Consider the following 576,716-nt stretch of genomic DNA (forward strand, 5'->3'; position numbering starts at 1 on the left):
AAAGATCATGCAATAAAAAGCTGCAGAAAGAAACTCCCAAAACACTCCTGTACAACTACTATGTAATATGAATGCTTCATTACTGAAAATCTTTTCCAGAACTGAACTTCATATAGAGAAATTCACTTCTGGAAATGTATGCATTTGTATGCATGCCTACTATATATAGATAGATATATGTGAGTGTGTGTGTGTATAGATTTAAACTATGAGGATAACTTTAAAACATGTACTTGTGCCCTTATACACATGTATAGGGGTGCACGCACTCTTGCTCATGTATTTTATACCGTGTGCGAAAATGTGTGCATGCTATGTAAAATATACTTAAATATACCACCAACATGCTCACGTATCTAAAAGATACATGGCATGTATTTTCAATATAGCTGAATAAGTAGCGTTTTAACACTTATCTGGCTATATTACTTAGGCCTAGATTCATCATTTTCCTATAATTTTTGTATAATAGCACCAGTGATAAAAAAAAAAAGGTATGTTGTTAGGGTAATTTTTGAGTTATCAGAGAGAGAGAGACTCTTTATAAGGCTCTCTTATTAGTAAACTATATCATTGTAGGAGGGTCAACTAGTAACTCGAGGTGAGGTTTTGGTGGTGGTCTAGGCAATTTTCAAAAGCCATGTACCTGTACAAATGGCTGTTAACCTGGGCAAAAGGGCTTTTTGAGAATCCCTACCCTGCATGCAGATCCACAGTGTGCGCACTTCTGCTTGTATTTTATGTGGAGGTGGGCTTAGGCCAGTCATGTGCACTGCTTTGGCAGGAAATAATATCTGCAGAAAAAGCAGATGCAGATCTCACTGGTTGTTTTTCCTTTTGCAATTTTCAAAGGGAACGTGCACAGGTACTTTTCCCTTTCAGAACTGATACGTCAACTATTCACAGACTTTCCACCTGCTCACACAGATTTTGAAAATTGGCTCACTTTTATCTGCATATTCATCTGTTGCCTAATAATTTGTAACATTAGAATAATCATTTCATCTTTTCAAAGAGCAAAGTCATCTAATAAAAAAAAAAACTATTAAAATAACCTGTATTTGGCAGTCCTTTCCAAATTAATTTGTGTGCTGAACAGGAAATTCCCAAGAAATGTTTTACTTAAGATTGAAGACACTATTCATTCATGGGATTATTAATCAGTATTAGTACTAGGATATTAAAAATAACAGTATGCAAGTTTTGATTTGACACATTTATCTCTAATTTGATTACATAACACATCACTACAAATGAAATGATTAATCTCAAAGTCAGAGGCCAGATAAAATTATTTTTAAATAATTGAAATAAATTTTCTCTCTTACAGCAACACTGTCTGGATAACTGCCAGCTCCTTTAAGGATTGTTGATGGCCCATCCTGTTATAATTGCTTCAAGTGCATGAACTGTATGATTAAAACTATTGTGCCAATTGCAGGCTTTTATTCAGCTGCTTCAAGAAGATGCCAAATTTCTTGGAGCTCTCATTTTAGTGGTTGTTGTAGTAAACATTCAACGCTGTCGGTGAGTTTGAGAATAAAATGTAAACCATCGACCGTTGACTGTACCCTACAGTTAGCCATCAGCTTCCTCCCTTCATATCTCCAGACCTTTGACTTCAGACAGAAGCAGCCAATCAAAAATGGATGAGTTCTCTCTTTCCTCCTCTTCCACAAACTATTAAAAAAAAAAAAAAAAAAAAAAAAGCAAAACAAATGAAAGGTCACAATGAACATTCATTGCTGTCGGTGGGTTTAAATATGTGGACAAGCTCACTGAACAATGAATGCAACTGTGGTCCCACTTTTTACAGTTACAGCCAAGAGGAGAACCATTTAAAACAGTGACCATTTATTCATGCTCCATCTTGATGATCCATATTTGTTACATACCTCGAGAGTATATCTTTTAACTTATAGTCCTAATTTGTAAAAGCATTAGCACTGTCAATTTTAATGTTCTACAATAAGCTAATCAACAGTTATGACAATTTTAAAAATCCACATATTCTAATTTTTTTTGTATTCTTTTGTTTTAGATCTAGATAAGTTTATCTGTGCAGCTCGGCTACTTAGCTAATTAAACTTACCCGGCTGACTTAGCCAATATATTCAGCGGTGCAGCTGCACTGCTGAATATATCCGGCTATCTTAAAGTTAGCCAGATAAGTTTATCTGGTTAACTTTAGGACTTGTATGGGCTAATGGAGAGTTAGCCAAATACATTTTCTGACTGACTCAGCATCTCCCAGTTATGCCCCTGGAGGGCCTCTGACCTATCTGGCCAAATTTTAGCCAGATAAAAGTTATCCGGCTAGAATTTAGCAAGATAAGTGCCCAAATATTCATTTAGCTAGATAACTTCTGAGTTATTCCGCTAAATGCTTCTGAATATGGACCTCCTAGTTTTCATAAATATTGCATGTTTGCAGTTGTGGTAAGCTGTTTGCAAATGTGTTACTGACTTCTATCACTACTGGAATATGAATATGAAGATGCTCTTGTGCTTATAGTTAAAAGAAATGCATGTAATTCTGTTAGCAACCGGATAGGTGGATCCACAACCAGTGGGTTATACACCTCTATCAGCAGAAGGAGACTGAACAAAGCTGATGTCATGGTATATATAGCCCTGCACTGACATCAGCCCAATGATATTCTCAGTCTCCAGCAGATGGTGGACATGCATCTCCCTACTGAGGATCACGCTAAAAGTTTTTTAGAGAAGGAGAAAAGAAGAAGGAAGTTTATTGCCCAGCTCTCCTGTAGTGATACCTTATGGTCCGTCCTTCAGTCGAGTTCCTGAGGTAATTTCTTCGGATCCATCCCTCAGTTGAGTGCCTTGGTCCAGTAGCTGGTTTTTGCCAGCGTGTACTTAGCTATTTAAAAAAAAAAAAAAAAAAAAAAGCTTTAAGGCAAGCAGGTGCTGGAAGCTGAACGTGGCGGTGAAGGTATATATGCCTTCTCCCCTCGCAACCGAAGACCGACTCTGTACCCAGCCAGGATGGGCTGAGCTCAGGTAAAGAGCAATTTAAAAAAATACAAAAATATAACAAGGGGGAGTTGATTTAGAGATTCCTCTCCCCTCTGATCTCCGTGTTCGGCGCGCCAATCCGACGTCCATTCCTGCCTCTGGGGGAGCTTGGAGGAGTTGGGTAGCCTGGCGGGTTGAGCAGCCCTTCTTTAGGTCCACTTGTGGGCTTAGATTATTTTGCCACATGGTAGGCTGCATTGGCGTTCATGCGCTTTTTCTCTGCGCATAAAGCTGCTCTCTTTAGGTACGTTGGTTTGTTCTTATATGCCCGGCTATGCATCTAGTTCTGCATGCTCAGTTGTGTGCTTAAGGGCACCTAGTTGGATGTACATTAGGGCGCTTCAGGGCACCTAGACAGGTGCCCTGAAGCGCACTACTGAGCATTAGGTGCCTAATTTTTGAGTGTCTATTTTTTGAGCACCTTTTTTTTTTTTTTTACAAGTGCCTATTAACACAGCTAGGTGCACAGTTCTCAAACGTTAGAGTGTGCTGTTAACTATGGCACTAATAGCAAAGAAGACTAAGAGCCTTACCCTTTGTGCTGCTTGCCATATTCGTGCGTCTCAGCCTGGCATCCTCTCTAATTTGTGTGAGCACTGTTTGGAGGCTCAGAGAGACTTGTCTCTGATTTTGCTAAGCCGGGTTCTTCCCAGCATAATGCAGGAATGGAAAAAGTTGCCAGAAGGTTTGCCTGGAATTGGGGCTCCCCTATAACTGGTTCATCAGCAGGGGAAGGTAGTTCAGTGGGCATAGGACCGATGCCTCCTGGTTTTGGCATGGACCCGTCTCCCTTTGCTTGGGTGAAATTTTTTCAAGGGCTGCAATCCTTTCTTCAGGCGTAGTCATTGGCCCCGGCCAATTTTACCAATTCAGGATCGCAGGCTCTCCATGCCCTTGGTGCGGCAGGTAAGCGTCTCAGTACGTCGAGATCTGCTGTGGGTCACGCTGAGAGGGACCCGGATGGCATGGATGATTAAGCCGAGCCTTACTCCTTGGAGCATGGGGAAATTCCTCCGGGGCTGGAGCTGTGTAGAACTAGGTTGCGTTTCTTTCATAGAGATGAGTTCCCGGCTCTGATTTCCCAGTCACTGAAGATGCTGGGGGTACTGGGGGCTGTTTCCATGTCTGAGCCAAAGAAAGATCCCATTTTGATTTCTTTGTGTAAAGTCTCCTATTTCTTCACTATTATGGAAGCTATTCAAGAACTGATGAACCTTGAATGGGGCGCCCCGGAAGCTAATTTTAAAGATGGACGAACCTTGGAAGGGCTGTACCCCTGAATCAGACTGTGAGAGAGCAATTGTACTTTCTGAAAGTGGATGCGCTGGTGTGTGCCGTCACCAAGAAGACAACTCTCCCCATAGAAGGAGGAGCGGCAAGAAGGATGCACAAGAGAGAAGAAATGAGGCCATCCTTAAGTAGGCTTTTGAAGCGATGGCAATTAATTTGCAGATAGCTTTTGTTTACTTCTCTCTCAGGAAGTTGAATCTGGTATGAATTTCAGGGCAGTGATGCAACCAGCAGCTGCCTTTTTGGTGGATGCAGGCTGCAACCTGGTCCATACTTTGGCCAGAGGGGTGGCTTCGGTAATAGTGGCCAGGTATAAGCTATAGGAATTGGTCAGCTGATTCAATTTAAAAGTCTAATCTTACGAAATTGCCCTTTAAGGGATCACTCTTGTTTGGGAGTGAGCTGGAAAAAATGGCCAATAAATGGGATGGGCACAGAGGTTCCTCGGTTACCAGAGGATAAGAAGCAGATGCGTGCTTCTTCGGCATGAGAGGTCGAGCTTAGGCATTTTAGACTCATTCGAGCCTACAGAGGAGCATTTTCCCAGAGGACTCGGCCTTTGGGTAGATCTCAGTCCTTTTATCCCAGGCAGTCCAGAAGGAGCACAGGCTCAGTAGCAGTAGGGGTGTGCATTCGTTTTCGACGTATTGGCAATCCGCAACATATATGTCCCTATTTGTTGTATTTGTGGGGTCATGAAACGTATAGCGAACCCCCATGAATACAACGTATCTAATGAATACTTTACAGGAACATCGGTATATAAAAATAAAAAATAAATAAATAAACCTCCACCCTCCTGACCCTCCCAAGACTTACCAAAAGTCCCTGGTGGTCCAGCGGGGGTCCTGGAGTGATCTCCTGCACTTGGGCCATTGGTCGGCCCCTGTGACATAGTAAGGGCAAAGGCTATCGGTGCCATTTTGAATACTGGCAGCCGATGGCCCGAGTGCAGGAGATCGCTCCAGGACTGCCGCTGGACCACCAGAGACTTTTGGCAAGTCTTGGGGGGGAACATTTTCCCAGAGGACTCGGCCTTTGGGTAGATCTCAGTTCTCCTGAGATCTACCCAAAGGGTGCCAATCCACCCCGGGGATCAGGAGATAGGGGGTCGCCTCTCGTTTTTTTATTGGAAGTGGGTCGAGATCACATCAGACCAGAGGGTTCTGTGAACTGGGGATGAACTGCTAAATCTCGGAATGGCATCAGCGTGCGCTCCTTTTAAAATCCCCTGATTTACATGGTAGAAGCGGGATTTGCGTGCAGACTCGCGCACCCCTTTTAAAATTTGGCATACATGTATGCATGCCAAGCTAATGCATGTCTCTATTAAGGGGTGTTTCCTGTTCTGGGTCAGAATTGGGGAGGTTGAGGTAAAAACAAATATGTGAGTTTGTCTGAACCATGTGTATTTTGCTGATGAAAAGACCAGATAAAGGTCAGGGGATCAGTGAGGAACCCCTAATGCTGGAGAAGGTTATGATAAGGAGTGAGAAAAGATGTTGAGGAAAACTTTGAGAGTTTCAGGAGCGTCTTTGTATCATGGTTTCTGGAACCAGGGAAACCCATCTGGGGCACAGCATGGAACTTCAGGGCAAAATTCTGGGCTAGACAAGGGCCGATCTTCCTTCTAGCCAGCTCCTTCCCCCACAGGTTGAGCCTTTGGGTGCTGTGGGCCAGTAGGTGTTTGTGGCAGCAGTACATGATGTTGAGTCCGTACAGGCTGGAATCAGATTAATCAAGGCAAGGTTGGGCAGAAAAGGCCAAACAGGTAAGGCTGGGTGAGGCAGGCAGGGCTGAAGGCAAGGCTTGGACGAGGCTTGATACACGGAGGCAAGGCAAGACTGGGACTGGACAGGACCTGGAACTAGTCAAGACACAGACTGAGGCAAGGCAAGGTAACAAGATTCTAGTAGAGACAGGACTGAACTGGATACTGGAAGAGACAGGACTGGCAGGGTACAACAAGACTAACCAAGGCCAATGCCAAACAAGGCATATTAGGGTAGGAGTTAGACAAGGCAGACAAGGATAACATGGAACAGAGAGCATATAAGCTCGAAGACAACAAGTTAGGAAGCCTGTAGGCACTACATAATAGGATGGGTTAGATAGGCCACAAGGCAGGGTACTAGACAGTGTAGGCCCAAATGCAAGGCAAAGAGCAAGAAGGCCCATAGGCCACAAGGTAAGGAACAAGGGCCAGGTCACGAAGCCAAGGGTGACACCATGAGAAGGCAAAGAGGTTCTGACAAGCAAAGTTAACTGGAGCTGGAGCTTAGGTGTGGTGCAAGCAGAGAGAAAGAGCTTGGCAAAGCTGGAAGTTAAGCTCGCAGGAGGCCTCTGCTAGCAGGGAAGCATTGCAAGAAGCAGGGTAGGATGAGCCTGCATAGCAGGCAAAACCCTAACATATTGCTGTTGGGAAAAGAGTTATGCTGATAGTCTGATAACCTCTAAGAAGTAAAGAAAATCTATTGTGAAGACTGCAATGTTTGAGGGTATTTTCTGTTAGAATTGTAGAAGTTCAGGAGGAGGAGAGAGAGAGACCTGTAGCGCTGGGACCTCGCCCAGTTCCTGCTATTAGCGGAGAGAAAAAAGAAAAAAAAAGAACTTTTCCTGGACGAGAGGGAGACAGAACTCCGCCCCCTGTGACGTCACGGGAGTGCCCCGGGACAGCTATAAAAACAGGGCACAGCGGCGCGCAGGTGAGGAGGAGAGAGAGAGACCTGTAGCGCTGGGACCTCGCCCGGTTCCTGCTAATAGCAGAGAGAAAAAAGAAAAAAAAAGAACTTTTCCTGGACGAGAGGGAGACGGAACTCCGCCCCCTGTGACATCACCGGAGTGCCCCGGGACAGCTATAAAAACAGGGCACAGCGGCGCGCGCTGCCAAAGCCGCGCGCCAAAGGGGCGCACCCCTGGAAGAAATTATGGGAAGGAAGAGAAAATCCAAAACTTACGTCTCCTCGCCTACCACCACTCCCCTGACAAAGAGAGTTGGCCCAATGGACTCCCATGTGGTGTATACTGGTGAGTCTGCTTTGGGGAGAGTAATTGAGAGGGATTCCTTTTTAGGAACCTCTCATACCCCTATGGCCATACAATCTTCCCCATCCCCCGCACAAGAAGTAACAAATGCAGTTAACGAAGGTATAGTCCAAGCGGGGGGAGTGATACAAACCCAAAGTGGTAATGAATCACCATCGGAACGGACTATACAATCAGAATTAATTTTGGGTGGCGAGGCAACTGATGTATGTGTTAAGATTAAATGTCCCTCCGCCATTTCTGTGATAAGAAATGAAGGAGAAGAAAATATTGTAGAACCAGACAAGGTAACACTATTAGATGTGTGGAAACTGTCTGTAATGATAGACAGGAAAATGTCAGGGTTTATTTCAAATGTACAGACATTTTCAGTAGAAGCAACGGAAACATTTGTAGAATTGGATAAAAGAACTGAGAGATTAGAACAGGAAGTTGCAAAATTGAACCCTGTGGTAAACAAGTTGCAGACTGTAAATGTTGCTTCTATTAAAGATAATATGATATTACACAGTAGAGTAGAGAGTCTAGAGAATGAATTAAGATCAGGCAATTTAAGATTGCTAAATTTTCCTATTTCTAGACTGATGTTGGCAGAGGAGTTATATAAGAAATATGTAATAGAAATATTGCAGTTTGAAGTAGAGAAAATACCATCACTCTCTAGACTGTACTATTTACCAATAAGAAAGATAGAGCAAAATCAGGAGGGTGGAATAGACAATTTAGAAAGCCCAGGGGTTTCTACCTTTTTGGAAGATTCCCTGGACCTGATAAATTCTAGAGCAACTTTGCTTATTTCTTTTTCTTTGAGACGGGATAAAGACTTGTTTTTTCATAAATATTTCCAAAATAAAGATCGAAATTTCTGTGGACAGAAAATACAAGTCTTCCCGGACGTTTTCCGTGCGACAAAAGCACGGAGGAAACTTTTCCTATCAATGAAACAATCGGTATTAAATATTGGGGCTAGTTTTTTCTTAAAATTCCCGTGTAAATGCCAGATTTTGTTTCAAAATAACAAATTTATATTTCTTGATCCATCCCACCTGCAACGCTTTATTTTGGATAAATCCCAAGTTTTATGAAAGGGTAGTGAGGGGATATATGATTGTGTAAGAGAAATGTCAATCCTACAGGGTTAATAACTCTTTTCTCCTTCAAAAATGTGGGCTAGAATACATTGTTTTTTCTTTTTATAAATTTGTGATGTAAGAGATATGTTATACTTGATTATATCATTTTGTAAATGTTATAATTTGAAAAATATAAAATAAAAATAAAAAAAAAAAGAATTGTAGAAGTTCAGAACTCTAGCTTGTTAATGGATTTTTTTTTTATAAAGCAGTCAAGCTGTCAGCACAATAACTCTATAGTCTGCCTTTTTAGAAGAGAATAACTGAATGGAATAGAGTTTTGCCTTGAATATTATATATGATATATTTCTCTTTACCATCTATGATCCAAATCACTAGTTACTTGACCAACTAAACTGTGAACCTAAATGGCCATTTAGGGACCCTGAAAACACAAAGGCAACACAGTCTAAAACAATCCTGATCATTTCATTTATGATTATAAAGCAAATGGTGTTAACACTGGCCACAGCAGGGAAGATTTGTAAGAGCAATGGAGCAGGAACATACACTTTAGAAATGGAATCATCCAACTTTTGAATTCTTGTGAACCAGAATCTGGGATATGTGGTGCCAGAGCTTTTCATTTTCAATTTTGGATCTGGTCCTCTCTTCACTATTTAGATTGAGGATCATGGATTATTATTCATATGGGCGATATAATCTTTATACATGTTTCTCCTTACCATCCTCCTTCCCCCCTCCGCCCCACCCCCACAACAGGCAAATATAACTACATCAAACCTCTTAGGCTTGTTTAGGACATTTTCAAAAACCATTTACTTGGGCAAATGTCAATTTACCCAGATAAAAGAGGCTGTCTGAAAACTGCCCATCTTTAACGTCACTAAAGGCATGCATGGGGGTTCCGCAATTTCTGTACATTTAGCCAAGTATATCAGAGATGTTCCTGGGGGCAGAGGGGAATAATTTGGGTAGGATTAGGAAATAGCATGCTTAGATTGTATTTTCAAAGGGAAACTACATGCAGGCTTTCCCTTTGAAAATATGTGCAAAGTCTGCCCTTTTCTACCTGGGTGAGCTGTTTTGAAAATTACCTCAATATAATAGGTGAAAATATAAAATATTTTAGTAAATGAAAAAAAAAAAAAGATTCAATAGCAGCAAATAATGTGTTTTTCAAGATTTGTTTTGTCAGCTTGCCCAGAAACATCTTCAGATTTGAATCATGCCCAGGATTAAAGCATAATACATTTTCGCTATTGTGTGACTGTCATCAAAATGTACAATGTTAAGTGGAGAGTTTGGATATTTTTGGATTTAATTACTCACCTTTCCAAAACCGAACTCAAGGTAAGTTTTCAGTTCAACTACAGAAGGTATTTCCCAGGCCCAAAGGGCTTCCATTCTGTTCAGACCTGAGGCAATGGGGGGCGAAGTGACTTACCCAAAGTCACAGCAAGCATCAGTAGGAGATGTGGGATTTGAACTCTGGGCTTCCCTGCCTCTCAGCCTGCTGGTCTAACCACTAGGTAGATTATGTTGTAACATGTACTGAAGCAATAGTAGGAGTAGAACTAGTTTACCTAATGATGCATTCAGTCTTACAAAATAAATACATGAGAATAACTAGGAAGAGATATAGGATCTTTCCACTTTCAGACAGAGAAGCGGTATGTGTGGTTTTACCCCATGGAAAGGTGAAGCTGGGTCAGGAGAAGCAACAATGTGCATAGTTTTGCATTTTCAAAACTACATGCATTGGATGTTTTCCACAGCAAAAGTACCAGGGACAAATCCTATGTTGGTTCTTTTTTCTTGGGGCAACTTTAAAAAAAAAAGTATACTCATACTTTTCCTTTGAGAATTGGTGCAAAACCCGCTGGACTTTGCACCAATGTACGTAGTTTTGAAAAGTCTTCCTGCTATGACTTATTGCTGTAAAACTTTTCACCTCAGCTTGACATCTGTTTCTATGGTGATGGAAGAAAAGGCATCTCTAGTACTACAAGGAACATTCCCCTGTTTTCTACCCTAGCGTCACTGGTGGGATCTCTTACCTCTTCTCCAGTGTCTTTGAGGTTCATGTAATATCACTGCTACCTACCTGCTTCTGATCTCAACATTTCCACTTCTAAACATTTTCCCAAGAAGCTTGGTGGAGGGTCATTGGTAGTCAGACTTACAGGTGTAATACTGAAACGTATTGTTGTACATAAAGGGGTAGATTTTTAAAAAAAGCGCGTTCGCGTACTTTTGTTTGCGCACGAGGCGCAAACAAAAGTACGCTGGATTTTATAAGATACGTGCGTAGCCGCGCGTATCTTCTAAAATCCTGGATCGGCGTGCGCAAGGCTGCCGATTTTGGGCAGCTGGCGCGCGCCGAGCCGCGCAGCCTGTCTCCGTTCCCTCCGAGGCCGCTCCGAAATCGGAGCGGCCTCGGAGGGAACTCTCTTTCGCCCTCCCCTCACCTTCCCCTCTCTTCCTCTACCTAACCCACCCCCCCGGCCCTATCTAAAAACCCCCCCCTTACCTTTGTCCGTAGATTTACGCCTGCGAGAAGCAGACGTAAATCTACGCGCGCCAGCGGAGTGCTGGCGCGCCGTGCTCTGACCCGGGGGCTGGTCCGAAGGCCTGGACCATGCCCCCGGGCCGGTGCCATGCCCCCGGTCCCGCCCCCGAAACGCCACGCCCTGCCCCCGAAATGCCGCGTCGAGTCACGCCCCCGACACGCCCCCTTCCGAAAACCCCGGGGTTCTGCGCGCGCCGGCGGCCTATGGAAAATAGGCGCGCCAGCGCGCAAGGCCCTGCTTGCGAAAATCCAGGCGGATTTACGCGAGCAGGGCTTTTAAAATCCACCCGAAACTGTTTAGACTAAGGAACAACAAGAACCAGATATAATAGGCACTGCAAACACAGCTAAGGAAAAATCTGATTGTGGGCAAGAAATGAGAGCAAAGAAAAGTGACAGATTGTGTTCTTCATTGCTATGACACAGCTAAATCAGACTGGAGGGATCTCATTTCCTGACAATCTGATTTAGCTGTGTCATTACCAGTGATATCACCCCCCCCCCCCCAAGATGATATCTTGGGCACAGCAGCTAAATATGACCATTGGGGACATACTTTTGTTAGAAATGAAATTTCCCATTTCATTTAATTTCATTAGGAAAACAAAATAAACAAAAGGAGAATGAATGAAATGTTCATTTCACTTTAAAAACAGAGCCTCCTGCTGCAAAAAAAAAATAAAACACAAACACCTCCCAGGCTCATCCACTAACTTCCCTGGATCTTCTCACCCAAGTCATCTTTCTTCATGTGAAAGAAGTGATCTCGAATAACTCCCGCCCTGCCAGGGTTACAATTGTAAATGGCTCTAGTAGACTGAGGTTGGCATCATTTCTTCTGCACAAGAAAATGGTGCCTGCTTGCCAACTCTAAAAAAAATTAAAAGTGCCAATCTAATACAGTTTGTATTTTGTTGTTGTTCTATATGTGAATGCATCACCACACTGTTAGGGTGATCAACTCTGTTTAGCTGGTTTTATGGTTTTATCCATGATAAAGTCTGCAAAATAAAATACAAAATGAATAAAATCACTGGTATATGTGAACTAGGACTGGGTCATGATTAATTCAGAATGTAAGCAGCTGTCTGTCTTAGATTGGCTTTCAGAATTCCCACCTTCATTTCTCCTCTGTGTTTTTTCCTCCAATTTTTCTTCTCTCTCCTCTCCCTGCAAGCCCAGCATCACAAATTCCCAGAAGGAGGAAGCTCCAATGGGGAAGACTCGGGAACATTGTCAGGAAATATTTCTTCCTAGAAAGGGTGGTGGATGCATGGAATGACAAGGACAGGAAAAGAATGCAACAGGGCATGGGATAAACAAAGAAGTTCCCTGGTGGCAAGAGCATAGAAATGACGAAACAGGATTACCTGTCTTAACTTTAGATGTTTCCTATTATTGCCTTTTTGTAAGTGTCTGCATGTGCACTCATTTCTTTTTTTGTATTTGTTTTCCTACTTGCATGGTTTTCTTTCAGTAACTGCAGGTGTAGCATTCCCGAATGGGGGTAACCTTCATGGCACGGCAGTTAGTACTCTAAATAATTGGTTGTGCATTTTGGACTTTACTGTCATCATAGAGGGGCGGATTGTAAAAGGGTTAGGCGTGTACGTTACGCGCCTAACCCTTAAAAAAAATCCCTGCGCACGCAAGCCCCGGGACGCGCGTAGGTCCTGGGGCTTGCAAAAAGGGGAGGGGAGTGGGCGGTCCGGTGGGCGTGGCGTGGCTGAGCCTCCAGGCACAGCAGCCATTTGCCGCTGTGCCCAGGATCGCGGGCCAGCTGGCGGTCAGCGCGCCTAAGTTACGCCTGCTGGGAGGCAGGAGTAACTTCTTCAACAAAGGTATGGGGAGGTTCTAGGTAGGGCTGGGGGGCGGGTGAGGTAGGGGAAGGGAGGGGAAAGTGCGGGGGGGGGGGGGTCGAAGGAAAGTTCCCTCAGAGGCCGCTCCAATTTCGGTGCAGCCTCGGAGGGAACCGAGGCAGGCTGCGCGGCTCAGTGCACGCAAGTTGCACAATTGTGCACCCCCTTGCACGTGCCAACCCTGGATTTTATGACATGGGCACGGCTGTGTACGCATGTTATAAAATCGGGCGTAGATTTGTTCGCACCGGGTTGCGCGAACAAATCTGCGCCCACGCGCAGGTCTTAAAATCTGCCCCATACTGTTTTAGGTCAAATCAATCCAATCTACATTTGTAAATTTGCAGATTGCTTTCCTTACCACATCATTGAAAAGTCACAAACACCCAATATGCCAAGATCAAGAAAGATTTGAGTTTTTAAAAACGAATTTATTTTTCTTTTAAATTGTGCCCATTTCTGGTGTCTTCATTTTTAAGAGAATAAAATGGTATAATACCTGCCCCTATGACATCATCAGTGGGGCCCTGGATTTCTGCCAACTCTCTAACTGCACACATAGAAGAAATGTATACTTCAAAGTATCATTTTTATGTTTATTTAGCAAGATATTACACCATCTATCTAGACAATTAAAATCTATCTCATACAACCCCATATATCCTACATTCATACCATATAAAATCACATTACCACAAAACCATATTTATAAATGTTCCTAATTAGTTATACACTCAATTTCAAAATTTCCATAGTTGCAATAATTTTATCTTCTTTATTCTGACTTCCAATATGATTTTTTTCTTAAAATAAAATCATGAACTTTTTGGAAATTGAGTGTATAACTAATTAGGAACATTTATGAATATGGTTTTGTGGTAATGTGGTTTTATATGGTATGCATGTAGGATGTATGAGATAGATTTTAATTGTCTAGATAAGATGGTGTGATATCTTGTTTGAATAAACAGAAAAATGATACTGTGAAGTATACATTTCTTCTATGTGTGTTGTTAACTTCATAGATAAGGAAGAATTTTGAATATAACCCTCTGTGTTGTAATACTGAAGCTCTCTAACTGCAGCAGCTGTGAAGAGGAAGATTTGTCTGTCTCTGGTCATCTGTGGCTCCGCTGCTGCTGCCTCCGGTCCCTCTGCTGTTCCATCTCTGACCTGGCGCTTTTGACCCTGCCTCCCTCCTGTATCATGGACTCGATTTTCTGCCAGTCTGTAGAGTGCAGCAGATCACGGCCCAAGGGTCAATCCAAAGGAGTTCACCCCCTTACAGCGGATCCCTTTGAATGGCCCTCCTTCAGTGGCCTTTTGTCCTGAGATGCATCATGGAAATGTTGCTTCACAGGTACTCGCAGCCCTGCTATTATTTATTTATTTATTTGTAACTATGTTGACCCTTACTTGTGTAATAGAGATTTGTCTTCATTTGAAACAGAAAAAAAGTATCCTAATTAACTTTGATTTGTTTTCATTCTATTTTCAGAATATGGAGGGCTTTCCCTCCTGACCCCTCTCTCCAACCACTTACCCCCATATAGGGGGTTGAGAGAAATCCCCACTTGCAATCCTTCACTGGGTCTCCGTCTCAAGATGGCACCAGCCAGCCCCGAGGGCAGAGCCATTTTGTTCTGTAGAAATAGGGAAGCACAGATATTCCACCGGACAAAAACATGGTGGAGCCTCAGGGCTGGCCAGCACCATTTAGAGATAAAGACCCAGTGGGTCACTTAGACCTGTGGATGGGGTAAGAGTTTTGGGAGAGGGGGAGTTTCTGGCAGAATCTGGGGAGCACTGTGGAAGGGCAAGGAAAGGGGACAAGGTGGATCCAATTTTTTTTGTTTGTGAAGGGAATGGGGGGGGGGGGGGGGGTTGGAGTCATTTTTTGGTTTTTGTTGGTTTGATTTTATATTAAATAAAAAAGAAACCAAAAAGAAAAAAATGTTCAGTGCATGCCTCTGTCATATAGTGTAGGTTCATATTAATTTAGGGCCAGATTTTATAACATGCGTGCGGGCGTAGATTTGGGTGCGCCGGGTTGCGCACTTTCTCGGGGTTATGCACGTAAGTTACAGGCGTAACCCTTTAAAAATCTGCCCCTTAATGTGGGAAAGTGCTTATGGTTGGGAGGAGGGGAGGCTAATCCTTTGCTGGCTCACAATTGGCCACAAATCGACAGACCTTATACATATGAAAAAAAACTTTGATCATAAGCCATTTTGAGGCAAAGTGGTTTGCCAGGCCTCACCTTTTCTTTGCAGTATCACCTAGAACGTGTTCTAGAAAAACCTACTGTAACTGTCATGTAACTCACCTTACCCGAATATCTTTAGTGTCCCTCTTTGAAGTGGCTGCCGGCCAAGAAACGTGGAATAGAAATCCAAAAATTAAAATTATTTTCCAACCCTTCTGTAATTGTCGGGATGATTTTTGCTTCTATTTTATTCCATTCTGTCATCATGCATTTTATTGGTGCATTATGTAAATTTTGATTAGATTACATATTCTACATGCAAGTTGCACTGAGGCATTTTCTTTGGGAAAGGAGGCTGTAAAGGGAAAATTGAAATCCAAAAGGAAAAAGAGAATGAATAAGATCAGCAGAGGGGGGAAAGCAAGCCCCACTTGATCCTCTGCATTAAATGGCATTAAATAACAACATTGTTTGGAATTATTCATTGTGAAATGCATTCTGGCCCTTTCCACAACCCCTCCTGCTAAAAAATCTCATCTAAACAATATTGGGGAAGACAGTGCTAGACATATTTAACACATTTATAATTGTTGTTAAAATAAATTAGCACTCTGTAAGTGGAGTGGTTAATTGACATTTGATGTCAAGAACAAAATATAGCCAATACAATATTGCTAATATTAAAATGGTTTGGAAATATGCAACAAAGATTATTTTAACAGGAATATTTTAATCAACAGAATCTAAAACCGCCAAAATATTGGTACAGAATATCCCTCTGGCTCATGTCCTACTAGAATAGAGCAATCTGCTGGGTTGGCCTGAGTATTTCCCTTTCAAAAGCGTGAGTGTGCATGTGTGTGTGCACACTTCCTACTGAAGGTTCACACACTACAAAAAAGGCTGTTGCCATCAGTTTGCAGCATAAGTAAGTTTCCCATTGATCAGAAATACTGTACTACATGGTTTTGAAAATTGTCAGTAAGCAGTCAATTTGGCTATAGATAGACCATCACTATGTTTTTGTTTGTTTGATACCATGACTTTAAAACCCCTACGTATGCCAAAGGCGGGAGATAAGTGCGGGACTCAGCCCAGCGCACGGGTAGGTACATATCTCCCGATATTTTCACAAATAGCAAAAAAGGGGATGGGGGAGTGGGCAGGCTGAGTTTGTGGCATGATGTCTGCACGTAAGTATTTACACGCACCAATGCACGTCGGGGGCCCTCCCACGTGACTTCACTTCCGCTATGGACGGCGTATAAGTAATAAAATAAAAACTAGGCTAATCAGTGGGGTTTTAAGGGTTGGACCTAATAGAGTAAAAGGGAGAGAAGTTGGCTAGGGAGTTTAGGAAGTCCTCTCCTTTACTGGAGTGAACTGGGAATGAACTGAGGTGACAGGTAATTGCGTCGGTGAGGATATCTATGAAACTTCCATCCCCTTATGTGCTCGAGTCAGCATTTGTGCTCACATGTGCAGGTCAAGATAAAGTCAGGCACCCATGTAAATGCATATAGCTGATTTTATAACATGCGTGCGTATGTTATAAAATCGCTGCATCCATGTGTGTGCCGGCAAACGTGCACAGGTCTTAAAATGTTCCTCTAAGTTTCCTCCTTTCATTGAATGTTAGAGAATTAATCTGCTTTGCACACTGCATACTTCCTTTCTATCAAATGTTTAAATATTCCTAATATTTCCAGTATATGCATGTATATGGCTGAAAGTTATATATAGATGTTATACAAAAAACGTTATTTGCATATAAAAGCACAGTAAATATTCACATCTATCAGCTGAATTTATACCAAAGTTATTGATAGGAGACTTAAAAGAGGAGCTCCCAGCCATCTTTGTGAATTTTGAGTTCTTTTAGAGCCTGATTCATCAAGGTTTTCCCATAGACACAGAATGACAGAAAAGCACTAGTGAATTGGACTCTTGCAGATGAGTTCATGAGTTACCATTCCATATGGGCTTTGATAAGAAAAAAATAAAATTAGCAGTAACCATTGCTTATTAATGATTTTTGCAATAAATGCAACTTCCCATTGGTATATAATAACTAACAGATACCATAATTTTACTTAATATAAAGCACTGACATGAAGCAATGCATGGTCATTTGAAAGCAAAAGTTCCCTTTTGGCTATTTTTAAAAGAAAACTATATCCTCCATATACTGTGCTGTAATTTGGAAAGCACTGCACACATGGCACATGCTTATTTGTATCTGTTTAAAATTGTATTGTCAAGTTATTATTTTTTTAAGTTCAATTCATGTATATTCATAGAAGCAGCCATGTTAACATCATGGTCACAAATTCAGTACTGCAATTAAAGGTATCACAAACCTCCAGGAATTCAGGTTCTCGCTATACAGCAATTCTAAATATGCACTACAGAATACAATCTATTGCAATTTGCAGCATGAAAAGGCAGCTCAATCAGCTGGAAAAGAAGTGAAACTTGTCAATGATACCTACTCCTCATCAGCAGGCAAAATAGAAAACGTACTCATATGTCTGAAGAATAAACCTCTGTGGTCTCATCATCATTGGAGAATGTTTCCTTTTGCTCAATGAAAAGGTATTACACCTTGCAAAGAATCCAGTCACAAATTATTTTCTGTCACCTAGATCTAATTGATTCATATGAGTTATTTCATGAATGACATGTTAAGTAATATGAACCAATTAGATGCAATGCTTATAATAACGGAGATAAGGTTCAATAGATTTGTGAGCCTAAAATTGGAAGTCGCATGTGTAGGTAGCATGTAGGTGCGTGGTATTATTTTGTAAAAGCCTGTTGTACGCACGTACTAGCAGTATCATGCATAAATATGTTTGCACAATAAGAGAGTGTTTTAGGGGTACCCTGGGATGAGGTTTTAAAGTACCCGCATAAATGGATATTTTAGAAGCGAAGCATACAGATGCATTATACAACTTATGTGCAAGCTTTTACACCTCCTATTTAACTCATGAAAACCAAATGTTACGCCTGTTTGGTCTGTAGTTTATTGGGCAGGGGATCTTGCTGAACTGGTGGCTGGAAGCCTACGCACAAGTATTTGATAAGTATTTACTATATTGTTCAGCTCTGTAAAATATATGCCTCCACGCATACATTCAGTATTATTGCACTCACATGATACACATTTTTAGGGGGTAAATTATATACGTGCACTGTTATAAACCAGTTGTTAAAACCTTGTCAGTCCCTGCTATGCACCTAGTTTTACTGAATTTATACACATAGGGGTAGATTTTAAAAGGAGTGCGCACGCACATGTACGCCCGATTTTATAACTTGCGTGCGCAAGTTATAAAATCAGGGGTCGGCGCGCGCAAGGGGGTGCACAATTGTGCACCTTGGATGCGCCAAACTGCGCTGCCTTCCCCTGTTCCCTTCCCCCTAACCTTTCCACCCCTCCCCAAAATTGTTAGCTTACCTTTTGCACCTGCCTCTGGGCAGGCGCAAGTTGCGTGCGCCGGTAGCCTGCTGGCACGCGATCCTTCGACACAGCGGCAATGGCCGCTGTGGCAGAGGCTTCTGGCCCCACCCCGCCCACGGACCACCCCTTTAGTAAAGCCCTGGAACTTACACGGGTCCCAGGGCTTTACTGGCATCGCCAGGGCTTTTTAAAATAGGCCCAGCTCGCATAAGGCCAGTTACATGCGTAAATCCTCTGGATTTATGCGAGTACCTTTTGAAAATCTGGCCCATATATTTCACTGGTAATCCTTCAGGGACATTTTGACCAGATTTTTCTGGCTTTTGTATGGTGTGCTGAGCCTTCCTTTTATTCATATTATTAGCCTAAAGTATTGAAGAAATGTTAGGCTTTTCATTCTATTCAAACAGAGGCCTTTTTCAGTGTTTAAACTGTTTCTTTCTTTTAGCATAGCCCCACCTGTAACTCGTGAGCCTCGTGGTGAATATAAGATAAGAATGATAGAGAGATGTGGGTGCATAACATGATTTATTAGTGTGCTGGTCCGTGGATATTGATAGTTTTTGAACATTCTCCTCTGTGAGCGGGGGGAAACTTGCAGCTTAACAATGTTAGTATTCAGCAGCTTCCCTTTCTACCTTCACAGTTGCTTCCAATCTTTGGGCCGCTTCTTTGGTCAATGTCAGCCACATGCAAGAGGCAAGTGAGATTCAGTTTGTATTTTCCTGGGAATTCATCAGCATTTATTATAATGAACAAAAATGGGAGAAATTCAGTGGAAAACTGCGAGTCATTTTCTTTCACTTAGTTTTCTCCCATTTTTGTTCACTGTAATAAACACCGATAAATTTCTGGGAAGAAAAAATAAAATGAAAACTGAAAATGAAGGTCCCTACCTGTAGGTTACCTCCACCGCTAACGAACAGTCAGGTCTAACTGCAAACCTGTGGAGCTGACAAGTCCTTTAAATTTCCATGCACTCATTCTGTTTCACTTCTAGTGCACACACGTTTCGGATGCGCCCTAGGGTGTGTCTCTTGAATCCTTTGGTCTATTGGGAAAGCTACTGGAGGAAAGCAGGGCTTCTGCTTTTATGCTGGGAGTGAAGACCAATTTTGACGAGTGGATCAATAAACTTCAATTTGGATTTCAGGCCCTAGAAGGAACACTGGGCTATTAGCGAAGACAATCCGGCTTGCTGGAAATCTCATTTTCTCCATCATGCTGAAGAAGTTAAATGCAGATATTACCTCCATTATGATCTGTGCAGCTGTTTTGGCCAGATAATGACTTGTGAGGAAGAGCTGATTGAATTTCATGCTACTATTACTGAATTAGTGCACTACACTGTGGATGTTATGGGACTTCTGAGCTGCTAATCTAGCTGTTTGGTATTTCATTGCCCTTAATAAAGGCGTCAGATTGTTACCATCCAAAGGACTTATTCTGACTCAATTTCCTGGGGGTGGGGAGAGGTTCATTGAGGAAGGGGGTTGAAACATAGAAACATACAAAATGGATGGCAAAAAAAAGATGACACGGCTTATCTAGTCTGCCCATCCGCTCAACTAATTAAGCTTTACAGCTCCCATCACACCCTCAGATATCCCCTGAATTTATTCCATGCTTTCTTGAATTTAGATATCATTTTTGTCTCCACCACCTCCAATGGGAGACTGTTCCACACATCCATTGCCCTCTCTGTAAAGAAATATTTCCAGATTACTCCTGAGCCCTACTCCCTTTCACCCTTGTCCCATGACTCCTTGTTCTGGGGCCTCCTTTCCATTCAAAGAGGCTGGTTTGCTGTGCATGGAAACCTTTGAGGTTTATAAATGTATCATACCTCTTCTATCCTGTCTTTCCTGTAGGGTATATATGTTTAGATCTTTCTGTCTATCCCCATATGCCTTAGAACAAAGAGCATTTTAGTAGCCACCCTGTGGACTGACTCCATCCTGTTTATTTCCTTTTGACGGTGCGGTCTCCAGAATTGCACACAGTATTCCAGATGAGATCTCACAGAGGCAATATCATCTCCTTTTTCTGCTGGCCATGCTTCTCCCTATGCAGCCAAGCATTTTTCTGGCTTTTGCTGTTTCTTTATCCACCTGTTTGGCCACTTTAAGATCATCAGATGCAATCACCCCCAGATCCTGCTCTTCATTTGTGTTTAGATTAGAAGAATTTCACCTCCAATATTGTACTTCTCCTTTGGGTTTTTGCAGCCTAAATGCAAAGGGACTGGTTTGTTTGCTATTAAGGCCACCAGTGCCTACTTGAATCAGATTTGTTACAAAAGCAATTCCAAGGGCTTATAGTTCCTTAGCTTACACTCTATGCTAGGGATATGCAATCTCAAAACTTTTGGTTCACTTTGTTTCTTTGAGGGTTTTTTTCTTTTTTGGGAGGGTTGTATTTTTATTCAGTTTGTTTAACCTTTTTTTTCAGTTCAGTTCATTTACCAAACCACAAAAAAAGCATTAAATAAGAAAGAAAATTCTCAAAGCAAAAATTTAAAAAACCCTGAACTGATTTAAAAAAAAAACAAAAAAAAAGTTTTTTATTTATTTTTTTATTTGGGCAGGAGGAGCAGCTGAAGCCTGTCCTAGGGCTACTGATTGCTATGCTGATTTGATACTAGCATCAGGCTCCAGTTGCACCTTTTGCTCATTTTTTTGCTTTGAGAATTTTTGTCTTATTTAATTCTTTTTGTGCTTTGGAAAATGAACTGAACTGCAAAAAAAATAAATAAATAAATAAACAAGATCAGCAAGAAGTACCTCCCCCAAGTTTTGAAGTTCCTTGCTGTACTGGCACTGATTCAGCAGAGCAGCCATAGGATAGACAGTACAAGTAGAGAGTGTTTAAAAATAAATTACCCTCTGTGATATTTACCATGTTGGTAGCCTCTGCTTATAGACAGAATGAGGATCAGAAATGTGTTCTTAAGATCAAGCAAAGGCATAATAAGCTAAGTGAAGTTAGTGAGGGTCTTTCATCATGAGTATCTTCTCACATATATATTTCTTGTGGCAAAACAAGCTATAAAAAGCGATGAGCCAGATATACCGAGCATTTAAAACAGGACAAAGCCCTAAGCGGGGCCGAGGTTGTCATCTCAAGTCAGTGAGGTCCATCTGCAAAGTGCACATCACCTTTTGAATCCAAGCTGCGCCATATATTTCTACATTGTCATGTCCCCCTTAATTCACTGCGTTGGGTAGGTATGTGCCTGGTAAGGTGATATACAAATAATAAATGAAGTACAAATCCAGACCTCTGGACAAAAATTTGTATCCTGCTAATATGAGCAAAATTTATAAAGTTCAAAAAGGATGAATGGAAAAGAATAGGCAAAAGGACCAGCAACTTCAGTCTCAGCATAGAGATTCGTAGTACACATTTTAGTTGGATTAGAATAAATCCACACTAACCTTTTAACACAGAACTAACACTTGGCAGCAATCCAGCAACTCGGCTGACTACCACAAGAGGAGATATCTGCCTTGAGTTTGTTTATATGAAGCTGCATGTTATTTTTAGCATTAGCTATTACAGCCTCTGAAATTGTTATTCAGTTCATGGGGAGAGAGTAAGAAAAATATTACCCTTACTGAAAATCTGCCAGTCCAGTTTTCTCATTGCAATCCAAAGAAGATGGAAGGTTTTATCTCACCAAGGAAACTGTCTTCTCCTCTCATTTACAAGGACAAACAGCAACAGATGTGGAACTCGGTCAGGGGACTGCGCTGTCTGCTCAGCAGTGCCACAAACTCAACCAAAATTTCTGCATAATTGGTAGAAAAATAGTAATTTGGTTTCACAAGGACTCTTGCATTCAAGGAAGACCTCAAGACAATTTATAGTCCTAGCACTTAGTGCGTGGAGTTGTGCACTGCATGACAGCTTCTGAAATGGAGAAGGGAAAATTAGTGCTAATAACATAGCAATCCTTCTTTACAGGGACTTTTAGCTAAACCAATATGAATTTATACAGTTTTTTTTGTTCTAGAAATCAAATAATGCTGCAATCATCTTTATGGCAAACAAATGTGTTGGTTCATAGCCAGGTTATTAGAAGGAGAGATCACTGCGGTGTCGCTCAGAGCTAAGTACAGTGATCTGTGAGCAGAGCTATTACTCAGCGGGAAAAGATGAAGTTAGAACACAGGATGTCGGAAATCTCTGTGACAATTTTACACTTGCTGCCGCGCTCCAAGCACAGTGCACATTTCTCCCAACTGGGGCCCTTTGTGTTTGTAATTACCATCATCCATAAGAAGGAACTTTTCCCCATATACACACACACACACACACTCTCTCTCTCACACACACACACACACTCTCACACACACACACACACACTCTCTCACTCAATTAACAGGACAGCTAGCCGGAGACACTCTCCCCTTCCTCCCACACCCACCCATCTACTTGAGATGGGCTGTGTATTTCTAACACTGGAACACAGCATCCCCCAAAGCGCCTCCCAAAATTTCAGAACTTTCAAGCACCTCCAAAATATTCTGCATTGCCTTGCTTTTCAGAACTTTCTCTCCTGCAACTTTTTCTTTGTTTAGCAGGTTTCCTTTCTCATGCCTCCTAGCTGTCTGTTCCCTTGAAATTAAACAGATTTAGACTCAGCAGCTGCAAGCAGGCAGGGCAGAAACCAGAAGGTTAGAACTGGCAGGAGGGAGGAGGTGTGAAGTGCATTGGCTAGGAAATTAAAGCCATAAATTTGAAAACATAGCAGGCAAGGGGGATGAAATAATATGAATGGCAATGCACTAACACTTCATCTAACATTCCTCTGCAGGCTTCAAGCTCATTTTCTTTTATTTCAAGGATTTCAGCTTACTTTTACTAGACTGGGGACAGGAAGAAAGAAAAGGCTGGACTGGAGGAATGGGGGAGGGAAGGAAATATTAGGGAGTGGAGAGGCAGGCTTTAGCGAGAAAAGGTAGGTTGACAGTCAAAGGTATGGGAGGGGGGAGGGCAATATTCAGCTGGTAAACACATGTTCACCAACGGAAATCTATTTGAATATTTCCCCTAAAAGGTATCAGCGGGGAACACACCCCCTCCTCATAAGCCTTCTTTCCTTTGGGAAGTAGGCTAAAAAGAACAGAAAAAAATTGTCCAGCCAGCCCCTTTCTCCCCAGCAACTTGTACCCTGTTGAAAATTCTTCCTGGGACAGAAGCCATCCCTGGTCGCTCCTGCCTCACCCGTGCTGAATTACAGATAGTGCCAGAGCCAGTCCCAGGCCGGTGCCATTTTCTATGGAAGAAATTAAACAATAGCACTGCTCTCAGTCTGCTGGCGCCATTTTTGATTGCAGTGCAGGTGTGGAGGGAGCAACTAGGGTGGAGGAGAACCAGGGAGTGGGGTTTTTTTTTTTTATTATTATTTCTTCTCCAGTTAGGCTGACATTTAAAAAAAAAGAAAAAAAAGAAACACAGGGGAAAAATGACACTTTTTTTCATTTTATTTAAAAAATGAATTGAATTGAATTGAAATGAAATGGAATATTTACCCTTTAGTTTCAAATGAATGCACATCCCTAGAACTCTCTCTACCCATTAGTAGCCACTTAAAATTTCAGGCTTCATTTACAGCCTGGGAGAACACAAACGTTAATACAGTAGACATGTACTTCCCCTCAAGTCTTTAAGCATTAGATTACAAATATTCCCAATGATTTTCCCATACAAGATGGGTCTCCCTCAAACCAATCTAGATCTCATGTTCTTCAACCCAGTCTATAGCACTATGAAACTTTTCCTTGTGAAGAAAAAGGCTGCAAACTTTAAGAAATGAAGGAAGGCCTAGATCAACCTATCTATAACCCAGGCTACCACTGAGAGCATAAATATGATTTCCCCATTCATGCTACCAGAAAAAATGCAATGAATACATTGAAACTTGCAATGAAAAGCAATCAATACTGTGATCCTAGTACAATTAATCCTTCAATGGGATACAGCCAGGGTTCTTTCACTTCTGTTTCCTACAACATGACAAGATGCAGATCTCAGATCGATAACTCATATTATTCCAAGGGTCAAACAAATCCACATACCCTATTACCTTCTTATCAAACAGTACCTCCCAAAATGGGAATGCAAAATATCATTTCAGTACATTAAAGTCAATCCTATATAAGATCTTCTATGGTCCGAAATACAAATGCACCTTCTAAAGCAATCCAGGGAGCCTAACTTTCAAACCTATACATGTTACTGTATGTGCATGCGTAAGTCGGCACTCGTAGATTTATCCTAGTATTTTATAAGCTGCGTCGTGAGGGCTGAGCAGTTTATAAAATATTGTGTACCTATGCTCAGAAAAGGAATGCATGTGTATTCGCAACCCAATGATAGGATTTACCTTTCCTACTTATTTTATAAACATGCATGCATATATTTTAGGTGCGCGCAAAAATATAACATGTATGCGTAAAAACAGGTATTTTGTAATGTGCATGTGTATAAATGCTTTCTTGTGCGCATACTCGAAATCAGCAGTTCATCGATACCTCCATAGGTTCACCCAGTCCACCTCCAGTTCGCCTAGACCTGTCGTTGCACTTCATCCTGAACCCCCCACCAGTTCACCCAGACCTCCCACCGAAAAGTTGCTGACAGCTGACAAGTCTGATTTTAATTGCGCAAGTCAATCAGTATGCATAAAATAATGCAAATGAGTCAGATCATTTATATGCGGATATCTCTTATCAAATAGCAACTTTTGCAAATACATCACCCTGCCCGGAAGGCCCTTTAGACCACCTTTTTTTTTGTGCCAGTAAATGTGCACATGCAACACCAAAAATACACATGTACTCGCAATGTTAATAATTTATTTATTTTTATATTCTGCTTTTCATACTTTTTTCAGTGCAAATAGCATATCCGTAAATACGGGCCTCTTATGTGTATATATATGCTAATTTTCTGCACAAAACTCCTTTGAAAGTGTAGTCAAAACATTGCTGAGTAGTCCTGATGCTAATAATTTTTTTTTTTTTAACAATTTCATAAAAATTGATACTTGCATGTGCAAAGACCAGCCAAAAAGATAAGAACTGCAGATGTACATGTCAAAACGGCTTCAACTTCAGAAAGCTTTTTGTTATTATACTCTTCCAGTTTCTTTTATCTTAAAGCCAGTAAAATACTGGGTCTGTTTTGTGAAACAGCAGTAGTGATGGTGCAGTGCCCAGTTCATGTGTTTGCTTTGGCTGGACAACTCTGCACTGAGCACCATTTAATCTAAGCCTGTGCTTTTTTGGAATAGATTCTCAAATGATCCCAAGCCTCATTCTACCACAGATGCACATTCAAGTCAGAGCTTGAATTCACTGGTTTAAGGAATTCTGTCTTTTTCTCTCTGCTCCTCTCTCTTCATATTCTTAGCCGGGATGCATCTCTAACACTTTCCAAATGTACAGAAATTTCTATTCTTAAATTCCCAAACCAACAGAACAGATCCTTATGATAAGTTAGCCAACTTCAGTTTTATTTCTGCTTTCTTCTGTCTTGGGACTAGAAATAAGTAGCCGCAACAACCAGTCTCTCTTTATAATCTGGAGAGCTTGTATGGCAAGTTTAAAACGGATCTTGTGTGCGTTAAATCAATTCACCATCACTGATGCAGTCTCCCACTACACATTAAAGTTTGCTGGGTTGGAAAACATGTACCTTTATCACAGCTTTGCATAGGACTTCTGTGTTATGTCCTCAAACTGCTCCTATCTACTTCTCTACTGGTGGTCCATTAGCAGACACACTTCCTGTCTTCTAACCTCTGTCTTTGTTTCCTCTGAGAAGCAATATTTTAGCCCTAATCTCTGAACAGAGGAAGAGATATTAATTGGTTCTTCCATATAATTCAGCATTGATCTTCTCTGGGCAGTGATGTGCATTCCAGAGTATGGGATCATCCTTTGCACACTGGCTCAATCTGCATCACAGCTGAAAACTATCTCTAGATAGCAGTTTTGTGACAGTTCTATTCTGCTAGAGAGGCAGGGATTTTTTTTTCCCCCCCCAGAAAATTAAGTTACCGAATAGAGGCTGGCGATTGTCCCCACCTTCTACTTTTTTGGGAAAAGAAAGCAAGGTTTGAAAAGTTCTGGGTCGGCATGACCTGGCAGAAAATCACCACTGCTGAGAAGAGTGAATTAGAGAAGGGAAGTAATGAGAACACACACAAGTTTGCTCCCAAAACAAATGTTGCTTTGTTAGTCGCCGTGCATTGCATCCCCGAGCATTATTCACTCTTTTTCCCAAATGCTGTAACCTCTCTGACACTTAGGCATGATCACGTTAGCATTAGCAATGCATTATTACACTACAGCGCAGGGAGGAGGAGTAGCCTAGTGGTTAGAGCAGTGGGCTACAAACCAGCGTTCAAGTCCCGCTGTTGCTCCTTGTGACCTTGGGCAAGTCACTTTACCCTCCATTGCCTCAGGTGCAAACTTAGATTATAAGCCCTCTGGGGATAGGGAAATACCTACAGTACCTGAATGTAAACCCATGGGATATCTCTGATCAAATGTCAGTATATAAAAATAAATAAATAAATAGTCCCCAGGATCCTTCACAGGCACTCCCTTGTCTGTGTGCCTTGTTCACATCACCACATACTTCTCCCTTTTAATTTATTCATCCTAAGTAGCATCAAAATTGTAGCTTTTTTTATCCCCACCTTTCTTTTAATTCCATTCATCATCAGAAGGAAGGGGAAAATTATGCCCCACCCTCTCCAGGGTGGTTCCCTCAGGGTCCCAGAAAGTCAACAACTTAGTGCCCTTTTTCTGAGAGTAATTTTCAAAGTCATTCCTGTGGGGAAAACAGTGCTTTACCCAAGAAATTGGCTTTTTAAATAAATTGTATTCCTAAGTGGGGGTAGACTTAGGTGTAAAGAACCTCTGTGCGAGTGAGTTTCCCTGCAGTGAAGAGAGGCATTCATGAGGGACGGGTTTGAAACTTATGGACATAGGGCCGGATTTTAAAAGCCCTACGCACGCCGGGCCTGTTTTAAAAAGGCCCAGCGGTGCGCATAAAGCCCCGGGATGCGTGTAAGTCTCGGGGCTTTACTAAAGGGGTGGGCCTGGTGCGGGTACGGGCGGGGCACGAGACCTAGTAATAGGGAGTTGCAGTAATTATTTGAGAAAATTAGTGTTTGTAAAATGGTGCGGAAGTCCTGGAATGTTAGTAGAGGTTTCAACTGATGTCATATTCACAGCTTGGAATATCCTGTTTTAATTTATTTATGTGCTTTGTCATTGTGATGTTCTCATTGATCTGTATTCCTGGGGTCCCGTACTTGTTCAGAGGGTGAAAATTACCCAGGTCTAAAGGTGGTGGTTTAACTATAGAGGGGTTTCTCCTTAGCCACACGATTTCATTTTTGTGTTTAGTGTTGGTTTAAGCTGCATCAGTTCTTGCTGTATAGCTTTCATGTGGGTAGCGAGTATTGATGCTGCGTTTTCAATTGTTTTGGCAAAAGGGATGTAAAACTGTATGTCATCTGCATGTAAGAAGTTGATTCCTAGTTTTGCTAATAGTGTACACAAAGGAAGCATATAAATGTTGAAAAGTGTTGATATTGCTGAGCCCTGGGGGACACCTGTATCAATAGGGAATGAGTCAGATATGTGGTTGCCCAGTTTGACTTGGAAAGTCCTATCAGCTAGGACGGAAGAGAATCATTTGAGAACATTTCCATCTATTCCAATTTTTTTTCATCTGATGGCATAACAATGTATGGTCCACAGTGTCTAAGGCTGCTTTTAAGTCTATTAGAACTAGGATATAAGATTCATCATTGTGGAACCCCTGTAGTACAGGGTCCATTAAAGATATGAATTTATCTTTCATCAATAATCCAAATATTAGCACAAAAAAGCCTCTCTCTCAATTCAAACAAAACAGAACTTCTCATAATCTGCCACAAAATGAACAAACAAATCAAGGTAGAAGAATTGAAAAATTCTAAAAGATTTCCCATCTCAAATGAAGTCAAAGATCTTGGAATCCTGCTTGATAGTGAAATGAACTTAAAAAGGTGGATAAACAATATAATCAAAGGTGGCTATTTTAAACTAAATGTTTTAAAAATATTAAAACCCCTCCTACATAAACAAGATTTCAGAACAGTGGTGCAAGCTCTCATCTTCTCAAAAACTGACTACTGCAATGCTTTAGTATTAGGCCTACCTGCTTCTTCCACCAGACCACTCCAATTTCTACAGAACTCAGCAGCCAGAATTCTAACAAACACTAGGAAAACTGAACATATGACTCATTTATCATATTCAGTTGAAAACATTATCATTAATCCATAAGACACTTTATAATGACAAAGTTGAATCGCTTACCGCCGCTTTACATTTCCATACCCCTGAAAGAGCCACTAGTTCAGCGAATAATGGGACATTACCAATTCCATCCCCTAAATCAGCACACTTAAACACAGAGAAAGAGCATTAGCCATTGCTGGGCCACAATTATGGAACTCTCTACCGCAAAACCTAAGACTTGAAACAAACACTAGAACCTTCGAGAAAGGAATCAAAACTTGGCTATTTCTACAAGCTTTCCCTTAACTATATAATTCAAGTTCATATTTTAACAATTTTCATATTAATTTTAGATGTTTTTTTAAAGAATTTTATATGCTTTTATTCAGTTTAAATGTTTTATCCAGAATTTTATGTATTTTATGACTATGATTTATATTTGGAAATTCAAATGTTTTTAATTGTGCATTTGATAACGAGTTGTAAACCGATGTGATGAACGTCGGTATAAAACGTCGGTATAAAAAAAACCAATAACAAATAAATAAATAAATAAATAAATATGAGTAGCTTCTGTTGAGCGATCTTTTCTGAATCCAAATTGATTTGTGTATAGAATATTGTTGTCTAAGTGGGTTTCCAGTTGAGATAACACTTTTTTCTAGAACTTTTGCAACAAAAGGCAAGTTGGATATTGGTCTATAGTTGTCCCAATAGTCAATTTTGCCAGTTTTAATTTTTAGTATTGGTTTGATCACAGCTTGTTTCACTCTATTAGGGACAAATCCTTCAGAGAGTGAGTGGTTGATTTTGGTTGTGATTGTTGGAGTGATTACGTTATGTATTATTTTCAAGGAACTCACTGGAATTGGGTCTAGTGGGTGGATAGCTGGTTTAATTTTGTTAATGATTTGATTTACTTCTAGTTTAGTTACAATGTTGAATGTGTTCCATTTAGGCTGCCCATGCTTTTCTTCAGGTTCTTTAAGCTCAACGTATGGGATCCTGTTTCCTTCCACCAGAAGCTAGGACACCAAGGTTTGGAGCACTTGGACTGCAGGGAGGTGAACCCTCAGTGCCAATTAGGTCAGGGGTGTGTGGAGCATATCCATAGTGGAGGGAGTCTGTCTTCATTATAGATCCAGTGAGAAGTTCAATGAACCAGTGAAGTGTAAGACGTATGTGAGAAGAAGGTGTCTAAGGAGCTGGCACTTGACCAGAAGAGCATCCAATCTCTCTGAGAAAAAAGAGAGACTGCTTACTTGTGGTCTCTGAAGAAGCCTCTATCCAGAGAGAAAGAAAGGCTGAGAGGTCCCAGAAGGTCTAGAAGATCTTTCAAAATGCATTTTTTTAATATCTACTTGATATGACCCATAACCTGCTACCACCTTTCTAAATCTTTTTTTTTTATGGACTGATCCACTATCAATATTCAATGAATTAACTTTTGCTGGTACAGCCAAACCATGGTCTGGATATTTGCTTATTTAAGAAGTAGCTGTGTTTACAGAGTGTGCTGGACATTGGAAGAGGAACACGAGAAATCCACAGAGGTAGGCCTTTGAAGCTTGTTTTACTCTCACCCAACACATTCCCAGGTACCAAGAGAGGTTTATGCCTGCACCTCGCCATTGAGACAACCTGGTTATCACCACAGATGGACACCAGAGCTACACATGCTATAGCATTTTGCTCTTGCCCTAAGTATGATCTTCACAATTGTTTTCTCATTCTTTTTCATCAGGTTCCAGGAACGTGCTGGTCTTTAATATAGTTTGAACTGGTATACAAATTCCCCCATGTTCTGGTTTCATTTTATATATTGGTAGATCTTCAAAAGGTATTCTTTCCACCAAATAAATATTTGTATACCAGAGAGAATCCACTTGGTTTCTTCATCAACTTTCAGTGGGGTTGCCTTTGCCCATTCATTGAATTGCTCCTTTGCTTGTCTTGACATTTAGTTGTATTTTCACAGGTTGCTCCAATTTCTGTTTGAAAAGATTATCCCTGGGGGTTTGTTCCAACTGTTGCCTAAAAGGCTTCTCTTTCCACTCTTCTTGGTCTAATGTTTATGATTCAGTTTTGTGTGCCAATCATGACAATGTATCTGCATTTTTATTTTTGCATTCACACTAAAATTTGATAGAGAAGTCAAAATTCATTAGAGATATCCACCATTGTTTCATGGCTCTTTCCTAAGCAGTTTGTAGGTAGACCAATGAATTAGCAAGTAAAATGAATGAAATTATTGCTCATGTTTTCCATAACAGTCCAAAGAAAAGCATGAAATTCCAGGTAAAATGTGCTATAATTGTCTTAATTTCTTTCAGTTGGCTGTAGACCCTTACTGGAGAATGCTATAACTGTCTTTTGGCCATCTTCTTATGATAATACTGCACCCAGACCATTAAAGTATAAATCCAGAATGGTCACATGTAATCAGGATAACAACAGAAACAATGTTAGATTTTCTTTGAGGATGATAAAGAAAGTCCTATTTGTCTGTCCCAGTGCGTGACTGTCACATAATACCTCCACACTATACCTAATACCCACCAGTAGTTAAATCTTGATCATTTGAGGATCCCAACAAGCACTACATAGGTCTCATCTATATCTACATATATGTTCATGTCCTGATAACTTTCTATCCACCAACTAGGTTCCCACTTGTCTCTAGGGATGTGTCCTGCCCAGAAGCTATTCACTGATTGTTTCTGGGCATGCTACATCATCACAAAATCTTAGGGTGGGGATGTCTCACAGTTTCAAGAAAGAAAATGTTATGATCGTGGACCCTTGGGCCGGCTGAGACGGTAGATGTAATACTGTGGGAACCCACAGGAAGCGTCACAGCCGGGAGGCAGCGCTGAAGAGACTCTGGAAAAGACTTCACCACTGGAAGCCCAAGGTCCCCCCAGGAGGAGCCCGTAGGAACCCGGGTCTCTTGGGCTTAGGCAGGACCCTATGCGACCAAGGATCCGGGCAGCATCCGGAGAGGTGGACGGAGAGGACAGCTGGGCCCAGGAAGCTGGAAGAGTCTTCACCCTCGGAAGCCCACGGCTCCCCTGGGAGGAGCCCGTGAGAACCCGAGCCGCTGGAACTTTGGAGAATCCTCTGGGCCAGCAAGTACCACATACCTGAGGTGGTGGAAAAAGCTGAAGTCAGAGTCCAAGAGCGAAGCCGGGTCAGAAGTCAGAGATCCAAACCAAAGCCAGGGACGAAAGCTGAAGACGAAGTCAGGAGACGAAGCCAGGTCAGAAGCCAGAAGACAGAAGACATACCAAAGCCAGGGGTGGAAGCTGAAGACGTAGTCAAGGAATGAAGTCAGATCAGAAGCCAGGAGTCAGCAGAGATGAACCAAAGTCCAACGCAGCAACTAGAGACACAGAGGGACTGTGCAAACCTCTTTGCAAGGTGAGGTATAGCTGCAGCTGCCGGGTTTAAATGGCCTGGCAGTGTCTGACGTCATCAGGGGCTGTTCCCGGGTTTTCCCGCGCTGGCCCCTTTAAGTCAGAAGCCCCGGCATGCGCGCATGCCTAGGGGGCGGGGCCAGCCGCGGATTGGCGCCAGCATTTCCCTTGCAGGGAGAACGCCATGGAGGGCCGTGTCTCTGGCCTGGGAGGCCGGAAGGAAGGCGTTCCTGCTGCCGGACCGGACGCATGGTAAGTGCATGTCCAGGGGCATGGCCCGGGACCATAACAGAAAACTTACACATCACACACTAAAAATTAGGTATGTGAATCATGTGATCGATCGTCTTAACGATCGATTTTGGCTGAGGGGGGGAGGGAAATCTGATCGTCATGGTTTTTTTGGTTAAAAAATCGTTTTATCGGGGGAGGGGGGAGGGCGGGAAAACCGGCACACCAAAACAACCCTAAAACCCACCCTGACCCTTTAAAACAAATCCCCCACCCTCCCGAACCCCCCCCCCAAATGTTTTAAATTACCTGGGGTCCAGTGGGGGGGTCCCGGCGCGATCTCCCGTTCTTGGGCCATGGCTGCGTTAATAGAAATGGCGCCGGTGGCCCTTTGCCTTTACCATATGACAGGGCAAAGGTAGCGCCGGCGCCATTTTGGTTCCTGGCACCCGACGTCACGAGTGCAGGAGATTGCTCCCGGACCCCCGCTGGACCCCCAGGGACTTTTGGACAGCTTGGGGGAGCCTCCTGACCACCACAAGACTTGCCAAAAGTCCAGTGGGGGTCCGGGAGTGACCTCCTGCACGCGGGCCGTATTGCCAATATTCAAAATGGCGCCGGTGCTACCTTTGCCCTCACTATATCATACGGGCCGGCGCCATTTTGGTTCCTGGCACCCGACGTCACGAGTGCAGGAGATTGCTCCCGGACCCCCGCTGGACCCCCAGAGACTTTTGGCCAGCTTGGGGGGCCTCCTGACCCCCACAAGACTTGCCAAAAGTCCAGTGGGGGTCTGGGAGCGACCTCCTGCACTCGCGCCGTATTGCCAATATTCAAAATGGCGCCGGCGCTACTTTTGCCCTCACTATGTCATGGTGAGAGACACATAGGTTGAGAGAACATTGCACAAATCTCATCTTTGGGTGAGTTTCCTCACTCCGAAGGTCATCAAATCTTCACAAGAGTGCACTGTTCTGTTAATACGTCATACTCTGCATGTCAAAGTGGCCCCTAACCCCTACACTAATGCATAAACCTCACCTCGAGTAGCTAGGTGGGCCTCCGATAGAGGTATAAATACCTACCTAGTATGAGGGCTTTATAGCTAGTCTCTCTTTCTCTCTCACTCTCTCTCTCTCTCTCTCCCTCTTTAAAATAGTGAAAACAGTTTTTGCAAAAACATTGCAAAGTGCAATAAAGCCATATCGCACGGCTTAACGCAAATGAAAATGTTGTAGTTAAAATCCACGTTACAACTGTGCTATATGGCGAAGCCAGCCCACTTGGCCAGAAAACCCAAACTCCTCCCCTTTTCCTAATTTGCAGCACACCATGCGTTATGGTGTTTTCGTATGCGATAAAGGTGCTTTTCATATGCAAAAATGTGATATAGCACTTTGATAAATGGCCCTCTATATCATTTAAAAATAACCTGTTATGGTAAAGTTAGCTGGGTACATGTACAGGTACCCAGATAAATTTAACCCTAACCATCTATATTCAAACATAGCCAGTCAGGTTTAAAAATTATCTGAAAAACATTACTTGGGCATCTTCACTCTTGTATATTCAGAGGGATGTTTATCTTGCTGAATTTTCTTGCTAACTTATCCAGTTAACTTTAGCCGGTTAAGTTATCTTTTCTTCTGCTTTTCTGATTACAGGTCTCAAAGGTATACTAGGCCTTGGTAACAGTAAGCAAAAGGTTACATATTATTCATAGTTTTATTACCCTAAGGGGAGTATTACTAAAAACTGGTTTTCACTGTGTATAGATTCATGCATTTAACCCTTTATGTACAGCTCTCTTATCCCAGCCCTGGTTCCTGAAATAAGAAAAGCATTGATTTAGTTTGGTATACTCTTTGGCTCACAGGTAAAAGGGATGGATACGCTATTCGGATTCTTATTTCAGGGACAGTTCCCTTGAGAAGTCTATTCATGGAAGGGGAATCCATCATTCTATAGACCACACCCCTGGGTGGGGCTACACAGTTAATAAAATTAACATATAAAACTGCTGTTTAGCCAGAATGGCATTATTCTTTTGGGGGTTAATTTTTAAAAGGTCTCAACACATAAAACTGGAGGTATGAAAGTAGCACATACTTGCACAAGGCCTATTTTGAAAAGTACGCTCATGCCAGCAGTGCAATTTGTAAATTTTAAAGGGAAAATATGAGGTGGTTTGGGGTATTCTAGAACAGGGTTTGAAAGTTCGCACACAGTATATGTGCATACATTACCAAACTTGTAGAAACACTTTTACACCTGCTAATTGAGACATGTAACTGAAATTGCATTTGTCTGTTGTCTGCAGTTTTGGGGTGGGAAATCTGGGCTATGTGGTGTGGGGGTCAGGATGAACTGGTGGAGGTCTGGGTTAACTGGCGGAGGCATTAGCAAACTGGTATTTAAAAATATGCATGCAAGTAAGTATTTTCATAAACAAAAGTGCATGCATATTTTATAAAGTGCCTGTTTTCTGCACATTACAATTATTTCACGTGTAAAATATATGCGTTTACTTTTGTAAAGTGTATATAGAAAGTACATGGCTCCCTACTTTAAAAAATGTTTGTATCCTGAAACATATGCATACAATTTCGGAATGGAGATATGTAATATTTTCTGAACTCTGCGGCTTCCACCACATAGTTTATAAAGTATAGGCATAACGCTCCCACTTCTGCATGGATCTGCTGACTTACACACGCTACTGAAAATTACTCTCCCTATGTTTAATTTTCTGCAAAAAAAAAAAAAAGCTGGCTCGGTTGCACCATGGAAACATATCACTGAGACTTTTCAATAATAACCAGTGGAACTCAGTGGACAGTATACTATCTCTCATGGTCTCAAGGCTTGGGAATTTCTGTACAGCTTCTATTTTCACTGGATCAGGAGCAATGCCTCGAGCTAAAATTAAGAGACCCAAGTAGATGTTGTGGCTTTGGCATTAAAATAAAACATTTGGCAGGCTGAATTTTTTAACTTACTGTCCTAGGCTTGATATAATCATCAAATGTCCCATGTGCTGATCAAAGCTCTCAGGGAGCAATTTTCAAAATAGCTCAACCACTTGCAAATTTTGTGGATGCCTTACCCTTGCAGACTTTGCACAAATTTTCTAAGGGAAGGTCTGAGTGTACTTGCCCTTTGCAGATGGCACTTGGGTGCAAACACTGGTGGTAGGACTTTGCATCTGCTTTCTTGTGTGGGTGAAATTTGACTGGGAAATAGAAAATGTGCATCTGAAAATACAAATGTGTGAGTGGTTTTCCTAATCCCTCCCAAAGCACAATACTGGAAATGTTTCCCCTTTACTTGGCTAAGCTTACACGCACTGTGGAACTCCATGCACGGTTTTAGCTGGGTTAAAAAGGGGAGCAATTTTCAGACAGCTTTTTTACCTGGGTAAATCAGTGTTTACCTGTGCAATTGGCTTTTCAAAATGGTTCTCCCAGAGTAGATGATAAAATCATCCAAGTGCAGAGAGATGGCTTCGATGTGGAGGTCCCTATGACAGTGCTGCTTCAGTCTTTGGAAATGTTCAAGCGCATTACAAAATCCAAAAGTCATCAACTGGATTTTGTAAACACCTATCAGGATGGTAAATATAGTCTTTTCCATTTCCTGCTTAGCCAGTGCTTGCTGCCAGTAATTGTTTCCTAAGTCAAGCGTGGCAAATCTGGCTGATATTTTAGAGCAGGCAGGTTTTATCCACCAGCGATAGTGGGCAAGCATCACAGTTTGTTACTGTGTTAAGCCAACAGTCCATATAAAATCTAGTTTGACCATTCTTCTTGATCAGGGACTGAAGATTTTGTTTATTTATAAATTCTTATATTCCACATCCAATCATGATTGGTACAGCTCACAGTGTTACATTCATAATTAAAGGACACAGACAAATACATTTTCATAAAAGTTATTATTAAATACAAATAACATAAAAGTGTAAAATATACAAAACTCAACATCATTGAAACACCTGCTTGAAGAATTCCTCCTTTTTCCATGTCACATATTTTGCTTACTGATTGGTACTGTGGAACTGGCCACTTTTTAATTAGTGGATGACTAGTGAAAATTCCATGTTCCACCCTAGAAGCCTTCCCGAAATCATAGGAAAGTTGTGAAACTGCTCTTCAAATTCCTACCACAGATGTGATAGTTCCTCAGCCTCAGCCTTAATGAGGCAGGTCAAATCCCACTTAAAGTTTGTCTAGCCAGAACTGCATTCAGTTGGCACCTTTTTATTCTTGACAAGCTACGTAGCCATAACAGCTACTTCCTGGGCTGTACCCTCATTCACCTCATCCATCTATCACACTTGCTGAAGTATGTTGTAATATAATAGGTTCAGTTCAATATAAGAGAAACACTCAGAAAGACTGAACCAAAACTGTTTTGATTAAATATCACAGAGCGATACTAGCCCAAACTGTATAAGCATGAAAAAAACATATCAGGGGCTGCAAATTGTTCAGGATATGAAACTTAGAAGAGGGAGTCATTTCACTGTGTCACCTACTTTAACTTGTTAAGGATAGTATTTATATATCTTTATTTGATTTTAAACCACCAATTTCATAAAAATGCTCAAGGCGGTCAGTACTGTGAATGAGTTCACCTACATTGTGAATGCTAGTGGCTAGCATTTCTTGAGCAATGACATCTCATCAGGTATTCGGTCACCAACAGCAATCAATTCATGAAAAGTCTGTAAGGATATTGGAGAGATTCTTAGTAATCAGCTGCCGGAGGGTGCTGTGGCTTACAGAGTCAGAACTGAACATGACTCAGACACTCTATACTGACAGTATCTTCTGATGGAGTCTCTGCAGAAATTGAGAATTTATAAAATGATATTCAGAGGGATAAATGTCCCAATGAATATCCCCAATTAATTTATCCTGCTACCTGTTGCAGGATAACTTTAAACCTAACCAGATATCTTTTGAATATTGCTGGCTAGATTTAAAGTTATCTGGCCTCATGTGGCCACATTATTAGCTATATTAAAAAAATATAGCCAGTTAAGTGGTGCTGCAGGATTTAAAAAAAAAAAAAAAAAGAGGTATCAGGCCTAGTGGTCCTAACATTTATCTTCCCATCTGAGCTTAACATATAGAGCCAAGCCTGCAGCCCCCTCCAAACCCCTCAAACTTATGTATTGCTTTATTTTTTATTTATTTATATGATCCGGTGCCTGTCTTCCCTCTCCCTGTCCCCGGTTCTGTCAAAATTTAATTTTAATTTGCTTTCCCAGACCCCCCCTCCCCCACTTCCTCTCATACCTATTCACCCCAAACCTAACCCCTGCTCCCTCTCAGTTATCTGAAATTTATTTTCTTCAGCCTGGATTGCGGTAGCAGCCTATTTCAACCTGGGTTTGGCATTTCTACAGCCGTTAGGGGAGAGCTAAACTGGAATCAAATGGTTCCAACAAAGCTCTCCTACGGGCCGATACAGTAAGGTGCGGTAGAAAGAGGTGCGTTAGTGCCCGGCGCACCCGCGTTTGCTGCACGCACAGTTCGGATCACCTACCGCTCAATAAAGTATTTAAATGGCATGCAAATGCAAGCCGCGTCCATCCCGCGTCCATGAAGCGCAATCCATTTTACTGTATAGGCGCTATACAGCGCCTATACAGCATCCTGGGTGCACTGGTACCTGTCATTTCAAATGACAGGTACCAGGAAGTGGATGGCTCTCCTACAGTCCCAAACCAACCCAATCCACAGAAAAAAAAATGCTTCTCGCACTTAGCCGCCCAGTCTGTGGGTTGGGTTGGTTTGGGACTGGGCGGCTAAATTTCGTCTCTCTCTGCTGGGGCTTGGATTGGGTTGGTTTGGTTCGGGACTGGGCGGCTAAGTGCGAGAAGCATTTTTTTTTCTGTGGATTGGGTTGGTTTGGGACTGGGCAGCTAAGTTCACCACACTAACGCAAGGATCAGGGTAGGCGGTAAATTAGTAGGTTAAAGACGAGGCAAGATAGCAGGTTAAAAAGGCGATAGTCAGGGAGCACTTTACTGTATGGGAGGGAATAGCTAATCGCATCGTTTACATACATATACATGCCGCGGGCAGAAAGGGATACGCGTCGAGTTAAAAAAGCGGTAAGAATCAGTAAAAACAGATAGTGAATCGCGGGTTAGACTTACGCGGCGAAATTGTGAGTATACAGCGGGTTAGAAACGGGGTAACTGCGGCCGCACTTTACTGTATCGGCCTGCTAGTGATGTAGAAGCGCCAGGCTGTCTACATTAATGCTATCATTAACCTAAGCCCTTAACTGCACCTTTTGGATTGATGATGGCTTAAATGCAGGTGTCTTAGTAAAGGCAAAGTGCACTACATTTAAAATGATCCAATTTGTATATTTGAGCATTATATCACTCATTTAGATTTTTAGCCCTGTTTATATTAATGTTCACAAAACCGCATTCCCATTAATGCAAGTGCAGTGCATTGATGGTGATTTTACACGTTTGTGTTAACTAACCCAGGCTTAGGCCTGGATTCACTAACACTGCCGGGCTTTCTGAATCCCGCAGTAACAGGGGGCGGGGGCAGTCCTGCGATAGCCGGCAGCGATCGCACCAAATAACTACACCATAAAAGGTGTAGTTATTTGGTGTGAAAATGACAGCAAAATGCGTTCCTTTTACTGTCTGAGAAGTCTTCACAGAGTCGGCCCCGGTGCCACCCTGACTCCTCCTCTTACGGGGCCGACTCCGCGCCGAGCTATCACACGCGTGCGCTAACTATCTAGCTATCGCACGCGTGCGATAGCTTTAGAAAATAACCCCCTTAGAGAGGGTAATTTTATATCATTGTGGGTATGGTGCAAACGCACATGCACACAGTCACCTGCACAAAATTATTCCTGCCCTTTACAGTACATAATTTTGTGAATTTCCACAGAATTTTAAAAATCAAAAGTATGCACATAAATTCAACTTCTACCCTAGCTCTGCCCCTCAGAAAGTTTCTTTTTGTGCAAATAAAAGTAGGCATTAAATTGAGTGATGCACATATTTTTGTAGGAGGCCATTTTCTGTTTGTTCCATTTGGAACTAACAGAAAATGGCCTCATTCACCTCATTTTGCACATGACTTTCAAACCAATGCACATCCCTAAATCACAGATGAAAACCAGAGACCATCTAAGTACTCCCTGTAGCTCTCTAAACATGTGAAGCCACTTGGCCTTCACCCAGTCTTTAATATCTGTTTATGTACTTATCTTCCAGGAATGCATCCAGATCTCTCTATGCTGCTTGCTGTGAGTACTTTTGGTGGCAGCTGATTCCACTGTTTAACTACTGTGATGATGCTACTATTTCAGCCACAGAGAACACAACCTGTACATCCACAAATTCTTCTCCTACAATCTGGGTTGACTTGCAGAAAAAATAAATGGGGATAGATCTGTGACTGTAGGTTACATAAATGAAGTCCTTGTGTGCCTCTGCAGACAATTCCTAGTGGGTAGATGGGATGGCAGACCCCAACCTCTGTCCATAGAAAGATGGCAAAAATGTCACACCCTCCTAGGGCTGGCTTTTACAAAAAAATAAACCAGAAGAAAATCAGCATGAATATCACATACAGTCCTGGAGCTGGCTTTAACAAAAAACTAGGCCAGCAAAAGAATAAGCACAACTATGATACCGATAGGCCAAAAGAAACCCAGCACAAATAGCACTCAGTTCTGGGGTTAACAAATCTACACCAGAAAACCGAACACAAATAGCACACAGTTCTGGGGTTAACAAATCTACACCAGAAAACCCAACACAAATAGCACACAGTTCTGGGGTTAACACATCTACACCAGAAAACCCAACACAAATAGCACACAGTTCTGGGGTTAACACATCTACACCAGAAAACCCAACACAAATAGCACACAGTTCTGGGGTTAACACATCTACACCAGAAAACCCAACACAAATAGCACACAGTTCTGGGGTTAACACATCTACACCAGAAAACCCAACACAAATAGCACACAGTTCTGAGGCTCGCTTTATTCATTTTGTATTCTTTCTTTTAGGTGCTTCAAAGTAGCTTACATTCAGGTACTTTAGGTATTTCCCTGGCCCCAGATGGTTTAAAATCTAAGGGCCTAAGGTTTCCCAGTGGAGTGAAGGAGTAGCCTAGTGGTTAGAGCAGTGAGCTACAAACCAGGGAAACCAGTGTTCAAATCCCAGTTCTGCTCCTTGTGACCTTGGGCGAGTCACTTCACCCTCCATTGCCTCAGGTACAAACAGATTGTGAGCCCTCTGGGGATAAGGAAATGGCTGAATATAATCCACTTTGAAGTGCAAAAATGCAGAAAATAAATAAAAATAGACAGGGAATGGGAGAAAAGCCTTAGTGAGTCAGGCCCTAAATTTGTACCTGAGGAAATGGAGGATGAAGTGACTTGCCCCAGTCACAAGGAGCAGCAGTAGGATATGAACCCTGGCTTCTCATTAATTAGTCAGCTACTCCTCCACACAGTTCTGGGACTCACTTTAAAAAAAACAAAACCTAGGCCTGAAGAAAGCCAGCAAAACAGCACACAGTTCTGAAATGGCAGCCTTTATATCGGGGTCTGCCTATGTGCCACTTCCCTCCTGTGCCGTGGGGTTTTCTTAACTTAGCAGTTTTGCCTTCCTTTCCTGCTTCAGACATATAAAAAAAAATCACAGCTACAGCCAACAACTGGCATAAAAATGGCTTTTTCTATGTTAAGATTGGTGTCTACCTGACTTCTGTTGCTGCCTGTTTATGTTGCTTTCTGCTTTCCACTTCAGACTGGCTCCTCCATGTCCATGGTTAAATAACAGGCTCCAGTTCCTCCAATCCTGGGCCTATGGGAAGAATTCCATCTCTTCCTCCTCTTCCTGTGGTTTCCTGTCTGAAGGAAGGCTCTGGATGCCCCGCCTCTTCCAGCTCTAGTGCTTCCATCCATGGATCCCCAGTCAATGTTCCACTCCTGGTCTTATGGAGGGGCGGAGCCCACCTCTCCTGTCCCTCTCTTCTACACATTTATTTACAGTCATTTATAATCCGCTTAGAAAGAACACCTTGTGCTAAGTGGAATTCAATAAAACATAATAAAAATACATTACATTACATAACAAAATCACAACTATTACAGTTAAAACAAAAATGCTTTCAGCTGCTTCAGAACAATTTGTAATCTGTCACACCATGTAAACCAATAGGCAGCTCATTCCAAAAAATAGGACCAATTATAGCAAAAGGTCTCTTTCTGGTAACTTGCAACCGGTAATATAGAACCTGATATTCAAAACAGCACTGAGCTGGCTAAGTGGCACTGCTGAATCAATGTTATGGTCAGCGAGCACTACTCAGCCGCCTAAATGGTATGGCTGGCTACGTTTTTAGCTGGAGAAGTCAGAAGCGGGAAATGGGTGGATCAGGGAGGAGTCGAGTTGACCGGATAAATTAACTGGCTAACTTGATATTCAGAGTTAGCTGGCTGCTTTATCCGCTCAACCCTGGTCAGGCCAAAGGACTGTCCTAAAGTTAGCTGGCTGTACATAACCGGCTAAATTTAAGATAGCCGGGTATATTCAGCAGCCCAGGCGTGCCGCTGAATATAGCACTAGTTAGCCGGTTATGTACAGTCAGCTAACTAGCAGAGCCGTGCAGTGGATGTGAGTGACCCTACTATTTCCCTTAGAAATATACCCCTTCCCTCAGTCACCAGAGCACTCTCTCCTGGGGGCTGAATAACTGCTTCTTTTCTGCCTGGAATTCACCTTATCCCAAGGCAAACGGGCTGCTCCACCACACTTCCTGCTGACTGATTGGAGTACTCTCTTGTGTTCGTCTTCACATTGCTAACATACAGGTTTGCTGGATGCCCCCAGTCCTAGTATTTTTGGACAGCGTAAACAATTCCTTGCTTCTGATTTGTTCTTTTCCGTTCATGATCTAATGGATCTCTATCATGTCCGTCCCTCAATCTTCTTTTTTCCAGGCTACAAAGTCCTAAATGTGTTCGCCTTTCTTCATATGAGAAATGGCCCATTCCTCTCATCATTCTACTAGCAAAAGAACCAACACGAGATACTGTTCCCCAAAACAAATCTCGCTCTGTAAGTCACTGAAGTTCTGTACATTTTATCACTATACACTTTCTTCCAAATGTTGCAGCCCCTCAGGCACTAAGCATTACAGCACATTATAGTAACATAGGCTCTTTATTATACTACAGCCAGTTTATCCCCTTTAACAAGCACTTTAAACTCTGGCACCATAATCCCTCTTGTTTGTTTAGTTTACTACTGCTACATAGAGATTGTACCATCCTGGTTCCAATAAGAACTGATAAATTGTACTACCCACCCATGAGAGGGGTAAAACCATGTGACAAAACAGCCATGAATACGTTTGTATTGTGTAAGTCTTCTTGTGAGCAGGTATCGCATTATTTAGTGACCCTTTCAGAGCGCCCCATCTCACAGAGAAAGGGGTGCAAAGGAGCATTTTTCATAATCTTAGCAATTTTTTGTCTCATCTGAAAATTTTAAGAGTGACTTTACAACAATTAGGTTTTAGGTTTATTTTAATCTTTTTGCCTTTTTACGGATGATGCTAAAATCTGCAACAGAGCGGACACCCCTCAGGAAGCAGGTAGCATGAGATGCGATCCAGGAAAACACGAAGAGTAGTTTAATACTTGGCAGTTAAGATTCAGAGTAAGAAAGTGTGGAGTCATGCATTTCATGTGCAGAAATTTGAGGGAACAGAATCCAATAGGGGGAAGGGGGAGTTGGTGTGATTAGAAACTGTCTGATGCGCACTGACCAGGAGAAAGAACACAAGGTAATAGTGTTTGATGACCTCAAGATAGGAAAACAGTGTAACAAGGCAGTGGTCAAACTCAGAGAGATACTAAGCTGCAAGAGAGGAGTCATAACTAGCAGAAAAAAGAAGCATAAGAACTGGCAAGTTAAACTTAAAACAGTAGCAGTAAGAAAGGCTAAGAATTTGAGAACAAGCTTGCAATAGAGCAAGGGTAGATGACTCCGGTCCTTAAGTGCCACAAGGGTTTTCAAGCTATCCACCCTGAATATTTATGAGATGCATTTGCATGCACTGCCTCCAATGCATGCATATGCATCCCATGAATAGTCATTATGGATATCCTGAAAACTGGACTGGCTTGCAGCACTTGAGGAATGGCGTTGCCCACTCCCTGCCACAGAGATAAAACCTAATAATAAAAACATTTTCAAGCAAAAAACCTGTGATAGTGTCAGATGAGCTATTAAATACTGAAGGGTAAAAGTTGTGCTCAGGAAGTACAAGGAAATAGCAGAAAAACTGAATTGGGTTCTCTGCCTTGGTCTTTACTGAGATGGACGTTGAGAACATACCCAAACTAGAAACATTCTTTAATGGTGAAGATTCTGAGCAACTAAAACAAATCTCTGTGATAATGAACGATAAAAAAAGATCTAACTGACAAACTAAAGTGTAAGAAATCACTAGGACCAGATGGTAACCACCCTAGAATCCTGAAAGAACTCAAACATGAAATTAAAAATCTGTTACTAACAATCTGTAACCTATCATTTAAAATAGCCGCAATACCTGAAGACTGGCATGTGGACAATACAACACACATTTTTATAAAGGGCTCCAGGGATGGTCTGAGAAACTATAGACCAGGAGTGACCTGGTCCTCGAAAGCCACAAACAGGCCAGATTTTCAGGATGTCCGCAATGAATATGCATGAGAAAGACTTGCATGCACTGCCTCCATTGTAAGCAAAGCTATCTCATGCATATTCATTGTGGATATCCTGAAAACAAGACCTGTTTGTGGCTCTTGAAATCCTAGAAGAAATAGCCACACAGCATTTACTTATCTTCCTACCACCTGCCCTTGGATCCATATGGGCGTAGAAGCTAGCTCCGAGTTTGAAGACGTCCTGTTCCACACTCTCTGCTGGTCTGTTTTTCATGTTGGGTAGAAAAAGGGACCTTCTTCCAGCCGAAGTAAAGTCCCGCCTTCTACCACAAGCTGTGTTGCTGCTTCAATCAGTACCTGAGCTGCCACTTGCCTGCATGCAGTCCCTGTAATTGGTCCCATCCATGAGGCCCCTTACCTGCTCTGCCTGAAAAACCTTCTTTTTAATGGCTCCCTGAGATGCAGCCTGCAGGCAGCCACAGACTGCTGTTTCTATTGGCCACACACAGACATGCAGCTGAAAAAGCAAATTAAAAAAAAAAAAGGTCCAGGGCTGGGGATTCACTGAATCCCTTGAAGGCCCTGACCTCATGCTATTGGATAGAAGTCTATAAAATAACGAGTGGAATCAAATGAGTAAACATTAACCAGTTGTTTACTCTTTCCAAAAATACTAAGACTAGGGGACACACAATGAAGTTACTAGGTGATATACTTAAAACTAATAAGAGAAAATATATTTTTTTTCTTAAGGGAGAGTTGTAGAAATCCACTGCTTGTTCTTGGGATAAGCAGCTTGGAATCTACCCCTTGGGATCCTGCCAGGTACTTGTGACCTGGATTGGCCACTGGTGGAAACAGGATACTGGGCTTGATGGACCTTTGGTCTGACCCAGTATGGCGGTTCTTATGTTCCTATGAACACAGCCGGTTATGTATTCTGCTTAATATATCTGGATAAAGTCCAAGTTACCTGGGTAAACTTTAGAATTGCTCTCCAGCACAAGCAGACTAAGGAGGTCATTCCTTAAAACACGATGGGCCGTTATCACATGCGATAATGCCCTAATGCATGCAATAACCACCGCAATGGAACGTTAAGTTTTAAATGAGGGGAAGGGGGCGGGGTTAGGGCGGGGCAAAAAAAATTATTCTAGAACCGCTGCGGGCGATAATGTTTTACACATTATTGACTGTAGTAGTGCCAGAAATAACACCACCTTCTGCTAAGGCATTATGGGGGTGAAAATGTGCGCCCAAACCCCCTCCCCTCCCCTCATTGAAATCTTAACATCATGTTGCGGTGGTTATCGCGTGCATTAGGCCATTATTGCTAACATAATGGCCCATTGCGTTTTAAAGAATGACCCCCTTAGCTGGACAAACAACTTTGAATATCGATCTCATAGTATTCGTACGATGAGATCAATATTGGCATTAGAGCTGGTTTTTAATAAATAAGCAAAGAAGATTTTCAATATTGCATATAAAGTAAATGAGGGAATTCAAACTGTAAAGAAAGGGCCGGTTGTAGGCTTAGTATGGAATCATTTTGTGCTTATGTTGCAAGCTGTAATATTTCTTATATGAATATTTATCATACATTTTACAACAGCTGTTTCATGAATTGAAAGGCCATAATTTGCACAAACAAAAACTATGTTTTTCTAAAGAAGTAATTGTGCATCTGGTTGGTATAAGCTGAACAGTGAAAAGCTTTATTAGTTACTAAAAAAAAAAAGCTAGATAACCTGAGGTGAAGGAAGGTAACAGCGTTAAACAATTGCATTTCCAGTGCACTCTGCATGATACTCTACAATTCTTTCTCTATAGTTCCCAGCTGACTGTCTTGCAGAGCCAATGATGGGATTTGCTGTACACTTTAGATTCAGTTCTCATTTGCAATGTCATCATGGTGTCTTAGATAGCCAAAGTGTGTGGGCAAATCTATATATTTTTGATTCAATATTTTCATTTAGTGCTCACATATCAACCCTCAAACATGGGTCAAAATTGTCCAAATTGGATTTCTTTAGTAAGTAGAGTTTATTATATAATTTATTTATGTTAATGAGTAATATTTGCAAACAATAGGTAATATTTAGTGGGAATAGAAGACCTGAGCAGAATATTTGAATCAGTACCCCTTGAAGAAACAATGTCCTTGGGCAAGTCACTTTACCCTTTGTAGCCTCAGGTACAAAATTAGATTTTAAGCCCTGGGGGATAGGGAAATACCTACAGTACCTGAATGTAATCCACTTTGATGTACACTTTGAAGTGCCGAAAAGCTGAATAAACAAGTAAATAAATAAATAAAATATATCTGTACCTCTAGATTGGGGGGGGGGGGGGGGGGGGGTAGGTATGCATTACCCTACTTACAGGCATAAGTTTAAGGTGCCATGCTATTAATGACATTAGTAGCATGGGATCAGGGCCGGCATGTCCATTAGGCAAACTAGGTGATTGCCTATGGTGCCGACCCTTAGGGGGTGCCGAAGAGCAGCCATGTGATGCCACGAGCGGGATACCACTTGCGGCAAAGAGGAGTAGAGATTCGCCGGGCCGCGAACAGCACATGCATGCGGCCCTGAGAAGTGCGCAAGTGAGGTAGGAGTCGGGGCAAGGCGGGCGTGCTGTGACTTGACCGGGGGGGGGGGGGTAGCATGGCAGAAGTCACCATTGCTGCCAAAGGTGCCTATTACCCTTGCACTGGCTCTCCATGGGATCTGTAACATTTGGGTACTTGTCAGGTCCTTGTAACCTGGATTGGCCACTGTTGGAAACAGGATGCTGGGCTTGATGGCCCCTTGGTCTAACTCAGTATGGCAACTCCTTATGTTCTTATGAGCCCTTTCATATTAAATCTATTTCAAATTATTGGAGTAGGATTCTGTTGAGATTTTATTCTGTTTCTCCAGAACTGTCATGACCCTCAAATTTACTTCTTATACACACTCAAAGACTTTAGTTTCTCAAGGGCTAGCTCTGATACAAGCTGATATATCCCCTCATCCTCCTTTCAAAAAACAAAGCCATAAAACAGAAGTTGTACAAGATTAAGAACTGAATATGCTTATTTTAAATATCCCTGGTGCCACTTATTTATATAAGAAGTATCATCTTTTTATAAATTTAAGAAACTTCAATAGATTCCAAAGCTGTTTAGTCAATATATGAACATTATTAACCAATGAAATGAAAACAAGTATCTTTAATATGACATATGAAGACTGGTGTTTTTAATATATTTATAAATGATCTGGGATCTGGAACAACAAGTGAGATGATCAGATTTGCAGACAACACAAAATTATTCCAAGTTGCTAAATCACAAGTGGTTTGTGAGAAATTGTAGGAGGACCTTGCAAGACTGGGAGGCTGGGCATCAACATGGTAGATGAAATTTAGGGGCCGATGCAATATTAAATATGGAAAGTGGGTGCTGACTTTTCAGCGCCCGCTTTCTTAATGTGTGCATGGCACCCGCAAAGGGGGCACCATGCAATAAACAAATTAGGGGGTCACGCTAGCAAGGAGGCGCTAGGGTCGCTTGCGCGACCTTAGCGCCTCCTTGCTAGCGCGACCCTGCAGTTACCGGCGGTCTGTTGGTTATGAACACCGAAGCCAGCAGAGGATTTTTTTTCTTTTTTCTTTTACTTTTAAAAAAGTACAGAAAAGCAGTTTTTTCTGCTTTTCTGAACTTTTCTGTACTTTTTTTCAATGCGCTCAGCTATTAACGCCTGCTCCAGGCAGGCGTTAATATCTGAGTGATAAATGTGCATCTGAGACGCACATTTATGTTTTTGCATTTGGAGTGAATGAGTAATAGCCTAATTTACATGTGATGAGCGCTATCTCATTCACTCCACGTTGGACACGCGTTAAATAGGCGCTAATCCCCCTATTGCATTAGGGGGTGGATTAGCGCCTATTTAACCCGCGTCCAACTGCAGGTTATACAGTGCGGATTTTAAGAGCCCTGCTCACCTAAATCCGCCCAAATCCGAGCGGATTTAGGCGAGCAGGGCCCTGCGCGCCGGTGAGCCTATTCTACATAGGCTCACCGGCGCGCGCAGAGCCCCGGGACTCGCGTAAGTCCCGGGGTTTTCTGAGGGGGGCGTGTCGGGGGCATGTCGGGGGGCGGGCCCGAACCGCGCGGCGTTTTCGGGAGCGTTCCGGGGGCCGGCCCGGGGGCGTGGCTACGGCCCGGGGAGGTCCGGGGGCGTGGCCGCGCCCTCCGAACCCACCCCCAGGTCGCGTCCCGGCGTGCTAGCGGCCTGCTGGCGCGCGGGGATTTACGTCTCCCTCCGGGAGGCGTAAATCCCCCGACAAAGGTAAGGGGGGGGTTTAGACAGGGCCGGACGGGTGGGTTAGGTAGGGGAAGGGAGGGGAAGGTGAGGGGAGGGCAAAAGAAAGTTCCCTCCGAGGCCGCTCCGATTTCGGAGCGGCCTTGGAGGGAACGGGGGTAGGCTGCGCGGCTCGGCGCGCGCCGGCTATACGGAATTGATAGCCTTGCGCGCGCCAATCCAGGATTTTAGCGGATACGTGCGGCTACGCGCGTATCTACTAAAATCCCGTGTACTTTTGCTTGCGCCTGATGCGCCAGCAAAAGTATGCCTATTCGCGCGGTCTGAAAATCTACCTCAATTGCATTAGCCCCTTAATGTGGACAAGTGCAAAGTGGTGCACATTGGGAAAAATAATCTAAAATATGGTTACAAAATGTTAGATTCAATACTAGGAATCACCTTCCAGCAAAGGGATCTAGGAATCATCGAGTATAATACGTTGAAATCTTCAGTTTAGTGTGAAGCAGCAGTCAGAAAAGTAAACAAAGTTAAGGAATTATTAGGAAAGGAATGGAGAATAAAAGAGAGAATATCACACTATCTCTGTGTTACTCCATGGTGGCACCACACTTAAAGGTAAATTTTAAAAGCTTGATGCATGCATTAATTAGGGGATGTGCAAATATTCAGGCTTGCACACCTAGCAGATTTTAAAAGCCGTCCAGATATGCTTATAAATCCCACAGTGCACACATCTTGGAAGTTTTCAAAAAAGGGGCGCGGCAAGGGCATGATCTGGGTGGGGCATAAGTATTTTATGCGTGTAAATACTTACGTGCCCTGGCATGCGCCGATGCCCTCTGCCGCATAAAATTACTTCTGCTATGGATGCCATGTGAGATATAAAACAAAGATAAATAGGAAGATCAGCGGGGTTTTAAGGGTTGGGGATAACTGGGGGGAGTGAAGGCTATTAAACCAGGGGTGTTTGGAAGACCCCTCTCTTAACTGGGGTGAACTGGGGACAAACTGGTAAAACTGGAAATGGTGCGCGTGTGCATCCCTTATAAAATGCACTGATTTACACGGATAGAAGCATCATTTGTCCCCAAGAAGGGTGGGAAATTTTACTTTTTCTTCCTCTAACATTTGCTAGAAAGGAACAAAAATCCAAAAATCCTTCTTTAATCAATGGTACGTCTCTTTCCAAAATAACAGTTTCACCCCCCACTTTCAGCCCTTCCAACAAGGAGAAAAATTGGCCCTTATGTCAAGAACTGGTCACAGCTATAGAAAAATTCCTCTCTCTCAAAAAATCTCCCCGTAGCACTGTACCGGTGAGCAGAGACCCACCAAAACCCTCCTCTCCCATGACAAATCTCCTACTCTGCAAGGGAATTCCACTGGGGACCACAAGCAGCTACTCTGAATTCTTGATCTATCAACTGGAGTTCCAACCGCATTTTAATTTTAACCATTCCCAAAAAGCTGGGGGACTGGCCAGGACAGGAGGATGATCCCAATATGCAAACTCCAAAAAATATGTCACACAGGAAAGATTTTAGTGGCAGAGGCATAGCCCTGCGACAAGTCCATAGACTGCTATTAACCAGGCCAGCTTGGGAAAAGCCACTCCTTATCTCTGAGCATAAGCAGCATGGGATCTAACTACTAATTGGGATTCTACTGGGTTGTGACCAGGATTGTCCACTGTTGGGAGCAGGACACTGGGCTTGATGGTCTGACTCAGTATGGTGGTTCTTATATTCTTAAGCATATGTGATGTAAATATCAGCTTTTCCTTTCAAAAGTGTATTTATTTCTGTATATTTGGGAACATAGATTTCATTAGGTGCATACAATGGGGAATACACACTAAAGCTTAGTGTGCACAAGAAAAATAGCATCCCATGTACTAAGGCACAGTCTGCATGCTTCACCAGTCAGAGATATTATCAGATATGTGCTAAAATTAGTGCCTACACACGTAAATGAAAGCATCATAAGCAAATTAGTCTTTTCCAGGCACATCGTAAATAGCATGGTGTGCTCTCCTCCGTTATTTAGTTTTCACTTACTAAAGCCTCATTTTTTTATGCCTGCCTTGAACCAGTTAGTATATATGCTATATAAAGGGCTCATCTAAAACTATGCCTTGTGGCTTTCAAGATGGAGCCATATGGTGGTATAAGTACCTTGGTACGATTGGTCATGAACTACTTCACTAAATGACTATGTCTAACGATATATTGTAACCAAACCTTTGACAGCACCTGTTAGAATGTACTATAGTACACTTTTACCTACATTAATTTATGTGCCTACATGTAAACCGTCGCGATGGTATATAACTTAGCGACGGTATAGAAAAGATTTTAAATAAATAAATAAAATGAGTGAGCAAGCAAAGGGGGCCAGAGAGGAAAAAGACAGAGGGAGAAGAGCAGGAGGTAGAAGGCACAGAGGAAGGGGGAGGGGAGGAGGAGGAGAGCTGTTAGAAACAAAGAGGGGGAGAGATTGTATGGTCATCAGAGAGTTGACCCCTAGGAATTTCAATGCAGCTCACTTTCTCCATGGCTTCTTCCTAAATGAGGCAGCCATGACTCCTCACTTCGGTGGCTAGCCCAAGGACTTGGGAAGAGAAATGATACAACCAGGGCCGGTGGAAGCACTAGGCAAACTAGGCGATCGCCTAGGGTGCCACAGGTTTGGGGGTGACCCAGCAGCCATCTACTTCTTCCATCGGACCTGCTGAGAATTGTGAAAAAATTTTGTTCTGATTCCCGACAATGGTGGCAGCTGCAGGACTTAGGCAATTGGACCTCCTTCTTCTAGCCCTTGAGGACTGGAAGAGGAAATGTGTTGTGGGCCCGCATGGGCAGGAAGAAGGATGCCCAATCGTCATAGCTGGAAGGAGTAGCCAGAAGAAAAGACTGAGAGGGTCAATCGCAGCATAGGCCAGGCGCACAGTAGGAAAGAGGCAGGTTCGCCCGGGCTGTGCAGCTGAAGAGAGGCAGCAATTGACCGGGCCGTGCAGAGGGAAAGAGGCAGCAATCGGCCAGGCCATGCAGCAGGAGAGAGGTACCAATCAGCCAGGCTGCACGGCAGGAGAAAGGCAGGATTGACTGGGTGCGCTGCAGAAAAGAGGCAGTATCTCTGCTGAACGAGGAAGACAAAGGAGACCTCCTGATGCCAATGGAAGTCCAAGAAGAAAGCTGCTGCTGCTGCTGCCTACCCCTAGGATGGAGAGTAAAAAATATATATGCATGTGAGCATGTGTGAGTGCATGTGTACATGAGAGTATATGGGGAGAGGGAGCATATGGGGAAAAAAGAGTATGTGTTTGTGAGAGAGAGCATGTGAGGAAGAGCGAGTGTGTGGGGTGAGAGCATGAGGGAGAGAGAGAACATGTGTGTGTGTGAGAGAGACCATATAGGGGAGAGAGGAGAGCAAGTGTATGTGTATGTGAAAGCATATGGATGAGAGAGCATATGTGTGTGTGAGAGAGAGCATGTGGGGGAGAGAGTGAGTGTGTATGAATATGTTTGAGTAAGCGAGTATGCCTATGTGGAAGCTTGTGTATGTGAGAGAGAGGAGAAAGTCTTTGTATCGCTGCCACTGTCTCCTCTCATTAATCCATGTCAAGCTCAGATTGAAAATCAAAAGTTCCCAGCTATGGATTGTGGGATATTTTTTATCCTTATTTTATTATTATTATTATTTTTATATACCGACATTCATCTCAATTGAGATATCACACCGGTTTACATTCAGGTACTGTAGGTATTTCTCTATCCCCAGAGGGCTAACAATCTAAGTTTTTTGTACCTGAGGCAATGGAGGGTAAAGTGACTTGCCCAAGGTCACAAGGAGTGACAGCGGGACTTGAACCTTGGTCTCCTGGTTCATAGTCCAGTGCTCTAACCACTAGGCTATTCCTCCTCCCTCTATTTTAATTATTGAGTAGTGTTTATGTGTTTGCTGTTTTGAAATATTTTATTGGGTGTTTGGTAAAGCTTTCAAAATTTGCATGAGTCTTTAATTATTGGATATTATATTCATCAACTGTTTTGAAATTATTTTATTAGTATGATTTTACTATTATGATTAATGATTTATATATCTTGATTTTATTGATTGTTTCATGAGGAATGGTGAAATTTTTGTTTTTCCATTGTTGCACTATACAGAGTCTGGCATGTTGCATTTTACAGTTCAGTTTTTGTCTGCACATTTCTATTTACACTTTATGTGGCTTTATTCTGTATTTGGTGAGGGTTTGTGTTCTGCATGCAAAGACTGAGATGAAGCATTCTTTTAGCATGTGGTTTCTCTGTAGGGATCTGTAGTAGCTTGGCCTGTTCTGTTTTCCTGATAGGAGTTGTATTGATATTTTAGATTCTGGTGTAATATTTGTGGTATTCTTTTTCATAGGTAGGGTTGTTATTCTTTGAGTGTTGGCAGATAGTACTGTTTATTTATTTATTTATTTGTTTGTTTATTTTTATATACCAGTGTTCAATCTGGAATATCACATCGGTTTACATTGTAACTTGGTTTTAGGAAGGTTTTACTATGTTGATATGGGAGGACCATGCCGAAACATATCACAATAGGTGTGATGCCATATGAATTCCAAGATGCAAAGCTTTCTTGTTGGCATTACAACAGTGCATGAAATTATCACAACAACTTGTATATTAATTTTACCTCAGAATGTCATTTTTCATGTAATATATGTTGTTATAAATGCATAATTTAAAATTGTGTATGGGGGGGGAGGGGGCACCAGGCTGTAAGATTTGCCTAGGGTGCCTAATACCCTTGCACCGGCCCTGGATACAACAAATATCACTTCATAATAAATTGGACATTTGGAGAGTTAAAAAGTTGCTTCAGGCATTTGAATCACTGAGGCGGGGACTTACAATTGTTTCTGGATAAAGTAGCTATGATTGTGATCATCTGCTTCATTCTTCATAACATTGCAGTAAGGTACAGCATGCAAGCTGGCATGAATCTCCGACGACTGCTGGAAGCCCGCTGCCTCCTCGCGCAGATCAGGCCAGCGTTGTGAGGGGAGGTCAGGTCAGAAGCAGAGTTAATACGGATTACTGCTCCTGTAAGTAGCACCAAAGCAATAAAGAAAGTTCTGCTTCATTTGTCCCATTATGCCATCTTAGCCATCTAAGAATTGCTTTTTGTATTTTATTTAGTATCCTTTCCTTCTCCCCCTTCCCCTCCCTCCCCAAATTTGGAGAATCTATGTCAGGGTTTAGGGTTAGTGTGATGGGGCTACGCCAGTCACTAACATTATCCCTTTGTGATTTTTCTGTCTAGGGGCAGTAGGAGGGGTTGTGATATTTTTTATTCCTCCCACTGCTTATCCCCCACCTTTTTTGAGGGATAAGCTTGTTGGGATATAAACTCTTACGGAGCTTGCCCAGTGCTTCAGTGGGTCAGGAATTAAGGACAAGGAAGGGGGCTAGAGGTTCATCCAGGATCCCAAGACAACAAGACAAGGGGGAGTTGAAACTTTTCCCCAAGATCTCAAAGCAAGGTGGTTGGAGAGGTGGAGGTTCCCCCTGGATCTCACTGAAGGTAATTCAAGCATTTGGCAAAGAAGTATTGCGGAAAAGGGGTTTTGCAAGGATTTTTGGATTTTGACTGACCAGGGTCTGAGGGAAGGACGTACCTCCGGTATCCCAAAGGACTGCAATAGGAGATCTTTTGACCCATGGGAACAGTTAATAGATCAGGTGACGAGAAGGATGTAGACGTTTGAGCCACTCACTCAAGAGACTTGTATTTTTGATAGTTGACTTACAGTTGAAGAGTTTGACTTTTTCACAGGGTGGGTGCTAACTTTTTAGCTGCCCTGTATGAAAGGTTACTGTGCTGCACTCTCCCCCCCCCCCCCCCCCCCCCCCGATTCATTCAGTGTCTGTCCCGGGTCCATCAAATAAAGCGCAGCTCCATCCTGCAATCTATATTTTAAAAAACTGACATGCCCCACCCCCCACCCCAGAACCCATGGATAGGGAAGAGATTTGGTATCCTAGGCAAACCTTCCAGCCTTGCACACACGCCACCCCACACACTTTATACATATACACAATTAAATTATGCAGTTATAATAAATTTTACATGAAAATGAACATTCAAAAGTACAGTCTGCTGAGGCACACTTACAACATGCATATTATATTTACATGCACTGCTGTGGTGCCAACCAGAAAACTCTGCAAAAAAGACACTTGGAACTCCTATGGAATTAGACTTTTTGTAATGCGTATTGGGTGTGAGCTTGGCCCTCAGAAAGCCATGAACAAACAGAATTATCATTACAATATAGTAAACCTCCCAACAACTCTAACAACCTCATATATGAAAAGGTAACACTGCATATATTACACCAGGCCCTAGAACACCAATAAAACTCTTATTAGGAAACCAGGCTGCTATAGATCCCTACAGAGAAATTACATGCCAGCAAAATACCTCATCTCGGTCACGAATGCAGAATAGAGACAAACCCTGACCAAATGCAGAATAAAGAGACCAGAAAGTATAAACAGAACGTGCTGAGAAGAACTGAACTGGAACCCACAACAAGCCAGCCTCTACATGCAGAGCAACAATGGAAAACAGAAACATTACCATTCTTCATAAAACATTAAATAATATAATCAAGAAATATAAATCATAATAGTAAAATCATATTCATAAAAAATATTTCAGTTAATGAATAGAATATACAAAATTTTAGAAACACAAAGAAAATATTTCAAAATATCTGATGAATATAAAAGCCAATAATTAAAAAATGTTCTATTCCCCCCCCCAAAATTAAATATTTCAAAAGAGCAGAATTATCAAATTACACCCAATAATTAAAACTAATAAGGATTAAAAAAAATCTCCTGCTCTCCATACCTGTTATCTTCGGATTTCCAGTCACCCTGAGATTACCATGGATTGGGGGAGGCAGGGACGCCCAAATTTTATCTTCTCTCTCACACACACGCACAATAACACATTCATTCTCTCACACACTCCTTCTCTCTGACATATGCAGGCTCCCTCTCCTTCTCCCTCACAGATACATTATGTGTGTGTGCGCACCTGTGAGAGCCTATATGTGACACATGGGCTCTCACAGGCACACAAACACACATAGGCTCTCACACAGACACATTCACAGGCACACAGGCTCTTAGACACACACATGCACAAACACACAGGCTCTGACACACACACGCACATGCTCTCAGTCACTCACACATATACACACAGGGCATCCTGATGTCTTCAGGCCGGCCCCAAGGGCCTTACTGTTAGGGGGGTGGGGGAGAGCGGAAGCTATGCACGCACATACATGCAACCGGAAAATGGGCCTTTCCGACGGCCGCTGGCAGCTTGCAGCTTCTCTTCTTATTCAGCTGCTGGCAGCCCCACAGCCTTTTTTGCTGCCGCCAGCTCGCCGCCTCTTCCAGGAATGCTGCTCCATGCAAATGCATGGTATGCACATTGCACACCCAGTTGCGCCAGGTGTGCTTGATGGGAACTGTCTTTTGGATATTTTGCTTGGGGATTTTTCCATACCAGTTCATGCCAGAACTGGAACTAGTTATCCCACTTTCACTGGTGAGGATTCAATCAAGATGAATGTGCAAGAGTAAGAAGGGAAGTGAGCAGAGTAAGGATGTTTTGTTTTTATTGATCATTGGCTGTATGTTGATTCTTATTTTTATCATCTTGACTTGGATCCTCTTTTTTAAGTTACAGTAAAAATGATCTTTTATTTGAACATCAACAACAGGCCCCAGTGTTTTCAGTGAGTTATACCCAAGTATGAACTTACTGGGGAATGGATGGACCTTTTTGTGATTCCTGATTTCTTCCTGTGGTGCTAATTTTGGCTTCCCTGTTCTTATGTTTCACTTTCTGGCACCTCCTGTAAATGTGTGATATAGCATGCGAAGTGATCACAGAGACAGTGGTCGGCAGCACCAGGGGCCCCAGAAGAGATGTCTGCTTCCCTATCTGGACCTGAACCCAGACCCAAAGAATGCCTAGTTTAGCTTAAAGCATCAAAATGGGTGACCAGCTACATAAGGTTGCAAGGATTTAGTGCAACCCCTACCTTCATAGAAAACCGTAAAAGAAGGGCTAAACAGACAAGTAATCACCACTTGCTCTCTCCAAAGAAATGAATCATAAAATCTTGTAAACTAGACCAGTGGTTTAAGAAAGGTGGCAATTTTGCCTCTTGGGTATAGAATCACACAAACTTTTGCAGCTCGGTTAGGTGCGACTTGTGTGTGTCAACTTGCTTTAAATCTACATGGCTCATTTTATGCCACACTGGAGCTTAAAATACACCTAACATAATGTGACAGGATTAGTTGAAAGAAGTCTGAATGAAAGAAAACACTTTTGTCCCTTAATCATGAAGCAAAGGCTTCTTCTGAGAAGAGTCATATTAATTAAAGAGCTGTCACAAATATTGCCTGAAAAATAGATGTTCTGCACTGGAGCGGAAGAGACACCAAGGTGCAGCAAAAGGATTGTATGACACCCAGTACAGGAAGAGGGTTATTTTCAACAGTGCACGGAAGTCAGAGCATACACCCAGAAGTACGTGAATGCAAAGTTATGCCTGGATTTCATAAGCTGTGTGGCGGGAGTTGCACCATCTAAAAAATATGGGGCAGATTTTAAAACAGACGCGCGGGCGTACATTTGTGCGCGCAATCCGGCGCGCACAAATGTACGCCCGATTTTATAACATGCGCACGCAGCCGCGCGCATGTTATAAAATCAGGGGTCGGAGCGGCCTTGGAGGGAACGGGGGTAGGCTGCGCGGCTCGGCGCGCGCCAGCTATACGTAATCGATAGCCTTGCGCGCGCCGATCCAGGATTTTAGCGGATACGCGCGACTACGCGCGTATCTACTAAAATCCTGCGTACTTTTGCTTGCGCCTGATGCGCCAGCAAAAGTACACGAACGCGCCGTGTTTGAAAATCTACCCCACATAGTTCTTTTATTAAACAGTATATTGAACTACCAGAGGTGGCAGTAGTGAGCTGGAAGTGCCCAGCAGGGCTGTAGTCCCTCAGGTACTGGAACAGCGATCCTGGATAACTGAGCTGTAGACAAACTGAATATAGTGAGTAGGCAGGGTATGCAGAGTTCAGGAACAGAACCTTGATGGTAACACTCACACAATAGTCTCTAGAAGTAGTCCAGGTGTTGGAATGAGTTAGGCCCTCAAGGAGCGAGTACCTGGTTCCAGGGAAAGCTCTGAGAGAGAGATGGTAACTCACTGGTGTAGTAGGCAGCGATGACTTCCAGGCAGAATAAGTATTCAGCAACCAGTCCGGGAACATGGGCCCTCGAGGAGCAAGTACAGTTCCTGACTGTGACCTGAAAAACAAAGAGAGAACAAGGCCCCTGAGGAGCGGGTACCCCTCGTAAGTCCTGAGGAAGCAGCTTGGAGAGAGTGAAACTGGTCCATATTCAACTCCTTGCTAACTCGATTAGTTAGCGATTTCTGAGACCTTATATATCCGGAACTGATGATGTCATCTCAGGGGGATGCCCCTGAGGTTCGCACCACTGCTGGTACATCAGTCGGGGCCGCGCCGTGCGCACACCCTTAGGCTCTTGTGAAACATGGCGGATTGCAGCGTCGAGCCGCTCTGGGGATGCCGAGTGGAGTCGGCAGAATGACGCCGCGGCAGCCAACCTTCCACTTGAGCAAGAGGGAGTCGCCAAGGAGGTAAGGAGGGCGGAGTGGAGACGTCGGGCAGCGATGGTCGCAACACGAAGTTGCAACCTCACCTTAACTAACTGGGGAGCAGAAAAACAGCTTATCATGGCAGCTTAACTTCTTTTGATTTCTTATTCTTTAGAGTTGTGTTATGACTCCCACAGGCTGTGCTACTGTTTAAGAATCTTTTTTTTTTTTGCAACAGTGGCAGTTACAAAATAATGCCTTCTGCTGTTATTTAGAGTTGATCTGGGCATGCTATTGGAAAGGGTGTATTAGGGGAAATAGCAATCTCAGACAAGACTGAAAGCACAAAAGGGCTTGATTCACCCAATTTCAGGTAGGGGCAAACAGCTATTTGGGAAGGCTGACTAATTAAAAAAACATTTTTTTCTAAGCCAACGCATATTCAGAGCTGGACCAGAGATTCTGTTGGAGGTCAAATAGCAACAAATTAGGCAATAATGAGTTTATAATGGAGATTTGGGGGTCTTCCCTGCTCCAAGCAGCAAAATGCATTAGCTGCCTCATTACCATATACATGAGACTAATAATCCCTTTTCAGACATACACAATTGCTTGGGTGACGTAGGTCCCCTGCAGCTGTGGTTCTCAACCCAGTCCTCAGGACTTGCAAAATCTAATTTTCAGGATATCCCTAATGGATATGTACGAGTTAGAGTTGCTTACAATAAAGATAGCGCCTGCAAATATCTAATGCATATTAGTTGTAGATACTCTGAAAATTAGACTGGCTAGATGGGTCCTAAGGATTGGATTGATAACCACTGTCCTATAGTACAAAAGGCAGGGAAATCACAATAAGCATGCGAAAGCCATGACATTGGCAAGTAAAAAAAAAATGCCTGCCCTCACTTCAGCCTGCACACTGCCTTATTTGTCTCTGATCCATAGGAGTCCATGGGGGAAATCCCCAGAATCAGAGGCAGATACAGCAGTACCAAAAGTCTTGCATCACATACCTCGATTCAGTTTTAGGAGCAGAAATGTTAATCAAATACGCAGGGAAATGTAGAAAAACAGCATTGTCGTGCAGGTTGCCCTGCATCCCGATCAGAAGAAAGCTCTACACATTTCTTTATTTTCTTGACATGGAATAACTGGTATTGGCTACCTTATTGATAAACCTGACGTCATTCCCTTCCAGTTGCATAAGCTTTGTATGCAGCAGCAAATTCAACGTCTTGCTTTTTTTTAATCATCTCTCTTCTTTTTTACCCATCATTTCTAGCTTTCTCAGCATCCCAACTTCCTCCCAGCACATTGATAGCAGCTCTATAAAGGCAGCGGTATTAAAAAATAAATAAATAAATAAATACATTTTTTAAATATATATATATATATATATATATATATATCAGACTGAACATTCTCAGAACTGCTGAGAACGTGAAATATCACTGTAATTACCAGAAGGGGTAATTGCCATGGAAGAGCAATACAAAATAGAACCAAACAAATTCAGACTGCTGATTCACTGATAGAGATATGTGAGCTTCTTCAAAATAGTTTTGAACAGGTAGGATCTTAATAATCCTGTCTGAGCGAAATTCAGTGAGACAAGAATAAAAGCATGGTCTTGGGTTGCGGAACTAGGTTGTAAAACTGAGAAACCAAGGAACACTGCATAAGGAAATAAAAAGCTGCAGTGACAGTATTATCTCTCTGTTCACTAAAGAACACTGCACCTATGCCAACATTGGAAAACTCTTACAAAATAATAATGGGCACTGTGTTTACATCCCACTGAAACTCACTGGAGCCTAGGAGAAATCTGGGATGGAGAAAGTAGGGGAAATGATGTATTTTGTCAATTAGAAAGAAAGGCTTTTCAGATACAAAAGTCAGAAGTGGATCAAAATGACCACCGTAAAGTATATCCAGAGTCTACAATGTAGCAAGCACCAGGAAACAATCAATATAGACTGCTCTTGGCCGCCTTTATATTTATTTGTATAACAAGGCAAAAGGAGAAAGGAATGAGAGCCACAATACAAACTTTGGGCTTTTTTTTTTTTTTTTTTGCAACTTCTTAATATGACCAATGCAATAAAAATCTTCATAGGGAGGATGATTTTCAAAGCTATTTATGTAGATAAATAGAGAATTGTGCATGAAAACTGATAGAAAAATGCCCTATCTCAATACAGTTAAAAGTATGGATATTTACTAGGGATGTGAATCGTTTTTTGACGATTTAAAATATCGTCCGATATATTTTAAATCGTCAAAAATCGTTAAGAGCCGCGATACAATAACAATTCCCCCGATTTATCGTAAAAAAATCGTAAATCAGGGGAAGGGGGAGGGGAAGGGGGAGGGCGGGAAAACCGGCACACTAAAACAACCCTAAAACCCACCCCGACCCTTTAAAATAAATCCCCCACCCTCCCGAACCCCCCCCAAAATGCCTTAAATTACCTGGGGTCCAGAGGAAGGGTCCCGTTGTGATCTTTTACTCTCGGACCTCGGACCTCCGTGCGTTGTAGAAACAAAATGGCGCCAGCGCTACCTTTGACCTGTCATATGACAGGCCGGCACCATTTTGTTTTTTTGTCCCCCGACGTCAGGAGCGTAGGAGATCGCTCCCGGACCCCCGCTGGACCCCCAGGGACTTTTGGCCAGCTTGGGGGGGCCTCCTGACCCCCACAAGACTTGCCAAAAGTCCAGCGGGGGTCCGGAACGACCTCCTGCAGTCGAATCGTTTTTCCGTACGGAAAATGGCGCTGGCCGAGGTACTCGGTACTCGTGCACACCAGCCGGCTGCCAGCACGAGATTCCCCGGCCCGGGAGCAGTTTCGGAGGCCTTGCCCATGCCCCTGAAACACCCCTGGGCCAGATCCACACCCATGGCCCCGCCCCGGAATGCCCCCAGATGATGCGCCGGCCGTGACACGCCCCTGACACGCCCCCCAGGAAAGCCCTGGGACACGCACGTCCTGGGGCTTGCTTACCCCACCAAGCCTATACAACATAGGCGCAGCATGCACGGGGGTGGAAGAGGCAGCTTTTCGGGGGTTACGCTCGTATCTTACGCACGTACCCCTTTGAAAATCTGCTCTATAGTGTACACTATTTCCAAAACCTAAAAAAAAACCCAATAATAACTGGAAAAAGCCTAAATGACACTATTTTGCCCCCAAATGACACAAAACAACATGACAATTTTTTTTAAAATCTACAAACAACCCTATTTGCTGAACTCTGTGTTCACAGCAGTCTTATGGCTAATGAATGCAACACCGTATAGTTTTCTGTCAGTGAAAGGTACATATAAAAAATTTAGTTGAAAAGGAAAGCTGGGCTGGACTGAGATTCATATTCAATTCCCAGGCTTGTACTGCAGAACTTTGAATTGTACAGCTCAGTGGTGTAGCCAGAACTGATTTTTTGGGTGGGCACAAGTTTAACATGGGTGGACTGTAGGCATGCAGGTCTGAGACCTACTAGTTGTATTCGTATTGATAAATAATGTCATATACTGCACCTTACAATGGCTTTCTAAGTAGTTTGCAACAGCCATTATGCATCATGCGTGAAACTTTAAAATATTTTACCTCAATTATTTCAAGCACTTACCAGCATTAAAAATTCCTTATTAATCTTTATTAATGTATTTTATATTTACTGCAGTTTATAAAGGCAGAAGAATATCATATAAAAAGCAAAGAAAGCAGACATCATAGAAACATAGAAACATAGAAATGACGGCAGAAGAAGACCGAATGGCCCATCCAGTCTGCCCAGCAAGCCTCACACATTTTTTCTCTCATTCTTATCTGTTACTCTTAGCTCCTTGTTCTATTCCCCTTCCACCCCCACCATTAATGTAGAGAGCAGTGATGGAGCTGCATGCAAGTGAAATATCTAGCTTGATTAGTTAGGGGTAGTAGGGGCAGTAACCGCCGCGATAAGCAAGCTACACCCATGCTTATTTGTTTTACCTAGACCAGCGGTTCTCAACCGGTGCGTCGCGACACACCAGTGTGTCGCCAAGCACCGGCAGGTGTGTCGCGTGGCTCCCGGTCCCTCCCGCTGCTCGTTCTTCCCTGCTGCCGTTGCCGCCGGGCTATCAGCACGTTCAAGCCCAGCGGGAACGGCAGCGGTGCAAAAAAAAAAAAAAAAGCTGTGGCATCCGCGGCTGCCCTTTTCTTCTTCCCGCGCCTGCACCCCCCCCCCCCCCCCCCGGACCCGGAACAGGAAGTGATGCGCGGGAAGAAGAAAGGCCGTGCCGCGTGATAAACTAGCAGGCACGGCCTTTCTCACGCGGCACGGCCTTTCTTCTTCCCGCGCACCACTTCCTGTTCCGGGTCCGGGGTGGGGGGGGATGCAGGCGCGGGAAGAAGAAAGGCCGTGCCGCGTGATAAACTAGCAGCGGCCGCTGCTAGTTTATCACGCGGCACGGCCTTTCTTCTTCCCGCGCACCGCGTATCACTTCCTGGTCCGGGGGGGGGGGAAATGCAGGCGCGGGAAGAAGAAAAGGCCAGCCGCGGATGCCACAGATTTTTTTTTTTTTTGCACCGCTGCCGTTGCCGCCGGGCTATCAGCACGTTCAAGCCCAGCGGCAACAGCAGCGGTGCAAAAAAAAAAAATCTGTGGCATCCGCGGCTGGCCTTTTCTTCTTCCCGCGCCTGCATTCCCCCCCCCGGACCAGGAAGTGATACGCGGTGCGCGGGAAGAAGAAAGGCCGTGCCGCGTGATGAAGTAGCAGCGGCCGCTGCAGCATCGGCCCCCAAGCTATTGCAGCAGACGGTAATCGGGAGAGGAGAGAGCAGCAGGAGCCTCCCGCGATCGATGGAATTCTTCCTTATTGGCCTGCGGGGGCTGGAGGAGGAGGAGCAGCTACCGTTGGGGGGTGGGGGGAGGGAGAGAGAGAGGAAGTGAGTGACAGAAAGAGAGAGAAGCAGCCAGCCAGCCTGTGTGTGAGAGAATGTGTGTGATTGAGAGCCTGTGTGTAAGTGAGAGAATGTATTTGATCGAGAGTATGTGTGTGATTGAGAGAAACTGGTCAGAGAGCTGATGTATGTGTATATGTGTGAGAGACAATGAAAGTGACTGCTCAAGGAGATGACTGATGTGTATGTGAGACAGTCAGGGATGTGTGTTTGTGTGTGTGTGAGAGAGAGAGAGAGAAAAAGCATGGAAGTGAGAAATCTGGGTATGTGAGAAAGCATGGGAGTGGGAAGCCTGTGTGTGTGCATGTATATGAGAGAGACTGGTTGGTAAGGTGACGGTGTGACTGGTGTGTATGTGAATGTGAGAGAGAGAATGTGATTCAGGGAATGAGAAGCCTGTGCACGTGGAGAGCGAGCATGGAAATGAGAGAGAGAGACTGGTGTGTGTGTATGTGTGTGTAACAGAGAAAGTGATTATGGGAATGAGAAGCCTGTGCATGTGAAGAGAGTGAGCATGGGAGTGAGAACCTGGGTGTGTGTGAGACACAGCATGGGAGGGAGAAGCCTGTGTATGTAAGACAGAACATGGAAGTGGGAAGCCTGTGTATGTGTGTGTATGCATGCATGAGAGAGATCAGGTGACGGGTGTGTGTGTATGTGTATGTGGGAATAAGAAGCCTGTGCATGTGAAGAGTGAGCATGGGAGTGTGTGAGATACAGCACGGGAGTGAGAAGCCTGTATATCTGAAAGAGAACATGGGAGTGGGAAGCCTGTGTGTGTGTATGCATGAGAGAGATCAGGTGACGGGTGTGTGTGTATGTGTGAGAGAGAGAAAGTGATTATGGGAATGAAAAGCCTGTGCAGGTGAAGAGTGGGCATGGGAGTGAGAAACCTGTGTGTGTGTGAGACACAGCATGGGAGTGAGAAGCCTGTATATCTGAAAGAGAACATGAGAGTGGGAAGCCTATGTGTGTGTGTATATGCATGAGAGAGATCAAGTGACTGGTGTGTGTTTGTGTGTATGTGAGAGAGAGAAAGAAAGTGATTATGGGAATAAGAAGCCTGTGCATGTGAAGAGTGAGCATGGGAGTGTGTGAGATACAGCACGGGAGTGAGAAGCCTGTATATCTGAAAGAGAACATGGGAGTGGGAAGCCTGTGTGTGTGTATGCATGAGAGAGATCAGGTGACTGGTGTGTGTGTATGTGTGAGAGAAAGAAAGTGATTATGGGAATGAGAAGCCTGTGCATGTGGAGAGAACAAGCATGGGAGTGAGAGACTGGTGAGTGTATGTGAGAAAGAGAAAGTGATTATGAGAGTGAGAAGCCCATATATGTAAGTGGAACACGGGAGTGGGAAGCCTGTGTGTGTGTGTATGGCATGAGAGAAACTGTTCAGGAAGGTGACTGGTGTGTTTGTCAAAGACTGGGAGATGATTGGTGTGTGAGAGACAGAAACTGGTCATGGGGGCATGACTGGTATGGTGTGTGTGTGTGAGAGACATGGGCCCTAAGGAAGAGGACCATGAGTATAGAGCTTAGCCACTACTGCTGCTTCTGGTGTGTGCTACAGCCTGCATGGAAGAGGAGTAGGACAGCTGCTGGAGGGGGTAAGTAAAGGTGGCTTTTTAAGTTTATTTTTCTTGATTGACTGCCATTTTAATTATTTAATATTATGTGATGTGTCTGCTTTTTTTGAAATATTTTATTGGTGTTTGGAGAATTTTTAATAGTTTTTATGAGTTTTTAATTGTTGGATGTTATTCTGTTCATAGTTGTTGTGAAACATTTATTCTGCTTATTAGTATAGTTTTACAATTATTTCTGTGTGGGGATCTATAGCTGCTTGTTAGTTCTGTTTTCCTAATAAGAGGTGTATTGGTTTTTAGGGCCTGATTTTAATATTTATAGTGTTGCCTTTTCATAGATAGGGTTGCTCCTGTTTGAGTGTATTCCATAATACAGGTGTAACTGTGTGTGGATTAGTTTATGTGCATTACTACAGATCCTGGGAGTATGTTAGGTCGGTTCTGTGTCTGTTACAGAGATATTTTACTAGCATGTAAGTGTTTTATCAGTCTTATTTGTTGCGTTTTCTCAAGAGGACATGCATTGGTGGTAAACTGCTGTCTTTTCATAAGTAGGGCTATTGAGCCTGAAAGTAGAAGGAGTTTGAGTTGCTGTTACTGAGATGACACCAGAACCAGAATATCTTTTTTGTAGATGAGTTGAATGGGGAATGTCATAATTCTGCTTTACATCCATTATTGTGGATCAGGGGGGTTCCCGTGGATGCAAACTGTACATTTACATCTAGCCCTGTGACGATCATGGGTCAGTGTGTCACGCATGTGAGAACCATCTGTCAGGTGTGTCCCGACAGAAAAAAGGTTGAGAACCACTGACCTAGACTATGTTGTACAGCTCTTGTTGGTTTTTTTTTTTTTTTTTTCTTCTCCCCTGCTGTAGAAGCAGAGAGCCATGCTGGATATGCATTGAAAGTGAAGTATCAGGCGCATTTGGTTGGGGTAGTAACCGCCGTAACAAGCCAGCTACTCCTCGCTTTGTGATTGCGAATCCTTTTTTTTCTTCACCCCTGTCGTTGAAGCTATGCAGGATATGCGTGAAGCATCAGTTTTTTGTTTTTGTTTTTGTTTTGTTTTTTTTTTTCCCCTGCCGTTGAAGCAGAGAGCTATGCTGGAAATGCGTGATGTATCAGTCTTTCTCCCATGCCGATGCAGCAGAGAACCATGCTGGATATGCATGGAAAGTGAAGTATCAGGCACATTTGGTTTGGGGTAGTAACTGCCGTAACAAGCCAGCTACTCCCCGCGTTTTGAGTGCGAACCCTTTTTCTTCTCCTTTGCCATCAGATCTAATCCTTTGCCATCAGATCTAATCCTTTGCCATCAGATCTAATCAATTGTAATAAAACAAAAATCAATGTATTTTTTCATGAATCCTCTTTGCTGAAAGCCAGATATCATCATAACTACAATAAAATAGCTCTGCTCTGCACCTGTTCTGATGATTAATGCTAAGACAATTCACATTGCAACCAACATGAAAAAAAAAAATTCAAATTCTGGTGTCACCTCACCTCAGCAAAAATATCCCTCCTTGCTAAACATTTTGTGAAGTAACACAAACTCCTGCAAAGAAAGAGACGTCTAGAACCTTGCCATACCATACAGTCACAGCACTGACTCTCGGGACTCAAATAACAGCAACCTTATGAAAAAGCAGCAATGCAAATACTACACCAGGCCCTACAACATTAATACGTCACCTACTGGAGTAACAGAACAAACTGGACTGCTACAGAGAAACTACACGCTAGCAGAAATACTGCACTTCAGTCACATACAGGCAAAACAGAGACCAACCCTTACCTAATATAGAAATAAGAGACTACAAATTAGAACGAGAAACATGCAGACAAAACCGAAATAGAAAGCTTGAGAAACCAGACTTTGAACAGTGGAAAACTGAAGAAAGAGTAAAATACAAAAATATAAGAAATGCACATTCCCAAAGATGGCATATTCCAATTGCTAAAATCTCAATATATATATATATTTATTTTATTTTTTTTACCTTTGTTGTCTGATGTTTGTACTTTTCTAATTAGTTGGTCCTGGTCTCTTTTTTCCCACTTTTTCCTTGTCTGTCATTTCCACTTCCTTTTCTGGGTCTCTCTTCTCTTTTTGTTTCTTCTCCTACTGTCGTCTTCCCTTCCTCCCACACACATATACAGGCTCATGCTTTCTCTCTCACACACAAGCTTTCACTCTTATATGCTCTCTTCCCTATTCTACCCGACCCCACACACAAACTCTCACTCACATTCTCTACCACAGTGTTTCTCAACCCAGTAATTGGGGAACATCTAGCCAGTCAGATTTTCAGAATATCCTCAATGAATATGCATGAGCTACATTTGCACAGTGCATGCAAATTATGCATATTCATTGTGCATATCCTGAAAATCTGACTGGTTATGTGTGCCTCAAGGACTGGGATGAGAAGCACTGCTCTACCATACACACACACACACACACACACACACACACACAAGCTATCGCTCTCACATGCTCTCCCATAAACATAAGGCCTCACTCTCTCACACACAAACCCTGGCTCCCATTCTCACACATGCACACAGATGCATACCCAGGCTCCCATTCTTATACACACACACAGATGCACACCCAGGCTCCTATTCTTATACACACACACACACAGATGAACACCCAAGCTCCCATTCTTACCCACACACACAAAGGCTCCCATTCTCACTCACACCCACATTCACCAAACACCCATTAATTTCTCACTCATACACACACACATATGCCCAAGCTTCCATTCTCTCTCTCTCTCTCTCTCTCTCTCTCACACACACACACACACAGGCTCTCATTCTCACTTCCATATACCTAGGCTCCCATTTTCACTCCCATACAAACACCTAGGCTCCCATTCTCTCATACACAAACCCAGGCTCCCATTCTCACCCCACCACACTCATTCGAGCTCCCATTAATTTTTCGCTCATAAACGCACACATACCCAAGCTTCCATTCTTACACATACACCCCCAAGTTCTTATTCTCTCACACATACCCCTAGGCTCCTATTTCACCCCATACACACATAGTCTCCCATTTTCACCCACACACACACACAAGATCTTTTCTTTAGGCTTGGCCAAACCCCTACTTCCACTGCCACAGGGATGGGAACCTGTGATGGCCTTGCTGCTCCAGCCTTCTTCTTTGCCATCATGGGGATGGAATCCTGTGATGGCTTTGCAGCTCTGGCCTTCTTCTTTGCCATCACAGAGATGGGATACCATGGCGGCCTTGCTTCTGAGGCCCAGTTCTTTGCTGCCACAGGGATGGGATCCAGCAGTGGCATTACTCCAACAGGCCTCATCCGGTGTCAGACAGCCCTGGTTGGGTGGGCTTGATCCCAAAGTGGGTGGACCACGGTCCGCCCAGGTCCACCCATGGCTATACCACTGGTCCAGGTCTGCAGATGCTGTGGAAGTACCATTCACAATCTCTGGGAGAGGGGGAAAGGAGAAAAGTGGGAGGGGATCCTGGCTGTCACTTGACAAGTGGACAAGTGGCACATGACAAAACAGGTTAAAAGCTCCCTGGCACTGGACTCTGAGAAGAATTGCTGACCTTGCCTCTCAGCAGACATCCATCACTGATGACAAGGTTGAGGCAAGGCCTAAAATAATAGGGGAAAGACCCTAGTGGAAGCCTGTGAAAGAAGGCTTATGGGATGTTTGGATTACCAGATCCAAGGCAGAAAACTGCCTGCAAACTAAACAGTATAATAAAAGAAATGATTTTCAGGGCTCCTATTTGATATTTTCTTAATTCCAAATGAAGTTGCTGCTATGAAAACATAATTCACCACAGCCTTCTAGTTGTTTAATCTGGCACTCTTGCACCCGTGGCTTCTCAAATAAAAACAGCAGAACTTGGCATAAATTGTTTCTTTGATTAACATACAGTAGCCTTTAATCTAAAAGCTGATATATATTTTTTTTTCATCAAGAACTTCAAACCAGAGTATTTTAAGCAGCTTCGTTGTTTTACATATTGCTCTGCAAATGTTTATGTATTAAGAAAGTTTGTGCATTAATTTGAAGGCAATGTTAGATATAACTTTTTGATACCAGAAATGTTATAGAATGTTAGCTAGAAGATACAGTACCGTATGGTAGCTGAGCAGAATGAAATGTCAAAATAAGATATCTCTTGCATCATCTCATTCTAAAGCACCTAAGCACATTAAAATTTCACATATTCTCACTGGAAGTCCATAAAGACCGAGAGAACATGCAACTCCTCCACTACTTTTAACGAGACCACTCATAGGTCTCCCTCAGCTTGCTGATGGATTTGGTTAAACTTTAATAGACAGCATTAGATGTATGTTTGTGAAGCCTGTCTATAACTATTAATCCAATGTTTCAATTTTGCAAAATTCCTCAATCACATATTATGAGCAAATATATTTGGTCTGAAGAATTTTTCCATATGCAGTCAAAGAAAATATTCAGGCTAGGTCAGAGGTATTTAACTTTGTTCCTAGGAAACTTACTCTTGTGCATGAAGATTTTGTAGAAAAGAGGTCAAACTGAGGAAGGATACTTGAGAAGCTACCAGAATAAGGGATTCATAATCATGTTCTGGAGGGGGGAGAATTACCTTCAGTAATATGGCTCTTATCCCCGGACAGCAAAACACCATGAGGAAAGCAGTTCTGAAAGCTATTTACGCAGGTAATTTGGCCTGGCTGAAATTCACTCTCATACATTCCTGTGTGAGCTTCCGTAGAGTGTGTTCTTTTAGCTGGACTGCCAGGAAGCAATACCAGAAGCATATTTAGGATGCGGGGGGGGGGGTAGAGCAAAATAGCACCTGGACATGACATTATCTGAAGTACGTGCTCTATTCCCTCCTCTCAGACACACAAAAAGGCAGATGCAAAACATGGGGTGGCTTTTCTTGCATGTAGTTTATGCAAATTTTGAAAGCAAAACTACCAAAAGCTATTGTTCTTCCTTGAAAATTAATGTAAAGTATATGCACTAAAAGCACCTATGTACTTTTCAAATATCTGGGCAATATGATACCTGCTCCTGTAACGTTTGACTAGCCATAGACTGGCCGCACTCACCCCCGATGCTGTCGCTCATGCTGTATCAAGGATGCCACTATCTTGCCTCCTCCTCAGGTTTCCTTAGGCATGTATGCTGACCCCGCAGCATGAAACAGCAGCAGCACCAACAGATAATGTCTTCGTAGGTTGGGGATTTAATCCCTAGCCACATTTCTGGCTGGTGCCTCAGCAATAGGTCCACCTGCTCCTGCAATGTGTTACTTCGCTATCTCTGTGCTTGTCTAGTCTCCTTGGCTTGCTTCCTAGTGGCTGTTTTTCCTTGCCTTCCTGTTGTTGTCCTGCCCTGTCTTGCCTGTTCCTGCTGTGTCTGGGTTCCCTGTTCTTATTTGTCTGTTCGTCTCACCTGACTTCTGGATTTGACTCTGGTCTTGGACCCCCGACTGTCCTGATACTGCCTGAGTTCCACCTGCCCCGACCTTGACAATGCCTGATCTCTGCCTGCTTCAACCTCAGCACTTGCTGGCTGTCTGCCCCTAACTCGGCTTCATAATTATTTATTTAATTATTTATACAGCTTTTTTTATACCGTTATACAGAAAACGAGTTTCTACCTCTACGGTGTACATGTAAAAATATAAATAAACATAAAATAAGTATTTATAATAAAATTAAATAAACCAATCAATAAAATAAAATAATGCTAAAAAGATATCTAAATTCATTACTTAAAAGAAACAATAAAAAATAAATTAAAACTCAAATGACAACCTGTGTCTTAGTTATCAAACTTATACGCTTCTTATTGGACTTCCTCCTAAGCCCTGCCAGTCCCTGGAACCCAAGTGCTGAACCTGCGGGGAACAGGACTGGTATGGGTTAAGTTCCTGACCCAATCCTTGTAAGAGCAAAGTCCACCTGCTGTCAGAGTGGGCCTAAGTAGGTCAACTAGACCACAAGCCAAGGGCTCACATCCATGACAGCCACCACCAAAAAGCACCATTGAAAAAAATATAGAAACAGGACAAATATAAAAATTACTGTATTTATTGCCAATCTCTAAAGACATCCAGCAAAGTATCATATTTATTTATTACATTTGATAGTCCATGGTTCCATCTAGCGAGCACAAAGCAGATTCCATAAAATTATTAAGTACACAGAAAAATCACTCCATACAGAGTTATCAGTCCTTATCAATCTATTCTCTAACATACCTATGCTGTCTAGAAAAGTTACATATTCTTGGTTATTTTCCTTACTCCACAACTGTCAATTAGCAAAGAGTAGCAGGTATTGGAACTATCTGACTGGCACCTGGTCTTTTTTCCTCTTGGTGAAGTATGCCATATAATTACTGCCTGTGACAGATGGTACTACAGTGTCTACTTTTAGCTGGCCACTAGCTGTCACTCTAAAGCAGTAGTTTCTACCCAGTCTTCAGGAGCACCCTAGCTGGTCTGATTTTCAGGTTATCCATAATAAATATGGATGAGCTATTTATATACCTTGGAAACTACACATATGCAAATAAATCTCATGCTCCCTTCATTATAGATATTTTTTAAAACTGGATTGAGTAGAGTGCTCCCTAGGACTGGGTTGGGAATCACTGCTCTAGATCACTTCCTAGGTCTCCGGGTACCATTTCTACTGTCCCCAGAATATTGGGCTGAAAAGCAGAGAACGGAGACTTACTACTACTAGGTCTGTGGGCTGCTATCTATTGGATATGTCACAGAAATGTCGGCTGGTTTTCAAGGATTTTTTGTGGTGGGTTAACTGAGTGTTAGTCATAACAGGACATTCTCGAAAAACATTGCAACAACACTTTCTACAATCAAATTAAATGCTAGCTTGATGGCTTCACAACAAGTGGAAGGAAGTCAATGGATGTAAAGACTGGTCTATGAAGACCCATGAGGAAGTCTAAGACCGTCTACAAATAATTGTTATGTGACAAGGATATTTTTATATACTATTTGATCATATGAAGAAGAGAAAGGCACATACAAATATTAGTAGGGGCAATCTTCAAACTGCATACTTTTATTCATATTGAGAGGAGCATTTCCAGATGCATTTAGGTTGAGGGAGGAAAATAATGCACTTAGATTGCACTTTCAAATCTATGTGCATTACTTCCTCTTGTTGCCTCTCTCTGTTCCTTTTCTAATACTGCTTTATCTTTTTTTTTGAAACGTGGTGACCAGAACTGCCAACATTACTCGGGATGCCATCACATCACAGATCTATTCCAAGGCATTATGATGTTCTCCATTTTATTCTCCATTCTTTTCCTAGCATTCTGCTTTTATGACTGCCACCACACACTGAGCTGAAAATTTCAATGTACTGTCCACAATGCCTCCAAAATACTTTTCCTGGATGGTGACTCCTAATGTAGAGCCCAGCATTGTGCCAGATTTTTTTTTTCCCTCTGTGCATCACTTTGCAGCAATGGTCATGTGTTCCTGGCTTATCTGCCAGATCTTTAGCATCCCTTTATCACCACTGAAACATGGACTGAAGTACGGCTCTCATTTGTCATCTGGGTGTGCAACACAGCCCACTTGTACCCTTCTGGTGTACTCCTACTAGAGATGCTGCCTGCTCCTGCCTCATCCAGCTGCCACCAGTTTGCTGTTAGGGAGAGGTAGGCATAGGTAGCATTCTACACTTGTAAAATGGATGTTATTTCTCTCTGCCTTAGATAACTGTACCAGTATTCGGGCATGGCACCGAATATACAGGATAGGGATCATCTATCAAATGTTGCCCTGGAGGGATCTTTGGAATTTGGGACTAAAACATGTAGCAGCCACTTAAAATCCCACATTTTCAACCACCTGCAGGGCTGGGTCCTCCAAGGTAATCAATGCCACGACTGTCCATGCCACCACTTTCAGTGCTGGCTGCCTCTTGCCCTGGAACAGTGATGGGAACACCACCCCATCTGCCCCATGGTGGCTTGCTGCTGATGCAAGGAAGGTGCTGCTGGCCGGCTGCCTCACTGGGGGAAAGGGGCAAGGATGTCAGCTTGAGAGGTAGACTTTCCTTTGCTATGGATTTTCTGGTCTTGCTGCTACTGCTACTTTGAGTGGAGGACACAGTCCCCATACTAGTACGGTGCTATCCTCCCCTGCACCCAATATTAATGGTTGTTGTTTTTGCAAATGATGTTTATTACTATCTTCCCTCTTCTTATGGCCTCTCAACAGTGATTGCATTCTGCAAGATGCTGGTCCTCTATAACTGTAGAGTGCTTCCATGCCTCTGATGCTTTGTGGGATTGCCTCTTTGGATCCTTCAATAATGCTGCTGGGGTTAGGGTTGAAGACAGACAAGGAGGTAAAAGACTAGAGGCATCTTATGTTCTTGGCCCTAAAGGTTGTGGCTGCTCACTAGTAGCACAATAGTAACTGCCTCCTCCAAACAATCCTCAGTTAATACACTTTCAATAGCTCATTCTTCTACCTTTTTGAATTTCTCACATGATTGATCTGAATGATTAATGTAATGGATCCCCCATTTCAGTGGTTTACCCTAGTCTAGTGATGCCATGGGTTTGGGTTCAGGTCCAGAGTGGGAGGAAGATTTCTCTTCTGGGGACCCTTGTGGTGTCAGTTTCAGTGACCACTTCACAATCTATCTCAAATAATTACACTAGGGGCCAAATAGTGAAAAATAAAAGCAGTGAAGCCAAAATTATCACCACAGGGAGAAACCAGGAATCACAAAAGGTTCCATTCTTCCTCTATTTCCACATAGGGAACACTCAAAGAAAACACTTTCCATAAATGAGGTTCAAATAAAAGATAGTCTTTACTGTAACTTAAGGAAGAGGATCCAAGTCTAGATGACAAAAATAAGAATCCGCATAGACCCAATGATCAATAATAAAAACAAATGGTTTCTCTGTCCACCCTGCTTCTGGTCACTTCCCTTTCAACTCTTGCACCTTCATCCTGATTGAAAATATCCTCACCAGTAAGAGTGGGATAACTAGAGTGTAGTTCTAGTTCTGGCATGAACTGGGCTGAAAGAAGAAAAAAATATCCCCAAGTAAAAATATCCAATAAAACAGGTTCAAAAAAGAGCAAACTGTTCAACAGTAATTCAACAATCAGATAAGTACCGTGGGATGTACACAAACTCACCCTCAAAAACTGATGCTCACTCTTTTAAAGGCATAACTTGTTTGGGCTAACTTGCATGCGTATTTTTTAAAATAAAAATATATGTGTGTAAGTCCCATCTGTGCCCCAATGCCACCCTGGCCAGCACTCCTGTTGCCAGTGTGCCTGAAAGTATGTGCAAAATTGGGTTGTGTGTATACTTTTATGCATACTGAGCCCCTGGTTATTTAATAAAACTGAATTTGATGCATATGAATGGCTTCAAAAGGGGGGCAATTTTTAAATTGTCCCTCTACTTGGACAAGGTACCCACAAACCTTGTATCTAGTTTTCAAAGGGAAAGTACATGTATACTTTCTTTTTGAAGATTGCCATGTAATATAGTGACATGATGCATAATGACAGAAAAACTGTGGCATCTGGTGACTTTTCCAATTCTGCCCAGTTATTCTGTCTACATAACTAAGTGTTACGGTCGTGGACCCTTGGGCCGGCTGAGATGGTAGATGTTATACTGTGGGAACTCACAGGAAGTGTCACAGCCAGGAGGCGGCGCTGAAGAGACTCTGGAGAAGACTTCACCACTGGAAGCCCGAGGTCCCCCCAGGAGGACCCCGCAGGAACCCAGACCTTTTGGACTTAGGTGGGACCCTATGCGACCAAGGATTCGGGCAGTGGCCGAAGAGGTGGACGATGAAGACGGCAGGGCCCAGGAGACTGGAAGAGTCTTCACCCTCGGAAGCCCGCAGCTCCCCCGAGAGGAGCCCGTGAGAGCCCGAGCCGCTGGGACTTAGGAGAATCCTCTGGGCCAGCAAGTAACAGATACCTGAGGTGGTGGAAGAAGCCGAAGTCAGAGTCCAGGAACGAAGCTGGGTCGGAAGCCAGAAGTCAGAAGTCAATACCAAAAACAGGGGGTGGAAGCTGAAAACAGAGTCGTGGGACGGAGCCAGGTCGGAAGCCAGAAGCCTGAAGAGAAGATCCAAGATCAAAGCTGCAACTAGAGACTCAGACACTGAGTGAACCTTGTTGCAAGGCGAGGTTTAGGCTAAGCTGCAGGTTTTAAATACCCTGCAGCGTCTGACGTCATCCTAGGGCATCCTCTGGCTTCTCCCACACTGGCTCCTTTAAATTCTGAGCCCCTGCACGTGCGCCTAGGGGGGGGGCCAGATGCGATGGGACACCAGCGTCTCCTTCGAGGAGGGATAGCTGTGGCTGAGGCCTGGGCAGGCCGAATCGGGACCGCAGCAGCCTGGGCCGGCCTTGAGGTGAGTGGGGGACCTGGGGCACTGCCCGGGGCCGTAACACTAAGGGCCAGATTTTAGTAGGTATGCTCATGTTATAAAATCCGGGGTTGGCGTGTGCAAGAGGGTGCACACTTGTGCACCTTGCACGCACCAAGACTTAGGGGAGCCCTGATGGCTTTCCCCGTTCCCTCCGAGGCTGCTCCAAAATCGGAGAGGCCTCGGAGGGAACTTTCCTTCCGCCCCCCCACCTTCCCCTCCCTTCCCCTACCTAACCTGCCCCCCAGCCCTATTTAAAACCCCACTTGACCTTTGTTGAATAAGTTGCCTCCGGGCAGGCGTAGGTTGTGTGCGCCAGCCGAGTGCCGGCACGCAATCCCCTGGAACAGCCGCTGTTTCGGAGGCCTCGGTCCTGCCCCTGCCCCGCCCCAGGTCTGCCCCCCCTCCCTGCCCCTTTTTTCAAGCCCCGGGACATAGCAAAATAGGCTCGGCGCACATAGGAGCGGGTTTTCGGGGTTACGCGCGTAATATATACGTGTAACCCTTTTAAAATCCACCCCTAAGGATACTAAGGGGCCATATCCCTTTGTTGGTCCCTTCACTGAGACTTTCGATGGGACTCGAGGGAACTTTCTTTTATTCTGGTTTGTTTAGTCATGATGCAATATGCTTGACGCCATCGCATACTAGCAGTCCCTCCACAATTGTCGATTGATACATTTTGTAACAGGAACAGTGTGAAATCAATCTCTTTCCTACTGTTAATATTCACTGAAAGCGAAAACTGATATAGTTTACCAACTATTACTGGACCTCAAAATTGATTTCTTGTTCATTAACGAAAGATAACATTCCGCTGCCAGTTCTGCAATGCTGCGGCTCACGTCCAACTGGTTTTTGTTGTTTGCACAAGGCAAGGTTGCATAGATGAGGAGGTGGAGTTGTTTTATTCTATAGGGACTGTTTTTTCTTTATCATCTGTTACCATAAATATGGAAGGAGAATGTGATAATATTGTGGCAAAATTAGACAAGTGGCTTGTTTGCTTTCCTGATGTTTTGAGTAGAGATGTATCAAATTAAGCTGATTTTATATCTGTGGTACAAATGAATTCTGAAAAATTAATTTTAGGTTACTTTAATTTACATTTGGACAGTCAACCAAAGGATATATTTCAGGATTACCTGACATTATCAGCATTTCAGCTTTCGCAATTGGTCAATGTGCCAACATACAAAAGTGGCGATATATTGGATCCACTTTTAATACCTGTGCTGTACCAGTTGCCTTATTCTTTTGGCCCTTTAGTTGTTCAACTGGTCCCTTGGATGATCCTTATTTTATTTAAATGTCCCTGCAGAATTTTTCACAACGAAAGGAAGTTACGGACTGTTCAGACAGTAGGTTTGTGTGTGCTTCAGTAAATGTGGATCAGTTTTTAACTGTTGCTACCGCCACTTCCCAATGGCTTCACTCCACCTACCTTTCCTTTTTTGCGGCTCCTCCTGCTCTTCACGGATGCCTGGCTGCCGTGGCGTCTGCCTGCCATCCTCTCCGGTGTCCCCGAGCCGGCTTGGGCGCTGCCTCTCGCCATGTTTTACAGGTACTTTAGGGCGCACGCGCCGCGCAGCCCTCATTCTTATTTCCTCATTGGCGCGTTCCTCAGGGGAGTCCCCCTGTGTTGACATCACGCTGCCTGGATATTTGAGCCTACAGTTTATTGCTAGCCGTTGCGTTAGCAAGGGGATTCTTATGGATGGGATTCACTCTCCGTACCCAGTTACTCTGCCTTTCCAACTTCCATTGGACTCTTTCTGCTAAAGGGGTACCCGCTCCTTGGGGGCCTCTTTTGCTTCTTTCAGGTCATTATCAGGTAACCGGTACTCACTCCTCGAGGGCCCATGTTCCCTGACTCGCTGCCTGCATCTACCTCCTCTTCTACTTGGAAGAATTTGCTACAGACACCATCAGTGAGTACTACTATCATCTACTCAGAGCTGTCTCCCTGGAACCAGGTACTTGCTCATCGAGGGCCTGTCTCCATTCCAGCGCCAGTGCCATCTCCTACGTGGAACTGCTGTGTGAGTACTTTGCCAATGAGTCTCTCTGCCCCCAGGGATCTGGTACTCGCTCCTCGAGGGCCAGTTCTCCCTATCTCGGGGCTTCTCCATATTGGGACTGTGAATGTTCTATTGTACTCATTTTCTCAGTTCTCTCCACTACAGCACTGCTACCAGAGGAACCGCTGTTCCAGCGCCCTGGGGAATACTAGCCCGGACGGGCTACAACATCTACTCACTACTGCCACCTCTGGTGGCTTCTCATACTGTCTAAATAAAGAAATATCTGTGTTTGTGTGTCCAGAGCTGAGCCTGACCTGTGCCCCCTCACGGGACTTCCCCCCGTGGGTGTGGTCAGTTGCCACAGTGTCCAAGGGTCCACCCAAACCTCACTAATTATAACATTAACTGAATGAGAAGTACAAAAATTCAATAATTTGAGAGACTCACTTGATAGTTTTGCTACATCATTAGTTTCAACTCTAACAAGGGTAACTGATCTAATAGCCCCTCTAAAACAGAAAATGTCAACTTATAAGCATAAGAGAGTTAGATGTTATTCTCAAGAATTACAATTTAAAAAAAGGGAAATGTGTAGAGCTGAGAGATGGTGGAGGCGCTGTGTGTCTACAGAAAATCTCTTATAGACAAATACAATTGGAGTATAGGAATTTATTTATGTTATCAAGGAAGACTTATGTCTCTTCTTGTTTAAAAAGTTTGCTAAATTGACCTTATGAGCTACTTCATGTTATTAATAAAGCCCTGAAGCCAACTCTGTTGGCATTAGTTAAACCAAGACCAAGTCCAGAGGAATTTTCTAAATATTTTAAGGAGAAAGTTATTAAAAAAGAAGGATGCTACAATTTTGATTATCTATTCCTCAAATTCCCAGTAACTATTATAATATCTCGATGGAGTACATTCGAATTAGTCTCATAAGGAGATATTGAGACTTATTTAATCAAAATAAAAAACATGGTATTGCTCTCTCGATCCATGTCCATTTTGGATCTTCTCAGTGTTAAAAGACAACTTTTTGAGTATCCTAAAAGACCCTGTAAATAGGTCCTTAGTACTGCCAATTAAAAAGAAAGGTGAATTACCAGATGTGTTGTCAGCTGTAGACCAATAACAAACCCAATATTGCTAGATAAATTAATTGAAAAGATAGTATACTTACAGTTGACTGATTTTTTTCAAAATGTACCACGTATTGCGTGCTGATCAATGTGGTTTTAGAACCATAGTACAGAGACATTATTAGTTTCTGTGAATGTTTTCATGTTGAGGAATCTCAATAGGGGAAATCCCGTGATTGGAATGTATTTAGATGTTGCATCTCCTTTTGATATGATTAGCCATTGAATCCTGTTAGTCAAATTAAGTAATTTGGGAATGGGTGGAAAAGTGTTGCAATGGTTTGAGTCTTATCTTAGCAATCACAGGCTTCAGGTGAATGTAGATAATCATTTGACTGGTATGTGGCAGATACCAGAGTCCTCCAAGGCTCCACTTTATTAGCTACAATTTTCAACATTTTTATTCAACCGCATAATTGGATGTTGGAAAAATGCCCTGATGTTAAATCTGGGAAAAACAGAAATCTTATAGATTTCAGGTAAACCCAACATGTTGAGTTGAAATTTGCTGAGCAAGTGTGAAATTTGGGAATACAATTTGATTCTCAATTTAAATTTGTTCTGCAAATTAAAACAGTTTTGGCAAAAGGTTATTTTATGTTGCGGCAACTCCATCATGTGAAATCATTTGAACATGAAGATTTTAGAATCATCACTCAAGCTTTTATTGTAACAATTGATTATTGTAACTCTCTATATCGGTTTGCCTAAGGCACATGTTTACAATACTTGCAAAATTCTGCAGCAAGAGTAATTGCAAATGTTCTTAAACATGAACATATTATCCCATTACAGTAGCTTCATTGGTTGTCTGTAAAACAGAGAATAAAGTTTAAAATCGATAAGTGAAAATGCACCTAGTTATTTAACAAGATTAATCAGGAACTATGTTCCCAGCTGGGAATTAAGATCAACCTCTCAATCTTTACTTGAGGTGCCAAATGTGCATGAAGTTCGTTTGCAGAAAGACCGTAAATGAATTATTTAATCAGTCAGCCCTAAATTATGGAATGCTTTACCAGAAGAGCTCAGTCATTTCTGACCTCAAGATTTTTCATTAAAAGTTGAAAATAATCTTGTTTGAAGAAGCATTTACAATTGGATAAATTTAATTTTTTTATTTTAAGTGATGTTTTTAAGATGAAGTTGCTGTATTGTATTGTTTTTGTACTTATTATGACTGGACTCCGCCTAGCATAATTCATTATATGCAGATAAGTACTGTAAATAAATACATTCCAGCCACCAGACACATAGTGTGACTGCCTGCAAATTTCTCCTTATTCAAGACAGTCTTCTGTCTTCCTCCTTTGTACTGTATCATCTTGGGCAGAAAAGCATACACGATCCCCACAATTCCCTTCAGCATTCACCTTTCCCATGCCTAAACACAAAACTCTACATTAATCTAAATAGCCAACAATACTAGTGTGGCCATAGCCATTCATCTGGCCTCCTTGGTCCGTTGCATAGCCTGCTAGTCATATGTGACTATGTGAGCACCTATGTTTCTGCTAGAACTTCTACTTACTACTTGCTTGCAGCCTGTTAGACAAACCTAGCTGTTAGTTTAGAACATAAAAATTGTCATACTGGGTCAGTATGACATCAAGCCCAGTATCTTATCTCCAACAGTGGCCGATCCAGGTCACAAGTACCTGGCAAGATCCCAGACAGTAAATAGTTTCCATATTACTAACATTCAGCAATAAGTAGTGGCTTTACTGAAGTCTAGCTGGTCAATAATAGTTTATGGACTTCTCCAGGTACTTGTCCAAACCATTTTTAAATCCAGCTACAAGACAGCTTTAACCAAATTCTTTGGCAATGAATTCCAATGAATTAATGGTAGGTCTGGTGAAAAATCATTTTCCTATTTGTCTTTTAATGTGCTATTTTCTAACTTTATAGCACGTCCCCTAATCTTTGTAAGAGAAAGTAATTGATTCACATTTATTTGTTTTAATCCACTCATGATTTTATAGCTCTCTATCATATCCCCCTGCAGCTGTCTCTTCTCCAAGTCCTAACCTCTTTTGCCTTTCTGCATGGAGGAGCTGTTCCATCCCTTTTATCATTTTAGTCACTTTTCTCTATCTTTTCCAATTCAACTATGTCCTTTTAGTTTGATCTAAATAGCTTTCATTAAGCCTCCTAGATCCCTTGCATAACTCACCAGAAAGATCAGGTGGTGGCTATATGAATACCTGCATTTTGTCAGAAGCAGTGAGGCTTGAACTCACAGCCCAGATGTTTACAGAGAGGTGACTTTGCAGCAGAGCTACAAAGACTGCTAGCTCACCACCGAATCATAGTATATTTATCCTAAAAGAGCAAGCTAAAAACTTCTCTGCAAGCTCCCACTGGACCAGTATTTGGCATGTACCAAATTGAGGGCTTAATATTAGGAGCCCTAGCCTGACATACCTTTGCTAGTCCAATAGTCATCTTAGCCAGGGGCGGATTGACCTATCGGGGGATCGGGCATCCCCCGGTGGGCCGGTCTACCTTGCCACGTGGTCTCGACCGAGTGGCTCTTCCTCAGCCCAGCCTCAGCGTCTTCCAGTCAGCCCCTGCCGGAGGCCAAGCCGGCAGAGGCCGAAGAAATACAAATCGAGGCCGGCGGGGGCCGAAGAAAAGAAGATCAGCCAGCGTGGGCCGAAGAAATGAAGATGGGAACCTCCCAGCCAGCCCCCGCTGGAGAAATTAAAATCGAGGCCGGCGGCGGCCGAAGAAAATAAATGGATGCCTCCCAGCCAGCCCCCGCCGGAGGAATTAAAATCAAGGCCGGCAGCGACCGAAGAAAAGAAGATGGGCACCTCCCAGCCAGCCTCAAGCGAGGGGCTGGCTGGGAGGCGCCCATCTTCTTTTCTTCGGCCTCTGCCAGCCTCGATTTTAATTTCTTCGGCCCCCGCCGGAGACAGCCGGCCCCCAAAGGCCGGTGGGGGCCAAAGAAATTAAAATCAAGGCCAGCGGCGGCGGAGGCTGAAGCAAAGAAGATAGGCGCCTCCCAGCCAGCCTCAAGCGGGGGCTGGCTGGGCAGCGCCTATCTTCTTTTCTTCAGCCTCTGCCGGCCTCGATTTTAATTTCTTCGGCCCCCGCCGGAGACCAAGAGGGCTGAAGAAATTAAAACTGAGGCCGGCGGGGGCCGAAGAAATTAAAATCGAGGCCGGCGGTCTCCGGCGGGGGCCGAAGAAATTAAAATCAAGGCTGGCGGGGGCCGAAGAAGTGAACACCTGTGCTGCTAACCGCCGCCGGAGACCAGCTGTTAAGCCTTGGATTGGAAGGGTGCTTCTGTGTGTATGTGAGAAAGGAACGGTGCTTGTGTGTGTGTGTGTGTGTGTATGAGAATAGTGCAACTTTTGAAAAGTTGGATGAAAGATTAAATTACTGAATGTTAAGCATCCCTCTTCTAGAAAATTAAATATAGCAAAGTGGGTAGAGACAAATACTAAAGCAAAAAAAAAAAAAAAATTTAACTATTTAAAATGTTCATCTCAGCAAAATCACAAATTTAAGATACAGATGCCAGGTGGGTTTTTTTTTTTTTTTTTTTTAGCATAATTTAAGCATGAAGACTAGAATAGTTCCAATCTGAAATGGTTTTGCTATTTTTTTAAGCCTTTAGAAAATATATATTTTTAAATGACTAAGACTGGAATCTTCCCATTTAAAAGGGAAGTTGACTAAGGATGACTTTTGGTTCCATATCTCCCACATGAATAATCATATGACTGATAGTTTGAAGAAAGACACTTGCTTTATTGCCTGAAAGCGCAAAACAAGAGAAGCTGTACAGTGTGGGTGGCTGTCCCTTGGGAGGACAGAACCTGAAGGAAGGGTGTCATTTCGCCTTCTGATAGGAATGTGGTTTTCTTATTTAATGGTTGGGATCATCACTTTCACTTTTAGTAAAAGTGAAAAATGCTGCAAGTCTGAAAGCAAGGTGCTTCTGTGAGTGTAATGTGTGTGTGAGACAAGGAGGGTGCTTCTGTGTGTCAATGTGTGTGTGCAAGAGATATGGAGCATGTTTTTCGCTGGCTTGTGGCTGTGAGATAGAACATGTGTGTAATTGAGAGCTTGTGTGTAAGTTAAATAGAGAGAGCATGTGTGTGATTGAAAGCCTTTGTGTAAGTAAGAGAGAGCGAGAGCATTGTGTGATTGAGAGAGACTGGCCAGAGAGGTGACATGTGGATGTGTAAGACTGATCAGGGAGATGACTGGTATGTGTGTGCTCGTGTGTGAGTGAGAGAGAGAGAGACTGGTTGGGGAGATGATTGGTGTGTGAGAGACAGAAACTGGTCTTGAGGATATGACTGGTATGTGTGTGAGTGAGAGAGAGAGAAGAGATTGGTTGTGGTCCCTAAGGAAGAGGACCATGAGGACAGCTTCAGCAGCTACTGCTGCTTCTGGCGTCGCCTGCAAGGGAAAGGAGTAGGAGAACTGCTGGAGAGGGTAAGTAAAGGTGGCTTTTTAAGTTCATTTTTCTTGATTACCATTTTAATTATTGGGTAGTATGTGATGTGTCTGCTGTTTGAAATATTTTATTGGTGTTTGGTAAAGGTTTCAAAATTTCCTTGAGTCTTTAATTATTGGATATTCTATTCATCAGCTGTTTTGAAAATATTTTATTAGTATGATTTTATAATTATGAGTCATGATTTATATATCTTGATTTTATTGATTGTTTCATGAGGAATGGTGACATTTTTGTTTTTCCATTGTTGCACTGTATAGAGTCTGGCATGATACGTTTTACAGTTTAGCTTTTGTCTGCACATTTCTATTTATACTTTATGTGGCTTTATTCTGTATTTGGTGAGAGTTTGTGTTCTGCATGCAAAGACTGAGAGGAAGCATTCTTTTAGCATGTGGTTTCTCTGTAGGGATCTGTAGTAGCTTGACCTGTTCTGTTTTCCTGATAGGAGGTGTATTGATATTTTAGATTCTGGTGTAATATTTGTGGTATTCTTTTTCATAGGTGGGGTTGTTATTCTTTGAGTTTTGGCAAATAGTACTGTGTTGATACGGGAGGAGCATGCTGAAATATAGGGGTGTGTACATATATGTAAATTAAATATGTAAATTATATATGTAAATTATATTGTATATTTAATTGGGTACCCATGGGCCAGAATGGAGAAAAATCCCCCGGGCCACTATTTTCCCTCAATCTGCCCCTGATCTTAGCATTTAGTGATTGGGAAGTCACTGCTCATTCAGCCTTTCCCAGGGTTCCTGCCTTGTTCCTGGTTCCTGGCTCCTGCTTGATTCCCGATCTGCATTTTACTCCTGCTTCCTGCCTAGTCCCTGCTCTGCAATTCACCTTTGTCTTGCCTGGTAAGCCTTGATAGCCACCTGAACTCAAAGGCCCAACCTGCAGGGAGCAGTGTCTGCTGCAGGTTGAAGAATTGCCTGGTCTGCTTTAAATGATACCTGGCTGTGCCGAAGCATGCATTATGTCCAGTTGTGGTGCCTTTTCTGCCTCGCCAGAGCAAACCCATGACACATTTCCATTAGGACTTCTAGTTTACTGCAGAACTTGAAGATCCAGCATCTAGTCAATTCTACCACTGCAGACCTAACCCAGTGGGCTGCCTGTGTTACTTTTAGGACTTCTAACATTATATAGAAACTACTTTGCAATAGGTTCTGGCAGCCCCAACACTCATTGTTGAATCAGGAGAGTATGGGTGCTATGTCGTGCTTCCTACTCTATTTACTTTTAGTGCCTAAGTATCCTCTGTGCTTATCCCATGCTCTCTTAAACTCCATCACTGTACCCACAAACTTTTACACCCTGATTTTTTGTGCATTAAAATTTCAATGAGAAATAATGCATATAGATTTCAGGTTACATACAATCTGTGCATGTTAGTTTCCAATCTTAACCCAAATCACACGCCCAGAAACATTTCTTGATTCAGCTAAAAATACGCATGCTATAGAACAGTGAGTAGTTTTAATCATATTAAGAAATGGGAAAATTTTCAGGCAGCCAGTTTGCCAGGGTACATTGCTATTTATCCAAGTAAAAGACTTTGAAATTTTTCCTCAAAATGGGAAAACCTCTTTAGTGCATCTGGGCCTAAGTGCTTGGTCACAGAGGCTAGGTAGGCTAGGACAATATGCAAAACCCCAGTGAAAAATGCACATGTGCACAGTGCATATCTGAGCCAAAGAAGTAAAGACAGAACATCTCTGAAGTGCTATAAGGAATGAAATCCAGCTTCTGCAACTTGGCTGATCTTTGGTTTACTTTGGCTTCAGTTATTGCTGATAACGAATCGGCTGGCCTCACTGTATATGCTTGTTACTAGTTTCTTTGAAACTGCAGTGTGTGCCTGAAATTCTTTCAGCATGCCATTTGGCTCATCAGCAATCATTTCAACTAATTTCTCAAGGAATATGATGTCGTTAATAATAATTATAAATAGTCAACTGATTTTTAATTGAATGTACATGCACTCATGCTATTTATATAGCCCTGCCAAAGATGCAGACAATCAGCTGTGACTTTTAAATACTTTTTCCCCTTTCTCTCCTATTCCTTGGTCGTAGAATTCCTTGCAGGAACAACTTGCTAGCAACTTCATTCCTCAGATCCTGTGACACTGGCATAGGAACAGTTTCTTTGTAGGAGATCAAATGGTGCGACTTGAGGACAGCTCCACAAAAGACAAAAGAGAACCCAGAAATGAGTCGTCAATTGATTAAAAGATCACAGCTCCTGCCCCTTAATGTGCTTTTATATTTCTCATTTAATTTCATTTCATTTTGTTAAAATGAAACAAAAGAATCACATTTCACTCATGTTTTTTGTTTTGTTTTCAATAAAGTAGTAGCCACTTGCCACCAGTCCTGATTCCGGCCCTTATCCTGACTCCTTGGGGTCAGCCAGTAGGGATGTGCAGACCAAAAGTTTAAGTTCATAAGTCCATAAGTCGAAAGGGGGTCCCATTTGCGGTCAATATGGACATATGGAGAATTCCATAAGTTGAGTCTATGTCCATATGTGCAAATAAAAATTTAAACCCCTCACCCGCCTTAATCCCCCCCCCCCCCCCCCCGACTTACCAAAACTCCCTGGTGGTCCAGCGGGGTCAGGACGCCATTCCTGAACTCCTTTGCAAGGAGCACGTGACGTCGGCGTCACGTCAGAGTGACGCGGCGTCACGTGATTCCCCTCGGGTTCGCTCCCGGACCCCTCGTTGGGCCCAAAAGGAACTTTTGGCCAGCTTGGGGGGGCCGCCTGACCCCCCCAAGCTGGCCAAAAGTGCCTTTTGGGCCCAACGAGGGTTCCGGGAGCGAACCCGAGGGGAATCACGTGACGTCGGCGCCACGTCAGAGTGACGCTATGTTGAATAAGTTGGAAATCCGATCGTTTAAGCCTCATCTTTTTTTTAAGTTAAAAAAAAAAAAAAAGTTGCGTTTTCCATTTAAGTTCAAAACGAATGCACACCCCTATCAGCCAGTGCCATTTCTAAATAGCGACCCAGCAGGGCAGTAGCTATTAGGGATCACTCCTGTTCCATTTGGATGTCTGGACTCCATAAATTGGATAAGATGGGAATTGGGGAAGGCTCATGGGGGCTTTAGTTTTTAAATGTTGACAGTACCAATATTGGGGCTCGTCAGTGGAGGGAGGGGAACTCTGGCACTCTCTTGTTTTGTATTTATTCATTAAATTTCTTTTCGAGTAAATTAATCCTTTTTAGGAATGCACTGTCATTTGAAATGAAATAAGAAATGTCACCAATGTCCCTTATTCATGTCATTTTATTTTCAAAATGGAACAAAAGACAAGCAAGTAAAATTGTTTGTTTTTTTATTTCATTTTGAATATACAGCCACGGTCAAATAAAAATAGAAAACTCCGGGTCTGGGTCCTGGTGCATTTCTTTTCCCAGGAAACCCACTTAAGAAAGGTTCCCCCCGGGCCCTAGCCCCTCCCCCCAACCTCTCTCCACCCCATCTCTTGCTCCATTACCAGTCGCAGGTTTTCCAGGGCTGGAGTGATCTCCAGGTGCTCCTGCCCCGCAGCTCAAGCTTTTCAAAATGGCTACTGGTCAACACAAGCCAGATTCAGCATACAACATACTGGCACCAGCTTAGGACTGAAAAGCTGGAGCCACAGATCGCTACTGCCCATGGAAGACCTGTGGAGAAATGATGGATCAAGGACTGGTGTGGAAGGAGTTTGGGGCTTGGCCGTACCTTTTTTAAGTGGGTTTGGTGAGCAGGTGAAAGGGATCTTTTGTTTTATTTTGATTTTAAGGGTTTTTTTTTAAATTTTATTTATATGTTTTGGGTAAATGAAACAATGGAATAAACAGGAATTGAAATGCAAAAAAGAAAAATGAAGCAAAAAATGAAAAGAAAAATTGTAATCCTTTACAGTTCTTTTTCATTTTATTCGGTTCTGTCCAATTAAAGTTTTTGGGGGTAGCTAGCAATACATTTTGCTTTTTGCTTTTAAACTAGATAGATTGAAGCAAGTTGGAGATGAGACAAGGAAGGAGCAAGACCAATCATTTTTCTGCACTGTTTAAATAAGCCTTTCCCAGCTGACAGCTGCATGGATTCATGCCATTATGGGTTTTTTTAGGTGAAAGTGAAACTGTGAACACTGAGCAGCCAGTGACCATTTTGCTCAGTTATGCATCTGTTGAATCTCAGAGAGGGAAGGCAAACATTTTCAAGCTCCTCGCTTGAAAATAGAGAGGGAAAGAAAAGATTAGAAGAAAATATTTCACTTAAAGCAGGTTTCAAAGTGCTTATCCTTAGATTGGGTTATCTGTTCCTTTCGAGCAGGGCAAAGCCTGTAATCTCTGTGAGAGCCTTACAGTACATATTATCAAGATAGGGCTACCATTGCAATTGGCACAGTGCCAGTGGCTGCAAGCAAGATACAAACAGAGACTTACAGGCAGATTCCTACTTTCCCTCTGTGAAACAGTCAGTGTGACAGAATAATGTATTCATTTTTGCATGTGTGAGACTCTTGCTTAAAATTTGACTCAGATTTTCTTGAAGGTCAATATTCAAAACCATTGAGACAGATAACTCACAAGTTATCCATCTAAATGGCAAGTTTCTGAATATTGAGCCACTTAGCTGTCTAGATTTTAGCCAGATAAGTCACCATACAGCTAAAATCTAGCCAGATTACAAAAAAAAAAAAATTTCGAGGTCGCTTTGTGAAGGAGTTAAGTTATCTGGGTTTCTGGCAAAGTTATCCAGTCTTGTGTGGCCGGATAATTTGCTACTTAACTGGATGGCTTCAAAAGATATCTGGTTAAATAGTGTTGTCAAAAGCAAACAAAAAAACAGAAGGGACCTATGACCCAATTTTCTCCCTTCCCCACCCCCTCCATATGGCCCTGTCAGGCCATGCACCCCCACCCTCTAATTTCCTCCTAAATTTAACAAAAATGTTGTGTTGTCTGCAGGTCGGGTCTCCGCCTCTCCTTTCCTGGTTCTATTTGTAAGGCCACCCTGGTGTGCGAGTCCTGCACGGGTGAGGCCATAAACTTACTTGTAAATGCTTTGGGGCAGGAACCCTGGCTAGATCTTCTCTGTTGCCCCTTCCCCAGGGAGTGTCTTCATTTGGTTTGAGGGGGGAAAGGTGTCCTTTCAGGGCCCAGTGCAGGGGTGGCTGACAGCCTTCTACATATCCCTGGGAGTGCTGCATGCCAAATGAATACTCTGGATTAGGGTCCAGATTTTAGTTTACTGAATGAAATGGTCGCAGATGGCACAATAAACAGGTTTCCAGCACCACAGGCTCTCTTCTCTTCATTACAGTACTCAGCTCTATCTGTGCAGGAGCCTTTCAACAGGCAAGGCATCCTACCACCCTCCTGGATTAGGTGAAATGGAGGTCCTGGTGCGCAGGGTAACCTTTAAGTTGGTCAGGAAAATCCTCTCCACACGTGGCCAAAAATCCTGTCATCACACAGAGGTTTAACTTTTCTCTCTCCCCGGGGACTTGCAGGCCCTGATGGGTGTCCTCTAGAATCTTCACAGTTCTGTTACTCGTGGTTAACAGTTTCTTTTGATTTATTCCAGTCTATGACTCTCCTCGGGACCCTAATGGGGGGATCCCTGGAAGCAGCAGGTGTTCTTAGCCTGCTTCATTGCAGGTAGGAAGGGGCAGTCAACAATCTTCCTCGTGGCTCTCTAACTTAATACTGTTTCTCCTAAACTGAAGACAACACCGAAGTTATCCCTTGCAGCTAGCCACCACTATGAATGGACAGGTCTTCCCTATTCATGAGCATCCCGAATAAAGGGTTCCCCATTCCCCGAATCCTGGAAAGGCCCAGGTGTCCGGCAAGGCTCCCACTAAGAAAAGGCCAAAATCCCAACAACAAACCTGAGGTGTATCCAAACTAGCTAGGGAGTAGAGCTGCAGGATCACCCTCCCGACCCTGGTCAGTATTCCCTGGGCCTGAAAATACAACAAAAGCTAAGTGCCTACCACCTCCTAACTCTCCAAAAATTATAAGGGACTGTGTCCAGACTCTCAGGAGAGAACTGTTTTGAATCCTCTCAGGGGGACAGCCATTCCCAGGCCCCTCAAAGACTGGATTTAAATGGGTCTCCCCCACCCCCATACCCACGCTAGCTAATATTTCCCAGGGTTTAATGGTACCCAACAGGATGGTCAGGTTCCATATTAATACTTATTTATTTAATTGATATTCCACTTTTATCAAATGTCATCGAGCTGCAACTGGACCTTCCCAACCATCCACAGTCCTAATGTACCATGTCCCATCCCCCTGAATCATAAATATCCCTGCCGGAGAGGGGTATGAATCTACTCGCTCTCAGCACTGCTTCTGTGTTCAAGAGGCGCTGTAAGTGAAACCGCATAGTTACTGCTTCCAGCACTGCTTGCGCCAGAAGAGCACTGGGAGCAGATAAATTCATAGCCCCCTCCTAGCAGGGATGATTCGGAGGGGATGTGAAGCTTGGGGGGTGGGGGTGAGAGGAAGAAAATCTGGCTGCAGGCACCTTTAATTCTATTTGTTTTTGTTTTTTGCAGTTTTCCTTAACTGGACATCTTTTGAAGATATACGGTCAAGTAGCAAGTTATCCAGCCACACAAGGCCAGATAACTAATAAACTTAACTGGATTTATTCTAATATAGCCAGTTAGGTTTTTAAGTTATCTGCCTACATGTTGCCAGTTAACTTTGGGTTATTATATTCAGCGGGACGTTCATCCCGCTGAATATCTGGGACAAGTTGTCTGACTTACTTGGATAACTCGTCTGCTCACTAACTTACTAAATATGAACTCTTAGTGTAAGTAGCCACTCAGCATACCTCATCAGTTCATTCACTGTGCTTGTAGTATGCTCTGTTCAGTTTTGTGATAAAAGTAACTGACTAATCAGCAGTCAGTATGTCCCTATTAGGGTATGCAAACATTATAACGCAAAAGGCCTTAGCCACAAGTGATCTGTTCACGTAGATCCCATCAGGGCACTGTTATCATGAGACAAAAATGGCAATGAAAGAGGAAGCGGGAAAATTATTCTTCCTCCAGAGAAATCTGGAGCCAGCACGAGTAGCAGTGATGATGATGAGGCATAGGATGAAGACCAAAATCATTCTTCCAAGTTCAGAAGGGTTTTTATTAAGAGTGGGAAACCAGCTAGAGTTGGCTGAGAAGCTGGAACAGCAGCCACCTACTCCCATCTCCGCAGTGTTGGTATGGTGTAGGGGCAGAAGAAGGCAGAGAGTGGTTGCAGCGGTGGGAGAGGTCTAGCAGCTGTGCATCAGCTAGAGCCATGGCAATGCTCTTTGTTCTCTTCTGATCAGTGTCTGCAGCAAATCTTTGCAGAATTTAATGTGACAGAACTATGCCAGTCACTAGCACAGTCCCTATGTGATTTTCTGCTCTCTAGGGGCAGTAACGGGCCAATACAGTACAGTGCACTCCGACGGAGTGTACTGTTAACCCGTCATTGGACACACGTTTTCCCTTACCCCTTATTCAGTAAGGGGCCGAAAACGCGCGTCCAACCCGCCGAACCTAATAGCGCCCTCAACATGCAAATGCATGTTGATGGCCCTATTAGGTATTCCCGCGCGATCCAGAAAACAAAATGTGCAGCCAAGCCACATATTTTGCTTTCAGAAATTAGCGCCTACCCAAAGGTAGGCGCTAATTTCTTCGGGCACCGTGAAAGTGCACAGAAAAGCAGTAAAATCTGCTTTTCTGTGCACCCTCCAACTTAATATCATGGCGATATTAAGTCGGAGGTCCCGAAGGGTAAAAAAAGTAAAAGAAAAAAAGAAAAAAAAAAATTGAAGTCGGCCCGCGACTGTCAGGTCGAAAACCGGATGCTCAATTTTGCTGGCGTCCGGTTTCCGAGTCCTTGGCTGTCAGTGAGCTCGAGAACCGACGCCGGCAAAATTGAGTGTCGGCTGTCAAACCCGCTGACAGCCACCGCTCTGGGCCAAAAGGAGGCGCTAGGGACACGCTAGTGTCTCTAGCGCCTCCTTTTGCCCGTTTCTACCACTGGGCCTCATTTAAATACTGAAACGCATGCACAGGCGAGTGGCCTGTGCGCGCGCCGGGAGAGCGGGTGTTCTCCCGCGGACTTTACTGAATTGGCCCATAAGAGAGGTATTGCCCAGTACATCAGTGGGTTAGTGGGCAAGGAGAAACCTTGGTGAGAGGAAGAGTGAGGAACTGAAAACACCCCGGGGTTTCATTAAAGAGAAGACTGAAGAGCAAGACATTTCCCCAAGATCTCAAAGCAAGGTGGTTGGACAGCTGGAGATTCTCCCTGATCACACAGAAGGCAAGTCAAGCATTTGGCGAAAAGGTTTTGAGAATACTTTTGGATTTTGACTGACCAGTGCCTGAGGGAAGGGCATTCCCCCAGTATCCTAAAGGGCTGGGACAAAGATTGTTTGACCCATTCAATCAGTTAACAGATTGGGTGAAGAGAAGGATGTAGACATCCCTGATTAAAATTATCCAGCTAACAATAATCAGATAAGTTTAATTCTAACCAGATATTTTTGGAATATTGCTGGTTAGATGTTAATGTATCCGGCTACAAATAGCCAGGTAACTCTAGCCCTAACCAACTGTATTCCAAAGAATATAGTCAGTTAAGTGGTGCTGCAGCATTCCAAAAGAATTTTAAAAACTTGCAGGTCCACCACCCAAAATGACCCATGCCCACCCAAGCTAAGGCAAGCGGCCCTACCGAGCGGAGCATCTCCACTCCCTAAAGCCCTCTAAAAAGGTTGCAATAAATTAATAAAAAAGTCCAGCATTGGCTTCTCCCCTTCCCCTTCCCACTCCCCGGTTCCATGTTTATATAGTTTAAGTACCCTTCTTCCTCTTTGCCCTCCTTACCCACCCCCTCCAATGCCAATTCTAACCCTCCTACGCTCAGTACCTTCAACCTATAAACTCCTCAACCCAGAAAGCGGTATAATCCTACTAAGACCTGGGCCCAGTGCTTCTGCCATCATTAGGGAGCTACCTTGGAAGCTTCCAGCATTGCTTCCTAGCCATGGCAGAAGTATCGGGCCCGGGTCACGATAGGCTGCAACCATGATCTGGATTTAAGTCTTTACAGGCTGAAGGTACATGGAGGGTGGCAAAGTTGGGACAGGCAGTAGGAGGGAGAAGGAGAAGGTAGAGGAGGGAAATCTGATGAGGGCAAAAAGGGGGTTGTCATTTAGATTTCTAGGCCCATGAGCTTTTGGATTTCTTTTTTTCAATGTTGCAGGTCCACTTAACCAGCTATATTCTTTTAAAATATAGCCGGTTAATAGGGATGTGAATCGTTTTCCATATCGTCTTAACGATAGAAATCGTGTGGCAGGGCAAGAAAATCGTCTTAGGCACGATTTTTTAGTTAAAAAATCGTTAAAAATCGTTTTTTCCGATTAGTGCGCACTAACTGGGAGTTAGTGCGCACTAACTGAAAATGATACAATTTGACACTTTTCAGGTCAGTTAAGGTCAGTTTAGGAATGAATATGTATTCCTATTGGCTGCCCTCTTATTTATTCATGTTACCAAGTTTCCTACTGACAGTATATGGGGGATGGGAAATGGAAACAGTTGGTAGCTTGACAAAACAAGTAATGTGATCAGTCAATGTGACTAGAACTTGTGCCCTAACCCTGATACCAGGGGTATTGTGATCTTCCTGCACACAGTGCCCTATCCCTATTAATACCAGGAGTGTTGTGATCTTCCTGCACACAGTGCCCTATCCCTAATACCAGGGGTGTTGTGATCTTCCTGCACACAGTGCCCTATTCCTGATACTGGGGGTGTTGTGATCTTCCTGCACACAGTGCCCTATTCCTGATACCGGGGGTGTTGTGATCTTCTTGCACACATCCCGATATCAGGGATAGGGCACTGCATGCAGGAAGATCACAACACTCCTGGTATTAATAGGGATAGGGCACTGCATGCAGGAAGATCACAACACTCCTGGTATTAATAGGGATAGGGCACTGCATGCAGGAAGATCACAACACCCCTGGTATCAGGGATAGGGCACTGTGTGCAGGAAGATCACAATACCCCGGAGGAGTGAGGGTCAGGCAGCTCCCCCCTGTCTGTGAAGCCAGCCTCTCACTAGTAATGCAGGGAGGGAGCTGTCTCAGACTTCACCATCCTCCCCCCCCCCCCCTTACCCACACACCATTCACTAGCTGGGACATGGGGGAAGTCAGGAGTGAGGGTCAGGCAGCTCCCCCCTGTCTGTGAAGCCAGCCTCTCACTAGTAATGCAGGGAGGGAGCTGTCTCAGACTTCACCATCCACCCCCCCCCCCTCACCCACACACCATTCACTAGCTGGGACATGGGGGAAGTCAGGAGTGAGGGACAGGCAGCTCCCCCCTGTCTGTGAAGCCAGCCTCTCACTAGTAATGCAGGGAGGGAGCTGTCTCAGACTTCACCATCCTCCCCCCCCCCCTCACCCACACACCATTCACTAGCTGGGACATGGGGGAAGTCAGGAGTGAGGGTCAGGCAGCTCCCCCCTGTCTGCGAAGCCAGCCTCTCACTAGTAATGCAGGGAGGGAGCTGTCTCAGACTTCACCATCCTCCCCCCCCCCCCTCACCCACACACCATTCACTAGCTGGGACATGGGGGAAGTCAGGAGTGAGGGTCAGGCCCCCCCCCCCCCCCCTGTCTGTGAAGCCAGCCTCTCACTAGTAATGCAGGGAGGGAGCTGTCTCAGACTTCACCATCCTCCCCCCCCCCCTCACCCACACACCATTCACTAGCTGGGACATGGGGGAAGTCAGGAGTGAGGGTCAGGCAGCTCCCCCCTGTCTGTGAAGCCAGCCTCTCACTAGTAATGCAGGGAGGGAGCTGTCTCAGACTTCACCATCCCCCCCCCCCCTCACCCACACACCATTCACTAGCTGGGACATGGGGGAAGTCAGGAGTGAGGGTCAGGCAGCTCCCCCCTGTCTGTGAAGCCAGCCTCTCACTAGTAATGCAGGGAGGGAGCTGTCTCAGACTTCACCATCCACCCCCCCCCCCTCACCCACACACCATTCACTAGCTGGGACATGGGGGAAGTCAGGAGTGAGGGTCAGGCAGCTCCCCCCTGTCTGTGAAGCCAGCCTCTCACTAGTAATGCAGGGAGGGAGCTGTCTCAGACTTCACCATCCTCCCCCCCCCCCCCCTCACCCACACACCATTCACTAGCTGGGACATGGGGGAAGTCAGGAGTGAGGGTCAGGCAGCTCCCCCCTGTCTGTGAAGCCAGCCTCTCACTAGTAATGCAGGGAGGGAGCTGTCTCAGACTTCACCATCCTCCCCCCCCCCCCCTCACCCACACACCATTCACTAGCTGGGACATGGGGGAAGTCAGGAGTGAGGGTCAGGCAGCTCCCCCCTGTCTGTGAAGCCAGCCTCTCACTAGTAATGCAGGGAGGGAGCTGTCTCAGACTGGTATCAGGGTTAGGGCACTGTGTGCAGGAAGATCACAACACTCCTGGTATTAATAGGGATAGGGCACTGTAAGAGATGACTGTAGTAGATTGAATAAAGATCTGATGTTTCTGCTCTCCTCACACCAAACAAAAACAAAACACAAGCAGAGAAGCCCTTCTTACAAAGCTGAGCTAGTGAGTTAAGTAGGAGGAAAAGTAAACATACTGGTGCCAGTGTGGCTACTTAAAAAATACACTTACCAACAATCAATTACATATATTTGAACTGTGTACAGTTCCAGCCAGGACCACCTTTCTAAAATGCACAGTGATTGGCAAATTCAACATGCACTAGCATTTCAGGTGCCTGCTAACAAAAATAATAAACAAACAAGTTCTAGTCACGTGAGTGCTGATCATTACATTACTTTTTTTGTCAAGCTTCCAACTGTTTCCATTTCACATCCCCCCAACCATATTGGTAACATCAATAGATAAGAGCACAGCCAGCCAATAGGAATACATACATACATATTCATTCCTAAGTGACCTTTACTGACCTGGGAAGTGTGAACACTTTGTTTCATTTTCTGTTGGTGTTCGTTAGTTTCCAGTTCCATTTCCCATCCCCCCAACCATCACCTCAGTGGTAACCTTGGTAACATCAATAGATAAGAGGGCAGCCAGCCAATAGGAACACATATTCATTCCTAACTGACCTTCAGTGACCTGGAAAGTGTTTATTTGTATCATTTTCAGTTAGTGCGCACTAAATCGAGTTAGTGCGCACTAACGGGGAGTTAGTGCGCACTAACTCGAGTTAGTGCGCACTAACACGATTTAACGATTTTTAACGATAAATCGTTAGAATTTCTATTGTATCGTGTTCTATAACGATTTAAGACGATATAAACATTATCGGACGATAATTTTAATCGTTGAAAAACGATTCACATCCCTACCGGTTAAGGCTAAAGTTATTTGGCTATATGAAGCTGGATAACTTTAGAAATGCTAGTAGGCACGTCTTGATTTGGCCAAACACGTTTTTTGACTAACTCCAAATATCGGAACTAGCCAGATAAGTTAGTCAGCTAATTCAACCCGGCCCTGGATCGTCCCTCTCTATTTGGCTACACCTCAGCAGGATAACTACTTATCCAGCAAACCTTTAGACAGATAACATGTCAGTTATCTATCTAAATGGCTTTGAATATAGACCTCTCTATAAATAAAATATAATAAACCATGAAAAAGGTAATGCCTTAATACCCCCATTAACAGGAATAGGTCACTGAAGTTTGCAATGGGTTTTGAGTGTGTAACATGGTTTAGAACATTAAAAAAAATGATTACTGAAAATTCATATCAGTTTGGTGCTACTGAATATCCAGCTAGGATCAGCAGGCACCACGTAGCCAGATAAGTCACTTATCTGGCTAAGTTTTTTAGCCGGCTATGTCAGGGGAGAGAATAGCAGATGGGGAGGAGTTATGATGGCTGGATAAGTTAATCAGATAACTCGATACTCAGAGTTGGCTGGATATGTTAACCAGATAACTTGATATTCAGAGTTAGCCGGCTGAATTATTCTGGCCAACTCTGGTTGGGCCACAGGGCTGTCCTAAAGTTAGCCAGATAAACTTTATCCAGCTAACTAAGGCCTAGATTCAATAAAATGTGATACATTTCGCATAAATAAAGCCCGCAATAAGGAAAAGGAGAGTGGCTATGATAATTTTAGAGTTACCGCTTCGCATAAGTATTTTATTGCAATGCATGTTAAATTTATCATGCCCCATATTTTTACTTCGCGAGAGAGAGAGAGAGAGAGAGAGAGAGAAAGGCTCTCATAGTAGTCAACTATTTATATCACTATAGCAGTGTCATCTAGTAACTCGAGGTGAGGTTTTCATGGTGGTCTAGGATTATGGGGCCAATTTTACATGCACAGTGAGATGTACAAACAGCACAGTACACATCAGTGAAGATTTGATGTGATTTTGAGAGAGGAAAGTCACACAAAGATGTTCTACAATGTTCTCTCACTCTAACTTGATAGTATCCTGGTAAAGAGTCCATCTAGCTAGGGCTAGAGAATATTGTAGAAATCTCACCTTTGTGTAGCTTACCTCATTCAAATTCACATCAAATCTTCACTGATCTGTACTGTGCTGTTTGTATGTCTCACTGTGCATGTAAAACTGTCCCCCAAACCCTAGACCACCACCAAAAGCTCACCTCGAGCTACTAGATGACCCTCCTATAGTGGTATGTATAGATGACACCCAGAGGTTCTCTCTCTCTCTACTCCACTCCATTCTCCCCTCTGCCTGCCTGAAACGGAATTCACGATAAATATCGTGAATTCCACTTCTGGAATATCAAATAGCAATGCCAGGAAAAAAGATGTAGTAATTTCTAGCATTAAAGGCGTGTAATAACATGTGTTACGCTATTGCACGCTGCATTAATGCCCCTCATTATCATAGATCCCACCCAAACTCTTCCCCAACTCCTCCCCTTTGAATACATTTTAAAAATTTGCATTTGCAGTGTGCAGCATGATAAATAACACATGCGTTATGGCATTATTGCAAGTGTTAGGGCCTTAACATCTGTGATAACAGCCTAACATTTTGATGAATGACCCTTAAGATAACTGGATATATTCAGTGGCATGGCTGCACTGCTGAATATATAAAATGATATTTAGCTGGATAAGTTTGTGTGACAAATAAATGTTGCTGCTTTGCATTCGGTGGACAATTTTTAAAGCCATTTATTTGGGTAAATAGCAAATTATACAAGTAAATGATCTGTCTGGAAATTGCCCTCCACCAATGGACTAAAAGCATGCGTGGAGTTTTGCCAAGGCAATGGGCAATATTGGAAAATAACATGCGTAGAAGTCATTTCACATTTATGTGCATTATTTACAGAGGAAAACCTACCCTCACAAAAAGCAAGTGCAAATGTCCACTGGCAAAAAATATCCCTAGACTTTGTCCCAATGCATACAATTGGAAAATTGCACCCCTCTTATTTTTCTTAGGGATTTTTAAAAAATGTCATTTAAAATTGAACTTGACAAAGCCAAATTATATCATATGCAGATTTTCAATTGAACCCTGGAGGTGTAGAGAGAGACAGCGCCTTGCCTAACTCTACTGAAACTGTCAATGGCAGAGAAGAGTCTAAACATCCCTCTATTGAATCCCAATGCAATGCTCCCAACCACTGGACTTGTGGTTCCCAATGTATTTTTCCCTTCACCCCTTGGAAATCTGAGTTCATTTCCATCACTGCTAACCATGAGGTCTCTCATGAGGTGGTGATCCTGGTGTATTATGGTTGGTGAATTAATGCCTACATAAGCCATTCCTCCTCCATTAGAAATCACTAGGAACAAAACCATTTGGGAACATTTATTGCAATGTTTACTGTATATATACAAGCTTCTTTTCTAATTCCTTGAATTTACTTTTGACAAAGGTTTTACAATTTCTATCACTTGCTCATTAAAACAAATCTTTTTATTAATCAAATTTTCTAGCAACTTCTGGAACTTCCTTTATAGACAAGCAGAATAAAAATTAATGGCCAAAATGTCCTCTATTTATAGAGCATGACAGAATGTATGGGATGTTTTGATGGATTTTAAGACATCTTGGTTCTGTACATATACAGGACTTTCTTTAAGGTGGTTAGCTAAGTTGTGATCTCCCAAGAGGAAGCAAGGTAAAGAAAGATGGAGATGGTAATTTGGAATATTTACCTTTCCACTGAAGCTTTATGATCAATGGGCATGTGTGTGTGTGTGTAGCCTAAGTCTTCTGTAATTTGGTTTACAGTCTCCTGACTTCCAAAAGTACACATCCCACAATTTACGGTTTTAAAAAAAGTAAACTAAAGAAATATTGATTTTCATAATTCATATTTATACTAGATATTTCTGCCAAAGATTTTTCCCACATACTTTTTAATCCTGAAACTTTATAAATATGCATGCAGCCATCTCAGAGCTGCACACTGCATGAAAGCTTCTGAAGATCAGGCATAAACCTGGGACTGTCAACAAAAAGGAGCTCTCGGATGTAGAAAAGAATTCTTACCATGGAACATACTATTGATGTGGGAGGTACTGATAAAATCCCAACTGCTAGGTCTCCTGTAAGGCTGGCTATGCAGCCAAACCTTCCTTTGAACTCTGAATTTCCAGCCATCTCACTGGGTATCCTAACTTAACTATGAAAACAGTATTCTACTTTTATGTTCTGTGGTTGCCTTTTTATTGCTAGATATCCTCCCTATACTATGAAACCAGTCTACACTGTTTAATCATTGTTGCTGTTCAGTTTCCATTAATATTTCCTTCTATCTCTTCCTCTCACATGTGCACTGCAATTTACATCCTTTTTTCCTTTTATTATTATTTATAAGTTTTCAAAATACATAAAACAAAAGAGATCTTTTGTCCAGAAAAACAATGAATCACATTATCAAGACAATGAAGATATAAAGAAATATCAATAATTTATTAATTTATTATCCAAATCCAATATATAATAATACAAAAATGGAGGGGAAAGGGGGAGGATTGGAAAACCTTGAAGGGGGAAAGGTAGAAAAAAAGGAAAATCAAGAAAATTGTCCATTAGCATAGATCAAATTAGCAGAAAAAAAGAGAAAAGAAACCCACTATGAGTCTGTAGACCTTGAGGGAGAGGTGGGAAGGTTTCAGGAACAAAGAAAAGAACTGGAGAAAGGAAGATAAAACGCACCCTCACCACCTCCATGGTCCTGGCCAGTTCTCAGAATTAGTTATTATGAAGCACTTTTGATGCAATTTTCAAAATGTCATTGAGTTGCAAATGACTCAATTTGCAACTCAAATTGAGTCATTTGAGTTTTAATTTTAGCTGATCACCTTTAGGAGAATTTTCAGACAAAGGTATCTGACTAGTTTCTGGCTGAAAATTAGCTTGAATCAGGCTGGTCAAAATTTGACTGGTTAGATTTAGAGCTGCTGTTAGCGTAACTAAACTTAGCCAGTTAGCCTGGAAAATCAGCACTAACTGGCTAAATCATGTCTGCTACCGAAACATCTCTGAAGTACCCCCTTTATTTCATGGATACATTTGACTGCCTTGTGAATTTAAGTGACTATATTTAGCAAGTCAACAGGGTAATAGTTTTAAAAGTAGAGTTTTAAACACCTAATTCCTGAACTGAGTTGTTTATACCCTTTAAAAATTGATCCCTTTGGAGTAAATTTTCAAAGAACCATTGAACAGTGATGGGAACTACTTAATTTTAACGTTGCTCAGATATTCAGCCACAGCTGTCTGAATTTGCAGCTGGATATCCAGTTACATCAAAGGGCACACAACTTATGCAGTTAAATTGAAGGCAGCCGTTTGTACAGATGCACTTAAGGAAACAAAAAGTTTAGCAGGTTAGAGCTGAATATGGCACTAGCTAGATAAAAGGGTAATTTACTATGCCGTGATATTTTACCGCAGCAGGGGGAAAACTCCGCAGGCCATGGAAAAAGAAAGGGAGTGGTGTTCCTGTGGCATTTTTCCCCACTGAGGTATTCCTCATGGTATTTTTCCCAGGAAAATTATATCATGTGGAAATGGGGGAAAACAATGCACAATGGCAGCTCCTTTGCTTGGGATCACCATCTTCTCAATGGGCCATGCTGGCCTGAAATAGTTGGCCCCCTCAAAGTGTTAAAATCCCCTGGGGTCTAGAAAGACCCCCGCCCAGCTCTAGAGGAGCCTCAGCAGTAAAAAAATAAATAAATAAAAAATAAAATTAAAATAAAAGTCAATATTATTATTATTATTTAACAGCTTTTATATACCATCATTAAGTAGTACCATCACAACAGTTTATATTTTAAACACTGTAACATATAATAAATATTAATAATAAAATAAAATACATCAAATAATTACTTAAAAATAAAAACCAAATGTAAAATTTATAAAAGAAATCTAAAAACATAAAACATCACTAATAATATTGAATACACAATAAACTAAAATCCTAAATAGAACAAAAAACAACAGATGACTATTCTAAGAATCTCCTTTCACAATGGTAAAGGCCTGGGTGTATAGCCAGGTTTTCAAATCCTTCTTAAATTGCCTGAGGTCATGTTGTAGTCTGAGTTTCAGGGGCATGGCATTCCAGATTTTTGACCCAGCGAGTGAAATTATACAAATTCTACACACTTCCTGGGTAGCAGAGAAGGTTCAATACATGTTCTTCATACCACCATGCGTGGTTGGCGCAAATACCATGGTAGTCCTTCCAGGCAGTGTACTTACTGGAAGAACCCCCCCCCCCCCCCCCCACGCCGTGCTTCCAGATTGGTAGGTTCAGGTATGTTGATGTGTCCTTCTACCACCCCAATGTTGGATGCTAGCAGGAGTGCATCGGGTGCAGGAAGGATCACCCTTCCTGACAGCAGGTCTCCTGAATGTCCATGGGCATTAGCTTCCCAATGGGTGAATGAACCAGGCAAGTGTCCCACGGTCTCCGTGGACCATCGAGGTCCTGAGTGTGATACCAATCCCATTCGAACTTTGTCTCTGAGTGGTCCTCGTTGTATGTGGGATACAAGGAAATTATATGGTGGTCTCGTCGTTTCTGGGAAGAGGGAAGCATCTTGTACTAGGTGAAGCCTGTGTGGGCAAACGGGGGAGCCTCGATTCCCTATTGCTTTTGGTTACCAAGATGTACTAGGGCGGTCCCCCACTTGATGAGGTAACCTGCCACTGTGTGGCTAGATTTCCATTCTCAGGAGTAAGATGTCACCACATCCATCTACTGTGGAATCCTTGCACAGGCTGTGGCTATTCAGACTAAGTGTGAGGCCTGGGCTCCTGTCTACTGCTAGACGAGTCCCGCTTCTCGGCGGCCGTCTGTGGAGTCAATCCTCCTCCTTCATCTGTATAGCAGTTGTACCCCCATAACCCTACCCAATCCTCTTATTTTTCCAGCACAGGTCATCCCCCCAGTCCAATTACCCCACCCCCCATCTAACCCTCCTACCCTCCCAGTATCAGACTGCCAAATTCCCCCTTGCATTCAAGTGCCCCTCCCAGCCATATCTGGGTTCCCTGATAGTCTAATGGGGCTCAAAGCACCCTCTAGGCCCAGGCTGTTAACCACCATTTTCCAAAATGGTGCCAGCCATCCTTTGCCCCTACATCATGATGGGGCAAAGGCTGGGTGGTGCCATTCTGACAAATGGTGGTGGCCAGCCTGGAGCCTAGGGCATGTTCTGGGCCCCACTAGACTACCAGAAAACCCCATAGACAATCAGGTATGACCAAAGGGGTAGGGGTCGGCACTTGAGTTGCAGCTAACTTTTCAGAAAATAATGCGACTTGCGTCATTTTAGGGAAGCCGTGTTATTTTATGTGCATGAACTTAGGTATGAATGAGCTGCTTTCATGCATTTGCAAAAATTATGTATGCAAAGCAGCTAATATAAATATGTCAATTTTTTTAGGAAAAATATCATGCAACAAACAGCTTTTTTTGTGTGCTAAACTTTGTTTTTGTGTGTTAAATGCTTATCTTAGCTTAGTAAATATACTCCTAAATTTGGAAACCCCACCCAGCCCTCTATTTGTCTGGTTAAATCTATGCTCACAGTAATTTTATGCAGATTTTAGCCAGAGGGGGAGGGTGGTGGGGAAGGGGGGGGGGAGTAGAATTTTAAACTGCTTAGATTTATGTAGATAAAAGCTAATGTAAGCCCCAGAAATCTTTTGAATATCCACATCTTTGTAGCTGCAGCTCTATGCCTCACTTTCTTTAATCTTATAGTGCCGCCCTGTGGTCATGAAATTCTTTTTTCATCTTTGCAGCCTTACTAAAAACATCTTGCCTTCTTTTCTACATTTTACTCATTATTTTTTCTCTTGACCATTTTGTATCCTGTATGATTTTGCTTTAAATACTCTCTGGCATTTCACTAAATATATTGACAAAGCTTAAGATGGACAGTACAGAAAGCAAAGAATTACAGATTTAGTGTTGATCTATCTGCGGTCCTAATGCGCTTTAACCTACCGAGACACCTGGAATAAAGGCATTGTGGTTTTTACTAATAGGAGCTTGGAAGACATCTGTGTTGATGAAAAAAAAAAAAAGGGTCCAAAATATTTCAACAGTTCTCGAGAGAAAGCTCAAAAGAAATTGTAATGAGAGAACCAAGCAGGTGCATATATAATATTTCTTGCTATATAGTAATAAACACTCAGTACTGTACAGATTAAGAAAAGGGGATACCTCACTCTATTGTTAAATACAAAAAAGCAAACTAGAGGGAATGCATCCATATATTTTACTGACACTTTTTTTTTTTTTTAGAAAGTTATCACTAGATCTTTATTATACAATATTGGTGAAATGGAAACAATCATTTACAAAAGGTATAACTCACTGCGTTACAATTTTAAAAACTCCCATATTAATTGCAAAGCATTACGCACCCATATCAGACCATCCCTTACACACTCATCATACATAGCACAACGATAAAAACAACCTCATTTCTATGTGTGAAACATAAAGTTTGGACAGCTACATTCTACTATTTGGCAAATCACAATCAAAATACTGAATCAATATTCATATGAGGACCTTAAACCTAAAGCTTAATTTCACAAGGATTCTTTCAATCTGTCTATAAGGCTCAGTCCATATTACAAAGCTCTACAAAGGTCTTTACTTCATCCAGAAATGGGCTTCTTCAGGAGCACAGACTTAAAAGGACACAGCATTGTCACTGCGCTGAAGTTTGGACAAATGGATGATGTATCAACAGCTCCGGCAAGATTTTTCAACATTTCATATGTGCTTCCCATTTAGCAGTGTTAAGCTGAAAGAAATCCCAGAAGGAGTTGTATTGTAAACTTATTTAAAAAAAAAAAAAAAAAAAAAGCAAAACTACATTTAACAAAAAGACTGGTAAACTAAATAGTAAACCTTACAGCAGTGGTGCATATAATGTTTCTTTTGAAACGCCCGACATGGCATGTTTTCTTAGGTGAATCACAATCTTTAAATTGTATATTACTGCTGATGTAAAACAGAGGTAAAAAAATGGGGTTCATTTTCAGCCGCTGTGAGGCTCGGCTAGTAAGTTGGGCAAACACATCCAGCTAACTAGCAAGGTATATTCAGCGGTGCAGTTGTGCCATTGAATATACCCGACTACAATAAAGTTAGCTGGTTATGTATAACCGGCTGACTTTAGCACAGCATTACAACCCGACCAGAGTTAGCCCAATATCTGCGTTAGCCACTAACTCCGCTCCTCCTTGGAGCTCCTCTTGCCTGCCCACAAAACGCCCCAATCTTAACCGGCTAAATTCTAGTCAGGTAACTAGTTAGCCGGCTAGAATGTTGACGGATAAGGGCCAAATATAGATGGGTAAGCCATTTGGATGGATAAGTATTACATTATCCATCTAAATGGCGTTTGGATATGGACCTCTGTTTTTACAATGAAAATCCTTCTGGAATTTCTTTCAGCTTAACACTGCTAAATGGGAAGCACGTATGAAATGTTGAAAAATCTTGCCGTAGCTGTTGATACATCATCCATCTGTCCAGCACAGTGACAATGCTGTATCCTTTTAATTCTGTGCTCCTGAAGAAGCCCATTTCTAAGTGAAACAAAGGCCTTTGTAGAGCCTTGTAATATGGTCTGAGCCTTATAGACAGATTGAAAGAATCCTTGTATAATTAAGCTTTAGGTTTAAGGTCCAATTATGAATATTGATTCAGCATTAGATTGTGATTTGCCAAACAGTAGAATGCAACTGAGTCCAAACTTTATGTTTCACATGTAAAAATGTGGTTGATTTTATTGTGTGCTATTGTATGTATGTATGTATGTATGAGAAATGAGTGTGCATGGATAGTCTGATATGGGTGTGTAATACTTTGCAATTAATATGGGAGTATTTTAAATTATAATGCAGTGATTAATACATTTTGCAAATGATATTGTTTGCATTCCACGAATATTGTATAACAACATTTTGTAATAACTTTCTAAAAATAATTTCTGTCAGTAAAATTTATGGGTGCATTCCCTCATTTGTTTTTTATATATCTATATACTGAATATAGATATGTAGAGATATATTATAAAAATATTAGAGGATCGAGGTGATCATTGCACCATGTCTGTGCGAACGTAACGTACTGACCTTGTCCAGACCAGTAGGAGGGGCTATAGGCAGGATGGAGGAGAGCCGATGCCTGCAACGCAGGGCCAGCCAGTGCAGCAGCAGCAGCATCGACAACCAAAAAGCTGATAGGGTTTCTTGGGCCTCACCAGCGAAAGCAGGACTGGCAGCAGAAAAGCTGATGGCCCAGCAATGCAAGGAAAGAAAATTAAAGCATTCGAGGCACAGGCAGAAGAAAAACCAGTGGGGTTTCCTGTGATCCACCAGTGCAGGAGAGAAAGGTAAGACATGGCAGGCAGCAGAAGGGCCGGTGGGTTCCCAGGCCACGCGGGCTACACAAAGATGATGTCAGAGCCCAAGTTGAGGACTAGAGGGGCAAGAGAGTGAGAGGAGAAGGGAAGTCCAGAGTAGGTAGAGGAGGGTGAACAGGGAGTAGTAGGAGAGTAAGAAGGAGGTGGGAAGCAATGGGCGTAGGGAGAGTGAGGTGGGAGGGAGCTGTGAGAAAGGGGGCAGGAGGGGGGCAGTGGGAAAGAGGGGACTGCAAGGAGAGACCACTAGGTGAGTGAGGAGGCAGGGGCTGCAGGAAGGGGAGAAATGGGATGGAGAGGTGAGCTGTGGAAGATGGGGACTGTAGTGGGAGGGGAACAGTGGGAGAGAGAAAGGAGGGGAATGGAAGGGAGAAGTGGGAAAGTGAGGAAGGAGAGGGGCAGTGGAGGACTAGGGGAGGGGAGAGCAGGGGGTGGAGGGATGGAGAGGGAGCTGTGCACATCCTCTCCATGATACCTCCACCGTCGCCCATATACACCCCACCCCACATGCACCCTTACAACTATGTGCAAACCCACTCAGATGAACTCCCCACAGCCACACACCACACACACTCCATCCCACCCTCACATATCCCCATACACAGACCCACAGCCACATGCATTCACCACCCCCACCCATTCATACTGTCCCATGCAAGGTAACAGAAGGTCAGCTCCCAACAATGAGGCCTCCAGCTATCTTCTCTGTGTCCCCGTACTTGAAAAATAACACCATCCACCTGGAGGATGGTACCAGAGTGACATTTTTGCACCTCACACCGGTTCAATTGGCGCCATTTTGACGTACAGCCATTTATCAAAATGGTACCAACTGTTCTGGAGGAAGGTGCTGAACTTATGTCACTCTGGCACCATCCTCCAGGCAGACAGAATAATTTTTCAAGTGCCAGAACACAGAGAAGACAGCTGGAGACCCAGACCCAGACCTCAGTGCCAGGCCTAGACTTTGCTGCTGGGATCAGCGTTGGGGGCTCGCCCTGGCATCCACCTAGGCCTCAGTAAAGGGACCAGGTTTCAGAGCTGGGTTTTGGTGCTGGGTCTAGGCAGCAGACCTGGCCTAGTTGCCAGATCTCAGTCCTAGTCTAGGCCTTGTCACTGGGACCAGACCAAGTACCACCAGATGCACTTTTTTAATGCAACGAAGCTATTTTTAGTTCATTCCATTCAAAATAAACAAAAAATGGTCTCATTCATTACATTTTTTGCATTCATTAAAAACAAAAGAACATCTATTTCTTTTTTTATTGTTTTTTTTAATTCAAAAAAGTGCATGCTACATCAACCAACAATAACAATAGGGTTTCAACATGACAGAATACATTGAAAACAGAAATCCTATTTCGCTTACAAGAGAGAAAAATCAGTGAGTAACCTGCACTTTTGCAAGTTTGTACCATTTTAAACCCACCCCATCCTTCCTGTGTTCAACCCAATGTTGTCAAATCTAATATCCCTACTTTCTTAACCATAGCTGATCTGGTCCACTAAAGCCTGTCAGAGTTAGTTCCTCATATGGTTCATCCAGTTTTATACAAGTTTGTGGTAGACGACCTAAGGTTAACCAATAATCCAGAAATATCTCTCTCCCTGAATTCCTCAGAGGATTACCTCTATGTCTATAAGGAAACTGGACTTAAAGTTATTAAAAGTAGTCATTAAGAAGGCATTTTTTTATATTAACATAGGTAAGCAGTGCAGATAAAAGTGGGATGGCCTCTATCTTTTTTTCCCCATTTTGTTGTGTTTATTTTGTTTCAATGAAATGAAAAAAAAAAAAAAGAAAAATGAATTTAAAGAAGCAAACAAATGAAATGTACATCCCATTTAAATCCCAATTAGTACTGGAAGACGGTCACAAATGTATTGTTAGTCCATTACACAGATATCACCTACAAGTTGTTATATGTTTGTTTTCAAGTCCAACAATTGGAATTCTTATTATTTTCTGCTACAGTAGCCAACTTTAAAAGGACATTTTGGGGCATGCCTGGTAAGAAAGATGGTTCATTTGGATGAAATGGTTGTGCAGGACAGACTGATAAAAATGTCAGGTATGAAATAGAAATGAGGGTGTGGTACCTCCAAATACAGAACAGTTGACAAGTCCCAAGTTGTTTAAAACAATGAAGGCATAGCCTGAGGTCGCCCAAGAAGTCCCCAAGAAGACAACTAAGATTCTACCTGAAATTGCCTCATCATAGTTTTGCCGAACTGAATTTTTCTTAGACCCGAATCCTGAGATGTAGGTATTTCAGATTCTGTTACATGGATGCAAACTTGCTAGCAGTGACAATTACTCTCTTAAAATACAGTCAGATGCCCTCCAATAACCTTTAGTGCAAATATGTTTATTAATGTGGGACATGCACAGCTGATGGCGCGGTGCGGTTCAGTGAGTCAGTTCTGTCCAATACTTCCTCAGGATGTAACACCCCAAAACACACAGCTTCATGGAGCCGAGATGGCACTGATTCACTGCGCCGCTCCATATTGCTAAGCAAGTGGTTTTGCCTTTAACAATGTATTTGAACCAAAGAATTCACTTGGATTCCACTTTCTGCTTTTAATTTTCATTTGGAATATTTTTCAAGGGGAACTTTTGACTCACTTCTATTAACCAGTTTCTAAACACATGGAAGTTAGTCTTCATTTTTATTGCTTTCAAAATTCCTTGTGCATATGTCATTGCTTCCATATAATCTGACTCTTCAGACTGCTTCAAGACTTAGACAAGCATTCAGCAGATGTCCTAAAAGAAAAGATGAAAGAAGGTATTGATTGGCTGCCAAAGGCGGAAGGCCATTTTCAAAGTCATTTACTCAGGTGAACGCTGATTTACCCTGTTAAACTGTCCTGTCTGAAAATGCCCATCCTCTGAGCATTAAAAAAAAGTATACACGGGATTCACAATGGGCATTCGTTTAGCCTCACTAAAAGGGGGCATGCCTGGGGGTTTCATTAGGTCAGGGGACTAAAACGGTGCGCAATTTTGGAATTTTCAAAAGTACGCTTGCTATGTAACTATTAGCCTCCTCCCCATCCCCCACTGCCGCCCCCGCATGCACAAATAGATGTTGCAAAGCATATGAGCATTTCATGCGCAAGTGCTTTATAGCTAATTTTCAAAGGCCAACCTTCATATGTGGGATACGATATTCATGCCGATACAGTCTGCTATTGTGTCAGTTCCCCACTATAATCATCAGTCCGTAATCTTTTTCAGTTTTATTTTTTCTAATTTGTGGTGCTTAGCGCAAATTAAAAATGTTTTTTTGACATTTACCAAATTATAATTATTATAAACTATGTTACTGAACCTTTATGGCACCTGTTTAATGGATATAATTCAATATATTTAGTAACATTAATTTATGTGCCTTACTGTTAACCGTTGTGACGGTACCTATCTTAACGACAGTGTAGAAAAGTTGTTAAATAAATAAATACATAAATAAATATATATTTATGTGCTCCATTTAACGGTCTGTGCTCTAGTGCTACTCATCTTGTTCTTTTTAAGTATCACGAGCCAGCTGACATGGCTCCATGTTACGAGAAGTTCTGTGCATCAGGGTTGCGGCATGTTCTGTTGATCTCCATGTTACCCTACACAGTGAGAGAAAATAATTTATATTATGTGGACCAACCCATTCAATCCAACTCCTTTATTTTATCATTTTACCCTTCCATATTTTTGAAAGAATAAAGGAGGACTCATGTTTAAATTTAAAAGCTGGGGTTAAAATAAGTGGTCAAGCATTGCTAGCTTAACTTTAACATTAAGGGGCAGATTTTCAAAGGCTATGTGCATAACCCGCGAAAATCTGCCCCTGCGCGCCACCGAGCCTATTTTGCATAGGCTCGGTGGCGCGCGTAAGACCCGGGACACGTGTATGTCCCGGGGCTCACAAAAAGGGGCGGGATGGGGGCAGTCCGGGGGTGGGGTTAAGTGCTCCGGCACAGCAGCCTGTGCCGGGGCATGGCGCGCCGGCAGCCTGCTGGCGCGCGCAAGTTACGCCTGCCTTGGGCAGGCGTAACTTTTGGAGTAAAGGTAGGGGGGGGATTTAGTTAGGGATGGGGGTGGGTTAGATAGGGGAAGGGAGGGGAAGGTGGGGGTGGGGCCAGAAAAAAGTTCCATCCAAGGCCGCTCCGATTTCAGAGCGGCCTTGAAGGGAATGGGGAAAGCCATCGGGGCTCCCCTCTGGCTCGGCACACGCCGGGGATCCCCTCGCGCCGAGTTGTGCGAACAAATCTACACCCGTGCGTAGATTTTAAGATCTGGCTCTAAGGTTTGCCTAGGTTTGGCAGGGCTAACTAGCCTTGCTAGGGTTATAACAACTTAGGTAATATACTTTTACTAGGTATTAAGTATGGCTGATTAGTTAGACAATATACTTCACCATTGGTCAAAGGGATTACTTAACCTCATTAAAGCAGGGGTTCCTTACGTTTTGGAGAGTGTGGACCCCATTTTCATCCCCCAAGAGATCCCCACATGCATCTTTAAATTTTATATGGAGTTAAATGCCATATGGAAAGCTGATCAATGTAATAATATGCCCTTCAGAATCATTTGTAATAAATATTAAATAAGGAATGGTTTCTGCTATAAACTCTCCTCGCTGTAATGCAATGCTATTGTGATAGACATGGATTAGTAAAGGTATTTATTTATAGGGATAGTGATAAATCGCCTCCTGGCTTTCAAAAAGTTTGCACGAGGCAGTGTACAACATAAAAAAAAAAACATTATATGAAAAACTGGAGTTCATTACAGTAAAAGTGCTAGAAAACCAATTTTAAATAGATGATAATTCCACATTCTTCAGTGCCTTAGAGCGGTTATGCCAACCCAAGTATGAAACAGGAAGACACATGGTAATGGTTTGCACGTTTCAACAGCTGAGCAAGAAATCTGCGCCCCAGAGCCTCTGAGGCTTCCATTCTGATGGAGAGATTGGATAGAAGAGAGTGGCGGCAGATGTCTACAGGGTACATCAAGATAAAGAGGCTTGCAGGTGTTCTTACTTTAGGTCACTGGTTTACAGCATGCATTTGCACCAAATTTCTCAGCGCTCGAATCTTGCAATTTGAAAGCTGAAAACAAATTTCTGTTCATCAGCTCATAATAACAGTAGGAAAATGAAAATACAAATCTACAGTTTTGGAAGTACTCCACTTTGAGAGGCTTTCAGCCACTCAGTACTTGAATTTGATTGATAAGAGTGAATGGTATAGTCTCTAAACAATGACAGCTTGATTTTTAAAACCTATCCAGCTAAAGGCCTTGATTCATTAAGCTATTTTCCCCCATAGACACAGAAAAGAAAAGCCTTGGTGAATCAGGTCCTGAGGGAGTTGGCTGGATAAGACTTATCCAGCTAATTCACCCGATATATTCAGTGGCATGACTATGCCATGGAATATAGCTGAATAAGTTTATCCAGCTAACTTTAGACCCACTATTGAGCAGGTCTAACTTATCATAATAAATTTAAATATTGCTACTTATCGCGCTATGTTGTTAACCAGATAAGTAGAGATGTGCTTCGGCCGAACCTTTTGGTTCGGCCTTTGTTATTGGCCCGCCACGGAAAATTTCGTTTTCCCATAGTTTGGGCCGATTGTTTTTGGCTGCCCCGAAAAAAACCCCCACACCAAACCTTCAAATTCAATTACTTACATATAATTCCCCCACCCTCCCGACCCCCCCAAAACCTGCCAAAAATACCTGGTGGTCCAGCAGGGGTCCCAGGAGCGATCTCCCCCCCTCTTGGACCGTCGGCTGCCACTAATCAAAATGGCGCCGGTGGCGCTTTGCCCTTACCATGTGACAGGGGCTATCGGTGCCATTGGTCGGTCCCTGTCACATGGTAGGAGCAATGGGTGGCCAGCACCATTTCCTACTTATTTCCTACTTATTAAGTAGCTTCTACCCAAAAACTCCCATGTCTTGACCCCACTTAGCCAGGTAAGTGGCAACTACTAAACATGGTCAGAGATTCAGCCACCACCACTTAGCTATATAAGTCCTTACTTATAGCTACAGTACCTGAATGTAATCCACTTTGTGTGGCGAAAAGCAGAATACAAAAAAATAAATACAAAACCCCCAAAACGTATCCAGCTAAGTGATGCTGAATATCCACCTCAAACTATTATTTGTGTTTCACTTCTGTTGCACTTGACTCATGCTAATATAGAATATAGCTGTCCTGGTTTCAAACTCCATTGCATTTTGTTGTGGCAGTTAAAATCCTGCTTTTCCTATTAGAAAGCAGGAATACAAGCACAAAATTCCCCTAAGATGGGATCTCAATAAACTCAGAGGGGTAGTACACTTATGAAATTAAACTTTTTCGGCCCGCAGTTCGTCCTCATACAATATTTTCAGGGAGCACAAGAATAAAGCTTAACCACTTATCTTCTGTGATGCTCTATAGCTCAAGAGAGCTGGTAGCCACAAGACTTTATTTACAAGGTACACAAGCCAGAATAATGAGCACTGCCTTTGCTCCTGCAGTCCCTCTCAACTCCCAGCTCTGCTCAGCAGTACAATGAGAATCGATTCTTAGAAAATGAAGCAAAGTAGTCATTGCTTGGTAACACATGGAGGGTTGTGATGCCAAGGAATGAGCTAACAAAGTGGCAAGGCAGGAGGAGAAGGCAAAGGGGAAGAAGACTGAGGCAGTCCCATCGAGGTCTGACCAGTCATGGAAAGGAATGTGTGACTTGTCCAGGAAAAGAAGGGGGGGGGGGTCCTGGAGAACCAGCAATAGGCTGAACACTATTGAAACAGCTCAGGGCCTAACCTTCTTTTGGTACAACTGAAATGAAGCTATAAATGGAGAGGACATAAGAACATGCCATACTGGGTCAGACCAAGGGTCCATCAAGCCCAGCATCCCGTTTTCAACAGTGGCCAATCCAACTTTTAAAATGAATTGACCTGGATGACTGAATACCCGGGTAACTCTCTCCAGGTGAAAAGTAGCCTCCTTGGAGCAGCTAAAGGTATCTGTGCAGATTCTTAGCGCGCACAATTTTCGCCATGGGGAAAGGGACATTCTCAGGGGCTGCACGAGAGAAGGGAAGGAAATGTGTGCACAGGAATTTGTTTTCCGGATCCTTGTTGATACTTTCCCTTGTCCCGCACAAGCAGTGGGTTCAGAGTTCACGGGTGCTTTAGTATCTGTGGATCCTGGTAGTAAGTCAGATTTTTAGAAAGGAAACTCTGTGAAAAGTTTCCCTAGGAAAATTAGTTTGCAGACCTGCAAACTACCGAACAATGAACATGGTGCCGAAAATGCTTTGTGCAAGGATGCTATGTCCTGTTTCCTTTTATTTGTTTTATCTAGTTTCATATTATATAACTTGGATCAGGATGCCATATTGTTGGATAGTGATTTTACAGGACATATTGAAGTGGACCCTAGCTAGCCAATCCTGGGGGAAGGGAAAATAAAACAAAAAAAAGCTTACCTGCTTATTTCCCATTGAAAAGTATATTTGGAAAATAAAGGGCCTTATCCAAGAAGGACTTTCCCCACTCTGTGCCTTGGAAAAAAAAACCTTAAAAGGTGAATTTTAAAAGCAATACACGCACCAAAAGTGGGAGATGCATACGCACATATTGCTTATTCGCAGCTAGCCAATTGAATAAACCTGCCACATACATGCACGAGTACCGATGAGCGAATATCTCGCATCAAGTAAAAAAGGAGCAGAATAGAGCGGGGCCATAAGATATGCACGGCTAAAGAATCAGGGGATGACCTAGGGATTGACTGGGCAAACTGATGGACGAACTGGTTAAACTGGTCATTTCCTTCGGGCACGCATATTATAAAAATGTCCTCACTTGCGCATGTTTATACCGACAATTTCTTGCTGTGCATGTAAATGCTTAAAATTAGGAGCCCATTTTATAACATGGGCGCGTACTTGGACGCATCCACATCACTTGCGCAAATGCTGTACTGAGGATTGACTGAAAAGTCGGAAGACTTCACTTATCATGTAATTATTTCAATGTTAAATACTTTACACATGCACCCCTTCTCTCTGTAAATACAAGGGATAATTTTCAGAGGCACTTGCACATAAAACCCAACTTTTTGCACGTAAGTGGCTCTGGTGATTATGTGCATAAAATTATATATAGTACACAATTTCACACATTTAATAAATACGCATCCTGGGGGGCGGGATCGGGATTTACATGCAGTACTTAAATCCACACATACAAAGTTACAACTGTTCTTGAGGAGCTATAATGGAGAAATTACTACTTAGCTGATAATTTTGTTATTCTTAGTATAGACAGATGGATTCAGGACCAGTGGGTTGTGCTCTCCTGCCAACAGATGGAGATGGAGCAAGGTGACGTCTCAGTATATATACTCCTGCAGTGACACCAGCCTGCCAGTATTCTCTTCAAAAGCAACTGTGGACAGACTAGCAAAAAACGATTAAAAACAGGCAACCATTACTGTATTCAACCAAAAAGAAACACTGAACTCAAGCAAGGAACATATGTACCCCAATCTAGGGACTGGATGAACACTTACCAGTAATATCCTGGAACACATAGCCCCACAGGAGGATCATTGACACAATCATTTGGCAGCCAAGGGCAGAAAGCTGAGTCCATCTGTCTACACTAAGGAAAATTAAATGATCAGGTAAGTAGTAAATTCTCCATTTCCTCCTAGTGTATAGATGAATGGACTCAGGACCAGTGTGATGTATCAAAGCTACTCCCGAGTAGGGCAGGAGACTGCCTGTGGTCCAATCAACACCTCATGTGTAAAGGATGTGTCCTCCTGGGCCTGCACATCCAGACAATAAAACCTGGAAAAAGTATGTAAGGAGAACCATGTTACAGCTTGGCAAATGTCAACGGGAAACAACAATCTAACCTCCGCCCATGACACTGCCTGAGCCCTAGTAGAATAAGCCTTAACCTGAGTAGGCAAAGGCTTTTCAGCATCCAAGAATGCCATAACTACCTCCTTAATCCAGCGAGCTATAGTAGCCTGCGAAGCTGGTTCACCCTGCTTCCTTCCACCATGAAGGACAAACAGGCGATCCATCTTTCGGAAAGGTTCAGAAACCTCCAGATACCGCATGACAAGTCTCTTGTCATCCAAGGGTCGCAGGATGCGATATTCCTCTGTGTTCCTGACCTTATCCAGGGATGACAAGGAAATTGACTGATTCAAATGAAATTCCAACAGCAGTTTGCGCAAGAAGGATGGAACAGTACGCAGTTGTAACACCCCTGGAGACACCCAAAGGAATGGCTCCAGGCAAGACAAAGCCTACATCTCAGAAATTCGACTTGCAGAACAGATAGCCACCAGGAATACTGTCTTCAAGGTCAATAACTGCAAGGAAAGACTATGCAGCGGTTGGAACATAGGACCCACCAAGAAGTCCAGTAACCTCAAGGGAGGCTAAAGATAATTCATTCCCTTCAAAAAACAGGCCACATCAAAATGAGACGATAAGGAATTACCATTCACTGGGCCCTGGAAACAGGCAAGAGCCACAACCTGTACCTTCAAGGAATTAAGGGCCAATTCTTTGTTTAATCCATCCTGCAATAATTCCAGAATGAGGGGGATCTTGACTGAACAGGGAAAAAACATTCCGATTCACACACCAGGCCTCACTCTCCAAGCCTGCACATAGGCCAAGGAAGTGGAGAACTTCTGAGCACAGAGCATGGTAGCAATCACCGCAGAATATCCTTGCTTCAACAAGCGAGCCCTCTCAAGGGCCAAACTGTAAGACAAAACCAAGTCAGACCTTCGTGAAGGACAAGTCCCTGCTGCAACAGATTCTTGCTCAGTGGAAGATGAAAGTGGGTCTCCAGCAGTAGTCCTCGCAGATCTGCATATCATGGTCGTCGGGGCCAATTTGGTGCCACCAGGAGTACCACCCCCCATGGTCTTTGATCCTGCGAAGCATCCTGCCCAACAAGGTCCATGGAGGAAAGGCATAAAGCAACTTGTCTTCCAGCCAGACCAGTACGAGATTATCTAGGCCCAGGGACCACAGATCTCGCCTGTGATTGAAGAATCAAGGAAACTTCGCATTGCGAGAAGTTGCCATGTCTAAGAACAGAAGGCCCCAGTGATCCACTATCAACTGAAACGCCTCGTCCGACAACACCCATTCTCCTAGGTCCAGAATCTCCCTACTGAGAAAGTCTGCTCTTACATTGTCTTTTCCTGCAATGTGAGAGGTCGAGATCATCTGTAGATGTCCTTCCACCCATTCCATAAGTTGGTCTATTTCCTGCAACACTTGCTGGCTCTTGGTTCCTCCCTATCGTTGTGCTGTCTGACATCACTCAGACCACTTGACCCTGCAGTCTGTGGCTGAACTGCAAGCAAGCCAATCAGACTGCCCAGGCTTCCAGGCGATTGATGTCCCAGAGGGACTCTTCAGCATTCCAACACCCTTGAGTCATCAGCTCCTAACAGAACTCCCCAACTCTGGAGACTAACACTTCTGTCGTGAGTATCAACCAGGTCAGGGAGGTCAGGGAAACACCTTTTCTCAGATGAGTTTCCTGCAACCACCACTAGAGGCGAGAGTAGATTTCCATCGGCAAGTGGAGCCGGACCAAATATTCCTGAGACTGCGGGTTCCTACAAGACAGCAGTGAGCACTGAAGAGGATGCATATATGCCTTCGCCCATGGCACCACTTGCAGGGTTGCCGCCATCAAACTGAGCACCTGTAAATAGGACCACACTGTCGTGCATATAGTGCTCACCAACTGACGCACTTGTGACATCAATTTCCGAATCCAAATTTCTGGCAGGAAAACCTTGTCCTGCCTCGTGTTGAAGCAAACACCCAAATATTCCATTGACTGGATGGTTGAAGACTGCCCTTGGCCAGGTTCACCACCTAACCGAGCTCCTGCAACAAGGAGATCACCTTGCAGGTCATCAGGCGGCTCTCTTCCTGAGACTTGGCTCAAATCAACCAGTTGTCCAAATATGGGTGCACAAAGATCCCATCTCTTCTCAACACTGCTGCTATTACCACCATGATTTTGCAAAATGTTCTGGGAGTGGTGGCCAGACCAAAAGGCAGCGCCCAAAACTGCTAATGGTGCTTTGGTGCTCTGCAAAATGCAGAAAACGTAGGTGATCCAAATGGATGGGAACATGAAAGTAGGCCTTGGACAAATCTAGGGAGGGCAGAAATTTCCCCTATTGCACAGCCATTATCACTGAGCTTAAGGTTTCCATGTAAAAATGAATCACCCTCAAATGATGGTTCACACTTTTGAGATCTAGGATGGGACGAAAGGAGCCCTTCTTCTTGGGCACAGCAAAATAAATGGAATATTGTCCCAAACTTTCTTGAGATGTAGGTACTGGAACCACAGCCCTCAACTGGAGGGGCCTTAGAAGCGCAGATTCCACTGCCTGCTTCTTCTGTGGGTAGTGGCAAGGAGACACCATGAACACATCCCGAGGAATACTGCGAAATTCCAGCGCATATCTTTCTCGTATCACCTCCAGGGACCCACTGATCTGATGTGATCTCAACCCACCTCTGATAAAAGAGAGAGAGGCATCCTCTCTCTTGAAAGTGGGTCGGCAAACACTCCTCTCTTGGGCTGTCTGGAATGAAAGGACTGAGACCTACCAAAAGGCTGAGTCCTCTGAAAGTTGACCCTCTGTAGGGATGAAAATGCTTGGAACTCCGGAGATGATCTCTCATACCAGAGGGGTGCTGCAACTGCTTCTTATCTGGCCCCTTGGTTGCAGGAGGATATTCGCCCCCACTTACTTGCCAGTTTCTACAATTCACTTCCAAAAAAGAAAGAGCCTTTGAAGGGCATTTTTGTAAGATTAGCCTTGAAGGCTGTGTTAGCTGATCAATACTGCAACCATAGTTGACACCTGGCTGCTATCAGCAAAGCCACTCCTCTGGTCAAGGTATGGATTAAATCGCAGCTCACATCAGCTAAAAAGGTGGCAGTGGATTCCATCACCTCTCTGGAAGTCACTCCAGAATCATCAACTTCATGAGAGAGAAGTAGACATCATCGTGCCACTAGAGTGCAACAAGAAGCTATCTGTAAAGTCATCACCACTGCTTCAAATGCTTGCTTAAGGATAGCCTCAATCCGCCTGTCAAGCACATCCTTCAGGGCCACTCCTCCATCCATGGGATGGTCGTCCACTTAGAGATAGCACAGACCAGCACATCCACTTTGGGAAAACGTAAATGCTCCCTCAATGCAGGATCCAGGGGCTACAGACCTTCCAATGACCCTTTGAAAATTGCCTCTGGGGCTCCCCATTCAAGATCAATCAATTCCTGAATGGCATCCATAACAGGGAAAAAACAAGAGGCTTTACACAAGGAAAGTGAAATCGGATTCTTCTTCGATTCAGACATGGAATCTACACAGCATCTTCAAGCCCTGGGAAACCAGGGCCAGCAGTTCATCTCTATGAAAGAACTGCAAACTGGGTCAATACGGCTCCAATCCCAGAGGAATTCCCTCATCTTCCAGAGAATCAGGATCCGCCTCATCATCAGTGCTATCCGGGTTCCTGTCAGGATTACCAGCAGTGAACTGAGGCGTACTCCAGTGCCTAAACATCGGACTGGAAGAGGAAGGGGTTACCGGCTGAGGGTCCGACCTGACATGAGTGGGCGAAGCGGAGGACTGCGCCTGAAGAAAGGATTGTAAAGCTTGAAAAAAGCACCCAAGAAAAAGCAGCTGCATCCAGGCCAACCCAGAAGGAACTGGAGTGGGGCCCACTGAATTGCCATCCCCTGCAGAGGAATCAGTCAAGGAAGTTCCAAGATCCGGCATACCTCCAGACAGGTCCTTAACGAGACCATCATCAGGCTGGGAGAATCCAGGCTTAGCAAAATCAGAGGAAGATAACTTTCCCTGAACCTCTAAACAGTGCTGACACAGGTTAGAGGACACGTCAGGCTGAGATGCCCAAATATGTCAGGCAACATAAAAAGAAAGGTGCTTAGCTTTCTTGCTCACCAGCGCCATCAGTGCACAGGCGATGGAGAATGTGCGTGCAGCCGGCTTGCGCTGAAAAAATTTCAAGCACACAAAATGTATGCACACAAAAACTAAGCGCCCCAAAGGAAGCACCGAAAAAAACACACACACAAACTGTGAGTCAAGGTCTGGGCACACCACCAGCGCTTAGAAATTTGTGCACACAAAAGTCACGCCTAAAGCTGAGCACACAACGCGTGCCCAGAGCTGACGCACTGCACACATCGATGTCCTGTAAAGGGCAGTAAAGCATGCACAGAAGCACCAAAAATGCCGCGGCGGCCTACCACGCAGGGCCTAACCCACTGGGGCCACTCACCCCGCCAGGCTGCCCAGTCCCTCTAACCCCGACGGGAGTAAGAACTAATGTTGGAACTGTGGGCTGAGCACGGAGACGAAGAAGTCCTGCAAACCCCTCTATACTGTCTGTCTTTAATCTTTACAAACTTTTTTTTTTTCAACTTACCTGAGCTCAGCCCTTACCGGCTGAGTACAGAGTCTGTCTCCAGCTGTGTGGGGAGAGGGCATGTGCCGTCACCGCCACGCTCGACCTCCTGCACCCGCTGCCTTTAAGCTGTACAATCAGCTAAGTACAAACCAGGAAACCCTGACACCAGACCATAGCACGCTTCTGATTGACCACAGAAATCACCTCAGGAATTCTGCTGGAGACGGAGAATACTGGCAAGCTAGTGTCACTGCAGAAGTATATATACACGTGACGTCAGCTTGCTCCGTCTCCATCTGCTGGCAGGGGAGCATAACCCATTGGTCCTGAGTCCATCTATCTACACGCTAGGAAACTTCGTATGTCTATGTCACGAGGGATTCCGCGCACACCCGCATATTTTGAAAGCAGATTTATATTCATAAATCCACTTTGAGGATTCTGGTTAAGTCTAAGGGCAAAAAGTAGCCTACACAAGTTGTTTGAAAATAGCCTTCACAGTGTTTAAGTGCATCAAATAAGGAATGCAAAAACAAGCAAGTCATTTTTATTTGCCAAAGTTTTCTTAACCTTTAGTCCTTCTTGAACAGCCACAACTGATGACCCTTTAACAAACGTTATTTCAGATCAAGCGCGGTTCTGGCTAAAAATATATGCCAAGGAAAGAATTGCCCCCCTCTTTAAAAAGCCTTCATTTTGTTTGTTGTCATAACACACGTGCTGGGTTGCCTTAAAGGTGAGTTTTAAAAACTGGCCGTGCGCTGAAATTGGGAGATGAGCGCGCACCTGGCACTTGTGCATGCCCACCTGATTTTATAAGGCGGCCAGATGCCTGCACAAGTGGCAATGCGCAAATATCTCGCATTAGAGAAAAAGGGGTGTGTGATGTGGGCACTCCGGGGCGGGCCAAGAGATGCGCATGCAAGTTACTAAGCACCTGGGCACATGCCATGGCCCAGTGCCACGTAACTTTACTTCTTCTTTGGAGGAGAAGGTGTAAGTTAAAAAAAAAATTCTAGGGATCTGTGCGGTGTTGGAGGGGCCTGTGGTAACTGGTGAGAGTGCAGGCTAAATAACCACACAGGCAGGACCTAGCAAAACACTAGGGCAAACTGACAGACGAACTGGTGAATCTGGACCTTGACTGGACGCACATATGTTATAAAATACAGGCAGTCGCGCATCTGTAAGCTAACTTACACTGCTGGGCGCACGCAAACTTAAAATTAGGCGCAAAGATACGCACGCCTAGGTTATTTTATAACGTGTGCATGTTATAAAATCACTGCATCTATGGACGCAGCACATGTGTATTTGTGCGCCCGTATACCTGTTTGAAAGTGGCCATCTTAAAAGGGAATTTTTAAAAGCCCGATGGCATGCCAAAATCGGGACATGTGCGCACAAGCCAGGCTTGCGTGCACCCACCTCGTTTTAAAAGCCGCCCAGATGTACGCATATAGGAAGGTTATTTACATAGGAGGTTTAGGAAGTTCTGTCCCTCACCTGGGTGAACTGGAAACAAAGCGGTTTAACTGGTAATTGCATGGACATGCTTTTCTATTAAAGGCACTCACTTACGCAGTAGAGGCAGCATTTGTGGGCACATACACGTCTATATAAAATTATGCTCACATGTACATGCAGTCAGCCTATTTTACACCAGATGTGCATATACATATGGTAAAAATGGCCTTGTCTCTGGACGCGAGCCAGCATATACGTGTACATGTGCGCCCACACGGCTGTTTAGAAGTTACCGTCTGTAGTAAGCGTTATCAACTAGTAGTCTGCTATAATTGAAAGCTTATTAAATTCATTACTAATGAGCTGCTGTGATGCAAAAGCAGGCTGCCCCAGCGTGATTGGGGAGTAGCATTTTTCTTAATTTTAGCTTATATTGATTACAATGGCTTTAAACTTTGTATTTATCTTATGTATTTTTTTAAGCCTGTTTTTAAAATTGTGAATGTTCACCATGTGACCTGCCCTGAAACTTGGAGGGTGTGGGATGGAATAAAAATTAAGTAGGAATTTTGTGAAAATTGGCATGAAAACATCTTCCCACGCTGGTTTTCACCAAGAGATTACTACACCTTAAAGAGGTGCAGTTATTATTGACCAACCTGGGAAAAAGCTTTTGTGTGCAATTTTGCTACCCAGCTCCTTTGTGTGGGTAGCTCAATTACGTGAGGAGGCTGCTAAACCCACGACAGTTCAAGAGGAATTAGAGGTGACCATATTTGGGAGGAAGGATTTGGCAAAGGAATATACTTCTCCTCTTTCTGAAATCCTCATTTTGTATAACTTTCAAAAATGTTAATTATGCTAGCACACCCTGTTCTTCAGATGCGAGAAAGAAAACAAGACAAACTGGATCGGCAACAATCATACATCCATGACCGATTTATCTATCTGATAAAATATTCTACTACTTAATGTAGTTTTTAGGCCCTGGCCAGATACACTGTGTTTTCACATCTTTTTGCTATATTCCCCAGGCTTTGCTAATAGTTACTATCAAATCATAGAGTTCTCTAAATGTCACAGACAGAAAGTCTTAAATATTCTGATGACCACCATCTCTAATTCAGGTCCCTACAAGCATGTTTGAAATGTGTTGCCTTTGTTTTTGCTTATACATAACGGTTGGGGAAATATTGTATTCAAAACCTACAGTAGAAGTATTTTATTAGTGACAACAAAAATGTCTCCTGAAGAAAGATTAGAAGATCAACACTCACATAACTTCATACTTTATTTACATCCATTGCTTTTCATATTTCTGAATAACTGGTATATCAAATGAATGCACATTTCATTTTTATTTTGATTTAAAATACCACAGAACAAAACAATACTGTGTTTCCACAGTTCGGCTCAAAGCAAATACTTGATTTATTTAGCATACTGAAAAAGCTGAAAAAAAGAACAGATGTTTTGAATTATACCTGCAACCAAAATGAACCATGTAGGAAAAAAGAAGGGGGTTCAATATTGACTGGGTAACAGTCAGCTAGCTTTTATACATTATTTTATGCAAATCTAAGGAGTGAAGCATTAAAACAAGTACTATCTGCCTCCAGACCATACAATTGCTAATAACATTCTTAGGGGAAGATTTAAAAAAGGTGCGCACGGGCTTACATGTGCACGCGCTACCCGGCGCGCCCACATGTACACCTGATTTTATAACTTGCGCGCAAGTTATAAAATCAAGGGTCGGTGCGAGTAAGGGAGTGCACAATTGTGCACCTTGCTTGCGCCGAGCCGCTCTGCCTTAGGCATGTCCTGGGGCTTTATGAGTGCCGCCGGGCCTTTTGAAAATAGGCCCAGCGCGCATAACCTTTTGAAAATCCGGCCCTTAGCATTTAATGGGAGATGCTGCAAGGACTCCTATCCTCCATGTTACAACTTTGATACACTTCCATGCGACTTCCTCTTTCTAGACTTCTTCCTTCTTGCATATCACTGGAAGCTTTCATCCAGTACTGTCAGATCATTCCCCTCCAAGGGGAGGGCACCCCTGCCTCAGATGATCTTGGAATGCTCTTTATCTCTAATGGAGGGCTTTCATATTGAGTTTCAGGTCTGATATGCGTTTGCTTTCACTTGAAAACAAAATAAACAATACCGGTTGCTTCATTTTGCGTCATTTTCAAAACTAAGTTTCATTTCGTTTTTCCATTTCGGCGTGGGGTAAATTATTGTGATGCATGCTAAGTGCGGTGCACATAAAATGGGAAAATGAAATGAAAACTCCTACCAAAGAAACAAACAACAAAAGAAGCCTCGCCCTCTGTTCAACCCCTAATGTTTGAGTGCATTGTGGTCAGCTCAAACTCCGTTTCCTTAACTGGGATCCCTTCTGCTTTATCTTTCACCTCCCCTTGCCCCTAATTTCTGAAGCTTTTGTTATGCTGTGAGCTTCGCTTCAGAACTTCTTTTTAAAGACTTTCTATTCTCTCTCTCTCTCTCTTTTCAAACTCATGTATGTACTGTGGTACCAAGCAAACTATCAACTTTTATTTTAGACCCCGCTAAAAAAAAAAAAACAACCCTCATCTCATCCTCTCCTCTGCCTTCTTTGTCTCTCTCCTTCCAGTAACACTTCCAACGTTTTTATTGGATTTGGTAAATCCTTGGTCACATAAGTAAAGGGGGGAAACGCTCCAGATGTTGTCACACATTCTCTCTCTTCTCTTTACTCTCTTTTGCCACAGACATAGAGCTTCTCATCGGAAGGCCTTCGCTGAAGTGTCCTTCCCTCCTTTGCTTTCTCCTTCTCCAGGCTTTTTATAGTTCCCATAAAATCCACCCCAAATTAGCACAGTAGGCACCCTGTTTTGCAAAAGCTCTTTTCCAGAAGCAGAACTTCAGAGAATCCATTTTTAAAAACAAGAGCCCTTAAACATGATGTATTTGGCTTCTAATCTGAAATACTTGAGTAGCCAACAGAAAAAAATGATCATCAAGAACATCCATTGAAATGCACAATTACCGGGCATTGTGGTTTATATTGACCCAGAACAATATTGTTTATGTTTAAAAATTAAATTAAATTTACAGATACTACTAATATACAGTTTTATCCTGCTGTTCAGTGGCAAGGCCACAAAAAACAAAGGTTCTATTAAGTGCATCATGATATTGAAGGGGCATGAGGACTGTATCCTTTGACCTAATAGAGCAGTTCATTGTTTAATGGGTTTGTAGGTAACAGGCTTCACTTCTGGAACACTGTAAGTAGTCAGAGGATGACACACCATAAGGTGCAGCTCAAAGTAGTTTATAGCTCCAGAACTGGCATCCTAAGGGCATGTTCCACATCTACTATATTTGCAGGTAAAATTTAACAATTCTGCTCATTACCAGGACACCAGAGAAATACTCAAATAATACTGTACCTTTTTTTTCTTTAGGATCTTCCTTGTTGCTTGCATGAAAAAACATTAAAAAAAAATAATAATAATCACTGCATCTGACAAACTGGCATTTGCAATCAATCCATACCTTGACAGTGCATCAATTACAATAAGCATTACAAAACGGAAAAATGTAACATGAAACATGTTTAAAGTTTTGTCCAAAAGCTTAAAAGATAAACATGAATAAAATGATCAGTTGTGTTATCCCAAACATGCATGCTCCACTCTTCTGTGCATTACATTCATTCATTCACATACTGTACTGAAATACTGTGTAGGCTCTATATTATAGCCTTCCATACCGTTCACAAACTGAACACAGGAGCCACGGTACCATCTGGAAAAAAAAAAGGAAATCAATAGTCTACTTTTGTTTCATTCAAGTTTCCTTAGAATCTCCCATTTACTCTATTTTCAGCAGGTTCTCAGTGGAACTTGGCATCATTGGGCCGTTGGCAGAGTTTTCTGTTTCCTTTGAGCTGTTTATAGAGTTGGAATCCTTGATTACTTCATTGGCCTGGCTGGATTTCGCGGGCGGGCTGGCGGTGCCAGCAGAGTCAACTAACAGGTCCTGCTCGTACTTGGCAGTCTCATTCTCAATGACAGCAGTATCTTCCTGGTGGCTGCTTTTCTTTGCTTGTCCATGCTGTACGGGGAAGGTGCCAGCAATGGCATCATACAGGAACTGATAATGTTCCTAAGGAAAGAAGACAGCATTGGTTACTGTGCTTTTTTTTTTTTTTATACAACTATGTGGATAGAGAAACTTGTCTGTTCTTTTCTAATGGAGCCTCAGAACAGAGGCGGCTGCAAAAGTAGCGCAGATCAGATAAATTGAATAATCCTACTGGAAATATTAGGACAGTGCTGATATAAAGCAGCAGTATTAGCAAAGTTGTTTTCCAAATTTCAGCTGGCTCCTGGGGAGATTTTAATTTTCAAGTGTTTTTGAGAAGTTGTCTTATTTAGCTACTCTGCACAAGGATGTCGAAAAGGAAGTTTTCACTTCATCAATTATTTCACAACAGTTTCATCGGGTTTGCTGGATGAGATATCAAGGAAGGTGGCAGCAGCTGTTCAATCATTACTCTTTGTTGGCAGAAATGGTTCCAGAAGACTGGAGCAGAAAGACGTAGACCCTTTCCACAAAGGTGTGAATGAGGAGAAAGCTGGTAACTCCAGGCCAGTTAATTTTCACTATTAAGAGAAGTGCCTCAAATCCAGAAGATTACATGAAGCCAAAGCAGCATGGTTTTACCAAACGGAGGTCATACCAAACACCTAATCTATTTCAAACTATATATAATTTCAAAACATATTCATCGTGGGCAAGACAAGATGAAAAGTAGGGCCTGATAATCAAAAAACTCCCCCTGCTCACTTGGAATTTCTTTATTCAGTCCTCTGAAAATTTCTGTGTTTGAAAAGACACTGAAATGCAGCCAAATATCCACTTTTATGACAGTAGATATTTTGAAAAACACAATATTCAGCTACTATGTATGCGCCCCTAGGTTTTTTGCATTTGCAGAAAGATTTGCCGAAAATGTCAGCTTCCATGAATTTTTTCATGGAATTTAATGGGAATTTCTAAGATAAAAATAGGCATAATAAACAGCAGCATTTGACTGCTTTGCTATTTTCACAACTCCCTTTGCCTTACTTATACAAATATATTCACACCCTTCCAACGTGGCCACGTTAATTTTCCCTGCATCCTTCCAGTTTCAGTACATGCACTACCAAAGCAAGTGCTGCGAAGGCAACACACTACAGATCGAGAAGTTTTTATACAGTGCATATTTCTTTATTTGTTTTATTCTCGGACAGCAGAACATATACAAATGTCCCAGGGCCCCAAGTTTCAGGAGAGCAGAGCATAAGGACCCTGTCAGGCTCTCCGGGTCCTGAATCTGAACTCATGGCCTGGGTTTGTATTTTAAACTAGGAAGTGTCCAGCAATTACCATCTGGCCTAGGCCTGCTGCAGACATATGGTTGCCCCTGCTCTGAGACCCACTGAGATGAATGTTCGCCATCAGCATTATTTTAATTGATTTCTAACAGCAAAGTACTTACAGACTGTAAGCCAAATTAGTTATCTGTTGCTACTGTGCAGTATATTAAGTTACCCTATGATAAATACTTTTGTCCGAAAATAGCATAATACAGTACTGTGGATGCTATCGATTTACTTACTAATGAAGCAACCATTCCTGGCCTTTCTTTGCGCAAGGCTTTCACCGTTTGAAACACATCTATTACATTTTCTACCTCGGCACTTTCCAAGAGGCTCCACAAAGCGCAAAAAGTTCCCGTCTGTTGGGCCCCATCACTGGAAACAAAACAGAATGATATTTTCTTATGGCACTAGTACTAAGTGCAAATCACTGCAAATGTGTGCTTAACTAAGCTTAGTGGCTACAAATATCAGTACTGTGATTAGCATCGGTCTATCATGTTTGAGAATTATTTCACAGATAGTTTGAAGCCTTGACAATTGACATTACTGCTCACGAGTTTCAAACTTGTGCTAATTCAGCCCCCTTTCTGCATAGTGGGATATTCAGTGGGATAAATACCTTCCAATACAATTGGCTCCCAATTTCGCTGCGCATGTTATAAAATCGGGGGTCGGCGCTCACAAGGGGGTGCACAATTGTGCACGCCGAGCCCGCTCTGAGCTGCTCTGCCTTTCCCCGTTCTCTACCCCCCCCCCACCCCAACTTCCCTTCCCCTACCTCCCCCGCCCTCTCCCCCCTACCTTTTTCGTCTTCTTTTTTTTGTTACAAAACTTACTTCAGCCCTGGGGCTGAAGTAAGTTGCGTGCACCGGCCGCCTGTCGGCGCGCGATCCCCAGCACAACGGCCATGCGGAGGCCTCTGGACATGCCCCCTCCCTGGACCTCCCCGCCCTCTCCCCTTTTTGCAAGCCCCGGGACTTACGCACGTCGCCGGGCCTTTTGAAAATAGGCCCGATGCGCTTAACCCTTTGAAAATCCAGCTCTATGGTTCTTCCTAGCAGGAGCTCTTGGTACTACCCTCAATTAGAGATATACAGTTTGAGAAATGCAGAGAAATATGCTTTTCTTTCTCACCCCTCTGCTTTTGGAACTCACTGCCACTTAAAATTCAGGAAAACAGTGAAGGCTCATCTCTTTCAGCAAGCCTATCCCCACATTAATTCCAATTAACTCCTACTTTTAGTTTATACTGCTGCCTATTCTTGCATTTTATGTTTTACTCCAGCTCTTTATCATTTTATTTTATTTATATCTTTTTTATATATATATATTTCATTATATTTTACTATTTTATAATTATATTATGTGGTTTTGCTAGTTTTATTTTGTAAGTAATTTATAATTTTATGAGGCTATTTTATTATTTGTGTTCTATATTATTGATATTAACTTGTTTTGTTAGTTTTTGACCACATTTTGACTATTGTACATCACTCTGTTTTACAAATGTAATAAGAATTGATCCATTAAGAACTAACAAACACACACCAACTTGTCTCCAAATTCTCCAAACCACTGGATACCCTCATACTGCTCCAAGCTGCTTCCAGCATTATGATCAGAGGGTTTGGGGGGGGGGGGGGGAGGGAGTGAAGGTGGGGCAAGTTGGGGTGGTAGTAACAGGTGGCCTGGAGAAAGGGTTATTTGGGAGGAGGGAATTGGCCTGTAAGGGCCATAAAATTTTAACTTTACTTGGGAATGCTTGGGGAAAGGAGATCGAGCGCAAGGTCTGACAGTGTCACTGGTATGGAAGGATAGGGAATCGGGCCAGCAGACTTGTTCAGCCGTTATTTTTACTTTGGTCACCATTTAACCAGCTATATTACTTGAATTTAGCCAGCTAAGGTCAAGTTATTAGGGAACACATCCCCTGATAAATTTTCCCCTGTTCTGATGCATGTCTAGACTTAACCAAATAACTAATTCTAAATAGAACTAGCTGGATATTTTGATAAGTCAACTCCAATTGCAGAGCACACCTGAAAAGCCTCCAAGTTACCTGAATAAATTTTATCTGGATAATGACTTATTCAGATAACATTATCCAGATGAATGGCCAAGATAGTCGGGATTTACCTGGATAACTCAAAGTTATCTGAATATAGTCTTTGAATAGTAACCTTATTGTGATCAATTCTACAAGGGCAGTTGACCCATACAATAAGGTAAAAAATACCACCAAAATCTTCAGTACATTTTCAAGGTACAATTTCTTGTTGTAAAAAGTAAGACATCCAGCATTTAGGAAATCATTGTACCTTCATCAGGCTACAGGGCAAATGCAAACTTTTGAATATGTAGCACAAAGGAGGTAATGTTCAAAACTATGTGGCTAGGTTCAAAGTCCTTGAGTACCTTCCTCACAGACTGTGCACTAATACTGGGAAAGGTATCCACAGGGGTACATTTTAAAAAATAGAGTGCGCGCATACTTTTGTTCGCGCACCAGGCGCGAACAAAAGTACGCTGGATTATATAAGATACGCACGTAGCCGCGCGTATCTTATAAAATCTGGGGTCGGCGCGCGCAAGAGAGTGCACATCTGTGCACCTTGCGCGCGCCGAGCCCTGCGCACGCTGCCCGTTCCCTCTGAGGCCGCTCCGAAATCACCCCCCCCCCGCACCTTCCCCTCCCTTCCCCTACCTAACCCACCTTCCTGGCCCTATCTAAACCCCCCCTTACCATTATTGTAAAAGTTACACCTGCCTCTGGCAGGTGTAACTCGTGTGCGCCAGCGGGCTGCTGGCGCGCCATCTCCCAACCTGGGGGCTGTTCCGGATGCCTCGGCCATGCCCCGGAACGCCCCCGGGCCAGCACCATGCCCACCGACACGCCCCCGGAATGCCCCGAACGTCACGCCGCCCACCCGACACGCCCCCGACACGCCCCCCCCCCCTAGCGAAGCCCCGGGATTTACGCGTGACCTGGGATTTGTGCGCGCCGCCGAGCCTATGCAAAATAGGCTCGGCGCGTGCAGGGGCATTTTAAAAGGGTTATGCGTGTACCTTATGTACACGCATTTACTTTTCCCGTGGGTACAATAAGACGCGTTGTTGAACCTCGTGGGGTTTTTTTTAAGCGTGTACAAAGTGGGCAATTTTCTGACAGGCTGTTTACACAGGTAAATGCCTTTCAAAAATTGCCCTGCCCATGTATTCACCGGGACAGAGTCAATCCAGACTGTCAGATAAGATTTTTCCACAGAGCAAGCACCCTATTTGCAACAGGATATCAGTCAAAGATTTATTTATTCTTTCATTCATATTTATATACCGATGTTCTGCAGACAATCATGGCAATTCACAATAAAATACATCAATAAAACAGTAATTACAGTGGCAGTATACAAAGTGCTGGAAAAATGTAATTATATATAAAACAATTCTCCAGCTTAGATCCCTAGACTTCTGATTCGCTCACTTTCTCCTAGCCAGCATATGCTAGACCAGATAGCCATGTTTTTAAATCTTTCTTGAACAGCTGTATGTCCATCTGAACATGTAATTTGCCTGGCAATGAATTCTGTAGTTTGGGTCTGGTGATTGAAATCGCTCTCTCTCTCTCACTTCACTTAAATGAGCAGAATACAATGATGGTATTTGTAATAGACCCTAGCTTGCCAACCTTAAATTTTGTTGTGGAGTGCAATGTTGCACAGCCAGTCAGTATTATTTTTATTGATCGTGTTGTGAAGTATACATAGTATTTTGCATTGTACCCTATATTTAACCGATAGCAGGGGGGAATTGGTCCCTCTGAAATATATCTTCTAAGCTTTAATATAAATTGCAAATATGAAAATTTGCTCTCCTTATGCTCCAATTAAACCTGATGCTGGTCACTGCTTAACAGAGATGGAATAGAAGGAAAGTTTTAGAAAAATAGAAAAGTATACGCAAAGCTATTCCAAAAATGTCAGTGCCTTGCCAAGCAGTTGCTATAAATGATTTCGTACCTGCAATGAACAAGAAGAGGAACGGAGCTATCATGTTTGTGTTCATAGGTGATTCTTTTTGAAAGTTTAGTTTTGATGTTCTGAATCATAGCAACCAAATCTTTGGGTTCCTTGGGAAGCTCATTTTCAGTCCATTGCTGGTAGTTGTAGTGACAGATTTTGCGGATTTCTTTCCTCTACAAAAGGGTTTGATAAAATACGTGTTGGCAAGGTAAATTTCCATGCGAAATAACATGAGCTTAATTCAAACTTCTTTAACGGTAGCAAACAGGGCCTGTTAGAAGCTAGCAAGAGACCACTGAACATGCTCCTAACCAGCTGAATACCAGATATTTACCTTCTCTGTGCTGCAACAGCAGAGGTCCCCACAGAGCCACACTCTCTCCCAATCTAGCCACATCCTTGATGGCTCCATGACTCGGCAAGGCCAGCCCTATGTAGCCCTGCCTCTCCCACAACCCAGTGCCTCTTCATTGAGTCACCTTGGCTCCTTGCATTGGCCCACCTTGCCTTTCCTCTGCTTACCCTGTAGCCTTCTTGTTTGACTTTGCCTTGTGGCTTCCTTGACCTTCCTGCCTTGTCATGTGGCCTCCTTGGCCATATTGCCTGCCTTGTGGCCAGCACACCTTCTAGTCTCACTTTGCCCTGCCTTGCTTTGTGGCCTGCTTAGGCCTCTTTGTCTGTTGGTTCCTTATTTTGTCTTATATTTGCTCTGCTTTAGTTCCTGGTTACTTGTGTTTATATTTTCCTTGCCCTGTTCCTGTGTCCTGTTCTGTCCAGAAACCAGTCTTGTCCATCCCAGTGCTCCCTGTGAGCCTTCAGTTCCAGCCCTTGTTTCCCACTACTGCCATTCCTCCAGGTCGAGTCCCTGTCTCCAGCTCCAGGATTTGACTCCAGCTCCAGTCCCTGTCTCCAATATAGACCTTTTCTCCAGTTCCAGACTTCACCTCCAGCTCCTGCCTGTCTCTCAGTCCTGCCTGTCTCTCAGTCCTTGTCTTCAGTTCCAGCCTTGTCTCTTGTTACTATCCTGCTGACCACTATCATGTACCTTGCCAGGAAAGTCCTGCTGGCCCCCAGAACCTGCAGGCTCAACCCAAGGGAGATGGGGCTGGCCATGCAGAAGACTTTTGTCCTCTCTCCTGAAGTCCTGTACTGCACCTGTTGGGGAAATTACCTGAATCCAGCCTACCTGCCCATGTAACACATGCCTTCTCTCTGTGGCTATTGCAATATGCAACAAAAGAACATGATTGTCATACTGGATCAGACCAAAGGTCCATCAAGGTCACTATTCTGTTTCCAACAGTGGCAAATCCAGATCACAAGTATCTAGCAGAATCCCAAGGGGTAGACAGATTACATGTTGGTTTTTAGTAGTAAGCAGCAGATTTTTGCAACTCTACCTTAATAATGGTTTATGGACTACTCCTCCAGGAACTTGTTCAAACCTTTTTTAAATGCAGCTACACTAACATCTTTTACCTATATTGATCACTCAAAATTTGTTCTAAGAAACCTTGTTTAGACATCATGAGCTAGATCAAGACTTCCCAAACTATTGGTCAGGATCCCAAATGGGGTCACAGGTGCCTCAAACGGTAGACAGCAGAAGCAATAGTAGTGGAAGTCAGCATGGGGCCTGTGAGCCAGCATGCACTTACCGGCCCTACAGCAGCATTACCCTCACAAGAGTTCTGTGGTAATAGGAAGCCCTGTGTAAAAAGGGATTGGGGTCGCTGCAGGGCCTGTGAGCTTGCTGCCTTTCATTTCTAATTCTGTTGCCACTTGCAGATCACAGTCAGGCTTGGGACCAGCCATGAGGCAATGGGAAAGCTGAGTGTGAATAGGCTGGTGGAGATTGCCACTGTTCCTTTCTCCTCACCCACCACTGAACATACCTAAGAGAAAATGTGACCCCTGTAAGCACCCTGCCCTCTTTTCCCACCTATTGCCATCCACCTTTGGCCCTGGGTCCAAAGATGGATGACAATAGGTGGGAAACGAGGGCAGTTTGGAAGAGGGGCTCTTTGAAGAGAGGGATGAGATGCAGGAGAAGCTCAAGGGTTGGATCAGGTGGTGAGGGATTAGCTGTGAAGAATGACAGGTCAGATGGGGAATGTAAGAAAGAAGCTTTGGGAGTGTGAAGGGATCAGCTGGGGTTTGTGAGAGAAGGTTTGGAGGGGATGGTGGATGGGGATGAGAGTTAGCAGGGAATGGGGATGGGGTGAGAAGTAGGGCATGACAAAGGATCAGTTAGGATATAAGAAGGGCTTGTGGCTAAGGAAGGCTCAGCTGGAGGGAAGCAAAAAGGGCTGGAGGGGATGAGGGAGAGAGGATGGGCTGGGGGAAGAGGCACTGAGGGATGTAAGAGGGATTCAAGTGAAGGGGTGGAGGTTGAAAGAGGAGTTTCACTGGAAGGGAGGAGATTAACAGATGATCTCTGGAAGGGGTGAAGGTTGAGCAAAGGAATTGACTAGAGAAAGAGTGGAAGCTGAAAGAGGAGATCAGCTGAAGTATGAGGGTGAGAGTGAAGAGATTGCTAGAGGGGAGCCACACCCCTGCTCATTTCTTTTGTTCATCCTCTGGGGTCATGTGAATTTTCGAGTGCTAAAATGGGGTCATATTTTCTAAATGTTTGGGAAGCCCCGAGCTAGATAACAGTTTGTTCCTTTTTTTGGTGACAAAGGTTCATAGATATGATTTTGTTCTTTTGCAATTACAACTGGAGATGGACCAATCCAAATTTCAGGAATCAACTGGAAACCACAGTCCAGCAGCCAATTCAGTTGTTAATCACAGTGAGGGACCATCATAGTTATTAAAATGTGTCTCAGTCTGTGCACATACCTTAATTTAGGGCTTCTCCAATCTGTCCTCAGGATCCACATTTCCATCTCACCCCCCAGCCAGTTGGGTTTTCAAGATACCCACAATGAAAATGCATTAGATACATTTCCTTATACTGGGCCTCCATTTTATGCACATTTATCTTATACATATTTATTGTGGATATCCTGAAAACCTGGCTGGGGTTCCTAAGAACAGGTTTGAGAAGCCCTGCATTATAAGAATCCTGAAACTTATGGGATTCATAAGTCTTAAGGGTTTCCATCATAAGTTTAAGAAAGTTATTGCCCAGCTTACTGAGTGAGACACATTGGGCCACATTTTCTAAAGTATCGCAGGCCTGCGATACTTTAGAAGATGAGGGGCGGGGGGGCCAAAACGGGGAGAGGGCCTGCGCTAGCCGGCAGCGATCGCACTGTAGCGGTGCGATCGCTGCCGGTTTCGCGCCACCATAGGAGGTGTAGCTATTGGGAGCGAAAGCTGCAGCAAAAAGGCACCTACCTTTTCGCTGTCCGCAGCGTTGGTGCAGAGTCGGCCCCGGTGACGCCCGACTCCTCCTCTTCCAGGGCCGACTCCGCTCCCATCTTGGTATCGCACGCGATAAGGGACTTTTCACGTGCGAAAGGTCCCTTATCGCGTGCGAGCGGAGTGGAAAATGAGGCCCATTTACATAACAGGCTGTTTTTCTTTTCTCTATTACATAGAGTTATATTAATCTCAAATATTAAAAGAAAGGAATTTACAACAGAATATGAGGTAAGCAAATATTTAAAGAAATAATTGTTTCCCCCATCATTTTTACATTTTTGAGATGGAATTAATGTTCATGTGTAAAGGAAGTTAACAGGAACTTCATAGTTGTAGAATTACAGAATGATTTGTTACATGCATTAAAGCATAAAACTACTGTATTAAAGATAGCAAACAAGGTACCCTGCAGGTAGTTAGTGGCAATCATTTTGCTTTTGATTCTCTCTCATATGGTAATCAAGTGACAGAATCATCAGAAAAGTCCTATTAATCATGGCTTCTATTTTTACCTTTGCATGTCTTATTTCAAAGGTGCGAATGGTGCAGCTGGGAATACTGCTCACATCCTTCATTTCGACTTCTATGTCTTCATATGTTTGTTTTTCTTCTCCCCAGTATTTTGTACAGGAGCCCTAGAAAAAGAATAACTGTTGCTCATGGCATTTTTCATTACCCCTTTTCCTTTCAAATTAATATGCTGTCTTTAAAATTAATTGCAGGAAAACCAGCAGAGTAGTTGGATAGAAGCGATACATTTAAAATAGTCTAATGAATGTTTTCAAGAGGTCAGAGTGACTCAGACCCCTTCTTCAGGCAATTCCTGATGGGCTAACATGGTTACTTTCTGCTTTCTTCTCCTTATGGTGCAAAAAAAGAGACTCAGATCTCACACTGGAAATGAAAGCCTACGAACCTGGTTTCCCTCATTGAGCTCCGTCAGCATAACGATTGCTTTCACTTTTCTTTGAAATATCATTTGCCAGAAGTCGTTAACTGTATTGTTTAGTGGTCCCTGTGCAGCGATCATTGCTTTTGGAGACCAGTAGCCCTAAAATAAGAAAAAATATACGTCGTGTACTTAATTTATATTTTGTTCAAATATTTTTTATTAGGCTTAAAATATAAACTACTTGGTGACAGTTGGTTCTTATCCATCACCAAGCAATACAAATTACAATACAGATCTTACCAAAGTCCTAGGACAAACCCTAATTCTACTTTTGTTGCAAACCCAAAGCAGAGTATTAAAGAAAAGGCATGAATGTGCCAACATTGGTTACTGTGGCACTACTCTGATGATTTGGTGACCTCAACGAGATCTGTCACACCATCCACCAATAAATGTTTCATATCTGGTAGGTACTTGCGCTCCATAAATCAGGTACACACTAATTTTGAGCTTGAATAGAATAAAAAAAAAATACCTTTGTCTCCCAAAAATCATTGACTAGTTCATGGAATCATGTTTCTAGAAGAGCAGAAAGTTGCTCATTGTCAGTTCAATGAAAGCTATTTTATTGTTTGAATTGTACTTTTATGAGGTCTATATTCAGACACAATCCATAATTCCTCACTCCAAATGACATCAAATCTTCACTGAGGTGTACTGTGCTGTTTGTACGTCTCACTCTGCATGTAAAACTGGCCCCCAAACACTAAACCACTACCAAAACCCCACCTCGAGTTATTAGCTGGCCCTCCTATAGTGATGTAAACAGTTGAATAACTATGAAGGCTTTATAAAGAGGCTGGCTTTCTCTCTTTCATCCTATGTGCCTAGTGCCTCCTCTGCTTTGGGCGCATAGGAGAGAAAACGGACACTCCAGTTTCTCTCACTACCAACATATACACACACAAGATCCAGATTTTTTTTTTTCCAAAACTAAATATCAGTATGATACTATTAGGAGGAATCACAGCAAGCAGGATCATTCTATTTTTCAATACGCCCTTGAACATGGCACACCTTTACGTCAGCCCTGGCCTGGCTTGAAATTTTCCACATTGCAAGGGCACATTGGTCATGCAGAAAATGTGTTCGATCACGGGGATTCGCTAATAGCCTCATCTACATGAATTTACACATGATGAGCGCTATTGGCTATACAGTGATTTGGGCACACTAATCCACGTATTGGATCAGGGGTTATGGATGCACATCCAATCACGTTAAGCCATGCACAGCAGCTAACGCACGGTATTGCATTGGCCACAAACATAACCAGACAAACTGCTTTAAATATTGACCCCAAGATATAAATCTAACTTCCATTAAAGGGGTAATTTTGTAACAGCCTGCATAGATTTGACATCAAATATGTATATACTGTAAATGACACCAATTTTCAAAGGATTTTCCTTTTGAAAATTATCTCACCAAAACTTGCATTTTCCTTTTGAAAATTATCTCACCAAAATTATTTATGTGATTTATAAGTTGCCTATGAAAAAATTTCTTGGCAGCATATAAAAGACAATTCCTAATAAGAACAGGTAACATAAAATAATCGATACATAAAACTTATAAAAACAATCAATCTTAAAACAACAAAGCCAAGTAAAAAAGCATTAATATAAAATAAACAAGACAAAAAAAAAAACCAGATAAACTTATCTGCAGATATTTCCTCGTCCTGATTTTGTGCATAGAAATTTTTGAGAGAAATTTACCTACGTTCTTTTGCACGTAAAGATAAACCCTTCACCAACCCAATCCCCAAGCTGAATGCCTCTGGGTTCAGATCAACTTATTTGCATACGGGCTTTACACGCAGAAATTTACCTGCCTATTGGGCAGGCAGTTTTATAACAAGGAATTTCCACAAGATCAGATCCATTTTACCCTGAGAAATGTTTCAGTAACATACCCTTCGTGAGGGTTATTTTATCACTCCCCATACAGCAGTAGGGTCCACATGTACACTGCACTGCGTAAATTTGCTTTGGAAATTGGCAAGTAAGTGGCGAGGCACATGCGGAAATTCAGTCATGCAAAGTCATGCCCTCCTTTTCAGAGGGTGTAACTTGTACGTGCATACATATACGCAAACTTCTTCAAATCAATAAGTATGCACGTGAGTGCTAACTCTGACTCAGTTCCACTCCCTGGCATGTCTCTGGTCGGATTGGAGACAATTTGAAAGGAATTACACACGAAATGTAACATACTAGTGTAGCAATTTTCAAACGCCCACTTACACAGATAAAGTGCAATTTTCAAAGGAGTTGTGCATGTAAAAGAAAGACATTATCCTAGCAATTTTCAAAAGCCCACTTAGGTGCGCAAAGTGCAATTATATGTATACAACCCAGTTTTAATTGTGTAAATCCTTCTAAAAATGGTGCCCAATGGTTTTCTAAGCAGAAAATTTGTGTGTGCATAAATCATATTTTATGAACAGAAAACATGGTTTATGTGCATAACTCATGGTTTTATCTGCACTAAGTATTTTTTACATGCATTTTCAGACTAGCATCATTTTTTTGTTTTAATTGTCAGTGTGTTATCATACCATTGGCTTATTGCATCAGAAGTTAAAACATTTTCAATGTGTGTGTGAAGAAAGGGGTAGATTTTAAAAATTTGCGCGATCACATACTTTTCTTTGCGCACCAGGCGCGAACAAAAGTACGCTGGATTTTATAAGATATGCGTGTAGCAGCGCGTATCTTATAAAATCCAGGGTCGGCGCACGCAAGGGGGGTGCATATTTGTGCAACCTGCGCGCGCCGAGCCCAGCGCGTGCTGCCTGTTCCCTCCAAGGCCGCTCCGATTTTGGAGCGGCCTCGGAGGGAACTTTCCTTCGCCCTCCCCCCACCTTTCCCTCCCTTCCCCTACCTAACCCACCCCCCCGGCCCTATCTAAACCCCCCCCCTTACCTTTGTTGGCAGATTTATGCCTGCTAAAAGCAGACGTAAATCTGTGCGCGCCAGCACACTGCTGGCGTGCCATCACCCGACCCGGGGGCTGGTCCGGAGGCCTCGACCACACCCCCGGGCCGATGCCTTGCCCCCCGGGCCCGCCCCCGAAACACCGCGTCACGCCCCCGAAACGCCGCGTCATTTTGGGAACACCCCTGACACGCCCCCTCCCCGCCCCTTTTACGAAGCCCCGGGACTTACGCGTGTCCCGCAGCTCTGTGTGCACCAGCGGCCTATGCAAAATAGGCGTGCCAGCGCGCGAGGGCCCTGCGCGCATAAATCCGGCCGCATTTACGCGCGCAGGGCATTTAAAATCCGCCCCACACTGTTCAATCACTGAATTTCAGCTCACAGTTTTAATGCATGGCTTATTACACAGACACTTAAGTTAGCCAGGACAAGCTGATTTTCAGCGTTATCTGGCTACCATACGGGCCGATACAGTAAAGTTTGTGGGAGAGCGGGCGAACGCCCACTCTCCCGGCGCACGCACCGGCCACTCGCCGGAGCGCGCGAGTCTGTATGCTAATTAGGCCCAGTGGTAGAAACAGGCAAAAGGAGCGGCAGCTGTCAGCAGGTTTGACAGCCGATGCTCAATTTTGCCGGCGTCGGTTCTCGAGCCTGCTGACAGCCACAGGCTCGGAAACCGGACGCCGACAAAATTGAGCGTCCGGTTTTCGGCCCGACAGCCGCGGGCCGAATTCAGAATTTTTTTTTTATTTACTTTTTTCACTCTTCGGGACCTCCGATTTAATATCGCTATGATATTAAGTCGGAGGGTGCACAGAAAAGCACTTTTTACTGCTTTTCTGTGCACTTTCCTGGTGCCGGAAGAAATTAGCGCCGACCTTTGGGTCGGCGCTAATTTCTGAAAGTAAAATGTGCGGCTTGGTTGCACATTTTACTTTCTGAATCGCGCACGCATACCTAATAGGGCCATCAACATGCATTTGCATGTTGAGGGCGCTATTAGGTTCGGCGGGTTGGACGCACGTTTTTCTCCCCTTACTGAATAAGGGGTAAGGGAAAACGCGCGTCCAATAGCAGGCTAACAGTGCGCTCCATCGGAGCACACTGTACTGTATCGGCCTGATAATCAGCTAACTTAAAGACTGCCAGAGAGGCGTCCTAGAGTTATGCAGATAAACTTATTAAAGCTAACTTAGAGTTGGCCGGGTGTATTCAGCAGTGCACCCGTGCTTACTGGATAAGTTTATCCGGCTAAAGTTGCCGGCCATCCAGCAGCTAAAACAGGAGCCCTTTCTTTTGCAGCACCAGTAATGGCTCCTGGAGGTAGATTTGTTTAAGGCCTCTCGACAGAACAGCTTCACTGCATTGTGGGTGATTTTCTTGATGAAACCCAATAGAAGTTGACCCCCTCCACGATGCAATGAGGCAACTCTTTTCTCTGCATCAGAGATCCTATTAGATTATACACAAACCTGAAAACCCCTATTTAAACTACACTTTTTATAAAAGTAAAAATAAACTTTGAAATGGAAAGGAGAACCTTGATAGGGGAGAAAGATGCCTTAAATGAAGCAAACAAAAAAAATGTCCTCTTCCCCTGTCCTGCTTGAATGAAACTGAGGTGGAAACCCACCACACACACACACACACCTGCAAAGAAGAGAAAAGAAGGAAAATGTATTTTAATATGCAAGATTGAGGTTGACAGTGTTTACTCTAACTTCCAAACGTACAGTAATAAATGACGCATTGATGTATCTGAAGGAATCTTCAGAGTCACTTTCTTCATCACTAGATGCATCAGATTCATCTTCACTCTCTTTACTATTCTCCTCTTCCTCTTTAATCGGTACTCTGTTGATATCATCTATCAAAACAAACAAAAAATATGAATTTCTTCCTTCCTTTCTCCCTGTGGGAAAACAAAAAAAGGTTGCTTCTGTTGTTTGCACAGTTATTCATTGTAATAGAACAACCCAAAACAAGACACTATTAGCAGAGGCCTAAGAATAGCATGCAGGCCACTGCTTTAGAATGTCTATGCACATCTACAGCATCATGGGAAAATCATATATTTGCAAGATCATATTTACTGAAGATTTCATAGTCAGCCATGAAGACACAGAGGAAGGATAACTAATGAACTGCATGTGGCTGTATATATGTGCATATATGGCCGCAAGCAGATCTACAGTAGTATTTTATAAGCCACATGTTTTAGAAAATACGTGTATCCCTGCCCCGCAAGATACGCAAATATGTAGGCTTACTCACGAATATATGCAACATATTGAAAGAACATATATCATTGCATTGAACGCACATACTTTTTCTACATTTTAAAATATTTACACGCGTATATTGTGTGTGAAAATAAAACAGAGCTTACTCTCATATTTTGGGATATACGCAATTTGGGGTAGATTTTCAGACCTACATGCGGGTGTACATGTGAGCGCGCTACCTGGCTCGCGCATGTTATAAAATCGGGGGTTGGCGTGCACCTTGCGCGCGCCGATGCTCGTGGGCTTCCCCCGTTTCCCCCTTAACTAACCTTCTCACCCCTTCCCCTAATATTCCCCCCCCCAGCGCTACTCTAACCCCCTCCCCAATTTCTTATCTCACCTTTTGCACCTGCCTGGAGGCAGGCGCAGGTTGCGTGCACTAGCAGCCTGCCGGCACATGATCCTCCAACACAGCGGCAAATGGCTGCTGTGTCGGAGGCCTCTGGCCCCTCCCTGGACTGCCCCTTTAGTAAAGCCCCAGGACTTAGACACTTCCCAGGGCTTTACGCACGTTGCCGGGCCTTTAAAAAACAGGCCCGCTCGGTGCGCGTAAGCCGATTTACGTGTATAGAGCTTTGAAAATCCGGCCCTTAGGTTGGTATTCTTTAAAACTTGCATGTGTCAAGGAAGTTACCAGTTTAACCAATTGCACCAGTTTGCCCAATCCTTCTCCAGGTCATTGAGCCCCTTCTGGTTCTGCAGCCTGAACTCCCCCCAGTTCACCCAGACCTCCCACCCAGTCAGTCCTACACCTTTAATATCATTTACATCAAATAATTGTCCTGTATGTTGGTCTTACTAGATTGTAAGCTCTATTGAGCAGGTCCTGTATTTTTTGTGTGTTTGTACAGTGCTATGTATGTCATGTAGCGCTATAGAAATGTTTAGTAGTGAGTGGGGGGGTCACGTGATGCGATGTAGCTGAGCGGACATTTTTGGCTCAGCTCCGTGCGCTCCCCTCCTGCAATCAACAGACATCCATGCTCATTTTAGGCAGAACCTTTCTTCACTTATCTGGTTGGGTCCGTTGATGTCTATAGACAAATTTATGCTGCGAGGAGCAGGGACTATGCCCCTAAAAGGCAGTAAAAAAGAAAAGGAGAAACCGGGATCAGCGACTCACAAAATGGCGGAACCACCAAGTAGGCCGACGCCACACACTACCCCGATCAATTCGACTCAGCACACCGATCTTACTCTAACGGTCACTAATGCTGTGGTGGCGGCGCTAGACGGTAGGTTTGCCGAATTATCCTCACAAATGAAGGAACTCAGAGACTCAATTACGGACTTACCTCCCCGTCTAGCTGAACTAGAATCCAGAGTATCTGAGTTGGACGACTCGTCCCTAGCCACGCAGAGCAGGGTACAGGCCTTAGAAACTAAAGTGGCTAATCAGGCAGAAAAGATCGATGATCTTGAAAACCGGGCCAGGAGGAACAACATTAGGCTCGCCGGATTTCCGGAATCAGTGGGAGAATCTAACTTAGAAGCTCTGTTGGAAGAGTGGCTTCCCGAAGCATTGGGCCTACCAGACCTCGGACGAGATTTTCACATTGAGCGGGCACATAGGCTGGGAAGGCGCCGTGATGGAGAAAACCGCCCCCGCTTTATAATTGCCAAACTCCTGAACTGGTCACAAAAGCAAAAGATTTTTCAGGCCTATCGTACCAAACAGCCATTGAAGTATAAAGAGGCGGATATACGATTATTTCAAGATTTCTCCGTGGCGCTCGCCCAAAAGCGTAAACAATTTAGCCCTTTGTGTACGGACCTCTATAACAAGAATATAAGATTCCAACTGGCTTATCCGGCAACCCTGAAGTTCCGATATGGCGGTAAAGAGCATGTTTTTACAGCAGTCGAGCCGGCGAAGGATTGCATTGCAAAGCTTGGAGACGCCTGAATATTTCATCTGCGTCATCAATGGTGGTGCGATTGAAGACGTCTCGTGGTGGAACCGGCCTTCTCATGGATGACCGGGAACTTTCAGGTTTGGTTTTTGTTGTTTTTCTTTTTTTCCCCGTGCTGCAGTACTGCCTAGATGCGGACATTCCTAGCAGCAGCGCTCGTTTATGCTGATCACTGGCAGGTTTCTTCTTAACGCTTGCTGTTTTACGCATGTGAGCCATTTTTGTTTGCGCCAGAGGGCACTGAGCACCAAGGACTGCACTTGTGGGCTAATCGACTGTGACATACCAGAGATGTACGCTTGGTGGGCATGAGAGTGCCGATTTCCCTCTGTTACTGGCACCCTTTCGTATGCCATGAAATGACAGTTTGGGGCGTATGATATGATCCTCGCTTACAGCAACAATTCACAGTGTCATGGAATCGGCGAACCTTTGGTGGCAAGACTTTGCACGGTTGGGAATCGGGCTGATGACCACTAACTGACTGCTACTGCCCTTTCAAGAACATGCTTATGAGGCCTGTGATGGGTATGAGTGAACTGATTATATGATCTTTCACAGATGGGACAGACCGCTTCTTGCTATGCCTCTGGCAAATTCTGACTCAGCTCAAAGATACACCTCGTTGACACTGGATATTTTTTCCTTTTTTGAACTGAAAAGTTTGTATTAGTTGTTTTCACCTTTGTTTTTCTGTTTTTTTTTATTTTTCTTTCTCCTTTCTCCCAGCAGTATGTCTTTAGGGGTATACCACCCCGAAATGCCAAACCACCACTTGTGAGGCGTAAATGTTCTTCTAGATTACTTTGTTGATGTTCTGTTTCTATATCTAACACTTTGATTGCAGGAGGAAGGGTGCACATCACATCAATAGTGCACCCCCAGAGGACCCCCTTGGATAAGGGACCTCGTGAATTTGTAAGTTCTTGGGTACAAGTTTGGGGACAGGCATGGGTATGGGGATGGGAATGGGGGGGTGGGTAGGGCAGCGGGACGGCATGCATATCATAGGGACCTTGATTAGTTTATGTTGTGTTATAATCACACTGCAGAGGAATGAGACCTGGACCTACGGGCCAGATGGGTATTGTAGTATTGCAGTTTACGGCCAGATGGCGAGCCTAGGCTGGTGGGTTTGCCATCCTTTAACCTGTATAGACCGCGCTATGCATCTAATATGTAAGGAACTGGTAGGAATTACATGAAGTTGGCCAGCCTAAATGTCAACGGATTAGGGAATCCCATCAAGAGAACAAAGGTCCTACAATTCCTAAAGAGATCTAAAGTACAGATTGCATGTATACAAGAAACACACTTAACGGAAGTAGAGTCCAAAAAGCTAAGAAGGGATTGGGTTGGCCAGTGTTTCTTTTCTGCAGCCTGTGGGAAAAAAGCAGGAGTCGCAATCTTACTCCATAAAAACATTTCCTTCCAATTATCTAAAGAGATTAACGACCCGGAGGGGCGCTTTATCCTTATTACTGGGAAACTTAATGGGAAAGACATAACGATTGGGAATATTTATGGCCCGAATGCTCCGTCTCCCAAGTTTTTTGCCAACATTACCAATCTCTATCATGTCCACGGTGTTGGCAGACAATTGCTACTAGGAGACTTCAATAGCGTTCATGATTTGGATTTGGACAGATCCTCTGGTAAGCCTCAACGACGAAAATCCGACACGCTTACTCCCATTAGCCAACTTTGTTGTAATTTACAATTTATGGATTATTGGCGAGTACTCCATACTGAGGAAAGGGACTATACTCACATATCCAAAGCGCACGGCACCTTCTCCCGCATCGATTACATACTAGGGGATTCTGTGCTTTTCCCACTTGTTGCGGACACAGGAATTGAGGCCCCTGGAGTCTCTGATCATGCATTGATATGGGCCAAGATAGCCTGGGACGATAACGTCCCCCATACCAATTGTTGGAAATTTCCCACGTATATAAAAGACGATAAAAAATTCTGTGACTACCTTAGGACTAAATGGGCACAATTTCAAGACACTAATAATCAATACAGAAATGACCCTGCACTATTTTGGCAAACAGGCAAGGCCGTGATGCGAGGGGAGATTATCTCGTTTCTCAGACGCAGAAATAAGGAGCTGACTGCTAGTATAATACGTCTTGATTCACAATTGAAGAAGGACAAACTGCTGTTGGTTCAAGATCCGTCCCAGGCTAATTGGGCACAATACCATTTGACGTTAGGGACGTTGCAGGCACATTTACAGCAGAGAGCTCTTAAGGCCTTTCAGTTTAAGGAACACTCTTTCTTTAGGTATGGGAACAAAGCGGGTAAATTGATGGCGAACCTGGTTCGGACCCGTCATAGCAAAACCTATATAGAAAAACTAAAAACCGCTCAAGGTACCTGGGCCCGCAAAGGGGATGAAATATGCGAAGTGTTCCGCACTTTTTATTCCCAGCTATACACCGAAGATAGACTGGGGGATGCTTCTGAGGAACAGGATTTTTTCACGCGTTTGCACATCCCGCAGCTAACAGACGTCCAAAAGCAAAAGCTTAACGCGCCTCTCACCAAACCAGAACTCCTTTTGGCTATAAAGAATAGCAAATCTGGAAAGGCCCCAGGTCCAGATGGTTTCTCGTATGATTTCTATAAAATATTGGGAGAAGGATTGGTTGATACTTTGCAATTGTTTTTTCAACAAGCATTGGTGACCCGTAGCTTTCCTTCTGATTTTAACAAAGCGTACATCACGGTACTCCCCAAACCGGGCAAAGACCCACAATTGGCTGCGTCTTATCGCCCTATCTCATTGCTCAATTGTGATCTAAAACTGTTGGCTAATGTATTAGCAAACCGGTTGGGTAGCGTGCTCCCTGACTTGATCTCTCACTCACAAGTTGGCTTTGTAAAGGGGCGAGCTGCTAGTTCTCACATAGTCAGATTAATTACTGCCATTGATTACTGCCACACCCATCATATCCCTTCTATGGCTGTGAGTTTTGACTCGGAAAAAGCCTTTGATAGGGTTTCATGGGATTACCTTTTTTCGGTCTTGCAGAGGTTTGGCATAACAGGAGACTTCTTGCTGTATATTACCCTTTTATATACTGACCCGTCTTCCCACATTTTTGCGAATGGATTGCTGTCGCAGGCATTCACGCCTCACCGGGGAGTCAGGCAGGGGTGCCCTCTCTCACCGTTATTATATATTATTGCTATAGATCCTTTACTTCGATATATGGTGCAAGATCCACTGATTACTGGTCTAGACATTGGGGGACAATCTTTTAAGACCGCGGCATTTGCCGACGACATTTTGGTTTTTCTCACCAATCCCCAATCAGCTCTTTCACAGGTTCTGGAGCTTCAACTTCGATATGGCCGGTTTTTGGGTTTAAAAATAAACAAAGACAAATCCGAAGCTTTAGATATTAATGGGCAACTACAATGGACTTGGGGGTCAAACTTCCCTCTAAAATGGGCGCCGGGATATATAAAGTATTTGGGTATACAAGTCACGAGTTCTATTTCTAATATATATCGGGCGAATGTAGGCCCTGCTCTGGAAAGGATGCAGAAACGTCTGTCCAATTGGCAGAATTTACCACTGTCGATGATCGGCAGAATACAGCTAATAAAAATGGTGGAGCTGCCAAAATGGCTGTACATACTCCAAATGCTTCCATTGTGGTTGACTAATGCTGATATACGCGCTCTCACTAAAGTGTTGCGGGGTTTTATTTGGAAAGGAAACCGGGCAAGATTGGCTTGGCAGTATCTCACGCATGCGAAAGACGAAGAGGGTTTGGCGTGTCCCGATTTTAGGCAATACAACCTTTTTTGTATGTTGAGGCACATCCGGGACTGGCTACTTAATACTGAATATTTTTCTCCTACGAGATTCTTGACGGCCTGTTTGTCGAATGTTTCTATGGCAACAATGATACAACTTGAGTGTGTATCTGTGCCGAAAGATTACAGATGAATGTTTTTGGTACAGATGGGCAGGAAGACGTGGGCATACATGTGTAAAAAACTGGGTATTAGTGCGATTCATACAGCCTTTCTGCCTATCAGTGGTAATCCCCAGTTTCCTCCGGTGATGGAACATGCTATCTTCCAACAATGGGCGGCTAAAGGCCTCACTCATATTATACAAGTTATACATCCTGACGCCACTTATATGCACAGCTTTCAGGAACTCCAAACACTTTTTGAGCTACCATCCCAAGACTTTTTTGCATTTCTTCAATTAAGACATTATGTCCATACCCAGGGATTGCACAGGATGCCAATTGCGCATAGAGTTCACTTAAAGGGGCTTTTTGGTTTTCACCTTAAATTGAAGATGTCATGTTCCACATTCTCTAAAGTATTTAAACAGCTGACGGGGACGACAGTTTTTGCTGTTATAAGTGACAAATGGAATGACGTAGAGGGTATGCAAGTGACTCCTGCTGTTGTCAAAAAATATCTTGATAGTATGAGAGGCCTTACTGATAATGTCCTCTTACGGGAACTACACTTCAAATTCATATGGCAATTATATATTACCACAGACATTGCTTATAGAATGGGTATAAGTGACTCCCCCAATTGTCTCAAATGTAATGTAGTTCAGGGAAATCTCATACACAGCTTCTGGTCCTGTACTGTAATTCAGACATTTTGGGACCAAATACGGTCCTTTTGCTCAAAAGTGTGGAACAGCAGCATACCCATGTCGCCGCAGCTGTGGTTGATAGGCTATGAAGTTACACCGTCTGTCCACTATAACATACACTTTACACTGTTTATGAATAAGGCAGGTTTGCTGGCCAAACAGACTATCTTGGCGAATTGGATTTCAGCAGATCCTCTGCAATTTAAACACTGGTTGAATAAGATGCTTAAGTTAGCTGCCTTCGAAGGAATGACTGCCCAAACGCAAACGGTCCGTAAGAAAGAAGAGTATTCTAAGATATGGGGAATGTTCCTTCGACACCAACATCAGGATATCCCATTCTCTTGAGTTTAGCTCTTGACTAAAGCTAGCTGGCACTTTGATACACCATTATTACTATCTCACTGGCTTCTAACCTGCCATCATCTGATGTTTAAGCTGGTGACTTATTACGGTTTTCAAGGTTGTGTGTCCCTTGTGTAAATACTTGTAAATCCCTGCATTTGCTCTCTTGATGTCTCCTGCTGTCCAATGCGAGGGGGGAGGGGGGGTAGGAGTGGGGGGGATTGGGTAACGGAAGTTTTGGATAGTACAGTATCCACAGTTTGTTCGCCAATATTCTTGGTATACCGGGGATAGCGGGGGGGACTATGGTCTATATCTGGACTTGTTGCTGTTTGTACCTATTCTTGTTTTTTATTATGCCGGATGTTTACCACGGTACCTACAAAGTTTCAATGTTGTATTTGCTATAATGCCATGACTATCTTTGTACTGAAGGATCTGTTTGTTCATTATGTCCTGAAATATGAATAAAAAGATTTAAAACAAAAAAAAAAAAGAAATGTTTAGTAGTAATAGTATAATTATCAGGTGTAAAATTAGGCAAGTAAATTGGCAAACCTATGTTCATGTCTTTTAAAATAGCAATTTATGTGCGTAAATGTTGGTCCCACCCCAGAACGTCCCTTTTTCACATGCCTATAGATGTGCATGAAAGTGAAAGTGAAAGTACACACATTTTTCACTATTATAAAATACGTAATTCATGAGTAGAAGCTACTTATGCGTGTATATTCTCATTTATAATTATAAGTGCATGCCATTTTGAAAGTTCACCCTACTTTGAAATACCATTACTTCAAGAAAAAATGATTCTGTTACTATGTAACAGTGCTGTGTACACAATAAAACCCATTTTAAAAAATTAACCAAGCGGGCAAGAGCTTTCTTCTTTGTGGAATGGGCTCCCTAGGGAAATTCATCAACTACCGGACTATAAGACCTTTCCTTAGCAAGTGAAGACACATTTGTTCTGTGAGGCTTTTGGGTGAGTGTTTAATTGTTTTTATGCTGGATGTCCTTGGTTTTGTAATGTGTATGTTTACATTGGGCACCACCCAGAACAGATGTCTGGTAATGGGGGCGGGTAAAACATTACTATAAATAACCAGAAAACTTATCCAGTTACTGCAGAACTTACTGACATAGGTTTTCCATGGAATATCTGGTTAGAGTTATCGGGATAATTTTAGGCCAGCTATAAGGTGAGTTTTAATATACATGAATGCCGTCTCACGCGTGTAAGTGGAGGGGGGATTTTAGCCGGTACACACAGCGACACATGAGGCCTATTTCCCAGTTCCCTCCCAGTTCGCCCCAGTAAAGGAGCAGACGTCCTAAACCCCCTACCTAACTTGGCTCCCTTTTACCCTACTAGCCTCGACCCCTAAAACCCCGCTAACTACCCTAATTTATTTTTTTTTACTGCAGTACTTACACGCAGTCCATAGCAGGAGCAAGTAACGCGGTTGTGGGATCCCAGTGTGCGCTTGTGCGAGACACTGACCTCAACCTTTGCTCAAAACCTTTGTAATGCACATACCAGGAGATATGCACGTGGCCGCAGCTTGGCCACATGTAGGGTTTTTAAAAATCTACTTGTATGTGTACAGACCAAGCTCTCCACAAATTTAGCCAGATAGCACCATATTGAGAACTATCTGGATAAATCTATTTGCCTACCACCACCTCGCCTCCAGCCCAGTCCCCCTTTATTCCTGATAACTTTGTTCATATTAAAAGTTTGTGTGGGCAAAACAAATGGATATAGGGGTAATATTTTTAAAGGCCAGATTTATCTGCATAATTGTTTTGAACATAGATCTCAATACCTATGACAAATACATAGTAACATAGTAAATGGTAGCAGACCAGTTAACCTATTGAAATCTGCTCTATTGTTTTCTCTGGTTCTCTTTCACTTTGTGTAGACCAGCATATAAATTCCCATATGTAAACAAGCATCAGCTACCACAAATAACTTTTACTTAATCCTTCAGTCTTGTTCCTACCACTATTTGCACTACTACCTATATCTGTCCCATGCATCTTTATTTTCTATTATAGTGCTAGCCTCTACCACCTCTTATGGTAGGCTATTCCAGGCCTGGTCATCATTCTGGCCTGGAATCACTGGGGTAGATTTTCAAACCCCGGCGCACATAAATCCCGGGGTTTACGCGAGCAGCCAGGCCTTATGCGCGCCAGGCCAATTTTCAAACGACCCGGCCACACACGTAAGCCCTGGGACGCGTGTAAGTCCCAGGGCTTGAAAAAGGGGTGGTCCAGGGGGGACGGGGAAGTCCGGGAGCGGGGCTAGAGACGCCCGACACAACGACCATTTTGCCGCTGTGCCGGGGAATCACGCAGGGTGCTGGCTCGTGCAACTTTCTCCTGCTCCAAGGCAGCACACGCATGACTATGATGCTGATATAACCCATAAAGGCTGGCTGGATAAATCTTAGTCTGCTAACTTACATAGACATTTTCTTTTTAATATTGGACCCTCTCTTTTTAGAAAGGATGAATTCACCTTAAAAATTCTATATTGACTCAGAGTATTGTTCTACAGATATATATACAATTATATACACACACAGTCTGAAAATATTCCCGACTCCCTATCTTCAAAAATGTTTCTTTATTATTTTATTCAAATTCTATTTCCATGAATACTCTATGAGAATATAAACCTAAAAACTGCAAACAGAATCGCAGCATTCATACCCGCACACCTCACTCACAAAACAATTTTTGTAAAAACATAGGCCGCAGATTTCTCTCAATTTCCTAATGCTCCAGCTTTTTCTTGATGGCTCAAAATCTAATTCTATTCTTTATGCAAAGCAATGGTGAAGATAGGTTCACCTGTTCACTCTTTCTGTAATGTCTCTAAAGGTGAACAAACACCGCTGGAGATCCTCTTAGGATTAAATTAAAGGGTTTCTCAATAGGTGTTTAGCGGGCCATCCCCTGCTTCCCCCCTAAAAACAAAATATCCTATAAAGGCCCTATTGGGCCGTGCACTCCTCATCCCCGAACTCCTTAAAATATTTCTTTCGTTATTTATTTAGTAAAAAGATTTCTAATCCGCGCATTCCATGGCAGTTTACAACACATACATAATCTAGTTTGTACAAAATAACAATACAAAACCAGTTAAGAACAAATAAATTAATTAAAAGGAATTAAATAAAAAAAAGCAATTAAATAAAATGTTACCATGACATCCCCTCCATCCAGGTGCTTCGCAAATTCTAAAATCAGGTTGCCCCCCTCCCTTTCCTCCCACCAACCCATCCACCTGAAAGAGATTACATTACTGCAGCGCCCTCACCCCCTTCCCACAACCCTCCTGATCCCTGTCGTCCCCGTCCCCCCTGTACCTTACATTTGATCGCCAGGAACAAGAGACCCCTTGCCCCGCTCCCGGCACCTCTGCGTTGCTTTAAGAGAGACAACTTTTCTTAGAGAAGTGCAGAGGCACCGGGAGTGGGGTGAAGGGTCCCTTGCTCCCGGCAATCAAATGAAAGGTATCAGGGGGGGGGGGGGGATTGGGAGGGTTGGGGCCCTGCAATAATGTAAACCCTTTCAGGTGGGTGTCTGGGAAGGGAGGGAGCAGTCTGAATTTAGAATTTCTGAAACACGGGATGGGGGGGTTAATAATTTAAGGATTTGGGGGCAAGTAAGAAATGACCCGATAGGATCTTTACAAGGTATTTTGGGAGGGATGGAGGGAGAGGATGGCCTGCTGGCCTATGAATTTTTGTTTTTCATTTTTGACAGTCCTACTTAGCCGGCTATCTTTAAAGATATCCGATTAAGTAGCACGTTATTTGGCCACACAAGGCCAGCTATAATTTAACTGGATAAGTGGCTTAAAATGCCATATTTGCCATTTAGACAGATAACTTGTGAGTTATCCATCTTAATGGCTTTTGAATATTGACCTTATATATGTACATACACACACACAATTGTTATGCTTATGTTCAGATTTTATGTAAAATTTGATATGATTACTGTAGTACATATTTCATGGAGGAAATCCATGCAGTCACTCACATGGAATTATGTTTGGATTCCTGTTTTTACTTTTATTGTCTTGGTGATTTCCAATGTTCTGTGATCGCCAGTTTCTGTAGGTAGGCAGTCTCTGAGCAAAGAATAGAAGGTATCATATTGTTATGCAAGTAGGATAGATTCCTAACTGACCTAGTGCATACAAAACACTAAATCTTTCTCTATAGAGATTTATTTTTAGCAGTTGCACATTTATTTCCACACAAGATAATCATGAAATGGTCTAGGAATATTTTTCAGCTGATAACAGCAAGAGAAACAAGGTTGATTGAGTCCTTATGCAGATCGATCCGGAAACTGATCCAGTCCTGGCTTTGCCTCATGGCATGGAGATACAATCCTATTTTTAATATGGAAATCAGGACTGCAACTTCATGAATGCAATGGGGCAAAAGCAGGAATGGCTTAGCTTCTTCTGGTGGAACTGGATGAGGTGGCCGCACTAACTCAAAGCATATATTTAGAGACGAGCCAAAAAATTGTGATCACTGTTTTCTAAAACTCTGACCACAATCCAAGAGTTACCTGGAGGGAAGAATTTATTGGATCACAATGGCTAATAATAATACATAGGAAACAAGGAGACTTTTTATTTTTCTCTTGATTTCCTTGATTCCGTCATCAGGATCAACCATCACAAACTGATAAGCTTTGACCAATGGGAAATTATGTATTATGTGTGCAGATATTATTACTCTAGCATTAAAGACTTACTTCTAAATGAACCATGAGGCATTGCTGCTGGTACTGGTTTATACCATAATGACAAATAATGGCTTTCTCAGCATTACCCAAATTTCCATGGACCAGAAAACCTAATTATATATTACAGTAAAATAGGAGCCCTATCATAGAAAATGCCCAAATGATAGGGCTGGTCTGATGACTCAATGGCAGGGCCCAGCACTATATTGTGGGAGGTTCCATGCCCAGTCCTGGCTTTCGAACCCCAAGCCAGCCAGGATTGGGAAGTCCCAACCATTACTTGATGGTGACACCAATTAGAACCAGGGCGCTTGCATGCCAAGCTGCGGATGAAATCACAGTCTGTGGCTCCCAGCCCAGGACCGTCACTGCAATAGCTGAGCTAGGGAAGATTATAGAACCTGGGCAAGTACTCGAGGCATGTGGGGCTGTTTCCAGAAGTAGCTGGTTCCAATTGAGCGGGAAGCCTGGAGGAGCAGGCGCAAACTGTCAAGTCAAAAATACAATTTGAAAAAAAGGAAGAAAGAAAATACCCGATTGGAGCTCTGCGCTTCTGGATCCTGATCATCACAATCCAAAATCAATGCAAGACCTCAGGATCCAGTGCTCTCAGTCCTTTCATAGCAAAGTTTGCTATGAAAGGACTGAGAGCACCATTCACCCAGGAGCACTGTTTTCACTGAGAATTCCTTCTAAATGTAAGTTTTAAATATACTTCTAAGTGCCTATTTTTTTTTTTTTTATTTGGTAAGGCTGACTCTGTGGTTACCTTTTTCCATTCTTGGATCTCCCTCTGTTTTACACTGGAGGCTTGTTCTGGCATTTTGTTATTGAGTATATTGAATTTCTCTGTTTTTTCCCACCATTGTGAAGGTAACATCACTACATCAGTACATCAGTGCGAAGAACATGTGAACTTTGTCTGGTGGATTTTGCACCAGTTTTCCAAGGGGAAAAATGTGCATTCTCTTACTTTGAAAATTATCCCAGGAAAGCTACCCACATTTCTAACTAATCATTTGTGCAGGTAGATTTCCCCCTCCCAAAATAAAACTACAAGTATACTTATGAAAATTCAAAAATATGCATGTAAAGGCAAGCCCCATCCCCACTCCCAGGAAGCATCTTCTGCATGTAAGTTTACCCCCACACAGAGGGAGCAATTTTTAGACAGCCCTTTTCCACGAGTAACGCAGCGCTTTACCTGCAGAAATGGCCTTAAAATTACCCTCAGTGTGTTTTAAACATGCATGGTTTATGTTTAGTTTTGAAAATGTTAAAGAAAATTTTAAAATATATATATATTAAAATTAATTCTTGCTTTAAAAAACAAACAAAAAAAAAAAACCCTAGGATCTCTGTGCTCCCAAAGGTTTTCTTTTTTTCTCCAGACTAAGCTCTATAGTCTGACAGTGTATCTGGAAATATAAAAGGAGCAGAGTCAATTTGAGTCTTTTGCAGGCTAGCAAGGAGCACAACAAGGAAATGTCCTAGCCCAGTTTCTATTGCTGTTACATTCAGTTAGCAAAGATATTGTTCTGTCATAAAGTGTAACATTGACTGGAGCTGGAGAAGGAGTACTTAGGTTTGATGCTCTATTTCTTAATCACCGGGGAATCATCCACTCGTTTCCAAAGTAGACCCTTTATTGTGGTCTCATTAGTGAGAAAAATTTGGAAGGTTCATTTTCTTCCCTGATGCTTCTGGTAGTTTATCACAATACACATAGGGGGCCGAGGCAATTAAAAAGCATGGAAAGCAGGTGCTGAAAAGTCAGCGCCCGCTTTCTTAACATGTGTACATGACGCCCGCAAGGGGAGCACCATGCTATACCCAAATTAGGGGGTCGCGCTAGCAAGGAGATGCTAGGGTCGCTTGCGCGACCTTAGCGCCTTTCTAACGCGACCCCGCCACAGCTGCCAGTTACGAAAACTGACACCGATAAACTCAGCATCGGTTTTACATGCGCTCAGCTATTGCCTGCTCCAGGCAGGCGTTAATATCTGAGAGCAAAATGTGCGTCTGAGATGCACACTTTTTTTTTTAATGCGTAGTGATAGCCTCAATCACGTGCGTTTGCTTGTGATGAGTGCTATTGATTCAATCCGCGTGGGACGCGCATTAAATAGGCGCTAATCCCCCTATTGCATTAGGAGGTGGATTAGTGCCTATTTAACCGCGTCTGAGTGCGGGTTATACAGTGCGCTCGGCTGAGCGCACTGTATTGCATCGGCCTGATAGAATATAGGATCTATTTATTAAGCCACAGTATATCCTGAGTACCACAGCTTAGAAATTCCCACAGCATTTTCCGCTCATTTATTAGCAAAGATAATTAAATCACAGTATTTGAAATAACGCTGTTGGCCACTCTAGTGTAAAGCCCTAAAGTAGCTTAGTGAACGACTTCCTACGGTTGAAAGTGCCTATCAAAATAATATGGGTTCCTTATGAAAATATTTGTAGCAGTTTTTTTGGAGACATATTTTGCTCTTTTCAGTATTTTACATTACTATTTGCTAATTTTCTATATTTACTTTTATTTCAGTTGAGGACAATTTGCTATCTACTTTTGAACATTGGGGTGGTGATATAAGGAGCATAATGCATTACTTTTTTGATTCCTGGTTAAAAGAGCAATTAGTAAAAATTATATTGCCCTGAAAGTTGCCTTGAAAGAAGTGAAACAAGGAATTTTGGATGAAGTCCTTGGAGAAACAGAGGTGATCAATTATTGTGCATCTGTATTATTGTGCCATTTTCACTTCTTAGTACAAACCATAAAATATTCTAAATAGCATTTCCTGTACCCTGGAAACGTAAGAAGATGAAGTAGGGTCTTAGCTGCAGACACTGGCAAAACCATGTGAGGGAAAGGGACTCTTTCGCATTTTATTTTTTATCGCCCCAAGCTTGTTAAAATTTGGAACATAGTCTGCTACCTTACATAGGACTTGTGCTTTTCAGACTGTTGCCCTGATGATATTTGGAGCAAATTAATTCAAATTAATTCAAAAGATGATCTATGTAGATGATAAAACAATTTGAGTCAATTGGAAGAAAGTGGATGAACCTTCGTTCTTTGACTGGCACATAACATGACTTTTCTACAATAAATACACTTCCCAGAGACTCTTGTTTGTCTTGAATACACTGTAAGCTCCATGGATCAGGGACTGTATCTTATGTGTATATGTATCGTATGATGTAGTGCCTTAGAAATGATAAATAGCAGTAGTAGGAGCAGAAAAAGCTTGGGAAAGGGTTGAGATAGACAGGTTGATGATGGATATGAAGGAAAATGATAACCAGAGTCTGATATGATACCATTTATTAGACATTTTTCCCAACAAAAGAGGTAATAGATATGTGTGTGTGTGTGTGTGTGTGTGTATGTGAATATGTTTTGTGTGCATGCTCAGGTGTGCATGTTTTGAGATGGGAGGAAGGGCATTTAAATGTGGTTAAAGGTAGCAGCTATTTCTTTTTACGTCATTGAACAAGTCAGCAGATTGCTAATGACTGAAAAATGATTATTATTAAGGGGATTGTAACAAAAGTAAGCTTCTCCGTTTACCTGGAATTCTGACTCCAGAGGCGATGGGTCAGTGGGAGGATCTCTCTTCTTCATGTTATTAAGGGCCATGTGCAGTTCCGATAAATTAACCTCAGTCTCCCCAAACTGATTGTATTCCACCAAAGCTTGATGAATCAAGATATACTGAGCCTAGGGTTCAAAATTAATTAGTAAGAGAGAGAGGCTGAGGCTTAGCATTGTTAAAGTCATTATTAGAAAGTGCTGATGTAATAGGAGGCGCCGGTGTCAAAACCGTGCGGGCAGCTGAAACCTCCACTGGGACTTTCCCCCGCAGATTTCCCACCAGTTTTTCCAAACCTTTGGAAAAATTCCCAGGGAAGAAGCACCTGCAGAGATTTGCACCTCCTTGGCTTGTGAATACACTTTCCAACCAAAACAGCGCATATACTTTTGAAACCATTGTTTTAACTCTGCCCATGGGAAAATGCTTCCACTAAATGCGGGTAGCAATAAGCATTTTGGCACAATGTGATTACTTTTACCCAAATACAGGCTGGGCAATTTTTTTTTTAAAGCCCGTTTACCTGGGTAAATTACTTCTAAAAATTGCCCACCCTACATGCTGATCTCTTAAAGGGCAATCAATTGTAAATAAGTCAAGATTATTATATGAAGTAGTTTATGTACAGTAAGCAATAGTGAGGGCATTAGTAAACAAAAAAAAAACCTAGAACAGATAACTTATCCGCCTAGAATTAGTCAGATAAGTTATCAGGGGTATCCAGTAGGATGAATGTCCTGCCGAACATCCTCGATTCAATTTATCCAGCTATACGCTGTGGGATAACTTTGTTACCTAATCGGCGATGTTTGAAAACTGTCTGTTAGGTTTCAAAGTTATCCAGGTACATGTAACCCGAATGGCTTTAGTCTTAACTGGCTCTGTTCGAAGGATACAGCAAGAAATACAAAAAAAGGTTAGCGGGCCTTCAGACCACACAAAACAGTTGAAATAAATACAGGCTAGTACCCAATCTCTCCCTCATCCCCCAATCCACCAAATGTAAAAAAATAATAAAATGAATCGGCAGTAGTACCCGGAGGGTGGCCCCCCCCCCCCCTTCTTACCCGACATAAATGCAAAAGTGGCTGAGCTCCCTCCTGCACCCCACTCGTCATCTCTAACATATCCCTAAACTCACCTTAGATTCCTCCCTAGACCCTCCCAAAACCCCATCAAGGAGCATGGCAACGTTTTACTTGTTTCCGACCACGTCCAGCGCTGCTCTGACAGTAACGCTGGGAGCAAGTAGAACTTTACCCCACTCCTTGATGGGATTTCCGAAGGGCCCTGGGGGTCCAAGGGGAGTCCAGGGTTATCTTAGAGAGGGGTAAAGGAGGGGGCTCATCCACTTTTGCATTTACATCAGTGAAGAATTGGTGGACCTGAGTTGGGGTGGTCCGGCTGCTTAAAAAAAAAAAAGAATAATTGCTGGGTTAAAGGGTAGAGGAGAAGACGACTGGGTGCCTGCCCACATTTCTTTAATCTGTTTTGCGGGGTGGGGGATACTTAACTGATTATATCCTTTGAATGTAGCTCATTAAGTTATCCTATAGCCATAACTGGAAAATGTTAGGCCTGATCCAATGATAGCTAAACCTAGCCAGATAGCACTGATATTCAGCGCCACACAGCTAAATTTAAACCCTGCCCCCGAAACTCCTAATTTTTATCCAGCTAAATTTTAGCCGGTCAGTGGGAAAGACTATTTAAACCCCAGATTTGTTTGGCTAAGTGCTTTAAAAGATCTACAGGTCCAAATAAAGAGGTTTTTGTATCATTACAGAAAACCTTGACATTATAAAGAATTAGCCATGATGACTAGATTAAACTGTATCAGTTTAACAGCTGATAGAAAGTCACTTTTCACTTATTCTCGAAAGGTTGGCACTGTGCAGCAATGAAACCAAAATGGCACATCTCCCAGTTAATGTGGTTTTGTGAATGTGCCCCTTGCAGATCTTTGCTTAAACAGCAAAAAAAAAAAAAAGAACAAAGAACAAAGAAAGAAGGTGTACTTTAAAGAAATGCCTGGGCATTAGCCTGAGTAAGTTCTTGGAACTGGGCTTTGAAATGGTTTGAAGCAAACTTTCCAGGCCTTACAGTTCTCCCTCTCATGAGCCTCAGACGGGGGAACGGTGCCGCAGCAACGCATTGAGAACTTACTTCTACTTGCACCATGAGGCAACGCTGCCGGCGCAGTTTCACAACGTAACCGTAGATGTCCATTCTGCCTTCAGCCTCCAGTCCTTCCATCATAGCATCAATACCAATGTAAGTTCCCGTGCGTCCAACACCGGCACTGAGAAAATGAAAAGGCAACATACCATCACTTTTTCTTATATAAAAAGATTCCAGTTCCCTCTAACCTTTGCACTCCTGCCTTTGAAATTAGGTACCAGCTGTTTGTCCAGTGTTTCTCAGCCGCAGGGATATGATTCACTTATTCTCCCCAAAGACTGCTGTTCTATGCTTAACATGACACACAATTCCATGGTAATTAGCAGACTTCCTGGTGTTGTGCTACGAAGGCAAGCTCCCATACACCAATGCACAAACAAATTGGAAGTTCTTTATTTTGTGATGCTTTCACCATACTAGAAGGGCCCATTTTCAGTAGTGCAAATGTATATACATACGGGTTTTGGGATTTTATTTTTACTATATATATTTTTTTGGCCTGGCAGCTTCCTCCTGCTATTTTCAGCTTCTAGATCAATCCAAACCAGGTTCTTTAGGATTAGGGGACCAGGAACCTTCATTTTAACCCCCTACCCAGCCTAGCCATTGCAGTGACATTCATTAGCCAGGGACCACAGACCGTGGCTCCCTCTAGACCCTGGTACATATGCACCATACACCTAGCCAGTGGATATTAGGGATGTGAATCGTGTGATCGATCGTCTTAACGATCGATTTTGGCTGAGGGGGGGGGGGGGGAAATCTGATCGTCATGGTTTTTTAGGTTAAAAAATCGTTTTATCGGGGGAGGGCGGGAAAACTGGCACACCAAAACAACCCTAAAACTCACCCCAACCCTTTGAAACAAATCCCCCACCCTCCCGAACCCCCGCAAAATGTTTTAAATTACTTGGGGTCTAGTGGGAGGTCCCGGCGCGATCTCCCGCTCTCGGGCCACGGCTGTGTTAATAGAAATGGCGCCCAAGCTGGCCAAAAGTCCCTGGGGGTCCAGCGGGGGTCTGGGAACGATCTCCTGCACTCGTGACGTCGGGTGCCAGGAACCAAAATGCCAAAATGGCGCCGGCGCTACCTTTGCCCTGTCACATGGTAAGGGCAAAGGGCCACCGGCGCCATTTCTATTAACGCAGCCATGGCCCGAGAGTGGGAGATCGTGCCGGGACCCCCCACTGGACCCCAGGTAATTAAAAACATTTTGGGGGGTTCGGGAGGGTGGGAGATTTGTTTTAAAGAGTCGGGGTGGGTTTTAGGGTTGTTTTGGTGTGCTGGTTTCCCCGCCCTCCTCCGATTTATGATTTTTTGACGATAAATCGGGGGAAATGCTATTGTATCACGGCTCTAACGATTTTTGATGATTTAAAATATATCTGACGATTGTTTTAAATCATCAAAAAACGATTCACATCCCTAGTGGATATCACTGTTGAGCAATGGATAATAATTCCTCCTCTCTGGGGACTGTGAACACTAATTATACGATTTCTCCCCTGCCCCAGCTAGCTCAGGGAATGGAAGACCTGACACAGGGATTGAACCCAGGTCTTACTCCTGGAAGCATGCAGTATTGCCACTGAGCTGGGCCATTAACATACTTCTAAGCACAAATTAACATGATTTATAAACATAAGGTAACCGCATACATTGTGTTTGACAATATATTTATTTATTTAGACATTTTATATACCGTCATTCCAAATGAAGATCACAAAGGTTTATAAAAGTAACATTTATAATTATAGATCAACACAAACAATAGCTTAACATGATCGGGAATAATTTTAAATTAACGGAGATGTTCTAGTACATTTTTCACTAAAGGTCTACGGTAAAGTTCTAGTTCATTTTCACTAAATGGTCTGGGACATTAGGCTGGAATTATGAGTTCTGTTTCAGTAATTTACATAGTATCATTGAGTTGTCATTGATACTTCTCGTTATTAATGTCTTTGTCATTATTATTGCAGATTCTGAATCCTGCAAATTTAAGTTAGGTTATACGCATTTTTGAATAACCATGTCTTTAGCTCACGTTTGAATCTCTTTCCTTCTGATATCAGTCATATTGTCTCAGGTAGAGAAATCCAAAGTTTTGGGCCCTCTATGGAAATCACAAAATCTCTTATTTGCGTCACATGTGTTTTCTGTATTGTAGGCACTGCCAACAGTCCTTTATTTTGCAATCTTAGAGTTCTCTGTGGCATGTATGGTTATAGTGACATGCCTATCAGCACCAGGGTTTTCAGAGTAGCTGATTTTAAATATTAATGTTAATACTTTGCAATATATTCATGATTGTACTGGCAGCTAATGTAGTGCTATCAGCGAGGGTGTGATGTGATCGACTTTCCTTGTTCCTATTAATAGTCTTGCTACGGCATTTTATAGTAATTTTTTTTATTAGACAATTAAGAAGTCCAAGTAATAGGGAGTTACAGTAGTCTAGGTTTGAGAAGATGAGCATTTGAAGGACCATACGGAAGTCTTCAAAAGTTAGTACATTTTTCAGTCTATGTAGTATGCACAGCTTTGCGTAGCCTGTATTAATTTATTTAAGTGCCTTTTCATTGTGAGGTCTTCATCTAACTGGATTCTTACTTGATCAGTAGGTGTGTTTTTAAAGTGACAGAGGTTTAACTATAGAGGAGTTTCTCCTTAACCAAATGATTTCAGGTTTTTTTGTGCTTAGTGTTAGAGTTGGGATAGTTCTTGCTGTATTGCCTTCAAGTATGTAAAGAGTGTCAAGGCTGTATTTTCAAATGTTTTGGCAAGTGGAATGTACAACAGAATGTCGTCGGCATATAAGAAAAAGGTGATTCCTTGTTCTGCCAGTGATTTGCACAGAGGAAGCATATAAATGTTGAATAGTGTTGCTAAGAGTGCTGATCCCTGGGGGACACCTGTATCAAAAGGGAAGGTGTCAGATATGTGGTTGCCCAATTTGGCTTGGAATGTCCTATTTGATAGGAAAGAAGTGAACCATTTGAGAATCCTACCGTCTATTCTGTTTTTTCTCAGCTGATGGCATAGTAAGGTATGGTCTACAATGTCGAAGGCTGCTGTAAGATCAATTAGAACCAGTATATAGGATTCATCAATGTCAAATCCCCATAGTATAGGGTCCATTAAAGAGATGAGTAAAGTCTCAGTTGAGCGATTTTTTTCTGAATCCGAATTGGTTTGTATACAGAATGTCATGGTCTTCTAGGTGGTTTTCCAGTTGAGATACCATTGCTTTTTCAAAGACTTTTGAGAGAAAAGACAAGTTGGATATTGGTCGATAATTGACCCAATCATCAATTCTATTTAATATTTACATGCTCCCCCTCTGCCACCTACTGTCTGGGCTAGGTATCATACACTACATATATGCTGACAACATTCAATTAATTCTACCGGTTGAAGAATCAATTGAAAAAACACTAAACTTTGCAATGTTATACCTAGACATAATTAAACAAATATTAAACCAAATGGAACTAGTAATCAACATTGAAAAAACAGAATTTATACATCTTGAACGAAAAAACATTGAAAGAATTCAAAATCCCATTCGACTTAAAAAATGACAAATCAATAGAATTAACTGATAAAGCTAGAAACTTAGGAGTAATTATAGACACGGAACTGAACCTTAAGCAACACATATCAATAAAAGCAAGAGAAGGCTACTCCAAACTAATGGTCCTTAGAAGACTAAAACCCTTATTAAATCAGGAACACTTTCGTACAGTACTACAAGCATTAATATTTGCCAGCATGGACTACTGTAATTCACTTTTCCTAGGATTACCATACACCACTATCAGACCATTGCAAATACTACAAAACTCGGCTGCCAGAATACTTACTGGTAAAGGCAGAAGAGATCATATCACCCAAACACTTGCAGATTTACACTGGCTCCCAGTAGAACAGAGAGTTCAATTTAAAACATTATGCACAGTTCATAAGCTAATAAATGACAAAAATTCTAACTGGCTAAACACCGCATTACGATTACATGTCCCTCAAAGAAATCTCAGATCGGCCAATAAAGCTCTGCTAACCATTCCCTCAGTCAAAACAGCAAAATTGACCCAAGTTAGAGAGAGAGCACTATCTTTGGCAGGACCATTACTATGGAACACATTACCACTGAAATTAAGACTAATGAAGGAATTAAAACTCTTCAAAAAAGGCTTAAAAACATGGCTCTTCAAAAAAGCATTTCACAATGAGGCAGCGGAATAACAACTCATACACAAAGCAGAAAGTCACCAAGAAAAAAAGCAGAATTGCTTATTTTTATTATCTCCTCACAATTAAGTATTAAATGAGAGACAGTTAATCGTTATTGGTAACCACACCCATTCCCCATTTAGAGTATATTATTGAACTATGTAACCGTATAATAATGGCACACCATGGATAATTTAGAAACCACATATTTGTGCCTATCTGTAAACCGTTGTGATGGTGCACTACTAAACGACGGTATAGAAAAGCTTTAAATAAATAAATAAATAAATACATAAATAAATAAATACCCATTTTTTAGGATTGGTTTTATCACAGCTTGTTTTGCACCATCTGGTACCAATCCTTCAGAGAGTGAGTGACTGATTATGGTTGTGATTGTTGGAATGATTACGCTGTATAATTGTTTTAAAGAACTTGTTAGAACTGGGTCATGCGGATAGATTGCGGGGTTCATTTTTTTTATGATTTGACTGATTTGAAGTTCAGATACTCTGTCGAATGCGGTCCATTTAGCCTGTTCATGTTTTTCTTCAGGTTCTTTTATTGGTTGGCTGGTGGAGAGTTGTATTTTTAACCTATTGATTTTATCTAATAAATAAGTAGCATACTCATTGCAGGCATTCTTTGAGAAGTAGTAGTTACTTGATATGGTGGAAGACGGATCCTTGATTAACGGGCGGATTTTAAAAGCCCTGCTCGCGTAAATCCGGGCGGATTTACGCGAGCAGGGCTTTTTAAAATCCCATTGATTTACGCCTCCGGGAGGCGTAAATCAATGGATAAAGGTGGGGGGGGTTTAGATAGGGCCGGGGGGGTGGGTTAGGTAGAGGAAGGGAGGGGAAGGTGAGGGGAGGGCGAAAGAGAGTTCCCTCCAAGGCCGCTCCGATTTCGGAGCGGCCTCGGAGGGAACGGAGGCAGGCTGCGCGGCTCGGCGCACACCGGCTGCCCAAAATCGGCAGCCTTGCGCACGCCGATACAGGATTTTAGAGGATATGCGCGGCTATGCGCGTATCTTATAAAATCCAGCGTACTTTTGTTTGTGCCTGCTGCGCAAACAAAAGTACGCAATCGCGCTTTTTAAAAAAATCTACCCCTAAGTGTTTAACGACTTCGAAGAGCAATTTGGAATTAAATATTACCCCATGAATCTATTTACCAGAGTAGTCATTTTTTGCTTTGTTGATTAGTGCACAGTATTTTATTAGGAGGGATCTGAATTTTCCTAGGGATTCTACAGTCAGGCAATGCCGCCATAGTTTCTCAGTTTTCTCAGGTACTGTTTAAAGCATCTTAGTTCGTCATTATACCAAGGCTTCTTTTGTTTTGCAGTGTTCTATTCTTTTTGGAATGTTCTTGACTGCATTGGGCTTAGATTTTAGGCTATTTCATTGACTATTATATCCCAAGAGTCAAAAGCAGAGGAGGCATTATCTTGATTACAATCAATTAGCTTATTTTGAATTGCTTCTGCATGTATATCTGATTTGATCTTTTTTCTGAAAGTGAAAGCTTGATTATTATTTAGAATTTTTTGCATTAGGTTGAGGAAGGTTATTTTCATTTTTATTAGTTGATGATCAGACCAGGGCAATGTAGTGTTGGAAGTATTGATAAGGCATTTAATGTGATTGGCAAATATTAGGTCTAGAATATGTCTTGCTTTATGAATGGGCTTAGAAACAAAATGTGACTATCCCATCACTTCCATTGTTTCTAAAAAGATTTCACAAGCTGTAGTTTTTGGTGTTCTATCTACATGTAAGTTAAAGTTTCCTACTATTAGGGTAGAGTCAGGTGATGGAAAATGTTTTAGTGAATAATTCGATTAGAGTTGAGCAGTCTGTTTGAAGTATTCCTGGTGGGCAATAAACCATTCCTGTTTAGTTGTGGTTATTTCAGAATTACCACCTCATAGGGTGAGTTAATCTCTACTTTGTACAGTATAAGTTCTTTCTTTACTGATTATTAATAAACCCCCACCTATTTGTTCAGGACTTGGGAAGTGAAAGACATAGTTTTAATGTGCAATTTGATTTAAGAGCACATTACCTTTGTCATTCAGCCAGGTTTCAGAAATGCAGAAAATGGTTGGATTTAAATCCTCTGGTAGGTTGTTTATCAGTGGGATTTTTTTTTATTGAGACTGAACATTCAATAATAGCAGAGAAAACATTAGATAGAAAGAGATAACAGGAGAGTTGTTACTTATTATAGGAAGGACCAGCTTTGTGTTCTCTCTTTGCTTGTTACTTGGGATTTTCCTTAGGTTTCTGTATAGTCCTTATCCTAGAATGGTCTCAATCAAGTGAGTCTGCTCCATTGTTATTGGCGTGTGGTTGGTAAGAAAGTAAATGACCACTTTGGGCTTCACTTACGGCACGCACGAAGGGGCACACAAAGGGGCAAGCTCCTTTGTTGTGCTCCTTCATGAGCACGTCAAGGGTATGTGCCTGCCAGTGCATATGCCTCCGGTGTTGCCGCTGGGATCTCCTACTTTCAGCGGTGGTGGTGGCAAAAGGGCAGACGGTGGGCGTTCGCAGGCCGGCTGGGCTGGCTTCTACTTCCTCCCTTTGGAAGAGGGAAAGGAGTGCCCCCTCCACACCAGTTCCAATGGCGCCTCTCGCCACTCCGGTGGGGAGCCCAGGTCTTCAGAGCTCTGGTGGCACTCTGTCCGCAGTATTGCCACCAGGATCTCCTACTTTAGGTGGTGGTGGTGGGCGGGCAAAGGGGTTGGTATACAGCTAAATATATCACATCACCCATTTCAAAACTATGAAATAAAGCTATGCATGTTATCAGCAGGCCAATTCTATGTGCAGATTGATAATGCCCCAAAAATGCCATCCCATCCTCTCCAGAATGCCTCTTATGCATCCAAAGTAATGCACATTATGAATTTGTACAAGAGGGTTCCTTTCAAATCACTCCGAGCAGCCCCATATATGCACATATATGGCTGCACAGATGTCTTATGAAAGTATTTTATAACCCGCACATATCAGATATATGCATATCATAAAATATGTTTATGGCTACCCGACAAAATAGCTGCAGATATTTATTTACGCACGAATACATGCAATGCATTGAAAATGAGTATGTCAATGCATTGAACACATACTTTTTCTACCAATTTTAAAACTATACATGTGTATATTTTGCATTAGAATAAAGTAGGACTTGCTTGCATCAAAAATGTTTTTCGACCCTAAGTCATTATATTTTAAAACATATGCACATAATTGAAATTACCAGTCTTACCAATTACTTCACCAGTTCACCCAGTCCTTCTCCAGATCAAGACTCTCCTGGTTCTTCAGCCTGAACTGCTCCCAGTTCATCCAGACCTCCCACCCCCAGTCAATAATAGGGGTGTGCATTCGTTTTGAACGCATATGTAAAACGCAACTTATATTTTTAAAAGAGAAAAAAAAGGTTTCATGCGCAACGCATCGCGACTTCCAACTTATTCAACATAGCTATGTTGAATACGTTGAACCTAAATAAACACTTAAACCCCCCACCCTCCTGACCCCCCCAAGACTTACCAAAACTCCCTGGTGGTCCAGCGGGGAGTCAGGAAACCATCCCTGCATTCCTTTGCGATTTCCTCACGGCGCCGATAGCCTGTGTCACAGGGGCTGCCCGTGCCATTGGTCAGCCCCTGTCACATGGTCACGGCGCCATCTTGTGCTTCTACCACGTGACAGGTAGGTCATGTGGCAGGAGGTCGCTCCGGGACCCCCGCTGGACCGAACCGGAACTTTTGGCCAGCTTGGGGGGGCCTCCTGACCCCCCCAAGCTGGCCAAAAGTTCCGGTTGGGTCCAGCGGGGGTCCCGGAGCGACCTCCTGCCACATGACCTACCTGTCACGTGGTAGAAGCACAAGATGGCGCCGTGACCATGTGACAGGGGCTGACCAATGGCAGGGGCAGCCCCTGTGACACAGGCTATCGGCGCCGTGAGGAAATCGCAAAGGAGTGCAGGGATGGCTTCCTGACTCCCCGCTGGACCACCAGGGAGTTTTGGTAAGTCTTGGGGGGGGGATTAAGGAGGGTGGGGGGGTTTCAATTTTTATTTAGGGAACCAGGAAATGTATGGACAGATCCACAACTTATGGATTTCTCCATACTTTCATATTGAACGGAATCGACCCTCACCTTCAACGTTTCACCGAAAACTTTTTGCCTGCACATCCCTAGTCAATAGTACACAATAAACAAGTCTGATATCAATTATGCAAGATAATTAGCAGGTGTAAAATTAAGCAAGCAAGTTGCCAAATGAATGCTTGGAAGTCTCTAATAAAATAACAACTTATGTGTGTAACTGTTACCCCACCCTGGAACACCCCTATACCATATATCTGTGCACAAAACCAAATGTATGAGTGTACTTTTGATGTTTAGAAAACAGCAATTATGCAAGTACAAGCTACTTATGTGGATATATGCTAATTGTACGTGCATAAGTGCTTTGAAAATTTACTCCATAGTTGGAGGTGTACATTAAGGAAAACTATACATGCAGTTCCTTAGTTTACATGTGTAGGTCCAGAATAAAAGCTTTTCAAAATATATTCCATATTTGTTCAGATTATTATTGATCTAGAGTATTAAGGTGGAATTGGGTTGCGTATGTATTCAACATTTTTCTCCATAAAAACAAAATGGAAAAACCTCTAATACTCCAGGTGTTTGGATTTTTTTTTTCTTTTAAACAGCACATAATGTAATAAGGGAACTGTTTTTTAAAGAAAAAAAAATATTGCTTTATTCCTTTGTTTCTATATTTACCTGCAGTGGACAAGAATTGGGCCAGAAAAGAAATTGCTGAAAGCATTGACTCTGCGACGCAGTTTGAGAAGAAGGTGTGGATCATCAGGCACTCCGTGGTCCGGCCAGCCGACAAACTGGATGTGAGTCACGTCTCTCCCAGCGGTTCTTTCCTTTGTCTGTACAATGCAGAGGTTTTTTATCAGAGCTATCAGTTTTTCATGGAAACATCAACGTCAAAGCAAAGCGTACAGGATGAATTAAATGTACAAACTGAATGTATAATAAAAGTAGTTTGAAAAGCCTCCAAACAAACTAGGACTCTGATATAGATGAGTTAGTTTGGGAAGCAGACGTACAGGCCATTTTACTTATGCTTTTGGATTTTGTAAACCTTTTTAAATTGTTTCCATTGGTAATGGTGACATGGTAAGTGAGGTCGATATAATACATTACTACAGAGCTATGTAAAACAATGTAATGAGATCACGTTTTTTTGTTTGAGAATGGAATGAAGAGGTGTTTTAAGGCTTGATTCATTTTCTCTCTTTCTGTGTCTATGGGAGAAGAACTTGATGAATGAGGCTTCCTAGCTAGCTATCTTAACTGATGCAAGGTCAAGCAAGGAAAATACTGGCTTGCTGGTTCCCAGTGTTCAGAACAGAGGCAATTCTTTCACCTATGCATAGTATAAAAAGAAGGTAAAAGCAGGTTGACTCTGTCTCCCATATAGCCAGCAGACTTGGTTCATCTTGGAAATAAATTTTAAGTTTAATAAAATTTGGAATGCCGCTGTTCCTGCAAATAAAATCATAGCAATTTACAATAAAATCAAAAATCATCCTAGAACATGCATCAGGATTTGGGGGAAGACTTCCCTGCTTGACACCTGTTGGCCAACAGTATTATTGAAGGGCTTAACCCATTGTTGTCTTTATCTGGCACATCTAGCATGAGAAAGTATGAATAAGTGGGTGCTGTGAGCCTGTAACCGGTCAACTTACATTGGTAATGTGCAGTTTTCGAACTATGTAATTAGGGCACTTCTTCTCTTCATTTGTTTTCAACTCAATATCTCCATAACTCTTTTTGCCATACTCAACCGTGGGCCAGTATTCTGCACATTTGTTCTACAAAAAAGGAATAATGAGTTGGCTGCATATCTTAGTGTCACTGGACAGATCACTGTCATAGATCACAAACACAATATTTGCTTGAATAAAACTATTTCATGCTAAACCAAAATCTGAAATATGGAAGCTAGTTCATATGAGGTCTGACAATTAAGTTCATGAACTCATCCTAGAAAAAGTGCTACATACCTCATTGCTGAATATCATTATGGTCACCTTCTAAGTACTTCCCTTGGGAAGCTATGCACCAATGCCAACGCCTAGTCCACCCTTCAAAGAAATTTTGGAACTCTTTTTCTGGAATTGCCATCAGAGCTGTTGTCGTATTACCCTTGATGTCTTGAATGTCATCAAAATGTCTTCCTTTCAATATTTCCTTTATCTTCAGATAAAGAAAAAAGTTATTGGGGGCCAGATCAGGTGAGTAGGGAGGGTATTCCAATACAGTTATTTGTTTACTAGCTAAAGTCTCCCTCACAGACAGTGCTGTGTGAGCTGGTGCATTGTCGTGATGCAAGAGCCATGAGTTGTTGGCGAAAAGTTCAGGTCTTTTTCGTCTAACTTTTTCACACAGCCTTTTCAGCACTTCCAAATAGTAAACTTGGTTAGCTGTTTGTCCAGTTGGTACAAATTCATAATGAATAATCCCTCCGATATCACAAAAGGTTAGCAACATCACTTTGGCTCTTGATTTGGACTGACGGAAGGTTTTTGGTCACGGAGAATTGGCTGACTTCCTTTGTGCACTTTGACACTTTGTTCTGGTACATCCATGTTTCAATACCAGTGATAACACGGCCCAAAACATTGTCTTACTTCTCCAAAAGGTCTTGTCAAATTTCGACTCCTTTGTTTTTTTGTTCATCGGTGAGCAACTTTGGAACCATTTTTGCACACACCTTTCTCATGCCCAGATTTTCGGTTAAGATTTTCCTGTTTATCGATGTTTACTTGGTCTGCTATGCTTCTCACAGTCAGCCGACAATTTTGACGAACAATTTTGATGAACTTTTGTAATGTTTTCATCAGTTCTGCTCGTTATTGGCTGCCCTAATCGCTCTTCATCAGTGACGCTTTCTCTCCCCTCAGAAAGACGTTTAATCCATTTGTACATTGCTGTTTTCTTCATGGCATTATCCCCATAAACTTGGACTAACATGTCCCTGATTTCACTTCTATTCTTTCCAATTTTAACAAGAAATTTGATGTTTGTTCGTTGCTCTAATTTAAGCTCCGACATTTTCATGACAGTACATAAAAACATGTAGCAACAATAATGAACACCACTCAATGAGACAGCACCACACATCAACATGAACACAGCTGTGAGACACTGATATATCAAGGTTATGAAACCTTACCGAGCTGTTTGTACAGTGCTGTCAACGTAAGCGCATGGTGGCAAGTTTGCAAACTTAATTGTCAAACCTCATATATTCTTCAATGTCCTGCTATAATGGACTAAAATGAAAAACAGGCAAAACCTTTGCATTTCTATTGACATAGAATATAGAGGTGAATCTTAAGACCCGCACATGCACATGTGCGCAAGTTTGCCGGCACACACACATGGACGCAGCGATTTTATAACATAAGCGCATATATGCGTGTATACGTGCATGTGTTATAAAATCAGCTATACACGCATACATGTGTGCGTGATTTTATACTGACGCATGCACGAGCATGTAAATGCTGCCTTAAGCACATAAGTGTGGGGAATTTTAGTAGTTACGCATGCCGACACAATAGCCTTTTCCAAGTTCACTACCAGTTCGCCCCAGTAAAGAAGAGGACTTCCTAATCCCCCTAGCTAACTTGCCTCTCTTTTACCCTATTAGTCTTGACCCTTAAAACCCCATAGACTAACCTATATTTTTTTGTTACATGACTTACATGCCATCCATAGCAGAAGTAAAGTTATGCGGCAGGTGACCCAGGTGTGCGCTTGTGTACATAAATACTTACAGGCTGACTTATTTTTAAAGGCTCGGCCTGCTCATGACCTGCTCATGCCCCGCCCATTTTTTTTTATTTTTAAAATTTGTGCGCATAGTGGGAGATATGCATGTACCCGCTCAGGGTTTTAAAATCTGTGTGGCAAGTGCCGCACCGAGTCAAGTCACCTTTTATCTCCTAGCTTTGGCGTGTATAGGAGTTTTAAAATCAACCAGTTAATGAGAACATTTTAGATGAACAGGTGGAAAAGGCAAAATTCACTTGTATGTTTGCTGAACCTTTACAAATTGCTACAGAATATTTTCACCCTGAAAGAGAAATGGCAAACCACTAGTTTTCACAGTTAGGGGCTTATGCAATAAACTAATATGTATAGTAAGATCCTCCTGTGCATGGTATGTTAAACATGCTATGACGTAATGTCTTATGTATGTTAAAGTGGTCCAGAATGAAGTTAGTGTGAGCATGCTAATATTCACCCTATGGGGCCTGTGCAATCAAGTTCACACTAAAATAATTAGCTTGTGAGTAGGTAAAAATTGAATATGCATATTAAAATGCCATTTAACAAAAGATAAAATAGCATTTAGTGTGTGTACAGGAAAAATATCCCTGATAGTGCAGCCATGTATCATCACGCATGCGTCCCCTGATGCATTAAAATTACTTGTATAGTGTGTGTAACAAATAAGTTTAACTGCCCCTCACTCTGTTTCCCTCCTCACAGCGCGTCACCATGACAATTATTGTTGCCTTCTGTTCCCAGATCATTTTCCAGAAATCATCCACAGTCTCATCCTTGGGGCCTTTTTAGGGGAAAAGAATTGAGAGGTAAGAATATTTTAATTTTTTCTTTATTTCTATTCAACAAGAGATCTTCAATAGCTACAAAAAATAAAGGCTGACGCAAGAAGAGCAAGATAGTGATTCCTACCTTGTGCAGCAATGTATTTTCTTAGTTCTTTGAATCCCTGTTCAAAAAAAATGTACATTATTCATAACTAAATACTGAACAATTGAGCTTTGTGGTATGATAAGGATACAGGTAACATGCATTAATTAATTAGTTACAGTTTTTGACTGCATGAAATGTTAAGAGATGAGGTCAAGTGAGTGAAGTGCTGTAATACTATTACTATAGGCCAGAGGTCCTCAACTCAGTCTTAGAGGCACACCTAATTGGTCTGGTTTTCAGAATATCCATAATGATTATGTATGAGGCTCATTTGCATACATTTGTGAATATCCTGAAATCCAGGCAGGTTAGATGTGCATTCAGGATGGTGTTGAGAACTGCTGTGGGCTATGGCACTAGACAATGCAAGCAACACATCTTTGAAGGAAGTAGGAGCAGAGAAATTGGCCAGTTCTGCGCCAATCTCTGTGGCAGCATATGCATATTCCAGATGCAGGCACAATGCCATAACAAAAAATATTAATATGTGTATCTAAATGTACATCTGTAGATTTATAAAACCCTGCTAGAGTTATCAGAATGAAGTAAGCTAGTAATCTGGTGATAATGACCAAGTCCACAGTAAACATCAGTCTCTTAAAAAAAAAATCTGCTCATCTTCATATAAATCCCTCCCATTTCCTTTAAATACATGAGGAGTATCAGGGCAATGTGCAGAGAGACTGAGCCAGGTAAATTGGATTGGCTGAAAATTGCCTTCTTCAAGGACTTATGGGTTTCACAACATGCACACTTTTCCCTGCATTATAAAAAGAGACTTTGGTTTTGGCATGCTTAGGAGGAAAATAGTAGGTGTATGTGCTATTTTCCAAGGTCCGTGTGCTATTTTTCCTCCTACCTTTTTTTTTCTTTTGCAGGCAGCTGAAATAAGTAAAATAGTGCATGTACCAGAGAAAATGTCTTGCAAATGGGCTGCTTTCCTCCCCCAACCGAAGCATGCCTCTGTGAACGCCTCTTCCCAGTCCAGCTAAAAGTACGCGTGCTGCAGAAGACAGCATTTACTTTCAGCCGGCCAGAGCCAGGTGAACGGCTTTGGAAATTGCCCCACCCCCACCCTTATTAGACATGCGTTTATCTGTATGTGAAAATGTTACTGACCAAATAACCACTTACGTCAATATAGCTCGCATTGATATAATCTGACCCAGGCTCTCCACTTATGTCGGACAGTGTAACACGGTTATAATCATCTGTGAAAATGCAAATAGATTGCAAAACAATCATTGATATCAGGGCCTAAATGTGGGTGAACTGGTGTCTAAGCACAAATGGAGACAGACGTAGTACTTACAAGGGAGAATGTCAACATAGCGGTTTTTATTCTGGTTCTGAGATTTGCGAGCTTCCTTGATGTTGAGTTTCCTAAACACCCTTGGGATACTCTGAAATATTCAAAGATCATTTTATTTGACAAACCATATATATGTATATAATTTCCAACTATACCTCCAAAACATCGCCTCAAATGTTGCTTTCCCATACAGTCAAAAGTACTTGGTGTTATGAAAGTGCACATGTACTTTCTGCCTGCAAAAAATCCACTTAGCTGGATATGGCTGATTTAGACAGGTTAACTATTTTTATCTGCTAAAATGTGCCCAAGCATTGAAAATTTACCCAATTCCATGTTGAATAAAGTCTAACTGAAAATAGTATTTATTATTTAACTCATGCCTTTTCATTTGCAGCCCAAGCTGACTGACATTCAATACATTAGGTATTTCTCTATCCCTAGAAGAGTTTCAATCTTACGGATCTATTTACTAAGCCATGGTATTTTTTGAGATGGAAAACTGCCACTGGATGGACTAAACAGCCCAGTAAGTCCCACAGCATTTTTTCTGGAAATAAAATACCACTGGCAAAAATTCCATGGCTTAGGTGATGGCAGCCCCACAGCCAGGAGCTGCCATCATTTAAAAGGCCCAAGCAGCTCAAGGAATGTTACCTAAGTAGTGGAAAAAAAAAACCCCAACGCACAGCAACAAGAGAAACCAGCAGTGGCTCTAAAATGTGCAGGAGAACCATACTGGGAACTTGTGCATTTATGCATACTCTTCTTCAGAGCTACAGCATAAGCCACGGAGGATAACCAGATAATCAGAACTCACTTTGTGCAGCATACATATGACACCTAGAGAATCCCTTTTAAAATTACCCTACATACTAATGTACACGTTAGCCTACGTAGATGTGCTAATGTGATGTTATTACCCCAAATGTGATTGTTTTAAAATTAATGCTATCAGAGAGGTGTTATGGCCCCACAAGCTGCCACACTCACCCCCATCGCAGGCTGACACTGCCAGGGTCCTTCTGTTGAGGCAGAACACCGCCAACACAAGCAGATGGCACCGTTCTCTCCCACGGCCCGGGATGCCACCATGCCACCGCATCTTCAAAATACCCTTAAGTACGCACCTGACATATGCTTTCTTAAAGAGCCCGTAGCAGGAAGATTGCTGTAGCGCCCTATAATGACATCACTAGGCCCTCCCCTTATATGGCCCTGCTGGAGGAACAGTCTCTTGCTTCAGCAACGTCCTACCTTAGTGTAGCATACATTGCTAATTCCTTATCATCTTGCCTCATCTCTCCAGTGTGCCCTGCCTCGTCTCATCCAGCTCTGCCCTTCCATATCAGTCCCTTCTGTCTCATCTTTCTCTTCTCTTCGGACTGACCTGTAGTTTTGACCCCTTACCTGGACCATGAGTACTCTTGTTTGCCACCTGCCACTGACCCCTTGCCTGGACACTGACCTACCTAGTTTGCTGCTTGCCTCTGACCCTTACCTGGCCCTGGACCACCATTTATGCCGTTCTCTAACAGACTCTCACCTAAGCCCTGCCGGCCTCTGGAACTCAAGAGCTCAACCTGCAGGGAAAGGGACTGTTAAAGTTGAAGCCCTAAACCAGTCTCCCAACAAAGAACCTCAGTCAGCTGTCAGTGAGGCCCTACGGGGCTCTCCCCATAGGCTGTGTCAACTTCACCACAGCAGCAAGGGTCCACACTTGTTACAGTTTGCTTAGGCCATGCACCCGGTGGACCTGACCTCACTCCAGGACATCCCGGGCCTCCTCAAGGGGTCCAACAGCAGCAAGGGATTCTCAATCAAGTTACTGGGCTTCTTGAGAGACTTTCCACCTACATGGATGTAGCAACACCAGTACAGGCTCCTCCTCTGGTGGTTCCACCTTCGCCAAGGCCTGCTTCTCCTCCAGGACCAGTGCTCCAACTCCTGCCACCACCACGCTATCATGGGGATCCCAAGGTATGCTGCGGCTTTTTAAACCAGTGCCACATGCATTTGAACTTCAGGCTTTGTTCCCCACTGACTGGACCAAGGTCGCATATCCTTTCTTTGCTGGATGGTACAGCCCTAGATGGGTGTCCCCAAGGTGGGAGTGAGATAATCAGAGCCTTCCAGACTTCCTTCGTCAGTTCCAGCTCATTTTTGAGGAACTGGGCCATGCTTCCTCCATGGCGGCAGAACATTTCTGTGTTTGGCAGGGCTCACGGACCATCGGGGAGTATGTAATTCATTTCCTCACCCTCACGTTTGAACCACAATGGGGAGAGGACAGTCTCACAACCGTTTTCTGGCAGGCTCTCTCCAGAAGAATAAAGGACGAGCTGGTGGTCAAGATGTTCCCACTTCCTTGGTCACATTAATCATGCTAGCTAACCAGATTGGCTGATGGTTCCAAGAACGGGTCCAGGAGACAAAGGCTGCTCAGTGGTGTGTCCCTTTGGCTCCCTGATTCCAGAATCCTCTAGTACTGCTGTCCACTCCAGAGTTGAGGTTTCTCGGAGCAGCCCATGTAGCTGGGCCATACTAAGCTGTGCCCAGAGAAGAAACTTCATAGAAGACAGCTATGCCTCTGCCTATACTGCACTGGTTGAGGACATGTTTCATCCCAATCGCCCGAAAAGTCGTGACTCTCGTGCCTAGAGTTGATCAGGGAAGCAATCCTAGGCCACACACTCCTTTCTGCAAGTCCTGTTTCACATCTATATCTCTACAGAGCACTGCCAGTTCTTTACTGAAGCCTTCCTTGACTTGGGAGCAGACGGAAACTTCAGTGATGAGGCTGTTCATCAGCACAGGATTCTGAAAACTCTTCGGGAACAAACAGTCAAGATTTCCTCAGTGTATAAGGATCCCCTCCCAGGTCACCTCAAAGAGATAACTGTGCCACTTCCACTTCAGAACAGTCTCCTCCACAAGGAGACCATCTCATTCCATGTGATACCCAGGGTCATAAATTCTCTTATTCTGGGTCTGCCTTAGCTTCAACAGCACCAGCCAGAAATTGATTGGAATTCCTTGGAGCTGGCACGTTGGGGTCCAGCTTGTTCCGCTACTTGTCTCTCCACAATCCAGACACTATCTTTCTTGACGGTGACCACAACTAAACATGGACTGCCACCACAGTACGCTGCTTATGTGGATGTGTTTTCAAAGCAGCAAGCTGAAATACTGCCTCTGCATCATTCCTATGACTGTGCCAAAGACCTTCTCCTGAAAAAGATGCCCCCACAAGAAAGGGCATATCACTTATCACCTACAGAGATGAAAGCCATGAGTCAGTACATCAAAAAGAACCTAGAAAGGAGCTTTATCCAACCTTCTTCTTCCTCGACAGGAGCAGACTTCTTCTTTGTGGGCTAGAGAGACGATTCCCTCAGGCCCTGGAAATGCCATCACAAAGAAGAACAGTTATCCATTATTTTTCATCTGAGTTTTTTGACCCCCTGCAAAGGGCAAACATTTTCACCAAGTTGGACCTGCAAGGAGCATACAAACTTAAACGCATTTGCAAAGGAGACGAATGGAAAACCACATTCAATACCAGAGATGGCACTACAAATATTTAGTTATGCCCTTCGGCTTGTGCAATGCACCCACAGTGTTCCAGAATATGGTGAATGAAATATTCAAAGACCTTCTTTATTCCTATGTGGTTTATCTATTCTGAATTTCTGAGCCAACCCTGAAGAGATGTCAAAGAGGTAATGCAGAGGCTATGAGAACACCATCATTACGCCAAATTGCCTCTTTGAGCAATAACAACTTTCCTTCCTGGGCTATATCATCTCTCAGACCGGCTTCCACATGAATCATGAAAAGCAAAAAGCTAATCATAGACTGGCCTCAGCCAGAAGGCCTCCGGGCACTACAGCATTTCTTAGGATTCGCCAATAACTTCCGACAATTATATCAGGTTAACACTTGCTGCCTTAATCAAGAAGGGAGCAGATACCCAGTGTTGGTTCACAGAAGCCATTACTGCCTTCCAGGCCCTCAAGTGGGCATTCTCTCAAGGACTCTTCCTATGGCATCCAGATCCTGATCAACCCTTCATTCTAGAGGTAGATACTTCTACCCTCAGGATAGGGACTATCCTCAGCCAACACAATTATCAAGAGTTCCTCCTGCCCTTCTCCTGTTTTTCTAGGAAGTTCTCTCCAGCAGAAAAGAATTATATGATCAGGGATCGGGATCTCCTTCTGGTAAAATTAGTGCTGAAAAATCTTCTAGAAGGCACCAAACACTGGATCATGATCTATACTGACCACAAAAGCTGGACTACCTCCAAAATGCACAACAGCTAAACCCAAGACAGGCCAGATAGTCTCTCTTCTTCAATTGGTTTGACTTCGAGTCATGCTATTGATCAGCAGCTAAAAATCAGAGAGCAGATGCCCTCTCTTGCCCTTTCCAGATGGACGATATCCCTGAGATCCCTCGACATATTATAGATCTGGCAAGGATCATCGGTGCTGCTGCCATACTGGCACCCCCAGGAAGCCTGTAGTACCTGTAGTACCAAAACATCTGCATGAAAAGATGTTGAAATCAGTTCATGACTTATAGCTGGCAAGACACCCAGGAGTCAACTGAACTCAAACTATGCCACTATTGGTGGCCTCAGATAAAGACTGATGTAAATAATTTTGTAGAATCCTGCCCTATCTGCGTGCAGCACAAGATTGTGCATGACCAACCTTGATTGCTGTTTCAGCCATTGCCAGCCTCTGAGGAACCCTGAACCCACTTGTCCACTGATTTTATCACGGACCTCCATCTCTCTCACAGCTACACCCCAATATGGATTGTGGTGGATAGATTTTCCAAGATGGCACATTTTATTCCTCTCCCGGGCTTGCCTTCTGCTCCTTAAATAGTCCATCTCATCATACAGCATGTCTTTCGCCTGCACAGACTTCCATCCCACATATAGGGCCGGTGCTAGCTTTTTTGCTGCCCTGTGCGAACAATTACTGAGCTGCTCCTCCCCCTCCCCCCACCCCTGCTCATTCATTCTCTGCCCTGGGACCACAAAAAAAAAACAACACCCAGCTCCATTCAGTGATACAAACTTTAAAAACTAACCCCATCCCCCCATGGCTGGTACAAGGGTATTAAGTGCCCTAGGCAACCCTTATAGCCTTGCACAATGCCCCCCACGCCATTCCACACACAGAGTTAAAAGTTATGCATTTATATTTAACATGAAAAATATCAAAGTACAGTATTCTGCGGTAAAAATATCACTTACATTATATTTACATGCACTGCTGTGATGCCAACCAGAAATCCCTGCAAATAAGTCACTTGGAACCCATATGGTATTAGGCCTATTGTGATGTGTGTTGGGTGTATACTTGCCCCTCCAGAAGCCTTAAAACACTAATACTCTTCCTATTAAGAGAATGCCTCACCTCAGTCACACATGCAGAACATAAACAGACCCTCACCAAACAGAGAATAGAGCAACCATAAAGTAGAAATACAAATGTGCAGACAAAAACTGAACTGGAAACCACAAGAAGTCAGACTCTCTATGCAGTGCAAAAATGAAAAAACAGAATCATCACCATTCCTCAAACATAAAAGAATAAAATCAAGAAATAAAATAAATATATAATCATAATACTAAAAACATACTAATATTTCAAAAAAGCTGATGAATAAAAGATCAAATAATTAAAAACTCATATACAAGTTTTTTTAAAATGTCCCAAGCACCAATAAATATTTCAAAACAGCAGACAAAGCAAATAACACCTGAAAAATAAAACTAAAAAGGATTTTAAAAATTCACGCTCTCCATACCTTGGAACTTTGATTTCCAATCATCCCAAGATTGTCATGGATTAGTGGAAGAGGAATGCACAAACTTTCTCCTCTCTTTCTTATATACACACACACACATACGAGCTCATATACACATACGCTTTCTCTCAGACAAACATGCAGGCGTCTCCAGCTTTTCTTTGGTTGGAATCTACCAGCAGCTTTTCTTTTCCTAGCAACCTCGGAGCCTCTCTCATTCCTCTATTGCCACATGGCTATTGGAGAGGTGCCAATCACTGCTACTGGCACTGAAACCCATTCTGCTGCCTCCTCTGTGCAGGCCCCATGGTATTAAAAATTTGCAGGGCTTACAGTTCCTCCATGCTGATCTTGTACATTGCGAGGTCGGCATAGAGAAAGTGCTACTCTTGTACATTCCGAAAGATAACATATGCCAATCACTAAAAATTCAAAAATGATATATTTTTTTTTACCTTTGCCAGCGCTACCTTTGTCCTGTCATATGACAGGGCAAAGGTAGCGCCGGCGCCATTTCTACAACGCACCGCAGGCCCGAGAGTAAAAGATCACACCGGGACCCCCGCTCTGGACCCCAGGTAATTTAAGGCATTTTGGGGGGGTTCGGGAGGGTGGGGGATTTATTTTAAAGGGTCGGGGTGGGTTTTAGGGTTGTTTTAGTGTGCCGGTTTTTCCGCCCTCCCCCTTCCCCTCCCCCTTCCCCCGATTTATGATTTTTGACGATAAATCGGGGGAATTCCTATTGTATCGCGCTTCTAACGATTTTTGACGATTTAAAATATATCGGACGATATTTTAAATCGTCAAAAAACGATTCACATCCCTAGCAGGCAGTGCTAACTTCTCACAGCTGTTAATACTTGTGGCTATATAGTGATGTCTGTGGTGGTCGGCACAAATATCAGTAGTTAAAAAGTCATACAACCTTCAGCTCCTCTTGGGCTCCACCAATGGCCAAATGAAAATCTCTGAACCATAAGGCTGTAGTCACAATCCCTCTAAACACTCTCTTCATCCCTCTCCCCCAGCTCATACCCCCAAACCTCTCCTCCTCCTCTCCCTCATCCCCTCCAACACTCTCTTCCCCAGCTTGTCCCTTCCAATACTTTCTCCCCCTACTCCTAACACTTTGTTCTCCAGTTCATTCCTTCCACTCTCTTTTTCTCCCCCAGCTGTCTCCTTCAACACTCTCTCCCCCAGCTCATCCTCTTCTCACATCCCTCCCACAGCTTGACTCTTCCACCAACAGGTCCCTTCTCTCCTCCTCCAGTTCATCCTGAGTCTCTCTCACTGTCTCTCCCAATGACCCTGGCACTGCTGTCTTCCCAGCACCACCAGACAGCTCTCAAAGTGAGATGCACTGACTCTCTCGCAAGAACAGCCTGAGAGTCCAGGCACCGTGCTTCTCACACTGTGAGAGGCCCGTGATGCAGGAGGAAGACGACAGCTCTGGCTCCTCCTCCTTCCATAAGCACCCAAATCTGGTCTTCCTTTTCTTGCCGGCTTGCAGAACATCAGGTTCTGTGCAGTGAAAGGTAAATTCTGCACCTGGGGGGAATTCTGTGCTAACTCTGCATCGTGCAGGTGCACAGAATTCCTCTAGGAGTAATACTTTATTAGTGATACTTATGATATTGTAAGGTAGGGTCATACCTGAAATTCGGCCAGGAAAAGTCTTCCTTCATCAGCAATCTTTTTCCTGTAAACATCTAAAAGTTGCTCTGCTGGAATTGGGTCCACATTCAATAGCTGTTTTTCATCATCTTAAGAGAAATTTGCTTTAGGTTAAATGCAAAATAATGGTTAACTGTGCTTATTTATTTATTTCTAGATTTTTGTCCCAATACCTGAAAAGCAACTTTTCTTCCAATCAATAGAACAGTGAATATGCAGTTCATGCTCCTTCATGCGCTCACCTTTTGAATTCACCTTAGATTACTCCCCCTAATCCCCACTATTTCACATGCACAGTTCCCCTACCTGCAGTATATACGTAAGCAGCTCACTTCATAACCAAAACTGCTGACAGAAATGCCATCAGAAAGATGGTTGCCACTTGATAATGCTTTTGCACATTACAACGAATGGCATCTTTGCATTAGAGATGGACCGATCTGCACTATGATGGTGATCTACAGTTTGGAGGATGGGGCTGTAAGCTGTTTTTCTCATTGTGATCTGAAAAAATAACTCAAGATGCATCCCATGCTATCAACAATGGGATTCAGCCATCTATAGTTACAGTTAAAATCTGACTCTGTAACTGATGGCATCAAATTAGCCCCTTATCAGGTAGAAAATCTTTCATTTAACTAATCAGTAAATTATGGGGTAGATTTTAATACCTACGCACAGGCGTCCATGTGCGCGCACTACCCGGCGTGCACACATGGACGCCCAATTTTAAAACATGCGCGCTCAGGTGCATGTGCATCTTGCGTGCGCCGATGCCCGTGGCCTTTCCCCATTCCCTCCGAGGCCGCCTGAATTCGGAGCGGCCTCGGAGGGAACTTCCTAACCCCCTAACCTAACCTCCCTTCCCCTTCCCCTAACCCTCCCGCCCCCTAGCCCTATCATAGACCCTCCTCCAACCTTTGTTTTACTTTTTGCGCCTGCCAGCACGTGATCCTCCAACATAACAGCAAATGGCTGCTGTTCCGGAGGACTCTGGCCCCACCCCACCCCGCCCCCTCCCCTTTTTCAAAGCCCCAGGACTTAAACGTGTCCCGGGGCTTTACGCGCATTGCCGGGCCTTTATAAAATAGGTCCGGCGTGTGTAGGGCTTTGAAAATCTGCCCCTATATAAGAAGAGACAACTCATTAAGAAAATTCAGTCATATTGACCATAGACATCTATTTGATACTTTCCTGGGTTGAATGAAGCATGTATAAAAATACACGAGAGGTGTGTTGTTTGTACATGAAAGCAAGGATGTTAGCTTGGGATAATCAAGATTAATTGCATTTGGTGCTATCAAATGGTTTATAGAATCTCTCTCTTTACAAGTTAATAAATTCATAATGAACGTTAAGGATGTGCAGAAAAGGAAAATTTGATGAAATGTGTTATTTTTTTAATTAAATTAATAACCATCGACTTTAAGTGTATAGTTTTCATGCAGATACATGAGAAACAGTGAAAATCATAATTTGTTCAATGTTTTTCTGCTTTCAAAATAATTTGCAAAAGGGTTTTATGGAAAAGCCAAATTTTAATTTTTTTCATAATTTTGCACACATTTTTCCATTTAAGTCTGCAGCAAAAATGTTTGTGTAAATAGTCCTATTCTGGTTAGCAGTTTTTCTTGTTTACATGTACAAAACCTAGGTTTTACCATTGACACTTTCCCAGTGAAAAATGTTGCTTTCTTCTAGTAGTTGCATTTTTCTAATAGTTGCAATCTCCTGGAGACCACTGTCAAGAGTCTTCAATAAACTGATTACAATAATATGGTTACTGAGCACACTATCTCATTTATTCATTTAAATAAGCAAAATGTACTTACCCCACTCAATAAGTTGCGTGTTTTCTCCCAGGTCACTGTAAAAACAATAAATAGTTGTCTATCCATTCATAGAAAATGCCATAGCTTGGGGAAAACAATTTTCAAAGGCATTTACATGGGGAAATAGTGGTTTAAGTACATGCCTAAAAATTACCCTACCTCAATATGGCTAAAACTATAGGTGGGTTTCCACAACATGCACACTTTTATCCCCGTTTAGAAGAGGCATTCATATGACATGTTCAGTGAAAAAAATAACGTGCCAAGATTGCATTTCCAGCTCAATCTGTGTTATTTTCCAGGGAAAAGGTTCCTACATTAGAAAATAAGTGCAATGGTCTATGGGTTCTTCCTACAATGGCAAAGAGAAAGCTTGCATGTGCTCTCTCTTTGAACCAAGTGCAAGTCTGCAGATAAAAAAGTGCCCATAGACAATTCCAAAGCAGACAGTTTGAAAACGTTCCCCTTCGTGGTTTTATTTGCTTTCTTTAGGGAACTTTTTTTTTTTTTTCCGTGGCCTCGCTATCTCTGGGCACATGTTATGTTTGCTGCTTGGCTCTATTTTCTCACGACAGAGTGATCCAGTTCTGTTTTTATAACATTGCCTGGGGATTCTGCTTCTCCCAGGCAAAACTCAGATTTTACAAAATCCAGACATCCCATGGGATAAAACCAAGACTCGTGGTGATTTGGGGTAATTATGCCACTGTTGATGCTGCTTTGCCACATTGACAGAGCATTGAGCTGTTCACAACACTATAGTTTGTGCAATTTATCCTTCTCATGATTCCTTGGGACGTTTGTGCCACTGTGCTTATCTTTCCCCTTCTCTTTATATGCCTTGGGGTGTTGATCTCACTCTTCTTGCTGCCTTACCCTCAATCTATGCCTTGAGATATTGACCTCTGTGCTTCCTGCCTTAGACCTCTTTGGATATCTGGGTAGGGGTTGATGCCACAGTGTGCTTTCTTTCTAACAAAATTGATGTGTGTGTGTGTGTTACGATCCTGCCCACGGACCCCATCCCACGGACAGGGTCTCACCTCCTCTCCTGTGCCGGCCCGACACTGCTGTCTTCATCGTGGCCTGGACTGTCGCCAAGCTGTGCCTCCCTTCGTCTTCGCAGCCTTGCCGCTGCTGCTTCCTCCTGCGTGGCTGGAGCTGCGCCGCCGACTCCTCCTACAAGGGAAGTCCTTGCCGGGATTCCCTCCTCCTCCGTGGCTCGAGTGCCACCATTGGAGCTCCTCTTCAGCGGCATGGAGCTGCCGCCATCTTCCTTCCTCTTTGGGGCAGGACATCACCCCCAGTGTGGCTCCTCTTTGTGGCAGGAGCCACTTCTGGCCTGCTCCTACTTCCACAATGCGGCAGGATGCCACTGCAGGCCTTAGCTCCACCTACCTTCCTACAGGGCTCCCTTTAGGCATGAGCACGTGCCTCTCTTCCTCCTTTAAAGGGCCAGAAGCAGGAATCACCCTTCGGCCCCTCAGATGACGTCCTCAGGGCACTTCCTGGACCTTCTCTATATAAAGGCCCTGCTTCAGTTCCTCGGGACCTTTTGATGGAGTTCCACACTCCATGTAGTTACTCCATCTTCCATGGAGTTCCACCTGTTCCATCATGGTCCATCTAGCTGCTCCTGTCTGGATGATTTCATGTTCCATGTCTTCTCATTTTTTATGTCTCCGTCCGATGCTCTGGGTCTCGTCCCTTGTCGGATTATCCTCGTTGTATGTTCCAGCCCTCAGCTTCCCTTCCTGAAAGCCTTGGGGTTCCTCGTCTGTTCCTAGATGTCCCAGATGTTCCAAATGTCTAGATGTCCAGATGTCCTCTCGTCCAGATGTCTGGATGTCCACTCATCCAGATGTCCTGATGTCCTCTTGTCCAGATGTCCACTTGTTCAGATATCCGGATGTCCACTCACCCTGTTGTCCATCTGTCCAGATGCCCAGATGTCCACTCGTTCAGAGATCCAGATGTCCAGATATTCAGATGTCCTTGCATACGGAGGTACCATCCTCCTGTGTACCATTTTCCTTCACTCCTTATCTCGATCCTGAAGAATCCGCTAGTAGCCTTGCCGTCCACTGGTCTTCGTCTCCAGCCAACCTTCTTAGGAGTAAATCCGTCTCATTCGGAGTCCGTCTTCAGGTGACTGGAATCCCCTTCCGGCTGGACCTCTCTCTAGCGCTGTCCGGATCCTCTTCTCCATTCTGTGCAGGTTCCGCTCTCCATGTGGTCTGCGACCAGCCTTCCAGATTGTGTAGGGCATGCAGCGGGACAGGGTGGTCTGTGACCAGTCCACTTCGGGCTGTGTAGGGCACTCTGAGGGACAGCACCTTCCAAGTCTCCAGAGTCTCATCTCATCCAAGTCTCCCAGAGTCTCGTCTCGTCTTACCCAAGTCCAGGAATCCTCTTCTCATCCAAGTTCCAGGGGTCCTCATTTCCCCTATGTACTCTGACTCTTTTATGCTCTAGGATCCAGAGTCTCCTGCTCTGGTTCCTTGCCTCTTAGTTTCCAGCCCTCTGCCTCCGTCTGACCTCACTGTGCATGTTGGCTCAGAGGAGGGCTGACCCTGCTTTGCCCTTCTCCAGTGTTCTTGCTCCTCCCATGCCTGTACTTGCTCACCTCTCTTGGGGTTTGTCTTGGGACTCCTCCATGAGTTACCTCATGGGCCATGGGCTCACTCTCTCCCAGAAGCAAGTGATCGCGCCTGCACTTCCCCTCCCAGGGCCTGCTGGGCGCATTCATAACAGTGTGTGTGTGTGTGTGTGGCTGTAGATGTCTGAGTGTGGATAGCTCTGTGTGTGTATTTGTGCTTGTGCATGTATGTGGTATGGATATGTGTGAATGTATGGGTGTGTGGATGTGTGGGTGCGCATGTGTGCATGTACACTATTGATACTCTAACACTAATAGCTTGCAGCCATACACCTTACTCTAAGACTTGAGGTATTGTTGTAACTTCTTGCTGAATTGTTCTGCATCTGTAGTTTGGACTTTTAATGTCAGTCTCTTCTTGTACCTCAGTGTCTCTGGGCAACTTTGTCTCTGTATTCAAACTCCCTAACAGTACTTACTGACTATTAGTCTTACCATGTCAGTCCAATGCTTTACACATCTGCTGCACCTCTCATGATGCCTTCAGGTGTTAATGCCACTATTAGTGGTTCTCTTTGCCCCTGTTTTGATGCCGTGATGTCTTCAAACCGCTATTAATATTTTTTGCCTCTTTCATGGTGCCTTGGGATATTCATATCATTGTGTATGCTGCCATACCCCTCATTCCCGGGGTTGAAGTATTCATGCCACAGATGGTGTTCATGTCATTGTGCTGCTTTAATCCTCTATTGGTGCCATGGGGTATTCCTGCCACTGTTTGTGCTATTTCATCCCTTTCATGGTGCTGTGCTCCTTGTTTGGTGCCTTGAGGTAATGATGCTACTGTTGGTTAGGGATGTGCAGACAAAAAGTTTATGTTCATAAGTCCATAAGTCGAAGGTGAGGGTCAATTTCGGTCAATATGGACATATGTAGAATTCCATAAGTTGAGGCTATGTCCATACGTGCACCGGTTCCCTAAATAAAAATTTAAACCCCTCACCCTCCTTAATCCCCCCCCCCCCAAGACTTACCAAAACTCCCTGGTGGTCCAGCGGGGAGTCAGGAAGCCATTCCTGTATTCCTTTGCGAGGAGCACGTGACGTCGGCGTCACGTCGGAGTGACGCCGACGTCACGTGATTCACCGCGCCTCCGCTCCCGGACCCCCCGTTGGACCACCAGGGAGTTTTGGTAAGTCTTGGGGGGGTCAGGAGGGTGGGGGGTTTAAGTGTTTATTTAGGATCAACATAGCTATGTTGAATAAGTTGGAAATCGCGATCGTTGCGCCTCATCACTTTTTTAAGTTAAAAAAAATAAATAAGTTGCGTTTTACATATGCGTTCAAAACGAATGCACACCCCCTACTGTTGGTGCCCTTTGCTCCTCTTTCTCAGCTTTGGCATGTTATTGCCACTGTTGGTGCTGCTTTGTCCATCTCACAGTGCCTTGGGCTATTCATACCATTCTTGGTGATAATTTGCCCTACTCTCAGTGTCTTGGCATGTTCTTCCCTTTGTTGATGTTGCCTACTTGCAACTATCACTAAACTTGTATAGAAAGCTCCAATTTTAGAGTCTGAAATAGGAAGCATTTCTTCACCCATTGCCATTAATGGAAAACAAATAGCCAAATGATACAAATAAATGAATACATTTTGGGGGCCAAAACCAAAGAAATCAAATCACCTAGTCAAACCGAACTGAACTAAATGAATAAAGCAAACTGAAAATATGTTCTGAGCAATTCACTAGCTAACAAGTATTGTCACATTATATTTATTGCACTCTCTTCAGGATTTGTAAATTTACTGCTAGCTAACCAATCTATGATCAAAACAGCTTTTTTCTAAAGTATATGCATACATTTTCTTAGAAAAACAGCCTGCACAACTTAGCAGGTGGAAATATGTGCAGGTTGTTTTCTGGGATAATTTTTCAAAGTGAAAGTTTGAGTATACTTTCATTTTGAAAATTGATGCAAAATCCACAAATAAAACATACCCGTGGGCTTTGCATCAATGTGGCAAGTTACCCCCATATTGGAGTTTATTAATATCTATAGATTGTTAAAAATTATGATCTTCTTATACCATACTATACTTTTGTAAGAATTCAAAGGACCCCTTTTCTTGTTATTTATATAATAAGGCAATATTCACTCACTGACCAGTCTACAAAATGAGCGGGATAAATTTATCCACCTAAGGGGGTTATTTTCTAAACTTTTATTGTGTGCGTTAGGGCCTTTTCGCATGCGATAGGATGCAAATAAGCTGGAGGGGAGGAGTCAAGCAAGGAGGGGAGGAGTTGGGGCAGGGAGGGGGAGGAGTCGGCCGCGGCACTGAGGGACGTTATCGCCGGCAGTAGTGCGGCAAATAGTGTGTGAAAGGCTGCAGCCAGCCGCACTGCGGCCAGAAAAATTGCACCACAGTGTGAATGGCTGCGGCTTTTCGCAGGCCCCCCCCCCCCCTCCTTCTTCTGGGATTCATCATTCTGTGAAGAATGATGAATCCAGCCCTAACTTTGGTAAGGCTATTCAGGGGCACAGCCGACTAGAGATGTGAATCGTGTGCCAGATCATCTTAATGATCAGGTTTGGCTGGGGGGGGGGGGGGGGGGAATCTGATTGTTAAGATATGTGAATTGGAATCGTTTCCGATTCCAATTCACATCGCTAATTTTTTTTTTTAGGGAGGCCCGCGCCACTAAAAAAAAACCCACCCGACCCTTTAAATCGACCCCCCTTAGCCTCCCCCACCCTCCCAACCCCCCCCCCCCAAAACCTTTTAACATTACCTGGTGGTCCAGGGGGGCCTCGGGGGACGATTTCCCATTCCCAGGCATCAGCTGCGCTAAAATAAAATGGCGCCGATGCCCCTTTGCCCTTACCATGTGACAGGGTATCCGTGCCATTCGCCGGCCCCTGTCACATGGCAGGAGCACTGGATGGCCGGCACCATCTTTACTCATCAGCCCCTATTATACTATACTCTATAATAGGGGCTGATGAGTAATGATGGCCGGCGCCATCTTTAAAGATGGCGCCGGCCATCCAGTGCTCCTGCTATTGACAGGGGCCGGCCAATGGCACGGATACCCTGTCACATGGTAAGGGCAAAGGGGCATCGGCGCCATTTTTTTTTAGCACAGCTGATGCCTGGGAACGGGAAATCGTCCCCCGAGGCCCCCCTGGACCACCAGGTAATGTTAAAAGGTTTTGGGGGGGTCGGGAGGGTGGGGGTCGATTTAAAGGGTCGGGTGGGGTTTTTTTTTTATCGGGCCATCGGCGCCATTTTAATTAGTGGCAGCCAAAATAGCGCCGATGGCCCGAGAGCGGGAGATCGCGCCGGGACACCCCCCCCCCCCATTGGACCACCAGGTAATTTAACATTTTGGGGGGGATCGGGAGGGTGGGGAAGGTAAGGAATTGGTTTTAAAGGGTCAGGGTGGGTTTAGGGGTTGTTTTGGTGTGCTGGTTTTCCCGCCCTCCCCCAAATAATTCCCGTGCCGTATTTAACGATTTAGGACGATTTATGACGATAAATCGAGGGCATTTGTATTGTATTGTGCACTCTGACGATTTAGGACGATTTTAAAATTATCTGACAATAATTTTAATCGTTCAACAACGATTCACATCCCTACAGCCGACTATCTTAAAAATAGCCAAACAACTTTAGCTAACTTTAGGACTACTCTTTGTCATGACCAGGGATAGCTGCATAAGTTATCCAGCTAATTTAACTCCATCCTGGAAAGCCTCTACATTATCTACCTACATTTTAGCTGCATAATGAGTTTTCCAGCTAAATGCCTTGGAATATGGACCCCAATATATCTGGTCCATTAGATTTCCCAAAAATATATTTTTATTTACAAATATCAAAAGTAATTAGGGTAACATCAGTGAGAACCTTCCAAAGCCTGGGAATAATTTTCACTTGCTGCTTCTTCAGGAGTAGGTTGACATTTTTCTTTATGAATTTTTACAGTAATAACTGATATGGAAGGCTTTTTAATAAAGCTTCAGGCAAAAAAATCTTGTTAATGATATAATAGTTGCATTCATCTAGACTATAACACAAAAGCTGTAATGTAGACTGTTAATAGTTTTGAATAAGTGATATCACAGAATGATGAATTGTAAACTGGGAAATACATTTTTAGATCTTATTTTTCTTTTTTGATATTTCAGTGTGCAGACATTACTACACATTATAATACATCTTATCAGTGCTATGTTTCTGGAAAAAACATGCAGGATGTTGGCCGGGCCAATTTTCAAACCTCACTGTCCTGGTGCGTGCAAGTTGCTTCAGGTCGGGCTCTGAAATAACTTGAAAAATAAAAGGTACAAAAATTTAAAAATGGGTTTTAGAGGGTGGGGAGGAGAGGGGAAGTGGAAGGGAGGTTAGCATAGGGGGTAGGAAAGTTCCCTCCCAGTCCGCTCCTAAATTGGAGTGGACTGGAACTGGGGAAGGCCCCAATGTGTCGCCATGCGAATGTTGACAAAATCGACTCCCCCTTGCATGCGCCACCTCCGATTTTATAACATGCGTGCACTGGCACGCACATGTTATAAAATCACGCGTCCATTTGCGTGCACAGGGTGGCATGCACACATGGACCCGCGCGTGTATTTTTTAAAAATCTAGCCCTTAGTTTCATAATATTCAAAAATTTTAAACGCCACAGCCTTTTTACTGGAAAGAAATAATTTACCTTGAAGACCGTTTCTTCAGTTTGTAGATTTTATACAAAACAATAATTAAGGCTACTGATGTCACAACAATCAGGAAAACCAAGAATCCAATTAGGGCTTTGTCATTATCTGCAGAATAAAAATAACATAAGACACAATATCATCATGTTTTGCAGAAAATGTTAATATTCTTTGTGAAATAATTTTAAAATGAACTAAGAAATATAATTTAAATATAAGAAAATTCTATGGTGAAAAATTCCTATGATTTTCCAGGTGTTTTACTGTGCTAACATGAGCCACCCAAGTACAACCATCAGAAGAAAACCAGAATAATAAATACTGCAAATGGACTTTAAAATGATTTTTATGGGAATGTTAGGTGTTTGTTTGAACTGCTTTAACATTGTTTGTAAAATCAACTTTCATTTATTGCTGCCATGTTCATCTTGCTCACCCCGATTCATCCCCACAACAGCTACTGCTCTCCATTTTCACTAGGGCTATGGGGCGGATTTTCAGAGCCCTGCTCGCCTAAATCCGCCCAAAACCGGGCGGATTTAGGCGAGCAGGGCCCTGCGCGCCGGTGAGACTATTTTACATAGGCCTACCGGTGCGCGCAGAGCCCCGGGACTCGCGTAAGTCCCGGGGTTCTCCGAGGGGGGCGTGTTGGGGGCGTGTCGGGGGCGGGCCCGGTCGTCGCGGCGTTTAGGGGGCGTGTCGGCAGCGTTTTGGGGGCGGGTACGGGGGCATGGCTACGGCCCGGGGCGGTCCGGGGGCGTGGCCGCGCCCTCCGTACCCGCCCCCAGGTCGCGTCCCGGCGCACAACAGGCCCGCTGGCGCGCGGGGATTTACTTCTCCCTCCGGGAGGCGTAAATCCCCGGAGAAAGGTAAGGGGGGGGTGTAGACAGGGCCGGGCGGGTGGGTTAGGTAGAGGAAGGGAGGGGAAGGTGAGGGGAGGGCGTTAGAGGATTCCCTCCAAGGCCGCTCCGATTTCGGAGCGGCCTTGGAGGGAATGGGGGTAGGCTGCGCGGCTCGGCGCTCGCCGGCTATACAGAATTCATAGCCTTGCGCGCGCCGATCCAGGATTTTAGTGGATACGCGCGGCTTCGCGCGTATCTACTAAAATCCAGCGTACTTTTGCTTGCGCCTTCCCCCTAAAATTAAAAGCCCTTAAGGCTTAGAATAGTTTTATTTTTATTCTGCCTTTTGTGGCACTTCAAAGTGGATTACATTAAAATACTGTAGGTATTTCTCTACAATCTAACCCCTAGATTCATCAAAATGCATTATTAAAGCATTGATAATGCCTGCATAATGAAAATGGGTCTTGTTTAGGAAAACTTTGGAATAACCACAGCAATAGTATCACATAGTGTGGTAAACATCACACCCTGTGATTATTTTTTGCAGAGAGAGAGGCTGAAACAAAGAGAGTCTGAGAGAGAAAGAAACAATCTACAAGGCCCTCCTAGTAGTGAAGTATTTATATCTCTATAGGAGGGCCATCTAATAGGTAGAGATGAGGTGTTAATGGTGGTTTAGGAGCCAGTTTCTCATGTAGAGTCAGACATACGAACAGCACAGTACACGTTGGTGAAGATTTGATGTCTTTTGGAGTGAGGAAAGTCTCACAAAGATTCCATTTCAACTATGTTCTCTCACCCTAGTTTGATGGATTGTATAACAAGGTACCATCAAGCTAGGGTGAAATAACATAGTACAAAATTTCATCTTTACGAGACTTTCCTCACTCCAAATGACGTCAAATCTTCACCAAAGTGTACTATGCTGTTTGTACATTTCATTCTACATGAGAAACTGGTCCCTAAACCCTAAACCACCACCACCTCACCTCAACCTACTAGATGGCCCTCCTATAGAGATATAAATAGTTGCACACTGTGAGGCCCCTCTCCCCCTCTACTTTGACTCCTCTCCTCTCTCCCTTCCCAAGCCAAGAAATAGCCAAAATGCAATTCTAAAAATTTATCACAAATTGCGTTATGGCCATTTCGGGGATATCGCACAGCCTAATGCCAGGAAAAAAGGTGTAGTTATTTCCAGTGTTAAAACCATGCGATAGCATGCATTATGTTATTGCACGGTGCAATATTGCCCCTCTTTTTACTACATCCTGCCCAGACTCCTCCCTGATCCTGCCCCTCCCAAAAAGTTGCATTCATGCCATGTGTTACTGTTCTTATCACATGCATTATGGCAATAATACATACATTAACACCATAACACATTTTGATGAATGACCCTGTAAAGTTGTACCTGAAAGAATGGGCTTGTCCAAAGTCACAAGGAACAGCAGCAGGATTTGAACCCTGATTTCACTGGTTCAGAGTCTACTGCTGTAATCACTAGACTGCTCCTCCACTTACCCACATTGCCCCTGGCCCCACCCTGGACTTCCCTAAACCCACAACTCCTAACATCTTACACTCAACTGAGTGGTCAAAATGGGACCAATATGGGTCTGAAGTGAGCCAAAGTAGCTCCTGATCCTCTTTTGCTGTAAACCAAAATGGTACCAGCTTACCTAAGGCCAGTACCATGGAGTACAGAAAAACTAAATGAGCCTCCCCCTTCCCAATCCAGTCACCTGAGTCCCTCCAAGCCCTACATCTTACCTCATCTGTGGATCTGAAGGGAAAAGGAGTGATCCCCCATCAATTCTGCTCCGCCAATGCTGGATTTCAAAATTGTACTGGATGAACTGAAGCCAGCACCGTTTTGAAGTAGGGCACCGGCAAGACAGAAGCGAATGGAGGTATGTTGGGGGGGGGGGGGGGGGGGGGGAGGGGGAATGGTGGCAAGATTGGGAAGGATTTTTTTTTTTTACAATTTTTATTTATGCATTTCATAATACAATTTCAGTGATACACTTGAAGAAGGAAACTAGAATAAAGATATTGCAGAAAAAGAAAATTACAGAAGAAATACAGGACAAGTTAGCATATCCAATTCAAATCCAAGTCCTTAAGAAAAAAAAAAAGATCTAAGACCTACCAAGAAAATGAAAAAAAGATTTCAAAAAGACGACAAGCTCCCAGAGAGATTGAAAGTATCTAATACAGAAGTTTACTGCTTATCAAGAAATTATGAAACTGTGAGAACAGAAATATCTCCATGTAATTTCCTGTCACTGAGAAGGCTGAATGAAAATATAAGAAACATCTCTATGTTTTATGTGAAATTTACATGGATATTTTAAAAAGAAAGATGCACCTACAACTAAAGCTCTAAGCAACATTATAAGGAATTGTTTCCTTTTCTCTGTGTCGACACATCAGGGAAGACCTTGACTTATAATCCCAAAAGGCCTCTGGTTCTATGATGAAAAAACAACTTTAATACCCAGTCTCTATCTGGCTCAAGGATAAAAGAAACAAGCAACATTGCAGAACTTGCGAGTTCACTATCTGAAGTCTCAAGATGAGTAGAAATGTTCAAGTTGCTTGAATTTGTCAGTATCAAAACTTGTGTTTCCATATCCACGTTATTTCCTGTACTGGGAGGTGATCTCCCACTTTGGGGGTGCCCAATATGTACACCTGAAAACTTTAGTTATGGACATCCTGAGATTGTTGTTCATTTGACGGGGATGGAGGGAGGAAGAATAATGAGTATCAGTGTTCTCTTTTCCATCACCCCCTACTAATCCACACTTGCTTTCTCTTCCCCCATTCCCCACCCAGCACCTATCACTCTTCTCCCCCCTCTAGGGATGACACCATCATTCTTCCCCTTCCTCTCTTCCTGATGTCAGTGCTCTTCACTCCCACCCTTTATAAGTCACAGCTCCCTGACTTGTGCACCCTCACTCTACCCTCGGCTGAGATCCAAATCCTAGATTTACAGCTGCCGATTTAGATGTGCATGTCGCAGCTCCTCTCCCTTTTCTCCCCACATGTTGCATGTAGTGTCTGCTTCAGACTCAGCACTCTCCTTTTGTTCCTTTAGGCTTACTACAGAAGGGAAGTGGCTGGAGCTGTAAAAAGAGCTTCCTAGTGCTTCCCTGGAGTCACGGCAATTGATGCAAATTTTGGGTGAAAACCAGAGAGTATGCCTATATCATTCGCTTTCTATATGATTTCTTGTTCATAAGCCACAGTTTGTGACAACCTCTAGCTTGATTATATTCTGTGAATTGGGTGTTCCACTTGCCATGGAGAACTTAGAGGGTCCCTTCAGCAGTCTCATGTTACTGAGCCTAGAACTCGACTCTGAGCTAATGGTTAGCTTGCCAACTGACAACTAAAAAAAATTGCCCTCCTTAGATCAAGAGGCCAATGCCATGAGGGAGGTCACTTTTCAATAGCTGGGTTCACTCATCAGACCTCATTTGTATGTAGGGTCATTCCAACTGGTTGAACATTCCTGCGCACTCTAACGTTGGCCATAGTGGGTTTGCAATGTGATAACCATTGAATTTGCAATCTGAGAGACATTTCTTTTAGGCTTCAATTGGAACTCTGTGTGGTTGACTCCCATTCCCCACCCACCTGCTTACCCCTGTCTAGTCTGAATCTGGAGTTGTATTAAAATGCCTCTGGGGAATTGAATTTGGTCTCTCTTGTCAGGGAATGGGATGCTCAGCATAATGGCCAGGCGAATGGGTGGAGTCAGACATTACCCAAAGCATCACTTTCCTTGAGCTCTAAGCTACTGTGGTGGCTTCACGTGTGTGGGGTGTCTGTGCCACAAGGGGACTGAGCAAGGGGATGATGTTGCTGGCACACTGGTTCTTCCCTCTGCATGACAAAGCCATGCTGCATGAAATGATGATGCCACTGGTGTACCACACTTTAACCACCTGCCCCTCTCTTGTTGGCTGAGAGTTGGGGCCAGCTCTGCACAGGTGTATCAGTTACCAGTGGTTCCCGTGCAGGTAGCCCGGTGCCACCCATTTCTTCAAGTACTTACATTTTGTTTTAAATGTAAAAGAGTGAGAGGGTCCATTGAAATATCCGTTGAAAGCAAACAACTGGGATGAAGGAAAAAGAGAAAAAAATTCAGTTTTACTGAAAGTTGGAGTTTGGAGCATGTCACACTGGGGTATAAATCTCTAGTAATATTTTAGGAGATTTCTCTGCCTGTGAAAATACATCTACAATATTTAGAACAATCATTGTGTATGGATCGTCGCCATAGAAATCCAAAATGTAGCATAAACACACTTTACTCATGGGGGCACTTTGTTATGCTAATAAATCATCATACAAAGTGGGCAGCATTCCGCATTTATGCAGTCTCTTATGGAAAAAAACTGGCAGCAATCCAGATACATCCCAAGAGACCAACTTCAAAACTCTCATAATGGTTATATTTGGCCATGAGACAATGCCTGAGTATGGTACTTTGGAAGATTTCCACTTTCACGTTTTTTTTGTTTTTTGGTTGCAAAAAAGTAATCATTTTCCAAGTGTTAATAGTGATTGCATGCAGCCATTTCTGAAGTGATACCTGATATATTTACACCGGATTTGCCTGTTATAATTGATGACAGATGGATAAAAAGAATAGAATTTATACATTTTCATTTTTAAATAATCTTAGGCATGCAAAATTATAAACATTGGATGCCGGTGTAACATGATTAGGACCAAAGTCACTTCACGTGCCAAAACAACAAAGAGCACTGTTATTTGTGAGAGCACACACTATTGCCATTTTAGCCTGAAAAGGGAACTTTGCGACATTTTCTAGCTTCGTAATCCGTAAATTTTCGTGCATAGTTTTATACTTGACAAATTTATTTAAAGAGTTGCCGCAATGCAAAATTATACAAAGTAACTCATTAGCCATTCCTGCATAGTAAAACTTTGCTTCAACGAGCAGACTTTGCAAATTTTTTAAGTTCACCTCAGTGAAGTGTAGTCAAAGATTTTACAAAAAAAATTCATTAAAAAAAACTACACATACTTTATTTTACCAGGTTTTTTTCAAGAAAGACCCATTGGAAAAATAGAACACACTCTTGTGCAAATAATGTGAAAAGTATTCACTGCTTCGTACAACCGCCTCTTAGTTAGCAAGAAAGGAAAGGCATTTCATTTTGTATCCCTTACCCTTTAAAACATTTAGATCTACAGGAGGAATTTTCAGTTATGACATTTGTTCTATATGGTTCTGGGAAACCTCAAATGCATAGTTCTTATTGTTAATGAATATGATTACATGCTGCTGCAGACACTGAAAACTGAAGGTGACCAAGGATAGTCCACCTGGACCCACAGTTTGCCTTAGTAAGCATCTTTGCTAGACAACTAATATTAAGGCACAGTTACTCTTTCTCTCTGTAAAAACTAGGGATGGTTCCGTGCACTTGGACTTCACTTGTGGTACTGATCAGGAAATGGTGTTCCCCAATTCCTAGTTTATTCTTCCTGCCCTATGTCTTGCTTGTAACGTTGAAAGTGACTGCCACCTGCTCCTCTGTTCTTCTTCACCCCCCCTTCTGCGACTATTTTTTTGGCCTGATGGATAAAAGCTTTAACCATGAGTACAGAAACACAATCAGAATACGATTTTAAAAATTCAACTCAGTTTGTGGCTAGCAAAATATTTTCAAATATTCAGCAAAATGTAAAAAAAAAATAAAATCTTTAGTTCATGAATTTTCTGGGAGACTTCTTTGTGCTAAGGGCCATTCTCACCTTTGTCCTCCATTTGCTTTTTTCTCTTAGCTGTATTTATGATTTACATTCTACTGCCCTTATTAAAGATTGTTTCCATAGGCCAAAATGGGGACTAGATCTTTATGAATAAGGACCTTTGAGAGGAATATTTTTCTGCTAATAAATATTATATAGGCACCCTCTTATTGCTGTATATATGTTTCATAATTATTATGTAGTTGTTTTTGGTATCTTTTTCCACCAAATAAGGCAGGATATACATTGCAAAAAACAGGTTTGTGTTTTTTTTAATGAAAAGTATTCATTAACTAGCAGCAGTGCTAACACAGACACAAACCATGGAAGAATTTGCCCTGGTAAAGCAGAGGGTATTATCCCAGTAGATATGACAGTATTTCGTGAAGGATTATAATGTTGTAATCTTCACAGATGCTTGTAAAAATGACCAATTATAAAATTGACTCACGAATGCTTTTATGAACAATCTGAGTATTTCCTTCTGTTGGAAATAAAAAAGTGTATTTTCACAAAATCCTCAGGCAAAACTATTACCTAAGGGGTAGATTTTATAAACGTACGCCCATGCGTACTTTTGTTCGCACCCCAGGCGCAAGCAAAAGTACGCTGGATTTTATAAGATACGCACGTAGCCATGCGTATCTTATAAAATCCGGGGTCGGCGCGCGCAAGGGGGTGCACATTTGTGCACCTTGCACGCGCCGAGCCCTGCGCGCACTGCCCGTTCCCTCCGAGGCCGCTCCGAAATCAGAGCGGCCTCGGAGGGAACTTTCCTTTGGCCTCCCCCCACCTTCCCTTCCCTTTCCCTCCCTAACCCACCCCCTCCCCCCAGCCCTATCTACACCCCCCCCTACCTTTATCGTGAAAGTTACGCCTGCTCCAGGCAGGCGTAACTCACGCTCGCCGATCGGCCGCCGCCGCACGATTCCCCGGCCCGGGAGCGATTTCGGAGGCCTCGTCCACGCCCCCGAAACGCCCCCTGGCTGCTCAGGGTTTTTAAGATGGCCTTGGGCTGCCGGGCTGCCATTGCATGCTGCGCAGCAGGGGTTTTTTGCCGTGGTATTTTTCCTGGTGGCAAAATACTATGGATTTACAAAGCTGCAGTACTAATTACTGCAGCTTTGTGACCCCCCCATGGCATTTTTCATCTCTGGGAAAAATATTGTAGTTTAGTAAATTGCCCCCAAGTTTCTACCTGAGGCAATGGTGGGTGAACTGATTTTCCCAAGGTCTCAAGGAGTGTTCCCAGAAGGCTTCCCAGTTTACAGCTTGCTGGTCTAACACCTAAGCTATTCCTCCACTAATCTCTGTTGGAACTTTTTCCAAGCCTGGAAATTCAGTTAAGGTACTCTGTGCAGGTTAATGGGAAATTGTTTCACTGTAAAAGAGTGTGTGTCGGGGGGGGGGGGGGGGGGGGGGGGGAGGGGAGAGGGAGGATATCAGTAAAATCATAGAAGAATTTACAGAGAAACAAAACCTGTGACAAGAAATTATCAATGGCCAAAGTGAAATTTTACCTTACCTTGTAATTGTATTCTTTTAGATAATTCAGATCATGAACTGTGAAGATACATTCCTTCTTCCGTTCAATATTCTCATGTCTGTCCAACATATAAGTTATATTTGGGCCATTTATCTTCATTGGTCCACTGCATTTAATTTTTACAGCATTATTTGAAATATGTTGCACTTCGACTTTGTATAACTCGCTTGGTTCTGTTTAGAAAGCAATAGATTGATATTCAGTCCCTTGACTGCTAACACGTTTATAGTCAATGTCTTGACATCATGTACTGTTATACACGGTACCATCATGTTTCAAGATTGTGTGTTCTACGTAGCATCACCGTGTATACCACAAAAAGCCAATCTCTTTATGGCCAACTTAGAAGAGGACTTTCTTAAGCAACAACCATATAAATCTCCTGCATATCTAAGATACATAAACAGCACATTTCTCATCCAGACAGAATGTGGGCACATAATTCCAGAAGGACTTCAACAAATCACATCAAAATGTATTTCTCGCCTGTGCAATGTCAGCTCAAGATAGTCTGTTTGAGCCGGCTCTTCCAGGCTGCACCGGAACTCCTGCTTCAGCTAAAAGGTTGCTGGATTCTTTGCAGGCAAATCTGAGACACTTGTGCCCATGGTAGCTATAGTGCATGCAGCGAGTAAGCAGCATATAAAGGATCTGGGAAGTCTCAAGGAAATGTTTTACAAACCTAATCTTAAAATATGCATCATTAATCCGATTCCACTTTTTTTTTTTAACCAAAAAAAACTCATCTCCTGCCAAGAAGGGAACCGGACATTAGAAAAAAAATCAGCCAAAGTCAACTTTTTCCAGAAAAAAAACAAAACCCTTTCTATGTGGGGCATACATGCATATAAATGATAATGCTTCCAACTGGATCCCAAGTTTCTTTATATTGATTATTGATTTAACATTCTTTTTCAGAAAATAAAAGTTTTCCAATCTTTGGTATGTCTGGTTTTATTTTCAGATCTGTTTCTCCTTTGTCTCCTTCTCTGTTAATTCTCTGTTCCACTTTTGTCTATTTTTCTTTCTGCAGTCTTTGTTCTCTTCCTTTTTATTTTCCATTTCATTTTATTCTTCTTTCTCTCTTCAATTAATTCATAACTCCTTTCCCCTAATTTCTTCTCCTGCCCCTTCCCTTCTCTCATTCTTCCCCTGCCCCACCATCAACTCTCCTTCCTGCTCTCTTCTCCCCCCTTTGTCTGGCACTTTCGTGTTCTTCCCATCACTTGCATTCTTTGATTTACCATCGTCATATATTCCACCCTTCCTCCTGTGCTCTCTCAACTGACTTCGTCCCTTCCAAAACAGCAACCCTACAATAGTTTCACTAGCCTTTGCCTTTCAGCCACTGACTTCCTTTGAAGATACGCCTTTAAAGTACCCTGAATTAGTAACTTTCAGCTTTGCACTGTTCCCAGAGCTTAAGGCGTGAGGTTAGGTTCTTCTGGAAGGAGAGAGCATCGAAAAATTATAGATGTACTCAGACTTCTCTCCTCTTTCCTCTTCCACCACAGTTATTAGAGGAGGAAACAGTAATGCTTCCCATTTGAAGTGTCTCCTTTCAGTTTTAACACTTTCATAACCATTTCTTTGCTATGAATGCCTCGGTGCATCCACAGTCGTCTCCTCCTGAAGAACTTGTTAACACTGCTACTCAATAGGGATATGCAGAGGCAAAATTTTCATTTTAGTTTGTTTCATAAGTTATCTCCATTTCTTTGTTTGTTTTGAATGAAAAAAAAGTTATTTGTTCCATTCATTTTAACAATTCCTATTAATGTCAATGGGGGAAGCAATGCAGTCTATTTACTAGAGATGTGAATCGTTTTTGAACGATTAAAATTATTGTCAGATAATTTTAAAATCATCCAAAATAGTTAGAGTGCATGATACAATACAAATGCCCACGATTTATCGTCAGGGGCATTTGTATTGTATCGTTAAATAGGGGGCGGGAAAACTGGCACACCAAAAAACCCTAACACCCACCCCGAACCTTTAAAACAAACCCCCAGCCTCCTGAACCCCCCCCCCCAAATGTTTTAAATGACCTGGGGTCCCGGCGCTATGATCCCGGCGCGATGTCCCGCTCTCTGGCCACGGCTGCTGTGAAGAGAAATGGCGTCGGTGGCCCTTTGCCCTTATCATGTGACAGGGCAAAGGTAGCGCCGGCGCCATTTTGATTCCTAGGTCCCGACGTCACGCGTCCAGGAGATCGCTCCCGGACCCCCGCTGGACCCCCAGGGACTTTTGGCCAGCTTGGGGGGGGCCTCCTGACCCCCACAAGACTTGCCAAAAGTCCAGCGGGGGTCCGGGAACGACCTCTTGCACTCGAGCCGTATTGCAAAATGGCGCCGGCCGTATGGCCACCGGCGCCATTTCTCTTCACAGCAGCCATGGCCAGAGAGCGGGACATCGCGCCGGGATCATTGCGCCGGGACCCCAGGTCATTTAAAACATTTGGGGGGGGTTCGGGAGGGTGGGGGTTTGTTTTAAAGGTTCGGGGTGGGTGTTAGGGTTTTTTTGGTGTGGCCAGAGAGTGGGACATCGCGCCGGGATCGCGCCGGGACCATCCCACTGGACCCCAGGTCATTTAAAACAGTTTGGGGGGGTTCGGGAGGGTGGGGGTTTGTTTTAAAGGTTCAGGTGGGTGTTAGGGGTTTTTTTTGGTGTGGCCAGAGAGCGGGACATCGCGCCAGGATCGCGCCGGGACCCTCCCACTGGACCCCAGGTCATTTAAAACATTTTGGGGGGGTTTGGGAGGGTGGGGTTTGTTTTAATGGTTCGGGGTGGGTGTTAGGGTTTTTTTGGTGTGCCGGTTTTCCAGCCCTCCTCCGATTTACGATTTTTAACGATTTCAAAACAAAACAAAACACGACGATCCGATTTCCCTCCCCCCAGCCAAAATCGATCGTTAAGACGATCGATCACACGATTCACACCTCTACTATTTACAGCTTCAAAACTGAGGTTTTCTAATCAGTTTTAATGAAACTTGGGAGAAGAGAACTCCAAGGCACCAAGGCTGTGGCAAAGTAGTACCAAAAGTGGCATGAACAGTGTATGGCACCGTAAAGGGGGAAAAGAGTACTAGCAGTGGAAGGAGTTTTCTAAGGCACAGTGAGAGGAGAAAGGAGCAGCAAGAGTGGAAAGAACAACCCTAGGCTTCAAAAGAGGAAAACAATAGTGGCATGAACTCCTTGTGGCAGTACAAGAGGGGTAAAGTGGCACCAAGAGTGGCAGGAACATCCTAATGCATCATGAATGGGGGAAAAAGGAAGCAAAGGTGGCAGGAAAAACCACCAGGCATTGACGGAGGGACAAAGCAGCACAAAGAATGTCATTAAGACCCCAAGACACCATGAGAGGTGTAAAGTAGCCACCCACAGTGGCAAGAACACCCTGAAGCGTAGAGACTGGGGAATGGCAGCGGTTACGAGCGATGTGTGCGTGAACCCCTCTTCCCGTGGTAGACTTGATGCAGCCTCGTGGACAAATCCTTACGTTTGTGCCAACAGCAGGCAAATTAGTTTTTACACAGGCCAGGCTATGACAAGGTCCAAAAATCTGAGACTACAGTCATATCCATATCAGACAAGGCTGGAGATCAGACAAGCTGACGCTGAAGACAGGCTCAGATGAAAGCTGAAGAAGGACGGGGAGCAAAGCTGAGGCAGAAGCTGAAGACAGACTAGGAAGAAGGCCGAGGCTGATTACTTGACAGGTGACCTTTGCTAAGGTAATGCTGTGCTGCATGGCCTGGGTTTAAATATCCAGCTGTGTGACATCATTAGAAAGCACCAAGGGCATGGATTCCCACTGCGGGGCCTTCATAGCTCGGCATGCGCTGTGCACACCTAGGAACAGAGCTGGAGTGGCAGCATTTCCCTGCCACAAGAATCAGCAGTATCTGACTGGTGGCATTTGAATGAGTGCAATCACTCGTGGGGATGTTTTGCAGGCAGTAAATGTAGTATAAGGGGTATAGCAGCAAGGCAGAGTAGCAACAAGACCCCCAAGGTGATACATCAAGGGTATGGCAACAAGGCAAATTGTCAGCAAGACCCCGAGGTGTTATACCAGGGGTATGGTAGTTAGACAGAGTGGCAGAAAGAACCCGCAAAGTGCAGCATCACAAGGATGGATGGCATTAAAGCAGAATGACAGCAAAACCCACAAGGCATAGCACCAGGGGTCTGGCAGCTATGCAGAGTAGCAGCAAGAACCCCATGGTGTAGCATCAGGGCCATGACACTTAGGCGGAGTGGTAGCAAACACCCAAGATGTTGCTACCTCACACAGGCAAGAATTGGTTGTTATAGTTAACCTTTTAGTCCCTGCAACTTTCTCTCTCTAACACTATTCAATGTGCCATAGACTTGAATAGGAAACATAAAAGAATGAAATGAACATTTTCATTTAAATTCATGGGTGCCCTCCATTCATTTCAGGGGTCCATGGATGAAACAAAAATGGTCTCCTTCATTGCATTTATGCACATCCCTACTACCCAAACAGAGAGGAAGCCAGGTGTAACCTTGTCCTGCTGGTAGAAGCTGGAGGGTAACAATAAGGCAGCTTGACAGACAATGCCCACCAGACCTGTTGCATGATTCTCTTTTCCTTCAAGAGCATAGTTATAGATATGAATGTCATCAGTCAGTGGTCAATGTGTCCAGATGTGTAATTTATTTTTGATTGCCATGGACACATAGGAGCAGATTTTCAAAGGGTTACGCGTGTATATTACGCGCGTAACCCCGAAAACCCGCTCCTGTGCGCGCCGAGCCTATTTTGCATAGGCCCGGTGACATGCGCAAGCCCAGGGACACGTGTGTGTCCTGGGGCTTGAAAAAATGGGCGGGCAGTGGGCGGGGCGGGGACGGGACCGAGGCCTCTGGTACAGCGGTTGTGCCGGCAGGCGCAACTTCGTCAACAAAGGTCAGGGGGGTAAGATAGGGCTGGGGGGCAGGTTAAATAGGGGAAGGGAGGCACGCATGTTATAAAATCGGGCATAGGTTTGTGCGCGCACAAATGTACGCCCGCGCGTAGGTTTAAAAATCTGGCCCATAGTATTTCCTTTATGCTTGTACTGTGCATGAGAAAAAAACTAGCAATGGGTTTATTTTAGGAAGCTCACTTCTTCAATGTAATATTAGGTGAAAGATAACCTTACTACAAGGCCACTCTGTCCCTAAATTCCTAACACTTACGTTACCCCCACTCTTTGGGATATTTTGTTCTGAATTACTCAGTCTACAGATGTCATTTTCTTTCTTTTTTAGATTTAATTGCTTGTCTTTCCATCCCAAATTCAAGGCAAGTTATATTCAGATACATAGTGCTTACAATCTAATAGATTTATTAAAGCCGCATTATTTCCCTGGAGGGAAACATTTCACTAACCCAGGTTTCTCCAACACCGGTCCTCAAGAGCCACAAACAGGTCAGGTTTTCAGGATATCCACAATGAATATGCATGAGAGAGATTTGCATGCACTGCCTCCACTGTATAGAATATATCTCAGGCATATTCATTGTGGATATCCTGAAAACCTAGCCTGTTTGTTCACTAAGCTGTAGTACCCAAAACTGCAGTTTAGTAAATCTCAATTGATTTACCAGGTGGTAAAATCTGTGGAGAAAAATACTCAGCATAGTGACCCCACAACCCTTGGCCATCATCCTTGAAGTGCAGAGATGGTCTTAAGAAGGCAAAGACAAGATTAAGGGGTTCATTTATAAATAGGTTAGTGCCAGTAGCAAGGTCTTGGTGCAGGTGCTAACCTTTTGAAGGAATTTATGAACACTAAATTTGTGCCAGGTTAAAGATCAACTTGGATCTTGGGATCTTGGAAAATTACCACCCAGTAGCCAATCCCACTTATTTGGGAAAAATTGCAGAAAGAGCTATTTATTTTCAGTTAACATCATTACTGGATAGCAGGTCTTTGTTATATCCTAGAGTAGACAGTCGGGTTTCAGACTAGGACACAGCACAGAGTTAGTTTTACTTTCAGTTGTCAACGAGGTTCAGATTCAAGCAGGTAAAGGCAAGGATACTCTCTTAGTCTTTTTAGATCTATCAGCGACTTTTGACACCATTAGTCATTCATGTTTATTGAACTATTTGAGAGCCATAGGCATTTGAGCAATAGTGTTAACATTGGTTCAAATCACATCTTTCTAATAGAGTTAATAGTGTTCTTTGGCAAACTCCAAGGACGTTTATCAGTCATTGCATGTTTTGGTTCCTCAAGGGTCTATTTTATTCCCAATTTTATTTAATTTCTATGTTGCTCTGAAATTCTAATTTGACATAATAGGTCTTTTCATTTCTATGCCAACAACATACAGCTAGCTATATGTTAGCATGGGATCCCAGAGTGCTGAAAGAACTGAGAAATGAAATTGCGGACCTGCTATTGGAAATTTGGAATCAATAACATCATCTGTGGTACTTGAAAAAAAGGGTTGTCAATGTAATGCCAATTTTTTAAAAGACCAGTGAGCCTGATGTCTGTACCAGGCAAAATGGTAGAAACTATCATAAAGAACAAAACTGCTGAACATATAAATAAGCTTAGTTCATGGGATAAAGCCAACATGGATTTACCCAAGGGAAGTCTTGCCTCACAAATCTGGTACATTTTTTTGAAGGTGTAAATAAACATGTGGATAAAGTTGAGCCAATTAATATAGTGTATCTGGATTTCCAGAAAGCATTTAACAAAGTCCCACATGAGAGAGGAAATTAGAAAGTCATGGGATAGGTGGCAGTCTGTTGCAGATTTCCAACTGGTTAAAAGAAAACAGAGAGTAGGGCTAAATGATAAATTTTCCCAATGGAAAAAGGTGAATAGAGGAGTGCCCCAGGGATCTGTTCTGGACCTATGCTTTTTAATATATTTATAAATTTATTTATTTATTTATTTATTTAACATTTTTCTATACCGAACTTCATGACAAGCTTCATATCAGGCCGGTTTACATCAAACTTGGGGGTTAACTTAACAAGAAACCATATAACAAGAAGGCCGAAGCGCAGTTACAAATAACAGGGGGAAAGAACTTGGAGGCTAGTGTAGCCAGGAAATAAAGGACAGGAAAAACTGGAGAATAAACATGGATGGAGATGTAATTACTGGGTTGGTCTTTTAGTCTATTGAGCTAAAAGAAAGCTCAGATAAGATGTTATGTTTCAGGGAAGGCTTGGGCAAAAAGCCAAGTCTTGAGTTTTTTCCGGAAGGTAGTCAGGCAGGGTTCCAGTCGTAGATCCGTCGGCAGGTTATTCCAGATGGTGGGGCCAGCTGTGGAAAGTGCCCGCTCTCTCGTGGAGGTTAGTCGAGTGAATTTAGTTGGGGGAACTTGAAGGGTTCCTTTGAGAGCCTCTCTGATGGGTCTTGCAGATGTGTATGGTTTGAGTGGTAACTGAAGGTCTAAAGGAAGTTGGTTGTGTGTGGATTTGTGGATGATGGTGAGAGCTTTGTGCCAAATTCTGTATTTAATAGGTAACCAGTGTAGGTTTCTAAGTATCGGGGTGATGTGAGTTCTCCGGTTAGTGTTGGTTAAAATCCTGGCTGCTGAGTTCTGGAGCATCTGTAGAGGTCTGGTGGCGGAGATCGGAAGTCCTAAGAGGAGAGTGTTGCAGTAGTCGATTTTGGAGAAAATCGTTGACTGTAGCACTGTTCTGAAGTCCTGGAGGTGGAGGAGGGGTTTGAGTCTTTTCATAACTTGTAGCTTAAAGAAACAGTCCTTCGTAATATTGTTAATTGATTTTTTTAGATTTAATTGGTTATCAATGGTGACTCCTAAATCTCTGACTTGAGTAGTCTGAGGGATAGAGGTTGTCTGGTCGTGGCTGGTAGAATGGTCGGGGGAGATGAGAAGAATTTCTGTTTTGGCTGCATTGAGTACCAGGTTTAGGCTGGTAAGTAGGTGGTTAATGGACTTGAGGCAGTTTTCCCAGAAAGATAGCGTTTTTGGAAGGGATTCTTTTATAGGGATCAAGATCTGCACGTCGTCAGCATATAAATAGTGGGTTAGGTTGAGGTTTGTGAGTAGCTAGCAGAGGGGTAGTAGGTAGATATTAAAGAGAGTGGGGGATAGAGAGGAGCCTTGGGGAACACCTAGGGTAGATTTGAAGTTGGGAGATTCTTTATTGTTGATGGTGATCTTGGAGCTTCTGTTATTGAGGAATGAGCTGAACCATTGGAGGGCGTATCCAGTTAAACCAATGTCTGAGAGGCGATTGAGGAGGATGCTATGGTTCACGGTATCAAACGCCGCGGAGATGTCTAAGAGAACTAGCAGGAAAGAAGTCCCTTTGTCTAGGCCCATGAGGATGTGGTCTGTTAACGAGATGAGGAGGGTTTCAGTGCTGGAAGACTTGCGGAAGCCATACTGGGAGGGGTATAAAATTTTGTGATCCTCAAGGTAGTCCGATAGCTGTGTGTTCACCACCTTCTCAGTGATTTTTGCTAGCAGCGGGAGATTGGAAATGGGTCGGAAGTTGGAAAGCTCATTTGTGTTTAGGTTGGGTTTCTTCAGGAGAGGTTTAATCGATGCAGTTTTAAGGTCATCCGGGTAAATTCCTTGGGCAAGGGAGCAGTTAATGATGTCGGCCAAGGATCTGGAGATGGTGCTTGGTATAAGGAGCAGGAGTTTTGTTGGGATGTGGTCCAATGGGTGGCTGGATGGTTTCAGCTTCTTGAGTGTAGATTCTATCTCCAGCGGGGTGGTAGGCTCGAAGGACTCTAAGGTGGCATTGGGGGGGCCTGTGGTGGTGAAGTTTAGTGATAGAGGTGTAGGGTTAGAAGGGAGAAGCGCTAGGGTGTTTGCAATTTTGTCCTGAAAGAAGAGAGCAAGTTCATTAGCTTTGGATTGAGCCTGATCGTCGGGGATGGTGGGGGCAGAGGGTTTAGTAAGTTGAGATACATAGGAGAACAGGGCTCTAGCGTCAAATTGAATATCGTGGATTCTGCTGGAGTAGTAGTCTTTTTTTGCTTGTAGGAGAGAATTCCTGTAGAGATGCATGATTCGTTTGTAATCAGACATCGTTGTAGAGTTGGGGGATTTCCGCCAAGAGCCTTCCTTGTGTCGGAGGTCGTGCTTCATTCGTTTAAGTTCCGGTGAGTACCAAGGTTGCTTCCTTTTTTGAGTCCAGTTGATGGTTTTCGTCTCCTTGGGGCAGAGTTTGTTGGCTATGGACTCTGTGATATTGCACCAGGAAAGGAGTGCTGAGTTGGGGTTAGAAGTGTCTAGATTGGGGAGTTCTTTGGAGAGATGATCACTAAGAATATCAGAGGAACAGTTTCTTCTGTGATGGATGGTGGAATGAGGTTGTGGTTGAGAGGGGTTTCCTCTAGTCATGAGAGTAGCTGATAAGAGTGAATGGTCGGACCATGGGACTGGGGTGCAGTCAGGAGAGTTAGTGTATGATAGGTGTGAGTTTAGGAAAATGAGATCTAATGTATGTCCAGCTTTATGGGTGGGTTTGTTGACTATTTGTTCAAAGCCCATAGCCTGGAGTGTGGATAGGAATGTTTTGCAGTTGGAGGAGATCGGGGAGGCGTCCACATGTAGATTGAAGTCCCCCAAAATTATGGCCGGTGAGTCCATGTTAATGTATTTGGCAATGGTTTCTATAAGGGGTGAGGCATCCGAGTCTATTGATCCTGGAGGAGCGTAGACCAGTATAATTTGAATGTGTTTTGATTTAAACAAACCGAGTTCTAATGTTTTGGACGAGGTCTTGATTGGTTGTTGTCTGAGATTCAGTTCCTTCTTGGTTGCTAACAGCAGACCTCCCCCTCTCTTTTTGGGTCTGGTAATTGAGAAGACGTCATAGAGGTGAATAGGTAATTGGTTTATCAATACCGTGTCGGTGCTTTTTAACCAGGTTTCCGTTATAGCACATACATCTGGTTTGGATTCAAGCAGGTAGTCATGCAGGATGTGCGTTTTCTTAGTGAGGGACTGAGCGTTGAAGAGGGTTAGGGAGAATATCGTGAGTCCTAGAAGTTGAGTCAGGGGTGTGAGCATGATTGGGATGAGTGATCTTGTTGACTGATACAGGGTCCATTGAGAAAGTTTGGAGAGGTCTGAGTGGCGATGATTGATGATAGGAATGGGGTAGGATTGCATGATTAGAGGGTGGAGTGGTGGGTGGAGTTAGGTGCTGGTCAGGTGGATGGAGATTGCCCCAGGGTTACAGGTGCGGCTGGATGGATGTTAGAAAGGATGCTGGAGAGGTTGGGACCGTTGGCTTGGATATTGGAGAGGCTGACACTGCTGGAGTGGATGTTGGAGAGGCTGACACTGCTGGAGTGGATGTTGGAGAGGCTGGAATGGATGCTAGAAGGGCTGGAGCGGCTGCTGAAGTGTCTTGATTGACGCTGGAGAGACTGTGGGGGATGTTGGATGGTGGCTGGAGGGGATTGTTTGAGTTGTTTGGAGGGGTAGGTGCGTGTTGGCTGTACTCCGGTCTGCAAATCAGTTTGTCCAGGACCTTTGGGCATTTATTCAGGTTTTAGTTTCATCTGCGGGTATGGCTCGTGGCTTCCTCGGGGCTCTTAGGTCAGCTGGAGGCCAGGCGGATCGAAAGCTTATGGTAGCATTGTAAAGCGACGCAAGCCCAAATTTCTCTAGATTTTCAGGTCTGCTCGATAGGGCTGCTCGAAGGGGCGCTCAAAGGGGCAGGCCCCTTTGTCGCGCTCCTTCGATGCGCGACGCTCGGCGCGCGGCGCCGGGGCTGTAGGGAATTTAAAGGCCCTCTCTGTCGTTCGCGATTGGCTGCAGGTAGGTTGCTGGAGGCGGGCCTTGCTTGCAGCTTCTGGGCGGACGGAACGGCATCTGGACGGCGCGGCAGGCCTCGTGGTCGCCTACGGACCCAGTGGGGGAAGGGAGAGGTTAACTGGCCTTACCCCGATGGGTCTGTGGCGCCGACCGCGCAGGCCCTCCCTCGATCCCGAAGCCGTCTGCTTTCCTGGATGTCGCCGTCGCTGGAGGAGTTCGCCGGGCAGAAGAGGCAGGGTTTCAGCGCGTCTGAAGATTTAAAAGCCCTCTCTGCCGTTCGCGATTGGCTGCAGGTAGGTTGCTGGAGGCGGGCCTTGCTTGCAGCTTCTGGGCGGACAGAACGGCGTCTGGACAGCGCGGCAGGCCTCGTGGTCGCCCACGGACCCAGTGGGGGAAGGGAGAGGTTAACTGGCCTTACCCCGATGGGTCTGTGGCGCCGACCGCGCAGGCCCTCCCTCGATCCCGAAGCCGTCTGCTTTCCTGGATGTCGCCGTCGCTGGAGGAGTTCGCCGGGCAGAAGAGGCAGGGTTTCAGCGCGTCTGAAGATTTAAAAGCCCTCTCTGCCGTTCGCGATTGGCTGCAGGTAGGACTTGGAATTGGGAAAAAGTGAGGTGATCAAATTTGCTGATGACACAAAATTATTCAAAGTTGCCAAATCACAAGAGAATTGTGAGAAATTGCAAGAGGACGTTGCAAAACTGGGAGACTGGGCAAGCAAATGGCAAATGAAATTTAATGTGGACAAGTGCAAAGCGATGCACAATGGGGTAGATTTTATAAATTTACGTGTGCGCGTACTTTTGTTCGCGCACCAGGCGCGAACAAACGTACGCTGGATTTTATAAGATACGCGCGTAGCCACGCGTATCTTATAAAATCCGGGGTCGACGCGCGCAAGGGGGTGCACATTTGTGCAACTTGAGCGCGCCGAGCCCTGCGCGAACTGCCCGTTCCCTCCGAGTCCGCTCCAAAATCGGAGCGGCCTCAGAGGGAACTTTCTTTCTACCCCCCCGCACCTTCCCTTCCCTTCCCCTACCTAACCCACCCCTCCGGCCCTATCTAGACCCCCCCCCCCCCACACCTTTATCGGAAAAGTTACTACTGCCTCCGGGCAGTAGTAACTTACATGCGCCGGCGCGGCAGGCCCCGACACAGGCCGCTGTGTCAGGGCACTCGGCCACATCCCCGGACCACCCACACGCCCCGGACATGCCCCTGATCCCAAACGGCGCCCCCTGGCCATGCACCCGACCGCCCCTTTTTGCAAGCCCCGGGACTTACGTGCGTCCCGGGGCTTGCGCGCACCGCCGAGCCTATGCAAAATAGGCTTGGCACGCGCAGGGGGGGTTTGGGGTAGGATTTCGAGGGGTACGCATGTATCTTACGTGTGGACCCCTTTGGAAATCTACCCCTTAGGGAAGAGTAACCCAAATTATAGCTTCATAATGCAAGGTTCCACATTAGGAGTCACCACTCAGGAAAAGGATCTAGGTGTCATCATTGAAAATACATAGAAAACTTCTGCTCAGTATGCAGCAGTAGCCAAAAAAACAGAATGCTAGGGATTATTAGGAAAGAAACAGAAAATAAAACAGAGAACAACATGCCTCTATATCACTCCATGGTGTGACTTCACCTTGAGTAGTGTGTGCAGTTCTGGTCACCACATCTCAAGAAAGATATAGCAGAATTAGAAAAGTTATAGAGAAAGATGACCAAGATGATAAAGTGGATGGAACAATTCCCCTATGAAGAAAGGCTAAAGAGGTTAGGACTCTTCAGCTTGGATAATAGACAGATGAGGGGGGGATATGATAGAGATTTATAAAATAATGAGTGGAATGGAACAAATAAATGATAATCAGTTGTTTACCCTTTCAAAAAGTACAATCATAATTAAGCTCTGGAATTCATTGCCAGAGGATGTGGTGAAAGATGTTAGTGTAGCTGGGTTTTAAAAAGATTTGGACTAGCTCCTGGAGGGAAAGTCCATGAACAATTATTAAGGTAGAGTTACAGAAATCCACTTTTTCTTGAGACAAGCAGCTTGGAATCTGTCTACCGCTTGGGATCCTGCCAGGTATTTGTGATCTGGAAACAGGATACTGGGCTTGATGGACCCTTGGTCTAACCCAGTATGGTAAGCTTTATGTTCTTATGGTCTTAAATGCACAGCAATGGTCATAACTGGGAGCTTCTGAGTTCTGCTCACCCTGAGATTAGTGGGGGTGGGGCTTAGGCAGGCTGTACAAGCTTCCTCTGCCTTCCCTGGAACTACTTTCTTCTTCATTTATATTCTCTATCTGATAATAAAATAGTTTCCAACCTTTGGTGACTTGACTTGATTTTCTGGTTCAGTCTTGTTATCATTTTGTGTCCTTATCTGAATACTTTTGTTTTCTGTCTCTCTCTCTGGTATCCTCCTTCATTTATCTTTTCTGTTTCAGTTCTCTGCTTTCTTTATCTCTTTCCTTCAGCAGCAGATACTTTAATATTCTCTCTCTTCTCTCCCTTCTTCTGCTCTTTCTCCTATTCATCCTACCTGCTCTGCTTTCACCGTCCTTTCTCCCATTTCTCCCTTCTTCCTTTCTCATCACCTTTCTCTGTATTATCCTTGGAATCCTTCCCCCAACCCAGGGTCCTCTTTCTTCATCTCCAGCAATCCCTGGTTCTTATACCTCTTTCTCATCCTCCTCCCCATTCCCCCGTCCCCTTGCTCTCATCTTCCCCTAATTCAACCCTTTCTCCTCTTATCTATTGCCTTACCCCTCCCCTTTGTTGCTCTCCCCTCTCTATCCCCTCTCTATCCCAACTCTTAGTCTCTCCTTTCTCTTCCACCCACACTCTTGCTCTTCCCTTTATCTTCCCAAAACTCCACACATGCACTTGTTTACCCTTTTCCTTCACTCCTTCAACTTTTGATATCTTCTCTGGTTGTCTCTTCTCACTCCCACTTCCACATTTGTCCCTCCTTTTGTTTGCTCCCCTCTTTTCCCAACCTTACTTCCCATTCTGAATCCCCCAACTCCACATGCATTCTTGCTCTCTTCTCTCACTGTTCCTTCCCAGCATTTACTCTTGCTCTCTCCTCTCACTAACCCAACCCCCACTCGCACCATACACACACAGTTTTTCTCCTTCTCTCTCCCCCCCCCCTTTGGATCTCTTACTAGCATACTGCATGTACAGTTTCTCTTGCCATCTATCTGTTCCTCCTGATCCATGAAAGACTAGCAATGCTTCCCCACCTCTCAATGCTGATTGGTTCATAGTGATAGCTTGAACCAATCAATCAGCAACCAGAGGTAGAGAATTGCCAGCAGAAATTCTTCCTGCCTTAGTCTCCATCCTAGTGCCCACCAACTCCTCTGCATAAACTGTGGAAAGAGATTGCGGCTGAGCAGAACTGGAGATTTCTAGGACACTGGAGATCCTGGGTGCTCTCCTGGAGACCCAGAAGCAGGTGTCTAAACCCTGAGTTTCCGGGTCAAATCCAGAGACTTTCCAGGTATGGAAATGGTCTATGGGAAGATAGAGATGATCATAGGTCCACAGAGGGAGAAGAAGAGGAACAGAAATATATACCAGTTGTACTCAAAACAAACAAATATAAAACAAATTGGATAAAGTATTTTTTCACAGTCAAGTTGTGCAATTTGTTACCTGAGGATATGGTCAAGGTGCCTAGCATAACTGGGTTTTAAAGGGGTTCCTGGAGGAAAAGTCCATAAACAATTAGCCAGGTGGATTTAGGAAAGCCATCGCTTATACCTACGAGTGAACAACAAAGAATGGATCTACTCTTTGGGATGTGGAGGGTACTTGGGACCTGGCTAGACCATTGTTGGAGGCAGGATGCTGGACTTGATGGACTTTTGGCTTGATTCACCATAAACTTTATGTTTTCATGTACTCTTACCAGGCCACATTTGAGGCTGGGAGGGTATAGAGGAGCTTGCAAGTCCCTTAATGACTGCCTCTGGAAGCGAGAATTTAGAAGAGTAAGAAGAGTAGTTGCATGTTCAGAAGCATCTGGAGGTAAGACAATATCCCAAAAAAATTGTGTGCCCAATATGTGTCATATGTATACAGCTATGTTAAGGTAAGAGTCCCTAATTTGTTATGTGCAATGTAAGAAAAAGTCAATTTTTAAAGAAATCTATTTGGGTAAGAAACGTTTTATTCATATTAATCAGCTATATGAAAATTGCTCTCCTTTAATGTAGCAAAAAATTTCAATCTTTAACAATGAGGATACTTTTAGCTGCAATGAGTGGAGGTGTTGTGAGAGGCAAGTTTAGGTCCACTTTGAAGCACCGAAAAGCGAAATATAAAATAAATAAATAAATAAGATCGGGAGAGGAAAAGAACGTGAGTAGATTCCATTTTCAAGTACTCCATACATGCACTTTTCCAGCAAAAGTTTACCTGAAGAAACAGCAGGTGCGGTGCAAGTATTTGCATGTATGTTGTACCCATGGCAAATTTGAAAATGAAAGTACACGAACAGTTTCACTTTGACATCTTGTGTACTTGTGAAGTACACAAGGTCTTTGTCCCAATGCAGACAATTAGAAAATTGTTCCCAATTTATACAGGTGAACCCACAAAAATGTGAAATCCAGAGTTAAAAACCACATTTTGGCTATTTGGCAGAGGGAAAGGCACAGCATGTTTGACACACAAAAGGGCAAATTTACTCTGGGAAATTGACATATCTGAAAATGTTGTTCTTTAGCCCAGCTAAAAGTATGCATGGGTTTCCATAGCATGCCTAGTTTAAGGTGGATTAAAAAGGGGTTCTCCTGGGGGTGGTTGGGGGTGTTTAGTTCAAGGGAGAATAGCACCATATGCACATGCTTGATATTTTCAAAAGTATATTCACTATTTCCTCCCCATCCTCCCCCACCTCACACACATTGCAGGTGCAGAGTATGCGGGGGCATTTAATGTACACATGTTACACTGGTGAACTTTCAAACAGGCCGATACAGTAAGGTGCGGTAGAAAGAGGTGCATTAGGGCCGGGCGCACCCGCATTTGCCGCACGCACAGTTCGGATCACATACCGCTCGATGCTCTATTTAAATGACATGCAAATGCAAGCCGCGTCCAACGCGTGTCCATGAAGCACAATCCATTTTACTGTATACAGCGCCTATACAGTATCCTGGGTGCGCTGGTACCTGTCATTTCAAATGTCATTTCAAATGACATTTGAAATGACAGTTACCAGGAAGTGGATCCCAACTTTAACCAAAAGAAAACCTAAAAACCTAAAATCCCCTCCTCCCGAAGCAAGGCGCAGGGCGGAAAGCAACTCAACATCTAAAGTATTGTGAATAAGTGTAACCAAAGTTAACTTACTTTTTCTTTCTTTCAGCCCTCTCTGCCCTCCTCTGGAAGCGCGCACCGCGGCTCCCCTGCCTCCCGGGGGCAGGCGGCGGCGAAAGTGGCTTCCAGCGGCCCCCGCCAGTGAAGATGGATGAACGCACGCCCATAGTGCATGGGCGCTCAAGCCAGCGAAAGCACATGAACGGGCGTGCGTGACGTCACGGCGTACGTTCATGTGCTTCGCTGGCTTGAGCGCCCAAATTGACGGGCCCCCAAGTCAGCGAAATCGTATGAACGTACGCCATGACGTCACGCACGCCCATTCATGTGCTTTCGCTGGCTTGAGCGCCCATGCACTACGGGCGTGCGTTCATCCGTCTTCGCCAGCGGGGGCCGCTGGAAGCCGCTTTCGCCGCCGGCTGGCCCCGGGAGGCAGGGGAGCCGCGGTGCGCACCTCCGGAGGAGGGCAGAGAGGGCTGAAAGAAAGAAAAAGTGAGTTAACTTTGGTTACACTTATTCACAATACTTTACATGTTGAGTTGCTTTTTGCCCTGCGCCTTGCTTCGGGAGGAGGGGATTTTAGGTTTTTAGGTTTTCTTTTGGTTAAAGTTGCTTCGGGAGGAGGGGAGAGAGGACTGGGGCTTCCCCGGAGACCGGCACCCATGGACGCGGCCAGGGCAGGTGAGCGGGGGCTGGGGGAAAGTTTGCCATCTACCCTTACCCCTGCCTCTAATGCAGGGGTAAGGGTAGGTGGTAATTTAGCAGGTTAAAGATGCGGCTAAACTGCAGGTTAAAAAGGTGATAGTCGGGGTGCACGTTACTGAATGGGAGAGAATAGCTAATCTGATCGTTTACATATCATATATATGCCGCGGGCGGAAAGGGTTACCCGTTGATTTAAAGAAGCGGTAAGGTTGGGTTAAAAGGGATAGTGAATTGCAGGTTGGACTAACGCGGCCAAATTGTGAGTAGAAAGTGGGTTAGAAGCAGGGTAACCGCGGCCGCACTTTACTGTATTGGCCTGAAAGGAAGAACTACTCAGGTTTTTTTTTTTCCTTTTATTTCAAAATCAGCTCCAAAGAGCACACAGCAAAAGCATTCATACACTCTACATCTATGCAACTGATTTAAAAATTGCCCACAAATAACCCACAGAAAAATAGTTTAATGAGCACATGTCTAAAATTTGTGAGTAGTAACACCGTTGTCCAGGCTTTAACTCTTGACAGTGGATTTGCCGCTCAGAAGTTACAGACTTGGCTGTCTGACAAAACCATAACACAAAATGTGTAGCCCATCCATAATCTTAAATTGTAGCTCTGTGCTTATATCAACAAAGCCATATCTCTTTGGTATTTAAAAAAACAAAACATCTTACCAGATGAGTTTGTTTGACAAAATATTTCTGCACCTGGTCCTTCAAGTTCCTTTGCACTACTGCTGTCGTCATTGGAAATGGTGGATGCGAAAACTTTCACAGGGTATTTCTGGTAAGGTTCACCACCTTGACATACAAAACTGGTATTTGCTACATCTTCTTTCTCTAACAAACAAGGAAGACAAAATCAGCAAGGACAAATATTAGCGGACACTTTCCACAGTGATGGTTCCTGAGATTGAAATATGCTAATAAATGTCAGTCAGTAATCATCACTTACCTGAAAGGGAACGGCTATAAATATACTGACGAACGTCTCAGCAATACAGAGTTCTGGCAGGCCAGCTTTGAAAAACAAAGCTCTGACTGGAAACTGCCCTTTTCTGCCTGCCTAAAAGCCCCTTCAGTTTTGTATTTGATGGTCCCCTCATCCTACTTCCAGGGTATCCGTAATTTTTCTCCTCTCAGTTACTTCCTGTAGTACATTTCCTCCCTTTCCTGAGCCCCTTCTCAGCTTCTCTTGCCTGCTCAACTTCCAACCCTTTCTTTTCTTTCCCCCTATCCTCCCCCCTATCCTCCCTCCTATTATCATCTCCCTCTCGGAGTTTTTATTATTATTGTTATTTTAAGTTGATATACATCAGTGCAGGGGAAATTAAATCATAGACAGCATAATTCAATAAATGCAATAAATACAGTTAAAAAAAACTACAATAAAATGGACAGACAAAATAAGAATTAAATATAAGACTTTAAAAATCACTATAAAACTAAAGGAGCATATGCTAAGAGGTAGATTTTAAATGCTGAATACACACCAAAATTGGGAGATGCATGCACAAATCAGGCTTAAGTTCGCCCACGGGATTTTTAAAGCCGCTGAGATATGCGCCTATCTCCAATGCACGTACATCTCACCTACATTTCAAAAGGGGTGGGGAGTGTATGTAGTATAAGCAGTGCATGGGTGTGACCAAAAGATATGTGCGAATACAGGTCCACTGTCATGTGTTACTTCTGCTAGGGACAAGGTGAAAATTTTAAAAAATAAAAAACTAGCCATACATGAGAGATTTTAAGGTTCTGGGATAACTATGGGAGTGTAAGCTATACAATTATGGGGGTTTGTAGAACGTAGCTGTTAACTGGGTGAACTGGCAATGGCATGGACGTGCGCCTCTTTCAAAATTCCCCCACTTACATGGTAGAAGTGGGATTTGAGCACCTATGCACATACCTATTTAAAATTAGGCGCACACGAGTGAATGGCCAGGCTATTTTATAACATGCACGCAAGTCATAAAATGGCTGCGTCCCTGGGCGCAGGTCGGCGCACATGCGCCAATGTGCGCCAGTCTGAAAGATACTGTCCCTGGAAGTAAAGAATTGTGAAGCTGAGACATCTCCATAAACTTGAGAAAACAAAAGCTTTTTACATTTTTGCAAAATTTCAGTTAATTTGCTTCCTTTCTTCAAAGTAATTAGAAAGGTTTCCATAAAGAATGCCACTTTGCATGCTTGTTCTAGTCAAATTTCAGTTGGTGAAGGAATCTTCAAAAGCTCCTGTTGCGAAGATCATAGAAGCCAAGAATAATCAATAACATAAGCAATTGGCTAAATAAGAAAGCTGACCTCTATTAAGAGTCTAACAATGTGTCAGGATTTTAATTTTCATCCTGTGAATAACTGGACGCCAATGCAACTTACAGAGATGTGATAGTCATTGGTCATTTCTTTTGGCCCCCAATTCTTTATTCCCTAAAAGTTTGTATTCTGTCTCCGCTGTGTTTCCTATGCAAATCTTTAATAGATAGTTTAACTCAGTCCTTACTCACAGACAGAGGAGGCCACATCTTCAACTCAAAATTTTATTAACATGTAAAATAAAGGAAAATTGGTTCTTACCTGCTAATTTTTGGTCCTGTAGTACCACGAATCAGTCCAGACTCCTGGGTTTATGCATTCGTGCCAGCAGATGGAGACAGAGAAAGTTTAACTGGCACTGCTTTATAATCCCTGGTGCCACCTGCAGTTGCTCAGTACTGAACTGTACCCAAGCCAGAAAAAAACACTGGTAAAAACTTATCAGGAAAAATAGTCAAACAGCTTAAAACCTATTAGAATATCCCCCAAAAAAATCTTACAGCACTGAAAGCAACCAGAGTCGAGCGGCTAACTCTCCACCCCTAGAACAGATGGGCTCTGGACTGATCCGTGGTACTACAGGAACGAAAATTAGCAGGTTAGAACCAATTTTCCTTTCCCTGTACATACCTGGATTGGTCCAGACTTCTGGGATGTACCAAAGCTCCCTATTTGGGGTGGGACCTGGAGAGTCCCGCTCGCAAAACACTCTCACCAAAAGAGTGAGCTTTCGGACCTCAGAGACATCTAGGCAATAATGTCTTGAAAAAGTATGCAATGACTTCCAAGTTACTGCCCTACAAATTTCCTGTGGTGACACCAATTCAGCCTCCACCCATGAGGCCGCATGCTATCAAGTAGAATGAGCTCGCAAACCATCAGGTACCTGATGGCCTTTGATTATGTAGGCTGACCCAATAGCCTCCTTAAGCCACCTCGCAATGGTAGCCTTGGAAGCCTGGGTACCTTTTGTTTGCACCACTCCACAAAACAAACAGGTGATCCGATCTCCTAAAGTAATTTGTCACCTCGAGATACATCATCAAGGCTCTCCAGACGTCCAAACGTCTGAGCTCTCATGCATGCATCCAAATCCAGAAGAGCTGGAAGTTCCATAGTCTGATTAACATGAAACAACAAGACCACCTTGGGAAGGAAGAAGGGAACTGTATGCAAGGACACACCTGAATCTGAAATCTGAAAGAATGGATCTCGACAAGATAAAGCTTGCAATTCTGATATTTTTTGCGCCGAACAAATAGCTACCAGTAAACAACCTTCCGTGTCAAATCCTTTAAAGTCGCCCTGCAGAGAGGCTCAAAGGGCAGCTCACATAAAACTTGCAGGACAAGATTTAGATTCCAGGATGGGCAGACTCTCATAACCTGAGCGAATAAATTCTTAACCCCTCAGAGAAATCTGACCACATCCAGATGAGAGGACAAAGTTCCCCTTGTTGTCAGCCTCCCTCGCCACCATCGCCAGCTCTGCTCACCCTTGGCATTCCACGGTGGCATCCCCTGGGCCTTCCATCTCCAGCCAGGCCTTGTGGCGGGGCTCGGTGTCCTCCATGGCATTAGCCAGCACCCCTGGGCGTGTGCACGCAGACCGCCCATCCTCTTAAAAGGCCAAGGGCAGATCCCGGTTCTACGGTGCGCCCTGATTGAATGCTGCTCTTAAGAAAGTGGTCTGACACCACTTCCTTGCCTTGGCAATCGGGTCAACACCGTTTGTGTTCTGAGTTTGCCTTCACCGTGTTCCAGTGTCTCCTTGTTCCAGCGTCTCCTTGTTCCAGCGTCTCCTGTCAGGTAGTACCCCTCGGACTGTCTCTTTGGTACTGACCTCTGCCTGCTGACCATTCTCTTGCCTGCCGCCAGGAACCGACCACTGTCTGCCCGACCATTCTCTTGCCTGCCGCCTGGAACTGACCACGGCCTGCCTCACCATTCTCTTGCCTGCTGCCTGGAACCGACCACTGCCTGCCCGACCATTCTCTTGCATGCTGCCTGGAACTGACCACTGCCTGCCCGACCATTCTCCTGTCTGTCTCCTGGATTTGACTCTTGCTTTGGCTGACCATTCTTGGACTGATACTCTAGCCCCGACTCTTGCTATCCACTCGGACACTCTCTTCTGGCCTCCTGTGACCATCCACGCAGCTCGCCTGGAAACCACCCACAGCCTTCCTTCCGCTAAACCCACAGGCACTGCCTAAGCTACCCAGGGGACTTTCCTGAACTGTTGCCTCCCTGAGGTCTCCGGGCCTTCCAGTTCGGGTCTAGCTCACCTTCTCTGCATTGACTGCGCACCCTTACTCCTGGTGGGCACACCTCTCCGCTATCTCTCTGGGAGATCCTTCAAGGCCCACCTAAGTCCAGGCAGTCCGGGTAACCAAGGGCTCAATCTGAGGGAACCCCGGATTGCTATTGGCAAAACTCCAGCTAGCCTCTGTCTCCTTGTGTGCTCTGCCTCCTGGTGGCAGGACCTCTCCAGGTCCAACTGGAGAACTCTACCAACTCTGTACCAGGCCAAGGGTCCACCTCCGGTTCAACACCCCTGGCCCACTGTCCCACATAAAGACGCCAGAGCCGCTACCTGTACTTGGAGAGAGTTAAAAGCCAAGCCTTTGCTCAAACTGTCTTGCAGAAAGGATAAAATCTGAGACACCGAAGAACGTAAAGCCTGAATACCCTTAGATATATACCAAGCCTCAAAGACCTTCCATATCCGGACATAAGATAGAGATGTAGACATCCGCCTACCGTGAAGAAGGGTAGTGATAACTGACTCCAGGTATCCCCTGCGCCTCAAACGCCGCCTCTCAAAAGCCAAGCCACTAGACAGATGTGATCTACTTGATTCAAAAATATGGGACCCCGACTAAGCAGGCAACGAAGATGATTTAACCGTAGCGGACCGTCCACTATCAAGTTGACCAGATCTGTGAACCACGGCCAACGTGGCCACTCTGGGCCACCAACATGACTTCTCCCGGGTGCCTCTACCCGGTATAAGATCTTTCCTACCAGAGGCCATGGGGGAAATACGTAAAGTAGAACTTCCTGAGGCCAAGGAATCACCAGAGCGTCGACTCCCTCAGCTCTGTATTCTCGTCTGTGGCTGAAAAAGCACGATGCCTTTGCATTGTGGTGAGTCACCATGAGATCTGCATGGGGACAACCCCACCTCTCGTGAATGAGCTGCATCGCCAAATCTGATAATTCCCATTAACCTGGATCTAAAAAGACTGCCTGGACGTTCACCTGGATCTAGAAGACTGTCTGGACATTTTCTACTCCACAATATGAGATGCTGCTATTTGGACTAAGTGTTCTTCCACCCAGAGAATTAACTCCTGAGCCTCCTGCGCCACCATTCGACTCTTCATTCTGCCCTGTCGATTGATATAGGCTACAGTTGTAGCATTGTCTAATAGAACTCTGACTGAGGGACCTTGAACCACTGGCAGAAAAGCTAGTAGCGCTAACCTCACTGCCCTGGTTTCCAAGTGATTGATAGACCAGGATCATTCCTCCTCGGACCTGCGCCAACTCATGTTGGCAAACTGCACCCTAACCAGAGAGATTTGGCATCGGTAATGATAATGATCCATTCCTGTACCTCCAAGTCGACGCCTCAAAACAGATTGGACATTTGTAGCCACCAAAACAGACTATCCCACTTGGGAGTATCAAGCAGTACCAGCTAATGAAAGGCCTCTGACAGCGGACTCCAAATCCAGAACCTGCAAAAAATCCCAGGCTCTAGGTACTCGCAACCCCAACAAACGGTGAACCTGCGCTTGCAATTTGCTTGCTCTCTCCTCCATCAGGAACACCTTGCCTACGTTCGTGTCAAAGCGGGCTCCCAAATACTCGAGACTCTGCGACGGACTGAGATGGCTCTTTGCGAAATTCACCAAACAACCAAGAGATTGCAGTACCTGAATCACTTTCTGGACTGCTGCATGACAACTGGCCTCCAACTTGGCCCTTATGAGCCAATCATTGAGATAAGGGTGTACCAGGATCCCTTCATACTGGAAGACCGCCACCACTAGCACCATGATCTTGGTGAGGTCCATGGCGCCGTGGCCAGCCCAAAGGGAAGGGCTTGAAACTGGAAATGCTCACCCAGAACCATGACTCTCAGAAAACGCTGGTGATCCCGACGAATGTGAATGTGAAGGTACACCTCCATTAGATCCAGTGAAGCTAGGAACTCCCCACTGCGCACTGTCACAATCACCTCAAGGTTTCCATGCAAAATCTCAGGACCTTCAACACTGCATTCACCTGTTTGAGGTCCAGAATGGGGCGGAAAGTGCCCTCCTTTGGGACCATGATGTAGATGGAATACCGACCTGTGCCCCACTCCTCCAGAAGAACCGGCATCACAGCCCCTAAACCCTGCTACCTTTCTAAAGTCTCTCAAACCACCAGCTGTTTTTACAGTGAACTACAGGGGGAGACTAAAAAGAGGTCGTAAACGGAGCATGCAAATTCTAAAGCGTAACCATCTCTTATGACCATAAGTACCCATTGATCCTGAGTGACCTTGGCCCACTCCCCATAAAAATGAGCCAAATGGCCCCTAAAAAAGGAAGGATGGAATGGACTGGCCTCGCCTCATTGGGAATAACCACGGAATAACCAGGAATAACCAGGAATAACCACGGCCAGCAAACTGCTTCTATGATGCAGGGGTACCCCTCATATGACGCAGCCTTCTGCCATCCCAAAAATGGGAACGGGCCAGAAAAGGCTGTTTGGACTTAGGCCTATCCTCTGGCAACTTGTGGACCTTACTGTCCCCCAATTGTTTTATTAATTGTTCAAGATCTTCACCAAACAAAAGACACCCTTTGAAAGGTAGGGAACACAAATGTGATTTGGACGACACATCTGCCAACCCGTGACACAACCACAGCAGCCTCCGGGCCGATACAGCAGAGGCCATAAGCACCAAGTCATACAAGGCATCCGCTACATACGCAACGGATGCCTCCAAGCATTCAGCACAAGTACCGTCCACGCTGGGCTTAGCCGGATCGCCCTGCAGCTGCTGCACCCAACTCAAGCATGCCCATTGCATGAAACTAGAACAAATGGCCACTCATAAACTCAAGGTGAATTCCTCAAAAGATTCTCTTGAGATGAACCTCCAGCTTGTGATTCTGGATATCCTTTAAAGCTGCGGCCCCTGCCACAGGAATAATCGTCTTTCTGATGACCGCCAATACCGCTGCATCCACCTTCAGCATAGCAAAAAGCTCCAAGGTCTGCTCGGGCAAGGGTGGATCGACATAGCTCGACCTATCCGCAGACCGGTATCCAACTCTTGATCCACCATCCTTGGAAGGGACAAATGATAGGGAAACGCTGATGGGGGACCCTGAATCCCATCTAGGACTGGATTCTCCCCATTCGGGTCCGCATCCGTCTGAGGGAGTTTGAGCCCCAGCTTACCAAGGACCTGAGGAATCATGGGAGCTAACTCTTCCCTCTGGAACAACCGAAGAATCTTGGGATCATCCCCCTCAGACACCGGCACATCATCTGCATCATCCCCGGTACCCAGGTTGCCCTCATTTGGATCGGGAGCTGGGGTCCCCATCACCCCAGAATCCCTGGGAATCTCCGGGGACTCTACCAAATCCACCGTAATGAAATTTGCCCAAGGTGGCCCCAACAGATGCTGAACCCTGGAGGACAAACACCCCCTGGATCGAACAGGGCCAGCCATCGGAGTTGGGATATCAGGGGACGTAGGGGAGGGGGCCAGCTCTACTTGCTGGGGTTCCAGATCCTCCGGCTGTGCCAAATGTACGTGGTGAAGTAATAAAAATAACTCCAGAGAAAAGCCGTGGGGAGCTGATCCCGTAGGCCCGCTGCTCCCTGACTGTGGAAAAACGAGAGGGAGAACCTCTCCTGTGCTCCCCTGCCCCTCTACAGGGCCCAGGTGAACTGGGGCAAACCGTGGGGAGAATACCCCATCCCCTCTATTGTTGGGGACAGGGTTGCCGGGGGAAGCCAACATGGTTGCTATTCCCGCACCTTTGGAGCCCGAGGGTCCGGCATGGGAGAAACTGTCCCCGGAAGGAGCAATATGTGCAAAGGCAGCCCTGAGTCGCCGACGTTTTGCAGAGGGGAGGGGGTAGAGACGCCCTTCACCACCTAAAATGGATGCAGCACAATGAGAAAAACTGCTTAAGCGCGAGGAAACCGCACCAAATGCACGGCAGGCCCGGCCCCAAACCATGATTGCACGACTGGCCCGGGAATCCCCCGTCAAGTGCATATACCACCACAAAAGCACTCCCCCCAACAAGAAAAGGCTGCCCAGTAGAGCCCAGAAAACTCACTGCTCAGCTCCAGCTGCTTCCTGCACTATTCGGCACATTTATTTTTTTTTAACTTTACTAAAGAGACAGGAACTCTCCTCTCCTAAGGCTGAGGGGAGCTGTCTGGCTTCAGCCCAGCCTGAAGGAAAAAGGAGAGAGTCCTGAAAAGCAGTTGACCAGAGCCCAAAAAGTCACCTAGGTGGCCTCATGAAGGGGAGGGATCTGGACCACCAGATTTGCACCCCATGGATCACACTGGAGCGAGCGTACAAAAAGGTCACTGACCTCTAGCTCGTCCACCTCAACCAAACAGGGAGGGGTTCCCCCTGGGAACCCTACCCCTGGAAGGAAGGCTCCTAAGAAAAAAAAAGAGAAAAAAATGACAGAAACTGCAGGTGTATGCACCAGCCACCATCTGCTGGAGACAGAGAAATACTGAGGAACTGCAGGCACCAGTGCTTATCAAGCAGTGCCAATTAAACTTTCTCTGTCTTCATCTGCTGGCACGGATGCATAAACCCAGGAGTCTGGACTGATCTGGGTACGTACAGGGAATTAACAGTCTTACTGTGCATAAACTGAAGTCAAGTGCTGCCAGTGCATTCTGGGTAACTGAAATAAGGACAGATAAAATGAAAATAATTATGCAGGGTTGGGCAGATTAGCTGTTGATTCGTATAGGCCTGAGCAGTACTGACCAGAGATGATGATGAGAGAGCCATGAAGAAAGAAAACTCCCAGCAACCCTGGTTTCAGTCACAGTTAACCCTTTAAAGCCTGCTGCACTGAATATAACAGAAGCTATAATGGGCAGGCAGATCACCATAACATCAACAAACTGAAACTTCCTTGGATTGTAAAGCCAAGATTGAAAGTCTGGAGTACTCTGTGCTGAAATTAAGACCAAAAAATATGACTGTAGTCTGGGACAAAACAACATCAACATGGTGTCCTGTCTGTACAGGTGCTTTCCTGTTTATTCATAGTTGTCCTGTTTCTACAGCAGGATACTTCAAAGCAGAAAGTAAATATCTGTTTACAAAATACTGTAAAAAGGAAAGAGATCATTGTTATGTGAATTTGTAGGTGCTGGAGCAAATATTAAATCAATGTACACTTACCTACGTTATTGCAATGTACTCTGTACCCATGTATTGGTCCAGAATTTGTATTGGGTATTTCCCAATTAACTCCATAGGTTGTACTACTGGTAGCAGAAGGATCACATTTCAACATTTTAACTTTCCGTGGGTCTGTAATCGAAAAAAAAAGGGGAACACTTAAGGCAAGATGACTATTTCTTAAATAATGGTATAGATGGATATGGATTTGGGCTCTCTCATCGCTTCTTCCAACTCTTGCTACCGTTGCTGCACAGATGCTATGCAAATTTATCTTCACCCTCTTCTGCTGTCTCCTCTTCTTCTCGTGCCCTATCCACTGGCACTGCTACTTGATTCGGAAACTGAGGTTTCCTACATTCCTGAAAGTACTATATTCATATCACCTCTCAGTTTTAACATCCTGGGCACTGCACTAGCACTCCTTCTCCTCATCTGCTAAGTTTGGCATTCACATATTCTTCCTGCTCTCCTTCCCACGTTTGTCTTTTATTCTTCCCTCAATTTTCATATATTTAATGTTAGGAAAATCTGTTTGTGCCTGTCCTTTGATTCTCGTTCCCGTCCTATACACGGTCTTTACATGTCAAATGTTTTTTCACATATTATTAAGATAAGTATTTTAAAGTGCAAAAGAAAAAAAATTCTAAAATTGGACATCGGCCTATGATTATATGTAAGGCAATTAAGATGATTTGAATACAAGGAGTGCCTATTATGATGGCCACAATATTTGATAAAAGATTTTTGCTGTGAAGGAATTTAATGTTGTATTGTGCACTGCCTGTTTGTCATGGAGAAATTTTAAAAACCATTTACCTGGGTATTGCTCAATTGGACTGTTCTGCTTGGATAAAAGTGCCCAGTTTTCTGCTTGCCAGCTGCATCTAGCCACAGGCAGAGGTTTGGGAGCACAGAGATTGTCAGCCAACAGGCAAAACCACAGGGCCAAAGTCATGAGTGGTTGTCAAGCAACTCATCAGTGAGATCCATAGCAATGTAAGTCACACTCATGATGAGAAGGAAGGTAGGACAGGAGGCCCCAATCAGACTGAGGTGGCAGAGGAAACTGGTTGCCATTGTTTTACCAGCAAGGGAGAAAGGGAAGAGAAATTGGGGGGGGGGGGGGGGGGGGAGAGAGAAGTAAGAGAGGGATAGGGATAGGAAAGAGGGAAGCGGGAGAGGTGTATGAGCTACGGAATGAAAGAAAAGAGGTAAAGAGGAAGTAAGGTGTTTTTCAATAGAAGTACTCATTTGACTGTAAAATCTTTTAAGCTTTCGGCTAGTTAAAAAAACAGATGTATTCAACATTGCATATAGGTGGGGTGAAGCAGAGACAATTGCTTCTTCCCACCCTTTCCACAGGGGTGTACTCGGTACGTAGAGTTCCTCGACTCCAGATATTAGGGTTTTAACCTTCTGGGCATGGCAGATCGTACTGTAGCACAATGCTGTCGCAAACAGGATGAGCAAAAGGAGGAGTCCTTACCCCTGGGGTTCAGTGATGAGGCTGAGGAATGAAGGATTAATGGCTAGACAACTCAGATTGGTTTGACTTGTATTCCCACGGTTTATAGATGCTGCTGATAGTTTACTCATTATATCAAAGAGAGTTAAGTCACAATAGGGTAACAGCAGCTCTGACTCTCCTGAGTCAGAGAAGTACTCACACTTCACACCAGCGAATCCGGAAATCTTTTATCCACGGCTGGAGAGATAGCAGAAACAGCTTTCAGTACAGCTCTCACGGATCCAGTAACTTACACTGCTTGTTTGTGCTGAGTCTTGATACAACTCTTCTGCTCAAGGGATAGCTAAAGCAACTTCCAGCAAGACACTGGAAACTCAATAATATACTGTCTGCTCTCTGTATAACTGCTTAAAGTAATAAGAGTGTTTATGATCCATATCATCCTGTTTGTTTTTTCAAGAGAGACAGAGAGAAAAAAATCCCAGCAGTCCACTTTCAAAAGACTCTCCCCTTTCTTATTGGTTCTTAAAATCAATCTCCTGAAACAGGGTACAGCCTTATGATGCAATAGCAGGTTAAAGCAGCCATGACAAGTGGGTCAGCAGCAGTGAAGCACTTTGACGTTCCTTCTTTGTCAGAACCTACAGAGCAAAGTAGGAGGGTACTACACAAGATAAATTATTGGAATCCTATAGTGTTCAATCTTTGGCCATCTCCTTTTTTTTTTATTTTATTGTAAGTGTGTTATTTTAGGAGAATTTTAAAACTATTTCTTTCTCTGCGTAGCTAAGATAATTTAAGTAACAAAGGAGATAGGACATGGCTATCAAGAAACAAAGCACAGCTGAGGATGAACAAATGTTATTTTGAAAAACAATGGAAAGTTTATCAACTTGTATTATAGTAGGTTATTAAAGGGTTTTTAAGTTCTATGAGAAAAGCTTTGATTCTAGCAAAAGCCCCTATTGCAAATCTCAGGAGACTTAAATACTTGAGCCACAGGCCTTCAGGACAGTATTGCAGGGGCTGGTTTTGTCCGGCCTAGATTACTGTAATTCCATTTAACATGGTTTTCCAGCTAATGTCACAAGAGCACTACAGATTGTAAAAATACTGCAGCCTGAATACTTCCAGGAGCATGACAAAGGGAACACATCACCCTGGCTTTGATATTCTTGCATTGGCTCCCAATTAAGTGGCAATATTGATTCATAAATTGATATATAGGAATTCATCTATCCAGCTAAATTCAGCCTTGAGTTTCTATAAGCATCATGCTCTGAGATCAGCAGAAACAATCTTGTTGAAGATGCCATCACCATGTCAAGCTAGGTTAGTCTTCACTTGCGAAAGAGCATTCTCCATTGCAGGCCCAATCCTCTGAAATACACTTCCAGATCATCTAAGAGCTATGCCTTGATTACTATCCTATAAGGCAGCCTTAAAAACCAATTTAAACAAGCATTCCCATAACATAAGAATATAAGACATGCCATACTGGGTCAGGCCAAGGGTCCATTAAGCCCAGCATCCTGTTTCCAACAGTGGCCAATCCAAGTCACAAGTACTTTGCAAGTACCCAAACATTAAATAGATCCAAAGCTAATCCTTATTGATTAATAGCAATTTATGGACTTCTCCTCTAGGAACTTATACAAAACTTTTCTAAACCAATTACACTAACTGCTATAACCACATCCTCTGGCAATGAATTCCAAATCTTAATTATGCATTGAGTGAAAAAGTATTTTCTATTTGTTTTAAATGGGGTACTTGCTAACTTCATTGAGTGCCCCCTAGTCCTTTTATTATCTCAGGAGTAAATAACCGATTTATATTTACTTGTTCAAGTCCTTTGATGATTTTGTAGACGTCTATCAAATCCCCCTCAGACATCTCTTCTCCAAGCTGAAGAGCCCTAACCTCTTTAGCCTTTCCTCATAACCTTCCATCACCTTCCATCACCTTTATCATTTTGGTCACCCTTCTTTGTATTTTCTCCAGTGCAACTATATCTATTTTGAGATGCAGCAACCAGAATTGCCCACAGTATTCAAGGTGCAGTCTCACCATGGAGCTATACAGAAGCATTATGATATCCACCGTTTTATTCGCGATTCCCTAATAATTCTTGTTTGCTTTTTTGACCGCCATAGTACACTGAACTGACAATTTCAATATATGACACTTAGATCACTTTCCTGGGTAGTAATTCCTAATATGGAGCCTAACCTTGCACTTGTCCACATTAAATTTCATCTGCTATTTGGATTCCCAATCTTCCAGCCTCACAAGGGCCTCCTATATTTCATCACAATCCGCTTGAGGTTTAACTACTCTGCATAATTTTGTGTCTTCCACAAATTTGATCACCTCACTCATCGTATCCCTTTCCAGATCATTTATAAGTATATTAAAAAGCACCAGTCCAAGTACAGATCCCTGAGGCACTCCACTGTTTACCTTTCTCACTGTGAAAACAGATGTAAGAACATAAGAAATTACCCTACTGGGTCCGACTAATGGTCCATCAATTCCAGCATCCTGTTTCCAACAGTGGCCAATCCAGGCTACAAGTACCTGGCAAGTACCCAAACACTAAGAAGATCCCATGCTACTGATGCTAGTAATAGCAGAGGCTATTCTCTAAGGGGCAGATTTTAATATCTACGCCTGATTTTATAACGTGCATGCGCAGCCGCACGCATGTTATAAAATCCGGGGTCGGCGCGCGCAAAGGGGTGCACACTTGTGCACCTTGCATGCGCCGAGCCCTAGAGGAGCTCCGATGGCTTTCCCTGTTCCCTCCGAGGCCGCTTTGAAATCGGAGCGGCCTTGGAGGGAACTTTCCTTCCACCCCCCCACCTTCCCCTCCCTTCCCCTACCTAACCCACCCCCCAGCCCTACCTAAAAAACCCCCATACCTATGTTTTGCAAGTTGCGCCTGCCTCTGAGCAGGCATAGTTTACACGCTCCGGCAAAGTGCCAGCGCACGATCCCTCGGCCTAGAGGCCCTATGCAGGCCTTGATGTTACCCAGTTAGAGAGTCCATCAGGCTAGGTTGAGAGAACATTGCACAAATCTCATCTTTGGGTGAGTTTCTTCACTCCGAAGCTCATCAAATCTTCACAAGAGACCACTGTTCTGTTCGTACGTCTCACTTTGAATGGCAAAGTGGCCCCTAACCCCTACACTAATACCTAAACCTCACCTTGAGTTACTAGGTGGGCCTCCTATAGAGATATAAATACCTACCTAGGATTAGGGCACTATGGCTAGGCTCTTTCTCTCCTCTCTCTCTCTCTCTTCCCTCCCACCCCCCCCATAAAACATACCCCTTTTCCTATCATATGCGATATTTAGTGCATTTTGATAAATCCAGGCCTAAGATGGCTGCTGAATGAAAAAAGCTCCAAGGCTTTACTACAATTTGCAAGCACCGAGACTTTGCTAACTGACAGTAAGTTTTACTTACAGAGAGTGACTGTTTATGCTAGACCCACATTGATAACCTTGGTGGAAAAAAAATCTGGTGATGCGTTTTGAATCCTGCATTTTTGTGCTTTTCAATTTCAGAGAGCACAGGTTGGCATTGTAAATCAAGATTTAGCCCAATGCAGCGCTTTCAAAACATGGTGCCATGTCGGGCTAGCAAAGAAAACATAGGTACTGCACAGAATCACAAGCACCGAAACAGGAAGTACCCATTTTTTATTATTAATGAGCATTTGAAATTTAAAAAAGAAAAAATATTTACATTGGGACCAATGATTATATGTGACCGATAAAGGGGAAGAAACGTTGTAGTGACAAAGTAACCGCTAGTTGTTATAAAGTTCCTTTTATTAAATTTGGGATATTTGTAATGCTCTGCAAGAAACACCTTGTGCCTTGAAAATTAGAATTCTACAGTCAAGTATATTTTTTAATGAAATATTTTATGCCAGCTAATATTTTGATTTGGCATCCAAGCCACACACATTTTTCAACAGATGTGAGGGGTCTGTGAGGATAATGAAAGGGATCTGGTGGGGGATCCATGAATTCCACAACTACACATCTGCAATGATACCACAGAATAACCTTTCAGAGCATGACTGACAAAGGATCTATGAGAATCATGAGAGAGTTACATATTAGGGATGTGAATTGAAATATCGTACGATATTTCTAAATTCGTTAATATATTGGATTAAAAAAAAAGAAATGATCACTTTTTCCCCCGAATTTTCATAAAAATTGTTTTTGGGTTCATGCGCGCTAACTCATGTTAGTGCGCACTAACAAAAAAAAAAACGTTTGTTTCTGTAATTTTTTGTTACTTTTTGCTATTTTTGTTAGTGCGCGCTAACTCCCGTTAGCGCGCACTAACCTGAAAACCAATTTTTCATGAAAAAAAAACAAAAACGGGGATCCAAGGGAAAACGAGATTTTCCCGTGGCCAGACAAACCTGAAAGCGGGAACGATTGGGCACCCGATGCACATCCCCTATTACATTTAGCTTGATCATGCACGCAATTAAGCCACCCAATAACTTTTTGGTTTGGAATCCGATCCACACCAAGTTGAGGAGAGTTCAGCAGGGCCAAAAATTATTGTTGTCTATTTTATATTTAATATTTAATGATGTACGTTCTTGTGTTCAAAACTCTGTTTAATGTTTAATGTAACGCCTTACCAGCGACAGTTTTGTTCTATGGAAACCGACCTGATTTGATATTTTTATCGAGAATGTCGGTATATAAAAACCCTAAATAAAAATAAAATAAATAAATAAAAAAGAGTTAGACAGAGGTATTTCTTTCTGGATCTACATAGGTGCATTTGCATGACTGCGTTCACACTCCAGAAAAAAAAAATACTCCATTAGTTCTGTGTGTAACTTCTAGATGTTGTTAATTCAACTGGAACAAATTTAATTGTTTCTAACTGTTAGGCCTGATGCACTCTTGCTACTGCTGTCAGTGAAGGCCAGGCACATCCAGCTTCCCACACCATGCATTTGTATGGCGAGGCATACCTGGGAGGGGGCGGTGGCAACAGGAGAGGCTGCGGGGCCGCCAGCGGAGTTCAACTCGCCAGCAGCTGAAAATGAGAAAAGTTAAGGCAGGCCCCAGAGGAGCTCAACCTGCAGTTTCCCCTTTTAGCTGTGTGCTTGTGTGTGTCTGTATGAGAGCTAGAGATGTGCATCGTTTTTTGTGTTCATGTCGTTCTTCGTTTTTTGGCCGCCATGGAAAATGTCGTTTTTTTTTTCGGTTCGGGTCTTTTTTTTGCGAAAAATCGATTTTTAGTTAGTGCGCGCTAACTCCCCATTAGTGCGCGCTAACTCCCCATTAGTGCGCACTGACAAAAACCGTTAGATTTTGTTATTTTTTGTTACTTTTTGTTAGTTTTTGTCAGTGCGCACTAATGGGAGTTAGCGCGCACTAACGGGGAGTTAGCGCGCACTGACTCCTGTTAGTGCGCACTAATCGGAAAAACGAATTTTTGCGAAAAAATGGGAAAATCCTGATTTTTTTCGGGCTCCCTGAAACATGCCGAATTGGACAATTTTGTTGCAATTTTCCAATTTGGCAAAAATGAATGCACATCTCTAATGAGAGCCTGTATGCTTGTGAGCCTGTGTGCAAGGGCCTGTATGCATGTGTGTGCCTGTGAGAGACTGTGTCACATATAGGTTCTCGTAGGCATGCTCACACACACACATAATGGGCCAGATATTAAAACGTACCCGGCGTGCACAAATCTACACCCGATTTTATATCATGTGCAGCCTTCCTCTGTTCCCTCTGCCCCCCCCCCCAACTTCCCCTACCTAACCCGCCCCCTAGCCCTACATAAAAGCCCCCCCCTTACGTTTAACATCTGATTATTTAAAAGAAATTTTCTCCGTCAAATATTTTATGTATATTTGATTTGAAATTTATAAAAATTATAAAAAAAGAGAGCAGGAGACTTTTTAATCCTTATTAGTTTTAATTATTGGGTATAATTTCATGTTTCTACTGTTTTAAAATATTTGGGGTTTTTTGGGAGGAAATATTAGAACATATTTTAATTACTGGATTTTTTTTATTCATCAGATGTTTTGAAATAGTTTATTTGTGTTTAGGAAATTTTGGATATTCTATTTGTTAACTGGTTTGAAATATTTATTCAGTATATGACTATGATTTTACTATTATGATTGTTTTTTGATTTTATAATTTAATGTTTATGAAGCATGATAATGTTTCTGTTTTTCCATTGTTGCTCTGTTTATAGAAGCTGACTTGTTGTGGGTTCCAGTTCAGTTTTCTCTGCATGTTTCTATTTATATTTTCTGGTCTCTTTATTCTGTATTTGGTCTGTCTGTGTTCTCCATTTGTGATCAAGGTGAAATATTCTGATACCATATAATTTATCTGTAGTGATCTACAGCAGTCTGATTTGTTCTGTTTTCCTAATAGAAAGTATATTGGTGTTCTAGAGCTTGGTGTAATATGTGCAGTGTTACCTTTTCATACATAAGATTGTTACAGTTTGAGTGCTGGCGGTTTGGGTTATTTTGGTATAGGAGGTTTACTATATTGTAATGGTAATTCCGTTTATTCATGGCTTTCTGAGGGCCAAGCCCACACTCATCATGCTTTACAAAAAAATCTAATTCCATAGGAGTTCCAAGTGTCTTTTTTGCAGGATTTTCTGGTTGGCACCACAGCAGTGCATTTAAAGATAATATGCAGGTTGTAAGTGATATTTTTGCCTAAGAAGACTGTACTTTTGAATTTTCTTTCTCTATGTAAAATTTGTTATAAATGAATAATTGAATTGTGTGCGCTCATCTGTAGAGAGAGTGTGTGTGTGTGTGTGTGTGTGAGGGCGGGAGGGTGTGTGTGTGCACCCACATCTGTAGAGGGCGGGCGGGTGTGTGTGTGTATGTGTGTGTGCACACCTGTAGAGGGCGGGAGGGTGTGTGTGTGTGTGTGTGTATGTGTGTGTGTGTGTGCGCATCTGTAGAGGGCATGTGAGTGTTTGTGTGCCTGTAGAGGTAGGTGTATAAGGCTGTAAGGTTTGTTTAGTATAACTTATACCCTTTCCTTGACCATGGGTTCCGTTTGGAGGGGGGGTATCAGTTTTAAAAAATATAGATTGCTGTAGGCAGCTGGGCTTTTTGTGATGGGCGCGGGCCAGAGGCTTAATGATGCGGGAGGAGGAGTGGGCAGCACAGTAATTGTTCACGCAGGGCAGCAAAAAAGCTGGCACCAGCCCTGTGTTAGTGTTAGAATAACCTGCCTGGAGCAGTGCTTACAAGGCCACTATGTCATGCTTCTGCTAGTCCTCAATTTTTGAAAGTAAGGATCCTCTGTGTTTATCCCATAACCTTTCGAAGTCCATTACCTTTTTAGTTCCTCCACCCATTCCAGGAGGCCATGCCAGGCATGAGCTACTCATTTCATGAAATAAAATATTACCTGACTTTTCCTCTCGAAGCTTTGAATCATGAGCCCCCTCATTCTACAACTTCCTTTCCATTGAAACGTTTTATTCCTCATGCATACCTTTACTTATTTACATGTGTCTATCAGAAACCTTTATCTGTCCTCTCTGATATGCATATTTAGGTCCTAATTCTTATCTCATATGACGTTTGGTACAGACCCTGCATAATTTTGTTTGCTTTCTCTGGACTGCCTGTATACTTTCATAGGTACGGCATCCAGAGCTCAACAGTAGAGTAATTTATGAAGAAAGTGGCATACTTACTTCCATACTTCGTCAGTATTGAAATGGTTTCGCTCTTCAGAGTACTGTTGAAGAAAATCAGCTCTGCAGTGCAACTATACTTGAAGTTGGCATTTAACTTTTGAAATGTAAACTCTTCTTTTTTGGAAATGTTTTGCTCTTGAGTATCTATAAGTATAGAAATAAAAGGGTCCATTGAATCTTTCATAAGATTACAGACATGGTGGAAGCATTATAACATCATTAACATACATGTAAAGATAAGTCAGAATCTGGAGCCTGTATTCAATTTCATTTAAAAGAACAGTTAGATTAAAAGCTACAGCGTGTGGAACTGTACAGCAGCACCACAGAGTTAGTATTCACATTCTTTGACTCTAAGGATTAGATGTTCAAAGACATGCTGAGTGGGTAAGATAACCGGAAAGTCCTTCCTTAAAGGTGAAAAGGGATTGAGAGGTTTGGGGTATTGTCTCAGGTCAGTGATTTAAATAAATTTGAGAAGGAGATTGGGTCATGGAACTTTCTTGTTTTGCTTTTTCTGTTGACGTTAGGAGGAGGTTGGATGGACAGATTTAGATCTGCTCTTGCAGTGCCTAGATTTATAGCTGGCTAACTTTCTCCCCTCCTTAATCTAATTCTGTCCCCCAGAACCACCCAGAATTTAGCCCAACTAGTGAAACTCGTGGATAACTTTAGGTGGATAGCCTGGCTAGCTCTAACAGGCTAGATCCTTTGAAAATTGACCTCTAATTAGTTTGATCTTTTAATTCAAAAATTGTGCCCATTTCTACTTTATAGGGGCCAATTTTTTGCAGCTTACGCTGCTGCAAAATACACAAATGTGATTTTAACGCACATAGTCTATATAAATTATCTTTTAAAGTTAGAAAATGCAAAGTATAAGCAATATGAGGATAATTTTGTAACAGCCTGCATATGGCTAGAGCAAACGGGCTGTGAACCAAGGAAGCTAGGGTTTAAATACCAATGTAGTGATCTTGGGCAAGTCACTTTATCCTCTATTGCCTCAGGTATAAACTTGTAAACTCTCTGGGGTTAAGGAAATATCTACAGTACCTGAACGTAATCCATTGGGAAGTGTCAAAAGGCAGAATATAAGCAGAGCAGATCAGGTCTTAGGCTGGGTAATGGATTTTAAGGCAATTACCTGTATATTTACACCAGTTTTCAAAAAAGCACACACATGGAGATCTGTCTGTGTTTTCAGCAGCAACCCTTATTTAATTTGTGTAAACGTCTTTGCAGCTAAGCTTGAGTGTAGATGTCTTTTCTTGGAGAAAATAGGTTAAACCAGGGCTCACAAACTCATAGAAGGCCAATGGACCTTAGCACCAAATGACCATTTAAAGGTGATCTCAGTGTTTGCTGGAGGGAGATGGTTATCGGAATGAGTATCCCTATTTTTCTTACTCTCCCTTCTTCTGGATTTCTTCCTCTGCCCTGCCTTCCCCCAGCCCTCATGTCCCTGATCTCCATTCCCTGTCTCTCTCTATTTGTTCCAGTCCTCCATCTCTGTTAAGCTGGATCTCTCTCTCTCTCTCTCAGGTGCATGCTTCTTCTCTCTGGCTCTTTCATTAATCTGACAGTAGCAGCAGCAGTGATGTTGTACTCATTGTCCGCAGCAGATGCCTCTATTACAGAAGGAATCACATACCATAGAGGCAGCACGAGGAAACACAGAAACATAGAAACATAGAAATGACGGCAGAAGAAGACCAAATGGCCCATCCAGTCTGCCCAGCAAGCTTCACACATTTTTTCTCTCATACTTATCTGTTTCTCTTAGCTCTTTGGTTCTATTTCCCTTCCACCCCCACCTTTAATGTAGAGAGCAGTGATGGAGCTGCATCCAAGTGAAATGCCTAGCTTGATTAGTTAGGGGTAGTAGCCGCCGCAATAAGCAAGCTATACCCATGCTTATTTGTTTTACCCAGACTATGTTTTACAGCCCTTATCGGTTGTTTTTCTTCTCCCCTGCCGTTGAAGCAGGGAGCTATGCTGGATATGCGTGAAGTATCAGTTTTCTTTTTTTCTCCCCTGCCGTTGAAGCAGAGAGCTATGCTGGACATGCGTGAAGTATCAGTTTTCTTTTTTTCTCCCATGCTGTTGAAGCAGAGAGCCATGCTGGATATGCATCGAAAGTGAAGTATCAGGCACATTTGGTTTGGGGTAGTAACCGCCGTAACAAGCCAGCTACTCCCCGCTTTGTGAGTGTGAACCCTCTTTTCTTCTCCCCTGCCGTTGAAGCAGAGAACTATGCTGTATATGCATTGAAAGTGAAGTATCAGGCTTATTTGATTTGGGGTAGTAACCGCCGTAACAAGCCAGCTACTCCCCTCTTTGTGAGTGTGAATCCTTTTTTCCACATTTCCTCTTCCTGTTGAAGCTTAGAGCGATGTTGGAGTCACAGTAAGCATGTGTATGTTTATTTAATAAGGGTATTGTCTCCAGGCAGTAGCCATCATTCTGGCGAGTCACCCACTCTTCATTGGCGGCCTCTTGACTTTATGGATCCACAGTGTTTATCCCACGCCCCTTTGAAGTCCTTCACAGTTCTGGTCTTCACCACATCCTCCGGAAGGGCATTCCAGGCATCCACCACCCTCTCCGTGAAGAAATACTTCCTGACATTGTTTCTGAATCTTCCTCCCTGGAGCTTCAAATCATGACCCCTGGTTCTGCTGATTTTCTTCCTATGGAAAAGGTTTGTCGTTGTCTTTGGATCATTAACACCTTTCAAGTATCTGAAAGTCTGTATCATATCACCTCTGCTCCTCCTTTCCTCCAGGGTGTACATATTTAGATTCTTTAATCTCTCCTCGTACATGACAAGGCTTAAAGTTCAGAGATCCTTCTGGCTGTAGAAGAGGACCAGAAGGCTCATCTGCATACTGCTCCCAGCATCCCCTGGGAGAGGACACCAAAGGTCACAGCAAGCGATTCAGGCGTCGAGCTCTAAAGCCCCAGCTTCCAGAAGCCCCACACCCTTTCAGTAGAAGAGGAACGGAAGCACGCGCTTAATATGAAAATCATCTTAATGGTGGCTAAAGAGGATTGGTAAGTATAGCTTTGGAAATTCTTAGTTTGGAGAGATGTTTAATAGAAGGATAGGGTCCCAACTCTTCTCTGTCACCTTTGGATTGTTCCCTTCCACAGCCGGGACCTTCCCTGGCCTCTCATTCAGATCCTGTCTCCCCAGGAAAGGATCTGCCTCTGGAGGGCTTTCTCCAGATGGAACCTTAGAAAAATTGTCTGTAGAAGTCCCCTGCGCAGGCATCCCAAGGACTTGCTGAACCCTGGTAGACCCAGAAGCCCCTGAAAGCTTGGATGTCTTCTTGGGCCGCGAACCTTCTGACACCCCCTGTTTGGAAGCATGCCACCCCGCGGCTCTCCAGGCCAAGTAAGCCTTGTGCAACAAGAGAATGAAATCAGATCAGAAGGTGGAAGAATCATCAGACATCTCCCCCAGGAGGTCCTCGTCTTCTCTCGACTGAACCCTCCGGGCCTCAGATCAGCTTGGGACAGCGGTGAAGGGAGCCTCCCCCCCCTGCAGCCTCTGAAGCAGCCGTGAAAGTAGCCAAGATGGCCACCGTTCCCGTGCTCTCCAGGAATGGATCCGCTGCTTCCCCCGACACAGCTGAGGACCTCCCAGGCCCGCACTGCCATGTTGAAGCAGCCACGGGAACACAGGCTGGCTCGAGAGAGGTGCGTGTCTCCCCGCACGTGGTGCGCACCTGCATCCATGTGGCATGCTTCAGCCCACTCAGATGCCTGAGGAAAAAACAAGCCACGAGAGCCGCTAGAGCTGAGCCTGTCTAGCATCAGTCCTGCTCTGCCAGTGCCGACAGGGAAGAAAAAAAGAAAAGCAGCACTAAGTTTTTTCTTTTTTAAACTTTACTACAAAGACAAAAAGGACTTCCCTGTAATGAAGAGTGGCAGCAGGGTCTGCTAATCCTTCTGGAAGCGAGGGAAGTGGCTTCACCAGCTTGGAAGGATCCCCCAACCCCCTGCTCGTCCACTTCAAAACCAGGAGGGATGGCCCCAACCTCCTGGCAGGAAAGTTTCCTATCTTCTACTTTTATTTATTTATTTATTTTTTAACAGGTTCAGACTGCAGGTTTGCACCTCCTCCATCTGCTGGAGACAGAGAAATACTGAGGGACTGCAGGTGGCGCACCAGGCCGTGTGGCAGTGACTGCAAAACCCAGGAGTCTGGACTGATCTGGGTACATACAGAGAACCCACCCAAGACGTATGGAGCTTCAGAGGGCCTGAAGTCAGGAAGCCTTGTGGCACAATTCGATGACATAAGCACTGTGTAAGTATTTAAAGCTCCTGTTACCCCTGAACCAGAGCATTTGCTTTGACCTGGACCTGTTCTGACCTCGCTCTGCTTGCTGTCTGTCCCAACCTTGGCTTGGTGCTCCGCCCGCCCCAATCCTTGCCTGATTGACTATATTTCCTCCTTGGTCTTCTCATCTACATCAGCTGCTGAGGAGAGGTCATGACGGGCACAGCACATGCAGCCTCTTTTTATATCCCTGACCTACTGGTTTCTGCATTCATGCACTCTGCCAGCACTACCCCAGATCCCCTCACTTGTCTTCTGGTCCATGTGACTTGGCTATAAGTGAAAGGTCTGTGGGCCATATCTAGGCCACTAGTTTGTGATTTCTGATTTCAGCAATTAATGGAGGGTGGGGGCATGGGATCCCTGTCTGTCAGGGCCAAACAGGCCTAGGAGCGTGATGAAAGTGGCATCTGGGGAAGAAGGGAAGATGATTACTACTGCTGAGGCTGATTTTCCTTTCCTACAACTGATGCTGAGGTGGCACTAAAGAGGAGACATTCCTCCAGCTGCTGGGCTTGGAGTTCAGCCATCAAAGGTAGGTGGACGATAAATGGGGATAAAGACAACAAGTTTAGTGATTTTGTTTTGCAAGACATTATCTAACATAGCGTCTTTACACATGAGTTCTAAGTTATAATATCCTGAATTAGAGCTCCTCTTTTTAAAACAAGAGACTATAGGGATCCAGCTATATTATAATGAACCAAATAGACAAATTGCTTAACTATTCAGAGTGTATCTGTATACTGCGTCACCAACCATGAGCCACATTACTGGAGGGGGCGGGGAGGTGCTAGAGAGAAACATTTGCGGGGGATGGTGCAAGGGAGAGCAGTAGTGGGAACAGAGCAGGACGTTCTGCTATGCTCAACTGTTTCCGGGGGTCTTGCTGGGGGCTGGATGAGAATTGTCAATGGGTCAGATGCAGCCCACAGGCCAGAAATTCTCCACATCTATTGTGCAGATAGGTCCTTATTTTCAAAACCTGAGTTTCTTTTTCGTTTTAAAAAAGCACGCATCTCCAAATGCACACCAATAATTACTTTGAAAGCGCACAAGAAAAATGCCAGCACCTCTTATCAAGGACATTGTACACTTATGATTAAACCTATTACACACTTTTCTCAATCTATTTTAGAAAAATGTTTAAACATACAGGCAGCATGAGCACTACAGTGACATGACAAATCTACTTTATGATAGATGTTTGTGAAGCAGGAAATTTGATTATTGCACATCCCTACTATACAGTTGCCTATTGCCTATACAAGTCCAAAAAAAGCCTTTTTCTAATAGCTTACAATGAAAAGAAAGTTAAATAATTCATACACGTGGGGACTATCAGTCCTGAAAAGAGACAGTAATTCCACATTCTCCTCCCTCTTTCTGTACCTATTCTGAATGGGTGAGGATTAAGCCCCAGAGCATATGGATGACCATTAATCCCCAGTGTGAATGGGGTGCAATTCTAGCAGGCCATAAGTCTGGTTCCCACTGGGCCAGAGGCTTGTGGTGTTTGGTGTGGCACATGGGGTGGTCCTGGTGAATTCATTTTTCCTGCCATCCTGGGTCAGTACTGTTTCTGTCTTTCTGACCTTGTACCTTTACATATGCCGTTACATTGCCAGGTGACAGCAACCAGTCTGAGGTACTTGCAGGGTGCAATTGAGGGACTAATGACTAAGGAGGCATAGCCGCCACCCAACTGATCCAAGTTGGAGCTTTTGTTTTTTTATATCAGAAACCTATAGAAATTACGAGGCTTTAAAATGACGGCAAATTCTGCTATTCACTGTGTCCACGTAATCCTGGAACTCTTGGGTATTAAATACTAAGGAAAGGGCAAAAACTGAACCCAAGCATATTTAATCCACTGTGAAAATCCAAAGTTTTCCTACCACAAGAATATGAATACTCAATCAATTTACAGTCCTCCTCTGGTATAGATGTATTTTTCCATGTCAAGGTAATAGAAGTGTTTGTGCTCTTGTAACTCAGGTTATATATTGTTCCATCTGTAAGAAAAGAAAAAGATTTATTATCACCTGGTATTTTTGTATTTGTTGGTTGCCTAATTAAAATATTTCCTTTTGGGGGGGACTGCAAAAAGCAGCATTCACAGGACCTAAGAGGGAGCCCTAGACACCACACATCAATGATGCCTACAAGCCCATGTTTGTCTTCCAAAGAGAACTGCAGTCTGTAGTAGGGATGTGAATCGTTTTTCAACGATTAAAATTATCGTCCGATAATGTTTATATCGTCTTAAATCGTTATAGAACACGATACAATAGAAATTCTAACGATTTATCGTTAAAAATCGTTAAATCGTGTTAGTGCGCACTAACTCGAGTTAGTGCGCACTAACTCCCCGTTAGTGCGCACTAACTCGATTTAGTGCGCACTAACTGAAAATGATACAAATAAACACTTTCCAGGTCACTGAAGGTCAGTTAGGAATGAATATGTGTTCCTATTGGCTGGCTGCCCTCTTATCTATTGATGTTACCAAGGTTACCAGTGAGGTGATGGTTGGGGGGATGGGAAATGGAACTGGAAACTAACGAACACCAACAGAAAATGAAACAAAGTGTTCACACTTCCCAGGTCAGTAAAGGTCACTTAGGAATGAATATGTATGTATGTATTCCTATTGGCTGGCTGTGCTCTTATCTATTGATGTTACCAATATGGTTGGGGGGATGTGAAATGGAAACAGTTGGAAGCTTGACAAAAAAAGTAATGTAATGATCAGCACTCACCTGACTAGAACTTGTTTGTTTATTATTTTTGTTAGCAGGCACCTGAAATGCTAGTGCATGTTGAATTTGCCAATCACTGTGCATTTTAGAAAGGTGGTCCTGGCTGGAACTGTACACAGTTCAAATATATGTAATTGATTGTTGGTAAGTGTATTTTTTAAGTAGCCACACTGGCACCAGTATGTTTACTTTTCCTCCTACTTAACTCACTAGCTCAGCTTTGTAAGAAGGGCTTCTCTGCTTGTGTGTTGTTTTTGTTTGGTGTGAGGAGAGCAGAAACATCAGATCTTTATTCAATCTACTACAGTCATCTCTTACAGTGCCCTATCCCTATTAATACCAGGAGTGTTGTGATCTTCCTGCACACAGTGCCCTAACCCTGATACCAGTCTGAGACAGCTCCCTCCCTGCATTACTAGTGAGAGGCTGGCTTCACAGACAGGGGGGAGCTGCCTGACCCTCACTCCTGACTTCCCCCATGTCCCAGCTAGTGAATGGTGTGTGGGTGAGGGGGGGGGGAGGATGGTGAAGTCTGAGACAGCTCCCTCCCTGCATTACTAGTGAGAGGCTGGCTTCACAGACAGGGGGGAGCTGCCTGACCCTCACTCCTGACTTCCCCCATGTCCCAGCTAGTGAATGGTGTGTGGGTGAGGGGGGGGGGAGGATGGTGAAGTCTGAGACAGCTCCCTCCCTGCATTACTAGTGAGAGGCTGGCTTCACAGACAGGGGGGAGCTGCCTGACCCTCACTCCTGACTTCCCCCATGTCCCAGCTAGTGAATGGTGTGTGGGTGAGGGGGGGGGGGGAGGATGGTGAAGTCTGAGACAGCTCCCTCCCTGCATTACTAGTGAGAGGCTGGCTTCACAGACAGGGGGGAGCTGCCTGACCCTCACTCCTGCGGGGTATTGTGATCTTCCTGCACACAGTGCCCTATCCCTGATACCAGGGGTGTTGTGATCTTCCTGCATGCAGTGCCCTATCCCTATTAATACCAGGAGTGTTGTGATCTTCCTGCATGCAGTGCCATATCCCTATTAATACCAGGAGTGTTGTGATCTTCCTGCATGCAGTGCCCTATCCCTGATACCGGGATGTGTGCAAGAAGATCACAACACCCCCGGTATCAGGAATAGGGCACTGTGTGCAGGAAGATCACAACACCCCCAGTATCAGGAATAGGGCACTGTGTGCAGGAAGATCACAACACCCCTGGTATTAGGGATAGGGCACTGTGTGCAGGAAGATCACAACACTCCTGGTATTAATAGGGATAGGGCACTGTGTGCAGGAAGATCACAATACCCCTGGTATCAGGGTTAGGGCACAAGTTCTAGTCACATTGACTGATCACATTACTTGTTTTGTCAAGCTACCAACTGTTTCCATTTCCCATCCCCCATATACTGTCAGTAGGAAACTTGGTAACATGAATAAATAAGAGGGCAGCCAATAGGAATACATATTCATTCCTAAACTGACCTTAACTGACCTGAAAAGTGTCAAATTGTATCATTTTCAGTTAGTGCGCACTAACTCCCAGTTAGTGCGCACTAACTCGAGTTAGTGCGCACTAATCGGAAAAAACGATTTTTAACGATTTTTTAACTAAAAAATCGTGCCTAAGACGATTTTCTTGCCCTGCCACACGATTTCTATCGTTAAGACGATATGGAAAACGATTCACATCCCTAGTCTGTAGCCTTGCCTCTTCCCTTCCCCCAAGCCAAGAGCTGTCCTTGTGAGGATGAGACTAGAGAGAGAAAAAGGTGGGACATCACTGAGGAAAAAGAAAACCTGATGCCAGAATTGGTTTTTCCAGCTTCTAGGCACAATCCCCCCATGGTATAGCAATGAGTAAAGTAGGAGGGTGCAGGGAAGACTGGGGGGTGAGCTGACAAAGCTCCTGTAAAGTATTCCAGGGATTTATAAATCTTTTCTGACTTTCTTTTATCATTCACCACAGCCCTTTTTTCTTTTTCTTTTTTTTTTTTTTAAGAAAAAAAAGGGGAGGTGAGCTCAAGCAGAGAAGAGACACACTTTAATAGATTGTTCTCAGGTACTATCCATTTTAATTTATTGCAGCAGTTTTAAAGTCATTACTAGCAACCCTTTCTGTTAATAGGAAAAAAAGAACACAAAAAAAATTAACTATAAAGTATCATTTTAGTAATTCATACTCCGTCATTGCTGCATGAATATCACACAGCCATCTAGGTCCACATAAAATGTAAGACAACTGAAACAGGGAAAAACTAAACAGGGAGGAAGATTCCAAACCATTGTGTGACAATCACAGACAAATTCCTTATCTGCATTCATTCATTGTTTGTATTTTGGGTGATTGTGTGTGACCACATACCTCCAGGCCAAGGAGGACAAGCTGAGCATGGAGATGCAGTCCTGAGTTTCTTAGAGAAACCAATCAAGAAAAAATAATTATAGATAGAGATGATATGGCCAAATGTGAACTATGAATAAGTGAGGTGGACCTGTGTAATGCTGCATTCTACCCATGTCCTTTCCCTTTGAAAATTCGCTTCCAAGTTCGCAAGTATAAAAATACCAACATATCTGTCCCCTGCTTATCTGTAGATGGGGTCATGTAGGAGAAACTATGTGCCTATATTTGAAAATGAAATGTTTGCTTGCAGTTTACTCTTCTGAAGCATGTCTACCTCCGGGAACATTCATTCTTTGGAACAGCTAAATATTGTCACCTAGAGGTCCATGCTGAAAAGGTGCATCTGGCTTAGCTGGAGAAATTGGAGACATCCGGGGGGTATTACAGGGTAAGTGCCAAGTTATCCGGACAACTTAGCAGAATAGCGCCAGCATGCAGAGTTATCCAGCCAAGGAGGTTATTTTCTAAACATTTATCGTGTGCGTTAGGGCCTTATCGCATGCGAAAGGGCCCTAATGCATGCAATAAACCCCTATCGCACGTGAAAAGGGGCTGTTCGTGTGTGATAGGATGTTAATTAGCTGGAGGGGAGGAGTCGGGGCGGGGATGGGGAGGAATCGGCCATGGCACCCGCTGCCGGCGATAATGTGAGGGACATTATTGCCGGCAGCTGGCGAAATCGCACCGCCAGGGTGCGAACAGCTGCGGCCTTTCACAGGCCCATCCCCCCTTTACCCCCCGCCCCCTTTTTCGCTGGATTCATTATTCTACGAAGAATGATGAATCCAGCCCTAAGTTATCAGGATATCTTTTGTTATGCTAGAGGGCTGTCCTTCCCTATCCAAATAACTTAGGATTTATCCAGGTTTATTAGGTAGTGCTTTCCCTCTGAATAATATCCAGCTTAAGTTAATCAGGTAAGTTTATCTGGGTAACTTATCTAGACAGCCCAGGGCTGAATTTGGACCTCCTCATGAACCTAGGTAACTATATGTAGCAACTCAGTGGTAGAAAATTTTTCAAACACATGATCCATCCATCTCATTCCATGTTTACCAGTAGTAAAAGTTCTTATAATGGTATAATAATGGTATAATATTGTTTCACAAAATTTCTATAAAATTATAGTTTTCTTTCTCTGGGTCTGCTTTATAGAGACCAGACAGCAAGTGAATCATAAAATACATGCTATTTTTATGTCTTTAATCTTAGGACCAGAAGGACTACCTCAAGGCATAAGATTTACATGGTAAAAATGAGAGAGTTCTTCCAGTACTATTTGGATTTTCCTTTGTATCATGCTACTTGCAGTTACGAAAATAACTGTTACAAAATAACCTGTGATTGCCTGAGATTCCTGTAACATTATGTTGGGATAGACATTCAAATGCTACTTAGCTGGATAATTAGGACTTATCTGGCTAAAAGTGGAAGCCCCTGAATATCCGGCTATGTTCAGCAACTGCCATTTAGCTGGATAAGTATTTATCCGGCTAAGTAGAGAGGCGCATATCTTGGGAGCAGGCAATGAGCAGATCAAGGTGGGACAACTTATCAGGTTATGATAACCGGATAAGTGCCTATATTCAGCCTTATCCAGTTAAGTTAACCAAATAAGTTAGACCAGCTCAATAGCAGGTCTAACGTTATCTGGATATAATTTATCCAGTTAACTAGCACTTATCTGGCTAACTAGCAATTAACTGGTTATATTCAGCAGCATAGCCATGCTGCTGAATATCTATTCTAAGTTAACCTGATAATTAATATCCAGATAACTTAGATAACCATATATCTTTGAATACTGAACCCATAGTTTTTATTTTTCTGTTTTTACCTATTTGTTGTTTAATATGTTGCAGTGCTGTTGTGTACTCTATTGTGCATGTTATTTGTAATTGTAATCCACTGAGATTTGCAGATCAGCAGAATATAAACTGTTTAAATAAATAAGATGCAACCAATTTCTGAAGTTGAAGTTGGCCTGTTTTATTAATATAGGCCCAAAAGAATGTTGAAATGTGAAAAACACTGAACAAGTTCTTGAACAAAGCAGTGCAGATGAGATTTTAAAATCAAATAATAGTTTTTAAGACCCGAATAATAATGAATCAGCAAAGGATTCCATAGTGGTGAATGAATTCACACAACTGCTTTCCTACAGTCCCTTTAAAAATAAGCAGCAGATGATATTTATGAACTTAAAAAAAACAAAACAACTTACTGCAGCTTGGTGGTTTTTTCGTTGTAGAGGTTTCTGAAGTATAAAAAAAAAATCTTGTCAGAAAATATTACATTGGCATCCATATTCAATCCATACAGGCTAGAAATTAATATAAAAATGAGATGTTATTACATTATAAACAAAAACAGTCCTGTTCAAACCACATTAATAAAAGTAATTAGTGCATGGAAAGGAATAGAACTGCTTTTCACCACCAAACACAATTCAAACCAACCACGTATGGATTAAGTTGGTGACTCGATGTAAGTTTTGCTTTGTGCTTAAAGAGTGTAAGATGAAGGACAAGGCAAACAGTTCTGGTCAGTCACACATACAAGGGCGTGACACTTATTCAATAAAAAGGCACCATCAACAAAGACATTTCATTATAAATCACTGCTAATAATAAGAAAGAGAGAGAGAACAAGAACATATGAAATTATTCCATAAAAACTAGTATACTACTGCCAACCATAGTCAAATGGTTTTGATTAGAGAGAAGATATAAAACTGAATATTCTAAAACAAAAATAAAAGATATAAAAATGATAAATATACAAAAAAATTATAGATCTAAGAGAATAAGATTAGATTTCTAGAGTATTGGGATCAGTGATTTGGTGGATGTTTATGTGATTGTCGATCTTACACTGGGACAATAAATTGTGATGGTGGTGATTTGTTTGCTTAGAGAGACACATGACCAATGACAACTATACTTGAAGATGCTGTGATTCTTTGACTCTAATACAGGAGTACTTTCAGTGACTTGAAACCAGAATTGTACTCCTCCAGCGATTCCCTTACAGCAGTGGCTATGCAGATTGGAAAGGGAAATGGTGACTTTACAAAACAAACTTCCCTCTCCTCCTGTTTTTACACAATTGTTCACACTTGTAAACCCCTTTTGTTCACAAAATAGCTCAAAGAAGGCAGCTCTGAAAACAAAGTAGCATTTCTTTCTTGTATGCATCCTTGCAAAGCTTCTGCTGCCTTGAGTTGTTTTTCTGAGGGTTTCAAACAGAAGAACTAACAAACAGGCCGATACAGTACTATTGGACGCGCGTTTTCTCTTACCCCTTATTCATCAAGGGGAGGAAAACGCGCGTCCAACCCGCAGCACCTAATAGCGCCCTCAACATGCAAATGCATGTTGAGGGCGCTATTAGGTATGCGCGCAGGATACAGAAAGTAAAATGTGCAGCCAAGCCGCACATTTTACTTTCAGAAATTAGCGCCGACCTTTGGGTCGGCGCTAATTTCTTCCGGCACCGGGAAAGTGCACCCTCCGACTTAATATCATGGCGATATTAAGTCGGAGGTCCCGAACAATAAAAAAAAGTTAAAAAAAAAAATTTGAATTCGGCCCGCGGCTGTCGGGCCGAAAACCGGACACTCAATTTTGCCGGCGTCCGGTTTCCGAGCCCATGGCTGCAGTGGGCTCGAGAACTGACGCCGGCAAAATTGAGCGTCGGCTGTCAAAGCCGCTGACAGCCGCCGCTCCAGGCTAAAAGGAGGCGCTATGAATGCGCTAGTGTCCCTAGCGCTTCCTTTTCCCCGTTTCTACTGCACCACCTCATTTGAATACTGAATCTCGCACACCGGTGAGGGGCCGGTGCGCGCGCCGGGAGAGCGGGCGTTCGTCCGCTCTCCCGCGGACTTTACTGAATCGGCCTGAATGAGTGCAAGCAATACGTTTATCTTGCTTAGCTCTAAATATTGGAGTTGAGTTAGCCGGATAACTTATCCGGCTAACTTAACTCCTCCCAGTTAGACTCCCAGATAAGTGCCCAAATCTTCATTGAGCTTGATAACTACTGAGTTATCAGGCTAAATGCCTCCAAATATGCACATCCTATTATTTCTGGGGTTCTAGAAGCAATTTTCCATAATTTGAAAACCAAACTATTGCTTTCTCTCTGATTTAAACATGTTTTAACATTTTCTATTTAATTTCACTTTAACGCAATGCATTTGGGCTGAAAAAAAACCCAAGGGAGTGATACAGTATAGGGGATGAAATTAATTTCTTCATGAAACAAGAGTGGGATCGGGGGGTGATTATATCTGATGTTCTTAAGGTGGTGGCAAAAGCCATAAAGATGCTTGGGTGCATAGGGAGAAGAATGGACAGCAGAAAAAAAGGAGGTGATATTATTCCTGAATAAGACTCTGGTGAAACCTCATTTGGAATACTGTGTACAGTTCTGGATATGAACCTGAACTGGTCCAGAGGGTGGCTACTAAAATGCTCAGTGGTGTATTTTTGAAGTATAGGGGGATAGACTTAAAGATCTAAGCATGTACACCCTAGAGAAAAGACGAGATGGGGAGATATGATAGAGACATTTAAATACCTCCAAGGTATCAATGCCTAGGAGGCAGGCATCTTTGAATGGAAAGGAGGCTGTGGTTCATGGGATGAGGGTGAAAGGATGGCAAGGTTCAGGAGTAATCTAAGGAAATATTTCTATACAGAAAGGGAAGTGGATGAATGGATCAGCCTCCCAGTAGAAGTGGTGGAGATAAGGACAGTATCTGAAATCAAGAAGGCATGGGATAAGCACAAGAGATCTCTGAGGGGGGTGGGGTGTAAAGGTTGTGGAGCCAAGTAGTTGTAAATGGGCAGATAAAATAGGCGCTATGATCTTTTATTGCTATCACATTTCTATGTAATATATCAATAGTACAGCATGATAAACCTTCAGTAGAATTCTGTGCAGGTGGGGAGCAACATTTCTTAAATAAAGAACAAAATTATGTTAGAGCCACTGCCGTTAAAAATAAAGTTTCTCTGTATTATATCTTCCCAGTATAGGTGAGAGTTTGATTGCTATGAATGTGTGTAAGGTTGTCACCTAATGGTGAGGTGAGAGCCAGAGTAGCATTTTCTGTGCTTGCAGTAAGGTTGCCTGAAGTAGGACTCATGGATGGTACAGTGCTGGCATGCATGACTGATTTGCTGGTGTGACCTAAAAGGAAATAAACACATGAAATTAATTCTTAAGGTAATGGTTCTTCACATTTGGGTATAAGCACGTCAACCAATTACAGAACAATCCAACAGGAAATCGCCCAAAATTTGGGAAGGAGCTTGAAAAGCAGACATTACCCAATTGATCCTGTACATTTTGATAACAGTTCATAATTTTGTGTAGCTTACAACATTTCTTCCTTAAAAAAAAAAAAAAGCATGACTTTTTCTAGCAGATTCTATGCAGAGGATTTGCATTCATGGAGGCTGTAGGCTGTTTGTGTTAACACGTCAACATCATTCAAAACCCTGTAGTAAAAAAGCTGCAAACTACATGAAAACTATTTTCCCAAATGACAAGAAATGTATGAACACAAAGGGCTGGATATACTAATCCTTACAGGTTGATATCCAAAAGATCTAATTGTCTAATCTAAGGAGTTGGCTGCCTAGATCTTTGGAATGGTGGTAGATAAATGATTTTTAAGCAAAATAAATAAATAAAATCTCCCCCTCCTGCTAAATGTCTAAATTTTGGCTCTTATTTTACTTAACTCCCAAAAATGTTGGAGGGACCAGGAAAGGGAAAGTTAGGCATTCAGCTTTGATTTCTAGCTTTGGTGCCGACATCAATGGTATAGCAGGCCTACATTTAGGCACCTGAGCTTGCCAAATTTTCAACCGATATACAGCTGTAATTTCATCAAATTTTAGGCTCCTACATCTGAGGTACCTAGGTCAGGCGCTCATCTTCTTTTAAAAATTAGCCTCCAACTGAATCAGGCCCAAAATGTATACATTTTGAGTACATAGTGATTATTATAGTATATTCCTCTTAGTTCCTCAATTAACAGTCTTAGTAGGTGTCTGCTTACTCCCACCAAGAAAAAGCATAACAAAATCAAAGATTCATAACTAAATCCATATTTCTTAAATGGACACATTGTTCCCATCTAAGATATTATTGCTCAGCAGTTAAAAAGTCTGGGGGATTTCATGTCTGCCAATTGCAGCCTGGACAAACCCTGGTGTGATGAGTCATGCTTCTACTTCCTCTTTTTCCTCCAGTCTGAATAGGCAACATTGGAGGAAAAGAAGTAGGTATTAGATGATATAGAAGGCTTCAAGCCAGGGTTACCTGTGACTGAGATAGACAGCAAGTTGGGCGCACAAACGTTTTTGTTTCCAACAGGCAGTTTTCTTAAAAATCAATTTGTAGCCGATAATACAATTTGTTACTGAGCAGCATCTAACTTCACAGTAACAACTTATATAAGGCTTTCAAAATTCTGTTTGTCAAATTGGTATATTTTTTCCCTTTAAAGCACTACCAGGCTACTTAGAACATTATCCATCTAAAGTAACACGGCAAACCTGAAGCTGGGTGTTCTGTTGTGAAGACAGTGAATGCAGGAGGGAGAGCAGTGCTGTTGAGTGCCAGTGTGTCATCTTCCATGGAAAAGAGAGTGGGTGCAAGTGAGTCGCGTGCTGTAAGTGAACCTGTAGCAGAGAGGTGCATTAGTTCTATTTCTTCAAGAAACCAACACAGTGACATGAGAAAAGGCTGCTACAAACAACATAACCTACTCTGGAATGAAAGCAGTCATAAAAGAGAAGACATATTTCTCAAAATCTGAAATTCTAGAATTTCTTAGATATGGAAGATGGCATGTATAAACTTAAACTGGGCAAACATTTCACTCATACTATTTTCTGGTTTTTTTCAGCATTATTTTCAGTTTATTTTCCATTCACTTATCCAGAGTAATTCAGTTAGCCTTCATCTACAACAGCTTTGATCAGTATGGATGCCATAAAAATAGACTACAAGCAAAATGTTGCAAATGCTGAAAAGTTAGATCTTGATAGGAGGAGCTGCCCAGAATTAGATTTTCCCTTGCTTTTTTTCCTCACTGGAGTCAACCCATCCGTTTCAAATGACTAAGTACCTGATATACTGCTGCAAATCAACATTTAGCAATGTAACACATACTTTCTACTAATTAGACCACCTTAAAGTGTTCAAAACAAGATTAAAATTATTGATTTAGTATTATGTATCATGTTGAAAAGCTTAAAAAATTAAAACTTTGAACAAAAAGCAGACTCCTTAATAACTAGGAATGTGCAGAGAAAAAAAAATTGGTTTTGTTTTTTGGTTCATTTTCGGGAGGTTTTTCCCCACTAATTTTGGTTCATGGATTGTTCGAGTTGTTTCATTTGTGTGAAAAAAAAAATAAATCAAGCAATTAAAAAAAAATGGCCAAAATAACAAGAAGGAGCCCTCCCTCCCACCATCCCAGAAAAATGCCAGGGCCAGGATCCCCTCCAGCCCCCACTTTCCCAGTCTGGTGGGGATCTGCTGGCTTGGACTAGGCTGAAGTCTCAGACTTACTTAGGCCGAGGACGCAGCAGATTGCTGCGTCCTCGGCCTACACAAGGCAGAGACTTTGGCTTAGTCCTAGGCCCAATACCTGGGCCTCAGCCGGAGCCCAGTCCCTGGCCCAGCCCAGAGGCCAGGTTTCCATGTTGGAACCTCGGCCAGACCCAGGCCCTGCACTGTACCCCGACCCGGAGGCTGGCTCCTAATGCCGTGGCTTAGACCCAGACCCAGGACCAGGCCCGACACCATAACCTGACCCGGAAGTTGGGTCCCGATGCCAGGGCCTCAGCCCAGGCCTGATGCCGTGACTCAATGGGGAGGCCAGGCGTGGACCTAGGCCCGGACCCAAGCCCAATGCAGCCCAGGCCTGGATGCTCCTCTTCATGTGTCCTTTCTTCTTCCCAAAGCACAATGACAGCATCCACTGGGGTCAGGCCAGAGTTGCCAGTGCATTCACCCCAGCAGACAACGCCATTTGGATGTACGGCAATTCAAATTAATTCCAGGTTGGGTCACAGTGTTAAGCCTAGGTCCGGGCCAAGGCCCTGGCTTTCGATAGACAAATCAGGTAAAGTTGTTTTTTTTTTTTATTTTCGGGAATCTTGGCTGAGGCTTGGGCCTAAGTCATAGACCTTGCTTTGGGCCTCAGCCTATGATTGAAAAAGACGCCAGTACCTCAGTCTATGCTCAAAACCAGGACCTCGCCTAGGGCATATGCTGCGGCCCCTGCTTTGGGCCTCGGCCTATACCATAAGTGATCCCCCAGCTTCAGGCCTAAACCTAAGCTTGATGCATTTGTTTAAAAGAAAATGAATGAATAAGGTTTGTTTCATTCTGGGGGGGAAGGGGGGCATGTTGGTTCAGGGCTCCCAAATTAATCAAATTAGCCTTATTTGTCATTTTTTGAACACATCCCTATTAACTGCAAATGAACATGCAGTTTTCAACATATACCTTTCTAAACACTCTATCTAGGTAAAATTTAGTTCATATGAACAAAGTAGGAGATACTTAGAGATGGACAAGATGGCTTCACGGAACAGGGATATTATATTGACTGGCTTCAGATTTCCATCTGGTTTGCTGAAAGAGTTTTATTCTGGCTCATGTCAAAATACATTTTTTTCATGGCCAGTTCAGAATTGTTTGGCTATCTTCAACTGAGTAACAAATAATAATTATCTCTATAATAACTGATCCTAATTTGAGGCTCTGCTTTGAGTTAAGGGTTTCGTTTTCAAATTTTCAAGAGTCTAGAAATAAGTAGATCTTTATCAAGACTCAGGCAACCAGGGCTCACATATCCCAACCCAGATCAACTTCTAGATGTACCTCAAGTTATGTTTTGACATCTCACCATCCCAGGAGAAATTCCTCTGAAGACGTGAACTCTTGTGATTTCAAACTCTCATGCACTACATCATTTTTGTTAGTGCTGTAAAAGGGATCATAGTCTAGAAAGATTCCAGTTTTCTTCAGAATCAATATGGTTATTAGAACTCTGCGCACATGAAACCACTTCAGTAATGCTAATTGCTGAAGTACTCTTGGATAAAATATAGAACAGTTTAATCCAGATACACTAAAGGATTTTTCTGTATTTTAGTACATCTAGCACAAGAAACATATTCATGCTGCTGGCTACAGTGAAAGGGGTATCATTTTGTCATCTTCACTTAAAGAAGAGCAATACCATGTTCTAATCTCGAATGCAAAAAAAAAGACTATTTTTCCAAACAAATGTGTGTTTTTGGTTATAATCCAGAGAACTGTTTAGAATAGTGAAGGAATTTACAATTACCCCCACAGTACTGCACCCCATGCAGCTGAAAATCCCTAGTAGCAATGAGTTTTGGAAATTTGTTTCTGGAAAAGTTCAAAAGATAGCCAACTCATTTAGTTAAGTTCCTGATTGATTTTTATCAATCAGGAACTTAATATCAATAGGCTGAAATGTAAATATTGTGCTGTTCAATTTCTCCCCTTCCATCCCAAGTTTATTTTCCTTGTTTTTTGTAACTTTCCCTCTCCCTTTTTCTGATTCACTGTATTTAAAGTTCAAGGTTCTTATTGAAAATATTGTTTTTTACGTTACGTTATGCTTTACACTCCTTGTTATTTGTAAACCGGGTTGATGTGATGCCTATCATGAAACTCGGTATAACAAAAACAATAAATAAATAAATAAAATAAATTTTTGAACTCTCCTCTGGCTATTAGTTCATCCCTAGGCTCTTTTGAAGATATTTCTGTATTGGAAGTTAAGCACTTTCAAGGTTGAATATGGCCTTAATATTTGTGATGCTGCAGTGTTTAAAGCTGCTCGATGTAGTTTGGCCTCCATCTCTTGCTGCCCTAGTCAATGTATCATTGGCTAAAAGTTAAATTCCTGCCCCCTTAAAAAAGACCTCTATTAGGCCAATATTTAAAAAATAAAAAGCCAACCTTGATAGTTCTGTTCCCTCAAATTTTAGATCGATTTCATCCCTGCCTTTTATTACAAAGCTGATTGAAACTTTTATGCAGAAACAGTAGAAAGATTTCATTGATCTTAATGAAATCATAGACCCTAATCCAGAGTTTTCCAAACTTTTCATGTTGGTGACACACTTTTTAGACAAACATAATTTCACGACACGGTAATTCAGTCTACTAGTAAACCAGAGGTTAAAGGTTAAACGAACGAAACATATTTTGACAATTTATGTATGTTTCCTTAAATATATACATAAATAAAATGTTTCATGACACAACCTATCTCATGAAAACCTTAAATTTATATTAAAAATATATATTCCAAGATTCATGTTATTGTTATAATTTATGAGAAACAATAATAAAACAAATTGCCTGTCCCCCACACAATCATCTCTCTCCTCCCCCCAGCACATGTCTGGCCCCCACACACTCATATCTCTCCCCCTCAAGCACATGTCTGTCCCCCCAGCACGTTTGCCCCCCACTCACTCATCTCTCTCTCCCCAGCACATGTCTGGCCCCCACACTCATGTACCTCGTCTTTTTGATTGTTGCCAGTTAAGTGCTTCACTCCCTTCCATGATCACCAGACACTGCTGCTTGCAGTCAGTACTCCTCATGGCCAGGCCTCATCGGCAGCAGCAGCCAATGCAAGGATGGCTGGGCTCGTTCCACCCACCAAGCCCCCCCAAAAAACGCGATTGACAGCAAAAATCACCCAATAATAAGCAACCCATAAACTGAAAAAAAAAAGTGAATCTCTAGAAAAAAAAAAGCCCAAACTCGCATCAGAGTTGACCGGGCTTGCGCGACACACCTTCACACTGCAGGCGACACACTAACGTGTCCCGACACACAGTTTGGAAAGCTCTGCCCTAATCAGTTCAGATTTACAAAGTCCCTGAGTTGTGAGCTTCTTTTGACTTCCCTGTTGGATTCTTTAAGGCATGGTTTGGATAGTGGGCATAGATATTTGCTGGTTTCATTTTATATATCGTCTGCTTTTGACACAGTGGTTCACCAGATCTTAATCTATAGGCTTCAAGAATGAGGTGTTACTGACATTGTCCTATCATGGTTTAAATCCTATTTTTCTGGGCACTATCAACAAGTGTGTATTAGAAATGATAAATCTGATTGGTTTCCTATGAATAGAGGTGTCCCTCTTTGCTCGGCGCTAGCTGTCCTACTTTTTAATATATATAGCGCTGATCTGTAAAATTTTGGCTAGTCTGATGGATTTAAAATTTAGGCTGATGGCATCCAGTTCCTGATTTGATTAAAAAATGAGTGCTCTGAGACTTGATATTCTAGAGATTTGTTTAAAATTAGTCCAGAAATGACTGTTTTATAACAAGCTTGCTTTAAATATGACTAAAACTAAATTTGTTTTAATTCAGCTTAAACCCTCCTCTGCCATGGATTGTCCTACTTTCTTAAATACTTGTGATCAATCATTTCATATCCATTCTTGCACTCGATATATGAGCGAATGGATTGATTCTAAGCCCTCATTTAATCAACATTATAAATCAGTGATTCAAGCTGGCTTTTTAAAATTACGCATTGTCCATGGTTTAAAAAAATCTTTTGAGTGAGACAGATTTTCATACTGGGGTGCAGACGCTAATCCCTCCTATCCTGGATTATAGCAGTGTTTTTTATTTAGGTCTTATGTCCACAGTATAGCGCCAAAGGTTCTGGGATCCTTGTAGAAGTACTCAAAATCAAAACTTAGTCAGTGAAGATGTTGCCAAGCATTTCCAACTTTTATTCAAAAGTGCAGTAGATTTCGGTACTCCAACATGGACCATGTTTCACCACTTGAGTTGCGTCAAGAGAGACAGAAGCCCAAAGCTAGTGTCACAGGGTCAATGGACTATTCAATTATAGCGGCTCCAAGCACGCACCAAGGAAATGCAGACAAAGCAGAAATGCCCGGGACAGCCCTTACAACAGCATCTCAGATCACATGAAGCAGATATATATTATAGATAGTTCTTATTTGTTATTTTTTAATAGTGACGGGTGTCGAGACAAAGCAGCAATGAAAAAGCGCAGCAATGAAAAAGCGCAGCACTGCGGGGTCAAGAAGTTAGGACTGTGGCACCCACCATGAAAATTCTGATCAGTGTAGACAAGGCCCGTCATTAAAAACTTAGAAACCTTTGTAGCTGCTATTAAATGCTGCTACCATAGTAATCCCTGACAAGCATCGTAATGAGCACATAACAGTGGTAATGATCAATTTACAGTGGCTCCCTAAAGCCCAACGTGTGATGTATAAAGTTTGAGTGATTGTTCACAAATTGATTTCAACAAAAAATTGTCCTTGGTCGAATACATTAGTTAGGTTCTATGGCCCATCGTGAGCCCTGAGATCTCAGCAGAATGGGCTACTTGATATCCCATCAGCCAGATATACCAGGTTAACTAAAACAAGAGACCGTGAATTCTTGGTGGTAGAACCAACATTTTAGAACTCTCTTCATGAGGCCCTGTGGCAGTCTGATTGTGTTAAAGCTTTTAAGTCTTTGCTAAAAATCTTTTTATTTAAGCAGGCATATTTTTAATGATACTGGTTTTAAACTGCATTTTAAGCTGTAGGTTTTACTTTGTGTTGTTTCTTTTATTTGATATTTTTTTTAATTTTGTGTTTATTTTTATGTGGTTTGTTATATTTATTGTGAAACTTGTTTTATATTGTTACTATTTTATATTATTGTACATTGTGTAGTCCATAGTGTGTTCATACATTTTAATAAAGATAAAGAAGGTACACTGTATGTTAGAGGTAGGAGGAAATGTGATATTTCTTCCTGATACATAACAGTATAGAATTGATATAATCTGCTTGAAAATTAAATACTATAATAATATAAAGAGAAAATTAGAAAATACAGCATGGAAGGAATGGTGTCATGAATATAGCACATGGCTGGGCCTCCATAAATCTCAACTCTTCCACAAGTGCTCCTTGTTTAACCTTTATAAAATCATTTTATTTCCCTGAAGTTTACTCAACTGTAATTAAAAATGAATATAAATTGTACTATGAATACAATTGCTTCCTTGTTCTGTAGATAATTACAGTATTATTCAATATGCAGTGACTTCATCATTATAATACTGAAGGATAGATGGCTTTCCAATTGATTTTAAGAATAGTCATAAAGCAAATTGAAATTCTGTGGAGGATGTTATAAAAATGAAAACTATTAATTAGTCATGTCTTTACAGTACAAAGGTTTTTTTTAACCTAGACAGAGAGTGCTAAGTACTAATAAAGCCCTTTTGCTATGTTGCCCTATTTGATTTAAACTCCTATTTTAAAATGAATTTCCGTAGTTTAAAAAGAGAACTTCAAAAGAAGAAATTCACTGTCTATGAAGTAAATTAAGTATAAAATACAGCAGTTATTCTAGTGTATTTTTGATATAGGAATCTTGATGCATATGCATTTCTATAACTGTAATTACAGTTTTAAGCAGTGGTAATGTAGCAGCACTTTAAAATAACTTCCTAAGCCCATATAAGGATTACTATAAACAAGTGACATGTCTAATATGGAAACATATTAAGCCATGTTCACAGCAGAAATAACTTCTATTTCCCTAAAATAATAGTTACTTTCATATCCATCTAAATTGTGATTTTTACTTCTTAAAATGTGTGGAATGAAAAGCATGATGCCAATGTTAGATCTAATAATGTTACATGTATTTGAGGGGCACTCTGTTCATAGTAGGACACTTTTACAATTCTACAGTGATCAAGGCAAATTTTAATAACCAAAATCAGAAAACCGAAGATGTAAAATAACACTGCATGGACATGAACAGCAAAATCATCCTTTTATTTTATCATTCTAAAGTGACCCAAAGAACCATTGTTTGCAAAGTGTGTTGTGTGGGCACCATTCCTTCCATGCTGTATTAACTTTCTCTTTATTTTATTAAACTATTTCATATTCATGCACTCTGCTTTTAAAATAGGTTCATTTCATTCTATGTCCATTGTGAAATCCTCTTTGTAAATAGAGCTCACAAAGATCTAAAATAAGCCGAATTATAACCAACTGCTAATGCAGAGTTCTGGTAGAGCTATTAATCCTGAGGAAAGCTGGATTCTGGCCACATATGCACCAGGGGACCACATGGCCTTGAAAGCCCATATGCAAACATATCTTTGAATAATTGTCATGTTGATCCAATAACAAGTATTTCAACCTGCAAAGACTACTAAATTCAGTTATTGCTTATGCTTCCCAGTAGTTCATACAAAGCTCATCCAGTAGGTGTGCAAGTAAAATTACTTTGATTTTGTTTGGTGGAAATGCGTGCAGGAATTCCAGTACTCTCGGATCCCAGAGAGGTATTTGCGTGTAGAGGTGAAGTGGAGTGTGCAAGTCCTGTTGCAGCTGTGAATATGTTATTTATTCCTGCAAAGGGTAAAGCAAGATGTTAAATAAGTTTGATAGTATATTTGTTAGTGTTCTTCATTCTTATGTTATGTCTTGCCATCCAATTATGGGGATCATTTCCAAGTGGCAGTATTTTTCCTGGAGGGGGGAAAAATACCGCAGGATTCAATAAGCTGCCGCACTCCATACTGAAGCTTACTGAATTCCATGGAATTTTCCCACGTGGTAAAATACCACCAGGAAAAATACCATAGCTTAGCTGGCCCCAGAGGAGCTCATATGATAGTGGCCTCACAGCCTGGGGCTGTCAGCTTGTTAAAGGGGCCAATCAACCCTCACAACAACTTTTCAGAGAAGACAAATTATCTTGGGGCCTGATGGGGGGGGCATCATTGAGGCCTCAGCTGCCCCCTAAAATGGCCCCAATGATAGAAATAATAAAAGGGTTTTTTTTTTGTTTTGTTTTATTTTTGCAAAATAAACCCTCCCAAAGCCTCTGCCCCTTCCAAGGCCAGTGAATCCCATATTCCATCCCAGTCTTCCCCCCCAAACTCCTCCCTTGATGTACCTTAAAAATCCTTCATAGTCCTGTGAGGCACAGTGCCCCCTAGGCTCTCGGCCCTGTACTGTCATTTTCAATATGACATCACCCAGCTGCTTTTGTACTTTTTCCCCTATCATATGATAGATGCAAAAGTCTAAAAGCAGCCATATGGTGCCATATTGAAAATGATGGCACCGGGCCAAGAGTGCAGGAGGCACTCCAGCTTCTAATAGGCCACCAGGGGTTTATAAAGTACAGTAAAGGAGACTTTGGAGAGGAAAGGGGAGCTCACCAGCCTTGGAGGGTGGTGAAGGCTTTAGCAGGAGATATATTTTTTTTAAAAAGGGGATAGAGTAGACAGAAGGGGAGGGGCTTGTACCACAAGCTTTTTTTTTTTTTTATGTGAACAGCAGGGTTGAGACAGGGGATCTCATCAAATTAACAGGGTTTTTCCTCCACTGGGAATGGGGAGAATCGCTATGAAGGTCAATAGGCCCCTTTAACAAAATGGCACCAGAAACATTGAGATGACCATTAGCATTCCAATGCTCCAAGTTGATGTAGCTAATTTTACATCAGTAACGAGTCTTGCTAATTTTGAGGCAAGCAGTGTTATTTGATTTCAATGACATTTCCAAGTAATAAGTTACTTTACATGCATTTGCATGCATAACAGTTCATTACCATTTTTGCAGTATTGGGGGGGGGAGAGATAATGCATGGAATTTGAAATACTGCACAATCTTGCAGTGTTAGGCTCTTTACTGTGCACTAAATACCTAACGCAGCTATATAAATGATACCCCCCTATATTTGAAATTAGTCAAATAGGCAATTTAATATTATATTAGTATACAGTACTCTCCACTGCAAATGAACAAACTATTCATTTTCCAATCCAAATTTTAGCAAATTATAAATAAATAAATATTTATTTATTTATTTTTACATATCTATAGATATTGCTTTAATTTGGGCTCAAAAATTCATTCCATGCTTATCATACATTTTGTGGGGGTATTTGGAAATTATTTTTCCTCATTCATTTTGCCAAGAAGAATATTTATACGTGTATCAGATATCCTTACCCATAATTTAATGGATTTCTATGTCAACATTTTGGAGAAAAGCACAAATTTTCATAAAATAATGTAAAATTTCATTTAAATTCAGTTTTGTTTCATTCATCCTTAGTGTATTACAGAATTAACGTGCAGTGCAAACAGGATTTTTTTTTTCAAGCAATCAGTAGGGTCAGGCAGGAAGCAAATCTAAAGTAGACAAAAGAAAACTAATTGCACAGAAATGATAAAATAAAATCTTTACCCTTATGAAGCCTCATGCCTTTCAATTTACTTTCTCTGTTTTCTTTGTACTAATTTAATTTTTAGTGCACTAGCACAGTACTCTCTCTCTGTTCTATACAATCAAAATAGCTTAGATGTGCTCACTGAAAGACAAATTTTCAAAATACACGTGTAAAAATTTGCATATATGTGCCTAAGTGGCCTCTACTCGCATATTTCGTATTTTAGAAAAATCTAAGATACGCACATATTTTCACTTTCATGCTTATATATAGACGAATAAAAAAAGGGGTGGTCTGGTGGCTTTTCTGGGTGAGGTCGTTACTCATGCAAGTTGTCATTTTTACACCTGCTTCATTTTCAGTTACTTTATTTTTCCTGGGAATTCAATGTTCTAACAAAAACATCAGTGGAAAAATTACTTTTCCGCTGATTTTTCTCTTGTTATAACAAAGTCATTTTTCCAATGATTCTTTTTTGTTATAACATTAAAATTCCCAGGGAAAATAAAATAAAAACTTAAAACAAAGGTCCCTAGTGACATTAAATGTATTTCTTATGTAGTACTGACAGGTGGGAAGTCTGGATGAAGTGGGAGTGGGGGGGGGGGAGAGTTCAGGCTGAACGACCAGGAAGGCCTCAATGAACTGCAGATGGACTGGGTGAACTGGTGGACTAATTGGTAGAAATGGTAAGTTCATTGACTCGTGTACTACATTCATACATTTGCCAACCTACTCTTCCCAGAACAAGGGGCATTTTCCTACCTTCCCAAAGCTGACCCAATCAATCCTCCCTTTATTCTTGAGACAATCCCAGCCCTTTCAACCCCCCCCCCCCCCCCCGCCTCCAAGTTCTGCTCCATCTCTCAAATTATTCACTTCATAGGTTCCTCCCATCCCTTCAGAATGAGAGCTTACCATTTCACAGGATGCTGATTTTCATCTGCATCAGGAGGGACCAGCCTGTTGGCGGTGGTGCCTTGAGGGGCAACCGGTATTTGCTGGGAGGATTCGGGCAATCTCAGGTGGTCAGGGTTGACTTGAAAGGAGCTGTCTATTGATGTTTTCCATGGGTCCCCGTCCCCCCCAGACCTAAACCTATACCATCCCACCCTTCTGGTACTTTCATTTCCTCTTTTTTTCCAGCCTGGGTTGTGACAGTGGCCTACTGCAACCCAGCCCTGTGGCTTCTGACGTCGCCTAGCAGCTACGCTGGTTGCTTATGCTTCTACGTGTAGGCTTCTATGTTTCCAGTGTGACTGCTAAGTGACGTCAGAAGCCACGGGCCCGGTCGCAGTAGATCACTCCCGCGAGCCGAGCTGAATAGAACAGGAAATGAAGGTACCAGTAGGGTGGGAAGGTATAGGTTTGGGTTGGTGGGGGAAGTAGTGAAACTGGGACTGGACGTGACATAGGTTTGTAAACAAAAGGAAAGGGCTTTTTTGTGAGGTGTGGGGTGCTGCAGGTTCAGTCCAGAAGGGCCAAGCATTGGACTCGGGTGGGGGACGTTAAGGGAATTAGGTCTGCAGTCCTTTTTTTTTTTTTTTTTTAAGTTTTACTACTCCTCTTAACTGGTTACATTCTTTTTTTAATGTAGCCAATTATAGCCGAATAACTTTATAACCGTTTCTATTCAAAATTTGCACAGTTAGATTTAAAGTTATCCGGCTACAACTAGCTTTGAAAATCTTTAATCAGGGATATTCAGTGGGACCTTTATCCCACTGAATATCTAGGACAAGTTATCCAGCTAACTTTAGCTGAATAAGTTTTCACTTCAATGACTTACTGAATATGCCCCCCACCTATTTTTATATATAAAGCAGGGTTTTATGCATATGTTATGTTTCTTTCATGTGTAAAATATACACATGTATGTTTATTAAAAAGAGAAAGTACACCTTTCATTGGATTGAAAAATATTTGTGCGTACTGAAACATATGGGCATATATAGGGAGATGGATATACACATATTTTATAATCTGCATGGACAGATATGCGGAGATTACAAAATACTATAGTAGATCTCCATGCACCTAGTTAAGCCTATATGGAGTTACACACAGAATTGTTTGAAATCGATGGTGCATAACAAGCTATTTTCTGTTCAGGCTAAATGGCCTTAGTTTACATGCTAACTTTTAGTGCATTGGCCCCACAGTGCGAGATTTACTGCAAGACAACATTCCCATTAAATGTTTTTTGCTTGTATATACTAGTTATATACTGCCACAAGTATTTTTGTGAAGATGATGGTTAATCCGCTTTCAGTGATTTTTAATCAGTGAAGCAATATATATATAAATATCATTAAATAAATGTGAGATACATTAATTATGCCAAACACTTTGGGGCGGATTTTAAAAGGAGCGCGAATAGCCTACTTTTGTTTGCGCTCCAGGCGCAAACAAAAGTACGCTGGATTTTAGTAGATACGCGCGGAGCCGCGCGTATCTGCTAAAAACCTGGATCGGCGCGCGCAAGGCTATGGATTTTGTATAGCCGGCGCGCGCCGAGCCGCGCAGCCTACCCCCGTTCCCTCCAAGGCCGCTCCGAAATCGGAGCGGCCTCGGAGGGAATCCTCTAACGCCCTCCCCTCACCTTCCCCTCCCTTCCTCTACCTAACCCACCCACCCGGCCCTGTCTACACCCCCCCCTTACCTTTGTTGGGGGATTTACGCCTCCCTCCGGGAGGCGTAAATCCCCGCGCGCCTGCGGGCCTCCTGCGCGCCGGGACGCAACCTGGGGGCGGGTACGGAGGGCGCGGCCACGCCCCCGGACCGCCCCGGGCCGTAGCCACGCCCCCGTACCCGCCCCAAAACGCTGCCGACACGCCCCGAAAACGCCGCGACGACCGGGACCGCCCCCGACACGCCCCCCTCGGAGAACCCCGGGACTTACGCGAGTCCCGGGGCTCTGCGCGCGCCGGTAGGCTTATGTAAAATAGGCTTCCCGGCGCGCAGGGCCCTGCTCGCCTAAATCCGCCCGGTTTTGGGCGGATTTAGGCGAGCAGGGCTCTTAAAATCCGCCCCTTTGTGATTTCAAATTTTTTTCCTTTATCCATTAAATATTGTTCTTGTTCTCCTAAATAGAATAATTCCTGGGCGGGATGGATCCTTTACTTGATACCCAGGGGCACATAGAAAGAAAAGTAGAGATGGACCCTTTATGCACAAATCCTCAGTCTCTATTCAACTCCTCGCTTCCTACTGGATTACTTTAATCTGATTACAAGAGTTCCAATATCTGGGGACAAACAATAGCTCTTGTCCCTGCTTCTTTGCAGTTATGCCCTGTGTAAGGACTAGTGGATGTGTGAACCCTCAGTGGTGTGATGTAGTTGTCACAGCCTCGAGGGTGAACCCCTGTGGCCTACACTGGCAGCTAGCAAATGCATTCTATAGCGGGACAGTCTGGAGCTTCACCTTTACCAGTCACCTCCTGAAAGTCCTTGTCTGAAAATCGCAATCAGGCTGTTGCTGTCTCACTGGAGTTCAGAAGCCAAGGTGCGGAAATGTATTGCATATTCCCCTATAGACTGGGAACCTTGCCTAATCTGAGGAGTTCAGAAGCCTTGGAAATCATGCGACCTGGCTCGTCAAATATTTGTCAGAACTCTTGCATATCTCCCAAGAGTGGGTCATCCATTTCCCAAAGGGAGGGAGGCCCAAGCCAATGTGGTGCCACCCAGCAAGGAAAGAATATGTTACCTTGACTTAGTCTGTTGGAAACAAGGGTGCCTGCAACTCAAATTGCATTTGACATTGGTTGAGAAACCCTTTACAGCTTCTAAGATTCCCATTCTACTGTGGAGGTGAAGTCAAGTGAATCATGGGAGTAGGGGCAGGGCAGGAGCTGGAGCAGGCCAGGAATGGTATTCAGTTGGTCCTGCTGCTGTTGAAGCTGGTGTGCTAGGCTGGCAATGGCGGAGGTAGGAGGCGAGTCCACCAAGCTCATGGTCTCAGCAATCTGTGAATAGTGGGTGTGTGAGCCCTCAGTGCTATGGCATAGTTGACACAGCCTCGAGGGCAAAACCCCAAGGCTTATGCTGGCAGCTGGTGAGCGTACCCTGTAGCAGAACAGTCTGGAGCTTCACCTTTACCAGCCAACTCTTCAGAGGTTGAACCCTTGGATTCTGGCAGCCGGCAAGGCTTAGGCAGGTCTCTAGGGAAGAAGTGGTAACTAGAATCCAGAGACACACTAGAGTCAGAGTAGGCAGCAGGCTTAGTAGAGTCAGAGAAGGGACAAGTTTGGGGCAGGCAGCAGGCAAAAATAGTGAGGTCCAGGCAGCAAGCAATCGTGTTCAGGTTCAAAGCAAGAGGTCAGGCCAAGGGTGAACAAAGACACACTGAAGATATTGGAAGGACAAACAAAGAAGACAAGGCTGGACTGGAAGACAAGGCTGGATGAGGTTGGAGTGGAAGGCAAAGCTGGATGAGGCTGGACTGGAGTACAAGACTAGACAAGGATTGAAGTGGAAAGCAAGGCTGAACGAGGCTGGAGTGGAAGGCAAGGCTAGATGAGAAGACAAGGCTTGACAAGGCAGGAAATCAGGAATGCTGCAACATGCACTGCTAGACAGGAGACCCATTGCTGAGGCAAAATAGGGACGTCAGGCAAACCCTAATATAGGGCCAAGGTGTATGAATGCATCAATGGGCATTGTGGCTTTTCCCACTGTGGGCCCTTTAAATGATCCAATGAATTGGATATTTTATTTTTGTACATTGCTTTGGGCGCAAATTATTATCTGTAAAGTGATTAATAAATGCCACAACTCAGGATGCCCATGATAATGTGGGTACCAGGCCTAGCTCGCCACCCCGTGCAGGACAGTGAGTGATTTGGGAGTGTTAGAGCCATTGGGCTGGGCCCTTGTTGCACTGGAGATTCAAACTATGCAGTGGCTCTTTTGGAGCCCTGATTGGTTGTATCCCAGTGCATCAAGGGAATTAAGGTGGTCCCTAGGGGCAGGGTACAGGAGTGAGGACCACCTTTTTGCCTTTCAGCGTTGGGTCTGTGCATCACTCCCACTCGCCCTTTATAGAGCCTTGCTGGGATATGGCTACTGTTGAAAGATCCACTAGGTACTTCAAAGCTGAGTACTCAGTGATTTGGATGTGATTGGGTTCAGCCACATTGGGTGGGACCCCTTACTGGGCTGTGGTGGAGGTCTCATGGGAGCAGCTGTGTGCTGCTGGTGCCTCCAGGCTGGGTGGCCTGGTGGTGTTGTATCTTGCTGGAGTGAGGTGGATGACCACTGGGGCAGATATAAATGTCAAGTTTGGTTTGGGCGTAACTATTGTTATGCTAATAAAGTTGAAGCCTTTGAGATTTCCAATGTGGGGGTGTTTGGTGGGGGGTGGGGGGTTCATATGAAGTGGGCAATTTGTAAAGGGGGCCAATGCGGGGGAGGCCTAGAGTCCTGGTTGCCCTTATTAGCTACCCCACCAATAAACTTTTCAGATTTTCTGATCATAAATGCTTTTAAATAAATACATTTCCAACTTGTAAATAAATATATTTCATTTTGTTAGTTACTTGTTAATTCTAAAGACAGATTCGATCTAATTATCAGCCTTAACATTAATTTGAAGATGAGCTGAAATGTTGTGAAATTCTTAAAAAGGTGACTGGAGCCAGAGAGTCATTCTTTTATAAGAGAAAGGGAATTACAACAGGGTACAAGATTTTAAAAAATTGTATTGAATTTTTGAGAGTTAATGGGCTGGAGAAGAAAGTGTTTAAATAAGATTACAAAAGTACTTTTGAATTTTTAATGAAATAGACCTTTGAGCACTTTGTGCCTATGGGTAAAGCAGCTCATTATAATGTAATTTTATTATTAGGAAAAGGTGAATTAAAGTATTTTCAGAATCTCTGACTCATCAGATGTGGAAGGGAATTTATAGCCTACAGGTTATCGAAGGTACTACAATAAAAATCTACCTGATCCAAATTTGGATTATGGCTTGGCAAATTTAACAAAAAAAGGATATTGGCAGAAAGTAATTATCCTTACAGAATCATCTCCCTGATCCTGTCTGAAAAATTACAGATGTTGGCCAGTTTACAAAGTTCTAATATAAAGTAGCTCCTAGTAACTCATGGACTGGTTATTTCTATGGTGTTCCCAAATTCCCCAAATCTCAGGATCCATGAAACACCAGGTTAATCCCAAAATGTTGCCTTCCTTAACACGTCATGCAGCACTGCATCCAAGTGAGACGTTTTGGACTAACGATAGACTGGTCTGACATTTAATTCCCAGGTCAAATCCGTCACCCGCTCTGGCTTCTATAACCTTTTTTTTTTTTTTTTATCTCGATTGGACTTTCATCTTGTAGTACAGGTCTTGATTATGCCCCTCAGACTATTGCATTTCTTCATATATTGGTCTTCCCATTTCAACACTGTGAGCATTGCAGCTTTTACAGAATGCAGTGCTGCTAGGATAATTTGGGGTAACTCAATGAGAGAGCGCATTACCCTGATTCTTCAGGAGCTGAACTGGCATCCAGTACAGTGGAGAGTTACCTATAAAAGTTTTTCTTTAGTCCACAAGTTGTTTGCCTTCGGTTCTTGCCCGTGGGTGAATTCACTCTTGCTCATATATAATTCAATGCGTAGCCTTAGATCCTCCCATAGATTATTGGAAGTTCCCAGCATGAAACATGCCAGACCAGTCAAGACGCGAGAACGTGCATTATCCATAGTAACCCCAGAAATCTGTAACTCTCTGCCATTTGAGCTGCGGATGGAAGGCTGTTTTAAAACTTTTAAAGGCCTGTTAAAAACCCTATTTTTTGTTGTTGTTGTTGTTGTTGTTTAGATTTTCGGGGGAGGGGTGAAACAAAATAAAACTAAATGAAAATAAAGAAATAGAAAAACCAAATGAAATGTAAAATGAATCCATTCTGGGCCTCATCGCCAAACTTTTTTTTTTTTTTTTTTTAATACTTCTCTTCCTCCCCACCCAGGGCTTGTCTACATCCCCTCTGCCTCCCCCATAAAACAATTTACCCCATCCATGGAGTCAAAGTGTGGTAGGTGTGACTCCCAGTTAATTCTGTCCCATCAGTGCCATAATCCAAAATGAGTCTCGTGGACTGGCGGGGGCAGAATTTCTCCTGCCCCATTCGACCCCACAATGGGATAAGATGCTGAGGAGGATCCCCGGGGGGGGGGGGGGGGGTTAGAGGGGGTTCTTTTGAAAACTTTGGTGGCAGCAAAGGGCGGGGCACGGTTTGAAAATGAAACAATTTTAATTTTGTTCATTTTTGTTTCCTTTCATCTCTCGTCTTCTCAAATTTCACTCTGCTGGTATTTCAGGTGAACGTTTGTTGGTTATCTTTTTGTCCAGCTGAATTTTTTTTAAATCATCTTTCTACTCCTGTGTAAAGTTTTTAATACAATACCCTTTGTAACCAAATGATGAAAATTACCCAGTCTTGAACTCAGGACTCTGCAAGTGGTAGAGTATTGTTCTGCTGTACCTCACTCTCATCCTTTAGTTCATATCTGCCACTTCTCTACGGCCTCAGATATTATCATGGATATTTGTATCACTATATTTATTTATGAGTGTGCTTTTCCTGTTTTTTTCTGCCATTGCCTTAAATGGAGAACAATATAAAATCAATTAAAAAAAGAAGCATTTACCAGGAAGGGTGCTATATATAGCTGGATGAAGTGGCAGCTCATTAAAATAATTTAACACAGTTAAATAGAATCCCTTTCAGTCTTTTCTAGGATTTGTAATAACCTGCTCTGTCAGAAGTGCAATTCTTGGTTATCGCTCTTGTAGTGTTACTAAGAACAGATGTAACTACAGACAGCAGGGTTTCACTGCTTGTTGTGAAGTTGCAGGCTGGCAGTATTCATATGGAAAGTATAGGTGTAAATAAAGGGTATAGGATAGTAGTTCTCTTTCCAGACATCAAATCCGTAATAGACTAAGAAAAATATTTATAGTACTGCACTATAAATAGGAAAATACAGAATTCCACGTATTATTATTCACCTTTCCATTTTCTCTCTCTTTTTTTTTTTTATTTAACCACCGTGGATTGCTGGAAGTTTACAAAGACTGGCACTGTGCACATGTGCAGAATTCTTTTACTAACACAGATTCATAAGTCATTAGAGATGTGCATTCATGTCAGACAATGAAGCTGAACAAAAATGGCCCACTTTTGTTTTGGTTTGGATTATCAAATGATTGCATCAACCCTATGAGAACACAAACATTTTAAGGTGTTTTTGTTTCAGGAAATACCATGCACTATTAGCAAACAGCACACGGTATTTCCTGAGAATAAAAAGCTCAGCTCTTGCCATTGAGGCCAGGTCTGGACTGAACCGAGTCCAGATAGGGCCTCCACGGGCCTTTCTGACCCTCTACCCCTTCAATAAGATGGGTCCCAGGTTACTCAACTCAGCTGATGCAGGTAGGTCCAGGCCCATCTTGGTATAAGAAAGGAGCAGGAGCATTCCCCACTCATTCCTGTCGTCACAACTCTTTAACAATTATGCCATCTTGAGAGTGGCAGCAGAGTGACATCAAAATGGTGTCAGTCTCAGAGCTGGCCAGGGACATTTTCTTGTAGGGCCATATGTTTATATAGACATACAAGAAAATGGCACCAGCCGGCCCTGAGACAGTGCCATTTTGATGCCAATGTCATGACGACTTGACTAGGTGCCATTTTTAAGGCGTTGCAGGGATTGTTGTTTCACCATTTTCCTACCAGGTCCCCTGTGGAAGGGATAAGTGAGAGCCAGGGATGTCCTCAGCCCCAGCTGGCTTCTGGGGTTGTAGACAGGCCAGGGCAGGCCCTGACTGGGCTTGGCTCAGCCCATTCTGGTAGGTCAAGGATCCATCTCATTGAAGGGGTAGGAAGTCAGAGGGTTCAGGGTGGCACAATGGGAGCCTGGGGAAAAATCCTTTAAGGGGAGGGGTGGGGTTTATTGTATTTTTTTTTTCCTTATGTTTATATTTGGCAACTTATTTGGCAAATTAACCAAACTGAAATAAACATTAAAACAAAAGAAACCAAAGAAAAAAAAAAGAAAAAGACTCCTCCCCAATGAAAAATAACAAATGAAAATATCTGGGCTCCACATCCTTATAAGACTTATATATACATATGACGTTGATTTACAATATGATTTATAGACATGATTTGGAGTGATTCCATATAGAAAGGCAAATTTGAATGCATAGCTCAGGTACCCAGTTAAAGTGACTGAGGCAAAAAATAACTTTAAAAAAAAACAGTAAGCCAGATAAGACTTATCCAGCTAACTCAACCAGGATATTCAGCGGCACAGCCATGTCACTGAATATACCCAGATAAATTCCTAGTTAGCCGGGTAAAGTTTATCTGGCTGACTTTAGGCCTGCTATTGAGCAAGTTTAGTTTAACCAGTTAAATTAGCCAGATAAGTCAAAATATCAGCACTTAACTGGATAAGAAACTCCTCCTCGTTACACCTACATCCCCTCCATCACTTATCCGGTTAACTAATAAGCCAGATAAGTACTTATCGGGCTAAGGGGTGGCTGCTGAACGGGACTGGATATTCAGCTGCCACCACTTAGTCGAATCTGCTCCTACTTATCCAGCTAAATAATGCCAGATCAGCCTCCTAGAAAACATTGAATGATAGCAAATGATCTCAGTGGCAAGGAAGCAAGGGTAAAACCAGAGATCAAATAGTGTCTTCAGTACTGCAGACTTGTTTGTCAAAACTACTGGCATCTGAAGTTTTCATCATTGTGATGAGTTTGTTGAAGACTTTTCATCTAGTAAAAATGGGAGTACTGAGTGCTGATGTGGGGGAAGGTTGGGGTTTTTTTGACTGTTTTTTGTTTGTTTGTTTCTTAAATACTGGTTGCTCTAATGTCAGAGCTGTTGCCTGCTACACAATTGGGCAGATTTTCGATTCGGTGCGCGCGAGGTACATTTGTGCGTGCTACCCGGCACGCACAAATGTACCCGCGTGTTATAACATGCGTGCACTACCGCACACGCATGTTAGAAAATCCGGGGTCGGCGCGCACAAGGGGGTGCACACTTGTGCACCTTGCACATGCCGAGCCCTAGGGGAGCCCCGATGGTTTTCCCCGTTCCCTCCACTCCCCCATCTTCCCCTCCCTTCCCCTATCTAACCCACCCCCCAGCCCTACCTAAACCTCCCCCTACCTTTGTTTCAGGAGTTACGCCTGCCTCTGGCGTAACTTGTGTGTAATTTGCTCGCGCTGGCCGGCTGCCGGCGCACCATCCCTCGGCATGGCCTCTGTGCCGGAGGCCTCGGTCCCACCCCTGGACCGCCCCAGGACCAGCGCCACACCCACGGCCCCATCCCCTTCCCGCCCCTTTTTCAAAGCCCCAGGACATACGCGCGTCCTGGGGCTTGTGCGCGCCACTGAGCCTATGCAAAATAGGCTCGGCGCACACAGCAGGGTTTTTAAAGGGTTACGCGAGTATATTACGCATGTAACCCTTTGCAAATCTACCCCAATGAGTTCATGACAAACACACATTTTAAACTTTTAGGGGCACAGAGAAATGTACTAATAATATTTATACCTTCAAACTCATTTAGCAGCCGTAACCTGAGCTTCTTTACCTCAAATTATATAAAAACATCAATAAACATTTTCAGCAAATCCCTCTGGCATTCAAAACTAGAGAAGGACCATTACTGTCTTGACTTTGGCTGAAAAGAGTTTCAGACAAACAGAAAAAATATGATGTAATCAAAATATTTATTTATTTTATTTATTTATTTAAAGTCTCTTATATACCGATGTCCGTTCGCACATCGCATCGGTTCACAATAAACAAGAACTTATAGGCGGAGCCCTTACACAAAACAAATAGGTATTTTTTTTCTAAACAGGAGATTGTAATTAAAGACCTCATTCTTTAGTTTGGAATTAAATGTTAGAATATTAGTAAGCTTTCTTGATTCCTTGATTGCTTAGACTGCAAACTTTCAGTAGTCCAACATGATATTAGTGCCTTGATCTGGCATTAATAACGCCTTTGAGTTAAATCGATGCCTTATGTTGAAGCTCGTAGCTCGCTCCTATCTGGGTCTAGGAGACAAGTAAACCTTAGCACAAGAGATTCCTTCCACCTGTCCAGATCATCCCTCATTACTGGAATTGACCAAAATCTAATTTCATGCTGAATCAATTGAAAATTGCATTGGTCCTACAAGATTTCCATCAGTTGCAGGATGCACAAACACCTTTCTTCCTAAGACCCCTGAAATCATTTAGTTTAAATCATTTTAATCTGATGTAAGATAAAAAAAAACAAACACTAAAATCCTGATCAGGCCTTTAGCATTCACAGACAACTCAAGCTGCAATGTACAAATTTAACAAAATGTGTCAAAACAATTAGCTTACCAGAATAATCTGCTGTTTTCACAGTGGTACTTTCTTGTCCTAAAAGAATAAAAGGTGATAAATTATTTGAAATACAGTATATATACCTAGGGGTCAATTTTAAAAGCAATGCCCATCCATGTGCACGCGGTTCCCAGTGCACGCACATGGATGCACGCGCATGTTATAAAATCCATGCACATGCTGCCAGTTCAAAAGAGAATTCAATACAAAACACTATGGGGCAGATTTTTTAAGTTACGCGTGCGGGGTACATTTTTGTGGGGTATATTTGTGCGCGCGCGCATGTTATAAAATCTGAGGTCGGCGTGCGCAAAGGGGTGCACACTTGTGCACGCCGAACCCTAGGGAAGCCCCGATGGCTTTCCCCGTTCCCTCCGAGGCAGCTCCAAAATCGGAGCGGCCTCGTAGGGAACTTTTTTTCGCCTCCCCCCTACCTTTCCCTCCCTTCCACTAACCCACCCCCCAGCCCTAACTAAATCCTCCCCCTACCTTATTTCGGCGAGTTACGCCTGTTAGGCAGGCGTAACATACGCGTGCCGGCCAGGTGCCGGCATGCAAACTTCCAGCACGGCCACTGTGCCGGAGGACTCAGGAACGCCCCCGGCCCTGCCCCCGGACCACCACCACGCCCCCAGACCCACCTCAGGCCGCCCCTTTTTGCAAGTCCCGGGACATACTTGTGTCCCGGGGCTTGTGCACACCACCGAACCTATGCAAAATAGGCTCGGCGTGCGCAGGGGCAGATTTTCTTGGGTTACGTGTGTAGCCTTTGAATATCTGCCCCTATGTCTAATACATAAAGCAATCTCTGGAGAACAAGCAGAATGGCTAAATGCCACAATAAGACTACATTTTATTTATTTATGTATTTAATTCTTTTATATACCGACCTTCATGACAGGTGTCATATCAAATCGGTTTACATGGATCAAGGGGAAAAAAACATTATTATCAATCATTTAACAGTAAAATAATCAGAGGAGGTAAAAAAGTTACATATAACAAGGAGATCGAACTTGGGAATAGAAGAAAGAGAATGACAGAGGGATAACCATTGTGATAAAAAGGGTATCACTATGTAAGTTGTCCTGTAGGCTTGAGATGTGGAGTTCCGAAAGTGAATAGATTAAGGGAAAGCTTGGCTAAATAGCCAGGTTGTAAGTTTTTTTCGAAATGTTTGTAGGCAGGGTTCCTGTCTGAGGTCCGGAGGTAAATTGTTCCAAATAGAGGGACCTGCTATCGAGAATGCTCTTTCTTTGGTTGCGGTGTGGCGTGAAGTTTTGTTAGGAGGTACATGGAGAGATCCTTTGTATGATTCCCTGATGGGTCTGGATGAGGAATGAAGTTTGAGGGGGAATTGGAGGTCCAACGGGTGTTGTTTGTGGATCGTTTTGTGGATTATGGTAAGGGATTTGTGTAAGATTCGATAGTTTATTGGCAGCCAATGTAGGTTCTTTAAGATGGGGGAGATGTGATCTCTGCGATTTGTATTGGACAAGACTCTAGCTGCTGCATTCTGGAGCATCTGCAATGGTTTTGTGGATGAGAGTGGAAGCCCCAGAAGAAGTGAGTTGCAGTAGTCAATCTTGGCAAAGAGTGTGGCTTGGAGGACAGTCCTGAAGTCATGGAAAAACAGGAGGGGTTTAAGCCTTTTTAGGACTTGCAGTTTACATGTCCCACAATGCAACTTAAGATCAGCGAACAAGGGTTTACTATCTATACCTTCGATGACATCTGCAAAATTAACCTCAGTTAGAGAAAGAGCCATATCCTTAGCTGGGCCCAAACTCTGGAATACGATGCCTCAAGAATTAAGCTTGGAGACAAATCTTAAACACTTTAGAAAATCATTGAAAACATGGCTTTTTAATCAAGCTTTTAAGGAAGGTGTAGATTGTAGAACAGTGAATGTGAAAGATACCTATTCACATTTATAAGCGTGATGGTGACTGTGATTAATGTACTGTTTATTTAATATTTTTACTGATTTTTAATATATTTTGCTAGTTTTTAGATAATTTTAGTTTACCTTCATCTTTGATGAAGTTTTTATAATAACTATTTGTATTGTAAGGATTGTCTTAACGCATTTTTATGTATGAATGCTGTAGAGATTGTAAACTGATGTGAAGGTCCTGGTTCCAAACACCGGCATAGAAAAGTCTATATATAAATAAATAAATAAGAGTTTGCAATATAGTGCGGAAGTCTGCAAAAGTTAATAAAGGTTTCAACCGGTGTAAAATATGCAATTTGGCATAACCTGTTTTGTTTAGTTTATTGATGTGCATTTTCATTGTAAGGTTTTCATCTAGCTGCATTCCTAAATCCCATACTTGATTTGAGGGATTAATTTGAAAATTACCCAGGTTAAGGGCAGGTGGTTTAACTATCGATTAATTTTTACTCAGCCAAATGATTTCAGTCTTTTTATGATTTAATATTAGTTTAAGTTGTGAAAGTCTTGTTGTATTGCATTTATATATTTAGAAAGTATGAAGCTATATTTCATATGATCTGGAGAGTGGGATGTAAAACTGCATGTTGTCAACATACAAGAAGAAAATTATTCCTAGGTTTGTGGTTTAAATAGTGGGTGCATGTAAATATTGAATAGTGCTGCTGAGAGGGCTGAGTCTTGCGGGACACGTATATTAGAGATGTGAATCGGAACCAGAATCGGTTCGGATTCCAGTTCCGATTAACATGTGGTTTTTTTTTCATCGGGCTCGATTGCGGTTTTGTTTATTGGCTGCGCCCGAGCCGATAAACAAAAAACCCACCCCGACCCTTTAAAACTAATCCCTTTGCTTCCCCCACCCTCCTGACCCCCCAAAAACATTTTACAGGTACCTGGTGGTCCAGTGGGGGTCCCGAGAGCGATCTCCCGCTCTTGGGCCGTCGGCTGCCACTAATAAAAATGGCGCCGATGGCCTTTGCCCTTACCATGTGACAGGGTATCCGTGCCATTGGCTGGCCCCTGTCACATGGAGGGAGCACTGGATGGCTGGCACCATCTTTAAAAATGGCGTGGGCCATCCAGTGCTCCTACCATGTGACAGGTGCCGGCCAATGGCACGGATACTCTGTCACATGGTAAGGGCAAAGGGCCATCGGCGCCATTTTGATTAGTGGCTGCCGACGGCCCGGGAGCGGGAGATCGCTCCCGGGACCCCCACTGGACCACCAGGTACCTGTAAAATGTTTTTGGGGGGTTGGGAGGGTGGGGGAAGCAAAGGGATTAGTTTTAAAGGGTCGGGGTGGGTTTAGGGGTTATTTTTGTGTGCCGTTTTTCCCGTCCTCCCCCAAAACGATAAGAGAACCCCCATGAACAATATCGTGGGGTTTTCCTATTGTTTCGGGGGAGCCCCCGATTTCTGACGATTTTGAAAATATCGATATTTTCAATCGTCCGAAGCCCAATTCACATCCCTAACGTATATCACAGTGGAAAGTATCAGATGTATGGTTGCCCAGTTTGACTTGGAATGTTCTGTTAGATAGAAATGAAGAGAACCATCTGAGAATTTTGCCAACTGTCCCAATATTTCTCATCTGATGGCATAACAGGTTATGGTCCACAGTGTCAAAAGCAGCAGCTGAGTCAATTAGTTCAAGGCAATAAGATTCATCTGCATCAAGCCCTGGTAAAATCAAGTCAATTAATGAGAGGAGTAATGTCTCAGTTGAGTGATATTTCCTAAATCCAAATTGATTTGAGGAGAGTTGATATTTTGATCTTCCAGGTGATTTACAAGCTGAGATAACACTGCTTTCTCAAGAACTTTTACTAAATAGGACAAGTTGGATATTGGATGATAGCTGTCCCAATCATCAGTTCTACCAGTCTTAGGGCCAGATTTTCAAAGGGTTATGCGTGTAAATCCTCTTAAAATCCAGCCCTTATTTTTTAGGATCGGCTTTATCACAGCTTGTTTTAACCTATTTAGAATAGTTCCTTCTGATACAGACAGGTTAATTAATATTGTGATTGCCTGAGTGATAATCCCATGTACTTGTTTCAAGGAACTGGATGAAACTGGGTCACTTAGGTGAGTGGCAGGTTTAATTTTAGTAATGATTTGAACTAATTTCCAATTTCGATTCTGTGTCGAACGTGGACCACTTAACCATGCCATTCGAATCTTCAGGTGAACAAAAAGGGAATTGTGTTTTTAACCTATTGATTTTACAAGTGGCTTTTGTGAAGTTATAGTTTCTTGTGATGGAAGATGGGTGTTTAAATGTTTAACAACCTCAAAGAGCAGTTTAGAATTAAATATAACTCCGTGAATATATTTAGCCTAGTAATCTTTTTTTTTTTTTTTTTTTGCTTTATTGGTTAGTATGCGGTATTTGTAAGGAAAGATTTATATTTTCCAAGAGATTTAGCAGACCACCCGTCTGTTGCTCCACCATTGTTTCTCTAATTTTCTAAGGTTCTGTTTACTGCTTCTTAATTCATCATTGTATCACAACACTAAAGAAATTTGTTCATCATCAACATTTTATTCATGACAGCCTGAGTTTGGATCAAGTACTGCACACTGGTGTTGCTCAGTGTTCAGGGAGATTGGTTTAAATGGTTAATGTAGCACATAAGATGCCACAAAAAAAAATGTTTTTGGGTCTTTAAATTCATATTATCTGTTTAATGCATATTTCCTGCTGAAAGCATTGAAGGACTGTGAAAGTCCATCATTCTGCCATTAAATTATGATACCAATTTAATAAGAACTCAATAGGTGGCACTGCAACATAAAAGAAAAGATCATGCTCTATATAACTGGAATTAAAAGTCCTATTATTGTGGTACAGACATGGAAAAAAATGAACTAGTCAACACTGAATGGAAACTAATGAAGCAGTACTTCAAAACGTGGATTACGTTCCCTTCCACTAAGTGCAACATACTTTCAAAATAGACTTTCCTGTAACCTAGATCAAAGTAGTATTTATGACTCGCAAATAACAAATGGGAAGTTTTACCATAAAGGAAGCTTTTTTAAAGATCAATTGCAAATATTATTTTCAAGAATATCTCTAGATATTACAATTTCTTTTGCCTTAAATGTATTTCATCATCTTTTAAAATGGCACCAGAACTCTTCGGAGAGCTCTTGACTTATCAATGGCCTTATTCTGGGAATGACAGAATTAATTTGTATTAAATCTGGCTTGCTTTTCTTTTCTGGCAGAAAAAGACATGATGGCAGAAAAAGACCACAAGGCCCATCTAGTCTGCCCATCCTCCCAATTAATTTAGCATTGTAATTCCCATCACTTCCTTAGAGATTGCCTGCATTTATCCCATTTTTTCCTGTTTTTGTCTCTTGTCACCTCCACTGGGAGGCATTCCATGCATTCACCACCCTTTGTAAAGAAATATTTCCTAAAATTACTCCTGAGGCTACCCCCTTTCAATCTCATTCCATGACCCTTCATTCTAGAGTCTCCTTTTCATTGAAAGAGGCTCAACTCTTGTGCATGGAGATATTTGAATGTATCTTATCATCTCTCTCCTATCTCACACCTTCCCTCCAGGATATAAATGTTTAGATTTTTAAGTCTATCCCTATATGCTTTAAAATGAAGACCACTGACCATTTGAAGAGTACAGGGGAGAAAAAAATTGTTTTTGTTTTTTGGTTCATTTTCTGGAGGTTTTTTTCCCCACAAATTTCAGTTCATGGAATTTTGATTCGTTTCATTCATGTGAAAAAAAAAAGCTAATCAAAAATTAAAAAAAAAAAAAAAAGGTACCACCCAAGGCTTCCCACCCACCCAGAAAAATGCTGGGGCCAGGATTCCCCATGGGGCCCTACTGACCTGGTCTGGTGGGGATCCACAGCCTATGCAAGGCCCAGGCCAAAGCTTCGGCCTTGCATAGGCTGAGGAAGTGGTATGTCACACATCTGCCTAGGCCAGAGCACAGACCCAGGATGATGCCACTGCCCAGCCTGAAGGACAGGTCCTGATGACAGGGCCTAGCCTGGAGGCCAGGTCTGATGCCTGGGTTTTGGCCTACGCTGAAGCCTGGACCCAGGCCTGATATTGGGGCACAGCCCGGAGGCTAGGTCAGAAATCTTAAGCCTCAACTGGAGCCTGGACACAGGCCTGATACCAGGACCCAATGCCAGGAATTTGACCCAGACGCAGGCCGGGTCCCGACACTTCAGACTAGAATGGAGCCTGGTTGCAGGCCTAGCGCCATGGCCTAGTCTGGAGGTTTCTTCCAGACACCTAAGCCTTAGTCTAGGCCCTGACCCAGACCCAGGCCCAAGGCCAAACCTGGCCTGGAGACCAGGTACTGATGCCTGGGCATCAGCCAAGCCTAGAGCCTGGACCCAGGCCTGATGCCACAGCCTGCCCATAGGCCATGTCCTGATGCCAGGGCCCAATGCCAGAGCACCGGCCTGAAGGCCAAGTCATGAAGCCTGAGCCTGAGCCTAGGCTGGAGTGCATACCCAGGCCTGTTGCCGCAGCCTGACGCAGTGGCCAGGTGCAGATGCCAGGACTTTAGCTTGGAACCAGAACTGATGCTGGGGTCTGGCCTGGAAGCTGGGTCTCAATGCCTGGGCCTCTGCCTAGTGTTAGGCCCAGAGCACAGGTCTCGAAGCATGTCTGACCTCCTCGTCTTTTCTTCAACTGATGCTATCTGCTAGGGTCGTGACAGAGTTAATTAACTTCAGCATATTCACCCCTGTAGATGGCACCATTTTGATATACAACATTGCCATACATTAAAATGGCACAGTCTGCTAGGGTGAATGCACTGGAGATAATTTACTCTGGCATGACCCCAGCACACAATGTCAGTGGAAGAAGAAAAGAAGACGTCAAATTTTCTCTGAGGCCTGGTCTGGGCCTGACCCTAGGCCCAGGCCCAGATGTCAGGACCCGTCCTCTGGACCAAGCAAAGACATTGGGCTTAGGTCCGGGATCTGGTGTAGGTGAGGCCCAGGTGTCAGGAACCAGCATCTGACCTGGGCCCAGGCTGAGGCCCTGTTGTCGGAACCTGACCTCCCGTCTGGGTGGTAGCTTAGGGCCTGGGACCAGGGTCCAACCTAGGCTGAGGACCAGGCATTAGGACCCATTCTCCGGGCCAGGCCATGGCATAAGACCTGGGTCTGGGCTCTGGCCTACACCGAGGCCCAGGTGTCAGGACCCATCCTGGCCATTTCCGTGGATATCCAATGGATCAGGTAAGTTTGTTTGGGGAAGAGCTCAGCTGAGGACCCGGCATTGTTTCAGGCCTAGGTCAAGACCCTGGTGTTGAGCTCGGGCCACGGCCATGGCTCCTGATTTGGACATCAGCCGATGTCCTAGGCCCGATGCATTCATTTAAAACAAATGTAACGAATAAGGTTTGTTTCATTTGGTGGCTCTCCAAATGAAACAAATTGGCCTATTTGTTGCATTTTGTGCATTCCTTTCAAACAAATGCACATCCCTACTGACCATTTTAGTAGTACTAATGCCATGCTGTTTATATCCTTTTCAAAGTGCAGTCTCCAGAACTGTACACAGTATTCTAAATGAGGTTTCACCAGGGAACTATGCAGAGGTAATATCACCTGTCTTTTTCTACTGAGCATTCCTCTCCCTATGCAGCATCTTTCTGACTTATTGTCGCTTTATGCATCAGTTAGGCCACCTTAGGATCTTCAGATACAATCAACCCCAGATCCCACTCTTCCTTTGTGCTTAGAATAATTTCACCTCCAGTATTGTAGCTTTCCCTTGGGTTTTTGCATCCAACATGCATCACTCTGCATTTGTAGCCTTAAATCTTAGCTGTCAATCTTTTCCTGAGTAAAAATCAAATGATTTAAACCAGGAAAACATGTTTTTAAGCACATACATTAAAATTGCATTTTGAAAATTGCCCCAATCCTGGCATGCAGATAAAAGGATATGAACAGTTAGCTAGCATGCATACTTTTACCCACATGACAAAAGGGGTACAATTAAGTTCAGGGTGGAGCGTATGGGTGAAAGTATGCACAGAGATTTAATTTCTAAACCTCTGCATGTACTTTCATGAGCACTATTTTCAGCTGATTCCATGCAGGTACAAAGTACATGGATAAAAATCTTACCCATGATGTGTGTACTGGCCACATTTTCCCTAAGGAGTTTCCCTCTGAAAATCAACTTGGACTCCTATGAGTTCAAAGTTCCCTTGGGAATTCAAGCTCAACAAAGGATGTGAAAATTGCCTTCTCTATCAACACATCTCACATCAAACCAGACTCTGGTCTTATCCAATGTGAATTCTGGTGCCCTGGTCTACCACATTCCTTCCTTCATTCCACTTCCTGGATCCCTTCTGGAAAATCTAAATAAGACAACGGAGATTTGACAATACTAGTTAACACCTATTCAAGATTCAAAGGAGAATATTTGCCACCCCACTCTGCAGCCCAACCATAGCACTTTCCTTCCTCTTATCCTGACTCCAGCATTCTCCTGCCACCCGCTTCTCTTTCCACCCCGCCCTCGCCAGCTCAATTTCACTACCACCATTCCTATTTCTCCCCATACCACCACTGTTTGCTGCATCCTCCCTTTTGGCTTTCGCAGGACAATTCAGCAATCACAGTTGTTTCAAAAGGGCTAATGGAAGGAACAAACATTTACTAAAGCTGAGTACCTAAATTAAGGCTCCTAATTTTACCAGGCACCTAAATTTAGGAGCCAAAAAGTAGATGGTTATGGGAGCAGAGTTAGGATAGGATAAAAAAAATGTAGGAACTTAGCACTGATTTTCAGAAGGAGGCACCTAACTTTGCAGCCTAAATCAAGGCAAATCAATCACAGACCTAAATTTAGGTCTCTAAGTTTTAAGCACCTACATTTGTGTGAATTTTCCATTGAAAATGCAGGCTCCCAAGTTTGACTAAAAATAGGCACTCAGCTTAGAGACTTAACTCAGGTGCCTAACTTTAGGAGAGCTTAATTTTTTTTTTAATTAATATTGGCCTTGAACTGTATAGGAAAAAATTTCCACTAGAAACGAAAATGTTCCATAATCAGAAATGAGGAAAGAAATAACCAAAATAGTATATAAGAGTTAAACAGGAATTTAAAAAAATATTATTCAGTACAGAGTAATTTTGTAACACTGCATGTATGTAAGTGAGAGATAAAATATGCGCATAAGTTACCCAATTTTCAAAACAGACTTACATGTCTGCTTTGAAAATTATCCCAGCAAAACTACAAGCATACAGTTACACCTAGTCGATACACCTAATTTCAATGAGAAAATTTATACAAATACTAAAATTTAAATCCCAGCCCCACCAAGACTCTAGAATGCCTCTGCCCATGCACACACCGTGTTTGTGCACATGATTTTACACACTTATCAGATATGCAAATTTCTAAAGGGCGGTTAAAACTATACTTTACCCGCAGAAGCCCCTTGAGAAATTCCCCTCCCTAGCATTTAAAAAAATGCCTGTCTACAGTGATAGTTCTTTAATTCCTATATTTTATTATATTATGCTATCTGGATCTGTTATTCAGCAACAGAAACAGAAGTTAAAGTTATTAGAAATGAGGAATAGTTTGGAGAAATGATTCTTAAATTGAGACCTCACATCTCTTAAGGGACGGTCAAACACTCAACACAGACTTGTTTAAAAAAATAACTATTGTGAACAGGAAATGGAACAAAGAAAGCCTCATGAGAGTAGGGAACTACTGAAATAGAACATTACTTTCTTAATTTACATAATTGTATTATTTTTTTAAAACAGGAAGATTAATTATCCTGCTTTGGAAACACTCAATGTGATCATGTCTCCAGTGGGAGCAGGTGGCAGGGTTCACCCCACAAACACATACAGTACAACGCACACACACAAACACAACCTACACTGTATGGGTTTTCACTCTCAGGCCTAAAAGGGACCATTCTCATTTCAGTACTCGAGGCTTGGGAATGGAGGGGACGAGCAAGAGAATATCAAAAATCACAAGACAGAGCATGAAAGAAATATACTTCCTGTGCCAACTTTCAATTGCAAGGTAAGTCCACTAGTTCTTAAAAAATCTTCCTCTTACACACAGGAACCTTTAGGCATCTTTCCAATGATTAACTAGGAAAGATTTATCAGGTCCGAGGTTGAGAATTTCCATTCGAGTCCACAATCTCAAAAAGGGTTTAGAAAAAGTGAAAAAAAAATATTCACTGATGAAAAGGTGTTCATCCAAACCTCACCTTGAACCTAGGAAAATGCCATTTATTAGAGACTACAAATTAATTTGACAAATAACTTTTGTGCAAAAAAAAAAAAAAAAAGTTTGGCCTTATCGCTGGTTACCTTCTATGCCAATATCTCTAACTCTGCTTGAAAAAATCTGACTTTGCACTTTTCAGGCGCCTTTTTACTAAGCCACATTTCAATGACTTTAGAACATGCAAGGAAAATGAGGGACATGTTTCAAATGGAAATGCACTGGAATAAATGAAGCACTTTGCAGAACAGAATGAAAATAAGGCTAGTTTTACCAACATGAAGGTACAGCAAATATTAACATAAAAAATCCCTTGCAGCTAAAAGAAGAGAATGTAAATCAATAATATGTGATCATAAAAATGAAGAGAGAAAAACACTGGTTAAATGGGAGATGTACTAAATCACAGAAAACTTGACAAATGGTGCTTTGTGTGCTAAAATCAAAATTGTGGGCCGGATTTTTAAACCTACGCGCGCGGGGTACATTTGTGCGTGCTACCCAGTGTGCACAAATGTACGCCCGATTTTATGACATGCGTGCGCAGCTGCGCGCATCTTATAAAACCCGGGGTCGGCGCGCGCAAGGGGGTGCAAACTAGTGCACCTTGCGCGCGCCGAGCCCTAGGGGAGCCCTGATGGCTTTCCCCGTTCCCTCCGAAATCGGAGCAGCCTCGGAGGGAACTTTCCTTCGGCCCCCTCCCCCCCCCACCTTCACCTCCCTTCCCCTACCTGTCCCGCCCCACAGCCTGAAAATAAATACCCCGTACCTTTAGTCCAGAAGTTACACCGGCCAGCGGCCGGAGAGGCCTCTGGCCATGCCCCCTCCCCACCCATTTTTTTGCGTCCCGGAGCTTTATGCGCACCGCCGGGCCTTTTGAAAATAGGCCCGGCACGCGTAACCTCCCCCCCCCCCACGCGTGTAAATCCACCTGGATTTATGCGCGTAGGCTTTTAAAGTCTACCCGTGTGCATTTGCAATAATGTGCATTAACTGGCATTTTAGCATGCACAGAGGCATTTGCAAAGTTTTTCTCCTTTGCAAGGAATGTAATTTTGCATTTAGTTTTCCTTACGCAAAAGTTTTGTTTAAAATCAAGCAAGGCAGCTCATTAACTATTTATCATGTAGTAAAACCTACATGCAAAATTGCGTTTGTGAGCTAATTTGTCAAAAGCAAAGAAAATAACTACACTTCGATGAAATGTAGTTTTTCCTTTTTCACAGAATTTTGCATTGTTAAGGTTTGCATGCTGTTCTTCTACCCGCCTTATTTGCACACACAGAAAAACAGTATGTGAAAATGGCAATAGTGGTTGTAAAATGGTGCGGTTTACTGCAGGTCCTGTAAGGTAGAAATCAAAGGATCAGACTGTACTTTCTACAGGCTTCCTCACAAAGCTGTAGCCATGTAATGCAGCTCTGAACTTCATTACAATACTGAGCTCAGGAATTAGTACTAACTGAGTTAAAAATAAAATTATTTGTGGATATTGTTTTGATATTGCTGAAATTACACGATGTCCTATATTAGAAGCTACCACTCAGGAAAAAGATCTGGATGTCAATGTGGATAATACACTGAAATCGTTGGCTCAGTGTGCTGCAGCACTCAAAAAAGCAAACTAATAGGGTCATTCTTTATTGTGGGATGTGCCGGTATCGCGGAGGTATTATTAAAATTAGGGGAAGGGGAGGAGCGTGGGTGGGGTTTGGGCGAAGTTATCTACTGCAGTGCTACAGACGATGTTTTTCACATTATCGCCAGCAGCACTACAAGAAGTAACTACTCATTTTCTCGTGGCACTATGGGGGCGATATTGTGCGGTGCAGCCACACCACAGCGGGCAAAACCGCACAGCTACAATGTGGCCAGCTGCCCACTATCGCCCCCCTGCTCCTTTTTTTGTGACACATCATTCTGCTATAAATATAGAAGAATGATGAATCTAGGGGAATGTTAGGAATTATTAGGAAAGGAATGGTGAATAAAATGGAAAATGTCATAATGCCTTGGTATCGCTCCATTGTGAGACTGCACCTTGAGTTATGTGTAAAATTCTGGTTGTTGCATTTCTAAAAAGATATAGTTGCTCTGGAGCAGGTACAGAGAAGGGCGAACAAAATGAAAAAGGGGATGGAAGAGCTTCCCTATGAGGAAAGGCTAAAGAGATGAGCTTGGAAAAGAGACAGCTGAGGGGGGATATGATAGAGGTCTTTAAAATCATGAGAGATCTAGAACGGTAAATGTGAATCAGGTATTTACTCTTTCAGATAATAGAAGGACTAGGGGGCACTCCATGAAGTTAGCATGTAGTACATTTAAAACTAATCAGAGAAATTCTTTTTCACTCAATGCACAATTAAGCTCTCTAATTTGTTGCCAGATGATATGGTTAGTGCAGTTAATGTAGCTGGGTTTAAAAAGGGTTTGGATAAGTTCTTGGAGAAGTTCATTAACTGCTATTAATCAAGTTGACTTATGGAATAGCCACTGCTATTACTGGCATCAGTAGCATGGAATCTACTTAGTGTTTGGGTACTTGTAGCCTGGACTGGCCACTGTTGGACACAGGGTGATGGGTTTGATGGACCCTCGGTCTGACCCAGTATAGCAATTTCTTATGAAATGCAAAACACCAGTCAAAATAGGATTTTCTGAGAGTTTTGTAGGTTAGTTTCAAATATTTCATTTTGCTTTGGCATTCGTCCCTTATATAGATGGGATCTGTGTCATAGAAAAGGCTGACCAGGAGATTTAGGTTGTTCTTTTTTACTTTGAGAACTTAAATTCTTCTTGTTCAAGACATACTTGCCAAGTCAATAAGGCTGAATCAGATTTTAAGATCTATGAAGGCCATTGCTGTTGCTCTGTTTTTTTCTTTTTTTAAGGTTTGCTCATAAGATTTACACATCTAAAAATTCAAAATTATGTTTATCAAAACCTTAGTAGGTCTATTCTTAAATGCTCCCCTGGTTCTGACTATTGAACCTGATATTCTGAGATGGTTGTGCAATGTGAATATATATTTTCCATGGCAATGATCCTTGCAGATCTCTGAGTCTTTTTATGCCACCACATTTTTCACAGCCAATATTTCAATTTTAGTGTTACATGCATTTAACTGTGATGACACTTAGGTCACTAATAATGTGGTTTACTGATTAACAAGGGTTAGTGTCATTACACTACAGACTAGAATTAAAAAATTAATTTGATAATGTGCTATTCCAAAATGAACAATTGTGTTATCATTAAGGGTAAACTGTTATATAAATGATGTCATCATAATTTGCTCCTGTGCATTAGTTTTCATGTATTGGAATGAATTATAATGTTACCTCTGCAATTGTTAATTTCAATTACCCCAGTATTGATTAGGTGAATGTTATATCAGGATATTCTAGAGAAGTACATTTTGTAGACGAAATAAATGACTGCTTCATGGAGCAGCTAGTACAAGAGGAGGAGAAAATATCTTAGACTTGGTCCTTAGTAGAACACAGGATTTGGTGCAAGAGGTAACAGTATTGGAGGCGCTTGGTAATAGTGATCAAAAGATTATCAAATTTGACTTAATTGGAGGGAGCACAAAAAAGAAATCTACTGCGACAGCATTTAACTTTCAAAAAGGTGACTATGCTAAAATGAGGCAAATGGTTAGGAAAAAACTGAAAGGAGCGATTGCAAAGGTTAACAGTTTAGCTCATGCATGGACATTGTTTAAAAATACAATCTTAGAAGCCCAGATCAGATGTACTCCACACATTAGAAAAGGTGGAAGGAAGGCTAAACAACTACTGACATGGTTAAAAGGTGAGTTGAGAGAGGCTATATCTAAAAGTACATCTTTCAAGAAATAGAAAAGGGATCCAAATGAAGAAAACAGGAAACAGCATAAGCACTGGCAAGTCAAATGCAAAGCATTGATAAGGAAGACAAACAGAAAATTTGAAAAGAAGCTAGCTGTAGAAGCAAAAACTCATAATAAAAACTTTCAGGTACATTTGAGGTAAAAAGCCTATGAGGGAATCAGTTGAACCATTAGATGATCAAGGAATAAAAGGGGCACTTAGAGATGACAAAGGCATAGCAGAAAGATTAAATGAATTCTTTGCTTCAGTATTCACTGAGGAAGATGTAAAAGATATACCCATGCCAGAAATGATATTCAAAGGTGATGATTCAGAGGAACAAACATTTCTCAGTAAGCCTGGAAGATGTACAAGGGCAAGCTGATAAACTAAAGAGTAGAAAATTACCTGGACCAGATGGTATACATCCTAGAATGCTGAAAGAATTGAGAAAAGAAATTGTGGACCTGCTATTGGAAATCTGTAAACTATTAGTATTATCATCTATGGTACCTGAAGACTGGAGGGTTGCCAATGTAACGACAAACTTTAAAAAGGGATCAAGGGGTGATCCAGGAAACTACAGACCAAAGCATCTGACATCTGTGCCAGGCAAAATGGTAGAAACTATCATAAGGAACAAAATTGCTGAACATAGAGATAAGCATAGTTTAATAAGAGAAATCCAACATGGATTTAGCCAAGGGCAGTCTTGCCGCACAAATTTGCTACTTTTTTTTTTGAGGGCATAAATAGACATGCGTATAAAGGTGAGCCAGTTGATATAGTGTATCTGCATTTCCAGAAAGCATTTAATAAAGTCCCTCATGAGAGACTTCTTAGGAAATTAAAAAGTCATGAGATAGGGGGCAGTGTCCTATTGTGGATTGCTAACTGGTTAAATGATAGAAAACAGAGAGCAGGGCTAAATGGTAAATTTTCCCAACAGAAAATGGTAAACACTGGAGTGTCCCAGGGATCTGTTCAGCAACCACTGCTTTTTAATATATTTATAAATCAACTGGAAATAGGAACAAGTGAGGTGATCAAATTTGCCATTGACAAAAAATTATTTAAAATTATTAAATTGCAAAAGGATTTAAGAAATTGCACAAGGACATTGGAAATGGGGAGACTGGGCATGCAAATGGAAAATTAAATGTAATGTGGACAAATGCAAAGTGATGCACATAGGAAAGAGTAACCCAAATTATAGCTACATAATGCAAGGTTCCACATTAGGAGTCACTACTCAGGAAAAGGATCTAGGTGTCATCTTTGAAAATACATTGAAATCTTCTGCTTAGTGTGCAGCAGCTGCCAAGAAAGCAAATAAAATGCCAGGGATTATTAGGAAAGGAATGGAGAATAAACAGAGAATATCATAATGCCTCTGTATCACTCCATGGTGTAACCTCATCTTGAGTATTGTGTGCAGTTCTGGTTACCACATCTCAAGAAAGTTACAGCAGAATTAGAAAAGATACAGAGAAGGGCGAGGGGATGGAACAATTCTATGAAGAAAGGCTAAGGAGGTTAGGACTCTTCAGCTTGGAGAAGAGATGGCTGAGGGGATCTATGGTAGAGATCTATAAAATAATGAGTGGAATAGAACGAGTAATCGCTAATCAGTTCTCTACTCTTTTGAAAAATAAAAGACCAGGTGACACACAATGAAGTTACTAGGTAATACATTTAAACTAAGAGAAAATATTTTTTTATTCAACACATAATTAAGCTCTGGAATTCATTGCCAGAGAATGTGGTGAAAGCTATTAGTGTAGCTGCGTTTAAAAAAAAGTTTGGACAAGTTCCTGGAAGAAAAGTCCATTAACCCTTATTAAGATAGCAGAAATTCACTGTTTATTCTTGGGATAAGCAGCTTGGAATCTTGTCTAACCCTTGGGATCCTGCCAGATGCTCGTGACCTGGCTTGGCCATTGTTGGAAACAGGATACTGGGCTTGATGCACCCTTGGTCCTGCCCAGTATGGCAAGTCTTATGTTCTTTGGCATATGTCTGGAAAAGGATAAGAGGAGGCAGGAAAAAGAAAAAAATCAATCTAAGGTGGTTAAGAAAAGTGAGAAACTACCTCACGTGAATACCTGAAGAAAAAAAAAACTACCATTACACTGAAGGAGAGAACAAAATAAAAAGGAAGGGGTGAGAGATATTTAGCAAGAGGCCAATAAGCTAAATGCAGAAAAGTTTCTGTAGAAATGAAAACAGGTACAGTATGTGAACTAGTGGTGGCTCTGGACAGAAGTATTTGGGGTAGCGATGGGTGGGGGGAAGCAAGCCAAAGTGACATTTACATATATCACCACCACCCCCACACACCATTAAATTGGCTATAAAATATATGATAAGAAAAAGACCCAAGGTCCTTCTGTGTAATTAAAAAAACCATCCAGTTTAAACCTCCCAGTAAAACAACCATTGGCCAGCCCCTGTCACATGATAGGAGCACTGGACGGCCCGTGCCATTTTTAAAGATTGCGCCAGCCATCCAGTGCTCCTACCATGTGACAGGGGCCGGCCAATGGCACGGATACCCTGTCACATGGTAAGGGCAAAGGGCCATTGGCACCATTTTTATTAGTGGCAGCTGACAGCCCGAGAGCGGGAGATCGCTCCCGGGACCACCAGATAATTTAAAATGTTTTGGGGGGTCAGGAAAGCTAAGGGAGCTGTTTTGAAGGGTCGGAGTGGGTTTCGGGATTGTTTTTGTGTGCCATTTTTCCCGCCCTCCCCCAAAACGATGAGAACCCCACGAACAATTATGTGGGGTTTTCCCATCGGTTTCGGGGAGACCCCGATTTCTGAAGACTTTGAAAATATTGTACGATATTTTCAATCATCAGAAATACGATTCACATCCCTAAATACCAATAGACTCTTGCCAAAAAGAATAAACAGACCATATATGTATAGAAACACGCAGACAAAAACTGAATTGGAAGCTGCAACAAGCAAGACTGTGTTTGCAGTGCAACAATGGAAAAACAGAATCACCATTCCTCATAAAACATCAAACAACATAACAAAAATATGAAATATCAACCATACTAATCAAAAGAATAAATATTGCAAAATACCTGACAAACATCCAATAATTAAGCTCATTAAAATTGTAAAAAATTTACCAAATTCCAGTAACATATTTCAAAATAGACATCAAATAACATCCAATAATTAAAACTAATAAGGATATATAAAATTCCTCTGCTTTCCATATCTGTGAACTTGATTCAGTCATCCTAAGACTTTCCTGCATTAGTGGGGGTGGGGGGAAGGGTACATAAACTTTATCTTCTCTCTCTCATGCAAACACAATCATTCACTGGTTCTCTCCCCCTTCATATACATGCACAAGCTTTTACACACTCAGTGGCTTTCTCCACCTCACACACACAGACTCTCTCACATTCCGTGGCTCTGTCTCTATCACACTCAGCGGGATGGAGTCTGCTGGCGACTGCCGGGTCCTCTGCTCCTCTGGCCACTGTGAGATGGGCTCTGGTGCAGAGCCCATCTCACAGTGGAGGAGATGGAAGGAGCAGAGGCTCTGGTGGCTCTTAGCCACCAGAGTCTCTGCTCCTCCCATGTTCGGCTGCTGCAGAATGGGCACCCTGGCGGCCTGCTGGACCTCACTCGCTCTTCAGTCGCCAGTGGAATGGGGTCTGCTGGCAGTTGCCAGGTTGCAGTGGGTCTTCTTACATTTGGAGGGCATTGTACTCCCCCCACCTTTGCCTATGGTCATAATGGGATCAGTCAATGCCTCTGCCCATTGGCCTTGATGTGGCCCATGGGCATCAACACCAGTCACATTGAAGTATCATCATCTCCAGATGGTCTCGTAATAAGAGCTATGAAATTGGCCTGGCAACAGCAGGTGATATTCACTTAAATGCAATTCCTGCTGGGAGTGGGGGGGGGGGGGGGGGGGGGGCTGTTCTTACAGGGGGGCAACAAAACATAGAAACATAGAAACATAGAAATGACAGCAGAAGACGACCAAAGGGCCCATCCAGTCTGCCCAGCAAGTTTCACACTTTTTTTTTTCTCATACTTATCTGTTACTCTTGGCTCTTAGTAACCTTTTGGTTCTATTTCCCTTCCACCCCCACCATTAATGTAGAGAGCCGTGTTGGAGCTGCATCTAAGTAAATGCTCTCCCCCATGCATGGGTAAGCCTTCCCCAAGTAACAAACCTGTCGCTGAGAACGCAAGGCCCTGCTCAGACTATAATGGCTCATTTTACTCTTTAAGGCTCAAAACTCTTCCATAATTGACAGTTCATGAATCAATACGTAAAAACTGGAATTTAGCTCTCGATTTTACAGGACATTAGTGCAGCTGCTGCAGCACATGTGATACATGATGAAGCTATGGCAGACCCAGTATGACCCGTTCTGCAACACCCGGATCAAACTGTCCGGTAAGAACATAAGAACATAAGAAAATGCCATACTGGGTCAGACCAAGGGTCCATCAAGCCCAGCATCCTGTTTCCAACAGTGGCCAATCCAGGCCATAAGAACCTGGCAAGTACCCAAAAACTAAGTCTATTCCATGTTACCATTGCGAATGGCAGTAGCTATTCTCTAAGTGAACTTAATAGCAGGTAATGGACTTCTCCTCCAAGAACTTATCCAATCCTTTTTTAAACACAGCTATACTAACTGCACGAACCACATCCTCTGGCAAAAAATTCCAGAGTTTAATTGTGCGTTGAGTAAAAAAGAACTTTCTCCGATTAGTTTTAAATGTGCCCCATGCTAACTTCATGGAGTGCCCCCTAGTCTTTCTACTATCCGAAAGAGTAAATCCCACCAGCACCCGGATCAAACTGTCCGGTAATCCCACCAGCAAAACAGCACAATAATCAATGTGTCCCAGCACTAAAAACTGTAATACCACACAAACAACCCGCCAGAGAGAAAATGGCTTCATGGTCTCAGCATTTTTAACTTATAAAAAAGTAATCCAAGATAACTGACTAATGTGCGCCTTCATAGATAGAGTGGAGTCAAGAATCACTCCCAAACTATGCACTTCAGTATGAATTTGAAGTAGGTTCCTATCTATTTCAAGCCCACCAACTATAACATCATAAGACTTTTCCCTACCCATAAAACCTTGGGGGTTTTTTTCCCCCCACATTCAACAGCGAGCTATTTCTGTGCATCCAAAAACTAATAAAAGACATGCACTCACTAAACTGACTGGCTGGTATTTCTCCTGGATTCTCGCTTGGCAAATATATCTGGGCATCATCGACATATTAAAAAAAAATATATATATTCCCAGCTCTTCCAATGCAAAACCCAATGGTGCTAGATATATGTTAAAAAGGAAAGAAGATAACGAAGAACCCTGGAGAACCTCATATTTCATTGATCGCCAACTAGAGTAGCAAGGGCCCATCTGTACGCTAGATTCTCTCAATTGAAGAAAAGACTAAAACCAGCCTAATACCTTCCCAGAAATGCCAATGCATTCCAGGCAAGAGACAAGGAGATCATATCTAACAGATTCAAAAGCCGAGGCTGCATCATATTGGACCAATATCCCTGTTTTTTTCCTTTTCCATACTGCATATTAATGCATCCATTAATGAGAGCAGTAATGCCACTGTATTGTTTCTCCTTCTGTGACCCCATGCTGATTATGCTGCAGGATTTTGCCTTTTGAGTATATGTAGAAATGCAATAGAAAATCTCTTGCATCTGCCTGCATGATGAAATTTAGTTGCGCTAGGATTCTGACAAATGTTTCTAGACATTTTACAACTGTTTCAGGTTTTTATGAAACTACAGTTTAATAAAGACAATTTGATTTGTCTTTTATGTATATGGATTATATATGCCCAGGTAAACTAACCCTTGTATAAAGGCAAGTTTCTGCCATATATTTTCATTAATGGGGACAAACTCTAGAAACTAACATTTATTGGGCCTTATTGTTCCGCTAGCCCAGAGTATAGCATAACCATGGGTGGGCCTAGGTGGACCATCGCTCACCCACTTTGGAGTCAGGCCTACCCAGTTCAGGAGCTGGCAGAAGATAAAAATCTATAATCTGTGCTGCACGGCTTCTAAAACAGAGCACAATGGTCAGAGCTAGTGTCCACAGAGATCCTTAGCCAAGCCCATCCTAAGAGAAATCAAATCCAGTACGGGGCCTGGAGCCAGCTCGCATGCACTAGCAGGCCCTGCATTAGCCCCGTTCCCTCCCATGAGTTTCCTTGTTTACAGGAAGTACATGCAGGAGGGGATGGGGCCTTTGCATGCAGGCTGGCTCCAGGCTGGATTTGATTTCTGTTTCTATTGCTACAGCTGTCAACGGACCTGCCCTGGAAGAACCACAAAATGTGAGCGGAGGGTAGAGGCTGGGAAGAGGCAGATTTTGCAAGGGAAACAAAACCAAACAAAAGCTATTGAGGGAGTAGGGAAGAGAGAAATCGAGAAGGATAAAAAGTAAAGAGAGGCCATAGGGTGGGAGCAGAAAGGAGAGGAGCCAAAAGGGGGAGAGGGACAGGAGCCTGTGGGAACATGAAGGAGGAAGAGAGAGAAAGGGTCATATGAGGGGAGGGGAGGCCACGGGGGGGAGAGAGGTCATAGGGGGAGGATTAGGAGGGAAAGGCCATGGGATGAACAGCAGCTATGGTTGGTGATGAGGAATATAACTGGGAAGAGGCTGTGGGGGAAAAAAAGAGAGAGAAGTCCTCTCAGAGGAACCAAGTTTAGAGTCCACGTCCATGTTTCTTCAGTGGTCTATTCCTGCCTTCTTTCTCCCAGACTCACTGTCAGCTGGCTAAGCTGAGTGCCACTGTTCAGCATCACAGACATGGGAGGGGGCTGCTCTGCTCATGTGAGTCTCAGATAAGGGCGTAGGGGAGAAGTGGAGTCTTGGGGGTCACAAGGATTGGGTTGGGTCTCCAGGAGACAATGGAAACTTGGGTTTTGTGGGGGGGGGGGGGGACGACTCCATAGGAGAGTGGGAACTTGGGGATTGGTGGAAGAGCGGGGACCTATATTGGGTGAGGCTTGGGGTGGGGGGGAAATGTGGGGAATCAGGAATTGGGGTGAAATTATTTGGGGGGAGGGGAATCATGGAAAGGCATGGACACACACTGGGATCAACATATTAGAAAAACAAAATGCCTAGTCAAACAAAGTTAAAAAAAAGCATTTTATTTTTAATTTAGTGATTGGCATATGACAGCTTTATGAATATGCATCACTGATAACTTTATATTTCGCTCGGTACAGGAGGAAATGCATTTCTATTTCTGTGTCTCCAGGGTTGCACTTCTCAGTCTGGCTTCTTGGGGTTTCCAGTTTAGACGTTATCTATGTATTTCTATTTCTAGTTTGTAGTCCCTTCTTCAGTATTTTCATTAGGGTCTGTCTGTGTTCTGTGTACGTGACAGAGCTGACAGATTCTGATAGGATGCAGGTTCTATGTAGGAATCATTCTGTAGCAGCCTGGCTTATTCTTTTCAGGGCTCATTGTAATATTTTCTGTGCCTCCTTTTCCTGGGGGAAGCGTTCATGAAGAGCCTGCACAATGCACTGTGCATTTGTACAGGACTGTGGCACGCAACTGAGCATCCTGGAGCCTGGCTGGAAAATATTAACTCATCATTGTAAAATATTCTGGAACCCAGTGTCACTTACACAAAATCCTTATTGTGGGAACAGCAGGATTTTGTTGGCTGATTTGACTTTTGCTGGTGCACCATTATTTCTCTTGAATGCAGGACATACCTTCCAGTCCTGCGATTTTGTCCTCGGTTTGAAATATTTTTTGCTAACAACATATAAAGGTATTTTTAGAGTAGATTACTATAGTTTTTCTTAGAGAAAGTCCATTGGATCACCCTCTCCTCCTTCCCTCTCCCCCATGACTCCAAATGAACTGTTTTCTCATGGCTGGAACTACAGAACACAAATATCCCAGATTTGTTCATCAGAAATCTGGTAGCCTACTATAATCCCACTGCCCTGGGCTCCACTAAGTAATGGCCAGACACCCCTTATGGCACTGAGTGCAGGAAGATCACAACACTCCCTGTATCAGGGTTAGGGCACTGTGTGCAGGAAGATCACAACACTCCCAGTATCAGGGATATGGCACTGTGTGCAGGAAGATCACAACACCCCTGGTATTAGGGATAGGGCACTGCGTGCAGGAAGATCACAACACCCCTGGTATCAGGGATAGGGCACTGCATGCAGGAAGATCACAACACTCCCAGTATCAGGGATATGGCACTGAGTGCAGGAAGATCACAGCACTCCTGGTATTAGGGATAGGGCCCTGCATGCAGGAAGATCACAACACCCCTGGTATCAGGGATAGGGCACTGAGTGCAGGAAGATCACAACACTCCCAGTATCAGGGATACGGCACTGCTTGCAGGAAGATCACAACACTCCCGGTATCAGGGCTAGGGCACAAGTTCTAGTCACATTGACTGATCACATTACTTTTTTTGTCAAGCTACCAACTGTTTCCATTTCCCATCCCCCATATATTGTCAGTGGGAACCTTGGTAACATGAATAAATAAGAGGGCAGCCAATAGGAATACATATTCATTCCTAAACTGACCTTAACTGACCTGAAAAGTGTCAAATTGTATCATTTTCTGTTAGTGCGCACTAACTCCTGTTAGTTAAAAAATTGGAAAAACAGATTTTTTAACTAAAAAATCGTGCCAAACACGATTTTCTTCTCCTGCCAGACGATTTTGATCGTTAAGACGATCGGGCACACGATTCACATCCCTAATAACAACCAACTAAACCATGCCATAGAATAGTCTTAAAGTTAGAGGGATACATTTTCTCTAATTAGCTGGATAGGTTTATGTAGCTAAGTAGGACTTAAGAATATAAGAACATAAGAACATGCCATACTGGGTTAGACCAAGGGTCCATCAAGCCCAGCATCCTGTTTCCAACAGTGGCCAATCCAGGCCATAAGAACCTGGCAAGTACCCAAAAACTAAGTCTATTCCATGTTACCGTTGCTAGTAATAGCAGTGGCTATTTTCTAGGTCAACTTAATTAATAGCAGGTAATGGACTTTTCCTCCAAGAACTTATCCAATCCTTTTTTAAACACAGCTATACTAACTGCACTAACCACATCCTCTGGCAACAAATTCCAGAGTTTAATTGTGCGTTGAGTAAAAAAGAACTTTCTCCGATTAGTTTTAAATGTGCCACATGATAACTTCATGGAGTGCCCCCTAGTCTTTCTATTATCCGAAAGAGTAAATAACCGATTCACATCTACCCGTTCTAGACCTCTCATGATTTTAAACACCTCTATCATATCCCCCCTCAGCCGTCTCTTCTCCAAGCTGAAAATCCTAACCTCTTTAGTCTTTCCTCATAGGGGAGCTGTTCCATTCCCCTTATCATTTTGGTCGCCCTTCTCTGTACCTTCTCCATCGCAATTACATCTTTTTTTAGATGCGGCGACCAGAATTGTACACAGTATTCAAGTGCAGTCTCACCATGGAGCGATACAGAGGCATTATGACATTTTCCGTTTTATTCACCATTCCCTTTCTAATAATTCCCAACATTCTGTTTGCTTTTTTGACTGCAGCAGCACACTGAACCGACGATTTCAATGTGTTATCCACTATGACGCCTAGATCTCTTTCTTGGGTGGTAGCACCTAATATGGAAACTAACATTGTGTAACTATAGCATGGGTTATTTTTCCCTATATGCATCACCTTGCACTTATCCACATTAAATTTCATCTGCCATTTGGATGCCCAATTTTCCCGTCTCACAAGGTCTTCCTGAAATTTATCACAATCTGCTTGTGATTTAACTACTCTGAACAATTTTGTATCATCTCCAAATTTGATTATCTCACTGGCTATATTCAGCAGAGCCCCTAACTGGCAGCACTCCAATGAATATCCATGACAATTTATCCAGCTAATGTTACCCAGATAAATAGTCTGCTGAGCATGCTATTGAATACTGACTTTACTGCATACAGTTAACAAAACCTAAACCTCATTTTCCTCACATTTATATCTTTACTCCTCTTTCATCCCACACACTCATTTACTCATACCTCACATGCTAACAATTGCAACCATCACACTTTCTGTACGTATAAAAGCCATACCATAGCAATATCTCACACACTTGGGAATTAACAGGATATTGTTGCATCTGTCGGTCGCAGCTGCTCTGCCTCACCTCTTTTTTTCCTTTCTCCTCCTCCATGGGTAAGATGGCTGCCTCCGGTGCCGAGTGCCGAAACCCTCGGCGTCTCCAACTCAGCATGGGTGTCCCCGTCCACCATGCTCCTTCCCGTGGCCTCCTGGGGCGCGCACGCGCACGCTGCCTACACTTATCTACACATCATGGTGGGAACCTCGGGGGCGTCCCCACACATGACGTCAATACCTCCAGGTATTTAAGCCTCCACTCCACTACCAACAAACGAGTTAGCAAGGACTTCGGTTTAGCTACTCTGATCGCTCTAAGCTGCTCGCTTAGATGCCTCGCTACCCTCCAGGGTATCTCGTTCCTGAAGAAGCTCTGGGCAGCCGCTCCTCGGGGGCCTCTCACGTCCCACTACCCTTCAGGGTTTCCTCTACTAACTAGACAACCGCTCCTCGGGGGTCTCTCTTCTTTTTAGGATTCTGTGCTCCCAGGTACTTGCTCCTCGAGGGCCTTTCCAGCTCAGCATTGTTACGGCGGTGGCTGCTGTGCTACCGCCTCACCACCAGGGGTCCCTCTAGGGCTGGCTTTCCTGACAGGCCCAGTCCATCTCCTATGTCCACTCTATGCTCTGGGTGTGCCCTCTTAACCCTGCCTGACAGTTGCCTCGGTGCTTCGGCATCGAGCTCACCTGGGCTCCCTGCTCTAGCCTGCCTTGCGTGGCCTTCGGGCCTATCCTTGCCTTGCCTTGCCTTGCGTGGCCTTCGGGCCTATCCTTGCCTTGCCTTGCCTTGCGTGGCCTTCGGGCCTATCCTTGCCTTGCCTTGCCTTGCGCGGCCTTCGGGCCTATCCTTGCCTTGCCTTGTGCGGCCTTCGGGCCTATCCTTGCCTTGCATGGCCTTTGGGCCTTCTTCCTTGATTTCCATACCTGGCCTACGGGCCTTCCGTGTGTGTGTGTGTGGCCTACGGGCCTTCTGACCTGCCTTGCCCCGCTATTGGTGTGTGGCCTACGGGCCTTCCGTGTATGTGTGTGTGGCCTACGGGCCTTCTGACCTGCCTTGCCCCGTCTATGGTGTGTGGCCTACGGGCCTTCCGTGTATGTGTGTGTGGCCTACGGGCCTTCTGACCTGCCTTGCCCCGTCTATGGTGTGTGGCCTACGGGCCTTCCGTGTGTGTGTGTGTGGCCTACGGGCCTTCTGACCTGCCTTGCCCCGCTATTGGTGTGTGGCCTACGGGCCTTCCGTGTGTGTGTGTGTGTGGCCTACGGGCCTTCTGACCTGCCTTGTCCTGCTTACTGTGTCCTGACCCAGCCTGTACTTGTCACTGCCACTCGCCGCCTGCCCTGACCCAGCCTGGACCCAGACACTGCTGACTGCCGCCTGCCCTGACCCTGCCTGTACTAGACACTGCTGACTGCCGCCTGCCCTGACCCTGCCTGTACTAGACACTGCCACTTGCCGCCTGCCCTGACCCAGCCTGTACTAGACACTGCCACTTGCCGCCTGCCCTGACCCAGCCTGAACCCAGACTCTGATTCTTGCTGCCTGCCCTGACCCAGCCTGGTACCTGACTCTGTTTCGAGCCTCCTGTCTCTCTCCACCTGGAGCCACCCTGCTGGGTGGTGTGCACGACTCCTGTCCGGAGCCCAAGCGTAACAAGCATATCCTGCATCACGGACCTCGGGTTCGCCTTCACCATCAACCAGGAGGATTCCTGCACTACTCTTCAGTGAGTACCTTTATGATCCAGCTCTCCGTACCACCCACCAGGATCGGCTTATCCCACTCTGCGGGACACTACCAACCTTGTACATCTGGGTGAGACTTCTACATCTGAGGCTGTCTGAATGTATTGGCACCTTGCTGGACTTCAGTGCCATACCTTCCTGCATTTCTACCATCTATCTACAGCAGTATAATAAAGCTTTTCATCTCCAGTGTCTGCTTTCTGAGTCTAGGCTATCGCTGTGGTTTCCCACGGGGCCTCTCCCCATGGGAGGAGTCATCTCCACAGCGACTAAGAGTCCACTATGCCACAAACCCAACAGATATATAAATCTCGGATACTTTACTTAATACAAACACTACTATCTATACTTTGGGGTGAAATTTCAAAGACTTATACTCATAAAAATTAGCTATACATGCGTAAGTAGCACCTACTCATATACATACTATTTTATAAACAAACATACGCACATATTTTTGCTTTCATATGCACACATACGCACGTAAAAAGGGGGCAGTCTAGGGCATACTGGGGTGCAGCCAACATTTCCATGAGCAAGTTGCTATTTTAAAAGACAGGTGTGTACATTTGCCAACTTACTCACAATTTTACACCTGCTAATTATCATGTGGTAAGTGATATTAAACATGTATTTTTGTGCACTATGGGCTGGGTGGGTGTTAGGAATCTCCGTGAGGAGTTAGCAGTCTGTTAGGAATCTGGTAGAAGCTCTATGATAGAGCTGGGAGAAGCAATCTGATAGGTTCCGCTATCTGATGGGAGGAACAATCAGATAGGAGTAGCAATCTGTAATAATTCTGCTGTTAGTTAGACTGCGGAGTAGCAATCTGTTCTTATTGTCTCCCAAGAAGGAAGAGTCAGCAATCTGTAATAGTTGTGGGTGGATCCCTGGGCCGGTGGCAGATGATCACGCCCCCGCGAGGATATCCCGAGAGGGACCACCGGCTAGGCTTGAGTATGGAGACAGACACACATTAGTTCTTTTATTAAACAGGTTTTTGAAACCACCAGAGGTGGCAGTCTTGAGCTGAAGTGCCCGGCAGGGCTGTAGTCCCTCAGGTACTGGAACAGCGATCCAGGATGGCTGAGCAGTTGAGAACTGTAGAAAGTGAGTAGGCAGAGTTCATGAGCAGAACTAGATGACAAAACTCACATAAGGTCTCAAGGGAGCTCAGATGCTGGAAAGGTTTAGGCCCTCGAGGAGCGAGTACCTGGTTCCAGGGAAAGCAGTGAGAGAGTGATGTTAACTCACAATTGTTTGTAGCAGCGATAGCTTCTAAGCAGTAGAGAATCTTCAGAGTGTCCAAGAACATGGGCCCTCGAGGAGCAAGTACCGGTTCCTATCTGTAATATGAAAGTAAAGAAAAAGAGCGAGGCCCTCGAGGAGCGGGTACCTCTGGTAAGTCCGAGGAGGCAGAGTAGCTTGGGAGGTGTAGCCGAAGCAAACCCCTTACCCATGCTAACTCAGTTAGATAGTGAAAATAGAGACCTTTAAATATTGGAAGCGGATGACGTCATCTCAGGGGGATGCCCCTGAGGTTTGCGCCGTTGCTGGTACTTCAGTCAGAGCGTGCGCGCGTGCCCTAGGCCTTCAGGCAACACAGCAGATCTGCAACATCGAGCCAGTCCGGGGACGCCGGAGAGATGGCATGGAGACACCACAGCAGCCAGCCGTCCATCAGACCCGGAGGGAGTCGCCACAGAGGTAAAGAGGGCAGAGTGAGGACGAGAAGCAGTGACGGTTGCAACAGTGGGAGGTCTGGGGGAACTGTGGGGAGTACAGGCTGAAGAACCAGAAGGGTCTTGATGACCTGGAGATGGACTGGGCGAACTGGTGGAGTAATTGGTAAAGCCGGTAATTTCAATTATGTGTGCATGTTTTAAAATATACCGACAGCAACTCACGTGAATCCCAATTACAGTGAATACAAAAACTATGGCAGAAAATCAAACGTGATAATCCAAAATGCCAATAGTATGTCACAATCTGAGTAGAGACGCTCAAGAATATTAATGACCTGTCATAATAGGCTTCATCTTATGCATAAATACCTGGATGAGTGGCCTTATATTTAATCATCGGTCAAAGTCCAATTTTTTTAATATATTTTTTCTTATGCAATGTGCAAAACATGCAATTTTTATGAATCCAACTACTTAACTTAAGAAGTTCGCTGAAGCCAAAGACAGTAAACATGCCCGACATGGAACCATGTTTCGAACTCCCGTCATTCTTTCTCAAGGGCTTAGTTCAGCGTTGTATTTGTAGTCCGTCTTGATTTGAGATTTAAGCAATGACATTGCACATTGCATAAGAAAAAATATATTTAAAAAATTGGACTTTGACCGATGATTAAATATAAGGCCACTCATCCAGCGTATTTATGCATAAGATGAAGCCTATTATGACAGGTCATTAATATTCTTGAGCGTCTCTACTCAGATTGTGACATACTATTGGCATTTTGGATTATCACGTTTAAAATAAACCGATTCATGCAAGTAAGACCTACTCTATGTTCATGTGTAAATGTACACACTTATATTTTTAAAATAGACTGGGAAAATAAGTGCATTCAATGCTTGAATTACTTGCTGTGGTTCGTGCAGTTAGTATAGCTGTGTTTAAAAAAGGATTGGATAAGTTCTTGGAGGAGAAGTCCATTACCTGCTATTAAGTTCACTTAGAGAATAGCCACTGCCATTAGCAATGGTTACATGGAATAGACTTAGTTTTTGGGTACTTGCCAGGTTCTTATGGCCTGGATTGGCCACTGTTGGAAACAGGATGCTGGGCTTGATGGACCCTTGGTCTGACCCAGAATGGCATTTTCTTATGTTCTTATGTTTCAATTCATTGAATTTATTTGAACATAAGAATATGTACGTGAGTATGTTGAGGGTGAAGGTGTGCGTATGTTATAATTCATGCATATCTGATACATGTGGGTTATAGAATACTATCATAAATCTGCACCTGGCCATATACATGTGTATATATATGCCCTAGCAAACAGTTGTTTGAAAGTTATCCTCTGCTGTATGCTGTGATGCAATGTAACCATCCCTCAAAAAACTCTCTCAGATATGTTTTGCACACCCTTTTATAGATAGCACTATCACATACATACTAAGAGCAGCAACAATTTTACTTTCCAGAATATTTCCCTGTCTACCATCATAAGCACTACCAGCTATCATATTCCCGGATTCAGTCACACCTGCCGTACCTAACAAAACATATTTGACAAAAGATTGTAGAACAAAATGTTTTTTTAATCCGGTGGCTCTGTGAAGGGAAAAGTAGGAAGGCTCTGACATGTCACCTATACACGTTTTCTAGTGGTATGGGAGATTTTCGGCTCCTCTGTTGATTCCTTTTTCCTGAGCATAAGGATGTCACTCTATAGGTGAAACAAACAACAAATCAGAACTTCAAGTTTTTACAATATATTAGCATATAATAACTATGATTTGCATATAGATTACATCGATTGTCTGTCCTGCAATTGGCTGCAGGTCAGGCAAAACATAGAGACTGTCATATGATGATATCATGAGAAGCTGAAAGCATATCAACATCCTGTTAACCCTGTAATGTACATCTGACCTTCAAGTAAGGACTAGCTGACCTTCCTACAAAATGTGAATGCACTGTCATCACTGATGGTGCCAGAATAATACCAAGACTTGTAATACTATGACTAATTAAAAAAAAACCCAACAACTTATGACTGCTGCATGGATGGCACCACAAAGCACAGTCATTGTTCTCACCACAGAAGTTACACAGACAAGAACCCAAACTGTGCACATCATTCATTTCTTCACATGATCAACTCAGAACAGACCTCCAACCTGAAAACAAAGTAACATGCGCACATTCATACAGCCACTCAAGCAGCTAGGAAAATATATAACAAATACTCACCATTGGGTCCCAGGATTCCTCGGCCACTCGTGCAGCTACAGAACCACCCTTCCATCATGCAATTGACCTTCCTCTGTACTCAAGAGGGAGGCGGTCGCCACCACTGCCATGGCAGTCACATGACAGCGCTTGCTTGACCTTTGCCTGAAAAGCATGGAAAGAAGAAGAAAAAAAGATAGTGTACCACCACATTTATATGACTACATAATTAGCTATGGCCAGCCTGGTAAATACACAACCATCGAACCGCGTCAAAGATAGGCCAGATTAAGGCTCTAAACTATTACTACCCAGTAAAATAAATCATACACACAAAAGTAATAGAAAGATGCTACTTACATGTGTGAGCAGGAGTGGATGCTGTCACGGTGGAATTGTGGAAGGTGCTGCAGTAGGTTTCCAAATCTGGATTAACCTATTCCTGGAGGTTTCATTGCATGACAAGGATTTTAGTGAATGGCCTTAATGAAAGGTTTTTGTTATGGGGGGAAAAAAACCCCAGTCAATATGCAGTTTGTCCTTAAAAAAGAACAAACAGCAACATCTCTGTATCAGGCTTTTATGCAAATGCATTTCTAAACAAACCAAAAGGAAAAAAATCACCAGTAGTCCTATGACTATTTTTATAGGGATGAGAGGGTTTACTTCATTGTTTAATAAATATTTGTTAATTCCATTTCAGTTCTTTAAAAAAAAAAGTACGAAAAGAAATACATCCAAACAACGAATCAAGTTAATGTTATTTATGTTATGAAAGGTGTGTTTTCTGTAGCTGAGTGTCTGCTCACTATTTACTTTAATGAAAACACTATAATGAGTGTTTCAACATTCAATATTCTTCTCTTCAGCATTCCCTACAAATTAGCTCCAGGATTGCTTGCAACAGTATCCTTAAAGTTGGCCCTTAATTCCTGGAAACTCCAGGACAATACTGGAGGGCTGGCAGCCCCATGTTGCAACTTCTGCCATCAGCCAATAGAGAACACTACATGATGGCTTTTTCTTTTTTTTCCCATTAGCTGACTGCAAGGGCAGCAGAAATCAGTCAGTCACTGTGTCCTTGCAAACTGCTCACCAGTATGCACAGTTGAGTGCTTATGAAGTCATAGTGATTGAAAGAAAAGGCAGTCAATACAAGAAAAACAAGTGGTGGATTAACAGATCCATTCTAATTGACTTGTTTAGGAATAATTATATTTGTAGCTATGTGTGTGTTCCTGGCTGCCCACGGTTTTCCCTTCCTGTGCGGAGTTGTTCGGTATTGTGGTAGCGTTATCAGTGCATGCTAACATAGGATGAATGTGGTGGAGAATAAAGCTTCCAAGTTGCAGAAATGCTGGCATATTATTAGAGAAAGGCATAGCCCCTCCTTGATGCCGAGCGCTGGATCTAAGCATAAGAGGGCAAGACAAAGAGCCCAATATACTAAACATTTTTTCTCATGAATACATCATTTTCTCTTTAATTCATCTGGTTCCAAGTGTGCAGACCTTTTTTCTTCCACATTCCTGTGAGTCTTATTTAACTTCTACATAGCATTCAATTTATTTTCTCTCTGTTCAAGATGCGGGCTGGATCTATCTCTGAGTCATCTCTTGGCGAAGGAGTATAGACGGTGACTTTGAAACAGCTGCATGGACGCACATGTACGAGCATAGGCTGGCTGACGCCCAGAGACACGGCCATTTTATAACATATGCGCGCATGCTATAAAATTAGCGGGACACGCGTACACGTGTGCACAATTTTATATGAACACGCGTGCGCGCGCAAATGCCGTCTTTACCGCATAAGCGGGAGGGATTGTATTAGATACGCACGCCGACGCAATACCTCTTTTTCCCAGTTTGCTCCCAGGACACCCGGTTAATGGATCGGACTTCCTAACTCCCCTAGTTTTAGAGGTTCCCTTCTCTCTTGCTAGACCCAGCCCTTAAACCCCCCCTGACTAGCCCAGATTTTTTTGGTTTTTTTCCACTTACATGCCAGCCATAGCAGAAGTAATGTTATGTGGTAGGGACCCCCCTCACGCGCTGGTGCACTTAAGTATTTACAGGCACATCTCTTGGTCTTCCCCTGATACACCCATGCCCCACCCAGACCACGCCTGTGCCCCGCCCCTTTTTGAACCTTTTGATTTGTGCGTGGACCTGGAGACATGCGCGTACTCCGGTGTTTTTTAAAACCTGCGCGCTCAGGCTCAAGGGATGCACGTACCACCCGGCTCTGGCGCATGCAGGGCTTTCAAAATGTACCTAATAGTGTGGGGAGGGGGTGTCCAAATGTGCCTACATTCTCCCTCTCCCTGCCTGTCCTGCATTCCCCTTTCCTCCCCTCCCCAGTTGTGTCTCTCTCTCCCTCTCTCTCTCTCTCTGCTTCTGCCCTGTATCCACTTTTTTCCCTACCCTGTCACTATCGTTCTGTCTCTTCCCATGTCCCTCTCCCTCTATTTTCATCCATGCTTCCCCTCTCTCTCTCTCCCTTCCCCATGCCTCGTGCTCCCCTCTCTGCTCCACTCCACCCAGCAGACCACAGATTCCTGTCCTCCCTTTCCTGCTCCTCCTCCTCTCACTGGTGGCAGCTTGGACACTAATTACAGTGCTCCCTGTGGCAGGTGGTGGCTCTGGAGGAGGTTCCTTCCTTAAGCAGTGAGCACGTCAGGACAGATTTCCCCTACACCACCACTCCCACTTCTTTGTGCAGGAGGCATGAGCTACGAGCACCGCACCGTGCATACTTGCAGATCATGCTGTGCACACTGCCCTGCCCGCCTGGTCTGATGGGAGAGGAGAGGGCACAGGCAGACAGGAAGTTGAGCTAGCAGTAAGGAGCCTCTTGGTGTCATTTTGGCAGCTAGGGGCCCAGGCTGGGAAAGGGGAGGGGGGGGGGGGGAGTACTGAAAGCAGGAACGATGCTGCACCCTAAAGGCGAGCCTCTTCTGGGTAACGTAAAATCCAGCCCTGCTTAGGCTAGTGTTCCACCAAGCATGAAAGATCGCTGTGTCTTTTCTTTAGCCTTTCATCATTGCTTGCCATGGAGTTAGCCCGCAGAAGAGGTTTTTTTTAGCATAATTAAATGAGGCAGCGACATGACTGAAGGGCACACAGGTGCTTTTAACATCTTTTCCCCCAATTCAAAGCTGACAGAACAGTGAGAAGGGCATGGGCACAGCCCTTCCTCCACCATATTCCAGATTTCGTGATGGATGTCAGAAGGGCAACTCTGCATGTCCAAAAAAAAAGCATAAGGAGGGTCACGCATATCTGAAGCAAATAATATATTGTCTAATTCTGAATGAGGTCTCACCTAGCCTCTCTCATAAATCTGACTTAAAAGAACACCCAGGACTGCCGAACCATAACTTAAAACAGGATGCCAATAGTTTCACCTGCCAGCCTTGCCGAATGCTTTTGGGCTGTAAATGGCCTTAAATCCTGAATTTGGATGAATCCAGGCCTCAGCCCTTAACACTGTGTTTCGGCCTGTGAAGGAAATTCATTTCGGAACTTAAGAGAATTTCAGGAACAACGGAGAAAGAAAGAAAGCACATCGGAACGGGCGAGTGGTTTGCAGAGCTAGCAGCCTCTGTGGTTTCTCATGCCCCGTTTGCTTCTGTTTTTTTACACCTCATTCTCACAGAAAAGGAAAAGGGTGCAACTTACTGTGGTCAAAAGCTCCAGCTCTTTCAAATGGCGTAAGTGGGTTACCATAGCAGCAGCACCCTTGAATAATCAAGTCTATCCGACAGCTAAACCACAGCTTCCCTACTACAGCCAGGAAGTTCCCCAGCTGAAATAAGTTTTCATAAAAAAAAAAAAAAGTCATTTCCTCTTTAGTTCTAGCTGATCTAACTAGTAGCTCTGAACAAAAAAGAATAAAGACTCTGTCCTCAGTCTATCTACTTTATTTAGGATTCTTTTCATTAAAAATATCTGTGAAAAATTAAAAAAAACATTTTTTAACAATTATTTTAACTCATGTGTTATTCAAAGTTAGAAAATATGCTACATTTGGAAGCCTGATATTCAGAATGGTACTTAGACGGATAAGTCCTACTTATGCAGCTGAGTGGCACTGCTAAACATCCAGCTAGGGTCAGTGGGCACCACTTAGCCGGATATATCAGGAGGGCATGAGTGTAACGGGGAGGAGCTGAGATATCTGGATAAGTTATCCTGCTAACGCCGATATTCAGAGTTAACCGGATAACTTAACTGCCTAACTCTGGTCAGACCACAGGGCTGTTCTAAACTTAGCCAGATAAAATTACCCAGCTAACCTTAAGATAGCTGGGCATATTCAGTGGTGCTGCCATACTACTGAATATCCTGGCTAAGTTAGCGGATAAGTTTATCCAGCTAACTTTTCAGAGCTGCCCATTGGCTCAATATGAACCCCTATATATATATATATATCAGAGTGTGGATTTGTATTTTTAGATTTATTTACTCTCAGGGTGAGCTACAATTCAGGAACTAAGTTTCCCTGCCCAAGAGGACTTACAATCTAAGTTGTACTTGAGGCAATGAAATTTCTTTGGAAATAACATATACTTTGGGCTTTACAAGTGTTTGTTATTCCCCTCCATATGGCACAGCTAACAAGACTGAATACAGAATACTGTGTTGGAATGTTTACTCTATGTCCATGTTATAAAATTAAGTACTGTTGCGAGTGCGGAGGCGCGGTCGCTTGCTCAGAGAGATGTGAGCCCTTGGGCCATGGGGCGGCTCGGGGAGGAGCCCCAAGACACACACCGTGGGAGGTGAGAGTGTTCAGGCACGGGCTGGAGCTGGAACAAGGCTGGACCAGGATCAAGATGGAGAACATCAGGGACTGGAACTGAAGCAAGGCAGGCTCAGCCCTCCACTGGACCTGCACACACCAGGGAGACCCAAAACACAATGCTGGTCTCAGGAGTAGCCCTCTGGCCACTCGGTAACTTCCAGAACCGCTGCTTGGGAACGACGAATGTGTGAGGCCAGACGGAGGCTGAGGGCAGGAACAAGACATGGAACTCAATACTTGGAAGACTCAGACATGGAATCAAGGAACTTGGAAGACTCAGACGAAGACTCAGAAATCTTGGAAGACTCAGGCGAGGATATGTGGAACTAGGAAGACTCAGATGAAGACTCAGGATACTTGAAGGACTCAGACGATATTTGGAGACTCGGACAAGGTTTCAGGATACAGACATTAGTACAGGATGAGTACTGCACCACAGCGCACCCTACACAGCCGCCCATGGCTGGTCATGGACAACGCTGGAGTGGAGCAGGTTCTGGCTTGAGTCTTGGGCATGGACGGAAGCAGGCACAAGGTACTCCGAAGATCGGGAACAGGATTCAAGACTCAGGATTCAGACTTTGGAATGGATTCAGGAACAGACCTCAGCCTTAAAAACAAGGGCCTTCCGGAGGCTTGTGCCACAGATGTGAACACAGGCCTTATGCCACAAAGCGCCCTACACAGCCCCCCATGGGTTGGTCACGAACCACGACAGTGGCACACCAGGAAAGGTGGACAAGCAGGGAACCTAGAAGCAGGATGAAGAGCTGGAGTCGACATTAGGACCAGGACTAAAACACGGAACATCTGGAATATCAGGAACTTCAGGAACATGGAACATCAGGAACCTCTAGAGTTGGAACATCAGGACTTGAAACATTAGGACAAGGAATGTCAAGACACCAAAGAGACAACGAAGGAGCTCCAATGAAGAACAGGACCAGGAACATCAGGACGAAGGAGACCAGGAACATCTAACAAAGCCATCAAGACACAAGAAGACCACAGAGGACCTTGACCGGAAGAGGAGCACAGTCAACTGTGAAACCCAGATTCGAAGGCCCCAAGGAAGTGGAGGAGAGCCCTTTTATAGGGCTGGACTAAGGAGCAGGCTGATGACATCATCGTTGGGGCTGCGGGGCTTTTCCCGCCACTGGCCTTTTAAATAGTGAAGTGAGGCATGCGCGCGCAGCTATGCAGAACCCGGGAGGTGAGGAAGTCAGTGTTGGCAGTGTCTCTGCTGCATGGATGAAGGACAGTGGCTTCCATGCCGCTCAGGCAACATTGGCAGCGGCACACCTTGCCACTGGGATAAAGACAGCGGCGACGGCTTTGCAAGCCGCGAAGAGGAGGAACGTTGGCGGCACTCAGCCGCGCAGAGAAGGTCTGCAGCGGCGGCACTCCGCCACGAAGAACAAGGTCCCGGAGTCGGCGACGTCGGGCCAGGTAAGTGAGGGCCTGCTCGTGGGACGGGCTCAGCGAGCAGGATCGTAACAAGTACACATACCCCCAAAATGGAAAAGTTTTGTATCAAATCCATCAGAAAGTTATATCATAACTTGGTAATGATGGCAAAAAAAAAAGACCATCGGGACCATTCTGTCTGCCCAGTTGTGATTCTTCCCCTTTAGGGAGATGAGCATATATATTTCCATACTCAACCCAATACCAGCCAGAACTGCAAAATCTCTTACATCTGGTAGGAGGCTCCTGCTTTGGGAATCTCTTTCTCTCATATTCTCCCATTTGACAATCGTAAACTTCACTTGGGGCAGCTAATGCAGCCCAGACCCAGTCTTTCTGTGCTGCCTTACCCCCATCTCAAGTGCCAATCACAAGTGGCAAAGAGCCTCAGCAACACAAGTCATGGGGTCTCAGCACTTGTGCGTGCAAAATATGAGTTGTCTAGGGATGTTCCAGGGCGAGCCAACAGGCGCACAAGTGGCTATCTTATTAAAAAAAAAAAAAACAACTAACGTATACATCTGGCAACTTACTTGCGCAATTTTACATCTGCTAATTATCTTGCATAAATGATATCAACCTTGTTTACGGTGCACTGTTGGCTGAGTGGAAGGTCTGAATGAACTGGGAAAAGCTCAGGCTGAAGAACCAGGAGGGTCCTGATGACCTGGAGCAGGAATAGAGAAAACTAGTAACATCCTTACGCATGCATATTTAAAAATATACCAACTTACACATGTAAATTGGATTTTACGAGAGCAAGTCCTACTTTATTTTCATACATAAAAATATGTTCATATATTTTTTAAATTGGTAGGAAAAGTATGAGTGTTCAATGCATCGCATTTATTTGTGTGTAAGCATACATGTGTAAATGTTGTGGGGTAGAAATGCATATATTATAGGGATGTGCAGAGCAAAAGTTTAAGTTCATATGTCCATATGTCCAAAGGGGGTCCCATTTGCAGTCAATATGGACATAAACAGAATTCAATGAGTTGAGTATATGTCCATATGTGCAAATAAAAATTTAAACCCCTCACCCTCCTTAATCCCCCCCCCCCCCAAGACTTACCACAACTCCCTGGTGGTCCAGCGGGGTCAGGACGCCATTTCTGACCAACTTTGCAAGGAGCACGTGACGTCGGCGTCACGTCGGAGTGACGCGGCGTCACGTGATTCCCCGCGGGGTCACTTCCAAGATCCTCGTTCGGCCCAAAAGGAACTTTTGGCCAGCTTGGGGGGGCCTCCTGACACCCCCAAGCTGGCCAAAAGTTCCTTTTGGGCCAAACGAGGATCCCGGAAGCGACCCCGCGGGGAATCACGTGACGTCGGCGCCACGTCGGAGTGATGCGGCATCACGTGATTCCCCACGAGTTCCCTCCGGCACCCTCGTTCGGCACAAAAGGAACTTTTGGCCAGCTTGGGGGGGCCTCCTGACACCCCCAAGCTGGCCAAAAGTTCCTTTTGGGCTGAACGAGGATCCCGGAAGTGACCCCGCGGGGAATCACGTGATGTCGGCGCCACGTCGGAGTGATGCGGCATCACGTGATTCCCCACGAGTTCCCTCCGGCACCCTCGTTCGGCACAAAAGGAACTTTTGGCCAGCTTGGGGGGGCCTCCTGACCCCCCCAAGCTGGCCAAAAAGTTCCTTTTGGGCCGAACGAGCGTTCCGGCGCGAACCCGCGGGGAATCACGTGACGCCGCGTCACTCCGACGTGGCGCCGACATCACGTGCTCCTCGCAAAGAATTTCAGAAATGGCGTCCTCACTCCTCGCTGGATCACCAGGGAGTTGTGGTAAGTCTTTGAGGGGGGGATTAAGGAAGGTGAGGGGTTTAAATTTTTATTTTGGATCAACAATCGCGATTTCCAACTTATTCAACATAGCTATGTTGAATAAGTTGGAAATCCGATCGTTTATGTCTCATCACTTTTTTAAGTTAAAAAAAAAAATAAGTAGCGTTTTACATTTATGTTCAATACGAATGCACACCCCTAATATATTATATAATACGTGCGTATCAGATCTGTGTGGGTTATAATATAAAATAATATCATAGATCTCCACGCAGCCATAAAAGCACATACACGTGGCCAGGTGGAGTTGTTTGAAAATGATCCTCTCTGAGTTTTAGATATATACAAATGCCAATTACCATTTATTTAACTATAGATATCTATGCAAAAAAAACATCCTTTAGCTTATATGCAGTGCCATCTTTTAAAAATATCATCATTCTTTGCTTCCGTGTTTACTAACGAGGATGTTGGGGAGATACCAGTTCCGAAGATGGTTTTCAGGGGTGATGAGTCAGACGAACTGAATGAAATCACTGTGAACCTGGAAGATGTAGTAGGCCAGATTGACAAACTAAAGAGTAGCAAATCACCTGGACCGGATGGTATGCATCCTAGGGTACTGAAGGAACTCAAAAATGAAATTTCTGATCTATTAATTAAAATATGTAACCTATCATTAAAATCATCCATTGTACCTGAAGACTGGAGGGTGGCCAATGTAACCCCAATATTTAATAAATGCTCCAGGGTTGATCCGGGTAACTATAGACCAGTGAGCCTGACTTCTGTGTCAGGAAAAATAATGGAAACTATTCTTAGGATCAAAATCGTAGAGCATATAGAAAGACATGGTTTAATGGAACACAGTTAACATGGATTTACCCAAGGGAAGTCTTGCCTAACAAATCTGCTTCATTTTTAATAAACATGTGGATAAAGGTGAATCAGTAGATGTAGTGTATTTGGATTTTTAGAAGGCATTTGACAAAGTCCCTCATGAGAGGCTTCTAAGAAAACTAAAAAGTCATGGGATACGAGGCGATGTCCTTTCATGGATTACAAACTGATTAAAAGACAGGAAACAGAGAGTAGGATTAAATGGACAATTTTCTCAGTGGAAAAGGGTAAACAGTGGAATGCCTCAGGGATCTGTACTTGAACCGGTGCTTTTCTATATATATATATATATATATATATATATATATAAATGATCTGGAAAGGAATATGATGAGTGAGGTTATCAAATTTGCGGATGATACAAAATTATTCAGAGTAGTTAAATCACAAGCGGATTGTTACATGTAATGCTTTTTCAAGCAAGTTTTAATTGTTCAATGTAAACCGATTTGATTTGCATCTAATGCAAGAAGACCAGTATATAAAAACCAAAAATAAATAAATAAATACATATTACAGGAGGACCTTGTAAGACTGGAAGATTGGGCATCCAATGTGGACAAGTGCAAGGTGTTGCATATAGGGAAAAATTATCCTTGCTGTAGTTACACGATGTTAGGTTCTATATGGAGCTACCACCCAAGAAAAAGATCTAGGCATCTTAGTGGATAATACTTTAAAATCATTGGCTCAGTGTGCTGCAGCAGTCAAAAAAGCAAACAGAATCTTAGGAATTATTAGGAAGGGAATGGTTAATAAAACGGAAAATGTCATAATGCCTCTATATCACTCCATGGTGAGACCGCACCTTGAATACTGTGTACAATTCTGGTTGCCGCATCTCAAAAAAGATATAGTTGCGATGGAGAAGGTACAGAGAAGGGCAAGCAAAATGATAAAGGGGATGGAACAGCTCCCCTATGAGGAAAGACTGAAGAGGTTAGGGCTGTTCAGTTTGGAGAAGAGACGGCTGAGGGGAGATATGATAAAGGACTTTAAGATCATGAAAGGTCTTGAACGAGTAGATGTGAATTGGTTATTTACACTTTCCAATAATAGAAGGACTAGGGTGCATTCCATGAAGTGAGCAAGTAGCATATTTAAGACTAATCGGAGAAAATTCTTTTTCACTCAACACACAATAAAGCTCTGGAATTTGTTGCCAGAGGATGTGGTTAGTGCAGTTAGTGTAGTTGGGTTCAAAAAAGGTTTGGATAAGTTCTTGGAGGAGAAGTCTATTAATGGCTATTAACCAAGTTTCTTAGGGAATAGCCACTGCTATTAATTGCATCAGTAGCATGGGATCTTCTTAGTGTTTGGGTAATTGCCAGGTTCTTGTGGCCTGGTTTGGCCTCTGTTGGAAACAGGATGCTGGGCTTGATGGACCCTTGGTCTGACCCAGCATGGCAATTTCTTATGTTCTTATGGATAGCCATTAGGAGGTGGCTGGGCCAGGTCCTAGCTGCTATAGATAAGATTGATGCCAAACCTGGATCTCACCTGACAGGGAAGATTGGGCTTAGGATGCTTGATGTTGGTGGCCAGCGTTCCCTGTGTGGCAAATGCCAAGTGACAGCAAAATTGTCATCCTTAGTTGGGTGGTTTGCCATATGAAGGGAGGATTGGCATGAGGATAAAAATAGGGTGGAGTGTTATGTTCTCCCTCTGTCATTCCTGTCATGGGAACAACTGTTCTCACCAATGCATTGCATCCTTCCTTTTCAACATTGAACTTGGTATAACAAAAGCATTTTAGGTGTAAATATTTTGTGGTCAAATTTATTGGGTTTGAAGTACAAAGTCAATGTAAAATCATTTGTGAAACATATATATATATATATATATATATAAAATTCTACAGAAAGCATTACGTTAATTGTGGTTCTATTCATCTATATTGTTAAAAAATAATGTATCTGTTTCTCAGCCCTAATTCTTCCACTTTATTTTTTATTCCTAAATCTTTAGTATTTTTTTTAATTAATATTTTCTTTATTTTTTTTTTTATTAGGGTAATAAAAAGTATGACCTTTATATTATAGGCACACTTGTTTTTAAAAGTCTTCACTGAGAACTGTCAAACGTGGGCCTGGATTTTCTATCTTCACAGTTTTCTGAATTGCGCGGTAACAGGGGGTGGGGGGCGGGCCTGCGAAAGCCGGCAGCGATCACACCACCGCGGTGTTATCATTGCCGGCTTTCGCACCCAATAGCGTCACCGTGAAAGGTGGTGCTATTGGGCGCGCTACTGGCGACGAGAACGGGTCTTACCTTATCGCTGCCAGTGAAGTTTCCGCGGCATCTGCCCCGACGCCACCCCAACTCCTTCTCTTCCGGTCCTGACGCCACCCCGACTCTGCCCCTATCTAGCTATCGCACGCGAAAAGGGACAGAAAATGACCCCCTTGATGGGATGAATTTTCAAAGCCACTTATGTGCATATAGCAGTCATGCATATAAATGACAACTATAAAATAGGTTAGGCCATAGTGCACATAAATTCACGCAACCTGATTTCTGGGATATTACTGTAACTTGCTGAATATACTAGGGGTCTATTTTATTCAATATATTATGACTATGTGCTGTCATTGTTGGTAGATGCGTTCATTTTTGTAGCTTAACTGTCATGATGTATGGATTTTGATTGTATACCTCTTGATATGATTTGGCAATATGTATATTAAGATTAATAGATAATAATTTCATGTGTACTCTTACGTGCACTGAGGATAAATGTTCTGAAGGCAGAATTTGGCTACAAACTAGAAAAACCAACTCTGAATTTATTTTTCTTAAAACATTATTTAACAACTATTTTCATTCCCCAAAAGCAAGAGCATTTCAAAATGTCTCACCTGGAAAAATGCCAATTTAGCTGGATTTTGCACATATATCCTTTGCAATATAACCCTGTGCACTTAACGAATGGTGCAAACACTAAAGAGCCCGTCACTCCTGCATAGCTTTTCTGTGAAACCTCACCACTTATTTATAGGACTTTAAGAGGCCGAGACTCAAGTGTATATGACAAATACATTTTACCTTTACCGTAGTATATCTAGCCTTATATCAAGAGTTTTTTAGTTAGTTGAAAAAGTCTGGATTTTGTGACTTTTCAGACAACAGTAAAACCTCTTGCACACTTGAAATACTGGAGGTAATTTTCAAAAGGTTTTACACACGTAAAATAGGCTTTTGAAAATTGCTACTGTTATGTGCGTAACTCCTTGAAAATTCACTCCATTAGGGTTGCGTTCAAATTTTTTTTTTTTATTTCATGTCAGGGGTGGTTTTTTCTTTTCCTTTTCTTTTCTTTTGTTTTCCATTTTTATGACTTGTTAAATTTTAGCAGAAGTTTGTCTCTGCCACCTCCTTTCCTTTATTTATCATTTGTGTGATGTTTGAACCTCTTTCTTTTTTTGCATATCTTTAATTAGCCCTGCTGATGAGCTATCAAGACCACATGGCTCTCTTCTTTGGATGTCCGCTTTATTTACCATGAAAAGGTGGCTTATGAATCTATAAATTATAATTTAATGGTGCCCTGTGATTATGAAAAACTGCCTGTGGAGGTAATTACATGCGTAAATGGGGTTTTTAAGGGGATCATGTGATATGCTGCTCCTAGGCCCTTGGCATATAATCTGCCTCAATCCTGATCACGTCTTCAATCTGCTTTCTAAGCATGTCTGTAGAGGTGCCCAGTCCTTGCCTGCCATGTGGACGGATAAAGCCAGCAAGATTCAAAAAGTGGATCTTAAACTGGCAGCTGACTACAGGGAGCCGGCTGAGGAGCAGGCCTCAGATGAGTGGCCTGCTCTTTCCACGCCAGAAGACACCCAGCAGCAGTTACAAAAGATGTTCGAAGCCTTTTCTCCTCAACGTACTGTGAATATTCATCAGGAGCTGGCTGTGGTAGTTGGAAAAGTGGCTGAGCTTGTGGCTTCAGTCCAGGAGAATTCCTCGTGGCTTGAGAATGTTGAAACCTGGGTGGAGGACATGGCGATGTCACTGACAGAGGCCAAGTGGAAGCTACATTCCCTGGAGAGACTATCCACAGATACTGCAGTAAAGCTCGATGATTTGGAAAATCGAGGTGGGCAATAAAACAGTCGCCTGGTGGGTCTCTCCCCAAGGGGGAATAGGGATCTGCACCAATGGAATTTTTTGAAAAATAGATGCCAGAGGTATTGGGGCTGCACACAAGCGATGGCCGCATTAAATTAGAGAGGGCATATTGCTCATTAGCACCGACTCTGGGCCTGGAGGAAAGACCCCTCACAGTGATTATGCAACTCCACACATTTCCGGACAAGGCTCAAATTTTGGAGGCAGCGTGAACGCAGAGCGAGGTCCTTTATAAAAACCAGAGGACGATGTTCTTCTATGACTTTTCAGTTGTTCAAAAAAAAAAAAAAAGAACCGGATATAAGGCTGTCAAGAAATTCCTGCCGCAAAGGGGCTTCCTGACTGTCCCTGCAACCAGGCCCACTCACAGTTCCTCTCTACCTGAAACTTTACAATTTTGGGGGGGGGGGGGGGTTTCTTCAATGCAGTTTCTGAGCCATATCCTTTCACAAGCTACTGTGCTCTGAGCAGCCCTGCACTCTGTACTTTGTTTTAGAGCCAAAGGCCCCCTGTACATTTAGAACCACAGGTCCTCTTCATAACTCTCTATACTCCCAAAAGATACTTTTTTGGAGGCTGGGTTTTTTTTCTGTGCAAAGTTTTAGAAAAAAATCCCATGCATGACACCCTTTGTGGGAATGAGCAGTGATTCCTACAGGCCAGGAGACAAAACTACTCTGACTCCAGCCTTTCTTAAAATACTTATCTTTATTATAGCCTCAGAAACATACAACAGTAGCTATCTTCCCTTCAGAACAGTGTGCTCAGTAACTTACAGTTCAGCTTCATCTTAGCTCAGTATTGGACAGTGTTAATTTACAGGAGTTGCCTTCCTCCTGGAGACCCGAGTCTAGTCTAGTTAACCCTATCTGGATCCCAGGTCTTATTCCTCATTATGCCTTCTGAGCCACATCTGCCCCACAGGATTCTGCCAATAGAGCATATTCTCCTTAAGAGGTAAATAGGGGAACACTGGGGGCACTGCCTCACAGGGTCCTTGGCATGATAGTATCTGGCAATCTGAAGGCAGCAAAGCAATATGACAAAATGATAGCTAAATCTAGAAGAATGCTGAGCTGCATGGAGAGAGGAATAACCAGTAAGAAAAAAGAGGTGGTTATGCTCTTGTACAGGTCCTTGGTGAGGCCTTACCTGGAGTACTGCCTTCAGTACTGGAGCCCATAACACAAAGGATAGAGATAGGATGGTCCAAAGAAGAGTGACCAAAATAGTATGGGGTCTGTAACGGAAGGCTTATGAGGAGAGGCTTAATGATCTGCATATGTACACCCAGGAATAGAGGAGGTACATAGGATATATGATACAGACCTTCAGACATCTGAAAGGTTTTAATAATGCACATACTTTGAACCCTTTCTGTTGGAAAGGAAACAATAGAACTAAGAGTCATGAAATGAGAGAGGGATGACTCAGAACTGGTGTCAGGAAATATTTCTTCATGGAAAGGGTTGTGGATGCCTGGAATACCCTTCCAGAGGAGGAGGTGAATACAAAAATCAGTCAAAGAATTCAAAGGGGAATACGATAAATACTGTGGATCCCTAAAGGCAGAAAGATGGAAATGAAGAAAAGGGCACATAGGAGTAATCTGTTCGCTGGTGGTTACTACCCTTAACAATATGCATGGAGGTTACTACCATTAACCAATAAGCCTTGTTGCTTTTGATGCAACTGTTTTCTGCTTTCACATCACTCGCCACTTTGACAGCTTGGGGGGAAAGGGGAATTGGATTCAGAAGACAACCAACATGGGCCCTAACTTTTATGGACTGCAGTACTGATATGCAGGTGTAAGGGAAAAAGGAAGAGAACTGTTTCTATAGCCAAGTTCAAAAGCAAAGCACGTCAAATAGAATAGTCTGAATTTTCAAGTTGGCTTCTCACCCAGTAAAATGTTGCTTTGTTAATATATAAGGCTTGGGGGTAAACTGCATAGAACAGCAGTTACCACCCTTAAAAGAAAAATGGTGGTATCCTGTATGGAGCAGCAGTTGCTACCATAGAAAACTTTCTGGGCATACTAAATGAACCATTTGGTCTTTTTCTGCCATCAATACTATATATAGATTCTATCTCTTTGCCTTCTGTGCTCTTGGAGTCCCCAATCTCAACAAAAATAAGATGTGCTCTAACAGGTGAATTTTCAAAGGAGTTATGCGTATAAATATAACATGCTATTGTAGAAATTTTCAAAAGCCATTTATGCATGTAGGGAGGGTATCTTTCATACTGGCATGTGGGCACACATATACGCACGTATGCTGGCTCACGGCCAGAGATGTGGCCATTTTTTTATGGCCGGTATTTTAAAAAGGTTACGTGCGTAAATCCCATGGATTTATGTGACCAGCCTTATGCATGCCGGGCCTATTTTAAAAGGCCTGGTCATGCGCAAATGTCCCAGGGCATCTGGGAGTGGGCGGGGTGGGGGCGGGACTAGAGGCCCTCAGTACAGATGCCATTTCCCACTGTGCCAGGGGATCGCGTGCCTGCAGGGTGACGGTCCGCACTACTTCCGCCTGCCCCAGGCAGGCACAACAGGTAAAATAAAAATTGGGGGGGGGGGTTAGGTTAGGGATAGGGGGCAAGAAGGCTAGGGGAAGGGGTAGGAAATCAGGCTAGGGGGTAGGGAACGGTGAAAGCCGCGGGCATTGGCGCATGCAAATTGCACAATTGTGCACCCCCTTGCACGCGCGCTGACCCCCAGATGTAGTAGGCCAGATTGACAAACTAAAGAGTAGCAAATCACCTGGACCAGATGGTATGCATCCTAAGGTTCTGAAGGAACTCAAAAATGAAATTTCTGATCTATTAGTTAAAATTTGTAACCTATCATTAAAATCATCCATTGTACCTGAAGACTGGAGGGTGGCCAATGTAACCCCAATATTTAAAAAAGGCTCCAGGGGCGATCCAGGTAACTATAGAGCCTGACTTCAGTGCCAGGAAAAATAGTGGAAACTATTCTCAAGAACAAAATTGTAAAGCATATAGAAAGACATGATTTAATGGAACATAGTCAACATGGATTTACCCAAGGAAAGTCTTGCCTAACAAATCCGCTTCATTTTTTTGAAGGGGTTAATAAACATGTGGATAAAGGTGAACCGGTAGATGTAGTGTATTTGGATTTTCAGAAGGCGTTTGACAAGGTCCCTCATGAGAGGCTTCTACGAAAACTAAAAAGTCATGGGATAGGAGGCGATGTCCTTTCGTGGATTACAAGCTGGTTAAAAGACAGGAAACAGAGAGTAGGATTAAATGGTCAATTTTCTCAGTGGAAAAGGGTAAACAGTGGAGTGCCTCATGGATCTGTACTTGGACCGGTGCTTTTTATTTATTTATTTATTTATTGGCTTCTTTATACCGGTGTTCGTAAAAGTACATCACGCCGGTTCACATTATAACAAAAGTAGTGAAATTACATCCTAACAGGGAAAAGGGAAAAGGGATGGGGCAACATAGTGAAGCACAGAAGTACAGTTCAAAGCAACAACAAAAAGTATCAAGAGGTGTAAGTAACACAACTTCAGCAAAAACGACTGAAGGAGCACAAATTGAAAAAAAATGACTAAGGTGCCAGATGCTGCATCAGTCTAAATGACATTTCAAGAGTATATTTTGCTTTTCAATATATATATAAATGCTTTTCAATATATATATGCTTTTCAATATATATTTTCAATATATATTGAATATAATTTCAATATATATTGAAATTATATATATTGAAATTGAAATATATAAATTGAAATTATATATATTGAAATTGAAATATATTATATTATATATATTATATAATATATTATATATATATATTATATATATATATAATATATTATAAAATATATTATATAATACATTATATATATTGAAATTGAAATATATAAATTGAAATATATATTGAAATTATATATATTGAAATAGATAATTTCAATATATATTTTCAATATATATTGAAAAGCAATATATATATGATTTTCAATATATATAATATATATATATATGCTTTTCAATATATATATAAATGATCTGGAAAGGAATACGACGAGTGAGGTTATCAAATTTGCAGATGATACAAAATTATTCAGAGTAGTTAAATCACAAGCAGACTGTGATTCATTGCAGGAGGACCTTGCAAGACTTGAAGATTGGGCATCCAAATGGCAGATGAAATTTAATGTGGACAAGTGCAAGGTGTTGCATATAGGGAAAAATAACCCTTGCTGTAGTTACACGATGTTACGTTCCATATTAGGAGCTACCACCCAGGAAAAATATCTAGGCATCATAGTGGATAATACTTTAAAATTGTCAGCTCAGTGTGCTGCAGCAGTCAAAAAAGCAAATAGAATGTTAGGAATTATTAGGAAGGGAATGGTTAATAGAACGGAAAATGTCATAATGCCTCTATATCGCTCCAAGGTGAGACCACACCTTGAATACTGTGTACAATTCTGGTCGCCGCATCTCAAAAAAGATATAGTTGCAATGGAGAAAGTACAGAGAAGGGCAACCAAAATGATAAAGGGGATGGAACAGCTTCCCTATGAGGAAAGGCTGAAGAGATTAGGGCTGTTCAGCTTGGAGAAGAGACGGCTGAGGGGGGACATGATAGAGGTCTTTAAGATCATGAGAGGTCTTGAACGAGTAGATGTGACTCGGTTATTTTCATTTTCGAATAATAGAAGGACTAGGGGGCATTCCATGAAGTTAGCAAGTAGCACATTTAAGACTAATTGGAGAAAATTCTTTTTCACTCAATGCACAATAAAGCTCTGGAATTTGTTGCCAGAGGATGTGGTTAGTGCAGTTAGTGTAGCTGGGTTCAAAAAAGGTTTGGATAAGTTCTTGGAGGAGAAGTCCATTAATGGCTATTAATCAATTTTACTTAGGGGCGGATTTTAAGAGCCCTGCTCGCGTAAATCCGCCCGGATTTACGCGAGTAGGGCCCTGCGCGCCGGTAAGCCTATTTTACATAGGCTTACCGGCGCGCGCAGACCCCGGGACTCGCGTACGTCCCGGGGTTTTCGGAGGGGGGCGTGTCGGGGGGCGGGCCCGGTCGTCGCGGCGTTTCGGGGGCGTGTCGGGAGCGTTTTGGGGGCGGGTACGGGGGCGTGGCTACGGCCCGGGGCGGTCCGGGGGCGTGGCCGCGCCCTCCGTACCCGCCCCCAGGTCGCTGCCCGGCGCGCAGGAGGCCCGCTGGCGCGCGGGGATTTACGTCTCCCTCCGGGAGGCGTAAATCCCCCGACAAAGGTAAGGGGATGGTTTAGACAGGGCCGGGCGGGTGGGTTAGGTAGGGGAAGGGAGGGGAAGGTGAGGGGAGGGCAAAGGAAAGTTCCCTCCGAGGCCGCTCCGATTTCGGAGCGGCCTTGGAGGGAACGGGTTAGGCAGCGCGGCTCGGCGCGCGCCGGCTATACAAAATCAATAGCCTTGCGCGCGCCGATCCAGGGATTTTAGTGGATACGCGCGGCTCCGCGCGTATCTACTAAAATCCAGCGTACTTTTGCTTGAGTCTGATGCGCAAGCAAAAGTAGGCTGATCGCGCTTCTTTTAAAATCTACCCCTTAGGGAATAGCCACTGCTATTAATTGCATCAGTAGCATGGGATCTTCTTAGTGTTTGGGTAATTGACAGGTTCTTGTGGCCTGGTTTTGGCCTCTTTTGGAAACAGGATGCTGGGCTTGATGGACCCTTGGTCTGACCCAGCATGGCAATTTCTTATGTTCTTATATTCTTAATTTTATAACATGCGAGCGCATGTTATAAAACCACGCGTCCATGTGTGCACGCCGGGTAGCATGTGCACATGAACGTGCACGCGCGCAACTTTATAAAATCTACCCCTATGTTTTGAAATGCCATTTGTTTTATTTCTTTTAATTGTAAAGAAATGAAAAAAAAAACATAAAAATATAAAACAAAAAAGTCTATGCACAACTCTATTATAAATCCAAGCAGTTAATTGGCTACAACAGGTTATATAATCTATGCTTTTAATCTAGTCATTCCCAGGGTTAATATTTATAACTTTTCCAACAAGATCGTTTGTTAAGCAGCCATAAAATGGAACTCAGTCTGATATTTTTACATAAAAAGCGAAATGATAGAGGGCTTTGTTCAAACCTTTGTAGCTGTTCAAACCTTTACAGCTCCCAGCATGAAATGTTATGACCCATCAATCAATCCCTGTACTCTCATATAGCTTTTGAATGGTAGACTGGCCTAAGAAAAATCTTGAAATCTTGAATGTAAAAAAAAAAAAAAGTCCAACAGATAATCTATAAGAATTAAAGGTGAATTTTCATAATATTCTGTATGTAAAAATTAGCATACACACTTGTAAGTAGCCTTTACTTATGTATTCCATTTTTAAAATATGTCCAAAATAAGCACGTATTTTCACTTTCATTCTCCTATATACACACGAAAAAAAGGAGTGGTCTGGGGCTTTCTTGGGCAGGGCCAACAGTTATGCGCATAAGTTATTTTAAAAGACCACATGCACATTATGGGTTAGATTTTAAAAGCCCTGCGCGTGTAAATCCTGCTGGATTTACGCGCGCAGGGCACTCGCGCGCTGGTGCGCCTATTTTGCATAGGCTGCCGGTGTGCGCAAAGCCCCGGGATGCGCGTGTCCCAGGGCTTGCTAAAATGTGCAGTCCGGGGGCATGTCTGCGGTCCGGGGCAGTCCAGGGGCGTGGCTGAGTGCCTCGACACAGCGGCCTGTGTCGGGGCCGTGCCACCCGGCGCGCGCAAGTTACGCCTGCCAGTGGTAGGCGTAATTCCATCCAATAAGGTAGAGGGAGGATTTAGGTAGGGTCGGGGGGGGGGGGGGTTAGATAGGGGAAGGGAGGAAAAGGTGGGGGGAGGGGACAAAAAAAAAGTTCCCTCCGGGGCCACTCCGATTTCGGATGTATAGCAGTAAATGATGACATAGACTTAATTGGCATCTCAGAGACATGGAAAGAGGATAACCAATGGGACAGTGCTATACCAGGGTACAAATTATATCGCAATGACAGAGAGGAGCACCCAGGAGGAGGTGTGGTGCTTTATGTCCAGGATGGCATAGAGTCCAACAGGATAAACATCCTGCATGAGACTAAATACAAAATTGAATCTTTATGGGTGGAAATCCCTTGTGTGTCGGGGAAGACTATAGTGATAGGGGTATACTACCATCCACCTGGTCAAGATGCTGAGACGGACAGTGAAATGCTAAGAGAAGTTAGGGAAGCTAACCAATTGGTAGTGCGGTAATAATGGGAGACTTCAATTACCCCAATATAGACTGGGTAAATGTATCATCGGGTCATGCTAGAGAGATAACGTTCCCGGATGGAATAAATGATAGCTTTATGGAGCAATTTGTTCGGGAACCGACGAGAGAGGGAGCATTTTTAGATCTAATTCTCAGTGGAGCACAGGACTTGGTGAGAGAGGTAACGGTGGTGGGGCCGCTTGGCAAATCCAAGGCTCTCGTGCTAAACTTTCAAAAGGGAAACTTTGATAAAATGAGAAAAATTGTTAGAAAAAAACTGAAAGGAGCAGCTACAAAAGTAAAAAATGTCCAAGAGGCGTGGTCATTGTTAAAAAATACCATTCTAGAAGCACAGTCCAGATGTATTCCACACATTAAGAAAGGTGGAAAGAAGGCAAAACGATTACCGGCATGGTTAAAAGGGGAGGTGAAAGAAGCTATTTTAGCCAAAAGATCTTCATTCAGAAATTGGAAGAAGGATCCAACAGAAGAAAATAGGATAAAGCATAAACATTGGCAAGTTAAATGTAAGACTGATAAGACAGGCTAAGAGAGAATTTGAAAAGAAGTTGGCCGTAGAGGCAAAAACTCACAGTAAAAACCTTTTTAAATATATCTGAAGCAGAAAGCCTGTGAGGGAGTCAGTTGACCGTTAGATGATTGAGGGGTTAACGGGGCACTTAAAGAAGATAAGGCCATCGCGGAAAGATTAAATGATTTCTTTGCTTCGGTGTTTACTGAAGAGGATGTTGGGGAGGTACCCGTAATGGAGAAGGTTTTCATGGGCAATGATTCAGATGGACTGAATGAAATCACGGTGAACCTAGAAGATGTGGTAGGCCTGATTGACAAACTGAAGAGTAGTAAATCACCTGGACCGGATGGTATACACCCCAGAGTTCTGAAGGAACTAAAAAATTAAATTTCAGACCTATTAGTAAAAATTTGTAACTTATCATTAAAATCATCCATTGTACCTGAAGACTGGAGGATAGCAAATGTCATCCCAATATTTAAAAAGGGCTCCAGGGGCGATACAGGAAACTACAGACCGGTTATCCTGACTTCAGTGCCAGGAAAAATAGTGGAAAGTGTTCTAAAAATCAAAATCACAGAACATATAGAAAGACATGGTTTAATGGAACAAAGTCAGCATGGCTTTACCCAGGGCAAGTCTTGCCTCACAATCTGCTTCACTTTTTTTTTTAAGGAGTTAATAAACATGTGGATAAAGGTGAACTGGTAGATATAAAATACTTGGATTTTCAGAAGGCATTTGACAAAGTTCCTCATGAGAGGCTTCTAGGAAAAGTAAAAAGTCATGGGATAGGTGGCGATGTCCTTTCGTGGATTGCAAACTGGCTAAAAGACAGGAAACAGAGAGTAGGATTAAATGGGCAATTTTCTCAGTGGAAGGGAGTAGACAATGGAGTGCCTCAGGGATCTGTTTTGGAACCCTTACTTTTCAATATATTTATAAATGATCTGGAAAGAAATACGACGAGTGAGATAATCAAATTTGCAGATGACACAAAATTGTTCAGAGTAGTTAAATCACAAGCAGATTGTGATAAATTGCAGGAAGACCTTCTGAGACTGGAAAATTGGGCATCCAAATGGCAAATGAAATTTAATGTGGACAAGTGCAAGGTGATGCATATAGGGAAAAATAACCCATGCTATAATTACACAATGTTGGGTTCCATATTAGGTGCTAAATCCCAAGAAAGAGATCTAGGTGTCATAGTGGATAACACATTGAAATCGTCGGTTCAGTGTGCTGCGACAGTCAAAAAAGCAAACAGAATGTTGGGAATTATTAGAACGGGAATGGTGAATAAAACGGAAAATGTCATAATGCCTCTGTATCACTCCATGGTGAGACCGCACCTTGAATACTGTGTACAATTCTGGTCGCCGCATCTCAAAAAAGATATAATTGTGATAGAGAAGGTACAGAGAAGGGCTACCAAAATGATAAGGGGAATGGAACAACTCCCCTATGAGGAAAGACTAAAGAGGTTAGGACTTTTCAGCTTGGAGAAGAGACGACTGAGGGGGGATATGATAGAGGTGTTTAAAATCATGAGAGGTCTAGAACGGGTAGATGTGAATCAGTTATTTACTCTTTTGGATAGTAGAAAGACTAGGGGGCACTCCATGAAGTTAGCATGGGGCACATTTAAAACTAATTGGAGAAAGTTATTTTTTACTCAACGCACAATTAAACTCTGGAATTTGTTGCCAGAGGATGTGGTTCGTGCAGTTAGTATAGCTGTGTTTAAAAAAGGATTGGATAAGTTCTTGGAGGAGAAGTCCATTACCTGCTATTAAAGTTCACTTAGAGAATAGCCACTGCCATTAGCAATGGTAACATGGAATAGACTTAGTTTTTGGGTACTTGCCAGGTTCTTATGGCCTGGATTGGCCACTGTTGGAAACAGGATGCTGGGCTTGATGGACCCTTGGTCTGACCCAGTATGGCATTTTCTTATGTTCTTATGTTCTTATAAACCTCATTTCTTAATTCTTCTAATCTTTTTTTTCTCCTCCACTTTTGGAAAATTTTGTTTAGCTGTAAGCGCATCAACAAGAAGCACAACCTTCTTTCCTTACACCTCACAGAGAAGTGAGCTATAATGGTGACTGCTGAAAGTTTCTTTTAGTTTCAGACCGAAAAAAAAAAATGAGGACGTCAATTTGAATCCTTGTAGATTCCAGCTAGGATAATTTCCTTTAAAAAAAACAAAACCTTGATTGACCTCAATTGGTCCGACTTGTTTGCTGCTTTGTCATCCTTTCCTACCTCGGTTCTGGATAGTCTAGGGTCTCAGTGACATCACTGGCTATTGGCTTGCCTTGAATAGATTTAAAAACTCTTATCCCTTAGACTTTAATGGATCCAAAAAAGAATAAAGGCAGTAAAAAAAAATGTGTGATTTTTCAAGGCCCAAGCCATTCAATTGTTTTCAACAAACAAATGGATATGCCTCATTTGGTTCAGATTCTTATTCATTTTAAAGAAATGCACGTCTACCAAATAGTAATTTCCTTCACAGTGGCTCCTCTCTATAGTCATCTAGTTCCACTTGCCTCTTCTTCTCTTCTAGCTCAGAAGGGCCCAGCCTGTTTAGAGCTTTGACTCTTCCCTTTCTGGAACTCCTCCCCAATTATCCCCTTTTTCTGTTCCAGAGATCTTTTTGTTCTTATCTCTAACTTTATTCCTTAGTGTTTGACTCTTGTCCATAGAGTCTTGTATTTTGCTGTGGATATCCTGGATTATCTGCTACCTGTTTCATCGCTCTTTCCCTAAGCAAAAGGCTGACCGCACATTTTAACTTGGATTACCAAAAGATGGACTGGGCAAACTGGTGAACTAATTGCTAAACTTGTAACTTCCCTGATGTAAATCCCAACATATGCAAGTACCGTATTGTCTGGTGTATAAGTTGCACCCCCTATAAATTGCCATTTTGAAGAAAAGGTTGGTAGATAAGTCGCACCTTTGTATAAGATGCACCTATTTGTACTGCGATGTTAACAGCACAGGCTGAGAGAGAGAGAGAGATTGTGACAGTATATCAGTCACACTGGTATATAAACCGCAGTCACTGAAATTGCTGAAAATATCGCAACATACACTGGAAAATATGGTAAGTCCTACTTTATTGTGATGGGCATTATATTCTCCTGGCGAATACAAGGCAGCGGGCTGTAAGGAAAACCTGGAAAGGAGATCCAGTATGTAAAAGAAATTTGAATAGGAGGAACTTCCTAGGCTTTGCTCTGTCAAGAGGATGAGAGAACCTAGGCATTTTGGGAGAAGGGTAAGAGCTTGTCTGAAGGAAGGGCAGGGCAGGAAGGAGCCCTACTAGAACTAGATGAAGAGACAGAAGAGATGGAGGTGGATGTGTTGCGCACTCCTGAGGATGCCAATGGACTTGGGAGACGAGTGGTGGAGACTCCTCATGGAGACTGTAGGTCAGGAATTTGAAGCAAACAATGCCGTGGGATCGATGTAGTTGCAGCCTTAGTAAAAGGGGAAGCACAAACTGCAGTTGCAGTAGGAGGTGGCAGTAGGGCCTCGTTCCCTAAGAACCAGGCCTAGAGTATGCAGCCATGCAAAAAGCAAATGTGAGCAGCATGCAGGAGAATTAGGGTGAGAGTTGATTTATCATTGTATAAATCTGAAACTGATGTGGTTTGATAAAGGAAAGCTATAGAACTGGGGTGGCCAACTCCAAACCTTGAGAGCATACAAATCTATCTCATGCATATTCATTGTGGATATCCTGAAAATCTGGACTGTTTGTGGCTCTAAAGGGACTGGAGTTGGTCACCCATGGAATACTTTAAACCAGGGCTTCCCAAACCTGTCCTGGGGACCCCATAGCCAGTCGGGTTTTCAGGATATCCACAATGAATATGCATGAGATATATTTGCATACCATGGAGACTCAGTATATGCAACTTTATCTTATGCATATTCATTGTGGATATCCTGAAAACCCAACTGGCTGTGGGGTCCCCAGGACAGGTTTGGGAAGCCCTGCTTTAAACTACTGGGATAACCTAGAACTATGTATGTTTAAGCCGAGCTCACCAACTTGGGTGACAGAATTTGAACCCATAGCTATTACACCCTAGAAAGAATGGGGTAAAGTATAGACAATAGAGACTGGAATAACTGGCCTGGGAAGCCTCTGAGGGTGCAACTGGTGAAGCTGCAAAGAGGAGTTGGGCAGTGGGGCCGTGGAAAAGCACCCCCCCCCACCTCCCAGAGGCTTAACCAGTGGTTCAGTTTCTTATGTAACCAGAGAATACAAGATTGTGACTGGGGGAATGGCCGGTGGCACGATCCCACAACAATAAGCACGCAAAATGTACGCACATATATTTTTAATATAGGAAAAGCATGTGCATTCAATGCATTGATATATATGTTGCAGGGTAGAGATATGTGTATTTTATAAAACATGCAAATATCATAGATATGCTCATGGCCATATACACACATATATGCTACCGCAAACATTTGTTTTAAAGTTATCCTCCCTGTGCACTATTTTTCAAGGAAAAAATATTCACAGATAGAGGTGCAAATCTTTTTAGGGGCTTTTTCCCTAGGCATTTTTCAAAGGAAAAATACATGGGGCAGAGACTGCAGGGAAACACACTCAGACTTTGCACCAATCCATATAGCTTTGAAAACTGACCCTAAATGATATAAGCACATTTTTCTGTGTTATCAATACATTAATTTGTAAACAGTTGTGATCTATAAATGGAACAGTATATAAAATGTCTAAATAATTTCTCATTATTCCACCATTCTTAGGTACATGAAATTTATGATGATATAACAAATCAATATCATATCTATAGCAGAAATAATTATAGCACAAAATGATTAAAATAGTTGGCAATAAGTGAACATAATCACCATTTAAATTAGAAATGTCAACAGGATATATTCTATACAGTCATTTCCTCCAACCAACAAATACCTGATCCTTAGATCAGTATCAGTCGTGATATCAATAAGTTAAGATGAGAGCACAGGCAGACGAAGTGATTTACCATGTAATGCTCGCTTGGGAATGCTGGGGGCCATGTTCTGACCCATGCTCTCAGGTTCTTTTCCAAAGGGGGAGGGGAGGTAGAGTCTTTCAAGGCCCTTAGGCAGACTAGAGGTCTTCTGCCAAGTCTCAGTAAGAGACAGGACAAAAGACGCAATACTACCACGTTGGTGTTCAAAATAAATCCTCACACTGGTTGACTTAATTGCAGATGAAAATTTGAGGCAGGTGCACTTTGTAATAGTGTTCTTTAATGCAGAACGGAAAATCCAAGAAATCCCAGATACAGTTAGTGATTAGTAAATCTGCCCTCCCAGCAATAGGAGAGCAGATTCAGAGAGCAGAGAGGTAACTACCCATGGAGAGTCTGTAGGACTAAATCCCCTCTTCCTTTGGATCACCTCTTTATCCTTTCAAGACTATTCCTTAAGTCCTAGGGCCCAGGTACCCCACCCTCGGGTCCCAGTCATCCTCTCAGGATCGGAGACTGAAGGAACAGAACCTTAGTCAAAGTGAGCACATGAGTTTTGTTAAACACATTCCCTGCAAGACAGCTCCCATTGGCGAGTGCCAGGGGCCACTGTACGCTCCCTATGGGCTCTGACATCACACATCCAGGGTCTGTGAAGATTCTGATGCCATTAATAAGGGATTCTTTGGCAACACCCTTACACAGAGATAAGTCCCACATGAGCATACTGACAACATTGTAGGTCATGACATCCGACTAATTCTTCTGGTAGTCTCACATAGACATAGAACAGCAGCCTATTGCAACCCTTTATAGACAGACTTCTGGGCATCGATGAGAGATCTCAGCTGAGGATAGCAGAGGTGCATTCTCTTGGGGGAAAAAAGGGTATCCCTTCAGATGTATTACTGTCCATTCCTGGGTGCTGACACAGTTTTGTCAACAATACCCAGAAATCACTGGCAATAAAGGCTGCCAATTAGAACTTATATGATCAGAAAGAACAGAGGTATACACACAGATGCAATTTTAAGAAGATAATCCATCATGCATAATAAAGTCACCTGCCATGGTACGGTTGGCCAAAATATACACATGTTGAACATTACATTTGCTCAGTCACAAACGTCACAACTATCTTCCCCAAAAATAAATAGTTGAGGCAGGAAGATGCAGCAGTTTGATGTAGTATTAACATATTACTACTACTACTACTACTTAACATTTCTATAGCACTCACGACATATGCAGCACTGTACAAACATACAAAAAGACAGTCCTTGCTCAATAGAGCTGACAATCTAATAAGACAAACATACAGGACAAGAGACTTGGGGTATTTCATAAAGCAAGACAATAGTTAAAAAGAAAAGAAAGTTAAGACTAAAAGCAGACAATCAGGCATAAGATTTAAAAGCAGTTTCAAAAAGGTGGGTCTTAGATGGGATTTAAACACGGCAAGAGAGGGAGCATGATGCACCAGTTCAGGAAGACTATTTCAAGCACATGGCGCAGCCAGATGGAAAGCACGGAGTTGGAAACTGGCAGTAGAAGAGAAGGGCACAGATAGGAATGACTTATCCGGCAAGCAGAGTACACTACAAGGTGTGTAGACAGAAAGAGAAAAGAGAGGACAGGTAGCAATAGTTTCTTAAGCAAGAAACTCATCTCCTTAAGTCAAGGTGGGTCCTTGACCTGCAAAGAGATGCATTAACCATTTCCAGAAAAAAGGGGCTTGCTTCCTCAGTTCCATCATTTATAAGTTAGGAGAAAGACTACTAAAAAATTTAGACTGTTCAGTAATTTACAAGCCAGAAGAAAAGATCTACTCTACCAGTTGTACTTCTTAATCCACTTAGTATACTGTTAACGTGTGTAAGCAAGATGCTAACTATGCAGCCCAATATTTCAGCAACTAAAAATTCTGTTTAGAAATTCTCAACGTCAGTGAGCTAAAGGCAACCTCACATACAGGAAAAAAGCAAAACTGACAGCATCTCCCTGACTGAAGATTTCAATGTAAAGGAACTGGCGTAGGAAGGTGCATATAATTATCTAGGTATAAAGAAAGGTTGAAAAATTTGGCATAAAGTACTGAGAGAAAAGATCAGTAAAGAGTATTGATAGGGCACTGAAGCTGATATTGAAAAATGCCTTAACAGCATGGGACAAGATACAAGCTATTAATCAGTTTGCAATTCCTGCATTCTCATTTAACTTTGGAATAGTAAACTGGCCCCATAAATATCTTGAAGAACTGGATGCAAAAACAAGAAAGCTGCTCAACGCCCATCTGGTAATCTATGTTGAGATTGTACGTCACTAGACCTGAAGGCGGTATGGGTCTCATTGAAAATGATTGCACATACAGAGCTACCATAATAGCCTCTAAGCATTACTTAATGGCACCAGTAGATCCAAATGTCCAAGTAGTGCTGAAGTATAAAAGTGAACAATAATCAGTGTCCGTTTTTAAGCTTGTTCCAGTGAATAGAATGAATGACTGATAATCTACCAGTTCACACAGAATCAGAGCAGCAAACAAGGAAAGGTAACTGGTAGAAACACAATGCAGTGGGAAGTACAGAGAATTCAGAAACCCACAAAGATCAAGATTTTACATGGCAGTGACTAAGGAGAAGTGAACTCAAGTCTAAGGATGAGAGATTGATAATTGCAGCCCAGGTCCATAGGATAGTGAGCTACAGACAAGATGGTTCATAGTCAGCACAGGAAAAAAATGGTAAAACAGACAAATGCAGATTCTGTAAAAGAACTGGAAATGGTTACGCATCTCATCACTGGATGTGATGCGCTGATGCCAGAAGGCCTGAATATAGAAAGGCACAACATGGTGGCATAGCTCATCCATTCAAAATTGTATAAATACTATAAAATTGCTGTACCAAAAAACACTGGGCTCACAACCCTAATAGAATTAAAGAAAACAAAAAATGTGATAAGCTGAGACATTCCTATTCCAACAGATAGGAAGGTTGATGCTATAAAACCAGACATTATGGTAAAGGAGGAAAATGTAAGAATGGCATTGCTGATAAAGGTGTCAGTACCTAGCGACTATTCTGTGGATCATATTTATTTATTTATTTATTTACATCTTTTTACTATACCGATGTTCAAGACAAATATTCTTATCACACCGGTTTACATCGAACCCAAACCTTGTAAAAATTACAAATAGCAGAAAGAAAAGATCTTCAAATACCGAGAGATGCAATCAGAAACCAAGAAAACGTGACAGAAAGATACAGAAATAGCCCCAATTATATTGGGTGTCACAGGCTTGATTAAGAAGAATTTCCAAGCACACCTTGCTATGTAGCCCATTCATATTACACCCTATAAACTGCAGGTGGTAACTCTGTTTGGCACAATGCAAGTATTAAGGACATTAGTAAAATTAAGAGAGAGAGATCATTCCCAACATGCCCTGGCTTAGAAACGAGATTCATTCCTGTCGAGATATGTGCAAAGCACACCCATTTGGAAACAGGGCCCCTGAAATAAAGCAGGAAGCTGCTTTTAAGCCACTGTAGTGTAGGGATGTGAATCGTTTTCCATATCGTCTTAACGATAGAAATCGTGTGGCAGGGCAAGAAAATTGTCTTAGGCACGATTTTTTAGTTAAAAAATCGTTAAAAATCGTTTTTTCCGATTAGTGCGCACTAACTCGAGTTAGTGCGCACTAACGGGAGTTAGTGCGCACTAACTGAAAATGATACAATTTGACACTTTTCAGGTCAGTTAAGGTCAGTTTAGGAATGAATATGTATTCCTATTGGCTGCCCTCTTATTTATTCATGTTACCAAGTTTCCTACTGACAGTATATGGGGGATGGGAAATGGAAACAGTTGGTAGCTTGACAAAACAAGTAATGTGATCAGTCAATGTGACTAGAACTTGTGCCCTAACCCTGATACCAGGGGTATTGTGATCTTCCTGCACACAGTGCCCTATCCCTATTAATACCAGGAGTGTTGTGATCTTCCTGCACACAGTGCCCTATCCCTAATACCAGGGGTGTTGTGATCTTCCTGCACACAGTGCCCTATTCCTGATACTGGGGGTGTTGTGATCTTCCTGCACACAGTGCCCTATTCCTGATACCGGGGGTGTTGTGATCTTCTTGCACACATCCCGGTATCAGGGATAGGGCACTGCATGCAGGAAGATCACAACACTCCTGGTATTAACAGGGATAGGGCACTGCATGCAGGAAGATCACAACACTCCTGGTATTAATAGGGATAGGGCACTGCATGCAGGAAGATCACAACACCCCGGAGGAGTGAGGGTCAGGCAGCTCCCCCCTGTCTGTGAAGCCAGCCTCTCACTAGTAATGCAGGGAGGGAGCTGTCTCAGACTTCACCATCCTCCCCCCCCCCCCCCTCACCCACACACCATTCACTAGCTGGGACATGGGGGAAGTCAGGAGTGAGGGTCAGGCAGCTCCCCCCTGTCTGCGAAGCCAGCCTCTCACTAGTAATGCAGGGAGGGAGCTGTCTCAGACTTCACCATCCTCCACCCCCCCCTCACCCACACACCATTCACTAGCTGGGACATGGGGGAAGTCAGGAGTGAGGGTCAGGCAGCTCCCCCCTGTCTGCGAAGCCAGCCTCTCACTAGTAATGCAGGGAGGGAGCTGTCTCAGACTTCACCATCCTCCCCCCCCCCCCTCACCCACACACCATTCACTAGCTGGGACATGGGGGAAGTCAGGAGTGAGGGTCAGGCAGCTCCCCCCTGTCTGTGAAGCCAGCCTCTCACTAGTAATGCAGGGAGGGAGCTGTCTCAGACTTCACCATCCTCCCCCCCCCCCCCCTCACCCACACACCATTCACTAGCTGGGACATGGGGGAAGTCAGGAGTGAGGGTCAGGCAGCTCCCCCCTGTCTGTGAAGCCAGCCTCTCACTAGTAATGCAGGGAGGGAGCTGTCTCAGACTTCACCATCCTCCCCCCCCCCCCCTCACCCACACACCATTCACTAGCTGGGACATGGGGGAAGTCAGGAGTGAGGGTCAGGCAGCTCCCCCCCCTGTCTGTGAAGCCAGCCTCTCACTAGTAATGCAGGGAGGGAGCTGTCTCAGACTTCACCATCCTCCCCCCCCCTCACCCACACACCATTCACTAGCTGGGACATGGGGGAAGTCAGGAGTGAGGGTCAGGCAGCTCCCCCCTGTCTGTGAAGCCAGCCTCTCACTAGTAATGCAGGGAGGGAGCTGTCTCAGACTGGTATCAGGGTTAGGGCACTGTGTGCAGGAAGATCACAACACTCCTGGTATTAATAGGGATAGGGCACTGTAAGAGATGACTGTAGTAGATTGAATAAAGATCTGATGTTTCTGCTCTCCTCACACCAAACAAAAACAACACACAAGCAGAGAAGCCCTTCTTACAAAGCTGAGCTAGTGAGTTAAGTAGGAGGAAAAGTAAACATACTGGTGCCAGTGTGGCTACTTAAAAAATACACTTACCAACAATCAATTACATATATTTGAACTGTGTACAGTTCCAGCCAGGACCACCTTTCTAAAATGCACAGTGATTGGCAAATTCAACATGCACTAGCATTTCAGGTGCCTGCTAACAAAAATAATAAACAAACAAGTTCTAGTCAGGTGAGTGCTGATCATTACATTACTTTTTTTGTCAAGCTTCCAACTGTTTCCATTTCACATCCCCCCAACCATATTGGTAACATCAATAGATAAGAGCACAGCCAGCCAATAGGAATACATACATACATATTCATTCCTAAGTGACCTTTACTGACCTGGGAAGTGTGAACACTTTGTTTCATTTTCTGTTGGTGTTCGTTAGTTTCCAGTTCCATTTCCCATCCCCCCAACCATCACCTCAGTGGTAACCTTGGTAACATCAATAGATAAGAGGGCAGCCAGCCAATAGGAACACATATTCATTCCTAACTGACCTTCAGTGACCTGGAAAGTGTTTATTTGTATCATTTTCAGTTAGTGCGCACTAAATCGAGTTAGTGCGCACTAACACGATTTAACGATTTTTAACGATAAATCGTTAGAATTTCTATTGTATCGTGTTCTATAACGATTTAAGACGATATAAACATTATCGGACGATAATTTTAATCGTTGAAAAACGATTCACATCCCTACTGTAGTGTGCAAAGGCAACACAGGCTACAAGAAGCTGAAAATCTCTACCTGTTCCTTTCCTTCAGCCGCTGGCACAATGTCAACTGCAGTAGTAGTCCTATCTTAATGATATAGATAGTAACCTTCTCCCAGAGATTACAGACTTTCTCCTGCTACTAGGTAAAGCTAAGCACAGTATCATGACTCTAAAAGAAAACTGTGCTTTCTCCTGTAAAGGAAATCTTTTCACTCCCAACTACAACTACTACATTTTGATCAATTAAATTATTTTGTAATTCTATTAGCTTGTTTGTGGTACCTCTATAAAATCCTCTTATTTTGTGTTGTATGTTTACCATTTTTCTGAAAGCAACAGTAAGACATCTGTCAATTTACCATGTTATGTGGCCGTGACTCAAAAGTGGCGTAGAAAAAAACAACAAACACTTTAGTAACCCATCTCCCTCCAGAGGGAAGACAAAGAGAGAAAGGAAGTGAAGAACAGGGTAATAACCACAGAGGTCTTCCCTAGGACAAACAACTGAAAATGGATTAACCTTAGAATCCAGGCAGAAAAGAGCCACCTTTGGTTTCTGTCTAAATAATTTCAGAGCTGATATAACTTGGAAACATGAAATAACTAAAAAAAAAAAAGCAATACTATAAGACGACCTGCATTATGGTGTCAGATAAAAGCTAAATAAATGAATGAAAAGGGAGAACTTCTATTTTCAACAAACTAGTCCTTAATATGACCCGTACCTACAGTATCAAACTATCAAACCAAAGTAGGTCGTTCTGTGAATTTTGCCATTGTAAAACTTTTTAAATATAATTTAATAATCTCTATTGGGACAAAATAAAATGCAACATATTTCTGACTGAGAAGATATTTCAGAAAGTCAGCCAACGAGCTTTACTTCTTATTCTATAAAGCAGAGAATTTCCTTAAGTATAATTAATAGCTCTCTCTAATGGTGTCTAATCATACCCTTTAGACCCATGCAACCAGTTATACCCATCAGACATGGCTGTTTTGTTTGATCCAAACTTTGTGTTTCATTGTAATATAAAAGTAGTTCTCAGCCCAGTCCTTGCCTGTCAGGTTTTCAGGATATCTAGAATGAATATGCATGAGACAGATTTTCATGCATTGGAAGCACTGCATGCAAATTTATCACATGCATATTCATTGTGGATATCCTGAAAAACTGACAGGCTAGGTGTATCCTGAGGAATGAACAGAGAACCCCTGTAATATAGTGAAGCAACTAGTTGTTGTTTTTTTTTTTTGCATTTTGTAGCAAGCATATCCATGTGATGTTCGCACGCAAACCCAAAGCCAACCCCAACTTCCTCATAGAAATGAGCAGCACGTAAGAATATAATTGTAACCGACAGAGTTTTTAAAAGATCAGAACCCATGCTGAGCCACCACATCTATGATGAGAATGCAACTGTATCTTTTCCTAGAGAAAATATTTGTGTCCCCATTCACACGTTTCTTTGGCATTTACTGCCACTACAGATTCAAACTGTAGAATTCTGCTTTTCTCAAACCAGAAAGTTCATCTAATCAGATGGTGCATGCTTGGTGAAAACAATGCTCAGTAGCAGTTTTACATCTAAATGCTTTTACATCTATGGCATACATTCTACATGGTTATAGCATATGCAATATTACAATGTAAAGGATATACCTGATTCACTAAGGGTTTTTCCCATAGAGACAAAATGGGAGAAAAGCCTTAATGAATCTGGCCTATCGATGGCTTGGATTTATCAAAATGCACTAAATATCACATGTGATAGGGAAAGGGGTGTGCTTTATGGTAATAGGCAGTTTATCACAATTTGCGCTAATACCTATGTGAAGCACTATCTTAGCGCAAATTGCGATAACTTTTTCACATCGCTAGAATTGTATTTCCTACATACAACCACTGGGGGGACCAAGTTTAGCAGTTTTAAGGTCCTGGAGAGCCAGCTTAGCTATCAGGGCCACTGAGAGAGAGAGACTAGCCATAATGGTCTCACTCTAGATAGGTATTTATATCTCTATGGGAGACCCACCTAGTAACTCAAGGAGGTTTAGGTATTAGTGTAGGGGGTTAGGGGCCACTTTGACATTCAAAGTGAGATGTATGAACAGAACAGTGCTCTCTTGTGAAGATTTGATGACCTTCGGAGTGAGGAAAGTCACCCAAATATGAGATTTGTGCAATGTTCTCTCAACCTAGCTTGTTGGACTCTCTACCTGGGTACCTCTCTCTCTCTTTCACACATAGGTAGGCTGGCTCCCAGGAGCTTAAAAACAGCATTTGCGAACAACATCGCAGTGCAATACAGCTTTGCAAAATTGTGAACCCCCAAACACCTCCCTTTTTTCTGATTTGCATCGCACCATGCGTTATGGTGCTTTCGCAGGCGTTAAAGGGGCTTAACGCATGCGAAAATGCCTTATAGCTATTTGATAAATGATCCTAGATATTTGCTATTTTAAACATCTTTACAAAATAACTTTTTGTTTTTCTCTCAAATTCAGCACCATTATGGAACAATTGCACGTAGAAATAAACGTATGTTAAAACACTAATGTACAATCCATATCACTGAAAAATTATATTTTGTCACCTATTAACTAAGTAAGGCATAATAATAAATACATCTTTTTGGTTTTAAATATTTTGTTTCTAGAAAGATATTATAGGAATGAATTTGCAAAAAGCACGCACTAAAAAAAACCAGAAAATGAAATAAAACAAAATGTTTAAGACAAAAAAAATGTAAAACATTTTCAGCCTGTACATCCCTAATATCTGAGATCCATGGTGATTAACCATCCTTAAATACAAAATGCATGGTTCTTTGCTTCTTTGCTTCCATGTTTACTAATGAGGATGATGGGGAGATACCAGTTCTGGAGATGGTTTTCAGGGTGATGAGTCAGATGAACTGAAGGAAATCACTGTGAACCTGGAAGATGTAGTAGGCCACATTGACAAACTAAAGAGTAGCAAATCACCTGGACCAGATGGTATGCATTCTAGGGTACTGAAGGAATTAAAAAAAATGAAATTTCTGATCCATTAGTTAAAATTTGTAACCTATCATTAAAATCATCCATTGTACCTGAAGGCTGGAGGGTGGCCAATGTAACCCCAATATTTAAAAAAGGCTCCAGGGGCGATCTGGGTAACTATAGACCAGTGAGCCTGACTTCAGTGCTGGGAAAAATAGTGGGAAACTATTCTCAAGATCAAAATCGTAGAGCATCTAGAAAGACATGGTTTAATGGAACACAGTCAAAATGGATTTACCCAAGGGAAGTCTTGACTAACAAATCTGCTTCATTTTTTTGAAGGGGTTAATAAACATGTGGATAAAGGTGAACCGGTAGATGTAGTGTATTTGGATTTTCAGAAGTCGTTTCACAAAGTCCCTCATGAGAGGCTTCTAAGAAAACTAAAAAGTCATGGGATAGGAGGCAATGTCCTTTCATGGATTACAAACTGGTTAAAAGACAGGAAACAGAGAGTAGGATTAAATGGTCAATTTTCTCAGTGGAAAAGGGTAAACAGTGGAGGTCCTCAGGGATCTGTACTTGGACCGGTGCTTTTCAATATATATATAAATGATCTGGAAAGGAATATGATGAGTGAGGTTATCAAATTTGCGAATGATACAAAATTATTCAGAGTAGTTAAATCACAAGTGGATTGTGTTACATTACAGGAGGACCTTGCAAGACTGGAAGATTGGACATCCAAATGGCAGATGAAATTTAATGTGGACAAGTGCAAGGTATTGCATATAGGGAAAAAGTTAGGGTTGTTCAGCGAGAAGAGACGGCTGAGAGGGGATATGATAGAGGTCTTTAAGATCATGAGAGGTCTTGAACGAGTAGATGTGAATCGGTTATTTACACTTTCAAATAATAGAAGGACTAGAGTGCATTCCATGAAGTTAGCAAGTAGCACATTTAAGACTAATCGGAGAAAATTCTTTTTCATTCAATGCACAATAAAGCTCTGGAATTTGTTGCCAGAGGATGTGGTCAGTGCAGTTAGTGTAGCTGGGTTCAAAAAAGGTTTGGATAAGTTCTTAGAGGAGAAGTCCATTAACGGCTATTAATCAAATTTACTTAAGGAATAGCCACTGCTATTAATTGCATCAGTGGCATGGGATCTTCTTTGTGTTTGGGTAATTGCCAGGTTCTTGTGGCTTGGTTTGGCCTCTGTTGGAAACAGGATGCTGGGCTTGATGGACCCTTGGTCTGATCCAGCATGGCAATTTCTTATGTTCTTAAAGGCCAAGCAAATTAAAAAAAAAATCCCATAAGATTATATCTTTTTATTGGAATAACTTAATATTTTTCTTGACTAGCTCTTATAACTTAACATTTCCTTCCTCAGGTCCAATCCTGAAGACTAGTCAAGAAAATCCAATAAAAAAGTATCACCTTATATTCATTTTTGTTTGTTGACTTCAAGAGGACTAACACAACCACCACACTAAAAAAAAATGAACAAACCTGGTAGCAATTTTTTCCATTAATACATAGTGCCTTCTAATACAACCAGCAGGTTGATTTTTTTTTAAAAAGGAAGAAAACATGCCTCACTTTTAATGTGATGTCAGCACTGCATTCTTTTGCTCCTAACAATCCTTCCAGAATACGGAGGTAAGAGCACATGGCAGGGTGCATATTCAAGGAGCTTCCTAAAACAGAATCAAGGATTCTGGCTCATCCAATAGACCATGATTTGAAACTTCTCTTTATTTAACATGCTGCACTGTAATCCCAGAAAGGGAAGCGCTGCTGGAGTGTGTGTGAGTGTTTGTACTATAAATTCATGAATGTATCACATTTCTTAATATTCAACGTCATCAACTAGATTCATTATATTTCAGGACTGGCTGACCCAACTGTGATTCTACTGCGTTAGTTGCATGATATGGCCTTTTATTCTTGATTTCTCTAAGACAGTGGTCCCCAAACCTGTCCTGGAGGGCCACCAGCCAGTCGGGTTTTTGGGATATCCTCAATGAATATGCATGAGAGAAAATTTACATGTTATGGAATGTAAATTTTCTCTCATGCATATTCATTGAGGATATCCCAAAAACCCGACTGGCTGGTGGCCCTCCAGGACAGGTTTGGGGACCCCTGCTCTAAGAAAATCAAGCAGAGAGTAAAACCAGGCCTGGAACTTCCTGTCCTGAAAAATGTAGTGTTGATCAACCTTACAATTACATCTGAGCTTTACAACAGTAGCCTGTGAATTGTTTTGTCATTTTAATTACTTTTTTTGTGGGGTGTGGATACAAATTTGATAAAATAGGAAAATAAACCAGTCCACTGGCTCTGTGGCTGGCAATACTGTGCACCTCCACGCAGAGGAGCTGGGTTTGATTCTCTTCCATTTCCAGGGCTGGGGATGCTGACATGAACTGCTGTACGAGCTCCTTTCAGCAATCATTTTCATCTTTGATCCCCTGACAAAGGACCAGATCGGGTGATATCAAGGTAAGTACTGTGGGTGACATTAAGCTAAGTATTGTTGGAGTTTAATCATTTTTAAAAATTAGCATGTCAACCTTTTTGGAAGGATTTTAAGTTATATACAGCGTGTAAAAGATTTAGACATTATCTTTGGAGTGGCGATTAAGCAAGAATCTTATTGATGAACTGCACTTGAAGCTTTACATAGCATACTATATATAGAAACATACTATATATAGAAACATACTATATATAAAAACATTTTTCTCAAAAACTATTTGTGGTACTGCAATTTTTAAATAAAGGGTGGCTGGTGGTCAGTTAATGATTATAATGTTCTGTCACTAGGTAACCTGGGTGGCACCACATTTAGAGGTAGATTTTCAAACTCCGGCGTGTGGCCGGGCCTTATGAGCGCCGGGCGAATTTTCAAACGGCCCGGACACGCACGTAAACCCCGGGATGCGTGTAAGTCCCAGGGCTTGAAAAAGGGGTGGTCCGGGGGGCGGGGCGGGCCTAGAGGTGCCCGGCACAGTGGCCATTTGCTGCTGTGCCGGGAAATCGCACGCCAGCAGGTTGCCGGTGCGCGCAACTTGCTCCGAGGCAGGAGCAACAGGTGAAATAAAACAATTCGGCCTAGTAAGGATAGGGGATAGGGGGAGGGCAGGATAGGGGAAGGGAGGTTAAGCTAGGGGGTTGGGAAGTTCCCTCCCAGTCCGCTCCGACCCAGCATGTTATAAAATTGTGCGTCCATGTGTTCGTGCCGGGTAGCGCGCACGTTTTGAAAATCAACCCTTTAGTGAATATATGAAACCACCACCACTTAGCCTTCTACATTTTGTTTAAGAGTAGATTAAGCAGTTTTTTCCACATATTGCACTGATAGTTTGAGGTGGATTATTGTTTTTTCTTTTTTTCTATTTGTTTTATGGTTTACCCACAAGTGGAGATTATTTTCTATTTTTCTATTCACCAACAGCATCTGTGCACTAAATAGCATAAGGCCACAAACAGCTTATATGTTGTCCTCTTTTTTTCATGGCTTAGCCTCCTTAGCTGAAAATTAGAATAAAAGAAAGCCTGGAACCATAGTACTGGTTGTCATGCTGAGGGCAGAAGAGGAGCGTATCAGGATACCAAGAGGAGATTTCCCGAAAAGGAGAAATCAGAACAAAAGCATGTGCCTCCGATTCAGGGCTGCCACAACCCACTGTGCAAACTGTGCCCTTGTACAGGGCAACAGTTCCAAGGGGGCAACATTCCACAGCTGAGCCAGGCCATGAAGTCTAAGCAGTGCAGACCCTGGCTTATCCTCTCCACTCCTTACCACAACCTCCTCCTCCCCAGCTGTCAGTAGATGTGGCATTTAACACAGAGTTAGCTTCCTGGGCTGTGAATCCCATGGATTAAGGTACAAGATCTATGGCATCCATGGGGCTCATACCAATAGAATGATCCCACAGGAAGCAACAGTGTGAAACGTGACTCCTTCAGTCCAGCAGGGAGGATCAGGAGGAAGCCAGACTGCCCTTGGGATTGTAGGGCAGCCAGGATCAGAGAAAACTGGGAAGGGGATGTGTGAGAGCTTTCGGTGGGGAAGAAAGTAGAGAGAACTTTCAGGGGAAGGAGGAGAATGCAGAGAGAGCCTTCTCGATATGGGATGGGGACACAGGGAGAGCTTTCAAGGGGAGGGAATGTGGAGAGAGCATTCTGAGAATTGAGGAGGGAAGACTGAACCTGAGAAGGGGGGGCAGAGAGAAAGGGAGAACATGTGAATAAAAGAGAGGGAAGGGAGAAAGAGAGATGGGGGCAGGGGCCTGAGGAAGAAAATATCTTGGCTAACAGGGAAAGTCAGGGAGAAAGGAAAAAGGATGAAGGGAGAGGGAAAGGAGAATGGTTATTGGGTGGAGAGGAGAGGGAGAAAGGTCCCATGATAGGGGAAAGGAGGGAAGAAGAGAGGACCAGGGATGGGGCTGATAGAGAGTACTCTGGATTTATGGGTGGAAAGATCCCATCACCCCCACCGCCCATGTAGTATGTAGGATGGTAACTTAAAGCTTGTTTTGTAATTTGCCTTGAGGCCACTTGTGGTAAAAAGTGGAACATCAAATGTCTATAAATAAGTAAATAAAGAATGTGGGAAGAGGTATGGAGGAGGAACATGAAAAGAGGAGAAAATGTGGAAAAGTGAGCAGGCTGAATTAATCTGAAGAGAGAAACAAGAGAAGAGAGCAAAAGAAAAGGAAGAGCAAATATTAAAATATCCACTTTGAAGGGAAAAAAGAGAAAAGAAAAACTTAAAGAGAAAAGGAAATATGAGAAAAAAAAAACCCCAAAAGGCAGAGAATATTAATATCCAGGGACCCTGCTCAAATTCATAGGACCTAAACAGGTCTCACACAGAATTTAAATGTCGAAAGCTGGATTTGATGTTTTTTCGGCGCGTAATGAATTCTCTTGTGTGCAGAAAATATCCATCAGCTCTGAGGCTTTTGAACCGGGTCTGAAATATTTAGAGTTGACATGTGAAGCATATGCTTTTAGGTCTGTTTTGAGAGTATATAGCTACAGTTATTCATAGGGAAAGTCCAGCAAAGAACCCTTTCATCCCTCACTCCCAGATAAACTGCTTGACCACTGCTGTGAACAACTGTCCCAGGTTCGCCCATCAGACATCAGATATCTTTACTCTAACTCCAACACAACTTTAAACAGTGGTGTTGTTGGGGGGGGGGGGGGGGGGGGATACGAGGAGTCCATAACGGGCTCCATTAGAGTCTGTGAGAGGGGCAGCAAGACAGGTAGCACTGGTGATGCTCAGATGTCTACCGAGGAGACAGACTTGCATCAGAGGACTGAGGACAGCTAATGTAACCCCAATATTTAAAAATGGCTCCAGGGGTGATCCGGGAAACTACAGACCAGTTAGCTTGACTTCAGTGCCAGGAAAAATAGTGGAAAGTGTTCTAAGCATCAAAATCACAGAACATATAGAAAGCCATGGTTTAATGGAACAAAGTCAGCATGGCTTTACCCAAGGCAAGTCTTGCCTCACAAATCTGCTTCACTTTTTTGAAGGAGTTAATAAACATGTGGATAAAGGTGAACCAGTAGATGTAGTGTAGCTGGATTTTAAGAAGGCGTTTGACAAAGTCCCTCATGAGAGGCTTCTAGGAAAAGTAAAAAGTCATGGGATAGGTGGCAATGTCCTTTCGTGGATTACAAACTGGCTAAAAGACAGGAAACAGAGAGTAGGATTAAATGGCCAATTTTCTCAGTGGAAGGGAGTGGACAGTGGAGTGCCTCAGGGATCTGTATTGGGACCCTTACTTTTCAATATATTTATAAATGATCTGGAAAGAAATAGGACGAGTGAGGTAATCAAATTTGCAGATGATACAAAATTGTTCAGAGTAGTTAAATCACAAGCAGATTGGGATAAATTGCAGGAAGACCTTGTGAGACTAGAAAATTGGACATCAAAATGGCAGATGAAATTTAATGTGGATAAGTGCAAGGTGATGCATATAGGGAAAAATAACCCATACTATAGTTACACAATGTTAAGTTCCATATTAGGTGCTACCACCCAAGAAAGAGATCTAGGCGTCATAGTGGATAACACATTGAAATTGTCGGTTCAGTGTGCTGCGGCAGCCAAAAAAACAAACAGATTGTTGGGAATTATTAGGAAGGGAATGGTGAATAAAATGGAAAATGTGATAATGCCTCTGTATCGCTCCATGGTGAGACCGCACCTTGAATACTGTGTACAATTCTGGTCGCCACATCTCAAAAAAGATATAATTGTGATGGAGAAGGTACAGAGAAGGGCGACCAAAATGATAAGGGGAATGGAACAGCTCCCCTTTGAGGAAAGACTAAAGATGTTTGGACTTTTCAGCTTGGAGAAGAGACGGCTGAGGGGGGATATGATAGAGGTGTTTAAAATCATGAGAGGTCTAGAATGGGTAGATGTGAATCGGTTATTTACTCTTTCAGATAATAGAAAGACTAGGGGGCACTCCATGAAGTTAGCATGTGGCACATTTAAAACTAATCGGAGAAAGTTCTTTTCCACTCAACGCCCAATTAAACTCTGGAATTTGTTGCCAGAGAATGTGGTTAGTGCAGTTAGTATAGTTGTGTTTAAAAAAGGATTGGATAAGTTCTTGGAGGAGAAGTCCATTACCTGCTATTAATTAAGTTGACTTAGAAAATAGCCACTGCTATTACTAGCAACAGTAACATGGAATAGACTTAGTTTTTGGATACTTGCCAGGTTCTTATGACCTGGATTGGCCACTGTTGGAAACAGGATGCTGGGCTTGATGGACCCTTGGTCTGATCCAGTATGGCATGTTCTTATGTTCTTATGTAAAGGAAATCTGTCAGTCCTGAGTCAGAACAGAATGTCCCCCTCTATGAGATCCCTGCAAACGTTACTCTGTAATGTTGGGACAGCAATGGTGTGTTGACAGCTGTTCATGCGGAAGCCTCAAAACACATACAGTTTTTCAACAGACTAATTACAGCAACAACAACGACCATCGCCATTAGCCAATAAAGGAAGTTCAGGCAACTGACTACATCACCATGTGCCTTATCCACTGAAACTACAATATACATCTTCCACTGCATCTACTCCATCCATGCCGCATGGGAGTTGCCCTCTGTTGCACCATGCACATCTTCTCCATCTGTAACCCTCAGGGCATTCCATGCCACTAATATGAGGGAGGGAGGGAAATCTGGCAGCCATGACACAGGAGGCCACAAGGATACCACTCTCCCCCTTCAACAAGCACCCTGTAGTGTTGGGGGATGGGGACAAGGCTAGGACCAGCCTTTAACCTGATGGTACCTTGGGGGGGGGATTAGGTTCTGTTGCAAGTCATAGCTGAGGTAATGCAGTTGGAACCTAGGCTCAGAGCGCCAGCCAAACAAAAATAATTCTTGACTTCAAAGAAGCCCTCATAGCCAGACCTCTGTTTTTCCTAAAACTTAGAATACCTGCATTGGACTGGCAACCACACCATGACAGAAATGATCACCACAGTCTTGACGTTCTGTAGGAGCTTGTGGAGTGACTCAGTTGCAGACAGTAAAACCCCTGTGCCTCATGCATTATGAAGAGTATAACTATGTTTGAATACCAGTTGTCATGTGTCTGGTCGCAGCATCTCAAAAAAGATATAATTGTGATGGAGAAGGTACAGAGAAGGGCGACCAAAATAATAAGGGGAATGGACAGGTCCCCTGTGAGGAAAGACTAAAGACTTTTCAGCTTGGAGAAGAGATGGCTGAGGGGGGATATGATAGAGGTGTTTAAAATCATGAGAGGTCTAGAACAGGTAGATGTGAATCGGTTATTTACTCTTTCAGATAATAGAAAGACATGAAGTTAGCATGTGGCACATTTAAAACTATCCGGAGAAAGTTTTTTTTCACTCAACGCACAATTATACTCTGGAATTTATTGCCAGAGGATGTGGTTAGAGCAGTTAGTGTAGTTGTGTTTAAAAAAGGATTGGATAAGTTCTTGGAGGAGAAATCCATTTCCTGCTAGTAATTAAGTTGACTTAGAAAATAGCCACTGCTATTATTATTAACGGTAACATGGAATAGACTTAGTTTTTGGGTACTTGCCAGGTACTTATGGCCTGGATTGGCCACTGTTGGTAACAGGATGTTGGGCTTGATGGACCCTTGGTCTGACCCAGTATGGCATTTTCTTATGTTCTTATGTTAACTTTTTTTGAAAAATATTTTTCTTATGTTGTAAATAAATGTGGATTTGTATAGAAAGTTTAAAAAAAAAAAACCCTGTGAATTGATTTTTTTTTTCTTTCCCAAAGGAAGATGAATAGCTCAGGTTAACTTGCACAGTGTCCCCTTGATGTTTACTCCATCTGTAAGCTCTCATCTTTGCTGGTGAAGGAACCTTTTTGAACATCATGAGTGCTAAAATGTTAACACATGGTCCAAGGTGGGTGTTAAATTTTAGGCTTTCCCAGGTGCTCATTAACGGGGTCATTTACAAAGCCACATTAGAGCTTTAATGCATAGTAAGCAGCATTTAACATCTGGTAAAAGCCTTACTGCGGAGGTAACGCACAGTACTTACCACACTTTATCTCTCCCTCCAAATAATGGTACAACGTATGAAGAGTAATGAACTGATTTGCATACAAATGCATGCAAACACTAAACAAAAACATGTAAATCAAACAAGACTGCTTGCTTCCAAATTCACAAGTCATGATACTTGATCTAAAGCTAACTACAACTCAAGAGCTGTGGCTAACCTTCCGTGGAAGCATTTGGATGCTAAAGTGTGTGCTCGTGCTCCCGGAGCCATCATTCAAATACGTTATTTGTGCAGATACTTTCAATCACCGGTTCACCGTCACCTCCACCAGCTCGCCCAGACCTCCAGTACTTTCTCCGGATCCCCTACCATATAACCCAGACCTCTCACCTAAGAACTGCAGACAAGTGCAGTTTCACTTCCCTGACTTCACGAGTAGGTGTACAAGCACATGGAACAGTTTGGCAATGTACATTACATACAGAACCATTTACAAAAGAGCAATTTGTGCACGTACTTTCAAAACCTGCCCTTTTCTCCCTGTTAACATTTACACATGACGCTGCAAGTGAACCCATAATTGTGATGTTTCTAAAATAGCATCTAACTTATGTTCATGCGGCTCGCACATTGTGTATGCTGATTTTGCACATACATGCAATTTTTGCTGCATATGCACTAGCATCATCTGAGAAGGGTTTAGCATGCACAACTGGACCTTTGAGCCTAGGTCAGTATATTTTGTGTACACTAAATGGGCAACACACATAAGTTGTTTGCCTTGGAAGTGGGAGGGGGGACTCTGCCTCAGTGGGAGTCAGAGCAGGACCTGAGGAAGCTGACAGAGTATTTTACCCCCCTGCTAACTGGTTAGCCCAGAGAAAAATGTACTAATGTGTACTGATAATGCAAGAGTATGCACTGCAAAGGGCCATGCTCACTTCAACATGGCCCTCTGGGCACACGTGCATTTTGTATATTAGCATATGCTGGTTTTAGGATGCATTTTAGTGCATAGTCCTCTTAGTATTGCTATAATAATCATGCATTTCACTCGAGGCAATCAAGGAATTAAATAAGCACTGAGATTATAGTTTACTTATCTTACAATGTCGCCAAATGCAAGAATCAATACCATTTGCCAGGATATAGAGGCCTGCAGCTCAAGCAAGAGAACTGCACTTGACCAGGTAGCCTGGCAGACGGTAGCTCAGAGGGCAGACCACATGAGAGAGAAAAACAAATAGGAAACAAAATGATTTTGTAACTTCTAGCTGCTTAATCCACTGTATTTCATCTGCATTCGGAATTGTGCAACTGGTTCCTTCTGCCTCCTTATTTTTTTTCGAGATGATACATTAGAGAGCAGCAAAAAAAAAAAAAAAAAAAAGAATTAAGTTTAGAACTAGTGTATGTCTTAAAAAGACAGTTAATATTTTTCTTAAGAGCTATAAGTACAATGGGAGTAAAACCAAGATTATCCCAGCCTGTCCCTTTTGACAGAGTTATAAGGTTACCCTAGTTTAGGAATAATTTTCAAACGTGAACAAAAGTGAGTGAAGTCATCCAGCACTTAGAGCAGCAGGCAGAGAAAAAGGGTTTGACTCCCACTGATACTTTCCGACCTTTGGCTCGTCAATTCATCCTCCATTCCCTCAGGTACATAGAGGTCTATTTACTAAGCTGTGGTACTGCATAGTATTTTTACAAAGAGTATGACACAACAAAGAAAAATATCATGATTTGGGAGCCTAAATGGCCTTCATGCAATGGTGGCCCCATAGCCTGGGCCACCATCATTTAAAGGGCCCGAAGACTACCCCCTCCCCCCAGTAGTCCAAAAACCCTAAGGGTCTCAAGAAACCCCTGTCATACACACCTCTACCTCCCCTTGAGGCAGTCAAAGTAAAAAACAAATAAGTAATAAAAGTTTTGAATGTCCAGCACAGGTCCCAATGACCTCCCCCTTTTAGGAAAGAATTTGACCCTCTTACCACCCAATCCTAGCCCCCCCCCCCCCTGCAGTGGAGTCTGGAGCACTTCCTAGGTTTCTGGCCTGGTGCCACCATTTTCAGAACTTTATCCAGCCTATTTTACCTGGATAGTTAGCAGGAAACCAGATAAGTTCCACTGAATTTCCAGATAATTGAAATTGGATCTCTATTCAGTCTGAGGATAGGATCAGTGATTGATGGTACATTTCACATGGTTGAAAATAGTGATTATTGATGTGTGACACCGAGCACATTTTTCTGTTATATGACATTGATTTTCTATATGTATTCTTAATAAGCATAAATTTTAAAACAACATTTTGTTAAGAATTGAAAGTAGCAGTATGACAAAAGGATTTAATGAACAGAGATGTGTTGATGTATAAATGATTCTCTATGAGCTATGCAAATATTTGCTTTGCTTACTGACAAAGACAAAATGACCTTGGCAAAAGGGATAAATAGAGGACTGGGAACGAGGGATGTGAAAAGCTTTTAGAAGTAGAGAAGGAAAGATATAAAGAAGAAGTGATGAAATAGGAGAAGGCGAATACAAAGAAGATGACGGAGGAAAAAGATTGAGGGTAGAAATGGATTGCGTGGGATAGTATGGGGACAGTGTGGGGGAAGGTATAATCTGTGAATTTTTTTGTGTGGTTTTAAATAAGCTAAACTCAATTTTTACTATTTTATTTTGAAGTAATAAGCATTAGGCATGTAGTTGGGGGGAGGGCTCATTGACACCTTACCTTGGGCTTTAAAATGAAAGCCCTGTGGAATGCACCAACTTGGAAACCTTGATACCTTTGACCTCTTAAATATTTGTACCTAGAGTCACCACTGTATCAAAGTGGCATGGAGATGACACCTTAACATGGGTAACAGAGACCACTTGGCTCATCCACACTCATCACTTTCCCTTGCAGTCTCAAACCAAGCACAATGACAAATATTTGGGGTAAAGAAGGCTACAGCTTTATTGCGTCATACAGGACCCGAGCCTTACAATGAACTCTTGTTCACCCCCAGCCCTGACGCCTGGGTGTCCCCATGGCCACTCACCAGTGAGGGGCCACCTATGACCCATCTGGCTTCAGATGCTTTCCAGCGGATCACTGCCACCATTTTGGTCTCCCTTGCCACAACCCAGCAAGAAGACTGACTGCCAATGGCCATCTCCTAGCCATCTGCCCAATGTGCAACCCCCAGCACTCTAGAGGTATCCCCCAGCCCCATATTGTCAGAGTGAAATCTCAATTATGCCATGAACCTCAGATATCAACAACTTGGCTCAGATCACCCTGTCCCAAACTATGACAAAACAACCGAAGTACATTGTAAACATGGTATCCGGGAATAAATGGAGGGAGGGTGGGTAAGCTTGGCCTGCTAAACCGGAAAAAGAGGGAGTGGTCTGATGCCCCCCCCCCTCCTTTTATGGCCGATTATTCAAAATCTGTTCATCCTGCTCCTCATGTGCTCTTCACCACTCACTGGCTTCCAACTGTCTTAGGCAACATCCAATAGCCAGACCTGCATACGAACACCCTCACCCTCCTTCCTTAGTCCCTTTCCACCAATCCTGGGTCGTGAAGATTGAGGAATGGGCCAGGTTCGGTCCCATGTTAATAATGGCTGCTGAGATGGGCTTGATTGCCTCTCACTTATTAGTCTAATGGATGTTTGAGATACTTAGATTTTGGGTGTGTGAAGCTTTAATTTAAAAAACAAAAAAAAACTATTTTATGAGTTGAAAAAGCCATTTTTACATAGCATTTTATGATATCTGTGCTCCCAAGGTATATATTTAAATAAAACCACAGCATATTGTATATATGCAAAATGTAATCCTGCTGCCTGGAAGATAAGAGCTCCCGGGCAGAAAACCTTTCCACCTGTACATGTATGTGAGCAGGTTTTTGCCTGTAATTCTTGAATCTGCACTCTGATTTTGAAGGTTAGAAAGTAAGATCTCCACCCTCTCCTTCTGTGAAGCAGGACATAGACCGACATACTCATGCCATCATCTGTCTCGCAATCAAAAGTTAAATAATTTGCCCCACTTGCTGAAAGACACTTAACTGCACTCATTTCAACAATGAAATGCTATTTATGCTCAAAGCTTGTGTGTCACCCATAAAGCTCTCAATCTACTTGGTAAGACAAAATCATTTTCTCCTTATCTTCTTCTCCAGATTACTTTTTTTTTTTTATAAGTGTGCATACAAATGGGTTACTGATTTATAAAGAAAATCACAGTGGTGATAATGAATTTTTCCAAAATATTCTAACATCATTGCATGTAGATAGAAAGTTCCACAAAAGAATATGAGAAGCATATCTAAAATTACTCGCAAGCTTGAGGACCCGGTGCCAAAGTACGACAAGATGGAAATTTTAGGAAGATGCATAAATCTAAAAAACTAATACCACTTAAATGGACAATAGATCAAATAAAATACCTGGGATTCACTATCCCAAATAGCTTACCTAATCTATTCAGGCTAAATATTTCTAAGGTCAAATCAGAAACGGATATTGTGGCACAGTTTACCAATTTCTCTTTTAGGTCGGCATGCACTAATTAAGATGATTATTGTGTCTAAAAAGGTACATTCTTAATAATGGGAAAAAAAGACCTTAAAAGCTAAAAATAGAGCAAGTCTACTTTCTGACATTAAGTCTATATAATTTTACATCATATATCTGCATTGCATCCCCAGTTTTTTGTGCTCTCTGTTTAAATAAAAAATGGCAATATTTAAGGTAGTAAAATGGCCACCAATATTCAGGAACCCCTGGGGGGGAGGTATAATCTGTGAATTTGCAGAAAATCAAAAACAACATAAAATTTCTCATTGAGAAGTATTACCCAAGCAAGGTAGAATAGAAATAAAATGGGGCAGAATCACTAAAAATATCATTGACCTTGTTTTATATATTCCTTTCAAATGATTGGACCAACACAAATCTAGCAGACCAGCTCTCTTGACAGCAGCGTGATAGCAGCTAGGTAGAGAATGTATCAAACTAGGTCGAGAGTACAATGAACAAATCTCATCTTTGTGTACCTTTCCTCTGTCCAAATCACATCAAATCTTCACTGATGGGTACTGTGCTGTTCGTACCTATTATTGCACATGTAAAACTGCCCCCCCCCCCCCAAAACCTAGCCCATCACCAAAACCTCACCTCGAGTTACTAGCTGACCCTCCTACAGTGATATAAATATAGCTATGTGATGCGGTAACAGGAAAATTAGCCTAACCATGCTCCTTTTCCTTATCGCAGGCATTAGGCCTGCGAAATTTATAGCAAAATGATTAATATAGGCCTTAGCTGGTTATCTATTTGCTGGAGAAAAAGTGGGTGGGCAATTGGCGGATCGGGGTGGCGCTACTTAGCTTTTCTGGCTAAGTCGCAATATTGGGACTTAGCCACATAAGTTATGCGGCTAAGTCTAGACCTGCTATTGAGCACTTCTAGATTTAACCGCTTAACACTTATCTAGCTAAGTCCCATTTGTATGCAGATATTCATTGGCATAGCCCATGCTGCTGAATATCCTTGTAATTTGGCCGGCTGGCCTCAATATCTACAACCAAATGTGTGGAAGTAAATAAGTAAATGAATAAATAAATAGCCACAGCAAATTACTGTATGTATATATATATATATATATAGTAAGGGTTTAGTTCTAGGCACAGATTAACACCTTTTAAATATCCACTGACATACTGTCCTTATCCAGGGACTTTTGTCCTTTTTTTATGAAAGGGTTGGCCATAGAACCTAACCCTCCAATGAAATGGCTGTCCGAAGCCATCGCATTATCCATCTTAAGTGTTGTGTTCACCTGCCTGCTTGTGGAATGCCAAAAACTTTGTGGAGGCTCCAGCTTATCCATTGATGATAGGGCATGGACAGACCTCCTCATTGTCAGGGTCATTGCAAGAGATGGGCAAGCCAAGCAACCAACCCAGGCACCAAGTCAGGGAGGGGAAGTGCTGAGTAATAACCGTAGTGCACATCTGCCACAGCACCTTTCCCCTTCTCTTTCAGTGCCACAACCCATGATGTTCAAACAGCTGAGCATGGACCATCCAGCTTAAAATTAGTGGTACATTATCTCCTTGTTGTCTTCAGGAGTCCAAATAATAGTTTATCTTCTTAGTTTTCTTCATTAAACTCTGTGCAATAGCAGGTTCATGAACAAGATTATGGCTCATGTGCAGGGTTATCTGCACATGAAGGGTCTGCCCTATCGCAATCACCATTATCAGCCCTAGTGCTGAAGCTAAGAATGGATATCTTTTTATCTGGGTGATTTGCGAGCAATATGAATTTTTTTTTTCTTTCCTGTTGTACTTTAATAGTAGTGTTTACCTTGCTAAGATTTGGTCCAGAACTTTATACAAGGAGGTCACCACATGAAGTTACTCAGCAAGACTTGGTGAGAGAAATGTACTTATTTTGTCTTTCCCCTCAGATATTACCCACAGATCAGCAAACCACACAGCTGCAGGAAGAAGAGTGGAGGCACTGGCACGGTGGCAAGAGCTTCAACCTGTTTGGATTTCCAGCACGGGGCACAAGAGAGGTACACAATGAATAGAGAATGGGAGAGACAGCAGGGAGGTTTTCAGAGCAAGCTCCAGTCCAGCTGCAACATTAGAGGGCCCACTTAGTCAACCATGCAACTGACTGGGAACGACCTCTCGCTACCTCGATGACTGCCTGGAATATCGTTTAGCCCATGACAATCCTGCCCATTGTTCTATCAAGGCCCCCATCTTGAACATAGAAGCCAAGGATTGGCTAGACCTCCTCCCCATAAGTTTACAGTCAACCATCTGCTGATGAAGGCAGCAGCAAGTGGACCAGCAAGGTCCTCAAGAATCCTTTTTTGCCACCTTTTTCCAGCTGTATGTACTGTATGGATAGATGAGTCTGCCATAGACTCCATTTGTGAAACCTCACTTACCAAATGCTCTCACTAATCTATATCACAGCTGTAGCCATGCAACTAATCTGGTACTCAAGCAACTCAAATTGCACTGCTTAAATTTCGAGATTAACTTCTGGGACACCCTATCTGGTATGTATAAACCAAGGTAGCTGTCAGTGCCACTGGATTTTATCAAACTGCCAATGATGCTTCTAAATCTATATATTCAAGGAGCTATCCAAGCCTCATTTTTGTCCACCATTCAATGAGATGCTGCCTTAGCCATAGATATCTGAGAAAAGGTGCATGCCAGCCAATAATCTGGATACATAAACACACGCCTGGTATTAGATGTCAAGTTGGCCTAATAATAGAACCAGACAAAAACTAGTGCAGAGAAGTGTACTCCTCAGCCATGGTTACAAATTTTATTATAATACCTGAGTGCAAATACATGGCAGGTAAGGTCTTCACAAGTGAGTGCTTCTCAGAGCACAGTGAAAGAGTTACAATCGCAATGGGATTAAATGGAAAAAACTAAAAATATGGTAGGAAAGTGTAGCCAAAAAAAATGTCATTTAAGCTTGTTTTTGCTTCAGGGGGAGGGGTAATAATTGTTTCATTCATGTTAATTATTATTTCTGGTTCATTTGATTAACCAAAAGAAACAAAAAGAAACCTAAACCAAATGAAATGGGGCTGGACACCTCCCTGGGATCCTGCCAGGTATTTGAGACCTGGATTGGCTACTGTTGGAGAAAGAATACTGAGCTGGATAGACCTTTGATCTGATCCAGCATGGCAAATATGTTTTTTAATTGGGGGCCATACTGGATCAGACCAAAGGTCCATCCAGCTCAGTATTCTCTGTCCAACAGTAGCCAGGTCACAAGTACCTGGCAGGATCCCAGAAGACTGATAGATGCTATGCTGCTTATCCCAGGGATAAGCAGTGGATTTCCTCAATTCCACCTTAATGGTTTATGGACTTTACATCCAGGAACTTGTCCAAACCTATATATTTTATTTTTTTTGTTTAATGCATTTTTAATGATATACATTCAAGAAAATTCTTGAAAAGGTAAATTACAATGACATTATCAATAAGACATATTTAACACTTTAAAGAAACAAATAAAAAGAAAAATGCCAGTATTCACAGCCAAGGAAAAGGATCCATCGCATGGTAGAGATGGAGAGCAGTAAACCAAGCAGCAGCCCTGTGTGAAATCTTCTCCATTTATAACGTTAACACCTCAGAGGAACAGAATTCAAAATAGTTTGTAAAATTTTGCACTCGCACTGAGGAAATGTGAACATCACAGGCAACAACAGGATGGACTGCCAGCTAGGCTGTGGTGCATCTGCTAATGCAATAGTCTGCAAAGGTTCTCGGTATTATGCAAACGGGGGCAGCAAAACTAAAACCGAGCCCATCGAAACTGAAATAATGCTGGCACAATCATTGTGCCACTTAGGCAGTGTGTATTGCAAACAGTGCATCAAGACAGCATTCCAGCAAGAATGTCAAGTTATACACCCCAGACAGAAACCACTTCTTTCAGCCAGTATCAATGAATGCATACATCATGTAAAAATGAACCCCAAAGGAGGAGGATCAATACAGCCAAAATAGGATTCCACCCAAACACCCCTTCAGTAATAGAGAGACCATCATAATGATAAAGAGCTTATAATAATTCGCTTAAAACCTTCTGCGTCCACTTAAGCACAACAATACTTCCAAATATAATCATAGGTCTCACTGTTTACTCTGCTTACATAAGGCAATGTTCAGGGCTCATTACCAGATGTTCACAATAGAATATGTTCTGCTAGACTTTCCAAAGCAAATGTATTTTCAGTCACAGATAATAAAGATGGATATTGGCAAATTTGATGACGTTAGATAAAGAAGTCCACCAATGTTTACTGTTAAAAAAAAAAAAAAGTGACCATCATATAAAGACACACAAACTCACCACTTTCTTCGGTGATATCTACTTATTGTGTCTTTTAGTATAATAAACAGCATAAAATAAACATTTACCCTAGTAAAAACCAGTATCTATAAACAAACACAAAAGGGGAATTGCCATGATATGAAGTCTAAACAACAAAAGAGGTGTTCTTTAATAGACTAGAAAGTTTACCAGGCACATTATACCACCAAATAGATTTATTCAACGTGTGTGAAATATTCCATACCAGGTGCCAATAGAACTGAAAAGAAAAATGATACCAAAAAGAATGGCATCAATACCAAAATCATAACACAGCCACCACAGGGGAAATTACATTCGAAATACCTCTTCAGTAATAGAGACCATCATAATGATAAAGAGCTTATAATAATTTGCTTAAAACCTTCTGCGTCCACTTAAGCACAACAATACTTCCAAATATAATCATAGGTCTCACTATTTACTCTGCTTACATAAGGCAATGTTCAGGGCTCATTACCAGATGTTCACAATAGAATATGTTCTGCTAGACTTTCCAAAGCAAATTTTTTTTCATAATACAGATAATAAAGATGGATATTGGCAAATTTGATGATGTTAGATAAAGAAAGAGATTATCTCAATAAGGGGGTCATTTTCTAAGCCTATCGCACGAGAAAAGGGACTTTTAGCGCGAGATAGGTTGCCGGGGGCGGAGTCGGGGCGGCAAGGAGGCAGACGCGGCGTTATCTTCGCTGGCGGTGATAAGGTAAGTTACGTTACCGTTGCCGGTGGCGCTATTGGGTGCGAAAGCCGGCAGCGATAACACCGCGAGAATGGAAAATCCAGGCCCAAGTCTCTTCAGTTCAGTTTTAGAAACCACTGCTGAGTGCTCTAAAACATTGATACTATATGTACCTGTGAGGATAGCTTTCTTATCCAGATGTGAATAAAATGGAGAAGGATCGGAATATGAAGTTTTGAGCCTGTTGGAACAGAGAGGAATCCAAAAAGATACTTTCAGGGTTCACCTAATTATATTCACATTTCACAGCAAGGACTAAATGGAATCTGAGAATACATGATTCTCTACTATAAAGTTTGGCATCTATTTAACTGGATGTCCAGATATCCATGATAAAGCATCCTCAGATCACAAAATAGTATTATTATTATTATTATTATTATTATTATTATTTATAAGTAACAGAGTAATTGCAGGAGCCCAGATTCCGCAGGAGAATAGCTCCCTGTAATTTGGGTCAACAAAGACTGAAATGTGAACCTGGAAGCTAACAGCTGCTTTCAGCCCCAGAGGCCTTCTCTTCTGGAGCCAGGCAGGGATGCCCAGTGAGCAGTGTGGCTAACTCAGCAGCAGCAGTGCTACAGTGCATCAGGGGATGGAGTAGTGCTGGGAGTCTGCAAACTGTAAAGCCGTTGCCGCTCAGAAATCAGACATCTCACTCACACTAAAAGAAGCAGCCAAACGATGCAAACGAACACTGTAGTTCACCAGCTGCAGAGAGACTACAGACCACATTGGGAACAGAGGAGTCATTTCATGTTTATGCTTCCCTGCTAGGCCTGTAATTCTATTTCTTCTAAACTAGCTTTTATCTGAGGGCCAACATGCATGTATTTCCCTAGTTATTGCTACATCCTTTTATTTATTTATTTATTTAAAGGCTTTTATATACCGATGTTCATGTATTGGTACATATCGCATCAAAGTTGGAAATTACATCAAACAAGTGGGTACAAATAACAAGGCTAACTTCGTAAGAACTTATAGATAAAGCAGAGAACAAGACAAAATTATTACAAATAATTGTCAACAAACTTAGATTTACATCAGACTTAATAAGCATGAGTGAAGCATAACGTACATCTAACAGGTGAAATCATGAGACTAAATTATAAGATTAAATGGTTACAGCATCAGACATCTAGCGTATTGGAGTATGAAATGCGTGAATCTAGCCCTGAGTCAAGGCTTGGGGAAAGACCTTTAAGTGAAGGCTTTTGTGAAAAGCCAACATCTATTGCAAACTTCCAGACAGAATGCATATCCCTTCGGTTCTCTTCAACCACCAGGGATCACAGTAATACTAGTACTTATTTCTTCTTTCTCCCAGGGCTCAGTAGTATTCTTCCTTTAGCAGGACCAGACGTATGGAATATAAGGGAAGATCAGGAATTCCAGCCACACCTTTCTGACCCTGTTTCCTTCCTTACTGCAATTCTACAGATCCTGCCTGATCTTCGGCTGTACCCACCCTCCCATGTTTCTTGAATTCAGATACCATTTTTGGCTCTCATCACTTCCACTCAGAATTATTTCACTGCTAAGCTGCTCATTGAAAGCCCATTTATCCCACCTAGCGAAGATAATTTGTGTCCTTCATCCACCAAGTACGTTCTTTGTTAGAGAGGAAAACTCTATTAATGGTGGTACATGCACTTATTACAGGAAAGACAGACTATTGTAATTTCTTATATCTCAGACAGAGTATTGCAATTCCTTCCTTCTGCTACATTGAAGCATCTTCAGCTGTTATATAACATAACTGATTAAGATTAAAAAAAAAAAAAGTAGAGAGACCATATAATACCTATTCTCAGTTTATTACGTTGGCTGCCATTTGAGAAAAGAATACAGTTCAAAATCCTCTATTTTCTGGTGACTGTATCTGGCCATTCTGAAGTATTTAGCTTCCCTAACTAATCAATTTAAACCAACCAGACTTTTACAGACTTCTCAACAGACCTTGTGAACAGTCTGTGAATCTACTAAGAACCAAATATGTGCCTTAACTTGTACAACACTGCCACTATAGAGAATCTTATCCCAATGAATTTGCATTTAGAGAATAACTATTTTGTTTTATGCAGAAAGGTTACATCCTGGCTGTTAGAACAGTAGGATCAGAGGGAGGACAGACTTGTTTGCTGATTGTCTGGATGCACCGTCTTGCAACTGATACTGTTACATGGTATAAATTGTTAAATGTTAATGGGTTGGTTGATATTGTGTTTATTGTTGATATATTTGTATTATGCATAATTTATAGGTAATCTACTTTAAGATTCTCTAACAAGAAAAAGTAGATAATCAACAGTAAACAAATAAAATAACCTTTCAAAAGTTATTTTGCGAGATATTTTAGAACCTGCATGGTGGGAATAAGGGGCATATCATCAAAGATCCCAGAAATTCTTTGCATGAATTTTCTTTTTCAGACAGCACAAAAATTTTCTTTTTCAGACAGAACAAAAATTGTAGGCTTTTAACCAAAAATATGTTATGTGTAGAGGATCATTCATACATTTGGCCAACTTGTCAAAAGGCTTATGAACTAAGGAAGAGGAGTCAGGGTAAAGGGTGCCCATCTTGACAATGTATAGCTAGCCACCAGAATGTAGAACATTAACATTTCAGGGGTTTATGAAATAAACTAAAATAATAGGGTTCATTCCTGCTATATTTGCTATTTTGCTCCCAAGTATAACAAAGTCTTAGAAGTGCTAAAATTAGTTCTACAGGAAATTATCAGAACTTTGTGTCAGCAGCAGTGTTCCAGAACATGCCATACTGGGTCAGACCAAGGGTCCATCAAGCCCAGCATCCTGTCTCCAACAGTGACCAATCCAGGCCATAAGAACCTGGCAAGTTCCCAAAAACTAAGTCTATCCCATGTTACTGTTGCTAGTAATAGCAGTGGCTATTTTCTAAGTCAACTTAATTAATAGCAGGTAATGGACTTCTCCTCCAAGAACTTATCCAATCCTTTTTTAAACACAGCTATACTAACTGCACTAACCACATTCTCTGGCAACAAATTCCAGAGTTTAATTGTGCGTTGAGTAAAAAAGAACTTTCTCCGATAAGTTTTAAATGTGCCACATGCTAACCTCATGGAGTGCCCCCTAGTCCTTCTATTATCCAAAAGAGTAAATAACCGATTCACATTTACCCATTCTAGACCTCTCATGATTTTAAACACCTCTATCATATCCCTCCTCAGCCTTCTCTTCTCCAAGATGAAAAGTCCTAACCTCTTTAGTCTTTCCTCATAGGGGAGCTATTCCATCCCCTTTATCATTTTGGTCGCCCTTCTCTGAACCTTCTCCATCGCAATTATATCTTTTTTGAGATGTGGCGACCAGAATTGTACACAGTATTCAAGGCTGAAACAGAAGTAAAAATATTCAGGTTTGAGGTCTGTGGGAGATGAATAAAAGATTCATATGTACTTGGGTGAATAGCTCTTTGTGGGCATGTCTATGGGTAAATTGCAGAGTGTTAATGGACTTTCCATGGTGGCACCGTGGGAGACTAGCGCCAGTGTTCATGTTTTATAGGTTTCAGCGATGAGGCTCAAGCGGATGGCACACCAAGCTCCAGGCAGACGGGTGCTCTATTCCCTTGAGCAGGACAGAAAAGTTGCTCACTCAAAACTGCCTTCTATGAACCCCAATACCTCTCTTATCTGGTGGTTGCTGGCAATCATGGTACCCCCTTTCTCCCCCAACCATTCAAACTCCACCTTGTATTCTTAGGTTACCAGCATAGCAACTATTTACAAATATTTGAAAGAGGGTGTTACACTTTAGCTGAATTAATCAGAGTTCACAAGCTTCACAGCCAAGATATAACTTCACCATTCCAAACACAGTTAGCAATAGGTTGAAAAACTAAAGAATTTGCCAAATTCCTTTCCCCCAATTTATTCACTCCTCCTCTTATTAACTTCAAAATATGATGCTCATATTTCCGTTAGATTCCCCACTCGAGTGTATACAATATCACCATCTGAAACAGGTACTCACATCAACGGTCACCAAGTTATCTCCTTCCCTAGGGGCAGTATCCTGACATCCTTGGCACCCTCCTTCCTCCTCCTGGTCCCTTCTCCTGTGAGAAAACCTAGTCCTGGTTCCCTGGGTAATCCTTTGTTAAAAGGATCACTCTTTGGCCTCGGGCCTCTCCCTTTGAGGGGAAGAAATCCCTGCAGGGTCCATGGGCTCAGCAGCCCTGGCTGGCAGCTACTTTCCACCCCTAAGCTGTGATGGGGTCTCTCCTTGGAACTCCTCAATCTCAAAATGTTGCACCTACATTATATACCCTCCTGAACGCTCCCCTAGAGGATACTCCTACCAACCCTCTTAAAGGAACCAAAACTTATTCATCCAGAACATTCCTATTGATCCATATACAACCTATTCAGTTACCAGTTATTTAACAGAGTTAACCATAGTTCTCCCCTACCCAGTCTCCTCCAATTCTTATTCAAAACCTCGGACCCACATTGGGGTCCCATCACAATTGCTATTCAGTTTTTTGACCTTCTCCATTCTCCAGAAGTCAAAAAGAATCTGCATGATCTGGGCCTCTGGTACGAGAGTTTGACCTTTCATACCTTTGGATTAAAAGGCAGAGAGCTAATTTCTAAAAAGGTGCTTGCAAAGCAAACACTGAAAACTATATCAAGCGTGGCTCAATACTTCAAGCAATCTGATTGACCATAGTTATAGGAGTGAGAATATGTTGAAAAAAAATGTTCTCCCACCCCCCACCCCCCAACTTGCCAAACCTGAAAGAATTACACAGGTTTGTTAAATGAGTTGAACAAACTTGTTTAAAAATAAAATCCTCAGCATATTTCTTTTTGATTCAGCAGACTTGCTTCAGAGTTAAAATACTTTTTTTTGTATTTTTCAGATCTGCTTTCGACTTTCCCCATTAGATACTGGGAAAATTCAGCAGATCCCTTAGATGGACAAGGTTGAACTCTTCCTAGTTTCAGACAGACTTTGAATTTGTACCACAACTCTAGCCATGGAGCTTTATCAACTATTCTATATACTATTAGTCTATGCATATATGTCAGACAGGAATCCATGATACAACAGTTGCTTCAGGGTGTCAGAATAAGAGATTAATACCAGAAGAGGCAATGGGGTATCAGTATAAAGTTTATAACAGGAGATGAGCTTCTGGCTGAGGCCAAACTCCTGTGGGAGGAAAGCTGCTGCTGCTGGCACCACAATATGTCAAGAGCTGTATGGCAGAATTGGATGAGACGTTCCTGAAAAGATACAACTTTGTGATATTAACAGTAAACAGAGTGACATTTTTATGATTTGAACTGAGGGAGAACAGACCTTCAATTCCACAGTTTAGAACTTTCCACCCTAAAATCAGATTCACAGTAAACAGTTAATTTTATGAAACCCCGATCACAGTTAACAACAGCAATTAACAAACATTTGTGAATAGAAAACAGACAGACGCAGCTACTTTCATAGCTCCATTTTCCACTGTTCAGATACAAAAAAAAGTACATTATGCACAATCATGTCATACTATCACATCTGATCTGATTAAAAGAAAGGAAACAGTAGGATTAAATGGTCTGTTTTCACAGTGAAAAAAGGTAAACAGTGGAGTGCCTCAGGGACTGACGCTTTTTAATATATTTATAAATGATCTGGAAAGGAATACAACGAGTGAGGTGATCAAATTTGCAGAAGATACAAAATTATTCAGAGTAGATAAATCACAAGCGGATTGTGATACATTAAAGGAGGACCTTGTGAGACTGGGAGATTGGGCTTCCAAATGGCAGATAAAATTTAATGTGGAAAGTGTAAGGTGATGCATATAGGGAAAAATAACCCTTGCTGTAGTTACAAAATATTAGGTTCTATCTTAGGAGTTACCACCCAGGAAAGAGATCTAGGCATCAGAGTGGATAATACATTGAAATTGTCGGCTCAATGTGCTGTGACTGTCAAAAAAGCAAACAGAATGTTAGGAATTATTAGGAAGGGAATAGCAAATAAAACAATGGATGTCATAATGCCTCTGTATCGCTCCATGGTGAGACCGCACCTTGAATACTGTGTGCAATTCTGGTCGCCATATCTCAAAAAAGATATAGTTGCACTAGAGAAAGTGCAGAGAAGGGCGACCAAAATGATAAGGGGCATGAAACGGCTCCCCTATGAGGAAAGGCTAAAGAACTTAGGGCTGTTTAGTTTGTAGAAGAGATGACTGAGAGATCTACAAAATCATGAAAGGACTTGACCAGGTTAATGTAAATCTGCTTTTTACAGGCTGATACAGTAAAAATCGCGGGAGAGCGGGCGAGCACCTGCTCTCCCAGTGCGCGCACAGGCCACTCTCCTGTGCACGCGATTCAGTAAATAAAATTATTCAAATTAGGGCCCTTGATAAAAAGAGGCGCTAAGGACACTAGCGCATCCCTAGCACCTCTTTTTGGACAGGAGCGGAGGCTGTCAGCGGGTTTGACAGCTGACGCTCAATTTTGCCGGCATCGGTTCTCAAACCCGCTGACAGCCACGGGTTCGGAAACCGGACGCCAGCAAAATTAAGCGTCTGGTTTTAAACCCGCGAGCCGCGGGCCGATTTTAATTTTTTTTTTTTAATTTTTGATTATTTTTAACTTTTGGGACCTCCGACTTAATATCGCCATGATATTAAGTCAGAGGGTGCACAGCTGTCGGCCACAAGATCCCTCATCACAACTTGTACGACATATTCCTATCAGGAGTCTACACGACTGACAACAGAGGCTTAAGATAAAGCTGGACTTATATGCTTATTCTTGCAATAGAGAAGTGGGAGGGTGGGAGGAGGGTAGGGAACAGAGGTAGATTGTATAAAGAGTAAGTTGGAGAGGTACTGTTCATGTTCTATGCTGTTGGAAAACGTTAAATAAATAATTAAAAAAAAAAAAAAAAAGGTTTGGATAAGTTTCTAGAGGAAAATCCATTAACTGCTATTAATTAATAAGCAATAGTAGCTTTAAATCTATTTAATGTTTGGGTACTTGCCAGGTCCTTGTGACTTGGATTGGCCACTGTTGGAAACATGATGCTGGGCTTGATGGATTCTTGGTCTGACCCAGTATGGAATGTCTTATGTTCTTGACAGGCATGAACACTGACACAATTGAACAGTGATGTGTATTAATTTTGAATAAATGTGAAAAACACAACAAATGAGTATTTTCAGTTCATAGGAATGAGATGAATTAAAATAGGCCTCAGACAAATATACACAAATGTTCATGTGTATTCATATTCATTACCAAATGGAAAAAAAAAAGCCTCTGGAGGGACTGGGCACAGCCCCAGTCCAGGTCCCATCAAGGTCTGGGCCTAGACCTGATGCCAGAGCCTGGCTCAAGGCTGAGTTCAGTCGCCAAGATCCAGTCCTAAACCCATCTGGGCCAGACCAGAGGACAGGTCAAGGTCTCTAATACACAGGCTGAGGCTTGTATCCAGTGCTGGGACCAAGCTGAGGATGGGTTCCATTGCTGAGGCCAAACCCCAAGTCAGACACTAGGGCCCAGCTGAGTCCAGGTCCCATCGCCAAGAGCTGAGCCTAGCCCCAGGTCCAAGGACTAGGCCTGTGCCCAGTGGCCTAGACTTCAGCCAAAGCTGGGACCCATCGCCAAGACATGGACCTATTCTAGGTTCAGCTCCAGGCCTAGGCATGGGGCTAAACCAAGACTCAACTGAAGCTGGTTCCTTTTGTTTAGGCCAGGACCTAGACAAGGTTGATGCAAGAGGGTACAAAATCAGTCCTTCTGGTATCTTCTTTCTTGATCTGGTGATTTAAAATGCCCTCACCTGGACAATGTACTGCAGTAACGTTACTGTGGTAACTTACTCCAGAGCTGGGTCCTGGCATTGGAACCAGGCCTAGGCATCAGGCTTAGGTCTCGGCCTCAGTGACTGGGAAGTAGATGCATGCAATAAGTGTGCCATCCAGTGTAGGGTAGGGGTTAGTGTGGCAGAGGAGTTTTGCAGTAAATTTAGCACAATATTTCATCTTCTGTTGTGGAATCATGTTCTTTGCGTTATGAGCTCTTGTATAACCCTGCTGGAAGTTGGAAATTCATCTGTCTGCAATTATAGTCTTGGATATATCTTTCTAGGGTCACGAGAAAAATTAAATTTAACATAATGAGGGGCCTTATTCAATAAAGATTTTTCTGTAGGCATAGAAAGGGAAGAATATCTTATTAAATATGGCTATGTGAGTCCAATTCACAGCAAGGATTGAGTTGTTATCATTTTGAGTATTCTAAGAGGTTCCTAAATATATTTCATTTTTGTGAAAACCTATTCTTTGAAAAGTGAAAATTATGCATAAATAAAAGATTTATGCAGCAAGAATCCACCAGCACCAATTCAACCCATGCGTACTCTTCCAATACGTCAAAAGCCTCGTAACTGCTCCAGTCCACAGAAGCTCAAACAACAATGATGAATCAAAATGCGAGGAACTAGCTGCTTACTTCAACAACAAAATTCAAACCATCTTAACACGATTCAAGGATCCAACCATGCCTAACTCAACTTCAACTGTTCCAACCGGGCCTAACTCAACTTCATTCGTTCCAGCTGTGCCTAACTCAATTTCAAATCCCAACAACACCCACAAAAACAGTCTCCAACTCAATTCTGCATCTACACATACCAATCAATCGGCTCCAGCCACTCAAAAAAAACTTGAAATAAAAATTACAAACCTTGAGAATACCACTAGCATTGAAGTTGAGACAATACTAAAGAAAATGAAACCAGCGCTCCACCCCACAGATAGAATGCCCACAAAAACTCTACTCTCCATACGCTCTACAATAGCTAAACCCATTGCAAAAATACTCAACAAATCCATCGCAACAGGAAATGTACCTTCCCAACTCAAGCATGCAATTATTACACCTACTATTAAAAAATCAAACCTGGATACATCTGACCCAGCGAACTATCGTCCAGTCTCAAACCTTCCCTTCCTATCTAAAATTATGGAAAGAATCATAAACAAACAACTCACTGAATACTTAGACGAACATCAATTACTTTTCCCATCTCAATATGGATTCAGAAAGCTCCACAGTACAGAAACACTTCTAATATCACTATCAGAGTTGCTTCTAAAAGCCCTTGACTCCGGACACTCATACATCCTCGCCCTCCTAGATATATCGGCCACCTTCGATACGGTAAATCACAACACACTCATCTCTCGCCTCACCGAAATTGGAATCACCTGCATGGCGCTACTCTGTTTCCAATCATACCTAAGTAACAGGACCTACAGTGTTAAAAGTGGTCGAAGTGAATCCAAGCCAAGAAGTCTTGCACAAGGGGTCCCCCAAGGATCCTCACATTCCTCAACCCTGTTCAATATCTCTCACACCACTCTGCAGGCTTCTTTCAAAACTGGGCCTTCAACTCTTCATTTACGCAGATGATGTTCAGATCATCATACCTATTACCAGTTCTCTCACTAATGCCCTGAACACTTGGAATGCAGCGCTATCAGAAATTAAAAAAATACTCACGGACAACTACTTGGCTATCAACACCAACAAAACAGAGTTACTCATCATCACACCTCCAAAAAACGCAACTTTGAGCAAGACGGTGCTATCACAAGCCAGCCCTCCCATAGCACAAGCAAGTACGCAGCCTCGGCATCATCACTGACAGCAATCTCACGTTTAAAAAATTCATCTTGGACACGGTTAAAAATGGATTTTTCAAGCTCCACACCCTAAAACGTATCAAGCCGCTCTTACACCCATATGACTTCCGCACAGTTCTACAAGCAACTATACTATCAAAGCTTGACTACTGCAATGCTCTGCTACTAGGCTTACCAAAAACAACGCTACAACCATTGCAAATGTTACAAAATGCCGCAGCCCACATTATTACCGACACACGCCATCACGAACACATCACGCCTGCACTTCAAGCTCTTCATTGGCTACCTGTTTCATCCAGGATTACATACAAAGCCATCACGCTAATACATAAAGCCATCCACAACAATAATATGCTTTGGTTCTCAGAACACCTACACTTCAAAGAATCTAACCGACCAATTAGACCCCAGCATCTAGCCAGACTACCGATCCCCTCGCCGAAAATGACCAAACTTGCATCTACTAAAGCACGATCGTTCATCATAGCTGGGTCTACTATATGGAACAGCATGCCCTCTGATCTACGCCAAGAAGCATGTCACAAAAAATTTAAACAAAACCTAAAAACCTGGTTATTCAAACAAGCATACTACTAACTGTCTGGGACCAATTCTATCCACTCACATCTCCTTCACAATTACTCTTGGTTTCCCCTTCCCCCCCTACTCCCTCCCCCCCCAGAAACACTCCCCTCCGTTAATTTTCTCTATGTAAATGAACTTTCTTTTCTCAAGTTATCTTAGAAGTTAATAGCTATTACACCAGACCCCTTGACTCCCTTATGTCATCGATCGTTATTCTCCTAGTTGATTTTATACTTTGTTTATCGCTTTATCAGATAATCTGTTGCACTGTAAAGCGCTTTGCTGAGTTATTGTTATCTGTAAACCGAGGTGATGTGCCACACGTGCCGCGGTATATAAAAATCTTTAAATAAATAAATAAAATAAATAAGATAACTGCAATGTCCTGAGGATAAAGGTTGATGACTCTTGCAAGACATGTAAAGTCATCCAAAATTCAGCCATGGTGCCAATATTAGAACATTTGTTGGCAATATGGCCATGCATTCTCTCAAAACATGAATCTTCTCTTGGCTAGCAAAGAAAAATATATTTATATATAGATCATCTTTCTCAAATAAATGTCATAATTTACTCCTGCATAGAAAAATAAGCCAGACTATCATACTTACCAGAAAAAGGTGCTATCTTGTTTAGAACATAACACTATTGTAGGAGAATGCAATGCATAAACATTTTATATTGGGATCAGACTAGTATTGCGGAATAGGCTGATTCAATCCTGGTTTTACCCCATTGCATGCATGGATTTGTAGTTCTGATTATCTGAGAAAAATAAATTAGACAATCTAAATTAGAACTCCATGTTTGCAGTGGGCAAATGCAGACTGCTTGGTCAACCTGGGGTGAGCTGGCAACCCTAGGTCAGACTGACATACCACAAAGGCAACTATCAAAAAATAAGTAAAGTTAGAAAAGTAACTCTTCCAGAGAGATCAGCAGGATGTTTCTAAAATTATTACCTTAAAAAATATTCCCCAGTGTTAACCTTGTCAGAAAATGAAGTATGATGGCCTTGCATGAGTTGCATACTTTGCAAGTGACACTGACTAGGCCACGCATTTTCCATTTCCTGCCATGTTTATTCTGAAACAGAATGTAATTTACTGAAACATCTGCAGCAACACAATAAAATAAACTGCAAATCTAAATAGAATAGACAACATACATTGTTACGCTTAAAACTAATTACTGTGGCTATTAAAGTTAGTCCAGCAATGGAGGATCCTTCATTTCCAGCTAGGATGCTTTGGAATCGATTTATAGACAAAGATTGGGGAGAACCCTTGATAAGTTAGGCCTTGTTTATCATAGTAAATACATGAGCATTATAGATTATGAGGAGTGATAGTATACTAGTTTTCAGGCATCCTAAGAGTACACCTCAACACACAAGGTGTGTTGTGTATGCATGAAGCAAGTTTGTTAGGCAGGTTCAGCCAGGCATGATACTGTAATTTTATTCTCCCATCCAACTCTCTCTTAATTAAGCTCAATGCTGGCTATTTTATATGAATATATATACTGAATGGCCATCAGTTAAAATAGCAAAAAATATTTATATGGGGCAAACAATTCAAAGTATTTTAGCTTCTAAAAGGTAAACAAATGCAAAAACATAAGATCTGTGCAACTATTCAACTATTAATAAAACTGACACAAAGTATGAGGAACAAAATTAGCTATTTCAATAGTTCAATGCCAAGATATATAGCAAAGGTCTACAAATGCCATAATAAGGTAGCTACTAAAACTATACCAACCCCTCATACCCACCTCTCCCCCAAAAGAAAAATCCTACAAAGACATTTCAGGAGGAATTCCACTGTAAGGAGAATAGGGGAAGTGAGAAGTGAGAGAGCATTCGATATGGCATGCTGAGTCAAAACCAAAGTTTGTCGAGCCCAGCAATCTGTCTCTGAGGGTGGCCAATCTGGGTCACAATTACCCAGAAAATCCAAAGAGTTGACCCAGTTCTTTTCGCAGACTCCCAGGGCTAAGCTGTGGCTTCCAGAAATCTATCTGGTTAATAATGGTTTATGAACTTTTCCTCCAGGAACACGACTTATCTCCCTTAAAATCAAACTGTGCTAGATGCTTTGATTAGTACAACCTTCAGCAGGCGCCCGGTTCAGCAGCCATTTGCTGCTGTGCTGGGGGATTGTGTCGCTGGCACGCACAACTTGCTATTGCTCCTTCAGAGGAACAAAAGGTAATAAAAAAAAAAAGGGGGACCTAGGGTAGGGGTAGGGGGAAGGGGAAGGGAGGTTAGGGTAGGGGATAGGGAAGTTCCTGGGAGGGAACTGGGGAAGCTCGATGATGCGTTGTCATGCAATTTTGGCGTTTGTCTGCCCACCCCCCCCCCCCCCCCCTTTGCACTCCGCCTGCAATTTTATAACATACGCGCACATGGACACGCTCGAGTATTGTTTTAAAATCTACCCCAGAGAGTGTTACCCATTTAGATATACAGATTTATTATTCCAAATTCATTTACTTCTTCTCAGAGTAGGCCCAGGAGGCTCCCTTTGCCTTTGTAGGAACCACTAATCCTTATGGGAGGTAAAATGCACAGAACATGGTGGGAGCTGGTCAATACCATCATCTTCCCTTTTACTCTATCCAGTTCCATTGGAAAAGAATCAGAAACAAAAGCGTAGGAAAGACTTGGGTAAACGTTATGTCGGCACTGAGAGCACCGCAGTAGGTATAACAGTATTGGTCTGGGAGGAGCAGCTGGAGGGAAGGAGGCTGGTCAGTTGGCACCGCTGAATGATACCTTGTGCTCATCTCAATAGCAGCCTGAATAAAATAGCTACAAAGAGGGTAGTGCTTCCCTTCTCACCAGGTCTGACTATGACAGATATTTATTTAAGCTACACCTCAGTGGCTCTAAGAGTGCACCTATTCTTTTATGTGCATTGTAGGAGAATATTTCATCCCAGGGCAGGTTTAGAAGAACTGATAGAGAGTGCCCAACTCTATGATTGAGCGACATTGCATTTCAGAAAAGGAATAATGGGTTATACAGATTGTAATTAGACAGATAACACAGCCCGCTGTTCAGACCAGGTGGGTTCCAAATGTGTCATTACCTGCTCATTATTATGCAATTTCACTCTGTTTGGCCTCTCGTGCAGTCTCTGCTCAAGCTTTAGATAGTGGGACATTTTTTTTCTTTTTTTCCATAGCCTGTCTGAATGGCTAGCCTTCACCTGCTTTCCAGTCTCAAATTAGGTGAATTGAGTCCCTGCCTACAGATAAAATTAGTAGAACAGCTAATTTTGAGAGCAGCCATCCTTGGTAAAATAATCTCAGGAGGAGAATAAGATGGAGCTGAAGGGGAAGTAGTAAAGACAGAATTATCTGGTGTTAAAAGAGCTCCTTCAGAAAGACAGACAAAAGGTTTTATCAGCAACAAAAAAAAGTCACACGCCAAATATGTTAGAGAAGACTCCTAAACAGACTACAGTCCAAGTTTTGTTGTTAAAAATGACCAAATAAGCAGTATCATGTTTGGCAAGACTTAACATAATGGTTTTCACTGCCTCACTTTCCAGAAAAAAAATTGAAGCACAAATTAGCAGAAGATAGTTTAGAGACTTTTTTATTTTCAGAAAGAGGAAGACAAGAGGGCTAGATTCCATTTTCTGATCCACATCGACTTGTGTTCAGTCACTGAGTAATTCAGCCCAGTGCCAGCTTCCTCCTAAGATATTCCAACAAATGAGCACATTTAATGAGCAAATTAATATCTACATATGTATATTTAAAAAAAAATGCATGCTGTTTGATTTCATATGCAGTTAGACCTTCTCAGTCTGGACTGAAGTCAGAGCATGATGTATAACATGAAAGGGACCCTTGATAATGACATGTTTCCTGCCTATGCTAACATTTCTTAATAGCCATACAGTGCATTCACATCATTCTACCTTGTTCTTGTTACGTTAGTTGTAGCTGATATAACTATGACTTTGTAGCACATGCCGTTCACATCTTTCCTTTTCAAGACTACAAATAATCAAAATCTAGCCCAGGCTTTACTATTCATAAGCTCACTCTTTATGTTTGAAAATGTCACTGATTTAAAAGCCATCGTGCTAAGAAGAGAGGAAACTTTGTACCAAATCTACACCAGCTTACCAGATTTTATCATTTGGCAGCTTTGCTTAAAGTCATTAAAATGTATGCAGTGCATCGCTAAAGCTAGACCTAAAATTTGAGGAAGTGAATATATGTCTCAAGATTATGAAGTGGCGTGACAAAGAACTAACTTTAAAAACTGAACAAAAGAAAATATTTGCAAATAAAGTATATATACTCTTTAGGAAATCGACGCAACTCTCCTCTCCAAATCATTTTTCACATTCAGCAAAAAAAAAAAAAAAAAAACCTAAAATTTTACACCGTGCTTTTACATTGTAAAGTACATTGAATACACCATTAAAAATCGTAATAGTTCTAGGCTAGCAAAGAATGATTTTGCTTAATGTAACTGCATAGAGGATACAAAATATATCATCTAGTTTTGAGCAGAAGTAATCGCATGCAGTGGAAAAAAATGACTTCCTGAGAGGCACACACATGCCCACTGGAACTAGTTCTCCATGATGATATTTCTGGTTATCAGACTCGGTCGGCTGTGCTTTGCAAGTAGCTCACAATCTGAAGAACCTTTTTTAATTGAAATATGAGTTGCCGCTTACCTTCGATGAAGGCATCTTGGTCCAGGAGAAGAAAACCAAGTACCATCAGTTTAGCCCAGAAACTCATGGTCATATGGAGGGACCAGGCATATACCCAGCTGTAGAGAAAAATAATTATGTTATGCTGACAAAAAAAGAAAAAAAAAAAAATATATATATATATTTTAGCAAAAACTGAATCAGAAGTTGAAAACCGTGAACATACGTTGCCTGCTTATCAGTCAGGGCGCAGCTTCCTCCGTTACCCAAAGACTAACCACAGTCGCTAGCTCTGCAGCCAGCAAAGAGATGTCAGATGCAGTTTTGCCCTACTTCTTCAAACCCTCCAGTTGTTGCTCAGCTTCCAGGAAGTCACTATTTTTTACTTCACAGTGACTTTACTTCCTTTAAGACAGTAGAACCCCATCAAATCAATTCTTTCTGCAGAATTCAGACTGATTTTTTTTTTTTTAATACAACCTAGAGAAACCGGATCGTAAACTCACTGTTATGATCTCTGAGATGTTGGTTCTGCCCAGAAAACCCAAAAATGACTCCTCATTTTTTAAACTGTCTTCTCGTTTATATGCTTATCAAAAAATGTTACCATCCTGAAAAATAACTAGGGCACGGCAAAACTGAAGGAACTATCTGAAAGGAAGAGCAAAACATGGTAGATTTCACCAAGACGTCACCCAAAGTATAGGTAAAGTGAGTACACACAATATTTCTTCCTACATCAGCATTTGCCAGCAGTTCTTAGCTTCAGTCCATGAGGACCCCAAAGAGGTCTGGTTTTCAAAGTAACCAAAACAAGCCCATTAACCCTGTTATTGGATCAAGGGGATGCTAATATATATCTGATAAATATTCATTGTGGACACCTTGGAAATCAGACCTGCATGAGGCCCTCGAGAATCTTAGTTGAAAACCCTAGGTATATGCCTTCTTGATATAGAGGGTTAGAAGAAAGAATAGGTACAGACAAAATGCCATGGATACTTCCTCACAACTCCATGGACATAACTTTTTTCTCTTTCTCTTCCCTTTCAATTTTGTATGTTTATGTATAGTAGATAGACAGATAGATTTAAATATTTATTTATTTATTTATTTAAGGTTTTTATATACCGGCAATCATGAGAACATATCTTGCTGGTTTACATGAAACGGGAGTGCATTAAATACATCAAACTAGAACTGAGGTGACCGAAGGTACAGTTACAATTAACAAGGGTTAATATCTAAACAACCAGTGGCAGTACTAAAATACAGTCCAGTTGTAGTGGTACTAACATGTATAAATCACAAAAAAAGCAAACACACTACTAAAGTGAAATACTTTTTGTATTTTTTTCTTTTCTGGTTCTGTATTATTTATATCAATATTATCTAAAAAAAAAAAAAATAGGGGGTAAAAACAAGCAGATTCATAATTTACTGGAAAGCCAGCAAGCACTCCTGCAAGCCTGACACACTTGTGCCAGCAGGCCTCGAGTAAATGTAGCCAGTGCCAGCTTAAAAAACCCTTATAATATGTTTAAAATATTCTAGCCAGATGCCACGCCACAAAATGAATAAGCAGAAAATGTGGTAAGAAACCATCTAATCTTGGAAAGTTTGTATAATTCATTTCTTACTTGACTACGTCATCTAACATATGCAAGGGTGTCTACGGCGCTGAAGAGCTTATGTCGGTAACTTTTAAACAGATGTGCGGGTGCACATGTGTGCGCGTTCGTCGGCCCGCGCTCAGGGCCATTTTATAACAAGCTCTGTATATGTGTACATGTTAAAAATAACCTCACTGCATGCAGTTTTAAGTGGTTTCCTAGTTTGTTCCCAGTTTGCCCAGTTAAGGGATAGGACTTCCAAACCCCCCCTAGTTTAATGGCCCTCCTTGCTCCCATTAGCCCCGACCATTAAAAACCCACTGATGTGTTTAGTTTTGTGGGGGGGGGGGGGGGTTTGTTTTACAATGTACACGCCATCCATAGCAGAAGCAAGGTTACGCGGCAGGGGATCCTGGCGCGCACCCGTGCACGTAAGTATTTACGCGCAGTTTTCAATGTGAAATCCAAAAACGCCCATTCGCCGCCCCTTTTTGGAGCTTTTCATTTGTGTGCCTAGTGGCAAGTGTGCACTCACACCGGTGGCTTTTAAGATCCGCTTGCACGCGCCGGCCCAACTTGTATTCATATCTCCCAGTTTTGGTGTGCACCAGGCTTTTAAAATTCACCTTTATTGTTTGTACCCATAAAACCAGCACAATGTTAAAAGCCGCATCAATATCTTTTTTTTTTTTTTTTTTTTTAGATATAATTGATATAAATACAGAAGATGAAAAGAAAAAATTATACAAAAAATGTTTCACTTTAGTAGTGTGTGTTTTTTGGGGTTTTTTGTGATATATTAATAGAGAGAAAGTTTCCTGTAATCTAGAGATCATACTTCATTTATTTATTTAATTCTTTTCTATACCGGTATTAGTGGTTACATCCAAACTGAAGGTAGAAAGTACATCAAACAGGGACAGGGGATGGGACTGTAAGGAACAGGAGAGAAAGGTAGCCAGAAGATGGCAAACAAGCGGTCAGAATAAATAGATAATAAGTTAAACAAAGTAACATAACTTAACAAATCAGTTCAAAGTAACGTACTGATGCAGCAGGGGGGTTGATGCGCAGGGGATCTAATCTGGGTAAGCCTGTTTGAAAAGCCAGGTCTTTAACTTATTTTTGAATTTGATGGCACAAGGCTCAAGTCGGAGGTTTGTGGGTAGTGAGTTCTAGCGGGTGGGACCAGCAATGGAGAAGGCTCGGTCCCTCGTGGAGGTACAGTGTGCCTTCTTGAGGGATGGGATATGGAAGGTTCCTATGTTATTTGGTGGGGCGGTCTGAGAGTGTGAGATGGAATGGCTCGTCAAGCCAATTGGAGTTGTGTCTGTAGATGGATTTGTGAATAATAGTGATGGTTTTATAGAGGATACATGAGGGGATCAGGAGCCAATGAAAGTCTTTAAGGATGGGGGTAATATGGTCATATTTACGGGCATTTGTGATAGTTCTCGCGACCGCATGCTGGAGAATTTGAAGCGGTTTTATGGTGGAGTAAGGGAGGCCTAGGAGTAGGGAGTTACAATAGTCCAACTTGGATGAAAGGGTGGCTTGAATGATGGTCCGGAAATCATAGGTATATAGTAAAGCTTTTAGTTTTTTCATGACATTAAGCTTATAGAAACCTTCCTTGAGGATAGAGTTGATACTTCATAATTTTAGATACAATAAAATTCCATTCAGGTTTGAATATTTTGCAATGTATTTTAATTAGGCAATGATGTAATGATATTAGCCTTCTGCAGCACATTTTCAGTTCAATGATTTGTTCTCTTGCCTTTTCCATCTCAATAATTTTTTCTCCCTCTTCTTTATTTATTGCATCTCCTTTCTAGGTGTTTTACACTCATTCCTCTTACCCACTTTTCTCCCTCATTTTCTTTTTCATCCTGCTGTTCTGAAGTTCAAAATTTCCCTTCTATTAAATCTGCAGACTTTCCCTCCCAAGAAACAAGTGAGAATGACCATCTGCACTGAGACCTGGTGAAAGTCAGAAGGAGCAGAAAGGCAATTTAAAAGGTACCATAAAGAAATTGTTGCGGCCCCGGTCGCCACCCTAATGACCGGGTCCTTGCCCGCTTACCTCCGCTCTGGGCCGCACCGAGAGCCAATGGGTTCCGGGCCTTCTAGGCCACATGGCAGCGGTGTCTCCACGAGGGAGACGCCGCCGAGGCCCGATGCTGACTCCGCCCCCTCTGTGCTGCGCGCGCGAAGGAAGAGCCTCTTAAAGGTCCAGCACCTGGAAGTGCTGGACAGCCACCTGAATGACATCAGACGCCAACAGAGTATTTAAGCCGGTGTCTGACTGCTAAACACTGCCTTGCAACGAGGTCTCTCCTTGGAGTGTCTAGTTGCCTTCCTTGTTCCTGCCTTCCGCTCCTGCTGTTCCAGTTCCAGCTCCAGCTTCTGCTGATCCTCTCCCTCGGTGGGTTTTCTGGTTATTGACCCTGGCTTGCTCCTGACATTCCGTGCCTGCCGCCTGCCTCGACCCCTGGATCTTCTTCTCGACTCGTCTTGCTGTTGTCTCCTAAGTCCCAGCAGTCCAGATCCCTACGGGCTCCTCCTGAGGGGATCTTGAGCTTCCAGGGTGAAAACCTCGCTTCCATCACTCGTCTCATAGTAGTCACCTAAGTCCCAGCGGTCCGGATCCTTACAGGCTCCTCCTGGGGGGATCTCGGATCTCCAGGGTGAAGGCTTCTCCTGTGCTTCAGTCTTGGTTCCGCCTCCCAGCCTATCTTCTTCAGCGGAGCTTCCGGTTCCGCCAGGCCGGCCCAAGGGTCCACCTCCCAGTTCACAACAATAATAACAAAGAATCCAGGAAAGACAGGAGCAGACAAAAGCCCCTAATTGCATTTCGCACAAGAACATGTGTTTCGTCAGAGCTCTATTTGATGATCCTGCAAAAACTAGCCACAAATATATTAATTTGGTTCCAAAAAAGGTATCTCCACAAATTGATTATTAACTTTTCTTTCTATGCATCCAAGTGGACTAACATGACACCCACACTATTTCTTACACAAATTATGCAATATTATTACTGTATTTGTCTCACACACAATGAGCCTAATTTTCAAAATTATCTGTGGTAGAGCATTTACGCACATAAATGGAGCTGCACAGTGTACAAAATACCTCGTAGTTCTACTCTGAAAGTATGAGCTTTGAGGGTAATTTTCAAAAAGATTTAATCATGTAAAAAGTAGCATATATCTAAATATTTTCAAAATGTATATGCACATAAAAGTGAATTTTAGTTTCAAGTCTGTTAATGAGTTTAAATTTAAAGCTTACAAACAATCCTGGAGAACAAGACGAAGCACTGGTGGCTCCTTCTCAGTGCCCGCAATGAACAAACAGTATAGAGTCAAAGCAACCCCCCCACCATCCCTTGTCCCCCCCCCCCTCGCATTCACCCGATCTTTGCAGAGATCAAACACCCATCGCAGGAACATTATAGTCATTAAGAATTTGGCTCTTAGTTTGAGGCAGAAGGGATTGCAAGTAATTGTCACATACCAATAGAAAAGTTCTGCAAAACTTCTGGAGATCTAAGTTTTACATATACTTCTCATTAATGCACATGCAGTGCACCTGATTTTTTAATTGCGTCAAATTGGGGGGAGGGGGGCATTGTCTCCCAGCCAATATTGCAAGATTACCCGCTTAGCTAATAGGAGCACTTTATGCATCCATAGACGCACATATTTAAGGCCTAGCGCTACTCTTGACAAGTTATCAAAGAAAAGTGGTCTGTAGAGGTATAGAGAACCCCATTACATCTGGATATATGAGATGAGGGTCCACCAGAAAAGCCGAATTTTAGGGCAGGACCAAAACTGATGCCCCAATGTCCCAGGGGCTTCCTTACATTTAGGACATATCTCGGTAGGGACAATTCTCATATAATATGCCATCTTCTGAGGGTAATAAGAGCACATTAGAAATTTATATTGAGTTTCTTGGAGGGCAATGTTTGTGGTAAGAGACTTAATTCGCCCAAAGCATTTTTCATATTGGGCCAGAGAAAGAACAATATCCAATTCTGCACACCATTTACTAAGTATGGTACCAAAATCTAATTTGGGTTTGAGTTTGCATAAAACAGCATAGAAATAAGAGATCAAATGGCGCGTGGAGGTCTTCTACATCAAAATCTCAGAGAGAAGCAATCTTTGATCATTTCCCCAATCAGTTACATGCAAAGATTGAATATAGTGCCGAATTTGCAAATAAGCCAAGATGCCCTTATTATTTAACCCATATTCCTCCCTCAGAGTTTGAAATGAACGCATAATACTGTCTTCCTCCAAAAACTGTGCGATCCAAACTAACCCCTTTGTGGTCCATTAACCAAAAACCCGCTGGGTTAATCCTAGATCAAATGCCCTATTGCCCAGGAAGGGCAGAAACTGAGAAGTGTGCCATTCCAACCACAGCATGCGACAGAACACCCGCTAGGCATACACCAATGGGAGCACTAAAGGGCTCCATCTGTATTGAGTGGGTAATATAGTGAGCTTAGAATGCAAAAGATATCCCAATCCACACAGAGCCAGCAAAAAACGCTCTACTGTTAGGGGGCATGTAGAATTGGGTTCCCAGAAGCCAATCGCCTACATGACGTAAATTACAGGCCATATTGTACAATTTAAGGTCTGCTAGGCCTAGACCCCCCTGCTCCCAATTGCACCTAAGTTTTGGAAGGCAACACAAGATTTACCAGTTATCCAAAGATATGTTCGCACTAGTTTCTCCAGATGCCGTACATCCTTACGAGCTAAGTGGCAGGGGATGGTCTGAAACATATAGAGCCATTTAGGAAAGATGATCATCTGGAATAAGTTAACCCTCCTGGCCAAGGATAGTGGGAAATCATGCCAGCTATGGAGTAACCTCTCCAATTCATTAAATAATCTCTGGAAGTTTACTCTACTTAAGCAATCAAGATCCCTGTGCAAGATAATACCCAAGTAAACAAAGGAGACCTGTACCCAATGCATTGGGAATGCGCCTTTCCAAGTTCTTACAATATCGTCTGTGGGCAATGTTTCTCACTTAGCTAACTTCAATTTTATGTCCGCCAGCCCTCCGTAAAGAGTAAATTCATCTGGGATAATCCTAAGGGAGAAGGATGGCTTTATAATATGCAGCAAAATATCATCTGCAAACACTGCTAGTTTGAAATGTTGGGATGAATTCTCCCCAAAAGGTAATCCCTGAATGCGAGGATTATGGTATATATGCTGTAGGAGAAGCTCTATACCTAAAATGTATAAGAAAGGGGATAGGGGGAAATCCTTGCCTCATTCCCCTCCCCAAGGAGATATCAGTGGATTGAAAAACATTAATTTGTATGATTGAGGGCTTGCAGTGTTTGAACAAAATATCCCTCAATCCCATAGGCCTGAAGAGCATGGAACACAAATCCCCAGTCCAGGTGACTGAACGCCTTTTCCGCGTCAAGACTTAGCAGGAGAGAAGGCAATTGCAACCTTTGGCAGCACTCAATGGAGGCAAGGATTCTACGAATGTTATTAACAGCGTATCTGTTACTGACAAATCCCACCTGCTCTTCCCCCAAAAGTGAAGGTACAAATAACAGACAAGCATTGCACCATACTCCCTGCTAGGAGTTTGGTATCAAAATCTATAAAGGATATCGGCCTATAGGAGGCCGGCTCTAGCGGGTCTTTCCCCAGCTTAGGAAGCACGATTTTAGCTGTGCAATTGGGAGTGAATGGAATCTGGCCCAGCGTGATCAGTGATGCAAACATTTCACCCAAGGTAATTCCCACCTTGCCACTTATCAATTTGTAAAATTCCACTGGCAGGCCATCCGGGCCAGGGAATTTCATCCAAGGAGCCTCTTTTATGCCATCTAGAATTTCTTGTAGCTAAATAGGATAATTCAGCCTGGTGAGCTGATCAGGAGAAACACGAGGCAGGCCAGCCACCTGCAAATAATTCCCAATGGCTGAAGGGTAGCCCCCCTCTTCTGTACAGAGAGACTGATAGATAGTAAGCCCTGAAGGCCTCACTAATGTCTTTTCCCGAGTTTACTAGGTCTCCTGCAGGCATTCATAATGTGGTTTCATATTTCACACGTCCAGTTCTTTGTTAAGGCAGCCAAAGATTTACCCACTATGTTTCCATATTGGTAAAATTTGCACTTATAATAAGCTAAAGATTTTTTAGCCCGTTGGTGAAGCAATTCATTTAAGGCTACTTGCGTGGCCCAGTATTGAACTTTAGTATCCCTAGTGGGGGGGGGGGGGTTCATATTGATGCTTATCCTTGTATAATTGCCTTTCTAAATTCAAAATAGCAGCTGTGGACGCTTTACGTTTAGCTATTACATAGGAGATGATATCTCCGCATAAGGCCACTTTTGCAGTCTCCCAAGAGCACTGGAGACCCGCTGTGCATCTCATTGGTGGAAGCATATTCTTCCCATTTTTTTTAATATAGTCCTGAAACACCAAATCAGTATATAAATATCTGGGAAAATGCCATGTAAAGTTGGTAGCTAGCGGATAGAAGCCTTCCACATCCACCCATACAGGGGCATGGTCTCAAATCATTGGCGTCCCAATCTCTGCCCCTAAGATTCTTGAAAAGATCATATCCTAGAATGACTATCATGCGCCCTGGAAGTGTGAGTGTACTCCCTAAACAAGGGATGTAGGGAGCGCCAAGCATCCACTAAATTAAGATTATCACAATTATATTCTACTCCCTTTCCCCAATCCTGAGATCTGGAGACTTGGGAACTTGAGCGATCTAGGTTGGAATCCAATACACAATTAAAATCCGCCCCCCCACCCCCCCAAGAACTAAGGTAGAAGAGCTGTAAGGCAGTAACAGCTGCACCAGTCACCAAAAAAAGGACTGATCATAGACGTTTGGGGCGTATACCATCCAGAGGGCTAGCAACTTCCCAAACAATTTCCCCTCTACCAGCAAATACCTCCCTTCTACATCAGCAGTAACCTTGGTTTCTTGAAATGGAACTGCCTTACCCACTAAGATTGCTACGTCAGCTTTGCATGTGCTGGATGGTGCAGCATACACTTTCTCGTCCCATTGGCGACACAATTTTTGGTGCTCCTGTGCTTCTAAATGCATTTCCTGCAACATAACTAATTGAATTTTCCAACACTGCAATGCTTGTAAAATTTTGTAATGTTTGACCACAAAGCCTACCCCTCCCACATTCCATGTTACACAGCGAACTTTGTTAGCCAGTGGTCAGCCCCTGCATAGGAAGTATATCACACAAAAGGTTTTTTTTATCATCCATTTAGCCATGGCTCCCCAGCCTAAACCCCAGCCAAAATAAACAGCAAGATAGTCCCTGCTCCGAGAGGTGTCAGAAGCTTATGGCTTGTTTAGGGGAACACGAGTGTCCCCACCTTCCCCCCCCCCCCCCCCCCCCCCCCCCCCCAGCCTCCCTAAACCCACCTCTCCCACCCCAACCCAAATATAATTGAGAACCTCGCAATACTAACTGGCCCCCATGGAGGCATGAGGACATCATGAACATTGTGACGGGGCCCCTCTCCCCATTGCACCAAATTAAACCTGGATGAAGAACAAAACTTCTGAAGTGCAGCCTGACATTTTTTGGGAAGCGGGCAAAGCTGTTATTCATGGAGATATTGAGTATGTCACACAAACTAAATTGAGAGGTAAAGACATTTTACATTTAGGTGAATGTCTTAATGTTCTACCAAAAATTCACATTAAACAGCAGAGTAAGGTAGATCAGGCCCAACTGATTGAAGTTAAAACTTGTCTTAATTACTTTTTCAAAGGGAAGTTTGAACAATTTTTAATTTGTGCAGCCAGCTTTTTTCAAATTGGCAAAAGGCCAGCAAATTGTTAATCAGAATTGTAAGAAATGTCAAACCGAAGCATTACATTTTACAAATGCAGGATAACAAAGATGTTCCTTATCACTCAACTGCAGATATAACTAATATATTGATTTTTATAAACAATTATACTCTGCTCACCCTCTCTCAACTTCGACACAAGATAAATTTTTTTGTGGAATGCCTTTCCCTTCTTTAACAATTCAACAACAATTTCTAAATAAACCTATTACCACAACAGAAATTGTGTTAGTAATTAATAAACTTCATTTGGCAAAAGCCCCTGGTATAGATGGATGAAGCTCAGAATTTTATAAAATTGTGAAATCTGTTATGTGAACTTCTATTGGATATGTTTAATTACTGTCTTTCACAGGAATCTCTTCTAGCAGGGGCAAACCAAGCTTTGATTACTGTTTTCCCTAAGAAGGGTAAAAATCCTTCCATGCCAGAATCATATCAGCCTATATCCCTACTTAATTTGGATATTAAAATTTTAGCCTCTATAATAGCTAATAGGTTGTTTGCTTTTGCTCACTTTATTTGCAACTAATCAAACAGGTTTTGTTCATGTTCATCATGGGGTTATTAATGTTCAAAAGTTAATGGAAGTACTCTGGTCAAAACATCCTTTAAACAGCAAAGGTATGATTGTTAGCCTAGACACTGAGAAAGTATTTGATAGAGTGCAGAGGGACTATTTGTTTTGGGTTTTAGGACAATTTGGCTTCCAAGTATCATTATTTAGTTGCATAAAACTAGTTTATGCAGGACCACAAGCTAGGATGATGATAAACGTCAAGTCTTAGAGCCATTCAATTTACATGGAGGAACAAGACAGGGTTGCCCACTCTCCCCATTATTGTATTCACGTCTAATTGAACCCCTAGTGTTAAAAATAAAAATAGAACCTGGCATTGGGGATCTTTATCTGGGATGGCAAGAATTTGAGATCAGTTTATTTGCTGATCATATGCTGCTGTTTTGGGCAATCCTTCCACAGCATTGAGTCAAGTGTTAGATTTCATTAATGATTTTGGGATGCTTGCTGGCCTGAAAATCAATTTTACTAAATCTGAAACTACGCCACTTTTACAATCTATACAGCATTTATGGAGCACAGATTTTTCTTTTCATTAGGCTTCTCATATTATAAACTTAGGGGGTCATGACCCCTTATGATCAGTCGCTGTTATATAAGATGAATATTTCTAAGGTTATCGTAAAAATTCAGGAGCAATTATTGGCATGGCAGGATCTTCCACTTTCCTTTTTTAGCAGATGTGCCTTATTTAAAATGGCTTACTGCCAAAGCTGTTTATAAAATGCAAATGCTTCCGTGTTGGATTCCTATGAAAGATATAAAAGCCTTATACTCCATGATCATATGCTTTATTTGGTGGGGCGGGGAAAAGGTGCCAGAACTGGTTATATTAAGTTAACGAATATTAAGAAATTTGGTGGGCTGAACATGCCCAATTTCTGCTTTTATAAAGTGCCTTATCAATTATGCTACTACTGGGAATGGTTCTCTGGTAATTATAAGTTTTATGTTCCTAACTTGGTGACAGATTTGATCAGTCCATCTTCAATAATGTTTTTTTTTACATACTAAAAGCTCTGTGTCACAGGCAATTAAGTCGTATACAGTGTATTGATCAAACCAGTTTTGTTTGCCTGCTTTTTGTGCCTATGGTAGGGTATATCTTATTCTTCTGAACTATTCCTTTAACTGGTAATCCTGTTTTGTTTTGTTTTTGTCAGGTTTTGAAGAATGCAAACTCAAAGGTTTGGTTACTAAATCACAAGTTTATTGCGAAGATCAAGCTACTATTTTTTCTTGTGAACATCTGAAATCTCAATATTCACTAATTCAAACATTTTTTACGCTTATCAGTCTCGACATTATTACAACTTTACTTTCACAAAATCCATCGCTTTTTTACGAAGAACTCATTTATTCCACAGTTACAATTGATGACTTGTCAGCGCAATAGTCTTTCATATTGGTACAAGGTGCGGATCTTCAAGCAATCATTGGGTATATGTTCTTCCCTGGTGACACTTTAGTCTGCAAACACAGGAGGACATATTACTTGTGGCGATATCTCTTCTTACTTACTTTGATATCACTTTTAAAACAATAATAGAATCTCAATATCAAGAGCTACAATTTAATCTTCTGTATCATTGTTATGTTGATGTAGTTCATAGGGATGTGAATCGTGTGCCCGATCGTTTAATGATCGGGTTCGGCTGGGGGGGGGGGGGGGAATCTGATCCTTAGAGATGTGAATTGGGATCGGTTCCAATTCCAATTCACATCACTAATTTTTTTTAGTGAGGCCCGCGCCGATAAAAAAAAAACCACCCCGACCCTTTAAAATTACCCCCTTAGCCTCCCCCACTCTCCCGACCCCCCCCCCCCCAAACTTTTTACACATACCTGGTGGTCCATGGGGGCCACGGAGAGCGATCTCCCGTTCCCAGGCCATCAGCTGCGCTAAAAAAAAATGGCGCCAATGGCCCTTTGCCCTTACCATGTGACAGGGTATCCGTGCCATTGGCTGGTCCCTATCACATGGTAGGAGCACTGGATGGCCGGTGCCAAAGATGGACCACCAGGTAATTTAACATTTTGGGGGGTTCGGGAGGGTGGAGGAGGGTAAGGGATTGGTTTTAAAGGGTCGGGGTGGGTTTAGGGGTTGTTTTGGTGTGCCGGTTTTCCCGCCCTCCCCCCAAATAATTCCCTTGCCCGATTTAACGATTTTTGACGATAAATCGGGGGAATTTGTATTGTATCGCGCACTCTAATGATTTTTGATGATTTAAAAAATATCGACGATTTTTTAAAATCGTCAAAAAACGATTCACATCCCTAGTAGTTCATGCATGTCATATGGGTAGGGTGGAATCTTATACAGTTCCATTAACTTCGCTATGTGGTGATTTTGGTCTCTGAATATGCAGCAAGAAGCAAACCATGGACCGTGTGGGGGGACAACACTGATTAATGATTGTCTTTGTAAAATCATTATCCCATTTGAACTTGGAAATTAAACAGACTGGATAAGATTTTGAGCTATTGAGCCTTTTCTTTTCTTTTTTTAAATTTTTTATTTATCAATCATTTTACAATATTTATCAAGCAAACACACTTGAAATGCAAAAACACATGTTCAGGCATAACTTTAATATAAAAAATAGAGGAAAAACTTTTTTTTGGCAACAAAATAGTACATGTGTTATATATTAGACCACTATAGGGACCAAACATGACTCCTGATATCCACAATCCAAAGGAAATAACTCAAGAAATATAGCGGTTACAGGTCAGTTACATTATTTCAAGATCAATTTGCGCTCCTTATGACTTCCTTAACCAGAGACTGGAAGCTGGCCCAAATCCTCCCCCTTATTACTAAAGAAATTTACTAATTGGGAGGGAAGAAAAAATTAACAATCAAAGTAGAATGCACTGCTGTTTCTTCATCTGACTATTCCAATAAATCAGATATATTCATCTTTGGTAACTCTTTCACTTGAGCCTTATCTTCTTCCTGAGCTGTAACCTTCTTAACTGTTGGCACATAATATACTTTAGCACTATAGGAAGTGTTTCTTCTGGTATCTTTAAAGATTCTATTAGATACCTTTACCAGATATCCTTAGGGGAAATATATGGAATCTTTGGAAAGGTTATGCAGCATATGTTCTTAGCATGAGCCATATTTTCTAGATTCTCCAGCTTGAAATTTAATTAATTATTTTTTTATGATTTCTTGTTGGGTAAGAATTAAGCTTTCAATTTTTGTATTTTGTGAATCTTGAATCTTTTTAACTTCACCCAAATCTTTTTCTGCTAGTCCCAATCTTTTATCCACTTCTTGAACCATTTTAGAAATATTAGTAATTTGCAAAGAAACATTACTGTTCAATATATTAATTGCTTCCCAAATCGTTTCAAGGCTAAACTCTGAAGGCCTCCATTAACTGAAATGAGGGATATTTGGGTTCTATGTCACAGTCCTGGGTTAGAGCAGTTGGAGCAGCATTTTCATCCGGATACAAAATGGCCTCTCCCACCAGCAGCGAGGGCTCTGGAACAAGAGACTCACCCAGGGCACCAACTTCCGATCCCTCCGAGTCCCTCCAACGATGTTGGGGGCGGGCCTCCGCTGGATTCTCAGGTGGTGATCTTACATCCGGAGATAGAGTTGTCATCAGCTCAGGGGAGGTTGCAGGCTCTTCTTCCCCCTGCTTCACTCCCAGCAAGCCCTCCATGGTTTCTCTGACCCGATACACGAGGGCATCCATCGGCCCCGCCAGCACTTGAAGTGAGGATGTCTCCGGAGCTAGACGTTCCCTCACCCTGCATTTGCGGGCTGAGTGCAGCATATTCCTCTCAGGTATGGCCTTGCTGCTGTAATACTCACGGTACTGGATGACAAATTGGGTAAGATTCATGCCCGGTTTCATGAGCTTCACTCTTTGCTGCAATATAATACAAGCTGCATAACCGAAATGGAGGCCAGGATCGGTATAGCGGAAGATCGTGTGCAAGCACTGGAGGCTGAGCTGGCTGAAGTTAAAGCCTCATTGGGGAGAGCCAATAAGTTAGAAGACCTCAAAAACTGCTCTAGGCAGAATAATGTACGCCTGAGTGGTCTACTGGAAACAATCTCAGATCGAGAACTACGTGCTGCTGTGGAACAATGGCTGCCGTGAGCATGCAACTTGGAAGAGGAATTATCTACTCTGCAAATAGAGAGAGCACTCCGTTTGGGACCGAAGGTGGCAGGGTAGAATAGGGCACGCCCAGTGATTATAAAAATAATGGAGTCCATCAAGCTAGGTTGAGAGAACATTGCACAAATCTCATCTATGAGTGAGTTTCCTCACTCCGAAGTCATCAAATTTTCACATGAGAGCACTGTTCTGTTTGGCATACCTACCATCCTTCTGAATATGATTTAACATACTATTCGCAACCCCACAATAGCTACTCAAGAAGCATGATAGGCATAATAGCATCAAGAGTCAAGTGAAACACTCTTCCAAGATAGAAAACTGTATATCAAGAAGAATTCCTTCCAGAGTGTCTAAGCGAATGGCCTCAAATGGAGAGGGACCATCTTCAGTTTCCTTCAGCTTGGGATGAAGGAAAACTTCCACCTCCTCAGCCGTGGAAAAGAAATGCACCACGTTGTTGTAGAGAATTTTCAAGTGCGCTGGAAACTGCAGGGTGAATTTCGCTTGATGGTGAACCATGAGGGAGCTGAACAGTCCGCAAAAAGTAAAATCTTGTGGCCTTTATACTCCAAAGCTCGGTGCTGTCTATAGCAAGTTAACAGAAGCTGCTTATGGCAAAAGTGTATCTGTTCTTTCTATTTTTCTCAAGTTTTTACTCAACTTTGAGTGAGTTTCCTCACTCCGAAGGTCATCAAATCTTCACAAGAGAGCACTGTTCTGTTCGTACATCTCACTTTGAATGTCAAAATGGCCCCTAACCCCCTACACTAATACCTAAACCTCACCTCGAGTTACTAGGAGGGGCTCCCATAGAGATATAAATACCTATCTAGGGTGAGGGCATTATGGTTAGTCAGTCTCTCTCTCTCTCTCTCTCTCTCTCTCTCTCTCTCTCTCCCCCCTACTAAAACAGGCATTTGAGAACACATCACAAAATGCAAGAAATCTATCACATGGCTTAACACTACTGAAAAAGGTGTAGCTAAAATCAGCATTAAAGCCATGCGATAGAGCTTCACAAAACAGTAAACCCACTCCTCCTCTTTTTCTGATTTGCATCACACCATACGTTATGGTGCTATTACATGCGTTAAAGGCATTTTCGCATGCATAGGTGCTTAACGCATGCGAAAATGCCTTATAGCATATTGATAAATGACCCTATCTGTAAGAAAAAACAGGAACTAGGGTGGATGGTGTTAATATATGCTTGTAATGTCTCATGATGTTTCAGTATTATCACGCGGCATTCTCTGCCTTTAGCTAACCTCATATGATTGTATTGTATGTAGGACGTGATGCAAGTAGTGCCCTTACTGAAGCTATTGTAAGCTGTTGCTTGATGGTTTTATTTTCTCCTCCATCTCTAGTGACTTTTTTTTTCCCTTTCCTACCAACAGAATGAAATCCACCTACCCAGAAGGGAGGAAGCCAGAGAAAAGGTGGTCCTCCATACCACCTGGAAATAGACATACCACATGGTGGAGTTATATTCCCTTTACAAAGCCATTGAAATACAAATCATTTTGCCATACATCCATGTGTCAAGGTGAGGTAATGTATGTGGCAAATGAATCCAACATCATTATTGTGCGAGTTAGTAGTGATCTTAATTGTTGTTAGGGAAGGTGTTTAAAAGTAAAATGATTGCCAAATTTAGTATACATGCTACAATATTTCCTATGACAGTGAGAATAATATGCAACTGAAAAAGTCTTCTGTGGCATTGATTTATTGTATTACAAAACCACGAAGTGTGGATAATGATGTTTATATTTAGCTAAAGCATTAAGGACAAATATGTCCCTTACAATCTACACTAATTTATTTGTACATGAGATGTTGCAGTGGTATTACAGGGTTTCATACCTATAGATAGTGCATACGGTCTAAGTATTTTCAAAATATTTATGCACGTAAAATTAGCATATATGCTTATAAATTGTTTGCACATCAGCACATTGACAATATGCATGTATTTTTGGTCTTAAGCACATAATTATGTACGCAAAAAAGGGGCAGTGTAGGGGCATTCCAGGGTGAGGTAAGAAGTGTATGCACAAGCTGCTATTTTATGAGATTAATGTGCGTACACCTAACAAATTATTTCTACAATTTTACACCTGCTCATTACCTTGCACAATTGATACCTGCCTTGCCTATTGTCTATTAGCTGGGTGGGAGGTCTGGTTGAACTAGGGGGAATACAGGATGAAGGAGGGTCTCGATGACCTGGAGGAGGACTGGGTGAACTGGTGGAGGTAAACTGGTGAATTACGCCGACACAAGTGTAAATCTGGGTTTTATGCGAGAAAATAGTGTGTGTGGGGGGGGGGGGGTTGTGCATAAAATTTAAGCATGGATGTTTATAAAATAGATAGGAAAAGTATGCGTGTTCAATGTATTGAAGTACACACTTCCAATGCATTGCAAATGTTTGCTAATAACCTCACAAATGCACATATGCTGGATGTAAATGTACATATCTGATGCACACAGATTATAAAACACTGTAGTAGATTTCTGCAAGGTCATGTACACATATATATGCAGCTGCACAGAGTTATCTGAAATGTATCCTTCCAGTGCATGAGAGTGGAGAATAAAGACGTGAATGAAAGGAAAAGTGGCTTTGGATTAAATGATGGTCATGGTATGCATATAAGAGGAACTTCCGGAAGTCAGGGTATTTCAATATGGCTTTAAAGACTAGGACAATGTCTCTGCACGGGTCTGGGAAATCAGCACTAGTCTCTTAAAAATGCCATGCCCATGAAAAACTTTAGCCTGCATTTAAAAATAGAAGATAACTTAAATGGGTTATTTTTGAAACTTAAGAAGAGGGTTTGTTGTTCCTACTTCCCATTTTTCCCAAGTTTACAAAAGTATTAAGACTGTCTATGGGAAGGAGTGATTCACATCTCGTGTCAGAGAAAGAACGGGCGTAGTATGTCCAGGGCACGGGCATTCTGAAGCAAGGCCAAGAGAAGTGCCCGCAAGTATTTTCACGCCCGTCAAGTGCCGCATAGTTTTACTTCTGCTACGAGGATCCCTGAATGGTTTAAGGGGTAACTGGGAGAAGTGCAGACTAAAGAACCAGGGGGGGTTGGAGGACCTTGCTCTAGACCGGGAGAACTGGACGAATTGGTGAAACTGGTCATAAATAAAACTCCCCCACATGCGCAGCTCAAACCTGACTTTACGCGGCTGTGCACCCCACATGCACCCAGTCTATTTTATAACATACGCGCATTATGTGCAAATGTTATAAATGTACTGTGTCTCTGGGCTTATGCCAACACATGTATGTGTTAGGGCACTGTCTCTTGCTGGTCCGAGAATATGGAATGAACTCCCACGTGAGCTAAGGTTGGAATCTCATCCATATACATTTTAAAAAAAAATTGAAGACATGGCTCTTTGAACAGGAGTTTTAAATTGAAGTCATCCCCCTTGCCCCTGTGCTTCCCTCCCATCCCTGTCCTAATTGTGAATGTTTCAGTTTTAGTCATTTGAATTTTTGTTAAATTTTAACTGATTGTATTTTATAGTATGAGATGTAGTTTAGAATTAGTTTTACTTTATGTAATATTGTATATTTTTTGGTTTGAATATTTTAATATGTAAACCGATATGAAGTTTCTTTACGAATACCGGTATAAAAAAAAGTGTATAAATAAATAAATATATGTGCGCCCGTGTTTTTAGCACACTATTCTGTACAATGCACGCACTTTTTATTGTACCATTGGTATACATTGGAATTTTGCATTTAGCATCTGCTAAAGCTACTCAGCACACATTAAAATGACATTAACAACAAAGCAATATATTTTTTTTAGCCGTTTGGATGAGACAAAATAAAACAGATATAGCTGGTGTTTTCCTGTTTTAAAACAGAACATCCCTAATAATGTTGAGTTTGTGGATCTTTTTCTGTGCTAAGCTTCTCCTATATATAACTGTTCCTATTCAGCAAAACCCATTCGGCCCACAGAGATCAACAATCAAAGTGAATCAGACTCAAGTCTGTAAAAAAATCAGGTTTACAGGTGTTTATTTTAGTTGCAGAAAATATCCCCAAAAGAATTAACTCTTCAGTTATATGGCACAGTACCTCTCATAATATAAAACATTGAACTCGTCTGTGCTTGAATTCAACTACAGTATTATGCTGCTCTTAATATTCGCAAAGGTTGATGATTGCGAAATCAGCATAAATGTTAATGCATCCTTAAAATCTCATGACAATCACAATGAAAAACTAGGTAGGGAAGAAACAGAGCCAATCAATGACTCTGGAACTGGAATCGATTACTGATGTCAGCGTGTCAGCTTTGGTAGCAAATACGCACACGATCATTTGCACGCCATAAGATATAATGTACGTATCCCTCATGGGAAGCTCATTTATACACACTCCGGTTTCCTCTTGTGAGTCAAATTCATGAAGATACATGAAGACTGAGCAGTGTGTGACACACACAGTCCCAGACCTTGAAGTAGGGGCAACTAATCGCCTTGGTCTTTACAATATGAGAAGAGTCATGCATCTGTTTAGAAATATGAATGTAACCGGAACTAAAAGAATACAACCTGCTATATATAAAATACATCGTATTATGAATTTAAAATATGGTCAGAAAAGAAAAGAGTGATTTTTCAAAGGAAGGCAAAGAATAGTTTTGAATCGTATAGTGCTGTAATTGAAGTGTAAGGTAATAAGCAGCACCTCCTGACATTGAAGTCTGCTTACAGACAACTAAGCACCGTATAACCCTGCTGTACTACTTACAATAGCCTGCGATTCTGCTTTCAGTACCCAAAAAAAAAAAAAAAAAGTGCAGCACAGCCAACTCCAAATTACATCAAGTGACAGGAAGGACCTAAGGCTGATCTGTGTTCAGTGGACAGCAAAATGAGTGAAAAAGGTTTACAGTCACCTTTTCTGAGAAGCAGAGAGGAAGTCGGCTGAGGAGGAAATAACTAGAGCAGAGGTGCAATCCCTTGGCCTGCATGGACTGAAAGGCTTGGTTTCCAGCATGTCTACAATGATTATTCATCAGGCACATTTACATTGATTTGGACCGAGAAGCAGGTTCATTTTCATAACCTGTGTTTATCCCTTCAGGACCAGGTTTGTGAATGCCTCATCAAGAGGCAGCATGCAAAATAAATACGTGCCTGAATGCCATGGAAAACATGCCGGCTCACTTGGAGGGGAGATAAAATGCCAGGTCAGTATTTTCCAGCACCTGGCTCCCTGTCACAGGGTCAGAGTGGAGGGAAACAAGGGGTTGTGCCTGAACAGCTTGACAGGGACAGCAATGTTCCCACCCCAGGGATGAGAAAGCAAGTTAAAGTAACTAAGAGTACCCCAGGATGGAGCAGACAAGTTCCCTGGGGCAGAGTTCTGGGAAGTTGGTGGGTTCCTCCCTTAAGGTATAATGGATTAGAAGAGCTTCAGGGCAAGCAGGGATGGTAACTTTCAAGCTGGCGTGTGCATGCACAGTTGTGCGCATAAATCAGCCCGTGCCCAGGGACGCGGCCATTTTCTAACATATATACGCATATGCACGCATGTTATAAAACAGCCTGGCTGCGCATGCATGTGCGATCGATTTTAAGTGGATGGACACACCTGTGCATGCAAATGCCACTATGCTGTGGAAGTGGGGGGATTTTAAAAGGCATGCGTGCTGAAGCCATTGCCAGTAAAATGAGTTCATCCCCAGTTTACCCAGTTAGCAGCTAGGTCCTCCCAACCCCTTCACTCCCCCCAGTTAGCCCGACTCTTAAAACCCTGCAGATCTGCCTAGTTTTTTCTTTATTTTATAAGTTACACGTCCACCATAGCAGAAGCAGAGTTATATGGCAGGAAATTTTGGAGCGCGCATGTACATCTCTGACACACGCCCATGCCCACACCCCATTCCCTTTTGAGAACTACAGAGATATGCACGTATCCGGGTGGCTTTTAAAATCACCTCGGTGTGCATGAGCCCGACTTGTGCACGTATTTCCTGGTTCCCGCACACGCTGGGCTTTTAAAAATCTCCCTAAAAGTTTTAGAAGATGGGGGTGAGATGACATTCATGCCCTGATGGAGAGGCAGGCAAACCAGCCAGAAGCAGAGGAACCTGGTCGACTAGACTGTTTCCCAAGACTGATAGTTTTCCTCAAGGAGGCAGCAGCCATTACTTAGGCCTACTGACATGTTGGGTTTTTGTTTTTTTTGTTTTTAATTTCCTGTGATTTGAAACCTGGACTGTATGTTTAAAGCCCTTTGCATTTCCTGAGTAGCTAAGAAAAGTCATCTTATTAAACAGAACTCTTTGGATTTTTCTGAGATACTAATCAGTGCTCATCTCACAGGAGGTGTTTCTGTTGAATATTTGTGAACATTTATTGTAAGGCAAGAGACAGACCTTCTTGAAAAAGCCTCCTGAAAGCCTGGGCTGCCACTACTTATCTTTGCATGGCTTCATAGATTATACCCCTAAAAGGAATTATGCATGAAACATCCCAAGCAGGAAGAAAGACCGGCTAAACACTAAAGCTGCTGGTGTGGTAATTATGTGGAAGTCCAAATTGGCTGCTCACACCCCCCCCAAAAGACACAAGGAAAGAATTTTCTTTGGCAAAAGTGAAAGATGAAAACAAGACTTCTTGCCGTTGTGGAAAATTAACGAAAAAAAACAACATATACATTTTTTTTGGGGGGGGAGAGGGGAAATATACTTCATTTTCAAAAAAGAAGTTGTAATTATTTACAGATATTTATTCCGCATTTAGCTCTCTTGTGAGCTCAATTCCAAACATCAAAAATAAATGAATAAATATTCAATGGCTATTAAAATAGAAGGCTCAAACGAACCCAATAAATAACCCAATCAATATTAGTATGAAGTGGACGACAAGAAAGTTGCTCCCTATTTATTATTCATTTAAAGCCCAACCAGATAAAGAAGCAATAAAATTCTAGGACTCTGGAAGTGTGTCTTCTTACTTTGAACTGGGATCCTTTTCCAGGGTCGAAGAATATGTTCTGCTTCTTAAACATTCCACCAATTGATCTGGATCGTGATAAATGACTTGCTTCTTTCAGGGGCCCTTTTAATAAATATTTTTTCCAAAGATACAAAATGAGAAAACCCCTTTAGTAGATCAGGCATTGAAACTTATATCTGGTGTTTACATGAAGATACTGAAGATGAAATTCTTGTTTCAGGTCAGAACTTTCTGTTTCAGTCTTTTCTTCATTGGGCTTGCACAGTCCTAGCTACATCTGTGAGAAATTCAAAATTGTGTAATCTTCAAATTAAAGATCAAATAATGAATGTCAGACAGATTATCCAGGCTCTAACTGAATTAAAAACAGATCCAACCAAATAGGTTCCCTTTGTAATTCTAAAAACCATCCTATTAACTTCCTGTGACTGTGTTGTCTCTGTTTCATTTTGTAAAGTCATGCTTCCTTCGTATTTGACCAGCATGAAAAGGCTTTCATGATTAGGAGACAAGATCCTGCCTCTATACTACAGACTTCTCCAAAATAGATCTTTGATACTTCTTATCCTACCTTAAAAGGAATTCAACTTGTATCCAATCTATTCAAAGCAGTGCATACATTATCTAATATGCCAAGAAGATTCCATCAGAATCATATCTTCTGACAAATTCACATCAACTAACATTTATAATGGCTGATTCTACTAACTCATGGCCCTGATAAGACCCCCCCCCCACTAGCATGGGGCATTAATTTGGTGATTTTTAGATAATCCATCACTTAAAAGTATGAGTCCCTTCCATAATAAAAAAAACTGTCTTGCCAAAGGCAGGGCTAGATGAACCTCCTGATTAAAGCACAATAGTAATTAATCCTTAATGGGGGAGGGGGGCGGAGCCTCAAAAGGTCTGATGTATTAAGCATTGTCATTGATCATTGCACGACTGGCTTCCCTTAAAACTTCATGTGCATTTCAAAGTTATTATTAACGCTTTTAGGGGTGGATTTTAAAAGGGTTAGGCGCGTAACCCTTTAAAACCCTCTCCTGCACGCGCTGAGCCTATTTTGCATAGGCTCGGCGACGCACACAAGCCCCGGGACGCACGTATGTCCCAGTGCTTGAAAAAGGGGTGGGGAGTGGGCGGGACGGGGGCCTCCAGCACAGCGACCATGCCGGGGGATCGCTCGCCGGCACTCAGCCGGCGCGCACAACCTACGCCTCTCCAGAGGCAGGCATAAATAAAAAAATAAAGGTGGGGGGGATTTAGATAGGGCTGGGGGGCGGGGTAGAAGGAAAGTTCCCTCCGAGGCCGCTCCAATTTCGGAGCGGTCTCGGAGGGAACGGGGAAAGCCATCAGGGCTCCCCTAAGGCTCTGCACGCGCAAGGTGCACAAGTGTGCACCCCCTTGCGTGTGTCGACCCCGGATTTCATAACATGCACAAGGCTGCGCGCGCATGTTATAAAATCGGGTGTAGATTTGTGTGCGCCGGGTTGCACGCACAAATCTACACCCGTGCGTAATTCTTAAAATCTGACCCTTACGGTTGAGGGGCTTACCCTCATCTTCAACCTAAGCAGTGTGCATCCATCACACTCTAGTCAGGACTTTCATCGGACCCTGCTTATGGGAAGAGAAAGCTCTCATCCATGCAATCCATTCTCAGGTACAGCACCACTATTAGGGAATTATTGTCCTCAGAATTAAAATTTGAACTTATCTTTAAAAAAAAAAAAAAATTGAAAACACACTATTTGACCAGTCCTTTCATCAGGAGGACAACTTTCAAAACAGCTCATGTTAGCCCATTTGCACATGTATATGGTCTCATGCAACGTTACTACTGTATTTTATAACCTGCATGGTTATGATGTGCACAGATTATAAAATATGAGTGTAAATGTGTGCACAAATGCTCACATATATGTAAACCACAAGCTGCACAAGTTCGGATTTATGTGGATAAATTCTGGTATATCCAAAGTAGCTGGATAAGACTGAAAAGTGCTACTTGTCCGTCTAAGTAGTATTTTTCAGAATTATCCAGGCATGTAAGCTAACCAGATAAGTCTTTAAAAAACAACAACAAAAAACGCTGTTTATCTGAATAAGTTCAAATGTGTCCGTCTAAGTAGCAGCAAAGGTGCTTAGCCAGATGAGTACGCCCAAATGATATTAACCACATATTTGTACTTCAAATTTTAAGTAAATTTTATTTCCATTATTTAAATCATTTACTCCTCCATAAGTCTGATTTTACACTTGTACGTCAGGGTATTACGTGAGGGTTTTCATGTGGGTTTTCGTGTGCCCTTGGGCCTCGACCTGACCCCAGACAGATCCAGGACCGAACCGAGGGTTGGCGACGTGTCCCAGCATGGCGGAGACACGGTCTTACCCTCTGCCAGGCCTGCAAGCTCACAAGGGCAACAAGATGATGTTGGTAGGTGAACAGTCCTCCGACTGTTCCAAGCTCTTTCAGACCTACCGCTTAGAATCGGCATGGAGCAGCGGGCCAGCCTGAGGATGAGGGCAGAAGGAGGCCTTGACACGAAGACATGAGACTATGACTAGGGTGAAGACATCACAAACGAAGGCTGATGCGAAGACACCAAGGCTGATGCGAGGACATGACACCAAGGCTGATGCGACGGCATCACAGATGAGACGAGGAGCTTGACGACGTCCAGACAAGACGAGAAGCTGGGAAGATAGACATCGGCACTGTCTCTCAGGGTGCCCTACTCAGCCCACCTTCACGGGCGGACCCAATGGGCTGGTCGCGGACCACCCTGTCCCACTGCGCGCCCTACACAGCCCAAGGAGGCTGGTCACGGACCACGCGGAGAGGGGGACAGGCGCAGGAAGGAATCCAGCTGAGGCGGGACTTCAACAATGGAGCCAGTGTCATCCGGAGCACCATGAAGGCTGGCAGGACAGGACGGCTCAAGAGCACAGGACTGAAGTCCACTGCTGGCATCTCCACAGACAGAGACGTGTCACCCGGAGATCCATGGCCAGCAGAACGGAAGGCTCAAGAGCACAAGAACAAAACACCAAGGAGGGCTGGAACACCAGGAAGCGAGACATCAGGAGACCTGGACAAGAACCTCAGGCAACAAAGACATGGCAAGAAACAGACGAGACGAGATGAGGAGCTCCACGAAGAACACCAAGGACCTGACGGAGCGCTGGCAGGCAGTAGCCTCCAGGACTGAAGTAACTCCGATGCAAGGCCAAGAGGAATTGCAGGAACAGCCCTTTTATAGGGCTGACACAGGAAATAGTCTCAAGGCGTCAGCAGCGGCTCCCGCCGCTGCAGGAGGCCCCGAGGGCAGCTCCAGCCGCCAAGCCAGCTCGGGGCTTGCGGCCTCCAGCCCCTTAGAAGAGCGGGATGTCGGTGGCGGCTCCGCACCGCATTGGAAGGCGGAGAAGGCCGCGGCTCCAGCCGCACAGAAGAAAGCACAACGGGCGGCCTCCAGGCAGCGAGAGAAGATAAAGTCCGCGGCTCCAGCCCTCAGAAGGCCCGATGGCGGTGTCCGGCCACGTCGGGGAGCAGGCAGCAGCGTGGGATAAGGTGCCTGCTCGTGGGGGAACCCGTGGGCAGAGTTCATAACAGTACCCCCTCCTCAAAACCCCCCTCCTCAAACCTCCTGTCAACAGCTTGAGTAAGGAAGGTACCAGTCCATACCGAACAGAGTGTATTCAAGGGTCCAAAAAACGGAAGCTGGTAATTCCGGGGACTGAATGAACACAGCAAGAAACAGCAGAAATACAAGAAAGATAACGAGACCAAAAGAACACGAGACCGGGAGAACATGAGACCGGGGGAACACGCGAACAGAGACCGCGCGAACAGTGAACGCCAAACCGACATACAAAAAACACAAAAGAGGGAGCAAGAGAACAGAGAGCAGAGAGCACGGGAACGGAGAGCACGGGACCAGGAAGCACGGGAAACACATGAATGGGAAGCAACAAGCAGAAGACAAGACAAACGAGCAACAAACAGAGAACCAACAGCACAAACAAGACAAAAAACCACAAAAAACCCCAGGAAGACCTGGGGGAGGGAACCCAAAGTGGGAAACCAAAACCAGCAAACCAGGTGAGGTGCAGGCGCCTCCTGCAGGTCGTAAAACCTCAAGCTGGCAAATATGACAAAAAGTCTGGATGCAGGCGCCTCCTGCAGGTCGAAAAAATCCAGACAGCTGGCGCCTCCAGCAAGTCGTTTACAAAAATCCTGAAAGAACTTTTTTGGTCCCAAACCAGTCCAGGAACAAAGACAAGACTCTGAAGACGAAAAAAGATTTTTACATAGTCAAAGGGGTGGATTTTAAAAGGGTTACGTGCATATATTACGCGCGTAACCATGAAAACCCGCTCCTGCGTGCCCCGAGCCTATTTTGCATAGGCCCAGCGACGTGCACAAGCCCCGGGACGCGCGTATGCCCCGGGGCTTGAAAAAAGGGGCGGGGAGTGGGTGGGGCGGGGCGGTCCGGGGGCAGGACCGAGGCCTCCGGCACAGCAGCCTGGCCGGCGTGCACAATCTACACCTGCCCAGAGATAGGCGCAACTTATTCAACAAAGGTCAGGGGGGGATTTTAGATAGGGCTAGGGGGCAGGCGGAAGGAAATTTCCCTCAGCGGCGCTCCGATTTCGGAGCGGCCTCGGAGGGAACGGGGAAAGCCATCGGAGCTCCCCTAGGGCTCGCCGTGCGCAAGGTGCACAAGTGTGCTCCCCTTTGCGCACGCAGACCCTGGATTTCATAACATGTGTTATAAAATCGGGCGTAGATTTGTGTGCGCCAGGTTGCTCGCACAAATCTACACCCACGCGTACCTACTAAAATCTGGCCCAAAGTATTTACAGGCCTGCTACTGTGGCTGATTCCTAGCACTGACTGCTTCCTGTAGCTTGCCTTATGACCTAATTATCATCTCCCAGACTGCCATAAAGGATGTTACATTGCTCAGAAGGTCATTGCTACATGTCTGCCTAGTGAAGAGGAGGTTGTAACACACATTATCTAATACAGGCAAATCATAAATAAACCGAGTACTTCCTGCTATTATCATGTGTGATAACTAGGGCCAGCAATTCTAGCCCCTCTAATTGTAGAAGTACCAAAAAAGATGGCTTGTTAGTTTTTTGTTTTTTTTTAAATTTATACTTTAAGTTTCTTGAACGTTGTACAATGCAAAAAGAAATAAGAAAATTTTGATTTGCATTATCAATATTTCTAACAAAGGTAATACTTTCACTTACTTAATATAATGTAGATTCAAATATTTCAGCCCACTATATAGGGGAACCATCCAAGGAAATATACACAAAAGAAAAATTCATACCAACATGAACTAATAGGAGAAAAGCCTTCATTTATTTACCAGTTTTTTATTCCTAAACTAGAGGATTGTTACTATGCCTTATCCACCCTTGTCAACAAGAAAAACTTCAAGGTGGGTAAGGTTCTAAGAAAACAAATTTAATTTTTTGGAAGGTAATCAGACATTTACAAGGGAATTTGAGATAGAAAGTGGCCCCTACGGCCAAAACTCTCTGACTCAAAAGTAAGAACTATTTCCGCCTTGATTGTGTGTCTTTTGAGACATCTGGGAAAACTTGAATTCTCTGGCCACAGAAACTGAACTCTTTAATACTTTTGAAGAACAAGGTTTTTCTCTTGTTCCAAACTAAATACCACTATTAAAGTAGCTCTAGTTTGGATATCATCTACTGAGGCCTCTAAGAAGGCTGTTAAGTTAGGACTATCAGTAGATATAACATCTATTTCCCCCTCATGGGCCAATACATCTCTTTTCTTAACTGGTATGTAGTACATTTTTGAGATAGTAAGATCTTTTGTAATACCCAACATTTCTTTAATATATTTATTAAACAATTATTGAGCGGATAGTAGTCTTGTATTCGGAAAATTCAAGAATATTAAATTTTTCCTCCTCATTGTATTTTCAAGACCCTCTAATTTTTTATACATAATTAATGAATCTTTTATAAAAGCAGCCCCAGTGGATTGCAATGATATAATCTGTGATGTAGATGTCACACCCATTGTCTCTAATTGCGTACTTCGTTTACTGAGGTCTTCCAGATTTATCCTTGTTTCCGTAGCAAAATTGGTAGATTGGGCCATGGCGAAAGACAACATCTTTTCCATCTTAGTAACCGCCCTCCAAACGTCTACCAGGATGATATTTTCAGGATTAGCTGTCTCTACATTCGATTCCAAGGAAAAGTCAGACATCACAAGGAAAAGTCAGACATCACATTACCCTTCACATTTAAGAGACAAGTCCCATTCTGACCCAATGGCAGATTTCCTCTAGAATCAGGTGATGTTAATACCTCTAACTCAGGGACAGTTATTTTACTGGCCCCGTTATTTCCAGAGGGAGTATTGGGAATCTGGTTTGTGGCAGGACTAACTGAGGCTCCCGAAGAGAATGAAATGTCCACGATAACCTCCCTGGAGATTTGACTCACATTCCTGACGAGGTGCTGGTCCATTGGTCTGGTAACTTCTTTCGTGATTGGTGTAGAAACCACCATTCTCACCTTCCTCTTTTTTCCCATTAAGGTCCAATCTCTTGCAGAGAGACCTTTACTGTAGGCAAAATCTCTCCCAGGGGCGCACCCCTTTGGCGCGTGGCTTCGGCAGTGTGCTGGCAGCTGCGCGCCGCTGCACTCAGGTTTAAATAAGTGCAGCCGGCGCTCTCGATGACATCAGAGTTAGGCTGGGTCGGGTCACCAAACCTCCATCTCTCGGTCCTTCTCGACCGTATGGCTCCCAGCACGCAGATCTCAGGACTCGGCACGCCTCTCCTCCAACAGGGCTCCCACCTCCACACCACTGCACTCAGGTTTAAATAAGTGCAGCCGGCGTTCTCGATGACATCAGAGGTGGATGGCATCGGGCCAACAAACCTCCGTCTCTCGGTCCTTCTCGGCCATGTGGCTCCCAGCGAGCAGATCTCAGGACTCGGCACGCCTCTCCTCCAACAGGGCTCCCACCTCTATGCCGCTGCACTCAGGTTTAAATAAGTGCAGCCGGCGCTCTCGATGACATCAGAGGTGGGTGGGGTCAGGTCACCAAACCTCCGTCTCTCGGTCCTTCTTGGCCTTGCGGCTCCCAGCACGCAGATCTCAGGACTCGGCATACCTCTACTCCAACAGGGCTCCCCGGCTTGTTAGTTTTAAATGCAAAGATGGTAGCATCAGCATCAGAAACTAATTTTGTCTCTAGCAAAGAAAACATGATGTTTCTACTAACTCCTATTAGCCATTCACTCAACTACTTCTGTGCAAATGTAAAGGCATATATATATACTAAGCATTTTTTCCATAGACACAAAATGGGGAAAATTTGTTTAGTACAGGAGACCCTTGATCTGCTTTTAAAAAAAATAAATTATCTAGAAAAATCTTGTCTTTTAAATTTTGATTGCAGTTCTTTGAAGTTTAGCATATCCATGCGCATATTTAGCCAATACACTCAGGGGCGGATTTTAAAAGGAGCGCGAATAGCCTACTTTTGTTTGCGCTCCAGGCGCAAACAAAAGTACGCTGGATTTTAGTAGATACGCGCGGAGCCGCGCGTATCTGCTAAAAACCTGGATCGGCGCGCGCAAGGCTATGGATTTTGTATAGCCGGCGCGCGCCGAGCCGCGCAGCCTACCCCCGTTCCCTCCAAGGCCGCTCCGAAATCGCGAGTCCCGGGGCTCTGCGCGCCGGGAAGCCTATGTAAAATAGGCTTCCCGGCGCGCAGGGCCCTGCTCGCCTAAATCCGCCAGGTTTTGGGCGGATTTAGGCGAGCAGGGCTCTGAAAATCCGCCCCTCAGAGAATATGGAGTGTGGCCTCCACTTTTTCGCTCATATCTACGCTGTGGACATTCAGCAAAGGAAGTCAGATGTTGCTCTCAAAGACAAAGGCATCCGCCAACCTATATCTGATGCTTGATCAAACCTTTCACAAATCAAGAAAATAAACCGAGGGGAGCTAGTAGCGATTATTTCCATTTGTTTTTTCTGGAACCAGCATTGTCTAAGCAGCCTCCCAGTTCTTCCAGGTGAATTAAAGAAAGGTACAAGCACTGTAAGGTGCTATTGCATCTTAAATGCCAGCAAATACAGCTCCCATCCTTCAGGCTAAAGTCAAATACATTTTTCATGTTTTCAGTACAAATAATGTGAGGCACGCTTAAATTATTGTGTACATTGTCTTTGCCACATTTTTCCTCCAGTTTATATAAAGAGAGCTGAAAAACATTTTAAGCCAACTCTATGTCAAAAGCCATTTAGACAGCTAACTGAAAAGTTATATGGCTAGAATTTAGCCGCATGTGGCTTTTAATATAAGTTAGAATTTAGCCGCAACAGTCAGGGGTGTTCCAGAGGCGGGCAGAAGGCATTTCAGGGAGAAGACAACTTAGCTGATTTCGGAGTTAGCCAAAACTTATGGGGTTAACTCTGCTCGCACCTTAGGGCTGGCCTAACATGTGACCTATGCGGCTAGCTTTAAGATAGACAGACAGATATATTCAGAGGCGCAACCGCACTGCGGAATATACCCTGCTAGTTAGCTGGTTTATCCGGCTAACTAGACGAGCAGCTCAGCAGCTGAATATTGGCCCCTAATTCTTTTACTGGTCAGTGTAATACCTAAAACCTTTCCAGCAGTCCTTTCCTACTTCCTACCCCAAAATATATGTGCATATACAAAGCTAGCGTTCTCAGGAAATTCTATGTAAATAGAAAACATGGTGATGTCGACGTTTTTCTGCCACTTTTATCTACAACTTTTCAGAAAACTTTATTCAGCATGGGAGCATTGAGACCCTAAAGTGGGTATCAGTGCTCCCGCACTACAATTAAAGGGCCCAAAACTAATTAAAAAGCCACCAGAGATCTTACTAGACCCCTTGCCCACCCTGGGGCCACCATTTGAGGTAGCCCCACAAAAGACAGTTTAAAAATAAACAGCACCATATGGTGATGCCTCGCCCCCTACTGCAAACCCTGCCCCATGATTTTAACTACCCCCCCAGGTCCAATACACCCCCTCTTTATTTAAACCACCCCACCCCCAGGATCTGCCCCCAGCCTCCTTTTACAAAAATAGTTAATCCATGTAGAGACACTCCCCCCCCCCCCCCATATGATAGGGGCAAAGGCCAGTTAGCTCCATTTTGAAAATGGCACTGACCCAGCATGGAGCTAGGGGATGCCCCAGGCCCTCCTCTGACACCAATGAGCCTTTTAAAGGCAGGGGATCTGGGATGGGGGCCTTCTGAATTATAGTGCCTGGGAGTGCTAATTGATTCCATGTTATATGAGAGCCAGATTTTAGTGGTCTCTGACAAAGCTTTTATTATTATTATTATTATTTATGACTAATAAAACAACTACAACCATTCTTATGCTCTCAAAAGCTGAAAATGATGGTGCAAGCCACTATATTATCACACAGATTATGCAATACAAATTATTTGGGTTTGCCCAAACATAATATGAACAAGATTTAATTTGTGCAAAATGTGGCCATCAGAACTATTCTGGGCCACAACAATTAGGAACAAACATCCTCATTATTAGGGGCCCTTCATTGGTTGCATGTTCCCTCTCAGATATATTTCATGTTGCTATCTTTCATTTATCAGGCCTTGGCAGGTACTGGCCCAAGTTATTTAAGGGAGAAGACTCAGCAATATATAGCATCTTGAGTACTATGGTCCGGTAAAGAGTTTAGTTTGGAAATATCTTCCATTAAAAATATTGTTAAATACAGGACTAGGTTACAGGCATGGCTCCCATTTGCTGGAATTGTCTTCTGGACTTCTTTAGGAGGGCACCTATAATGCCACTCACCTCTGATCCGAAGCATCTCTGGCATAACTCCCAACAGCATGCTACACCTTGGCTAGAAATTTCTGTATCCTAGAACTTTGGCTAGCACTTCCTATAGCTCTGGACTTCCTTTATAGGTTCTACACTTGGGATTTCCTGTGGCACTAGCTGATGACATCACATCCTATATGAGTATATAAAGAAGCTCAGTACTACTAGCCAGCACCTCTACAACAGGTCTTCTGCTTCTTTAGCAGTCTAGTTGCTACAGTGTGTTTGTCTCGTTCCTGCCTTGTCATTCCAGCCTGTCTTGCCTGTTTCTGCCTGCCTCATCCATCTCCAGCTTCCTTTGCCTGCTCCTGTCTGAACTGCTGTATCTCATCTCCCTTGGACTGATTTCTAATTACTGACCAAAGCCTGAACTGACTTTGCCTTGCCCTCAGCCTGGACTCTGACTTCACCTTGCTGTCTGCCTGCCTTGACCTTAGCCTGGATTCTAACTCTGCCTTTGGTGTCTCAGCTACCACCTATTAAGGCCTTTCTTGTGCTTGCACAAGATAGGCTGTATCAACTTAACAGCAATCCAGTGGCTCACTAAACCATAGAGTTTGACAGGATCAAACATGACTTTCCGATGACTTCTAAAAATGTGGCTTTTTGGTAACTAACTTTTCTCAATGGTTTTCCCTTTTATCATAGGAAATATTTAATTAAGGCTGGTGGGCTCTTTTTATATTAGAGGTAATACTTTGGGGAAAAGTGATAGGGGTTGTTTTTATTGTACTTTTTTTAATTATGATTTTTTTTCATTTTCTATGTTCATATCATTTTATAATCATGCAATATTTGGACTATTTTGATGTTATAATCCACTTTGAATGGGTGTTAATCCTTATAAGGTGGAATATAAACCTTAGTTAAATTATCCTAGAAAATCCAGTGAAGAAATCCTGAAGTGGCATTTTTGTTTGTTTAACTTCAATCCTGAGACTGCTATTGTCTCAAGTACCTTTTCTAGTCAGTGATCATGTTCTTCAGCTGTGGGTCCATACGCTAACACATTGTTCTGAAAACTCTCTACCCCATCATGGCCTTCAGGACGTTTGCCCATTTGAACTGGAATATTTCAGGGGATAGTCATAGGAAATGGAGTTTTTGGAAGAGGTAATGTCGCCATGGTATAGATTGGCACTTTCCCATCTAATGAAATCTGCCAAAATCTACTGGCTGCAGAAAGTCTGTAATATACTGCTTTTCCTTCCAGCTTGGAAGTTCTCTTTTCTAGCATTAAAAAAAGATGTTTCACTTTTGACATTTGTATTTGGTTTTGTCAGATTTCATGCATAGGTGGGTGCTCCCATTTCATTTGGTCACTGGATTCACAGGTGCATACCGGTTTGTTGGTGCGGTTACTTTTTCAATCATGCCAGCCGTTCCCATGAGTTTCAAGCTCTGCCTTGAACTTTGGTAATAGTGATATTGATATGCTTTCTTACGGGGGGGGGGGGGGTGTATACTGTAAAGTTCTGCTTTTCATTTTAAGCTCATTTTGACTGGTTCCCTTTTTAAGAATCTGTCAGGAATGGTAGGTCTTGAAACTGTGACCTTTGGAGCTTTAGGCAGGGCTAGCCACAAAGCTAGCTGACTCTCGAGACATCACAGTAGCAATTGCATAGTCAACTCGGTGTGCACACATCCCTGGAAGCTCATGATTGGACCAGCAGCCACTGTGCATCCAGACTGAGGGTTGGTTTATGGTGCCTGAACTGAACACAATTTTAGAGAAAAAGTGTTTGTTGCCTTTGATGCTACTACTAATGCTGCAAGGACCTGTGAACTTTGAAAAACAGTGATTTTTAAGACTTTTGACTGCTAGTCACCCCAGAATGGTAAATAAAAGTTGTTTGGTTTTAAGATACTTTTGAGTGAAATAATCTTATTCCCAAGGTGTGGGTTTGTGTGAGGCATCTTTTATTCCATAGAAGCCGGGGGTACAATCAGAAGGGTCATAGAAAGGCAAGAAGTGTATGGTGGTGTTTTTCCTGTAGAGCATTAGAGATGCAGCCCTTTCCTCTGTGCTAGCTCCACTACTTCTGACCATCTTCTCTGACCATTTTTATTTTGTGAACACACAGAGACTGGTGCTTAGCTCCCAGACAGACATTGGATGCTCTATCATTGTATGTACCCCCAAAACAGCTATAGAGAGCTTAAATAATTTCAGATTGTATTCTTCTCTAACATATTGTGTCTCTGGTCCTCCTCATGACCATACCTGGGAACTCTCCAGATCTGGCCCAGACACTCCAGATTTGTGAATGAATTGCCGGTTCTCCAGGTCCAAACCCAAATACTCTGGGTGCGGAGGAAGAAAGCAGGCCTTGAGTGCCGCCAGTGGACCCCATCCCACCAGTGGCGAAGGCAAGAAGAGGCCCATGCATGATCTGACCGGGAGCAGGAGGGATCCCGTTCAGCTGCTGCTCCTTCTCCTGTGCCATCCCGGCAGTATTCAAAATTCACGGAGCTTGCACTTTCTTCATGCTGATCTTGTGCATTGTGAAGAAAGAAGAGAGACCTAGTAGCAGCAGAAGAAAATAAGAGGCCCCCGTATGCCTGCTGAGCTCATCCCTCTCACTGCAACAGAAAGGTGAGACTGAGCCTGATGGACAGTATGTGTGCGTGTATGTGATAGAGCATGGGTTTGCGTGAGCGAGAGTATCTATATGAGAGAGCATCTGTGTATGGGTGTATGAGAGCATATGTGTGTATATGAGCACTTGGGCGGGTGAAAGCGAGTATGTATATGTATAAGAGAGCATCTTGTGTGTGTATGAGAGCATCTATACATGGGCCTGAGAAAATATGTATGCATGAGCGGGCATGTGATGTGAGTGTGAGAGCGAGTGTGTGGGTGAGACAGCATGTATGAGAGCATCTATGTGTATGTGGTGCATGTATGAGCATAAACACTTGTGTGAGTGAGAGGATGTTATGGTTAATGGTGTTTGGGTGGATCCTTGGACACTGTGGCAGCGGTTACTCCGTTACCGACCCCGAAGGGTAATAAGAGTTCCAGGAAGAGCTGGAGTGGCAGAGTAGCTTAGGAACGGAAAGCGAATCCCATCCGTACGAATCCTGTTGCTAACTCAACGAGCTAGCAAAGACTGTAAGCAGATATACCCTGGAGTCGTAATGTCAGAACAGGGGGACGCCCCTGAGGTTCACGCCAACGTGAAGTTAAAGATGACGGCGGCGTGCGCGCGCGCACCCTAGAGGTACCTTGAAGGAGAATGGCGGGAGGCAGCACCAAAGCTGGTCCAGGGATGCTGGAGAGAACGGCAAGTAGATGCCGCAGCGGCCATCAGTCCAAAGTGAGCGGGAGAAGCCGCAAGTAGAGAGAGGTAGGCGGGGCGAAGCCTTCGAAGATCGACAGACACAATAGAGGAAGGAGAAAGTTTCCTTGCTCTCTCCGCCTGCCCCCCCCCCCCCCACACACACACACACACACACACACACACACACACTAATCCACAGAAATCTCAGGGTGACTGGAAATCAAAAGTTCCCAGGTATGGTAATGACATTAATCAAGTATTGTGAATTTTTACAAAATAATGTATGAAATGCTTGTCTGCTGATAAACAGTAGAGTACCATGGAATAGCTGGTTAGCAGTACTCCCACGTTGACAGCAATGATTTTGCATGAAAACTTTTCAACTACAAACCATTTCCTGTTTGCACAGTTGCACATAAAACACCATCTCCTACTCAGCTTTGCACATGAAAAATCTGATCAGCATATATATATATATACTGCTAATTGCACAGCTCACAAAAAAAAAGTAGCAAGCCTAATGATTTACATACTCATTCATTCTGTGGATGAAAATGACCACAAAGATTCCACAACAGGTAGCGTATCACGCTTGAAAAGTTTTGACATTTTACTAAATTAAACTAGTCTTAGGTCACTTTCAATAATATTAGTTATTTATTTCCTTCTTTAAAACCCAGATATGCTAATATCAGGTCACAAAAATTTGCAACCAGAAATGTTATGCCTAAACAAACATGTCACCTGAAGCCTGCTTTTGAAATGTACTTTGCAAGAACCCTGAAGATTATCTGGAAGGACTTGATTTCAAATGAGATAATGGGAGGTGGAAAATCTGGACTAAAAGAAATTAGATTTGATGGACACGTACTTAAAGGTTCTAGTGGCAAATTGGCTAATTTAGTACTGGAGGACATGATAAAGGAAAACCGAGTAGTCTGGGGAGATGACATCAAAAGATATTCAAGATCTGGAAGCATGATTAAAACAGAGGTGTGAGACACTGATGTTCATGCAGCAGGAAAGACTTCAGGGTGATAATATCTACTTTGATTTTAAACTAGGAAAATATCGCGACAAGGCAGTGGCCAGAACTGGAGTGAAGCTAAGATGCACAGGGAAAGGACACAAGTTAAAAAAAAAAAAAGGGTGCATGCCATTGTACTGGTCACTAGTGAGACTTCACCTGAGTATTGTGCCCACGTCTTGAGGCCTTGCCTACAGAAAAGTCTAGACAGAGTGGAGATGGTCTGGAGAAGGGCTTCCAAAGTAGCACAGGTTCTGCAGCAGAAGCTCAGAGTTAAAACATAGAATCCTAAACATGTATACCTCTAGATGAGAAGAGAGATTGGGGCTACAGTACAGACATTCAAATATCTGAAAGGTATTACTCTAACTCCTGGCTGGGTTAAAACCTGGATATAGGACCCAAAGGCACATAATTAAGGATTAAGGATTAAGGACTCTACTTGTAACAGTTCTCTAGGATAGCTTGTACTTCTGAGTGGGCCTGGACTTCCTGTTAGAGGGAAGCTAAGCCCTTTTACATAGATCACAAACACACAGACCTTATTTTCCTTAGCAAACAGCACTGTGTGAGATCACCCTTAGCTAATAGGTATATAAAGGTCAACAACCCAAGGCAGTGCAGGGATGGGAGCCACACTGTTGAAGTGTGCCTGGTCCCAAGCAACAGCAGCCCTCATCACTGCCTGCTCTTGGGAAGTGAGGAATCTCTATCCTCCACACCTCTGACTCCTCCTCAGCTTTACATAGAGGCCACTTTCTGGGATGACACAGTGTTCTAGCAGGTTGCAAGTAGACTGAGGTGCATATTCGTTAGGCTGGGTAGTGAAAAAATGATGCAGTCATAGTTAGCAGCAGAACCTGTCACCTATAATCAGCAGAATAAAAGTGCCACCTAATCTAAGCACCCAAAATTTATGCAGCTATATAAGGTGGATTATCTGTAGGTCTAAACTTCCAACGTGTAAATATTGCAGAGTAAGCCGCAAGTGATGTGGCCTTGTGTGGCAGGATCACTGTCTAGTTGCCAGGCTATCTTCTACAGATAAGTGGGTCAGTAGGCCTCTGTCTAGAAAAACAGATCAAATAGGGGTCCTGGCAGACCTCCTGCCATCACCATCATCACCCTCCATCTGGCCCCCAGATATAATCAACCTGCTAGTGCAGACCCTTCTCCCAACCCATTTATCTTGTGAACATAAAAGTACCTGGCATGAGGGTGCCATTTGCCCTCCCCTTCCCTGCATCACAAAAATAAGTTGACATCTAAATCCCCCCAAGCATACCACTTCCTCCCCAACAGCTGAAACACTTCCAAACAAGCACCCCCCCCCCCCCCCCCCCAAATATCGATAAGACCCACTCCAGGTACTGGGTGGGAGATCCTCAGGTGCAAGGGGGGGGGGAGGTGTATACTACAAGCAGATAATGACTTAAGTGACTGCAAATGTCACATTAGTCAGAGTGCTCCCTTTACAGTTGGCCATCTAAAAGGCAACTACTGATGGGACCTCAGAATATATCATGCTGTAATATAGAGAAAGAGGTGTATAGTCTACCCACATAGCATTTATTCAGTTGTCTCTAATGCAGAGAAGATTCACAAGCTTTTCAATGTGTTTCACAGCACCAGTGCACCACATGAATAGTAGCAAGGACATGTGTTCAGTTCAGCTACATTACAACACAGTGAAAGCTGTATCTACAGGTAAACCACTCACACACTGTGGACCGGATTTTAAGAATTACGCGCGGGCGTAGATTTGCGCGCGCAACCCGGCACGCACAAATCTACGCCTGATTTTATAACATGCGCGTGCAGCCGCGTGCATGTTATAAAATCCGGGGTTGATGCATGCAAGAGGGTACACACTTGTGCACCTTGCACGTGCCGAGCCCCAGGGAAGCCCCGATGGCTTTCCCCATTCCCTCAGAGGCCGCTCCGAAATCGGAGCGGCCTCGGAGGGAACTTTCCTTCTGCCACCCCCCAACCTTCCCCTCCCTTCCCCTAGCTAACCCACCCCCCAGCCCTACCTAAATCCCCCCCCCCACCTTTATTTTTTTATTTACGCCTGCCTCCAGGCATTAGAGTTACGGCATCCCAACAGAGAGGTTCAAATAATAAGAAAAGTAGTCCATGTGCTGATAAGTAAAGAATCACCCAAACTAAAAGTTTCCAAATTATCCCTGACAACTGAAAAGCAGAATGTTAATTCAAACAAAAAACACACTTTGAAATGTTTGTATGCTAATGCCAGAAGTCTAAGAAGTAAGATAGGAGAATTAGTGTGTATAGTAGTGAACGATGACAGACTTAATTGGCATCTCACAGACATGGTGGAAAGAGGATAACCAATGCGATAGTGCTATACAAATTATATTGCAATAAGAACATAAGAACATGCCATACTGGGTCAGATCAAGGGTCCATCAAGCCTAGCATCCTGTCTCAAACAATGGCCAATCCAGGCCATAAGAACCTGGCAAGTTCCCAAAAACTAAGTCTATCCCATTTTACTGTTGCTAGTAATAGCAGTGGCTATTTTCTAAGTCAACTTAATTAATAGCAGGTAATGGACTTCTCCTCCAAAAACTTCTCCAATCCTTTTTCAAACCCAGCTACACTAACTGCACTAACCACATCTCCTGGCAACAAATTCCAGAGTTTAATTGTGCGTTGAGTGAAAAAGAACTTTCTCCGATTAATTTTTTAATGTGCCACATGCTAACTTCATGAAGTGCCCCCTAGTCTTTCTATTATCTGAAAGAGTAAATAACGGATTCACATTTACCCGTTCTAGACCTCTCATGATTTTAAACACCTCTATCATATCCCGACCTCAGCCATCTCTTCTCCAAGCTGAAAAGTCCTAATCTCTTTAGTCTTTCCTCATAGGGGAGCTGTTCCATCCCCTTTTTCATTTTGGTTGCCCTTCTCTGTACCTTCTCCATCGCAACTATATCTTTTTTGAGATGTGGCGACCAGAATTGTACACAGTATTCAAGGTGTGGTCTCACCATGGAGCGATACAGAGGCATTATGACATTTTCCGTTTTATTCACCATTCCCGTCTTAATAATTCCCAACATTCTGTTTGCTTTTTTGACTGCCGCAGCACACTGAACTGACAATTTCAATGTGTTATCCATTATGACGCCTAGATCTCTTTCTTGAGTGGTAGCTCCTAATATAGAACCTAACATTGTGTAACTATAGCATGAGTTATTTTTCCTTATATGCATCACATTGCACTTATCCACATTAAATTTCATCTGCCATTTGGATGCCCAATTTTCCAGTCTCAAAAGGTCTTCCTTCAATTTATCACAATCTGCTTGTGATTTAAATACTCTGAATAATTTTGTTTCAACTGCAAATTTGATTACCTCACTCGTATTTCTTTCCAGATGATTTATAAATATATTGAAAAGTTCGGGTTCCAATACAGATCCCTGAGGAACTCCACTGCCCACTCCCTTCCACTGAGAAAATTGTCCATTTAATCCTACTCTCTGTTTCCTGTCTTTTAGCCACTATTTTTCCTGGCACTGGTCAGGCTAACTGGTCTGTAGTTTCCCAGATCGCCCCTGGAGCCCTTTTCAAATATTGGGGTTACATAAGCCACCCTCCAGTCTTCAGGTACAATGGATGATTTTAATGATAGGTTACAAATTTTTACTAATAGGTCTGAAATTTCATTTTTTAGTTCCTTCAGAACCCTGGGGTGTATACCATCTGGTCCAGGTGATTTACTACTCTTCAGTTTGTCAATCAGGTCTACCACATCTTCTAGGTTCACCGTGATTTGGTTCAGTCCATCTGAATCATTACCTATGAAAACCTTCTCCGGTACGAGTATCTCCCCAACATCCTCTTCAGTAAAGACTGAAGCAAAGAAATCATTTAATCTTTCCACGATGGCCTTATCTTCTCTAAGTACCCCTTTAAACCCTTGATCATCTAACAATGATAGGGCAGAGCAATTTGGTAGTGGGGTGGCACTTTATGTCCAGGATGGAATAGAGTCCAACAGGATAAAGATCCTGCATGAGACTAAATGTGCAATTGAATCTTTATGGGTAGAAATCCCTTGCCCGAGGCCGCTGAACCCATTTCCTGATGCTGCCTTTGTTAAGCCTTTCTCGGATTTTTCATTACCTTTTCTCAGCTCCTGGCCCGCCAGTCAGTGGGAGGAGTCAGCTGATATAAAAGAACTGTGCCCGCGGCGTGTGTTGCCGCTGAACCCATTTCCTGACGCTGCCTTTGGTAAGCCTTTCTCGGATTTCTCATTACCTTTTCTCAGCTCCTGGCCCGCCAGTCAGTGGGAGGAGTCAGCTGATATAAAAGAACTGCGCCCGTGGTGCGACACTGCCGCCGGCACGATGCCTAAGCCACAAGCGCTGAAGGGGCGCGCGGCTTTGCCCGGAGAAGCGTAGAGAAGCCACAAAATAGTAAGCTTAAAATATATGAGAATCCAAATAGGAAGTTTATTCCTTATTATATTAAAATCAGCGAACGTGGGACATTGCAAGCACAAATTAAACTGTTTGTCGACTGAGGCATCCATTTCCTGTTGATAACTGTTTCATTTATTTCCAGTGCCACATACCAAGCGAAAGGCTCGTGTTAAGGATTTATCTTCCACACCAATTACAGAAATGATCCAGCCACGGATAGAGGAATGCTTCAGGAGAGCTCCATCTTTAGCCCCGGGAGCGGCCTTTGAGGATATCACTCAGGAGCAGGAATTGAGCCCCAGGCCACTAGAAACATCTTTGAGCCCCGGCGCCCTAGAGAGACCTTTGCCACCATCTGGTAGAAATGGAAGTGCTATATTAGAACAATCTATAATTCGGACCACTCCTGGTTTCCAGAGAGGGGCCGAAATATTTTTTGCACCCTCGGAGAACCCCTTGGATAGGGGTTCCAGGGAACCAGGAAGTGAAGGAGTACTTGGGGAAGATGGGAAGGCCACTATAGGGTTAGGAGATGGGGAAATCCAGGTAATAACTCCCAAGTTGTTAACTTTTTCAACTTCAAAGAATTTCTCTCTAGAAGAAATAGCTAATATGATTATAGTAATGCAAAATTCCATAAATAATCTGACAAAAAAAATACAAGATGTTTTACAACAGAATCTGGTGTATGGACAAAAAGTGGAGGTATTAGAAACTTCTGTAAAAATGATTGAAGAAAAATTAGGAGAAAGTGAGAAAATTCAATCAAATTTGATAAGATCAGAAAAGGTTTGTGTGGATAGACTTGAATCCCTGGAAAATCAAATTAGAAATCAAAATCTTAGAATTCTAAATTTCCCAAGGATTAATTTGATTTCACCGAATTATATGTTTCGGAGTTATTTAATGAATATCTTGAAATACTCAGAATCAGCTTTACCAGCTATATCTAGAACAGTGGTTCTCAACCTTTTTCCCATCGTGACACACCTGACAGGCCACGCTCACATGTGTGACACACTGCTCATTACAATTCACAGCGGAAATAAAAAGTAAAATAGGTAATTATTTTTATTGTTTAAAATGACAAGGAAAAGATACGTATTCTGTCTGAACAGAAATTGCATAAATAGTAAACATCCCACATCTAAGCAGCACCAATTTCCAGCACTTAAACAGTAACCACCTTACCTAAGAAAAGGCAACACTAGAAATATTACACCAGGTATATGCACCAATATATCTCCTGTTAGGAAAACAGACCAAGTCAGGCTGCTATAGAGCCCTACACAGAAACTACACGCCAGCAGAGAACCTCACCTGAATCACATGTGCTGACCCTCACCTAACAAAGAATAAAGAGATCAAAACGCACAACTAGAAGCATGCAGAAAAAACTGAATTGGAAACTGCAACAAGCCAGTCTCTGTATGCAGTGTAATACAGGAAAAAAGAAACATCACCCATCCTTATAAAACAAATCAAGAGATATAAAATCAGTAGCAGTAAAACCATACTAACAAAAAGAACAGATTATTTCAAAACAGCTGATGAGTGGAATATCCTAATAATTAAAAACTCATAAAAAATTTCTAGATACCAATAAAATATTTCAAAATAGCAGACACAAAGACCCAGTAATGAAAAATAAGGATACAAAAATTGTTTTCCTCTGCATACCTGGGAACGTTTGGTATCCAGGTCTCCTGAGATTGTTTTGAATTAGCAGGAGGAGGGGTGGTTTGCTTGGAACTTTCTCCTCTCTCTCAGACACATACCAGCACTCTCACACTGGCTCTCAATTACACACCTATACACACATGCTCTCAGTCACTCACATATACATGTGCTTTTTCTCTCTCACTTATATAGGCTCTTAATTACACATTTACACACATGCTGTCTATCTTTTCACGCTTACACACACAGGCTTTCAATCACACACATACATGCTGTATTTTTCTCTCACACACAGACTCTCATTCACATGCTTACAAACATGCTCTCTCTCTTTCTCTCATTTACACACAGGTTCTCAATCACATACTCACATACTCTCTCACCTAAACCAGCTCTCAGTCACACACAGACACACATGCTCTCTCTCTTACTTATACACACAGGCTCTTAATCATACATACACATGATCTCTCTCACACACAAAGGATCTCAATCATTCACACATACTCTTTCACACAAACAGGTTTTCAATCACAAACTTACACATACGGGTTCCCAATCGTAAACTTACATTCATGCTCTCTCTCTCACAGACAGGCTCTCTTTCACATATACAGGCTCTCAATCATTCACATACATGCTATCTCACTCAGACACATACACACACAGGATCTCAAACACACATGCTTGCTCATTCACTCTCTCTCCCCTTCCCTCCCCGGAACTAGCAGCAGCAGCAGCAGCCTCCTCCCAACCCTAACCTCTTCATTTTCAGCCCTCGCGGAGAAAGGAGTCCCATCGACTGCGGGGGTTGACGTTTATCTTCATTTTTCTCCGAGCCGCGCTGCTCGTTCCTCAGGCCGCGCCTCTCCTGTTCTTCGGGCCGGCGCTGACCACACTAGCATGGTCTCTTCTTCCCGCGCATACCCTCGCTGCTCACCACTTCCTCTTCCGGGCTGCGGGAAGAAGAGACCATGCCAGTGCCGCTGACTCCAGCTGTTCTGCTGCATTCTGCCCGGGCTGACAGCATTTTAAGCCCGGGCGGAGGAGGACTGGGGAGCAGCTGGGTCAGCGGGGGACCGGGAAGTGTGGTGACACACCTGTGTGTTCTTGGCGACACACTGGTGTGTCGCGACACACCGGTTGAGAACCATTGATCTAGAATATATTACATTCCACAGAAGTTAATTGAAATGAATAAACAAGGTATGGAGGGAGAACAAGAAGAGATTTTAAATTTAACTGATATCTTGGAGAAATCCTTTGAAGTAAATGTTACATCTAGGGCTACCTTGATTGTTCATTTTGCATTTTTGATGGAAAGGGATTTGGAGTTGAAACTTTTTCAGAAATCAAAAACAAAATTTTTACGGTCAAACTATAAAGATTTTTCCAGATATTGCCCGTCCCACACAATTACATAGGAGGAAATTTGTTTCCATGAGAACAGAAGTCGTGGAAAGAGGGGCACAGTTTATACTCAGATATCCCTGTCGTTGCCTTATTTCTTACCAGAGTTCTAGATATATTTTTAATTATCCGGAACAATTGAGAGCATACCTGGATTCCCACTCCTAAAGGCCACTATAGAAGTGGGAAATTTAAGAATGATGAAGCACTGACAAACATTTCCTTTTTATTCTTACTGTATGTTGACTGCTCCGATAATATAAGATTTGCAATGTCTCTAATTTCCTTGCAATATGAATAGAGGATATATAAGAGAAGTACAATATAGTTTTCTTTGTTTTTGTAACCTTGTTTTAAGGTCAAATGTGTTTCTTTGTACATCTTATCCTACAAATTATTGAAAAGTTCAAGAAAAAAAAAAGAAATCCCTTGCGTGTAGGGGAAGAGTATAGCGATAGGAGTATACTACTGTCCACCTGGCCAAAATGATGTGACAGACAGTGAAATGCTAAGAGAAATTAGGGAAGCTAGCCAAATTGGTAGTGAGTAATAATGGGAGATTTAAATTACCAGAAAATACACAGAAGCAAGCCTTGCACTAAGCAAGTATCCAAATATAACGTGCAAGGAAAAAGTTTCAGTTCCACCACAGTATATAATAGAAATTTTTCAGTTTTTATTCTTACAGTCAGTAGAAATCGGCAACTCCACGTTAGTGTATATAAACAGGTATCAGTCCCCCGACACGGTCCCGTGTTTCGCTGGTGGCTGCATCGGGAGGGACCACACAGAATATAAATTCTAAAATACAAACACATTCAATCAGAGTGGAACATAACACAGGGGCTAAAGTAGCATAAATACAATATATACTTACATCCTTTAATCATATCATGGAGCGCAAACACCCTCACTATATCGACACAATTTAAAGAAGAAGCCTTGGCGCCAAAAACAGATGTCATCGCGAGAACGTCAAAATAAGTCCCGCCCCCATTTACACGAATAGGTGCCACTCAATGTCCTTATTGAGTCCGTGAGGGTGAATGGTTTTTAAAGTGTAAATCCATCTCTGTTCTCTTTTACCTAACATCTCAGCATAGTCCCCACCCCGGGTAGAGGGGGAAACAATCTCTAAAACTAAAAAGGTAAGATCAGAGATGGAATGGCCAAAGGTAGTCCAGTGGGAGACCAGGGGTTCTTCAAGTCTAAGAAGTCTAATGTTGGAACAGTGCTCTATGATTCGGGTTTTCACCATTCTCTTAGTTTTTCCAACACTAGGACATGGGCACTGTACCACATAGACCACCCCTTTGGTTGTACAGTCGGATACACCGCGTAGATGAAAAATCTGTCCAGAAATAGGGTGTTGAAAAGTAGAAGAGGCTGAAGTATGACTGCACATCGTGCAGTGACCGCAGGGGCTATGACAACCCACCCCACGAGTGTCCACCTCATTCCTGCCAAAAGACGTATGTACTAATTGGTCACGAAGATTACTACCTCGGCGGAATGAAAACCGTAGGTCACCCCGCAATAAAGAGGATAATGCTAAATTCTGCCAATGTCTACGGATCATTAAAGAGATTGTTTTACTTACAACAGAAAATGGTAGTATACAGTTAAAGGACGTATCAGCATCATCAGACGAGGGAAGGAAGAGCCATTCCCGGCAGGTGTATAATGCCCTTTTAAAGGCATGTTTCACAACTCGGGGGGGATAACCCCTCTCTAAAAATCTTGAAGACATCACCCTGGATTTCACTATAAAGTCATCACGGGAGGAGCATATACGCCGCAATCTGAGAAATTGGCCGGTTGGAATGTTATCCCTGAGAGGTTTGGGGTGACAGCTTGAATAAGTCAAAAGCGTGTTCCTATCGGTTGGCTTCCGAAAGAGTGTGGTAACAAAATGATTGTTTTCAACAGAAATTAAAATGTCCAAAAATGAAATTTGTGAAGAATGAATACAGTGATTAAACTGAATATGGGGATTTAAAGAGTTTAACCAGTCAAGAAACAGAAAAAATTGTATGTCCGACCCCGTCCAGATGATCAGAATATCATCAATATACCTACGGTAGAGTGATATCCTTGAAAACCATTCTGAAGGATATACCAGGGTGGTTTCAAACCTGAACTGAAAAATTTCTATTATATACTGTGGTGGAACTGAAACTTTTTCCTTGCACGTTATATTTGGAGATTTAAATTACCCCAATATTGACTGAGTAAATTTAACATCAGGACATGCTAGAGCGATAAAGTTCCTGGATGAAATAAATGACAGTATTATGGACCAACTGGTTCAGGAACAGACAAGAGACAGAGCAATTTTAGATCTCAGTGGAGACCAGGATCTGGAGAGAGAGAGATAATGGTGGGGCCGCTTGACAATAGTGATAATAACATGATCACATTTGAATTAATGAAAGAAGATGGACAGTAAGTAAATCCATGGCTCTAGCACAAAACTTTCAAAAGGAAACTGACAAAATTAGGAAAATAGTTAAAAACTGAAAGGTGCAACTACAAAGGTAAAGAGTGTGCAAACAGGCATGGACATTGTTTAAAAATATCATCTTAGAAGCACAATCCAGATATATTCCACTCATTAAGAAAGATGGAAGGAAGGCCAATTGATTACCAGCATGGTTAAAAAGTGAAATGAAAGGTTATTTTAGCCAAAAGTGGAATCTTCTCTACCCCCTGATCTAACCTAGAACAGGGACTCCCCAAAATGCATTGAACCAGGGCTTTCAGAGAACTGGTTTCCAAAAAGAGGATTAAATAGAAAAATTATATGAAGTGGGCAAAGAAACGGGTTGTTTCCCACAGTGTAACTCAAGGAGCTAGTTACAATAATGCACAAAGTTAAAAAACAAACAAACAGGAGACAGGGACATCCTGTCTTTCTTAAAGTCCAATCAAAAATCCACACTCCAAGATGGTGGCAAGGGTTTATATATTGGTAGAGCACACCATCTGCTGCTCTCACATGGGGGAGCCAAAACCCCAACCTTTACTCACTAATCTTTCTAAACCTCCAGCAAGTTAGAATACTCCTTTTGGTAAGAAACCTATGGTTTCTTAAATTAATGAGCACACAAAGTCCACCTCAAAGCACAATCACAAAAGGTCAGGAAATAAATCTGATTCCAAGTGTTTTACTGTGTTCCTTCAGTTTTGCCTGACTGTTTGAATTTTTCTATGAAACTATAGAAAGTTATATTTTTGAACAGTGAAACACTTGGACTCAGATTTTTCCTGACCTTTTGTGACTGTTCTTAAATGCATGCCCAGGAAAAAAAAAATCATGTTCTCAAGGGAAAGAAAGTTCTAGAACAAGGCTCTGAGAGGGCAGACTGAGGAGCAATGTCATGAAATATTTTACACAAAAAGGGTGGTGGATAAATGGAAATCCCTCTAAGGGTAAGTGGTGAAAGTTAAAACAGCAAATGTTTAAGAAGGCATGGGGATAAACACTAAGAGGATTCTTAGTTGCTAAAAATGAATAAAGAGTAGAAAGCATGACTGAGTAGTAACGCCGTTCTAGTTTTGGTGGGCTCGTGGATTATTGGGAATAAGACATAGAAAGGGCCTCACATGACCTATCAGTGGAGGTGGAGGCAGCCAGCACTTTAGCAGATTCTGGGCTTGCCTGGGACTGGTGTAAAGGACAGTGATAAGAGGGGTTATGGGGGGCTGGGTAAAAGACGGGGAAGGAGAGAAAACTGGGGTTGGGATGTGGGAATTTGTCTGCTCATCTACTCAGAGTGGAAGAATTCTTACTGTACATTCTGAATAGGCCAATTTAGTCTTTTTCAGCTGCTTTTACTGTTATTATGTCAGACGTTATAGCAGAAACATAGGCATCCATGGGGTTTTGTCTGGTAGGCTGAGGTGGTAGAATCAGCTAGCTCAGGGGGTGGCCTAATAGTGAAAGGATGCCAGAAGAATCTGGAGTAGGGCTTTCCAAACTTGTCCAATCAATCCCACAGCTAGTCGAGTTTTCAGGATATTCATTATGAATCTACATGATATACTTTTGCTTGTGATGGATCTACAATGTTTGCAAATTAATTTTTTGCATATTGACTGTAAATATTTTAAACAGTAAGGTCGCCAGCACATGTTGGCGAAGCCCTGATCTGGATGCTCCTTTCCAGATCCTTTCCTAATTTGTTACCCTAAGTTACCAGTTGGCAACTGGAAAAGCTTCCTTCCTTCCAGGGGATCAAGTTTACTAGTACCTGGAGCACACTTCCCTGGATCTGTGTGTAGACATCACTTGATGGAGCATTCAGTAGGCTAGAAAGATGTCACTGACCTTTGGGGGCTGTCAAGGAGACATTCTCCTGATCTGTCCAGACAGCAGATGTGTGTTTTGAGAAGGCCAAAGGTTCTGACTACCCTGCTCTGCATTTGTTGATCTCGTTGTCTTTGAGCAGGACTTAACTATGGTTATGCACCCCTTCCTTCACAACATAGATTTTGCGTGTGGAGCAAAGATTCTGGATTTTTCCAGATTTGCCTACAGCAACACAAAAACGAAGAGCATTTTCTTCCTATGCAGTAGGAAACATGGGCTCTTGAGGCTAAATTTTTCCTAGGATATCCTTGCAAAAATATTGCAAAGTTAATTATGTATTCTTTTTTGATCTTGATAAGCTTGGATATTTACTTGTGCAAAAAAGATCACTAGTTCTAACCCTAGAATAGTCTCAGAGTGAATTGTTGAGATAGTGTTCCATTTTTTATATCCAGATTTTCCGCTAAGCCTTGTTTTGGTTGATTTTTTCTCTCTTTATCTCTTATTATTCTCTCCTTCTCCCTCTGTTTGGGGTCTAATAAGGGTTAATGTTACTAGTTTCTTTTTCTTGTGTATATTGACCACTGAATTATTTTGTATGGACTGGCAACCAATGTTTCTTTTTACAAGATTACTTTGTCGTATTTTGAATTATATATATAGTGTGTGTGTATGTGTGTGTGTGTGTGTAGGGGGTGATTTTCAATAGTCTTCACACACACATAAAACATGGTTTTGCATGTGAAAATGGGCTTTTTGAACATTACCCTGGGGAAGATACGTGGAAAAGTACGTGCAGAAGTGATTGTGCATATGCATACTTGAAAGACATTCCTGGGGGCAGAGCTGAGGCAGGAAAACTAACGAAAATAGATTTATGATGCAGCCTGCCCTTGAGCAAGCTGGAGCCTACCACTGCAACTACCACACAGGAGGTGCTTTAGTAAGTGGTTTGCTCCATTTTTACACTTTCCTGCCAGGTCTTACACTAAGGCCTTCAATGGAGATCCCAAAGAGCCTCTCACATATGTTTCTCCCCCCCCCACACACACACACACAACCTACACCTGGCCCGATGAAGTCTCTTCTCAATATTGTTAAAAGCACACTTGTTCCATAACGTGCAGCCTTTTAGCAGATATGAGGTTGGGAATTTTTCAAACACGCTTTCTACATGCAGAAATAACTGAAAGTACACACACACACACCCCTCCCAAACGTTTCCTTTCAGGCAAAGAAAATTAATTAAGCTTGTAAGACTTAGAATATATAGGGTGATCAAAATGTGCCTGTGTACCTCTACAAATCCCTCGTTTAACACAGAAAGCAACCCCCTTCCTGGTGGAAATAGCTTACATGATTTTTGATAGGGATGTGCAATCATTTAATACAAAAAAAACCCAAAGGCAAGCTATGGCTGCACTCAGTACATAACAGATAAGTGCAGAAAGAATTTAATGGTCCATATAAATGAAGTCACTAGAGATTTATTATTTCATAAAGTGGCAACTCCGCTGTATACAGAGACATCTTTAGAGGGTCCCCCGACACGGACCCCGTGTTTCGCCAAAGGCTGAACACTAGCCCAGTTCCATACAACCTCATGTCTTAGGAATGCACAAGCCCTGTGGCCACTGTTCTGTGTGCCCTCTTACATCCACAATGTCATCCTTTACACACCCAGTTTCGAAAAAGGCATTTCCTTTATCTGGCACCTCGGATTGTACCTCCTCAGGGGCTGTCTATCTTATCAGCTGTCCATGTCAGAAGCTCTATGTGGGTAAAACGTCTCGGATGATTAAGACACGTATCATAGAACATCGCTCTAATATCAAAAATCTCCGTGAAAATTGCTCCCTTAGTTGATCGCTGGGCCCTTTCATCCCATTCTCTTTCGGATTTAAAATATTTTGTGATCGATGTTGTTTCTCCCCGGGGGGGGGGGGGGGGGGCGCGGGGGCAACCTCTGAAATTTTTAATCAGGAAAGAGCAAAAATGGATTTATACTTTAAACACTGTAACACCTGATGGGCTGAATAATGAGTTGGAATGGAGGTTTTTTTACTTGACTTTTGCCTGCCGGGATCTGATTGGCTACCCTCTGATTGGCTGATGTTTTTCTCGTCAATTAGGACAGCGTTTAAAGTTCCTCTGTTCTCTTTACTAGTGCGCTCCCTGTGAACCTTTACCGCTATGGAAATCAGTAATGTCTTTCTTCATGTATCATTTCGGCTTGCCCTACTTGTTTGGTCTTATTATAATGTAACATGTTCCTATGTTTATTTACAGATTGTTGTTAAAATTTGTTGTCCCTCCCAACGCAGCCTTTGGCGAAACACGGGGTCCGTGTCGGGGCATCCTTTAAAGACGTCTCTGTACACATTGGAGTTGCCGCTTTATGAAATGATAAATCTCTAGTGATGTAATTTATATGGACCATTAAATTCTTTCTGCACTTATCTGTTATGTACAATCATTTAATACAACATGAAAAATACACCAATGCCATTTATTGTTTCATTTTGTGGCCTTCCTAATGTGGAATGTCAGAAAATGCAGCAAATTTTCATTTGGCTTTTGTGCGTTAGCAAGTATTAAATGGTTCTAGTGCGCACTATGGGGTAGATTTTATAAATTTGCGCGAGGGCGTACTTTTGTTTGCGCACCAGGCGCGAACAAAAGTACGCTGGATTTTATAAGATACGCGCGTAGCCGCGCGTATCTTATAAAATCCGGGGTCAGCGCGCGCAAGGGGGTGCACATTTGTGCAACCTGCGCTTGCCGAGCCCGGCGCGCGTTGCCTGTTCCCTCCGAGGCCGCTCCGAAATCGGAGCGGCCTCGGAGGGAACTTTCCTTCTCCCTCCCCCCACCTTCCCCTCCCTAACCCCCTATCTAAAACTCCCCCCTACCTTTGTTGCCAGATTTACGTGCCATCACCCGACCCGGGGGCTGGTCCAGAGGCCTCGACCACACCCCCGGGCCGGCGCCACACCCGGTCCCGCCCCAAACCGCCCCCTGACCCCAGTCCCACCCCCAGATACGCCCCCTCCCCGCCCCTTTTACGAAGCCCCGGGACTTATGCGCGTCCAGGGGCTGTGCGCGCGCCAGCGGCCTATGCAAAATAGGCACGCCGGCGCGTGGGGGCCCTGTGCGCGTAAATCCGGCCGGATTTACGCGCACAGGGCATTTAAAATCTGGCCCTAAGTGACCAACATGCAAAAGAACACAGAAATGAACTTTAAAAAATGTTGATGAAATGATACAAAAGCTTTTCCCATGCACACCCCTCATTTTGTATACATACTGCAAACTCACAGGGTTGTTTTTACTTGTGCAGTTTGCTGCAATAATCAAAGCAAAGCTATAGGGGTAGTTTTGCGTTTTTAGGACCTCAAAGTAGCCTGTCAAATTTGCACCTGCTTTTGGGGTAGGGGTTTTTATTTTTTTGGCAAAACTACATGTGTAGTTGCTTCTTCCAACTTAACCCTATCTTGGGAACGCTTATATAAATGCATGCATTAAAGTAAATGTGATTTGACATACACACGTCCTTTTACGCATGTAAAGCACAGGCAATAAATAACCCATTTCCGCAGGTAAAACTGTGTTGACATAGTGCCCTCCCCGTGAACTGCACTGCCTTCTCAGTTTAACCCAGTCCTGCTCTTTTAATGATTTATCTATTTATATTAATATTAATTTTATTAGTGACATACTGTTGCACAGGGACTTTTCACTCACCCAATATATGTGTAAGAAAGAATTTAAAAAAATGGGACCTCCTCTCCTTTTATCTACCCTTTCAACAGCCCAAATGACAAAAATTGTTTGCATTGAGGCATTGGTTTTTCTGTATAATGAATGAGATTTATCAAGGGTTATCTCCCCACTTTTCATTCACAACTTGTGCTCATCTCGTCTGCACCACTATCTCCAGCTTCATTTGCAGGGCATTACCAAGTCTTCTACTCTCACAAGCATGCATCTTAAGACAGTTGCTAGCACCCATCTCTAGCCAACTAGCTTACTTTCTTGTAACAAGTTTTACCATTGCAATAGGTGTGTGATCCAGAAAACAGGTCCCCAGTTGCTGTTTGGTTTGTATGCTGCCATCTAGTGGAATATTGGAAATAGAATGCTTAGTAAGAGTATAGTACAGAACATTAAATATTATAGGAAGGGGATTTTGAAGAACTCAGACTGTGCCTTTTAGATTTACAAAGAGAGGGGCCATTTAGCCTTGGCTCCATAAGGTAGAAAGGCTTATCAGATGGTCGAGTATGTCTGTGTGTGTGTCCTCCTCGTTCAATTTCTAAACTGATGGACTAAGGTGAACAGAATTGTGCATGAGGCAGGTCCTTGAGGGCACATCTGACATTTTTTAAAGTTTGCTGGTGATTTGGTAGAGGGAGGGCACAGGAGAGGAGAAAAGGCAATTTCCACATAAGAAATACATGTGGAGCAAATTCATATCTCAAGAACCACTGGGCTGATTCTAATGAAACTTGATATCCAGACACATAGGGGATAAGGAACTTTAGCGGGATAGAATACAATTTTGGTCATTCTTGATTGACTGTTCATATGGCAATATGTATGATGACATTTCCATCTCCATATATTTTTTAAATGATCTGATTTTGCTGCACCAAATTTCACATAAAGCTAATCCCTTGGCAGAACATATGACTTCTGTATTTTTCAAATGTCACAAGCGATTAGGGAGGGGCGGGCAAAAGGAGAAATTCAGAAATTCTCCTGTAAGAATTGAATCAGACAATTTCGATATATCAGATCTCATAGAATTTGTGTATCTGACCATTGGGTACTATGGTCAGATACATATCTGAACATATACCTGTGTATATTTCAATGCATATTTTATTAACCACTTATAATTCAAATCCACATACATCTAAAATCTACTCACACTCATCACGCATACCACATTCATCCACAGGTTATAACATTGCACCTATCACTAATACAATATTATACCTATCACTCATATATTAAAATACATGCACATATTACATATTAGGGATGTGCAGACAAAAAGTTTTCGTTGATAAGTTGAAGTTGAGGGTCGATTTCGTTCAATATGGACATATGGAGAATTCCATAAGTTGAGGGTCTGTCCATAAGTTCACCGGTTCCCTAAATAAAAATTTAAACCCCTCACCCTCCTTAATCCCCCCCCCCCCCCAAAACTTACCAAAACTCCCTGGTGGTCCAGTGGGGAGTTAGGAAGCCATCCCTGCACTCGTCTGCGATTTCCTCATGGCGCCGATAGCCTGTGTCACAGGGGCTGCCGTGCCATTGGTCAGCCCCTGTCACATGGTCACCGGCGCCATCTTGTACTCCTACCACGTGACAGGTAGGTCATGTGGCAGGAGGTCGCTCCGGGATCCCCGTTGGACCCAACCGGAACTTTTGGCCAGCTTGGGGGGGCCTCCTGACCCCCCCAAGCTGGCCAAAAGTTCCGGTTGGGTCCAACGGGGGTCCGGGAGCGGAGGCGCGGAGGAGCACGTGACGTCCGCGTCACGTCGGAGTGACGCGGCCGTCACGTGCTTCTCTGGACCATTAGATGACTGATGGGATTAAAGGGGCTCTTAGGGAATTTAAGGACATTGCAGAAAGACTAAATAAATTCTTTGCTTTTGTGTTTACTAATGAGGATGTTGGGGAGATACCGGTTTTCAAGGGTGATGAGTCAGATGAACTGAACCAAATCACTGTGAACCTGGAAGAATTAGTAGGCCAGATTGACAAACTAAAAAGTATCAAATCACCTGGACCAGGTATGCACCCCAGGGTTCTGAAGGAACTCAAAAATGAAATTTTAGATCTATTAGTAAAAATGTGTAACCTATCATAATCACCCATTATACCTGAAGACTGGAGGGTGGCCAGTATATCCCAATATTTTAAAAGGGCTCCAGGGGCGATCTAAGAAACTATAGACCAGCGAACCTTACTTCAGTGCCGGGACAAATAGTGGAAACTATTCTAAAGATCAAAATCACAGAGCATATAGAAAAACATGGTTTAATGGAACACAGTCAACATGGATTTACCTAAGGCAAGTCTTGCCTCACAAATCTGCTTCATTTTTTTGAAGGGTTATTAAACATGTGGCTAAAGGTGAACTGGTAGATATAGTATATTTGGATTTTCAGAAGGCGTTTGACAAAGTCCTTCATGAGAGGTTTCTAAGAAAAGTAAAACGTCATGGGATAGATGGCAGTGCTTTTTCGTGGATTACAAACTGGTTAAAAGTCAGTAAACAGAGTAGGATTAAATGGTCAATTTTCTCAGTGTGAAAGGGTAAACAGCGGAGTGTCTCAGGGATCTGCACTTGGACCGCTGCTTTTCAATATATTTATAAATGATCTGAAAAGGAATACGATGAGTGAGGTAATCAAATTTTCAGATGATACAAAATTTCTCAGAGTAGTTAAATCACAAGTAGATTGTCATAAATTGCAGGAGATCCTTGTGTTGTGACGATGGATGGAAAATGTGGACCCCTTGCCTGAGGTGGGGTTGGCACAACCTGAGAGGGCGAACCCTCGCAGGTCCCAACTGTCAGAAGGCGAGGCTGGGCTGTTGCAGGTGTCAGCTGGAGCTTCACTAATACCAACCCCGTTTACCACAGGTAGAGCAGTGGGTGCGGGGGCCGGCTGGTCTTAGGTGGGGCCCCTGTGAAGACGGTCAGGTAGCAGCCGGGAGTGTCATCCAAAGTCGGTCCAAGATCAGAAGCCAGAGAGTCGCCAATAGCCAGTCCGAGGTCGAAGCCAGAGAGTCACCAATAGAGAGTCCGAGGACAGAAGCCAGAAGAGTCACTGAAAGCCAGACCTAGGTCAGAAGCCAGAAAATCCATCCACAGGAATCAAGGATGGGAGGTGGAGCAGGAACAGAGCTCAGAAGGCAGGAACAGGACTCAGAAGGCAGGAACAGGAAACCAACACAGCTCAGAAGACTTCACCAGAGCGAAGCAAACTCATGGCCAAGTCAAGGAAGAGGAAGAGGAAGCTTCTTTATATAGTCACCGGTCTCTGATGTTATCTTAGGGGGGCTGGACAAGTTGTTCGTAGCTGGCCCTTTAAGGCCAGCAGGAGGTGTGGCCTTGTGCTTAGGGAGGGCCCGGCCCAGAATGGGCTGCTGTCGGCATTGGCCTGTGGCGTTGAGCCATGAAAACAGGGTCCATGGTTGGCTCTCCAGCCACGGGGACAGCGCAGCCTTGGCGGCAGCGGCTGCAGGAGAGGACGAGGCTGGTTGCGAGCAGTGGGGGCATCTCCCCACTGCATTCCCGACGCCTGCAGGGAAGGTGAGAGGGGCCGACCGCGAGCGGCTAACAGTACCCCCCTTTTATGGTGCCTCCCCAGGGGTTTCGGTTTGGAAGGGTGCGCCACATGAAACTGAGCGAGGAGATCCTTTCCAGGATATTGGTGATCTGTTCCCAAGTATTTTCCTGAGGTCCAAAGCCTTCCCAAGCCAGCAGGTACTCCCACTTCCTCCTGTGTTTTCTAACATCTAGGACTTCCCGGACTTGGTAGGTGGAGTCGTCCTCGGAGGAGAGAGGCTGCGGTTCGGGCAGAATCCTGGATGGCCATGTCGGCACCACTGGTTTTAAGAGCGACACATGGAATGTGTTGTGAATTTTAAGGGAGGATGGAAGTTGAAGTTGGAGGACATCGAGCCTAGGCACCGGAGTATCGGAAATGGACCGTTGAAGCGGGGAGCAAGGCGCATAGATGGTAGTTTCAGGCTGATAAACCGCATATTCAACCATACTTTCTGGCCAGGTCGAAGAGGTATATATATATTCCAGGGTAACATCGAACATCCAACAAAGGGATTTCCAAAATTTAGCGGTGAACTGAGTCCCGCGGTCCGATAGGATGACTTTGGGCAGGCCGTGAAGGCGGAAGACATGGTGGATAAACAGCTGAGCTAGTTGAGGAGCAGACGGTAATCCTGGTAAGGCCACAAAATGAGCCATTTTCGAGAACCGGTCAGCGATGACCCAGATAGTGGTGTTGCCTCTGGAAGGCAGCAAGTCAACAATAAAATCTGTGTCCAATAAGATGTGTGTCTAAGGTTCGCTGGGAATAGATAGGGGTGAAGTAGGCCCTGAGGTAGACCTGTGGGGTTTTTGTGACGGGCACACGTGTGGCAGGATTCAACGTAGGATCGGATGTCTTTGGTCATCCCTGGCCACCAGTAAAACCGGCAGAGTGTGACCATAGTTCAGAGTTGTCCCGGATGGCCCGCACTGCGAGAATCGTGTGCCCAGTTCAATACTTGCTTCCGGAGACGAGGTGGAACGAAGGTCTTCCCGGGGGGGGGGGGGGGGGGGAATAGGCATGGGGGCGGCCAACAGGACTCGAGTTGGGTCGATGATGAAGCTAGGAGGGTGCAATATGTCCGTGATGTTGAAGGCTCAAGAAAGCACACCCGCTTTCATGGTCTTAACGGCTGGACAATACCTTAGGCCAAAATCGAATCTCGTGAAAAATAAGGCCCAACAGGCCTGCCGGAGGTTGAGGTATTGTGCCCGATGCAGATATTCTAGAGTTTTATGGTCAGAATAGACCATAATATGATGCTGAGCCCCCTCCAACAAGGGGTGCCACTCTTCAAAGGCTATTTTAATGGCGAGGAGTTCTTTATCGTCAATAGCATAGTTGCGTTCTGCTGCAGAAAATTGATGGGAGAGGAAGGAACAGGGATGGAGGGTGTTGGCAGAGTATTGACTGAGGACCACCCTGACTCCTTCCATGGAAGTATCTACCTCGAGAATAAAAGGACGTCGGGGGTCTGAATGACGGAGGCAGGGTTCACGGAGGAAGGCTTCTTTTAAGAAGAAAAAGGCGGAGACCGCCTCAGCTGGCCAATGCTTGGGGTCAGCTCCCTTGTGGGTCAAGGCAGTCAGGAGAGCCACCAGAGATGCATATTTGAAGTTGAAAGATCGGTAGTAGTTTACAAAGCCCAAGAATCACTGTAGAGGTCGCAACCCAGAAGGCTGGGGCAAGTCTTGGATGGCTTTGAGTTTTTCAGGAAACATGCTAAACCCCTGGCTGGAAATGGCATACCCTAAGAACGGAAGGGCTTCTTGTTCGAAGATACATTTTTCGATCTTGACTAAAAGCTGGTTCTCTCGAAGACGTTGGAGTACTCGGGAGATGTCCCTGTGGTGAGCTTGCAGAGATGTCATTGAGGTAAATGACAACTGGCTGGTACAGCAAATCTCGGAAGATTTCATTCATTAAGTTTTGGAAGACAGCCAGGGTGTTACAAAATCCGAAAGGCATAACTAGTATTCATAGTGCCCATCTCTGGTATTGAAGGCCATCTTCCTTTCATCACCTTCTTTGATCCAGATCAGGTTTTAGATTCCCCTGAGATCCAATTTGGTAAAGACCTGTACCCCCTGAAGTAGGTCGAAGAGTTCTGAAATTAATGGAAGTGGGTAGTGGTCCTTGATAGTTATGGAGTTGAGGCCACGGTAATTGATACAGGGGCGAAGAGTCCCATCCTTTTTGCCCACAAAGAAGAACCCAGCACCGGCTGGAGAGGTGGACTTGCGGATGAACCCTCTGTCCAGGTTTTCTTGGTTATAGTTGGACATGGCCTGGGATTCGGTAGGAGAGAGAGGGTAGATGTGCCCCCGGGGCAGCTTAGAGCCCGGTAGCAAATTGATAGTGCAGTTAAAAGAACAGTAAGGTGGTAGGGTCTCAGCCCCTTTCTTGGAGAACACATCTGCAAATGAAACATTTTGTGGCAGCAACCCGGCTGGAAGGGTAGTCACAGCCAAGCATCGCCCAGGAGAGACAGGTGCTTTGACAGGCTGAACCCCAGTGGACCAACTGCAGTGTCTTCCAGTCAAATTGGGGGGAATGTGCTTGTAGCCAAGGAAGCCCTAGCACAATGGGGTGTATGGCCCGATCGAGTACGTGGAAGACCAAATACTCCTCGTGGAGCACCCCAGTGTGGATTAGGATAGGTGCAGTAACGTGGGTGATGCGGCCCGGTAAGGACTCACTTTGGATGGACGAGAGCACCAGTGGGACCAGGGAGCGATGAAGCAGAAGTTGGAGGTGTTCCACCAGAGTCTTCATAATAAAGTTACCCCTGGCTCCTGAGACCACCAGGGCCAAGGTGTGGAAGTTGAGGGATTCTGTCTTCAAGGTAACAGGTAATGTCAATGGAGGAGCAGGTAACGCAAGGCCTAGGAAGAATCCTACTTCAGGACTTATTTATTTATTTTATTTATTTAAAAACTCTTCTATACCGTCGCTAGGTTAATTCACCATCACAACGGTTTACAGAAAGGCACAATAAGAAAAAACTATAATTGGTATAGATTACAAATTAAACATGTGCCAACATAGAACGGTAACATTTTTAATAAGAGAGACTATGTGTTAATTAAAGCTTATATGTCGGTTAGGAAACTGTTAAGCGGTTCAAATCAACATTAATATGCATTTGGAGATATAAAAGAAAAAAAAACTGATTGCTTGGTGCGTCCTTATCTATCTACTGTTTTCCTCCTTCTCTTTGTCTTTATAAAAAGCTTGTTTAAAAAGCCAGGTTTTCAGATTAGTTTTAAATAGTTTCAAATTCCTCTGCAGCCTTATTTCGAGTGGCATGGAGTTCCATAGAACAGGTCCAGCCAGCGACAGTGCTCTCTCCCTTACTTGAGTGAGGTGTGCTGATTTAACAGAGTTAAATTTAACAGTTTAGCCTTATTAGCAGATCTCAGGTTTCTGTGTGGTACATGTACGTGCAGTGCTGTTTTAAGCCAGTCGGCCTTTTCATCATGGATTAGTTTATGAATTATACACAGTGCCTTGTATTGTATTCTTTGTTCAACTGGAAGCCAGTGTAGTTCAGCAAGTGTTCCTGTAATGTGGTCTCTTTTCTTTTTGCCTGTCAAAATTCTAGCAGTGGAATTTTGCAATATTTGGAGTGGTCCAAAAGTTTCCCGAATGCACTGGGCATGATGCCAAGACGTGTCCTGCACCACCGCAGTACAGGTAGAGGCCACCTTGCCGACATCTAAGGTGTTCCTGAGGGGATAGTTTGCCCCAACCCAGTTGTATGGGTTCCTCTGTGGTGGTTCCCGGAGAGCTCGAGTCGGCCTTCGGGGAAGGTGAACGCTGAGGGCTTCTGAAGCCAGCGGAAGATTTCCTGGAGAATTGGGCCTCCCGGGAACGTTCTTGGAGTTGTCTATCAAACCGCCCGGTAAAGGCAATGTTTAAAGAGGGTGTTTAAAGACTCCGGTAGCTTGCGGGCTGTGAGTTCATCCTTGATTCAGAGACTCAAATCTTCCAGAAAGATGGCCCTCAGACAACCGGTGTCCCAGTGGAGTTCGGAAGACAAGGTTCAAAACTCGATAACGTACTCAGCTAGAGTCCGGGAACCTTGGCACAAGTGAAGAAGTGTCGCCCCAGAGGCTGCCTTCCGGGTAGGGTCTTCGAAGAAGATGAGGAAGAGACCCAGGAAACTGTTTAAGTCCTGCAAAAGAGGGTCAGTGTGTTCCCACAAGGGAGATGCCCAGGCTAGGGCTTTCCCATCAAGAAGAGACAAGATGTAGGTCATCTTCATGATGTCTTCTGAAAAAAGGGCTGGTTGTAGACAGAAGTGCATGCTGAACTGGTTAATGAAGCCTCTACAGGCCTGTGGGTCTCCAGCAAAGTGGGGAGGAGCAGGTAGCAGAATCACCAGGCGTTCACCGGGTATCGGCGGTGAGGCCGTAGGCACCGGTGGTGTGAAGGGAATTGAGGGCGCAGAGGAGTCCAAATGACAATTTAGATTTTCTACTGCTGAGGTGAGCAACTCCAGGGCCTTCTGTTGCACCAGGATCCTTTGGGCTAGGCCCGGAATGGCTTGGAGGGCAGAAGCCTTTGCTGAGTCCATGGACTTGGAAATCTGTTGTGACAACGGACAGAAAATGTCGGGAGGTGAGGTCAGGCTGTTGCAGGGGCCGGCTGGAGCTTCACCAATACCAACCCCGTTCTCCGTAGGTTGAGCCCTTGGGTGCGGGGGCCGGCTGGTCTTAGGTGGGGCCCCTGTGAAGACGGTCAGGAGCAGCCAGGAGTGTTATCCAAAGTCGGTCCAAGATCAGAAGCTAAGGGATCGCCGATAGCCAGTCCAGAGTCAGAAGCCAGAATGTCACTGATAGCCAGTCCGAGGTCGAAGCCAGAAGAATCACCGAAAGCCAGCCCGAGGTCAGAAGCCAGAAAATACATCCGCAGGAACCAAGGATGGAAGGTGGAGCAGGAACAGAGCTCGGAAGGCAGGAACAGGACTCGGAAGGCAGGAACAGGAACCGCAGCTCAGAAGACTTCACCAGAGCGAAGCAGACTCATTACCAAGTCAAGGAACAGGAAGAGGAAGCTTCTTTATATAGACCCCAGTCTCTGATATCATCTTAGGGGGCTGGACAGTGTTGTTTATAGCTGGCCCTTTAAGGCCAGCAGGAGGTGTGGCCTTGTGCCTAGGGAGGGCCCAGCCCAGAAGGGGCTGCTGTTGGCATTGGACTGTGGCATTGAGCCGTGAAGTCAGGGTCCAGGTTCTGCTCTCCAGCCACGGGGGACCACGCAGCCTTGGTGGTGGCAGCTGCAGGAGAGGACGAGGCTAGCTGCGAGCAGCGGGGGCGTCTCCCCGCTGCGTTCCCGATGCCTGCAGGGAAGGTGAGAGGGGCCAGCTACAGATGGCCGTGGCCAGTGTGTCTAGAAGATTGTGCAATGTGCACCCGAATGCAGATGAAATTTAATGTGGCAAGTGCAAGGTGATGCATATAGGGAAAAATAACCTTTGCTGTAGATACACGATATTAGTTTCCATATTAGGAGCTGCCACCCAGGTAAGAGATCTAGGTGTCATAGTGGATAATACATTGAAATTCTCAGCTCAGTGTGCTACGGCAGTCAAAAAAGCAAACAATGTTAGGAATTATTAGGAAGAGAATGGTGAATAAAATGGAAAATGTCATAATGCCTCTGTATTGCTCCATGGTGAAACCGCACCTTCAATACTGTATACAATTCTGGTCGCTGTATCTAAAAAATATATAGTTGCAATGGAGAAGGTATGGAGAAGTGCGACCAAAATGATAAAGGGACATGGAACAGCTCCCCTGTGAGGAAAGGGTAATTAGGTTAGGGTTGTTCAGCTTGGAGAAGAGACGGCTGAGGGGGGATATGATAGAGGTGTTTAAAATCATGAGAGGTCTAGAAAGGGCAAATGTGAATGTTATTTACTTTCATATAATGGGAGGACTAGGGGGCACTCCATGAATTTAACAAGTAGTACATTTAAAACAAATCAGAAAATTCTTTCACTCAATACACAATTAAGCTCTGGAATTTATTGCCAGAGGATGTGGTTAGTGCAGTTAGTGTCGCTGGGTTTAAAAAGGGTTTGGATAATTTCTTGGAGGAGAAGTCCATTACCTGCCATTAATCAAGTTGACTTAGAGAATAGCCACTGCTATTACTGGCATCAGTACCATGGGATATACTTAATTTTTGGGTTCTTGCCCCAGGTACTTGTAGACTGGATTGGCCACAGTTGGAAACAGGATGCTGGGCTTGATGGACCCTTGGTCTCAATGGTCTGACCCACTCCAGTATGACAATTTCTTGTGTTCTTAGAAAAGGGCTCATTTTAGGAAGATTAGGAGGTACTGAGTGAAGAATGCAAGAGGATCAGGGAGACGGATGAGGGAAGCAGTGTTTTTGTGTGTGAGAGAGAAAGAGGTTTGTGCTGTGTGTGTGTCTATGCCAGATTACATGAGAGGTTAGTGAGGGAATTTAAGTAAGACCAGTAGGGACACTTAACTCTTCCCTCAGCCTCCCCTCGCCCCCCTTCTCCCAACACCACTACTACTGCAGTTCACATGCTCTCTCCTTTGACCTTGGATTCTTTCCCTGATCCAAAAACCTTAAACCCTTTCTACCTCTCCCTTCTCCCCAGATCCTGACCTCTCATTTTCTCCCATCCTAGATTCCTGATCTTCAGTCCCCTCAACCTTACCCATCTCCAGTCCTCCCACCTTCCTCTCTCTATCCCCTCAACTTCTCCTCACATCCTTGGTCTTCTCACCCTCTCCTTCTTCTCTTACATCCCTGAGATCTTCTCCCTATACTGATACTTCAGATCTCTTCTCCTAACCCAATTAAAGGAAAATAAATTATACAGACACAAGCAAGTTTTATAATATAATATTGTTGACAAGGGCAGGAATGTATGTGTTACAAGAGCAGCCCTTGCTGGTATCAGGGGGGTAAGCCCACCGGCCACTCCCTAAGCCCTTTTGGACTAGAGATGGTGTTGTGGACTCCTGTGTGGTGAGGCAACAAGAAGCACTACCAATGAACCTGAACACAGGTGGAAGTGCTAAAGAGTGACCTCAGGAGGCTTCATTTATGCTAACCATTGTTCCCTCAGGTTGATCCCTTGGTGTTGAGAGCCAGCAGGACGTGTGGATCCCAAGACACAAACAGGCACAGGCAGAAGCCAGGAGGCAGTCCGAGGTCAAGGCAGGCAGCAGGCAAGAAGCCAGTAACCAGTCCAAGGTCAAGGCAGGGAGCAGGCAAGCAGAATCCAGTAACTGGTTCAAGGTCAAAGCAGGCAGCAGGCAAGCAGAATCCAGTAACTGGTCCAAGGTTGAGACAGGCAGCAAGCAGGCAGGAGCAGCATCCAGAACCAGGCACACAGCAAGTGAGGCAGAATCCAAGAACAGGCCAATGAACCTCTTGCCAAGGCAAGGAGTCCAGGTCCAGGCAGGCTAAATAGTCATGAGTGTGCAACATCATCATTGGGGTGGCCTCTCGTCTCTTGCCAGCGTGCACAGAATTGGGTGCACAGATGTGCACGCATGCCCTATGTGTCTCTTTGCCAGGTCTTAGTAATATACGCATCAGAGCATGCAATGGCAGCTCCCTCTCGTGCAGTGAGTGTCTGAAGTTGAGGAGTCTGGGAAGGTGGCTGAATTCTAACAATGTGATAATAAATTGAAACTGTTCAGTCTCAAAAGAATCACTGATAAAGACCAGTAAAATTTCAATATCTTGGCTGAGTTAATTTATTGATTAATATTTAATACCAATACAGTCTCCCAACATGGCCGGGATACGCTGATAGGGTTGTGTCGGGAGGTACCCACAGTCAAATTCTAGATAGAAAATAAAAGAGACCAGCATTAGAATTATTGATTAACAGAACAGTGACTAATAAAGCAATGGAGATGACAAAAGCATACATACCAATATTCAATGCTGCATAAACAGGAAATTACTACAAGCAGGTTTTTAAAGACATTCTGTGAAATAAAAATCAAGATGTAAAAATTTAACAATTTACATGAGTACTTCCAAAAGCTGAAACTGAGCTGGAGTCAAAAGTATATTAGCTTAAAGCGAAGAGTCAGCCAGATAATTCCAGCAGTGATTATATGTCAAGAATGTCTCTACAAGAGAGGAAAAGACTGATATCAGATGGGAACATACACAAGTATCAAAGAAGGGTTTCAGCGAGCAGAATGTGAAACAAAATATGAGGGAATAAACCTAAGATAAGCATCAGAATGTAAATCAGTCCAAATAAGTCACACAGCGTTCAGCGGCCAATCAGCTGACCAGGATTTTTAGCCAATCAAAGGAGCAAGATACAATGCTGACTGGAGGTGAAGCTCAAGAGCAGGGCCGGCGCAATGCACAGTGCAAGCCATGCACTTGCACAGGGCGGCGGCTCCGAGGAGGCGACGGCCTGGGTCCACCAGTGGCCAAAATGGAGTAGAGGCTGCAGGGCCACTGGAGGACTCCATATTGCAGGCAGCTGAAAGAAAAAAAAAAAGAAAGCCGCAGGGAAGATATGAGATTTGACAAACCCCTGATTCAGTGTAGAGGGGGGAAAAAAGCACATCATCTGCGTGAGCCAACAGGAGGAGCAGCGGCAACATTTGAGTGACGTCAACTCCTGCTACTGTGGGATCAGTCTCGTGGGAGGAGCAGTGAGATTTAACATCTCCTACCATAAGACTGGCTCTGCAACAGTAGAAGATAATGTCACTCAAATGCTGCTCCTGCTGCCGACTCACACGGGATGAAGGGGAAGCCTGACTGTATAAACTGCGCTAGGGAGTCCCAACACTTGGAGAGGGAGGAGGAAGAGCCTGGGAGTCTCTAGATGAGAAGGTGGGGGAAGAGCATAGGGAGGGGGGAGGAAGAAAGTGATGAAAGCATAGGAAGAGGAGGAAAGAGCAAGGGATGAAGGGATGGGGAAAGGGGAGAAAACAGGTAATAAGGTGAGAAAGGGTAATCAGCTGAGACAGTAAGGGGTGAGAAGGAGAAGAATCTAGAGGGACAGGTCTGGGGGAAGAACTGAGGCAGAAGATGAGGGAGGGAAGAGCCTCTGGAGGGAGAGAAGGGGTGAAAAGTGGGGGGGGGGGAAGAGAAAAGATAGTGAGGGAAAGGAGGAAGAGCTGAGGTGGTGAGGTAAGGGGATAAGAAGTAGAGGTAGTGAGGCCACGGTCTGCCCAGTGGACCCCATCCATCTGCCAATGGCCTAAGTAGAGAAGAGGCTTTGGGCTGCCAGCGGACCAAATCCCACCAGCAGCTGAACTGGTGGAGGGCATCTTGTGATCCCGACCTGATAGAGGCCAAAGTGAAGAGACAAGCACAGAGCTCACAGGGGAGCAATTGGAAGAAAAGAAAAGTTGAAACCCATGTGTGTGGCACATATATGTGTGTGTGAGAGACAGTGTGTGTGTGTGCACGCGAGTGCGGGAGAAAGGGAGTATGTACACCTGAAAGAGGAAGCATGAGTGTGTGAGCATGAGTATGAATGAGAGAAAGAAAGTGTGTGTGCATATAAGAGAGAAAGAAAGGAAAAACTTTGTGTGCCCTCCCTCCACTAATCCCCAGGTATGGAAAGTGAGATTTGTTTTTAATCCTTATTAGTTTTAATTATTGGGTGTTTGATGTGTCTACTGTTTTGAAATATTTTACAGGTGTTTGGGAAATTTAAAAAAAAATTTAAATGAGTTTTTAAATATTGGATGTTTATTCTTCAGCTGTCTTGAAATATTTCTTTTCATTATTAATATGGTTTTAAGACTATGATTGATATTTTATATTTTTTGATTTTATTATTTGATATTTAATGAGGAATGGAGGTTTCTGTTTTTGCATTGCTGCACTGTAAATAGAGTCTGGCTTTTTGTGATGTTCAGTTCAATTTTTGTCTGCACATTTCTATTTCTACTTTAAGTCTATTCTGTATTTGGTGAGAGTCTGTCAGTGTTTTGCATGTGTGACAGAGGTGAAGTATTCTGCTAGTATGTAGCTTCTGTGTAGGGTTGTATAGCAGCCTGGCTTGTTCCGTTTCCCTAATAGGAGGTATATTGATATTTTAGGAGCTGGTGTTATATTTGCAGTGTTACTTTTTCATAGGCAAGATCGTTATTGTTTGAGCGCTGGCAATTAGTGCTGTTTTGGCATGGGAGGTTTGCTGTTTTGTAAGTTTTACTCATGGCTTTCTGAGGATCAAGCCCATATTCAACATGCATTACAATAGGCCTCAAAACATATGGATATTTTTGCAGGGTTTTCTGGTTGGCACTATAGCAGTGCATGTAAATATAATATACAGGTTGTTGTAAGGATATTTTCACCTCTGAAGACTGTACTCTGAATGTTGTTGTAATGCAAAATCTGCTGTCATAGATGTATAATTTGTAATTGTGTGTTTGTAGAGGGCCGGAGTGAGAGAGGTGGGTGCTAGGGCATCAATACTCTTGCATTGGCTATGTTTGAGGAGAGGGGGGTAGACCTGGGTAGGGAGGAATGTCAGATTTTAAAGTTTAGTTTACTGGAGGGGAGATGAATGAACTCTGTGGGGGGGGGGGGGGGGCAGCAAAAAACTAGCACTGGCCCTGCCCAAGAGATTGTATAGATAATAAAGATGCAGAAAGTTGTACAGGGGATTGAGAACTAACCTGATTCCAAGCAAAATTAACCTAGGGCGGTAGGGCAGGCAAAATATCTGGAGTGGCACATTTATTATTATTATTTATTGGTTTTATATACTGTCATTAGGTAGAACCATCATAATGGTTTACAATTGAGTACAGCAGTTAAAAATACAATAAGCTCAAAATAACAGTAATACATTTAAAACTTATAAACAAAACAAAGGTGTAATCTGAAAGAGAAAATTGTACATGAGAAAAAAAATAAAGTTAAATTGGTAAAAAAAAGTAGATGAAAAAGGATACAAGCCATTAGAGATGTGTATCGTGTGATCAATCATCTTAATGATCGATTTCGGCTGGGGGGGAGGGAATCGGTTCGTCACAGTTTTGTGTTTTTAAATATCGTGTAAATCGTAAATTGGGGGAGGGTGGGAAAACCGGCACACTAAAACATCCCTAAAACCCACCCCGACCCTTTAAAATAAATCCCCTACCCTCCCGAACCCCCCCAAAATGTCTTAAATTACCTGGGGTCCAGTGGGGGGGTCCCGTTGTGATCTTCCACTCTCGGGCGTCGGGCGCGTTGATTGAAAATGGCGCCGGCGCTACCTTTGCCCTGTCATATGACAGGGCAAAGGTAGCACCGGTGCCATTTTGGTTCCTGTTCCCCGACGTCACGAGCGTAGGAGATCGCTCCCGGACCCCCGCCGGCCATATTGCCGTACAGCAAAATGGCACCGGCCGTACGGCAACACGATTCGAGTGCAGGAGGTCGTTCCCGGACCCCCGCTGGACTTTTGGCAAGTCTTGTGGGGGTCAGGAGGCCCCCCCCAAGCTGGCCAAAAGTCCCTGGGGGTCCAGCAGGGGTCCGGGAGCGATCTCCTACGCTCGTGACGTCGGGGAACAGGAACCAAAATGGCGCCGGCGCCATTTTCTATCAACGCGCCCGACGCCCGAGAGTGGAAGATCACAATGGGACCCCCCCCCACTGGACCCCAGGTAATTTAAGACATTTTGAGGGGGTTCGGGAGGGTGGGGGATTTATTTTAAAGGTCGGGATGGGTTTTAGGGATGTTTTAGTGTGCCGGTTTTCCCCCCCTCCCGCTTCCCCTCCCCCCTCCCCCTTTTTATGATTTTTGACGATAAATCGGGGGAATTCCTATTAAATATCGCCTCTAACGATTTTTGACGATTTAAAATATATCGGACGATATTTTAAATCGTCAAAAAACGATTCACATCCCTACAAGCCATCAATAGGGAGAATTTCACAGAGACTCCAAACTCTTCCACTCCAAGACAAGGCTTTCCTACTCCTGAAGGCCTGGACACCACGCCATGGATAGCAGCCACCTTCCACACTGACATCTCTCACGGGGCAGTACAAAACACCTTCTACTCTGACTCACATTGAGGGTCTCAGACTCTGAGGCCTGCTATCAAGGGATAGATTGGACTCCGTTATATAATGATTGGTAGCTTAAGCACTAATCATGCACAGTGGAAGTTCAGTATAATATGACACTCTAAAAATGAATAGAAGTATGAAAGGTTGCATTGTTTTTCAGATAGATTGACTGCACTGTTTTGTATTCCACAATATATTTCAAAACTGGTTTCTTTATAAAACATCCAATAAATCATGATAGATATATTGATTTTTATATCCATTGGTAAAACTGCATAGACATGGAACCATGGCTATCTCTAGACTGCCATACTTTCTACTGCTTTTTAATTGTGTAATAAGGATGCCAATACAACACTGTAGATGTTCATCAAAACATTCTACACAGCAAGAAACAATGTCATATCTAAAAGTACTCCTGGACATATTTTTCACACTGCAGCCCACTTACCACTGTATCACATGGTCCTTTACAGCACATTTACTGCTGGCTGCTCTTTATGACATGCCAAGTCTGTTTTTACTGCTGTAAGTAACTCAAGCATAGAATGAAACCGAGGCGAGAGTAATTGCTTAGAATTAGTATTGTGGCAGTCTAGCATGAATTATTGTAAATGACTTATTGCAAGCGAGAAATAACATGATTAAGGGGTCAATTTTCAAACAGCCCGCCTAGGTGCAAAGTACCAGCATATCGTGTATCCAATTTTTCAGAGGGAAAATACAAGCATACTTTCCTTTTAAAGTTGCCTAGAAATATGAGGACCATGAAATTCGGACCTGCTTTTTCTGCAGGGAGATTTTTTTTTTCTGAAGACAATGCACGTCTGATTTGAAAATCCAATTTATGTCTTCCAACCCCACCTTAAGCATGGCCAGGGAAATCTTACCCCCAGTCTGCCTGACAGGACTTACTATGAGATTCTGGGTCTACTTCTTTTCGCTGGGCTGAGTGAATCCAGTTGTCATGGGGCCAGTCTGGTGGGTAAATCGCTCTAGTTCCCTAGGTCTGACAATTCTCATATTGTAATGTTTCTTTAGTAAGCGTGAACTCAAACAGCTCAACTTTCAGCTCATCACTCGTATTTTCGTGATACACAGCACTTCAGAACGGATGGTGCACATAAATATACATAATATAAAGATATGTTTACAGGGAAATCAAACAAAGAAAAACTCTACACTGCAGGCACTTCTGGGTTATCAAGTGGGATATACTTAAGCACCTCTCAGGTCACACAGTTGCTGCTCCCTGGTGGTAGGAGGAGGTCCCCGTGCTTTCAGCCAGAGGAACAGGATGTTGTGGTTGACCTGTAAAAGAAAGAGACCAAGTTGAGAAAACAGGCACTAAACACTTCCTTAAATCCTATTTGTCAAACAACAGTGTCATGTTGATTTCGACACCTAAAGAAAAGGTGGGGGAAAAAGCAGACACATGAAGGAGGTATGAAACAATAACAAAATAAATACCTTAAAGAGATTCGGCAATCAGGACATATGACAAAGTAAGAACAGTGAATTCAATCATATTAGTGGAGAGGAAAGAAAAACGAGGTCCGTATTCAGCCACCGCACAGCTGTGCTAGATAGTAGGGATGTGTATTTGTTTGCGACAAAATAGGAAATATAGACTATATTTCCTATTTTGTCGCGGATTGGGGGGGGTCCCGAAACGATAGGAAAACACGTGAAATTTCATGTGGTTTTCTTCTCGTTTTCGGGGGGGGGAGAAAGGACACATAAAAAAAAAGAAAAAAACCCAAACCCACCCCTTCAGATTTAATTAATTACAATCCCCCATCCTCCCGACCCCCCAAAACTTGCCTGAAGTCCCTGGTGGTCCAGCAGGGGTACCAGGAGCGATCTCCCCCTCTCGGGCCATTGGCTGCCACTAATCAAAATGACGCCGATGGCCCTTTGCCCTTACCATATGAAAGGGGCTATCGGTGCCATTGGTCGGCCCCTGTCACATGGTAGGAACAATGGATGGCCCACACCATTTTTTAAGATGGCGCCAGCTGTCCATTGCTCCTACCATGTGACAGAGGCCAGCCAATGGCACCGATAGCCCCTGTCACATGGTAAGGGCAAAGGGCCACTGGTGCCATTTTGTTTACTGGCAGCCGACAGCCCGAGAGCGGGAGATCACTCCCGAGACCCCCACTGGACCACCAGGGACTTTAGGCAAGTTTTGGGGGGGTTGGGAGCGTGGGGGATTGTAATTAATTAAATCTGAAGGGTTGGGGTGGGTTGGGGTTTTTTTCGGTTTGGGACAGCCGAAAAAAAATCAGCCCGATAACGAAGGCCAAACCAAAAGGTTCAGCCGAATCACATCTTTACTAGATAGCTGGTTATACCCGCTGAATATAGAGAGCCAATTATACACACTGAATATACCTGGCTATCTTAAAGTTAGCTGGTTATGTGTTATGTGTCTAACAGTGGAAGGTGTTTGTGCTGCTATTGCTGTGAGAAGACACCAGAATTTGAAAATACTTTTTTGTATGATACGCTGTAAGGGAAGCATCCAAGCTCTGTTGTTGGGGGAATTTCTGTGGATGCACAGAACTGGAGGTGCAGGATTTATATTGACATTCTGTCCCTTCCTGTATACATTCCAGACTTCACTCTCATAGCCATATAGAATTAGTTGAATGTGGCTATGAAAATTAGTTGAATGTGGCTATGAAATCATTTAAATAATAGTTTTACTAGAAGTTTTACGCAGAAGACCATTTGGACTTTCTTAGTGAGACTTTTTTATAGCCAATTTTAAAGCAGAGGGCCATGATATGGGGGTGGGTGTGATATGAGGAAATGTCATTTTGGCTCCCTCCCCCCCCCCCCCCTCAAATTCTTCTGTCTAGAGACGCCACTGATTTTCTGTGACCTTAAGCATTAGTACAAGAAGGAATAGGGAGGGGGGGCTGCTGGACAGGAACACAAATGTATTGGTCCCGGGGTGCCAGAGACCCTCGGTACGCCACTGGTATCCTTCCAGACCACAAATATATGGGGAAGTTTCATATCTTTTAATGATTCAGTAGGAGAAGTCAGGTTTGATTTTTTTTTTTTTTTTTACCCTTGAGATAATTAACCTGATTTTCTACTAACTGTCAATTCTTGTAAAAGTGTACAAATGCTATCTAGGCTAAATTCTGTGAGATCGGTAACAGGATCCAAATGTCCATGTACTCTAATATAAATATTCGAACGTTGAACATTTAGAGTAGAATGTTCCCAGAGAGTAGTTACTGTTTTTAAGGGAAGGGGTAATTTATTATGCTTTACTTGGTGGTGGGAGGAATTATTTTCTATAGATTGCAATTTTTTTTCTTTTTACCTACTTGGTATAAAACACACTGTGCCCTCCTGAATACACAGTTGTGTCTAATTTTCTTCACTGTTAAGTTAAAATAGCACATTTGTTTGTTACATTTATCTTGTGCTTCTCGCTCTGCACAAAACCAGGCTAGGCTGCCTAGTTTGGTATGAGCTGGATGTACCCTGCACTGTTTGTTGGGACAGCAGAGATAAAGGGATTGCTGGCAGCTCCTTATAAAACTTTGCGCTACCTCTCTTCTCCAAGAGCAACCTGAGGAGAAGCAGTCAGCATGACCAGCCAGTCGCAGGGCATTCAGCAACTCTTACAGGCTGAAAAACGAGCCAAAGATAAACTAGAAGAAGCCAAAAAGCGTAAGTAATGATTTTTTTTTTATATCATTATCTACTTTCTATTTAAAGTAATGAACTCCCCTAAACACTCAAGATAATAAATTAGCTTTCCTGCAGTGACCTGCTTTTAAAATGTCTCACATCTTGAAGAAATAGCAGAATAGACGTCAAAACCGAGCCATGAGCAGCACCTTCCTCCTCTGATCCTGCGGGCTAACCCTTACAACCATACTCGCCTCATGCCATGCTACAGGCAGTGTTTGCAAGAGCTAAGCATGCAACATGACGACCAACAGCTTCTATTTCTGCAAGCCTAATGTCCTTTCATTCAACGTAATCTTCCTCCTCCCTCTCCCCACGCATACATACACACACATTCTTTCAAATCCGTTTGATATCACTTACATGATTACTTTCTTTTATGCAATTTATTGTCCAAAGATTCACAAAAAGTAGTAAATAAGCAGCCTGTAAGACGTTTAAATAAATGAAATAACTAAGTGCACACTTAAAAAATAGTACATACAAAACTGATTCTTTGTGATGTTTATAGTTTGTCAGTTTTTTAAAACTCAAACACCAAAATACCATTTCTAACTATTTTTCAACCTATCAATTAGCAGCAGAGAGTTATTTTAGTTGTTGCCATGATATAGGATGCACCACATTTTTATTGTACTGTGAGATGACAACGGGACCTTGCAGAAGAGAAAGAGATCAGAAGAGAAAGAGCAGCCACCACCTGAGTCAGAAATATAAATGCAGAGCAGATACATTCTAGATATGTCTGTAGTTTGTCAGTTGCTTGAAAGTGTTTAAATACCTACAAATAGATAACTTTTGTCTACATCTGTTAATTGTAATGCAGTTTACAATTAAGTTGTTTTTGCATCAAGAAACAGAAAGTGAAAAACAAAAAAAATTCAATTACAATTAACCCTTAAAATAATGCTTTTCTTCTTCTAAAATAAATAAGTAAAGTAAAAGTAAATAAAACCAATTGCTGGCCAAGCTATTTTCTTGGATTAATTTTAATGTCTTTCTAACTCTTGAGAGTTTCTCAGGCCCCTCTGCACAGTCCCCATATAAAACATTTTGCCTGGTCCTATATTTGTGTTTACACCTGGTACAGGAAAAGCGTCCTTTAATAGGGGCTCCAGTCTGCAAACATTTGACTCATGTTACTCATATAATCAAAGTCACTTTCAACCTAGCTTCAATAAAAAAAAGATAATAAAATAAATTTGCATTACTCAGATTGGCTCATATTACCCAAGTATTCTCAGATTCAAAGAACATGAAACCACAGTGAATCTTCATATCCAAGTGTGAATATATGAATGTTTTCATCCAAACCAGCTCAAAGAGATCCAAACTTAGGGCTCTATTTACTAAGCCATATTAGGAAAGAGTGCTAGTGCCAGATTTTAAAATGGGTGTCAGCCCCAATTATAATGCCTTAATTATTAAAAGGCTTTAGAAATCCCATGTTAAAAGTGGACTTAATGTGGCTATATTACTGCCATCCCCTCCGCCTTTCACAGACTCCAGCTGCAACCTCTCTGGGCCGATTTCTCCCCACAACCTCCCTGCAGGTGCAGGGCAAAAAATACATTTCCTTAGCTTGAGGCAGTATGGATTGAAGTAGGAGGGGCAGGGAAAAAAAATGTGGTTTCATTTTTGGTTCATTTTCGGGATGATCGTTTCCCATGAATTTCGGTTCATGGAATGTTTCATTTGTTTCATTTCTATGGAAATAATGAATCAAATATTAAAAAAAAAAAAAAGTACCAAAACACAAAAATGCGGCCAAACGGTGCCTCCCATCCCCCCTGAAAAATGCTGGGGCCAGGATCCCCCTCAGACCCCACATCTAGTCAGGTAAGGATTCACCAGGGAGGCCCAGGCCCAGGCCAATAATGCGATAAGTCATCGTGACCGTGGCCTACACAAGGCCGAGGCTTTGGCTAAGGCCCAGGCCCAATGCCACAGCAGATACCTAGTCCCAGGCTGAAGCCTCGGCTTTGCGTAGGCCAAGGCCATGGTAGGTCGCCGCAATCTCAGCCTCAGCCTACCCAACACAGAGGCTTAGAAACATAGAAACATAGAAACATAGAAATGACGGCAGAAGAAGACCAAACGGCCCATCCAGTCTGCCCAGCAAGCTTCACACATTTTTTCTCTCATACTTATCTGTTTCTTTTAGCTCTTGGTTCTATTTCCCTTCCTCCCCCACCATTAATGTAGAGAGCGGTGATGGAGCTGCATCCAAGTGAAATATCTAGCTTGATTAGTTAGGGGTAGTAACCGCCGTGATAAGCAAGCTACACCCATGCTTATTTGTTTTACCCAGACTATGTTATACAGCCCTTATTGGTTGTTTATCTTCTCCCCTGCCGTTGAAGCAGGGAGCTATGCTGGATATGCATCGAAAGTGAAGTATCAGGCACATTTGGTTTGGGGTAGTAACTGCCGTAACAAGCCAGCTACTCCCAGCTTTGTGAGTGCAAATCCTTTTTTCCACATTTCCTCTTGCTGTTGAAGCTTAGAGTGATGTTGGAGCCTAGGCCGGAGATTTGGCCCCAATGATGGGGCCTCGGCCAGGACCCAATGCCTGGGCCCAGGCCCAATGCTGAAACCCAACCCAGAGGCAGGGTCCCAATGCTAACCCAGACCCAGGCTCGACTCAGACTCGGCCCATAGGCTGGGTCCTGACACCTGGCCATGGCCCAGAGGCCGACACCTGATGGCCGGGCCTTACCAGGGTCAGGCCCAGGCCTCGGAGCTCCTCTTCTTGGTCGTTTTTCTTTGGCCCTTGAAAGCCAATTGATGCCGTCCACCGGGGGAGAGCCTGAGTTAACTCCAGCGCATTCATCCCAACAGACAGTGCCATTCTGATGTACGGCATTGATGTATATCAAAATAGTGCCATCCTCAGGGATGAATGCGCCGGAGTTAATTAACTCCAGCACTTCCCCAGCAGACGGCATCAATTGGCTTTCAAGTGCTGAAGAAGAGGGGCTCTAGGCCTGGGTCTGAACCTGGGCCAAGGCTCAGGAGTCAGGACCCAGCCTCTGGGACTGAGTCCAGTCAGACATCCCGCGTCGGGCTCCAGTCTCTAGACTGGGCTTCAGTGTCGGGCCTGGGTCCGGGATGAGGCCCTGTTATTGGGACAGTCTTCAGACTGGGCCGCATCAGGCCAGGACACAGGACCCAGATCCTGGGGCCTGGGCTAAGGCCCAGACATCGGGACCTGGCCTTTGTCGGATACCTGACGAATCAGGTACATTTTTTTTATTTTGGGGGGTTTCTGCAGAGACCCTGGCATCTCGCTTGGGCTTAAGCCATGGCCACAGGTGAGGCTTCGGCTTCGGGCCTAGGTCCAACATATTAGTTTAAAACAAATCAAACATAAGGTTTGTTTTATTCGGGGGGGCCTAATTTGTTTTGGGCCCCCCTAATAAGGAGGAGCAAGAGTAAGTAACAGTGGGGGATTACAGTCCAACATGGGCTTAACTTGGAGAGATATAGATATTGGGGGGAGGAGATGAGTTGCAATTTAACTCAAAAGGGTGGGACCACATTTTGATTGATGGGGGGATTGGGGCTATCAGCCTGGAGGGAGCCATTTAATGTAAGTCAGGGTGGGTGGTGAAAGATCATGGCCCACATCAGCTGTGGAGTGTTAATGCATTAATTATGCCTTCTAAGGTATGGTTAAAGTTTTGCATCTGAAGGCAGTTTATGTCAAATTGTGGAGCTTAATCCAAACTGTGGTAATCCATTTGAATATTTAGATGCTGCTACTTAAGCCTTTGCATGTAAAATGGCTCATTTAAATTTTCTCCATATTTGGACAGGAATTTTAGCAATAATACAACTTTCTGTTGGTGGTGGTTGAGGGGGCCAGTTTTTGCAGAGTGAGACGTACAAACAGCACAGTACACCTTGGTGAAGATTTGACGTCATTTGCTGTGAGGAAAGTCTCACAAAGATGAAATTTTGTACTATGTTATAGAGTCCATCAAGCTAGGGTGAGAGAACATAGTACAAGCTTTCATCTTTCATTCTTTTTGAGAATTTCCTCACGCCAAATGTTGTCAAATCTTCACAGAGGTGTAATGTGCTGTTCGTACGTCTCACTCTGCATGAAAAACTGGCCCCTAAACCACCACCAACACCTCACCTCGAGCTATTAAATAGTTGCACACTATGAGGGCCTCCCCAGAGGCGCTCTCTCTCTAGTTCACTTCATCCCTCTCCCCTCCCAAGCCCAGAAATGGCCAAAATGCAATTCAAAAAGTTTATCGTGAATTGCGTTACAGCAGTTTCAGTCATTTCGCTCAGCTTAGTGCCAGGAAAAAAGGTGTAGTTATTTCTGCATTAAAATCGTGCAATAGCATGCATTATGCTGTCACATGGTGTGATACTGCCCCTCATTTCCATAAATCCCACCCAAACTCCTCGCTAATCCTGCCCCTTCCCAAAATTTGCATTCACACCATGCGCTAGCATTATCGCATACGTTAATGCCATAACGCATTTTGATGAATGACCCTATAGGTTTTCAGATGAAAATTGTCCCAAATCTAGCAGGTCAAAATTTGACTCCTCTAGATTTGGTGGGGCTGAGTTACCCAGCTAAACATTAGCCAATTAGGGCTAAAAATGAACCCTAACTAGCTAAGTCTTCTTCCACTTGCTGCACATAACCATCTGAGGGGTGGGTGGTGTTCAGCCAGTCCCCCATAGAATCTCCACCCCTCCTGGGCCAAAAGCTATTTTTATGTGGGGAACTGGTAGCCTCTCTTCCCCATGGAATCTCCCTCATGGCCTAGAAGTTAAAGGTACAAGAGGAGGCTGACAGCTACCCATGGAATCCCCCCTCCCTGTTCAAAAGTTAATGTTGTAGAGACCATTCTCACCTTCCATCTGCCCACCTGGAATGTCAAAGAGCCTTTAAGCGTCCCAACTCTCATCCTCCCTCCCTCTACAACCCTCCACCACAAAAAAAGCCGGGAAGACAGACTTACAGTGCTCCTGGCTTGGTGTCCACTGTTGGTCTGACCTAATTTCATTTCCAGGCCTGCTCAGAATTTAACCAGCTATGTTTAGCTACCTAGGGAAATAGTGGTGGCTAATTTTAGCTGGTTAACGTAGTAGTTAGAGCAGCAGTCTGTGAGGCAAGGAAGCCAGGGTCCCAATCCTGCTGCTGCTCCTTGTGACCTTGAACAAATCGCTTTACACTCCATTTTCTCACATACAGACTTAGGGCCTGATTTACTAAGCCTTTTCTCCCATTCTTTTTCTATCAGTAAAATGCTCAGTAAAAGAGGTCCTGAGACTTTGTAAACCCCCTGCAGATAGGGAAATACGGTACCTATAGCAGAATGTAATCCACTTTGAAGTGTCACAAAATATGGAATATAAATTTAAAAAGTTTTATCTTAAATTCTCACAGGCTTTGATTTAGCCAGCTAGATCCTTACTTAGGTGGCTAGATCACTTTGAATATTGACTTCTATGTCTTTTCATTAATTTTTGTGTAGCAAAATTCATTTTAAACCTCAAAATCTCACAAATTCGGTTTGATAATATTAAAAATACAACCTAAGAGCCAAATCAGTGCATTAGGAGCAACAAATTCAGGGGATAACATTCAATGAAAGTCTTTCAGCGCCACTCACAGCTTCAAAGCTGTGCGTCTTTCTGAGCCCAATGCGTTCATTAAAATAGTAGTATGCCCACGTCACATCTGAAGTATACTGCTGGAACCACTTTAGCAAATGGCAGTTCTAACCAGGGATATGGGAACATCTTTACAGGAGATTCATCAACTAATCTACTGAAAATACAGATGTGTAAGTTTGTTGGGCTCATTCACAAATGTTTTGTGTTTGGGTTTTTTTTTAATAGACATGAGACCATTAATAACAAAGTTTTTGGTGGATCTTTGATACTCTACCAGGCAAAAATCCAGCCAAAATCCGTTGTGGCTTTCTATGGATTGACCGAGGGACTATGACGTGAAAATCTGCTGGATTTTCTCCCTGGATCCATGTTTGGTTTGTTTTTTTTTTGTTTAACTGTGATTAACTCATGTTGCAACTGCATTAAGGCATTAAATAGGCCCCATGGTCAAAAATTCCAGAACAGAGAGAACTGGTCAGAAAATGGTCTGGAATTATCCCTGTTCAGCTTGGAATTAGCTCAGACAATGCAAGGTTTCCTCCAATCAGGCTCTGTATACAAAACTCCCCTCCCCAGGATAGATGGGATCCAGCTTCAGCCCTAACTGGTGCATCTGTCCCATCTTCAGATTCATTTCTTTTGCTCAGTGACTGCTGTATATTTTCTCATATATGAAGCCATATATGAGAGCATTATGTTTTCTCTTTTCTTATCTGTCCTACATCTTGTGCCCTGGTCTACCTCCTGGCTCTGTTGTTTAGTCTGTACACACAGCTCATCTCAGGTCCCCTCACTGGCAGAGTGCACTAGCTTCAGGGCAGTTCTCACTGGTTCCTAGCAGCAGCTACTGCTCGTGGCTTGGGAGGAAGCAGACAATGCTGCAAAATAACCTGTCGAACCAGTACGGTCAGTGCTAAGGTGCACTGTCCGTCTTCCAATATAAACTGCAACTAAAGACCATTGTGCCTTACCAGACTAATCCTCAGCAGAGGATTATGCCTCTTTCATATAAAAAGGAAGGTGGCCAAATTTGCTTCCCCTTATAATCAAGACCTTACTTCTTTGCAAGTATGTTACATTAGGTATAGGCCTTTTTGCCTGAATCAATCTCCTCTATGCAAAGACCTAGTCCTTTGTAAGCTGATCTATTTTACACATAGGGTGAAACTAGGTTAGACTGAAACTAGACCCAAATCAAGGTTCACTGCACTTTTTATATATCTCAGTTTTAATCTTCTTCCCATAAATGTGATCAATTTGCTGTAAACTCCCCCCAAATATTGCAAATTTGGTTGACATTTCCTAAAGAAGGTCAACAGGTACATCCTCTGGCTTATTAAACTAAGAAGCAGATGGGAACCATGTGAAGATAGCAGGGAGAAGGCTTTATGCTCAGCTGAGCGAGTACTGGAGGGCCCAGCAAGCTCTCAGAGACCCTTATGGAGGGCCGCAAGCATCTCGGCTAGTCCCAGTCAATGCATTTCTTTCCTGGGTAAAGGAAGTGGCTAGATTTGCATTTTTAAAATAAAACTTATGCTGTGCAGAGGAGGATGACATTCAAAAATCTGTCAGTGAGGAAGACATTCCCCTGCTCATTTATACCAACATTTGACCAGTTAGCAGATGGCCATGTGGTTGTTTTACCATGTATTGTCCAAATTATGTAATTTTTATATTAATTTTTTGTTTTACTATGAATAGTTTCATTTTTGTGTTCATTCTTGATGTACACTAACATGAACTGTGGAAAAACAGAAGGAAGTCAAAGAAATAGCTGATGTCCTTGGCAAATTCTTAGATCTAGAGATCATTCCATTTATATTTAAATTCAGTAGATTTATAAAGGGGCATGCTTGGCATTTTCTATTTTCTGGAAAACACTGACTTCTCAACCAAGCCAGTAACATGGGTTTTAAGGAAATTTTAATTTATAATTTTTTTCTCTGTTGCAATGGGTAATTTACTGGTGTTTGGTATCATGCTTTTTCTAGCTAAAATGTTTTAAACAGTGCTATAATTAATTTGTGGGCAAAACTTTCAGTTTAAGATATGCTTAAACATTTTTAAAGAAATTATTTAAGGCATCATGCCATATGCCTCACTTTATAGATTGTGCAGCTGCCATAGGAGGGCACCTGAAAAGGTGCCTGTGTTTAACATGCCAGCTGTTTCACAGTTTCCAAAAAGGTTTTTTTAAAGCTGCTTTAGTATAATAGGATGCAGAACTTTTAATAAACCTACACATCCAGTCTTGAATATGGATTTGAAAAAGTGAAACATGCTGAAGCACAGTAGCACATTTTTAGATCCTGCTGAAAAATAAGCAAAGTTCTTTGATGAAAGTAAAAGCTTTCCCACAGCAATCTTATGTACATTGATTCCTCTGGTAAGTGTCCTGCCAACCTTACAATATACGGAGGCAGCTTCTAACAAATGTTTTCATTTGGCTATATCTGATGTTAGGACTTTAAATGGGTGAAGCCGTTTGATTTGAAATCAAAACTAAGAAGATTTCAGCCCAGCTCAAGTTAAAGAAAAAATACTGGATTTCCAACAAGATCTAGAGGAAAACTCCTACAAATGTTTACATCTTGAATCTTGGGCAAATTCATAGAACTCCACAATAGGTTTTGTTTAGGTACCCTGGCCAAGTTCTACAGATCCAACCCAGACTTTGCATTAATTGCCTTATTTCTTGAAAACATAGTTTTGTAAACCAGCTCAAGCATCCTACACAGTATTTGCACTTTTGGTGAATTAGTTCATAAACTTGTTATAAAGATGTTTCCACATCCTCAGTTAAGGTCTCTGCGGTTTGGTGAAGTATTTCCACCTGTGATGTGTGCATATATTTGGGTCCTGAAAGAGACATTCCTAGGCTGTGTGAGCAGCTATGCCAGATTTTCATTGTAAAATGTTATTCCCTGGATTTTTTTTTCACTGAAGTACTGATTTGGTTCTTGGATTGTTCTTTTCTGAAATCATCAACCCAAATTTGTGAGAAGCAAAAATATATATATACATTTGCCTTAAGCACTGAATGGAAAGAAAGTCATTTTGTAATGAAGTCCACAGTATTTTAATGTCAGTGTGTCACAGGACAGAAGGGGTTTTCTTCTGTCTTTTGACTTTCAAAGGATTCCATGATTTTCATTCAGCAGTTGTAACCGGCTGTTTTGTCCATCATTATCTGTAAAATCAGAGTAATGTATTTTTACATGGCACATATATGAAATCACTCAAAATAGAAGGCATACAAAACCTACCCTTCCAGTATGGTGAATTAAAAACAGTGCTATCAAAAACAAAATTTAAGTGTCTTAAATCAAAGGAGAACAATACAACATGGGACAACATGTGCAGCAAAGCAGTTCCTATAAATTCATCAGTAACTGTCCTCACCGGAACTTTATTAAGGAGTATATCCCCTGTAGGCCAAAGGAATGTACCATCTGCTTCCAGCACCTCCACTAGAGCTTGCTTCAATGGTCCATTCCAGCTTTCTTATTGGTGAGTGACCCTCAGTGCGGTAGGAGTTGGTTGGAAGTTGAGAGCAGAAGGAGCTTCTCCCCTGCTTAAGACCAGCAGGCCGAATGCCTTGGTGTTGGATCAGAAAATATTTGCTAGTTAAGGGATCAGTCAGTACCATGGGACCTGAAGGTTAATTCTTCTCTCCAGTGAAGAAGTCACACCCCAGAGAGCTGAAAGAACGAGTCAGGAACTCAGCCCTAGTATTGTGCGTGGACCCTTCTACCTAAGAAAGAAAAATGAGATACTTCGCAGCTGACGTGCAGTGATAACACAGACTTACTCAAAGATTTATCATCATCATCTATCAATTCAGTCCAGTACCCTGGCCTGATGTGGTCTGCTTTTTGAGCTAGTGTCTGCCTCAGAGGCCTGCACTCTCACGTCATTCTCTGTTTTCTTGCACCCTCTTTCCTACTCCCCTCATTTGTCCCCCTCACTCTGGAGTACACAACTCAGCCCCACTCCTTTTGCCCTGACTAGAAATGGCAGGTCATTTGAGACATCCATTTTCCTTCCAATTGCTTGAAGAAACAAATTCTTTGGTATAGAGCTGTACACAGAGCTCATTCGGTTCTTCTGGAATCTGAGAAGAGGGAAAGCTTTAAGGGTGGACAGATTAGGGATTTGAAGAGACAGTCAAGAAAAAAAATTAGTCTTAGACAGGTGTGTTGTGTAATATTCTTGTACTATTAACAATAAAGATTTTTTTTTAGAAGTTACTAGTGTGAAATAAACAGTACCTTAGTTCATGTCTCGCCTATATTGGACTAGTAAAATTCCTTTAATCCCACCGCAAAAGACCCCCATAATCCTCTCTAGAGAGTCACGATCCCTTTCCCTATCTAGGGCCACTGTTAGACATACTGAAGCCTAGGGCAGAAACTAAGACATGGACCCGACTATTGGCAGGTGCCCAGCTCTAGCTCTGTGACATCACTCAGCTTTGGCAAGGGAGTCACTTCTGGTGCTGTGGTCCAGGTGACTGCCTTGCTTGCCTGCCTCCTCCCTGCTCCTATCCCCACCACCTCACTCTAGTCATCAGCTAAACAGAGTATCTGAGGCAAATGTCAACCACCATGTAATCTCCATTACAGCTGCCTTAACAAGGGGAACCAAGATCTGAGCTGGAACATGAACCAGACAACAGCATTGCACATTAAGGTGCTAATGTACTAAGCTGCAATAAAACAGGACCTGGGAGGTGCAGGGGGTGGGATCACTGGCGAGGGGGAGGACATTTAAAAAAAAAAAAAAAAAGTGGCATCCTGAGGGTAGTTTGGAAATTGCAATAGGGTGGAGCAGTTAGGACCAAAGGGGACTTGTCTTTTGGGTATGCTGGCTCCAGACCTTTACTCACCAAGAGGGTGGAGAAAGGGGGCCTGGGCCTCTTTCTCACTCACTGAGAAATCTGGCAGGCACATTAAACTGCCAATGTTTTTGGGAGGAAAATTTGCTACATCTCTTGAGGCATAGCTAACATTCCAGGAATAATGCAACTTAAAGTTTATTGTGAGCTGTGCTATTCCATTTTAATATCAATGATCTGCTTGCATGCATCTACATACAACAGCTCATAAATTTGCATGCATTGTACCCAATTTGTTTTTTGCTAGAAATAGCATAAGACCTCTAACACATGGTCACAGCTTAATAAATAGGGGCCTAGATAATTCAAAATGGTTCCTCATAAGCATCTAAATATCAGAGTGCATTAGCAAGCCATCGCTGCCATTTGTTTGATTACTCATGCATTTATTTTTGAAAACAGGAAGAACTGGATGCTAAGAGTTATAGCTCGGTCAAAAAGACCAAAGGGAAATAACAAAAGTAGAAACAGAAATCCTAAAACGCAATATCTGATATGAGACTGAACTAAGAAATAAATTCATTTCTCTCTCTCTCTGCTCAGGTAAAGGAAAACGACTAAAACAAGCTAAAGATGAAGCCATGGCAGAAATAGACCAATACAAGTTGCAGCGAGAGAATGAATTCCGACGCATTCAGTCATCCGTAAGTGCCATGGTCGCGGAGTAAAACGGCAGGAAGATAAACAAGAAGGAATAGCGCCGATGTGAATGGGCCGGTTCTGTTATCACTGCTACGTCCTTCAGCTCACTGGTTGAGGCCTCAGAAGCAGGGCTGAGATTTGCACATCTGCAAGGAAAGCTTGGTCCTACGGCGCTGGGGGCATGGGCGTTCTCCACTTTTCAGGCCACTTTTTTTTTTTTATCTGTATCACACCAGTAAGGGGGTGGGAGGGGGAACAGTTTCCAAACTGTCTGCACTAGTCCAGGGACCCTTTTTAACCACAGGCTTTGCACCATTTTTCAAACAGCAAGTCTGCACGTAGGTTTCACGGTGAAACTTATGGGGGCCGGGAGGGGGATAAAGTAACAGTGGGACATTTGCAAGTTCGTTTTTGTGTGCATAGGTTTTTAATGGAAAATAGCCCACGGAAGCTAGAAGTCATGATCTATGCATATTTTCTGATTCCCCCCCCCCCCCCCCCCCCCCCCCAAAAAAAAATCTCATCCCCCTCTGTCCCGGTAGACCTCGCCCAGAAGTACAACACGCATACTTTTAGCAGTGTTGAGGGAAGGAAGATTTTTTTCTGACAACTTATTTACATGCATAGATTGCTGTTTACCTGTGTGAATGGCTTTGGAAACTGAACTCCCAATACACAATGTTTAGATGTCAGAACCAGGCTTGCTCCATGGCTCTAGTGGCAAATAGACTGTGAAAGCCTGAAGTCCTTCCCTTCAGCTGGGGCTGGATTTACAGAGGTCCCAAGAGAGTAAAAGGAGACAACGTCTTGCAGAAGGAGTTCTCAACCCAGGACATTCCCAGCCAGTCAGGTTTTCAGGCGATCCACCAGATAGATCAGCATACAGTGCAGGCGGTGCATACAAATGTATCTCATGGTTATTCATTGTGGATCGGCTGAAAACCTGCCCGGCTAGGTGTGACTCTGTGGACTGGGCAGAGAATGCCTGGTTTACCCCAGTTCTCAGGCGCCCTCTCTTCCATCACCTCCCAAAAGTTAACATTCATTCAATGATGCACACAGTTTCATGCTGTGCATGCAAGGGAGTTCAGTGAAAAGGCCTGAAGGTAAATTCATATGCTGCAGTTTCTTTAAAAAAACTGGTCCTAGATACTTCAGTCAAGACAGTCAAAAAGTACATTCATACACAGAAAAACAAAACAGGGAAGAAAATCACATTTTTTTGTGTTTCTAAAAATCAGACCATGGGATCTGTTTTGATTTCTTACCTTCTTGTGCATCACACATTTATATCTTGTGGCACATGAGAGATGATGCAGTTTTAAAAGTCCTGTCTGCCTGTCTGACAAATAATTCAGGAAACTGCATCCAGAAAGAGAATTTACAGTAGAATGCATTAGAGACGAGGCCTCCCAGTTTTCTGTGATTCCATGATTACCAGCAGCCACCTCCGAATGTGCCCCCTTCCCCGCAGAATCACAGGAAACTGGTCCCTCAGCAACTGGTGGAGTCACCCCTCCCCCCTAAATCCCCTACTCTTTCTGCTATGGCCTCAACTCTGCCCCTGGCGCCCTGTCACCCAGCTGATGGACCTCATCCCCTACTGAGTTTGCCAGTGCTAGTCTGCTCTGCTTCTAGTGCTGACCCTTGCAGAGCTGGCAGTATTTCCTGGTCTTGTAAACCAAAAGAACAGGAAATACTGCCAGCACTATCCAACAGTGTGCTATTAAGAACAGTGCTGTGCTAGCAGGATTACAGCGGGGAGAAGTTTCATGTTTAATAAGACTTACCGCTTGCTATCCTACAAATTCTTACAGGTCAGTTTTCAAGGGAGTTGTGCATGTAAATGTAGCACTATTGTAAATTGTCAAAAGCCCACTTAACACAGGCAGGGTGTGTTTATACATGTAAAACCCAGTTTTAAGCATGCATACTTTTGAAAATCAGGCCCTTAGTGAGGCTCAACAGTACAATGATATTTAATCAGAATAAGTGCATATAATCTCAACGTAACAAAAAAATAAAATTAAACAAAAATGTAAATAATTATATAAACCAACACAACACATTACTGCCATCAAAAGAAGGGAGGCTGAGGGAGAAGGAGCTGCATGGAGAGGGCGTGCAGGAGAAAAGGGAAACGAAAGGAGAAGCGGAAGGAGAAGGGGGAAGGAAGCAAAGACGTGGCACAGAGAGAGGGCACAGGAGGTACACGGAGGGAAGATACCGATGAAGTGAAAGTGGACAGAAGAGGAGCACGCAAAGAGGATAGAGGGCGAGAGAGAAGCAGAAACTGAATATAAGGAAAGGAGCAGAGGCAGACGTAGTCTCAGGTAGTCATGGAAGTAGTAAAGAAAGGGAGAGAGAAATAAGAAATTACATATATAGTGCAGATTGGAAAAGATGTTTAAAGGGCCTATGTTCTGAAGGGCATTTCACATTTTGTGTTTATGGGATAAGGTTTACTACATCTGGCTCTGAACAGTGAAATGAGACCCAGAAACAGATGTCAGCAGAAAAAGACCATTGGCTCCCCCTAGTCAAAGAATTGTTTTTTGTTTTTTAATTAAAATGCACTTTTTTGCACAAATTAAGCAAAATAAATCATACATTTAATCATGTAAATATGCCACAGAATTGTCACAGTATCTGCAAACGCCGCCTCACAATGTTCTTCTTAGCTTAACAGAGTAACATCGTAACGGAAGGTAAAGACCACCAAAATGGCCTGGCCTGGCCAGTCTCTGTTCAGATTCCCCAAGTGCTTCATTTCCATTTTCCTGTGGTGTGGGGGCACCTTACTTATAGCTATGTGGTCTCTGACCAGATAAGAGAGTGGAACATAAAATGGCTTAGAAAACAAAAAACAGTCCTGTTGAGGCTATAAACATCTTCCATTCCTCAGTTCATGCAGTGCGAATCCCTTGTATTTTATAAAGCAGGCCCACAGATCCCAGAAGCCAGGCCAAGTTCAGGGCTTTTTCCCTGGAAAATAAGGGTGCAGGCAGTCACATGTAAGGCCCTTCGAGAGGGTAGGATAGGAAAGTGCAACCACCCAGAGCCCTGCCCTCCCGTAACTGATCAGAGAACCTATGAAATGAAAGCATTACAAACCTTGCACGTGACCCTAGAACACCAACTGGGAAACCAGAACAAGCTGGCCTGCCACAGATCGCTACCCAGAAACTAGACACTAGCAGAATACCTCACCTCGATCACACGCAGGCCGATGCAGAACGGTGAGCGCACCGTTTAGCCCCCGTTTGACCGTGCATTTTAGACGCGCTATTATTTATTACCCCTTATATGCAAATGCACTTTAATGAGCCTATTACTCACCCGAAATACAGAAAGTAAAATGTGCAGCCAAGCCGCACATTTTACTCTCAGAAATTAACGCCTGCCCAAAGGCAGGCATTAACCATAGACGACACCAGGTAAATGTACAGAAAAGCAGAAAAAACTGCTTTTCTGTATATCCTCCGACTTAATATCATAGCAATATTAAGTCGGAGGTCCCAAAAATTTAAAAAAAAAAAAAAAAACTTCTTTAAAAAAACAAAAACATCTGCCCGCCAGTCAGCGTGTTCGAAAACAGACGCCAGTAAAATTAAACATCCATTGTCGAACCCGCTGACAGCTGCCGCTTCCACTAATAAGCGGAATTAATTAGCAACAGCCCTAATTTAAATACAGAATCGCGCGCCCAGGAGAGGTGCCTGGGCACGCATTGGGAGAGCCAGCGCTCAACATGGAGCCCCGGCTCTCCCGCGGGTTTTTTTTTTTAATCGGCCTGATTGACAAAACATGAATGGACCCTCACCAAATACAGAATAACTGACTACAAATTCTGAATAGAAATAAGCAGACAAAACCTGAACTGGTAACCCCAAGGTGGCAGACTCTGCACGCAGTGCAAAACTGGAGAAGTAAGAAGCATTTCTTTCTGTACTGTGAAAAATGCAGTGAGGTTGCACATTCGTATTTCTGAATTTCATTTTCTATCACTGTATTTTTCGTTTTTTGGGGGGGAGGGGCACATTCATATGTTCCAAGGCTGATATATTTGAATCACTAAACCAAAAGGAAAAGGTTTTGTTTTACCTTTGCTGTCTGGATAAATGAATGACGACTGGGGCTCAGCAGCCAGAACATATCACTTCCCACCCCCCCCATACCTTCTGGCTCTTCCCTCCCCCACTCCCATCCCCACCCTTCACGGGGTTCTTTCTGTCTCTCCTCCCTCTTCTAAGATGGTAAACGGAATCCCTGGTTCTTTCCCCAGAGCATCCCTCCCCTCTTCTCTACCCCATTTCCCTGCCCAAGCAGCAGTCTAGTCCCCAAGTCCTTTCTCTGCACAGAAGACAGGACACATCGAGGGGTGGTGTAGGCAGCTCCAGATACATTTTTTTTTTGGGGGGGTGCAATTCAAGCAGTGGCAGTAAAGATGCCAGTACTCGCACATCCCCCCCATGAAAAAAAAAAAAAAAAAGCCCTGGCTAAATCCAGACATAAGTGATTCCTGACCACTACATGCATGAGAATCTGACAGGCATGCTAAATATGAAGATTTAAAAGAGACAGCTTGTCACTAAATAAGAACCACCCCCTTTTTCATGTAAGATTTGTTTCATGAAGAGTTCTCATTTAAACCTGTGAAATAGTGTCTAAGGGTCTTAGCAGGCTCAAGCTTTGCCCTCAGAAACCATTCTGAAAGCTTCACCTGTTTATACTAGAAACTGGCGTGGCCTTCATCTGGCAGGACTGCAACAGGCAGTGTTCAGACGTATCCTTTGTACTACTCACAGGTATTTGTTTTGACTTTGTAGATCATGGGTTCTCAAGGTAACCTTGCTGTCAAAGTGGAAGAGCAAACTGCAGCCAAAAGCCAAGCCCTCTCTGGTAACTACAAGTCGAATCGGGAAAAGGTGACGACAGAACTTTTGGACATGATCTATGAGATCAAGCCCGAAATTCATACAAACTACAGAAAAACTATGTAAAGCCCTGCTGAGCTGTATCAGTTTAAAGCTAGTTTTGTGTCCTGCCACAACAGTTGCATTTCTAAATCTGTTTGTGATAAGTCAATTTAATGCACCAGAAACAGGATTGACCGGCAGAGACTGGAGATGCTCAGATATGTTCCCTTGCATGGCATGCCCAGATGTTGAAAGCAGTATACCATAGTTCTGTCCCCCCCCCCAGAGAAAGTTGTACTGGGCTATCATTCTTATTTATACGGGAGGGTCAAGAGAAGACTCTCAGGACAAGTAATTGCGTAAATCACTTTTAATAAAATTAAAAAAAAAAAAAGGTTTCTTACAGCTATTCAGTAAGCTTATTTAAATCCTTTACACATTCAATTCCTATAGCAAATCAGGTTTTATATAAAGTTTTGGAATATTTTGAAGTTTAAATGTGTACAATACAGGAGAATTAAATATGCTTGTTGGGCAAGGCATTTATTGATCCCCCACCTTCTGTACACACTGAGTACACAGATGACTGAATATATTGATTAATAAGGAAAATCCTTATTTTATAAATATTTCACATTTCTGATTTGTCTTAAACAGTACTTTATAATTTGCTCTAAATATAAATGCTTTTTAAAAGGACGTGTGGAAACATTGTGCATGCGCAGAGTATGACATCAGCACAAACTAACGGTAAGAAACCAACAAGGTCTTCACACTTCAATTGTCACATTGTCTTATTTGAATACTCTCAAATGCTCATTTGCCCCAGGCCTCATAGGAATCAGGGAGGAAAACGCCACAGAAACAGTCACATATTACAGCCAGTAAACAAACCTACGATGCCTTAATCTATAGTGCATGAGGAACTGCTGGCATGCAAGGCCAAAAGGAAACCAACACTGGCTTCCATCTACACATTCTTTATTTCTCCATCCTTCACTCACAACTGGCCTGTCCATGAGGAAACTGCATTCACAGGACCTTGGCCTTCCCATAACACACCGTGCAATCCTCAACCCCATGTATTACTGTCATGGCCTCTCTACTCAAAACCCCCTTCCAAACATCAACCCAGACCAGCATGTCTGAGGGCATTGGTGCTTCATTTTCTATGCATAAGTCGTCAATTTTCCTTAAGCCACTTGGCAACAATTTAGGGAGTGAAATTGTAGCCTGTTGAATTTAAGGTTAATTTTCAGCTAAACCGAGTTTGCTAGATCTGAGACTATAAATTAGACCAAGTAAATTTAGCCAGCTATCATTAGATGGGTAAGTAACAACTGACTGTAGCACTGAAAATTTAGCTGGCTAAAGCCCTGGAGATATCTCGACCCTCTCTTCTACTCCTGAATAAGGATGTGCAGGGAAAAAAAATGTTGTTATAATGTTTCGGTTCATTTTCAAGAGATTTTTTTTCCCCATGAATTTTGGTTTGTGGATTGCTCGATTCATTTCATTTGTGTGAAGAAAACGAATAAAGCAATTTAAAAGAAAAAAATGGCCAAAACAAGAAAACAAACCCTCACTCCAACCCTCCTGGAAAAATGCCAGGGCCAGGATCCCTCCCAGCCCCCACTTACCTAGTTTGGTAGGGATCTACTGGCTCAGACTAGACCAAAGCCTCTGACCCACGTAGGCTGAGGCAGATCACCACAGCCCCAGCCTATATCAAAGTGGCGCTCTCTATTGAGTGAATGCACCAGAGTTATTTAACTCCAGCGTGACTCCCAATGGATGTAGTCATTGAGCTTGCGAGAGAAGAAAGAAGAGGATGCGTGAAAAGGAACACCCAGGCCTGGGCCTGACCTCACCCACGGCATCAGGCCTGAGTCCGGCCCAGCATCCAGACCTGGCCTTCGGGTCAGGTCATGGCATCGGGCCTGGGTCCAGGCCCAGGCCTAGGCCAAGGCTCTGGTGTTGGGACCCAGCCTTCAACAGATACCTGACAGATCAGGTAAGGCTCTTTTTTGTTGGGGGGGGGGGGGGGGAGTTTTGGGATTTGGTTTTTTTTTTTATTTTCAAGTTGCTCAGCCAAGGCCCCAGCTTCAGGCCTCCACTGAGACCCCAGCATCACGATCAGGCCTAGGCTGCGGTCCTTGTTTTGAGCCTCACCTAGGGGATAAGCCTTAACCCTGCTTTTGGCCTTGGCCTATGCTATAGGCAAGGCCCCTAATCTTTGGACCTAGACCTAGGCCTGATGCACTTGTTTTAAGATGAACCAAATGAATAAGGTTCATTTCATTCTGGGGGCCCCCAATTTTGTTTGGGGATCCCATGAATGAAACAAGTTAGCCTTATTAGTCATGTTTTGCACTTTCGTTTTAAACAAATACACATTCCTACTTCTGAAACCACCATGAGGAAACCACATCTCCCACTACACCAGGCAGTTACCCTTCCTCCCATTTCCTGAAGCCACCATCCCTTCTTTCCCCAAAGTACCAGCAAAAAATCTCCAATCAGCCCAGAACAGCTACTGCCCTCCCTCCCCTGAAATGCCAACTGCCAAAATCCACTAGACTGCCTAATTTTTGAGGAGATACATTTAGACAGCCTAGTGAAACTAGGTAGCTAAATTCGGACCAATCAGCAGGGGTAAACGTTAAAGGCTTTGATTAATCTGGCAAAATCATTTGCATATTCATCCTAGAGTTCTATCACTGTATCATCTACCTATGTCCCCATTAGTCATGCCATTATAAGTTTTGCTATCATTCATTCCGCTTCTGATAGGGAATGATGGGAATTGTAGGGCTGAGCAGTTGATCTGGGCGGGCAGTCTAGATAGGCTGTATGGTCTTTTTTTGGTGTTATGTTTCTATGTTAATATCACCTTACCACTTTCTTAAACATATGCATCATATGGACTGGGAAAGTACTTAACGGAACAGGAAGCCCTGCTCAACTTACTTTATACAGATCTGTACAAGGATACTGCAGGCATTAAGACATTTTGGCAAACATGGCATGCACAAAGAAATGGAAATATCTAGAGTTGGGAGAGTAACAGGTGCCACTAACTCATACTGCCCTATCTGTAAAACAGCAGCTCTAAAATAGGGAAATGTATTTGTTCCTGTAATGTGACCTTTGCTATACTAGATAAGGACCATTGAAATGGATTAGTAGTGCCACACCTATAAACGAACTATAAAATCATTAGTATCACATGATAATGGTCCTTGCCTAACTGACCACAAGCATGACGACATCAGCCAGCAACAGAATCACAAGGCCACATATCCTGCAGTTGTTCCTCCTGCGAATCTAGTACTGGGACACTGGAAGAGATGTCCTGGAGAATCTCTCCTCCCACTCATGTAAGAGATACCCTAGAGCTCAAAACAGATTGTTGAGGTTAACAAACATTTTTGATGTGCCTGTTTGCTGGGACAGTGAGTGTAAAAGATGTTGGATATAGATCAAGTGAAAAGGTTTGGTACAGCAGGTACTAAATATGGCGACATTTTTGTATGTGATCTTGGAGAAACCTCAGAAATACTACTGATTCAGGGCAACTAACAGGAGCTCTAAAGTATGAGATGGGATACATCTTCCATTTGCTGCTGCTCCAGTGACTGCAAGAGAGCCCAGAATGGAGCAGTAGCCTAGTGGTTAGAACACTAGCTGGGAAGCAAAGTTTGAATCCCGCTGCTCTTACAGAAGATTTGGGGTAGAGAGGGAAGTACAACTGAAGATCATCCTCAGACTTACACTATCTGTGAAAAGTGTATTAGTCTACTAACATATCAGCAAAACACAGAACAAATGACCTTAGGCCCCCATAACGCAACTTGTAAAGGATTGGCCCATAACCTGTACAGCAGCAGGAATCTAGCCTGGCTCACCTTAAATGCCAGAGAGCAAGAATGCTCTGTTGGGAGGACCCTGCCGTGCAGGAATAAGAGTGCAGGCTCAGCAGAGAACAGACAGACTCCAAGTCTCCAAGAAAAGGAAGCTCCTGTCACATCTCTGTCCTAAAGTGAAGCTGTGTGAGCTATACTGCTGTTCATGTTGTGAATAAAGCTAGAATCTTTAAGAAGAAGGCTGGAGTCAATGTTGCTTATGTCGCCAACCAAAGAAGTTTACTCAGCTATCCCACATATGGTGTCAGTTAGGGGATCTCCACACTACGCGTCTGTACAGGCGGAAACCCAAATCTCCAAGGGAGAAACAAGAGAAGAAAAAAAAAGAAAAGAAAAGTCTGTTGCTTGTGTTGCCTATCCAAAGAAGCAGTCTGGGACAGAAACAGTGCTGCTAGCTGTTCACAGAGCACTGAGGTTTAAAGACTATGGCTCAGGGGGGGAGCACAGAAGCCAGAACAGCTGAAACATTTTTGTTTAATACAGATAAGCTGTGACTTGGGCCCAAAGAAAAAATATAGTTTTAAAAGTAGTATTGCAGGGAAAGGGATAAGTTCTGCCTGCCTAGACAGGGAAATAAAATTAGTTATTTGCTGAACAAGCATTGGGGGGGGGGGGGGAGTCCTAAAGGAGGGAGGGGGATTAGAACTCAGAGCTCCAGATAGACTCATCTAAGAGACTATGGATGAATACTGGGTCAAGGGTGCAGTGGGTGGTAATAGTAATTGGGGATTGGTTAAGGTTACTCTTCACCTCTCAGTAGGGTTATGACCCTATAAGCCCCTACCTATAGTTTAACTGGCAGGAGGCCAGAAGTGGCACATGGGGTAGGAAAGTTATGTCCCTGGAAGGGATCCAGGGTAAGTAGGGATGCTCGCCCCAACAAGCTCGAGCTGAGGGGGAAGGTATGCAAAGGAGTGACTAAAACCCTCTTTAATCTGTGTGGGACCAGGCATCTAGCCTGGTCCACTTTAAATGCCAGAGAGAATAAGTGCTCTAAGGATGGGATCCTGCTGAGCACGAATAAGGCTGCTCCATTCGGCGGCTACATCTATCGAACAGTGAAATCGTATCTGATGGATAGCCCAAGGATTCATTGCCTATATATGTGCCTCATCTTAACAGCCAGTGATTATTCTATAATTCCCCTGAGGAAGCCATTTTCGATGGCGAAATGAAGATCTTCAGTTGGGTTTTATTGAGTGGTTTATGACACTGAACTGCTGTAAGGCACACGCTAAGTATTCTTCTAATATTGGCTAATCTTCTCTATCTACACCACGATTTGCTGTAATGAGGCAACTCAAGTTTTTTCTAATCTTTTCTGCTTTTTCAAATAAGATGAACTTTTTACATGTGATTTAGTATTATCCCAGATATATATATATATTTCATTTTTTTCTATTCTTTTTCCTTCACACAACCAGTTTGGATAATATAAATTTCTTTTCCATATATATTTTTTCTAACTCAGTTAAGGTTTGTGGGTTGGTTTTTTTTTTTTTTTGTCAGAATGGATTACAATCACCTGAGGCCTGTTGGTACTGTGTGTGACTAACCTGCAAGATTGCTTGCTACCTTTAGGCAGTAAGTTATGATCTGGCTTTTTTCTCCTATTTTTACTCACATTCACTGAATTTGTGGAGTTTTATTCATAGTTTCTAAGATGCATGTGCTTTATTTGTGATTTTCAGAGCCTGCTGTACTGGAACAACAAAGGCAAGCAGAATGTACCACTCAGAGGATATTTTACAATACACACTTTTGTTGTCCACAAATTAGTGATACATGTGTGTTAACAGCTTGCAGAATTTATTGCAGGCAGGTAAGGTCATTAAGCAAAGCATACCAGAAATAACTATTTTAGCAGTTATATAGCACCCTGGTCTAGGACACTTTACACATAATACACAAAAAGAGCACTCTATGAGTCCTAAAGATCAAAATAATAAACAAAAGGCACCTCTTACTTTAGCTTTTTAAATGTGGCTCAAGAAAGGCAGCATTAATGCTGTTCTATGCGTCAACAATTGGTTGTAAATAATAGTTTTTTATGAGTACCGCATCAGCAAGCCTTCAACGTATTCAATCCGACACTTTACAACAGATTGCATAGAAGTACAATGAGTGACTTTCCTGAATGGCTTACCATCTAAGTGGGTACCTGATGAAATGGGAGTGAAAGTAGGTTGCTCAAGGTCACATGACCTTGCATCAAAGCACAGGGGGCATCACTGCTGTCAGGACAATACTTATCCATTTAAAATATCCTTAGCCACTCATATTTCCTTTAGATATCAGCGTACATATAAGGACATATCTGCTGCAGACAAAACAAGAGAATTACAAAATTGCAGTTAGATCAAGAAAAACGGAACTAAGACACACAGAAACCAGGAAGGAAGTACACAAAATTAAATAACTCACAAAGACTTATTAAACAGATGTTGGTTTCCTGCAAAACATTTTACAGTAATTTTGTATTACAGTAAAATATAATCACTCATTTGTGTACAGTGTGGTACGTGTAATGTCAAAAACATACAGTAAGTACAAGTCTATAACCCACGAAGGGTGAGTTAATATGGTACTGTAGGGCTCTGGGGCTCCTATTAGAAGCTTGTGCACATGGAAAATGCAGTACAGGCGATAGGTGGTAAACAGTAATGCATCAATACTGTTGAGGTTCTGCTGGCCAGATAAATGATAACAGAGGCAGATCTTCAAAGATGTTTGTCCAGGTAACTTTTGAATTACCTGGACAAATTCTGAGATTTCAATGTCCTGCCTTTCTAACCAGGTAAGACATTACCTGGGTGAACTTTAGCCTGATAAATCAGGGGAATTCAGAAAGTGTTTTGGGGACAGGGAAGAGTTATTCAGATGACTCTGATAGAATTATCCAGGTGAGTTATTTGGGTAAGTCTGGTCGTGCCACAGGGCTGTCCTAAAGTTATCTGGCTGCACCACTGAAAGTACAGTTTAAGTCATCTGGGTAAATTAACGGGATAGTCCATGGCCGAATACGGACCTCATTATTTTTGGCCCAGCAGATTCCTCCTGCTCTTAAGGGTTTCCAGCTTAACTGGAAGTGGCTTCTACTGGGCTACAGCACCATGACTCTGTACTCACAATCACCTGTCGGGGGGGGAGGGGAAGAAGGCCCCATTTTTATTCCTCCTATCATATAGCGGTAATAGCTTTTGATAGGATAGGAAGAGCATAGGTTCGGAGAAGATTCACAGTGAGGCTAGAAGCATGCATTTTCAGTGTCCCCTCATTGCTACCTTCACCAATGAAGCCGACTCAGACGTAGCAGGGTCTGAACCTGAACTTACCTCAGTCAGTCTTTAGACTGCAGCAAAGTCTGATACAGTAATGAAATGCAGGCCCTTTCTCATTTTTAATTGCTCCAGACACATCCCTCATTTTTTAAATTTTTTATTTATTTATTTATGTGCTTTTATATACTGTTGTTTGGAGCTGGCCTTCACAACGGTTTACAGTAGAAACAACAGCACATATAATGTTAAGCAGGTGAAACAATAAAACATAGGAACGTTTAACAATAATACATAGGAACTTTTAACAAGAAAAGAAAACCTAATAACGTTTAACAATTGTAAGGTATATAAGTGTAATTGATTGTAGGTTGTGATCACTGTAGAGTAATAAGGATCACATATGTGATCTTTGGGCATTTCCTAATGCCATAAGGTAATGGTTGAGGACTGCAACAAAGAAATGGATTTACCCAAAAAAAAAAAGATATATATATATATATCTTTTTTTTTCTTTTTTTTTTTTTAAATAAATGGAACAGTACAAAATTGATTTAAATAAATAAAATAGACATCTTACAGTGGCAGCAAAGAAAATGACTGATGGCCGCTGCAGTCATGTTTCAGTGAGATGTTAGTGCCGGCAGGACCTGAGGAAAGTTAATGAGGGCCAGGGGGTTCCCCCCTCTCTGTGGTCTGGCAGGGAAGTTCAGTCAACCTGGCCCTGCAGCAGAGATCACCTGAGAAGAGAGAAGACAAAACATGTTGGTCTAAGCCCCGCCCCCAGGAATCCCTCTTGCAGGTGCAGAACAAAAGGGAAGGAGAGAGAATGGCTGCAGGCCCAGACAAGAAAGTATAATTAGCTTGAGATCAGAGACCCCCCTCCCCACAGTTCCATAAGTAAAGATTTATTTAAAAGTCTTAATATGCCGCAACTTTCATGCAATTCTGTCCAGCGGGGATAACAAACAAGTCATTACATACATAAAAATATTACATATACAATACAAAGTAAAATATGAATAAAACAGCATATAAAATACAGATTAAACAGAAATAACCAACTCACTGAAAATAAAAGAAGGATACGCGAAACTAATGATCCTGAGAAGACTAAAACCTCTACTAACACTAAACAATTTTCGCACAGTTCTACAGACAATGATCTTTGCAAGTACAGATTATTGTAACTCCCTGCTTTTAGGACTACCACAATCTACTATTTGGCCACTACAAATATTACAAAATTCAGCTGCTAGAATTTTGACTGGCAAAAAAAAGACTGACCACATTACAGGAACACTCGCCGATTTACACTGGCTTTCAAATGAACAAAGAATACAATATAAGACACTATGTATAATTCATAAACTAATCCATGATGAAAAAGCAGACTGGCTCAACACTGCACTGTGCGTACATGTACCGCAAAGAAACCTGAGATCTGCTAATAAGGCTTTACTAACTGTCCCCTCTGTCAAATAAGCACACCTCACGCAAGTGAGGGAAAGAACACTGTCACTGGCTGGCCCCGTGCTATGGAACACCATGCCACTCGAAATAAGGCTGCAGAGAAATTTGAAAATATTCAAAACAAATCTGAAAACCTGGCTATTTAAACAAGCCTTTTACAAAGATAAAGATAAGGAGAAAAATGGTTGAATGATAAGGACGCACCAAACTAGAAGTTATTACTTTTAACCTACAAAATGCATTTTAATGTTAAATTAAAACCGCATAATATGTTCCGAACAAATAAGCTTAACTGACACACATAGTTTTTGACACTAAATCGTTACCATTCTATGATGGCACATGGTTAATTTGTAATCTATACCACTCATATTTTTCGTTAACGTGCCTTTTTGTAAACCGTTGTGATGGTTATCTAACTCAACGACGGTATAGAAGAGTTTTAAAATAAGTAAATAAAGAAATAAAGAAATAAATAGATAAATAAATAAATAAAACGCACCCAAATGCTTCTCTGAAAAACATAGCCTTAACCAGCTTTCTAAAAGTTTTAAAATCTTGCTCCTCCCTTAGCTGCACCAGTAACACATTCCACAATGTCATGGAAACAAAAGGAAAATGCCCTGGCCCATGTCTATTCACGCATGTAATCATGAGCAGGTTACCTGCAAGAGAAGGGGTCCCTGCAGAAAGCAGGGCCTGGCTCAGATTGTACCAACCGAGCCAGACTTTGGGGTAAATTTTAAAACCCCTGCGCGTGTAAATCCTCCCGGATTTATGAGCGCAGGGCACTCGCGCGCCGGCGTGCCTATTTTGCATAGGCTGCCGGCGCGCACAAAGCCCCGGGACGTGCGTAAGTCCCAGGGCTTCATAAAAGGGGCAGGAGGAGGCGTGTCCGGGGGCAGGGGCGGTCCGGGGCGGGTCCGGGGGCATGGTGACAGTTCGGGTGCGGGCCGGGAGGGCGGTCCCGAGTCCCCCGGCACTGCGGCCTGTGCCGGGGGATGCCGGGGCAGCGAGCGCAAGTTACGCCTGCTTCAAGCAGGCGTAACTTGCCCAACAAAGGTAGGGGGGGATTTAGGTAGGGCTGGGGGGTGGGGTAGATAGGGGAAGGGAGGGGAAGGTGGGGGGACGCGGAAGGAAAGTTCCCTCCGAGGCCGCTTCGATTTCGGAGCGGCCTCGGAGGGAACGGAGGCAGGCTGCGCAGCTCGGCGCGCGCAGGCTGCCGATTTTGCGCAGCCTTGCGCGCGCCGACCCCGGATTTTATGATACGCACGGCTACATGCGTATCTTATAAAATCTGGTGTACTTTTGTTTGTGCCGGTGGCGCGAACAAAAGTACGCGCGCGCGTATGTTTTGAAGATCTACCTCTTTGTGTACTATTCCTAAGTACATATGGATGCTCTGATGTTATTTTGGATATGATTACTATTAACTGGAATTTTCACCTCCACTTAGCAGGTAACCCATATCATTCTTTTAATAGAAGGGTAATGTGATCTTGTCAATTTAGACTAGTTAGTAAACTAGCAGCAGCATGTTGAACAAACTGCATTATTCATATGAGTTAATAAGCTACTGCAATAATCAAGATGACATAGGACCAGTGATTGCAAAACAGTTTGAAGCAAATCAGCAAACAAGTTTTCACAATTTTAACACCTAAAATCCATCTTTGCCATATGCCAAATATGGGATTTTAATGTCAACTGGGAATCTAAAATCTCAGAGAGAATAAGCAGTAAAACCCCATCAAAACAAACAGAATCATAATTATCCTATAATGGGCACTTTCCCACCCAGATCATCTTTGGTTTGTTTTTTTTAATATTCAAAGAAAGTCCATTGTTGGTTAACCAGGTCTTAATATGGATCAAATATGCACATAAAAGCTTTTCAGGAAACCAACCACAAGAGTCACAGAGAAAATATAACTGGATGTCATCAGCATATATGAAGTTATGCACACCCAGGGCCTGGAGGAGCATCCCTAATGGACATAAAAAGATTGAACAGAGTAGAAGATGGTATTCAGCCCAAAGATACCCCTCCCAGGTCAAGTCATGCCAAGATGAATATTGCTCTCCTATCTAAACACTCTGCCTTCTCTTCTGTTATACTAAAACTTTTGAAGTGAGATAAAAAAAATATTGTGCCTCATGGTATCAAAAATAGCCAAAAGATCAAGCTACACCAGGATGCTAGGCCTACCATACTTTATTAGCTACACTACTATGCAGTTTAAAGAAAGCAGAAGCAGCTCAGTATTATGCTCTTTCCAAAAACAATATTAGCAAGGAAATCATGATCTCTTAAAAAAATGTAATTGTAACAATACAAACATTTTCAATATCTTGGCTACAGTCAGTAAATTGGAGATGGGCCGATAACTTGACAACTTGGTCACTGACACTGACATCTTTCCAGAATGGTTTAACCATAGTACTCTTCCACTAAATAGGCACATAGCCTTGATTTAAAGATCTATTCATTTTTTTTTTATTATCTCAAAAGAGATCTTTCATACTTTTTACAATAGCAAAAGGACTAAGGATCTAGAACCGAATAAATTGACTTTAAACCTGAAACTATGGTAGAAACCATCTTTACATTACTTAATTTGAGCTGGACCCAATTATCTTCCTATATAGAAACAGGTACATCCATAGGCAATTTATTAGTCATACCCATTTGCTTCTGAATATTCACAATCTGTTCCTCAAAATAATCTGCTAAACATCACATTCTGGTTTTTGCTCATTATCCAGACTGGCTTAGAAATCAGTTGTTTAAGTGTGGAAAATAACTGCAATGGCCTGTTAAGGGACTTCACTATCCAGTTAGAATAGTACTCACCCAGCCTTCACACAACTCAACCAGTAATTGCACAATATGATGATTTAGAAGTTTTCCTTCCACTTTTTCCATTGTCTTTCAGGCTTGCGCAATAATTTCCTTTGGTCAGTTATAACCTGAGAAAACCATGGGGTGAATCTGGTGGTATCACATACTCAAACTTCACATAAAGGTGCAAACCGATCATAAGTATGATAAACTAGGATGCCTTTTATCTGTTAACACCTGAAAAGGTGCCCCCATACCAGTCCTCATTTGCTATTTCAATGTGCAATTGGGATTTAAATTCATCAACATCTAATGTAGGGCGTTTCCACTTCTTATCACAAATGACTGGCTTGCTTTACCACACGTGACAAATTAAAATGAAGAGGTGCTCTGACCACAACACTTCATGAACGAAAATACTTGAAATCTTTTCCGCCCAACTTTCACCATAAAAAGAAGAAACAAAATGTGCCCAGTCTTATGGGTTGGCACTTCAATGAGCTGGACCTAAGTGACAGCAGTCATAACAGAAAGGAAATCCCGTACCCGATGTGACACAGTGTCATTGAGGTGCAAATTAAAAACTCCTATAAGATTCACAGACCTAAGAGAGGGTAAAGCTAAGTAGTAAAAAATTACTCAAATCTCTTATTGTAATCCCCTGGGGGAAAGAACTCAGAGCAGCCATTCACGCACTCTAACAAGCAGCACTCCCAAGGGAGCAGGAGCTGCAAATTCTATTTGTTACACCGTAAGACTCTTTGAATATTATCACTATTCCCCCTCCATGCTTCGGACAACGAGCCTGCTGCAAATATGCATTCCCCACTGGACATATATCATCATAGGCCTTCTCCTCACATGAACCAAGAGGAAAGGAGACCAGCATGAGTTTATTCTCCGTCTACAAATTTTATAATAAACACCTTCTGTGAATTTTCAACTTGTATATATATAACACATGAACACATCAGTAAAACATATTACAAATATATTTTGTCTTTTTTTTCATCCACCGACCTCTTAAAACATCTTTCTGGACCTCCTTTCTTCTGGTCTTTCCTCAGCTACTTGTATTCACATTTATTCTTTTTTCAGTTTTATTGTCCTTATTTGTCATTTTATTTATATATTTTATCCCTCCTGTTTCTTGACTGCTTTCTGCATATTTCAACTTACTTTTTTTTCCCACTTTTGTACCTTCTGGGCTTTGATTTACAATCTTTCACTTCTTTATCATTACTGTGTCCCATCTTTGTCTTTTATTCCTTTTGTCTGTTGGTCCTTTTTTTACCTTTACTATCCACTCTCACCTAACATTTTTCTCTCCTTTGCCCATCACTCCACCAGCATCACATCCCTTTACATCTTTACTCTATCCTCTTTCAACCTTCCCTTCACCCTCCCCACCTAATCCCTATTTCCCCCCCCCCCTCCTTTTGCCTCCCTTTCTCATCCACTCCTCCTCTCATATCCTTCCCGCCTCATTTTTATTTATTTTTATTTATTATTTTTATATACTGACATTCGATCTGAGATATCCCATGGGTTTACATTCAGGTACTGTAGGAATTTCCCTATCCCCAGAGGGCTTACAATTTAAGTTTGTACCTGAGGCAATGGAGAGTAAAGTGACTTACCCAAGGTCACAAGGAGTGACAGCGGGAATCGAATATAAATTTAAAGCGATTCATAAATATTTGTATATAAGTCAATAAATTTAACACCCATCTCCTATGCTTCCCTTCTCTTCTACTCACTTCCTCTTATCTTTCTCCCATACCCTCAACTCCTCCTCCCTTTTCTTTTTTCCCCAATCTTTATTCTTTGCTCTGTTTCTGACCCACAAGCTTCTGACGCATCCATTTTTAGTGTATGCCAGCCAGGAGACATGAGGACCTCTACAACAATGCTTCTCAAACTTTTTTCGGCCAGGACACACCTGACAGATGGTTCTCACATGTGTGACACACTGAACATGTGACCGTCACGGGGAAAAATGTAAATATACACTCTGCATCCTCAGGAACCCCCTCGACCCCCAACAATGGGTGCAGAGCAGAACTAGGGTATTACCCGTACAACTCACCATACAAAAAAAGATATTCTGGTTCTGATGGCATCTCAGTAAAAGCAAAACAAACTCCCTTTACTACCAGGCACAATACCCCTCCTTATGAAAAGACAGTAATTTACCACTAACGCATATCCTATTGAGAAAACACAACAAATAAGATTGATACAAATGCCTATATGCTAATAAAATACCTCACCTCGGTCTTACACACTCAGAACTGACCTTCACCAAGTACAGAAAGATCACAAATTATAAATATGGAGACAAACTAGAATGGAAAACCAAAAACAGTCACTCTGCATGCAGTGCAAACCTGGAGAAATGGAAAGAGAAATATAGCACCTAACATAGGGCCTTATTTTCCAAACGTATCGCACGTGGTAAGGGACGTTTCGCACGCGAAATGTCCCTTTTCGCGTGCGATACCAAAATGGGGGTGGAATCGGCCCCGGAAGAGGAGGAGTCGGGGCGTCACCGGGCCAACTCCGCGACGACGGCACGCACAGCGAAAAGGTAAGTGCCTTTTCGCTGCCTATTTCGCTCCCAATAGCTACACCTCCTATGGTGGCGCTATTGGGTGTGAAACCGGCAGCGATCGCACCGTGACGGTGCGATCGCTGCAGGCTAGCACAGGCCCGCCCCCCCCCCCCCCCTGTTTCGGCCCTCCGCCCCTCATCTTCTAAAGTATCGCAGGCCTGCGATACTTTACAAAATGAGGCCCATAGTCCCAGAATCTGCAATAATGTACACTAACTAATCTGCACAGTTACACCTGTATTATGGAACGTACTCAAACAGTAACAACCCTATCTATGAAAAGGCAGCACTAAAAATATTTAACCAAGCCCTAAACACTAATACTCCTCCTATTAGGAAAACAGAATAAGCAAAGCTGCTATAGATCCCCACACAGAAATAATTGTAAAGCTATACTTATAAATGTTACAAAACAGCTGCTGAACAGAATAACATCCAACAATTAAAAACTAAAAAAATTATTAAAAATTGTCCAAATATCAATAAAATATTTCAAAATAGCAGACACATCACATAATACCCAATAATTAAAATGGAAGTCAATCAAGAAAAATAAACTTAAAAACTTTCCCTCTTCAGCAATTCTCCTCCTCCTTTTCCTTGCAGGCCAATAGCACTCACCAGAAGCAGCAAGGGTTGCTGAAGCTCTGCCCTCACGGTCCTCTTCTTAGGGCCCACAACCAGTCTCTCTCTCAATCACACCCACAAGCTCTCTCACCCAGGCAACCATTCACACCCACATGCCCTCTCAACCCAGGCACCCATTCACACCCACACCCACGCTCCTGTTCTCACATACATGAACCGGGCCTCATCGCTAAACTTCTTCCTTCTCTGCAGGGATGGGCTCCAGTTCCGCCGCACCTTTTTTTTTGCTGCCACACGGATGGGCTCCCGTGGTGGCCTTACTTGGGTGGAGTCGGGTTTCCTCTTCGCCGCCACAGGATTAGCTGACAGATAATGTAAATCCATTTCTGAATTTCATGAGTGGGATTATTCTGACAGAGGTAAAAGCTTCCTCGGTTTATTGTCTACTTATCACCACTACACCTCCACCTTTATCTGCCAGTTTGATAACAATTGAATGATCATTCTGTAAGGCAGTAATGTCATGTCATTCCACACCCATAAGATTACTTTAAAAAGGTTTTGGTGTTTTCCAATTTTGTAATATCATGTAAAACTAAATTTTCAAACAACAAAACACGAAGAATAGGCGGGCCAGGAGGCATCCACAGATTTACGGACAAGACAAGAATTATCCATAGGTATGTTGAATTCCTAAAGAAAGATATAATTTTCAATCACCTAAAACACTGGAACAGTTCTGTACATGTAGAAAAGGAATTAGTTAATTGTAGGAATGAAGGAAAGACCTGTATTTAATCACTGATTTCAACCATTGTTAAAGAATGACTGGATAAATTATATACTACCACAGAGCCTTCTAATGATGTTTGTAATTGTGATTGCCCCCGAGTGATTGGAGAAGAGTGGTGGTGGTCCTGCTTCACAAGAGTGGGAACAGAGAAGAAGCTGGTAACTACAGATGAGTTAGCCTCACCTCGGTGGTGGGAAAAGTAATGGAGTCGCTGTTGAAAGAAAGTATAGTGAACTATCTACAGTCAGGAGAATTGCTGGACCAGAGGCAGCATGGATTCACCAGGGGAAGATCCTGTCAGACAAATCTGATTGACATTTTTCACTGGGTAACCAAGGAATTGGATCGAGGAAGAGCGCTCGATGTCATCTACTTGGACTTCAGCAAAGCTTTTGACACGGTCCTGCACAGGAGACTGGTGAATAAAATGAGAAACTTAGAAGTGAGTGCCAAGGTGGTGGCCTGGATTACAAACTGGTTGAAGGACAGAAGACAATGTGTGATGGTGAATGGAACTTAGTCTGAAGAGAGAGCTATGTTGAGCGGAGTACCGCAGGGATCAGTGTTGGGACCAGTCCTGTTCAATATCTTTGTGAGCAACATTGCGGATGGGATAGAAGGTAAGGCTTGTCTTTTTGCGGATGACACTAAGATCTGCAACCCAGTAGACACACCGGAAGGAGTGGAAAGAATGAGACGGTATTTAAGGAAACTGGAAGAGTGGTCAAAGATATGGCAGCTGAAATTCAACGCCAAGAAGTGCAGAGTCATGCATATGGGGTGTGGAAATCCAAAAGAACTGTATTCGATGGGGGAAGAAGGGCTGATGTGCACAGAGCAGGAGAGAGACCGGGGGGTGATACTGTCTAATGATCTAAAGTTGGCAAAACAATGTGACAAGGCGATAGCTAAAGCCAGAAGAATGCTGGGCTGCATAGAGAGAGGAATATCAAGTAAAAAAAGGCATGTGATTATCCCCTTGTACAGGTCCTTGTTGAGGCTTCACCTGGAGTACTGTGTTCAGTTCTGGAAACTGTATCTCCGAAGGGACAGAGACAGGATGGAGGCGGTACAGAGAAGGGCAACCAAAAAGGTGGAGGGTCTTCATCAAATGACTTATGAGGGGAGATTGAAGAATCTAAATATGTACACCCTGGAGGAAAGGCGGAGCAGAGGTGATATGATACAGACTTTCAGATACTTGAAAGGTTTTAATGATCCAAAGACAATGACAAACCTTTTCCGATGCAAAAAAATCAGCAGAACCAGGGGTCATGAATTAAAACTCCAGGGAGGAAGACTTAGAACCAATGTCAGGAAGTATTTCTTCATGGAGAGGGTGGTGGATGCCTGGAACGCCCTTCCGGAGGAAGTGGTGAAGACCAAAACCGTGAAGGAGTTCAAAGAGGCATGGGATAAACACTGTGGATCCATAAATTCTAGAGGATGTGAATGAAGAGGCATGGGGGTGGCTTGCGGGAATGACAGCTACTACCTGGAGATTAATATCATAATTCAATAAACATACACACGGTTAATGCGACTCCAACATTGCTCTATGCTTCAACGGCAAGAGGAAATATGAAAAAAAAAAGGATTTTCATCCACAAAAAAGCAGGGGAGTAGCTTGCTTGATACGGTGGTTACTACCCCAAACCAAATAAGCCTGATATGTCACTTTCAATGATATCCAGCATAGCTCTCTGCTTCAACGGCATGGGAAATGATGAAAAGATGATTTATATTCGGACAACAACCAACAAGGACTGAGTTGCACAGGCTGGATAAACATGCGTGGGAATAGCTTGCTATGACGGCGGTTTCTACCCCTAAACAATTAGCTAGATACTTCACTTAGATGCAGCTCCAGCACTGCTAACTACATCGATGGCAGGGGTGGAAGGGAAATAGAACAAAAAGGTCACTTACAAAGGACAAGAGTAACAGATAAGTATGGGGGGAAAAAAAGTGAAAGCTTTCTGGGCAGACTGGAAGGACCATTTGGTCTTCTTTTGCCGTCATTTCTATGTTTCTATGGTTCATGATCTCCTTGGGATTGACTGATTCCAGCCTCCCCCACTGATAACGGGTCTTTGACCACAAAAAATGCACTGGTTCATCATAAATGTTGCTCTGAATCCCTGGGTTTCTTCCCATGTTTCTCTAACCCCTGCATGCATGCAAAGTGGTTTTCATTGTCACTTTCCTGTGAGCATTGTGGTTGATACAGATAGTAAAAGATTTGAGGTAAACAACTAAAAATTGTTGATTATGCCATTCTGGTCACTGTATATGGGATGATTTTGTTTTGTTTTCCAGAAATATTTAGTAGTCAAAATTAATTTTTAGTTAAATCATTTAATTATTTGTATTTTTGTGGATTGTTCAGAAAAAAGTAACTGATCAGGTGCAGCATGTCTTTTCTTTACGAATAGCTGCTCATGGCAAGTCATGCAAATAAGACTTTTTTCCAGTACTTGGGATTGAATGTAGAAAGTGTTTTGGGTATAGATGGTACTTTGGTGTGCATGTGCCTTATCCAATAATGTGAGATTCAAAGACAGTGCTCGAATGAATGCACTAAATAATGCATTTCATATTTTAAATAAGAAGAGTTGAATAATTATATCTAGATTATTTGGAATCTTTTGGACCTATAGGTGATCCATATGTTGGACCAGGGAGTTAATTCTAACATGTCAAAGAAAATTGTTGACCCTGTGAGAATTCGTGGAATATGATCATGACAGTAAGTTTCTTCTGCAGTTAATGAGTAAACATTGGCTGAAAATAGCACTATAGTCACAGAAGTACTATCTTTGCTATTGCAGAATATTTGAGCCTCCATTACCTACTACTGAGCCTCTAAAGATGTATGGCATTCTTTGAGACATATAATGGTTGCCCTTGCTTTTCAAACAGCAGAAACTTTCAAACCAATTGTTGACTTTTGTGAGACATGCCGTCATTGTAAAGATGTGTATAAATTTGGTACATTTTGTTAAGATTAATTATCTTTAATCATTTGCTGTCCTTAGAAATCCCCCTGAAGAAACTTTTCTTCAGTGAATCAGGAGCCTCTGTTTATTTATGAATAGTGGAAAAAGGATTTTTGTAATATAAAATAGTTTGGGTATTTAAGGCTATGGAATTAATTAGTGTGCATATATGAAGTTCATATATATTATATGGATGTGATATAATTTTATGTTTGTGTGAGGTGTGTGGTGTTAAGAACGGGGGTATTTAGTGTACCCTTGGGCCTCAGTCCGACCCCAGATGAATCCAGGGCCGAACTGAGGGGTGACGGTATGTCCCAGCATAGCTAAACACGGTCCTACCCTCTGCCGGGCCTGCAAGCTCCCAGAGCCAACAACAGATGATGTTGGTAGGGGAACGGTCCTCCGACTGTTCTGAGCCCTTTCAGACCTGCTGCTTGAATCGGCAAGGAGCAGCAGGCCGGCCTGAGGTTGAGGGCAGACGAGCCTTGACATGTAGACAGGACTATAGTCGATGCGACGGCATCACAGACGAGACACTTAGTTGATGCGACGGCATCACAGACGAGACACTTAGTTGATGCGACGGCATCACTGATGAAGACACTTGGTTGATGCGACGACACTTGGAACTTGACAACAGCTAAGAGGAAGGACATTTGCACTGTCTCTCAGGGTGCCCTACTCAGGCCACCCGCGGGACTGAGTCACAGACCACCCTGTCCCACTAAGCGCCCTACACAGCCCTTGGAGGCTGGTCATGGACCACGAGGAGAGCGGGACAAGCGCGGGGAAGATCCAGGCAAAGAGGACTCCAATGACGGAAGCAATGTCACCCGAAGCTCCTTCTATGGCTGGCGGGAACAGAGGCTCAGGAGCACAGGGAAAATCCCACCTACAGGCCACCCCATTCTCAGGCACACATCATCCGAGAGAACAGGCCTACAAGATCAGAAGGCTCAGGAGCACCAGACGAAGACGCAGGGAAGAACATCCTGGAAGGCAGGCACATCAGGAGGTGAAACATCATGACGAGACATCAGGACATGGACCGGGACCTCAGGCAACACATCAAAACATGAAGACGTGGTACAAGGCAGATGAGACGAGGAGCTCCACGAAGAACAGAAGACCTTACAAGGCTCTGGCAGGCAGGAGCCTCCAGAGGAATGTCACTCTGATGCAAGGCCACGACAGACTGAGAAGACAGCCCTTTTATAGGGCTCAAGCAGGAAGTCCACTTAAAGGTGGAGCCAGCACACTTCCTGTGTCTGGCCCTTTAAATCTGGCAGAGAGGCGCGCGCCGGCACCTAAGGAACAAGCAGGAAGCTGTGCAGGACCGCGGACAGTGGCCTGCACCGACGTAGAGACGCTGAGAAGGCAGGGCTGGCCTGAACGCAGGCCCTGACGTCAGCAGCGGCTCCAGCCGCTGCGGGGAGCCCCGAGGGCGGCTCCAGCCACCGGATGGAACTGGGGCTTGCGGCCTAACGCCGCGAGGGTGGTAATGACATCGGAGGCAGTCCCGGTCCCGCGGGGAGGGGCAGAAAGGCCGCGGCGAAGATGATGATCCGGGGTGGGCTCCGGGCCGCGTGGGGCAGGCAAGACCGCGGCTCCAGCCGCTTTGGAGGCCCGGTGCCGTTCTGCCGCGTCGGGTGAAGAAGGCAGCGGCACGGTGAGTGAGTCTGCTTGCGGGGGAACCCGCGGGCAGCAGTTAATAACGTGTTTTTTTTAGCTGATGAAGTTTTGAATTGCTCATTGTATATGCATGTCTCAGATGGTTTTACATGATAAAGCTTTAGAGATTTTTATATAAATTGTAATAAAGTTATTTAATTTGTTTGCCTCTTTTTTGTTATTTTTTCATATCAAAATGGAACCAGACTGCTATGGGTTTTTTTTTTGTTTTTTGTTTTTAGTAAAGTTACCAAAGTGGCTGGCTGTCAAATTTCAAAGCCTTGATTTCAACTTAATGCTCTCTGGCAATGTTTGGGGTTCCGTAGTATGACCAACCTAAAAGGCATATGTTAATTGAGATCAAAAGATGGTCAGGGAATTGACCTCTTGGACATCAGATAGAAAGTGGTTCCAATGAAGAAGGAAAGCACTGAAAAATCTTTTCTGGCACTTCTCACCAAGTACAATGTGTATACACAGTGTCCTAGAACATGCAGTTCTCAAAATGTGCTGAAGAAAAGCTTTTATAAGATGGCAGGTTTGGGTCAAAATAAAAAAACTATTATTATTTTGGCACCATGCATGCAGTCTTAAAACTGGAAGGACAATTTTCAAAGGCACATAAAAAGCTAGGAAGGGAATGTTAAATTGAGCCAGAGGTGTGGATGGGCAGCCTGCACAGTCTTCATCTGCCGTCACGTTCTACGTAACAAAGGATTTATGCAGCTACATCAAGCTTGAAAACTGTCAATCTCAATATAGGTAAACGTGTGCGTGTTTCACAGCATGGATACTTTTAGCCACATTTAAGGGAGTCTGTCTCAGAGGCAGGGAGAGGGGGGATTAGTGAAAATATGTGGATTTGATTTTCAAATCTACGTGCGTTGTTTTCCAGCCAAAAGTGTCTGCAGAAAGAGCAGGGACAAAATCCATGACCATCTTGTAGCCCTGGACTTTGCAGCTAGGCAGGCTTTCTGGAAACTGTCCCCCTCAATGTATTTTGGTGCCCTCAAAATAAACACTTTTTTTTTTTTTTAATGTACTTACTTTCTTTTTTTTTTTTTAGGGTGGGCATTTCAACTTCTACAGGCACTGATTGTGAGATTGATGCTTCCTGTACTACTGCTGGGGTTTTTGGCACTTTATGATTTTGTTCAGTGCTGTGCGACACTGCTCGGATGAAGAGCTCCTCATAAATAAAAATGAAATGAATTGATATGCAGTCCCATACCAGACATGTTCCACTCCACTGGCAGCATGACTTTATGGAAGGACTCTGGGTACCAGGCATGATTGAAGACTATCGCGTTACTGCGTTACATCCTTTGTCTATGATGTTGTAAAAAGGGAAGACTGCCAAGGAGAACATGTAAACACAGTCAAAACACATCTCGCTGCTGTCATCTCGGAAATCTGGATTTGATTCCTGAACCCTATTCCTGCTCCTTAGGCTGGCTAGACAAAGGGAAGCTGTACAGACAGCATTAACTGGCCCCAAGGGGAAGGAAGTCCCAACTATGGCACAATGCTGGCACCTAGTGGCCAATTTCAGAGTACACATGTAATGGGCTCCACATGGACCCATGTTCTGTTACCCCCCAGATCAAGGACTGTAGCTGTGATGGCTGCGCTAAAAAGGAAGGAGGGAAGGACTGATTATGGAGAAAATCCCCGGATAACTGCAAAGGAAGACTTCTAGCACCATAGCCCCACTGGCGGTCAAATCTGTTCGAGCTGGAAGCCCAAAGGAGGAGAAGAAAACTGCTGGTAACAAAATAAAAAATATATATATATCTCTTTTGCAAATCTGAGATTTGCTTACAAGAGTATCCTTTATCATCCTTTATCAACTGTGCCATCGCGTCACTACAAACTTAAGATACTTAGATACTGCAGTGATATTTGTAGAATCAAATACTAGAGACTGCAAAATGTTATAAATACAATAGAAATATTCAAGAAAACCTGGAGAAAATAATCTCAAGGGATTCGATGCAATAGCATAAATTTAACTGGCTAATTTTAAAAGCCCTACGTGCGCGAAAACTGGGAGATCCGCACCTGACTTGGGCTGGCGTGCGCCGTGTGGATTTTGAAAGGCGCACGCTAAGCATGTATCTCCCTTTGAGTGCACAAAAATATTTGGGGGGGAAGGGGGGGCATGGGCAGGCCAGGCCATGATTCCAGCAGACAAATAATTATACGCACAAGTGAGCGCCAGGGTCCCCTGCTGCGTAATTTTACTTCTGCTATGGATGTCGTGTAAGTTGTGAAATAACGATAGGCTCATCAGTGGGGTTTTAAGGCTCAGGCTAATAGAGTAAAAAAGGAGGATAACTAGTTAAGGGGTTTAGGAAGTCCTTTCCTTTACTGGGGTGAACTGGGATCAGACTGAGTAACCTGTATCCGTGCACATATCTTATAAAATCCCCCCCTCTTATGTGGTTGAGGCAGCATTTGCACGCGTCGATATAAAATCTTGCATGCAGGTACGCTTGGACAGCCAATTTTATAACATGCGCATGTTAACGTGTAGATCCGCATGTATGTTATAAAATCGCCCCATCCACGTGCATTAGCCAGCAAATGCGCGCACTTCTTAAAATTCAATGCAATAAAATTTAATGTGTACAGTACAGATCTTTTGTGCACACCAAGAATTTCATGTTACGTAATAAGATCTGATACCCCCCCCCATCACATTAATGTGTAAGAAATAAAATTAGAGCTTTCTACTATGTAAATGAGGGAGTATCATATGGAAATACGTCTTTACCAGGTCCAGCCACTATTTTCTATGAACTCAGTAAAAACAAAAATTTAACACCTGCCTCAGACCAGATGTTACATTTTTCACTCTGTGCACTGTGGCCTGATATACCTTGGCTTAACCAGCCCTTTCACTTTTGGCAGGTTATTGCAGAGCCCAGCAAACAGAAAATTGGCCCCTTTCAAACCCTCCACCACCACGACCACCCCTCACCCAAGGGAGAGATATCCGCCCTGAGGTATCCCCCTTCTCATCCACACAACCCTGCCTCCATCCCCAAGAGGCATCTCCCAGTGCACAGAAGGAAGCATCTCTACACCCACATCATACACCGAGAAGCTTCCTTCCCCAGAGGCATCTTCCCATCCGAAGAACAGGGCTCTCCAGTCCAAAGGTGCAGGATCTTCAGAGGCATCTCCAAAAGAGCAAAGACGGATTTAGGATTTTGGTGCTGCCTTCCCCTATTCCCCCCCCCCCCTCGAGGTTGGACAAGAGGGAGCAGAAGGTCTAAGGCACAGTCCCCTAGTTTCCTGTGGCCTTTCAGGAGTAGATTTTGTTGAGGCAAAAAATGTAATAATTCAGAAGCTATTTGGCAACCATTTAAATCTTTTATATTACATAATAAAACTAAAGTAATTATACACTATATTAGTATAATTTTATATTATTTTTATTGGGTGAAGAAAAGCTCAACTATCAGTATAGGGGTGAGGGGAAGGAAGGGGGAGATCAGGAATGGGGTGAAGAGAAAGGAGGAGGAGTGTGAAAAAGAAAGAGGACTTGGGATGCGGAAGATTAGGAATCTGTAAAGCGAAAAGGAAAGAGAGGAAGAATCTTGGATTGAGGAAGAGGAGGAGAGAGTAGGAAGAGTTGGGGCATGGATTTCAGGATCTGGAAGGAAGGGAGGTTCCAGGATCTGGGGGATGGAATCCAAGACAAAGGGAGGGAGGATTTGAATTGCAGTGGGTGGGGAGGTGTCCCTACCATGCTCCAGTCCTGATCCGCCTTGCATCACATCCTAACCCATCTGACAATCATGCACTCACCTCTCATCCCCCAGCCTCTTTTCCCACCTGCCAATGATCTATATTCAGCCATTCCTAGTCTCCCCAAAATGATCTCCCTTTCACCTGTCTGCTGCAGCCTCTCTCCTGTTCCCTGCATGCTTCCTGGAAGGGAGGCACTGGATCAAGCAGGAGAGGGCTGTTTTCTGGTGAGCGAGATCATCTTCCACCAGCCTTCTGCTTCCCCAGGTTTCTGCTGCCCTTGGCACAGGCCTAGAGTGCCTATGGACAAATCCAGGCCTATACAGAGCCCTTCTGTCTGCACCATAGCCACCAGTGAATGCCGCTGCTAAGAGGTACTTCATCATCATCATCTGCTAGTGATCACGTGCCTTTTAGTGGTGTCATTCACCAGAGGACAGGAGGGCTCTGACATCTCATCTCTCCTGCCTATGAAGATCCTGCCCCTCCAAATGGTAAGGCCTGTTTGGAGAAGGTTACATGGGGATTCTGCTAGGCTGGAGTTGGTCTATGGGGAATGCCTCTTAAGTGGAAGCCTTTCAAGAGAGGTTCCTCCCACATGCCAGAGGATGGATTTCTCTACGGAGAGCAGACAAGTATTCCCGCTATGTGCCAGAGGGGAGCGACGCCTCTTGAAAAGGGGAGGGGGATAGATAAGGTGGACGTTCCTGATACTCAGTGGATCGTCTTGTATCTCAGATAGACCGAGGGAGTCCTTACTATCAGGGGCGGCTCAAGGCAATCTGCTCCCTGAGGCAAGGGATGAGATGGTGCCCTCCCCACCCCAGGCACGAAGTATTTCAAATCATCGAAAGGGCCAGGGGGAGGGCACTTCTACTCATCAAATCTCCAAGAAATCACTTGGCGTCTGGCCCTTCCGTTGATTTGAAATGCTGTGGAAGGAGGTGTGGGTGGGTAGGGAGGCAGGGGTCAGGGTTCCCAGAGGCGTGGAAGATAGAGTGTCAGGGATAATATTTCTAGGAAGCTGGCATCCCTGCCACACTCCAGGGAACCCAGTCTACTGCCTCCCTCTCTTCCCCAGCATTGCCCCCTGGAGATGGGGGAATAATGGTGGGGGTCTGTGTGTGGCACGCACTCTGTCACTCATGCTCCCTCTCTACTCCCCCCTCTTTTCCATCTCACCAACACATCTCCCCCTTCCCTTTTCCTTACTACCCCACTCATATTCCCCCTTTCTTCTCACTCACCTGCCTTCCCTTTCTTCTCTTCTCACCCCACCTCCTTCCCTCTTATTCAACCTTTCCCTTTCCTCCCTGTATTCCCTTCCCTTCCTCTTCTCCATTACTCACAACCCAATGTGCTGCCCACTTCTCATTCTGTTTATTTTTTGTGTCTAATTTTTATTGGGTTTTCCAATCAGGGCCAGTGTAAGGGTATTACATGGCCATCTCCATACATAATTAAAAATGATGCATTTCTTACAAATTTCACATGAAAAAGAACATTCAATGTATAGTCTGTGGTAAAAATATCACTTATAACATGCATATTACATTTACATCCTTGCTGAAACCCTACAAAAAAAGACACTTAAACCTCATATGGTATTAGGTCTATTTTTGTGTGTTGGATGGGCTTGACCTTCAGAAATTCAAGAATAAAATTACAATATAGTAAAACTCCCAAACCAAAATAGTTGACTGCCAGTACTCAAGCAATACCAATATTACCTATGAAAAGGCAACACTGCAAATATTACAATAAATCTCAATAAATACTGCACAAAATATTGAAACATATAACAAAAATATGTGAAGATGGACAGTGGTTGTTTCACATATACATTTTAGAGGTATCCAACCGGGTTATTCAATGTGCTTGTATCATTAACAAGTCACCAACCACCTGATAGTTTTTAACAAATGCAGTACCCCATAAAAACATGAGTGAATTCTCAAAAACAAAATCTCAATGTATTTTATTTTTAAAAAAGTACATCACCGTTTTGTCGTTAGAAATGATGCTGCTATACATAAACTCCAAATGTCCAAAAAGATTTGAGTCTGAATAATTCTTATTAAGCTTAAAAAAGTTCTCCATATTATAACCACAAATGCACTTAGCTTAAACAATACACTTGCTGACTTGAAAAAGTTCTCCACGTTACACCCACAGATATACTTAGCTTAAATGATACACTCCCAACATGGCCAAGTTTCGAAACATTTCGTTCATCAGGGGATTCGTCGTCGAGTGGAGCTCATTCTTTGTTCATATGGCATGCAACAGGAAAATAAATTTTCATCTAATTCAAATGGTGAACAGAATAAAAATGGCTGAAAAGCACCATTGAGTAACCCAGTTGGGTACCTCTAAAATGTATAAATGAAACTGTCCATCTTCACAAAATATTTCTAGTCAAATATATTGAGATTGGAGATGCAGGGTTAATACAGTGCAGAAAATGTCTTTTTAACTAGCACAGATTGACTAAGCGCAAATACATAGTCAAATTTTATGCCAGAAGCTACATATCTGGAAGTTAAGTACAAGGCATTGTGCTTGACTGTGCCTGGCTACACCTGTGGTCAGTGATCTACACAAACAAGGATTCATGAACAGATTTAGCACAGTAATTTATAAAGGCCTGTATCAGATCAGCCAGGTGAACTGAGAAATGGCATAGACAAGCTATATTCATACACATAACCAATGAGAGAGATACGCAAAAATTTACAGAAATGTAAAACATACAAATTTTATTATAGCAACTTCATAGCCAAGTAGAATGCCACATGTACATAAATAACTGCAGGGCAAAGATCCAATCTCACAATATGTGAATTCTTCCAATTCGGGAGGTACTGTGAATGAATTATATAAACCTTTAATATAAAATATTTTCAATAGATGTATAATCATCGTTAAGAAGGAATTTTGATGTATTAATAGATTAAAAAATAGATATAAGAAATGTGGGCAGTATTTTAGATATTGAGATATAGTCCATATGTTTTGATTTTTAATGGTATGAATGAGGTATGAATGGAGGTTTGGTTTGTTGGGTTTTTAGTGGGCTCAGAGAAATTATCGTGCAATAGGATATTCACATATTGTGAGATTGGATCTTTGCCCTTCAGTTATTTATGTACATGTGTTCTATTTGTCTATGAAGTTGCTGTGATAAAATCTGTCCATTTCACATTCTGTAAATGTTTCTGTATCTCTCATTGGTTACGAGTATGAAAACAGTTTTATATTGAGAGTAGCATGCAATTTCACCTGCTTAATTTGTGTTTACCTATTAGGTTTCCTGTATAGACAAGCTTTGGAATTCAAGTGTTTTTTTCACAGACATCACTAATAGGTACTGCCTGGACCTCTGGCCTTTTAAGCGAGTCTCTGCTTTCTCTGGCAGGGTAATAGTTCCATGGCAAAAGTATTTTAAAAAAAGCTTTCACCTCATATCCCAATTTCTTTAGTACAATCTCAAGAATTGCATGGTATAATCAGTTGGTATAATCAGTTGGCAGTGTGTATTCCTCAAGGGGGAATAATTTTCACAGGTTCTTTGCATATTGCCTGCCATCACAGGCTCTTTGCATATTGCCTGCCATCTCTACATATAAAAGCACGTGTCTAATGCCAGTTCATGTTTGCTTTTACATGCAGAGGAAGGAGGCATTCCTGGAGCAGAGTAGGGGAAGGGGTTAGTACTTATGTGTGTATGCACACACATATATGCATGTGTGGCTGGCTATGCCAGTCATTAAAACTACTTCCATGTATATTTCTCCATCTAAGGACAATAGGAGGGAGTTTTTAATAAGTAGGATTTCTTCCCATGCCATAAACCCCACCTTTTTGGGGAAGGCTTGTGCAGGATATAAATTTATAAAATGTATGAATCACCTTACAGATCTAACAATAAGTTTTTCCAAAGTGATGTACAACAATATAATAACAAGAAATCACAACAAAAGAGACAGAATAAAAATAAAATAGCTTAAGACAAACTAAAAAAATGTTACTGCTGGTTGTAAAGGAAATCATATAAGACTCTTGAGATATCAATCAGCCATAGTTCAAAACTCGGAAATCATCAACCATGTCTTCAATTTACGGTGAAAACACAAATAAGTTTCTTCCCTGATCAATAAAGAAAGATTATTCCACAATTTAGGTATTGATGTGGAAAATGATCTATTCTGCAGTTTTACATGCTGAAAAGCTCTCAATAATGGAAGTTGGAGCTGATGACCATATTCAGAATCCACATCTGAGGACTTCCAGTATAATCTAGATGACATGTGAGGAGGGCCAAACCCACGCAAGAGCAAAACCTAGATGAAATGTGATATCCCCATGAGCATGCTCAGTGTTCAACAGAAAGGTGACTGAGCAGAGAGTAGGTGGAAGGAGATTGGATAAGGTGGAGTAGAATCTTGGCTTCATCCCTGGGGGGGGGGTCCATTAACTTGATGATGTACTATTGCTTCTGAGAAGACTTTTGGAAGATTGATCAGTCCAAAGGGAAGGGCATCCCCCTGGTATCCCAAAGGGGTATATCAAAGCACCTTTCTGCTCAAGCAACCAGTGCACAGCATGGGTGAAGAGAAGTATATAAAGGTAGATTTTAAAGTGTGCGCACACATGCACACAATCATTTTATAACATGCACGCATCAGCACGTGCCCGTTATAAAATGAGATATCCGCATGCATATGTGCCGGACTTTAACATTCGCGCACGCATGTGCGGACGGTCCACTAGTCACATTCCTACCCCTTTCCTTCCCCTCTCCTCCACAACCCCTAAGCTAACCCTAACCTTCCCCCACCCCCTTCATTTTTATACTTACTGCTCCTTGAGAGCAGAAGTAACCTCCACGCGCTGGCCAGCTGCTGGCATGCGCTTCTCTGGGACAGATGCTAATGGTGCTGTCCCGGCTCGCCCACACCCCCCCAGCCCACACCTTTTTCAGGGCCCGGCACTTCTGCGCGTAATAGGGGTTACACACGTGACCGGGCCCGTACTAAAATGCACACAGCACCTGCAAAGCCCAGCCACATGCATAACCCCCAGTTTTTATGCACGCGGCCCTTTTAAAATTGGGCCTTAAGACTTGAGAAAAGAACTCAAAAAACTTGAAGTTTCTTAAGTTGAATTGCAGTTCGATAGATCTGACCCAGTGCGGGATTTCCCTCAGTTTTGGGGGGTTTTTTTAGCTTGGGAATACTTTTTCCATCTTGACTGGCCTATGCTGGAGTTTCACTCTACTTATCCTACCCTACAAGGGGAGGGTTTTTTTTCTATGGATAAAGAGAAGGGATAGGATTGAGAACACCTAGAATGGACAAGGAAACCATCATATAATCTGTTATTTTTTTTAGATTTTGGCCTGCGTATTTCTACTTAAGTTACAGTAAACAGATTATTTTCACCACCACTTTGGATTCTCGCTTGGTTTTCCCTCCTTTGTTCCAGTGTACTGACTGAATCAATGGACACTGGTGTGAGTATTTCTTTCGACCCATTCTGGTACTTTTGGTTTCCTTGCTCTTATACTGAGGACACTTGCATCTGGTGGTGATCATTGAGCTTTTGACTAATTGTAACCGACTGTGCCAGGGATCCAGAAACAGTTTTTCCCCGTCCAGACTTGGACCTGGACCCAGAGCACCTCTGGTTGCCACTAACAGCCCAAACGGGGGACCCACTTTGCAGGCAAACTAGTTTTGCTGGAAAAAAGTACCCACACAATTAGCAAGTGCAGGTCCTTTGTACAACCCAATTTTCAAAGGGAAAGGTTTCCTTTTGAAAACTAACCAAGTCTTCAGATAAATAAGTACCTACAGATTACACATCTGAGTATAGTGTGAAAGTTGTTCTATCAAAAGGATTCAGGCGGATCTCCATATTTACAGCTGTCCTCTGGGTTCCTTAAATCTCCACAAAACTCTTAAAATAATTAGTTAACTGAAGATAATTCTTTCAGGTTATCATTAAGTTCATTTTACTAGTCTTATGTTTACAAGAACTTCTGGTATGCTCAGTTAATAGGGCTGTAAGGATGGAGAAGCTATCAAATTTGAAATTATCTGCTCTGAACTGCATAACTGACAGTGTTAGCTACAATCAACTATCATAAGGCCCAAGTTAACGCTTTTCCTAAGGCTACATGCAGAAGAGCCCTACATGGCAAAGTAGAAAGGCTGGCCAATTTAATTGTCCAGTTCGAGCTTTACTGTGCACAAGGCCCTACTCTGTGGGAGATACATGATCAGAGAAAACATTTGAAATGTGCCAGCACATGTGGATATATTCTGATGACAATCATCAAACTCTGGTATAATTTCACTATAGCCCAAAAAAAAAAAAAAAAAGGCATGGGTATTATTTTATTTAACCCAATTATAAGATCCTGAAAGTATGAGGAAAGCAAAGCATGATTGGCATGAGCCAGTAGCTGCCTCTGCTATTTATTGTGATAGAAGACATTTCAAAGGTGGGTTTCTATTTCAGTTTCAATTATCTCAATGTATATTTATTTAAATGTGCAACAATTTGGGACATTTTTACATTTTAGAAAATTTTAAGAAAATCTGCATTATCAGATTTTATTTTTTGAAACTGATTCCGCAACAAGTAAAATGGACAAAAGTGATCCTTTGGGATACACAGAAATTGCAGGCTCCATATGGCGATAGAGGTGAGTTTTACAAGTATTCACTGTCTGTTTTTCATATTGTTAGCAATAGCTAAGACCGCTGGCTTATCAAGGAGTAAAATAGATTCACGCCGAATTAATTCTAGAGCACATGGCTTATTAGCAGAACCTGTGGGGGAAGCAGCAATCTCTCTCAATTTAGCTGAAATCCTAGGAGAATTGCTTTTCCTGTGGATTCTCAGAGATAAAAATGGCAGCACCCTATGGATTGCTGGAACTGGAACATAAAATATATTTGTCTTGCAGTTTCTCTGGTTTCCTACCTAATTCCATGGTGCAACGCCAACATCCTGATTAAACTAACATGTGCTGTCTCAGTGGCTGCCCCCAACTTTTGGAACTCTCTTCCTGAAGCACTGCGCTTTGCAGACAGCGTGATGTCCTTCAAGACTTCGTTAAAAACATGGCTATTCAGACAGGCATTTTATTAAGCCCTTGGATGGTTTTTGATTGTCTGGTATTTTCTGTTTTAGGTTGTATTTGTACTGATTTTGTGCTTGCTTTCCTCCTGTACATCACCTAGGATATAGGCAATTACATTAAAATAAAGAAAGATAAAAATAAAGGAGGAAGAGAAAATATGCAAAAGAATAACCAGCACGCAAAGCCTAACATGTGTACTGAGTTGCTGTAGGTACCAGCTGTAAGTTTAAAGAAATAATTTGATGAGCTGTGTAGCTGATCAACTAGTGTACCAATTCCTAAACCTGGTACTAGATACCAGCCAGTCACCTAGCAGGTTAGGCTGAAATATGACATCAAAGCTAGACCTCTTAACTGTCTCAAAGCTCTCTTTACCTGGCCATTCGGAGCAAGGCAGAAGAAATAGCACTGTGCATTTATTGAAACACCCCCCCCCCCCCCAAAAAAAAAACCACTCAAACAAGTGAAAAACAATTGCTCAAACATGATCAACAACTTAATTTCCAGGAGCAACATTTCCTTGAGTCTGTCATGCCCAGTGAGCCTTTTCTCCTTCCAAAAAATGACAATGTTTAACAAGTTAATTAAAAATGCAAGTTGACAGTGACCACTGGTAAAGTGTTACATACATTTACCATTCTTTCAGTAAATAATTCCTTCCTCCGAAAATGGTGCAGTGTATTTCCCCCTGAAGCTCAGAGGATGCCCTCTTAATTTGTTTGTTCTTAGGAGTAGCGATCAGCTGCAAGATCCCTATCATGTGCATGGATCTGTAATCACAGTGTTATTTCATGAAGGTTATAGAAAAATAAACTTTCAAGACCGCCTCAATTGCTTCTTTGCATGTGGACTCTGCACCACACAAGAAAATTGCACATTAATGATCTGATTTACTTCAGTTTCATGGAATGTGATGATAGCACAGAATCTGAGCTCCGTGTACAGCTCTTTAATATTTCCTGTGGCCCATTCCCACAACGAGACCTCGCTCCTCCAAACATAGTTCTGCACTCCCCTTTGACATCCATAAAGGCAACCTTTTCATTTCACTTCCTATAATTCCTATGACTTAGAAAAAAAAAAAAAAAGTATAAGCTGACTTCACACTACTTTACCCAATACAGGTGCGCAAAGGAAATTAGTGCAAGAGGTCAGATGGCACCATTTAAAAAGATTTTGGCAGCAGGGAGGGAAAGAAACCAGCTCCTTCCTGCCACAATCTTTTTTGGGCATCTTCAGTATGAATAGGAAAGGGGGGGGGAGGAACTTGTCAGGTTCCGGTTGAGGGAGTAGGGGCATTGAGACAGGGCATGGAAGCCTCTTCATCTTTGGCTTGGGAGGGGTGGCAGTTATATTGGGACCACAGAATCTCCATCATTGTGATTGTGTGTGGTGTGTTTGGGGGTGGGCGTTGTATGTTGTGGCCATTGAGCCTCCATTCTTGTTATGCTGGGGGGGGGGGGGGATATGGATCAGGGGTCACCGTGAGCCAGTTAGTGTGAGGGTTGTCAGCATCCTGCATGCATGCCAAGAGTTAATACCTACTCCAAGGCGGGTATTACATTTTAGGCTTTACTGGGTGTGTGAGAAATAGCACATGGAAGACAACAAGCCATGCTATTTTGCACCTGCCTGCTAAAACCTAATCGGCATTCAACATTACTTCATTTTATATTCAATTACATATTAACTTGAGCATTTAACATGTCAGGGGACCAATTTAGCAATCACACTAAACATTGCATGCTATTTTTTCTGCATGCTAAATGTCATTAGCTTGTCCACGAAGCTTTGGGAGGGTAGTTTTCAGCGAGACTTCTGTGGGGAAAAGCCTGCAGAAATGGCCCTTTAGAAAACCGCATTCATAAAATTACACGCACACGCTGTATGTGTGCACTTTTAAGTACCCAGGCGAGAGATGCTTCAGGGGCAGAGACTGGATGGGGTTCAGACTTATGTACATATTTTTTTATTTTAATAAGCTTGTGCACAAGTATTTTTGGAAAAACTACATGCATCAAAATAGCAGGTGAAATTGTGTGCAGTTTTTCAAGCTGACTTACACCCGTAAATCTGCTTTGAAAATTGGGGCGACTTGTACACGTTTGCCTGTTAATTAAGGCGTGGTGTTACAAAGTTACCCCCTTAATGCAGATGCCCCAATATCACTTAAAACACAGCAAAAAAAATCCAAAAAACAAAACGTTGTAGTTTAACACTAGATGGCACTCTGAATTCACAAAACTGCATGAACCTGCACATGCAAAAACCAGAACTTGAAATTAAGGAAGAACAGGCTACAAGATATTTTTGAGATGCATAAATTAGAGCTTAGACTCCGATGTTTTTGCAGGTAGGGAAAAACAAATTCATGAAACATATCTTGCCCAGTTCCCATCACTTGTGCACAAGAATCTAGTGATAAACTGAATAAATATTATTTCATTTCTAATAAACTATCTGCTATTTACCATGCTGGGATATTTTATCTATGTACACACTTTTTCAATTTTATTTTATTTTATTATTTGCCTGGTGGTGTATTCTTACTCCTTTAAACTTCCAGCCCAATCCAAATCTGCCTCCTTTCAACTCAACCTATTACAAATCATGATAGCAATAATAATGATAGTAATAATCATTTCAACAAAAACCCTGGGCCAGGCACCAGTGTTGTCTAAAAACAGGAAGCACAATAAGCTCCCACAACTACACAAGTCCACCAAGCAACTTAAAAGGAGAAATCATGTTGTCTTATAACCTATCCAAACAGTAGAGGCAACAATATCAAAGTCATATAAGATGGAATACCATTCAGTCTCAAAATTCATACCAACTGGAATTTCCAAAATTGTCCTCTCTAGTTAATGCTGCTATCCTATCCTTTTCCCCATTTTAGTGCAGTAGTGCAGTGTTGTACATTGGGCACTTATAATTTTTAAGTATTCACCCAGTTCTTGTGCTCAGTCTCACTTTATTGGACCTTTTCATGCGACCTACATACAGCAGAGGACACGGACAGATTATAATATAAACAATAAATTACAGTCCGTCAGTCCTTGGTGCACGTGTCCTACCTGAAATTGAGTTAACCGAGGCATCACTACCACTGTACACAAAAGTAGCAGTTTCCACATTGAGAATGGCTGCCAATATCATTAAGTTTATCAGTAACCTGTAACATAGCTCTTACTAGTATCTATTACTGAGTTTTGCATCTGCAATGGTGTACAATACATGGAGGCTCCCTGAAGACCTCATATAAAGATATAACATGCCAGGTTTTTGTTTTTTTAATGGCAACTGCAATTGCAGGTGGTTTATCTGAATATTGTAATATGCTTACAAGTCATGCATCTTCCTTCTTTTGTTGATAGGCTAATAAGAGATCCTGATTACCAAATGTCCTTTTCTAAGCATTTTGTACCACTGAGAGGATACCCCCTCTCTAAACAGCAATGTGAGCCTGCATTTTAGTCACTCACATCCAAACAAATACATCTAAACCAAAGGAACTGACTAATAGGTAATTCTTCCTTCAATTTGCTAGGATGAAAGCTAATTTTTAAAAATTGTTCAGCTCTGCAGCCTTGCAGTATGTAACTGTTCTGAAGCCTCCTATTGTTTTCATGATGATAATACTGGGGAAGGGCAAACTCAGCACATCAGACTACATCTTGAATTTTAGATAAGGATCCAAAGTATTAAGCCACTGTCCAAAAGAATGCAATCTCTGCTCAGTAGAGGTCCAAACAAAAATACATCATCGATGTATCTCTTGCAATATTTAACAACTTGCAATCAACATAAAAAGGTATAAAAAAAAAATCCTCAAATGTCATAAGAACCATGTTTGCCACATCTGGGGCCAATATTGCCATAGGAGCCAACTTTGAAAATGATTGGGGGTTCTAAACTCAATAAAACTTACAGCACCCCCAGCAAGAAAGAAAAAAAACCCAAACACAGTGGGTTGTGAGTGTGACTGACCAGCCTGTATTTAAATGTCCAGAGAAGAGAAGGTAATGTGGACATGGGAAAGATTCATGTGGCCAAACCAAACCAAAACTAGGGAAGACAAAGTCCCACTAGTCATTCTTCTTCCCAACCCCAGCTCATCTCCACCAGTCTCTTCCCTCCTGCTCCAGTCCCACCACCCAACAGCCCATCCACATCACTGTCTCTTCCCCCACCCTCACCTGTCACCACCATTCTCTCTCAACCTCATTTTCTCTCATTCAGTCTCTTCCTTTTCTCTCCATCCTTTCCCCGTCCCTCCTTACCCCAACTGCATTCTGGATTCTCCCCCTTCTGCATGGGCATACTTTGCATTTTATACTGAGGGGAGGGGGTTTAATATCCCTCTTCCAAATCCACTCCCTACATCCTCTTAGCTTGCTCTGCTCCCTATTTCCCACTGTTCTGTCCTTCTCTGCTCCCCTCCCAGTTGCTATTCCCATCCCTCCACTGCCCAAGCAGGGTCCTTTTCACCCCTCCTTAGCCATCTACTCTTCTCTACGGTCTTGGTTCAGCTATCCCCTCACTGATTCCCACCGCTCATAAACATGTTAGGCTTCCCTTCATTGGCAGGCTCAGCTCACCTTTCAATTTGCAATTCCCCTTTCACCACGGCCTTGAATCCGTTCCCTGCTCTGCCCTCCCTGAGCCCAGGCACTTTTTTTCTTGCTGGAACTTCTCCCGCCTCCCCCTGCAGCTCATTTCCCAGCACTCACAGATTCCAGACTGAGCCAGTCCTCTGCCTGCAAAGTCCACAAAAGATGCTCCACCACCTGCATGCCCAGAGCCCTGGCAGCTCAGCAGTCAGTATCTCCTGTCCTCAACTTGGAAGCCTCAGAGATAACTGCTATCTTTTGGGATATAACAGGGAAATGTTTTCTTGTCTTTTGTGAACAAAGGGAACAATATTCACCTAAATTCCCCCTCAGTACCTCAATATGGGAGCTGTCAAATTTTAAGAGAAATTTTGAACACTAAGATATCGGATGCCACCACAGCCGCCTCCTTCCTTCCCCATCCTTTCAGTAAAATCCCTTACTTACCTGGTGACTACAGGGCTGGAAGAAATGGGCAAATACCACCTGCCCCCTCTCTTGACCCTGCCCAGCTAGTACAGAAGTCTCAACCAAACTTTGAATACATTTTCCAACCTTGGTATCTGTAGTTCTTATTTTCCGTTTCCCTGATAAGTGCTGCTCCTGAATTAGTGTCATTGTGCCTAGCCCTGTGTTACTGAGAAATAAAGCATTACTTAGATAAACAGTTTGATGAATTCTCTAATCAGATGGACAGGAAGTCACTGGTAAACAGGAGGTACACATAAGGGAGGTGGGGTTGGAAATTCTAACTCTTCTCAATATACTCCCGGTTAGTACCCCTTTTTAAATCTCCAGTAGTTCTCTCAACCCCTCTCTCACCCTCCTTATAGCTCCTCTGACCCTATTTACCTTTCCCAGACCCTCTGTCAGCAGCCCTTCCCATCTCTACTGCACCTCAGGAAGATTGTCTCTCCAACACTGCTGCTACTCTCTGATCTCCCTTTAGTCCATTGGTCAGATATTATACAGCCAGTCAATAGGCTGTAGGGGAAGGCTGTAACAGTACCTGGAGAACAGAAGAGCAGTGCCTGCCCTCCCCTGAAACCCAATGGTCAGACATTTCATAGTCAGCCATTTGGATACAAGGGGAGCAGCAGCAAAAACAGAGAGAGAGAAGCACTTCCTTACTGCCCTCCTCCCCCAACACTGCAGCATGGAGCTCTCAGCACCTGATTCACACAACGCCATGCACTCTTCCTATACACACACCCCCACCACACATACATAACCAACCCACACATCCCTCACATTCCTACAAAAATCTGAAGCACACAAACCTGCTCGCAGCACACCCATACTTACCCCCACTAGCCCCTACACACATACATAGACAAGAAAAATAAATTATGCAACTTGTAAATTCATCAGTCCAACACACACACACACACATTTGCTCTAAATATACTCCTTACCCATGCAACCACACCTCCTACCTACACACAGCAATACTCCCAAAAACACTCGCACCCCACAACTCTGGCACTCATTGTCCACCCTCACCACACACAGAACACCTATACAAACACAGACCTACCAAAATAAATCCATCCCCAACACACAATCTGACTCATACACCAACTCACTTATATCCCCCACATTATACATATGCATCTATAATCCCTCACACTCAAATATGCACGCACACACTTCCTCACCTGCTACCCACAAACACACAGCTATGCTACCAAAAACACAACCTCTATACACACACACAAACCCCCTACCCATCAAAACCACACACATCCATTCCTCAAATACTCATTCCATACACACACACACACACACACACACACTCTACACAGTCCTAACACATCCATCCTTCAGAAACACCTCAACACACGTTTCTTAAATCAGTCTTATACGCTCAATATACACGCTCTCACATCCCCCAAAACTTTCCTGCACTACCCATAGCCACCCATCTAGTCACACAAACCACCACCTTCCCACACACAATTCCACCAAGCGATCCTCACTTCCACCAGCCACCCAGTTATCAGCCTTCCTAATAATCTAATCACCAAGTATAATGGCTGTCCTAACCATTCCCTTCTGGGCATGTGCCCCTGGAGACATATCCTCTGTGTGGGAGGATACTGCATCACCTTGAGGGCAGGTCCTAGCTACAGGATTTTCTGCCTCACTAAGGTTGCCTTCCAGGTGATCTTTCTTCTCCAAGGCAGCACAGGGGCTGCCAGATTGGAGGTGGGACTTCTCTATGTCCCTGAAGATCTCCTCTATATACCTCTCTGTCTCCCATAGCTCCTCCAGGTCTGCCACTTTAGCATCTAGAGATAGGACTCATTCTCTCAGGGCTAGGAGCTCTTTGTACCGGGTGTAGATACACAATCTCTCACCAGCTGGGAGATAATCATACATGTGGCACTCAGTGCAAAAGACCGGAAAGCCTCCCTCTCACTGCTGGACTACTTTCTGCATCTTAATTTAGTTGTTTTGTTATTGAGTTACAATTTCTAAGGGAGCAGGGATGTAAGGCTAACCTAAAGTACTTTTAGTCTACAGATATATTTTATATTTGTCTGACAGTAACCCTCAAACACTATAAGAGATATTACCCACCTTACTAACTCTTGCTTTGAAATAAATTCCTTCTGTATAAAATAGAAATGTGCTTTGGGTAAAAATGTTGTGACTGGCTTCGTTTCAGGGTCCCCCATGGGAATTTCGTTTTTCCCACGGTTCGGGGGGGTTTTTTTGGGGGGGGGCCCCCGATTTTCTGGTTAGAGCGCACTATCGGGAGTTAGTGCGCGCTAACTCCCGTTAGCGTGTGCTAACGGGAGTTAGCGCGTGCATATTAGCGCACACTAACTTAAAAATAATTTTTTTCCAAAATTTCGGAAAAAATTCAATCGTTTTTCGATTCTCCCGAACCATTCCCAATTAGGCAATTTCGTTGACACTGCCTAATTCAGGAAAAACGATTGCACATCCCTAGTATAAAATCCGCAGTAAATTTATAGTAAGGAATCTTAAAATATGTGCACTTCCAGTCCCCTTATGCTGCAAAGCATGCAGGACCTCAGGAAGCTGGGGCTGTGGAGCCTGAAGCCAGAGGTCACCACGAGTGAATCCAGGAGTCCTCTCCTGGGGAAAAGGACCTCTCTCATATCCCCCCCTCAAGCTGAACAGTCCTAACCTCTTTACCTTTTCCTCATAGCAGAGCCATGCCATCCCCTTTATTATTTTGGTTACCCTTCTCTATACCTTTTCCAGTGCAATTAAGTCTTTGAGAAGCGGTGACCAGAATTGCACATGGTACTTAAGGTGTGGTCTCATCATGGAGCGATACAGAGGCATTATGGCATCCTCTGTTTTATTCACCATTCCCTTCCTAATAATTCCTAACATTCCATTTGCTCTTTTGACTGCTGCAGCACACTGAGCCAACTATTTCAATGTATTGTCCACTATGATGCCTAGATCTTTTTCCTGTGTGGTAATACCTAACATGAAACCTAACATTGTAACTATAGCATGGGTTATTTTTCCGTACATGCATCACCTTGCACTTGTCCACATTAAATTTCATCTGCCATTTGGATGCCCAATCTTCCAGTCTCGCAAGTTCCTCCTGCAATTTATCACAATCTGCTTGTGATTTAACTACTCTGAATAATTCTCTCATTTGTAATTTGATCACCTCACTCATTGTACCCATTCAGGGCCGGTATAAGGGGATTGGGCACCCTAGGCACCTTCAGCCTTGCGCCGCCCCCAGCCGCAGCCCCGACTCCTCCTCCCCCCCCCCAAAAGAAAACTTACAAAATACCTGGTAGTCCAGGTGGGGGCCCGGGAGCGATCTGCCGCTCCCGGGGCCTTGGCTGCCACTAACCAAAATGGCACCGGTGGCCTTTAGCCCCTACCATGTGACAGGGGCTACCGGTGCCATTGGTTGGCCCCTGTCACATGGTAGGGGCTAAAGGCCACCGGTGCCGTTTTGGATAGTGGAAGCCGAGGCCCCGGGAGCGGCAGATCGCTCCTGGCCACTCCGCTGGACCACAAGGGGGGCATCGGGAGGGTGGCACAGTGAGGCGGGGGCTGGCAGAATTTTGAAAGGGCACTTTTTGCCCTTTCAAAATTTTGCTGCCTGCCGCAGCGCCCCCTAAATCGCGGCGCCCTAGGCACAGGCCTAGCTCGCCTAGTGGTTCCTCCGGCCCTGTACCCATTTCAAGATGATTTATTAAATTTATTAAAAATCACCAGTCCAAGTACAGATCCCTGAGGCACTCCACAGTTTACCTTTCTCCACTGAGAAAACTGACCATTTAATCCTACTTTGTTTTCTCTCTTTTAACCAGATTGCCATCCACGAAAAGACACCGCCTCCTATCCCATGACTTTTTAAATTCTCTTAGAAGCCTCTCATGAGGGACTTTGTCAAATGCCTCCTGAAAATCCAGATACACTATATCTACCAGCTCACGCTTACTAACCACTTGAAAAAATTGTAGCAGATTTGTGAGGCAAGATTTCCCTTGGGACCCAACCAGCATGGATTTACCCATTAAACCATGTCTACCTATATGTTCTTTAGAATAATTTTCACAATTTTTCCTAGCACTGAAGTCAGGTTCAACAGTCTATAGTTTCCCAGATCACCCCTGGAGCCCTTTTTAAATATCGAAGTTACATTGACTACCTTCCAGTCTTCAGGTACAATGGATGATTTTGATAGGTTACAAATTGCTAGTAATAAATTTGAAATTTCATTTTTTAGTTCTTTCAGAATTTTGAAGTGTATACCATCTAATCTGGTTGATTTGCTACTCTTCAGTTTGTTAATCTGGCCTACTATATCTTCCAGGTTCATCGTGATTTGGTTCGGTTCATGTGACTCATCACCCTTGATCACCATCTCCGGAAGGGATACCTCCCCAACATCCTCATTAGTAAACATCAAAGCAAAGAATTCATTCAGTTTTTCCATGATGGACTTATTTCCTCTAAGTGCTCCTTTAACCCCCACGTTCATGTAACGGTCTAACCAACTCCCTTGCAGGCTTCCTGCTTCAGATATTTGTTTTGTAAGTTTTTATTAAGAATTTTTGTCTCTATGACCACTCATTTAACATCTATGCTCATGCTTTTTCCTATTTTCTTCAGCTGGATCCTACTTCATATTTTTTAATTTATTTTTTTTTTTAATAAAATAGCCTCCTTCACCTCATCTTTTAACCAGGCTGGCAATTGTTTGGCCCTCCCACCTTTCTTAATGCATGAAATACATCTCAAATGTGCTTCTAAGATTATATTTTTAAACAATATCCACATCAGTTATATTCTCTTAACCTTTGTAGCTGCACGTTTCATTTTTTTCTATTTTCCTCATTTAATCAAGGTTTCCCTTTTGATAGTTTATTGCTAGAGCTGTAGATTTACTTACAGTTTCCCTTACAGTCGTCAATTCAAATTTGATCATGTTATGATCACTATTGCCAAGTAGCCCCACCACCGTTAACTCTCTCACCAAATACTGCGATCCACTAAGAATTAAATCTAAAATACTCCTTCTCTCATCAGTTCTTGAACCAATTGCTCCATGAAGCAGTCATTTACATTTATTCCATCCAGGAACTTTACCTCTCTGACATTCCTGATGTTACATTTACCCAATTAATATTGTGGTAATTGAAATCGCCCAATATATTATTGCAATGTCGAACTGGTTAGGTTCTCTTATTTCTCTTAGCATTTCATTGTCTTATTGTGGCTAGGTGGAAGGTCATATATCCCCATTGCTATACTCTTCCCCAACACATATGGGATTTCTACACAAAGATGCTCCTGTGCACTTAGTCTCTTGCAGAATCTTTATACTGTTGTACTCTATGCCATACTGGACATAAAGCACACCACCAAGTTGATCCTCCCTATCATCAAGATATAATTTGTACCCTGCTATAGCACTATCCCATTGTTTATCCTTCTTCTACCAAGTCTCTGAGATGCCAATTATTTCTCTCTCTTCATTCACTGCTATACACTCTAACTTTCCCATCTTAATTCGTAGACTTCTGGCATTGACATACAGACATTTCAAAGTATGCAGTCTACTTTTCAGTTGACAGGGATAATTTGGAATCTTTTAGCTCAGATGATTCTTTACTTATGGACTACTTTTTTTTTTTATTGGAACCTCTCTATTGGGATGTCCTAATTCTCCTGCTTCATTAGTATCCTTCAAAGATACAGTCCTCTGGATCATGCACTGCTGAGCGACTGTTGGCTTTCCCCCTTGTTCTAGTTTAAAAGCTGCTCTATCTCCATTTTAAAGGTTAGTGCCAGCAGCCTGGTTCCACCCTGGTTAAGGTGAAACCCTTGTACAGGTTCATTTATGCACTCACTTTTTGAAATGAAAAGTCTGTGCGTAAATCCCAAAACCATATGCACATAACTAAAATCAGAAGTACATGCAGATATCCCGCATAGAAGTATATGTAAAAGCAGGTTATATGCATTCTTTCATTGCACAATTCCCAGGCAATTTTATAACTAGCCATTTCTGTGCCATTCACATAAATGGCTTTCCCCGATTGCCTCATTGTTGTTTATTTGCAAAAATGCAAGTTTTGGTTATCCTCATCTGTGTATTTGTATAGCAAAGGCTGGGATGGCAGTAATGTGTTTTCACCTTCTGCAACAATCATTGACGTGCAGCCAAGCCAGCCATTCTCTGTATCAAGACTGGATAGTTGTCGCTAGGATACTTCCTACCAAACAATTTTGAAGTAAAAAAAAAAAATTAGTGAGAAAAATGTCTTGTTCTTTCCTTCTTTTGTGCAGTGCATCTTCATGATTGCACTAGTCCATTTTGCTGGCAAGGTAACACTGAATGCAAACTACCTCCTTCCACAGTCTTATCTCCACAGTTCAATTACCACTGCCTTAACAGGGCTAATTAGCATTCCTCAGAGCTAGAGTTCTTTGAGTGACAGGTAACCATGGAGAGTCACAATCCTGTAGGTAATCAGCAAGAGTTTGGTTTCTTCCTTTTAATTAAAAATGCCTCACACAAAAAAGAATATCATCCATTGCCTTATATTCGTATCCCAGGGTTGCCAGGCTGGCAGGAACATTAGCCTTGCAATAAACCCATTCTTGAAAAGGAATAATGAATTTCCAAGGACAGGAAGTGGAATAATATGCTGCTTGTCGGCAGTGAGTGGGTACATCCCTATTCTCAGAATTAAACGACCACATAGCATCTAGCCACACCTGAAACAGGCCAAAAACCAATCTAACAGGTAGAAAGTAAATTGCTTGAAACGTAATATATTCTACTTTGGAATCTGATTAACATTAACTTTTTGTCATTACTGAAGAAATCGGTATTTTCTTTACCCTTCTACAGATATTCTTCTTCAATACAATACAACTGAAATAAAATGTTTAGACATTTCTTTTCACATTTTAATTTTAAGGAAGGAACAAGCCTTAGCCCCCTTTCTATGCCCTTATTTCTCTCCCTGGGGTGAGCTTTTCTTGATATATCTTTTTACTCACTATCCAAGGTTCAGATCGGGGATCATCAAAACATTCATAATCTAAAAAAAAAAAATATGCAAAACCATTAAAATAAAAACGTGCATAGTTTGCATGTTCATTACAAAGCAAAACAGAAACGTCACCAATGGGGTTCACAAACATTTGTGGCACAGTGATCGTCAGATCCCAGTTTGCCCCCTTACATAATTACTGCATAACCTTCTTGCCATGTGCTTACCCTCTCTTTCTGCTTGCTTCAAACATGTATTGCTTCTAAAAATTCAGTTCTATATATATATATTATATTTTGCTATATAATGAAAAATTGAGTTGACAGAGCAACTTTAAGAAAGCAGGAAAATGTTCAAATGGTAAGCATGCATAGTGGCAAATAGATTAAGAAATCAGATTTTTACACACTTTGCTATTTTAAAAACGTTGAGTACACTCACTTTCCATTTCAAGTGTACATTTTACTGACAGAAAAAAGGGGCAGGCTAGGGATGGTTTAGGGCAGGGTTCAGAGGTATGTGGCGCAGCTGCCATTTTGTAAGAGACGTATGCATATTACATTACTGAAATAATTTGTACACTTTTACACTTGCTAACTGACTCACGCAAGTGAGATTGGACTCATCTGCTGTCTATAGTTTTTGAGTAGGAAATCTGGGTGAACTGCTAGAGGTTGTAGCTGAACTTGAGGCAGACTGGGTGACTTAGCTGAGATATCAACGAACTGGAGTTTTCAAGTACCTGCGCAAGTAAGAGTGGTAACCCATGGGGATCACCATCCCTAGTTCACAAAACATTTAGGATAGAAGAGTTAAGCAAAGGAGGGAGGATTGCACCATTTCAGAACAGCACCGCCACTAAGATTGCTGGAATGGCTAAACCCCTGCCTGTATAAAAGCAGGTTGCCTCACAGATCAGTGTGGTAGTACAAATTTGTTTTAGAATGGAGAATAAGTAGGAGCTTTTGTGTATAGTTTAGGCCTACTCCAAGGATCAGGCCCCCAGTGTTTTATTCCCAGGATTATTTTTTAAAATCTTTTTTTTTTTTTTTTGTGAAAACCCTGGTTTTTCACCTAGGAAGGGATTACAGGGAAGTCCCTTTCTGGGGTGGCCAGGATAGGGAAGACACTGCCCATTCCAGCTCACAATTCGTAGAAGTTAGGGCTGTTCAGTTTAGAGACGAGACTACTGAAGGGAGATATGTTAGAAGTCTACAAAATCATGAAAGGACTTGAAGAAGCTAATATAAATAGATTATTTACTCTCTCAGATAATAGAAGGACCAGGGGGTACTCCATGAAGTTAGCAAGTAGTTGATTTAAAACAAATCAAAGAAAATTTTCTCACTCAGCACACAGTTAAGCTCTGGAATTCATTGCCAGAGGATGTGGTTACAGCAGTTAGTGTAACTGGGTTTAAAAAAAAGTTTGGATAAGTTCCTAGAGGATAAATCCATAAACTGCTATGATGGTAATTAATAAGCAATCGTAGCTTGTGATCTAACATTTGGATACTTGCCAGGTACTTGTGACTTGGACTGGCCACTGTTGGAAACAGGATGCTGGACTTGATGGACCCTTGGTCTGACCAAATATGGATTTATGTTACTATGTTCTTATGAAGATAGTCCGTCTACAAGACAGATGGAGTGTCTGAGTTTTTGGAGTTTTCTTACGAGACCCCTGGTTCTTGGCCTGGGAAGAGATTACACTAGTCCCTTTTTGGCATGGCCAAGCTAGAGAAGACTCTGCCCGCTGTAGCCTAAAATCATGAGAGAGCTGCAAGAGACTTCTAGAGTTTGGACATTTGAATGAATAATTTGTTTTGAGGATCTGGGAGGAAGATTTTTGTTGCCACCTTCCTGCCTGTGAGTGGGGAAAATTAGACGATTCGATAGTTCCCTGCTACCTGGACCTTTTATCTGAAAGATCTCTTATGTCTCCTGAAAAATAAAACTGTGAGCAGGACATTTTTTGGACAACTTCAGTCCATCCGAAGTCTTCACCCTGGGGAGAAGTACAAGTGGGATTTGTGCAATATGGAAGTCCTGTTTTGTTTGCCAATATTTTGGATGGGGATTTTTTCCACCCAACTTAAGAGACCTGGGGAGTCTTGCATTTCCAGACCCTGGAGGGTGAGTTCTTCCCTGGCCCAAATATTGGACGCTTGCACAGATAAGGAAAATGAAAGGACTGTTTAAACAATTTGTTGTGCCAAGAACTGATGTATATAGTGCCACAAATTTGTTTTTGCTGCAGTGAGGTTTTGTTTGGACATGCATCCTGAGAGTCCAGAGAATTTTGTCGGCACTCACGTCCCTCTCACCTGAAAAGAGAAAGACCTCCCTAGGAGAGAAAACAAATTCATGCCTAGATCTTGGGTCTTGGAGAGATACACCTTCCCAAGAAAGAACCTGACACCCTGGGGGCTGAGAAGGGGAGGGAAAGAGAAGCTAGCCCCGGGACCCCGGTAACCCTGCCTTCCAGCTCCACCACCAGAAGCAGGGCTGCATAATTTATTTTTTTTATTAAAAATTATTTCTTTACCGCACACTCTAAAGATTGTGACGGTTTACAAAATTAAAACATACATAAAAATGTACATACAATATTAAGACAGACAAACAGCCTGACCGTCTGCTGAAAGATGTTGTTCATTTAAGAGTGATGCCCCAAAGGCTTGTCGAAAGAGTCATGTTTTCAAAGCCTTTTTTTTTTTTTTTTAAAGGCCTTTAGTATCTGTGGTGTTCAGGTATTGTGTTACATATTAGTGGGCTGGTCACTGATACTGCACAATCTCACTTGCACAGACAGTGGGAAACACCAAAAGACCTTTGCTGATTGCAAAGTACATTGCCAGGTATACAAATGGAATGCTGCCCTTAGCCATAACGTATCAGGGGTGTGAATTATTTTCTGGACCCACATTAAAACTTTATATTGAAATCTAAATTGAACAGGCAGCCAGTGAAGCATGGACAAAATAGGTGCAATATGATCATATCTAGTCTGTCCATTTAATACTCTAGCAGCAGAATTCTGGACTCATTGGAATAGAAGAGCTTTCAAAATGGCTTACATGTATACTTTATAGAATACCTGTCTGCATTAGTGACATAGCCATGGGTGGGCAGTGGCCCATCCACTTTGGGCTCAGGCCCTCCCATTCAAGGAAACCAAATGAGGACCTGCCTCCACAGCCTCCATCGCTGCGGTGGATGAAGGAGAGCACCACCTAAGCAAGGCTGCCACGGGAGCTCATCCCCGTGGCAGCAAAGTCGTCCTGCTGAAGCAAGGCCACTACGGCATGAGCCCATCCCCGTGGAGGTGAAGGAGGCGGCCCGCTGGAGTAAAGCCATGGCGGGAGCCCATCCCTGAAGTGGCAGAAAAAGGGGTTTGGAAGCACAGGACGTGAGAGAGAGAGATTGGGAGCTGGTGGTGGGGGTAAGAATGGGAGCCCGAGTTTGTGAATGTGTGGTAGAACATGTGAACATAAGAACATAAGAAAATGCCATACTGGGTCAGACCAAGGGTCCATCAAGCCCAGCATCCTGTTTCCAACAGTGGCCAATCCAGGCCATAAGAACCTGGCAAGTACCCAAAAACTAAGAAAATAAGTTATTTTATTTCTAAGAGGGCAATCTGTCGGGGGTGGGGGTTAAATCTTCCCTACTTAGCTGCTCCCATCGTTAGGAAACTGCACAGGTATGGTGCAGTGGTGCTGTTTATCATCAGAACATTTGTGCATGGACACATGTCAACAAACAGCATAAACCCAAGGGCTGACTAAGGCCAGAGAAGAGGATGTGAGGATAAGAAACATGGTTCATTTAAAATATGCAAAAATAAACTACATTAGATACAAAAAGAAGAAACCAAGGAACAAGTCCATCAGAACAAGGCAAAGAGAAGACTCCATCAAGCTGATCTTTAGGACTTGTTTCCTACTTTTGCTTTAAATGACTCTTCTACTTCACCCAGCAACAGGTTTATTTTAATGAGATGATTCAGATAATGAACCCTCCCATTCTAAGTCTGAGCTGAAATGACACCACCCTTTAATAACCAGTTAAAAGAACTCTTAATTATTCTACACTCTCCGCAGTCCCAACAAACCGGGAAACTTCAGGGTTAATCAGCCAAGGTTTCAAGATATGCCTAATGGAAATGCGCGAGAGATTTTCTATGCACACTGCCTCAACTGTATACACACAATTCATCAGCATTAGGGTTATCCTGAAAGCCTGTTGGGACCTTTGAGGGCTAGGTTAGAGGTAAGCAACTCTAATCTATCATCAGTCTGGAGTACTTCAATTTATCCAGCAGTAGATGGGGTCCTGCAGACAAGGTATGCAGTTTAACACGCAAAATGATATAACTCCTGCCAACTCTTCCTCTTTTCTTCAGTTACACAAAATTAAAATGCTTCCTTACAACTGCTTGTGAAACTAGCATGGCATTAACTATAAGGATGATGTCAGCCAAGATGGCACTTCTGGATTCCGTGGCAACCTTGAAGTGCTGCAGGATGTTTACCAGCTGACTCATGACTAACCAATCATGATACCCTAGGGGATTCTGCACACCTATGTCCATTGAACTAGAAAGTTCATGAAAGGGTGTCTGCAGCTCCACTAACCTCTGCAGCATCATATAGGTAGAATTCCATCGGGTGGCAATGTCTTGAATGAGACGCTTGTGAGGCATCTCCAAATCAGTCTGCTTTTGTCGGAGAACCTTCCCCGCCTTCACACTTCTGTGGAAGTGCCCTGCTATGTCCCTGAACTTGTGTATTAAGTCCTGAGGTATCCATTCTCTTGGTGCTTGGACTCCATCCCCAGAGCTGACTTCACTTCCAGGTGCAGAGTGTGTGCAAAACATTGGATGTTCTAAAAGCCCCCGTTGGTTATTGCCTTTACCATGTTTGCACCATTGTCTGTGATAAAGAACCCTGGCTGAGGATTCCTGTCTTGCTGGTGTAGTTTACAGCCCTCCAGCATCTGTCTGATGCGTGCTAGAATATTGGCTGCAGTATGGGCCTGGTCTGTCAGGTGGGTGTGCAGTAAAGACCACTTCCACCCTGATACTTGTTCACTAATAGAGCTGCTGCCTGCCCCTGCCTCAGCCAGGTCCCACCAGTGTCATGGAGAGGTAAGAGTGTGCAGCATTCATGGCGGTCCAGATATCGTAGGTGAAATGCACACTCCCCTGTGCCTTAGCTAGCAGTGCTTGGATGTGACTGCGACACTGCTTGTACAGACTGGGGATGGCCTTTCTGCTAAATGTGGTTCTGGAGGGGACTTTGTAATTTGGAACTACGACCTTCAGAAAATGCTTGAAACCTACATTCTCCACTATCTGCAAGGGCTGGTCATCAAGGGCAATCATTTCCCCAATGCTCTTGGATACAAACCTTTGAGGGTGCCTGCCTCCTACCTCTGGATAGCATTACCGTACTCCACCCCATTTCCTCCATGGTGGGTTGTCGCTTCTGCCACGTCAGGGGGTTGCTGGCCTGCCACCTGACTGCTAGAAGGGGCTGAGGGCGTGGAATGACTCGGCTCCTTTTCAACCACTTTATGCTACTTGGAAGGGGTCTCCTGACTGGTACTGCCACCATCCCCAGATGGCAGTACTGTTTGTTGGGTGTTGCCTCTTCATATGATGCGTCATGCCAAAATTAGATAGATGTCCCATTTGCTTGCCTCTGTTAATAGCCCTGCCACAGTAATTTCACCGAGCAAAACATGGGTCCTCCGTTACTTTAAAGTGGCTCCAGATCGCAGATGTTTTTCGTGATCCTCCCTTCTGTATAGCCTTGGGGGAGGATGCTGGCACTGAAGTAGTGGGTGCACCCTGAAAAGCAATGCCAGGAGCATCAGTCACACTCTGTGCCTGCGCTGACTGCTCTTCCTCCTCATCATCATCAGTTTCATCTCTCCCCTGCTGCACTGAAGTGGAGGCTAAGACAGGACTAACGAATCCTCCTAAAACTTCGTCACCTATTACTTCTTCCGTTTCTGATGAGAATCCCACACAAGATGATTCTTCATCGGAATCAGAAGCAAACAGTGCCTGTGCTACATTGTCAACGCTAAGTCAAGACTGTTGTCCCACTGCTGCTTTTGGGTGTTGACATTTTGTCTTGCATGAATCAGCCTCCCCTTCCCTCACCTCCAAAACTACAGGGTCAGAAATGGGTGGTGGCGATGCATCATGTTTAGATTTCATTTTTTTCCGGATGGAACTGCCTGCCCCTCCAAAGAGTTTAGATTGCAACAGGTCCCTTTTTAACTTTAATGGGGGACTGGCACTCCCTTTTGAGGTGTCTCCTCTCCCAGTCCCAATCACCCAACCATGTCTAGCTTTCCCTGACATTGTGGATTTAATGTCACTGCCTACTAGGGATTTCAATTAAAATAATTATTTCCAAAAGAGGCCCACTGGGGATTTGGCTTCAGAGAGCAGCGCTCTCCCAATATACGTGAGTCTGCTAAACTGCCTGCCCACAGGCACAGTGCCTTGATGTGCACTAATATAATATGTGTGCACACACCGAGCTTGTAACTACAAGAGAGGCCCACTGGGGATTTTAGGGGTGTGCATTCGTTTTCGCCGTATTGGCGATCCGCAATGTCTATTGCACTATTCGTAGTATTTGTGGGGAAGCGAAACGTATCGCGATTCCCCACGAATACACGAATCTTCCCCCGAATTATATGGCCACCTAAATAAAAATTTAAACAAATCCCCCACCCTCCTGAACCCCCCCAAGACTTACCAAAACTCCCTGGTTGTCCAGCGGGGGCTCCGGGAACCATCCCCTCCACTCACACCCTCAGTGCCGGTTTCATCATGGCGCCGATAGCCTTTGTCACAGGGGCTACCGGTGCCACTGGTCAGCCCCTGTCACATGGCCATCAGCGCCATCTTGTGCTCCTACCATGTGACAGGGGCTGACCAATGGCACCGGTAGCCCCTGTGACATAGTATGGGCAAAGGCTATCGGCGCCATTTTGAGTAGTGGCATCGGATGGCCGGAGTGCAGGAGGTCGCTCCGGGACCCCCGTTGGACCCCCAGGGACTTTGGGCCAGCTTGGGGGGGCCTCCTGACCCCCACAAGACTTGCCAAAAGTCCAGCGGAGGTCCGGGAGCGACCTCCTGCACGCCGGGGGTCCTGCTCCCAGACCCCCGCTGGACTTTTGGCAAGTCTTCTGGGGGTCAAGAGGCCCCCCCAAGCTGGCCTAAAGTCCCTGGGGGTCTCGGAGTGACATCCTGCACTCCGGCCATCTGATGCCACTACTCAAAATGGCGCCGATAGCCTTTGCCCAAACTATGTCACAGGGGCTACCGGTGCCATTGGTCAGCCCCTGTCACATGGTAGGAGCACAAGATGGTGCCGATGGCCATGTGACAGGGGCTGACCAATGGCACCGGTAGCCCCTGTGACAAAGGCTATCGGCGCCATGATGAAACCAGCACCGAGGGTGTGAGTGCAGGGGATGGTTTCTGGACCCCCCGCTGGACAACCAGGGAGTTTTGGTAAGTCTTGGGGGGGTCAGGAGAGTGGGGGGTTGTAGTTAATTTGAATTTTAGCTGGCACACGAATAGAAATCGCCGTATTAACGCATCGGGGTGCCATACGGCCGAATGCCAAATCCGAATCACGAATGAAACGTATGACGTCCCTCTGCACATCCCTAGGGGATTTGGATTCACAGACCACCACTATCCCAATATACTTGAGTCTGCAAAACTGGCTGCCCACAGGCACAGTGCCTTGATGTGCACTAATGTAATAAGTGTGCACACACCAAGCTTGTAACTACAAAAGAGGCCCACTGGGGATTTGGCTTCACAGATACCCACTGTCCCAATATACTTGAGTCTGCAAGACTACCCAGTGCCCACTGGCACCGATGCCCAGTGCACAGAGACTGAGTGAATTCAATTAAAAAAATGCAGTTAACAAAAAAGCTGGAATTGGCACAACAGGAAAATCGATGAAATATTTTTCAATGGAATTTCTAGCAAACTAGCTAGAAATTGAATATATCTCTCCCACCCACAACACCCAAATGGTGCTTGAAACCTACCCCAGGGGGTGAATTAAGCAGCAAAATGCCACTGCTAGCAGCTTCTTTCTGTGGCACAGAGAGACTATCTCAGATCAACTAAAAAAGTACTTTAAAAAAAACAGGGCTAGCTGGCACTGCAGCCAAATGCAGAACAAATATCTTTTTCTATCAAAGTAGCTAGCTAGCAATTGAATATGAATACAGATTTGAGAACTCTGACTAGCTCTGAGTGCAGCCACCTTCCGCAGACCAGACCACCTCCCCAGATCACCCCTGCAAAGAAAGGGCATGGCACGCCACGTGCTTAAGTATATATAGTGCTGGGTCATCAGCAAAAGTGTCACCGACCACTGAGTGAGAGCACGATTGGCTGCATTCCAAAACTTTTTATCACCGATACATTGCATTCTGGTCTCCTTGCCAACCTGTCCGACCCACTCTGACAGGGCTGTGAGGTCACTGATGACTCACAGGAAAAGGCTGGTTTTTGGCTATGGATACACCCAAATGGTGTTCTCCTATTTCAAATGGCCGCTAAGAAATCACTGCAAGCATGCTAAACATATGGAACGGATGATATGTTGTATTCATGGGGGATCGCGATACGTTTCGCGACCCCACGAATACAACGAATATGGACATATACGTTGCAAATGAATGCACACCCCTGACAGGCTGATGTCACTGCAGGGGTATATGTATTGTGACGTCAGTTTACTCCATATCCAACTGCTAGTAGAGGGGCATACTCATTGGTTCTAGATTCATCTGACCAGATGCTAAGTATGCACTTTCTTGCATTGGAAATATCTATGAGTACTAAACATATGCACGTACTTTCGGAGGAGAACTAGATATTTTATAAATTGTGCAGCTCTCACTGCAGTTTAAATTACTAGCATGAACCTTTGCACATCCACTTAAGTACATTAATGATTTACCATGGTTTGAAAGGTAATTTTGATACAGGCACGCAGGTGCATATATTTTATTTATTTATTTATTTAAAATTTTTATATACCGACATTCATCCAGGATATCACATCGGTTCACAGTGTAACGCAAATATACTAATTTTAGAATCTGCTACTGGACAATTACCGTTAAGCTCAAAAATTTACTATATTTTATATATATATTTGGCATTGCTTATATTTATATTTATTGATACGTTAAACAGTTAAACTGTCTTTATAAAATATTATATTGCTTTATTTATTTCCAGTTAAACTATTATTACTTTATTTAGCACTATGTTAAATTGTCAATCAGTTATACTGTTCCATATGTTCTATGGTTCCATATGTGTTCCATATGTTCCATATGCGTTCCATATGTTCCATATGCGTTCCATATGTTCCATATGTTCCATATGTTCCATATGCGTTCCATATGGTTCCATATGCGTTCCATATGTTCCTCGGTTCCATGTAAAGCTCCGCTCTCTGTTGAGCAGTTCTTCGTTTTATGTAAACCGGATTGATTTGTAGTCCCTACAAGAACTTCGGTATATAAAAATTAAAAATAAATAAATAAATAAATAAATAAATAAATATACGCCATGCATGGCGCTTTACATGGAACAGATAAAACATGTTAACAAGGGAATAAAGGGGTAAGAGAACGTGGGATAAATTGCATTAAATATTAAACAAGAATTGCAAATATATACATATGTACAATGTTGAGAGAACTGAGAGAAAAGGGATTTGGGAATATTAGGGGGGGAGGGGGGAGTGGAGAGCAGAGGGGGGAGAAGAGGGGAGAAGGGGGCGGAAAGAAGAAGGATGGGGCAAAAGTGGGGTACCGAAAGGGGGGCGGTGGAAAGGCAGAGTGGAGATTAGGTGTATGCTTTGGCAAATAGCCAGGTCTTAAGCTTCCGCTTGAAGGATTTCAGGCATTCCTCTTGCCGTAGTTCAACTGGCATTGTGTTCCAAAGGGTCGGCCCGGCGATGGATAGTGCACGGGCTCTTGTGGAGGTTAGTTTGTGGAGTTTGGGAGAGGGGATAGGCATGGTTGCGAGATGTGCATGTCTGGTAGGCTTATTGGACTGGTGTAAGCGGAAGGATTCATTGAACCAGTTCATTTCAGGATTGTATAAAGCCTTGTGGATGAGAGAGAGTGCCTTATATTGTATACGGGATGCTATTGGGAGCCAATGAAGATCTTTTAGAACAGGTGTAATATGGTCATGTTTGCGTAGGTTGGTCAAGATTCGGGCTGTTGTGTTTTGCAGAATTTGAATGGGATGAATGGCGTTGTTAGGAAGGCCGAGGAGCAGGGAGTTGCAGTAGTCTGTTTTGGCAAAGATAGTGGTTTGAAGCACTGTCCGGAAATCAGGGGCATGCAGTAAGGGTTTAAGTTTTTTCAGTGTATGGAGTTTAAAGAAACCATCTTTAAGTATATTGTTGATAAATTTCTTCAGGGTAAAGTGCCCGTCGAGGATGATTCCCAGATCACGGACTTGTTGGGCAAATTTGAACTGTGATAGAGGGGGGAGGATCGAGTGGTTGGGGGGTGAGATGAGCATGATTTCAGTTTTAGTTGTGTTAAGGGCTAGGTGGATGGAAGAGAGGAGATTGTTTATGGATTGGAGGGTATCATTCCAGAAATCCATGGTTTTCGAAAGGGAGTCAGTGATGGGTATGAGCAGCTGAACATCATCAGCGTAAATGTAATGGGGGAGATTTAGGCTAGAAAGGAAGTAGCAGAGGGGAAGGATGTAAATATTGAAGAGGGTAGAGGAGAGGGATGATCCCTGAGGGACACCTTGATTAAGGGGGATGGCATTGGATATGGATACGTGATTGCCTAGCTGAATTTTGTAGTCTCTGTTGCTGAGGTAGGATTTGAACCAGTTGTGGGCAACACCTGTAATGCCTATTTCAGTTAGGCGCTGTAGAAGAATGGGATGGCTGACGGTGTCAAATGCGGATGAGATGTCAAGGAAGGCAAGTATGTATGATTGTCCTTTCTCAAATCCTTTAATAATGTGGTCAGTCAGTGAAAGTAATAGAGTCTCCGTGCTGTGAGATATATACGTGCAAATGCTGACCCATGCCAAAGGACGTGGTCATTTTATAACATACATGCTCGCATGGTATAAAACAGGCTGTACACACAGACACGTGTGCACAAATGCCACCTCTGCTGCGTAAGTGGGGAGATTTTAGTAGGCGCGCACTGATGCAATTACTAGTTTCACCAGTTCATTCACAGTTCATCCAGGTAAAGGATAGGACTTCCTAAACCCCTAGTTAATTAGCCTCCCTTTTATCCTCTTAGCCCCTACCTTTAAAATCACAGACTAGCCTAGTTTTATTTGCTTTAGGACTCACACGCCATCCACAGCAGAAGAAAAGTTACATGGTAGGCGCTGGTTTCATTCATAAATTCTGGAACCCACATGCCCCACCCAGACCACCCCCACCCCTTTTTCAGGAAAACCTTTTGTGCATGTACTGGGAGATACGCACCTATGAAAGCACCTTTTAAAACCCACACAGGGCGAACCAGCCTGACCTCTGCACATATCTCCTGGCTTTGGCGCATGCCGGGCTTTTAAAATTCACACTTTAGGGTCCATGTTAGGTGGGTTCTAGAGGGAGCAAGATTTGTGGCCCCTGACCAAGGACTAGGTTATTGCAGCAAAGGTTGGGAAAAGGATATGCAATAGGAGCGCTTGGTCTAATGACACAAAGCTTCACCACTCAATAAACCTTTGAACCAGATACCAAACCCCCAAGAACCACTCTTGCAGCAAACAGCTTAAAGCCCCAGCTTTGTTTTTGAATTGCTGGATGGAGCTTCGCTTCTACTCTATAAAATCACCTGTTTTTCTAGCATAGACACGTGAACTCACATACATTCAAGCGTATAGCACACACATACAAACACAAAGCATGCACAGACTTACATGGAACAAGTAATTATTCTAGTAAAACATATGGATTAAATATATTATCAAAATATTTATAAGCTCTATCTGTTCCTATTACAGCATTAACAATTCCTCTTAATGCAAGGCATACCATGTGTATGCAATACTTATTTTGTATAATTTGGCTGCTCCAAAACTGTTGCAGAGTAGCTTTCTTTTTCTCCCATATCACAGTAGTGTTAGCTTTGGGTTTTCATGTTTCCTATCTTCTGAAAACCCTTGAGAGCTAGCAGCAGGGGGGGGGGGGGGGGGGCGGGAAGAGTCTGCACTGCTGATTGTATGTATGGCACTTCTTTCACATGCCAAAGACAGCAAAAAAAGTTAAGGCCTGAAAACCCAGAGCCCTAATTTATTTTAAGTGAATTTTTTTCCTCCAACAATAAATTCAGAGAATCTGCTGCCACTAGGAGGCGGCCATGTAACACACTGCTGATGGTAATGAGTATGTGGCACGAAGGGTGTTGGGGGCAGGCAGGAGAACTCTGGAGGAATCACACGCTTGTCTCACAAAGGGTACTTTTTACATAAATATATTAATGGATCATTTTTAAGTATTTCAGGTGGCATGACACACTTGTCAAAACTACTACAGTAATTGTTTGGGAGACAGAATTCTAAACAATATTCCTCGATGGCACTTGAGCTTTTCCCTTCCTCCTTATTTCCATTCCTGGTGCAGAAGCATGTGAAGCAAGATCAGGATCTGGCAGTCATCTCTGATTGTAAAATGCAGGGATTGACAAATTTACCTTATTTACATGAAAAGTGAAGTTTCAGGGATCCAACAATATATGCCTGGCATTGGATAATGCATTAGCATTAGATATAAAGTGAAATAGCTTGGCAAAGAGATGCTATTCTTCTTCATTACCGGCACTAATTCCTCATTATAACACTTTCCACTGGCAACCCTTCTAAAGATGAGGTGCTAATGTTGACCTTTCTAATTGCAGTCTAAGTAATTTACAGGAATGACAGATTTATTGTTTTGAAAGTATGACCAGCATATTTGAATTGGAGAAGTTCTCCTGAAGAAATGTCATCCCCAATGGAGGAGGCTCATCACCAAATTTACCCTGAAGAGAAAAAAACAAACAAACCATTTTCAGCATTAGCAAAGAAGAGAACAGCTAAAAATAGAATGCATGTGCTGCCATCTTTATGTTTAAACCATCTCGCATCTCCCTTCAAGTTCTTCCATGCTGACCCTTCAAAACTGCCATCACAATTCACCTCTATATAGAAAAAAAGGCAAACTTCAGAATCTCTAGTCCATGTAAGGTAAACCCATAAGATCAGAGAGATTATCGCTGTCCTACAAAAATTAAAACATCTTGTAACTTTAGTACTTTAAATAAGACATCACCGCCTAAATTCTCAATCTTGTGCATGAATACCAGACACCTAAAATCACAAGATGGATGAACAAGAAGGAAAATGAGCTCTTGGTAATTTGCTAAGACACCAAGGCACCGACCCACACCTGAATATTTCAAGTTAGAATGGTAACAAAAGCAGGCAGAGTGTCACCTCAGGCTGAATGCACCAATCTTAATTTCCTATATACTGTGTGTAAGGACACATTTCAGTACTACACACGGCAGAAAGTGAATCTGTACTTTTATACCTGCACACCTTTGGATTCTCTTTGAAAATTTGTTAAAAGTATGAGGGGATTTTGCCCATATTTGTGTGGTTCAGTGGCTGGGGATCCAGGGAAGAAAAAAACAAAACAAAACACGGTATTTGACAATTCTGCTTTTCTCCCTGGCCCAAAAGGGTCCTTGGGAATATTTCCTTCAATGGTGACTCAATATCTGTTCAAGGCAAATTTCCAAACCCAAGCATCTGGAGCTGGGTGCCTACATCCCTTTAAACACGGACGTTTGGGAGGGCAATATCCAAAGCCTGGTCTGCAGGTAAAACACACATTTTACCAGCAAAAGTGGGAGCTTTGAATGCTATCCAACCTGTCTATGGATGAAATGTTGTACACTGTTGAACAACATGCGTACTTTTACCTGTGGATTCTCGAAGTGCTCCCAGGGGCCAGAGAGAGGAACGCTGTACACAGTTTTCAGATGGAAACCTTCCATGCAGAGCAAAGCAGGCACAATCTCTGCAGGTGATTTTTTCCAGCGGTAATAATCAAAGCTAAAACCTGTGCAGATTTTTTCTTTGATTACCAGTTCAAACCCCTTAGGTAAAAGTACCCTCGGAGTCTGCACAAACACAGATATCTGAGTTTGAGCAAACTTTCTTATACCAGTTATGTAGGGATCTAAAATATGCTCCAAGATGTTTTTCTGACAACAGACCTTTTTTGACTGTAGCATACAGAAAAATGTTTGTGAACGTGCTTGTTCTTAGGCAAATAAGTGAGAAAGATTGCATCCAAGACAAGACAGAGTGAGAACAAGTCCAGGGAGGGGGGAAAAGATTCTTGATCTATGTTCAGCATGAGCAAGAGAATCAGTTTTCTGAATTTAACTAATGAACAAAAGTGTCAGCCTTACAGATCTGACAAACTATTTTCAATCTCTGCGAGGCATCCGGAGAGAATTTAGAGATCCAGTATCGAGCTCCGTCTGCTGCAGGGTAAGCAGCAACTGCGTCAGGCTTTAGCCACTTGTTCTCTTCAAACCAATGCAATCCGTGAAACCTGAACAAAGCAGCCTGATATTTCATGCAGTCCAGTTTTGAAATTAGTAAATAGATTTCTTTTCCTCACAAAAAACTATAGAAAATGATGAAATTGTTCAAGTTCCAGCAGCCTTAGTTTGTACTCAAGAACCAGTCATGAAGCACCTGCTTATATAAGGTGCAATGAGAACAAAACCTCTGTCCCTGCAGGCAATGTGCAAAACCAATTGTACTATTGCTATTTTCTCATTAGCTTTTTTTCCCCCAAGATCTATTTTTTTTTTAAATAACTTCTTCAATCTCTGTGATGTTTTGCAACACAACAGATTGAAATAACGGATTTTCCAATTCTTCATCATGATCCTATAAATTTCAAATGAGCTATGAATTATGAGTTATAGATAAAGGGGCAGATTTAAAAAAAATACGTGCGCGCGAACAAAAGTACACCAGATTTTAAAAGATACGCGCGTAGCCACACGTATCTTTTAAAATCCGGGGTCAGCGCATGCAAGGCTGCGCAAAATTGGCAGCCTGCCTCCGTTCCCTCCAAAAAAAGTTCCCTCCAAAATCGGCAGCCTGCCTCCGTTCCCTCCAAAAAAAAGTTCCCTCCAAGGCCGCTCCGATTTCGGAGCGGTCTTGGAGGGAACTTTTTTTGTCCCGTCCCCCCCACCTTTTCCTCCCTTCCCCTATCTAAACCCCCCCCCCTACCTAAATCCCCCCCTACCTTGTTCGATGGAGTTACACCTGCCGCTGGCAGGCGTAACTTGCGCGCGCCAGCTGGCCAGGCCCCAAAACAGGCCGCTGTGTTGGGGCACTCAGCCACACCCCCGGACCGCCCATTTTAGCAAGCCCCAGGACTTACGCGCGTCCCGGGGGCTTTGCGCGCGCTGGCAGCCTATGCAAAATAGGCGCACTTGCGCGCGAGTACCCTGCGCACGTAAATCCAGCAGGATTTACACGCGCAGGACTTTTAAAATCTACCCCAAAGTCTTCTAACTCATGATGAGAGGCATGTCTCTGCCAGTATTGTCATGCTGAGTTTGAGGTAGACAATCATCTAAAAATAAAGAAGGATCCAAGATGGCCAAAGTGGCAGGACTTGCTTGAGTTTTTCCATTTTGCCACTCAACAAATTACCTGAATTATGCCGCAATCCAGCTGTAAGCGAACAGCTAGAGAGTGGGAGGTCTCAGCCACTTCTCTAGGTAACCCATTAGTTGAACCGATGGATGCTCATGTAAGTCATGGAGCTTTAACTCCAGAAGCAAGTTTATTGGAGGGATGCCGTGAGGAAGCTGAACTCATTTCCCTCCCAGAGCCTTCAATATCTCTGTCTCCAGAGGAGCGGATAGTCCCAGTAAATCCCACGGAGGTGAGATTGCTGGTACCTCTTCAAAGTGTGGCACAGATTGAAACCGCCGTGCCTTGTTCTGAGACTGCAGAACCTGCTGAAGGTGTCTGAGCCATTGCAACATCTTGTCAATTCTGGGGGAGTGCTGGAGTTGCTGCTTTGAGGCAATTAGGAGTGAACTTGTTTGGGTCGTCTCAAATTCATTCATACAGGTTGGTAAGACCTACTATTATCTTGTTAGAAACTATTTTGGGAAGCGATTCAGACTCTAAATAACATTGCAGCCCAGTTAAACCAGTGGTGGATTCTATGAACGTTTTGGAAACTCGTTTCAATATCGCTGAAACTGATATTAGGGAAATTTAAAAATCTAATGAAATTTTTAGAACTGATGTGGAAAAAATCTCTGCTCTTCACCATGCTGTGATTACAGAGAATCAGCTGATATTCAATCATTTGGAATCACTGGAAAATCAATCTAGGGGGAGAAATCTCCAATTCATTAATTTTCCTACAGATCCATCCATAACTCCAAAATAGATGTGGAAAAAAAATGTAATGGATATTCTCAAAATACCAGACCAAGCTTTACTGATAGTTTCAAGGGTGTATTATTTACCTTCTTTTAAGAAGAGTCCTCTTGACCAGAATGGATTCCAGGTCATCTCCCCTATTAAACCTGTTCAACTGGATTTAACTACGATTTTGGAAACTTCCAAGAAGGAATTAGTTACTCTGGTGACTCTTATTGTTTCCTTTCTCTTAGAATCTGATAGAGACTGGATCCTCAAAATGTTTATCAAATGGATAATTTCTTAAATTTCAAAGTTCAAGCATACTCTGATCTTGCCAAACACAAAACAAGAGGCAATTTTTTATTAATGAGGCTTAAGGTTTTGGAAATGGGTGCTTTCTTTCTTCTTAAATTTCCCTGTAAATGTATAATCAAATTCCAAAATGCCTCATGTCTTTTTTCTTCGATCTCAACTCTTCTTATATAACTATTAACTAATACATTTAGACCACCTTCAAGTTCTTCTCCTATAGCTGATAGAGTGAAAGATTACTAGCTGCATAATCTGCTCAACATTGAATAGCTTTTTGTTTTATTGTTTATATATTTTTTGTTTTACTGCTTTATATTTTTATGATTATTGATTTTAATTGATATTGTTTTGTGAAAAATATTATGGACGTCTCTTTGTAACCTGCCCCAAACCTCAATGGGTGCAGCATATAAATTCCTTTTAAATAAATAGTCATTGCTTTTGCTTATTTTGTTAATTTTCCTGGGGTTGTGCTCTTGGATCCCACTATAGAAGACTTGGGTTTATGAGACATTTGGTAATTTTCTGCTGTATTGTTTTTCTTTTCTTTTTTCCTTCTTTTGTTTCATGGTTTTCACTTCAATCTGATTTTGAATGCATTTGTTAAAATTTATAAAAAATAAAAAAAAAAGAAGAATAATTACCAAGTACCCCTCCTCACTCTCCATGTCCTCTCCATATACACAATTTGCAAGCAGGTTATAAGATGAATGAAGAAAGCAAGTCTGACTGGGAATAATAGTTCACATCCCTTACAATCATTCTGACAATTAAAAAAAAAAAAAAAAAAAAAAAAAAGGAATCATTGATGGGAATAGGAATGTGTTATAGCAGTTCTGAATATTATGGGGTAAATATTCAGCTGCTGGGCAGGAAGCAAAGTCAGGCAGACAAAATTATCTGGCTAACTTGGGATATTCAATTTATACAAAAAAAAATCAATCCCAAAGCATGTGCTATGCCATGAAAAGAGGAAAGGAACTCTGTGCATAATTTTAAACTCAGTTGGGCATTTTCACCCTAAGTTTCCTGCAATTTCAATCATAGGTCCCGAAAACCTCCTCCCTCCCTTTATTTAGACTTAATTTTGACTATAATTCTAATTTCAATTTTTTATTCTTCAAACCATTTTGATTTTACCCTTATACTAAATTTCATATCTTGTCAATGCCTATCCTCAAACATGAATAAATTCTTTTACAGTTAAAAAAAAAAAATAAAGCCACATTTTAAAGAACGTATCTTTGTTGTATCACATTGTTTTCTTCCTTAATGGAACAACATTCAGATACTGGCCGTTATAACACGCTGCTTTGATTCTCCACAGCCGAAGCTGACAGCGTTTCGCCACACGGGCTGCTTCAGAGGGGTTTTTTCCATCATGAATCAGTCTGTGATCAATGGTGTATGCAGGCTGCAGTCAGTCGATCTTACCACCGAATGCTTAGCTGAAAAGACAAGTTTTCACCTGTATTCTGAAAAGTGGGTAGTTTTCACTTTGGTGAATCATTTCTGGTAGCAAATTCCACAGGGAAGGGACTATTCATGAGAGGGCCCCATGTGTCAGAGCACTTTCTTTCCTTTGGAGGAGAGGTCGTTATGCAGACTTCTTAAGATGACCTTAGAAGTCTGGTAGGAGTAGAGAGAGATAGTAATGCTCTGCATATAGCTGATATACATTTGAATGGATTTCTTTACTACCAGTTCCTATATCATCTTTGCTATATCATATATCCATTATATCTAGGCAAGATTATGACACACGGCACATTCTACATCCTATGTCTCTGTCAGTTTTAGGTCTAAAGATTTTCTCCCACTGTGGTCCTATGACAAATATCCTCACTGAATATACAGTAGCATAGACTATGGTCATTTGTCTTCGAGCTTCTTGTCATTAGGTATCATAACATCATGCTTGCAGAGTCTTTTCCATCCTATGTTATCCCCTTTATGGGTCAAGGTAGCTTTTAATTAAGATAGATAACAGTCACATAGGAAGCTGTATTTACAACTGACCTCTAAAATCCACGATTAAGAGTCATCATTTAATAGAAAGGAAATAACCTAGCTAGTTATTCCAAATGGCATGAAAGGAGCAGGATGTTAATGATATTGAGCTCCATAAGGTGGCCATTAAATAGAATGCAAGTTACAAGCCAGCAGAACTTTCCTAGTTTCCTTAAAAATAAGACATCTTGTCATCTTCATTTCATGTTAGTTTCTCATTTCCATTTAAAAGGTGTGACTGACCCAGCTGACTCAAAACAGTCTTTGTTGAACAGCTATAGTGGGAGTATTGTGCTCAGCAAGTGTAATGTTGCACACCCCGAACAAAGGAAAATATAACTTTTTAATTAAAAGTAGTTTCCCTTGTGACCTGACTTGCACCAAGAGAATATTTGTCCCCTCCCTGGTGACTTTCAACCCCTATGGCACTGCAGATTCCCACAATTACTCCAAAACAGGCCTAGAAGAAGTGGGGACAGAGGGCAATAGATATATTTTAAGTTAAGAGTTATTCCTTGCTTTTGAGGATACGTAGCCCCAAAGATAGCACTTAAATTCAGTCGCCCCTCTGAGCTAAATGACTGTCGAGTAAACATTTATTAGAGAGTAAACATTTTAAGGTACCTAATATTCCATCTACAAATCCTTTTTTCACACCTGTATTGTTTAATCCAGTTTGTTGTTAGGTTACCTGCTGTATGGTTTATGCAAATGGAATTTAAACATATTAACCCATCTATATTACTTCCTCTTTTTGTGTTTTTATTACTGAAATTACATAAATTAAATAAAACAAGTCGAGTGTTTATGGATTTTTTGTTTACACTAAAATCAATAACTGCTATACTGTTCTGAAATTGACATCCAAACAAAAGAATAGTAAATACAGCTTTTCCAATAATACAAATATGTAATTGAGATAAGCTATTATATATCATTTGTACAAATGGAAAAGCTGTATTTACTGTTCTTTTTGTGGATTTTTAACAGAATTTAATGCACAAACGTCAAAAAGGGTGCAAAGGACTGAATTCTTCAAAGCACATGCGTGCATACATGTGCCGACGCAATTTTACACGTACTTTTATGAGGACTTGAAAAAGGCTTTCCTGAGGGAGAGTTAGGGTGGGGAAACTAGTTACATGCATGCTTTCAAAAATCAAAAGTATTCCTACAAATGCACACATGAACCTTTTTGTCTACGTAAGCACTGTGGATCCCTAGAGGATGGAAATAAAGAACTAGGGTAACTTGTATTAACTTTAGGAGCACCATTTCGGATTGGGGGTAACCTGCACAGAACAGCAGTTACTACCCTTACCATAAAACTTGGAGTGAGCAGCCTGCACCACTGAGACCACAAACTCAAGACTAGGATGTGGCACAGAGCAATTATTTACGAGATACTTTCACATAGGCAGCCCAATTAGCATTGATGCATTTGATGCAACTGCAACATCACGCTCCGCTTTGACGGCAGGGGAATTGGATTCAGACGACAGCCAACGCTGGGCCCCAACTTTTACTGTTTGGGAAACGGACATACAGACATTTTGGCAAAAAGCATTATGTAGCACCGGACTGCTATGGCTGAGTCCAAAAGCAAAGTATGTTCAAGCAGCCTTGTTTGAATCATCAAGAAGGCAGGTCACCCTATAAAAAAAAAAAAAGTTAGCATTAATTTTGTTATGGATTTGATCGTAAATATTAGTACCCTTAACATAAGACTTGGAATAATTGATATGGACCGGTAGTTACTATCCTTGACATAGGGCTTTAGGGAAACCTGCATGGAATGGCAGTTACTGCTTTTAAAAAGGGCTTAGGGAAGTCTGTGTAGAGTGGCAGCTACTTCCCTTAATACAGGACTTGAGGAAACCAGCGCAGAGCGGCAGTGGATGCCATAACAGAATGGGGGTGGCATACATGAAGCAGCGGTTGCCACCACATGTAGCTTGCTGGGCAGACTGGGTGGACCATTTGGTCTTCTTCTGCCGACTGTTACTATAAACCCACTAGTTTTCAAAGTAAATTCACACGCACCCCTCTTCTTTGGAAACTGTAGCTGAAGACTGCTTGTACTTTGCGCATGCGGACTTCAGCCCTAAAGGGGGAATTTTAAAACCCTGGCGTGCGTAAATTCCGGGGTTTACGCACATGGCTGGGCCTTACATGCACCGGGCCACGCACATAAACCCTGGTAGGCAACTAAGTGCTGGGGCCTGAAAAGTGGGCGGGACTGGAGGCATTGGTACAGCGGCCATTTGCCACTGTTCCGGGGGAGCGCACGTCGGCAATTAGCCGGCATGCGAAAGCTGCTTCTGCTGGAGGAGCAGCAAACTAAGACTTGGAATAATTGATATGGACCGGTAGTTACTATCCTTGACATAGGGCTTTAGGGAAACATGCATGGAATGGCAGTTACTGCTTTTAAAAAGGGCTTAGGAAAGTCTGTGTAGAGTGGCAGCTACTTCCCTTAATACAGGACATGGCAATTTCTTATGTTCTTAACTTAAAGAACCAAAAAAAAAAAAAAAGGTAAGGCAGATCAGGTTTAAAGGGTGGGGAGAAGAGGGAAGGGGGAAGAGAGGCTAGGGGGTAGGGAAGTTCCCTCCCACTCCGCTCCTTAATTGGAATGGACTGGGAGGGAACTGGGGAAAGCTCCGATGGGTCGCTGCGCGAACCTAGCTAAAATCTACACCCCCCCCCTTGCACGCGCCATGTGCATGGATTACAAAATCTGGCACGCATGTGAACGCGGCACGTGCATGTTATAAAATCGCATGTCCATGTATGCGTGCCGGGTAGCGTACGCGCGTATTTTAAAAAAAATCTACCCCTAAGTGTACTGGTAAAAAAAAACAAAACAAAAACTGAGCTTGCTAATCCCACCTCCTACATGGGTACTGTGAAACATGTTCCTAAATAAGTACTAGTAATTTTGTTTGTTTACATTTCCAAATGAAGTATCAAACTCATTAAGACCCCCCCCCCCATCCTTGATCAGTTTAATTCTAGAAACCAATGTACTAGAGTGCAGCCAACAGGCATTAGTTCCCATTCACAGCCCATGTTACTGGCATGCACAAGTTTGACTAAGCAAAAGGATGTGTGACACAAAGAAAGTGAACAGTTCAGCAGTGATACTGAGTAACTGTGGGTGGCCCAGGACTCACACTGTTTCTCTATTATCACTGCTTTGTATGTCTCCCCCCCCCCCCTTTTCTGGTTTCATATGAGATTTGAAGTATTTTGATATTTTGCTATGCCTGCCTACTGTTCAATATCTTCAAATTGTTTTCACTTATAGATGTGAATTCCCGCCGGTGTGAAACATGGCCATGTCGGGGTCATTTTCTGTAATCACAAATGTTTTCTGGATTGTAAAATAGTGGGGTAGATTTTTAAAAAGGCTAGGCGCGTAACCCGAGAAAATCTGCCCCTGCGCGCGCCGAGCCTGGATTTTATAACATGCGCACGGCAGCGCGCACATGTTATAAAATCAGGCGTAGATTTGTTCGCGCCGGGTTACGCGAACAAATCTACGCCCGTGCATAAGTTTTAAAATCTGGCCCATTGCTTTTCCTGTTGGCCTTAGCAATAAAGCTGTTAAATGATGCACTGAACAGTTTACTTTTTTAGTGCCACACATCCTTTTGGTTTGTCATTGATTTGCACGTGTGTGCTGTTTACTCTGCAATTTCCATGTGCATGCAAATTAATTTTACATAGTTGGCTAATATTAAAGTTAGCACATTAACATGTTATTGCAAAAGCTTAATTACACCTTTCCAAGTCTGTATTCAGTTTTGCGAGTTTTAAGACTTATTTCTAAGTACTAATAGGTAACAATTAAAAATATCACTGTGAACCTGGAAGATGTAGTAGGCCAGATTGACAAACTAAAGAGTAGCAAATCACCTGGACCAGATGGTATGCATCCTAGGGTACTGAAGGAACTAAAAAATGAAATTTCTGATCTAATAATTAAAATTTGTAATCTATCATTAAAATCATCCATTTTACCTGAAGACTGGAGGGTGGCCAAAGTAACCCAATATTTAAAAAGGGCTCCAGGGGTGATCCGGGTAACTACAGACCAGTGAGAGCCTGACTTCAGTGCCAGGAAAAATAGTGGAAACTATTCTAAAGATCAAAATTGTAGAGCATATAGAAAGACATGGTTTAATGAAACACAGTAAACATGGATTTACCCAAGGGAAGTCTTGCCAAACAAATCTGCTTCATTTTTTTGAAGGGGTTAATAAACATGTGGATAAAGGTGAACCAGTAGATGTAGTGTATTTGGATTTTCAGAAGGCGTTTGATAAAGTCCCTCATGAGAGGCTTCTAAGAAAACTAAAAAGTCATGGGATAGGAGGTGATGTCCTTTCATGGATTACAAACTGGTTAAAAGACAGGAAACAGAGAGTAGGATTAAATGGTCAATTTTCTCAGAGGAAAAGGGTAAACAGTGGAGTGCCTCAGGGATCTGTACTTGGACCAGTGCTTTTCAATATACACACACACACATAAATGATATGGAAAGGAATACTACAAGTGCGGTTATCAAATTTGCAGATGATCCAAAATTATTTAGAGTAGTTAAATCACAAGCGGATTGTGATACATTACAGAAGGAACTTGCAAGACTGGAAGATTGGGCATCCATATGGCAGATGAAATTTAATGTGGACAAGTGCAAGGTGATGCATATAGGGAAAAATAACCCTTGCTGTCGTTACACGATGTTGGGTTCCATATTAGGAGCTATCTCCCAGGAAAAAGATCTAGGCATCATAGTGGATAATACTTTAAAATCATCGGGTCAGTGTGCTGCAGCAGTCAAAAAAGCAAACAGAATGTTGGGAATTATTAGAAAGGGAATGGTGAATAAAATGGAAAATGTCTTAATCCCTCTGTATCATCCATGGTGAGAGCGCACTTTGAATACTGTGTACAATTCTGGTTGCTGCATCTCAAAAAAGATATAGTTGCGATGGAGAAGATACAGAGGAGGGCAACCAAAATGATAAAGGGGATGGAACAGCTCCCCTACGAGGAAAGGCTAAAGAGGTTAGGGCTGTTCAACTTGGAGAAGAGATGGCTGAGGGGGGATATGATAGAGGTCTAAGATCATGCATGAGAGGTCTTGAACGAGTAGATGTGAATCGGTTATTTACACTTTCGAATAATAGAAGGACTAGAGGGCATTCCATTAAGTTAGCAATTAGCACATTTAAGAGTAATCAGAGAAAATTCTTTCACTCAATGCACAATTAAGCTCTGGAATTTTTTTCCAGAGGATGTGGTTAGTGCAGTTAGTGTAGCTGAGTTCAAAAAAGGTTTGGATAAGTTCTTGGAGGAGAAGTCCATTAACTGCTATTAATCAAGTTTACTTACGGGCGGATTTTAAAAGCCCTGCTCGCGTAAATCTGCCCGGATTTACGCAAGCAGGGCCTTGCGTGCCGGCGCGCCTATTTTGCATAGGCCGCCGGCGCGCGCAGAGCCCCGGGACGCGCGTAGGTCCCGGGGTTTTCTGAAGGGGGTGGGGCGGGGCCGAACAACGCGGCGTTTTGGGGGCGGGATGCGGCGTTTCGGGGCGGGCCCGGGAGCGTGGTTTTGGCCTGGGGCGTTCCGGGGCGTGGCCTCGCCCACCAGAACCGCCCCCAGGTCGGGTCTCAGTGCGCCAGCAGCCCGCTGGCGCGCATGGATTTACGTCTCCCTCCGGGAGGCGTAAATCCATGGATAAAGGTAGGGGGGGGGTTTAGATAGGGCCGGGGGGGTGGGTTAAGTAGGGGAAGGGAGGGGAAGGTGAGGGGAGGGCGAAAGAAAGTTCCCTCCGAGGCCGCTCTGATTTCGGAGCGGCCTCGGAGGGAACGGAGGCAGGCTGCGCGCCAATCCAGGATTTTATAAGATACGAGCGGCTACGCGTGTATCTTATAAAATCCAGCGTACTTTTGTTGGCGCCTGGTGCGCCAACAAAAGTACGCGAACGCACTTTTTTTTTTTTTTTAAATCTACCCCTTAGGGAATAGCCACTGCTATTAATTGCATCAGTAGCATGGGATCTTCTTAGTGTTTGGGTGATTGCCAGGTTCTTGTGGCCTGGTTTGGCCTCTGTTGGAAACAGGATGATGGGCTTGATGGATCCTTGGTCTGACCCAGCATGGCAATTTCTTATGTTCTTATGCAAAACAGCTTCGCTCATTAGCATAAGTTTTTGTGTGAAAACTTGTGAGCTAATCTGTGTTATGTGATGTTTCAGTGTAGTTGTGTATTGTTAGTACATCTTTGATCATTTAATGTAATTTAATTTTATAACAATTTTTTCTGCTTTTGGAACCCACTTTAGACTTAACTTGCAAAAGGGGAAAATCAAGCCCCAACAAACATGCATTAAATGTGCTTTTAACACACAAACTAGATAATATGTACTAAGTCCACTTTTAACACATAATACGAGTGAAAATTTTAGCACACTTTAAAATTGTTCTTAGTAACATTAAGTCTTCATTTACTTTTCCATGGGGGAACCTGCACAGAGCAGCAGTTACTATCCTTAACAGAAACATGGTGTGGCAATTACTACCATACGAAACTTGCCGGGCAGGCTGGATGGACCATTTGGTCTTTTTCTGCAGTCAAAAATATATTAAAAGTATTTGAAAGTACTTCCTACCTAGTCACTCTCACAGTTATGAGTCTAAGGATATTGGGTTGCTGCTATACCGGTCTTCATCCAAACCCCATGCAAACCTCACATCGACGACACGTGTGAAGTAGTAATGCAACGCAGCTGAACAGCAGACTTGGGCAGAAGATATTTAAAGAGAACAGGCAAGGCCACAATAAATACACATTTTGCTTTCAAAAGTGCAAAAAATATATATATAAAAAATAAGCAGCAGGTCAAAAATAGGTAAAAAACTTGGAAATTAAGGCAAATGAAACATAGCAAAAAAAAAAAAATAATAATACACAGACATGCAGTGGTCAATATTCTGATAGAAACATAGAAACATAGAAATGACGGCAGAAGGAGACCAAATGGCCCATCTAGTCTGCCCCGCAAATTTTCTCTCTCATACTTATCTGTTTCTCTTAGCTCTTGGTTCTATTTCCCTTCCACCCCCACCTTTAATGTAGAGAGCAGTGATGGAGCTGCATCCAAGTGAAATATCTAGCTTGATTAGTTAGGGGTAGAAGCCGCCGCAATAAGCAATCTGCACCCATGTTTATTTGTTTTACCCAGACTGTTATACAGCCCTTATTGGTTGATTTTCTTCTCCCATGCCGTTGAAGCAGAGAGCTATGCTGGATATGCATCGAAAGTGAAGTATCAGGCACATTTGGTTTGGGGTAGTAACCGCCGTAACAAGCCAGCTACTCCCTGCTTTGCGAGTGCGAACCCTCTTTTCTGGATGTGTGAAGTATCAGTTTTTCTTCTCCCCTGCCGTTGAATCAGAGAACTATGCTGTATATGCATTGAAAGTGAAGTATCAGGCTTATTTGATTTGGGGTAGTAACCGCCGTAACAAGCCAGCTACTCCCCTCTTTGTGAGTGTGAATCCTTTTTTCCACATTTCCTCTTGCTGTTGAAGCTTAGAGCGATTTTGGAGTCACAGTAAGCCTGTGTATGTTTATTTAATAAGGGTATTGACTCCAGGCAGTAGCCGTCATTCTGGCGAGTCACCCACTCTTCATTGGCAGCCTCTTGACTTTATGGATCCACAGTGTTTATCCCATGCCCCTTTGAAGTCCTTCACAGTTCTGGTCTTCACCACATCCTCCGGAAGGGCATTCCAGGCATCCACCACCCTCTCCGTGAAGAAATACTTCCTGACATTGGTTCTGAATCTTCCTCCCTGGAGCTTCAAATCGTGACCCCTGGTTCTGCTGATTTTTTTCCTTCGGAAAAGGTTTGTCGTTGTCTTTTGATCATTAACACCTTTCAAGTATCTGAAAGTCTGTATCATATCACCTCTGCTCCTCCTTTCCTCCAGGGTGTACATATTTAGATTCTTCAATCTCTCCTCATACGTCATCCGATGAAGATCCTCCACCTTCCTAGTTTGACTAAGTTCCCGACTTAGCTGGACAAACCATGGATTTTAAATTTCCCACCACTCTGACCATCTCTGATTTATCCAGCTAAATGTTTTGCTGGATAAAAGATAGCTGGATAAGTTGGAGGTGTTCCCAGGCAGAGTTAAGTTAGCTGGAGAACATATGCAGTTAAGGGCCTGATTCATCAAGGTCTTTTCCCACAGTCACAGAACAGGATAAAAGCCTTAGTAAAGAAACACTTACATTTGACAGTGCTGGAGAACAGCCCTAATGCTAGCCAGATATGTCTATCCAGCTAAGGAGCATTTTATCCAACTATATTCAGCAAAGCATCCAATCATGTATAGTGTGTTTTTGACATGAACAATATATGCTGCAGTGTACACCATTATCCCAACTTTGATTTATCCATTTAAATCCATTCCAAGTTTGTTTTTAATTTGTACAAAGAGCTATTTGTTTACAATGAGCTGTATGTTAAGAAGCTGCATGATTCTTTGCAGGCTATGATACATATAATTGGACCAACATAAGATTAAAGGATGATGTCATACATGAGCCTCTCAAAACCTCACAGGCTCCATCATCAGAGGTGGAAATAATCAATGTGGTCTCCAAAGCTCATGGGCATCACCTTTAACTATGAATGAAGAAAATGAAGAAAAGAATGAAGAATGAAGAAAAGTGGATCTATATACAGACAACAACCAACAGGGACTGAGTCGCATAGTCTGGATAGACAAATGGGCATGGGTGTAGCTTGCTTATTGCGGCGGTTACTACCCCTAACTATATTACACTTAGATGCAGCTCCAACACTGCTCTGGTAGGGGTGGAAGGGAAATAGAACCAAAGGGTTACTAAGAGCCAAGAGTAACAGATAAGTATGAGAAAAAAAAATAAAAGTGCGAAGCTTGCTGGGCAGACTAGATGGGCCATTTGGTCTTCTTCTGCCGTCATTTCTATGTTTCTATTTCTCCAATTTCAATAATAAAAAATATATTCAGATTCTGATAGGTTTCTCCAGGACTACTATGACCATTAACCTCTGCTGTATGTAAAATACTAAAGTAAATTTTAGATTTATTTTACTAATTTCTTGTTAACTTTTCATATATATATATATATATATATATATATATATATATATATATATATATATATATATATATATATACACACATACATACATATCTGTTCTTCTGTATCTAAATGATTTCAACACATCAATTACTTAACCTGTAGAAAGAAAAAAAGAGTGAGATGTGTTTAAGCCAGAGGAACCTGACTACAAGCTAAATCAGTACTCTGGCCTAATCCAAGCTCATCTTCTGGAAAAAAAAAAAAGTCTTCCATCCTCTAAGGCAGTGGTGTTGCGCTGCGATGGGAGAGTGCGCCAGGGGGCGCTCCCCAGCACGGGACGAGTGTTGTGTGCCCCTGTGGAGAGACTATCCATGTCTGGGAATGGAACAACCCAAGTTCCTGCCGACCTGCGCAGCCTCAGTGAGACCAACCATGCAAGGTTTGGTCTCTGAGTGGTCCTCCGACCACTCCAAGCCCTTTCAGACCTGCTGCTGGGTAACAGCAAGAAGCAGCAGGCCGGACAAATGTCAAGGGTGGAAGGAGACATCTGGGACTGGATGGATGTGGAACTGAAGGTCAGACGAAGGCAAGAACCTGGAACAGAAGATCAGGAGAAGACAAAGACTTGAAACTGAAGATCAGCCTTGGACGAGACGAGGTTAAAAGCAGGCTAAAACTCAGCATGAGAAGAAATCCAGGCAACACCTGTAGCAACCTCCATCTTGGACTGAGTTTCGTAGGCCTGGCAGAATAGACTAGAGAAGTTGGGCTGAGGAAAGAAGGAAGCTAGGAGCCAAATCCAGAACCAAAGCATCTGGAACAGGTTAAAACATCAGGCCTCCTCGGCGAAGGCTCCGGACACCCTATAAGGACTCCCAGGACACACAGTTAAGGGCAGCAAGGAAGAGCGAGCAAGACATCTTGAAGACTCCGGACTCTGGAGGTGAATAAAGGACAAGGAGATCTTTGGCTCCACTCAATGGAGAAGACCCATGAGCACCCTACAGACCACAGTGGGGGTGGTCGCAGCACGCTCAACTCAGCCCAGTCGGGCTGGTTGCGGACCACGCTAGGATGGAGCATGGTGGAGCCTGAAGACATCTGGACAAGACGGACATCAGGACATGAAGGCGAGACCGAGGTACATCAGGACTGGAATGGGACAAGATCCCAAGAGAAAGTGCCAAGCTGGAGCAGAAGACTAGGGATCCTGGAGAAGGACTGGCTCCTTGCGAAGGCAAGGTGGAAGTGACGGAGGAGCCCTTTTGTAGGGCTAAGGAGACGACACCCAGAGAGGAGTCAGAGGAGGACCACACCAACACTGGCCCTTTAAATCAGGAGAAGAGAGGCAGGCCCCTCTAGAGGAAGCTGGGCAGGACCCTGGACAGTGGCGTCCCTGCCGCTGGAAGATGCAGGAGCTGGAGAGGGCCGCAGGCAGGCCCCCAACTTGGTTCCTTGCTGCTGAAGAGGCCTCCAGGAGCAGCACCATGCCGCAAGAGAGGCCGAGGACTGTGGCCTCCAGGCCGTGAAGAGGAAGGCTGGCTTGCTGCGGTTCTTGCCACGTTGGAGTGTCCGGGGTTGGCTCCAGGCTGCGAGAGAAGCCTGGACGTTGACAGCCTGAGCCGGGAAGATGGCAGCTCCTGCCGCAGGACGGCGGCTTTGATGGCGGCTCCTGCCGCATGTGAGAACCCCGGCGCGGTTCCTGCCGCGCCGACATGATGGTGCCCAGGCTTCAAAGGTAAGAGACGGCTCGTGGCGCCTGCCAAGGGGCCGAATCGCAACAAGTGGTTCTCAACCCAGTCCTCAGGACATACCTGGACAGTCAGGCTTTCAAAATACGCACAATTTATAGGCATGAGATTTACCTATTTAATATTAATTTTATAATATTTATATTCCACCCATGGTGACTCTCATACTAGCTGGATAACAAAACAGCCATCAAAATAAACATAAATCAGACAGACCAACTTAATCTAAAAATAACAGCACCTCTCAAACTGCACTGCCTTCGTTGTATGGAAATCTCTCTCATGCATTTTCACTGTGGATATCCTGAAAACCTGAAAGGCTAGAGGACTGGGTTGAAAACTATTGTTCTAGGGCAGTAATTCTTAACTCAGTCCTTGAGGACTACTTGGTCATTCTGTACGTCAGAATATTCACATTTGCATACAAGGAAGGAAGTATAAGCAAATATACCTTAAGTATATTCATTCTGGATATCCTGCAAACCAGATAGAAAATAGACATAACAGCTGAAAACGATCATACAGACTATCTGCTCTGCCGGTCCACACATTTGCTCAGCTCTTCAATCCCTACCACTCCCTCAGAGATCTCCTGTGCATGTCCCATACTTTATTTTCCTTATGTCCACCACCTATTCCATACATCCACCATTCTCTCTGTAAAGAAATACGGTACTTCCTTGGATTCATTCTACCCCTTTTCACCCTCATCCTTTTATCCCTCTTTTCTGTTGAGAGACCCACCTCTTGTGCATTAATATGTTGAGAAATTTAAATGTCTATCACTTCTTTCCTATCTCGCCTTTGCTCTGTGGTATACATGTTTAGATCTTTAAGTCTGTCCCCATACGCTTTACAACAAAGCTCACAGACCATTTTAGCAGCCACCCTCTGGACAGACTCCAACCAGTTTATATCCTTTTGAAGGTGCGGTCTCCAGAACTGTACACAGTATTCCTAGTGAGTTCTCATCAGGGACTCATGCAGATGGTTTGGGCGATTCTCAAAAGCCAGATTAAGAACATTTTCTCTAGGCTCCTGCATGCTTATAAAAAGACACATACAAGTTGCAAAGAATGAAACTGGTTATGGGAAAGATGCAGAACATAAGAAATTGCCATACTGGCTCAAGACCAAGGGTCCATCAAGCCCAGCATGCTGTTTCCAACAGTGGCCAATTCAGGCTACAAGAACCTGGCAAGCACTCAAACACTAAGTAGATCCCATGCTACTGATGCCAGTAATAGCAGTGGCTATTTCTTAAGCCAGCTTGATTAATCGCAGTTAATGGACTCCTCCAAACACTTATCCAAACCATTTGGATATTAGAATCTCCCACTGAAATTCAATGGAAAAAAAAGGAATGCTGGATACATGGTTAAGTGAAAATGGAGGATCTCTGTCCTGAGGCAGCAAAGGTAAGAACTCTGTCTCAGACCTTGAATGCAGAAACATGAGCTTTGCACTGGCAGGTTTGATAATCCAATGCTATGAAAGCACAAACAAAGCAAAAGATAGGAAACATTTTTACATTTGAATTTCTTTAACAGACCCACCTGAACGATAAAAGAGAAAGAATTAGAAAGGTCCTTCTTAGCATTGCATTTGGACAGAATTTAGGAAAAAATGTTCAGAAAATAGTTTATGGAACTTTTTTTTTTTTTTTTTTTTTTTTTTAAATAGACCTGTCCCTGAATAAAAGAAAGGTACTTCGCATTTCTCTGTTGTGGCACCAAGGAAGCCTTGGGAAAGGTCTGCAGCATTATGAAGCTTATTCCTCTGTGAAGAATGGCAGTGACCGATTATTGATTTCTGATTTTTACCTTGCAATTTACAGAATTCAAGATCTGATTATTCAACTTTCCAGGAGCCAAAGGTAATGGGCTGAACTCTAATTTTCCCTTCTGCACAGTTAGACACCCCCCCCCCCCCCCCCCCCATGCACTGTTGTAGCTTTCTCTTACAGGCTTTTCAGTGGTTGAGGTAAATTTGGAACCATTAACCTTTTACGTATGAATGGTCCAAAAAAAAAAAATTAAGTTAAAATCCGAAGCACTGCTCTAAAAGTGTGATCTGTCAGGCATTCATCCTCTGTTCATAGCTAGCAGGTTGGTCGCTGCTCAGCCAAGCCTGCGTCATGTCAGAAAATCACTAGCTGCACATATATCACACCAGTCATTAGTGGAGAATCATTCTGGACCTTTGCCCACAGCACCTTGCTATGGCAGGAGGAAGGCTATAAAACTGTAGGCCCTGTCATCCGTTGTCGTTTAGGTGAGAATTTATCAGGTCTTGGAGTGCCCTCTGACTGGATTATTATGAATAATGAATGAAGCTTTATAGCAACAGTAAGGCATTAATAAGGTTCGAATGACTGGGAGAAATACAGTACAACATGATAGCAGTAACTTTCTGGGTTAGCACATTCACAGTTGGTGGGCTCACTAGATTCAGCTCGCAGTGCACACTGTGGCTAAAACGAGGTGCTTACTTAATTATTAAGTAGTGCTGCACTGTTTTTCAGTCTAGCCTGTGGCTAATGTTATAGAACTACTGATGCAAGACCTTAAAGCTAAAAAAAAATACATACCCTTAAGCTAAATAAATTCCAACAGGCATTTTTCTCCCCCCCCCTCCTCCCCTTGAAATCCAGCTAACTAAATAACTTACTCTGTTAAATGAATGCAAATGCTAATTTAGTTAGGGATCCTCTTTTACTACCATCACTAAAAAGCTCTCAATTATAAACAACATATAAATAATGCAAAATTTGCCTTTCCTATCATCCTCTTGTGATTAGCATTTTTCTTTAAAAAAAAAATCCTTGAATTATTTATATTTAATGTCTTTGTTTATGGAACTGAAAGAACTGATAGAAATGGCAATGAGAATCCCATTGGTCCATTAGTCCAGGTATATGAATCCACCAATGAGATAAGTAGAGTGAAATCCATCATGTTATTAATAGTTTAAATTTATCCATTGCTTTTAATCAAAACAGAGGCACAATGTGCTGCTTCAGAAACATAGTCCGCTAACTCTAGAATGAATAACCTGGAAGCATATTTCTGCCTCATGGACTCTATGAAAAGCTCCAAGGTTGTTAGGACTGTCATCCAAGCACAGGAGGTTAGACACAGGGAGGTGAAATTACTTGCTCAGTTCTACATACAGCATAATTGGGTGAAAAGGACCCAGACCTACATCCCAGAAGCTCTTTTAATTCATAGATGAATGTTCCACCCCATTAGACAGAATTCCTCCAGATTGAAAAATTTCACTTTTGGCCTTCCTTAAAAGCTTAAAGTTATGCCCAACTTCCATGCAGTTCCTATTTAGGTTGCATGGGAGTACATTTTCAAAGCCATCTAAGCTGCCTATCTACAAAGTTAGGCAGCCAGAGCAAAGCCTTTGGACGATTTAGCTGCTCAGTTTTTGGGTGTTCTTGAGGGTAGGGTTAGGTAGGAGGTAAGCATACCTCCTGCTTCATGGTGGTGGTGGGGGGGGGGGGGGGGGAACGTGATGGGTCAAGAAAGGAGGGAAAGGGATGGAGAGACATTGTGCTCTTCACATGCGACGGTGGGATTTGAGTACGGATCTGGAGGATGGGGGGAGGGGGGGGGGTGGAGGGCTGGGCTTTGGATAGGACTGTAGGATTCAGATCCAGTGGGAGGGGAACTTCAGATGGGACAGTGGATTTCAATTTCCGGAGGGGGTTCTTCTCGTGTTACAGCAAGGTTCAGGACCATTGATTGTGGAGGACACTGACAGTAAAGGCAAGATTTGGGGGGGGGGGGGGGGGGGGAAGGTTTTAGATGTGACTTCAAGGGGGTCAGGTATTTGAGTTACATCAGGCTTTTGGGGGGATGTGAGGAAGGGAGATATAAATATGGGGGGGGGGGGGGGGGGGAATTGTACTAACATGGGGGATAACTGAATCTAAGTACATTTTCAGCAGGGCACCCAGCTTAAATCTAACCAGCAATATTTTAGCCAATTTAGATTAACTTTAGGAAATTTTCAGCTACAACCTAGCTTTCTAGATTTAAACCTTGTGCCCAACTGAAAGTTTGGCCCATAGTCATCTAAATGTTGAAATTAGATGACATACATGTCTCAAGAAAGTCTGGATCTATATTGAATGGGAAGTGCAATTTTTAAACAATTTTACCCTGGTATAATTGAGGGCTAAAAATTTCTCTTCTAAAAGTATCCATGCTGTTTCATCAGGGGAAGGCAGTGGCAGGGTGCACGGGGAAGCCAAGCCATACATAGCTTACACATGGTGGCAAGTCCATGGGTACTGAAGTATCCAAGGTGCCAGCTGGCCCCAATTATTCAAAGGGAAATTCTATAAATAGAGTTTTTGAAAATTTGCAAAGTACCCAACAGGCCTACAAGTTAGCTATGGGGTTTCAAACTTACCCAACACTTCATTTTTATTTATTTATTTATTTTTTATTTACACCATAAGACATTACATCTTATTCAGAAACAAAAACAAGAAGCTAAAAATAGTTCAAAAATTTATAGTAAATAGATTCTATAACCTGAAAACACAAACTATCGGTTAGTTCCTGCAATAGAAAGATCCTACTAAACATTTCTATAGCACTACATGACATACACTTAAACATAGAAACATAGAAATGATGGCATTGGTGTAAGTTACCCCATGCTTATCTGTTTCCCGGACCATAAAAGTCAGGGCTCTCATTGGTTGCTGTCTGAATCCAATTCCCTTTTATACCTTGCTGTTGAAGCAGAGAGCAATGTTTGAGTTGCAAAGTATCAGTCCTATTGGTTAAGGTTAGAAACTGCCACATCAGCAAGTAACCCCCATACTTGTTTCCCCAGGCTGTTAAAAGTCAGGGTCCTTGATCGCTGAATGAATCCAATTCCCCTTTTCCCCTTGCTGTTGAAGCAGAGAGCAATGATGGATTGCATCAACAGTATCAAGGCTTACTGGTTAAGGGTAATAACTGCTGCACCATCAAGTTACTCCATGCACTCTTTTCTTCATTTCCATCCTGTAGCCTATAGGGATCCACAGTATTTATTCCATGCCCTTTTGAATTCTTTCACTGTTTTGGTTTTCACCACCTCTTCTAGAAGGACATTCCAGAGGACATCCATTATCCTCTCCGTGAAGAAATATTTTCTGACCTTGGTTTTGAGGCATCTTCCTTGGAGCTTCATTTCGTGACACCTAGTTCTATTGCTTTCTTTCCAACGGAAAAGGTTTGACATTTGCACATCATTAAAATCTTTTAGGGATCTGAAGGTCTGCATCATATCACCCCTGCACCTTCTCTCTTCCAGGGTATACATATTCATATCCTTCAATCTCTCCTCATAGGTTTTCCGATACTGATCACACACCATTTTGGTAGCCCTTCTCTGAATTGCCTCCATCCTGCCTCCATCCCTTTTGAGATAAGGGCTCCAGAACTTAACAATACTCCAGGTGAGATCTCACCAAGGACCTGTACAAGGGCATCACCACCTCCATTTTCTTACTGGTTATTCCTCTCTATGCAGCCCAGCATTCTTCTGGCTTTAGCATTGCCTTGTCACTTTCCATCGCCATCTTCAGATTGCCAGAAACTATCATCCTGGTCTTGGTCTGTGCACATCAACCTCCTCCACCCCCCCCCCCACCCCCACCCTTAATCTAATACCACGCGGTACAAACATACAAAAATACAGACCCTGTTCAATGGAGCTTGCAATCTTACAAGACAAACATATAGTTCAAGAGACTTGAGGTATAAAGCAAGACAATGGTTAAAAAGAAAAGAAAGTGAGCTAACAAGACTAAAAGCAGATAATCAAGTATAAGATTTAAAAGCAGTTTCAAAAAGATGGGCCTTTAGATGAGATTTAAACATGGCAAGAGAGGGAGCATGATGCACCAGTTCAGGAAGACTATTCAAAGCACACGTACAGCCAGGTGGAAAGCATGGAGTCAGGAATTGGTGGTAGAGAAGGGCATAGATAGGAGTGACTTGTCTGAGCAGAGTACACGAGGAGGGGGATAGAGAGAGATAAGAGGAGAGGTAGTGAGGTGCTACAGAGTGAAGGCATTTGTTGGTGAGAAAGAGGAGCTTGAATTGTATGCAGGAGTGGATAGGGATCCAGTGCAGTGACTTCAAAAGAGGGGCTATGTGAGTGTAGCAACTGGCGAAAGATAAGTCGCACAGCTGAATTTAGATTATAGTGGAGAGAGATGGCTTGCTGGGAGACTTGTGAAGAGCAGGTTGCAATAAGCGGGAGATCAGAGTGTGGATAAGGGTTCCGGTAGTGTATTTAGAAAGGGAAGGAGATATTTTAGAAATCTTATAAAGAAAGATACAGCACATTTTAGCAGAGTTTCCGATATGTGTATTGAAGGAGAGAGAGGAATCAAAGAACTCGAAGGTTACAGGCTGAGGGGACCGGGAAGATGACTTATCCACAGAAACAAAGAAAGGAGGAAGAGAGGAGATGGGCTTTGGGGGAAAGATGAGGAACTCCATCTTGGCCATGTTGAGTTTAAGGTGGAGGCAGGACATCCAGGCAGCAATGTCAGACAAGCAGGCCGAGATCCAGGTCTGGATTTCTGGTGTACATAGGTAGATCTGGAAGTCAGCAGTATAAAAATGGTAATGAAAGCCATGAGAGGAAATCAGTGCACAAAGGGAATTAGTATATATAGTGAGAAGAGAAGAGGGCCTAGGACAGAACCCTGAGGCACACCAAATGATAGTGGAATGGCAATGGAAGAGGAACCACCAGAGGAAATTCTAAAAGTGTGATGGGAGAGGTAAGAAGAGAATCAAGTCTGCCTGTACAGCTTATCTATATAGAATTATGGTACAAAAATGATATTGTTTGGGGCTGAAAAAGATATAAAAGTTTCCTTGATATACCAAGAGACAGTTACATATAAATCTACGAAAAAAACATGTCCCAGGTTGCAAAACAGTGAGCTTTAATTCTAAGAAATCTTTTCTCCTCCTCTGTATCATCAATGAAACATTAGGGGAAACCCACACCAACAGTTAAAAATAAATCATTCATATGAGGAAAATAACTTGTCAGGATCCATTCCCTGTCTGGCTCCAGACCAAAGTTAACTATCATGGTAGGTTTAAATGCTAATTCACTATTAGACTTTTCTACATTTTCACATACATTTAATGAATCAGATACTACAAAAGAGACAGCTATTTTCCCACTGTTCTTATCTTGTTCCTTAGCAGAAGCAAAACAATACACTGTAGAAGTAAGTGGAAGGGCATTCAGAGGATATTTTAAAATTTCAATCAAATATCTCTCAAACTTCTTGCTAGCCGGAATCAATGGAACTCTAGGGAAATTCAAATATCACAGGTTACTCCTCTGAAGAGAATTCCCTAAAGTCTCCAATTTATTCACAATCACTTGGTTACAATAGCAAGCAACTGTTCATCTTTCTGAAGCTAATTAACCTTTACCTGTAAAGTATCCAACCGGGTAGAGTGGACCTGAGATTCCAATTCCATCTTCTGAATTTTTGGGACTAAGTCAGATATAGATATCAAGCTGGAAACTTGAACAAAAACTATGACTTTACAAATGTCATCCAATTTAGCTTCCTGGGGAAGGTGAGGGGCATAACAGTCACCAATCTAAATAAACCAGATAGCAGATTTGAATTCTCTTGCGTTCCACTTGCTAGTTCCTTCATATGTTCACCTTTAGGTGGAAGAGATGTTTCAGCTCCAAGTCCTACCTCTGCTGTTCCATCAAGCTTAACAGAAGCTGAAGAGATAGGTTCTTCCCTTCTTCCTTCACACCTTGTGTCTAAAGTTGCCCCAACTTCTCATTGGCTTCCTTCCTCTGCAACACTTATCGCTTAACTGCATCAGCTCCCACCAGTCTTCAGGGACCACGGGGAAGGTGTATTATCTCCAAGACTAAGTGTAGTTTTGTCTGGGGAGTCATTAAGCGCTGCCTGATTCAATTCCCAAAGGCATCATCTCCACGGATATAACAGCTAATTGTGGGACAGCAAACTTATCACTGGGGCTAGATTGTGAGGTCTTTGAAACCAGGGGCAAACATCCTGGGCCTTCCTTTATATTTCACCATCATGACAGATAGAATTAAAAAAAAAAAATTGGACTCCACTGAAGCATCTGCCACTTCCCTTCAGGACAACATCTTGCCCCCAATACTTCACCTATTAATAATTTTAAATTATTTCTGTGATTCATCTGGCATTTCACCTCTGTAATAAAAGAAAACAAAAAGATCTCAAGGTAGAATTAATAGCAGCCTTCAAATTACTATATCATGTGTAAGGCCCATCAGGCTATTATTAAAGTAGAAGTTTCTAGTAGTGGAAGTTTAACAGCGGAGATGAGTTTGTATGCATAGCCCATCTCTACAGCATGGATCCTATCAAATATTATATGTTCTCAAAGAGTAACAGAGGTGTTAAGTGGAGAAAAAGAGAATCAGCACATCTGCTGACTAGCTCCTTGACCTGGAAGCTTCATTTCTCTCCAGCTTAGGAGAGTGAAGTTTTGGTATGGAGGTTCAAAGAATAGAACTGCACAATTCATCCTAGGATGGAGAATCATCCTTCTTCAGCAGATAGGGAATCTATCCAGAGAGCTGCTCCATCAGCAAGATAATGTATGAGCAAGTCTAAGTGGGAGTGAAGGATTCATTCTTTACTCACTTGTTCACAATTGAATGCCCCAAGTGAGGAAAGCAAAAATACATTAAACACACAAAATTAAACCAGATACAACCAATAAAATAACATAATAAAACAAATACAAATAAGAAAAAATTCAGCTAACGAAATGTGAATGTATAATCCAAAGTAAGTCTATATATAACCTAAAACAGCATAAAACCATAATAAAATGTACAAACTCATACAATTAAAATATCAGCTATCCCAACTATCATATAAGCTAATTTTACTGTAATGCCATAACCTATAACAAATCTTTAAAAAATTCTCAGCTAGTGCCAAACTATAAAAACTATTAAGAAAAACTGGGGGGAAAAAATAACCTAATGTATATTACGAAAAGGCCAAATCTTCAACTAACTGAATCTGAAAAGGCAATTTAATCCAAAAGGAGGATCTTCTGTAACTAAAAGCACAATCGCTGGTATATACAAACCCCAATTTTCAATAGTTATGAAAGTCAGCAAATGTGCATCTTAAGTGGCCCCACTGAGATTTATGCTAATATTTTATAAACTATGTAGCGGGAACTATGCATTTCTGCCCCAAAAGTATATGCATGTATTTTTAATGCTGGAAAACTGTTGTGGAGTTAGTAATTAGGGAAAAAAGGATATGCAAAATGGATCACAATGAATTACTGCCAAGGACCACACACTTATATACTGCTTGCATATACACAATAAAATGGTATTGCTATTTGTATTATTTACAAAGAAACAGCACATTGCAGAAAAACACTGCTTGCATTAGAATTTATATAGGTTTCTAGTTATATAAAATTGCATTTATGATTTTAGATTATTAAAGACAAGGCTGTCACTAATACTGCTATCATATCAGAACTCTGAGGGGTAGATTTTTAAAAACTGCGCGATCGCGTACTTTTGTTTGCACAGCAGGCGCAAACAAAAGTACGCTGGATTTTATAAGATACGCGCATAGCCGCACGTATCCTCTAAAATCCTGGATCGGCACGCGCAAGGCTGCCGATTTTGGGCAGCCGGCGCGCGCCGAGCCGCACAGCCTGCCTCCGTTCCCTCCGAGGCCGCTCCGAAATCGGAGCGGCCTCGGAGGGAACTCTCTTTCGCCCTCCCCTCACCTTCCCGTCCCTTCCTCTACCTAACCCACCCCCCCCCCGGCCCTATCTAAACCCCCCCCCCTACCTTTATCCATGGATTTACGCCTCCCAGAGGGAGACGTAAATCCACGCGCGCCGAGACCCGACCCGGGGGCGGTTCCGGAGGGCGCAGCCACGCCCCCTGAACGCCCCGGCCCGAAACCATGCCCCTGGGCCCGCCCCCGAAACGCCGCGTCCCGCCCCCAAAACGCCGCGTCATTCGGCCCCACCCCCGACACGCCCCCGTCCAAAAACCCCGGGACCTACACGCGTCCCGGGGTTCTGCGCACGCCGGCGCGCCTATTTTCCATAGGCGCGCAAGGCCCTGCTCGCGTTATCTTCATATTTCATAAACTTAAGTGCATATATTTTATGCACAATCATAACTGGGTAGATTTTCTAAATGTGCGCGTGAAAAACGGGGGTTACATGCATAGCTGGGCCTTGCGCGCACTGCACAGTTTCAAAGGGGCCCTGTTACACGCAGACGTGCCGGGCCAAAGAAAAGAGGTGATCTGGGGTGGGCTGGAGATGGCTGGTACAGCAGCCATGTGCCGCTATACCGGGGAAGGGAATGCTGGTGCGCAAGTTGCTTACTGCTCCAATGGAGCAGTAAGCAACAAAATAAACCAAAAAAAAAAAAGTAGGAGAAAGGAGACAGGAGGTTAGATAGGGGGGTTGGGAAGTTCCCTCCCAGTCTGCTCCTTAATTGGGAGCAGACTGGGATGGAACTGGGGAAAGCTGGGATGCGTTGTTGCGCAATTAGCATAAATCATCCCCCTCTTGCGCGTGCGGATTGTAAAATCCGGCACACATGTGCGCGCTAGGGATGTGAATCATTTTTTGACGATTTAAAATATCATCCGATATATTTTAAATCGTCAAAAATCGTTAGAGGCGATATTTAATAGGAATTCCCCCGATTTATAGTCAAAAATCGTAAATCGGGGGGAGGGCGGGAAAACCGGATCACTAAAACATCCCTAAAACCCACCCCCGACCCTTTAAAATAAATCCCCCACCCTCCCGAACCCCCCCAAAATGTCTTAAATTACCTGGGGTCCAGTGGGGGCGTCCCGTTGTGATCTTCCACTCTCGGGCCACGAGTGCGTTGATAGAAAATGGCGCCGGCGCTACCTTTGCCCTGTCATATTGACAGTATTCACTGTACAATAACCAACCTCGTTTCCTTGAATATGTAATTCTTCAACCTCCACAACAAATTAGGAAACCTCCAGATTTCATGGTTTTTGTGCGGTTGCCTTCTGTGGTCCAGCCCTTTATTTTGACTGGCCACTTAGATGGCTTCCGTGTTTTATTCTTAAGTTTTATTAATAAACCATTTGATAATTTTCTTCATTTTTCTTATTTATACTGCTCAATTTCTATGTGAGAATTTGTGCATTAATTCCCCGATATGCGGTGCGATCCCTCTTTATTTGTTCTTTTACAAATGCACTTATCTTTGAGTTGTCCAATTACCGCCGCTGTTATTATGGGACCGCCTCCGCTTGCCCGACACTGGCCATGTTTCGGCAGTGGTCTGCTTGCTTCAGGGGCCACGGGAAGGGATTTCTAGTCGCGGAACCTCCGTCCAGAATGCACTGGCATCCTTACTAAAATTAAAATAACCTACTACCTTTACACCCAATTTTAAAACCAGTTACTTAACTTCTATTGTTTACATTTAAAATTATATCGAGCTTTTGGTACTTGCTATTTTTCAATTTCACCCGTCAACGTGAGCATGTTGTAGGTGCTATTAGTTTCGGGGGGGTTTGACGCGCGTTTTCGACGCGCTATTACCCCTTACTGTATAAGGGGTAAAGCTAGCACATCGAAAATGTGCGACCAAACACGGGCTATCAGTGCGCTCCACTGTATTGGCCCGAAAGAGAGATAAAATATATCCCCTGCTCTCCATACCTGGGAACCTTTGATTTCCAGTCACCCTTAGATTGTCCTGGATTAATGGAGGGGAGGCAGGATACACACTTTATCCTCCCTCTCTTTTATATACACACATTTGTTCTCTCACACACAAACACATTCATACACAAAGATACAGGCATACATGCACAAAACGGCTCTTCCACACATTCATTGTCTCTCTCCCTCATGCACATAAAGGCTCACACACTCACTGTCGCTCTCTCCCTCACATACACAAGTTCTCTCTCTACTAACCCCATAAGCTCTCACATATAAACAGGCATTCTTTCCTTCATAGTCACAGGTGCTTTTGCTCACACACACACAGGTTTTCTAACACATTCTGGTTCTCTCCCCCCTCCCCCCCACCATATATACATAGGCTCTCTCATATTTAAATGTTTATTTATTTAGCCATTTTATATACCATCATTCCAAATAAAGATCATAATGGTTTTTAACATACATAATATACATTGACAATTACATCGACTTAATGAGCTCAAACATCATACACATTAAGATTGACATGTACTTGGGATAAGGTATTTAGATCAGAGGATAGGTTCTTAATGACATTGTCCTTGAGGTTGCATGCTCTGTGTTTAGGTGATTTTAAGTTAGGATATAAGCACCTGGAAAGAGGCCTGTTTATAAGTGGAATAATTCATTTCTTAGTGTTCTGTTAAAGACATCTTACAGCATTTCCCAGTTCTATAAGGCACCAAACTTCACCTCATGCCTCAAACACACAACCCCAATATTCCGTCTTACCACACCCCTATTCATGACTTATACCTAATGGTTAATGGTAAAGTTGGGACTCTGAGCAAAAAGTTTGAATTCACTGCTGACTCTTGATCTTGACCATTGTATTGTACTTTCACTTGTGGTCATTACCCATAATAGGTCTTTATAAATCCCCCTTCCCAGTCACATTCATGACAGTGTGCCCCGCTCTCATATGAATCTAACAGGCTTAGAAGTATGAATGAATTACCACACAGCACAAGTTTCTATTTCAGGAACTTCTCTTGACAACTATTACTCATGAAGTAAAAGATGCAACGCTTATTACAAAAAAGATGTATCTACTAGGGATGTTCCCAACAGTCACAGAATATATGATCTCTGTGTGAGACGAGCTAAATAAATTACTACAATTTATACAGAAAAACAATAAGTATATAGAAAATGCAAATACAGTAAAGTGCAGCAGAACACACATACTCAAAATTGGTGTTAGTAAATAATTCTTGTTCTCAATAAATTGACTAGTATAATAATGGTCTGTTAAAAGAAACAGAGAAATGTATGGATGGTGTTGTGTCCGTCGCTGCCCAACGTCTCTGCTCTGCCTACCTACCTTGTTGGCGACTCCCTTCAGGGGTTGATGGAAGACTAGCTGCTGTGGCGTCTCCAGGCCATCCTCCTCCGGCGTTCCCGGACCGGCTCAATGCTGCAAGCCGCCATGTTGACCAGATGCCTAAGGGCACATGCGGCCCGACTTATGTACCAGCATTGGCCTGAACCTCAGGGGCATCCCCCTGAGATGATGTCACCAACTCCAGATATTTAAGGTCTCCGTTTTCGCTAACAATCCCATCCACAGCGACCAGGAGTAAGCGAACAAGGGGTTCGCTTACTCCTGGTCGCTGTGGATGGGATTCGCTCTTCGTAAACCCAGCTACTCTGCCTCCTCGGACTTCACTAGAGGTACCCGCTCCTCGGGGGCCTCGCTCTCTCTTTTTCTCTTTCAGGTCGCAGTCCAGAACCGGTACTCGCTCCTCGAGGGCCCACGTCCCGGACTTGCTCCTGAATACCACGTCTGCTAAGAAGTCATTGCTGCTTACAACAGTTAGTTTCCATCTATCTCTCAGAGCCTTCCCTGGGTCCAGGTACTCATTCCTCAAGGGCCTAATGTGTACCATCTCCTGGGCTGCCTCAAGAGACTACTGTGTGAGTGTTACCATCAAGGACTTGTTCCAGAACTCTGCATATCCTATTTACTCACTTTCTTAAGTTCTCTACAGCTCAGCTTCCTGGGGATCGCTGTTCCAGTACCTGAGGGACTACAGCCCAGCCGGGCGCTTCCAGCTCACTACTGCCACCTCTGGTGGTTTACTATATTGTCTAATAAAAGAACTAGTGTGTCTATATCTCCTACACTAAGCCTGACCAGTGGTCCCTCAGGATTTCCCCCGAGGGCGTGGTCATCTGCCACTGGTCCAAGGATCCGCCCACAACTATTCTAAATAACAACAGATGGCTCACAACCAGCTTTACCAACAGAGCTCTCTGACAGATGGCCATGAGTGAATATAGTACCTGGTGCAAAAAACATTCCAGTGCACTAAAAAATACAACTGAAAATGAATCTTTCAAGAGTATTTTCGGTAAACAGTATGGCATTACACAGCAGAGCTTGTTTAAAGGATTAGATCCATTGAAACAAATAGGATCATGCACATACCAGTCTACAAAATTAAATTATGAAAGCAACATGTGGAGAAAACAATACACTTCCAATAGCCACTCTGCTCCTGGAGAAAAGTGTCATCTTTGTAGGCTGTGATACATTTTGAAATAAATGAGCTTTTGAGATCACACAGATTCACTTCTTCACAAGTGAAAAAAAACCCAACTACCCAGGAACCTGAGGGGTCTCAAAAAGCTCTAGGACCGGTACTTCAACATTTTTATTGTTTTCTTGATCTTTTTAAAAGGAACCAGAAGATACAAAGAATTTAGGATTTGCCATACTGTGAGACCAAGGGTCCATCAAGCTCAATGTCCTGTTTCCAAGTGACCAATCCACGTCACCTGGCAGTATCCCAAACAGTAGATAGATTCCACACAGCTAACATCAAAGGATAAGCAGTAGCTTTCTCCAAGTCTATTTGGTTAATAACAGTTTATGGACTTTTCTGCTTGGAACTTGTCCAAATCTTATTTAAACCCAATTATGCTAGCTGCCTTTACCATACCCTCCAGCAATTAATTCCAAAACTTAATTGTGCTTTGAGTGAAAAAAAAGAGTCTTCAATTTTTTTTTTAAATGTGCTGCTTAGTAACTTTAGGAAGGATCCCCTAGTCTTATTTGTTGAAAGAGTAAAAGTGATTTGTATTCACACATTGCATTCTACTCAAGATAGAAGTCTATCAAATCACATCTCCCCTCAGCCCTAACCTCATTAGCCTTTCCTCATGGGGGATTTGTTCCATTTCCTTTATCATTTTGGTTACTCTTCTCTGCACCTTTTCCAGTTCTGCTACATCCTTTTTGAGAAGCAGCAACCAGAACTGTAGGTGTGGTTGCACCATGCAGCAAGAAGCATGACAACATTGTTTTTTTCTCCATTCTTTTCCTAATACCATGTAATTACAGGTTCAGATTATTTCTCTACATTAAATGTCCTCTTCTATTTGGATGCTCAGTTTCCTATTCTTGTAAGGTCATCCTGCAATTTTTTATAATCTGCTTGTGATTTAATCCAGAATAATTTTATCAGCAAATTTCAGAATCATTTTACCTGCAAATTTGGGCACCTCACCCATTGTTCCCTTTTCCACATCATTTATAAATATTTTAAAAAGCACTATTCCTAGTACAGATCCCTGGGTCATTCTACTGTTTACCTTCTTCCATTGTGAAAACTGACCATTTAGTCCTATTCTTTTGTTTACTGTCTTTTAACCAGTTCACAGTCCACAAAAGGACACTGCATCTTATCCCATGACTTTAATTCTCTCAGGCGTCTCTCATGAGGGACTTTGTCAAATGCCTTCTGAAAATCCAAACACACTGGGGCGGATTTTAAAAGGGCCGCGTGCGCCGGCGCGCCTATTTTGCATAGGCTGCCGGCGCGCGTAAAGCCCCGGGACACGCGTAAGTCCCGGGGCTTTCAAAAAGGGGAGGGAGGGGACGTGCCGTGGTGTTTCGGGGGTGGGCCCGGGAGCGTGGCGCCAGCCCGGGGGCGTGGTCAAGGCCTTCGGACCACGCCCCTGGGACCAGAGGATGGAGCGGGGCTGCCGGAGACGCATGCAAAGTTACGCCTGCTTTAAGCAGGCGTAACTTTGCTGACAAAGGTAAGGGGGGGTTTTAGATAGGGCCGGGGGAGTGGGTTAGGTAGGAGAAGGGAGGGGAAGGTGGGGGGAGGGCGAAGAAAAGTTCCCTCCAAGGCCGCTCTGAAATCGGAGCGACCTCGGAGGGAACAGGCAGGCCGCGCTGGGCTCGGCGCGCGCAGGTTGCACAAATGTGCACCCCCTTGCGCGCGCCGACCCCGGATTTAGCAAATGTTGCTTACCTGATGTAACAGGTGTTCTCACAGGACAGCAGGATGTTAGTCCTCACAAATGGGTGACATCGAGGATGGAGCCCACCACGGAAAACTTCTGTCAAAGTTTAAACAGAACTTTGACTGGCCCCTACTGGGCATGCCCAGCAAGGCACTGACCCTGCAGCCAGCAGGGGTCTCCCTTCAGTCTGATTTTCAAAGCTACAGGCAGTGCCTAGAAAGTAAGAATAAAACGAACCCAACACCGCGGGGAGGCGGGCGGGTTTCGTGAGGACTAACATCCTGCTGTCCTGTGAGAACACCTGTTACATCAGGTAAGCAACATTTGCTTTCTCACAGGACAAGCAGGATGGTTGTCCTCACAAATGGGTGAGTACCGAGCTGAGGATGTCCCGACTTGCACCAAATGTACCCAACGGTGTGCAGCAGGCACAATAAGTGAGGAGAAATTTGGGAAAGGGCATCCGCACCCAACCGGGTAGGTGGAAGGGTGTTGGTACATCAGGTTGGAAAAAGGTTACGCAAGACAGACTGGCCGAAGATGGAGTCCTGTCTTCCAGCCTTGTCCAAACAATAATGGGCTGCAAAGGTATGGAGAGAACTCCAGGTTGCAGCTTTGCAGATGTCAGGAAGCGGCACCGATCGAAGGTGTGCCACTGACGTCGCCATGGCCCTCACAGAGTGTGCTTTAACACGGTCTTGAAAAGGAATGCCAGCTTGCTCATAGCAAAAAGAAATGCAGTCCGCCAACCAGGAAGAAAGAGCCTGCTTACCCACAGGTTGTCCCAACTTATTAGGATGGAAAGAGACGAATAATTGAGTGCTCTTCCTATGGGAAACTGTACGGTCTAGGTAAAAAGCTAGAGCTCGTTTACAGTCTAGGGTATGCAGGGTCTGCTCTCCAGAGTTGGAGTGGGGCCTGGGAAAAAAGATAGGTAGTATGATGGATTGATTGATATGAAACTCAGAAACTACCTTAGGTAAAAATTTAGGGTGAGTGCGGAGTACCGCGCGGTCCTGCAGGAGCTTAGTGTAAGGCGGATAGGTAACTAGGGCCTGTAATTCACTAACCCTGCGAGCTGAAGTAATAGCCAAAAGGAATAACACTTTCCAAGTGAGATATTTAAAGTCACAGGAGTGCAGAGGTTCGAAAGGAGGTTTCATAAGACGACCAAGAACCAGGTTAAGGTCCCAGGATGGGGCCGGAGGACGCAAGGGCGGCTTTAGATGGAGCAAGCCCTTAAGAAAGCGTGTTACTAGGGGTTGTACTGAAATAGGATTACCCCCAATACCCTTATGGAAGGCGGCTACCGCACTGACATGCATTCTGATAGAAGAGGTTTTAAGACCTGATTCAGAGAGATGCCATAAATAGTCCAAGAATTTGGAGATTGGACAGGAAAGGGGATCAAGGGACTGAGAAGTGCACCATGATGTGTACCTTTTCCATTTGTATGAGTAAGACTTTCTTGTGGAAGGCTTTCGTGAAGCTATCAGGACCCGAGAAACGGAATCTGAAAGGTTGAAAGGCTGAAGGACTAACCTTTCAACATCCATGCCGTCAGGGACAAGACTTGGAGGTTGGGATGGAGGAGGCATCCGTCGTTTTGAGTGAGCAGATGCGGGTCCTTTCCCAGAGGAATGTGCCTGCGGATGGAGAGATCCTGGAGTATTGGAAACCATACTTGGCGTGGCCAGTAAGGTGCTATCAGGATCATGGTTCCTCCGTCCTGGCGTAGCTTCACGAGAGTCTTTGACACAAGAGGGAGTGGAGGGAATGCATAGAGCAGACCGGTTGTCCACTTGAGGGAGAATGCATCCCTCGGCCGAGAGTGCTGGCTCCGAATGAGAGAGCAGTAATCGTCCACTTTGTGGTTCTGAGGGGACGCAAAGAGGTCTATGCGGGGAGAACCCCACTTGTGAAACAGAGAGGTCGCTACCAGAGGATCGAGTGACCACTCGTGTGGTTGGAAGACACGGCTCAGCTGGTCTGCCAATACATTGTCTACTCCCGGCAGGTAAGTGGCCCTGAGGTACATGGAGTGGGAGAGGGCTTCCGCCCAGATCTGCGCAGCTTCCTGACACAGAAGGAAGGAGCCTGTGCCTCCCTGCTTGTTTATGTACCACATGGCCACTTGGTTGTCCGTCTGGATTAAGATTATCTGATGAAAGAGATGATCTTTGAAAGTGCGGAGCGCATAGCGGATTGCTCGAAGTTCCAGGAAATTGATCTGGTGTTCGGCTTCCTCTTTGGACCATAACCCTTGGGTTTGAAAGTCGTCCACATGGGCTCCCCAACCGATGTGAGAAGCGTCGGTGGTTAGGATTACTTGCAGATCCGGTGGAAGAAAGGGTAAGCCCTGAAGGAGGTTGACCTGAGTCGTCCACCAGGTTAAGGATAGGCGCAGCGCTTGTGTGACTGTGACTATGGAGGACAGAGGCTGAAAAGCTTGAATCCATTGGTGTCGTAGAGTCCATTGTGTTACTCTCATGGCTAGTCGGGTCATGGGAGTGACTTGAACCGAGGATGCCATGTGCCCTAGGAGAATGAGGAACTGGCGAGCCGTGGCAGTGTTCTGAGCCTGGAGCTGGCGAGCCAGGGACATTAGGGTGTGGACCCTCTGAAGAGGAAGGTAAGCCTTTGCCTGTAAGGTGTCCAAGTCTGCCCCAATGAAGGATAAGGTTTGAGACGGGACTAAGCAAGATTTCTCGTAATTGACGAGAAACCCTAAGGAAAGGAGTGTTTGAATTGTCAATTTTAGGGAGGATTGAGTTATCTGTTGGGTGGAGGCCCTGATTAGCCAATCGTCCAGGTATGGGTAGACGTGGACACCTTCCTTCCTTAGGAATGCTGCTACCACTACGAGACATTTGGTAAAGACTCGTGGGGCAGAAGCTAGACCGAAAGGTAGGACACGGTATTGATAATGGTCGTGGCCTACTAGAAACCGCAGATATTTGCGATGGGATTGTGTGATCGCAATGTGGGTATAAGCGTCCTTGAGGTCGAGAGAGCACAGCCAATCCCCTCTTTGTAGCAGAGGAAGCAGCGCGCCTAGGGTTACCATTTTGAACTTCTCTTTTTGAAGGTATTTGTTGAGGGCTCGAAGGTCCAAAATGGGACGTAGTCCCCCTGATTTCTTTGGTATTAGGAAGTATCTGGAATAGAATCCCTTGCCTCGTTGAGAGGGAGGAACGGGTTCTATAGCATTTGATTGCAGAAGAAGGGATACTTCCTGTTGTAATTGAGCCAAATGGGTGGATAGACTCCACGCTTGAAGAGGCGGGGAGTCTGCCGGAAGAGATATGAAGTTGAGGTGGTAACCCTGTGCGATAATTGTTAGCACCCACTGATCTGAGGTGATCTGCAACCAAGGTTGTAGAAAATGGTACAGTCGACCTCCTACAGGGATGTCCGGAAGAGGGGTTTGGCATGTGTTCCCTACAGGGGAGTCAAAGTCCAGCCGCAGGCCCAGGAGGAGGGGCTACAGTAGGCCTTTGTTTCCTAGGCTGACGCGGCTGAGGCCTAGTAGAGGATCGAGCTGGACGAGGCCTGGCCGATGGAGGATAATAACGGCGTGGTCGAAAGAATGACTTCTTAGAGTCTTTCTTTTGCGGTTGCTTGGAGGTCAGCTCAGGTGGGACAGATGAGAGTTGTTTCAACGTCTCATGGTGGTCTTTCAACTCCGCCACAATCTGCTGAATTTGCTCTCCAAACAAATTATCGCCTAAGCAGGGTAAATCAGCAAGACGATCCTGAACCTCTGGGCGAAGGTTGGATGATTTTAACCAAGCCCAACGTCTGGCTGAGATGGCTGTGGCTGAAACTTTTGTGGAAGCATCGAATATGTCGTAGGCAGTCCTAATCTCGTGCTTCCCTGCCTCAAATCCCTTGTGAAGAAGGGCTTGAAGCTGCGGTTGGTATTGGTCTGGTAACGTGTCAGCATAGTCTTGCATCTGCTTAAGGATGGCTCTGTTGAACTGAGTCATATAAAGTTGATATGAAGCTATGCGTGAAATCAACATAGCTCCATGATAGACTTTCCGTCCAACACTATCTAGGAACTTGTTGTCCCTGGTAGGCGGGGTAGTACAGTGTGGCTTAAGACGCTTGGCCTTCTTCTGCGCGGACTCAACCACAACAGAGCGATGATCCAGTTGAGGTTTTTGGAAACCTGGTGCTGACTGGACAAGGTAGGTGGAGTCAGCTTTTTTGTTAACTGGGGACACTGATGAAGGAGATTCCCAGTTTTTCTTGAGCAGATCCAAAAACACCTGGTGTATAGGGATGGAAGCGATGATTTTTGGAGCATCCAGAAATTGAAGGAGTTCCATCATCTGGTGTCTGTCATCAGCTTCAGATTGTAGTTGAAAAGGTACAACTTCTGACATCTCTTTCACAAAATTAATGAAAGAGAGATCCTCAGGAGGAGATCTTTTTCTACTCTCTGTAGGAGATGGAGGCGAAGGCAAATCCGTGTCAGAAGATGTATCATCATCATCACCCCAGGTATCGTAGGGATCAAGTGGGGTTTGTAACCCTGATGGACCTGGCTGAGGCTCTAAAGGCATCGATGGAAACCGAGGTGGAATCGGTGCCGTAGGTGGAACCAGAAATGGCATCGATGGCTTCGGTGCTGTCGATGGAATCGGTGCCTGGCGTGGAATGGATGGAACCAAAGGATATATCGGTGGAGATATACCAGAAGGCACCGATGGAACCACCCCGGAAGGAGGAATCCGGAACGGTGTTTCTCCTGCCGATGAAAATCCAGTCGCAGACGGTGGTGTTGTCGAAGGCACTGGAATCACCGATGGAAGGGCCGTCATGAGCGCCTCCATGCGGCTCAGTAGCGGTGCTAGCGCTTGTATCAACGGCTCGGTGGTCGGTTCCCTCCTCGGTGGCGAAGCCGGTGCCGGTGTCGGTGCCGGGGGCGGCACTGGAACCGGTGCCGGAGACGGTGCCGATGGAGGTTGCAATTTCTTCATCGCTTTCTCGATGGCCTCCTGGACCAGCCGGTCCAGTTCTGCCCGGAGACCAGGGGTAACTATACCCGGCTCGACGGGAGAGGGAGGCTGAGGCAGGGCCGGAGGGACCACCGTAACCGGTGGGATCACGGCCCCCGCACCCCGGGAGGGTGAGGGTTTCCTCGATGCCTGCGAACGAGACGTGGAGGGTGTCCGGTCTGTTCGCGGCTTCTTTGTCGGTGGCTCGGCTTGAGCAGAGGTCGATGGCTGTGGATCCTCGACAGGCCGAGATTTGTGCCGTCGATAGCGGTGCTTTTCCTTCCGATCCCCTCGCCCATCCGGGGAAGGGACGGGAGTCGACGGCCGAGAAGCGATCGATGGCGGACGGTCACCGGAGGGTTGACGATGATGGTACAACTTCGACGGTGCCGGTTCCGATGACGTCGATGCTATCGATGGCGTTGGGGTGGGTGCATGGAAGAGGAGCCCCATCTTCTCCATCCTGGCTTTGCGACCCTTGGGTGTCATTAAGGCACATGTGGTGCAAGTCAGGACATCATGCTCACTACCCAAACACATCACACAAACCCTGTGGGGGTCTGTGATGGACATAGTCCGGGTACAATCCGGACAACGGCGGAACCCCGTTGCCATGGCCTGAAGCCAAAATTTAGGCTGGGGATCGGTAAGTGCCAACAGGCCTCAAGGGCCAAATTCGACGGTAGTTGATGGAAAAAGGCAAAAAACTTACCGGGTTCCGTAAGATGACTAAAAATTTGTCGAAGGGAGACCCCTGAGGGGCAAATTTTCTTAGGAAATTAATTTCCAAATTCCTGTCAGGAACGTGGTTAGAGAGCTCCTTTCACCGCGTGGCAACTGCTGCGCGGAAAAAAGAAGACTGAAGGGAGACCCCTGCTGGCTGCAGGGTCAGTGCCTTGCTGGGCATGCCCAGTAGGGGCCAGTCAAAGTTCTGTTTAAACTTTGACAGAAGTTTTCCGTGGTGGGCTCCATCCTCGATGTCACCCATTTGTGAGGACAACCATCCTGCTTGTCCTGTGAGAATATAAGATACGCGCGTATCTTATAAAATCCAGCGTACTTTTGTTCGCGCCTGGTGTGCGAACAAAAGTACACGCTCGCGTATTTTTTAAAAATCTGCCCCACTATATCCATCGGCTCTTATCCACATTTATAAAATTGTAACAGATTGATAAGGCAAGATTTCCCTTGGATAAATTAATGTTGGCTGTGTCCCATTAAACTATGTCTGCCTATATGTTCTATAACCTTGTTCTTTAGAAATGTTTTTATGAGTTTTCCCAGCACTAACAGATTCACTGGTCTATCCTTTCCCAGATCATGCCTGGAGCCCATTGTAAAGCTTGGGATTATATTGACCACCTCCAATCTTCAGGTACAATAGACAATTCTAATAGGTTACAAATTACTAGTGAAGGTTCTACAGTTTCATTTTTTAGTTCTTTCAGAATTGCACGATGTATACCATCTGGTGCAAGTGATTTGCTACTCTTTAGTTTGTCAATTTACCCTATTACATCTTTCAGGCACACTGATTTATTTCATTCCCTCTCAATTTTAACCATAAAGTATCATTTTTGGCATGAGTATCTCCCATCTTGCTCATTACACACTGAAGAAAAATTTCTTTAGTCTTTCTGCTTTGGCCTTAACTTACCTAAGTGCCCCTTTAGCACCTCAGTCATCTAACAGTCCAAAAGACTTCCCTCACAGTCTCCCTGCTTCAGATGTATTTGAAGTAGTTTTCATTATGAGTTTTTGACTCTATAGCCAGCTTCTTTTCAAATGTTCTTGTTGCCTGCCTTATCAATGTTTTACATCTAACTTGCCAGTACTTATGCTTCATCCTGTTTTATTTGGATCTTTGTTCCACTGTTTGAAAACATTTTTGGCCATAATGGCCTCTCACCTCACCTTTTAACCATGTTGGCAGCAGTTTGGCCTTCCTTCTGCCTTTATTAATGCAGGGAATACATCTGGTCTGAGCTTGCAAGATGGTATTTTAAAACAGTGTCCACACCAGATGTAAACAACTTTTGCAGCTGCACCTTTTCGTTTTTTCTATTTTCCTCATTTTATTAAAAACTCCCTTTTGAAAGTTAAATGCTAGAGCAGTAGTTTTGCTTAATGTCCTCCATCCAGTTATTTTCAAATTTAATGGTATGAACACTGTTACCAAGTGCCTCATTACCACTTACACCAAATCCTGCATTCCACTATGCCTAAAATAACTCCCCCTCTTGTCAGTTCCTAGACCAGCTGCTGCATGAAACAATCATTTATTTCATCTAAAAAAATGTTAATTCCCTAGCATGTTCTGATATGACACATACATCAATAATGGGGTAATTGAAATCTCCTAAGACTGTTTTGCAAAATCTGTGAGCTTCCCAAATTTGCTAGTATTTCATTGCGTCTGTTCATTCTGATTAGGTGTATGGTAGTATATCCCCACTACTATACTATTCCCCATCACACATGCAATGTCTATGCATAAAGACTGCCACAGTGTATTTGGTCCCCTGCAGGATTTTTATCCTCTCTGTGCCATCTGTAAAATACAGCTACCCCCCCCCCCCCCATCAATTTGATCTACTCCATCATTGTAATATAATTCATACCTGGTATCACACCATCCTATTAGGTTATCCTGTTATACCAGGTCTATGAGTTGCCAAATATGTCTACCTCCACACCCACTATTATACATTCAAATTCCCTTTTCTTTTTTTTTTTTTTAAATACGTCTGGCATTTGCATGCAGACATTGCAAGGTGTGTTTTTCTTTGTGAATACAGCCTTCCTAGCAATTGACAGGAATAATTTGGAATCTGAACTCTGTCTGCTCTTTACTTAAAGGCACCTGGGCTACTTTTGCCTTTAGTGGAACATCTCTACCAGGATGTTCTAACTCCCTTGTTTTGTTAGTATCCTTCAAAGATACCTCCCTCCAAACCATGTGCTGCTGAGCAACTGTTGGCTTTCCCCTTTGCTCTAGTGATGAGGAAGTGCTTGCTGACGGGAGACCCGTCAGAGTTACTTTTCATAATCCCTCATATAAATGCACCATAGGCTAGTTTGCAATCCCCAGGATAGTTAATGCCCAGTAAGATGCTGATTTACTTTGTCTCTTAAGAGGCTAGGATCATTAAAAAAAAATGTTAAGTGTCCTAAAAACTGTATGTAGGGTGTGCCTAAGGAATGGTGCTGAGTGCGCACTAATTCCAGGTTCTGTTCTGCTCAAGAATCTCTCTCTAAATTTATTTCTTTGTATTCCTTGAGACCTTTGAAACACTACATTACCACTTTTCATGCTTTTTTATTTCCCCTCCGGAATAATAAAAACTCAAAGGTTCATAAATATGCATTCTGTAAATGTATTGTGCTGACAAAATGGAGCTCAGATAGTTGCCTTTGCCATTGGGGGAACAAATAACTGTGGCATGCTTAAACTAGTGTAAGGTTACTGACAGGGTCCTGTCCTCCTAATTCATTCATCCCTCCCCCCCCAAACAATGAACTAGTGTTGCATCATTCAACAATCATTAGACCAAGCTTATGTCTGCTGATCATCAAACAAGTTTACATTACAGTAGGCACAAACCAAGTTACAATTTTTTAGCTACATAAATCTGATAAATTATGCTAATGGATGAAGACTAAGCTATACAGTTTCTTCACCAGACTACTCAACTTGTCTTGCCATGTAAAATAAAAATTGAAACTTAGGTTAGACAAACCAGCAGAAGAGGTAAGAATTGAACTATAAAAAAAAAATAAATTTGTTTTGGCAATGATTTACTATCCTATGAATGGTTTCATATTTGCAAATTGTTATTACACTATTTGCAAGTTTTCCATGCATGATTTTGCCTTTGAGAACTTGTTCACAAAATTATGTGAAATCGACAATGAAATGAGAAATTGTGTAAATTGGCTCAGTAGCTATTTTCACAGAGCAAACTTATGCTTGAAAGTTGTGCACAGTGACAAATCTCCACAAAACTTGCCTACACCACAGATAAGTGTTATGATTTTCTTCACAATAAACTGTGCTTTTGCATGGACTTGATCATTAAAAACAATCCCCATGACCCCATTTACATTACTTTTAAAAGAGCCAGTACTGTGAGAAAAAAAAGTGCATGGTTCTATTGTGGAAAGACAGAACGAAGCTCTATTATACAATCACGTAAGAGTTGCAGAGAGCAGTAATAAAATGACAGTACAGTGATAGGCCTACAGGCAACATGGAATCGGAGGACCCATGGTTTGGGAATGGGGTAAAAAGACCTTTTGTTAATATAGCATATATATTATATTTGAACAGTTTCAGAGAGCAGTTATAAGCCCATTGTGCAGTATAGATCTAGAAGGCAACATAGAATTGGTGTTATTACGGACTAGGATGAGCAGAGGTATAGGCAAGGAGTCATATTTTTATTGCATTTTTGTATTTTAAACTTCACGATGACAGCAAATTAGTCAATCCATCTATCTGTCTATCCAGAACAGAAAGATACAGGCAATCATTCTCTGTATGAGTATTGTGCTCATCTATGAAGTAAGAGAAACCTAATATTATTTCTTTTAAATCAATTGGATTGCAATGTCTAATCCTTTAATTTCATGAAAAAGGTGTGTTAGAGACAGACCATAATTAAAGAGTAAAAAGTCTTCAAATGTATAAGAAAAGTGTGTCAACAAATTCTACATTTTAAATTATAAAAGGTCACCTTTGGATTCTTGCGATGCGATTCAGTCCCCAAGCAGTACATATAGCATTAAAAAATCCCTTTATAATGTATCCGTTTCAAAGAGCAAAAAAGTCAGAAACAAACATCACAAGAGTTTTAGACCCTATGGCCTATCTAGTCTGCTCATCCATCCAATTTAGCTTTTCATTTCCCATTGCTCTCTCAAAGATCCCCTACATTTATCCCTTCCTTTCTTGATTTTAGACACTTTTTGTCTTCATCTCCACTTAGCTGTTACTTGAATTCACAACCCTCTGGGGAAAAAAAATCCAATACCTTCTGTTAAAAAAAAAATTCCTAAGATTATTCTTGATTCTACCACTTTTTACCTACATTCTATGTCCCTTTGTGCTAGACCCTACTTACCATTGGAAGAGACTTGTGTGCATAAAAACCTCTAAGGTATTTAAATATCTAGCATAGCTCCCCTATCTTGCCTCTCCTCTAGTTTATACATTTGGATCTTTAAATCTGTCCCCATATCCTTTAGAACAAAGACCACTAGCCATTTTAGGGCAACCCTATGGACCAACGCCAATCAGTTTATGTGCTTTGGAAGATGCAGTCTCCAGAAATGTTTATCTAAATCACTTACATAACATATGTTTCCAGATTTTAAAACATTAGCGCCCTTTGTAGCATTCACTCTATATGGATTATTTTACTGACGTTAAATGTGTTTTACTTTCCAAGAACACACAAGAACTGCATTTATTTTTACTAAATAGGGAAAAAACATTAACAAGCCTTTTGTGCAGTGCTATCAATTCACAGTGCAAACATTTTATGGAATAGCTCTCCAAGGGCATTTTTATGGATTAAATGTCGAGCATGAAATATTACATTTCAACTTAAATAAAGCTGGAAAAACAGTAAAAAGACAAAAACTGGGAGTTTTAAGGACTCCAATTAGTTTTATTTTTGGCCTACAACAAACATCTTACACACTAGCAATCTAATAAAATAGCTGCTTCTTATTGCTATTCATTTAATTTATTCAAATTCAAACCATTTTAGATTAAGATTCCAAACCAAAACAGTATACAAATAAACCATAATACCTAACATATCCAAAACAGCCACAATACACTGAAGGACCTGAAGAGACTGAAGGACCTGAAGATTCTGGAATGGAACTCAAGCAACAGAAGCAAGGTAGACTCCCTGCAGGTAAGTGGTGTAGTGGTGAAGAGTGGGTTTAGGTCACAGGGGACCTGTGGCCTCTTTCTTTTAAGGCCCCCCCCCCCCCCTCCCTTCTCTTCCCTTTTACAACTAGTCTCCTGTGCCACCACTAGAGGGTGATGGAGGTAAGAAATTCCCTTTTTGTTCTTTTTCTCCTCTTTCCTTTAGGGAAATGGGGCAGCCTTTGGCCACCTCTGCCTGGGTCTTGAAAATAGGTCCCTCCATCAGTCTCAAATGGTCTCTCTCACCTGCTAATGAGGTCATAATGACAGCAGGAGGCTTATAAAAGGCAGAGCTGCCTGGGCTCAGTGGCATTTCACAGGAGGGCTGCAAGCAGTGAGCATCTCTGCTGGCTCTGGCTCTCAGGAGACTGAAGATTCTGGAATGGATCTCAAGCAACAGAACCAAGGTGAAGTGTGAGAGCTATGAGGTAAGAGATGAGGAGTGGGTTTAGGCCATGGGAAGACCTGTGGCCTCTTTCTTTTAAAGCCCCCCCCTTCCCCTTCCTTTATTATTATTTGTTCTCTGGTGCGCTCACTAGAGGGTGCCAGAGGACAGAATTCCCCTCTGTTATTTCTCCCCTTTTTCTTTAAGGAGCCAGGGTGGCCTTTGGCTGCCCCCTTCCCCAACCTTAAAAAAGGCTCCTTCCCCTCCTCCCTCCATCAGTCTCAGATGGTCTCACCCACCTGCTAATGAGGTCATAATGGCAGCAGGAGGCTTATAAAAGGCAGAGCTGCTGGACTCAGTGACATTTCACAGGAGGGCAGCAAGCAGTGAGCATCTCTGCTGACTCTGGCTCTCAGGAGACTGAAGATCCTGAAGATTCTGGAATGGAACTCAAGCAACAGAACTAAGGTGAAGTGTGAGAGCTATGAGATAAGTGATGAGTGGGTTTAGGCCATGGGAAGACCTGTGGCCTCTTTCTTTTAAGGGCCGCCGCCACCCCCCCTTTCCTTATTACAACTAGTCTCCGGTGCCCCCACTAGAGGGTGAATAGGGAAAGAAATTCCATTTTTGTTGTTTCTCCTCTTTTCCTTTAATGAGGTGGGGCAGCCTTTGGCCGCCGCTGCCCCCTTTCTGGGTCTTGAAAATAGGTCCCGCCTCCCTCCATCACTCAAATTCTCTCTCACCTGCTAATGAGGTCATAATGACAGCAGGATGCTTATAAAAGGCAGAGCTGCCTGGGCTCAGTGGCATTTCACAGGACCACAGCAAGCACTGGGCATCTCTGCTGACTCTGGCTCTCAGACTGAAGGTCCTGAAGATTCCAGAATGGAACGCAAGCAACAGAACCACAGTGAAGTGTGAGCTATGAGGTAAGTGATGAGGAGTGGGTTTAGGCCATAGGGAGACTTGTGGTCTCTTTCTTTTAAGGGGCCCCCTTCCCTTGCTTTATTTTTATTTGTTCTCTGGTGCGCTCACTAGAGGGTGCCAGAGGACAGAATTCCCCTCTTTGTTATTGCTCCCCTTTTTCTTTACGGCGACAGGGTGGCCTTTGGCTGCTCCCTTCCCCAACCTTAAAATAGGCTCCTTCCCCTATCAGTCTCAAATGGTCTCTCCCACCTGCTAAGAGGTCATAATGACAGCAGGAGGCTTATAAAAGGCAGAGCTGCCTGGGCCGAGTGGCATGTCACAGAAGGGCGGCAGTGAGCATCACTGCTGGCTCTGTGTTAGAGACCTTGCTAAGGAGTTAGCTATGTTAGCGTTCGCCCCACCAGGAGGGTGGAGTGAGCCTTCTAGGAGTGATCAGCTCCTCCCAAGGGGAGGAGATAGCAATCTGTTAGTGCTCTTCTCCCCCAGACTGGAAGAGTAGCAAACTGTTATGCTTTGTTCCTGTAGAAGATGAGCTAGTAACCTGTATGATCCCCACAGGGAGTTAGCTATCTGATATGGATCAGCTTACGCAGAGAAAAGAGTAATGGTCTGATGGGGATTGGCTCCCACAGAGTGGCAGAGGATAATACCGCTCTAATAGTGTAAGGAGTAACACTTAGTAGAAATAATGAATCCCTGGCCAGATGACCGTGCCCTCAAGTGAAGATCCTGAGAGGGACCAATGGCTAGGCTGGAGTATTGAGACAAACACAGATAGTTCTTTATTAGACTGGAAGTAGAACCACCAGAGGTGGCAGTAGTGAGCTGACATGCCCAGCAGGGCTGAAGGCCCTCTGCTACTGGAACTACCATCTCTGCGTTGCTGAGCTGTAAGGAGAGACTACAGGTATTGAGTAGACAGGGTATGCAGAACATAACCACTGGTAGATGATACACTCACACTTGTAGATATGTCTTCTTATGCATTAAAGAGTTTTCAGTAACAGGAGCCACAGGAGAGTACTGGTTCCTATATGCAGTCTGAAATAGAACTCACAATAACTGTGTATGGGATGGCTTCTAGAACTGAAGAGAGGCTAGGAAAGATTTAGGAACAGAGGAACTGGTACTCGCTCCACAACAGCCTGTTAATCTGTAATACTAATACATAAGATTAGGTATGCAATATCTTCTGAGGAAGAAGGTAGTTTGAGAAGGGTATTAGGAATATAGGCCTTTGTGGAGAGAGTACTGGTTCCTATATGCAATCTGCAATGGTACCTCACCTTCTCCGTACCTGCAATAACATCTTAGACTGAAGGGAGTCATAGAGATTAGGAACATGGGCCCTCAGAGGAAGTAGCAGTTCCTGTCTGTAATAGGACTCACTGTGTTCTCGTCTGTGATCACCTCCAGGCAATAGGAGTCTTCAGGAACATAGGCCCTCAAGGAGCGAGTACCGGATCCCGTTCAGCAATTGGAAATCAAGAAGAGAGCGTACAGGGCCCCTGAGGAGCAGGTACCCCTAGGTGAGTTTGTAGAGGCAGAGTTGCCCAAAAGGGATTCCTACCCTCGTCCTTGCTAACTCGCTTTGAATTAGCAATCAAAGACCTTTTATGTTGGAAGCGGATAACGTCACTACGGGGGGACGCCCAGGAGGTTCGCGCCCTTGCTGGTACAAAGTCTGGAGCGTGCGCACGCGCGCCCTTACATCATCAGAAACATGGCGGATACATGGCGTTAGGCCAGCCTGGGGATTCCAGGAAGGAAATGGCAAGAAGAAGCCATGGCAGCATCTGTCCAGCAGACCTGAAGGGAGTCACCATAAGGGAGAGAGAGTGGAGCGAGGGCAAGAATAGGCATGAATGCAACACTCTGGCTCTCAGTAGACTGAAGGACCTGAATATTCTGGAATGGAACTCAAGCAACAGAACCAAGGTGAAGCGAGAGCTATGAGATAAGTGATGAGTGGGTTTAGGCCATGGGGAGGCTTGTGGCCTCTTTCTTTTAAGGGCCTCCCCTGCCCTTGCTTTATTATTATTTGGTGCCCTCATGAGAGGGGGCCAGCATACAGAATTCCCCTCTTTGTTATTTCTCCCCTTTTTCTTTAAGAAGGCAGGGAGGCCTTTGGCTGCCCCCTTCCCCAACCTTAAAATAGGCTCTTCTCCCTCTATCAGTCTCAAATGGTCTCTCCCACCTGCTAATGAAGTCACAATGACAGCAGGAGGCTTAGAAAAGGCATAGCTGCCTAGGCTCAGTGGCATTTCACAGGAGGACAGCAAGCATCGCTGCTGGCTCTGGCTCGGAGGAGACTGAAGGATCTGAAGATTCTGGCATAGAACTCAAGCAACAGAACCAAGGTAGACTACCTGCACATAGCTGGTGAAGAGTGGGTTTAGGTCACAGCAGAACCTGTGGCCTCTTTCTTTTAGGGCCAGCCCCCCCAAACTAGTCTCCAGTGCCGCCACCAGAGGGTGATGGGGGAAATAAATTCCCTTTTTGTTCTGTTTCTCCTCTTTTCTTTTAGGGAGGTAGGGCAGCCTTTGGCTGATGGAGGCAGGAGGGACCTATTTTCAAGACTCAGGAAGAGGGCAGGGGCAGCCGCCCCACCTTCCTAAAGGAAAAGAGAAACCCACTCTTCACCACTACACGACTTAGCTGCAGGAAGTCCACCTTGCTTCTGTTGCTTGAGTTCCATTCCAGAATCTTCACGTCCTCCAGTCTCCTGCAAGCCAGAGCCAGCAGATGCTCACTGCCCTCCTGTGAAATGCCACTGAGCCCAGGCAACTCTGTCTTTTATAAGCCTCCTACTGTCATTATGACCTCATTAGCAGATGGGAGAGACCATTTGAGACTGATGGAGGGAGGAGGGACCTATTTTCAAGACCCAGGAAGGGGGCACGGGGAGGCTAAAGGTTGCCCCACCTCGCTGAAGGAAAAGAGGAGAAACAGAACAAAAAGATTTTTCCCCCTTCACCCTCTAGTGGGGGCACCGGAAACCTTGATTACTACCTCTCACACTCCAGCTATTTCCCTCTGCACCTAACCATCCTCATAACACCCCACCCTTCAAAAATTACACCAGTACCAGATCAGAAACAGACCAGCTTTTCAGTTGGGTAACAGTTCACTTTTAAATTTCCTGCCAATTGCCAAGTTATATAACTCTGCTCTAGTTTCCTGAACCCAGTGAGCCACAATGATTTACTGAGGGCACTTCCAGCAGATACAAGATATACTAAAAAACATAGTAAAACTACAGCATGCACATTTTAGGTCAACATTTTAACAGGGATAAGGAACACGTTGTCATATTCCAAATGACCTAAAAAGTGATGTAATAAAATGTTCATTGTGTTACAGGGATAAAATAGGCTTCCCAGGCTAGAGAAGGCATTATCCTCTTGGCATAGTTTAGTTAATTGAGGATACAATATAGGGCATTGAAAGTAGGGGGGGGGGGGGGGGCTAAGAACTCATTGTCCTTATTCAGGGTCAAGGCAATGGAACCCTGGTTTCTTAATCACTTAATTCAGCAATTTCATGCTGGCATGTCCCGTTGTAGGAGAATGTGTATCCTCAATTAACTGATAGTATTGAATTCCCATTTAAAAGGAACAGTGAGGGGCACAGTACTATTCAACATAGTTATGGCCATGAGACATTACACAAGCTCCATACCAACAAGATTACACAAGGCAACTGCTTATCGATTAAGGCAGTGGTAGACAAAGTCTTCAAGCCAGATGGCTTTCAGTGGTTCCCAACCTGTGGTCCATGAGTTGTAGGAGAAGAGAAAAAAAAAGCCCATGCAAACAAGAGGCCCAACAGGCCAGTGCTGGATCCCATCCTGCAGCAGCCATAAATGAGGAGTCTTGAGAGGCTGTCAATGCATCCCATCGTACAGGTGGCTGAAAATTGAAAAATGTAGCAGGCCACCAGAGCAACCCATCTTGCCAGCAACCACATGTGAAAGAAGCCATGGGCTGCCAGCACACCCCATCTCACCAGTGGCCTAAAACAGAGAATGTGCATGAGTGAAAAGTGCTTGTGTGTATGAGAACACATGTATTTATTATTTATTTATTTATTTTAAGTTTTTTTATACCGATTTTCCTGCATAAAATGCATATCAAACCGGTTTACAATGAAACAGAATGAGCAGGAAGTAAAATTCCTTAGTCTAATACATTTAAACATCAATAATGAAATAATTTTAAACAAAGCAAAAAGCTAAATAACATTAATAAAAGTTAAATTATTAACATAAACATAATTATATTAGAAGGAGCACAAAGGTTAGCATGAAGGGGAGCACACCCGGCACGCGACGCCTGGTGTAATTGTGCCGTTAATGTATGAGAGGGAGCATGTTTGTGTGGGGGAGAGGGGGTGTATGTGCGTGAAAGAGGGAACATGAAAGAGAGCATATGAGAAATGGAGCATTTGTGTATGTAAGAATGTGCTATAAGTAGCTACGCTGGATGACAGCAACCGCACAAGGAGCAAGTCCAGGACACAGAGGAACAAGGCATGCAAATCAGGGACCAGACGGCAAGCACACAGCATCAGCCACTTGGGCTGCTATGTGCCAGAGTGACGCCCAATGGAAGGTGTGGCCCCTGCGAGCACGGCTGCGCCACAACAAGCTCACGACGATAGAGCGAGATCTACACAACCGGGAAAGGAGCTGCTACTCGCCACGGAGCAGGCACTTTTCGCAATGAGGTCACTGCTTGCAGGGTTATAGAACGACAACCGGGCCCCCACGCAGTATAACAATGCAACTGTCGTCCCACATCAAGGGGCAGTTGGCAACACCCCTACTCCACATGAGCCAAGCCATTACCAACAAGAAAGACAGAACTGCGAGTACACTGCTTAAACATGGGCCAGGCTAATGCGCAGGTTCCCCAAGAACAGCTCATTTGCCTGCCACAAACGCTAAACAGTAGCGGCAGCGAAGTGTGGCTGGGGTCACAAGGGGATACAACAGATATTAGCTGCCATGAAAGCCCTTTCCAAGAACATTAACAGACATGGGGCCGGGGGCCCGGTAGCACCAAAGTCATGTTTCTCTGCTGGGACAGGGGCCACCAGGGCGAGCCATGGGGAGGCTTTCCTGTTACCGGCAGCACAACTTTTACCAGCAACACAAAACGGGGCGGATCCCAAGCCCACAACAGCATCAGTAGCAGCTGAGAGACATGCAGGGAACACAGGTCAGGAGCACGCAGCAAACTCATCCACCACGATGATTAATGCAGTACAATACATATGTACTGTGGGCTCTCTCACTGCGCATGTCCCCGAAGCATTGAAAGCAAAAATCTGCCGCAATGAGTATGTGGACATATTCAAGTTGCGAGGGAGGGAGAAGGAGCCGAGCCAAAGTGCCATGAGGCATGCAAGCTGACAGCTAAAGACAAACCCATTATAGCAAGATCTCTAGCAAATTGGTCGGCGGGTTTTAGAATTTTGTCCAGTACTATAGGGGAAAAATACCCGGAAAAATGTGCTCCCTGCTCGCATATCTGGATGTTATCTGCGGTACATATCGCATGTATGGGGGTACCCCTTGGTTAGAGTACAATGAGCAATTTAGGAGAAACATGGCAGTGAACCCTAGTTTAGATTGGGATAGAAAAGATATTGATCTGTGGTTTCCAAAATCACCCCTTATAGACCGGTGCATGAAGTCACACCCAGCTTCTCAGGAAATGCATACCAGCCTAATACATGGTCGGCGTTTCGACACCAGACTTTTCCAGGGAGGTCCCCTTTTCATCAAGGGCAACCCGTTCGTCAAGCGCAGCGGTTTATGCAACCCGTGAGAGTTAGGGGAGGCGCTCCCATCTGCCGCCTGTACAATAACTGTTTTTGCACATTCACAGGAGCTTGCAGATTCAGACACTCATGCTCAGGATGTGGGGCAGGCCACTCTCAATCCAAGCGGAGGTGGCACCCAAGGGTGTACCACCTTCACGGAGCGGAAGAGGTGGGATAGGGAAGGGGGTACATTAGAACATAAGAAAAATGCCATACTGGGTCAGACCAAGGGTCCATCAAGTCCAGCATCCTGTTTCCAACAGTGGCCAATCCAGGCCATAAGAACCTGGCAAGTACCCAAAAACTAAGTCTATGTTGCTAGTTAGTGTTGCTAGTAATAGCATTGGCTATTTTCTAATTCAACTTAATTAATAGCAGGTAATGGACTTCTCCTCCAAGAACTTATCCAATCCTTTAACATCACTATACTAACTGCACTAACCACATCCTCTGGCAACAAATTCCAGAGTTTAATTGTGCGTTGAGTAAAAAAGAACTTTCTCCGATTAGTTTTAAATGTGCCCCATGCTAACTTCATGGAGTGCCCCCTAGTCTTTCTACTATCCGAAAGAGTAAATAACCGATTCACATCTACCCATTCTAGACCTCTCAATTTTAAACATCTCTATCATATCCCCCCCTCAGCCGTCTCTTCTCCAAGCTGAAAAGTCCTAACCTCTTTAGTCTTTCCTCATAGGGGAGCTGTTCCATTCCCCTTATTTTGGTAGCCCTTCTCTGTACCTTCTCCATCGCAATTATGTCTTTTTTGAGATGCGGCGACGAGAATTGTACACAGTATTCAAGGTGCAGTCTCACCATGGAGTGATACAGAGGCATTATGACATTTTCCGTTTTATTCACCATTCCCTTTCTAATAATTCCCAACATTCTGTTTGCTTTTTTGACTGCCGCAGCACACTGAACTGACGATTTCAATGTGTTATCCAGTATGACGCCTAGATCTTTCTTGGGTTGTAGCACCTAATATGGAACCCAACATTGTGTAATTATAGCATGGGTTATTTTTCCCTATATGCATCACTTTGCACTTATCCACATTAAATTTCATCTGCCATTTGGATGCCCAATTTTCCAGTCTCACAAGGTCTTCCTGCAATTTATCACAATCTGCTTGTGATTTATCTACTCTGAACAATTTTGAGTCATCTGCAAATTTGATTATCGCACTCGTCGTATTTCTTTCCAGATCATTTATAAATATATTGAAAAGTAAGGGTCCCAATACAGATCCCTGAAGCACTCCACTGTCCACTCTCTTCCACTGAGAAAATTGTCCATTTAATCCTACTCTGTTTCCTGTCTTTTAACCAGTTTGCAATCCACGAAAGGACATCGCCACCTATCCCATGACTTTTTACTTTTCCTAGAAGCCTCTCATGAGGAACTTTGTCAAACGCCTTCTGAAAATCCAAGTATACTACATCTACCGGTTCACCTTTATCCACGTGTTTAACTCCTTCAAAAAAGTGAAGCAGATTTGTGAGGCAAGACTTGCCCTGGGTAAAGCCATGCTGACTTTGTTCCATTAAACCATGTCTTTCTATATGTTCTGTGATTTGATGTTTAGAACACTTTCCACTATTTTTCCTGGCACTGAAGTCAGGCTAACCAGTCTGTAGTTTCCCGGATCGCCCCTGGAGCCCTTTTTAAATATTGGGGTTATATTTGCTATCCTCCAGTCTTCAGGTACAATGGATGATTTTAATGACAGGTTACAAATTTTTACTAATAGGTCTGAAATTTCATTTTTTTAGTTCCTTCAGAACTCTGGGGTGTATACCATCCGGTCCAGGTGATTTATTACTCTTCAGTTTGTTAATCAGGCCTACCACCCACATCTTCTAGGTTCACTGTGATTTGATTCAGTCCATCTGAATCATTATCCATGAAAACCTTCTCCATTATGGGTACCTCCCCAACATCCTCTTCAGTAAACACCGAAGCAAAGAAATCATTTAATCTTTCCGCGATGGCCTTATCTTCTCTAAGTGCCCCTTTAACCCCTCTATCATCTAACAGTCTGACTCCCTCACAGGCTTTCTGCTTCGGATATATTTTAAAAAGTTTTTACTGTGAGTTTTTGCCTCCACAGCCAACTTCTTTTCAAATTCTCTCTTAGCCGTCTTATCAATGTCTTACATTTAACTTGCCAACGTTTATGCTTTATCCTATTTTCTTCTGTTGGATCCTTCTTCCAGTTTTTGAATGAAGATCTTTTGGCTAAAATAGCTTCTTTCACCTCCCCTTTTAGCCATGCCGGAAGTAGTTTTGCCTTCTTTCCACCTTTCTTAATGTGTGGAATACATCTAGACTGTGCTTCTAGAATATTTTTTTTTTTTTTTTTTTTTTTTTTTTTTTTTAACAATGACCACACCTCTTGGACATTTTTTTTTTTTTTTTTTACTTTTTTAGCTGCTCCTTTCAGCTTTTTTCTAACAATTTTTCTCATTTTATCAAAGTTTCCCTTTTGAAAGTTTAGCATGAGAGCCTTGGATTTGCACACTGTTCTTCTTCCAGTCATCAAAAAAGACCTAAAAACTTTACTGTTTCGCAAATTCTTCACAGACCCCCCCGTCATCTGCTCATACCAACTCTCAAATGAACTAATAACTATCATATACTAACACATTTCCCTCCTCTTCCAACCTTACATTACTTCCTAGAATTGTTACACTGTTTTACTGTAATGTTCACTATGTTATAATATTTTCAAAAATATTTGTTCACTATGTAAACTGTTATGATGGCTTTTCTGAATAACGTATATAAAACTCTTCAAATAAATAAATATCAAATTTGATCATATTATGATCACTATTGCCCCAAGGCCCCACCACCATTACCTCTCTCACCAAGTCCTGTGCTCCACTGAGAATTAGATCTAAAATTTCTCCCTCTCTCGTCGGTTCCTGAACCAATTGCTCCATAAAGCTATCATTTATTCCATCCAGGAATGTTATCTCTCTAGCGTGTCCAGATGATACATTTACCCAGTTAATATTGGGGTAATTGAAGTCTCTCATTATTACCGCACTACCAATTTGGTTAGCTTCCCTAATTTCTCTTAGCATTTCACTGTCCGTCTCACCATCTTGACCAGGTGGACGGTAGTATACCCCTATCACTATAGTCTTCCCCGACACACAAGGGATTTCTACCCATAAAGATTCAATTTTGTATTTAGTCTAATGCAGGATGTTTATGCTGTTGGACTCTATGCCATCCCAGACAAAGCGCCACACCTCCTCCAGGGTGCTCCTCTCTGTCATTGCGATATAATTTGTACCCCAGTATAGCACTGTCCCATTGGTTATCCTCTTTCCACCATGTCTCAGATGCCAATTAAGTCTATGTCATCATTCACTGCTATACATTCTAATTCTCCCATCTTACTTCTTAGACTTCTGGCATTAGCGTACAAACATTTCAAAGTTTGTTTTTTGTTTGTATTTTCATTCTGCTTTTTAATTGATAGGGATAAGTTTGAATTTTTTAGCTCAGGTGAGTTTTTAGTTACAGGCACTTTGACTATTTTTCTAATTATTGGAACCTCACTGTTGGGATGCCCTAATTTTAATGCATCATTAGTATCCTTTGAAGATACCTCTCTCCGAACCATGCGCTACTGAGCGACTGTCGGCTTTCCCCTTTGTTCTAGTTTAAAAGCTGCTCTCTCTCCTTTTTAAAGGTTAGCGCCAGCAGTCTGGTTCCACCCTGGTTAAGGTGGAGCCCATCCCTTTGGAAGAGACTCCCCTTTCCCCAAAAGGTTCCCCAGTTCCTAACAAAACTGAATCCCTCTTCCTTGCACCATCGTCTCATCCACGCATTGAGACTCCAGAGCTCTGCCTGCCTCTGGTGACCTGCGCGTGGAACAGGGAGCATTTCAGAGAATGCTACCCTGGCGGTTCTGGATTTAAGCTTTCTACCTAAGAGCCTAAATTTGGCTTCCAGAACCTCCCTCCCACATTTTCCTATGTCGTTGGTGCCCACATGTACCACGACAGCCAGCTCCTCCCCAGCACTGTCTAAAATCCTATCTAGGTGACGCGTGAGGTCTGCCACCTTCGCACCAGGTAGGCATGTTACCAGGCGATCCTCACACCCACCAGCCACCCAGCTATCTACATTCCTAATAATCGAATCATCAACTATGACGGCTGACCTAACCCTTCCCTCCTGGGCAGTAGGCCTTGGGGAGATATCCTCAGTGCGAAAGGACAATGCATCACCTGGAGAGCAGGTCCTTGCTACAGGGCCTTTCCTGCTGCACCTGGTTGGTGCTCTCCCATCAAGAGACCTTCTTCCTCCAAGGCAGCACCAGGGCTGCCAGTCTGAAGTTGGGACTTGACTACTATGTCCCTGAAGGTCTCATCTATATACCTCTCTGTCTGCTTCAGCTCCTCCAAGTCTGCCACTCTAGCCTCCAGAGATCGGACTCATTTTCTGAGAGCCAGGAGCTCTTTGCATTGCATGCACATGTACAACTTCTCACGGGTGGGTAAAAAATCATACATGTGACACTATGCAAAAGACTGGAAAGCCCCCCTCTTGCTGCTGGACTGCTGCCTTCATCTCAATTTTGATTAGTTCCTAGTTAAGTTTTAGGTTGCTATGGGAGTAGGAATGTGTCTAACGTCCTTTAAATGTATTAGTGAATGCACTATGTGTCTGGTAGTGGCCTACCAGGGTCTGATCGAATTCTCAAAGTTTTTGTTGATGGCTTTTTTTTTTTGTGAAAGTGGCACCTGCCTATAAATTAAGGGATGAGGGAGGGCTGGGAAATACAAACAGTCTAACTTCAGTTAGTCAGCCAGAGTGACTCACTGCTCTCTTGATTAACAAATGTTGGTCCCTATTCAAACCCAATCACACTACCTCAACACCTTTCCAAGGTGAGTAACTGAGCTGAACTATTCAACTTTTTTACTTAGGTATACACTGCTCCTAGATTATTTCTAGCTTCTGGCTACTTTTTGGGTGGTTTTTTTTTGTGGCTTTTTGTTTTTTTTTTTCAATACAAACACTCAGTTTGTATTAAATACAAACACTCAGTTCTTTAAGTCTGCAGAACACCCAAATAGTTAACTTTGCCCCAATACTTTTAAAAAGACAATGTCCCAAGCAAAAACTTACTGATTCCTTTCAGCCACCAGCCGGCAAGGGACTAGAGAGCACCCCTCCTACCACCCCACAGCGCAAAAGGGTTTGGATTTAGGGTGTTGTCACAGCCTAAAACGTGCAGCGCAGGGCCCTCACCGGTATATAGGGGGATGTTTCGTGGCATAAGGGGATATTTGAGCACCAATGATTTTGAGCAAAAATTATTTTGGATAAAGAAAAGTTTGAGGATGGCTATACGCAAAACATGGCACAGACCGAGATGAGGGACAGTCCGGGGGTGAACCAATGAAGACCTGGCATAAATAAATAACCGTGGCCCGCAAGGCCAGGGGTGGTAGGAGGCGGCAGCATACTACATGGAGCAGCAGTGGCCGAGGAATAGCCTAGTGGTTACAGCAGTGGGCTATGAACCAAGAGACCAGGGTTCGAGTCCCGCTGTTGCTCCTTGTGACCTTGGGGCCAGTCACTTTATCCTCAAAACTTAGACTGTAAGCCCTCTGGGGATAGAGAAATACCTACAGTACCTGAATGTAAACCGATGTGATCTCAAAGTATGTGTTTGTGTGTGAGACCATTGTGTATGCAACAGAGAAAGCATCCATATTTGAAAGCCTATGAATACGAGAAAGGGAGTGTGCGTACGTGTGACCCTATGGGTATGAGTGGTAGCATGCATGTGTGGGAAAGCATGTGCAAGACAGTATGTATGAGGAAGAATGTGTGTGAGAGAGGAAGCATGTTTGAGTGTGTGAGGAGGGAGTGAGCATGTGTGTGTTTATGAGAGCAGAAAGCTTGTGAACCCAAAAGTTTCCAGGTAAGGAAAATGGTGAATTTTAAAACTCCTTGGTTTTAAATTATAGGCAGTTATTTGATGTGTCTAATGCTTTGAAATCATTGTTTTTTGAAAATTTTAAAAATTTGAGTTTTAAATTATTGGATATTCTATGTTAGTTGATTTGAAATTTTTATTAGTATGGTTTTACTATTGATATTTTAGATTTCTCAATTATATTTGATGTTTTATTAGAAACTGTGATGTTTGTTTTTTTCCATTGTTGCAAAGCTTACAGATTCTGGCTTCTTGCAGTTTCCAGTTCAGTTTTTGTTTGCCCATTTGTATTTATACTTTTGGTCTCTGTTTTCTGCATTTGGCAAGGGTCTGAGTTCTGCATGTGTGACTTAGGTGAGATATTCTGTTAAAATATAGTTTCTATGCAGGGATCTATAGCAGCCTGACATTGTTTTCATAATAGGAGGTTTATCGGAATTTTAGGGTCTGGTGTAATATTTGTAGTGATGCTTTTTCATAGCTAAGATGGTTACTATTTTGAGTCTGATATGGTAAAAGCAGGTTCTCTTAGATTCTGAGTACATTTTTTGCATGATTTTGTATTAAACAATATTCCTGGTAGTAGAGGGAGTTTGTGTTGCTGTTACTGAGGTGACAACAGATTTTGAATATTTTTTTGTAGTGAGTAGTAAGGGATTTGGTCCTTGTTCTGCTCTGCACTCTTTTGGGCCGATTCAGTAAAGTCCGCGGGAGAGCAGGCGAACAGGCCACTCACCTGTGCGCGTAATTCAGTATTTAAATTAGGTCCGGCCGTAGAAACTGGCAAAAGGAGGCGCTAGGGACACTAGCGCGCCCCTAGCGCCTCCTTTTAGCCTGGAGTGGCGGCTGTCAGCGGGTTTGACAGCCGACGCTCAATTGTGCCGGCGTCGGTTCTCGAGCCCGCTGACAGCCATGGGCTCGGAAACCGGACGCCAGCAAAATTGAGTATCCGGTTTTCGACCCGACAGCCGCCGGCCGACTTCAACATTTTCTTTCACTTTTTTTTTACCCTTTGGGACCTCAGACTTAATATCGCCATGATATCAAGTCGGAGGGTGCACAGAAAAGCAGTTTTACTGCTATTCTGTGCACTTTCCTGGTGCTCGAAGAAATTAATGCCTACCTTTGGGTAGGCGCTAATTTCTGTAAGTAAAATGTGTGGCTTGGCTGCACATTTTACTTACTGAATCGCGCGCATGTTGAGGGCGCTATTAGGTTCAGCGGGTTGGACACACGTTTTCCGCCCCTTACTGAATAAGGGGTAAGGGAAAACGAACGTCCAATAGCAGGTTAACAGTGTGCTCCGGAGCACACTGTACTGTATCGACCCGTTTGTTGGGGAAGTTTCTGTGAGTACAAGGTATTGTAGAACATGAGATGCAGGTTTTATATTAGGATTTGTCCCATTCCTATATAGAATAATTGATTGATTGCTCTTGAATAATTTTAGTAGTAGTTTTACTCCGTGGTTGAAACTGGCCAGGGTGTTTTTTTTTTTACACTTAGGTTTTTCTGTCTAGAGATGCCACAGACATGTATGCCCAGCACCTTGTGAAAATTGTGCAAAATGTTTGTAGCATTGCCTATTGCTTTATGAGCAGGGGGGGGGGGGCATCCTATCTCTGCCTGTATGGAATATAACAAGCAGGTGTGGTGAGAGCCATTGGACCCCTGCCAAGATCAAACTACCAAGGTGATTTCGCTGTTACAGGTGATTTTCTTTAAAAAATTAAAAAAAAAAAAGTAGCCATATTGGGAGTGGGAGGAAAATGTGCAAACCTCTCTCCACATCTCCCTTTTAGTGATGTGCGCCTATATCAAACATCCCTCCTTATCAGTCTCTCACTGTCTTTCCTCCACCAGTCCAACCCCGGAAGTCCACCTGTCTTCCTCCACCAGCTGATTCCCCCCAGTTACTCCAGATCCAGCTCAGTGAATACCTGTAGTTACATTACATAAGTTACTGAATATATTCCTCCACATTTACTGCTGTGCTTTGCAATTGTATGTATTGTTTATAATCAGTATTTAATAAGTTTATATATTATGAATGAGTCTGGTGTGCATACATTTATTTTTATTACATTAATAACTTTTCTATATATGGCACATAACTGCAGGTAAAAATGAAAGCAGCATGTGGGGGGGTCTGCAAAAATTTTAGAAGTTAAAAAGGGGTCCATGCTCCCAAAAAGCATGAGAACCCTGTCCAAGGCTATGGAGGTCTGAAGTTCTGGCAGGTCCCTTGAAGGACTTCTTCAATAGATCCTTGGAGAAAGGAGTGCTTCTATATAACTCCAATTTTAATTCATTCATAACAATCAACACACATCACCATCAATATCACTATTAGCTACCTCTTACAAGGGAGGATGCTATCCCTTTTTACCTAGAAGGGTGACAGCCAGGGCTGGGGCTACTTGCTTTCCTGCCCTGTGCAAATAATTATGGTGCTTCTCCCCGACCCCCCCCCCCCCCCAGAAAACCTCTGTGTATTTTAATAGAGCTGTTCATGGGCTTCTCTTTTATATCCTAGCCATACCTTTTTGTGTCTGATTATCATTTACAGGTGCAGTGAGGTTAGAGTAAGACCAGATAACAGTGAGCAAGTAGTTCATTTTGTGTGGAGGGGTGCTTTCCTGGTAGACTGTCCCCAGGAAGAATTGTAGTAATCTACTCAAAATATGCCTAAAAGTATATTCTTTGCTTTTTGAAGCCACTAAGTATTTCAACCCAATACAAAGTTTCAGGGCAGGCAGGTATGTCTTTCATACAAGGGAATTAATTACGCACCAGAAAAATTTAAATCAGCCAACAAAATCCAGCTATTATGGAATATATAAATTATACATTTAAAAACATAACAAAAAAGAAAAGTCAAACGTTGTTTGGGAGACATATCCAAGTCAAAGACTGAATTGGGTTCCAGGATATTTTACACCAGGGTGGTACAAGAGTCTTTTGCACCCTACATGACCTTACTAAAAAAAAAACAAAAAAACTTGGACCCCCATACGTTATTAGGTCTATTGTAAAGCATGTTGGAGTTGAACCTCAAAGTTATGAATAAACTGAATTATAATATAGTAAATTTCTCATACTAAAATAGCACTGTCAGTGTTTGATACTGCCATCTTGGAATTAAGAATGGGTGCTGGCAATAGCAATAAGAGCTCTAATCATTTTTTGCTGATGTTTAAACACGTGGATACATTCTTATTGCAGTTATGATTATCGTTTAGATTGATGTTTTGATTCCCCTGATGCAGACACGGAGATGTGTCAAAATGCTGCAGCGGCGGGATATCAATACTCATGTAATGCAGTGTAGAATTGAAAAGGCACTGACAGTGAAATGCATAATGCAGTAAAATAAGGGATATCATGATTCATGCAATGCAGGATATCATTACTTATGGAAAGCAGGATTGAGAAGTAATTGATGATGTTGTAAAATATAGGATATCATTCATGAAAGGAGAAGCTATGCAAAGAGGTCTGAAGGTCAAAGGAATTGAGATTTAATTCAATGGGAATATCTGTTGAGTGGGAGGAATAATACTGCAGTTGACTATACAAGATCTGGATCTTTTTGATAACCAGCATTACTGGATATTTTTGGGAACTTTACCATGATTTTTTGGTGCGCTTTTAAATTTCAAGGAACAAGAAGATTGCTTTCCTTTCTACAGTGGTTTCATCAGCATTAAAACACTTTTTGAACTTGGTCTTTGTTGAGCACATCTGGTTTGTAACTGAATGTATATGGGTTAAGGATGAATATTTGATATCCACCATAAGTTGGAGAATTGTTTGGGTTTTATGATGTGATTATGTATGTGTGGTGTGCTTGTGGTATGTGAGTGGAAATGGGATTTTAGTTTTTAATTAGTAGGGCGGTTTGACTCATTACTGTATTTACACAAATAGTAAAACATTTTCTTGAAAATAAAGTTTGTATTTATAATAAAATGGATGACTATAGGCATTTAGATTAAATGGATCTCTATTGATACTGTTCTGGTATTGTTTGGGAGAGCACTCAAACAACATCTATGAAAAGACAGCACTGCAAATATTAAACCAGGCTCTAACACCTATTAGGAAAAATGAACAAGAGGCTACTATAGATCCTTATGCAGAAACTACATGCTGGCAGAATACCTCACCATGTTCACACATCTAGAACATAGACACTCAAATATAGAATAAAGATACCAGATAGTATAAAACATGCATACAAAAACTGAACTGGAACCCACAAGGCAGACTCTCTGTATGCAGTACAATGGAAAAACAAATACCACCTGTGGCCAAACAGTAGTTTGACTATAAATGATACTGTTTGATATTTAAAATGCTTTTTACTGGACAGTAGGTGACAGTGTTCTATAGACACCAGCACTGAAGGGATTAATCTCAGCAGTGCCAGTTGATGATGTCAGTGCTGCTGAGTCTGAAGTGACAGTTAAACTGTCTCTTGAATATGACAGTTGGCAGCTGAAAGAGGTGGACAAATAGCTGGGTTCAGACTGCCACTCAGAATTGTCACTTAACTGAAAGGGGCAACATTCAGCCCTGCAAAGAGGTTCAAAAAATAATTGTTTTTACTATGTAATCCCTTTTTCTTTTCCTCTGCCTACTGCAATAATGTATGTATTGCATATTAAAAAGGAGGAATGGTAAACTCTGTACTTTGTTACCAGTGTTTTTGAGATGGATTGTAGCCCAGGTAAGTGAGAAGCTGGGTGATCTCAGTGTTATGGATGCATGGTCTGAGCATTTCTCTGGAAAATATTGGACCCCCATGTTTGTGGAGTCAGTGTCCCCAGAAAAAAACCATAAGAGCAGGGTACTTGCCCAATGGCAAACGGAACTCCAGCTGGTAGGTGGATGGTTTCCAGGAGAGAGGCATATGTAGAAGCAGGCATGATTGATACATTGCCTACTGTGACCTTCAGGTGGCCACAGGTTCAATCCCTGATGGTCTTCAACAGAAGGTTGATCAGGGTTTCGCAAACAGCTTTTGTTTGGTGGCCAAACTAACAGGGAGAGACCATAAAAGTGTCAGAAAGAGGAGCAACAAAGTCTAGGGCATATCCAAGGTGGAGTATATCCAGAACCCATTGATCTGAAATTATCCAAGTACACGTCTGGTAAATATTCCACAGGTGATCATCCACCAGCAGAATTAAAGAGTGGATTCTCTAACTTTCATCAAGTAAGCCAGTTGGTTCCTGTCCTCTGACATAGGCCTTCAAAATCCCCAAAAGTGACCCTTGGTTCTGTACCTTGTGAGCCTCTGAAGGAGTAAGAACTAGTAAATTTCCTGATTTATAGCTTTTAGAATCCTACGGCTGCCTACAACTTCGATCAGGTCTGATAAAGGAACAGCTCAGGAAGCCTTTGAGGCTTGGGGGTCCTTAAATTCTTTATCAGTTTTTCCAGATCATCCCCAAAGAGGATCTTTCCCAAACGAGACTTAGACCAAGAACCAGCCACCCAGTTGCAAAGACAGAGGTCTCCTGGAAGTGACAGCTAAAGCCACAGACTTAGATGAAATTCTAGGATCATCATACAGGGCATCCTCCAAAAAGGCTGTTGCTGATTCCATTTAAGCCACTTCCTTGCTCTCTGAGGAGCTGCTAAATCCAATGAGACTGCCACAAATTGAAACTTGGACAGTTAAAACAGAAGTAAAAATATACTTTAGAGCGATCTGTTTTCCTATCTTGTGAATCCTTGAGGGAAGACCTCCCCTCACAGCACATCTACCCAAGGAAGTTGGAGCAAACATTGCACCGCATCAGAACAAAGTGGACACAACTTAGAAAAATTCTTAACTACCCTGAAGACAGGTCTCTGGAAACTTTCTGTGAGGACTCTTCTATTTTGGAGTGCAAATGACAGGCCTTAATGGACTTACAGACCCCCATGATAAGGGCCTCTTCCTCCTTTGAGTCCTCAATCTGGAGACAGGTGACCCCACCTGCTTAATTAAGGTAGCAATCTCTTCTCTCCTGAAGAGATGAGAAAGTCATCCCCTCTCTCAGGGAGCAGTTCTGCCTCCCTTCAGAGATGCTCAACAGAATTTGGCTCCTACTGGGGTTCCTCACAGTCTACCAGAAGGGGCTCCAATATTCTTTTAGGATGCTTCCAGGCATTAAAATTCCTTGAGGCCACAGCTATTCCTGTGGGAGATGCATGTTTCTTCCCAGGCTTTTGGATGGCGCAGAAAATAGAAAAATTGAGGACTAAAGAAACTTAGTCTGACCTCTAGGACCCAGAGCAGCAGAACTTGTACCTGGAACTAAAATGAGGGAAAGGTCAGAATCAGAATTGGCTGGCAGGCCATTGTGGGAACTCCAAATTACAATGAAAGACAAGATGGCATCCATTCCTGCCAAAACTGGCTCACTCGTAGTCTCCACAGAATTGTATCCCGGCTGAGAAGCAGGCCCAAACAACTGTGCTGTTGGCACAGGAACCACTGCCACCTGTCCAGCTAATTTAGAGTACTTCCCTAGGACCTCCCCAGTTCGAACACACATGGAGCAGAGAGGTCTCAAGACAAAGGCTGAATGCTGGCAGGCACATGCACTGCAGTGGTGATTGCAATCCTAATGCTCCATTGCAAGATATGCAACAAAGGAAAAACATCCAAAATTGTCATCCCCCCCCCCCCCCCACACACTAAGCACGTAGGCTGCATAGCTGCAAAGTCTATCTTACTGCTAAACTCAATTCGAAGTGGCCCCTCTGTCTCTAGGCCCAGGCTTTCCCATGAAGAGCTGTGCTGAGTGCTCTGGTCACTAAATTGACTTTTTCTTTTATTTTAAATTAGCTGACAGACTCTAGGCAGCAGATCATGGGGGGGGGGGGGGGGGAGAGAGAGAGAGAGAACACTCACTTGAGACTAGAAAAAAAGGGCAGTTCTCCCCCAATACTTCTAGGCCTCTAGATACTTCCCCCTCCCCCAGGCTCAACCTAATCCCCCTTTGGTAGTAAGAACCCCTGAGCCAGCTCGCTCCGGTGGACTGACCAGTAGCTTGACCAATAGATTACACCAATACCTTGCCAACAAAAAATCCTGCTGCACCACCAGGAGTCCTACCACCTGCTGGAGGCAGAGCATACTGGAATTCTCTGGGCTGCACCACCAATGATTAATGGTGATGTCACAGAAGACTTCAGTGTGCTTTGCCACCATCTGCTAGAAGGGAGACAACCTACTGGGATGGACTAATCTGGACTGGTGTAGAACAAAATTGAGGGCAATATTTTTTCCCAAATGGAACAGCTTCTCAGTGGAGGCCATAAATTCAAGAAAGCGTCTTTCAAGATGGAAGTGTGAGTGTAAAGCCTGAGATTTGGTAAGATCTGCAGTCTTGTATCAGGAAAGGTAATACTAGATGAGCCTTGCAGGTCTTGTCTGCTATCATTTTCTATGTTTCATAAAAGGAGATACTTGTGATACTCAATGAAAAATTTTTTGACATGGCCTGAAAAGAGATATTGAATGTGCACATGGAAGTTACTATAGATGGTCCATTTACATCCTTCACTCTGTTCACAATGCTCCCTGCACCTATTCACCCAAATATATCTTATTTGCACCAGCAGTCCTCAAAACTGAATAAATTTATTCCTGCTTCAGGTTAGTCTTGCAACTGTGCAGCTCATATGACTGATATGTTTAAATTTTGACTATACTTAGACTGAAATGGCTTATCTAGTCTGCCCAGCTGTCGTCATGTGTGTTACCTGTGCAAAAAAAAGAAAAGAAAAAAATAGGAAAGCTAATATAAACAAACCCTCTTTTGCACTATCAGATGATACCGAAGCAGTATTTTTTCTCTCTCCCCCTAGTCTTTTGGGCCTAGCTCAGTTGAAACCAGGGCTGGGATCCTGGTGCCATGAGCCTTCATTTGCAACTACATGGGGATTTCCCCCTATTTTATATCTGCCCCACATACTTAGTCTTGTTATTGCAATGGTCTTGATCCCCATTAGCTCCATACACTTCTCAGCACCCTTTCCTACTAAAGATTTACTACCTATCTTCTCACCACTTTTAGAGCCTGGTCTGCCCTTAACTTGTCCCTATAATCCTGACCACCCCACTAGCCATCCCCCCTGTTCAGATATCTATTCTTTTGAACCTAGCCTCCCCACCCCTATTCCTGATTAGTTGAACCGGAGCAGTCATGCTCATGTTCCCTACCCTCGTTAGCTACTTCCATTTCATACGCACTACCCGATGCCCTTCTACCATTCCCACACTCTCTAGACAACTGTCTGAGGATTTGTACAGCCTCTGCAACTGGCATTGCCACCATCTGATATGTTGGTACGGCCTCTGGAACACACTGTCCAACTGCTGGGACATACTGCCGCTGTAGGTGTTGCTCCATCGAAGCTGCCTGACAATGCCAACTTTCCTGCTGAGACATCCCAGGTCTATCTTCACATGTTCCTCCTTGCAATCTGCTGCCCAGCAACACTATCTGCCAAGTGTAGACATTTACCCCCGGATCCCCCAGCTGGAAATCCACTTCTGAACATATCCCCCACCCACAACTTATAATCCCCTTGGCCCTATCCTGCCAACTCGAAGTGTTGGCAGGATAGGGCTGTCCCCATTGCAAATTTGCTCCTTGACTACCTGGAGCCCCAGCAGGAGCCCACCCTGTTATATGCAATAGGCAACATAGGGAATCCCCTGCCTATATCCTATGACTACCTAAGCCAAGGCAGATTCATATTGTACTCTATTCCTTCCAATATGACTCCCCTAGGAATGCCCCATGCGAAGACCCATGCACCCCAGGAGTCCATACTCCCCCCTTGCCCCAATGGATGGCATTCCCCACTACAATGTCAGACCATGCCACATTCTGAGACCCCAAATACCAAGCGGCCAGCCCCTACAATGGTCTCTCCCCCTCTGGCTCCTCCACTCCAGGGAACATGTTCCTGTCCTTACTCAGCATTTTCCTGTCCTACCAGTGCCCTCTTTCCAGAAACAGACAATAATAGCAGAAAAGGAATAAAGGGTCCATCCAGTCTGCCCAGCAAGCTACAGGTCATCTTCATACTTAGTAACCCAAACCGTCAAAGTCAGGGCCCTTGTTGGTTGCCGTCTGAGTCAAATTCCTCTTTTCCTCCTGTCGTTGCATCAGAGAGCAATAATGGCATTGTATCAACAGTATGAAGGCTTATTGATTAAGGGTAGTAACTACCACATCAGCAAGTTAGCCCCATGCACTTTACTTCATTTCCATCCTCTAACCTTTAGGGATCCAGTGTTTATCCCATGCCCCTTTGAAGTCTTTCACCATTTTTGTCTTCACCACTTCCACTGGAAGGGCATTCCAGGCATCAACCACCCTCTCCGTGAAGAAGTTTCCTGACGTTAGTTCTGAGTCATCCTCCCTGGAGTTTCATCACGTGACCTCTAGTTCTATAGATTTCTTTCCAACAGAAAAGCTTTGTCGATTGTGCATCACTAAAACCTTTCAGGTATCTGAAGGTCTGCATGATATCCCCCGAGCATCTCCTCTCCTCCAAGGTATACATATTTAGGTCCTTCAACCTCACCTCATAAAAATGGTGGGGGTCTCCATCAAATTACTTGTCACCCTTCTCTGGACCACCTCCATCCCGTCTTTCCCTTCTGAGATACGGTCTCCAGAACTGAACACAATACTCCAGGTGAGGCCTCACCAAGGACCTGTACAAGGGAATTATCACCTTTTTCTTACTGGTTATTCCTCTCTATGCAGCCCAGGATTCTTCTGGTTTTAGCTATTGCCTTGTCACATCTCTTTGCAGTCTTGATAGCTAGACTATCACTTCAAGGTCCCTCTCTTAATCCATGCACAACAGCCCTTCACCTCCCACATACAGCTCTTTTGGATTACCACAACC

The 576,716-nt window shown here is 43.0% G+C and overlaps 2 protein-coding genes and 2 long non-coding RNA genes across 6 annotated transcripts; 1 reads left to right on the top strand and 3 right to left on the bottom strand.

Moving 5' to 3' along the window:
- Positions 1–1,164: 1,164 nt before the first annotated feature.
- LOC115100345 lies at positions 1,165–41,438 on the bottom strand. Its single transcript, XR_003859042.1, has 3 exons — positions 41,289–41,438; positions 22,248–22,480; positions 1,165–1,680 (listed from the first exon to the last, which is right to left on the bottom strand). It is a non-coding gene; the product is annotated as an uncharacterized LOC115100345 (long non-coding RNA).
- A 79,841-nt stretch (positions 41,439–121,279) lies between these two features.
- On the bottom strand, positions 121,280–367,425 carry PTPRC (protein tyrosine phosphatase receptor type C). 3 transcript variants are annotated; one of them, XM_029618221.1, is made up of 30 exons: positions 367,322–367,425; positions 367,117–367,214; positions 268,760–268,798; positions 255,373–255,498; positions 246,081–246,194; positions 243,223–243,255; positions 237,735–237,851; positions 231,483–231,629; positions 222,265–222,396; positions 213,157–213,321; positions 195,627–195,820; positions 192,372–192,432; positions 187,457–187,565; positions 180,136–180,170; positions 178,283–178,392; positions 170,801–170,891; positions 170,623–170,699; positions 169,468–169,504; positions 169,242–169,339; positions 166,446–166,571; positions 165,463–165,620; positions 156,395–156,530; positions 154,207–154,356; positions 149,907–149,997; positions 138,387–138,520; positions 133,676–133,810; positions 133,272–133,394; positions 129,385–129,560; positions 125,605–125,740; positions 121,280–124,103 (listed from the first exon to the last, which is right to left on the bottom strand). In XM_029618221.1, the coding sequence occupies exons 2-30, from the start codon at positions 367,187–367,189 to the stop codon at positions 123,810–123,812; spliced, it is 3,417 nt and encodes a 1,138-aa protein (XP_029474081.1). In that variant the 5' UTR covers positions 367,190–367,214; positions 367,322–367,425; the 3' UTR covers positions 121,280–123,809. The 3 variants fall into 3 exon arrangements, with proteins under 3 accessions (XP_029474081.1, XP_029474082.1, XP_029474083.1); XM_029618222.1 differs by lacking the exon at positions 255,373–255,498; XM_029618223.1 differs by lacking the exons at positions 246,081–246,194; positions 255,373–255,498.
- Positions 367,426–429,399: 61,974 nt separating this feature from the next.
- On the bottom strand, positions 429,400–435,129 carry LOC115100105. The gene is made up of 3 exons (XR_003858962.1): positions 435,063–435,129; positions 429,721–429,776; positions 429,400–429,629 (listed from the first exon to the last, which is right to left on the bottom strand). It is a non-coding gene; the product is annotated as an uncharacterized LOC115100105 (long non-coding RNA).
- A 2,235-nt stretch (positions 435,130–437,364) lies between these two features.
- Positions 437,365–454,303, top strand: ATP6V1G3 (ATPase H+ transporting V1 subunit G3). The gene is made up of 3 exons (XM_029618771.1): positions 437,365–437,532; positions 448,643–448,743; positions 453,571–454,303. The coding sequence occupies exons 1-3, from the start codon at positions 437,451–437,453 to the stop codon at positions 453,742–453,744; spliced, it is 357 nt and encodes a 118-aa protein (XP_029474631.1). The 5' UTR covers positions 437,365–437,450; the 3' UTR covers positions 453,745–454,303.
- The last annotated feature ends 122,413 nt before the right edge of the window (positions 454,304–576,716 follow it).

Source organism: Rhinatrema bivittatum, chromosome 10 (genome assembly GCF_901001135.1).
Source record: "Rhinatrema bivittatum chromosome 10, aRhiBiv1.1, whole genome shotgun sequence".
Lineage (NCBI taxonomy): Eukaryota > Metazoa > Chordata > Amphibia > Gymnophiona > Rhinatrematidae > Rhinatrema > Rhinatrema bivittatum.

Bases quoted from the DNA above. Each gene is read 5' to 3' on its own strand.
- PTPRC (XM_029618221.1), bottom strand. From the start codon at position 367,189: ATGACCATGAGTTTCTGGGCTAAACTGATGGTACTTGGTTTTCTTCTC. The intron at 243,256-246,080 runs GTGACAACCTTA...TTTATACTTCAG, and splicing joins GGCTCTCACCTCACCATTAG to AAACCTCTACAACGAAAAAA. The intron at 129,561-133,271 runs GTAAAAATAGAA...ACCCTTTTGTAG, and splicing joins TTGAAATAAGACATGCAAAG to AGGAAAGAAATCCGCAAAAT.
- ATP6V1G3 (XM_029618771.1), top strand. From the start codon at position 437,451: ATGACCAGCCAGTCGCAGGGCATTCAGCAACTCTTACAGGCTGAAAAA. The intron at 437,533-448,642 runs GTAAGTAATGAT...CTCTCTGCTCAG, and splicing joins ACTAGAAGAAGCCAAAAAGC to GTAAAGGAAAACGACTAAAA. The intron at 448,744-453,570 runs GTAAGTGCCATG...TTGACTTTGTAG, and splicing joins TCCGACGCATTCAGTCATCC to ATCATGGGTTCTCAAGGTAA.